Genomic DNA, 576,716 nt, shown 5'->3' on the forward strand with positions numbered 1-576,716 from the left:
GTTAAAATCTTACTGAAACTAGACCAGTAAAACATCTGGAAGCAGAATAAGTTAGATTTCTATAGACACCTAGTCAGGTCTCAACCCCCAGCAGCTAAAGAGTAAAAAAGGGAGAGTCAGAGCATTATCATGAGCTGAACATGGAGGCAGAAAGCAGCAGGTAGGGCTAAAGGTTTGTTTTCATTATAATAAAATGTTAAAAGGCAGAAGATCCTGTCCTGTTGCCTGCATTATTCATTACATTTACCAATGTTTTGGAAATTGTGGTGCATTGTAAGGTAATGACATTATGGGTGATTTAAAGAAGGAAGTACAGAAATATTAATTAAATACATGACATTCTTGGCATGATGCTTCCCAGTCCTTTTTTAAAAGCTTCAGAGATGGAGACTTCACTGCTCTCCTTGGCCAATCTGCTACAGTGCTGCACAGTCCTTACTATTGCAGAAATTTTCCTGATGAGTAACCTATCTTCTCTGTGATGATGCCTGGTATTACCCTTTATCCAATCGCCAGCAGAGAGCAAGAGTTTGTTCCTTTCCCGTGACTTATTTTTATCATACTTAAAGATTTATTTTTATGTTTAGTGGCTTATGTGTGCCTAAGGATTCATCACAAACTATTTAAGGACTCATCATCTCTCACTTGAGCCTCCTCTGTACTAAGCTAAATTCCTCTGACCGTTCTCACTACCAGCCCCTAGAGGATAAATCCTTGACTCACTGAGGCCTGAATGGAACACAATCTTTCCAGCACCACATATAGCAAAAGAACTACATCGTATTTCATGGACTGGTCATTAATATCCATCATAACACAGTTGTTGCTTATTTTGTGTGTGAAGTCTTGATTAGTAGTGAATTTTCAGACTGCTATACTCCCAAGCTGCATTACCCTGCATTAATCGGTCATTCCCCTCATATGTTTCTGGAGTTTGCTATTCTTATTTAGTTAGTCAAACTTTTGATTTATCCTTTTGCAGTTGCACTCTTTTTCTTCCAAGCCATTTCTTCAATCTGTCAAGATTGTTCTACCTTCCCGTCTTGTCCTCTGTCATCACTGCAGCTTCTCCCGGTTTAGTCATTCATGCAATTAAAAAGCATATGTCTACTCTCTCATGTAAGTAACTGTTGAAAATCTTGAGTAGTGCTGGACAATGTACAGACACCACTGAACCTCAGCAGACACTTTTTGTAAATTTGAGAATGAGCTGTTGATCACTGCTCTCTGAGTACATGATTTTAACCAGCTATGGTACATTTATCTACTCCTTTTCTTTTTTCCATGATTATTTATGGGAATGTCATGCAAGGCATGTTGAAAGCCTTAATGAACTAAAGGTATGCGCGAATAACTTCCTCCTTCTAACCAACAAGACCTGTCACCCTACCACAGAGGGTAAATTATATTAGTTTGACATAACAGTTCCTTGTTAGGTGTCATTCATCAGCTTTTTATCTTCCACATGCCCCAGATTCTTTGATTTCTTGCTCCATCATTTTTCTAAGAATTGAAGGAAAGCAATTGCCTTGTAATTCCCCTGTTCCCTTATGATGATGAAAACTATGTTGACCTTTTATTAAGCTCATGATTTATCCAAGTTTGCCTCTGACACTCCATTCTAACCATCCTCCTCACTGGGATAGATCACACTTTTGACCTTAGTGTTATGCTCAGGGACTCTCCACTTTCCCTCAATCCTTTCTCCCTTCCATTTGTTTTCTATCTTGATCTTGCTTGCTAGATCTCTGAGTATTTTGCGGGCTGCTTTCTTATGTCCATTCTCTTTATTTTGGTCTTTTCTCTTCCTGCTTTTTATAAGAGTTATAGGATACGTCATATCATGACACTTGTATGGGTCACCTTCTCTTCTGTGTTCCTACATAGAAACAAATAAAGAAAATCCTCTCTTCCAGTTGTTTTCTCTACCCACTGCATTTACAGTGCCTCTCGTAACACATCATAAGGTCCTGTGGACTGTCTCTACCTTGCTGTGTTTCTCTTCTAGCAAATGCCTGTGTAGGAGTTAGTCATTGATAGCAAGACTTGCATTTTGGTTTGTTCTGTTAGTTGCTGAGAAAAAGTTGTGTTCATCTGATCTTCCTGCTATTGCAAAATCTTGCTGTGCTTATGCCTGTGTTAATCTCCACCTTTTCTATTTACTGTGCAACTTGGTGGCTGTGAAAGTATAAGGGAGATTTGAATTGTTTATATTAGGTTGAAGATGTGTGTAGTTCTTTCTCACTTCTAATGATAGGTCATTGATATGTAAAAGACAAGAAATTTGAGAGGGATAAAAGGAAACTTTTTCTTCCATAGATTTATCATTGGGCCATTTATTGCCATGAGAACTCTTTATAGCTGAGATCTAAGATTCTAAAAAACACGAGGTGTGTATGCGGATAAAGAATATTTCCAGATAGCATGTGTATTGAAAACAGTGTTGAAGAAAGATGCCAAATCTCATTCTGTCAATCTTGTGCCAGTTTCTAGCGGTAAAGTGCCAGCGTGATTCATGAGGTACTGAAGTGGTTCACCCTCCCACGGTGACCAATTTTAGGCAGAATCTAAGGAAGCTTTCTGAGTCCCTAATCAACTCTACCACTTGTGGCACGTTTCTGACCACCACTGCTATCAGGGCAATGCAGTCAGGCTGTTCCTCCCAACCTGGATACAGATGCATTTACATCTGCACCAACTTAAAGCTCTTACACCTTCCCCTGAAGCATTTGCTGCTAGAATTTATGGAGGACACGACAAGATTTCCAAACTGAATAAGAGCAGGAGCTGCTTTCCTGTTCCTAGACTTCGATAGTTATTTGGCTGCAGCTTCCAAATTTCTTTACTTACAATCCCACTTCCCGCGTCACTCATCTACTTCTGTTTGCCCTTCCGGACTTGTGAGCCCTTCTCTAGAAACTGCTGCTTTATGGCCTCATGTGCTTCCCACATTCCCTTCCTCCACATCCACATCTTTCCTGCACTCCTACTTCACCCTGCCACTCTGTCCCTCCCCTCTCTGGGGCTCTCTGGTGACTCCATTCCTCTGTTTCTCTTCTGCACCTCTGCCCTGCAGATGCTGCCATTTCTGCTAAATTTCTGTTTGTTTAAGACACCCATTTCCTCCACCAAATGCCGTGAAAGTCCTACTGTGTGTTCAAAGTCCCTCCAGACTTGCCTTTGCTCCCATTCTGCATCCCTCAGTATGTAATCCCCTCAGTATGTGCATCTCTGATTTGGCATCACATTATGTCACAAGCGACAAAACTTGCTCACGACGGCTCTCAGATTTCAAGAGATGAAGAAGTCCACGTCACGGGGAGCTAGAATTTTCCTAGATTGTTTTAGTGGACAAAATTGCAGGGAAAGAAGAAGGAAGGTGGAGGCATGGACAGTTAAATTTGATCACTTCTTTGGGATTGTGCTGTAGTGGAAAGAGCCCATAAAACATATGCAAGAGACCAGTGAAAAGTAAGGGGCTGCACCTTCCTAAAGGAAACTTTATTAGATTTGAAAGTGAATGATAAAGTTGTTAAGACAGGATTGTTCTCAGTAGAGTCTTCATCTTTTTTAACAGAAAAGGAATTTTAGTTGCACAGAGGGACAGTCCCTCATATCTGCAGCACTGGATCTAGACGCTTCCTAAGTGAGACAATGCTGGCTGTGGAGGCAGGACTGGTGTCTATAATTTCCCTTGTGCCTACCCCCTCACTAGGTCCACCTCTGCACAGGCTAACAACTTGGTTTCATAGACAGGAAGGAATGGGATTATGTAGAAAATAATGTAAAGAAAGAAAGCTTGCAACACATTAAGAAGTGCTTTTACTGGCTTTGTTCTTAAAGAAGAGATTTTTCCTGACTTAGAAGCACCTACAATGGCAACGAAGACAAATCTCCCAGAAAATTACTGGAAAAAATGTGTAAGGAAGAGGCTGCTTAATTTCCAAAGTAATTTTCTGGGGGATTTTTCTTCATTGTCATTGAAGGTGTTTCTAAGAAAGAATCTGATTATTTTCCAAAGTTAAGGCTGCCTTTGTTTAGACAGAAAATGATGTTTGCCATGTTTCCACTCTGGTGATTTACATTTTTCACTTAGGGCATGGTCCAGAAGAATTTACAGCTTGAGAAAGTATCTTCCATCTTCCTAGGAAGTTAAATCATTGGCACTGCTTCAGCTTTTGTGTGTAAAGGAGGTTAACATCATATTGACGTATAACGTTGAACGAACCACAAAACAGATGTTTGGATAGTCAAAGTGAACACTGAACCCAATGGAAAAAATCCATTTTGATCAGTTTGAGGTAGGCCTAGTTGTCTTGTGGCTGTGCAGGATACTAAAATCTGGACTCGGTAAATGAAACACTTCTTTAAAAAAAAAGAAAAAATTCCTGGAGAAACACAACTGCTTCAGGCTTTTCATTTTATTTTTTTAAACTGCGATAATCTCCAGCATAGATAGTCTATGTGGCCAAGTGGAATACATTAACGTTAGTTATTCTTGTAAATACGGATTTTCAGATGATAGCCATTTCCTAATCACAGCTGGTCCTCATCTAAAGTACTCCTGGTGCCATGATGTTAGCTTTTCAGTGACTTTTCACAAAGATTGCTCTGGGAACGGGTGGAGAACTGATGGGTGGAGAGGTGGTTCAATGCTGGACATTCATTTCATTCCCAAAGAGCACTGTGAGGGAACTCAGTTAAAACAGTGGATAAGAACTAGGATTAGCACAGCCAATCTTTACCAGTCACACATACAACAAGCCATAATGCAGGCCTGGACTGCTCATCCCCCAGGGCACAGTGTTGTTTTCAAGTCCTTACAGCCAAGCAGCGTAATTAGCTGCTGCTGCTGTGGATGTGATTTCTCTTTCTTTCACTTCTGCGTTTTCTTGGCTTTTTTGGCCAGAATTCTGATACCATTTTTATGGTATACAGCAAATTTCCTTGCTTTCCATGCTAGTCTCTACCAAGCCAATCTCATTGGCTTTATTTTACCTGAAAAGGGATTGCAGCACTAACTTTTTTTATCTCACCTATGGGGTGAAAGGGAAAGTATGGTCCTTCTACCACATTATCAAAGCCTTGTATTAAAGCCCAGTACTGGGGCCCTCTCCACAAGAAGGATGTTGAGGCTCTGGAGCGTGTCCAGAGAAAAGAAACGAAGCTGGTGAGGGGGCTGGAGAACAAGTCTTATAAGGGGTGGCTGAGGGAACTGGGGTTGTTTAGCCTTGAGAAGAGGAGGCTGAGGGGAGACCTTATTGCTCTCTACAACTACCTGAATGGAAGTTGTAGAGAGGAGGGAGCTGGCCTCTTCTCCCAAGTGTCAGGGGACAGGACAAGGGGGAATGGCCTGAAGCTGTGCCAGGGGAGGTTCAGGCTGGACATCAAGAAAAAAATTTTCACAGAAAGGGTCATTGGGCACTGGCAGAGGCTGCCCAGGGAGGTGGTTGAGTCACTACACCTGGAGGTGTTTAAAAGACGGGTAGATGAGGTGCTCAGGGACATGGTTTAGAGGTTGATAGGAATGGTTGGACTTGATGATCCTAGTGGTCTTTTCCAATCTAGTGATTCTAAAAAGCAGGTCGCGCCAGGGGAGGTTCAGGCTGGGTATCAGGAAAAAAATTTTCATGGAAAGAGTCATTGGGCACTAGAACAGGCTGCCCAGGGAGGTGGTTGAGTCACCTTCCCTGGAGAAGTTTATGGGACGGGTGGATGAGGTAGTAAGGGGCATGGTTTAGGGATTGTTAGGAATGGTTGGACTCAATGATCCAGTGGGTCCTCTCAAACCTAGTGACTCTATGATTCTATGAAATCCTTTAGTTTAAGCATGCTTATCATTGCTCACTTTCTCTAACATAAGGAGTTCATTTGTTGAACCAGCAAGAGCAGCACTGAGGCAAACAGACCCGTAGCTTGCATTGACCCTCATATGTTGCAAAAGTTAGACTCTTGAGTCTAGCCCTTGCTCAGAGCCTGCACAGGGACGGTCAGGAGTGTTGCTACACCTGGCACTATTTCAGCCAGATATGGTCAGGTGAATGGTGATAAACAGAGAACTAGCAAGCATCGGGTTTGTTCACCAAGAATTTTTCAACTATGCCGTACCACAAATACCAGTGTGTCTCAGATTACATCATGGGCAGATTGTTTGTTAAAGGAAGCCTGGAGGTGAATCTGACCTTTAATCATTGCTAAACTGGGTGATGGAAAAAGCCTAAATTAAGACTCCTAGAAGGAGTAAGAGAGGTGGGGTTTTTTTTGGCTATTTGACCTGACAATATCTGTATAAGTAGAGGAAACACATGATGCAAGACACAATCTTCTGTTAAGCCTCTGAATGTTAGCACCAGCATAAAAAGAAGTGATGCCTTTGGAGTATCAATAGATATACTTATTTGGACAAGGAATGTGGACTGCAGGATGAGGAGCTGGTCAAAAGCAAGTCTGTGTGTTCCAACAATGCTGCCTCGAAGTTCTGCTTCAATTGACGATAGTAATTTGAGGCCTTTCTTTCAGCTACAAAACTTGCAGATACTTTGACCCTCATTGATCTCTAAGATACTCTTAGACTTACATCAGAGACAAAGGTGGACCCAGTGTGTGTAGAATCCTCAATGAACATTACCTACCTTTCTTCTTTCTTATACTTCCCTTAGGTTGAGATCCATCTCCTCTGACTTCAGTTGGGTTAGATTAAGCTTCTCATCTGCTACAGTCAGTAGGAGACACATGCTAATCATAAGGTGTAATTCACGTCACTTATCCTAAATTTCATTTCTCACCACCATAAATGCGGTATCAGGAAGTGACTTGTCCTCTTCACTGGCTTCAGACAGACCACAGACTCATGGCTCTGATTAGATGGCTTAACTTAAATTTGATCACTGATCATGCTAGCGTCCATGATGACATTACTCTTAATTTTCTCCAGAAGCTGGAGAACTGAAAAGGAGAGAAACACTGTCAGTGGCATCCTGGCCACTTCAAAGGAAGTCTCACTCTGGAAGCCTTATAAAAGGAATCAATTTTTGCCTTTTCTCCTCATTTTGCACTCTTCTCCTTTGAGCTCTGCTGAATTTTATTCTTTATATTTCATGTCCCTCTTCATTTTTGGAAATAAATAGCTGACCGTGGGCTGGAGATCTGCCATGGTTTCTTGGTAAATGAGCCCTGCTTAAACAACTCATTTCATAGTCATATAATTTTGGTTTCTACTGTCATTTTTGTCCTTCTCCCCTTTAAACTCTTTACCAAGTATGTATGTTATCCCAGCAAATATTTATTTTAGGTCCTAACCAGAAAAGCTCCTTTCCATTCCAAGGGTATTTTGAAAGTCTGGAGGTGAGTCTGGGCATGTCTACATGGATAGGCCCAGACAAGTATGCTCATCTGCCATCCTCTGAGCTGATCAAATGAAAGCCGTTTCTGGTCTGGCAACCATTGAGCCACTCTCTGGCAGTTCTATGCCAAAGCTAACAGGCCCTGCAGAGGAGACCACATCTGTCTGCACCTGTCTGCATGAACATGCCTTATGCACATAAAACACTTCATTTTGGTTCTCTCCCTCTCATTGCTTGTTCCTTCTGATGCACACACATACAAAGGTGCACACATACAAATGTACACACATGCGTGCCCATATTCCCATTTTACATACCTATTACAATCTACAGGGCCTCAAGTTGTGCCAAAATATCATGGGAATAATTTGCTTGCAATTAACAAATGCTCCCTTTGAAGTAAACAAGCAATTGAGAAGCATTCTGTCTCATCTCTTTGTGAAATGTTATACTGGCAGATAAACTAGATGACCTGATCATGAGTTCTTTGTCTAACTTATGATTTTTGATGTAGGCAAAACTAATTGAAGCTCTGGAACTTGTAAACTTTTCAGTCCAGGCAATACACTCCAGAAGGAATTAACAAAAGAGAAGGGTTATTTCAAAAGGCAATGTTTTCCAGCTACATCTGCATTTGAGGTTCACTCTGTGAACTCACAGACTGTATCGAAATGAGCAAAGGGAATAGAGATCCTGAATTTACCCATGTGCAAACAGTATCTTGCTACACAGATGCAGACCATGGCCTGAGACCAACTAACATGTTTTTTTACAGCCCTTGCTGCCCCTGAATCTTTGGAGGAATTCTGGCTGGTGCAGACTTCCTCCTGGAGCATTAGCAAAAAGCAAGCTGGAGCAGCAGTCTCATGTCAGCTTCAAAGAGAGATCCCCTGGCTCCATGCACAGAGCCAGTCCTCCTGACGCTGGTGTTCACATGTCTCTCCTCCCCAACTGGCTATGATTAATGTCTCTTGGAAGACCCCAGGTGTTCTGGGTGCCTGATGCTTATGACTGTGGACAGCTGTTTTGTGGAACACAACTGAGATGGAAAAAGTCTTGTATCCTTTTCCCCCCTTTTCTCACATTAGTGGAAAAAGTGCCTTCAGTAGTGCTTGAGAAATTACTTTTGCACACAGTGCTCTCATAGTCTGTGGAGGGCGCATACTGATATATGAAGCGGGTGCCTATGGATTTATTTCTGTGTTTTTGGCTAAAAATATGTAATGGATGCCTACGTTGCTAAAAGTCTACTCCGACAGCCAGTGGTGTATTTACTCTCTTTTGTTTGCAGCAATCACTGAATCACTTCTTCATCTTGTAGCACTTAAATAAGCACTACTTTGTTCACACTGGTGGAGGTGCCTCTGTTTCTAAGGGCTTGTCCACAAGGGGAGGCTAGTGTGCATTAAGATAGGGTATGAATTTACAGTCGTCTTGGGGTATCCGCACTTGATAGAAAAACTATAAGGATGGAAAATGTGAAATTATGCCTGGTGGAATGGCTTGTTTAGTTAAATCTGGTCTAACTGTGGATAATGCCTTATTCAGATGGCAATTTTGGTCACCTGGCAGATGTTCATGCTCACATAGCTTTTGAATAATTATTCCACCGCTTCTCATCCCATTTTTTGAGGCATAATTTCCACTCTCTCCAGTCACTGTTTTTCTTGGCCTTTTTCCAGGTGTGAGTGTTTTGATAAAATCCCTGTTCAAATGTAGAGTTTCTGCAGCTGTAATCACTTTTGGCAGCCTGCCCAATAAGATAAGATGATCTCCAAATATTAAAAAGATTGGACTGATACAAAGCTTTACTCCACCATCCTTGAAAAACAAACAATGTTCAGTGCTCCATGAAGGGCTGTTCTTGGAAAAAGAAGATCTGATTTTTAACACAGAAAGCTCAGGGCAGTAATAGCCATCTTGCTTAGTTTCTCTTCATGTCAGTGATGTCATGACTCTGTATTTTTAAACAAAAATATCCCTTTAAGCTATTGGTAGGACTTACAGCTTCTTCTGTACAAAGAAAGGGATTGAGTAGATGTATACAGGTATTTGTATGTCACTCCAGCATTCTTTGGCAGTGTTATTAGTATCTCCAACATTCAGACTTTCCTTTTCAAAGCTGCTGCTTTCCTGAAGGCAGATTAAAAGGCTAAAAAGAGAGCCTTAGGCTCACACTTGCTCAGTGGTGTTATGCTGGAAGTTCACTGGGCTTCAATGGTCACACTGACATTGATGACAGAGAAACAGGTAGTCTTACCATGTGAACTATCTCACATAATCACAGAACCATTCAGGCTGCAACCTTAGGAAGTCTCTAGTCCAACCATCTGCAGGAGTAGGTGTGAGATTAAATCAGGTTGTTCAGCGTTTCATTCACCCAGAAATTTGAAACCTCCAAGTGTGGAGACTGCACAGTCTCTCTGCACAACAACGAATGACTGTCCTGATGAGAAAAAGCTTCTCCCTACATCCAGTCTTTGCATCGCAACTCAGTCATGAGTTCTCCGCTGAGTCAAGACAGTTTCCTGATACATATATTTATTTTCCTGCACACTGAGATGATATTGAGCTTGGAAGAGGTTATCATTAAAGACTTGTGTTTTTTCCTAACATTTTTGCCCTTTAGAACTGGTTCCTGTGGGATACAACTTAACAATTACCTGAAGAAACTGAACTCTCTGCTCTTCTGAAGTCCATGGTCTGTAGTCTGCTCTTCCTCGCTGTCTTTAGTATCTTTGAGTTGACTATTTCTGGACTGTCATAACCAAGCCTACTACTGATTATCATTCCCTCAGCCAATATGAAAGCTTTGTGATCCAGAGTGTGTGCATTTGTGATCCCAGGTTGGTTTATCTAGTGTCTGTGTCAAGCTGTTTACCCTGACATCTTCCAGAAATGTTCTGGCTTGCCTGCATCCCTCTCAAGTGCTCTTCTCACATACATCAAAGAAGATAAAATCTCCCATAAGAGACAGAGTATGTGATTCAGAAATATATTCAAGTTGCTTAAAGGATTCCTCATCTTCCTCATCTCAATTAGTTGTTATTAACAAACTCCCACCGGACTGTGGCCATTACTGATTCCTCACACCTGTCTTGACCCACAAACTCTCAGCCAGCCTATAGTCTGGCCCGTTGAGGAACTCTATATATCAGAGCTGCTCGTTAACACATATGCATCCACACCCCCTTATGTCCCTGCCTATCTTTCCTGAAGACCTAGTATCTACCCGTCCCAGCACTCCAGTTGTGTGAGCTGCTCCAACATGTCCCAGTTACTCCAATGATGTAGTTCCTCTTCACCAGTCAGATTGCGAAGACACAACCTAGGCCCCTATGACCTTAACCTGCACCAAAAATCCACGTAGTTTCTCCTGAATATGCTTGAAGTCCCTGCCAGTAACATTGGTGCCCATACGGAGGAGCAGCTAGGGTAATAGTCTGAGGGCAGACAACTTTTCGCCATCTCTGCAGTGTCCCAAACCCAAGCCCAGTCCCAGATGGCAGGCAGAGGCTTCTGTCTCCTGTAGTAAGCTAGATGCATCCAAGAAAGATGAACGATCTCAACAACCTGACCCTTAACCCACAGCATGGAGCAATCTTGGGATCCCCAGCTCCACAAGAACTGCAGGTGGTAAATGGAGTCTAGATCAACCTGTCCTGCAGACCCTGGGCTGGGGGAAGGGCTGCAGCAGCTCAGTGCTGCAAAATTGAGACACAGCTCCTCTGCAGGGAGAGGAGAGAGCCATTTGTGGGCATCTATCTGTGTGCTAGCTCTGAGAGGGGCTCAGAGATGTTGGGATGGGCAAGTACATGGTGCTGCAGCAGGAAATGGCATGTTCTATGGCTGTGGGAAAACTACAGAAGGACTTCTGTACCCCACCAGATAAAGGATCCTCAATTTCGCCAGCACAGCAAGGCCTTTCCTGCTGGAGTATCTTAATGTGATCGTGTCTTTCTTGTCCTTTGCACAGGAAGCACCAGTGTGAAGTTGTCCAAGTGCATGAGTCCATTGGTTTGCATGTGGATGGAAGGTACTAGCAGGCTCGCATCAGCTGTGAGATGGGCAGGAGAACAGTGGCACATTTGCAGTGGTGGCACTTGCTCTCAGGGAAGAAGGGAGCTGGAATCCCAATGAGAGATGTTAAGTGGATGTTTGCACTCCCAGTGCTAGTCTGGAGAGCCTACAAATGATCAACAGCAGAGACAGCTCTATATTGACAGACAAAGAAGTACTCTCCAACCTGAGAGTGCCCACAGGGAGCTGAAGCCTGCTCCAAATCCTGGGCCATGCACAGAGTCCACCTGCACTAGTGATGTCTTCTAAAACTCCAGTGAAGTGTATTATGAGGTCTAGAGGTAGTCAAGAGGGATAGTCAAAAGCTGGCTTGAAGGGCAACCTGTCTTCCTTTAAATGGAGTAATATGAATCATCACAATTATTACATCTCCAGCCCTGGGGAGATTTCTAGCTGACAAGGTAAAAACATGCAAAGAATTCATACCAGTGGGATAGAAAAGGAGAAAATTAATATATAAAGGCATTTGAGTATTTTTTTTTTAGCTTTGTGGCATTTATTTTACACACTTCTCCATCAGTAATGGAAATGCCATCACCTTCCAACAATGTGGAATTTCCTTCTCATGAACTCCCTCTCTGACCTCTGTCTCCAGAGAAATGAAATGGCATGGCCTGAAATCAAGCAAGCAATTCCAATAATTATCTGTCACTTATAGTACTTCTCTCACCCTGTCGGCATCAACCTGCAGCTGGAGAAACTGGAGGAGAGGGATTTAAGTGATTGCTTTGGGTTTTACAGGGACTGAAGGGCAAGCGAGACCTGCCTTTCTGGCCAGCCCTTGTTATTCAGGCCATACTGTTCCATCAATGATTTGGTAGTGAAATCACGGCACTGGTATGCCTAAATCCTCTATGGTCTTCACTTTTTTTAGCTATTGTAAACACCAAAGCATTATCCTGGATATCTGAGCTGAGATGGTGGACAAAGACAAGCACTTAGAGGGAAAGAAAATAATAGGGCTTCATAGTGTGGCTTCAAGAAATCACTTAATGACAGGATGTGGAGAAACTCAAAGGCAAAAATATCAGAAGGAATGAAAAGAATGGTACCACAGTAAAAGGCGGCTAAAATGCAGGGAGAAGAGCAAAGACCTAAAAAAGGCAGGCTTGGAGGGAGGTAATATAGCATCTCACAAGACATTGTTGTGTGCCACGCACTAGAGATTAAATGACAGTGGTGTTACCCTGATATCAGAGGAAAAGCAGGACAAAGCACAAGCGTGTGGGTGTACAGGGGATGAGAAAGGTTGAATGTAAATGTATCTCACCCTTACTCCTTGCTGCAATTGTTTTTTCACAGTTTGTGGTAATCTACTTACAAAGGGATCAGCACAAACTGCACGACGGCATGTATTTTAGATGCACATAAGATGATTGTCCAAAGAGCAAGTGCTATTGCCCTTTACGTTCACCCATAACATATGCATTACTAGCTTCTTCAAGTAAACAAGCTCTGAATCAGAGGAGACAGATTGCTTTGGAGAAACTCATCCTCTCTTACCAGCCCATTTCTAGTCCAAAATCCCCAAAAGTCCCGGGGCCCGTAGTGGAAACTAAAATTAAAAAATGTGACAAAAATAGAAATCTGTTTCTTTAAACAGCCTGGTTTTATTTTGAGATACCGTTCAGGAAACAGCCCACAGAAATGGGCTATCTGAAGCCAAATCTTTGACTACACAAAACTTAGGTCTGAGTTAAGCAGGTAGTTTAGTGGACAACTTTTTTATTTTTATGTAATTGGTGATCATTAAAAAAAAATAATTGCACAAAAAATTAGCTTGGGTGTTCTGAAGGTGCCAGCAAAGGGGGATGCACAGGCTGTTAACAGTGAAGGGGAAAGCAATTTCCCTCCCTTCCCCAATGCACAAAATGACAGCAGGTCCTCTTGCATCTGTGCAGGGCTGAACTGAGATTATGTGTCAAAATGTACCCGCTGGCGTCACAAGGAGACCTCATGAGGGGATAATACTACACAGAAACCCAGGTAGAACCTGGTCTGCTGAGCATTTATTTCCCACATTCTGACTAGCACAAGCCTAAGGGTTAAATAATAATGCTCATTGTTTAAATGAATCTGATACGCTTTAATGGATTTTTTTGCAGCTCCTTTGTTATTGAAGTCTCCGTGTATTACTGAGCTTTCTTGTCCCAGATTTACACAGATGCAATTCTGGCCATAAGCCAAGTCATAAGGTGGCAAAACATCAGCCTCGAGAGCAGCAGGCTTAGGAAAATATGCCGTTTACAACCCCTGCCACAAAGTACTTTCAAAGGCCTAATTTTAGACGTATGCACTGGAATCAAATAGCAAAGGGATCAGTGGGGTGAGGGATGAAGGATTTTTTATTCAAATGTCAATTATAATTAACCTAGAGCACGATGATATCCCCCTGTCCCAGGGCATTTGTGGTGGCATGTAACGCCATCCTCGGAAGCTGGCAGGACATCCTGAGAAAGGTCTTCCTCGCCTCAGGCAACAAAACTTCCAAACATTTCTGCTGACAGCTTCTCCATGAAGGCTTGCTTTAGTGTCTCTCCAAGAAGGGCTGGCCTCAGGCATGAGCAGCTTCCCTTGGCCCTTCCCACTGCCCTCCTTATTGCTGCAAGACCACCCTGGCGTCATGTTCCTCAACTACCACCCATGCTATCTTCCTTTTTCAAACTGCATGCTTGCAAATCTCCTATTCTTGGAGAGGGTGTGAAGGGTGCAAAAGCTCCCAGTGCCTGGGCTCCAGGAGGCTCAGAGAAATCAGGAGGCAGTGTCAGTCCTCTCTCCTATGGTAGTGGGCTTGCCACCCGTATCCCTGGTTCTCCCAGGGGCTGGCTGTGGGATGCCACACACTGATGCTGAGGTCATGCCTGGGATTGTTGCATTCCTTCTTGGTTTCATATTTTCTTTTTCTCCTCTCTTCCCCTTCCTCTGGACTGGGGTGGCAGCCATCCATGAGATGATGTGCAGTCCCTTCAGCAGAAAGGGGAGTTGTCAGACAGGCAAACTCCGTGTTTTCTTTACTCATGCCATTGTTTTTTCCCAGAGTCAAACAATATTGCTATGTTTTGCCAATATACTGCCTAGTGAGACAGCATCAAACCTACACTTACGCCACAGCAATACATATATAAAGCCTAAGGCCAAGAGCTTCAAAATCTGAAACCCACACTTTGGCTCATGGCATAACTATATGCGTAAAAATGGGAGGATCCCAATTCCTCACTCCACGCTGGTGGTTTTATGCTAGTTTAACACTCAATTTCCATGTAATGAGGTTGTAATAAAAGAAGCTTAACGGAGCAGAACGATGCAAAACAAGCAGAGGCCTCATTTATAGGGAGTCCCAGAAAACTTCCTTTGGGATCCCAGAGCTCAGAGGTGCTTGCTGCTGCCTTTCCACATCCGGAGACCTGCTCCTGAGCAGAAGACAACTCCGTTTCCTCCAGGCTCCTGAGCTGCCACCTCCCAAACCAACTTCCCCAGGGCAGGAGACGCACCTTGCCATTGCCATCACTCCTTGGCCAAGAACCTTGTTTCTCACTCAGCCCTGGTTCTCCAAACGGAGTTCATGAACCTAGGCCTGAACAGCAACGAACCCTACTAACCCTTTCAGTAGCTGAGATCAGAGCTTGCAGATTATTCACATTTAACTCGCCATCTATTTCTTTACCTTTCATTAGCTGGAAGATACCAGGATCTTTCTCCCTTTAAACTATTGCTGGAGAAGCTTTGTTGAGACTAGCAATGCGTGGGCTAAAGAGTCTTATGTCCAGCTGGAAAGGTAGGGTTTGTCTGACCAAATGTGGACATGTCCAATGTGGATATCAACAGCTGACACTGGGATCTATGTTCCCTTTAGAGCCTATGAACATTTTACATGAATTTCCATGTTAAACTGGCCATATACTAAAGCAATATCTCCAGGAGATCAGATGAATCATGCTTTCTCAAGCATGATTTCCTCAAGCAGCTGTCTCAAACATGGATATCTGCACTGGAGGAATCTAAAATAAGCAAGATGAACTCTATCTTTAATGACTCTTTCCATACTTCAGTAAGCTTCCAACAAGTCATTAACTGCATTTGAAGCACAGTGTCGTGTCCTAGTTTCCTGGAAAATGTTTAAATCACAGACAGAAGCTCCTTCACACAAAAATTCTGTGTGCAATACATCACAGCTTGCTTTTCCCAGCCAGGAGCTGGGTTTACTGAATGCAGCTGCAGGACTGCATTTGCTTGTCAAGACATGAGAGCAACAAATCCCTCTTAGATGATAATGGGGTTTGGAAACTGGGCCACCTACTGGCTTCATCTTTTAAGAGATACATTGACAATGGAGTTTTAAATGAACCTAATAAAAATCAATGAACATAAGATGAGAAAGTCACTGCAGCTTGTAGACTTCAGTTTTTATGCACTTTAACAAATGTCATTGTGCTCTGCGTCAGACTTCTGACAAAATTACTACAGTGGATGCTTGTAGTCAGTCAGCACAGACCTGTATCAACACAGTGCATGCAGATGCCTTCATTTGGGCCATGACGAGGAATGGTTAAATATCTTCTGATGTAAAGATAGCTGAAGCCATTGCCCAAGGAAATGGCTGGTCATCACTGCAAAACCAAAGCAGAAGCTACGACAGGACTGAAAATTCAGACATTTTCTGAAACCACCCACAAGTCCATGATGCATCAGCTGTATCACAACAGAACAGCTGCAGTAAGCAAAAGAAAGACAGTAAATGGAGACTGATGTTGTCGTGTCCTGAAGAGAAAGTGTAGGCAGAAAGTGTACTCCCTGCGAGAGTTGTCTTGGAAAATATGAGCAAGGAAACTGCTAGACATTTGTTTGCCTGATTAATTAAGGAAAAGGTAGATTTCTGTGGCTTGCACTGAAAAAGACAGAACTATGAGTACCTCGGTAATGCGGTGACCAGGACAGGCTTTTATTTGGTGACTCACTGCTGAAAGACTGCTCTGTATGCTACTTACCCCTTTGCTTAGTTTGGACACACTGTACTCAGGGACGCCACCAAAATCAATACTGTAAATAAGATTATAGACTTGGCTAGAGTCAAGGAGATGCTGCAAGGAAATTAAAAAAACAGAAACTTGAAATGGCATGGCATAAAGAGAAATAAAGAATTTTCAAGCCATTAGCTACCTATAAGGAAACCCAGAAACATACATGACAGGTGTCAAAGACAGTGTACTGAGACATCTTCCTTCTCAATAGATTTCAAAACATTCCCCATGCAAGAGGACATAATGGAGTTAGAAAATGGCGACTTAAATGGTTAAAGTGGTTTATGGTGCAACCATAAAACAATGCTAAAATAATAGGCATGGAGGTACGTTGTAGCAACCCTAACAAAACAACTGGGGATACTAAGGAGGACTGGAAAACCAACCACTGAGGACTGCACACTATCTCTAAGTAGCATCTCCACTGCTGCTGTCTATTCTTTTTTTTCCTCTCAGAGGAAGGGAAAAGAAAATAGGGAGAAATCAAATTATTATGGGATACAAATGAAGATAAGAGTGAGGAGTGGGGGTCAGAGAGTGAAAAACAGGTAAACCTGGCACCAGAGGGAGACTCTGAACAGAGCAGCCAGCAGTGCCCTGGCAAGAGCCTGGGCAGCAGCAGACCCTGCAATGATAAACACCAGAATCGTTTTTCGAACATTTTTATGAAGTTTAAAAGTAGCCTTTGAACTGAGAAGGAAAAACGTGGTCAAATTCTGAGGGACTGGGACACTTCTGTTCAAAGCAGTGGCTCATACTGACTATGCCTCAGGTGAACTGCCATGGTATGATGATCCCACGGGACACTCAGACGAAGTATCTGAGAACCAAGTTCCCAGCAGGGAGAGCTGGTCCTTCAGTGGAGGGCAAGGAGCCACCATTTCTAGCATCCAGAATCACGGCGAGGCCAGCATGGATCTCTCCTTCCTCCTCACCAATTCTCTCACATCTTCGTCTCCTGTCCAATATGGTCTCATCCTACTCCCTCAGGAGCCCTAAAATATGCTTTTCTAAAAGACCACAATGCCAGATGGTGTGCATGTTTGGTGCTAATTCAGGTGGCTTTGCAAGGAGAGTTATGCTCTGGGCTACAGAGCAAATTGATCACCTCAAATTAAACCAGTGAGCAGAGTGGAGAGACAAGGGCTGCCAGGCTTATTCCCTGTGGTATGCAGGTCAGCAAATGAGGAGGAACAGACGACTTTCAGGCTCAGAAAATGCCTTCAATAGCAGCTGAACTGCAAAAGGTTAAAGTGTTTGACAGAGGAACCAGTAGAGATTTGCTATGAAGTGCCTCTTTGTTTAAAGAGCTTAAAAAGGGGACGCTTAGTAAAGTACAATAAATAAACACTGGCAATCCAGTTTGAACAAGTTTCTTACCTATGGTTCCACAAAAGAGAGGAAAAGCAGCAAGTTTGGGGCTGAGGCAGTGACAGCAGGTGCCCTGGGAGCTGCACCTGCCCCAGCAGCACCCAGGCTCATCTCCAGTTGGTTTGTCTTTCTATTCAAGCACAGAAAGGAATAATTAAAAAAATGTGCTCTTTAAAATAGTGAAGACTTGCTCTTTTATCAAGAACAACAGTCTGGCTTCTCATCTACATATGTGAGCATGGGGTTCGCATCTTCATTCAAGGTACGAAAGTATCAGTGTCTGCCCTGACTGCTGTAACAGAGCTTTTGCCAGCAAGAGACAACTAGGCAGGAAAGCATGTGTAAATAATTTGTTATAGCATATAAATGCTTTCAGGAGGTGGAAAAACTAGCTACAAAAGTGTTCTCAGATCAAATGGGAAAGGGTACAAGTTCAGTGTCTGGAAGATGATGCCATATTAACTTCAATGAGACACAAAATAGAGATTTTTGACCAAAAAGATTGTTTAACAGTGGGCCAGACTGGCACTGTGAAGTTCTCAGATCTTGATGCATTCAAATCAGAAATGCGAGGCCTTGAAGAAGGCATGTTTTAATCAAGTTAGCTGAAGAACGCCCCCCAAAATGATTGGCAGGTCAGAATGAAAGCATTTGTGATGGACTGGGAGACAGAGTTAGGCATTTGCTTTGAAATCACTCTGTGACTCTGCAAAGTTAGCTGCCTATAATAAAATTCACAACTTGCTTTTTTTGAAATCAATACTGAATCCAATAACCCCATAAAATACATCTTGGATTTTAAATGCATTTGTTCTCCCAAGTTAACGTTTCTATTTTTGAAGGATCTTTAAAGGCTACACAATCTTTAACTGAGCTTTTGACTTGAGTGTGTATCTTCTGATTATTTCAAGACCAGCAAAGATTATACAGAAAAAGTCAGAAGTTTTTCTGGTCAGCATGTCAAGTAGGGAAACTGCAGCCGCAAGCCAGGCTGTCCAGCACTAAGGCCATTACAGGGCACACCGGTTCTCTCTGAGCCTGTCCTTGAGCCAGGTTCTGGCCAAGCAGAGACATCTTGTGCTGTCTGTGGTGGGCCAGCATCAGATGATTTGAAATTTTAACATAATCAAATAATCCTTTTTAATTTGATTTTTACCTTTTTATTTCTCTTCAGATTTTAGGTTTATTTTCCTAGGCACAAACTGATTCTCACTGATTTGTAGCTATTAAAATACATTGATTTGTTATAAAAGTAGTCCATAACTACAACTGGTATTTCCTTTTCTGGTAGCCAAGGTGATATGCCATACACACATTCAATATATACCTTAAAAATACAATTCCTGTGCTGAATGAACGAGTAAAGTTTTAATTGGAACATGCTATGCATTTACAACAGAATGATACCCTAGACAAAGAAAACATTATTCACAGAGAATTAATCAAACTAATAGCTTCTGATCAGCATGTTCTTCAGCATTTTAGGACTAATAGATGTCACCTTCTCACACCTCATTTTTATAAGTAAATTGGAAGAGGAAACCGGGTTTTTTTGCTTTTTTCAAATCCCAGCTGGTTTCTCAATTACATTATTGAAGTAGCTATTGAATTGAACACATCTGATAGGAAGAAAATATACTTCCAGCAGGAGAGACCACAGAATGCCAAAAAGAAATTTCATGCTTTTGCAAATTCTGCTTCCAGAGCTCAGCCAGTGATTCCATAAGTAATTGACTTCCATGTAAATTTAATTTAAGCAAATATATACTGGCTAAAGAGTGTTCCGTATGTAACCTAAAGGTTTATAGTGTACGATCAGGAGTGATTATAGGTCATGATGATTCTTTAAATGCATTTAAACTAAACCAATTAAAGAGCATTTATTTTTTATAAGGAAAATGACAATTCAATTTTATTTTTGAATTGAAACTTTTGTCAGCTCAGTGCTTGCTGCTTTATTCAAAGATCCTGAGGACTTTAGAGAAGGTTTTTGCCTGTCTGCTGCTGACAATGATCCTATGCCTATGCAAACTTCTCAGCTTTATCACAGCCTTGTGACTCACTTCTGCACTTCTGTCACTTAAAGACAACTAATCAAATGCAAGCTGAGCAAGACAGGGATATCTTTTTGGCTTAAAGCCTGTAACAGTTAAATCACATAGATTCAGGGAGTTATGCTTCTCTTTTTTAAGTCCAATGCTGGTTTTCTGGACTTATGTTCCCCCTCCTTACCATGCTAGCTCTGCTGTCACGGACGATTTTGAAGAGTTCCTCTTCCTTCCTAAGATATGCAACAACTAGATGCTCCTGCCACAAGCTTCAACATTTGTGGTTAGTCTATTTCCCTGAAAAATGCCTTTTGTCTTTAAAACAAACAGCACTTTGATTTACATTTACATTACAAAGGCATGTTCCCTGTGAAAAAGTGTTGAGCTCAAAGATACAGATATAAATGAATGTGTATACATATGGTTATATGCTTTATAAAATATATACATACAATTTGTGCAAGGTTAGCCAAAAATGAGCTAAATCCAGGAAGAGATTAAATAAATTGCTATAAGAAAATTGTTGTCTAGAGACTTTTCTTCAGACTCCCCATGAAGCAAGGAAGATCCTTATGTTTTAAACTGGTTTAGCTTACATGCTTAATTTTTTCCATGACATTTTACAGGATTGATTATTTGCTTCACTGACGTTTTCTCAAGTAATTGCTGCTCTTTACCTTCCCCTGCTGTGCTCCATTATGGTCCCAGTGCCCGCAAAAAGTTTATTTCTTTTTCTGTTCTCCTTTAAAAATGTATAATTAGTGGTTTTCCATGCACGAGGGCCAGCACATGTGTATATATTTCTGTGTTCATGAACACTTTACATCCACAAATGCATGTGTGTATAGATATATATATGCACATATATATATTGAATAGTTTGTCATTACAAATACTCTAGAACTGAAAATTAACAGTGAAATAGTAATTATGCATAATTTTTATGTTTCTGAATTGAGGAACCAGGATGAGAACATGAGAAATTACTCCAATTGAGAAGGGGAACAGCACTGAGATGTGTTCTTAAAGGCATATCTGCATGGCACCCAACTCCAGGAAGGAGTCTACATTCTCCCAGGAGCCCAGACCCAAGCAAGACTCCACGCTGGCACAGCCCCTGCCCACTCTGGACCAGATCAGTTGACAGGATCAGGGCCAGAAGGAGGAACTACTCTGCCAAAGTCAGTGAAGCTTTCAAGACAGTCTCTTAAAATAAAAGTAGTTCTGCTAGGTACCATGCTTCTCTGAGGTGAAAAAAAGAAAACCAGAGGATTGTGGAATTTAAATGACTGTGGTATCAGGTGTAATTTATGTTAGCTCATGCCACCTTGATACACTTCCATTGATCTTTCCTAAAATTTCTAAGAGAGGCATGCATTTCCAAGAGAGTTCAACTTTGCTCTTGCTGTTACTTGGATTGTCTTATAGTAACCAGTTCAGATTTTATTAAATATAGTCATACAGTGGTCATGGAGAACATTTGAATTATTCCTAGATTAGTGTTAGCAATCAAATAAATTAGAAAAGAACCAGGATGCTTTAGCACAGAACACAATTTCTACCTTTATTTGGACAGACCAGTTTGTAAATAGCCTCATTAGTATTAGCCTAATGGAATTCTGTACTTTGTTTTGCAAGTAAAATTAAGTTCAGAAAACTTCACTTTGAAAAGCTTATAGATGTGTAAGAGTGAAATAAAGACTGAAAATGAACACTCACACCTGATTTAGGATGATTCATCTTCCAGAGGGGAAGAGATCGAATCTCTGTCTTCCAGAAAAAAGAATATGCAAAAGAAGACAGTAAAATCATTGGGCACTATTGAAGAACAAATAAAGCTATAATCAAACGGAGAATGTAATGAGAATAAGAGCAAAAATGTGTAAGGCCTGTAGGCAAAAGGTAATGATTTAAACCAGTGACAGATGGACAGAAATGCTCAGGTCTACATGAAGATGTTTTTATATGAGATTGTATTTGAACTGGGAGGAAGGAAAGAAAATTAGTATAACGCTAAGGTATAGTGGTGTGTAATGTCTGTGCTGGCGAAGAAATAGTACATGTGTTAAAGAAAGCTTTGGCAGTCAAGCAACATGATTAATTCATCCACGTCAGCAAGTCCTAGGGTATCACTGTGGATTGAAATTGGGGTTATATGTTGATACCTGGGCAACAGTCCACATTAGTGGAACACAGTGGTGACCACAGCCTCCAGAATCAGAAACAGAACAATAATAGAGAATTTCAGACATTGCTTATCCTCATGAAAATGGAGTAATGTTATTACAGGCATCATACAGAGACAAAAGTTGTAGACATCATAAATGTGCTGTCTCAAGAAAAGTCAAAAAACACATTACTCTAGATGATTGCTAGCTATGCACAAGAAAAAAGCATCTTCTGGGCATTGTACAAGATACATTTCAGTATATAATTGTAGCAAAGATACTACATAGTGCCTAGGTTACTGAAGCTCAATATTCTATTCAGAAAAAAGTAACAAAAAGTCAATTATATTACCATGGCTCTTCAATATTCATAAAAACAAGGAAACTTGTTAGAAGGGCTTCTGTATATAGGCACATTATCTGAGTCTGAGTAAACACACTCCTACAAAAAAGACTCAAACTCAGGCCTAAAAAATAAAAAATATAATAACCTTTATGATTAGACATTAGAGAAGGGAGCTGCCTAGGACTCAAAAATCCAAGTTGACTCCAAATAAGAAAAACAGACAAGAAGGTATTTCCTGATAGGAAAGGGGAAGGGAGAGGGGGAGGGAGAGGGAGAGGGAAAGGGAAAGGGAAAGGGAAAGGGAAAGGGAAAGGGAAAGGGAAAGGGAAAGGGAAAGGGAAGGAAAGGGAAAGCAAAAAAAAGAAAAGTAAAAAGAAATAAAGCCAAAAGGATTCTTTGTGTCAGGGTCAGCATGGAGAGGCTTAAGGAAGTTTGCACAACAAAGTCTTTGTTTACAGTGGTGAGGCTGAGAAGTTGTGTCAAACTGGACTGTCAGTAGAGGGATTTTAGAGCAAATCAATAAAATGAGTAGTAATGCGTTGCCAAGAGTAGGTAGCAATCATTTGAGGGATCTAAGGAAATTCAAATATAAAATTGCTGAACTTTTCACAGTAGTGTGTAACCTATCGCTTACATTGGCCAGGGTTCCACAGTAATGGAAGGTGGCAAATGTGGCCTCAATTTTTAAAATAATCTCCGGAGGGGAGCCAGGAAACCAGAGAATTGTAAATTTGACTTCCTGCTGAGGCAGACTGATGGAAGTTATAATAATGAGTAGAATTAGTAGACGTGAATATATACAACTTACTGGAGATAGTGAACAGGATTCATAAATAAAGAAATCATGCCTCACAAATCCTGCACAGTTCTTTGAAAGGATTACTGCGCTTGAAGACAAGGGCAACTTGAGCAAAAAAATTACCTTTGGATTCCTAAACCCTTCTATAATATCCCTTCCCAAACAATCTTACAGAAACCTAATGTCAAGGGGAGATTGCTGTGCATTAATAACTGCTTAAAGGAGACAGAACCACAGGCAGGAATAAATGGTCACTGTTCTTCCTGGAGTAGTTACTCAAGGAATCCCAAGGGCATCTGGCTTGGAATGGCCACAAATCACCTAGAAAAGCTGGAGAACAGCAAAAGGAGAAAGCTTGCTGGTGTTTTGAAAGTATTCAGGACAAATGAAACCAAAGCAGATTGTAGAGTTTTAAAAGTTTGCATCTTTCAGAGTAGGTGATAATATGGGAGATAAAATTAATCCTTGATAAATATGAAGTAGTGCACTGTGGGAGTGTCGTCCTAAGCACACTTAGGCCATGATCAGATCCAAATTTGGCTGGTTTTGTTTTGGACGTGAGGGAAAACTTAGGACATTCCTCCAGATACATGTGTTTGACAATTTTTCATTGTCAAAATTGCCAACAGCCTTAGGGATGGACTAAGAGAAACCAGCATTATGCTAATGATACTGTCACAACTTAGAGAGAGGGCTGGCTTCTGCCTCAGCCTCTGTCTCCTAAAGAATGCAGAAGAATTAGAAAACTTAAGAAAGAAACAAAAATGAGCAGAGGCTTCTATGCAAAATAAAGCTTAATATATGAAGACTGCTGACCTTAGAAAAAGAAATTTCCAGCAGGACACACCCAAGATGTATAAAAATCTCAAATGATACAGAGAAGAGGAGGAGGGAATAATTAAGTTTTTCCAAACACAAGAGCTAGGATCATCCTGCAGAAAGCTTAAAAAATGTGTCTAAAACAATCAAAAAGAATACTTTTCCACAGAGCATACCTAAAATTAAGGAAGTGCCATTGGATGCCACCAGAGGTTTAGCATCTAAACAGTTTCAAAATAAAATCAGGTGGCTACATGAAATGAGATCTGTGTCTGTCAGACAGCAATTCTACTCAGCAAGTAAGTCCTTAACCTCTGATTTGCAGAAACTAGGAAAATATGACAACGTAGGGATTATACTCGGCCTGTTTCTCATGGAGTCTCCCTGTATCTGCTGCAGCCAGGTGGGATAGATGGGCCCTTGTTCCAACCTAGCACGTCATATTTAAATTCTCTGTGTGTTTTTTGTTCACTTTAGCAATTAGTTATTTGGCAGTGCTGAGGCAAGAGGGAGATGGTTGTGCTGATGCTCAGGTGCGTGGAAAACCTCAGAGGAAAAGAGCAAGGTTCTTTCATACTTCCAAATGGCTCAAAATAGCTGGTAATGCTCCAAGACTGAAGTCTGTTATATTAAAAGGTAGTAAATCCTCAACCCAGAGAGATTCGCAGGTAGCAGGTTTGGGTAGAAAATAGGATTGTGCTGTAGTTGGAAGGAAGAAAATTAATAACAAGAACGCAAGATGTTACTGATGAAGCTTCAACGGCATTAAAGGATAAGTGTCAGGGTCATCCACCGGGCACTCTGGGGTTCCCCTGTGCCGTATCTAACATTTGGATTAGCGCTTTCCCTTCCAGACATTGAAACTTCACTGACTTGGAAATCCCTAAAAGAAGAATGAGGGAAAGGTGTGATGAGCTGGCTCTAACACACATTGAAAGCTTTAGTCTGTAAAATGGTCGCAGTTGTTGTTATTAATACCAAAATCTCACTTTTAAAATAAAAAGAATGCAAGTTGCAGCTTTGTTTCTCACAATAAATGCTGACTACAGTGGGAGCTACTCTGCTGGCTGACAGCTCTCCACCTCCTGGGAACTACTGCTCTCTGGTGCCCATCTTCCAAACAAAAACTAGGACAATTTCTCTTTCATCCTCCTTGCCCTGCTTTTGATGTTGATACTGAACCACCTCATCAAAGGAAGAATAAAGATGTAGTAATTCATGGTCAGATGTATATCTTTTCTCATTAAGGGTTGGCAAATAATATGCACTTGAATAAAATGAACCTAAGTAACATTTAAATCAGAGTCAGTTTGGAAACTGGGCTTTGAAAAGCATGGTGTCTTTTACACATGTGACATGTATGGCAGAGAAAATTCTGATTTTGGTAGTGGGGGTAGCTTAATTTAAACATTTTCAATAGAAAACATCTGGACTCCTCATTTCAAAACTGTTTTCTTTTTTAAATTGATGGAGGCATCTTGAAAATGGGGTTAAATAACCTGAAAATGAAACAAAGCACTCCTTTTTGGAGTTGGATGGTTGAATTATTGTTTCTCAAAGAGACTGTTTGCTTTAAAAGGCGTATAAATCTTGTGTAGGGTCCCTACAGTCACAAGGGCCTTTGATGCATTTTGCAAGTGATGGCTTAATTTCTGTTTTGATTTTACACTACAGAAACTACATGGTTGAAATAATGAATGATTTGGTAATATATCTTTCACTATTTATTGCTTGTTTTCATCACAGTTCTGCCATTTTTATTCCCTCTGCAAGCCAGTACATCTTCCTTGATGCGAGAGACTGGTGAACTGAATAAATATAAAGCAGAAACTGTCTGCAGCAGAATTTCTATTAGACATTCTCTCTTTTCCCTTTTAAATAATTATGTCCTATAAACCACACAAAGGAAATAACAAAGTCAGCCAGTAAATCAGAGGCAGTAAGTAGAAAAAGGGACTGTTGATGGTGTCTTTAACTGCTGAAAGTGGATATATGCATGAAGTAGCAATAATTTACAAAGTTCTACTTATTTCTGACTTTCTTGAAATGCCTGAAGCTCGTTACAGAGATTTAAGAGGTTGATGCTATGCAGTATAACAGCTACGTTTAATGAAAGTTGCAGCACTCCTGCTTTCTGGGGTGCTGCAACCATGTTCAACACAAATTGTAGAAGTATTAGGTTTACCTTTGACTGACTCTCCCATGTTGTTATTCAGTGTGACTTCAACACATCCCAAGCTACCACTTCCCACGCTGAATTCAGTGTTTTTACTGGGATAACTCTGATACATATGCAAGGTAGACGCATGATGGAAAATCATGTATTGAGTCCCTCTGAAATAGCTATGCAAGGCTCAAAAGGTTTAGGTGCCCTCAGATAACAAAAGTACTCATTCACTTAAAATTATTAGAATTGTACATAAACTTACATATCCAGTATGAACTGCACAAGTAGAGTGAGCAAACAATGGGAAGGATCAACAGTGAGAAACTCAACAGGACCTGACAATGTGTACTTGCAGCACAGAAAGCCAACCATATCCTGGGCTGCATCAGAAGTACAGCCAGCAGGGCGAGGGAGGTGATTCTGCCTCTCCACTCTGCTCATGTGAGATCTCATCTGGAGTAATGCGTTTAGTTCTAGAGTTCTCAGCACAGGAAGGACATGGATCTATTAGAGTGAGTCCAGAGGAGGGCCACAAAGATGATCAGAAGGCTGGAACACGTCCCATATGAGGACAGTCTGAGAGAGCTGGGCTAGAGAAGAGAAGAGAAGAGAAGAGAAGAGAAGAGAAGAGAAGAGAAGAGAAGAGAAGAGAAGAGAAGGCTCTAGGGAGACCTTATAGCGGCGTTCCAGTACTTGAAGGGGGCCTACAGGAAAGCTGGGGAGGGGCTCTTCATCATGGAGTGCAGGGATAGGATGAGGGGTAAGCTGAAAGATTGAAGTTTTTTATTTGATATTAGGAAGAATTTTGTTACTGTGAGGCTGGTGAGGCACTGGCACAGTGAAGTCTTGGATGCCCCATCCCTGGAGGTGTTCAAGGCCAGGTTGGATGAGGTTATGAGCAGCCTGATGTACTGGGAGGTGTCCCAGCCCATGTCAGAGGGGTTGGAATTGGATTTCTGAAGTTTCTTCCAATCCAAACCATTCTATGATCCTATAAAGAGTACCTGACATAAGAGAAATTGAGAGAAGTGTAGTCACTTTCCAAAACACTTTCTTCAAAATGGTAAAATGGTGACACCTCTTCAGTATGTCATTATAAAATAGTCAGAAATCTAAGCTATTATAAGATTTCCATAGCAAAACTCATTCACTTAGGGCCTTTTATAAAGTGAATAAGCCTTATGGCTATGTTCCACAAAAAGGAGAATAAGATGGCAAAAAGGATCCAGAGGTGGCAAAAAAAGAAAACTGCACTCTTGAAACCTTTGTGTGATGTCAAAAGCTGTTTTTCCTGTTAGCAACAAGCAAATTAGCAGTGACGAGATCAAGCCTACCTACTGTTCAATGAGGGAGGTAGGGAGTATAGAGAAAGAGTGCAGCAAGAGCTTGTGCTGGCAAAATCTATCCATAATTCTGAAAATTCAAAAATACACTTGTCATGTGAGCATTTACTCATCTTAAAATGTTACTAGAGAAGCATTGTGTTTTATTTTGATTTTGTTTTGAATATACAGTCACTTCATATAAATAGTACTTCTGCATATCATCCTTACATAGTCATTTTTATTGTCTCTTGGCATCGTGTGTTCTGGGATATCTAACTCCACAAAGGTTATTATTACCCTATAATTTGTCACTTACAAACATGGGCTACATTTTAGCTGCCAACAGCACAGGAATGATCTGTGGTTATAGGATCCAGCTGAGTACTTCCAAGGCATTTATGTGTTGTGGTTACAATAGAATTATTCTTCAGATCACCCCACAAAATTAGGAAACTATGAGGTCACTTCAAATAAACAATTACCATGTAGTTCACTGAGTGATTTGTGGGGACATGAGAAGGGAGTTGTTTCTTGCTTATTGGGTAGTCTTTAAATGAGCACAAGGTCAACATTGGTGGAATAGGTAAAGGAACAACCTGCAACTAGCCCTGAAATACAAGAAAGAGGTATGGAGAGTGCCCATTAGGAAGGAGAATTTAGAATTAAATCAATGGAAATTTAAGTTTGAAAAGATGCTGAGGGAAACGGAAGTGTGAACTCATCACTAAGGTTCACTGGTGTTGGTGCTGCTCTATTTATGAAGAAGCTGTTGTACTAGATACGTAGCTTCCAATGGTTGCTTTGGGTTCATGGACTCATATAAATCCTTCAATGTTCATATTTACAGCTTAGGGGTTTACGAGGAGGAAAGCACCATTCATACCTTGACTTGTTCTTTCCTGCACCATGTCTGGCTCCAAGATGTGTAGATGTGCTGTGACATGATGAATGATATTTGGCTTTATTTTGTTTCCCTCTTGTCTTGCTCGCAGCCTCTCCTTGTACAGTGTGGGACTGTAGAAACAATGAAAACAGCCTAAATGGAGGTGAAAGAGGTATCTCTTCCCATGGCATCTCACAGAGTCTGATCTGGGTAGGTATGCGGGAAAGGTAAGAAGCAAAAGGAGTAAAGACATATGGAGAGGTTAAAGGCTGAGATACCCCAAGGCATGCATCAGGAGGTGAGGAGTGTTGCCTAATATTGCCTTCCATGTTTTCTCCTGGGCACTCATGGATGGCTGTGTTGGTGTCCTGGCAGCACAGTGACTGTTGTCCTTGCGCTGCCGACTGCTGAAAGAGGAAACACTAGACTGGTGCCCATTAAGCAGATGACTGCAGGAAACACCAGACAATACATTATCTGTGCTGGAACACCATAGAGGCATCGTCAAAAGAGTGCTATTCAGGTCTGCTTCCATAGGCTGGTGATACAGGTGCTGGAAAAAACAGAGTTATGAATAGTTTTGAAAATCATCTTGATTTTGACCAAATCCAACCAAAACTGGTGGCGTAGAAGAGTCCCACTGAACATCCCTGGCAATTGGATGGAGGCTTTTTTTGACTGCTGTCTATCACACTCTGCTACTCAAAAAATGAGACAGGCTGCGTCCAGAGAAACATGGACTACTCTTTGCATCAAGCCAGCAGGAATGTAAACACGAACATATTAAAAAGTCTTGTATATAAAATGCTTTGAGAGCAAGGCCTGAAGTCCCTATACAATTTAAGATGGTTCTGGATTTGGTTGAAGTTCAGCAGCTTGCTTTCTGTCCATGCAAATAAGCCTGTGGAAGCATGGTCAAGACACTCCTAAAACAGAGCTTCTTACAGTTTAAAATTAATAGTCAGTGGTAAGTCATTATGTTTTTATATAATTGACAAGCTACAAGGGTTTGCATCCCGTTCTTAAATGTCCAGAAACTGTTCCACAGGATATAATATTTCTATAGAGCTCTTTTGTTGTGACACAAAACAGGTCTAGAAATGTACAGGAGGGTGTCTTTCTTCTATAATCCTTCTTATATCTCTTTGCCACATACTACAGTGGTGCCTCAAACAACAAACGCACATCTTTCCATAACTGTAGGTTCTAAAGATCTTCCAAAACAATGGACAGTAGAGACAGAAAAATAAATTGAGATTTTCAGTTTTCAGAGGTGTAAAATCTGACCTCTACAACTGCTGCTTTTGTTTCACTGCACTGATACTTGTATTCTACCCTTTTGCTCCTGCACACACAGCTTCACTTTATTTTATGTCCATATTTTACTTTGAGGTAGAAAAATATCTGAGATTTAGGAATGAGAGGTTAATACACAATATTAATATAATACCATTCACTTAGATTAAAAATAAATAGCAAACTACAATAACATATTGAAATGGAAATTAATTTTTAATTTTTTTTTTCCTAAACAAATTTTTGTTGGAAGCTCAGGGAACTGGGAAAGTCCAGTAAGCAAATTTAATTCCTTTAAAAACCAAAGGAAATTGGAAGGAAAATCATGACCTGGATAGGATCATTAATACACGACAAATTTATAATGAGCTGTTTCTTAAGGCTGTTCAAATGAATAAGAGAAGCTGTGAGAATATTCCCTCAAATGGCTAAATGTTTATGCAAATTATTTTAATGGATTTCTATAGGCTTTATGCATACTATTTGGCATTAAATGAAAAGAAACTGCAGAGAATTGTTTAAAGAAACAGTGCAATTTCCATCAAAAATAGAAAACACTTTTCAAAATAATTTTAGATATATAAACATGAAGTCTTGCATTGGAAATCTGGCTCAAATGAGACTAAGACCACACTTTTATTCTGACTTCTTTTTGAAGACACATCTAACCAAAACAGTGAACCTTTTAAATCAATGACTTAAAATACCTTTATAATTTCTACAGATCAAGAACGTTTCCGCAAATTATAATAAAAAGAAAAAAAAAGATTCCAGTACTTCCAGAACAGTGACAGAACAAACTTAAGATTTAGATTCCATCCAAAGAGTATTGGTTTTTAATTCATTTTTTCAAACATTACTGGGCAATATAGTTTTTGTAAAAAAAAAAAAAAAATATTAAAAAGACCATTTCTGAAGAGCATAATTGCTGATCTCGTAACATTCTTGTAGAGAAACTGTTAACGTGATTCCCTGTTTAAGAGCAGCTGGCACATCATAGAAGACTTTATGAACATTCTGGTTTTAATTAATCTCTTGGGGTTCTCCATAGACCTCAGGACAGTCACACAAGGATGAGATTTGTCCTCTTGTTAGAAACAATTCTGTTTATAAATATGTCTTTAATTTCAGTAGAAGCTGGATGGATTCTTTACTCTTTCTCAGTAGAACATTATGAGTACAAAGTTGAGTTATTTGTTCTTTGTTCAGCTGCTGTTTAATTAGACTTTTTAGTTCTAAGCAAGCTTGTTATGGAGCTCACCTGTTGCTGGGCCTGTGTTATAAACCCAGTTTTCCTCACAACCTTGCACGTTCTTGTTTGTTTGTGTCTACGTCTCACTTCCTATGGTTTTAAAAGAGGCCAGACTTGCGACTTTCAAGATTTGGGTTAACCCAAGGGAGAAGGGCATGGTATTATGTGACTTCTTTTTAGCAGCTCTGATTTCTGAGTTCATGTGATCTGGGGACTCCACGCAAAGTTAGCTGGGAACAAACCAGCACAGATTAAGATCACAGTAAATTGTCTCATCAAACCCACCCATCTTTGCCTTGGCCATAAATCTTCCCATGTGTCAACCTAATGTTTGATCGCATTCACAGCAAGTAGTTGTGATGTTACAAAGAGACTTGTCCCAGTCTCTTGAGGAACAACCAGCAACAGCTGTTGAACTTGAATACGTAAATCCCTATTTCTATGTTAGGAAGCTTGTTAAAGTGTCAACAAGGAAAGGTGGGGAGAGGAGGGCACGTGGGAGAAGCACCACAAACATGCCAGCATAACACATTTTCCTTCAGGAGAGAGTGAGTCAGAAATTTTTGCCTTCCACACATCCTTGCTTTGAAGTGGTTCACTTTGGCTTGATTTGACTGCACAAGAGACATCGTAAACCAGTGTTTGTGCTGATACTGTCAGCCCTCCAGTGGGTAATGAATCTGGTGTAGACAGCCACCACAGCACTGCCCAAAACGTGTTCAAAAACATCAGTCACAGGGATTACACAATGTATTTCATAGACATTTACGTGTAGAAATCTCAGCAGCTAGGTTAATCTTGTACAAGCAAGTACAATTAGATGATATTTTATACGTATTATAAAAGCTGAGCCACAGGGCTCTGTGCCAAGCTCTGCTCTCATAAACAGCAGCGTAAATCCAGAGCAACTCCCTCAACTTCATTGGACATCACATCAAAGCTAAGCCAGGATTCATATTCTAGGTTGCTTCCCATTGCCTACACACAGTCTACTGCATTGCCTAAACTGAACTCTGGCTGCCTCATTTCTGGCACTTTAAAGGAAGAGTTACCCAATATGTATTATATATATGTATTTTTATATATATATATACACATACACATATATACATGTAGTATGAATTGTTAACAATGCTGGAATAGTAAACTAATATCAAGAATTTACTACTATGGATTTTATATTTCAACAAATGCACATCTTCTTGTGCTTGCACCTACATGATGTTCATTCAGTTGATCTTATAAATGCATGTATGATCCCTGAAGAAAAGGAAGAGAAAGGGAGCTTGAACAAAACAGCAGAGAGGGAGGTGACATGGTTATTTCAAGGTTATTATTCCATACTTACAGCACTGACAATCAATGCTCAGAACCACTATACTGAGGAAAATATCAGCTTTACATAGCATGTTTTGGACCTTTGACATGACTCTTAAGTCATTTTTCCCATTTCCTAATATAGTCCTTTAACAAGGATATGCTGTGGCTTGGGGTAGGACAGTCACTCAGCAAGAGCTTACAGAGAACCTATTTTCAGTTGAATTTCCTGTAGATATCTGGATCTTCACGTGATCACAGTCTAGAGATCTGTCTTTCTCTTTGTCCTCCTTGTTGACTTTTGTCCAGTTGCAGTCATATCAAAGATAGATGCGGAATTCTTAAGTTTATTAAATTCCTGCAGGATTCATGATCTTTTTGTGACTAAGTGGAGGAGAAAAACCTAAAATAGTGCTCTCAGTGTGAACTCAAAGCACTAATACTAGACAAGGAAGCCACCCAGGAGAAGGGAAGTTTAAATATTGCAGCCATAGGAAATTCTTCAATCAGAGCTTGCATCATGTGAAGATGCAGAATGTCATTAGTCACTGAGGAAAAAGTAACCAAAACTCATCAATCTTCTGCTCAGGGAACTGCTTCTTAAATCAATGAGAAATATGCAAAACCTGATAAGCGTAAGATCTGAAAGTGGTTTTAAGTCATTACCCTGTTTGCTAACAAATCTTCAGTAGTTTTCCAACTGGCAGTAACCCTTTAATGGCTGCTTCAGAAGCCTATCCTAAAATGGTGTAATAAATTTGGTTTTGTATTTTGAGTTCCCTTTCCTTATGGCCTTTAAAAGCAAAGTTTTGGTACATTGCATAAGAAGGTCTAGTGAACTCAGAAAGATTTGTTGTGGTTGGATTTTAATATGGAGCTTTCCAGGAGTGTTGCAGATAAAACCTTGATTAAATATGACTTCTGAGCCCAAAGCTTGAAAATAGATATCCCAGAGCTTGAGCTTGCAGCTGACTATGGAGTGGCTGGGAAATACAAACAACTTTGTGCCTCCTTTCACAGGGTTAATGCTGTTAATTGTAAATTTTAAAGTTGACATATTAGGCACTGAAGACAAACAAATCACGTGCATTTAATTCAGTATTCAACTAAATAAAATTGGAGTTCCTGTAGCTCACCTTCAGATGGAAAAAAAAAAGCCAAAAACCTTCAGGTTTTCAAATGCCAACAAGTCTAGCAGAGAAGTCATACCCAAGTGTTACAGATGGCAAGCACCATGCTGCAAAGTATACAAAAGCATGAATTCATCCATTAGATCCTCGATGAGGGTGTATTTATTTGGAAAAGATATGTTCAATTAATTTCCAGGAAGTCAAAACTTCTAAACTATAAGGCTATAGATACAAAGCTCATGCTGCCAGTCAGTACTTATATGCTTTCTTGGCTGCTGAAAGAGAATTTTTTACTTTTTAAGCAGTACCTCCAGAGCCTTCCCCTTTCCCACAGGATGCACTGTGCTTCTATCCCTAATCTCTGTAATTGCACAGAGGTATGTTTCTGTAAGGCCTTTCATGGCACATCATGCTGCTCTACAGACATGCATTCTGGCCATGCTGAAATCCTGTGGAGAAAGAGGTAAAAGAGGTTTCTTTTGTTTTTGAAAACAAAAGAAAACAAGCAAGCAAATAAAATGCCTATTGAGACCTCGCAGTGCCAGTGCTGTGTGTGTTTGCTCTGCCAGGCAGCCCGCTTGCAGCGCTATGGCTGAGTTGGCTAAATCAGCCATGTAGAGAGATGACCCAATTCCTTACCTACGACCTTACCCGGTGGTGGCAAGGAGTCAAAGCCCATACCTTATCTGTTGGACCCTGCCCTTCACACCCATGGTTATGCTAAGAGCGTCGCCCCCCAGAAGGTATTGCATGGGACACCCCAACCCTGCCATCTTCAGCCAGCTATGGGGCTCCAGGGGCTGCAAGAACCCCCAGAGCATGGTGACTTCACTTGGCACCTCACTTCTCCCCATCAACTGCTGAGCATCTTGAACCTGCCATGGTGCCAGATTGGGCAGAGCTTGGGCTTCCCCAGCCATGCTGAGCACTGCCCCTTGAACAGGGAGCAGCAGCCGCAGCCTCACACGCCTGGGATGGCTTGGCCACCGACTGCCGGCTGCGGTGTTACTCATTATCCCAGCTGCATGCATGGCTGGAGTTATGATGATTTCTACCAGCTTGAGGATAAAACCCTAAATGTACAATTTCCTGCCTTAAGGCCTTGGCTTTCAAGGATATTTCAAATGTAGGCCTTTCATTTAAATGAAAAAAAGGAATAAGTGCCTAAGACTCACTCAGGTACTGGGTTTAGGTTCTTCTCATCGCTTTCCAAATAATCCCTCCTAAGCCAGGAAATGTAACAAAACCAGGCTTGTTCAGTTGCACTACATAAGTCAACTAAAGCTGAAAGTAAAGGACTGCAGTAAGAGAAGAACTGGGGTCTGTAAGGCAAAGATCTAATTAGCCGTGGTGCATTAGAAGATCTGATAGCAAATACAAAGCAGAACAGTTTTCAGATGATGTGCACTGGCAGGGAATTTTCATGTTGTTTCTTGGTTTCTAACTGAGCAAGAGGGTAATAAACCTCTTGCTGTGCTGGTTCATTAGGACTGGAATGCATTGTGACTAGGGAAAAGAAAAGCAGTTCTGACACTTTTAACTGATGAGGGTTGTTTTAATGAGACTAGCTGGTCTGACTTTCAAATGGACGTGTGCAGGGTTTGTGGAGGTTGCTTCACTATTGTAATGACATTGCAAAGTAAATGCAGGCAAAGCTATACGAAACCATTCAAACGTGGTACTCTGAGTTACTGTAGAGTGATACTTACAGACTATATCTAATGAATATGGAAATTGGCAGATTTGGAGATAAAAGGGTGTAAAAAAATGGTTCTTTGGAACTCCTTCCCAGGCTTGTGTTTTGACACTTCTTTTTCACCTTGTGGCTGCCATGCTAGGCTTCTTCAAATATGAAGTCTGTTTGAATCCTTAGTACTGGTTTTAATTTTAGTGATTGAGTTCATTTGGATTTTGTTTGTTTTCTGCTGTGCTAAAACACAGCTACATGGAACCACCAGTTTTTCAGTGGATGAACCTAACAAAAACTATCAACATTTAGAACTCTAAACATTTACAACAGATCAGAAACTTCAATAAACATTTAGGATCCTGCTCATGATTATGTTGACAGGGAGTCTTCTGAATTAAAGCAGGCCATGAGCAAACCCCAAAGATGCTGGTGTCCTCAAAGTGGAAGCCTTAAATAACAGTTTAAAATCTACTCATCACCTAAGGCTTCTCAGATTTTTTCCCTCGTTTTGTCCAATTCAGGAGTTCAGTTTCTTACTTTTTACTGTTAAACCTTCCTAAAGAAGTAAAAAGAAGAGGGAGGAACTACTCTGTCTATACCCTGGCATCACACATCCTCGAGTTCGGGATGGGGTTTTGGTGAACTAGGAGGAGGTTTCTACAAAGACTGATGTTTCCCACCTCTGCTTTCTGCAGTGGAGGCTGCCAGCCCTGGAGCTGCCCCATTGACATCTGCACCACCTCCTGTGCTGAGAGCAGGAAAAGCCAATGACAACCTTTGTTTTTCACAAGCTCTACAGACAGATCTTGCAGGAGATGCAATGCAAATGCTACCCCAGATTGATCCACTTACCCCTGGGGAAAAGAGAGAACCTTCAGCAGGGGAACAGGGAGTTCCTATGGAGGAACAGAGGACAGATGGCAAACAGCCCATTGGCACAGCATGTAGAGAGCTTGTAGCTGTCAAACTACCTGCCCTTAGGTGTCCTGAGTGATTTCTAATGAAATGGTCACTTGTGAAGAATAATCTTTATGCTGGAGCACATCCAAGCTGGGAGGCTTGAGGTGTCCTGCCTGAAAGCCAGCACGAAAAGCTATTTCAGGGGTGGATCAGACCACCTTGCAGCAGGCAGGTAGTCCCCCTGGAGCAGGCAGGTTGCCTGCAGCCCTATGACCCCCCGCTTTGTGTGCCCTGCCATCCCCACAGGGAGAGGAGCCCTCACCTTCCTAACCCTGATGCAGCAGAAAGGTACATTTGCAGTGTTTATTTGGGAAACAACAGCTTCCTTATACCTTGACAGTGGGGCTGCCTTCAAAGCCCTCGTTCAAACAGAGCTGTGTTTATCTAATTCCTCTGCACTGAGTATATACATGCCTGAGATTTTGATTCTTTCATAACTGTGAAACATTTGGTCATACTTCTGTTGGAGGCATCAGGATAGGAATTATTAGATATTTGTGCAGATTTAGATTTTTGGTCTGTTTAGATCAAGATTGGGCAAAAATCAAGTGTGTGGGACTTCAGAGGTTCCCTAGGCAGAGAGACTCGGGAGGAGGGAAATCTCTTCTCCCCAGTGGCGTGTTTTGTGACAAAGTGTGTCATAAAATCTCAGACATGGAATAAAAAAGCCCACATATTGCTTTTGATAACTACTCACCCTCAGGCTTTCCGAACAGATGGGAGCACTAAACACCAGAATTCTTCAGCTTACAAACTGGCAAAAGGCCCGGCAGCACTGCTAACAGAAGGAGTTGTATGAGCTCTTCATTATTTACAAATTGAAATTCTTCTGGAAAGAATTACTGTAATATGTAGGACATGATCCCAGGGTTTTGGCAAAATGTATGAGTAACATGAGCTATTGATCCTAGGAATTAAATTAGATCTTGGAAGGTTAAAGTGTGATGTTGTCTAATGTATCGGGAATTTTACCTCTAATGGAAAGTTGTTTACACCTGTTGCGAGTGCTTTAGTTAATACATGAAAGTTGGTCTTCCCACAAGGGAACAGGCTGGCCATTCCTCTCAAATGGTACCTATGGAAATCAGGTGAGCAGTTCCAGGCTAGAAGTGTGATTATACTATCACTGCCACAGGACTGAAATGCTACATCTACTTTATCTCCTTTTTTTTGTCAAAAGTAGCCCTTTGGTCCCAAATACCCCATTGTTGAAACTGCCTGCAAATAATTCAAAACTTAAAAAGTTGTTTAATAAAGGAATTTTTTAAAAGGTGTGTGTGTTTTTTTGTTCTTCCGGGTACTATCAAAACAGTCTACTTTTAAGGATTCGGTTATATGATATCAAATTAGACCTGCAAAACTATCACTGCCTTTGTAGCACATAATCAAGCAGAATTTTGAAGCACTGGAAATAAAATGGTGGGAACAGAACGCTCAGCTATACAAGAGTTGTTTCTGTAAGTTCTTACCGGGTTCCGATGCTGGTGGGAGCTGGGAGCTCAGGCAGCGGTGAGGCAGCCAGGAGATCTTCTGGGAAGACATTTCCTGCTTCACAAGGAATTTCTGCCAATATGCTTCATTTCTAGTTTGGGAAGGAAAGATGCCATCTGGCACATTTGCTTTGAAGGGAGTATGCCCACAATTTAGATTGCAGGCAACATCTCTGATGGGACGGCACTGAGGGAGACACCCAGTCACAAAAATCGGTGACCAGTAGTTTCCTGCTTGCCAGATAACACCCCTCCCCATGGAGTACCCATCAATTGGAAGTGGATGCCTCTCTCTCCAAAATACCTTCCTCATTAAGCTTTCACTGGCACTCCTATTGTTTTCTTTAGATGTTTTGGTATTGACATGCTGTTTTGTTGAAAAATTCCTATCCGGCTCTGCTCAGTATCCTTTTCTTCAGTAAGCTGTCAGCGCTCTTTGATATGCCAGGTTTGTGGCAGACACATAACAAGGAAATTTGCAATATTAATCAGTGATATATAAGTGTCTCCCAGAGGATGCAAATGATGGAAATCCTAGTTATTGGTTATTATTGGACCAGTGGGAGCTCAGGGCTGGGAAAGAGATCATCTTACCAGTCTCACTGCAGTAAACAGAGACCCTTCTTTGTTCCCCTGAAGCCACTAACTGTAATGGCAGGTTCGGGCCCCAATTTCGGGACCATTCACATGGAATAAGGTACACTGATGCACTCAAATTATCCTGCAAGCTCAAGCACTTGTTGGATTTGAGTCAGAATAAGATCTTTGTAAGGCAGTCAGACTACATTTTTTTTTTTCTGCAACGCATTTCAGGAATAACCAGACCGGCTTTAGCCAAGAAGCAATAGCACTGATTTTTTTGCAAGAGTTCTGCAAGCTTCAGCCGAAGCCTGCTGTTACTGTGCTGTGTTTAGAAAGCTGGTAGGGGGAAGGAGGCTCAGGCACTGTATCTTTGGATTGCAGCAAAGGCAATGTATCTGTTCAGCAGCACATGTGAAAGTGGGCAGGCTCTTCGCCCTGCTGAGGGGTTTGGTAGATCTCTCACTGCTTTATTCTCCACTCTTTGCTACAGAAGGCCATAGCACCTTTCTTTTTCAGGAACTCAGATTCGTGCCCCTGACAGCTTTCCTGTATGGGGCATCAATAAAAGGTATCTGACTGAGTCAGGCTGCCTTCCATGCATTTGCACTTTTGCCCCTGTGATCTTTTAAAAAGAGCACGGTCAAGTTTGACTGGTGCTCTAACTAGAAAAACTCTAAAGGGCAAAACTTGCTGTCTTTGTTTAGCACAAGTATCTATAGTTTATCTACAGCTATCTGCTGGCAGATCTTGTGGCGGTTGGGCTATGTTACTGCCTTCTCCCCCATGCTTCTGTTGTACTCATCATTAGCGTGATTCTTTAAATAAATATTGTTCTTTCCCACCGTTACAAATGCAATTGTCAATCATCTGGCAAATGGCTTATAGTAACTTGAGTCCACATCCCAAGACCTGCAAAAGCTAAAGGTGCTGGCTGTGCTTGTCCTTACACCTGCTGCGAGCAGGCAGGGGAGAAATAATGCAAGCAGAGACATTTTTATTAAGGAAAAGGGGACACGTTTATCAGTCTGTGAAAACGCAACACCATTACATTTGGAAACAGGGTCAAGTGTCTGTTCTTTTCCAGCAGCTGCTAGTGTCCACCCAGCTCCTACCCTAGCTGTCGGTGAAATAGTTTCTTGCACCAAAGTCCTCAAAAGGGAGAGGCAAGAGGATGCGCAGCCCTGAGGTGGTCACAACAGCTTCAAAAGGTGCTCCTTGCCCTGAGAAACGAGGTCTTGAGGGCCATCGGTTCTCTCAGGACAGAAGTTCACAGATAGCAAAATTGACTTCACATGGTGTTAGCAAACCTATGCTTAAATAGCTCATGCAAATAAAACCCCATTGCAACACCTCTCTAGGGAGAAACCTAGAGTCTAAAGAAGGTGATTTGACTCACCTGAACAATATGAATTTGTGTGAAAGAGGAATTGGTTGTTTTGGAAGGTGCATTCCTCTTGGTGGGAGCAGACACCACACTGCTTCATGCTTTCCAAAAAGAAATAACAGGCATGGACCACTCAGATCTACTACCGAAGGCATCCAGCAGCTGAGCTGCCATGGAGTAGGGTAGGAGGGGTATGCGTATGCCTACATACATGCACGCACTCACGCACACATCAGGCAGGAGACTGCCAGAGCTTTCTCTGAACGATTTCAGCAGAGTGTTTTGATTTCTACAGTCTGACACATTCCAGCAATTTAATGAGAATCTGGGGATTTTTATTGAGCTCACATTTAGGGAACTGAGCAGACTATTTTCCTGTGGGAACATCAGTCTCGTACCTTGCACGGAAATGGCATGAAGCCACCCTTAATTTCTTTTATTTACTTTTTAAAATCCAGGATTTTGCAGAACACAGGGAAGTGAAACAAGGTGATATATAACTAAGAGAAAAACGTGAAATTCTTTTCAAAGGCTTGACATTGAAACGCATGCCTGAAACTCACTGTTGCATGAGCTAATATCAGGCAAGTGAAAGCAACTGGCTATGAATAGGGGCAAATTTCTGCTTAAAATATGAAATAATACTCCACAATCAAGAACAGGTCTATGAGGTTATTTGTCAGGCTCTCGCCTTGCTGCACTATCACAGATTAATTTCAGGCAGAGGATCAGTGACTTTATATCTGGTTTGGTTATATGCCAGCAGCATTCAAGAAGTTATGATTTCCAGGAAAAATTTATGAACTCTAGGATGACAACACGGCCTCTATCACCCACAGAACCATGAACTGTAGGTCAGTGGCTGTCAATTGTTTTGTAAGAAAGGCTCACTAGAGAAAATTGGTAATATTATATGCCCATGCCCTCTTTCCCCCAAACCTGGCACCTTTTAATTCTGCCACTTGTCTCCAATCCATCTGCTACCACTGCTCCCCTCTTCTTCTCTGCTCTATCAGCAAAGGGTTACCATCACACTCTTCTCTCCCTGCCTTTTGTCATTGTATCTCAGAGGAGACCCAGGTGAGTGCTCTGACAGTGGCTTTCAGCTGGCACCTGCCCGGCTGATGTTGGAGAGATGACTCAACAGCATCACATTTTTTCCCTCTTACTGAATATGCTGCAAAATGTTGGTGGGCTTTTCCGTAAGCAGTTGCATATGCATTTTCCTAACCACTGAGGACTGCAAATAAATGTTCTTAGGTCTGAAGGTATCATTATTCCATATACATCCAGCAGTTCCCAACAGAACAAAGATCACTAAAATACGGAGGGTAGTATTATGGTGAGAAGCAATTTTTTAAAAAAATCTGCAGTTGATTAAAAAAATATATCTGAAACAGCACTTTTCTAATGATGTTGGAGGAGATACTTGAATTTTGGAACAAGATTATTTGATCATCTAGTTTCACTAATACTTTTTATGAGTTTGTAATTTGCTTTAGTAAAGCCTTTAACACCATTTCCCACAGCATTCTCCTGGAAAAAATGGCTGCTCATGGCTTAGATGGGTGTATTCTTTGCTGGGTGAAAAACTGTCTGGATGGCTGGACACAAAGAGTTGTGGTGGATAGAGTGAAATCCAGTTGGTGACTGGTCACAAGTGGTGTTCCCCGGTGCTCAGTGTTGGGGCTGGTTCTGTCTGATATCTTTATCCCTGATGGTGCACCCTCAGTAAGTTTGCAGATGACACAAAGTTGTGAGGAAGTGTTGATATGCTTGAGTGAAGGAAGGCACCACAGAGGGATCTGGACAGGCTGGATCAATAGGCCGGGATTAGTTGTGTTGGGTTCAACAAGGCTAAGTGAGCCACAACAACCCTGTGCAGCGCTACAGGCTTGGGCAAGAGTGGCTAGAAAGATGCCTGGAGGAGAAGGACCTGTGGTGTTGGTTGACAGGTGCTGAACATGAGCCAGCAGTGTGCCCAGGTGGCCAAGAATGCCAATAGCACCCTGGCTTGTATCTGAAGTAATGTGGGCAGCAGGAGTAGGAAAGTAATTGTCCCTTTGTACTTGAGAGCGCTCCTCAAATACTGTGTTCAGTTTCTGGCCTCTCACTACAAGAAAGACCTTGAGGTACTGGAGTGTTTGCAGAGAAGCACAATGAAGTTTCTGAAGGGTCAGGAGAACAAGTCTTATGAGAAGCAGCTGAGGGAACTCAGGTTGTTGAGTCTGGAGAAGAGGAGGCTCAGGGGAGGCCTTACCACTCTCTACAGCTACCTGAAAGGAGGTTGTAAAGAGGTGAGTGTTGGTATCTTCTCCCAAGTAACAAGTGATAGGACAAGAGGAAATAGCCTCAAGTTGTGTCAGGGGAGGTTTAGAGTAATATTAGAAAAAAATTCTTCACTGAAAGGGTTGTCAAGCACTGTCAGAGGCCGCCCAGGGAAGTGATGGAGTCACCATCCCTGAAGGTGTTTAAAAGTCATGTAGATATGCTGCTTAGGGACATGGCTTAGTGGTGGACTTGGCAGTATTAGGTTTGTGATTTGACTTTATTCTCTTAGAGGTCTTTTCCAACCTAAACCATTCTGTGATTCTGTGATTCTCTATAACAGCAGAGATACAGAGCTGATTTTCAGCAGCTTCATCTTGAATCACATCATAAGTATCAGGGGTTTTGACCCTCTATAACCATATGTTGTTTATGAAATACCTCTTAAAGTTCTCTTTTATGTCCTTTTATTATTAATTCTGCCTACTTTTACTTGTGCACTCTAATAAAAAGCCACTCTTTTGTGAAGAAACACCTTGACTGCAGCTGAATTGAAGCCCATAGGCAACTACAAGAAAAAGGTTATTGTATGAAGCTGTGGACAACAGGCAGCCTGACAATACTGTCTCAGGCTCAGTTAGAACAAGGCATTCTTTTAAAATTCAAGCTCGGGTTTGCTAGAGAAAATGGTTTGTCAACTGAATTGGTAGCGGCACCCAGTGGCTAAAATATAGACTGCAAATTTCAGTAGCCCTAAGATTTCCCAGCTCCGATGTACTCCTGTCCACCAGAAAAAAAGGCGAAGCTCAGGTCGATCCCAGCAAAGGGAAACTCATTCCAGTCTCTCTCACGAGTACTAAAAGAGTTAGACATTGACTACCTAATTAGATACCTAATTACCCTCGGAATATGCCCCTTTTCACTGAGATAGCTAAATATATATATTTTCCTAATATTATTTTCCTATGCAACTGCTGCAGTTGCCATGGGAGAGTTATATAACAATTTGTGGGAAGGGATGTGATCCACCCAATTGTGAATATGAAGCAAAATATCTGCAGTGAGCTCCTGGCTATATATAGTCTATGCTACAAAACATTGTAATAGTCCCCATCTTTGACTTGTATATATTCTATTTATATACATGCAAATATGTTATATATAATTATATACCTCCGTGTGTGCACACATGCACATGGAGCATTTTGCAGGAAAACAGAAGGCACAGAATATCAGCACCAAGAGTCCACTATTTGCTGGTCCACACCATTCACTATTTAAAAGCTGAATTCTAGCTGTGCGGTATCAACACTTCATGCATCAGTGTCAGTGGAGAAAACATTGGGGCTGAACGTTGGCCCTCTGAATGCATCTACCCCATGCAGACCTGAGGGCAGCTGATGTTCACACTCCTGTGCAGACTTCATTCCCCTGGTCCACGTAACAGGGGCAGCAGCATTGCAATGGCATGGGTGTGACCTGCGTCAACTGGAGATACACTAAGCATCCCTTAAGTGTGTGTAGGAAGGCTTCTGCTGCTGTATCTTCCCTGCTGCTGGCAAAACTCTCAGAGGCTTCCCTGAGACATCAGTTTCCCGCTGCACAGCCTTGGGGCTATCAGACTGGTCCTGGCACCCTTTCAGGTCCATCAGGGCTGACCTCGAGGTGCTTGCCCATAGAGGGGCACCTGCTCTGACAGTAGCAGCCTGAAACATCTTACTGTAATAAGAAATCTATTTCTAAATACTCAGTTCTTACTGCACCACATAAAAGTAAAATAACACTTTCAAGGCAGCGTAAGATCACTACTAGCATGAAAGACATTCTTCTCACAAGATAATGAACACAGGTGGTGTGAGGTGCAGGCAGCTGCCAATATGTTGTTATCTGTGATAGCTCAGAAAGATAACCTGGTGTGTGGAAAGGTGGGAAGGAGCAGCATAAAGCACCATGTGCTGTTTGAAAACGGGAAAAGCTGGCTGATGCACAGAGGCAGTGAGAGTGAGCACTTGCTGAGGGCTCACCACAGCCCAGACTTCGCCTGCCGGCTTGTGGTCTTAACTACAGATCACCGCTGCCCTCGCAAAGCATCTGTGAAGCTTAAAGGGAAGTTGCCAAGCATATTCAGCATAAAGAGCTTCAAAAGCTGACACCAGCAGGTGTAATGTTGTTCTGTCCCTTGTGCATGGAGCCAAATGCCTGGAGTAACTGTTTCCAAACTGCTTTCTGTTCTAGTTGTTGTTCCTAGTTATAAGCCTCCCTCTTACCACACCAGATTTTAAGCACTAGCAAGAAATACATCTAAGGCTCAACTAGCTGTGGATGTCATCCTCACTTTGGTGAGTTGTTCCTTCTTTGTGAACCACTGGCCAAGAGCATATCCTGCCATACGAATGATCACCTCTAAGTGGAGGGTGCTGGAATTAGGAAGAAGCAAACAGCTGGAGACATCCCAATCTCTAACTCCCACCCCTTTTCTGGGGTTTCCTCTACCCATAGCAGAAGTAAATTTGTATCAAGCCATCCACCTTCACAGCACTTTCACAGGCTGGATCGTGAGTTTGATGCACTGGAGATTTCTCCATCTTCACTCTCCAGCTGCTGGATGGACACTTCAGAGAGCAGGATGGGACGGGAAACCTTCAGTAACAGTTTCCTAAATAGTCAGAGAACACCTTGTTCAGCTTGCCCATTCAGGCTCTGTCTGTATAGCTAATGAAGAACAAGAATAGCTCGTCTTAGAAGGCAGAGGACTCTCCACTACTAATGCCTCTTACAAATAGGAGAGACAAAAATCTCTTGAGAATTATTTACTTGTAGCCGTTCCTCCATTAAGAGTAAGAAGATAGACTAGAGGTCCTCTTAAGGTACTGTTCAGCTCTATTTTCTATGATTTCTAGTTGTGGCTGAAATTTTTAGACTCTGTAGATCTCTGACTGACAGGAAAAGACTTTCTACACAGATTAAAAACCTAACAGAAAAAAAGAAAAATAATCCAGTTCCCCAAGAACAGTGATACTTCTTTGTAGGAAATGTAAAGTCTTCTTCTGTCTTAAGTCCATTAAATACATGAAAAACTTGCAGCTTAGTTGAGGTCATTTTGAAAAGTACTGATTAATACATAACAAAGTTTGTGTTGCATTTAAAATTGTACTTAAAAGAGAATCCACATCCCTTTTTCATGCTTCAGTAATTGCTGTCTTTCATATCTGAGATAATTCTTCTAACTTTAATAAATATGTATTAGTGAGATATTTTCTCATCAGTTTTCCAAGTCAATACTTTGAAAATGTTCTGTCTGCAAAATCTTGACCTTATTTGGCCTTGCTCAAGCTTAGTGGACTCCGCAGCTGTCACGCTACAAGGGACCTTCCCTTTTCTCACAGTGGTTAGTGAGAGGTCAACATCCCTGAGAGGGCTTGCAAAAGCTTTTCCCTAATACCTGGAAAATGCAGGATATTTGAACAGGATGAAAGAGTAAGAACCCCTTTCCCCAGTCCCCCCCCAAACCAACAAAATATTTGAAGGAGGAGAATGAATTATAAACACAGAGGACTGACAGAGAATGAGAGATAGAAGCAAATGCCATCCTATCATCATGTAGAATGTCACTGACCTGAATTTGGGATGAAGATGTGAAACGTGAATGCATAACACATCTTCCCCAATAAATGGTGTTATTCCAATATATACACACACATGTCCCTTTATGTTATTCTTTATTCATGTCTGCTTAGGTCCATTTTTTTTTTTCAGCAAGATGGAGTCAGGACACCCATTGCAAATTTGGTAGGACGTTGTAGAACCACTCAGACAAGACCAACTCTGCCTGTCAATCCTGATCAAGAGTTTTTTTAAATACTGCCCACTGGTAAACACTTTTAGTCTTTACTTTCCTGACATTTCCTAATGTCAAATCTGAAGCTTACTCACTATAAGCAATCACTGTCATGCAATCAACCGCAGGCAAAGGGGAACAAACGTTTTCCTTTCCTGTTGCTTATGTGAAGATCATCACAACCCTTCTCAGTTTACCCTTTTCTCTTTTCCTCTGGAGAAAAACAAATTCCAAACAATCTTAATTAATCCAGCCTTGTCTTCAAAGGCTCAGTCTGTTTCTTGTTGCTTTCCACTGATTCTCCTTCTTGAAGGGCAATGCTCAAAACCAGAGACAACACATTAGCTGCAGCCTTGCTGCTGCTGAGTAGAGCAGAAGGATTACTTCATGTTCTTGCAGGCGATATTTCTGCTTATGCAGTAGCTTCATTTCCAAATGATTTTGCACAAAAGCATGATGCTGTTGACTTATATTCTAACTTGTGATAGGACACCCTATGGATCCTTTTCTGTAAGACTCTGGGTTACCTTGTTTCTCCCAGTCTTGTTCCCGAGACACTGGTTGTTTCTTTTACAACATGTGGAACTTTCTGCTTTCAAGGAATTCATGTCATCTTTCTAACCATAAGTTTTACAGCCAAAGAAATCATGTGGGTTTTTCTTTTCCTTTATTGAATTTCATTCTACTTTTCCCCCAGGCTACTCCTCCAATTTATAAAGATGGTTTTGAATTATAAACCAGTCCACCAAATGTTTGAAGCCCCTCCCAGCCTGATGGCTGCCAGCACTCATTGCAAACAAATGACCCCATGGGACTTTTGAAAACAGCTGTTAAATGATGACTTTATGCTGATCTACATCACCTATGGGTTAATTTTGGCAAGTATTTTCCTTAGCCTGGATTAAGAGACTCTAGAAACCTTGAAAAGGGGGAGATTTTATTTACTGCTGCTCTTCTAAAGGAAGAGACATCTGGGCTGGCAAACCATGTTAATCCAGAGCAGTCCTGCAAACACTGGATTTCTTGCAGCTCTTTGTAAAAAGAAAGCTTCTCATTTTAATCTTTGAGCCACTGCCTGGCCTCCACATACTTCTGTAATAGTTCTAATTCTTGAACTGTTTTTTTGAATCTGGGCCTAACTGCACATATGCCTATTTCTTCTTTTTCTTTAAAAAAAAAAGAAGCGATGACTCAAAAGGTTTTTGTACACATTGAATGTTCATAGAAATACTTAACAGAAGTGCTTATGTAGAAAACTAGTTCTCATGAGGGTAAATTCTGGATCAGGATGAGCTCTGAGCTTCTGGGTCATTATCACATACTTTACTACACAGTGGCATTTTTTCAATGTATATCTTTGGCTTAGGCTTATGTTATCTGGAGGATTATTTGGATGAAAAGTCTCACAATAGATTATCTGGCGAATTAACGAATATAGAGATTATGAGATAAAATCGTACATATATAGAGAATATGAATAAATAGAGAACGCCATCCTTCAGGCATTAATTTTGCAGACAAACAATTGCAGCTTCTTTTTGTTCTTTTAATACAGACTAATTATTCTCCTCTGTTTCAGATCCTCCTTTGGGACAAACTGCTGTTGCTTCATTGACCACAGCATACTTGTGACATTTTATACCAGCCGAGGACCTGCCTCGGTTATACTTCAAATAGAACATTAAAAACAATATAGGTTCCGCATCTGTTGTCCTTTCATATAGATTAAGTCATGGAAGGTTTTAAAGCATGGTATGCTTCGGTAATTTAAGTTTCAGACTGTACAGTTAACATTTCAGTTCGTATGAGTGGTGTCATCATAACGCCCAGAGAGTTAGGGAAGGAAGGAAGGAAGGAAGGAAGGAAGGAAGGAAGGAAGGAAGGAAGGAAGGAAGGAAGGAAGGAAGGAAGGAAGGAAGGAAGGAAGGAAGGAAGGGAGGGAGGGAGGGAAATAGAGCAAACTGACGGTTGGACTCTTCATTGCAAAAGTGAGAACAATGAAAAGAATGGAGATAGGCTTTCCAAATGGTATTCCAGAATGATGTACTGGGGATACAAACATCGACAAAGCTCTTCTGGCTAAATTTCATGGTGAATCATCAGAGACAATGACAATTCAATCAGATCCTTCTCAGAATGAATAAAGTGAAGGGAAATATTAGAGGGGAAAAAGAAATTATTTCAAGGAAATCCATATCAAATGAAGGAGTTTGTCCCTGTTCCCTTCAGAGACAACAATATTCAACAGCATTCAAGGAGAGGCAAGCTCTTGCATTTAGCTTAAGTCAGTAATTAAAAACAATTATTGTTGTAATTAAAATACTTAATTCCACTGCTCTCTGGTGGCAAAGGTAGTGTATATTTTGGGTCTTTCTACTAGCTCAGGGTGGGAACACTGATGAGATTATTTGTTAGAAACTATCTTTGTAGCCTCTGGACACAAAACTGCAAGTTCTCTTTGTTAATTTCATTAGGTTAATTAATTTGACTGACTTAATTAATTAGCCTTTCATTAAAACTAATGAAAATACCACCTAAGTATTGCTTTTGTGATGATAATATTTTTTTTAAAAAATGTTCATTCAAAGATTGTTCATACCCAGGCAACTTGGAAAAATATTCTCTATAGAAATCAATTTTTTTATATGTGCGAAGTCTGCCTTTGCCTCTGTGGTCTTTTTGATTCCTCTTAGATGACAGAAGAAAAACAATATCAGCTGGCGGATCGCAGGCTGCAGGCACTGAATACCCTGCAGCACTGGGTTAGCTTGCCTGCGTCTAATGTCCTGTTTCCCTGCAAAAGTCTCTTCAGCACAAACAAAAAGGGGGAAGTGAAACTGGGATACACGAAAAACAATTGCAAGAATGAGGAGTAAGTAGTTAAACTTGAGTCAGCTTTTACCTTTCCTTGAAGACTTGCTTGTGGAAACCAGCCATGGAGTCAGGGAGGAATGGTCAAACAGCAGCAGTGAGAGATCAAGACTGGCCTGAACACTAGAATAGTTTTCAGGCTACCCCCTGAGTGGAGCTAGCATCTTTCACTGCCTTCCTATGCAAAGCTAATTGCAAAGCTATTTTTTCCCTATAAGCCGTTCATTTCACAGCATAATTGCATAGATCTTTAACTTTGGAGAGCAATACAGGTATTTTTCTTTCTCTGACCAACGCTATTTCGAAATACAGAGGTCAGTGTGCAAGGAGAAGTAGATAGATACATAAATAGGTGTTTAGTTACACAGTCCCTTAAATGAACACACATTTGGAAAACCATTTCTTTTCCTATTCCAAAACCAATTTTAATTCCATGCATCTCTCTGTATTAACCTTGCTAGCACCAGTGTGTGTTGTTTACACCTTTACTTACAAAAGAAAAATCCAAGATGCTTTTCTGCAGATATGTCTCATCTTTCTTTAACATAGGTAAGTATTTGAATTTGTTGAACTGGGTATGTGGAGGCCTGTGCACTTCAGATGGGATCTCTCCCACAGTTAACGCCTGGGCTCTAGGGCGGTAGGACTGTAGGACTGTAGGATGGTCAGGCTCCCAGGCTGAAGGAAGACAGGTGCATGGAGGGAACTGGAATTTCTGGAAACTGTGGAGGATCCTTTTCCCAAACTGCTCTGGCCAAGCAGGTTTGGTATGCTGTCAGCTTTTAGTCCACGTACCAAAAAGTAAAGGATGCAATGGCACTGTCACTATGCTGAAGGGTGGACTTAGAATCTGAATTTAGATCCAGCTGATGCAAGTGTGTCTAACAGAAGGCAAAAGTAACACTTCAAGTGGTCATGAAGTGACATCCATTGTCAGAAGTAGTGTAAGGGTATTTGAATACTTCGGAAATTATATACAACTAAGGCTTGTTCCTTTGTATATAACAGCATTTAGTACCATTCCCTTAAAGTTAACAAATATTCCTATCTATCTGCTACTGTGACATATATCTGTAATTTGAGTCAATTCCCAAGTGATGTCTTTGTGTCAGATTATGAAACTCTGCCTATGACCAGATTAACAACCACAAACACAAACCAGAGTTATAAATAACAGTAAGGGTGTTTACTCATATCTGCAGTGTGATTGCACAAAATCAGTATCATTTTGGGAAATCAGAGAAAAGAATGGTGGAAATAAATAGTACTTGATCCATTCAGAACCTATTCCAGTTTTGGAGCATGTCAATATGCAATAACACTACGAAGGCTCTCATACCAGGTCTGTAATCAAAGTTGAGATGATTGTTCTTTAAAGCAGTCATTCATTTAGTTTGTCCCTGAGGAAGATCACAGCATCTTATTCCCCAACTCTGAGCACTTTTTTTTTCAACTCTGAGTGAGTATTCCAAGTTTAATTTGAAATAAATTCTATGAACAAATTTTAGCACTCACTTTAACTTTTCTATGACTTGAAGGTACTTATTAGTGGAATGACACAGGCTTTTCAAACCCTACTAGTTAAAAGTTTCTTGAATTCAGGAGCAAGCACCTCTGTTTTTAAAAGCCCTTGCTAAACTTATCCATTAAAACTTGTTAGTATATCCATTAGTTATTATGTTTGCTAGAAACGAATAGGGTGAGGACAAAACTGAATAAGAGAAGAGTGCCAGAGATAGAAAAATACTAAGGATTTAGGCAGATGGCGACTCTGCAGATGGCTTTGTTCATGCAAGACAGTGCTATGGTGTTTTTGTGTTAGATCGTCTTAATGACAGTGATGAGTCTTTAATAAAAAGGTAAATTAAGTAGCATTCAAGGCATCTGTGAAAGGTATGCACACATCTCACAGCCTCAGTTCGTATCAACAACACATTAACTGAGACATACCTGGACTCTTGGGAGGTCAGCCACCCTTTCCTTCACCACTTCTTGGCCTACCCCCAGCTGTTTACCACTACATCCCTTTGCTTGAATTCATCATCCCTTCAGATCTGCCAGCAGAAAAGCCTGCGCAAACCATCCCACAGCTGTCTCATTAAAATCAGATGGGGTTTAGACAGCTTAAAGAGCAAATGTGCTGATCCAGCAGATTTTGTTTGAAACGGCTTAGTATGCCTTCAGATGAGTATCTCCTCTGTAGATATAAAGGTCCAAAGGGGAAAATGAAGAGGAGTTTAGGACAGGTTCTTGATAGTTTCCTCTCGTGCTGGTACAATTCAATGCAGCAGATCAAATTTGTTATTGTTTTACTCAGGGAGTGTCTGTCTAACGCTGAGGAACTGAGTTGATGTGGAAGTTTCTGTTTTGTATTTTTGTTCATACAGGAAGGGACACATCATACAGCATTTGCCTTTTTCTCATTTGATCAAAACCACTCTTGCTTCACACCTCACTCTAGATCTTAGGCCCCTCCACTCTATGATTTTTATCACTGACTGAAGACACAGACAGGTCAAGAGGTTGGGTCACTTCTAAAAGCGTTTGGGTAACATCAAGCACCACCTTTCCTGGCCTCACATAAGGATGAAGCACTGGAGAGAGCTTCCTGGGTCATAAGTTCCTGCTCGTTTCCATGTCATATTCCCCAACCTTAAGGTCACAAAGTCCCATTCCAAAAGCATTGCCATTCTCTGTGCTCACTGCTCCCATCAAAAATTTTTTCAAGGACCACATTAAAAAAGCCAGAACCCATCCCTAAATTTCCAGCCCTGATTAGTCGAAGGCTGGTTTTTGCTTATAACTTGCTGCTCCCGTGCATGGATGTTCCCATTAACCAGCATCCAGAGCACCCTGCTAGATCAGAGCTGCACAGGAGTTGCAAATAGATCCAGCATTTCATCAGAAGGGAGCATGTCCCTGGGCAAGCAGCTCAGACACAGATTTATCTAAGATCTGCTTTCTCTTATCTCAAACAATATTGTTCCCCTCACCTGCCTCATATCTTTGTCATCCTCTATGGTTCAATGCCTTTTCCTCAGTAAAACCCAGCATTACCCTTATAGTGTCTCCGCTTTCCCTCATCACACCCACAAAGCTTTACTTTTGCTCAAGCCCTGGCAGAAAAATGAAACAATGTGCACATCTACAGAGGATGGAAGGACCTACCACGGTTTTGAGACATGTGTGTGCCTTCCTTATTTCGCACTGCCCTAGATGTTGGTGAAATAGATACACAGATACACTAAACCCATGCCTAAGTGACTATAGGCAAAGATCTCTGTCCAGAAGCCCTTCTGTGCCAGGTACTCTTTGTGTGCATCCAAATGGCAGATGCAAATACACCGGCAAATACAAGTTGCAGGTATATTACCATGCTTTGACCACCACCATCCAGTTGCATCATTCTGCTTCAGCGCAGTTCAAGCCAGACAGCATCACCCACAAACCCTACCAGTGGTGAAGGGAAAAAAAAGGATAATGTTCAACTCTCATTCCTCTTAATTAATGCACAGAGACATTATTTTGCTGAATACCATGGCACAAACTTTTTATAATAAATAAAGGAAAAAGAAAATACAATTTACATAAAACATAGCTGTTAATATATATCAGCTCTGGAATTTAAGATAAACGGAGGATAAAAGCCCATTATTTTCAGTTATGATGTTACCTATATGGCATGTCTGCCTTCCTGTAATTCTGTAATTCTATTTCATATGCATAAAATGCCTTTACTGGTGTGGATTCCCAGAGCTCCCATGAAAGGTAAGTAATTCTACTTCTTTCGTAAACAAGGGAGACAAACATGGAGTTCAGAAAATGATTTGTCTTGTCTAATGTCTTAGGGAATGTTGTGTCACAGATCACCCAGAGGCCAGGTTTCCTGCTTCTGTTTCTGAAATCACCCTTCTCAGTATTGCTTTAATTGAAATTGCTGAGCATTTTTCAGTGTAGAGAAGAACAACTATATTTTTCCTTTGCGTAGATTCTTCTCCTTCCCTTCTTCCCCTCTCCCTCCCACAACACAGAAAGTACTAGCACCCGTGAATATTTTAATACAGGCAAACATGTGACTAGTACATTCATTAATTCAGGACTATGTCCTCTACCTTCAATTGCATTATTTGCAGACCTTTCACAGTTAATTGCTCACTTTTTGCAATAGCAACTGGAATTTCCTCTCCAGGGCCACAAAGGTGCCTGTTCTTCTATCTGTCATTTCCACATTGTGAAGACCACCAGAAATGTGCAAAAGGGTCAGTAACTTTTAGATCAAATTATGCATAGAAACAAAACTGAAAAAGCAGAACTAAAATCCAAATCTGTAAACTCAGTTTCAGTATTCAAATGCACTTACCAGGATCGGAATCCTTCTCAGCAAAGCCTTTTGAAAAACTGCCCATCGTTTCCTTTTTATTTTGTCAACATTTAGTTACAGTACAAAATTGACTTAACTATGTAATGAGAAAAGCAGTTATTTCAAGTATTACGCAGAAGATAAAATGCACGTTAACATTACTTTGTAAATGGAAGGTTATTTATCCTTCGAGAAAAAAACATTTCAGAACCAGGCTAAGGTAACTGCATGCATTAAATAAACAAACCAAATCAAACCTTAACTGAGATTGGAGTTTCAAAACAAGGAATCAAAGTTAGCTAAATAAATTAAACAGAAAAAAAAAATTAAAACTCATTTACTCAGTTATATTTTGTTAGATTCTCTGTGGAGTCATACACTCAGAGAAATTTAGCAGGCAGATGAGAAGTAAGGAGGAGAGAAGCTGGCAGATGAATTGCAGTGGGAAAGCAATGATAAGTTAATTCAGGATGTGTTCTGCCTAACACTGAAGAAGATCTAAATAGGAGCTCTTTAAATTGTACGTGTAGATCTAAGTCCTGGTGTGATTCACATTCTAACTTCAGATCTCGTACGCCCCGCTGAAATATATAAAGATTGCTTAGGATAGTGAAGGAAACTCAATTTGGTTCCCTGGCTTTTTTAGAAATATTGGTTGAAGTGCCAGAGTGAGGCAGCAACACTTTGTAAAGTCTAACATTAACAGGCAGGCTCCCTTGTTTGCCGTTTCTTCAGTGCCTGAAAAATAAAACGCAGTGCAACAATAAGATAAAAGCACCAACTATGGAACTGACAGCCAAGAAAATACAGCAAGATGATTTGCTGTTGTCTGCTTAGTTTTTATGAAAGTATCACAGAATGGTTTGGGTTATAAGAGAACTTTGAAGACCATCTAGTTCCAACATGAAATAGTATTCATGTTGGAACCAGTTCAATCGTGAACTGATTGCACTGTTTTCTGGTCTGCTGTATTAATAACAAATATTATGCTCTACAAAATAAACCTGTAGCTTCCATAACAACAGTAGAAGTTCAGCTCCTCCGGTATCCTGATGGGTATCTCTGGAAGAAAGTGTTGAAGACAGGACCTCCTGTTTACTTCGGGGGCTTTGAAAGGAACTGAGAACACTTTGTCACTTCAAGAACTGGGCCACTCATGAGCAAAACCCCATGCACTAATTCTCTGTGCAAAGCTGCTTCAATGGCTGTCAGAAGCGCATGCAAAATTAAATGTTGCAAGATGAGGTTCTGATCTGAGCTACCACTTGAGAGAGGGAGGAGAGAGCAGACACAGAAAAGTGGTGCGAGCAGGGAAGAGTCTGCAGAACAGGGCTCCGATGGCTGTTCTTGGGACAGGTGGGGTGCAATCCCCTACCTTGTCCTATCCTATACTACCCTATCCTAGCTTATCTTACCTTATCCCATCCTATCCTACCCTACCCCACCCCATCCCATCCCATTGTGGTACTCTTCTACCCCACACAAATAGACTGTTTTCTTGCGACAGCAGTCATATGCAGTCCAGCCTTCTTAGGTCCTAGAAAAAATAAAATTTGAAGCAAAACACTGCTGTTTTGGCATTCAGAGGAGCCGGCGGCCTTAGGAGCCATCGCAGTTTTCTAAGACTAGAATAACCCTGGTCTCACCCATTTAAGCAAATCAGTCACTCGTTTAAATACTTGTGTCTTATTTTAAGCATAAAGCCTGAGAAATGACTCATTTGGTCAGTCCTGAAAGCCAACAAATGCAGAGTTCAGTGGTTTTGCTAAGGGAGGGAAGTTGATGGGAGTAGGTCTATTGCTGGACATGCTCTCTGGCCGATGTATTGCAGATAGGAGGTTGGTGTCTGTTCCCAGTTAGCCTTGTAGATTGTGAGCAAGATGCAGGTCACTGAAAGCTTTATATTTGCACTGAAGAGCAACTAGAAGGCAAGGTAGTGTATAACGCACTCCAGTATGACATGTTCAGCCTCCTTTGCAAAACTGTATAAATTCAGTTTCTATACAGAACCTCTTTTGGTAATATCAGCATGACAACTTATTTTGCTTACACATTGACTAGACGTTCAGTCCTGCATGGGGAGCTGCAGGCAGCATCTGTTAGTTGGTAGAGAATCTCTTTGCATCTGGCAAGAAGAAGAATTGCGCAATGATTCTCTTCCACATCATCTGCTACTTTTTGTAGGTTTTGGATGCAGTTTGGAGCCACTGTACCAGAAACAAGCAAATGAGTTGTGGAGGGCTCTGGAATTCATGGTACTACTTTTCCTGGGTGCTGATTGCTGCAAGACAGTCAAATATTTTTGCTGACCAGAGCAACATCAGTCCTTGCACAATAACTACTGCTGAGTACAGTAATGGAAAAAGATAATAAAAATTTGCTAACTATATTGCACTTCCTATTTGAAATTGTTGCTCTTGACTCATTTACAGAGGTTCCATTTTCTGATAGTTCCACTTATTCCTGCAGCAAAGCTACTTTAAGATAAAAGCAGTGCAAATGGAGGCTCAACTGCCCTCTTGGTTTCGAAAATTACATCCTCTTCTCAGTCAGAGCAGCAGTGGGCCCTATGCCCATCCGCACCCAGCGCTTCCAGAGGTACCCATGAGAGAACACTAAAATGCATCTTTGCTACCTTTCATAAACCAGTTTTTCATTTAAAATTCAGCAAAACGATCCTCTTTACCGTTTGCTGGGAGCGCAGCCTACACCTCTCATTTTGTTGAGCCTTATTCTTGCCACGATCCAGCGGGAAATAAAGCGAATCGGTTGTGCTGCCCTTCCCCTGGGAGAGCGCTCCTTGGAAGGGCGTCCAGCTCGCAGCAGCAGCAGCAGCAGCAGCACGGCGGGAGAGGGCAGGGCTTTTTGTCTGCCCTGCCGAACTCGGAGAGAAAGCCTAAAGCCTTTGTTCTACCTCAGGCAAGACCTTGAGGTTCCTACTTAGCTCTCCGACACCCGAGTCTTCCCGCTCCCGCTGGCAGCCGCGGGGGTTCCATTTGCTCCGCAGCGTATTCGAACGGGTGGAAGAGAGTTTTCAAAGCTCGCCGCGGGCAGGGCCGGGCGCTGCGGCTGCCCGGGAGGTGCGCCCACCCTGCGAGTAGGTAGAGCATCTCATTGCGTTTGGCAAGAGGAAGAATCGCGCCATGATTCTATTCCACATCATCCGCTACTTTTTTTTTTTTTTTTCCAGATTTTAGACGGGTTTTGAGGCCACTGTACAAGAGATAAACAGCCTGACCCTGCGCCCACCCGCGCACCAGCATCTCTCTCCCCCGCCCCCGGGCTCAGCCCGCTGCAAAGCCAAAGCGAAGCAAAGCGGAGTGGGTGGGGGGCGAGGTGCTCCGCAGGGGTCCCCATCAGTGAGCGGTGCTGGGCACGGGGTCCCTATCATCAGTGAGCGGTGCTGGGCACACCGGTCCCCCATCAGCAAGCGGGTGGTGGGAACGGGGTCCCCATCAGTGAGTGGGTGCTGGGCACAGAGGGGTCCCTATCAGAAAGCGATGCTGGGCACACCCGAGACCCCATCAGTAAGCTGTGCTGGGCACACAGTGTCCCCACCAGCCATCGGTGCTGGGCACGGGGTCCCCACCAGCCATCGGTGCTGGGCACACTCTGGTCCCCATCAGCGATCGGTGCTGGGCACGGGGTCCCCACAGGTTCTGGGCACGGAGGGGTCCCCGTCGCTGAGCGGGTCCCCGCATCGATCGGTGCTGGGCAGGCAGGGGGCGGCTGCCCCGGCTGGCGACAGGCGACGCGGCCGCGCTGGGGTCGAGGCGGGTCTGTGTCCCCCCCCTCCCTTCCCCGCCGCGGCGGTGCCGCCCCCCGCTCGGTCCCCGCGCATCGGGGGGCTCGGGCGGCGCGGCGAGGCGGATCGGCGGGGCCGGGGGGCGGGCGGAGAGCGGCGGCGCGGTGCCTCGGCAGCCCTCCCGGCGGAGAGCCCGGCCCACCTCCGCCGTGCCGGCTCCCCGCCCCGCGAGAGGCTCCGGCCGCCCGCGCGGCATCCCGGGCGCTGGGAGCGGCGCCCCCCCCGCATGGCGCAGCGCCGCCCGCCGCCCGCCGCCGCCGCCTAAGGCGCCCCGAGCCCATGGCGCTGCGCTGGGCGCTGCCCCTGCTGGCGGCGCTGGCGGGCGCCAGCGGCCCCCAGAGCTTCGAGCTGCCGGGGGCCCCCATCGAGAACATCGAGGTGAGCGGCGGCGCCGTGCTGGTGGCGGGCGGCAGCTGCCTCTACGAGCTGCGGCCCGAGCTGCGGCCGCGGCGCCGCGTGGTGCCCGCGCCCGGGCAGGGATGCGCGGAGCCGCCCGGGATGCGCAGCAACCTGCTGCTGCCCTACGAGGAGGACGGCGGGGCGGGCGTGCTGCTGGCCGGCTGGACGCAGCAGGACGGCACCTGCCAGGTGTGGGAGCGGCCGTCCTACCGGCAGCGCCTCAACCTCAGCGAGGTGGTCAGCTGCCGGCCCGATGGCTCCACCGCCGGCGTCGTCTTCCAGATGGCCGGCACCTGGTACCTGGCCGTGGCGGCCACCTACTCGACCGGGCAGTACGGGAGGCACCTGGACTGCCAGCCCTCCAGGTCGGACGAGGCGACGGTCATCACGGTGCGCAGCGTGGCCGAGCTGGTGTCCAAAGAGGAGCTGGGCATCATCAAGCGCAAGAAGGAGCCTTTGCATTTCGTCGACGCGCTCCGCTGGGGGAATCACCTCTTCTTTCCCTACTACACGTGGAAGGTGAAGTCGGGCAACGGCACTGAGCTGCCCAGCATGGCTGTCCTGCACCAGCTGCACCCCTCGCGGGGCGGCCTCACCATGCAAGGGCAAGTTTATTTGGACTGCGGGTGCAGGAGCCTCATCGTTTCCTCCAGCCTGGTCCCCCAGGGCGAGCAGGGCTGGTGGGTGGGTGTTTTCCGCCACAGCCATAGTGACAAGGCCTGGAACACCACCGCCGTCTGCATCTTCGGGATGGAGGAGATGAAGGAGCAAGCCTGTGCGTCCACACACTTCATCATGAATGGAAAGGGTTGTGTAAGTATGGGTGTCGTTTTGCTCCTGCACACCGTTGTTGACACTGTTGTTGTGGATGGTGTCACTGTGCATGACTCGTGGGGTGTCCCTGACCTGAAGGCGCGTAAAGTTTGTGGGGAACTTCATGCATCAGACCTGGCTCTGTGAGCCCTAATGATTTCACCGGTGCTTTCTAAAAATCTGATCCCTTAACAGATCCTGTGATGTCCTTCCTACCTACACGTCGGGAAAGACGTGTCTGAGGGAACACCTGAGGGCATCCTGGGTCAGACCTGAGTCTCAGGCTTCTCGCTCAGTGCACCCTTTTCTATCAAGGATTAGTCATACTTCGTTGTGTTTTCCATACAGCCTAGATAAAGCATCTCTTACCCTATTCTGTGCATTCACATCTCATGTCATTGCAGCTACATCAGAAATGAAAAAAAGCCCATCAGATTGACTGCTGTGCACTGAGCTATGTGCGTTGTTATCCCCATTGCTCACTTGTTGTTTGTGGTTGCTTGTTCATGGTAGGTGTTTCCCAAATCTCCTAGCATTGGCCTTGCTCAAGAGGGCTCATAGCCAGCCCCCCAAAACCTGTATCCGCAGCAGACTGCAGTAGGCGATATGTCTTTGTTTTTGCAGCGGTTACATTTCCACAGGCATGGTACCCCATGGGGATCCCCTGGTCACCTACTTCTCTAACACTTTCTCTTTAGGCTCCTTCCTCCTTTTGAGTGTGAGCTGTGCACATGGAGGGCAGGGTGGGCAAGGATGTGGCCTCAGTAGCTGTAAAAAGCTAAAAATTAAGTTCAAGAAGCTAAAAATGTAATTCAGGAGAAGAAGGTACTTTTGCAAGGCCCATCCATGCTTTTAAGTCACACTCAGAAGTCTTTGCAGAGTTGCGGCAAAAGGAACAACGCTGTAGAGTATTGGGTACAAGCATAGGGGATCAAGGAAGCCATCATAAAGCAAGCCGTGGCCTTTTGCAGCTCCCCCACCATCCAGAGACTTTGGAGCTTAACCCCTGAATCCTTGCTGTGTTACAATGGGAGTTTGTTGAAAACTCCTTGTAAGAAGTGCAGTAGATTTTTTTATTTTTTTTTTCTCCTTGAATTGCCAAATCTACCCCATAGCAAAGCGCAGCACAGTGTCAAGATTCTTCCAAATACAAACTACCGGAGGGCATGTGTGATTCAGTCTCCTATTGCCAGTGTTAGAGGATGTAGTTATGAATGAGAACCCCGTATGTGGGTGAAACAACTGTGCTGAAGTAAACAGTGAAACTCTCGCAACAGAGCTGCAGCCAATCCTTCGATTTTCAGTGCCAGTTTATAGCTTACTGTGTGATTGCTGTGCTCTCAAAAGGCAAACTTGCTGAATTAATTTGGAGTCTCATTCTCATCCCAAAATACCCATTTACTAGTTGGATTTTTAATTTGTATTCCTTGTTCCTAATTACTCGTGGAGTTTCCTCATGAAGTACTTTCTGAGCCTGCAAAGCGAAAAAAGAGAAATCTCCCTGGGCAGCAAATCCTTTATAAACACTTCCCAAAGCCCCTCACTATTTCAGAAGAGTCTCATGGATTTCACCAGGTGTCATAATGCAGGTAAGGTAAGACGGGTATTTCTGCCTGACTGGTGTTCCCATTGCGTCCCAGTGCTTGAAAATGAAAAATCCATGATCCACACTGTTCTGACTCAGAACAGGCTCCTGTGACTCCAAAGTTACTATCATGTCCTGAAAGGCTCATCCCTCTTGGAAATGTAGGTTATATTTGGGTATGATGCTGAAGAATCCCAACTTTAATTAAAAGGATTGTTGGCTTGACGTTATGTCCCTAGCTATGGTGATATTATTAACCATGATATTTTGACACAGCAATAAATACAGTTTACTACCAACAGGAAAGGGGCATTTTAATATTTTGTGAGATAGCAGGACATCTGGGTGTTGCATAGTAATACGACCTGTAACATTACATGGCTAATTAGACCCTCTTTTTCAGCTAATTAAATGTGCCTATAGTGTATAAACATTGAAATAAATGCATGTAGTTCAGCTTTAATATGTTTTTTATACTACAGAAGGTTAGGCTAGGCTATTGCAGAGTAAGTTTGGAGATGACAGGCCCATATGCTGCTGCTTCTGTGTTGTTTTAGTCAAGATCCTTCTACTGTCTCTCACCAAATCATGGGAGTGCCTGCAAATGTGGAACATGCTCTTCTTGGACTCAGAAGCGCATGGGTTGCAGAACCAGCAGGAAGATGGTGTGCAGCATGACCATCAGTGCGTAGCTTGTAGGAGAAGTGTGTGCAATAGCTAGCAGTGACTGGCCAGAAAGGAATAGCACAGGACTGTCACGAGTACGTTGTAGTACTCGCATGTACTTCGCATGAGCTTTAAAGCCCAGTCTTTTAAAGACAGTGTTGTTACGTAGCAAATTAATGTGTTGCAGCGTTAAGATTGGCTGGAGTGAGAGACCTGTTCGGTGTTTTAGGCAGATGGACCGTGCTGAGAGTCAGCCTAACTTTTGCGTTGCAGATGCCATGTGTTGTAAGTACTGTGGGTCTTAGTCTTCTTTGTTTGGTACACTTGAATTCTGGAGCTCAGGTGTGATGTGTTGAGGTGCATGGATCATGGATATAGACTGTCAAGTTAATTAAGAACTGAAAATACATTTTTTTCCACTGCAGGAATGCAATTTATAGTTAGAATATGCATTAGGGAGTAGTGGCAGTTTGTTTTCCTTCTGGTCTTGTCATCCTTCAGTTTTCTGTAATTATTCTGGTTACCTTTAGGCAAGACATCCTCTTACCTGTCTGCACTTACACAGTGGCTTTTGTATTGCACTGTGCTTCTCAGTAGTACATTGCAAGACAGGCTTAGCCCAAGATATTTGTGGTCCTGAATTCCCTGCTATACCACTGCTGCATATTCTACTCTAAACTCATTCTTGCAAGGTACTGAGTTCTCTGGCCCTAACCCAGTAAAGCACTTAAGGGCATACTTAACATTAGGCATCTAAGTAGTTCCATCATCTGCAGAGGAACTGCCCATGCTTTTAAAGTTAAGCGTGAACTTGAGTACTTCACTGCATTGGAAGCAAATTGCTCTGCATCCTGTAGGAACTCATTGTAGGCGTGTAATCTCTTTAGCCTCGCGTTGCTAATTAAGCCAAAGTTTTAATGCTGGATTTGAGTCTGTCACTGAAAATTATTAAATTTTAAGATCCTTGCTTACCAGCCTTATAAAAAAGTCCTGTTCAATGTCTTTATAAATGACCTGGATGAAGGCATTGAGTGCACCCTTAGCAAGTTTGTGGATGACACTAAGCTGGGTGGAAGTGTGGATCTGATGGAGGGTAGGGAGGCTCTGCAGAGGGATCTGAACAGGCTGGACCGCTGGGCTGAGGCCAATGGCATGAGGTTTAACAAGGCCAAATGCCGGGTCCTGCTCTTGGGGCACAACAACCCTGTGCAGTGCTACAGACTAGGAGAAGTCTGGCTAGAAAGCTGCCTAGAGGAGAAGGACCTGGAGATGTTGGTTGACAGCCGACTGAACATGAGCCAGCAGTGTGCCCAGGTGGCCAAGAAGGCCAATAACATCTTGGCTTGTATCAGAAACGGCGTTACAAGCAGGTCCAGGGAGGTTATTCTCCCTCTGTACTTGGCACTGGTGAGACCGCACCTTGAGTACTGTGTTCAGTTCTGGGCCCCTCACCATAAGAAGGATGTTGAGGCTCTGGAGGGTGTCCAGAGAAGAGCAACGAAGCTGGTGAGGGGGCTGGAGAACAAGTCTTATGAGGAGCGTCTGAGAGAGCTGGGGTTGTTTAGCCTGGAGAAGAGTAGGCTGAGGGGAGACCTTATTGCTCTCTATAACTACCTGAAAGGAGGTTGTAGAGAGGAGGGAGCTGGCCTCTTCTCCCAGGTGACAGGGGACAGGACAAGGGGGAATGGCCTCAAGCTCTGCCAGGGGAGGTTCAGGCTGGACATCAGGAAAAAATTTTTCACTGAAAGGGTCACTGGGCACTGGCAGAGGCTGCCCAGGGAGGTGGTTGAGTCACCTTCCCTGGAGGTGTTTAAGGGACGGGTGGATGAGGTGCTGAGGGGCATGGTTTAGGGAGTGTTAGGAATGGTTGGACTCGATGATCCAGTAGGTCCTTTGCAACCTAGTGATTCTATGATTCTATGTGACGGTCACAAGTTCTGTGGAATTTCTGGTTAATAGAACTAGCTAATTCTCATTTTGTTTTGAGCAGTAGTGTACACAAAGCATGTTGTACTGCCTGGGTGTGTTTGTTCTGGACATATATAATACTGGATTCCCAAAGACATGATCCTTAACTAGCAAGAAGCAAGTGGTGTCTTAGATGAAACTGCACTGAAAACATTTTGCAGTTTTATATTCAGGTTGTTTTCCTTCAATCCATACATCTTGTAGTTTTGATTGTGTCTACTTACACACACTGTCGAGGTGCATGTGTTAATGAATTCAAGTATCTTCTTCGCAACTTCCTTAGTTAATAACTGTAAATTTGCCAAATCTCACTCTTTTCAGAAACCTGACTGAGCACTAATAAACATTTTTGGTGGATCAGATCAATTACGAAACCGAAGCTCCATAGCCCATATGGAATGCTGGAATTTGTCACAAACTTGTCCAATAGCTAGTGAGTTTTAAGAAGGCCTTTCCTTCTGTTGTTCCATGGCCGAATGTGACCTACTAGAATCTCAGATCTCTCCCAGAGATCCCAGGCTCTTGTGGATCACAGCCAAGTGGAGGAGTTGGAGAAGTGCTCAAATTAGATAGCATCAACGGGAGAGAGTTGTAGGATGCTACCTAACCACAATGACAAATCTGGAAATTAGGTTTGCCATTAAAAAATGTTGCATGGGAAGAAAAGGATTCTACAGTTTTTCAGGGAGAAAATCCAAACAAGTGTTAGGCATATACCTGTATGACAGAGAGAAGTTGCTGTAGTTTACATTAAGGTGTTTATGATATGATGTGTAAAGGCTAAGAAGCTGTGATAGCTACTGAATGTTAAGCTGTCTTGGTAGGATTTTCATCTGCTATTTAATGCAAGTAAAGATATATAACATTCTCTTCTTCGCATTTTTTGCATTTTTCAGTAGGTGATAAATACATAGGTTGGTATATGCCCCTTAACTTATCAAGCATAATTTGGAATCCTAGGACAAATTTTAGCTGGGATGAATTCTACTGAATTCTACTGAAAATCTACTGAGATTTTTAAGCCAACAGGGGTCATATCAGTTTAATCACAGCCATTAATTTACAGGATTGACATTTGAATTTGTGTGGTAACTAATTCCAAAATGATTCATGGTCTTTTATTTAAGGAAAGAATTACAGACTTCTAAATATAATTTGGTATCAAAATTGATACTGCAATTAACTTTCTAGTCATCTCCTGTGTATTACCAGACTGCTAGTATTGCATCTAATGTTTGACGTATTTCTAGAATTAGTGTTTCTAGAGTGAATACTCCTGTCCGGTTACAATGAATTTTCATTTCATCCCGATTTGTGTGGGAAGTATGCCATAGGAGACTTGTAAACTCTCACACTGTCAGTAGGAAGAAGAGTTGCTTTTAGTCATCTGGTTTCACCAGGTGTTCTTAACAGAAACTTTTGAGAGCCTGGGAGGGCTCTTGGACAGAGAATTTGCTTCCTTGGGATCACGGAATCCTTCAGGTTGGAAAGAACCTCAGAGGAAATGTTTAATCCAGACCTCTTCTTACAGCAGGGTCAGCTCTGAGATCAGGCAAGGTTACTCTGTGCTTTGCCCTGTCAGATCATGAAACCTGCAGGGATGGAGACTGCACAACTTCTCTGGACAACCTGTTCTGCTTAATTGCCATCATAGTGATGGGGTTTTTTTAATCTCCTGTCCTCTAGAAACCTCTCCTGTTTCACTTTCAGCCATTATCTCTTGTTGTACTGCATAAACCTCAGTCAAGAGCCAGGCTCTGTTTCTCTGGTCTCTCTGAAACTGTCTTTTCTGTAGGCTGAACGAGCCCAGTTTCCTCATCCATTCCTCACAGGGCAGGTGCTCCAGGCTCTGACCATTGCAGTGGCCCGCTGCTGAACTCACTCGATTTATCAAGATCAGTTCTGTACTGAGGGTCCCAGAACTGAGCACAGTATCCCAGACACAACTGAATATGTGCCAGGTAAAGGAGAATAAACAGTTTCCTCACTTGATCTGGCTATGCTCCTGTCAGTACAGCCCAGGATCTTCTTAACCTTCACAGCTGCCTGGATACAACGTTTAGCTTACTGCTCTCCAGGACAGATTGAGTCATTTCATCACCAAAAGCAATCAGTCTGGTCAGATATGATTTATCCATGGTACATGCTCTCTTTTCCCCATCACTTTCTTCTTCTTCTACCTAGAAATGTCTTCCAAGAGGATTTGTTCTGTGATTTTCCCAGTGAAAAAGTGAGACTAACCAGTGTGTAGTTCCCCAGGTCATCCCTCCTGTCTTTTTTTTGAAATGGAGCATTATTTGCCTTTATTCAGTTGCTGGAGACTTCCCCTGATCTCCATAACTTTTGAAATACAGGAGAATGGCCTTACAGTATCATCAGACAGTTTATCAGCATCTTCCTACAGATCCCATTCCATCTGGTTCCCCTGCAACTTCTGTAAGTTGATATTTCTTAAGAGATCCATGGGTTAATTCTCTTCCAGTATTTACAGTTTCTCTCCTTCTTGAACTCTGTAGGTACAAAGGACCACAAAACCTTGCTGGTGAAGTCAGAGCCTTATCTACATCCACTGTCAGTAAATCACCTGACCTATTCAGCAGCTGGTGCACAGTTTCATTGTTTATTCTTTTATTGCTCACATGGTGGTAGAAGCTCTTCTTGTTGCCCATAACATCCCTTTCCAGTTTCAACACCAGGTGAGCTTGGGCTTTCCTAACACAATCCCTATGTGTCCAGACAATTCCTCCTTAGTTGCTTGTTCCTGCTTCAACTTCTCTATACTGTTTTTCTGCATTGTTGTTCAACCGTGACTTTCTGCTTAGCTAAGGGCCATCTCCCAATACATCTCCCTCTTTTCCTGAGTTTTATGCTTGAAGAGGGTTGCCTTGAAAGACCTGCTGCTTTTCCTGAGCTCCATTTCTCTCCAAAGCTGCCTCTGAGGGGCTCCCACTAACCAGTTCCCTGAACAAGATGAAGCCTGGTCTCTGCATCTGTGCTTTCCTCAATGCCCTCAGGGTCCTGAACTCAGTTGTTTTCTAGTTCTTACAGTGAAGGCTGCCATTGATTGTCACATCTCAAATCAATTCTTCCTTAATTGTGGGTAGCAAATCCAGAAGAGCGTCATGCTTCACTGACCCCATAGGGTTAACAAAGCCTGGGGTCCTATCTCCGTCACTTTGCCCCCAGAGCTCTGTAGTCCTGATCTGCGCTAGGCAATGCCTTTGGTGTCTTTGGATGTGCAACAATAAGTAGTGGTCCAGGGAATGGAAAATCATTGGCACTCTCTCCGCAATGTAACGGATCAGGGCCCCTATAACAAAGGAAACCTGTTGTAATAGCATGACGGTTTAGCAGTTGTGTGCCTTCATCCTTCACAGGAGGGAATCTCCAACCACAGTCACCCACCACTTCCTCTTGCTCTCTGCTGATGCTCTGTTCATGCTCAGTTGGTTTCAAAGCCTTCCTTAATGGAGCTTGTTCTCCCTCATTGGTTATTAGGACACTTTAGCGATGCTGTAAACAGATCTGAGGGCAGAGAGGAGTGTTTATGCTGCTGCGCGTAGTCATAAATATCTTGTCTTCCCCATCTCAGGAGTCTCCATCAACCCCTTGCTTAAGCATAGCCTCTGACTGTCCCTCCTGCCATGCATCACAAGACTTGGGATCTTGCCTCTGCAAGGTCTCTGTGAGGGCCCTCATTTCCTGGTCATTCTCCCTGACTTTTTTCAATCTGTTCACCTGAGTTGGTTTGTCTGCCTAGCGTTGCTATGCAATGCACAGATTAAAAAACCTCCTGGAAATAAAATTTTGAAACAGTTTGTCTCCTCATTCCTTAGCTGTAATAAGGGCTCACGGCATGCATCAATATTGAAGTTTGTTACCCACTGATATAATAAAAATTGATGCAGGAGGTTGAAGAGTGGTGAAGTTAAGAAAGAATAATGAGGTTCCAAATGTTTTTTTTCCTCTCTAGGAAAAACATATAGGTATTGTTCCAGTGTTAAATATTGCTATACGCTCCCCACAAATCTTGTGTCCTTTTGTATAGCTGCATCTGTTCATTCACTCTGATGCTCAAACCCTTTATTTTTACTTTTTGGCCAGCTGCAATATGATGAGTGCTGCATGAGCTAAAAATGCTGCCCTTCCCTCTGAGGCACACAATGTAAAATAATCAGGAGGAAATCAAGACAGAAAGCAGACGTGTGAATCTGGTTGCTGCAGCTGGAATCATACAGAGATGAATCTGAAAATGAGATGCAAAATAGAAAATGAGTATAAATACTTCTCATGCCAAAACCCAAACAGCATAGTGGGATGAACTTAAAAGCAAATTGTAAGTTAGTTCAGGAGATCTCTAGGCTTACCTGTGCATGTGAAGATTTTGAGGGGCTGTAGAACAGAACAAAGGGTGGGACTGAAGAATTAAAATATTCTCGTCTAGAGCAGTATTGTCTTTTCTTTTGCTTTTCTTGTTTTCTTATAAGCCTGAAAATGTTACAGGATGGATAGACAGATAATCATGGAGATGAGTGACTCTTCTAGTATAAAGGAAGTTTAGCCTGTAAATGCATTTTTAAGGATGGCTTTAGCTGTGAAAGAAAAAGCTTGGGAAGGCCCTACAGTACTTTAACCCCATTAGTCACAGTGGAAGAGGCAAAAGGGCTTGTTAAAAAAATAAACACACATGGAAAAGGGGTGACAGGAGGGTGAAAGCAGCAGCTGCACCCTGGAGGAAACGGACAAGCTGGAGAAATAGGTTGCATAAGACAGAAGGCAGTTTTTATTGTGACTGCCCACCATCTAATTCGCCCTCTTCTTATCTGTATTAGCTCAATGTTGCACTGACCCTCCCTCCAGCAAGCAGAGTGAGGGGAGGAGGCTTCCACACTTGTCAGTACTGGTTCTTCAGTCAGATGATTGGGATGCACTGATATGACACTAGTTATTTTACTAGTATGTGGGTCAAAATAAAATCTGGCAGCAAAGCTTTTCAGAGACTGGGTGAGTCCTCCTCTCTTCTTGATATTATTGTAAAGTCTGTGAGGAACCTAGTGTGGTTTCTTTTCCTTACACTACTACATGGTGCACTGCAGAAAAAGAAGTCTTAATTCTAGTGGAGATGAAAGCCTGGACGCTTTACCTCCTCACTCACTCCTTTGCCTGAGTGAATGCCCATTATGTGCACCAGTGCTGGACTTTTATTATCCTCTGGTCTGGTCACAAAAGAGTGAGTTAACCTTTTCCACATTAAAAAGCATGCAATCATTTTTTTTCCCCCCACCATATCCAAACCAGACCTCCATGGTACTGAAGTCTCATGTCTAAGTGGGTTTTACTGAGATTCTGTGCCAGTACATGACAGTTCCTCTGTCTTATTCCTGCTGTAAGACAAAAAAACCCATCTTGAAATATGAAAGTTAATCAAGTCTTCTTTTACTCCAAGTGGCTGTTCTTGCAAGCTAATTAAAATAATTCAGATGACTGAAAAAGAATTTAATTGGCCTAGGACTGCAGTTTAGAAAAAAAAATCTATGTGTAAAGAGTTTTTGGGGTTAAGCCAGCATCCTAGCATGCAAGAGTTGAATTCAGCTGTTACTGTGTTATGGATTCGCTTAATAACTTTGAGAAGCGGCAGGTAAGTAGATGGATTTACAAAGCTTTTTTTCTAGGCACATCATCTCCTTAAATTTGCTACAAAGCCTTCTACAAATAGAAGGGGAGGGGACATAGAACATGGCTGGGGTTGGACCTGTTTGGAGAGCAGGTGGGATCACACGTTTGACAGCATCTAACATGGAGATCGCATAAAGAAATTACAGAACTGCAGAACCGAGGTATTGCTTGCTAGGGAGATACCTGGGCTTGTAGGAAGTTTGGGGCAGAAACCATCTCTCACCTTGGGAATGAACTTATTCCTTCACATCAGGGCTTCCTTTCAGCCCTTGATCTTCTTCAGTCTGCATACGTTGGTTTGGTGTTTCCTTCCACGAGATACAAGGATTTCCTGCATGATGTTTTCTTTCATGAGCTGCTTACATGTATTTGTCACTTAATTTCCTCCAGCTTGGGTGGAAACTGTAGGTAATGTTGATTTTAAAGTGCATAGGGATACTTTTTATGTTCTCCCTGGCATGAACTTAATGCTGCTTTATCTCATTTTTATATTTATGTAATATACAAGTCTCAACTTCCTTTGGTATAAAGTGGGAAACCAGAAAAGGGAAGATGAAGCTCCACATTTTCTGACATACACACAAAGAGTTATAGAATCATAGACTGGTTTGGGTTGGAAGGGATCTTAAATATCATCCAGTTCCAATGTCCCTGCCATGGTCAGGGACACCTTCTACTAGACCAGGTTGCTCAAAGCCTCATCCAGTCTGGCCTTGGACACCTCTAGGGATGGGGCATCCATGACTTCTCTGGGCAACCTGTGCCAGTGCCTCACCACCCTCACAGTAAAAAAATTCTTCGTAATATCTAATCTGAATGTACCCCCTGTCTGCTTAAAATCTTTACCTCTCATCCTATCCATGTGCTCCCTGATAATGATCCCCTCCCTGTCTTTCCTGTAGGCCTCTTTTAAATACTGGAGAGCTGCTATAGCTTCTCTCCAGAGACTTTTCTTCTCTAGGCTGAACAAGCCCCAGTCTCTTAGCCTATCTGCATGTTTAAAGTGCTTCCTTTTCCCAGAATATCTGCGTGCTTTTGAAAGTGGTTGCTGAGCATATCTGTAGATGGTAGATACATCAGGTGATGGCAAAGCACGGCTCCATTGAGAAGAACTGGCAATTCAGAATAAGCATTATGTTCCCCAAAAAGAGAAGCTCTGTTGCAAAGGAACTTGCTGCAGTTAGGCCAAGTCTGTGTTCTACTGAGGTCAGTGATTTAGCTGCAGTAAATGTAATCTCTATCATTGATATGACCAGTTTCTATGTATAAAAAAGAAGTAGTTTCATGGTTTATGTGCCATTTCCAATGACATGTTGTTCTGAAATTGTGTAGAATTAAAATGTTACCCCAAGTATCATCTAAAGTTGAATCCTCTGTCCATCTTTCCAGGGATTGTTCTCTTTTTCGTAACATTTTGCAGTATAGGTGAATGATTTTGTAATAGCTTTCTCTTATGTCTGGTTTTCAGGATGCACAATCAATCAGGAAATTACCTACCTTGATTCACTCTGGACTAGTGGCTGTTTATGGCACAGTTGTTTTAAATCAGATAGTTCTCTTTTTGGGAACAGACGATGGACAGTTACTGAAGGTAAGCTATGTGTGGCAATTCTCCCCTTCTGAAACAGCTGCTGCTGTATTCAAGTGGGTAAATGTTTCCTCGTTTAGGCGCTGTATCATAAACAGATATAATCCCCTGAATCTCTATTTGGTTTTTGTTTGTTTGTGAAGTAACTGCTGTATTGTTACTTGGAGAGCAAGATAATTTTCAAAAGCAATTATGTACCCTGCTTAAAATTCATGGAAACATTTCATTAAATTGCTGATGTCCACAGTTCAATTTATGGACCATGGAGTTCTTGGTTACTCTCTATTTTGTTGCCTTCCTTGCTTTGATTTTTGCAGTAGAAATATTAAATAGTGTAGATTTGGTGAGCATGGAAGGGGAACATATTTACTTGTTTGTTTGCCTATCTGTGTGATGTGAATAGCTGTCTGTTAGAGATAAAAAGTCAAGATTCATTTTGCCTTAGCTTCTGAATAGCTGACCTACGCTAGCTTAAATCATTCACCTGGAAGTGAAAGTCATCTTATCTCATTATCAAACTTTTCAACCATCCTTCAAATGTTATTTATTCTTTAATTTTTTTCAGGGTTTTACAAGAATGTGCATTTCCTGTCTACAGTGCAAAGGAAGATTCTCCCTTTTTGTTTTTATTAAGCAGGCAATTGGGGAGGAATAGAGTAGAGAGCTTGAGAAGCTTGAAAGAGCTTGAAAAGCTTTTGCCCATCTGATTTCACTGTGATTTTGATAACAAAAGTTGAAATTGAAGTCTTCCATGTCTCCTTAGCACAGTGGAGATAATGAACATCTCTCTCTTGTTTAGTTATGTTTATGGGAAACCTTATAACAATGTTGGTGTGCTTATTAACTTGCAAAATAAAAGTTTTTGTGGTCTCTGGTTCTCTTGAATTCTGTGAGAAGGGTGGTGGAAAACAGTGGACTTGGGCAAGGTAAGAAAAAGATATACCACCTCTTTTGTATATTTACAGAAGCCACATGTCCTGAAGATAGTTGTCAGTAACTTGCATAAGTTCCTTTTTAGATTGTGGGTGTCTGGATGTTAATTTGTTTTCTGAAGGCTAATACTTGCTTCACCATTCATAGGAGTACTTAAACACATTATGACTTCGTGATATAGGCGTCTCTTCCACATTCAATTTCTGTGTCAATCAGGAGCATACTTGGTGGGAGGGATGTTTCATACACTAAACCAGTGCCGGATTCAGTGCAAAGTGTGTCTGGCATGGATTCTGTTGAAATTCTGTTCTGGTCTTTTAATCCATCTTTCTGCAATGTGAGAGCCAGTGCAGTAGGTGAATTGAATCAGGGCACAGTAAATAATTGCAGAAGCTCTGATGTAGCTCAAATTAGGCTTTTGTTTAGAAAGCTGACTGAGCAATAAAAGGACTTGTGAATAATTTAATTTCATGTGTTTTAGGCTATTCTTAATGAGGATATGGAATCTAATTGCCCAGAGGTTTTATACGAAATTAAGGAAGAAACCTCCATTTTCCCCAAACTTCGACTTGATCCAGTAGATAGTAATTACATCTATCTGTCCTCTGCCAGTAAGGTAAGCACAGTATTAAATAAAATAATAGATTCAAGTAAATACTGCTTTAAGGATTTCTGCCACTTTATTAGTGAAGCATCAGTTTGAATCAGGGTTAGACCTTAAATATCCAAACTGCAGTTACCAACTTTGCATCTAATATTTGGTTATGTTGTCTAAGTTTGGGCTTCATTTGTGCAGAGCTCAGACAAGACTCCACTGTCATAGTGCTGCCCACTTTTGCTACAAGTGCTGTTCACTGTTGCCACACCCTTGATCCTGTGCTTATTTTATGTCATTTTGTGTGGAGAGTCTCTGTTTTTCCTGGAGGCATCATGCAGAATCAAGCTTGGAGGTAGCAAACAACTTGTAGACTCTTTGGAGTCCAAGTTCCTCTGAACTGGCAATCCGAGTATTGGTAGGTCAGGGTTTAGTACTCAATTAAGGAGTTTCTAATGTGGACAAAATGTAAATTGAGAGATAGATTTGAAGTCTTAATTCTGCTGAAATCAGTGATAACATTTTCATCCTTTTTAGTCAAGCTTAGAGTTGAAAACAAAACAAAACCACAATCACAAGTGATTAATGTGTATATACAGTGAGGCCAAGATGTTCAGCAGTCACTGAGAGCTAAAGCATGCGAGCAAACACATCAGGGCTGCATCTCAAGCAGAAAGCGTCTCCCAAGAGCCGGTGCAATTGTTGCAGCACACCCTGCAGCAAAGCTCCTGAGCATCAACTCAAAAAATTCCTTTGTCTCACCAGAAGCAGGGAAGATGGCAGTGAAAACATAAGGGCTAGCTGTCCATCTTAGCTGGACAGGATTTCACCCAACACTCGATTACTTTTATTTACAATAAAATCACTTTTCCAGCAGTGAACATAGCACTTTAGCGTGCCATCTGAGAGTGGGTAAGTTGGTAGGAGAACTCTTGACTGATATAAACCGTCTGTTACAAATGCAGAGAGATCAAATGTTCAGTCAAAAGTGTATGTAGATATTCATAGTAAAGACTTGAATTTTCTTTAGCTTTGTTGAAAGAGCAAATTGTTACAGAGGAGGAACAGCTTTTAGGTATAAATGCTCTGATCTTCTCTTGGAGCCTGAATAAGATTTCTACGCTGTCTTTTAAAACTTGCTAATAGTCTAAAGGTTTGGCTGGTTTCTGAACTGAAACCTTCAAATAAATTGAATTTTACAAGATGGAAAAACCAGTAAATATAGTTTTGCAGAAAGACATGTACCCTTTTTTCTGTTTATAAATCGTTGGATCTTTTAGCTCTTGCACATCTGTAAAAATGGTTTGAATTAGGGATATTTTTCTTGCTAATATTATTAATTATCATTGTTATTAATAACATTGTTTGTATTTGTATTTGTATTCACTATTTGTAATCAGCTTTCTCTTTTTCTTTCTCCTTTCCTTTTCTGAAAATGGCTGGCTAGGATATTCGAGCTGAATATACAAGTATAGCTACATACAATATAGCCACAATTATCTACATTAACTTATTGAAATGGCATTTTCATGCATGCTAAGTAGTTGCATGTGTTTGTTCTAGTGTGCACATGCAGTTACCTGACATGGTGATGCAAACACAGATGCATTTTGTTTTGTGCATGCATTTTTGGATGCACCTTCATCAATCATTTAACTCAATTATGATGAGAGGAAAACAATGTTCTGCTAAGCAGAACATTTTGTGAAATATACCTTCTTTCTATGGTTATCTATAATTCATTATGCTAATTAGTCTTTCCTGCATTACTCTGTCCATGTTGGTCTTGTCATTGTCAGCGGAGTTTCATCATCTGATGGCAAAATACAGCGTGTGTAAAATAGGCTGCATATTTCTATTCAAAGGTCATCTGGCAGAGAGGAGTCCATAAGGAAACTTTCCTGAAGGGATTGTGCTTGGTTGCTGTCAGATTTTTAATGGTAACCCTCAAATTCCTAGTTTCTCGGGGCTATTTTAATTCAATGTGTTATTGCATTCTTTGATTTTAGGTGAGAAGAATACCAGTTGCAAATTGTGGTAGATATGTTTCCGAGCAAGAATGCTTATCTGCAAAGGATCCCTACTGTGGGTGGTGTTCTTTGAATCAAAGGTATTTTTTTGTATTTTGACTTTCATATAAAAGCAATGAATTATTAGTCAGTATACATTTTGACTGTCTTGGAGCTATTCAGTATCAAGGTTGTATATACTGAATTTTTATGGAATCAGTCATAGCCATAAATGTGAGACACTGTTGTCATGTGAAAGGGAGCTCTGCATCTTTTAAAGAACATATTAACCCTCCACTTTTTGAGATCTATCCATTAAATATATGTTGAGCTAAAAAAGAAGAAATTATTCTGGGTTTAGAACAGATGTTTTTGCTTTCCAAATTGATTGAGAAATAGAACTATATACTCAGCCTTGAAACATCTTAGTAACTAGCATCTTGTCTGTGAGAATGTGGAAAGTGTGCTCAGTTGCTTTCACTATTCATAGTTCCTTGCTTTGAAATCACTGCCTTTGATTTAGGCCAGGGGAGAATTTCTTTCTAAGCACTCCATCCTCACATTTGGTTTATTAGTTTTGCTGCTTCCTTTGAAGCAGATTTGAAAGCTTCTGTGTGTCTTTAGCCTGGACTGCAGAAATTCCTGTGTCATCAAGCCTAATCTTGGCAATTGCAAGCAACCACATCATGTAAACCTACTCATAAACCAATCACGGACCATTCTGAATTCAGTTAGGCTTTTTTGTCCTCCCTACCATAGTTGTGTGGCTATATGAGTATCCCGTCATTCTGCTGGTTAAAATCTGTCTGCTCATTTTCATCACGTGTATGTTCATGGACAGGTTATATTCATTTGTTCCAGTGCTCACATCACTTTGGCTTAAATAGATTTTCCCCTTCCCTCACACTTACCAATGTTTTTATGAAAGCAGTCTCCTTTTTCACTTTCATTTTGGTGTACTAAAGCAGCTAACTTTTCCAAGTCTCACATGAGACTGCTTTCTTAATTCCACTCAAGTATCCCTTCTGTGAACTTTATGCATCCTTCTAAAATAAGGATGGTTAGGGCTGTCTTAATATTCCAGAAGAGATTTCAGTTGTGCCTCGCTCAATGATGTTTAATCAGTTTGTCCAGGAAGTGTTCTGGGATCACAAAGATGCGTCACAATAATCCATGATCAAATAATGGCCCAAGGTCCTTCTCTTTCTTTGTTTTCTTTCCAGCTGAAGAGTTTCCAGTCTATAGCACATGTGAGCTGTGAGATTTTTGTTGCTCTTGGTACATGTTTGTGCTTTGAAATCTCATCCCATTTCAAGGTTATCCAAGTTTTCCCATGTGATATTCTTATCTTCCTCTGCATGGTAATGTTCCCGACTTTGTCTCATCAGCAGATGTCAACAGTGTAAACCTTCTTTTATGCCAGTTCATCCACAATTAAAACATTAAACAAAAGTGTTTCTAAGATTGATTTTTGAGGAATTCCACTAGAAGCCTTCTTTTAGAAGGTTAATACTAGCGTTTTGGTTTGTTTCAGTGTTAATGTGGTTTTGCAGAAGGTCGCTACTTTTTGCAGAAGTAGCTAATAGAAAAGAGTAGGTGTTTATGCTCTAATGTGTTTCCTTCAAACTGTCTTTTAATACCTTACTCTAAACCGTATATGTTACAATGTTAAGCTTTTCAGGCTTTTAGAAGTCTGTGAATAACAGTTATTAGTAGGTAAATCCCCTGTTTAGAATGGAAATCACCCAAAGTTTCCATCTGATTGAAACAGAAATAATTTATTCTTTTGGAGAAAAAAAATGAATTTACTATAACATGAATCCCATTCAACACCCACATAATTTTTCACTGTTAAGCACTTAGCTTTATAAAATACTTGATTTCACAAAGGGGGGGTTCTGAGAGAAGCTTTAGAAAAAGAGGAAGACATGTTTTTAGCCAGCATTTTAATAGAAATCCAGACATGTCCACTAAAGCAATATATTCCATAAGAATTTTGAGATCAATTATATGTTTTATATACCTACTGGGAAATAAATGTTATATTAAATATGCACTCAATTTTTTAATGAAAACTTAGGAGCAGTGCTTCATTTTAAGGGTAGTGTGAACTCAAATCCAGTAATTTGATGAAAAAAATCTGCACATCTTATTGCAGGTGAAACCAAAATGAAACCAAATGTTTCCACTGTTACTGTTTCTACTCTTTCTTCCATAGGGACAAAATATAAATTCTCCTTTTCGCTTGCAGTTATTTAAAAGAATTAGTCATAGCATTGTGTGATTTCTCTTAATGTTTATAGATTTTTCTATAGTGAATCAGTTTTACCTGATGTATACTGAAATTATGCAATACAAGGCACTGATATTTTACACATATTTCCATATTCCGTATGGAAAATATCAGTGAAAAACATCAATGCCTTGTATTATTATTTCCATATTCCATATGGAACTAATACAATTTGTCTTAGTTATCTGACATGGACAGACTTATTTTTTAATTTGGTCACTGGATATGACGTCTGTGGACTTCATTCAGTGGCTGGTTTTTTGGAAAAGGAAGCCAAAACTTTCTCTGAAACCATGTTCTCAGTCCTTGAGAAAATCAGTATGCTTTAGCAAGGCAGAGAGGGTAAAATTGATAGGATCTGTAGTTAATACAAGATTAGTGAAGCAGAGACTTAAGTAAATATGAATGAGCTGGTATGCATAGGTATTATGTATTATAGAGTGGAACTCCATTCCAGTTGTGAAGAGGGATCTTTAGTAGTATAAAGATTAGCTTGCTGTGAAAGATTAAAAGCAATCTTGACTGTGCTTTTCTCTCTACACTATGTATGCATGCCTGAAATCTTATCCTAGGGTTTCATATCTTATACCTTCATACTTGTATAGGGCCCAGGCCAGCCCACTTTTCCAAGAAAACCAGTGTCCAGAACTTTCAGCTACTTAAATATTGATATCAACAATTTGATATTGCTATTTTTCCATTCTGAGCGATTGAGTCTGTGTGTCGATTTTCAGAACCATGTTATTCCAAATAATATTTATCTGTTATATTCATTCCAGTATGCGTGTAAACAATATAAATAGTCTAAAAATAGGGCTATAACAAAATAATCTCATCTTTAGGTGAGTGAAATTCATATTACTCTTGGCTTGTGCAGGGAAATTGTGTGAATTTATGCTGAGGGACATCAGATACTCTACTTCCCCCTTTGCGACTGCTTCCTGTCAAAAGACTGTTCTCCGTTGCACATTGTTTGCGTGTTAAAGGTCAGCTTTTAGAGCAACAAAAGACACATTTTTCCTGGCATGGAGACAAGCACAACCCTGGGTCCTGGGTGTCATTACTTTTTTTGCCATTAAACTGTTAGAGTCTTCGTTGTAGATAAGGCAAACAAGTTCACTGCTTATGTTCCTCAGGCAGTGTAAGAGGGCAAGTGACTTTGTCCTAGGAAAATTTTAAACGTGCAGCTTTATTAACAGTTTTGTTTTGTAATATTTTAATTTTAACGTCACTGAAATGCACCATTGCCAGTATCTGCATTATCTGCCTGTACGTATTCAAGCATCTGGTTTATGCACATCTGTTGATGACAGATCCTATCCTCTGTGGTTCTAAAACTGGTGCTAATGGACCTTTGTGGTCTCAGTGAGGTGAAGAGAGACATAATGAGCTTGAAATTTGTCCTGCTTAAGAAAGTTTGAAATACGTCAGGCATAGTCCCAATTTCTTACAGTATAGTTATGATCCGAATGTATTCAGATGCAAAGCTCCACCAGGTTCTTGCGCAGCAGGAACTCAGTTTCCTGAGTTAGACCACAAAGGAAGTGACCTTGCGCTTAACTGCATTCCACGTGCCAGTGTCTTGATCTACAAAGGAGATGGCTTTATGGTTTCCATGGTTTGTGGGGTTATTCTGTGCATTTTAAAAAGTGGTGGATATTTTTCTTGAAAGTCATTCTTGGGTTATTCTTTATGGAGAGAAAACACATAGTTTGTGAAATACACTTATATAGTGAGCTCCTCATGAAAAAAAGGCCCATGCTTTGCATGTATGTGCTAATTTCTAGGTTTTAGTGAAGGAACAGTTCATTAAGGCACATGCCACTGATCACATGGTTGAAGCTATACATGCTTCTACGTTTGGTAGAAAAGTAGTATTATTAAAAAATTATTAAATGTTACATTGATTTATAAATATTCAGTCTTAAAATATTAAGATACATATAGTTAGCACTTTCTTGCCTTTGATTGCCATTTGAAATTACTTGGGTTAATCTATGGATTGTTCATTGACTGTTCACAACAGATAGTATTTTAAAGAATCACCTTTCAAACTGAATGATTGCCTGTCTAATTTGTATGTCCATGTTCTCCTTTTTTATTGCACGTTTTTAATATGTATAGTCTTTGTAGTACTTTTATATCCCAGTGTTGCCTCATTCTTCCTTAATTTTCTGCTGTAGAGTTTCTATTTCCTGCAGTCTGGTATCAGTACTTTTTAATTTATTTTGTACTTTCCTACTTCTGAAATGGATTTTATTCTTCAAGGCAGAAAAAGTTATTTTGAACTACCTTTTCAAACCCAGTGTTTTTAACCAAAGTGCACTGACATAAAAGGGAAAGATTACTATTCATATCAGCGGACGACAGGAGATTAGCAAGGGAGATGCATCTCATTATCTGTAGGCATTTGTAGCGCAGTTCTAATCTGAGCTTCATCCTCTTCTCTTTTACTCTTCGGAGGGGAAGAGCAGCTTATGTAGTGTGATTAATTTCATTTTTATATTAATGTCTACAATAGGTTAGGTGAATTGCACCCTGAAAGAGCATATTTCTCCCCATGGAGTGTAGAAGGAACTGGAGGGTTCAGATCTAGAGCTCTAGAATGGAGAAATCAAAAGTTGGGGATGATGAATTCCTTCTCAGCCTACCAAGTTCGCTGTTACTGGCCAAGGGTCTAATATTTGCTTGAGCCCCATTGACTTAATTGGAGCATATATCAACACTTCGTAATTTATTTTGATAAGCGGAAGATTTTTCTGATTGTTTTCCTGAAGCTTTTTTCAGTTGTAACCATAATCCTGTAAAAAATCAATCATGTTCCTGTAAAAAATCAATGACGTTAAATAAGTTGAAGTACAGTGTCTGAAGTCAAAGCAACCACAAGGAAGCTGGTGTAATTTTATGTATGCTTTTAGGTGCACATTAAAAGAAAATTGTACACGTTCAAACAGCGTAAAGGGTTGGTATAACATTTCACATGCAGCTGATAAAGATCTGAAAATCCTGCTAAGTTTCCCTGCCAAAAATCAGGTACGTACACCCAGTTTTATGCATGTTTGTTTATTGTGACTTTAAATGTGTTATTTTTTCACTTATTGTAGCTTCCTTTCTGTTGTCACCATGTTCCATATATTAGTTCCTTTTATCTCTACAAATGGCAAATGTATTAGGAATCCCAGTAACTTGAATTTCAGTCAGCTAGATGTTCTCTTCCTCTCCTATAAAATCTGTCCTGAAGCTGCGCTTCATCATATTGAGTCAAAAATTCATTATGCTGATAAAGGCAATGTTTCCGTTATATCACTTTATCAGCTATTTTAATATTTCCAGTGACTATATATCAAGTGCATTATGTAAGTTCTGAGCTTTGTAACAAGTTGCAAAGCATTCACTGAGACACATATGCTAACACAAATGCGTCTTTAAGTGTTTGATATTAGTATTTACTCAGTATCTGTTCACAGCACACGCAGCCTTGAGTATTTGATTATCAAGTATTGTGACCGGCCACTTAATCTGCATGCTATTGTTTCTGGTTTCCTGATTGAATGCACTAATGCGATCATATTTGTAAAGCACTCTCAGCCAGAAACAAAGGATAATTAATTACAAGACAAGTTCTGTTTCATAATTAAGTGCACTTTGCTTATGGATGCAAATATCGTCTCTCCATGAAGATTTGTATGTTCTTGCTCAGATGTTTTTAATGGACTATAGCAGAATAAAACACTGCTATAGCAGAACTCTTGATTTAAAAACCGAAATTATTCCAGATTGTTGCCCTTACATACCTTACCGGTCCATTTAATTTCTGGAAGTAAGCAATGCTGTTACTTTCAGGACTCTCTATTGCTTCTTCATCTAGGAGAGGTCCTCTTCTTTGAGAGACTACCTAGTGACTTGTCTGCTTCCACCACAGAAGTATTCATTTTGTGCATTCCATAGTTTGTAGTTTTCTGTAAAGACAAGCTGATGACTTAACAAGTATTTCAAGAGATCTGTTGCATTCTGGTTTTTGTTGTTTTCTAGGTTGCTGTAAGTGCCAGCATAAGCAAAACCCTTACTTCCTGTGTGATAAAAATTGTAAAACCTGTGGAAATATTTTATGAAAATGTAGTGCTGAAAAATTCATTCTGTTTCTGCAATGTAATCACTCCGGTGATAACTGATAATGGTATGTTTTACTTCTACATGTTTTATCAAGTGCTTTAGATATGCTCACACTGTTCTTGATAATTAGAGATTTGTCAGTATGGAATCTTTTCTAGAAGTTATAAAACATGTTAACATATGGCTAGAAGCAGCTTTTCAGTTCAGCCCATAGCAGTGCAGTCTTTTAGTGTTAGGAGTTTATTTACATTGTGCCCTTAATTGCTGTTGAAGGAAACTTAAGATAGCTGCAATGACAATCAGGCTGGCTGGAGCTATGGAAGTAGTGCTGGTTCAGTGCTCTGCCTTGACAAATTAACCCATCTTGACATTTCTCTTATCTGCAAACTGAATTTGGTTTTGCCAGAAACTCTGCTAGAATAAATTAAAGGAGAATCTGACTATGAATGTCTGTACAATAAATAACCTTAACATTCAATTAACTGTTCAACCTAACTTAGACGCTTGTGAGAAAGTGATTGTCGCATGTAGAATATTAGCAGAAAAATACTTGGTTCAGGGGCAGTTTGACAGGTACATCTTTTTGGCTGGATTTCATTCATCTTTCTGAATTACTGGTTGAATCCTTTTGCAATAATGCTTATACTACTTTGTTAACCAGTAATTGTCAGAATTAGAGACCTGAGCCATTTGTATTGGACATGTGATGCATGTGATCTGGTTTGTGCATCTCATAGACAAATACAAGTTTTAGAATGAGGTGGTAAATTACTAAGTCTAGACTTCTAAACCATTCTCTAGGCTTTGGTTGCAAAGATCAGACGGTGTTCCTTCACAGCAGGGTCTTATTTGAGTAACAGGAGGAGAACATACCCCTTGCATTCCTTCAAGGGTCTGTATATATGCACAAAGCTTTTTTAATACATACTGACCTTGTACCTTTTTAAAGTTGCTTATGCTAGAATACAAAAGAGAGTTTTAATCTAAACTGAGGGAAAAAGATAGCAGGGTCAAGAATACCATGTTTTCTTAAATGACTTGAAGAGGAAACAGAAAATTCATTTAAATGCCTGCCTTTATCTTTTCCTAGATAATATAGCCCAAAAGACGTGTAATACTCTGCATGAACTTTATTCTTTTATAATAGCTTTGTGTAGAAAGAGGAATGAAATGTTAACCAAAACATGCAATGACCTATTGTTCTGAAGAGCCCAGTGCTGCAGAACTCACTCTCTCAGGGACCCTTGCCCCTAGAGGAAGTTCCTAAGAATATTGGGATCTCAGGAGCTCAGCCTGTGGCCTTTGTATAGGAAAAGCTCCTCTGGCATCGTGCAAGTGTTGTGTGTTGAGTTCTTGTGTAATATTGATTTGGGAATGGAGAATAAAAGGCTTTATCACTAGCAAGTGATAGCTAGGATTATATCCATGAGTATTCTGATCTATTAAGCTGTCCTTAGTAAATACTATTAGTGCATTTTTAAGACAGAGTGCCAGAGATGAGCTCTTGGACAGTGTTTACCAGGAGACTGTGAGCTTAACCTGTGTCTGCCAGTATTGTTGCCATTCACATGCTTCTTCAAACTGAGATATTTAAGTGGATAACACAAGTGTGGAAGTTACATTGACTGTTTATGGTACCTTGTGTAAACTGACTTCAGTCTCACAAGAAGACACACTTGCAAAACTCCTTCAGGTATCATTTATGGAAATTTTTTTTTTTTTAAAATACCTCCTACTCAGTGCAATCTGGTGTCTTTTCAAAGGTCAGCCCAGGCCATACAGAAAATAATAGGTTCCAATAATTTCAACACAGACAAAATCAGGAGACCATATTTGACAGTGTTGTTTTTAAAGTATTTATACAAACTTAAAAGAGAAGACAAGCTCTACCAGGAGATAAATTTCTTACTTCTACTTACTACTCCTAGTGAAATAATATTTTTCAGTAGCTCATGGCTTGAGACCTTTCTCATATAATGACCTAGGCAAATGATTTAGGCAATTTTGTGCCAAACATGTCAGATTTCTGCAGATAGGTAGATTTCTGGAGATGCAAATAGGTGCTTGGTGAAGGATTTCGGAATATATATGTGTGTTCATACACATCTTGAAGATTTACAATACTTCCAAATATCAGAGTCTTTGCTATCTATTTAGTAAGGGTATTTAAGCACGTGACCAGTCTCAAGGGCTGTTTCTAACAAGCAGTACAGGTGACCTTTGCAGTGAGCATCCAAGTGCCATGATAATGTGTGGAGCAGGAGATACTTCTAACAGCGTAGATGTAGCCAAAGCTGGTTTTCATCTGAACAAACCAGCCTGTGATAAAGGCAAAGCTTTCTCTACCTTTGCAAGGTAGGTATACTTTAAATCTGGGTAACTTTCCTGGATTAAAAAGCTGTCTACTTCTTAGCATAGAAGCCAGAGAAGTCTGCACACATGGGTTTCGTTTGATCTCAGACAGTCATTCATTTTGCAGACGTACACATCTGCAGGCTCACAGATGAAAGGGACCATGGCTTAAGTGGTATATATCTAACTCTGCTTTTCGATGTGGTATTCTGCTCATGGGAGAAGATACTCTTTCATTCCACAGCTGCCAGTGAATTGTCGGTGTAGTAATTGCTAGCTGAAATAATGGCAAATTGACTCATACAATCATAAAAGATTTAAATAGGATGAAAATTGCTACTGCATAGATTACAAAAGAAGACTTTGAAACCAAGTCTCTGAGACAGAAAGAGAGAGAAGTATGGTATGTTGGTGTCTCTCTCACATTAGGACAGTCTGTTGTGATAGAAGGCTTGATTTTGGGGTCTGACTGTGTCACAGTATACCACTCTGTGCTCTTTGGGAGGTGGTTTTATATCCCTGCTCCATGGTAGCATTTCCTTATCTGTATCCTGACATGAACATTACATCTTTATGTCATGCCATGGTGGTGGTATTAAGCTTAGTTAACGAGTGTGCATAAAGTCTTGGAATAACTCAGCTTGAAGAGTGCTATGGAAGGACAAAATCTAACTGTTCTCAGTCAGAAGTGTGAGTGAAAGTGTGTATGAGATGGTGCAACCCATTTAGAGAACAGCTAAAGGCACATGAGCTTTCAACTCTATTGATTTTTCAGTTATTTCTTGTAATATCCAGCATATGTCTAACTAACATTTTTCCAGATTGTCTACTTCTCGAAGCATCGTTGTCCTCAAGCTCTTGGAATATCACACAAACATTTCAGTTGAAAAAGTAAGAGCTTGGTTCCTGTTGAAGCTTACTGAGGGGTTTATGTGTGTGTGCCGGGGCGGGGGGGTGGGGTGGGGGCTGAAGTATGATCATTCTTTTTTTCTATTAATTAAGGAAATACATTTTACTGAAGGGGTCCAGGACAGCTCTCCGTGGCCAACTCTCCACAGGGATAGCCTTAACCCTAACCCTGACCCTGACCACAAGCCTAACTCTAACTATCGCAGTTCCCAGGGAGATTTATCCTGCAGAGCACTGGCCGCAGAGAGTTGTTCCTTCCTGTCGCTGAAGGTAGTCAAATCCCTTTTCTTGGCCCATTTCATACTTCTCCTCTTTTTCTGTTGTTCCTAGAAAGCTGGTAACTTTTCTTTAATGGGACCCTGGTAGCTCACTGTAGGAGAGTCATTACAATGACTGAATTTATGGCAAATCCCTGAAGAGAGAGATAATAAAGGAAGTCACAATGATATTAAAATCCTTTTGTCCCTATGAAAAAGGTGGGGTCCTGGTACTCAGGATAAGACCTAGATCAGGAGAGTCAAGACATTCTGTAAAAGTCACTTTGTGGAGCTGTTTTTCATTAGAGCCAGATGCAATTTAGATGTGGTCTGTGGATAACATCAATACAATTAACCCAGAAAATAACATCTAATCTGCTAATAAGAATAATGTATACCTATTGTTCTGTACACGTTATTCTTCAGAGCCACACTTTTTGTTGAGAATTCGCAGTAGAAAGCATTTGTGCTCAGTACATGTCCTAACCCTTTATGATATATGGTTGTTAAAACTTAGAAAGATCCGGCTTACATGTGCTGTAGGTAACTATGGTGTTGCCACTCAGAATGCTCCTCTCCTGTGCAAAGAGGCTAATTCCTAGGCCCCTGAGATGAAATTGAACTCCTGCTTTTTGGGAAGTGGCACAGGACTTCCCTGTCCCTGGAGCAACATAGGAAAGAGCCATCTTTCTCTAAATCAGAACATTTCTCAGCATGCATGGAGAGGGCCTGTGTTACTCTTGGCACTCCTCCATACTGATAGATGCATTGCAAAGCAAGATAGGGACAAACTAGTCTCTAAAAGCCATATTTTTTATAGGGGAAGGCAATAGCTAACTGGCGATGTTTGCTAGCACGGCATACACAGAAGTTCAGGCAAGCTGTGAAAGAATCAGTGATGGCTTTCTGCCCTTTTTCTGGTTAAAAAGTACTATCTGGTCCCTTGTGTTCTGGAGAAAACCACAGCAAAATGAAACCCAAAGTGTTCCATCTGCTTCATGCTTTTTTGGAAATTTATGACTCTCAGCATCACATCACATATTGTATTTCATGCTAAATTTGTCCTCAGAATAAGCATAACAGAACAATAGGTTTGGAGAGTAAATGCAGGTTATGTGTTTTACAGATTTCATTATACGTTTGCCAGGTTGTTCTCTTGGGTTTGTGCTTTTTCTGTTACTTGAAATTTCGCATTCATGGCTGAATCTAAATTGAATCCCTGTCTCTCACAAAAACTCTGTTTTCTCTGTTACCAGCTGCTCACAGTGTATACACAAGAGTGAATGCACCAGCTGTAAATGGACGCGTGTCTCTCCTGCCACCACCTGCCAGGTGAAGTTTGTTGGGGATGGCTGGAATCCCCAGTGGTGCCTTCTCCTTGTATTTTTTACATCTGAACAGCAATCTGTCATTTCCTTGTCCTGACATGGAGAAATGCTGATTTTTTTCAGGATAGTTGTAATGGAACTGCTTCCAAGGGGATCACCACTGCACAGAAAACAGAGGTTAGTTAAGATTAGTATTACTGGCATTCGGTGGGTTTGGGGAGAAACTTATGTAACTTTGCAGGAAGAATAGAGATATGGATGGGATGGTAGTCAGTTGGTTGCACAGAATGGCAATACAGAACTTGGATTTATGCTATTTTTTCTTAGTGCTTTATTGGTGCTTAAAGGTATGAACAAAGATTTGTATTTCAGATCCAGGCACTGAGACAGTGAACACCTCAAAAGTCGCATGCCTACCTCTAGGTGCAGATTTTACAGTATTGCTTTAAATGCCAAAGCCTCTGAATGCTGTATTTAGGCACTCCACAGGAGCCAGCGTGCTGAGGGCTGGGATGTGTAAGCTGACCACCAACAGAAAAAAAACAAAGGAGAACTTCCCATACTTGATTTCTTACCTAGACTTAAATGCATGTTTGAGTTCTGCTGTCACAGACAACTCTGTGAAACTAGGTTTCAGAGTCTCAAACCTCTTCCTCATTTTATGCAACCAGCTTCTCCTGGAACTCAGCTGCCAGCAGAGCAGAAGGTGAGGGACAACGGGCTACCCAATTTCTGTGTAATAGACAGGGAGCTAGAGGATACATCCAGCAGCTGAAATCCCTGGGTGTTAGTAAATCCTTGGTTCACGCTTCAAAGAAAATTTTCCTTGCTTCCAGACTATAAACAAAACTGGAGATGGAGCTACTCTCCATCCGTCCTGCTCAAGATCAATCACTGAAAAGGAAGGAGTGTCACTGGTGCTAAAGTACCTTCTGAATTTGGTCATTGAGTTCTCTATTGATATCATAGAGACTGTATGTGAGCATACAGTCTATATGATTTACCTCATATGTCAACCATTTAACCACAAGGTTATCCCTTCATTCTCCATGGTGCAAATATTGTTTTATTTTTTCATAAAACTGAATGATCTTGTCATTGGTGGTTGCTTATGACATGCAGGTGTTAGGAAAGAAATGAGTAGTCAAGAGAAATTTGACTGATGAGTATGTGCATAGAGATTTCCTGCCTACACTTTTTGGTTTCTGCTTTTCTGTGAGTGGTAGCACAGTTGGTATAAATAGTGATTGTTTTCTTATCTAAATCTTTCGTTAGAACTGCGCAAACTTTTACCTGTAAAGACAGGAATTACCTCCTAAATTCAGCTGTTCAGCTGAGGTTTCTTGAACGAAATCACAAAATCCATTTTGTTTTTCACAGGGACAAGTGGGATTATAATGCTTTTGCTTCTGAGCATTAATATTCTGGATTTGGTCTGCATATTGCATTATGCCTGGTGAAAGAACAGAGGAAACTCTTCTTTGCTCTGCTTCCAAGTGCATTAATTTGACATTGGTAAATAGTTGGAATTGCCTGGGAGATGGCTTTCTTCCACACGCCTTATCTTGGAAAGACAGTGATGGACAAGGCAGTGAAAGCACTAGAGGCAGTCCAAAGGCAGATGTTTATTTAGAAGTGATTGATCCATTCAGAGGGCTTGAAATTGCATTTGAAATCCTGCTCTCCTTTGACTGATCATGCTTTAAGGAGAACTTATTGGAGGGCCGAGAAAGAGGATTTGTGTTTTCCCACAACCCCAGCCGAGCATTGAGATTAATACACTTTTTTTTCAGTGGCAGCCCCAGCCCTCCTCCTGACTCCAGCTGCTCGTTTCCATGCATGCACCTTCCCCCTCCCTGGGCCATAGCAGCAGTTGGAGTGGTTGTGCAAGTATGCTTGGCTGGGGAACTGATTTGGCTGGAAATAACAGTTTTCTTTCGGCAGGTTGTTTTTCATCTGGGCCAGTTCCCCGATCCAGTTCTTCACATGGCTGCAGGGGTCTGTGCTAGCGCTGTAGGAAGGTCTGTGCCAGAGTAGGGATGAACTAGCCAGGGTGGCAAAGGCTGAGCTCCCCAGGGCAGCAGAGGCTGCTTAACCTGGGCTGCTGCCAGATACCTCACTGTAACCTGCAGCCACACTAACCACACCTCTGAGGATGTGGCTGCCACTGTTTACACAGCCCCAGGAAAGCGTTAGGCTGTCCAGGGATGGGGGCTGCTGCTCAGAAATGTGGAGCCCTATTGAAGCTGACAGAGCTGCGCTGATTTACATTACCTGAGGTCCTGGCGCACACTTGCTGTATGTCTCTCTGCATGTTTACACTGCTTTCATCACATGCCTCTTTACTAGTGATTTTTATAAATATCCCACTGCCTCTCCGCTGTCTCCCTGACCTCTTGCTGCTGGGCGTTTCTCTCCCTGTGAAGCAGTGACTGAAAGGTCATCAGCTCTCTGGGCGCTGTGGAAATGAGCACCACAGATCCTAGCGAGGATGCTTCGTCCCTCCCGCATGAGGAAATTAATGATTTCTTTTGCTGCTGAGGAAAATTGTCACAAATCATGGTGGTGAAGCCAGGATGCAGGCTGTCAAGTAACTGAAAGTCAGCACTGCAAGTGACTGTGCTGATGCTGTGAGTCCAAGGCAGGACACAGCGAGCAGTCTGTGTCAGGTAGTTGGGTAGGCATGTTGTCAGGGGAGGCTGAAAATTCCAGCATAAACCATTCTTACTGCCGTTTCTTCTTGGTGTGAGAGAAGAAACAAGGCAAGCTAAGCGAAGGCGCCTGGTGGTGTGGTGCCTGCAGGAGGGACCAGCACAAACCCTGAGGCGGTCGCAGCCCTGGTGCAGCTCTGGGGGTTCTCCCTGTGTTTGTGAGATAGTGTGTGCTTCCTCCGCTTCAGGGCTCCCTGCTGGTTACCCGTGAGAGCCCCAAAGCAATGTGTTACTCCTTTCTGTACTACTTATGTGAGGAGATTGACTGTTCTTGGCACACTGAAGGCTGGGCGTGGGCAGACGGATGAGACACGAGTGGAGAAAAACACTGATATTTCAATGGCTTTAATCTCTCGCATTTCTGCTTCAGTTGTCCTGCTTGCATAGTAAGGGTTAAACTGATCCCCAGGTCAGCATGGGAGTGAAATTTCCACCTCAGGCTCTTTAGCAGGAGTTTTCTTTGCCCTCTTCCATTATCCATACCAGGGGTTGCCTTGGAGGCCCTTTTGCAGGCCCTCTGGCCCTGGCCTTTGCACTCTCTTGTCCTTTCCTAAGGCATGAGTTGCAGCTTTCGATCTGTTGTGAGAGGTCTCACGTTTGCTCCAGAGCGCTCTGACCTTCAGTGATCCATGGTAGCATGTGGGGACAATGATTAGTGAGGAGAAAAACCCTGTGACAAGGACTTTTCTTGAGGTACCAGAGCCCTTCTCAGGATCAGAAAGGCTGAACTGCCCAGTGGATGTATCCACAGGTGCACAGCAAAAATTAGGGTAATCACAATGCTCTAAAATCTGACTTTAAACTAGTATTAAAGGCAGTGTCAAAGCAAGCTAGAAATCATTTGCCTGAGAAGGTCCCAAACAGTTTGTGGTTTCACATGCCTATTTTCCTGGGGTTTTGTGAATGTTTCCAGTTTGTTGCCTGAAAGATACATAGGGAGGAAACCAACTGTGTGAAACTGGTAAAGAAGCAAAATTGGTTAAGCATGAGATGTTGCCAAATGTATTAAGTAAATACACTGGGGGAAAAAATCTCCCTTCTTGCTTAGTAGTGTTAGTTAGAATTTCTAAGTAAATGTAAAGAAACACAAAGAAAACCACAGTTTAAAATCGGCCACATTTGTACAAGACTGTGACAGCATCAAAGTAAACCAGGATAATTCTTAGACACTGGAAAATAGTTTTGTAAACTTCTTAGTATCAAAATGAGATACTAAAAATCCCTGCAGCTGTGTTTTAATTTTAGCTCTGTGCGTGGCTTTAAAAAAAAACTTTCTAGTAAAGTTAATTCTGGGGCTCTTTCTCGACTTTTCATTCTAGGATTTGACCCTGCTTCCCCTTTTCAGATCTTAAGAGATGCCTTTATTTGTTTCTCTGATCACTCATAGTGACAGTACCATGGATTTTGTCTTGCATTGTTTCTTAGTTCTTCAACAGTCACAAAAAATGTTTCATTTCAAGCTGGGTTTTTATGATACTTACCTTCCAGTAGGTTAGATTGTGATGGGCAAATTGGTTATGGGAAAAATTGAAATATAAAATATGTAGCTAAAATTAGTTGTCTTGTAAATAAGTGGTTTTATTGACAGTACTTCCCAGGATTGAGTTTAACAAGATTTGAAATTAGTAAGATATATGTATCCCAGTGCCATAACACCTGCATTCCTAAATTGTGATTGTTTTTGCAGCTGTTGTTTGACTGCCAGTCCCTTTTATAACCAGATTTTGTTTTGCTTTGTTTTCTAATAGCATATCAGCATTCATTCCATTGAACCATTGTGGATTTCTACATTAGGGAAAAGTGAGATAACAGTCAAAGGAGAAAACTTTACACGCGCATCAGGCATAAAACTGATTCTGACTGGAGTCACTGGCTGTAAACCGGAGATGTGAGTCAAGTTCTGAAAAATAATGCTATTTATTTTGCATGGTGAAAAAAAGGGCCCAGTTTGTCATATCAGTAGAGTTGTGTGAACAGTTGTCATGGACCTGTCCTTAGCAGATGGGGGGGATGCTATGAACTCTTTAGTTATACTTCCACTTTAAATTCCCAAAGGATGGTAATGAGTTTGGTGTTTGGGTATAATATAAGGGACGGATGGGTAGGTGGGCAGCTCTCAACAGTAGTTACAGCAGCTCTGTATCTGTGGCCTTCTGTGCCTTGCAGCAGGCAACAAGATGTTGGGTCACAGGAAATCCTTAGCTTTTGTTTGACTCTCCTCTGCTTCAAAACATCCCCCATATATTCTAAGATTCTGCTTGTGAAAGCACAGACACCATGCCAGCGAAGGGAATCTCTCATGCAAAAGCATGTATTTTTCACTGTTGATGATTGCACAGTGTAATCCCCTAGATAATTAGGCTGTCTGATTCTGAATCAGTTATTTTCAGGTGCAGCTGCAGTGTCTGCTTGTGATTACCAAGCCCATTTTACATGGCTAGCACTTGAAAAAGTGTTCATATGGTACAGTTCAATTTTTAGTTCAACCATGAATTTCTTAGGGACCACGGAAAACAAAAGGAGAGAAGGGTGGAGAGAGGGAAAGGAGGGAGAGAGAAGAAGTACAGACAAAGAGGAAAGAGAGGAAGAAAGGGAGAAAGCAGGAGGGAAGAGGGCAAGAGAAGGAAAAAGAAGAAAAAAAAGGAAACTGAAGATTCTCATTGACTAGTTAATTTAATGGTACACTGCAAAGTACGCAGTTTACACAGCAAAATCACATATTGCATTACAGAGCCTCATCGCAAGGCCATAAGACTAATATCTGTACCATCTTCTGAGATTATTGTCACACAGCAACTTTGCTCAAGGGATGCCCTATTTTATCTTTTCAGTTCACTGCTGTCTCTTTCCAGCTCCATCTGGCAGCTTAAAGAGAAATCCATCCCTCTTCTTTCCTCATCTTTTGCTTTAGGTTGTAGGCTTTGTGTAGTAACACCAATGAGTAGCATAGTGGCATCTGTGTTTTAGCATCTAACTGTTTTCTTTCTCCTCCAGCATTAAAGTTAGAAATGTGCTAAATGATACACAAATGACATTTGCTCTCCCACCGACACGTAAAGAAGCCAAAAGTATATGTATACAGGCTAATGGGAAAAAATGTTCACCACCAGTGACCCTACATTATGTTTCACTGCCATCATGTTCTTCAATCACACCAAATACCTCCTGGATCAGGTAAATTTATCTTTCTATACTTCTTATGTATCTATTAAAATATAGTCCCACTGAGCCTCCTTCCTTGGCCAGACCGCAGCTGATGTAAACTTGGATGACTGCTGCAACCTATTGTGAAGGATGAATTTACACTGGTGAACTGATTTAAATTCTAACATACAGATAGGGTCATGATAGCCACAAGATGGATTCTGTGTTCTGCAGGATTCTGTAAACTCCTTTCTCCCTACCCCAGCTGTCCTCTGTAGAAGTCAAAATTGGTCTCTTCATACTAAAACCAAATATAAAATATGGGTAGCACAAATAAATTCAAACTCCAGTTAACTTTGATATCTTGATACTAATATACACTTCACCTCTGAACCAGAATAAAGTATTAGTGAATTGGAAATGAAGTGAAAATAGTCAGTGATATGTGCAGACTTGCTGAAGGACTGGGTTCCCTAAAGCTAAAGGAGTCCTTTTCAAGCCTCTTCTGTGTTCTGTGTGAGAGTCATAGTTCCAGTAAAAGACTTACAGTGTGTTTTTAAGATATTCTCAGGCACAGCTTTCCACTTGTCCCTCTGCCTGCACGCTTTTACCCACTTCGAGGTTCCTAATCTGATATCTTGGTGTCAAGCCCTGGCAGGTGTGTATTTGAAGTCGTAAGTGGGGCTGGCAGCTGCAGCAGCTGAGCAGCTAGTATGCGTGCCCTCATCTCCAGGTGAGGGCCAGCTCAGGCAGCTGGAAATTAATAATACCGTAAACCACTCCTACTGTGTTCAGCAGAGATTGTGAGCCAGAGCTTCAGACACAAGCACTATTGTGTGTGCTGAGACATGGTCTGAACACTGCCGAGAATGTTTCCTGTGAGGTGCCCAGCACCATCGGTTTGTCCTGAAGAAGGCAAGACTTAGGCACAGGTGGGGCTGCTCTGGGGCAGTGAAATAACATGTCTTCAAGATATAATATTTAATCCCCAGGTAGTTCTTTGGTTGCATGAATTAAAAAGAAGGTAGAGAGTCCCTGAAAAGGAGTATGCACGTGTGCGCTATCATTTGGGTTTGCAGTAGCAAAAGCATTTACCGTTACTTTATGAGGAAAGGATGGAAGTACACTGCATAGCTCAAGTTATCTTGTCCTGCAGTTTGACTTTATTGTATTTGCTGCAACCAAAGCAAAATGTGCACGTATAGTTTTTTCATAGCTGAAGCCTTATTGCAGGACTTACCTAGGGGAAAACAGATAACATCAACCTCCCTCTCTGCACTCCTTCCCACCTTTTTTTGTTTGTTTTTTTTTACAGTGGTGGTCGCAAAATTACCACGAAGGGTAGAAATTTTAATGTGGTGGACAGTGTGATTATTTCAGATGATCAGAGATCTAACCTCACCGTAAGTCTTAATCTCCTTTACAATACCAGATAGGGATCTCTTAAGGGATTAGGTTTTATTCCTAAGGTTTCAGGAGGGTTTCAGTATTTTTCAAACACTTGCAGGCACACATAAGTCACCCTACTGAAATAAATATGACCACTTGTAGGATTACAGTTGCATATTCTCAGTATAGAATCATTGATACACATAATCTACTCTTCTGCATAATTCCCTTAGTCTTTTTTCTGTGCTTTAGAGACCTGCTCCAAATGAGTCCTTTTTGAGCCACCTCAGCCTTCATACATGGGTCTGTTGGAGGAGGAGTTGGTGTACTTTTCTCTGTCTTCGTGTTGAGAGCCCAAATGGTGCCACTGCCTCAGCAAGTGGCGGGAGACTGGAGCTGGTTTTGTGACAAAACCCTTCCTCCGAGGCTGCGAGGAGGTGGGCTCCCTGTTGCCTCTGCAGCACAGAGACCAGAAAAAAGCAGCACCACCCCATGGCGTGACCAGTGGGGTGGCTGTAGCAACTCCCTGCTATCAGGAGTTAGCTGGGGAGAGCCAGTGCCTAGTGGTGCTGGAGAGCTCGTCCTGCTCTTCTCGTCACCTGCACTGAGGGGAAGGAAGGAGTAATCACTGTCACTATTCCCGTCTATTCTCGCTGCAGGAAATAGCTGCCTTAGCAGTGTGCAATCAGCCTTAAAGCAGCGTGGGGAGTGTGTGATAAATGTGCTTAAAGGTAGACACAAGCTTAGCACAGAAACTTGCCCAGGTGCTCTGCATGCAGCCTTGATGGCAGAGAAGAGGTTTAGCAGATATCTGTGTGAAGTCAAGAAGATGTTAAAATGATTTTGAGTGCCTCTGTTTGTAATTGTATCCACTGTTGAGTGCTTAATGACTGTTACAGCTTTGCTATTGCATTTCTAGGTCTCTAGGTGTTTTGGAAATGAATCTGAATATCATTACTTAACGCCGAGCCTGAGCCATGCAACAGAGGGTAAAGTTGTTGATATGATGTTAAAAGTGGAAACTACCTTTATACCATGTGTCAAACTACACTATCACCCTGACCCAGTGTTCATTAACTACCAGCTGCACACTGAGCTGGATCCTGATCTGGAATTAAAAATATATGTAAGTTTGAAAGTAATAAACTGTAATTCCTTATTTAAAATAGTAGTTGGGTATCATTTTGCTTCTTACTGTATGTAGTGACTCTTTATTATCTTCGATTTTTTTCCCTTTAGAAAGAAAATGACAACTTGAATATTTCCAAAACTGAGGTAGAGGTTTATCTGTCATATATGAATGGTGCACAGACCAAAAAGGTATGGTTCAGTGTCCAAAATATTACCAAAAAACCAGACCGCAGCACCATACTGTGCAAATTCAAAAGGGAAGGAACAGACAAGATTGACTTTTCCACAGTAAAAGTTTTTGTAAGTAGAAATCCCTTTTGTTGCAACTTAAAATGTTTGGATGTTTCTGTAAATGTGGTAAAATGTGACATTAATGCTCGGGTCATGAATACTTTTTATAGAGGGAGGAGCTACATGCCTTTTTTGTTCTCCTGGTACTTGATAGTCTGGTTATCTTTCTCACATCTAAGCATGGCTGCCTAGCTTAGGTACCACTAACAGTACTGAGTTCATTTACCTTATGGTGACTGCTGTAGTGTCAGAGTAGACTTTGCAATCCAAGCTGAGCTCATTGCTGCAGAGATCCAGGAGAGCAGTAGCTTGTCAGACCTCTGACTGCAGCACAGACATCACCACTAAGGAATCACTGGCTCCAGGACAGCCCGTGATCTTAGATCTGTAAGCGATCTGCTGCTGCAGTGTGGCCATTAGGAGAAGGATTGTGTCCACCCATTCATTTTTTCCCACTAAAGCAGATAAGGGTTTGAACAGTGCATAGGGATCGCCCCTAAGACAGAAGAGAAACATTTCTGGATGAAAAAGAGGGGAAAATTCAGCAGGGAGGACAAAATGCTATGAACATATGGCACAAAGCCAGCCCCAAATATAAGAACATTAGCATGGATGTCAAAGCTAAATGGCAGCTTAAGATATTTGCTCCACGAATAAGGAGAAGATACGAATTTTTTTTAAAAAGCAGTCATGCTTCCGTATATGAACGAGAAAAATGATGCCAGACTCTTATCACAGTGTATGGTGGTATAAAACTGAAATAACTGTATTGACTTCAAGGCATATGGCTCATAGTAAAGATTAACGAAGCTATTCTCAATTTCCTATCACTGTTAACTGATCCCCCATCTGTGGATCCTGCCGTCTGAGCCAGTTATGGCATGGAAAAGCCTTTTTGAGATGGGTGTTGCATTCAAATGTTAACATTGCCTTGCAATATCACATGCCCATCCTGCAAGCTTCATAGGAGTGACTCGTAGAAAGGTCAGCACTTCACTAAGGTAGATCAAATGCGATGGTGAGAACGTAATGTTTCACTTCTGGTGCCTTAAAAATTATTTTTTTCCAACATCAAGAAAAATGAAGTAGGAGGTCATCATGTGTTGCTTCAATCTTATAAGTAAATCATCATAAAAGAAGTGGGACCACTCTGAAGAAAGGAGAAGCCGGGTATAAAAGTTATGTCTCAAAATAAATGTATCTCTTGCTTTAGTTTTCAGGATGAAAGAGGATATTGAGCGTGGGGTCAAAGACAGGATAATCAGTCTGAATGGAGGTGTCAAAGAGGAAAATGCCATTCTTGTGACACAAGCAAGATTGAGATAGGTCAAGGGGTTCAAGACAGCTGGAACAGGACCATTCCCATCACAGCGCTGAGAAAGAACTGGGACATGGTATTGTAGGCTTTGTAGGAAAGATGTTAAATAAAACTGTAGAGGCAAGAGAGGTACTGTATGACTGGAGAGCAGCAAATACAATACCAGTATTTAAAAGAAAGAAAGAGAAAAGTAACAGCTAGACAAATAGGGGCTTGCTGATTTAATCCTGTGTAAAGCTCTATAATGCATTTTAAATGAGGGACTCATGAAAGACCTGAAGGTAAATGGAAAATGAGATAATTGTTAAGGTCTTTTTAATAAAATCAGATTATGCTAGATACTTTTAGTTGGTAAGATGAGTGATTTCCTGAACAAAAAAAAAGCAGTAGATCACATGAACCTGGAAGTCATTCAGTAAACTACTTAACATACTGATTATGAAGATGCTAGGGATTAGAAAAACTGGATGCTGTGCATGGGGAGCTGACTCCAGGCAATATTGAGTTTCATACAGATATTATTTAATATCACTGGTGGCTTGGGCACAAAAATAAGGCATGTACTAATGACATTTGCCGATGACATAAAGCTCAGAGACTTTACCATTCCAGAGGAGGCTTTATCATGTCATGCAGGAAAAATGAAATCAGTTTAGGAAAAGGAAACAGATGAATTCAGGTATACTTTATTTAGTCCATGATCCATAAGCAAGATAAGTAAAAGATAAGGAAAGAAATGGGGCCATTGAGTAGGAAGGTTATGGTAAAGATTAAAGATAATCTAAGTATGAACAGAAAATTAAATGAGTGCTTTGCCTCAGTTTTCAATAAACGGGGATGAGTAACGGGAATTTCTGCTTTAGGAATGCTTTGGTTGGACAAGACAAGTGGAGAAAGTCAAATATATTAGTCACAGGATGTTTAATATATTTAGCCACCAATGCATGTCAGCCTTTAAGAAAGGCAAGCAGAATCCTAGAAATGCTCAGACTCAAAGTACTTTGTATAGGAACTGTGAAAACACATAAACAACCAAGGGAAAAAAACATTTGATGGAGGAAATAGGCCTACTTTGTCTCCTGTTCTTTGTAACCCCAGAAATATGAAGGCTGTGTCCTTTCAGCCCTGTGGGGTTTCTTTGCCTGCTCATGTCCATGTAGCTGTGATGTGACTATCCTGTCAGCAGTGTCCAGCTGCCCTGGCTGCTCACCTCCTGTGACAGGCCAGTGGTGGAAATCACCAGATCTCTGCCTTGCCTGCTGTAACCCAAAATAATGTCAACCTAACTCTCCTTTTCAATTATCTCAGGCTCTTTTCTATGCCGGGCACTTGGTGGTATTCTTTTTCTATATCCAAGTGTATTTTTATTTCTAGTCTGTTTATAGTCTTAGCTACCCTTTATTTATGTGCTTTCACAGTCCTCTTTGAGATCCTCCTTTGTGATTTTGTTTCTACCATAATTATCAGTGGTATTGGCATTTGGCAGACTTTAGTGCTTTCGTGTATTCCTAAGAATTAATGCCTGTCCTGACTTTGACAAGCCCAGTGTCTCTCGGGGGTGTTGTACGTGTATTGCATGTTATATTTGGTCTTGAGTGGACCTTCAGGAACACCCTACGTCCTATATGAGGAAGTTGAAACTTCAGCAAAGAAATAGGGAACTGGGTTGTGGGCCAGGCGTCTATCAAAAATTTTACTTCCCTCAGTATTAGAGTGAGTCTTATCTTAATTTCCTCCTCAGCAGAGTAACGCTGTGAGTGCAAAGGAATGTTTTTAACTGTCAACATGTGCTTTCCTTGCTTTAAAATACAAGAATATTTAGTAGCAATTATGAAATGCATGAGCCATTTGGCCAGCCAGAGGCCAGATCTTGCCATTCAAGGGCTTTAGTTTGCAGCGAGATCAATGGCAAAGTTTTGGTGCTGCATATAGACCTCCAGATTTTTCTTGTCACAACTTTAAACATCAAATATAGTAAAAGTTAAATTTGTGTTGGTTCACGTGTGTTTTCCCAAATTGCTGCTCATTTCTCAATAATCTGCAAACTGAGGATCCTTCATGTGGCTCAAGTACATATTTTTTTAAAATATACATGAAATGTCATTTTAAGCACAGATATTAACCATCCTCTATTAACATGGCCATTATTTTTCTTCAGGTCAAATTAGGAAATTTTGAGCATGAAGTCAAACCAACATCGTCACACATATATTTATATGTTCTTATTTTGCTACCTATTGTAGTGGGTGTCATTATAGGTGAGTATAATAATGTGTTTTCAGTTCTTGATTTGCTGAAGACTGTAATTGTGACACACAAACACATATGCATTCACACATATATGTTTGGTATTGTCATAGTCACGTTTTTCCCCTGTTCTCAGTAAGAGTGCATGAACTTAACTCTGGTCTGATGGTAGAGTCCCTCTTGTCAGACAACAGCATCTTACGAAACAGTAGTTTTTGTTGTCCTGCTGGGACTACTCACTGTATCACCATGATTTAGTGAGGGAAGCTATAGAACAGACATCATTGTGTCACAGCTTGGGCCCCTCCAGCTGTCAGAGCTGGGCTTCCCCCCCATCCCTGGGGGATTTGTTCCCTACCTAACTGCTGGTGTTTCTGCTCAGTCTTATTTGCATCATTAATGAATTTGTGGATCATTACTAATTTGAGGGGGGGTAAATAGTTATCCTCTCCTCTTCTTGTCATTCCTATTTTCTAAATATTTTGCCCTGGTTATATATTTGATGAATTTCCATTTATTATAGTAAGTTTGGGGGTTTGTTCTTCCTTGGTTTGGTTTCTTTTAAAAAAGTCCATTAGCTTTACAGTAACCATATCTCGTGCCTTTTCTCTCTAAAAATAAGCTTTAGAGAAGTTAACAATCTGGAAGTGGATTTCCTGTTCAAAAAAACGAGTTTTCCTGTTTAGTCAGTGCTCCTTTAAGTGGGTTGCTAGTAGCAGCAGTGGTTGTTAGATCCTGTGTCTCACTGTGAAGGTTGTACATAGCAGAGTATGCTGTCCTTTCAAATAAAGTTACATTGATGATTCAAAGACCTTGTTACAAGGAGTGGGTTTTATTACACATGTGGGTTTAGATGGAGATAACTGGGGCTCATGAGTACTAGCGCACTGACAGCAGCAGGAACAGTAATCGTCCTGGAGATTGCAATTGTGTATTAATCTTTGTGTTTCTTAAAATATTAAAATGTCTTGTATAACGGTTGTCTGTTCTGCAACTTCTGTACTCAGAATCTTATTTTTCTTCCTTTGTAGTGGCATTCATAGTTACTAGATACAAATCCAAAGAGTTAACTCGTAAGCAAAGTCAGCAACTTGAACTGCTGGAATATGAGATTCGGAAAGAAATACGTGAGGGTAGGTCTAAAGAGCTTTGTAGAGCTTAAGTACAGTATAATTGCTGAACTGAAACTGTCAAGAATCTCACATTATGTAAACATTTTAATTTTATAGCTGTTAGAATATTTTCGTGTGGTATCTGAGTTCCTCTTTAATGTTAGTGTGCACTGCAGTGGTAGATAGTGCTAAACTAATAGGATTGCATGTAATATTTCCTTCAACAAAAGTGGAAAAAAAATGGACTGGTACTTTTCCGCTCATAAGAGCTTCATCTAGAAAAACAACCCCTCATCCCTGAAACTGTGTTTTAAGGAACATCTGTTGAGGCAAACTTAGTATTGTGAAGATGATTTTGTGTCAACTAAGCTAACTCTCCTTTGGGGGGGTGCTTTTTCAGGATTTGCTGAACTGCAGATGGATGAATTAGATGTGGTGGATAGTTTTGGAACCGTTCCTTTCCTTGACTACAAGCACTTTGCTCTTAGAACTTTCTTTCCAGAGGTAAATATTTACAAGTCTTTCAGTTGTCATCCCTGCCTAATAAAAGAGCTAGGAAGGTCGGGATCAAACAGCACAGTAACTGCACATTGTTTTCACAAGAAACTTTTCTTAAAACAAGAATTAGTGAAAAACACTTAAGATTGTACATCTTTATGTTTAACTAAGCCTAAATGATGTAGATAGAGCACCTTGTTGAATTTTCAAGGGTTGTGTGTGCATCCATTTATTATTCACCCAGCAACACTAAGCTGCTTGCCTTTCAGGCCATCCTAACCAAGCTATAATTTATCCATTACTTTTCTTGTTCTCATGCTTTCACTTTCCATGCTATAGCTAATTAAAGTAACAGTCAGGCTAGCTAACATGCTAGCTAGCACCATGACACTTCCTAATTAGACTTGTGGGATGAAGAAATGGCTCTAAGATCGTGCTGACTTTCTACTCCAAGCTGCTGATAGAAATGGTAAGACCTTGATTCAAAGGAGTGCAGGTCAAATGCTTAAAAATTGCTTTTAAACTTAAGTGCTGTCCAGTTTTGAGGTGAATATTTTCATTGTTCTTTAGAGCAGTTTGTGCCACTGCCTTAGAAGACCAAAAGGACTGAAGTGGCCTTCTCTTGCATGTTTTGCTTCTCTTGCTTTTTCTTTTGCATATGTGGCACATTATGATGCTGATAAGTGCATTTGCTACAGCTTTCAAAATTATATCATGTTAACCAGTGCTTCCTGGCATTTACTAATTGGCAGAAGCTGTGATCGCAGCTGGTGATATTTTGCTGTGTAACTGACACAAATAAGCAGAAAAGCTTGGTTAGTGCTGTGGTGTTTTAGAGTATAAGTGGTATGTATGTGAATTATCTACTAGTCTTCATCTATTAGTCATCACTGCTGCAGCCTAGTCCCGCAGTTTTGGCTGCAGACTGTTTGAGTTTATTGCTGTGTATGATCCCATTAGAAGCTCGTTGTGATAAACACATGTGATAGCGATAGAATCAGGGCCTTTTTTTTGTACAGCACTAAATGACAGATACGAAGGCAGAATAATATTTAACAATTAGATATGCATAGTCATTGTACACTTTGAGTCCAGTTCTCACGCCAAAGGAAACTAGGAATATCTCTTCTGTTACTGCTATAATGCCCCCAGTCTAGTTTGTATGGGGTCATTAGGAGGTTTGAAGAAAGTGGGTGAAGGAAACTATACTTTCTGCATGTCTTTCCTTTCAGTTTATTTTGTTCCCAGGCATTATTGCATTAAAAGATTGGTTTTATTTTGGGAATTTATCTTTTCCTGGTGATAGTCTGTCAAAACAGTAACAATCTGTAGAAGCTGTCTGAGTAGAAATGCTTTGCTTCAAGCAAATAAAAAGGGAAGAAAAAAAAGGCATGAAGTTTAACACTCTGTTACATGAGATGAGGTCAGAAAGGGAAGGGCTCTCCTTTTGCTTTGGTGAGTCTCACACCACTGTGCATCCTGGAGATGCTTCCAATTAGATTTTGTCTCAGTTTGAAATACTCTTAACACAAAGACAAACTTGACACTATTAGCTCTCTACAAGCACATGGTGTCAGGCAAGTTATTTAATGCATTGTGTACCAATTTTTCCTGCTATGTACTTACTGTTTACATTGCAGGAGTGTCCAAACATGTCTTGTTCTTTATGGATGTGGTAGGAGAGCAGTGCTCTACTAAACAACTACTAGAGATTAATAGAGAAGGCAATGTAGTAGACTGCAAGTCAGAAAGATTAGATTCTGACACTAGATTGAGTGTCAGAACCGTTGGCAGAAGGGTCAAAGTGACAAACCACCACTTCCTCCACTAACCTCGTGTGTTTGAATGATGTCCGTATTGAACTCCTTCTGCCTTCCAGTCTGTTTGATGGGCTTTGTTTCATCTCTTCTAAGCTGTTTAAACATGGACATGGACTGAGCATCTTCGGTAGTCAGTGCAGAGACAGGCAGCTCAAGAAAGTGATTCATCCCACTTGCCTGAGACATCTGTCTCAGGAATGCATGAGTTGCTTAAAGAGAGTCAGATACCTAAAATGAATGATGGACCCCATTTTCATTTTGAGCTTCTTGCTTCCTGCTGCTTCAGTTTTCTATATTTAATCTGCCTTGATAGCTTTTGTTTTGTGCTTAATGCTTTTAGGTATTAAATGGGTATTGCATCTATTCTCACAGTATTCCTTATGTTCAGCCTGATTTTTGCTTTATGAGTTAAATTGGGATGATTATTTCTGTTTTCCCTCAATTTCCCACATTGTTTGCTTTAATGCTACCATGCTTGCTCCCTGTTCACAAGCATTTCTTGCTTTTAATGTCATTCTGTTTTTTTCACTCTGTGTATGTTTAATTGGTAGGTGGTGTTAGAGGCACTGAAGAAGTTCTGGGAAAATGGGAATAGCAATTGAAGGAAGAAGAATATGGTAGGGAGGAAGAGAACAGGAGACATGAGAAAAGGAAGGGATGAAAAATCAGATCTATATTATTGAAAAATCAGATGTGAGCTGGCAACATGAGCTTGCAGTCCAGAAAGCCAGTTGTACCCTGGGCTGCATCAAAAGAAATGTGATCAGCAGATGGAGAGAGGTGATTCTCCCCCTCTACTCTGCTCTGGTGAGACCCCACCAGAAGTACTGCATTCAGCTCTGGGGTGCCCAGAACAAAGAAGACATGGGTGTGTTAGAGCAGGTACAGAAGAAGGCCACAAAAATGGTGAGAGGGTGGGGACAGGTCTCACGAAGAAAGACTGAGCAAATTGAGGTTGTTCAGCCTGTAGAAGAGAAGGCTCTGCAGAGACCTTATTTCAGCCTTTCAGTACTTAAAGGGGACTTAGATGGAGTGACTTTTACCAGGGCCTGTAGTGACAGGATGAGAAGCAATGGTTTTAAACTGAAAGATGATAGTTTTAGATTGGACATAAGGAAGAAATTTTTTATGATGAGAGAGGTGGTACACTGAAGCAGGTTGCCCAGAAAAGTTGTGGATGCCCCATCCCTGTCAAGGTCAGATAGGATGGGACTTTGAGCAACTTGATCTAGTGGAAGATGTCCCTTCCCATGGCGGGGGGCTAGACTGGATGGTCTTGGAAGGTCCCTTCCAACCCAAATCATTATGTGATTCAATGATTCTATAAGGAAACTAAGGGCTGCCAGCATCACAGATAAAGCAGTAAATGTTACTAATGTGAATTTGTTGCTCAAGGTTGCTGCCTTGGGAATGTGCAGCTGTGTTGGGACCTTACAGGCTGTAGGAGTCAGACAAGAGGCACTGACAAGGTATTTGAGAACTGGGAGCTTCCCTTTGCTGTGAGAGCTTTCAGTGGGACTGGATGTGTGATGACACCTGTGCCTCTCTGGGGACTGACAGCACGGACCTCCTGGAGGGTTCATTAGTGAACATTCATAAAGTGCCTTGAAATGAATGGAGGCAGATGAACTCAAGTGTCACTCTGTTACACAAACCCCATACACCAAAGGCTATCATTGCCATCCAAGAAGGATGGAGCCTGCAGCACCTCTTGCATATCAGCACATATGCAATGAGGGTAGCAAAAAAGCTTTTCCTGCAGAGCATTAGTTGACTTCTGTGCTACTACGGCTCAGCAGCGTAGAGTAACACACACAGTAACACTGAAGCCAATACCAGGTTATTGTTGAGAGTTCACTTTTCAGTGAACCTTGGCAGCGCCTTTGCAGAAATTATTATGTGGAGGGTTTTTATTGTAGCCTTATTTGAAGCCAGCATTTCCATTTTTTTATTTCCAGTTGTATGCCATCAGGAACATGCTTGGCGCATTTAACGTATGTGTGTTAGAGACTTTTGGTATAAGTAAGAATGATAAATATCACCTGTCTTATATTTTAGTCAGGAGGCTTTGCATCCATCTTCAGTGAAGACATGCCACAGGTAAGTTGATGTAGTGTGATATGCCTTAATTAATACATATTTTTTCAAGACTGATTGTATCCCTTATCTCATTGTTGTCCTGGAACACATCAGATTGCATTTCAGTATATTCTTTTTCCCCCATGAGGAGAGTTACGTGGATTTATATAGAAAAGGAATATGATATGTAAGATCCTGTTATTCAAAGTATATTATGGCTTATTTAAATAAAATAAACAGAATCCAGTCATTGGAAATGACAGGCAAACTTAACTATCAGCATTTCTTTGTGTGTATGACAGAAAATGTATGCTTTGCATGTGTGTATTCTGTGTTGTACACAAGCACAAGTGCATCTTCATTAAAATCCTAAGATCCGTGAAAGAAATGCAAAATTCCCACTGATCTGAATGAGACCAGGATCTTATCCCATATGTTTCTTACCATTTTTCTGACCATTAAGAATCCATCATAGCCAAACTACAGTTTGCTTATTTTTGTTTAACTATTCCAGAGCAGAGACCAAACGAGCAAGGATGAAAGCTTCAACATGTTGCATGCTTTAATTTGTAACAAGAACTTTCTTGTTACTCTCATTCACACCCTTGAAAAGCAGAAAAATTTCACTGTGAAAGACAGGTATAGTATGATTATGCTTATCACCTTCAAGACAAAAAAATTAGAAGGAAAAAACAACGTGGATTGTAGCACACAAATGTAATTTCTACTTCTTGCAAAACAAGCTTGCATTACTCCAGAGCATTTTCCATCTTCTCCATCTGCACACACTGAGGAAGAAAAAACATTGCCAGTAAAACAAGCCATTAAAGGGAAATCAGAATGTTTGTACATGTAAACAAAGAGGCAAAGGAGCAGGAAAACTCACTTCAAAACTGTAAACACTTCCTGCAGTTAGATCAGCAGCTCTACAGTTTAGAAATGTTCTGTCACTGAAGCAGGTGTTGTTCTGCGGAATTAAATTTAGAGACACAAATTCCGTGTTTAAAAAATAATCACAAGCAGATGGACTTGCATTTTTTATATTTTTCTAGAGATCAGTGGACAGTTTCTGTGCCTGAGGAGGGAAAACTTAGGATATGAACTGCACTAAAATGTGTTTCATCTATTAAAGATAACTAGGAAGAAAAGTTCCAAATATTATAGCATTCTTTTTCTTTCTTTTTGTTTTTATTTTACAGGTGCTTGTTTGCATCCTTCTTGACTATTGCACTACAAACTAAGCTAGTTTATCTAACCCACATTTTGGAAGTGTTGACAAAGGACTTGATGGAGCAATCAAGCAATGTACAGCCTAAGCTCCTGCTCAGACGAACCGAATCTGTGGTGGAAAAATTGCTGACAAACTGGATGTCTGTCTGTCTTTCTGGATTTCTCCGGGTATGTGTACATCTTTTCACTATGTATGATTCACAAAGAATCTTCTAAAATTATTTCTTCCATAGGAATCGTTAGAGGCATCAGTTTAAAACGTTCAATCTGGCATTTAACATTATTAATGTGTACTTTTCTAGTTTAGGTGACTTAGCTAGCTATTATCAGTGGGATGTAGGAAAAGAGCGCATCTGTAAGCCATGATCATGTCGTTTATTTGGCTGAGATTTGGGTAGTCTTGCAATTCTAGCATATCCTTTTCTCATGTCAGATGTTATTTCATTGCCATGAGATGTGTTGTGATACTGAGACTGACATACTTTTTAAAATCATAGTATCATAGTATCATAGTGTAGTTAGGGTTGGAAGGGACCTTAAAGATCATCTAGTTCCAACCCCCCTGCTATGGGCAGGGATATCCCACTAGATCGGGCTGCCCAAGGCCCCATCCAACCTGGCCTTGAACACCTCCAGGGATGGGGCATCCACAATGTCCCTGGGCAATCTGTTCCAGTGTCTTACCACTCTCATGGTAAAGAAATTCTTCCTAATGTCTAGCCTTAATCTGCCCCACTCCAGTTTATACCCATTCCCCCTGGTCCTATCCCCACAAGCCTTTACGAATAGCCCTTCTCCAGCTTTTCTGTAGGCCCCCTTCAGGTACTGGAAGGTCGCTATAAGATGTCCTCTGAGCCTTCTCTTCTCCAGGCTGAACAGGCCCAACTCTCTCAGCCTGTCCTCGCAGGGAAAGTGCTCCAGCCCTCCAGTCATCTTTTTAGCTCTCCTCTGAACCCCTTCCAACGGCTCCATATCCTTTTTACGTTGAGGATTCCAGAACTGGACACAATACTCCAGATGAGGTCTCACAAGAGGGAAAGAGAGGGGTCAGAATCACCTCCCTCAGCCTGTTGGCCACACTTCTTTCAATGCAGCCCAGGGTACGGTTGGTCTTCTGGGCTGTGAGTGCACATTGCTGGCTCATGCTGAGCTTCTCATCGATGAGCACTCACAAGTCCTTCTCCGCAGGCCTGCTCTCAAGCACGTCATCCCCCATTGTGTGCTGAAAATGGGGTTTGCCCCAACCCAAGTGCAGGACCTTACACTTGGCCTTGTTGAACCTCATGAGGTTCTCACAGGCCAAATTCTCTATCCTGGCCAGGTCCTTCTGGATGACATCCCGTCCTTCTGGTGTGGCAACTACACCACTGAGCTTGGTGTCATCTTCAAACTTGCTGAGGGTACACTCAATCTCGCTGTCTATATCATTGATAAAGATATTAAATAGCATCGGTCCCAGTATGGACCCCTGAGGGTCACCACTTGTCACGGATCTCCATCTGGACTTGGAGCCATTGACCACTACTCTCTGAATACGACCATCCAACCAGTTTCTTATCCACCTTACCATCCACCTATCAAATCCATATCTCTCCAATTTAGAGAGAAGGATGTTGTGTGGGACTTTGTCAAAGGCTTTACTGAAGTCCAGATAGATCACATTGTCTGTTTACCATTGTCCACTGCTGCGGTTACCCCATCATAGAAAGCCACCAAGTTGGTCAGACAGGACTTGCCCCTGGTGAAGCCATGCTGGCTGCTTCTAATCACCTCCCTGCCCTCTATGTGTTTTAGCATAGCGTCTAGGAGGATCTGCTCCATGATCTTCCCAGGCGCAGAGGTGAGGCTGACAGTTCGGTAGCTCTCAGGATCGTCTTTTCTACCCTTTTTAAAAATGGGCACAACATTACCCTTCTTCCAGTCACCAGGGACTTCTCCTGACTGCCATGGCTTTTCAAATATCATGGAGAGTGGCTTGGCAACCACATCTGCCCGTTCTCTCAGGAATAGAAAATGCAGCTGTACCTTTCTGTGCAATTTATTGGAAAGCTACCATGTAATAGAGATTTAAGGAATACCATCTTTTGGAAAACTAAGATTCTTTCCAAACTTTTTAACCTCCACACAGCATTGCAGATTTCAAGAACTAAACTAAATGAATGGAAACAAAATAAGAATTTTCTTTCATTTTACTGTTTGTTTCTTTTAGCCCGCTTGGTAGCACTTTGTACTTGGTTCCAGTGCTTGGGTTTGCTTTCTGTCTCTCTTACTAGTGTAATGGTATTGCACTGTTAGTATCTCTCATCAGTCCTTGCGTTAATACAGCAACAGAATTGTTTGAGACTCAGCAGCTCACACTAGTTTCCTGAAACCCCACGAGAGAGCCAAGGAACTGTCAGAGATTTAATCTCAACACACCAGTCTTTTTTACAGAGCTGTGCTAGTGAGATGCTTTAGCCAGGCTGCAGGAATGGCATCACATGAAAACAATGATCCACCCTTCCTTTCTCAGGTGCTTTCCTGAAGCTTGGGGTTCAGGCAGGACAGGGAAACCACAGTTTCATTCCCTTTTTCACTGATGCACCAGTGTACGTCTCACCAGCTTGCTCCCAAGGCTTTTTTTCAGGGACAACAAGGGGAGGTGCCAATTCAGAAGGAAACTAGTTGTTAGCTTGTTTTCTCACAGGACTGAAAAAGGAAGAAATAGCTGAAGTGTATGTGTGAACACATGCATGTCTCACCCCCCGCCCACTCTGGTGGAACTAGGAAACGTCTGCCAGGTGGAGTAGGAGCAGCTTGTCTGTAGAGTGCTTGTGCACAGCAAGGGGCTGTGAGTTGTCTTGCCACACACTCCAGCTGTCCCTGGCTATTTGCATGAGACTTTCACACCAAAAAGCAAAGGATGGAGGTTAAACAAATAACTAGATAAATCTGCTCAGTGGGATTTTCTTTTCTAATTGCAAGATAATAGGTTGGTTAAAAGGAAATAACTTAATATTTTACGCTTTATTTTTTTTCCTAGTTATTCATGACCATTTAATAATTAGAAAATTAAACATGTTCCTCGTGTTTGTTTCATGCCCTAGGAGACAATTGGTGAACCTTTCTATTTGCTCGTGACAACCCTCAATCAGAGGATAAACAAAGGACCTGTTGACGCGATAACTTGCAAAGCCCTGTACACACTTAATGAAGACTGGCTGCTGTGGCAAGTGTCTGAATTCAAAACAGTGGTATGTTTGCCAGCTTGTGTTCCTTCCAAACATGGACAACTACTGTGTTTTCTCTTTTTCTAGAAAGCTGCATTAGAGTTCTTAGATACTAAGGTGATACGCTGATAATAAAACTGTTATTGCTGACAAAGTTCCAAAATACAATAAGGTTTATCTAGTTGGTATTTCATCAATATACACTCCACAAATAGCATTCACTCTTTGCTTTGCAGTATGCTTTAATCACCAAATGTTAGGTTTAATCAAGTCTCAAGTCTCAGGGTATTAAAATTTCTTCTTATTTTAAAGGAATATAAACATATGCTTAGAATTTATACTAAATTACACTTTTCCAATGAATGAAAGAATGGAATGCAGAGGTTTTATTTTTTGTTTGCATTTACTTGTGGTAATCCTCAGGCAGCAATAATTTGCTATAGGATTCCATGCTGTTGGCTCCAAATTAGCTCCAAATTTGCAAGGTTACAGTGTGGTGGATTTTAATTAGTTGCTTGGTTAAAAACAAGGTATCTGGGAAATCTAGCAATGTTTTTGCACTTTATCATAAATTGCTTGCCTCTCTCAAAGCAGCTGTGAAGTGCTTCCTATTTCACAGTCGCACTCAGAATTCTTTGAAAGCTGGAATTCCTTTACTGATTGTCGTTCTGACACTGAAGGGAGAAAGGACAGCAAGGATTATTGAACTTTGAGCATGTAAAAATTGTGACTTCTTTAAGAAGGACTTTTTCCCTCCAGAATTTCCAAGTGATTTTGAGTCTGAGAACTTAAAAATCTTGAGTCACTTCCATAGCTTTCTTGCTTCTTAACTCGTGGCTTTCTGTCAGATTTACCAGACATACTTAGGATAATGAGAAGTTTGACTGGATAGCGGGCTGCAGAGCTTGGCAGCAGAAACTGCCAGGGCAGCAACTGCCAAGACAGCGATACTGCAAGTGGCTTTGGAGGAGATTTCAGTCCTTTTCAGAGCCTATAGCCTGAGCCTCAGGTAGGGCTGGAGCTTCCAGGTCTGCCCATCTTCCATTTTTGTAGAAAGAACCTGGAGGTCCTAGGATGCCACATACTGGAGTAGACTACATGACCCTGGAAATGTTGGTTGGTCAGCAATCCATTGGACTTAGCTCCCTGGGTCATGTAGGAAGTTCACAACCTTTCTGTGAAACATTTCTGAATTTCTGCTGAAAGTTCTTGAACTGACAAAGTTGTAGTCAAATCTTCTTATCGCTATTTACAAAGCTGTTGTTGAAAGCTTCATTTGAAGGTACTTCAAACTCAATTACCACAGTGTGCATTTGGTAAAGGAATTTTGTGACTAAAAATCAAACACATAGTAGCGTATCTTTGGTTTCTTTGTTTCTACACTGCATTCTCGCATACAGTTGGCATCCAGGGTAAGTTTAAATACATTGCTATATATAGCCATAGGATACAAAACCCAGTAGTTAGCTTGGAGCAACAATTTTCAAGCAAGCTCAATATGCCTGTTACTAGTAGACTTCAGGAACATCTGGTCCTGTGGAATTGATTGACTTCTCTTATTTATAGCACAAATTCAAACTGAGAGCACCTTGGGGGAATAGCTGACACGGAAACTGCTGAACACTGCCTTCCTAGTGCTACTTCTGTGCATGCAGTCACCGACAGGGTTTTGTGGGCAGCCTGCAGCGAAGAGGAGAGAGGAGAAGTGGTCTGAAGGACGTGGTGTTGGTGGGGAAGGCTGTCTGCAGGTGGATGAGGAAGTGAGAGAGAAGATAGCCATTCTTGAACTTTGCTTGTTGCCTTTATACTTCATATTCCTGCTTTCAAATAGGAGATAGTGATACTGTTACAGGATTAATAAGTCAGATTTCCCTGCTAAGGTTCAGCAGTTTAATGACTTAGTTGGGAAGTGGCTCAATGTTCCCTTTAAGCCATCAGAAAAGGAAAGAGGATCCTGCAGTAAAATTACAGAGATGAAGCCCAAGGACTAGTTCTGGCTGGCCAGAGAAACAGTTTTATTTGATGTTTTGTCTAAGGTTAACACTGTGCTGTGAAAGAGATTTAGGTGGAACAGTGTGGCTATCTGGGATGGGGAAGCAGGCCAGCTGTGCATGTTTGGGTTTTTTTTCGAGATTAGCGTTTTATAGGATACTAGAGTGGAAGGAGTCAGCTTTTCTTCTCTTACCAACTCCACTTCACATGCACTGCAATGACATGAAGGACCCATGAGTGTACAGATAGGCAGAAGAAAATTTCTGCCTAAAGAATTGTCAGGTTTGTTTTCTAAATAGAATAAATTCTGAACTGAGTTTTCAAATGCATTTGCACATTTGCTCACTGTAGTTACATTACGAGTCTTGCAGGATTTTGTTGGTATTTTATTTTACTCCTTTCCAACAGCAGTGTGTTAGAACCCACCTGTCCAGAGCAAAGTATAAGAACACAGCCAAACCCAGGGTGATAGAAAGATACTGAAGCACATCTGCAGACACTCAGTGTCCAAATTTTAAAGCTATGTAGGCGCTTGAAGATGTAGGAATGCATCTGGTAGTGAGTTCAGCTCTGAAATCATGGGCACAAACAAGGCTGTAGGCATGCTGCATGCAAATCTCTTTTCAGCACTGCGGCTTCAGTTCCAAACCAATAAAAGCATTATATACACAGGCTCCTAAAAATCGAGGGGAGCTCCGCAGGTCTTCTCCTAAACACACCTCTACACAGATAAACTCTTGGAGCAGGAGAAGGAAGAAGCACTGGGCTTAGAGAAAGAAGGAAGGACAGGAGAGATTTTCTAAAATTTAAGCCATTTCTAACAGGGGGAAAAAAAGAGAACTAAGAAACGTGTTGGTTTTGGAACCATGGCTGAGCCCCATGCCTTTTTTTAAAAGGTCACAGACCCTGGGACCAGCCAATGCCTTACTGTTGGAGAGGGTCAGATGTTGAACAGGGATGGGCTACTGAAGTAAATACTCAAGCAGAGAGATGCTTCTCGAAGCACTGGTCCAGTATGAGCTGAGGAGCTGTGTGGTTTCATGCTGTGCTTGTGTTTGAGTATTGAGAAACAGAACCTCCTTGAAAGAGTCTTGGATGTGTCATGGAGCCTTTTCACAGCCTGAGGAAGCAAGACTGCATTCGCACAGGCAGACAAGCAGCTGCACTCTTCGGTGGATAATTTGCTCAGTGACTGATGAAAAAGCGCAGTGCACAGCTGAGTGTTAGCGTTTCACTGAAGTGTTTCATCTTAAATAGAAAAGCTGCACAGTGCCAGCCGGGCATGGGTGAAGTTCTCAGTGGAATCTCTCCTGTTAAAAAACAGGGGAGATTTCTTCATGTGGTGCACTTGGTGCTCCTGCATTCCTTTGAGTAGTCACTGTTGTTGAATTCTTTGCTGAAATGAGTTTGTATTTTTAGATTGGAAGAAATTATCTAATTCACCTGTTCAGCCAACCGCCTTTTACTGAAAGTGAAGCAAAGCCACATGGCGGAAGGTTGTTTAAAGTGTTCAACTGCTTTATGAGTTAAAAGAAGGGTGTTAAAAGAAGTGGGAGGGCTGTAAGGGTGTAAAGCGGAGACAGGGAACCCAATTTCATAATAAGATGCCACGGTTGTGGTATTATTAGTCACACTTTGTGAGAGATAAGGAAGCTATTAAAATTATGTGACATATGGGGATTTTTGTCTGCAGACAATGACACAACAGCCCTCCCTGGGAAGTGAGCAGTGCAGATGTTGTCTACAGGGGAGTCTTCTGAATTAGATAGAGTTTGAGTACCATACGGTAGCATTGAGAGTACGACCCTTGCTTTGCTTAGTGCGCATCTAGCCTAACTTTAACCCGTGTAATATTTGCGATGTGAATTTGTTAGCTGCTGTATAACCTCCTCATGTGTAACTGTACTGGCTTCTACGACAGGATCATACAACCAATCTGACTTCTCCCATTTGTTGTATTTCACAGTCTGGGAGACAGGAGTAGGTTTGAGGCAATTTTGTTGTGCTGTATGTTATGGTGCTGTCTCCTTCATATAAATTCTCTAACTTTTTCCTATCAAAATGTTTTCTTATGTTTTCCGTCTGTCTGATAAATGGAAATATGCTTTGTTGAGATGCATAGCTGAATAGAGACCAGAGTAATCAATAAGAATCCTTTAATATCTCAGATGATTTTTCTTTACTTCTAAGAAAACACAGTATTATCACATTTCTTTACTAAACCACATCTCATATTATCTGCTATGGTTATTAACAGCTTTACTAATTTCCAAGAAAACTACAAATTTGAAAAAATATCTGTAATCATTGTCTTCAAATGTCATTATTTCTGTCACTGCGTGAGTGAAAAAATGTTGTTAAAATTTGTTCCTATCTTCTAGCTTCCATTTGTTCCTATCTTCCAAGCTAGTTCCTGTACAAGTAGTTGCAGATGCTTGCCTTGTTCTCCTTAAATTGCCTTTAACAATTCCTGTAGCCTGTGTTAAGCCTTTGCTGAAGAGCACTGTGATTTTGCGTTGCTGACCACTAATTTCTAATGCATGAAGTGTCAATTCCAGATCTTACCAAGTTGAACCACATGTCCTGTAATTTCCTCCTGAATCTTCCCTAGGTTAACTTGTATTTTGGTTTCCTTTGCAAAGTGAGGGAGCTTAGAAATGGGCTTGATGATGTTTCTTCATGACTTCCATGGGTCCTCCGGTGATTTCTTTTAAATGCTTTCTGACCTTCAGAGCTGATCAAAAAAGGGCTTTCACGATTTTACAGTAATTTCAGATTCTTTTCCCAGTTCTACACTTTGTGTCTAAATGCAATGATTGTGACTGTCAGCTTCTGATTAATGGTTTATAAAGCCAGGGACTGTGCTGTCAGACAGGTTGAATCTGATTTATGAAAACTTCAGCTACAGAGGGAAGACTTAATAATAATTGGCTTTCCTAGCTCCCCATCAATTGCTTCGTCACTTAAAATTAAATTCTGCAGGAAATCGTATCAACAAAACTGTCTGGCTCTCTTGGTTTAGAGACTTTTATGTGTTTAAGTATCTGACCACTTTTTTGAGTGGTAAAGTGTTGTTATTATCCTCACGTTATGGATACTTTCGATTAAGGAGTCCATAAATGACTTGTATTCCATCTACATAAAGGACTGCTACTCTCTTTTTACAGTCCTGTCATCCTACAATGAGTTTAGCAGGGATGGAAGGACACTCGCATGCTAATAACTGAAAAGGCTGCACATTTATGTGCAATCTGTGTGCGAGCATGTGCTGAAAGGGAATTGCAGCAGAGAAAAAGACAGTTTCTTTTGACAGCCTGAAAGGAAGAGGATATGAAGGAGAAGCAGGAACATGAATATTGCAGTGCAGGAATAATGTTAGGAGGAAAGGATCAACTAAAGGAAGAAATGCTTCCAAGGATGTAAAGATGAATCAACATCAATAAAAGTGGGAATAGCTGCTCCAGAAAATCAGTTCAGAGACTGGAAGAGGAAGACTGTGATAAATGAGTTTTCCAAAGACAAAATACAGTTAGATCCTGTCCACATTTTTATCATATGATAAGACCATGACCCCAGGGCAATCAATGTCAAGGACAGGACTGCTGTCTGTTCACTTGGTCTGTGAGCCCAACCAAGCATGACTCCATCATTCCTGTGCCAATATATTTTTTTGCTAATTTTCCACATGAAATCCCAACCTGAGGCGTGGCATCCAGTCTGTTTCTTCTTCTGCAGGCACCGTTCCCCATCTCCTCCTCTTTTGTTCCGTCTGTCCTCTCCATGGACTCATTTTCCTCACAATTAAACATCTTGGTGTCCTGATTAAGTTATTCTCAGTTACTTCAGTTACATCCTAGTTTATGTTAAACCCTGATCTTTGTAGTTTTGCAATCCTGTTTTTAATAATGTTTTTGCTTCTGTAGAAACGGTAAAGTTCATTTCTTTATCATTGGATGACTTTTTTTCACCATCAGTGTGTCACAATTTTCACTCTTGCTGGGTAATAAAGCAGAAAATAGCATTCTACAACTATTATAATTCCCTGTTTTTCTAAGAAAAGAGAAGAGTTGTCCCTGCAGCAACCTGGACAGAAGTTCTTTCCTTCGCATGACAGCAGGGAAAAAATTTTTTTTGGTTGCTTCCTCTTTTAACAATCACTCCTTTACTAAGTCACACCTGCAGTGCTCACATTTCAATTAAAAGGTGTATTATACCAGACATGTCCAATACCCAGAATGGTTCAAGTATGTAGATTTCCCTATACCTCTTGCAGTCAAGTGCCGGCACCTAAAACACTTAATTCTGTCTCAAGGCAGAACATCTGTATCCATGTAGCTGAACAGTGATCTCTCTGCAAGGAGAAGGCTGTGGCATTGGAAATTATTGTTATTATCTCTTGACACTAGCAATTCTGTGCTCATCTCTTTTTCCCTGCCTTTTGTCAGTTGATCTGCCTGATCTGACCAGAAATATGACCCAACTGAAAACACTACCTGGAGGTGGTCACCCAGTCTCATTGGTGCTTCCCTCTAGCCCATAATCCCCTTGTGTGCAGCCTAGCAGATGAGTCGTGTCCCAGCTAAGAGGACCTGTGAGGTAAAGGGCAGGGATCTTGTAACTGGACAGGTTGTGGAGGTGTCTGACCTGCAGTAAGAAATAGTAGAATAAATCTCTCTTTTCTGTGCAGATCAGGTCCACTTTGGGTTCTGTCTGCTGCAACATGCTTTCCCATTTGACTGCAGTGGCCCTGTCTCTGCTGCCTCGAGAGACACAGCTATATGCAGACAGACATTAATGTCTCCAGGGGAGGTGTATTTTTTTGTATAATATGAGGTACTCAGCAAAATCTCTTGGTGTAAATATGCATTTTAACACTGCTTCCTATCCACTCAAAATCAATCATCCTTACCATGACGATTTACTTAGCAACCTTATCAGATCTGTAGTTGCTTGCAGTTTCATTTTTAAGGTATTCATTTTAAATAAAAGATCTGCTTTTTTTAGAACATGCATTGTAATTTTTCCTGGTCTCCTGTCTTTTTTTGGTAATTCACTGAAACAGATTTGCACAAAAGCAGACTACAAAATACACTGTAGGAAACATATAACTATGTATATTTGATTCTTTCGACATGAGGAATTCTAAATGCTTCTTTGTGTAAGCCCTTCAAATAATCTTTATTTGAAATAGCTTTAATTATAAGTATGCTGAAAATCTCTCAGGTTTTGCCATTGGGAGTAGGTTTCCCTGTAAGTCAGAATAACATGTATTTATTTCCCCAGACCATGAACGTCATCTTTGAAAAAATCCCAGAAAATGAGAGTGGAGATGCCTGTCAAACTATCCAAGTTAATGTTCTGGACTGTGACACCATAGGCCAAGCCAAAGAGAAGAGTCTTCAGGCTTTCCTTAATAAGAATGGCTTTCTCTATGGTCTTCAGCTGGATGAAGTTGGTCTTGGTAAGAGAGTGTCACTGTGTTATATTTTCATGGAGTTCACTGGTCTGTCTGTGGAGTTTCCTTGTGAAGAATTCCTACCTTTGGCTTTCATTTTTAGTGTTTAGGCAGAACACAGCCTTTGTAAGGAATTTATAGAGAAATACTAGATCATTTATGCTACCATTTAGAGCATTGGAACTCTTCTGCTTTGCTTCTGCAAGCATTTCAGCATGCAGTTAACTAACACATATTTATTGAACAAGTATGATATATATGTTCCTTTTCTGGGTTAAGTGAGGTGGTCTGTCCACCTGAGTACAGCTGGTTGATAAATTTTGTCAGCAGGCAAGATGACATGTAATAATTACCAAGTACTTTAGTCCCTACCTACTATCCCTCCTACCGCCCTTCCTTCCAAGAGGCCTACATTTCCCTTCATCAGGAGAACCCACAAATATCATTTATTTACAGTCAGGCTAGGTTTATTTAATAGTTCACGTTTGACTCACAAGGATACATACAATATCTACAGGCTGTAAATAAGGCCATTCCAGCAGATGAGTTGAGCCACCTTTTCTCGTTAGGTTTTCAAGGTCAGATAAAACCCTATAGTTGCTACCATACCACTTCCCATGTGCTGCAGCAGGAAATCTAACAAATTCTTCATTGTGGCATTTGTCACCTTTTGGACTTGCTCCCTAAGATGTTGATATTTCCTCACCTTCTCAGACGCTATGTCAGCAAGTGAGGGTAATTTACTTTTGTATCTGATGTTTAAATCCACCACCAGTGCCTGACCACCCTTTACAAATACTTTCAGTCTCCTACAGCTGATTTTAGTGATTCTTCTGGTTCCAACGTGACCGTAACACCATGTCATGCCTCTGCAACAGAAGAGCTAGATTAGGTGAAAGCACCATCAAAAACTCTGCCTTGACCAAGACTAAATGTAGTGCCAATAGCCTTCAGTAACAGAAGCCATCCAGGCTGTCACAGTAGAAAAGAAATCTATAGTGTGGGAGTGCAAAACCACTCTCATGTGACCTAGCACAAGGACAGAGAGAAACAGCTCAGTTAGGAGCTACTGGTCCAAAGATAATTAGGTGTTGTTTTCTTTACGAGCATCTGTACAATGAGAATGCCATTGGGATGTAATTGTTTTTTGTTGCTGTCATCCCGCAGAACTTATGTCTGAGGAGCAGTCAAGAGAACTGTTAGATATTGATGGCTCCTCAGAGGTGATGGAGGATGGGATAAGGAAGCTAAATACCATCGGTCATTACGAGGTAAGCATGGGAGCCATACCAATAAATCGAGAAGCAGTTTCTCCTCAGCTCCCAAATGCTGTCTGCACAGAAGTATCTTAATTGATCAAAATCTTGAAGAGATAGCTGAGCATCATCAACAGAAGGAAAGAAATGTGTAACATGACTTTCTTGCCAATGAGTCATGTTTTCTGTTACTTTTTGGATGTTTTCTTATTGCAGGGTTGCTTAGTTTAAGCATATCAGGTAGACTGTGACACCTCCTGTGTCAATCCCCTTTCCTTTTGCTCTTTGTTCCTGCTTCCATGTATTGTCGCCACCTGTACCATAAGTTTTCCCCTCCACTTCCAATTGCACCTGTAAACCAGTCATTTTCAGTGCTGCAATAATCTGTCCATCACTGGAAGAACACACAAGGTAGCAACTGGTGGCAGAGTCCTCCTGGATGTAGCACATTGCAAAAGCACAGAAAGCAGCATTGCCTGTCTAAGGAGTTTCCACTGACACTGGTCAAAACAGGGTGAGAGGCTGGGGTTAAACGTAGAACAGATTATTTGCCTCAGGTGATACAGTAGCTCACATTTTGATGCTACAGATAGATTTTGGAAATGAAGTTAGTATGCTGAGTGCCTTTAGTGAGCTTTCTTTTTGCCTTATTGTTGAATTTGAAAGTCTGACCTTAACATGATATTCAGTTTTTACTAATTTACAAGATTTGCCGATGAGTGTAGGTCTGTGCCATGCAAAACAGTATGGTGCTGAGAAACCTGAGCCAGCCCTGAACACATTGCTGTCTGCAGGAGCAAATATTGTGCCACCCACAGCGAGGAACAAGGACTCCTAGCAGAATTGTTTGTAGCTTGGGCTTAAGACAAGGCTACTCAGATCTGTAGCAAGCTCATTTGGACTCACTTTACAGATTTCTGTAGGCGTTTGTTGCTCTACTCACTTTCCAGGGAGGCAGTGGTGAACCCAGATATTTTGAGTCACCATCCCATGCTTAATCACAGCTTTTCCTTTGTCTTTCTTGAATCTTGTCTGTAGATTAGGATGGGATTTCCCTCCCTGGTAAAGATTTTGTACAAATTAGGCCATTGTAGCAGCAGGGTCCGAGTCTATGCAACAAAGGTCAAAATAGATTTGAATCCAATTATATGTTTGAACTTCTGTCTAACATGATAGTAGCCGCCCACTTCACTGCAGGCAGCTATTGCAAGTGCTCCCTAGTTTTACCTGGCAGATTTTTGCATTTCCCAAGCACATGACGAGCCATGGCAAACAAGTCTGCTCCAGTTGGTCACTGCCATCCCTGGGTATCTTTGTCCAAGCCCTTGTTTTCCTCTGTGGTTTCTACAGGCAGATGCAAGTTAGGTTGGAGGTTCAGTTGTTTCTGCAAAGCTGTAACTACACTAATTATAGCTTAGCAGCCGCCTTATGGAAATTGTGCTGGTTGTCTGTGTTACATATTTTAGTTTGTTTTTTCTGACAGTGGCAAAATAATGTACACTTTAGGCAGGAGCTTAGTGGCATTTTAGAGACTGGCTTAGTGGTAAGTATCAGCCATTAGTGTATCTAGTGTATTTTCTTGTATACATATGAATGCAAAAAGGAATGCAAGGGTATTTAGTCAGCAAAGAAGAGGAAACATTGCATACACAGTGTATATACATATATACATACAGATAGTAACATTGCCTGAGGAATTCCAGCTTAGAATTCAACAGTGCCTAGAGTTTTGTGGCAGTTCTGGCTTTTTGTTTGTTTGCCAGCCTTAAATGCTAAGAAAGTAACCAGATTTTTGCAAATAGGTAGAACTGTCAAGTCTTCTTAAGATACTGGAGCATGAGGGTTGGGTTGTAAAGGTCTCAGAAACACCAGCCATTCTTGAAAAAGCAGACTTTGTTTCTACACTGATTTTGAAAATGTGCAAGTAAGGGATGTTTGTATTTTTATGTAGTTTTTGATAGGAGACAAAACCGCTGTACTTACTAGACTTCCATGTGTCCATGACTTGTGTGCTCCTTTTGCTCTAATTTTTGTCTCCTAATAGAATTATTGATGTGATTATTTCTGAGGTCTGCACTACTGTTTGCATGAGAATAGCCACAAGCCTTGACAAGAAATTTCCTGATTATCATCATGTCCTATTTCCCACACAAGAAGAGAGCTGGAGAACTGCTTTCAGATCTGTTGTCCCATCTCAAAATTTCTCAGCCTGTAGCGGCATCACACTTCCCAGGAGCAGAGTCAGCCACAGAGAGCAAATCTGAGTGTGTGATCTGAACATGCAACTGGAACTGGGTTATAGGGAGGACAGGAAGAGGAGGTTATAGGGAGAACAAGAAAGAGGCAGAGAGCCACACCATTACATCTTCTTTTTTGCTAAGTATCTGTATTACATGCTGTCTGTATCTGAATAGATCCCCCCTCTCCCTGTTTGTCTTCTGCATTAATGCACCTGATAAAGTATGGATGTTTTGAGGTACCCATGAGAGCAGTCCACCATGAACAGTGATTTAGGCAGCAGGACCTAAAAATAAAGGCTTCTTATTTTTTATTGTTGATTTCAAAGAAACAGCAAGTATGGCGAGTGCAGTAATGATAAAGAAGGGAAAGCACATTCCGCTCAATGCTAAAAGTAGCCCTTGTCCCAGATATAAAGCCCAAGGTTGGGGCTTGGATCATGGCTGCACTGTAGCAATGCTTCTGATTCTTAGAGGGAAGCACAGTTTTCCCTCCAAGCCTTGTCCATCTCCCTCAGCACAGGAGCTGATATATTATCAGCACTGAGCTGTTCTCCAGCTCCTTGGAGAGGGTGTGGAGACAGCACACTGCTCATACCACTATAAGGAGGAGTAAACTTCTGGTTAGCCCTGTTCCTGTAGCTATCTTCAGGGCTAAGTAGGAGGACTCTTGTTTTCTCTGTGTTTGTGTCACCTCACAAGCTAGCCATAGAGCATGTTCCCATCTGTAGTGTGGTTTTAAAGTGCTCTGTGTTATCTGAAAGAGCTCTGAAGCACTGTATGATAAATGGAAACCCTGCAAAAAATCGTATTTATAAAATAAATTACGTTTACTTTCCAGGAGCAAGTGTAAGTGCAGATTTCTTTGGCGCAAGACACAGCTTTTGATAGAGTATCTTAATGTTTAAACTGGTTTCTCACACCGGGCTGACTGCCAAGGTTTAAAAACACTTAAATTATTTTGGCAGAGATCCCTTCCTAGAACTGGCCAGTTGTTTTTGTAATTATAGAGGGAAGTATACTAGCACTTGGCAAGACCTAGCATTTGACAGCAGAGCAGTGGTGTATTTCTCAGTGGGAGCCATTTTTCTCTTTCTCCAAGTTACTCTTTGACAATAAAAGGCTGACTTGCCAGTTTCTTTTAAAGATAATAGTTACTATCCTGGCAGCACTATAAATTCAGGGAAGGAGGGGCGAAGTTCTTCCTAGAAATCCCAAGGTGACTAGATATGGATCTTGACCTTTCAGTCTATGGGGCTTAAATATTTCGCTCACTTGGGAACTGAAGTTTGAAAATAGTTCTTGGGAGCACTAGACTAGACACTCGATATGGCCCCTCCACAGGGCAAAGGGGGAAAGCTCTGGAATGGACTGAGCTGGCGGAAAGGGGGCCAGAAGAGAAATCATCCCTGTGTTCCCCTCCCTTCTTCACTTTCCCAGAAGATCCTATTGCATTGGAGCCAGAGAATTCAGTCCAGGCAATCCGTAGAAAGATGGGTACAAGAAGCAGCACAAAGCAGTACATGAAAGTAAAATGTCCAGTTAGGGGCTTATCCAGAAAAAGCAAAGAAATGGGAAAGCCTTAAAGGCCAGCTTGTTGGAACTTCTGGAACTTCTACCTTCTCACCTTGCCAGGTGAGGCTAACAAACCATAGCTACTGCCTGTGTCTGAAAGCCCTGCCTGCCTGCTGAGAACCCTGCACACCATGGGGAGCACTAAGCAGACTGGCGCACTCCTGCACTGCCGCGGTCTTGAGAGAGGAAATGAAACTGAGAGTCTTGTGAATTCTAGACACTTTTGTTTCAACAAGATACGTTTGGTTTTTTTTCTTCCAGATTTCAAATGGAGCAACCATAAAAGTATTTAAAAAGAAGACAAATACCCGATCAGGTAAAAAAGGAACTGTAATCTCTTTAATCTTTCGTGGAGAACGGCCTGGGAGTGCAGACAGCTGAACTATGACAGGTTGCATTTTGGTCAATAGGAGGTCAGGAAAATAGGCATTTTGGTATAGCTGAGCCAAATGAAGAGCTGTGTTACCCTGACTTTGTGCCTCTGGCAGGCACAGTGGGACTAGGAGGAGAAAGAAGGCAAAGTAAAGAAGGATAGAAGGACTTCCTTACTTTTAGAGTCCTCAACAAACGGGTGTTTGAAGGTGCAGACTCATAGGCAGGAAAGCAGGGCAGGGAAGCCCAAGTGACACCAAGTGCATACTGGTGAGGCCACCACAGGGAACACGTCCTGCTCTGATGCCCAGTCTTGAGCATCACAGACATAGCGGTGCACTGTCCAGAGACAGGCATAACAAAAAAATGCAGTTTTGGAATTTTCCTTATTCTCTTACTGTGTTTCTGAAAGCTTTGACTTGACTGTCACAACAGCAGGTCAGGAGTTCAAGGGTTCGAGGAGCTGAAGGATGCTTTCGAGAGTTCAGCACATCTATACCTGTGATGCAGGTTTCTCCAGCCCAGCTGATGGCTCAGGGAAGGTGGGCTCCCTGTAGCCCCTGGGAAGAAAAAGACACTCCTACTGTGTTGTCATTCACCTCACCTTCAAAGAGGACATCTAAAGTTAGGGGAGATGTGTCTCTGAGGTGCAAGTTACTGGGATGGCATTGCTCTCTCCCTTGGCAAGAACATGGTTGTATGTTCTTCAGCCACCTTTCCAGCCTACCTCAGCCTGTCTGAACTGAGTACTCTTAACAGAGTGTAAAGCAATGCAATCGTCTCATCTGCTGTCTGTTGTCCTCCTTTCAGAGGAGCTGTGATTTGCTGCCAGCTTACCCCAGCAGCAGCAGATGCTGATGCCTTAGCTTAGTGGTCCAAGCTACGGGTTGGTATTGGGGAGGTCAGCCAGGACCTGTGCGTTTCTCAGAGGCTTCCCCCACACTGCAGGCAGGAAAGCATAACACTGAGCCTGCTTGCTTGGCATCCTCACATGCACCATCCTGCACTGTCCAGAGCCCAGCAGAATTCACAGCTGTAGCTGCGTGTTTCGTTAATGCCTGTTTGCTCTCTGCTTTCTGTTGTTTAGATGTGGACTACTCGGATGAACACTGTCATTTGGTGAGTTCAGCCAGTACACTGTTAATTGGTAGGTTTAATACTGAGATGCATTTGTATCTGTGTAATCCCTCTAATCTCTTTGTGACAGATTTTACCAGACTCTGAAGCAAACAAGGATGTGAAAGGAGCAGGTCACAAAGGAAAGCAAAAATTCAAAGTGAAAGAAATGTATCTGACAAAGCTTCTGTCAACCAAGGTAAACTGTAAAGGCCTTATTTTGAGGGAGGGCTCCTGTTAAGCGTCGCTAGTTTGGCACAGCAGAAGTAGAAAATAAAGCAGAAATTACACAGTCTTCCTGCATGTGTATCGAATGTTAACTAAAAAGGTAGCCTATAAAAATCACTGTGCTAACTACGGATTATGATCATTTGTAAAGATGGCCACATTTCAGTTTTTCTGATGCTAGAGTTTTAAAATTGTCTGTTACGCATACTCTGTATCTCCTCGGTAAGCACAACCTTTTTTTCTCAGGTTAAGCAAAAAAAACGTAGTTATTGAGCTTATAGAAAGTGAGTTCTGCCACTGAGTCCCATAAAGTGAGAACATCTCCTCTCTACTAGCATTTGCAGAGCTTCAGCTCCCAAAGAGTTTCACAAAATACTGCCCATGAAATGAAATAATCCTTTATAGTCTCACATTAAACATCCAAAATAGCTAAATTAATTTTAAAAACAAGGTCCTTAGGATTTGTAATAAGATTACCTAATTTATACAATGCACATTCCTTAGGAATAAGCCCTGTTCACTCCCTCCGGTAATGTCATCTTGTTCCTGTCTTACTCAAAAGGGTTGTAAAACTCTTCGCAACAGCATATTATGTGAAGTATTAATCTGTGCACAACCCTAAGAGCTGTGTGATACAAGAGGCCTAGAGGGATGATGATTATGGCCTTCTCACATTTAAAAATCTATCAATCATTATTTAATTAGATTGTTGATAGCATCTGAAGTAATTCGGGGCATTACCCAGAGTGAGAGTGAAGACTGGTCATTTTTCATTTGCTGTGGAAAGTAACATAAGCCCTTAGGAGCTGCTGGAATAACCCAGTAATACCTTATGAGTGAAGAATGAAGTACAAAAGAAAAGATCAGGCTCTTAAAAAAAAAAGTCCTTTAAAGGGCTTTAAAGTAATCATCTCGTTCTCCAGAGTAGGGTAGTGCTCTGAACAATAGTGCTGTGATATCCTCCATTATGAAATTCCACTCATCATATGCCATACACTAAAGGAAATTGCATGGAACCACGTCTCTTTGTGTCTGTCTCTCTCTCTCACTCATACATGCACACGGACACAGTTGCAGAGTTTGCCATGTGAATTGCACCGGCCAGTAACACATCAAGGCCATGGGATACACTTAAATCCTTTTTATTGAGAGAAGATTGAGCTAAACTTGAGCTTCAGAACAGATGTGAAGAATAAGAGCATGAAACAAGTGTTTTCCTTTAATTGCGTCTATTTATGAATTTTTTTGTGATGGTGTCAGAGAGTTCATCAGCAACAAAGCCCTTGTTTTTGTGAGACAAATAGCTTCACTTCTGGATCAGAAATACCCAGTTTTCAGTTCTTCTCTCTAATTTTAGTGCCTTCCTATGCTACCCAAAGCTGTAACCCTGGAATTAGATCAAGTACCACGGTCACTTGACTGTGAAGTGTTGATGAGCACATGTGTTCAACGTGTGTCTCAGATGGCACCATGAAGACCAGTGCCCTAGAAAACTGGTTGAAATCCTTTTGCTTGCCTCCCTCTTACTTCCAGTCGCAAGTTCCAAATGCCTTTAGCAACAGTGCCAATGTATTTAAAGAGTTGATGTTGTTTGATGTAGTCTTTGTGCAGGAAAATCAACTTGTGATTCCTTCCACCTACAATTTATCACAAAGTTCACCACGATTCTCCCGTCAGTGAAGTGACAGGACATGTGACATTTCAAAGCAGCTCATTAAGGTGTATTTGTAGTTGCATTTTTATTACTGACTGTTTTGTTTGCCAGCAACCTATGGCCTAGAGGGTTTCCACAAGCGTATAGTAGTTTCTGTGTGTGATTGCTAAGGGGCACACGCAGCTCTCTGAGACAAGAAATGCTGTTCTTTTCTTGTGTAATAAAAGCACTGTTCGTTTTCTCACTTTTTAGGTTGCAATTCATTCAGTTGTTGAAAAGCTCTTCAGGAGCATTTGGAGTTTACCCAACAATAAAGCACCAGTTGCCATCAAGTACTTTTTTGACTTTCTGGATGCCCAGGCTGAGAGCAAAAAAATTACTGACCCTGATGTGGTCCATATATGGAAAACCAACAGGTATGTCTGTATAATATGCGCAGGACTGCATGCACTCTGAAAATGTAGTTGCCAAGATGGAACAGGTCACCAGTGGTCAGAAAAATGAGATTTTGGCATGTCTGAGTGAAGATGTGGTTTGGCTTTGTGGTCCCCATTAATTTTAGTGTATTGATTAGATACGATAAAAACCACCATAGCTCCCGGGACTTCTGAGTCTGCACGCTGACTTCACGCTCAGAGAGCAGTACCTGCAGGTTGAGCATTATATGGAGATGGAAGGGTGACTGACTAATATCTTTGCTCTGTAGCCTTTGTTCCCTGATCCCTTTCTTCACATGAATAAGCAGCCCAGAAATGTGTTGCTTCCCGTGAGTGCAGTGCAATCAAACTGCCATTTTAAAGCAGTTATGCTACCTGAGTGATTAATTTTAATGATGCTTGTTCTTTCTCTGTTTAGTCTTCCTCTTCGCTTCTGGGTCAACATACTGAAGAATCCCCAGTTTGTCTTTGATATTAAGAAGACTTCACATATAGATGGCTGCTTGTCTGTAATTGCACAAGCATTCATGGATGCCTTTTCTCTAGCAGAACAGACACTGGGGAAGGTAATGAAGTCTGAGATCTGCTGACATCAGAGGCACAACTGTCAGTGGCCTAATTAAGCTGGGTTTCCATTCCTTGTTGCTCCATCACACAAGACTTCGAAGAATTCACTGGAGTACACAGATACAGCAACTAGAATGCCGTATTTATAGCTAACTGCTGCTTGTCATCTCTGCAGTTAGTTTCTGTGCAGTGTGTTTATAGAATATCTGGAAAAGGGTAGAAATTGTAAGATTTTAATGAACTTTAAAGATTTTTAAAACAAAAGTTTTCGAAGTATTAACTTAAATTGATAAGTACTCCGAATTTTGTCTGCCACACACCAATGTGCAGAAAACACATATAGTAAGCTACTGGGAGCTATAAAGATACTCAAAAGACCTCTGAATTTTGAAATAGTTCCTTTCACATGTATTAGCTGCTCCCTTTTTACGTGAAAAATTATTTGCTGGAGTAACAAGTCCAGAAATTTTACATTCAAAGGCTCTTTAGTACACTGTCCAGAAACTCTGAGGATCAGAAGTACTTCATTTTTCCTGAGGGTATTTTCCTTTTCTTTGGGCCGAAGTAGAAAGCATTTGTTCAGGCTCATACTACCAAGAAAAACAGGCTAAAGAATTTTTTAGCCCAAAAAAATAATAATGGACTAATAAAATAGTCCATAAAAATGGACTGATTTCCTATGTGATAGGAAATGCTCATTTTCTAAAGGTAAATAACAAATAATATGCTTATTTATCTTAAGAGTGAGGTGTCATGAATTAAAACTAATTGAATCACTTGACAGAAAAACTGCAAATGAGCATGGTCTGTTAGGTTTCTATGTTTAACATCCTTTGTGAAGTACTGTTGCTACAACAGCTCCCATTAGCGATTTGAAAAGGAATGCTGAAACCTGATAAAGGCTTGCAATGCAGTAAACACCATCTTGTGGCCTTTTAGTACTAAAATTACTTTCATGTTTTTTAGCCTTTTATCTTAAAGCATTCTTTAGCTACCTAGGGAACAAACATTTAAATAATTTCATCACACAGTAGAAACACTAGTGAAAAGATATCACACGGCTGTGTCATTTATTCCCCAGAATTTAAACTAGAACAGCGACAGGAAACCACCAGCCCCCACTTTTACATTATGAAAGCTTGGTTTCCAGGTGGGGCTTCAGCTCCTAACACAAACATCAGCATTTATTTTCTCGGATGAGCCTGAAGCTGCCTGGTTTTTGCCAGACTTGGGTTGCTGAAGCTCTGGAGAGAAAAAAATAAATCCCTTTGGCTGTGCGTAGCTGGCAGTCAGTTCTCCACACTCGCAAACCCCTGAGCAAATGGAGTAGAAGCAACCGAAGAGTTTTAGGGGAACCTCTGCCAGCACAGGATCTAGTTAGGCTCTCTGGCATACTACCCTAGGGGAACTTCCCACAGCATGGCTGTATCCTGTCTGGAAGTGGGATATCAGCCTCACAAGCCCTTTAGTTCAGCTTTCACGATCTTTCAAGCCCTGGGCGGGGTGAGGAGGAAGTAAGAAAGAAAAATACGTGTAAAGGACGAATGTTTATCGCTCCTGATGCCTATAGAAATAATAATATGGCAACTGTTGTGAAACACAATGCACTGTTACTGAGGTCCTGCGCCCGGTCTTCATCTTTATTTCATAACCTTGATTCCTTGCTTATAACCACCACAAAGAGATGTGAGTCACACAGAGAACAGACACAATTAGATGCAATTAACTGTGTGGAGGTGGAACCTTAGGAAATCTGTGCTGTGAAAATTGACAAGGCTTCAAATATTTTCTTTTAAGGAAGCACCAACAAATAAACTTCTCTACGCTAAAGACATTCCACTCTACAAGAAGGAGGTGAAAGCGTACTATAAAGCCATCAGGGATCTGCCTCCATTGACCACTGCAGAGGTTGAGGAATTTCTAACTCAGGAATCTAAGGTATGGTGGAGAAGTGACAACATTTTCTTTCATATTAGAATTTTTGAAAAGGAGAACTATCTGAGCAGAACTATTTTCTGTTTTAGAAGCATGAAAATGAATTTAATGAGAAAGTGGCCTTGATTGAAATCCACAGATACATAGTGAAATATTACGATGAGGTAAGCATGTCTGCTTTTCCTGCTTAACCCCCTAATGTTAAGTTGCTACCTCAGGCTTGAAAGTTGGGCTTGACAAGGTAACCAAGTGCTGGTGGGGTGCATGAGGTGCTGGGTGCCTCTCCAGAGACAGCTTCTCAGCGCTGCAGCCAAGGCTGCTCCTCCTGCTGACCTGTGTGGGGCCAGAATGGTGCAGTTCCCACTTCTTGGAGGGGTCACAGGCCCAAGGTTTGTAAATGTACCTCTGTTGTCACCACTGTGTTTCACAGAGACAGTAGCAAGAAAATTTTCCCTGCAGTTTTGAGAAAGTCCTTATATAGCCTCAACTTCTTGTTTCACTGTGTTTGCAGACTATCTGCTAATGCCTGTCACAACCCGTGTGCATGCGCTCCATTTCCGTGGAGATTCAGAAATCAGATTAGGCTGTAGCACCAGGGATCTCAATTTAATAGTCGGTACAAACACCTCAGCGTAGCGCACAGCCTTACAGCAAGAGGCGTCTGCTTCTTTCCTGTCATAGCCCGCTTGTGCTCTGTTCTAGTAGTCTTTCTTTTAAAGAAAAGAAGCTGTAGCTTCCAGTCGCTGGTATTGGCAACAAAATAAATCTTTTCTCAACTGAAAGCACTTAGTCTTAGGCTACCTTTAAGCTGCTTTTTAAGAAAATCTCAGCCTTCCACTTTTCATGACAGGATCCTCCACTGCATTTTGCTCGGCATCCTTAACAGAGGCTGTGTGTGCCTACGCAGGGACAAAGATAAGAGCCAGCTGGGGTGTGTTGCCTGAAGGCTTCCTTACCACTTCCAGCAGGTTGTCTGGGTCTCCCAGCAACCAGACCTTTCTCTCTTTCATCCCCGGCAGCAGAGCATCAGCGCTTGCTGTAATCATCCAGCTCTCAGTCACCTGTTAGCTAGCCTGCCACTTCTGATCTCTAACATCTCAAATTATCTGGGTTCGGCATCAAATCTTTACCTCTTAAAAGAAGCTTGGGAGAATGCTCAGAATGGCACTACACTTTATTAAGCTCATTAAAATTGTTGACACAGGAGACTTCAGAATACTTTCTAATCTTGGCACCCATTTCCGTGTTTTTGAAGCTAGTACTGGCTAAACTTACCCCTTCCTTAGAAGGAAACATTTCCTCTGCTCTTCCCCCTCTGGCTTTTGACTGGGAGCAGCTGAGAGCTCAGTCACTTTGTAAAGTTGCCAGCAAAGAGTTTTCAGACAGCAGTAGTGCTCCTTCCCATCACCTGGGCCAGTGCCAAGTGGGCCAGTAAGAGGAAGACAGGCAGCGCATTGCCCTCTGTTTATAGGGCAGAGGAAAAGAAATAAAATATCATTTGCAAATCTGCTCGGGGGTAAAACTGAAGCACTAGCCTTGCCTCACACTTAGAGCAATGAACATGTGTTGGATTTGTTTGGGTTTTTTTGCTTGGCTCTGTCATTCTTTGTGGAAGTGTTGCAAAGCCTGTAATCATAATGACTTGAAAGAAAAAGTACCAAAATAAAGTGTTAAAGTCAGAAAAGAATGTTTACATTTAGGCAGGCATTCAGATGGATTTTTCTGCCAGTAGTTGGAATACAGAAAAGCAGGCTTTAAAAAACAGCAAGTTAAAAAAGCAATAAAAAAATTATTCTTTTTTTTTTTTTTTTGCTAATTGTTAACAGATTGTCAGCAAACTCGAGCGAGAACGGGGGTTTGAAGAAGTCCAGAAACAGCTCCAGCAAGTAAAAGCCTTATTTGATGAAAAGAAAAAATGCAAATGGCTTTGAGCAGAGCACTGACTCACAGCATCACTGTGGGGGATTTTAAATAAGCGCTACTGCTCCCAAAACTGTTTTGACTGACTATATGTACAGGGTTTGAGACATTTGGACACTCTTCTCCACTCTGACCATTCCAAGTGATATCTACGTTTGGGAATGAAGTACGGGCAAGGGTAGATATTCAGACACAGGCATGTAAAAGTGTGTCTAGCATTGGCAGGGCCAGCTTTTTTAGGTACATGAGCACATATATCTTTGGGTTCAAAAATCCTACCTAAGTAAGCTTTCTGCTTACTTAAAAACTTGCAGGAGATGCACAAAACACATTGCAAGTTCAGAGTTGTCCGCGTGAACTTGTAAGTTGCTTAGCTCTTTTTTTTAAGAGAGAAAGCTGATGTTTCGCCACATCCTTTCAGCAGCCTTGGCAAACTGAGGATGAGCTCCGGCTTCAGAATACGGGTCAGCTGCAGTTTCCTTCCTTCCACATAAATGTGCACTGGTTCCTGTTCAAAAAAAAAAAAAAAAAATCAGCACCAAAGTGACACTTATCTTAAGTGTGTTTAGCTGAAAAAGTGGGTCTGAGGTTTGAAGCCAGAATTCTGCATGGCAGGACTTCTTTTCCTTAGGTTAGAAATTCCACGTGCAAAGTAAAGCCAACCACTGAGCGGGAAGGAGGGTAAGCTTTTGGAGCAAGTTACTAGGCTGGCATCAGTCTGTGTTTACATTTCTACCTTTCCATCCTTAAATAAGCTGTGAAACATTTGTGAGCAGCTTCACGTGTGAAACCTCCGTGCAGCTGTACCACATCGGAGCACCGTTGTGATTTGGTGACGCAGCTGACAATGGCTGCACTTTGGTGCACAAACCTGTACTCAGGTGTGTGGCCCATGCCTCAGTGCTGACAGTCCTGGCCGTCCATGTACAAGGGCCTCACATATCTAAAGCCAGCATCGTTTCTTTCAGGTTGTCCACACAAAGGTTTTGTCGAAAGAGGGTCAGTTTAATAATACATAAAGACAGGAGGATGGCTGTTATCTCTGACTGTGTATGAGAAACTGGGGAGGGGGTAACTCTGCCTTAGTCCTGCTGGGGTGGTGTTTGAGGCTCGGCTGTTTTCAGAGGAGGGTGGGTGTTCATTAGCTTTACATTGGTGGTTAAAGTTAGCCCAGCTGGAAAGCAGGTGCGTGGCCATGCTGCTGAGAAGAGGCTGGTGCAGTGGCTACGGAGGAGCAGCCGTGGCTCTGGCTCTGCTCCCACACCAGCACAGTCCTACCCTCTGCTACAGACCTGAAATGTTTTGTTGCCACAGACTCTACTTCAGCCATGCAGAGGCACTTCTTAAGGTTGCAGCCGGCCCTTAGAGTTGAGGTAAGGCATTGATGAGATGGAGATCCATTTCCACCTGTTTCCAGAGGGGCCCACCACTGGAAGCAAGTGGCAGTGCACAGTGGCCCACAGGAGAGGGAAGAGCTGTCCCCTGCCTTGGCAGCAACGAGGGTGCCATGGGCTGTGAAGAGCACAGATGGCCCATGTTTAGCATAGTAAGCCTATGCTGGGGCTCTGACCAGCCAGCGCTGCCCACGCAGGGCTCCCAGGCAGCAGAGCGCTCTAAAGATTTATTAGAATGCACCGCTGCTTTGGAGGAGCCCAGAGACTGCAGCACAAAAATACTAAAGCTGGCTGGTTTGGTTGCAAAGGCTACCAGAACCTGGTACCAGGCACAATCCCATGGCACGTGGCTGGCCAGTGCCGGCGATTGCTAACCACACCTTGGCAGAAGCAAGGCCGCCTGTCAACGTGGGGAAAAAAGCAAACACAAAAACACGTTGCCTACTGGTCTGCTTCCTCCCTAACGTGTGATTGCACAAGTTGTACCTCTTGCATATCATACAGGGAAGCCACCAACCCATACTGTGATGGCTTTCTGTTTTGTTTTTGGTTTTTTTAAATTCAAGTCTTACACTTGCTATTAAGTTTACACTTTATACTTGATGGAATGTATGGCTTTGTTCAGGAAACTGCACTACAATGTTGCAGTACTTTCAGCAGTTCTCTTCTCTGCCTGGCACAATCTATTATGGTAAGTTTAATTTTAACTGGAAAAAAAAAAAAACCATCCCTAACCCGTCTTGCCCTCTGTCCTAAAGGAGTGGACCGTGGCTTGAGTAGCACTTAAGCTTAGAAAACCTGTACTTAAGGGCTTGATTTTTATTGTTCTTAACCTAACTTTTTAAAGCAGCATCAAATAAATAATCAAAAAAAGCACAGTAATTATGATAAAAGGAGGGGTAAGAGCAGATTGCTCTTTCCAGTTAGACATCTCAGCAATTCCACTCCACTCCAGGTGTTCGCTGGCAGTGCATCTGAATGACCTCTGATAGTTTTGTTCAACAGTAACCTTCTGTACAGGCAGAAAAAAATCCAACCAGCTCCAACGTTTCTGCTTGAAAAGCTGTAAAATATAATCTGTTTGCGTGGGTCTGATCCTGTGAACTTCACTATATGTGTTTATATGATGAGGAAATGAAAAATCAGTCCTATTCTGTATTTGTACTACTGCTTGTTTGCTACAATAGCTTTAATGATTTCTAGAGATTAAGTATGTGTTGAAGCAGGCCCTGTAGCTTTAGCCTACAGCCTGGAATAGGATTATTGCCTTTTATTCAAGCCTCCTAAACAGCGTCACTCTGTTAGTAAACCATTTAAAGTCATGCTGGGACTTTGTAACCCATCAAGTGGATCTCACGAAGTGATGTGAAGTATAATTAAGTGATTGTGGCTCTTCTGGTAGGTTTGGGTCAGCACATAAAACATTGGCACACCTTCCGTATTTGCAATTCGCTGTTACACAGACAAAAAGAACCACCTCTGACTCAAGCTGTATTACAGCAACCCAACAATTCTAACAACATTCTCTGAAAGAAAAGCAAACTTCTCTTTAACTTATTTTTCACATGTTTACAGGCAAACTGCTATGGCAAACAGCGTATTTTCTAACACTAGCTTACAGAGCATTATTTTGCTGTCATCTAGTTTGAAGTCAAATCTTAACTGATGTGTAAAGTATTTCCTGTTGTACAGAAGTTAACCTGTTGTTTAAAATGAATGGTTTAAAAAAGTGCAAATGACAAATACATGTTGGTGTTTGTATGGGTTTATCTAGAATAAAATGCATTTGGAGGTTATTTTGATTAACTTGTGTACTTTAAAATCATAGAATCGTCACAGAATGGTTTGGGTTGGAAGAGACCTTAATTAAGATCATACAGTTTCAACCCTCCCCCCGTCATGGGCAGGGACACCTCTCACCAGGCCAGATTGCTCAAAGCCTCATCCAGCCCAGTTTTGGGCACCCCTAGGGATGGGGCATCCACAACTTCTCTGGGTGATCTTTTCCAGTGCCTCACCACCCTTACAGTAAAAAATGCTTTCCTAATATGTAATCTAAATCTCCCTTCTTTCACCGTAAAACTGTTCCCCCTCGTCCTGTCACTGCAATTCCTGATAAAGAGCCTCTTCCCAACTTTCCTGTAGGACCCCTTCACGTACTGGAAGATTGCTGTAAGGCCTCCCTGGAGTGGTTACAAGTAAGAAAGCATAGCCTGGAGCAATGGATGTGAGGAACACAGTGAGACACTGGTGTCAGCTGAGCACTACTGCTGCAGTTCCAGCCCTGCCAGGGTTCAAGGCAGAGCCATGCAGGTCACCACCCTATATTACAAACTCCTCCATCACTCTCTGGTGAGGGAAGCACAGGGAAGGTGGAATACAGCCTCAGGAGGGGCTGGCCTGACACCCAGCATGTGGAGAGCAGGGAGCTCCCTGCGGGGTCCGAGGCAGGGAGTGGGTACTGGCAGGTTCCCTGAGGTGAAGGTGCCTGCAAGCCATCCCGCCTCTGGGGAGTGGGACCAGCCACAGCCAGGATGAAGATGCAGCACCCACTGCACACCCACACCGCCTTCAGGAGCAGCACAACTACTTCCTTGCTTTAAGGCTCCGAGAGTGTGATGATGCTGTTATAAAGGGAAAAAATGTTAAAAATGAAGATAACCAGATAACCGTGCTTTGAGGAGAGGGTGCTGCAGGCACAGGACATCGCCTGTGTTGCACAGAGCCTGAGACAAGCTGGGAAAGGGAGCCCACAAGCCAGTAGATAACCGTCGTTCTTCTTGCTGGTACCCTTTTTCTGCCCTCCAAGGCTTTCCTAGTTTGAACAAACTGCTCTCTTTGCCCCCTGACATCAGACATAGTCTTGCTGAAGACCACATAACCAAGTCAGGGACAGAAATGTGAGGCTGCTGAGAGTTGGCTCTTTACAACCACTATATACTGGTAAACACAACTGAACGTTGCACTTGGCAAAGCTGGCTCAGGCACAGATAGTTACTTTTTCCAATTTACTCCTCCAGGAAACAAAAGAAACATCTTCCATTCCTTCTAATAGTGACACTGTTTTCCTCAGAGAAGTCTGACAAGTTCCTCGAGAAAACGCAGTGCAATGCTTATACATAGACACTGTATGGAAATATCATAGAATAGTTTAGGTTAGAAGGGACCTTAAAGATCATCCAGTTCCAACCCGCCTGTCATGGGCAGGGACACATCCTACCAGATCAGGCTGTCCAAGGCCTCATCCAACCTGGCCTTGAACACCTCCAGGGATGGGGCATCCACAACTTCTCTGGGCAGCCTTCTGGCACACAACTTCTCAGTGGTGTGCCAGTGCCTCACCACTCTCATAGTGAAGAAATTCTTCCTTATGTCTAGTCTAAATCTTCCCCCTTCCAATTTAAAGCCTTTCCCCCTCATCCTATCAGTACAGGCCGTTGTAAAAAGTCCCTCCCCAGCTTTCTTGTAGACCCTTCAGGTACTGGAAGGTCACTATAAAGTCTCTCCTTCTCTTCTCCAGGCTGAACAACCCCAACTCCCTCTGTCTCTCCTCGTATGGAAGGTGCTCCAGCCCTCTGATCATCTTTTTGGCCCTCCTGTGGATCTGTTCCAACAGCTCCATATCCTTCTTGTATTGAGGATTCCAGAACTGGACACAATACTCCAGATGAAGTGTCACAAGAGCAAAGTATAGGAGCAGAATCACCTCCCTCACCCTGCTGGCCACGCTTCTTTTAATGCAGCCCAGGACATGATTGGCCTTCTGGGCTGCAAGCGCACACTGCCAGCTCATGTTGAGCTTCTCATCGACCAGCACCCCTAAGTCCTTCTCTGCAGGGCTGCTCTCAATCACATCATCCCCCATCCTGTATTGACCTGCAGATTGCCCTGACCCAGGTGTAGGACCTTGCACTTGGTCTTGTTGAACCTCATGAGGTTCTCACAGGCCAACTTCTCCAGGTCACTCTGGGTGACATCCCGTTCTTCCGATGTGACATCTGAACCACTCAGCTTGATGTTATCTGCAAACTTGCTGGGGCTGCACTCAATCTCGCTGTCTCTATCATTGATAAAGATACTAAACAGCACTGGTCCCAGTATGGACCCCTGAGGGACACCACTTGTCACAAATCTCCATCTGGACATCGAGCCATTGACCACTACTTTCTGGATGTGACCACCCAACCAATTCTTTATCCACCGAACAGTCCACCCATCAAATCCCTCTCTCTCAAATTTAGAGAGAAGGATGTTGTCAGGGACCCTGTCAAAGACTTTTCAGAAGTCCAGAGAGATCACATCTGTTGGTTTTCCCATGTCCACTGCTGCGGTTACCCCATCGTAGAAAGCCACCAGCTGGTCAGACAGGACTTGCCCCTGGTGAAGCCATGCTGGCTGCCTCTAATCACCTCCCCATCCTCCATGTGCTTTAGCATAGCTTCTAGGAGGATCTGTTCCATGGTCTTCCCAGGCACAGAGGTGAGCTTGACAGGTTGGTAGTTCCCAGAGTCACCTTTTCTACCCTTTTTAAAAATGGGTACGTTACCCTTCTTCCAGTCACCAGGGACTTCTCCTGACTGCCATAGCTTCTCAAATATCATGGAGAGTGGCTTGGCAACCACGTCTGCCAATTCCTTCAGGACTCTGGGATGCATCTCATCAGGTCCCATACACTTATAAATGTTCAATTTCTCAGGCAGTCATGAACCTGGTCCTCTGCCACAGTGGGAGGGGCTGTACCTCCTGATCCCCTTATTGTCCATTGACCCAGGAGGAGTGAGGAGTGGTTGTTGGTGAAGACTGAGGCAAAGAAGTTGATTACCTCAGCCTTCTCCTCATCTGTTGATAGGAAGTCACCATTTTCATTCTTCAGTGAGGGTACACTTTCTTTAGCCTTCCTTTTGTGACTGACAGACCTGTAAAAGCCCTTCTTGTTAATCTCTGCTTCCCTTGCCAAGTTCAGCTCCAGCTACACCTTGGTCTTAGTGACCTCATCCCTACACAACCAGGGAGCATCCCTATACTCTTCCCAGGTTCCCTGTCCTTGCTTGCACTGCCTGCGCAGTCCCCTCTTGGTCTTCAGTTTGACCAGCAGCTCTCGACTCAGCGACACTGGTCTCTTCCTTTCCCTGCCTGATTTCCTACACACGGGGACTGAGCGCTCCTGCACTTTATGGAAAGCATCCTTAAATATTTGCCAGCTCTGTTCCGTTCTCTTGTCCTTGAGGACCATATCCCAGGGGGTCTTACTGACTAACTCCTTAAAGAGCTGGAATTTTGCTTTCCTGAAATTTAGGGTCCTGACTATACTCCTCTATTCTCTAGCTGCTTGGGAATTCTAAAATAACAATCCAAATGCGGATTATAACATTGTTAAGAAAACAGCAACCCAGAAAACTCTACACAGACACACTAACTTCTAGCAAATAAGTTTTAAAATATTGATTAAAAAAATTAGTTTTTATTTTAAAGGTCAGCACCACCCAAACCTTGATTCTTTTGTTTGCTGAGATTATTTCACATTTTGACTTTCAAATAATTTTACATAATTTCTATAAAAACATTTCAAAACACTTAATCATGCCATGTTTTGCACCATTCTCTTCGATAATCTATGACAGTCTATCAAAAATAAATACAAAACTATGCAAAAAATAGTTTATGCTATTCAGGCACATACAAACATGGTTTTGGCAAAATATTAAAAGCACACACAACGTATACACTACTGAGAACAGCACGTGGAGTTTGCCATTTTATTTGGAGTCCTCACTTTGTGCATTGTCTTCTCCAATGATCGTGTTTCTAGCTGAGTCTCTGTATGCGTGCACCATTAATCGCTCCCTGGATGGTCCAAGATCTTGCAGCTGTTTTCTCTGTGTGGTTTCTAGTTCTTCCAACCGCTTGCGAAGCAGGGAAAGCTCTCTTTGATGCTGTTCCTCCTTTAAATAAATAAATAAATAAACAAATAAATAAATACGTAAGCAAGTAAGTAGTTCTATTACATTTTGCACACATACAAGTGACCAGAATAAGTAATAATTTCACTTTCTTTAATTAATGACTTTAAAATTAAAATTGTCAAGTCCAAAAGCCAATCACAAGTGGTGTTCCCCACAGCTCCGTGCTGGGTCCAGTCCTGTTCAATATCTTTAACAATGACCTGGATGAGGGGAATAAGTGCAGCCTTAACAAGTTTGCAGATGGCACTAAACTGGGAGAAAGTGTCGATCTGCTGGAGGGTAGGGAGGCTCTACAGAGGGATCCAAATGGCTGGACCAATGGGCTGAGGCCAATGCGATGAGGTTTAACACGGCCAAATGCTGGGTCCTGCACTTGGGGCACAACAACCCCCTGCAGGGCTACAGGCTTGGGGAAGAGTGGCTGGAAAGCTGCCTGGCAGAGAAGGACTTGGGGGTGCTGGTCGATGAGAAGCTCAACATGAGCCAGCAGTGTGCCCACGTGGCCAAGGCAGCCAATGGAATCCTGGCTTGTATCAGGAATAGCATCGCCAGCAGAATCAGGGAAGGGATTCTTCCCCTTGTACTCAGCACTGGTGAGGTGCACCTCAAATACTTTGTTCAGTTTTGGGCCCCTCACTATAAGAAAGACATTGATGTCCTGGAGAGTGTCCAGAGAAGGGAAACAAAACTGGTGAAGGGGCTGGAGCACAAGTCTTACAAGGAGCAGCTGAGGGAACTGGGGTTGTGAAGTGAAGGCTGAGGGGAGACCTTATTGCTCTCTTCAACTACCTAAAACAAGGTTGCAGAGAAGTGGGTGTTGGTCTCTCCTCCCAAGTGACAGGTGATAGGGAATGGCCTCAAGCTGTGCCAGGGGAGGTTCAGATTGGACATCAGGAAAAATTTCTTCACAGAAAGGGTTCTCAAGCACTGGCAGAGTCTGCCCAGAGAGGTGGTTGAGTCACCATCCTTGGAAGTGTTTTAATGGCAGACATGATGTAGTAGTAGCCAGGTACAGTTGGAATTGATGATCTCTAAGGTCTTTTCCAACCTAATGATTCCATGAAAATATCCTTGCTCATTAAATTTTACTCTTTGATGTTCTGCGGGCATTGTTCTGACATTCATGACAAACAGTATCAGCAGAAGTACATGTGCAGGCACTCCTCCTCTCATGTGAACATGCACACATTGCTGAGGATCTCAGTTACCAAGAATCTGTGAAGTCAGCCTGGTCAATCTCAGCCAGAGAGATGTGCATCCTCAGCACATCTGAGTAAGTAACACTCTTAACCACCATGAGAAATCAAGATAACAACACTGCACTTTAATAATGAAACTATGGTGCAAGACCAACACCATGGTATTTCTTGCCCAGAACAAGCCATTTAAAGCCAGTCAGGAGAAGAACAAAGTACAGAGAATCCAGTTCAAACTGCCTGTTTGTTACATTCTGTAATGTATCATTTGCCTTTCAAGAACTCCCTCTTATTGCAAGGAAGGGAACATCACCAGAAGCATTCCTCTGTTTCCCTCTTCTGATCAAATATTCCTTCCTTAAGACTAATGTCTATAACGAAGGACAGTACCAGTAACCTCTTTCACTGTGTGAGTTGTAATACATCACCACCTGAAGGGGGAAAGACACTTCAGGCTGAGGAGGCAAGGCAGATGATGACATCATACTGAATGGATTGAGGGATGGTATGTTAGGATTCAGAATTAATCTTCGGAATTCATTGTGTCTACGTTGTAAGTCCTTCAGTCTCTTCTGGAGGCGTGCATAATCTTCATAGGAAACGTTCTGCCTAGGAAATAAGAGATCTTTATTATCCCAGCACAGAAGCATCCCCCTCCACAAGTAGTCTATGCTTATTATGCCTAGACAGGCAAATGATATAGCAGGAAAACTAGAAGGTGGGAGATCTGTATATATTCTTCTGCCTAAATGTTTCATCTAAATGTCCTTCTACACATTAAGCTATCCGCCGTATTACAGAGTAGGATTTCCCTGGAATAAATTAAGCTTTCAATAGCATTCACAGTCATAAGCCACAGGAGGTACATTAAACTATTTGCATCAAATCTTTCAGAGATGCTCAATGAAGAGAAAAAAAATAGGAGTTTGTCTTTCAAAGACAATGTCAAGTCTGTTTCTCCTGCAATTCTAACATCTTTATCTTTCCTGTCTTCTATTTAGTTTTATATAGTGTGCTTTCACATTGCTTCACTGCCACACCTCCTGCTTTACAAAATTCCTTCTTTTGAAGGGATTCCTGCAACTGCATCTGTCAGATATTTTTCCCTTGTTTCTCCCCAAACAGACAGGCCTACAGTTGTCTTATAAGCTCTCAGCTGCCCATCCCAGGTGGACTCCATTCAAACAATTACAGTGCCAAAAATGCTGTCAGACTGGACTCTAGTTACTAAACTGTCACATATCTTCTGTCTTCATATTTGTCAGTCAGACCTTGGACACATATAATTTTTCAAGCTAAGAGAAAGCAAAGTTCATTACCTATTTAGCACTTGGTTTTCTTTTTCTAGTTCTTCTACCATGGCTTCCAAAAGTTCTAGTTTCTCTTCAGTCCTTCTTTGTTTATTATCATTGAGAGTCTTTCTCTATCAAACAGACATTTCAGACAGAGCTTAGTAATGCGTTGATAGATCAGATCCTGCAAAAATTAAACCTACACTGTTCACTGTTTCAAGTTGTGACAGTTTTTAGGATTTTCCTTCCTTAAGAACTGCTGTGGTGTTTGAAGGATCTAAATCCCTATGATGGAAACAAAGCAGGTAGGAAACAATCCATAGCTGTAACTGAAAGATGCAGAGCTGTCAGTCCCTCCTTTGCCAGTGACATCCTATACTAACAAACACCAACTGTATATAAGAGTTACTACATTCATTCTCTAAATGACGAAGTATAAATAAGTATAAACCTGATCAAAAGTGTGCTTTTATTTTTTGCTCATGTTGACCTTAACTTTTAATACTCTTAAAAGCTAGCAGGTTTCATAACCTGTGTATGTCCAACGTATAAAATTACCAATTAATCCTGAGCTTTCACAAACAATTAATCAGCTTTTCCTTTCAAGTTGTTTCATAAAAAGCAAGCTTAGAATAAGACAGAAAATGTCAATATTCCATCAAGGAAAAGTAAAACATCACCTATGTAGTGTCCAAAACATCATCCTCACCAATCAAGGAGCCCACTTCTTAAATAACAATACACACACACAAGCACACAAAAAAAGCCTCACAAAATCTCTAATGACATCATAACAAAGTTGTTGGCTGCAATACTCTTTTGTATATCACTTCAACCTAACTCTACGCTAATCTTGAAGAATCTGATCTGATTTATTATAGACTGCAAGTAAACTCTTCATATTTAAACAATTCTACCTAGCCAAAGTAAAGCTGACTTTTTCGTAAGCTGTATCATTCATGAAGGAGGAGTCAACATGCCTTTTTCTGAGCAACAGCAGCTCGACACAGCTTTTTCTTCACTTGGTTGTACTTCTCTTCTTTCTCAGTGATGCGCTGAGTCAGCGCATGCTTCTCTTCCATCCATTCTATACGTTTGTATTCTAAAATCCTTTGAAAAAATCAGGTTAAAAGATTAAGAGGTTGTATAGACAAAGCAGCATGTTCTATTAATGCCTTAAGGCTCTTAAAATAGATGCATCTTTTCACAACTCCTGCCTTTATATACTTGAAGTATCTGATTTACATTTGATTGTGCTAACAATATTCTAACCTGTGCATTAACACCATCCTCTGTGTTCTTCAACAACGAGGCAAACTTTTTTAACACTGACTCCAGTAACTCAGGTAATTGTTGGCTGCTTGTTGGCTTGGCGTGCTGCCAAACCATTCACAGAAAGTGTCTACATTCAGATCAAATAATCACACCGGGACAGAAGAGGAGACAGCTATACTAGGCATCTCTTGTCCAAAAATTGTCAGAAAACCTGATCATTATCATGTCTGTTCGGGAGGTAAGATATAAGAGAATAGGTTGCTGCCCCACATGGTCTACTACACCTTTGTAACAGGGAAATACAGACTTTGTGTTGCCAACTGGAACAAACACCAACACAACAGGAAGTCCCCATCAGTATAGTTCCTAGACAACATTCCAGCTGAACACACACCCCCAATGACATATGCTATCTATTTAGCCCTTTGCATGGTTAGAACCTACTAAAATTAGACTGTGTTCTCTAGCAGTGGATAGGACAGGAGCCAGTTTCTCTCTGCTGCTTTGTTTGTTTAGGCTATCTGCATTGCAGGTCAAAATAGGCAAGAGCTGACCACATATTTAACTACATGACTGTATTAAAAAAAAAAAAAAAAAAGAATATCAAAAGGTGAGATTCTACACAGCATTTTTAAGAAATGCAGTCCGAGGCTTGGTATCGGTGCATCCATACCGCTCCAGTCCTGGCCTGATGCCATTTCTCTACAGGGATTCTGAGTAAGCCTCAATAAATTTCTCACCAAACACCCTTCCCCACCGCAGAGTTATCAGGAGTAATCCATCAGAACCAGGATCCTGGCTCACTTGGCACCCATCACAGTTCTTTTAAGTAGACCCAGTGTGGTTTGTACCTTGCTGTTGATTGTAAATAACTACTGCTACCCTTTTCTCAAAAAAGACTGCTTACCAGTAAAAGGATTTCAATTGAGACAGCGTCATGAGATTACTTTTTTTAAGTGCCATGAACGCTGTCCCCGAAATGCTTAACAAGTGCCTGTTTGAGCTCATGTCTGATCTGTATCAGTCTCACCATTTGCCTTCAGCCCTTTTCTCATTTCACATTTTTATTTCACAAAGCCAGGCAGGCAGCAGCCTTGCCCACTTACAGCTCAACCAGCATTATTTTACTTATTCTGAAACTTTTTATCTCATACTTTCTTATCTTTTGGTCCTTATTTCACTTCCTCTTTAAGCCAAACTTCTTTGGACTAAATCAACTCTTGGAGTCCAAGCTCATAAGAATTAGTGAACTGAAGGAGGAAGTCTTATCACCACTGGAGTCAGAAAAAGAACGGAAACACATCCCAAGGCTCCCAAGGTAACAGTAGGACAGACCCAGGGGACTTAAATATAGGCCGCAAAGCTGCTTAATTTCTGTAGTATTGGTCTTGGTGCATATCCTGGTATCTACATACTTCTTACATTCCTTCAGAATTTATTAGCATATTTTGACTCTATGTGGTCTAGCTTGTGCAGAAAAGAAAAGTGATGATTTTTAATTTTGATGAGAGCAACTAGAAGACATCCAATAAGCTTTTATTTGCCTCCTGCCAGCTAAAAGGATTAGCGAGGGTAGGGGGAGAAGTATATACACACACATATACAGACTGGGTCCCTGAAACATGAACAAAGCATAATATAATGCTTAAATGCTTCTTTTCACCCATAATGCTTAAACATCTTTAAAAGAACTGTATGTGAAACTCTAGATCGACTGAAATTAATACAAGTTTGATATTCACTTCAGTGTAAATTGGATTTCATTTTATACACATGGTGTATTTCACTAGTAAAGAATTAATTGCAACAGACAAACAGAAACAAACTCCTATTTTTGACGTTATCACAAGCAAACCTTTTATACACACACTGCATAAGAGAAGGCAGAGCTGTTTCTACAATTGTCCACTACTGCCCGTTCATTTCTAATTTCTAATTTTATTCAGACTCTACAAACCATTGTAAGTAATGTATGTGACAGGAACACAAGCAATATGAAAAGTAAAGGTAAAAGAAAGAAAAATATTACTTCTCTGTCTCCAGCTGAGCTTTTTCTGCCTGAGCCTTTGCATGTTGACATTCTTGTTTCAGTCTTTCTATTATTTCCTTCAGCTTCTGATTAGACTCCAGCAAATCATTTTCTGAATGAGAAAGCGAGGCAAGCTGGAGTTGTATATTGTGAATTTGCTACAAAGAAATTAAATTTTTCCATTTGAGAAGGTATGCAAATAACCAGTAATTAATTTTGAGATACTGAGATAGAACAAAATGCAGACACCAAATGGCTGCATTAGCTTTTCATACACCTTTCTTATTTGTTCCTTTTCTCCTTACTCAACAGCTTCTCCAGAAGCTTTACAGTACATCACTACTAGACAAAGGTCTTCTATTGTAGTTAAAATGAGAAAGAGAAAAGAAGGCAGAAGTCTTCAGTCATTGATGTGTCCCCCAGACCGTAAGAAATCCATATTAAGCCCCAGGGCTGAACAGAACTAGAGCACCACACAGCTGGTAGCTGAGCTGCGGAGCCAACCCAGACTCTTCTCTCTCATAACGCACAATGCATTACAGCCTGCACTGGCACTACCAACCAGTTCACAAAAACAAGTAAGTGTAGAGTCTGAAAAGTCCAACCTCCACAGCCAGCACATAGAAAGGATGACTTCCCTTTCCTTTTCGTATGTGCACACTCAGCTATCCCCAATTTCTGGAGGCAAAAAAAAAAATACTGCCTTGAACTTCAAGTGCACAGTGCTTGCAGACTATTTTGATGCACAGCTATGTTCCTACCTACTAGAGAACATTGTGGAAAAGCAGGGGTTAAAAAAAATAGGCTTTATTTTCAACTATGCCATCAATTCACTCTGCAATAGAAATACACCTCTTTGCGCTAGTTTATTCATTTACGAAACATCTGTTAAGCACTTGAAGAACCTCAGATGAGAGATACAGTGTAAATGCAAAGCATTACCTAGAAACAATTTGTAAGTCTCCATGGAAACTGAATCTCCAGTTAAATAGTGCATAACTCTATCCAATAGACCAGTCTATAAACATTCAGCTCTGAAATCCTTAGTACCAACAGTGTTGGTATATGAAGCAAAAAGCTGTAATCCATTTATAAAGGTCCAGGGAAGCATGACTGGTTTCTGAACACTTCAGCTTTTAGATATCTATCTATTGCATGCATTTTTTCTCTCAGCAAAAAAAGCCTTAGAAATACAATCTAATATTGAAATACTGGACACGGCAACTGCAGGAAAGATGGAATTTTTCTATAAAACATTACAATGCAATAAAACCTTACCTGTTTCAGATCAGCACTTTCACGTTTCTTTTCTTCCAACTCCTCTGCCTGAATAGCTTGTTGTTGAATTTTTAATCTAAAATTGTATAAGACATCCATATTTTTATCTAATTAAAATATCGATGTTAGAAATTGGGACAAATCAGTCTGACAACAGAAAATATTGCCTAGGTTGAAAGGCTGATATATATTTAACTAAAAAATAATTAAAAATATATTTTTATTGATTATGAGAATAGACACAGTAGTAAGAAATATGTTGATTTGTTTGCCTTTGGGGTATGACTTTTGCTCATTTTAACAGATTTCATACAAATACTAGAGTAAAATAACCTCACTGAGAACTAGAGAACCTCAGAGAACTAGAACAGCCAACTCAAAGATTGTGTTAGGGTCCCTGTTTGCCAGCTGCTGATATATTGCCATGGCGGAAAAAGAAATGGTTTACTCTAATGTTAGGGCTATGCCTGCAGCCAGAATGGACCTGATTTTAACACACATAAGTAATGCAAAATTATGTCCTTAAATGTTTGTTAAAATAACATAATTTTTAAAGGTTTGGATGAAAACTGTTTGGCGTGCTTTCTTTTTTAAGTGACAAATTCTGCCCTTGTTTTACACAACGCAAAAAAGATAATCTTGTTTAATTTGCCATAATCAACATTTGTGTGTCTGTTAATAGCAAACTTTTATACTGACTACTGTAAATAAACTGGGGGGAGGGAAATGAGAAATTTGTGTTAAGGCTAGAAAAACCATACTACCGCAAACGCTGAAGTTCCTTTTTGCTAGATTCCTCCGCCATCTGTACCACACGTAGTTTCTCTTCATACTGATCCTTTTCAGATTGCCTCCAAGTATCTTGTTCCAGCTTCGTCTTCTCTAGATCGGCTAATCTGTTCTCAAGTTCTAACCTGAGACAATATTCAACATGTACATAAGAATCACAACAAAATGCCAGAAGTGTTTAGTTGCTAGAAATGACATTTTTAGAAGTTACTCAAGACTCTCCTCTTTTAAAAGTTGAGCAGTAAATCAACAAACATACTTTTCATCCTGTAAGGCTGCAATTTTTTCAAAAGCTTCCTCTTTGGCAGCTTGCACTTTACGAATGAGTTCCTGATCCTTTTCTACTAAAAGCACCTTATGATGTTCAACAGCTGCCTGAAGAATTTCCTTGTCTGACAGCAATCCTGCATTATACATTAAAAAAAAAGGTAAAATGTCATTATTGATGTCAACCTGATGAAATCCAGTATTAAAATAACTTCATAAATTGATAAAAGGGAGCTAAAAGTCACATTTCATATGACAGAACGAATGAATGAACGCATGCATGAATGGAGAAAAAAACCCAAGAGAAACAGAAGAGACATGGCCTTTCTTAGCGTTAAAAGCAATATTTCAAAACCTTTCGAAAAGTAACCATTACACTGGAATCTCTTATCTATTAACATACAAAAGTAATTAATCAGTTGATATTAATATAGATTTAAACTCTAAAGCAATTTCAGCTAAGCAACTGTATCTGGATTAAAAAAGTTTTCCACAATAGCTATGTATATGACAAGCAGGAAAATTTCTTATTTTCTTTTGATGGAAAAGTTTATGGTAGACAGCAACTGGTTACTAGTGAAACCATGCTACAACAAACGTCCCGTTTTAATTCACTGACATTACAAAATGAGGCAATTCTAAAATTATGATTCCATACGCAGGAGTAGGAGATGCAAATTAAAAACTTGTGACCAAGACAAGTCACTGGTAAATAAGACAACATGCTACAACAAGGATTCCTGGTTATTTAGGTAATTCAATGACACAAACTGGATTCTACAGCAACTTCAGGTTAGCTCAAATCTTGACTGTATGAGTTTCATATTTCACAGGGTCCTACATTTTTAGTTTTCAATATTTGATTGAAGTGCATTATTGATACAGAAATCATCACTTTTTGGTAGCTCTCAGAGAACTTTAATATTAATGCCAGTGAACAGAAACAACTGATCCAGGAAGATGAAGGTACTGTTTTGGGTTTATGGGAAACTGGTGAGGACAATCCACTTTAAGTCTGTGTAGTGACCTAAATCATCAGCACGTAACTAGTATTAGAAAGCTTTGGACTTTTCATGCAAGAAGGCTGTTTCAGGCTGCCTCCAGGCTCAGCTTAGACCATCACTCACTTTCTTCAATGAACAAGCTAGATATTGTATTTTGTTTCACAACTGTTAACGATTCCATGGACACAGAATAAAAAACCCCAAATCATCGAAGCCCTATGGTATATAAAGGTTTCAAGGACAGCACTAAAGATTCTAGAATTTTGCAATAATAGGAAAAAATGACTCTATGAAGTACATGATTTATAACATCATGCTCAAAGTGTGTCAGAGATTCACTAGTTTACATAAATGCAAAACTGTTCTATAGCTGTTGTTTTTAATCTAGTGGTCCAAGAAAGACAGCACAGGTATTTCAGACACAAAAATGAATTTTCAGATCTATGAGACAGACCAGAAGGTGAAGGCTGCTGAGGAATGTTTGGAGGAAAAATAATTATAGTATTCTAATTAGAAGTGAAAAAAAAAAATTGCATTAGAAATTAATTGCATGTTTTACCGTCCATTTCACTCTGAATCTTGTTCCTCTCCTTTTCTACCTCACTCTTTGTTACTGCTGCCTCCAGTTTGACATTTATTACTTCCAGTTTATGTGAATGTTTAAGTTCTTCTACCTATGAATTAGAAAAAAACCCAAATCAACTAAGATAAATATATTTTGTTCACAGCTTTACTCTAAGTTTTTCAGGTGCTACTTTGCTAATAAGAAAATCCGCAAAATAACTGTGGACTATACTTATTTTAAATGTATCTTTAATTTTTTTTCATCCACTGCTTTCTTGAAGGCCAATCCAGAATATCCACTCTTGTAGGTAATTTTTAATGATAATTATGTAGTTAGTGTCACATTAAAGGTATTGACATGATCCGACTTGCCAAATAATAATCAGTGCTATCACAGGATTTTATTAATTCCTCACATCACACACTGAAGATTACTGAATGAGTTGTCAGTTGTCTTGAAATGCAAATTTTATATATTCCCTGACTGAAAAATATTAAAGTGCTCAAATAGAACACATATTCCCTGAAACAGGATGTCTGACTATTGACTCTTTAACCAGCCAGTTACAGCATAGAAAAGTTACTCTTATAAGCAGCCTTGCTGATATACACACAGATGAGCAGGATTGGATCTGAAAACTTCTTTTCTGAGTAAATGCTATATATTCTACATGTTGGGGTATTTCTGAAAACACTACTCATTAGAAATATCTTGCTGCGAAGCTGATCCAAACTGCATAAGACCCTAATGTCTTGCTAACTCAAGCATTAGCACAACAGTTTAGTCAGAAATTAAGTATGTATAAAGATCCCTCAAAGTAAAGCTAAAAGATAAATTTATCTCCTTAAGAAACCAGTGATATGCAAAACCAGATTGTCAATCGCTCCCCCAAGGAAATTCAATTTGGTATCTACTTTTAATCCCCCTGACCTTCTGGAGTGCTACACTATTTGCGCAAAAATACAGGCCTTCATAGTTTTACAATGCATTTTAAATCAAATGCTGCTCTACAACTGTGTCACACATTGAATGGCATTATAAAAGCAGGAGCTTTAAGAACATCAAATCAAAGACAATTACTGCTTGCACAGAAACTTTGTATAGTTTAGGCATTTATACGCAGTAATTACACGGTCAATGAGAATTAAATATCTAGAGGAAAGCTCTTATAATGAAAATCCATTCACAATGACAAATGTCATTACAACCTGCTAGTATATAGAAGTGGCAAAAGGTTAAGAATGACACAGTAGCTTATTAAGTAACTACGTAGTGGATTTGGTTGCTTAAATACTAAGTTGAGAACATTTCAGAGCAACTTGCAAAGATTTAAGGTGGCTTATTTAAGGCACAAAATCCAGAAGAGAAATGCATGCAACTGTGCTTGGGAATAATTCCGAATGGGTGCAGAAAGGTTGAAGGGCAGTACAGAACTTGGTTTCTACGTTCCTCCCTCAAGAAACCCCACTGAATATTTTAATGATGTCCTACTTCTGGAGGGGAGCAGAGAGCAGCAGGTGATACAAAAAGTAACGATTAACAGTCTTCAATATATTCTGATAGATAATTGACAAAAAAATATGTAACAAGTTTTCCTCTCCCATTTATTACTTATGGGAGACAAGTATGACACATTGTATAAAGAAGTTTTAAATACTGGTATAGGTATATCCTATTCTTAGGGCAAAGTAGAACTTTTTTTTGGATTAGGGACCAAAATGAAATCTTTCACACTCTAATGTGCACTGTAAAGCCTGTTTTGAATGAAATCTGTAACTGTTAAAAAACAACTACAGTAGAAGTGAGTTTTCTTCCTGCACTGTATCTTTCTTGAGGCATATTATGACAGTATTAACTGCCATGCCCATACAAAGTGCCTGTCCGCTTATTTTGGAATGTATATTCAGAAATGCAGGATAGCTTTAAGACAATATAAAGCTTAAAATAATTCTGCATTCAGCTAGATATACAAGATCAACGTTACTGGCTTTATAGTTAGTTCAGAACTAACTAAAGCCTCCCCAGAAAGCTAAGAAAACACAGGGGATTAAATTTGCTACCAGGAACTGACAGATGTGCTTAAAATTTATTGCACCCTATTCTCTACAGAAAGGGGGGAATAAGAAACAGCATAAAGTAACCATTTTGTAAGGACTAGTATCCTAACTCAACTTTACATAAAGCAATGTAACTATTCTGCAACATTTGAAAGTAGACCAGTTTACTAGTGCTTTGATTTTTCTTGTTTATTCGAATAGTCACATTTGAAATTGCATTAAGGATCTACGATGCGTAACTGAGGAGTCCTTACAACCAGGTAAAACTGTGAATCTGGAATCCATACTAATCTATGCTGAAATACTAAACAATTAGGTCAAGTGTCTTAGGCATCTTTCAAGTTTTCCCTAAACTAGAAGACTTCTGTCCATTGTTTTCTCTAATATTTTTCTAGAAATTTCTGAAGATTAAAAAAAAGCATATAAACATAGAACAAAAACTCTAAGATCTGGTGCCAACCCAACAACTAAGACACTCAAGCATCTTGCAAGACAACTATCTACTTAAAATGACACACTGCTGTACAGAAATGTTTCTGTACAAGCTATGCTGGCATTAGCCGAAGAATGCCATGCTAACATGACTATCCTGCTTCTAGTATAACCTAAACCTCCACAGTTGATTCCAGTGTAGCTCGCTTCCGGTAGCTAACACAGCCAATTCAAAGGATATTTTAGGACCTCCAGAAGCCATAAGTCCATTTAAATAATAATAATTTTAAAAAAAAATCAATTTAAAGCTCTACTGCACTTTACACACTTCGTGAAAAAGTAATGCTTGCTTCCATCAAATAAGGTTGGCTATTTTCATGAGTACAAAAATCCGAATATAAAGACACTATTTCAAGCCTTGTTCTGTTTAGAAAAAATAATCAGAAAATGAAATAAATAAATAAAATGAATATAATCTCCATCTTTAGAGATTCTTTTAGGAATGGACTTTTTCCCTGTAAAACCACGTATTCTATATCTTGTGAAAAAAATTCCAAATCTATTTTAAGTCACAACTTGTGACCTTGTTACTTTATTCTTACTGTAAAATGCAAACAGAAAAACTTAAACATAACAGGATATGAAAAATGTACTTCAGATACCATAAAAGCACTTACTTGAGCAGCTAAGGAATTGACTTCTCGTTCAGATTTGTGAAGTTTGCTAGTCAAGAGAATGTTTTGCTCATGACTCGTCCTCAGTTCTTTCTCAATTCGATCAATCTGTAGCTCAGCAGATTTCTTTTCTGCCTTGAATAAAGGACGTATTTGTAAGATCTTTGGAGCAGGGCTGTCTTGCTATTCACTTGAAAGGTTCAGTTGATCTGAACTTTCAGATTACTGACACTTTATATTATATAATAATATAAATACATAAATATTTGTCTTTTCTCAACAATATGTTCTAAAACAAGAAGGGTCTACAATTTTACTCAGAAGCCACAACTGTTTTCACTAATGCTGCCTGCACAGAACCACACACATTTTCAATCCTACTTAACAAAAGAAAGAGGTAATCTGCCTTGGATAGGAGGCAGGTATTCCAACCAGTAAATAACTAGGCTGTAAACACCAACATGACTATAAGTGGTGCTCAAAAAGGTATCATATATTGATGCACGCAGTTATATTAACTGAAGAATTAACATCATGGAGATGAAATAAAATGCAGTTGCTGTGAATATTATAGACTCAAGAACTTAGTTTTACTAAGTATCAAAAAGGTAATCTACTCTATGATTTCACCTGCCTTTTCCAAACTGACCTATTTCAAGCAGGACTTTTTAAAAAGTTTTCTAAATTAAGAATATTTCAGTACTTTTTAATTTGTGATCAGAACACTTTGTAACAAAGGTACACACTACTGATAACAGTAAAAAGGAAAAATGAACCATCTATCTGTATGCTGCAACTGTGCAAGAAATCTCCATGGAAAGAATCACTACTTAAAGAAAAAGCAAGAACTGACAGAAGGACTGAAGTCCACAGATGAGGAATTAGTGGAACCCTGAGAAAGACACAAGCTAGAAATACCACAGGTTCCTTAAGGGAGAGTAACAGCCAAGAACAAAACAATTGCAGTAATGTGTTGGTGAAAGGAGAGAAACAGATAGGCAAGAAAGAAGATGACACATGAGGAAAAGATTAAAGAAATAGGGGAACATCACAATACGTTTTTGAAAAGAATAAAAAAAAAAAAAAAAATCACTGTAGCAAATTATTAACACATTGTCATCAGTTTCTAACTCCAGCCAAGTGACAAGTGCTGACATGAGCATCTTGCTGACTGCAAACAAGGATAACTCGCATGTTCAGAAAGGAGATCATTCACCAGAATCTCTCAATTGAGCTCTTCACCTTTCCAAATTTGAATTGGCAGTACATGACTCCCACTGTACTCACAATTTGATTTTAAATTTGAAATAAACAAATTCAAATAGAAGAGTCAACAGCAAAATTATCGACGACTTCAGGGACAATTCTATCAGGCCAAGTGTTATTCTCACTACACTCTGCAAGGAGGCAAATTCTTTAAAAAATAATAAACTTACCTCTAGAGACCTTGTCAGAGCCTGCATCTCTGCTAACTGCCGTACTTGTACTCTTTGAACATTTTCTGCTTGCACACCACAATAGTCTCTTTCTGCTCTTAATTCTGCTACTTCTGCTTCCAAACCTTTTAATTTCTGACACAATTGTGCCTTTTCTCTAGAGAGTGCCTCCACACGCTTACTGTCCCTCGTGGGATCAACACTAAGCAGCTGATTATGGAGTTCTTCTTTATCTTTATCCAGCCTTGCAATCTGATAGTTGTTAATCAGAAAAAAATATATTGGTTAGGTGTCAGGCAGCAACAAATACAGCATTTGGCAATTCAGGAAAGAGCAGCAATGTGCATTTAACATATTAAGAAATGACATTCACAGTTATTTTTCTTCTTAGAGTAGGAAAATCAAAGACATTCTTCAATGCTTTCATCAGTTTTCACCCATAAGGCTTGTCCTCGGGCCTCAGACGTCCCTAAGCCGTAGAGCATTCTGTGGGAGTAAAGCAGTACCAAGAGTAGAGGAAGAAAATGTTAGGGATCATTTAATCCACTGGATACACAATTCCTTGGAATGAACACAAGCATTTTGAAGGAGCTAACTGCTATCATCCTGAACAAGGCTATCCTCTATCATCTTTGAAAAGTCATGGCAATTAGAGAAGGTTCCTGATTACTGGAAACGGGCAAACAGCACAGCCCTCAGCAAGAGCAGCAAAAAGGTCAAGAAGAAGGATTCAGATAACAACAGGACAGTCAGCTTCACATCAGTCTCTGTCAATGTTATGAAGCAAAACATCTTAAAAGCCATTTCTAAACACATGAAAGACAAAGTGATGGAAAGCAGGGTTTACCTAAGGGCAAATCACGCCTGACCTACTTCTCTGCTTTCTACAAAGAGGTGATTAGCACTGCAGACAAGGAGAGGGCAATGCATCTCGTAGAGCTTGATTTTAACAAGGCCTTTGATATAGTCTCCCACTATCTTCTCTCTCACCAAACTGGTGAGACATGGGCTGGAAAAAAGGATGATAAAATTGGTGGAAAAGGAGCTGGACTGCCAGGCTCGATGAGTGGTGATCAGGGGTGCAAAGCCTAGTTGACTAGTGTGGTCTTTCTGGGATCCATACGGGGTCCAATACTGATTGATGTACTTGTTAGTGACATGGATGATGGGATGGAGCACTTTTAGCAATCTTGTGGGTGACACCAAACGGAGGGGAAGTGGTCAATGTACTGTAAAGCAGAACTGTTATCCAGAGGGATCTGGACAAGCTAAAGGAATGGGCTAAGTAGGACCTCTTCAACAAGAGCAAGTACAAATCAATTATCTGGTATGGAGTAACCCAGTACAATAGCACAGGCTAGGGGCAACTGTCTAGGAAGCAGCTCCATGGAAAAGGATCTTGGGGTCCTAGTGGACAAGGAGTTGAACATCAGTCAGCAGAGCACCCTTGCAGGAAAGATGACCAACTGCAACTTCGCAAAGGGATAGCTAGCATATCCCGGGAAGTGATCCCTTTGTCCCCTTTCCAGTTTTTGTAAGATTGCATCTGGAATTTGCATCCAGTACACAAAGATTAAAGACAAACTGGAGCAAGTCCAGTAGATGGCCACCAAGATGGTCAGGGGGTTGTGGAACATAATCTAAAGACAGCCTGAGAGACCTATGCCTCTTCAGCTTGGAGAAAAGAAGGAGATGCATGATGATTGGAAGGAGGCAACAGACACAAAGTTGGAACACGTAAAGTTCCAACTAGCTATTAGGAAAAAAGTTTACCATGAAGATGGTTAAATACTGGAATAGCTTGCACAGAAACGTTGTGGAATCTCCATCGCAGATGGTCAAGACTCAATTGGACATGGCCCTGAGCAACCCAACCTCATTCTACTTCAATATTTTAAGCAGGACATTGGACTAGAAGGAAGCATCTTCCAACTTATATTACGAATCCACAACCCTGTAAAACCACAACAGAACTCAAATCTTCTAGTAACTTAAGACAGCCAACATGACTGTGCCCTGTTAAGACAGAAAAAGAAAAGAAATCCAATCTTGTTATGTATTATGGTATTACGATAGGTAAAAACTAATCTTGGGGCTGCAACTAAACCAAATATATAGATTCCAGTGTTTCAAAATAAGTTGTGTAGAATGAATGTAATACTGGGAGCAAAACAGTGAGAAAGAAAGCTGTGTAAGAGTTCTCTTGAGATTTGGAGACTAGTGCAAACCCTGATCTGCAGTGGTACTTTTAGAAGTTGCATCAGTTACGGAGCAAAGCCAATTTCTGCAGGAAAAGCCCTCCAAATCCCTTTTATGAGGCGATTCAAACACTTATTGCATCACACGCCCAAGCCAGCACTTAAGAATTAGGACATTTTTGTAGCCTCCTTGTGCTAAATGGCATGAAAGTTTAAAAGGGCTGTAAGAAACTAGATTACATCGTGCCCTGGGCTCAAGGTAGTTTTATTCTCAATAAGGGTGCTAATTAGCCGCAGGACTATCACAAACTCAACAAGCCCACAGGAAAGCAGACTGTAAAGCAGCATGTGGGTTTAGCTCTGGGAAAGACAACTGTTCTGTTTTTAATGCATTGCATTTCCAAACTTGGATTGATTTTGAAAGGGATGATTGCTTTGATTTGTCTCTCATGTTTGGACTAATACATTCAAATCTGGCATCTCAGTATATATGCTCCCAGACAAATACTTAAATGAATATGCAAATGACATAGGCAACCTTCATTCACACTGCTGCATATATTTAAAACATAAATAAGCTGGCAATTTATTTAGCTACACTTTTGAAAGCCCAATTTTGAAACAGAAAATTAATGATTTATCCAAGAATAACTGAAATAGTTACCAATGTTGTCAGTATCATTTTGACCACCACTGTCATGATCTGCCTTAGATGCAAAATGCATCCTTGCCTGGTATTAACAATATCTTCTGCCGCCTTCTTCTTGGAATAGTTGCCAGATAAGTAATTTAAAATTTAAACTCACCTCTGTTGCTCAGATAACTTATTAATTTCAGATTAGTGTAACGTCTCAAATTCCATCCCAAATGCAATTAAATAAAAAACTTGGCAAAGCTACTGGCTGTCATGTATCAGAGGCAAGTCTATTCTTACTAATAACAGCACAAACAATATTGTGACACATCACAGAACAAACCTAGAGAGACAGCTTAAGGCTATGTCATACAAGTGTTTTGAGAATTAAGAGAACAGAAACAAACACTACATTATGAAATGGTGTCAAACTGACAACCCATGAGGTACCAGCATTTTCACAACGTTCAAGCAGCTTTGTCATCAGACACATTTTAAGCTACTGTAACATTCTATGTACCTCAGCCTCATATTTTATTTTCTTCTCTTCTAAAATACGTGCATATTCTTCTTTCTGATGTTCAAATTCTGATTTCAGAAAAGTATGTTCATAACGAAGTTTGTTATAATCTGTTCTGTATTTTTCCACTTCCTAAATTAGAAAAAAAAACAAACCAAGAATATCAGTCAGAGAGGTTTTCAGATTTATTTCCTTCAAATGTCAAATGCTGTGTTCCTATCATTTCACGAATTGCATTTGATGAACTGCATCCCTCCTACTCCTCCCTCTTCTAGGGTTTCAACCTTCACTGCCTGGGGCAACAGTACCAGACAAAATGTCATGCATTGCTCCCCTTTCAGTTTCAATTTCCTAAAATTTTAGGAACAACTATAAACTGTTGATCATTACTCTAAATGAAATAGAATCTCAATACTTAGTACTTACATTTTCTAGCTTCCGATAACGTTCTGTCATAATAGATTCCAATTCCTGCTGTATTTGTGCTTTTAACAGTTCCAATTTTTGAGGCGTTAGCACCTTAAGACAGAAAGGTATCATAAATAAATAACTAGTCACATTAATTTATTTACACTGTGATAGGAATAAAGTATTTCAAATATGGGTTTAGGAATACTTAATTTTCTACGGGATTCTAAGGAATTTTAAATAGCAGTTACAGAAGCAAAAAAAAAACCAAAAAAGGTAACTTTTAGTGAACTAAAAATATTCTGGGAAGATAACAGAAGCATTTAAAATGTCAGTATTTACTCAAAGAAGCAATACAAATGTCAAGTTGAATTGCCAGGTTGCCAGGAGATTTATCTCCTTTGTGGGGGAGGATGGGAAGGAGAAGTGGTCTCAAATAAAAGATAAAGACCTGGTGTAGTGGGAGGTGTATCTGCCCATAGCAGGGGGATTGGAACTGGATGATCTTTAAGGTCCCTTCAAACCCAAACCATTCTATGATTCTATAAAGAATTAGTGTTCGGAAAAAAATCAACAGTAAGTGAAGCAACCCCAAACAATCAAAATCGGCAATATCAAACCAATTATTTGTAAAACACATCAAATAAATTTCTTCAACAGATACATGGGAACTGGTCTGAAATTAAAATAAAATCAGGAAAAATTCCCTGCCTTAGTCTCAATGCTGCATGGTATTTTCTCAAGTTTCCTTGGATATGATTAACACAGTAAACTATCTACCAAGAAAAAGCACTAAAAAAATATATAATCCACAACCCATGACATATTATGATTTATTCTACTTTTCTTCCAGTTTGCAGTAACTTAAAGGCCCTGAAAACTAATTCTAGTTACAGTATCAAGGCACATTTCCTCCATTCAGAGTCTGGCACCCTTTGTTAGGTGCCGTTTTTTTTCCTAGGAGTGTGTTCTGCATTAGTTTAACAATTAGTTAGAAACAAGCAGTTACAGAAAGTGTCATTCAAATTATCTTAAACGTTGGGAGTTTGTTTTGTGTTTGTTTGTTTAAGATGAAGAAAGCTGTCATGAGGAAGAGAAACAATTATCTATTTTTCCAGTCATTTATCCTAAGAGGTTTAAGTGTCTTGTTATCCTTCAGAGCAGATGATTCTCTCTATAATAGGAGAAGAGCACAACACAGACAGAGACTGAGGGTCTCGCTATTAACATAGCACATGCCAGTGGATTTTGGAAGATTAAACAAGAAAACAATATTTCCAACCCACAGTCACTCTAGAGAAGAGACATTACTGGGGTTGGGTGAATTTCAAGATATCTGAAATATAGAAAGCTAGGCATCTACATTTTACATAAATAGAAATATACACATGGTCGTGTCAGTAAATTATCGCACCTCCATCTTCAGTTTTTCCAGCTCTTGTGTTTTACCCAGCAACTCCTCTTGATATTCAGCAAGAAGACACTGAAATTTGTCATGTACAGTCTGCTTTTCAACTAACAACTGCTTCAGTTCATCTTGTGATTTTGTATATTCCTCTTGTAATCTGCAAGATAAAATACATATTTATTTTATATTTACACTCTAATATTAGATTTTAAACCTCAAAAGATGCACATGTAAAAGCAAACATATAAACATCAAGTTAGAACTTGATACTTCCCGTAACATATTGAAAAGTTATCCCATATTTATGAGCATAAGATGTATTTCAGAAACCTAATCTGCAATGTCTTAAGGTATTTTGAACTATTTTCTAATACGAACAATGCTTCAATCTGTTCTTAAAACCAGAAATAGCTAGCACAGACATACACAAATCCCTTCCATCTATCTCTACCTTTCAACAGCTCAAATGAAGAAACTTGTTTTAATTAGCATACCTTAGATGTTCTGCCTTCATAGTTTGATAATTTGCTTTATGGTGTTCAGATCGCACTTTTTCATCGATCAGAAGCTTATGTAATTCTTCTGAATTAGCCGTATCATTATTTCCAACCATGGGCGGAAGGAGATTGTCCAAATCATCCATTGTATGATGACTGTTCACGATGAGTATGGAGAAGACGAAATAAGAAGTAACTTATAACTAATCTATACCACCATCCACTTTTTCTGCTGACATCCTAGAAGATTAAGTCATCTGAACAAATACAAGGACATAATTAGCAATCAAGTACATTCACAGTTCAAAGATTTTGTGTTTTTCTTTTCTTTTCAGTACAGAAAAATCCTGGCTCTACTGCAACTCAGGGTAGAAACCTCTACTGAAAGGGCAATTCTTCTCTGCTCACTCTGCCTGCCCTGAAAAGTAATAGCTCTTCTAGGGGCACAGAATAAACTTCAACATGGAGATTATTTGTGTCAATACAAAATAAACACAAGCACCTCTGACAGATTACATAAAATGTTATTTTTACTTATGCTGAACACTGAGAATCAAACTACAATGCTGGTAGTGCCCTAATTATGACTTGTTAACTAGGGTTCAAACAGAAGCCACAGACACCTGACACAGAGCTTTTGCTACTACTTTTCACAGTCTGTCACACTATCCCAACAAGTTGTACTACTCAACACACCATCATTTTAGCTGGAAGAAGAGCAGATAATTCTCACTGCTAAATTCCTATCAAGCCCTTTCTGGAGAAGAGTTAAACTTTCATGGACATTCTAGAAGAGATCAAAAGTTCAGCCCTAAAATACCACCGATACATGTCACTTCCTCATTTTTAGTTTTTCTGGTGGTTTCTTGTGACCTTTCCAGAAAGAGTTTCACTAAATGTGACAATATCAGATTGGTGTAAGAAAGCTGCAAATCAACACACGCTGAGAAATGAGGAAGTATCTAATATATTTTACTTCTGATGAAGCATATTAGATCTGATCAATAGACACACTTCCAAGGGATCTGGGGGAAGAAGAGCTTTAACTGAATTTTAGGGAAGTTACAAAGCTTTGAAACCAACTACTCTGCCATTTTAACTTTTGGCACAACCAGGCCAATACCTCAAAAGCTCCATGTCTGCAGCATACAAGGCCTCATTCAAAGTTTATACTAAGTAACACTCAAATATGAAAGATGTCAAATCTCTACCACTGCAAATACCTCACCTTCTTTACATATACAGCTGAACATATAATGTTTCCTACCATTTCACTCTTTAAATCTTTTATGGACCTATCTTAAACACGTTTCATTTTATAAACCCCTGACTATAGGCAAGATTAAAATCTTCTTCTATATAGGAAAATAAACATTGCATATCAGCACCCATTCCACTAAAAGGCATACTAATGTCAAGAAAGTCTTCCACTTAAGTTCTCTCCTATTTTTTCTTCCTCCATCACCAAGACAGGCAAAGGTCACAGGAAACCCTACCAGTTACCACACTTTGTGTATACTAATACGCAAAGCAACAACAGCAACTTCATATTTTGCTTCACCCAAATTCAGTAACATGATGAGCAGGAAGAAGTCAGAATAACGAACATTCTCCTCAGTGACTGTCTTATACGCACAATCAATGTCACACATTAACAGCACAAGTTCTGAAGAACCTTCTAATCTATACAGCATCTATTTTTCATTCCAATTTTGTTGGTTGTTGAGAAACAAAGAACAACAGCAATTTCCAAACTCAATATAAAGACATCTTCAAATGTTAATCCAACAGCTGTATGAAGAGAAGTGGTCAGTGATCCTAAGGACAATAAACTATGTGAGAAGACAGAGGGTTCTGGTACACAGAGAAAACCCAAGACAGCACGCCCCTAAGAATTTCTAATCACACCAACAGAGCTATCACGATCACTGTGAGAAAAAAAGAACAACCAAACAACAAAACATACCAGCCACCAGGCAGTAGTACTTTTCTCTGTCTTTGGTCTTTGCTTTCCTAAGTTACAGATATCCAATGTAACTATTGAACTGTACGTCAAAGCCGAGAATTAGGAACACAGGATTTAAAGCCGGCTCAGAATCCTGCAGATTCCTTGAGTAAGAAGTGCTTCTGAAGTGGCATAAGAGATATAAACTCAAAGACATCAAAAAATCATGATGTTTTCTGAGAGATATCAACCAGCAGAAAAAGATAAATAGAAACGCAACCTTTTGAACTTTCAACTCCAAGCTGCTGCAGGTGGGAAGTACATTCTCTCCTCACAGCTTTTGCTACTATCAAAAAGTGCACAAAATATAAAGCAAGGCACACAACTGTGTGTCACGTATTTATCTGCATGAAAATTTCATTAAAACTAGAAAGGGAAGAACGGGGGGGGGGGGGGGGGGGGGGGGAATGTAGTTACGAAACAATTGGTTCAGACATCAAAAACCTAAGCAGTATATACTTAAGAAAACAAGATTATTTTGGCTTGTAGGGACATCTAGTGGCAAGTTTCATGATTTGCATTCCTGGTGACAATTGTGAAACAAACTACAGTAACAGAGACTTCATTGCTTCACAAGAACTCTTTCCTAGAAATCATTAATAGTAACTTGTAATACTTAAACTACTCCAATTCTTACAAATAAAAAACATTACCCCCCCCATCATAAAATAACTCCTGGCAGTGAACTGCCAGTAGTTAAAATATTTGTAGCCCTAAACAATGTTAAGTATATCACTAACAAGAATTTCTTCTGTACTAGTGGCTACAGCACTTGCTCACAGTCGGTGAGTGGACCTTAGAAATCTTCAAAATCACGCAAGACTACATCCACAACTTTTGAGAAATACTTTAAAGGAAAACTAGATAAAATTCCTGGGTCTCTTGAAGATCTGTTCAAGAAGTAGAGAACCACAGAATATATTTTACAGAAACTAAACCCACACTATATCTAAACACATGTATTTGCCATGTTACAGAACTGCAAGCTTCTATCAGTTGCCCCAAATTCATAGTATGAAATCTTAACATCATTATTGTGCAGGCATATGCATACAGGTATTGGTGCAGAGTCCTGAAACCTAGGAAATGCACATTCAGTAGTTAAAACAGCTAGATATTCCGGAATAAATATTGCTAAGTGAAGTAACTTAATCACATTTCCAAGAATCACCTTTGTTTTCCCTTTCTTCTCCAAATGTTTGTTTTCATACAGAGAAAAACATTGTTTAAAGACCTACTTCACATCTCCCCTTTATATCTGTACATCATGAAAGGGCTTTTCTTCTTCTACAAGATTTTTCAGCTGTATTATTTTAACTTCTGTTAGCTACAAGCTGTAACACAGTAAGAATACTTGCATTTACAGAAAATATGAATATATCAATACAATTGTATTTATTTATATTAAAATTTTTATTTTTATTGTAGGTTGTTTACAACAACAGGGCTCCCCTCTAGCTTACCTGGCATAATCAAATTACATTATTTCAGCATATATTGTTGATTCATCTGGGAGACATATACAACTCACATATGGCTCTGCTTTCCATACTACAGCCACACTTAAAACACAAATTTATCATATTTCAACACTGTTTTAAACAGGCAGATGTAACAACAAATGTAATTTTACAACTATTGATGAAAAAATAACAGTATTTAGCCTTGTGCCATGTTTTTTTTCAAGCAGTAAAATTCTCAGTAGAATCTGTTGAAAGCCAAACAGCTGTTCCACACAACGTACATTTTAACCCATTTGACTTCTATCAGAACTCTAGATCTCTTTATATGCTCTTTCTTTTCTTTTTTTTTTTTCTAATTGGATCAGCCAAGGTCTTGTGAAACAATAAACTGTTTGCCTGAAAGAGTGAGACACTCCAAGGAAGCACAGCCTCATGAGAGTGACTCCAAACACTACCCCTTCTCATCCCTGCTTAAGAGTCTGCAGTAAGACCAGATGAACTAGCATAAAAGCGTAATCCAATACAAGAGTTCACTGTCACCAGGAATGGGAGGTCCCACTCCACCTTTCTTCATCCCCATTCCTAGATCTGTCATTCACCAGACCCTTCCATGAATTGATTTAACTCAAGAAGCCAGCACACTTAAGCAGAAAACACTCAATAGTTTTTCTGTGAGGTCAGTGAGTCAGCTAGCTCATAGAAAAATCCAAGCTACATCACCAGTGAAAGCAGGCAGCTGGTACCGGCTATGAGAAAGGAACAAAGAGCCAAGTGAGTAGGCAGGAGGAGGAGCAAGGCTTTCTCCTTTCAGGAGCAGAAAATTGTCACATCATGAGCTCAGATATTCATTAAATCACAGCCTTGGACTAGATACACACCCTTTAGTTAGTCAAAGTTAAGTGAAACAACTCCTACCTTAAATGACTATGCAACACACTCATGAAAGATTAACTTCCCATTGATACCAAGTGACAAAAAACCAAATCAAAATATGACAGTATACTTCCCATTACTTCAACAGTTCATAGTCTACTAATCCACCATCAACAATCTGCAATAGCCAGTCACCTTAAAAAGAAAAATCCACATATATATATACATATAAAAGGGAAAAACATATATCAAAGAGTAACATGAAAACCTTTATTGTACGAAGTTCCATAATCTGGATACTACTCAGATATCACTGTATAGAATCCGGTGAAAATAAATACTTAATATCTCTGCATGCCCAAGTACAGAAATCTTGGAGAATATCTGTATGACTTCTACATTACAGAAGACATCGGTCTCGTTCAAACTACCATCACTTCCTCCACAACACCATTCAAAGTACAAATTCCAACAATACTTAAGCGTACATTATTTCAGTGTCCATCCCTACACATGGCACATCGTACCCCCTTTTAACTTCTGTCTTATACTAGAGATACAGTTAATTGTCAAGTAAAAAGCAACAAGCAAGTTTGTATCTTTATACAGGATTAAAATTTTTGGTTTAGGCACATACACTGTTAAGTCAAACTGACAGCAGTTACTGATGAAACTGAAATTTTGTATGGGAGCTACAGCTGACAAATCTAGCTGTACTCAACTAGTCTACATATGTCATGTATGTTTATGTAGACTACTAGTCTACATGTCATGTATGTTTTCCACTGTTTTTTCATTACAGCAGACTTGCAAACACTCATGAGGAACTTCTGCTTACTAGAATCATAGAATGGTATGGGTTGGAAGGGACCTTAAAGATCATTCCATTCCAACCCCCCAACTTCTCTGGACCTGTTCCAGTGCCTTACCACCTTCACAGTACAACATTTCTTCCTAATATCTAATCTAATCCTCCCCTCTTTCAGCTTAAAACTGCTACCCCTTCATCCTATAACTGTACTCCCTGACAGAGCCTCTCCCCAGCTTTCACCTCATCCAAAGTTTCACTTGGGCAGTCACAAATATTGCTATAGCCACAATCAAAACTCTCATGAAAAATCACTTGCCTTTCATATTGACTAAAAAATACAGGTGTAAAGATAGGACTTAAGTCTCATGTTAGTATTGGTATCCTACACCTCCTGCAGGCAGAAATACAATCATATGCACCTTACAGTATGTAGACAAAGAGAAAGTCAGAAACAAAGCAAGCTGTCAATCATGACATTTTTACTGTTAATTTTACTGTGACTTACAGTAAGACCTTGGTCAGAGGAACCACACTAATACAGGTGTCACATCCAGAAGTGCAGAAAAATTATCATAGAACGGTTTGGGTTGGAAGGGACCTTAAACATCACCCAGTTCCAACCCTCCTGACATGGGCAGGGACACCTCCGACTAGACCAGGTTGCTCAAAGGCCCATTCACCTTGGCTTTGAACACTTCAAGGATGGGGCACCCACCACTTGTCCAGGCAACCTGTTCTACTGCCTTACCAGCCTCACAGTAAAAAAAAAATTGTTCCTAACATCTAATCTAAATCTCTTTCTGCTTAAACCAGTTCCCCTTTGTCCTATCCCTGCACTCCCTGCTAAAGAGCCCCTCCCCAGCTTTTCTGTAGGCACCCTTTAACTACCAGAAGGTCGCTATAAGTTCTCCTGGAGCCTTCTCTAGACTGAACAATCCTAACTCTCTCAGCCTGTCATCCTCAAACTGCACACAGCTGCAGTTCACTGGTGGAAAAGAAAGGACGCAAACGTAAGGAATTTGAAAACCTGGCTCTGAGCAGGCTCTTCCTACCCCGAACGTGGCTGCCCCAGAGCTGTGATACTGAAAATGCCAGGACAAACTCTCTTAGACTAATATTGGAGTTTTAGAAAGCAAATCAGGCCTGGGCAACGAGAGGGAGTGATCGCAATCAAGCGTGCAATGAGACAAGAGCTGGTTACAGTATGCATTTCGCACTTACATGCATATTTATAAATCTTCCCAGAAAACTTATGCATATTCTATTACTACCCAAGGACTCATTTAAATGTTGTTATGAATTTCACAACCATCAGATCTCGTGCTGATTCGGAGCTGCCTCCAACTCTGTGCCTCACCTTGCATTTGAGACGGGAAAAGGCTGCAGAGGTGATTACAGGAGAAGCTACATCTGCTCAGCACAGATCACACTGAACACAAGGTGTTATCATCTTCAAAGAACGAAGAGCGTCTAGAAAAACACTGCTTGAAAGAAAACACGCTGTCAGAGGGGCTTTCTGTCTAACTTTCAGAAAACCACAATTACTTAGATGAAACTTAACTCGACTTTAGCTTAAATCAAAGATACTCCAATTTTGTAACACTAACTACTTGTAGCAGTCGTGCCAGGTAATTCCGAAGCCCGGGAGCAGCTAGCACAGGCCGCAGGAGGCTGCTCTGCCAGACGGGACACAAGACAAACGCGATCGCTCCCCGGGTCAGGCTCCATCCTTCCTTCCTCCCTCCCTTCCTGTTTTTTTCGCTCTCTGCTCGGCAACCGACGGCGCAGGAGGGGAGGAGCGACCAGGACCGCAGCAAAGGCCCAAGAAGCCTGTGCGCCGCGGCGTGAAGCCCCAAGCAGGAGATGGCGCCTCACCCAACCTCCCCTCAGCGCTGAGCGCTACCCTTCACACCGCTCAGCCGCCACCGCCCAGCGGTTTAAAAATGGCGCCGCGCCTCTCACCTGCCGCCGCCGCCGCCGCCGCGGGCCCGCGCGCCGCGGGGCATGCTGGGAGGCGTGGGGGGCGGAGGCGGGAGTAGTGTTGCTGGGGATACGGGCTCGCCAAGCCCCCATGGCGCCGCTGGCCACGCCCCCGATCACAGCTGGCCACGCCCCCCCCACCGCGCGCGAGTTTGAATGCGTCATTGGACCCCTACGTTGGAAAAAAGCTTTGCGATCGGCGATCCCAACCGGACCTGTCCGCTACTAAAGCTGGTGAAGGGGCTGGAGAACTTACGAGGAGCGGCTCAGGGGCTGTTAGCCTGGAGGAGAGGAGGCTGAGGTGAAAACTCATTGCTCTCTACAACTACCTGAAAGGAGGTTGTGGAGGGGTGGGTGCCGGTATCTTCTCCCAAGTGGCAGGCGATAGGACAACAGGATGGCCTCAAGTTGCAACAGGGGAGGTTCAGATTGGACATTAGGAAAAATTTCTCTACCGCAGGGGTTATCGGGCACTGGCAGAGGCTGCCCAGGGCGGTGGTTGGGTCATCGTCCCTGGGGGTGTTTAAAAGATGGGTAGGTGAAGTGCCCAGGGACATGGTTTAGAATCATAGAATCACCAAGTTGGAAAAGACCTCTGAGATCGTCAAGTCCAACCATACCTACCTGCCACTAAATCACTGTCTGTCGCTAAACTGTTCAGGAAAATATGGAGGCATGATGAATGTAATGATATAGACTACACATAAGGAGGAATTTCTTCACTATGACAGTGATGAGGCACTGGCACAGGTTGCCCGGGGAAGCTGTGGCTGCCCCATCCCTGGAGGTGTTCAAGGCCGGCTTGGATGGGGCCTTGGGCAGCCTGATCTGGTGGGATGTGTCCCTGCCCATGGCAGGGGGGTTAGAACTGGGTGATATTTAAGGTCCTTTCCAACCCAAACTATTCTATGGTTTCTATGATTTGGAGTATTGTGTTGAGTATAATCAGAACCGGTGTTGGGAAAATAATCTTTATGGCAGTTACAAGAATGCTGCTCAGTTATGCATAGCCCCGAATACTGTTCAATTATGCACAGCCTTTTTGATGGCTGGTTTAAAGCCCAGTCCAGCTGAATCAACAGGTTGTGCAAGAAATGTCAGACCTAGAACAGGTATTTGATTTAATGATAACTAATGATTAAAAGGTTAAACTACTTTGAGTATAGGCATACATCTCAAGAAAGAACATAAGCAATTTTTTTATGATTGGTGGAAAACATGAAGCATCACTTCTGAGGGAGAACTGAAATGAGACAGTGGAGATGAATTATCAAGATGGACTGTAAAGAATAATGAACAGTAGAGAACTGAGAGCCCATGGGAAAACACCACAGAAAACCACCAAGAACTTCTTTAAGAAAGAATACACCAAGAGCTCCTTGAAGAAAGAATACCTATTGTATAATGTATATAAATACCTGATGAATTTCTGTGGGCTTTTGCCACTCACTGAGGTGATGGCCCAACTCTGAGTTGTTAATAAAGCAAGCCTAGAGTTACACACAATCTGGTGAAAATCCTTTAAAAATTCTCCCTCCAAATCCTTTAACAATTCCCTCTCCTCCTATCACTTGTTACTTGGGAGAAGAGACCAATGGGTGGGTGGAGGTCTTCGTAGGCTGCAGTGTCGCAGTAACACCCCATCACAGCAGCACCCATCTGCTAATCACGGCATGTTTAAAATGCGTAGATTGCAGCATCTGTATCTAATTCATAGGATCACAGCCTGATTTGATTTGGAAGGGACTGTTATCCAAGAGGGGGCAAGTAGAAAACTTGTCTTCTTCTAGGCTGAATGAATAACAAAGACATTCAGTGTCTTTTTTATCTTCTAGGTTTCTGCTCTGTCTTTGCATCCTATCAAGGCACCCTGACCTCTCTGGGCACCTATAAATAGAGGAAGGCACTGGGCTGTGAGAAAGTAATGAACTCAGTAGTTAATCAGCTCAGGGCTGTGAACCCGTGTCTCCTCAAGGAAAAGGAGTGTTAAATAGGATGAATTTGTGAGGGTCTAGGGCTACTTGGAAAGTTATCATTATCCTAACTAATGATGTGAAAGACCGGAATAAACAATTTTTCAGAACTGTGCAACTTAATGAGTATGTATTAGTTAGGTGTAACAGTTGTATTAACTAGGCGGGATCTTAAGCGTTTGGTTTGTATAAGTAATCCTTTATGTTTTTTATCAGGTGTGCTAGTTTTGTAGAAAATCCTTCCACCTAGCACACCGTGCAGAAGAAAAGCAATGTCTCCTCTCTAAACAAAATACTTTGGGAGTTCTTTTATTGATTTCAGGTGACAGGATCTTAAAGATCATCCAGTTCCAACACTCCTGCCATGGGCAGGGACATCTTCCGCTAGACCTGGTTGATCAAAAGCCCATCCAACCTGGCCCTGAACACCTCCAGGAACAGAGCATCTACACATGATGTTCTCCAACATCTGTTCTTCAAATTCATGCAGTTCTGTGCCAGTCGCTCTGGTTTGACTTCTGAAGAAGGGGGAAGCAACAGAGCCCGTAGCACTGGTGGAACGGGAGGGAGACCATGCCGGCTGCAGTGATTTCCAGTAGCAGATACCTGGGTCTGTCGCTTTTGGGCTGAGGGAAAAAGTGTGTGTCACATTCTGTGTTCAGCGGTACCGAGCAGCTGTGATCAGGTTGGTAAGACCAGCTTGAGCACTCTGGCTTACATGGTCCTGTATGAAGACAATGTATTCCAGATGTTCTTGGCAATGGTTGCTGACAGAAATCAGCTTATAGTAGGAACTGAAATACTGTAAACATGGTCTTCTGGTAAACTTCTTCCATTTCTTGCCAAAATCTCTTTGACTAAAGCGGGAGATCATTCAGACTGGTGTTGACAGTCCAGTAACATGATTAACAATCCTTTAATAAAGATTAAAATCAGCTTTGATTAGTATATTTGAATGATAGATATCATGATGATAGACACATCCTCAAGGAAAAAGAGGAAAAAAAAGCCAAACGTTAAATTTGCCAGTAGTTTTATACAGCTCTGGAGTTGACAATGACAGTAAGCACCCCTAGAGGTGGCTGTAGGCTGCATTAATAGGAAGGTGTCCAAACAATGTTGCAGTCATTTCCATAGCTACAGTGACAGTTTTGTACTTCACTGGAAGGCTGACTAAGCTGACTGAGGTTGCTGTACGGTTTTCCTTTTATGTTGTGCTTGTGGTCAATGCCTTTGCAATATTTGAAGTGAAATATAAAGAGTATTTCATCAGTAACAATGTATACCAACACTGAAATAATTAAAATGACAACTTAAAAGCTTACTTTCCAAAATGAACTAGATTTAACTGTGATGCAAAACAGATTTTGATGAAGAAAAAGAAAAAAAAAAGAAGTAGTTCATCATGGCTTTACAATGCAAAAAGTCTTTTAAATAGTACTATGAAGTTGCATGTTGACTCTTGTTTTCTGTATCAAATGCTCAAAGAAGTGAATGATCCATCCCTGGAGGTGTTCAAGACCAGGTTGGATGAGGCTTTAAGCGACATGGCCTAGTGGAAGGGGGCTTGGAACTGGATGATCTTTGAAGATCCCTTCCAACTCAGACCATTCTATGATCCTATGATTAAATGAAATTTATTCATTTTTAAGTTATATTTTTCATATCAGCTCTACAAATATTAATGTTTACTAAGGTCAAACAGAAGAGAAGTCTTCCTCTCTTGGACAGCCTCATTAGCAGGAAAAGTAGCATGGCCCAGATTCTTTCTGGGCTGGGCTGTTAGTGTCTTTTCACATTGGGATTACACGGCTATAATCTATTGGAAAATAATTAATTTACATGAGAAACATGACTTGAGGAATCTAGGTCACTCAGTGTGAGTTCTGCAGGGGACATAGCAAAAAAGTTACTAAATCTAAAATTATTTAGATAACTAAAAGCAACAGACAGTGTTGGGTATCTCATGCCAGCTAAATTTTTGAATATTGGTGCAATTTTTTTTAATAATTTCCAATGCGGAATCTTGTTCTAAAAGGATGACACAAGATGAAGGAAATCTTGTTGTTTCATATTTGCCTCCATGTTTTTCATGTTGGTTGAGAAAAAGTACTTGTTTACCAAAGGCCCACTAAGTCACATACTTGAAGTTCATCACCAGATAGCATTTTTAAAGTATGGGAGGTAATGACGGTCTTTGTCACGAATGATGTCATCTTTCTCCATGTCTCACAGCAATGTGAGAAACAGTGCTGAAAACCTGTTCCTACTTGTGCTTGCTTTAAAAACAAAGCTGCTGTAGTGACTCAGATGGACTTGACCTAGGAGTCTTGTAGACTGAAAGGAAGAAACAAGATGCATTTCAACAGCAGAAGGAGGAGATGGCTGAAGGAAGGAGGAATAGAAAGCAGGTGCTTGGAGCTTGTGGACAAAGCAGGGAGAGAAGAGGGTCAGTCAAGAAATGAGCCTAGAGAGAAAGAAGGAGAACCAGCTAGAAAATGAAGACTATAAATATTACAAGACAAATGAAAAAAAAAGAGAGAGAGAGAGAGAGAAAAGTAAGTATGAAAAGAAGCAATCCTGTTGAAGAGGGAGTGGAAACAAGTATTGGGATTTGTTTGTTTGATTTCTCTTTGCTTATGTCAGTCTTACTCTTCTAATTAAGACAGTGCCTAAAGGAAGCAGGTATAATACCTTTCTAATATGTTGGATTATTCCAAGAGTGGCAAATTCCCCTTTATGAAAAATCTCCCACAACACAGGCTTTTTGTAGAAATAGAAATTTATGCAGCTACAGATCTCAGTAGTTTATTTTACAAAAAAAAAAAAAAAAAAGTGAAGTCTCTTTAAGGCACGCTGTTTAAATTAGCTGTGGGGCTCAACTAAAATTACAGAGATTTCATTTAGAGATGTCAAGGGTTTTGGTTGACAGTATTAGGCATTATTTATTCTCTTTGCATGTCATCTTGTATTAGTTCTGGGTAGATCAGCATTTCACAGAGCGGCAAGGTTCATCCTCACAGAGAGAAAGCAACATACAAAGATCAGTAAAATACGTAAAGAAGCTCAAAAAAATAACTCAATGTGTTTTGCAGATATGCTCTCTGGGGGAAGATACTGTATAAGTATGGTCAGAAAATGTCTAAATGAGTTTGAAAGGTTATTTAGACCTCCTTGCTTCCTGGGTTGAGCAAGCTGAAAATACTTGCTAGATTAGGTAAATCCTCAAGCTCTTGTAGTCCAGTGGCATATCTTTAGAGAAGGATTTTGCTGTTATGCACACATGCTGCTGGTCATACCTGTAGTTTAATCCGTGCTTAGTTTATGTCACCTTGACCTGAATCCAATCAAGCAGGATAGAGGCCAAGCACGGAATTAGTGTTGAGAGTACAAACTCTGTTCTGCCTCTAAGTCAGCAGAACTTGAAAGCATCCAAATACTTACATCATCTCATAAAACTGCAGCAGAGCTGTCTGTGACTGTGTATAGTGCTATTTGTGGTAGAGAGGTAAAATGGTAGATTGTTGCAGATTGCCTGAGAAAATATTTTTACCGTTACAAAATCAGAAGATTAAATCACTTTTAAGTGCCACAGTGCTATGAAAAGAGATTTCCCCAGTTAAACTCAGAGGGGATTTTACCATTGCACTCAGCAAGGCTGAAATGTAATTTTTAGTACATAGGACATCCGTAGATACAAAACCAGAGGTAGTTTATGAAACAATTACTCAGGCGAACATGTTATTTGGGACTGCTGGTCACACGGGCATTGTGGTCTCTACTTTTCTGGTCAGCATCCACACAGAGTACCTTGTGCTTGTAAATGCTGATCTTCTGCATTCTTCCCCTTTAATAATGTGTCTGTGGCTATGGGGGCAAAAAGGACATTTCCCAGAAAAGTACTAACTTATTAAAATTGTATTCAACAGAAAAATACACAGGGAATTTATTGGGCTGCAAGGAGATTTCACATTTATGTATATTGTTCTCCTGTATTACAAGCTTCAGTCCTGACTGTCCTTTCACTCCCATTAGACTGACTCCTCTCTACTGCAGTAACTAGGAGTTTTTCAAAATTTGCACACACAGGTGGTTACAGCTACACACTCACCAGCCGAAGGGATCATGACTACATCAAATGCAAGCTCAGGTCCTAAAGTTTCTGTCAAAAGTGTGTCGACGCTTCTCTCAACAGCTTAGAACAGGCCAACTTCAAGCTTTTCCTAAGGCAGGGGAGTTCAGTCTCTCTGCTTTACTTCTGTCTGAGTTTAGTAGGCTGCACATCAAAGCTAACATAGCATCAATCTGCTAAGTAACTTCACAAAACTAATGAATTGTCAACTAAGTCCACTGTCTACACATGAATTGAGGAGGATACAGTGTGCAAATTTCTGCTTTCAATTACATCAACTCTGTGTCAGCTTCCACATGAGGCAGAACCAGACGTTTGATTGCTGTACTCTTCCACGGTGGCACAAGTAGAACCATGGTACACATGTATTAAGGAAGCACTTATCACCAAGTTTAAACTGCACTGCTAGCAGTATCTGAACGACCTTGTTCAAAGCAGGGTTTGGTGTTGCAAAACAAGATGCAGTATAGTAGCAGATGAAGTCTTGGGTGTCTTCAGGTGGTTTCCAGCACATTCATACAACTTTGGTTCTCAGAGGCGCCAACATGTTTGGGGCACCAGCATGAAGTATTTTCAGTGTACACTGCTGGCAAGGACTATTTGTCTCATCTAGTGATTCCTAACACTGTACAGTGACCACTACTTGGATATGACATTTCTCTTTCTGTGCTAAGTTAAACAGCATCGTTTTATTTTCTTCTCTACCTTTCTATTTTGGGTGCTAAAACAGCTACGAGGGTGTGTTATGCACTCTTCAAAGCCAGGGTTATGAACAACTGTGAGAAACAATAGTGTGGAGATGCCTTTTTTAATGTCAGGTTTACCGATGTGTTATCAGCGGTTGTTCAGCCTATGACAGCAGCGGGCAGAAGGTATTAGCGGCTGTGGATGAACGTGCTGTTTGTGAATGGAGTTAGCCTTAATATAGACTGAATTCCAGGTAAATTCAGTTCCAGGAAATTCAGCAAGACAAGACCTTGGAAAGTCTGCAGGTGACATGGGAGCCACTGTATGCCATGTCCACAAACAGGACGAAATGGGAAGTACAGTATGATTTCAAAGCAATATGCTGTTACTGCACCGTTTCTCATCTGTTCTTGGTATAAAACTAATATCATACCCAATAGCTGCTGGTGCCAGCTGACAAGACCTCTGTTTTGTGAAAAAAGAAATGCAAATCTTTTGCTTTATGTCAGCTATGTTAACAATTAGGCATGTCCGTATTGCATTTTTGGCACATGTGACCAAGATTTCTGACAATAATGTCAAAATTCAGCTTAGGTTTCCAATTCAGTTTTCAAAAAAAATAATCCAAAGTGAGCCCAACTGCTTGGCACAACAGCATCATGTTTGCATAGCGTGTTCACACAAGCTCTGGCGAAGAGCAACGATGATACCTCATTTAGTGTTTGCAGTTTTCCCACATCAGAGCTGTAAATATAATTCAAATTACTGGTTTGGGTCAAAACTACAGCAGAGCAGAATGCTTAGTTTCATCAGTATTTTAAAGCCAGGGCTTATGCTTAACTGAATAACTTTGCCACTGACAGCTGAATAACTTTGTTACTAACAAAAAAACCTGAGGGGTTTGTGTGATCAGACAATAAGTTTAAGAAACAATGTTCATCATCAAATAAATGTAAATATTTTTATTTTAAAAAATGTTAATGGCACCTTAGAGGCAGTCATGACTACACAACAAAATATACAAAAATTACATTTTCGTAGTTGCATCTTTCCACAGTACTGTACAAAATGAAAATGGTATGAGAAACACTGTAGATCACACACTGAGACAATTAACTTTAGCCAATTAAAACAGACAATTTTTGGTACACCTCAATACTATACTACCCAGATTCCCTAGGTATAAAGGAAAGGTGGCTTTGTGCAAAACTTTCCAACAGCAGTACGACTTAATACACTAAACATATAACAAATCCACCGTACAAGATACCTTGACTAGTCCTCATGCAATCTTTATATACAGCATCATCTCAGTTTGCTTTTCCAGGGAAAATAGGAAATTCCATTAGCTAAAATTAAACTTTTCTTAGTCTTTCACTGCTGTAATGTAAAATTGTCTGATTATTTCTGCTGGATTTTACTCAGCATCAGAAAGACCATTCAAACTTTATCTGAAAACAAGTCTTTTATAATCTCTTGCATTTTAAAGGGGAGCAATATAATTAATTAAAGGCTTCATTCTGGCATGATAGTAAATGAAAAAAAACAAAAAAAAAATTTGCTTGATTAAAAAGGAGAAGAATAAACTTGCCTGATTGCTATTCCTAGATGGCCTTTCAGAAGTGATTAAACTCTGTTATCCAAATTAAAGTGTTTAATTACATTAATCTGTGTTTACCTTCTGTTGTTCCATTGAATCCAGAAGTAAAATGTCTATATCACAGTGGAAAGGGGCTTGGATTTGAAATGGATTTCCATACCACCTAAATGAATCACAGGCTTCTGTGTGTTATTTTTTTCCCCAAATAATTTCTTGTTCATTGATTTTAACTCTAGAAAGCACTACCTGTGAGGATGCAATGGACTCTGTATCAAACATAAGCCTGAACTGGTTCCTCTTTTGAACAGCAGCTTTCAACTTTAAGATCAAATGTCGGTGTGCTTTCTTATATTATTCAGCAGCTAATAATTACATCGTAACCCTTAGGATTACAAAACTGAAGCTTATGCTTATACTGGATTTGTCTAGCTTCAATTTCTAATCAGTGGATTATGTATCTTTCCTACAGCAAACTGCCTTTACCTATTGAATTCCTATTCCCCAGACAAGCAGTCATGATTCGTTCAAAGAAAACCATTGGCTTTTAAGTATGCTTTATGTAGTGCAGGTAGGAGAGATCTATGCGATGACCCTGCAGCAGAGGCACTGCATAACCCAAGCATTTTGATATTAAATAAAAAGCAGTCAGATTTGACAGTGCTTCTCTAAGAATTCAGAACAAGTACACATCACAGGAGAGCAGTAAAATAAGAAGTTGCACAAACACATATAAAATAAAGCAGAAAGGAGAAGGAATTTAAACTGGGTCTCATTCAGTGCTGTCAATGACTAATTGGATGTTCAACAATAATGGTGTTATAGTTGAAGCTAGTGGAGGGATCCATTATACAAGTTTTGAACGCTGAAACGGGAGAAATCAGGAAAATTGTGCTAACCTTCACAAGAAACTAAATCTCCAGGAATGTCTGAGCAGAAAGGACAGGTATGAAGAGCTAACTGAAGGGCTTTTCGCAGTTGGAGACCTACTGTCAAGGAGAAGTGAAATAATTGACTACCGGGCACCACCACGCAGAAAAGACATTGTTTGACAACTTCTTGTTGAGTGGGAGTGTTTCAGAGGCTCATGATGAGTAAGTGTAAGGAGTACATGAAGAATGTCTAATGCATTATAAGAGAACATAAAAGCAAAAACAGTATTCTGACAGAACACAGCTAATTGATTGAGAAGCTGAACGAAGTTCTCATTAAGAGAAGTCTCGCAGCTGTTTGGCATGGCTTAGGCATACCTTCACAGCAAGCAAGGCTCTGACTGCAGACCAGATATGCACACTTGTACAATACTATCCTAAGAAGTGGAAGTGATTCCAATACCAACGTTAGTGGCAAAGGTATCAGCCCTGGCTAGTCCAGCCAAGAGCCTGTTCTTGATCCTGAGTAGAGATACAGCTGGTAGCCTGTCCTACCACATCTCAGTGCTGTTTGTATCTGTTCCCTACAGGCAAAAGCTAGGAAGAACCTTTCTATGTTGAAGCTGCCCATCATTCTGCATAGAGACTGCCTAGAGTGGAGTTTTAGGGGCAGTTATTTCACGGCAGCAAGAAAGAAAAAGGCTCATTTCCCTTTTTATCCCAGCTTTGCAATCACTAGTCATCAGCCCTTTAAGTCTCCAGAGGTGGAGAACCATCTACCTCTTTTGCTAGGTTTTTCTTCCAGCCTAGTGAGCTAACAAGGTATAAATTTTTGTGTGTGCTACATCCTCTAGTGATTTAAATCCAGCAGGAAAAATAACCTGGAGAAGCGGTGTGCCCATCTATCACTTAGGGTTGTTTTAATATACACGAGTAACATTATGCGGCCCTTACAGCTTTTTCTGTCCTCTGCCAGATATAAAGCTAATATGGAAATGCAAGACCCTTCTGTTCCCAATTTGGACCCTGTCAGATTTTATCAAGACAGTGAACAATCTTTCATAAGCCCACTGATTTTATGTTCTACCCTCATTTTGCACTGAGGTAATCTTTCAAGATGGTAACAGGATGCCCTTGGAGCGGAAGCCTTCATGTTCACAGGTTTTACCATACCATCTTCCTTCATTGTAAGAAAAACAACTAACCTTTTTCCTGCTTGACCTTGAGACTGCACAACGTTACACTTTTAATTATATACACTGGAACTGAAAGGATTATATCTTGAAACATGTAACATGCAACATGCAAAGGCGTTTTCCTTACATAAAAATTATTAACAGGTGGTATTTCTTTCTTACACATGGACCCTTCTGGATCCATTTATTAAAGTGCTAGACGGTGTTTTCTCTAGTGGCCAAACCAGAAGGCAGCTGTGCAAACTGAATAGAATAATGGAGATTACAATAAAGATAATGAGAAAACACCATGAAGAGTTACAGCTTTCTGAGGATAAGTAACAGGACTCTTGTCTTGTTTTAGTTTGTAGGGCTTTTTTTGTAATGGATGTATGATCTCGCAGCCTATAGAAATGAGGGGTATAAGAGTCATAAGGCTGATAAGTAAAATGGGTGGCAGAATTTAGGAAAAGACTTCAGAAAGGAAGGGATTCAATAAAAGCACACTCATTGACTAAAGAAATGGAAAATGTGGACTATGAGAAGACATCATATGCCTTTTCAAAAGTGAAGACAGGAACAATTAATACTAAAACAGTGGAAAAGACCAAGATGAGAATACATCAAAAGGGCATAAAAATAAACCAAGAGAAACCCTTTCTTGTGATATAAAGGCCAGGGAAGAGCTAAATTTTTCCTTTTAATCATTTTAACGTTGTGGAATGGACCTCCCTTGAAGATAAAGTTTATGAGCTGTATTGGTGGAAGCAATCTCCTCAGTTTATGAGCTGGCTCTAAGAGGAGGCAAAGGGCAAATGCTTGGAAGGTAGGTATGAAGGCTTGTTGCAATGCACACATACAGTGCCTAAATGGGTTAAGAGATATGAAAGGCACATGCAACAATTAAGACAGAGAAGTTTTATATAAAACACAATACACCTCTTTCTTTCTTCTGGGGATACCAGGAACACAGGGTAAAGGCAAAGAATAAAAAGCCAATATAAAGGAAGAGATGAATGTGTCTATACAATAATTGTTCCTGACTCAGCCAGGGATAAACACATCGGTAAATTTGGGTTTAATAAAGGCATATCCCTCTCGGCAGGACTTCTCCTTTCCACCCTACCTTCCTCTGAAGATAAGGCAGGGCTGGGTTAGGATAACGCGGGTGTGCCTGTTCTGATTCATTTCCAGTGCCTGCAAGCCAGCACAATGCTTCCCACTTTCTCTGTTCAAAGATGTAGCACATTCTTTAATGATTCTTAAAGTGTCTTAATTGAATTTTCTAAATGCTGAGTCATATAATTATTTATGTAGTTAATTCCATCCTCCCTTTAGTCTCTGAAGCCACAAAAAGTAACTGTATTCACTGTTAATCCAATGATGATAAAATGTCAGAGTTCTTTCCCTGCCCCTCCTCCCCCGCTCCCTTTCCTCAGAATAAGGTTTTCTGAGTTTCTACATCAACTATTGCACTTGATTAAAAACAAATACACACATTGATTAATCCCGTTCCCTCCCTCCCCATAAAACCAACATAACAAATACTGCAACTGAAAAGAAAATCTGTCATGACAATTATTTTCAAAGTAAGAAATCCTGAATGACAAATAACTGGAAACTGTCTTTTTTTTTCACTGCCTTTTTTTTTGTTTCATTTAATGGAGAGTAGCAAAGAATTCTGGTTGTGGTGCTTTGTTTTGTTGGTCGTTTTGTTTTTATTAAAGATCTTTTTTTACATCATGGCCGAAAGTCAAGCAGATTTCAAGGAATTTTATTTTTTTAATTTTTAATTTTTTTTTTTCTTAAATGAAGCAAAATAAATTCCAGTAAGAAAACAAACCCAAGCATCTCTCCTAGTAGTGGTACTGTATGCTAATACATTATATTCAGGAATGTTTGTCAAGAGAGTCTGCACAGTGTTTTTGTATTTACAGAAGTTTAACTCCCTGCTCCCCAAGAACCTGTTCCCTCACGCTTCTTCCACATTCCTTAATCTGACACAAGAAAGAAATCCACTGTACCCAGAGAGTCCCACCACCCATCTGCTTTGCATGCAGTTAGAGCACCCCAAAGATTCAGTTCTAACAAAGGCTAACCTAAATATTGCTTTTCTGTGTACCCCTTTCCCCTTGCAGGTTGCAGGGCTTGAAGCAAGTGAGTGCTTTGGTCTGCATGACAACTTACCCACCATTACTTGCTACTTTACTCCTTTACAAAGTGGCCTGGAGATCTTGTAATTCAATCCAGTTCATCTTTGGAAGCCTTGTATCACATTTCCCGAGTGTGATAAGAAACGGTGCCAGGATAGAACAACGACTAACTGTGCTCAACAGTCATCACTGGTCTAATTTACAAACAATAAACTCTCTGTGCAAAGGGTTTCCAGCAGAAGCATCAAGTTTTGCTCGTCCGTAAAACTAGAAACCTCATATACGCATACCCTATCAATTTAGAATCTATATAGTACAGTGTAATAGTTTAGAAGAACTACTAATATGTATGACTGTATAATTTGGCTTATCATTCTAGGTGGATTCAGAGGGAAAATAAACTAATTAGCATATGAGGGCTGATATACATTATGGTGCACCCCCTCCTAATCACACTCTTTGCACTCCAGTCCGGTAAGAAGCACACTTGACAGCTGCCGTTGCTTTGATCCCTCCCAGAGCATCATAACATCTTTTGTGGGTGGAGGTTTGTGAAGTGGAAAAACTCCTTGGATTAAGGCAGAAGAAGGACATAAGTGAGCAGTTCATCACAGACATAGCAAATCAGACACAACCAGATTCAACAGGCAAGTGACTGCCAAGAAGTAGGCATATATGTATTTACACCTTAAAGTCCAAGTGTCTTTGTAGCCTCCTCCATCCAGTTTACACATTTAAACTGCTAAAAAATAATTTGTATACACACGACACTTAAAAAACAGGGAAGGGAGGGGAGAGGGAAAAAAAAAAAGATACCAAGAAAAAGAAGGCCAGACCAGCAGCTTCATCTTGGTATGATCATCCTTTCTATGGCACAAATGATATGATCCCAGTTTTTACAAAATATTGCCAGCAGTGTCACTGCAAAAAAAGTGCAGATGATATGAAAACGGCTCTTCATCATAGGAGCAATGAACTTTGCAATAGTAGAAACGCACACTAAGATGACAGTCATGAAGGCCAGGATAACATTTATACATTTCCCCAGGAGCACTTTGGCATTAACCGTTTCAGACTGCTGTGCTTGCTGTTCTTGCTGATGGAGCTCCAGTTTTGAAACTCGGGTCTGGCATGATTCCAAGGCTTCCTGGAGACAGAAAACAAGAATTAGGGCAGCTGTTCTTTCCATACACCACCTTTCCCGTTTTGACTGCAGAGTCATCCATCAACTAGATCAGAAGTGTAATTTATTACAGACTTCTAAAAATTGAATGAACCACAAAGTCTCTTAAAAATAAATGTGCATCAATATCTGCACATGTGCATCACTGCCTGCTTGGGCATAATCAAGTCTGACAACACTCTCCAAAACGTAGTTTTTATATTTTTCATGCTTGAGAAAAAGGTATCATAAAACTCTAATGTTCATGAGAAATAATGTTTCCTGCATATACTGATTAGATAAAGTACTGGGAAAGCTGTTGCTATGGCAACTTTCACTGTATTAAAACAGCATCAAAGTTACTTTCTTTGCATATGCTATAGAAAATGTTTGGGTAGTACAGGCTTGCTGTGATACTACTTAAATTTACTTTGCAACATCTACCATTTGGTTTGCACCACCTCTCTGGTCTACATTACTTTTTCTCTCAAAGCTAACCATCACACAGTGCTGGGATGGAGTCCTCAGCAAGAGATTGCCTTCTCCCTCCATCAGTGTGAAGGCTTCTTAATCCATACTCCAAGTGAACAGCATGCAGTGGAGACAGTAGAGAAATCTGTGGTGATGCTTTCATGGGATTCTCTGTATCACATAAAATATTCCACTTCACATTTTGTTTTAAAAAAAGCAGGACTCACTCTTCTGCTTGAGGGTGAACTAAAAATAGTCTTTGAGTAAAATGGTTCCTAAACCACTAAGCCCAGTCTTAGGCCCTCTCAAAGTGAAACAGGGAAAAAATTTCCAGCTGTTTCACACTTCTTTGCCAAAATGCCTCTTTTAGCTGAAGCTGGGAGTTGGGCATCAGTATGTAACACAATGCAAGGCTATAATTTAACGAGATTGATCAATTCGACATAACCTTTTACCATTGTGTAAAGGGGGAAAATTATGCTCCAGCATCCCTTCTTCTTTCCCCAAACCCAAACTCGAAATCTTTTCTTTGCACTGGCAGAGATGTTCACCTGATAACATAGTAAAAAGAAGCGAAACCACTGCACACATTTACTAGCTTTCTTTGGCTGGGTCAGTTCTCTGTTTCCTTGGCAAACTGGACCAGCTTCCCATGGGACCAGCCAGGCACCAAAGTCAGTGCAAAGCACGTGGCACAGCACCTTACAAAACACTGCTTCTTTCACTGTTCTATGGATTAGTAATAAATAATAGCGATAGCAATATAATAATAGTAATAATATAGAAGACAGTTATTAATGGGTGGCACAAAGTCCCTTAGGGTCCATGCTTGCTCTTCACTACACACTGAATAACTTTCCTGGTCCACTCTGACCATAAGTTATTCTCAAATCATCTTGTGCTGCTTTACAGAAAGTTCAGCTGTAAAAGTGTGATACCTGCTGTTTCCTGCATTGAGAGGCTGAGTAAGTGTTTTAAGAATGATTTGCCCATCCCTTAGGCACATAGTGCTTGGAAGTTCCCTTGTTACTTAAAATATCCACAACTTAAATACTTATACCCTATTGTATTTGCCAAATCCCCAAAGAAACATGTTTAAACAGGTCCAACTGTACAGAGATAAAAGAAACAAGGTTGTTTCAACGTAGCACTTCAATTAGTTTTAGTCTCTGACACCCCTCCAGGGTTTTGCTAATGAGCTAGTGAACACTTCACAGCTCTTTTGCTGGAGAGCTTGGGTCTGGTTCAATTTGACATCTTCAAGAAGCCTTCACAGAAAGGAGTCCTGCACAAGAGACCTCACTTCTTGACAGTGGATTCATTACCACCCCTTTCCCACTCTGTTCCTGGGGCGGGGGGGTTGTTCCTGACGCTCATACCAGTCAGGAAACGGTGATCTTTCCACTGCCTGCACACTCTACTTTTAGAAATGTGAGCACAGCAGCCTACAGGACAGGGCTGGTTTGTTGTTTTGGCTTGAGCTTTTTTTTTTTTTTTTCACCATCTAAACCAACATGAAGGGCAGTCTTTGAGCATTCCTAAGTTGTTAGTGAATTTAAAACCAAGGTAAGGCAAAATAATGTTTTCATCATTTTTCACTGCTTGCTCAGACTTTGAAGCATTAGATAAATGCTTATATTGTATATAAACACTCAAGCATGTTACTACATGCCGTCAGGTCAAATTTGTAAAAGTTATTACTGGCTTTGATTGAAGTCAGACATGACTACAACTGATCATTGAGGTAAACATATCCTACAGCTTTGATTATAGGAGCCACTGTGACCATGGCTTAAAACTCTTAAATTCTAACTGGCAAATCTACAAGTCTATTTATCGATTCTCTTTCTTACTTTTTATGTTAAACTCAATTTCTAATAATCTTGCCAGTGATATGACTACACATTGTCAAAAGACTGAGCAAGAAGTTTCTGTCAGGACATCATCAAAAGTGGCATTTTACACAATACAAGGAACTCAATTCCTCCCTCTTCTAGTGGAAGAAATTAAAACAGGCCATTCTTCATCCACAAGTCTGCCTAGGCTATATCATCAATTCCAGCAGATTCAAGTCTGAACCTGTTGTAACAAATGGAGACTGTCACTGATTTAAATGTGCTGGGTTTTCATCTTAAAACAGATAAAATGTGGGCTTAAATCTTTCCCCAGATGCCTTATATACAAAGATGTAGAAAGAAGTGAGTGTTTTACAGTATGAGATTTCTACAAAATGTTCAAATTTTATCATGAAGAAAAAAACCAAATACCTGAACATCTCGTGATCGCTCATATGCCTGATAGGCCACTTTCTCCTCTATGCTGGCTAGCTCTTGTTTCAAGTTTGCTGTCTCATGTTGATGAAGATCAGTGAGGTCATTTAATTGGTCTTCCAGTCTTTCATATCTTATCAGGAAAAAAGGGTCTAAATTTAGTGCCTTCTATTGAAGTAATGCTAAATCACGAAAACAATTATACATTTTAAAAGGTAACTTCTCAATATACTATGGATTCATCTGACTGGCATTACAGAGCACACAGAGGAATCAGTGAAAACTTTGGAAACTCTCCATAAGCATTTATTCAGCAAACTGAAAGCCTTTTTTGAGAGTTCCTTGCTGGCAGCGGGTGTTTAAAAGCAAATATTTGAACATCATTGGCAAATTATATGAACTATAAACAGTGGTTAAGGATATCCATCTCACATTTTTCCATTTCTCACTTTTCATTTAGACAAGAAGATATGGTCTCATAAGTAAGCCTAAGCCAGTAAACAGCTCACTAGTGGAAGAAAAAATATGTTCCCTGGATCCCGTTTCAAACACAACTGCAAGGTCCTGCCATTCACATACAGCCTGTTCTGGCATGTCTCTGCATGGTAAACCATTCCAACAAAACCATCAGAAAACTAAAATTTTTTTTGGCAAGTTTGTAACTTGGTTTAAAACACACACAGGCAAACACTGCACAGTTGGCACAAAAATGATGGAGGCAATATTGTCCAGCTGTGGAAATGCTGGCAGGAGGCTGGAGATCTTAATGGCAGTGAGATGTCAGAAAAGGCTGCTCTGCCTTCTCCTGAAACCAAGTCCTGAGTGTAGTCGGCCATCTGCTCTGTTCTTTCCTCACCCACGTTACCGCCCGAGACCCACCCAGCCTCCCCTTGTATTTCAAGAAGCATAAACAAGGGAAACACTGAAATTCATACTGAGTTTTTTTCCCTATGAGCATAGAAGAGACTTCAAAAATCAACACTTACTTTAATCAGCGATGTGACAAATGGCTTAAAGGTACAGCAGGTGCAAGCCCTTTGTAGAGCATATCTCACTTCCCACAGTGGATGATAAAGGAATTAATTGCCAAGCAACAAAAGCAAGAGGAAACATGCTACAGCACTTCAAATTACATCTCACAGCTGGGTTTTACACTAGGGTGCAAAGAGACATTGCTTACACAAGACAGCAATGTATCAGAAATATTTGGACAAGGTACTCAGTATTAAAGGGTGTATTTATCAGCTGTAAGTCAGCTCTGCTACACCGTAGACTGGTTAGCATTTTCAAGTAGCAATAGATCAGAACTCTTACAACAGTTACAAAACAATTGGCATCACCTATATGTAGTATTCAATTGTACAATATGCCAGTAAAATGTCAGATAAGGGAGTTTTCTGACAAGCCTTCGACAAAGGGCAAAGAACTCCCACATCATTTGACAGGAAATATTAATGTTCTGTGTGTATTTTCAGTTATTGGAAGGAGCAAAACATTTTGGTATCAGATATTGATTTGAATTATTTTTTTCCTCTTGCTTCTGAAATATTATACACACAAGCACACACCCACATTTACACTTCCCAAAGAACTTCTATACCTATTCAATAGTCATTTCAAGAAAACACTTAAAAAAAATACCTATATCTTTCTTCTTGTAACATTTGAGAAATAAAGCCATAGTCTCTTTTAAATTGTGCTTTTAAATTCTCAATATCGTCAGCTAATTGGGACTGTGTTTCCTTGATTTCCCTTAGTTCCTCCAAAATCACGGAAAGCTTTCCTTGGCTGTCCAGGGTACTTGCCACAGTAGGACCAAAGGAAGTGTTGCCATTGCTATCTGCTGAGCCAGAGGTCCCACTTGAGCATTCATCATCACTGACATATTTTGGTTTGGCAACAATGGTGGCACTGCCCCCGTATGTTCTAGAGCTCGTTTCTGGCCGAAATTCATCCAAGGTATTTTTGAGATGAGCAATGTTGTCTGCACTACCAAATTTGTTTCGGATGAGGTTTGCAAACTCTCTAGACTTGCTGAAAACAAAGACAGGTGGTGTCAAGGATACCCCCGGAACACCCGACTTGCTGCTCTCTGTTCCATGCCCAGAAGCGCGAGACTTTCCATGCTGAATGTCTTTTGAAGTATCTTTTGTACTTTTGGAAGATCCATTTTGTTCAATATCCTTGAGCTTTTTGTGATACTGTTCCAATTTCTTCTGCAGTTGGGCAATGGAGTGGGCAGATTTCTGGTTCTTTTTCTCAAAGACTTGTTTAATGCGCCCAGCCTGTTGCTTGTCCGCACTGTTCACCAGTTTCAAATACTCAGCCACGTTTCCATCACGAGCTGTCTGTTCAACTTTGATTTGTTCTGTAACTTTGAGGATTTTCTGTTTCAAGCTGTCTGCACTGAGTTTGACTTTGTGAAAGTCTAGGACCCCATCTGGTACATCAAAGTTCAGGTTTGTGTCAGAGCCTCCACGGCGAATGTTAAGCGGTAAACTCAGGGTATTCATGTCATGTCTTTCCACCTGAGGAGAGAGAAAAGAAATACATGGAATTTGAATTTTACTTTTAAAACTCAACTTATAGTTTCATTTTCTGCATGTAATAACAAGTACACAGTATGAAGTAGTTTACAGTAGCAAAATATGTTTCCTTATATTAACTCAATGCCATGGCAGAGGCATGAGACAAGAATGACCTAGCCAGAACATCTTCATCTCTGCTAGCATCTCGTGCTAGCCTCTGTGACAAAAAGATACAGTTCATTAAAGCTGCCACAACATCGTATCTATAGAGACTGCTTAACAAATGCTCTAGCCATGATAGGTTTTCAGACCTTTAAGACCAGAGGGAGCTAATACAATTGCTCAGTCAATACCACTGCAGGGACAATACAGAAGCTGTGTTAAAGTCTCTTTTAAAAGATGCATTCGTGAAATGCTTTAACCACTGTTTGCTTCAAAATGCTGACATCATACATTAAAAGTTCAATTTCCAACTACCACAGTTATTATTGTCTATAATACTGAAGATTTTGCAGCAAGACCTATGGACACATACAAGTCCAGTGTTTACCATTCAACCTTTTCCTTGATTAAAAACATAAACAAACCATCAAGCATTGTTGTAAGGCTTGTTTTCTCATCTTTGTACAGCTTTGGTGGCCCTCCTGGAAATTCTCTCCAGTATTCATGTATTCTCTTTAAAATACAGGTTCAAGAACCAGACATGGTGTCCTACTGTTAAAGATATGCATCATGCACAGATTGATCAGGAAAACTACTCTCGTTTTGTGTCTATCAGTTTCCAGTGAGCTACCAACACAGAATGGGGAATACAGCCATAAAATTGGAAGAATATTTGACTATTTCAGAGACAAGATGATCCCTACTCCTACTTTATATTCTTATCCTTATATTAATGAGGATTATAGTATTTTTTTTTTCTTTTGCTACTGTACTGCTCAGAGTGTAAACCAGGTAACAAAGATTCACTTTCACCAGCCTCTAAGAAAAATGAACATTTGAAAAATGCAAACTAAAGAATTCTGGAGTTGACGTTTTCTTCTGGAAAATAATGGTTAATGTTGGCCTTTAAGACTTGGACTCTATTCCAAGGATTAAACCAGCGCTGTGGCCTAACACCTCTGCACTTTTAACACTTTATTAAAAACAATTGATATTGAGCCATATAGAACCAGAACAGTTTGGGTTGGAAGGCAACTTAAATATCATCCAGTTCCAATGCCCCTGCCATGGACAGGGACACCTTCCACCAGATAACATTGCTCATCAAGATAACAAAGCCACATCAAGCCTGGCCTCGAACACCTGCAGGGATGAGGCAGCCCCAAACTTCTCTGGGCAACCTGTGCCAGTGCCTCACCATGCTCACAGTAAAAAATTTCTTCCTAAGATCTAATCTAAATTTACCCTCTTTCTGCTAAAAACTCTTACACCTCATCCTATCACTACACTCCCTGATAAAGAGCCACACTCCAGCTTTCCTGTAGCCCCCATTAAATACTGGAAGGCTGCTAAAAAGTCTCCCCAAAGCCTTCTCTTCTCTAGGCTAAAGAGCCCCTGCTCTCTCAGTCCGTCCTCATATGGGAGGTGTTCCAGCCTTCTGATCATCTTAGCGGCCCTCCTCTGGACTTCAGGTCCATATCTTTCCTGTGGTAAGGACTCCAGAACTGAACATCACTCCAGGTGAGGTCTCACAAGAGCAGAGTAGAAGGGGGAAAGCAGAGTAAGATGCTAAATTTTTACAAAGGGGTGCGAGTAATTTTTATAAATATATAAAAATCATGTATGATTTCCTACCACTAGTCATATGTGCATCACAGAAGATCCATTTTATTGATCCAATTTCATTTTAGCATTTGCACACAACATGCATGGATGGCATTCTATATTCAGGGTGACATGCAATTTAAAAAGTGACAAAAATCACAAGCGTCAAAATTAACTTCCATTTTTATTACTTTTTTTAATTAAACAAGTATTAAAAATATAACTAATAGGAAAAAAAAATACCTTTTACAGGTTACTTTTTTAAGTGATAACATCCATAATACTGTTGTGGTAGCTAAAATATGCTTTTAATATAAGTAAACATAGTTTTATATGGGCCAGTTATATCTTTCCAAAGGCTCATACAGCAAGGAAAATCAATGAAGGCAGATAGCTGAAAACCTTAGATACTAGATTCATACCCCATATTGCAACCAACTGTTTCTTTAAATGGATTTACTTGTTCTGGACAAATTCAGTAAAGAAAAAGCTCAGTATAAAACAACAGTTTCCTGAAACAACGTAAGACATTTTGAATAAGCATTGGCACAAAATTACACTGAAATAAATCACCGAACTGCATATACACACAAGATAGATCCACCGCTGATGTCACTCAGGACAAGCTGTACATTCTTCCAAGAATGGGTGGGTCTCTCTCTAACCTTTACACAGCATTAAGTGTTTACTTCCTTAGTACAAAATAGTCTAAAAATCTATTGTAAGAATTGGATACAAGCCCAAGCTAGATCCCTTCTCTCTCATGTCCTCTCTCTCACTGGAGTCTCTAGCGGTCAGCAAGTCTATCATCGTCATGCAACCTCTGCCTTGCTTGAACTCAAGGTCACAACATCAACAGAGATAAAAAGAACAATAGCATCAAGGGAATACATCTATTGAAAGCTGCATTGCTTCTGGAGTTGAGGAAATCAATTAGCATGTGGCAAATTTACTTCTGAATTGTGTAAAACCAGTTTTAGGGTCAGCTGAAATTCAGTGAAGTTTAGAAAAAAAATGTGTCTAATTTCCCAAAACACTACTAGGAGTATTTTTTTTTGCTTACTGGATTGAGAGCTCACCAAGGGCACAGAACAGTCATATCCAAGACATTCCTCTTTCTGATTGCATTGGCCAAAATGGCAGTTGTCCTGTTGTCATCATGATGCAACGTCAGGTCAAGCAACAGAGGATATTGAAATCTTCTCTTGATGTAATACACCTTTTTGTGGTCAGGGTGGGATTTTGGGGGTCCTGTGGGGTTGTTTTGGTTGTGGGATTTTTGTGTGGGCTTGCAGAGAATATAGTTTGTTTTGGAGATTTGTTTTTATTATTTGTGGGGTTTTTTTTTGGTTGTTGTTTTAGTTTGGTTTCATTTGGTTTACATCAGAAGCAAGCACAGACTAGAGGATTTGGCTACCTCTAGACAAGTGGCCTATCATCTGCCTTCTATCTTGATGAGGAAAGAGCCATTTGTATTTGATTTATAGCTCAACACTACTGTTACTCCAAGACACCAGAGGTCCAACTCCAAATCCCATCCTAAATCTTCCTTGCTACAACCGTGTCACCTTGATATGAGAAGAATTACCCTCTGTGCACCTTACTGAAGCACTGCGAACATAGCGTGTACTTCCAGCTGTACTGAATGCCCAGTTCTTTATACTAAGCAGAAGACTGTCAGCAGGAGTCTGGGATGCTACTTCATCCCCACAGAGACTGTCCTGCAATGTGGGCTGAAATGCACACATGCACGCACGCACGCACACACACACACACACAAACAGACAGACAGAGATGCAGCCCCAATAGCCAAAGCAATCTGTCTTGGACCACCAGTAGTTTTGGAAGTGAGGAGCACTTAAAGAAAAAAGAATGGAATTATTATACATCTCTCGTATCATGATAACAATTAATAGGGAGCTGGGGAGTAGCAGCAGATGAAAGGAAGCAGTCCTGAGACAAATGGTAACATAAGAAAGGCAATGCACCAGCACAGAATCTGAGGAAATACCAAAAGCACGTCCAGGATCTAGCTTGTAAGAAAAACAGGGGAAAAACAATTTGCACATGGTTACTGGGATAGCTATCACTGATGTTAGCTTGAAAGAAGAAATCAGGGGCTTGGAAGGACCATTGCATTTTATGGAGCAGTTCACATGTGCTTTGCTACAACCCAGTTGTGAATCAATTGTAATGTTTGTGCTGCTCAAAGACTAGCTTTTAAGAACAGCGATTTAGGAGTGCAGCAGTTCAGGCTCTTTGCCTGCATCAGAGCGAGACACCACAGATGAATAGACAGATACCTCTCAGAGGTAAAGCAGCTTCATTCTGCCCCTACCTTCCTTATTCTAAGGAGCCAAGCAGCTCCCTGGCTGTATGGCCAGGCTGTTCGTGCAGCCCATCCCAAGCCAAAGTCCAGAGGGACAGGAGACTAACTGGTGCAGTGAACAGAAGCACATTGCTAGGAACCCTTCATTACACATGAATTGACAGATATATTTTCCATCTGAAATAGTAACTGGAAGGCTGGGTAAACGGCAACCTGCCATTCACAAAGCATTCAGAGCACAATAATGCTTTGAAAACCCAATCACAGAAGCAAGGACAGGGATTTTATTGGCATCATAATGATCCACATGTAAACTGTCTTTGCGAAGGCAACCCAAAGCTTAGATTTGCAAGCCACACTAACAACAAGCCCAGAGCACAAAAGGACCCATGTGGCCAAATACTGATGGAAAGGGGTTCCATATGGACAGGAACTGCTGAATGGGCGAGATCATCATGCTTAACAGCCTGCGTAGACTGGCCATCATATCCTCTGGTTGCTAAATATAAAGCAGACGCAAAAGGTTATTTCTGCCTCAAAGATGCCAAGTGGGATCCATTTAGGAGAAAGAAATCCATAATGAATAGAGCACAGCAAGCATGCAGTCCATGCTAGTGCAGCACACTCTCAAGTGCACAGCTCATGGGAACTCAGATGAACCACTTCCTCTGTGCCATTGACTGTGTCAATAGCTCTCCAGTAAGTAAGAGCTCAGCCACCTATGTTTAGATGTCAAACTGAATTCTACCATTTATTTTGTAGATTTCTTTAACACTCTTAAGAAGTGGCTGAAAAAAAGCATAGGGAAAAAAGCATTTACAAGAGTTACTGACTGCATGTATGCAACAGGCTTCAGCAAGTGCAAGTGTTTGGGCTGTCTCACTAACAGAAGAGAACCACAAAGATACAAAGTGATCTACTTCTACAAACAGGCTCATTTTAAAGGTGACTGAGTTTTTTTGGTTGGTTTTTTTTTTTTCTTTCCTTTAACAGCCTCATTACCATCAGCAGTCATAGCTGTGCAAAGTAAACAAAAGCTTATGATGACAATCTAGGTCTATTTTGTAAGACTTTTAGAGGGGTACCTGAATTGTGCTTAGGAAAAGAATCCCTTAAGAAACATCAAAGATAGGATTAAGGCAGCTTGAAAGTTTATAGGGTTTAGCAACTGTAATGAAAATAATCAGGAGAATTATCTTCTTTCCAAGAAGTATACATATAACAGAGGGACAAGGGCTCCAGGGGGTAAAACAGCACAGAGAGGAGGTTTTGCTACTTTTTCTGCATATTCCGAAGCAGAAATGTGTTTGGGGAGAGAGATTTATAATCTCTTTCAAATTCAGCACTCCTAAAATCCACAGAAGAGTCTTTCATGAGAGGCTTAAAACAAAGCCTTTTATAATGATTAAGCGCTATATTCTATAAAAACAGCCCCCCCCAAATGGCTCTACAGTTTGCTACAGCAAAACACCTTCTACTTATGTTTTATTTAAAGAACTACTTCATAGTAATATCTAGAAGTATCTACACTCAGAACATCACATTAATAATCATGCAGAGGGCTAAAAATGTAGAAATGGAGAGAGACAGAAACCCCTGCTTCTACTTTTTACCATGAAAGTTAGAGACCCAGGGTAAGCAATTTGTCTGAGACAACCTGGCAAACGCTGATGGAGTCAAATAACACAGAAAGTGGTTCTTTTACCATCACCAGTTTCTCTGTCACCTATCAAAAAGACAAACATTAAAGCTGTAAGGCATATCACTAGCACACGTTAGGGGTTTATTCCAGGTGGTAGTCAAAAAGAATCCCAGATACCCTTTGGCAGGTATCTTCACACTTCAATATTCAAACGCTGGGGAGCTTCACAACCATTTCATGAGGAGTAAGGCATCATACAGAGGCAGCCTGTGAAACTTTGGATACTTTTGAAAGATTTCCCCATAACATCAGAATGGTCTAGTAATTATAAAAATTCAGGTGTTATACTAAGCAAATTAGGCAAGACCTCAGATATGTAATCCACCCCTTCTCAGAACCATTTTAATCACCTGCCTTTCCCTCCATTTTAATTCTTTTTATTAGCACCACAGAGTTTATTAGCACCTCAAGAAATATATAAATGTGCTTGTAATTTTATTTCAAGCAATTTAAAAAAAAAAGAAGGATGTAAACATAAGTACTGGTGTTAGTATAAAGACAGCTTTTAGTCTCTCTGTTTAATTTGGTCAATGCCAAATAGCCATGCATAACCTGCAACCCAAATAGCCAAGTTCATACCAACGTTATTTTGCCCCAGATCCTGTTGACATGCTCGATTCAAACTAGGAGTATCCTAGAAATAACCTTTTATCTAATTTCTAATTAAAGGACTCAACTAAGGCCAAATTAACCAGGTCACTGCTTATGTGTAGATAGTCTTCAGATACAGTACTATTTCAAAATTAAACCAACAATGGGAGAAGAGAACAATGGGGGGAAGCAGCAGTTTTCTGCTTCATTGCTAACAACAGCTCCTTCAAAACCCAGTAACATCCACTGAAAAATTTCCCACATCACAACTGCACACAAGTTCCAGGTTGTTCCTCTGAATAAAACTGATGTGAGCAAATCTATTCCAATACAAACAACTTCTGTGCCTGGACCTGGCAAGCTTCAACAGGTCTTTATAAAATTAGGTAAGCTACTTTCTATTTATTGTCAAGCAGTTACGTTAAAAAACAAACAAACAAAAAAACCCAAAAATAAAATCGTGCCTAGGGAAATCATTACTAATGAATTAATGAACTAATACTCAGATTTACTGTGCTTAAACTTATGTGGGCAAGAGGTAGACTCCATATCCAACAGTTAAATGGTTTTGCTTCAAATCAGTCCCACTCTTTAGATAAACACCACTAAGGAGTCATTAGAATATCTCTATACCTACTTCCAAATCAAAATAATTGCAACTTTTATGTGCATATTCCTTCTGTCTTGGGTTTCCATAGCAATATAAGGAAATACTTGGGAGCCCCAGGTGCTACACGTGTGGCTCCATCGAGAATTGCTTATGAGAAGCCTGCACTCTCACTGAAAGAGAGTGCCTTTCACCTGACACATGTCTCTCAAAATAGAGCCACTATGAATCAATGTGGGGGTGGCATATTTTTCAGGAGTAATGCAAGACCTTGGGTATCACTTCCTATAGACTCACTTTTAGTTTAACTCACCTTTAGTGTTCCTAATAAGTGCTTACCCCCCTCCCTGGTCTAGTTCTATGCATTTCCTTCCCCTCCCAATCAATAACAAACTTGCTTCTTCTAAAGATGTTCCAATAGGCTGCAAGAATTAGATTTTCCATAATACTACGATATACTCTGTGAAAAGCCAGCTGCTATACATTTTCAATTATTAAATCCTTTTCTATGAATGAGAACTTGATGAAAAGCCAGGCACATCCGTGCCATGACTCACCAACTCTCCTAGTTACAGCATATGCTTCTCATTTCCCACTGCCTGGGATTTCAAGTGTGCTTTCCTTCACAGATCTCCATTGTCTAACTTCATATCACAAATATTTCATGTTCATAAAGCTACAACAGGTCAGCTGCTTCCCCCCACCCGGTTCTTTCTGTTTCACAGTCAACTCTTAATTTTATTACTGTTCAGACTGTCTAAGTATTTCCTGAAATCCCAGCTCATGGAACCGAACAATCATACAAGAGATTTCCAGGAAGCATTATGGAGTTTCTTGCCCTCAGTTACAGAGGAGTAACTCCCATATCTAACTTAATAGTCAACAACCAATCAAGTCCTCCTTCCCCCAAAATATAGGTAATATTAAGAAAAAGGTAAATGTGTGATTTACAGATCTACCAAAATAAAACCTACAACTCAACATTGATTTTAGAAAGTCTAATTCGTGGGTTTTTATTGATTTGGGTTGACAACATTTATATAAAACCTATTTTGTCACAAGAACATCAAGAGTTTATAGTAGCAGGGAATTTGGGATGTACTACCTTTCAGAGCTAAATCACTCTAAATCCAGACAGGCTGTCCATCACAATCAAAAGACCCAAGATAGAGTCTCTTATTTGTTTTAACTATTGCAAAATATCCATTTATAAACAAGAAAACAATAGCTCCATCATGCACAAGATCTTTTCATTTGCATCTGCGGCAGCACATCCTGGGCATATAAACAATAACATCTTGTCCTGTACATGAACCAAGTCACTTCGTCAAAGGAGCTGGCTTGCTGCTTCCTTTTTCCCTGCTTCTCACCACACTGGGCTGATGAAGTAAAAATCTCAAAAAAATACATTTCTGTTATATCAGCAGTGCTGCCTATGAGCAGGACTTCTAGTTTATTTTTTTTATATGAAGGCCTAATTAAAATATTCACAATATTACGTGACTAACAACCACAGGCTGCCCAATAAGCAGCTCAGATGTCATTTTTCACTGTTATGGGAACTACTGGAAGACTCACAGCTGTGGCTTTGATCCCTTTTTAAGGAGGCTTCACACATAGCTGGTGTTCCTCTCATCTCTCTATCTTTTACATATCTGAGGCTCTAAGCCTTGCTTTTTCTATTAAGTACCTGGTACCCTCCTTCCAGGTGTTGGCAGCAAACAAATCTATATGAACTTGGAAGTTTGCTGAACATCAAAAGGTCTCTCCTTCCCTCTCCTCCTCCACACACCTGCACTTATACTTCAGGATGCCCTTCAGAAATGGATCTCCATTTCGAAGAGCATTTTATTTACCTCTCCATAATAACCGGTACATCTTTTGACAAGGCAACTTTGTTTTTTAAAGGTTATACACAAGCAAACATTCACTGTTTGCCACACTACATGGATACATTTTTTTCTTCCATGTGTGATAGCCAAGGCTTGTATTTGTACATAATACCACAAATAAACCCAAGGGCAGAGAACTGCAGGGAGGCTCTGCCACCACAAATAAACTCTGGCTATACTTAACAACTACATATACTGAAAGAAAAAAGAAAATAAAGAAGACAAGCCCAGGAAAGAAAGAAAAAAGTGATGACAGTTTATTTTGAAGTCTACTTAATGAAAAAAGTTTAAAATGATTTTTTTATTAACAAAACTGTATTTCATTATGAAAGATACTGGTGACTAAAACTGGAATCACACAGCTGCGTTATTCTACAGGTCATTTGTGATTCAAAAACAGTGCTGCAATAATGGTATTTTAAGCTACTATATATAACTGATTAACGCTGCTCTGAATAAACTCTGGACAAAATATCTTAATTGCAGTGCAGTAAGCACCAAAATTCTCTGCAGAATCAATGCAGATTAACCATCTACCTCCAGAACTTTAAGCATTTTCTTATTGACATTTCTCTTTAAAATAGCAAAAAGTGTTTAGTTTCTTTTCACTGAAAGGACAATGCAGAGCCTTAGGCAACAGAACCACAGTGTCCTGCTCAGACAGAGCTCTCTGCATATCCTTCTCCTGGAAGAAAATACAACACTGTCCCCCAAGTTAATAAAAATAACATTGTTTTGAAAAGTAAAAATGTAATGGAACAAGGCTTTCTGCTGCCGTGACAACGCTACTAAACTGGGTCACAGGTGACACTTCCCATTTATGAACAGAACTAAACAAATCTTTTGAGAGCAACTGTAACAGTTCTTACTGTGGAGGAAATGCATTCAAATATTATTAGTATGCTTACTATCTTATTTATGTTTATATAAATGTACATGCATAAACCATGCTTTTATAAGTATTTTTGAAAATATACATAAGATTATTATATGATAAGCAAGCACTGGTCCACAGAAAATCTCATATATATACCAAAAAAATAAAGCAGCGTTTCAAGCTGATGTGCACCTTCTGGTGAACCTGCTCTTGGTGTGGTATTTTAAGCTTAACACCCCAACAATTAATTCAAATAGTTACAACTACACATGAATTCACAAAAAAAAAAGAAAACTTTTCCAGGAAAAAAAAAACAAACCATAAATAGCAAACATTGAAAGACGTGTGGCTCTACAACCAGATTCTCCCTGAATCCTCCTTTTTCAAGGGGCTCTACATGCAAATACCAGCAACACATTACAGTGAATGACTACTTCAGCTCGTGTTGCTGTGCTCTCCAGCAAGATGTTTCATGTGTGCACCAATTGCTTATTTGTTAGTTGCAAAGGAAGCAAATCTTTTTAGAAGCCTGCAAAAAATTTTAAATAGACTCCTAGGTTAAGCATCTTGAAGGAATCACCATATATTAAAGCACTGCCTCCAGTACAGGACTTTCACTAGTTTCTCACAGGATCTTTTAAAGTGCTTGAGAGTTTGTACTGGCATGAATGATTCCTATAAGAGGCTGAAGGGTTGTTTTTTGTTGGCTGTTTAGTTGGTTGGGTTTTTTTTAAATATGAATAACTTTCCTATCAATCTTTTCTCTCTCAGCCAAGTTCAGCTGAGACTGTTGTAACAATTTTATTGAATTAAAATAAATCACTATTAATACTTAGTGATGGGCCATCTCCATACTCCATTTTTTTCCTTTGTCCTTTCCATTTTTTGTATACACCATTCACTTCATATACTAACATACATTACAGAAGATATCTTAACCCATAAAAGAAACTGCACTGCACAGAAATTCCACAAGTCAATAAGATAACATCAATTAATTAAAAAGCCAATATGCAGAAGGCATGTCTAACTGAAATCGAAGACATTCACCCAATTAGAGAGCAATAAAACCCTGCAGTAAAAGTTTTAGCTAGTCTTAAAAATATTCCTATCCCAAGAACACACTTCTCCAGTTAGTGGGATTTATTAAGCTGAATTAATTGGAGCTAGCAATTCAGACAATTTTGGAAGATAAATTAGGTCAAATTACACTTATGTCACCATATTACTTGTAACAAAAGTGTTAAATCACAATTGTTTTAAGTTTTGAAGGTAAAGAAAGAAGCTATTTTTTAAATAACTGCCTTCAACAAGGGTTCACAAAGTTTTGAGTACAGTACAAAACCTGTGATGTTATTTTGAACAAGCTTAAGTAGTAACCGTTATGAATTGCCAGGGTAGTACCTGCAAATGAAAGCAGCCTCTTCCTCTCAGAGATGTTTGCAAACTTAAAATACATCCATCTGTGTTTGGCCTGGACTAAAATGTCAAGGGTCATTTTAAAATGTTAAGGGCCAGTGTCAATGGAAAGAACCCTTACAGAACAAACTCCTGTGGATACTAAAGGCTCATTACAAAGCTCACTGCCTTCTACTCCAACTACAGGGCACATCTGGTGAACATCTCTTCATGTATTATGCACAAAATTTAGTTACAAATTCAGTGCTCACAAACTAAGTGGGGAAAAAAAAAATAAAAGAAAGCCAAACAAAAAACTGGCTTATTTCTCTGCCATCCAACACAAAAAATATTTCCACATGCAGGACTGCAAGATGAGAATCACACACAAGAAACAGTAGTGACTTTGTTTAACAGACTACTGGAAAGTGCTCAGAAACTGTACTGTTGCACAGCACATTACATTGCATAGAAAAGAAAAAATATGTATTCAAGTTGGTCAGTCTTAATCTGCCAAACACATGTTGCTAATTTAAAATTCATTTAGTACAGTGAAATTAAAACCCCTTATCTTAGATATTGTAATTGAGAAGGTTAATAAAATATAATAGACCAACTTTGTGCAACTTCTTCGCTGCATTAATATGTTTATGCAAAATTGTGCTCAATGTGGAACAGGATCTAGTCAAGAACTAGCATAGAATATGCTGTCTAAGCAGAGATGGTAAGAGAAATTATTCATATTGCATCTAATAAAAACTTCATTAAGCAAACAGGAATTTCAGATTCTTATATAGCTATAACCCATGTTAGCCAGACGAGGATAGCACTTCTGAAAATAGAGCAAAGGTTATTGCTTTTCTGCCTGGTCAAGTTAGCATACAAACACCTGCCATCCATGGCTTAGACCTTCCAGGAACTAAAGTCTCAGAGCTCCCCAATCAACTTCTCTGCCAAGTGTGCCAAAACAGCAGAAGATGCTTCAGAGCATTTTTAAAAGTTATTTTTCAGCTTATCGAAAGTCACCTATTCCCTTACCTAACCACAGAGAACCGAGAGAGCTCCTCTCAACCTGCTGCCAGAGTCAAACTGTTGCACTCATTTAACATTTTTGTATGAAGCTACAGGCTGCCCAATCTAGTATGCTTGTTCTCCATATTTTTTGGCCATTACAGCACAACAGAACATTTAAAGCAGGACACATATGATCCAGTGGGTCCTTTCCAACCTCGTGATTCTATGATTCTACCACCTTCCATTACAGCACAACAGAACATTTAAAGCAGGACACATATGATCCAGTGGGTCCTTTCCAACCTCGTGATTCTATGATTCTACCACCTTCCCTATATAATTTTATTATGCCATATAGTACTGCAATAAACCTGATGATCTTAACTCAGAGAATTAAAAAAAAAAAGCAACAGAAAATAGCATGTATTCAGCTTATATTTAAGCTAAACAGAGGTTCTCAAAAGCACATAGCATAACCGCTAGTTGCCAATTCTCTCTTAATGCTAGTTCCTGCATATTAAACTCATATTAGATTTTTCTATTTTTAGAGTTGTGGAGATGTAAGCAGCTTATTCACCAAAATGATTTGATTAGAAATGAAGTTGCAATCAATATTCTGTTCCTACCCTGCCTGCCTCCCTCTCCTTTGAACTTTCTAAATAGATTCTTTTTTTTTTTTTCCTGTCAAGTTTCTATTCAGATAGTCTAAAAGGATATGCTTTATCACATGGTTGGCTTTGGTGTAAAAGATTTATAAACATATCACCATATTCAGTCATAGCAACAGCTCAAAAAAAAAAAAAAAAGGAACAAAGCAAAACTCAGTGGGGAAGGAAGCAGACAAGAGTCCTGCTGTCCTTGGAGTCCAACCACGGTTACCGGCACTGCACTGGGCAAGAGCTCTATACCTGAGCAGGGAGTTCTGCTTGGCTACATGCTCCGGGATCCTGTGGTAAACAGCCTAACATTCAACACAGGAGAACTCAGACCTTTAAAGGAAGAAAAGCAAAACAAAACCCAAACCACAATACTGATTTTAAGAGATCAAGGCATTAAAAAATTGTCTAAGTATTTTCCCCTTTATGTCTCATTTGCTCATATCCTTAATTTAACCTGCATATATCAGATATAAATCAAATTTTTAGTGCTCTCAAAAGGCAGATGAAATCTAAATCCACTACTAAATCCTCAAACATATGCTTCCTATGAGATTAGCCAAACGATGCCAGCCTAATTACAACTTCCACACAGTGAGTTAATTCCATACTGTATTAAATGTTGAAAAACCATTTTCCAGATACTTTTTCTAAACAGGGTGGCAAATACACTCACTTTCTGTAGTCAGTTCCCAGACAAGTTTGTGAAGCACATAAGTTACACCATAGCTCTTTCACAAGGCCAATGGTGCCAACAGTTCCTCAAGCATGTGCCAGTCTTTCTTTCAACTACTGCTTTTTGCTCATCCATTAAGTCTGTCATATCTCGACTTCAATTCCGTTATTTCTAAGGACTGCTTTTACCTATTAACTCACTGAAAATTCCACAACATACGGCCAATTTGACAACTACAGCCAAGGCCAAAAATTCAGAAGCCACATGGATAATAGTTATGTTAGATTATGGAGACTTCCTTCCCAAAACAACACATATTTGCTGCTGCGTCAAGAAGCTTTTGCTGATACAACTCCGAATTGAGAGAAAGAGGGTTGTCAAAGAAATTATAGTGCAAACTGCAATGAAGCTACTTGAAGAGCTTATGCCCTCTAGTTCTTGGTATGTACGTTACAAACCAGAGTGCCAGCATGTGGAAGCACGTGGAAGAAATAGGCTACAGGTGTCACCTTTTGCACACAGGAGTAACACACACCAATCTAGCAGCAGTTCGGATTCTGGTTTCAGAACATCAACTATTTTCAAAGCTGAGAAAAGTACTTGTTACCAGCATTAAGTTGGGACAGAAATACACTTTCAAAATTAGCCCCTGTAGACTTAACACTGTTTATAATAAAACAAAGCTTTGGGGGAAACATACAAACAAACCAACCAACCAACCAACCAAATGCCCAGTTAATACACTAAACCCAAGAATACCTAACATTTCACCAACTCAAGTTGGCCTGAATGGCTTATATTCTATGCTAACTAGGGAAGAGGCTTGAAAGATTTGAAAACATTCATTAAATGCTTTGGGAAACTTTAATGGGTTGCAGGGATTTGCACCAGCCTAAAACCTTCCATGCAAACACGAATGCAAGGAACTCTGGTTCCCATCCTGACCCCGACTCCCTGACAAAAGAGGAAATGACAAGTCACTTTAATTATAGAATCACAGAATCCTAGAATAATTTGGGTTGGAAGGGACCTTAAAGATCATCCAGTTCCAATCCCCTGCCATGAGCAGGGACACCTCTCAGTAGATCAGGCTGCCCAAGGCCCCATCCAAGCTGGCCTTGAACACCTCCAGGGATGGGGCAGCCACAACTTCTCTGGGCAACCTGTGCCAGTGCCTCACCAGTCTCATTGTGAAAAAATTGCTCTTTATGTCTAGTCTAAATCTGCCCCTCTCCAGTTTATACCCATTCCGCCTTGTCCGATCACTACAAGCCTTAGTAAAAAGTCCCTCCACAGCTTTCTTTTAGCCCCCCTTCAGCTACTGAATTGCTTTCCAAATTCAGACTTAACAAAAATAAATCTAGTACTAACCAGGCAACACTGCATCATTTTAACTTTATGGAATAAATTGATATAGTTAATTATCCCATTGGTCTGCAGGCTTTTTACTTGCTTTTTATTATCTTTCTTGTTCATTTACTGCTTTACCAAGAGTATTATAAAATTAAAGATTACTACAGAAATATATACACCTGGTGTTGTGTTCCTCTGTGTAATTTAACAATATTTAGACAATAGTCATATAGCCTGAAAGCAAAGGATACAGTAAAAATTGCTGAAAAAGCCTTTTAGGGCTGTCGGCTAGCTGAAAGCCAAAGGTTCACCAAAAGAAGAGCACCTATATGTTCAAATATTTTCATATTCGCTTAGCTACAGATACTGGGACCATTATAGTGTAGTATAGCCATGTAATAACTTTTAAGCACATTTAAAGTAGTTTAAAATAGACTATCAAAACCAACTATTTGTCATTTATTTAGCATTTTATTGAAAAGCTGTTTTACTCCTCTTACTGTGACAAAGGTGATGTTTACTTTATGGTATTGACTTCCCAATACAAATTTTCAAAGATTCATGCACAATGCTGTACATGCATCCTTGTTTAGTGAGTAGAGTTGGGGTTAGCAGAGTGTAAATAACTTAGGACACAGCATAATGAGAATTTTATATCATTTTAACACGGCTCTTCAGGTTCTCCAGATGCCTTCTGGTTCACATGAGGTAACAGATAAGTTCTTACTATGTTTTAAATATTACAATACTGTGATATTTGATTACCGAATGTATTAGTGTTGAAACTTGTGTCAGAACTGATCACAAGTTTTCTTACAGTTTTACTATTATCTGTAAGGAAAGGAATGGAATTTCCTAGAAATATCTCCTGTAAAGAGCATTGTTCCAGAAGTATGTTTTCTTGCAGTCAGACAAAATCCCACAGTGCAACTAAAAGAAAATCTAATGGATTAAATAGATGCACTAAGGGACTGGTTGAGTGCAAGACTGATACATGTGAATGCACATAAAATCACTACCTACGGATTTGGCAGCCTGCCAGTATCCCTTATGATGAGCAAGTCTAGCAAAGTTAAAATATTTTTAGACTTAAAAATTTCACAGTTGGGGTATTGTGCGTTTATGATCACCTTCTGAAGAATTCTCCTTATTAATAGCAGAATTTAAAAGTTAGAGCTGGTAGATCTAGATCCCTGTCTTTGGGACAACCTGCTAGAAGTATTTGAGCTGTATTTCTGACCAGCAAAAAGGCAAACCCTAAAAAAACTCCATTAGTTGCAAGAGAAGCCGCAGTGACAAAAAAAAAGCTTGTCTCCCAGTGTCTCTAAAAGCTTGCATTGAGATAGTCATGCCAGAAGTACTCAATGATAGGAATCTGCCTTTCCCCCATGCCCCTAAAGCACACAAACACACTGGTGGGCAGCAGGAGCCAGAGATGAAAAGAAAAACTAATCAACACATTGTTCTTCCAAACCAATTATGAGTTCTAAGTATTAAAACATGATCAATTTATTTCCCATTTCAGTGCTACCTCCTGAGGCTGCTCAGCATGCGTTTCCAAAATGAAGATTTTGGGATCTCCTGCCCACAGAAGATAAGTGTCACAACTACTTTCATTGTTGAAACATTCAAGGACTCCTCTTAGGCCAAAAGTAAACAACGTGCTTCTCCGACAACCACGGACACTTGATCTGTGCTTACATTTAAATGCCACATAGCTCCTGCAGCCACTACAGGTGAAATTTCATCCTCACTCTAGTATCACAGGCATCTGCCACCTTGCAGAGTGATTCTGCTACCTGCAAATCATAACCTAGGCTCTTAGGTCTTCTCTTTATCTCATCTACAGCATGGCTGGCATCCATGAATGATGACAGCAGCCACTTCGGCAGGTGGAAGCTGAACCACTTGCTATTCTGAGTAAAGTGGGGAGGCCTGGAATTTTTCTAAATGTTAAGCTCAGGGAGGACACTGCAAGACCAGTTCTGCACCTTCCTGGAGGATGGAAGGATGCCACATACAATAACTTTGCTTCAAAAAACAGTTTACCAGTTAATCACAAGTTCATGAGTTCTGTTTATGTGAGCAGAATCTCACGTGAGTTTCTGCCTTGCATCAGCTCAGGCTTTACTCTTACCACCTTTCCTTTACCTCTGTATACCTTTTTTTTTTTGTGAACTCTTCAGTTCTTAGTTCCTTCTCTGCCACTGACTCCCTTCCACTCCTCTAGCTACATATCTTGTAATAGGTGGGTATCTTTCATTCACCTAGAACTTTTGCAGGATCTACCTACTCCCTAAAATTTCCTAACTCAACTTAGAATTTGCTCCTCTCTGAGCAAAGGAGTCCTGAAGCTCTAGCTTTATAACACTTGTAACACCCTACCATTTGTCGTTAGTGATACAACTTCCTGCAAATCATAATCAGCATCCATTCAAATTAGAAAATTTGAAGAAAATAATCTCACTACCCAAGCACAATCTTTCTAGCAGGTCATTCTTAGTCTCTCAAAAGATGCCTTATCAAACAGACAGATACTCTTTAGCTTACAGTAATTTTACAAGAAAAACAACAGCAGCTTTAATTCTAGGAGTCTCACAATATGTTAACAGCAGCAATATGATGCAGCTGCAGAAATAAGAACCAATGTGACTACAGAATAAGCAGCTCTAAGCCATGTAACAAGCTCTGACACTCAAACCTTCCCCATCAGCCTGCCAGTGCCTGGAAGAAACTTTTCGTCTCTTATATATACGCTATCACTTCTCCAAAGCACCAAAAAGAAAAAAAAAAAAGTATGGAAGGAATCATAAAAACCAAAGTGAACATAACCCAAACAAACCCAGGCCAATATTGAAAACTTAGGTGCTAAGTTATTATCAGCCATAATCTACTCATGAGGCTATCTAGGCTGCCATCTGCCTACCAAGCAAAAAAGAACATCTGCTTTAAAACCTACCCTTGCACTGTACTGTAGGTAATGCATAAGGAGATGATCACGACTGCACTATAAGATATACTTCCCAATTTTTTTAGTTAAATTTTTTTATTAAGGCTTATAGCAATTAAAAGAATAAATTAAAGCTCTGTGCTATCTATATAATGAAAAGAATTACCAACAACTTTTCATCTCTTCTGTGCTGCTCAAATAACGATTGGAAGGATAGTAAATAATACTTCAAAAGCAATTTTAGCTAACTGAAACAGAAATGTGATTCTAAACAAAGTACAAGAACTAATGTAGACAGTCTGAAAACTTTGTCCTGAGGCAAATATCACTGTTTCAAGTGAGACACACCAAGCCAGTAATTTCCTGACTTCTTTTTCCATGCTTTAAAATCTGTTTTCCTGAAGAGTTAATTCCCTCATTCTCCAGGGATTTCTTTGCAGTGACTTCATAACAGTCCACTAAAAGGGGCACTAATATCACAATCTGTTGCCAAGGGAATCAGTTCAGAGGCAAAATGTATCATGACTTCACTGTAGAAATCAATGGGGAAGAAATACTCCATCAAAGATGAATCAGGTGTTTAGTCATATGCACCTTCAGTAACAGGCATTGGGACAGAAATAACCTGTAGGCTTGTTTATCGGTTGAGATTGTTCAAAAGGAACTAACAGTTGGGTTCTAGGCTCTCTTCAGCTTAAGACATGTTCAAACTCACGGCTTTAAGGAAGACATCCCAACCACCAAACTGGTAGCTCAGACAATGGCATTCTCCTGCCTCTCTTGAAGAGCTCTGGCCACCAGATGCTGAAATTCATGGAGATATTATAAAAGATCACAAGGCTGTGAGGACATGCTCCAGCGAGGGGAAAACTGTCCTCACATCACAGATGTATTTTAAAGAAATGCACTGCCACTGCAAGAGAGCATGCTAGCATTTGCCTTGTGTTCACCAACTTGCTCTTGCTATTCTTCAACAGTGAGCTTGTTGCCCTGAGCCCCTACAGTGCTGGGGCCAACCTGCCTCAGGATGCACATAGCCCTTGATCAGCTTCCACAACTCAGACACAAAGGTTCCCAAACAGCTCATCAAACAAGATGGTAGGGAACACTCAAGGTGTCCAACAGACTCCTTTCCTTAGTTCAGCAGCAGCTTACCCATGCTGCAGTATTTCATGAAACATGTTGAGTCTAATTTTTATCCTAATGTTGTAAACCTGTGTTTTAGACCATTTTTTTCAGTGCATTATTAAACAGCAGGGCCTGAGCCACATATCTCTCCCATTAAAAGAGCAACTGTGCTGTAATGTTCCCCTGCAGCCATGAATGGAGCCTACCAAAACCTACATTCATCACTACTTAGTATTGACAGGAATAACTTAAAAATGGTTTGGAATACAACCTGATTTCCATACACTGTTATTACCTCTTCAGTGAATGCATAACAGAAGTAATATCATTTAGTTACCTCTAAAATCATGGTAGGCTGGAATTGTCTTATATACCTAAATAATTCACCACAGAAGAGAGCTGACTGCACTCTTATTTGAGATCAAGTCATGAAAGCCTGTCACTGTTGACCATCCTCTGTGCATATTTCCCCACTTAAGAACCCCAAGATGTTGATTACAACAACTTTAACTGTTATGCTTGAGCACTTCATGTTATTTTAAAACTACTGATTTTAAGGTTTTTTGTATTAAATATATTCATGAAAGATTTTCATCAACTAGTCAGAGGACGGAGGGATGTGCACAAAACAGCTTACATCCTTTGGAACATTTTCTTGGACAATCCTGCTCTTTATGTCAGATATTAGAGACATTTATAGGAAAAATCTGGAAAACAAAATTCTGCATCAATTGAATCTTCAGGTTATGACTCAACAAGGATGTCTATCATTTGGCAAGCAAATATTGAACCGGAGCTAAAAAGTTACCTGCGATATCCAGCCTTGTATGCAGCAAAGCCCAACACTTACTAAAAGTCAGATTTAAATGTCTTAATGAAAGTGCATGAAGTATAGACAAGGTGTTAAACACTTAACATTTGGTGAGACACTACACAACAATCCACTCCAAAAAAAGCAACAAGGTCATGATTTTATTGCGTCAGTGGCTCTCAAAAGTGAAATATTAATGTCACGCACAGGAATTACTGAAAACCCCTAGATCCAGAGTTTCAGAAGCAGCAATCTGAGCTACTTCAGTAAAAACCATTCTTCTACAATGAGCAGCAGCTAAGCAGTGCAGAAAGGCATTTCAAATACTTGACTAATATCAATTGCTTTTCGCATTTGCAAGCATGGATGAATCCAGATTCTCAGAAAAATTATCAGAAACATCAACTGTGCTATGCACAGGCAACACTGTCAAACAGAATCAACTGTGCCTACTGAAAGGAAAAAAAACCCCAAACCACTAGACAGCAATGAGTATGCTGTGTTCTTGGAGAGAGAATTCAAAATGTACATAGACAAGAATTTTCTGTTTATCCCTTGCCACACAAAGCATATACCTAAATTTAGTTAAATCTAGTCTTCTATGAATCTTAAATTAACTCATGGAACATGGATGAAAGACCAAGATCAAGTTATTTAAAACTAAAAACTAAGGTTTTAGTTTTTAATAACAAATGCAATCATGGAAAAGGTTGAAAAAAAAAAAGGGGGGGAATTAGCCCTCTTCTAAAATGTCAATGACACATTCTGTATGCATCAATGCAAACACTTCCTATAGCACTTGTTCTCAATGAAGAGAACAATGGTGTGATAGGAAACAGGCACATCAAAATTCTGTGGATACAAGAATAATTGTGCACATCAGTTGCGGCAGGGAGCACTTTGAGTAACACCAAGCACCACATCCAAGTGGTCTGCTGCCAAGATATGCTTCTTTGCTTGAACTGTTTTGCCTTCCCAAAGGCACATCATCTCATTTTGAAGTCATCTACCTTCCTTCACAGTGCTCTCTGGCCACCTATTTGGTGCTAAGAGTACAAGAGTTGGCTGGAATGTTGTGTCCACATCAAACTTGCCTTCCCAATCCTCCTAAAGAGCATTATCTGTCAACGCTTGTTTCCTCTTTTACACTCCAACGTGACACACTGAAGATGGTACAGCACCTTCACCCAAGGATTTAGGGCAGTTCATTAATAAACCTTTCACTATTAACACACTTTTGTCACTTCATCACTACCCTGCTGATATGAAAACTTCATTCTAATTATCATATAAAGCCTCCTTTTGTGGCAAAGCTCCACGATACAGACATAGACACCATTAGAAGGCACACATTATGTCTGATCAGTGGCTGAGTAAGCACCAGTTATCCATCAGGTGGATAATTTGATCCCACATTAATTCCATTTTCCTTCTGAAGGGTGTCATTATTGTTAACAATCCAATACGGAGGAGACCACAGATGATTAAAAATTTGTTTCCATGGAGAGAGAGAGAGAGGGAGGGAGGGAGAGAGAGAGAGAGTACTCTTTTGCAGGGCTGGTAACATGCAGACTGATGGTCAACCCAAAGATAGCAGCAGCAGACTGTGCTCAGAGCCAGCAAACAGGTATCTGCTTCTAAGGTTACTAAAGAAGCTAAAGAGGAAACCTCATACCTCAGCACAGCCTGCATACTAAACAAGTTTTCTACAGTTCAAAAGCATATACCAGTAGCTGATTTAAAGACACTAGCAACCCAATTGCCTTGCAACAGACAACTGACAGATGAACAACAATTACTATGACAAGTTGTATGAATTTTCCAAGAAACATGTCTAAATCACCGCTAGAGACCACATATGCCCACAAAGTCTAGCCAGTCCATTTTTTAATAATAGATCGGATGCCCCTGGAACATTAATCTCCTGTTATGCTGTGACTTAATGCTTGAACTGGTGACCACTATGGGCAAGAACATCTATGTGTTAATGTAGCATTACTAATTTTTAAGCAATAATTTGTGGTTGGCTTCAATTACCCAGGCTACAAATTTCAGCAGCACAATCCCCGTCATGACACTTTTCTTCAATACACCTGGAGGGTATCAGGACCAGTAGCTAGGACAGAGGGCTACAGAGTGAATATGTATTTCAGTTTAATACTGTTTAGTGACAGGTTACCCTTAATTTTGCTTAATTGATTGGATCGTTTGCTAAGCAGTTTAAAATAATAATCACATTTGAACTGAAATACAAGCGTGCATACATTCCTGTGTGCAGAAAAGCATGTGAGATTAGGGATCTGACAGTTCTCTACCACAACCAAAATTTCTGAAAATATTCCATAATGCAAAACTATCCACTACCTCTTACAGATTTGAGCTGTAGCTAAGACTGAACAGCAGCATGGAACAATTGATGTGTTCCCTTGGACACATTCGATTGAATTGATAGAGGAGTGTCAGAGTCTGCTCTATTACCCTGCACAATGCAGCAGAAACAGAAGTTCAGGAAAAACAATGCAACGAGTTATCATATAGAACTTAGACTTGTTTCCTACAGCAATGTCCATAACACCTTCTCAGATCACAGAACGGAATGGGTTGGAAGAGACCTTTAAGATCGTCCAGTTCCAATACCCCTGCCATGGCCAGGAAAACCTCCCACCAGACCAGGCTGCTCAAGGCCCCATCCAACCTGGCCTTGAATAATTCCAGGGAGGGGGCATCCACAGCTTCACTGCACAAGCGGTTCCAGTGCCTCACCATCTTCATCATGAAGAATTTCCTCCTACGTCTAGTCTAAATCTTCCCCCCTCCAACTTACAGCCATCCCCTTTCATCCTACCATTACACGCCCTTGCCAAAAGTCCCTCCCCAGCTTTCCTGTAGGCCCCCTTCAGGTACTGGAAGGTCACTGTAAGATCTCCTAGGAGCCTTCTCTTCTCCAGGCTGAACAACCCCAACTTTCTCAGCCTGTCCTGATATGGGAGGTGCTCCAGCCCTCTGATCATCCTTGTAGCCTCCTCTGGACCTGTTCCAACAGCTCCATATCCTCTTTATGCTGAGGATTCCAGAACTGGACACAATGCTGGGTCCTCTCACTTTCTACACCTTCAAACCCTCAGATTATCTTGTGTCCCTAAAATGCTAACATATTTTCTGCTTCTTCCAGTGTCCTTAATTGTCCTTTATAATGGCCCTAATTTCATTAGTGTCCCTTGCTTAACCTTTCTGGCCTGGAAGGTGAGCAAGAAAGCATATTCTGTGGATAATCTTAAACTATCTGCCTATTGATGGACCAGCATGCCAGACAGTGGATAATTGGCAAATTGTCTCTTACTTTCACCCCCTACGAGAATGGATATGTAACTGATAAGGATATATGAAAATTATTTTCACAAGACGTATGGGCTCATAACCTCTGAAGTCTCCAGTCTCCTGTAAAAGATATCAGGGAGAATACATTCACTTCAACAAATCTTAATGATGCAAAAGCCTCAGGAAGCATGTAAAATAATTTCCAGGACAGAAACAAAGGACTCAAAGGAAATTCCTGGCTCCTAACATTGAAATTACATTCATAAACTTATCATGATTCCTTTCCAAAGAAGTAATGCAATTTTCCTGCTACGCATGTTTGGAACGTAAGTTCAGAACAAGATTATTCTCACGAATAAAAATCTTATCTTGATTTACCTTTACTTGCAGTTTGATCTTTCTCTTTCACACTCAACTTGATTTCAATTGTTTCTCTTTCCTATCGGCATGTAGGTGCAGGATGACATACATTAAATGAAAATTAATTTAATAGTTCAAAATTCTCTTTGCATAAAGAAAAATTATACCAGATGCTTTTCAAGATTACTAATGACCTCTAACCGCATCTACTACTTCCCAAACCCCTGTGAAATCTCCAGCTTCAAATATTGTGGCACCAGAGTAAGACTTTGACTCAGGATCACACTCATATTCCAAGCACAAGGCATTCAGCAGACACAGTGTTTACCTCTGCTGAAAAAAAATCCCAGACTATATCAAACGGCAGGATCCACCACTGGTTAAACCAAAAGCTGAATTAACTGAAAATTGGCTCAGAGATCTCTTTGCTTTAAAGCCTTCCACATCACTGAGGTTGTACTAAGGCCTGTATTTACTAGGATTATTCCTTTCTTTTTTACACAGTGCTCCTACACCTTTTCTCCTGGAGGCTGACTCCTTGCTGTTCTCTGTCCAGCACAAAGGCTGAAAATAAAATCCATGTTTTATTTTCACCTTGATTACAAGTACTTCTCATGTCTACATATTCACTCTGATTTGTCATTCTGCCTTCACCTTTAAACACCAATGCCTTGCCAAACACCCAGAACAAAGCTGACCATCTAAATACTATGCAAATATCTAAATAGCTTAATCTCCTTCCCAGTTTACCTTCACTAGGCAATTTACCTATTGTCTTTTTATTCACATAGCGGAGCATACTGTTTCTACTTCTAAGGGAATAAAAAATATAAATACTTTGGAAATGGATATAAACAATTTAAAGGTATCCAGGAGAGATGAAACCTATTGAGATGAAAAGAGCCAAGAATGTTTTAGTCCAAAATTAAATGGATACAGAAGAAAAAGAAGAGAAAGGTTAGTCCAGGAGGCGATGGGAAATGTGCACACTTCCGCCTCAGAAAAAAATGTCCAAGGAATCTGAAAAATGATGCATCGTTTCATAAAAGCTCTGGACAGGTTGTAGAGCTGTAATGTGAGGAATCTTTTAGAGCTGTTTAAAGGATTTCTGGGTTTTCTTTAATGTTATGAAAAATCAATACTGATACGACAGCATAGAATCTTTGTTACCAAATCCTGGCACAACCACCACAGGCAATTCAATTTATGAGACTTCTGGCTAAAATCACGGTGTCATATGCAGGAGTAGGAGCGGTATACCCGCTAAAATACTGTAAAAATAAATAATGTCTGTTGCTATTGTAATTCATGCTGGCCACTAATTCCCCAAAGAGGATATATCCAGAGCCAACAGCAATAAAATCATATTTTCTTGTGGTAGCATGCAGATGAACAATCAACGGCAACTTCCTAATCTTCACAGCCCTTACCCCTAGTCTCTCAACTTTGCCCTTTTGTAGTGAAGTTGATAAACTACAAATTCTACAAGAGTTTTCCCAGACATGGAAAATTGCAGGAACTGATATGAAATATAGCCCCAGAGAAAAATGAAAAGTAATGACATTCCATGCATTTCACAGGATGTAATTTTACACTAATCTTTTTCGACAAACAAAACGCTGGATGAAAAGCTTACCTAGATTTTATTTTTTTTTTAAGATAAATGCAGTATTCATCCTTCAGTTCTGTTTATGCTAATTTTTCTAAAAGGTAATAAAGATTAAATACATGAAATACAGACAAAACAATAAAATGCACAATGGCATATTTTGTGGCAACAAAATTACATCTATGTCCTCTTTTTCCCCTCTCCCACAAAACACAGATGACCCCAAGTTTAAAATTTTTACTACCAAAAATACATATTTGGTGCAAATTGGTCATATTAAATTAACATCTAGCAATTAAGAAATTCCATTTGGCATGTGCAAGAGCAACACCAAACACACCAAGAGTGTGGAGTTTTAAGTCCATTCAGGGAAAATAAAGTTATCTTGAAAGCAACATGTTGCATAAAGAACACAGTTTGCCAGAAAAGAGCTTTATACAGTAGTGACAGTCCACTACTTTGTTGGGAACAGTGGGGTGACTTGACATAACTAATAATAAGGACACTAAAAATAAAAGTGTCTTCTGGGAAGTTCAAATATCAGAACATTTCAATATTTTCACACTGTTAATTTGTTCACTTGGGCAAAAAGTATACAGGAATAATGCAGAAAACATAACATATACTTACAATTTCAAATAACGCATGAGCATCTAGGGGAAGCTGTCCCTGCCCATGGCATTGGGGTTGGAACTGGATGATCTTTAAGGTCCCTTCCAACCCAAACCATTCTATGATCAAGTTTAGTCACTCTCCCTTTTTAAAATGACAAAAAGCTGACTAAACAAAGCAAAGCCTGCTGAGGCAGAAGAAAGCTGAGTATACGTTAGCCTATGGAATACTTCTGAGCATTCAACATTCAAAAAAGCAAGCACAATTTCTGTGATAATGCTGAGGATTTTTTATGTTTGGAAATGAGCTGTTGAATTGAGGACAATTTGTACCTCTGTTAACATGACTATCTCATAAATCTTACTGCTATTGCTAAGATAATGAAAATAGATAGACCTGCATGCCCCAAGAGGAAGAGACATCTTGGAGGACGATGCAGTTCTATAGTAACTCTCAGAGCAATCCAAAATTATTTTTCCCCAGTATGTTAATCAGAGCACTGAATGGTACCAGCCACTACCCTTCTAAAATTAAAGCGTCCTCCAATTTTGCAAAGAATAATTAATACAGGAAATAAAGATACTGCTTCATGTGCTGGCTACTAAAATATAGTGCAAGTTCACTGCCCTTTACATGGAAATTTCAAACACTCAGTTCAAATACAATACTTCCAAGCCACTTCTGACTCTGTAGCATTAAAACACGCTGATTTAATAATTAAGACATGACACTGCTCAACAACATCTTGGAATGAGAGTTCATTTCTATTTCAAATTCAGTAACCCTACTTTAATAAAAGTATGTATTTATCAGTCCATCAGCCTGTTAGCCACTGAAATAACATCATAAGCAATATAACTGGCCCACCATAGAACCATAGAGTAATAAATTCTAAACAAGTATTCAGATGCAGCTACCAAAACATTGTCTCATTAAGCCCAGAGGACTTCACAACCCTAAAATTAGCAAGCTACGCTCGATGTAACCAGAGATAAAAATTTCTTCTTAAAAATAGAAATTAAGACTCTATTGCAATGTGCAGGGGATATTAATAAAGTGAATTTAACTCTATGTGATATTTTAAAGCTATCTTACTAGGCAGTCTACAAATTACTTGTAGCCCTTTATTTTCCTAAAATCAGACGCAAACGTTAAAAAAAACCCCACAAGTCTAAAACAGTATGAGGGTTCCAGTTTACACATAAAATTACTTTCTTCACTTTTAAGAATGCAAATTCTAACCCAAGTCTTCACTTGAGATTTCAGCTTCAATATTAACAGCTACAATGCAAGTTAATTCAATTAGCATCTGTAATAATGGAATAAGGCTGAACAATTTTTGTTTCCTCTTAGCTAGAGAAAGACAGTTAGGAAAAGAAGCATGACAAACAATGTGTCTGCAGGTACAGGGACCAATGCTGCAACTCCCTATATAAGTCACAAGCATGCAGGCACAAATATTAACTACACAGTTTCACTTGAGGAGCAATGAGTGTCAGACCCAGATTTCCTTAAATCACAGACACCGATTCAAGACACAGCACTGAAGATAAAGGAAAGAAATGTCTTCTTTCCCCCAGCTCCCTCCTTTTCCCAATTCTCTTAAAAATGTCCATTCAGGGAGAGCAAAAGCCATTACATACTGAAGACTACAGGGCACATTCCAAAAAGTAGATATTACAGTTTCAGAAATTCACTGACAGATTGTGCTGAAGAAGCACGCACAAGGGGAATTAATGAATTCTTATTCCGAGGCTTGGAATAGAGGAAATTAGGAGATCATCATAAAAGACTAAAAGTTTCAAAGGAACTGGGACACAGTATCATCTGTCTTTAGAAGGCCAGGATTTATGCAAGTTACATTTGGACCTCTGCTGGAGCCACAGAGTACAAATTCTATATATGCTTTAACACAACAGCAGTACTCTAAGACAATCTTCCCACTTCGAACTTAAGCCTTCATCTTTCTACCCCTGCCACTGTGCCATAACGGGCTCCTTTTTCAGCCACACCTACTGTGCAAAACAAACATAACAGCACTAATACTCGCCAGTATAAAGTATTAGTTTTATGCCACTGGGCATAAAACACTGTCATATAAACAACATGTACGAGTGATATTGAAAACTTGCCACACAGCACTTATTGCCAATAAAGACTCACTGCATATGCTGAAACCGTACACAACTTCACATCCCAGTCTTAGTAAAATAGATTTTTGCTCCTTAGTGAGGATTCATTTTAACTGGCAGAACCTGCCAAAAAGGTTAAGGTCTGACAGAAACATGAGGAATAACAAACTCTGTAATACGTCTTATCAGTACTTCTTTTGCTGTAAGGTAGGCAAGGCCAAGGTGAACTCCTTAAACCAACAGAAAAACGTACTGAATAAAAATAGCTTACTTGAAGTAGTACCATATATACACAAACAAGTTCAATCACACTTTCCAATTCCATGTTCTAAGAATTCCTACATAAATTTCTGCCTTAGGCTTTTAAAAATCAAGTTCTGAATTTCTGAACCTTCTGATGCTTACTTTGCTGATTCTTTTTCCCTTGTGCATCAGCAAAACCTATAAAAGGACAACACAAATACTTTACACTGTGGCATTGTGCTCCCAGTTCCCATCACTAAAAGCTTGTCTCTTTTGACTACTTACTGACATGCTAAAAGTTTGTAAATGCCTGTTTTCATTAATGAAACAATTACAAATCCTAATCCTAATCCTGCACCACTGATATTAGCCAGTGTTACTGTTAATCTACCCAAAGACAGGGCACAGCTGATAACAATGCCCTGGTAGTAGTCTCTTCTCCTTGCAGCGTAAAATCTCCTACAGGATGACATGTGGAAGTTAGTAATGGTCTAATTCCAATTCAATGCACCACTAGAAGTGCAAAACACTGCCAAACTCAGCAGTATTAGAAGCACATACTACTACCAGAAGTAATATGAGTCCTTCAGATTTACAGAAGCAATCTGCAACAATAAGGTAGGCTTAAGATTACTCTCCTTCTTTCCAAATGACATATTGGTAATTTTTCACATTTCTTCCTTTATTAAAAAAAAAAAAAAAAAAGCAACCTTTCCACAATTTCATTTTGGCTTAACTATACAGAGTAAAGTAATGCTTTTTTTGTACAGTATGCACAGCAGGAGCACTCTATAATAATTACACTAGAGCCAAAACAGAGAGAAGAGGGAAAAGGAAAGGTAACATCCTGTACTGCCAAATTTCTGTGCAGCCAAAGGCCAATGATTTCTATCGATAAGGGAAAAGCTGGCAAAAGACAGATTTAAAAAAAAAAAAAAAGTTTTCCTAGAACAGTGCTGTTATGCATAAGTGAAATGAAGACTCAGTAATATTAAAAATGCACTGTGTGAGGGAGAGCCAGAAAAGCCTTTTGCTTTTCCGCCTAATAAAAAGAATTTTAGAGTCCTACTCAAGAGTAAAGTTGATTTGGCACAGATGCCTAGATATTCTGTACATACATCTAGTTCTGTAATGTACAAAAAAAGGTAACACTTGCATCTTTTATGCAATGCCTGCAATATCCACTGCCACGCATCTATTTAGAATGGGTTTAGTCTCACCTACATTCAGATGCCCACCTTTATGTGATTTAATTTAAACTTCTAAGCTTCTACCAAATCAACAGAGATCAGACAGATTGCCTGCAAGAACTACACCCCTTTCAGACACAGAGGGTGTCCTACACAACTACCTTCAGAGCAAATGCCCAATTTCAAAGTTATGCAAGACTTCCGCAGTTCGGGGAGAAGAAGCACCTATGCCAGAAACCTGCCTGATGTAGAAAGCAGGAATGTGCATCCACTGGATATTTTTGGAGGTGTTTAGGGTTTTAATTTGTTGGATTTGTGTTTTTTAACTATCCACTCAGATGGCTAACGATTCTGCAATAAGTATCCTTCACAGTATTCATCCCCTCTCCTGTGCACATTGGGAGAAATCACATTCTCTTCAGAGAGGTTAAATGATTCCCAGCATTACACAAGGGCTGAGAGCTGCCACAGTATCCTCAACTATGTCACCAAAGCCTCAGGCTAACATTGTCACCATTGCTCTAGACTTCATTTCAAAACACAGATTCTTTTCAAGCAAATCACTGAACTTCAACCTTCTCTGACATTACCTGCCACACCACATAATGGCACAGAGCACGCGAAGATTATTTTAGCTGACTCTCTCAAGTCCAAACAAGAATAACTGAAAGAAGGGCTTGGCCATTTGTTTCAAAACACGACTAGTGTATCTTCATGACAAGAGTACTTATTCAAAATTAAAGAGGAGTTTATATATCTGCTACCATGTAATGTACATATTCATTAGCAAATGAGAAATCCCACGTAAAATATGCATGATAAGTGGCAACATAAGTCAAAACATTTTGTATAAGAACAATTTGTAAGATACTGCACTCAAAGCCTAGTTTCCCAAACTTGAAAGAATATAATTGCTTCTGGCATCAACAAATTACAAACAAAATCTTGACATCAAGTTTTATGGATGTCACTAGAGATTTTACTTGATCAGATTGAGCTTTGTGAGTTCATGTCTTATTCATCCTTCCAAATCCACCTCCAATCCAAACCTTTCCAGTTCCTTGGTAAAAAGAGAGAGAGTTTCTTGGAGGCAGAAAGAAACAAACAGAAAATAAAGGTCTATCTTCTTTTCCACATTAAATTTATATTGCAAGACACGATGCCCCTCCAGTAGAAATCTATAAGAAGCCGGTTTCGTAAATATCAGAAACAGAAGATTTGCTCAATAGGATCTCTCTGTGCACTAACGAGAGGATACCATAGGAGTTAACACTGGAAAGACACAACAGAAGGGCCCAACAATGGGACATCTCTTTTACCAGCAGCATCTAGCTTTTACAGACTGTAATTTTTCTTGGTGCTTCCCAAGAAAAATTACTTGCAATCATATCCATACAGTTCATGGGAACAAAACACCCAAGGGCCAACAAGGACAGTCTTGAATTTATTTATGTACCTACTGGCAAACAGGAAAAACGCTCACTGGTTGTTGATCTTCTCATCATCTTCACTCTTCTCCTTTCTTAAATCTTCCTCAGGTCTTATTAATAAATGCTTTCACTCTCTCTCATCCCCAAGCTTTCCCAGCCTCCTGTACAAAAGTCTACCAAATCCAATACACTTGCACAGTGGGTAAGTCCCTGGCACACCTGCAGTACAGTATCCTACTAAGCTGTGCTGCCTTGGATTAGAAAAATGATAGAGTCAGTTCTAATTGGTCTGTTGGTTTGATCTTTGGGCGTCACTCACCTGCACAGACATGCTGGTATGTAGCAGCACATTTTCTGCATATTTATATTGTTTTCCATCTGAACTATGAGCACTGGCTTAATTGTGATTTCTGTTCTACACACACTGGAGTAACTTGGAATAAAAGGAGTGAATGCTGTAAAAACAGAGGAACTTGCTACATCAACTCACCCTAACAAGGCTTCTCTTCCTGTCTCAGTAATACTTGTAGTGTAGCACAGCAAGACCACTTACAAATTCACTTAGATTTAAAAACTAATAATGTACAGACCCCAAAGCACTAAATCCTCTCTATTTTCTAGGCAATATATTCTTAAGAATGGAGGACTTACACTTCTATCAGCTCTGTGCAACACTTGTCTCACCTTATAAATCAACACCTTCTGTGCATATGAACCAACTCCAGAGCACTGCAGTCTTCCCTATCTTAAAAGCGCCAACTTCCACCATAATGCCTCATCTTCAAATGAAAAGCCTTGCTTTAAACACAGGATTAGCAAGTCAACAGGAAAAAAAATATCTTATTTACTAATTGAGAAGCCAATGGTGTAATATCTTGTAAATGAAAGTGTCTTTTTGAAAGCCATAGTCCTATTAACTTTTAGAAAAATCACATAACAGATAAGCAGAGCATTTAATTGTTACAGTCCTTAGATACATACACACATTGGCTTCTCTTTCCATTACAACCTTTGCCAGGAAGCTAAACAGGTTTCCATACATTTTTAGTCAAACCCACCCACTGCAAAAGCATTTATTTACAAAACAAAAACAAAGATGAAAACCCACCTACAGCATCCTGGTTCAAGCTGGATTAGCTTATAATACAATTTGGAAGTAGTATCTACCATTCTGTAAAGAACATACAGAATTTTCCATAAGGCTGGTGTAATTCATTGGTTCCATAGACCACTGATTACAATCAAAAGTTTCCAATTGATTCAGCATTACTTGGATCACGTTTTTACTTTAATTCAAAAGCAGAATGTTAATTCTTTGCACCCCCACTTAACTTCTTCATCCAGAGCTACTGAAACTCTTAAAAAACTTACTTACGTAAAGTAAGGAAAAGGTGCCTACTACAGTAAAGCTTAACTGAGAAGTATTTACAACTTAAGCCAAATATTTTATATCAAAGGTCCATTAAACTACACCATCATCTTGGTGTCCGATATAGAGGTGACTAAGAACATACTACCAGCAGCGGTTTCCATAACTTCTACCCTCTGGAATTTTATCCACTTAAGGGGCAACACTTAAACAAAAAAGTAATGAAGTGGACCAGTTATTATTATTATGGATTTCTGGAATTTTTTTTGAAAACAAAAAGTCTCATTTCAGCTTTCTACAATAACAGTATCACTGCTCACAATTTGTAGACATTCTTTATACCTCAGCCAGCAGAGACATCGCTACACTCTCATCCTTGTCTCTAAATTAAAGCTTAGATTACATACAATGATATAAAAAGCTACCTTAGAGGACTTTGCATTTGCTGAGCACATGAAAATGGTTAGCTGCACAACTACAAGGCATCCCAGTTGCATAGCAGGTCCCATATGTCATGGCTTTAGAACAGCAGGATTATTTCTGGCTCTGCATATTAATCCTCTGCCCTTCCTTCAGACTAAGGGAAGAGCACAAAACTTTCAGTAGTAAAGCTATTTGAAAACCTTATTAGCAATAGTGCAAACGTTCTTTAGCAAAATTTATCTATCTGGATACATAAGTGAAATGCAAGAATTATGTTTCACCATTCCCAACACTACACAGAAACTCATTTCCTACACAGCTCCTTTCCAAACCATTCCCTGTGGAGTGAAGACGAAAACTCCACACTTGATAATTGTGCCAAGACAACTAAAACTGGACAGTGGGCAGTGGCAATCTTTTTAGCCTGGGCAACATTAAACATCAAATCCAGCCAAAATCTTAAAGGCAGACATTGCGCCAGGCTTAGTTAAAGCCTCACCTACGGAGATGACAGAGCTGCTGGCATCCCCTTACGTCACCACTGGCAACCTGTCAGAAGAACAATTGTGTGTCCTTCAAAACAAAGCAAACCAGAAGGTTGGAAATTTTCCCCCAGTTCCAGTTATTTTCAATACACCTAATATTTAAAACATGATAATAGATGTCCCAAGGCCTGCAATCAATACCATTCACTGCAATGAGAACAAACTGAAAGCACAGAAAAGGAAAAGAGACACTGTGAAATCTTCAAAGACATGAATTTTCCAAGTGGAGACCAAAAACTATGAAAGATCTAAGCATAATTTTCACGGGAAGAGTCTCTTCACGGAAAGAGTCATTGGGCACTGGAACAGACTGCCCACGGAGGTGGTCGAGTTGCCTTCCCTGGAGGCAACAGGTTGATGAAGTGCTTTGGGACATGGTTTAAGGGAGTGTTAGGAATGGTTGGACTCGATGATCCAGTGGGTCCTTTCCAACCTGGTTATTCTGATTCTATGATAAAACTTCCAAACCTAAAAATGAGCTTTAACCTTGAAAAAAACATGCATCTCCACTTCTACTTACTGTTCAAAACTTTCTTCTTGGGTCTGAAGGGAGAAGATGGATTGGGTGAAAATACAATCTTTATAGCTTATAACTCTGTCAAAGAGGTTCACCATGCAGGATCAGGGGAGCACAGCAATACCGTATTAAGCTGTCCAGCAACAATTTCTTCTTATTTCACTTGACCATAACAAATTGCACCTAACACTGACCTTTAGCTTTTAGATGCATTTAATCCAAACACTCTAAGTAAAACAAAAAACTTTCTAAACTTCCTAACATTCCTTCCTGGCACTATCAAAAAAAAAAGAAGTTGTTACAATTTTAGAAACAGTTCTACAATGACAAAATAATCAAAACATGATTACTGACTTACGTGAACAAACCAGGCTTCTCTTCAGTTCTAACCAGCTAATCTGTCTTTTTTGGTTCACACTGCAGTTGTGGCTTCCCTCTCTTATTCCCAATTCTCCTGCATGATTCAACCTATTCTTTGACAGGTTTCACACATTTCTAGATACACCGTGGATTTAAAACCAATGCTTGGAGGTCTTAACAATATTCTGTCTCAAAGTATCTTCATCTCGTGTCAAAACATGAGGGAACTGTGGGACAAGTTCTTCATAACTTCTTCAAAACTGTGTATAAGTTCTTCAAGCACAAAATATCTGGAGGTTTAGTTACAAGTCACAAAAGCTCAGAACAAGGATTTTTTTCTACAGCAATCTTTGCATTTAAAGGAACACCAGGAGATTATATCTCCCTTTCTCCTAAAACTGTAGGTGGGATGTTTTTCCTTTTTGAGTGGGTTTTTTAATTTGTTTTGGTTTTGTTTGGGCTCCCCCCTCTTTTTCTATTACATTTTTAATCTTTCTAGGTCCCTTTATGTTATTTCCTCTAAACAGACTAAAGATTTTAAGAAATAAAGGGAATCCAAGGACAGATGATGAAAGTGATTAGAGGCTTAGAAAGACTTCAATATGAGGAGAGATTATTAAAAAGACTGCCTTGCTTATAGACAAGATGAATGGGAGCGATCATAAGAGACATGGAAAATAACAGACATTCCACAGAATTTTTTTTTAGTGCTAGAAAGCAAATGGATTTCTATATTCTTTTTTGATGCAAGCATTTTATGTGTGTGTGTGACTGCGTAAGAATCAATCTACTAAACACTGATTCTATTGCTAGTTTCACTAAGGCTGAAAGATGTAAGAAGATTGAAATTATAATTACCTATTTGTTAATAAATAAACCACATCTGTTCTAGGTAAGGGGTTTTTTGTTTGGTTTTTTTTTTTTAAATAAAGGAAGAATTCTTACAATGTCAAGCATAAGTCTACCGCTAATAAATGAAAGTTCTGAATAGGCTCCAGTGTGCATGAAATTATGTCATTAGGACTTCCTGCCTCTCTCTTAAGCATCTGGTATTTGTTAAAAGCAGGACCTATCACTGCATACACTTCTGATAGGATGCAGTAAAGGAACTTAAATGTTTTAGTTGTACTAGAAAAGGAATTTTCTCCTACAAAGCGATAAGTATAAATTTATAAACCTGATAAAACATGGAGGATTGTTCTACCGTAAGGAATAAGAGATCAAGAGTGAAGAGTAATGCTCTGATCTGCAATAAAAAAAAAAAACATACACATTTTTCTGAAGTCTAAAGAGAACAATCTGGTGAGCATCCAGAGATCACAGTTTTAATAGAGCCCTGAAAGGCAGTCCTGACATAATGCTCTAGAAGCAAAAGTCAACACAACGATGCATAAGTTAGCACTGCAAAGCCACTTTGAGCATCAGGAATGTCACTATTACAACTGCACAGACCTCAGCATGGACTTACTGCTCAAGACACACAGCGTAGCCAGAATCCGAACACCTCTAGTCTTCCACAGTATTCACTGCAAAAACAAGTCCCCTTGATGCTATTTGGCTGTTCTGCAAGATACATTCCAGCAAAAACAGAACTTGGTGCATGACCTCTAAAAATGCAGCCCTCGTTCCCAAAACTTGTCCTACTTCATTCATGGCTTAGGTCCTAATTTAGAAAGATTTGGATTAGTTTTTGAAGTGTTGGAGGAATGTCCAGTACAACTAGTACTGGATGTGAAGCACAGTAAGCTGCAGCACCTGGCATTAGCAGAGGTGAACTGAAGCATTTTGCAGAGCTGTGTTGCAATTCCACCTGTGCCACTTGAGCGAGCGGTAGTAATCCTCATCACAGAGACTAGATACCATTGCCATGGAAAGGCAGGAAAAGTCTCCTGGAAGAGTATTACACTTAAAGTGGGGGATGGATGATTTACCAGAACAATGGTAACCAGACAACTGTAAATCTATACCCACCAAATAGTACCAAAACTGTAAGGCACTGGTACCATTACACTAGAAGCAATAGAAGTATTATGACCCACTCTTTGCTGCCACGCGGAGCAAGGCTTGGCTCTATTGTGACTTGTCCAAGAAAGAGAACAGGAACGCAGCCTCTCCCTCAAAATACTTGGCCTCCTTAAGCAAAAATGTGTCCCCCCATGTTAAGAATGACTCAGCTGTTCTCCATTAAAGTGTTTTCTCTCTTTCAGATACTGGGAACTTTGCACAAAATATGGCATATGGTTCACAGGAGAGTTGTTAGCGAAGCCCAGGGTATCCTATACTTCACAAGGCCTCAAAGAAGAAGGTATGGAACAGACCTGTTGCCTTACGCTGAAGGATCTTTCAAGAGGCAGCAGGAATTTTTAAATCCTCTTCCCCTCAGATTCTACTGTTTACAAACTCAGAAGGCTATATTTACCCTAAATTGTTTGAGCACTTCTGCAAACTGAATTTGGTCATGTCTCCCTACGTATATACAGCTGCAGTTTTGGAACTGTCTTCTTGCCTGCCCATAGAGAAGGCTTAGTTCTCTCCTAAGAAAAATCCTTAGATGAGCTTGAAAGATGCAAATAACCTGTAAAGCTGGAGAAGTCTTTCAAAACCTGCCTGCCCAAAAAACTGGGCTCAATAGCCTACATTATACAGACTGCAGAGATCTGGCAACTCCTTTGAGACGTCTCTTTCCTCCTGGCTTTTTAAATGTATCTTACTCTACTTACTATACATTGTCCCTAACCTGCTAACAAAACCAACTCCAAGACTTTCTTTACACAAGCAAATCTTATTATATTCAGATTCTCTGAGCGTCCTTTCATCAGCTCTGTATTGCTGCGTTCATGCTCTGCGTTGCTTTTCTCTGTGAATGTTTGGGAGTGGCAGCTTTAACTCCAACTGCTCTGATGCTTTTTATTCATTCTTTAAAAGAAAAGTTACTTTCTTGCTTCTTTCTTATATAATACCATCAGTTGGTTCTGCTCCAGTTCCTTACCATTCCCACAATGCTGGTTAAAGCAGTAAGAGGAATGTTGATGTTATCCAGGCATTTTACCCAGGAAAAAATTCCTGTTTGTCCAGCATAAGCACATGTGGAACACCTGCCATCACCTGGAACATACAACCTGCTGCTATCACTCCTAGAAATTGTAGTACAAGTTCTGCGATATCTGATACAACTTGTAAAGCACAAACCCTGGAGCAATGCAACTCCACAAACTTGTTACTGTTACATTTCCAGTTCTCATGCTTGCAGGAAGGGTCTAAATCTAATGAAAAGAAACCCAATATCAAACAGAAGCCCAATGTTTTCATTAAATTGTCTTAAGGACAAGGCTTTTTTAGTTTTCCATACACAATGACAATGTATAATACTGAATGCTAGCCATGATACTTTACAGTCCAGCTATTCTGCTTAAAAGCATAGAGCAGAGCCTTCAGGTTTAATTCTTAGACATGCCAAAAATCATACTTGAAGGTATGCGACTTTCTCCTCTGGCCTCAGTAAGCTAAGTAGTGCATTATTATTCTTACAGCAAGAACAAGAAGAAAAACTACTTAAGTTCAACTTGCAAGGAGAAAAACAAAAGAAATAAATAAAATTTTTAACTGGGTTATGACTAGCATATGCACCCGGCTGATGGTATGAAGAGCACTGTAGACTCCAGTAGTAAAGCTACAGTGCATAGTGTTACCTATTTTTAAAACATTTCCTTATGCAGAAACAATCTGAAACACACCATCTCCTTTCCAGCACTGGCAATTAATGGGCTGGAGGGATGGAAAGAATGGCTAACATGCAGTAGAGGAAAAAAAACAAGGCAAAACAAACCAAAAACCCCAAGAACGCTCTCACCAAATACCCCCTAAACAGTCTTCCTTCATAAAAAGCTAGTCTCTACACGTCAAACTGTAAAGCTCATTTATTGACACATGAAGGATCTCAGCACAGAAAACAGAATTTCTGCTGATATCCCAAGTCAGCTAGAGCAACCCTTTTTTTCTTCATGTCTTTTTACAGTGTATAGGAAGAAAGAACCATTCATTTTACACTTGTATGAGCACTGAGGTAAGAATTTGAAATCTGGGCATAAACTAGAGAGCCAACAACCCTCATCAGCATGATACTCACCACAAAAGCTACTAAATACACGAAAGGATCACAAGAACTGCCTGTACACAGTTATCATCTATTTTATGAACAAACCATCAAAACACTAAGAAAGCCAAGCTTGCCAGCCGACCATAAGAGAAACTAGTCCATAAAGTTAGGCATCATAGATATACAGTGTGTTCTTGCTTGACCACAAAAAACTATCCTATAAAGTTATTCATCGTGGATATACAGAATATTCTTGCGTGACCATAAGAAAAAGTATCCTTTGAAGTTATTAAATATGTACATACAGAACATTCTTGCTTTACCATAAGAAAAACTATCCCATAAAGTTATTAATTATGGATATACAAAATATTCTTGCTTTACCTTAAGAAAAACTATCCCATAAAGTGAAGCATCATGTACATACAATATATTCTTACTTTACACATACAGGCAGACCTTTTCTGCTGATCTCCATCCCCACCAATGCCCTCTTGTAAGCAATTTCAGAAGGGACCCCTAATCATTCCCAGCTGTCACATACAAACACTTGATCCACGGTTTATTAGGCAGAGACCTTAAGAAACAAACCCAAACCCAGGTATTCACCAGACACGGAGGCCCTTCATTAAATCACCAGCACTACTGACTGTGGTGAGTAAGTTCTTTATCACTCGTGCCGTCAGTTTCTATTGTGGATACTCTTGAACATCAGTTTCTGTTATGTCAACAAGCAGTTTCACTCCATCCTTGTCTTAGACCAAAGAGTGTTTAGGGCAGAAATACTAAAAAAAGCACAGATAAAAACTTCATTTTAGCTCGACAGCCGAGCTGCAGGTCGCTCTCGGAGCTCGGCAGCCCCTCCACCCTCCTCCCCTCCAAGGATGCTCCCGTACCCGCGTCTTGCGGCGCCGGTGCCGCTCCGGATCCGAGTACGTTCTATCCACGGCCAGCGCCGTGTCGCTGCCCGGCATTGCTGCTACCTCCTCGGCAGAAGCTCTCACCAAAAGCCCAAACTGCGATGCTGGGGGTTTCCTGGCTGCTGTCGTCGTGCGGGAGAGTTCGGGCACGCCCCTCCGGGCGTGCCCGAACTCTCCCGCACGACGGCAGCAGCCGCTCCGCTTGCTCTTCAACTAAATTAACCCCTCAGCGCCCCGCTCGGGTGATTGAGATGCTGTGCTGGTTCTCCCCATGCCTCTAAAAGCCACAAGTGGTGTTTCCCGGGGCTCGGTGTTAGGGCCGGTTCTGTTTCACCTCTTTATGGAGCATCCAGCGCTCAGTCACTAAGCTTACGAGTGACACCAAGCTTGAGGGTAGGGGGGCTCTGCAGAGGGATCTGGACAAGCTGGATCGATGGGTTGAGACCAACGGGATGAGGTTTAACAAGGCCAAGTGCAAAGTCCTGTGCTTTGGAATACCATTAAAAAAAAAAAAGAAAGAAAAAAAAAGGAAAGCTGGAGAAGGGCTATTCATAAAGGCTTGTGGTGACAGGACAAGGTGGAATGGGTATAAACTGGAGAGGGGCAGATTTAGACTGGACATTAGGAAGAATTTCTTCACCATGAGAGTGGTGAGGCATTGGAACAGGCTGCCCAGGGAAGTTGTGGCTGCCCAATCCCTGGAGGTGTTCAAGGCCAGGTTGGATGGGGCCATGGGCAGCCTGATTTTGTGGGAGGTGTCCCTGCCCATGGCAGGGGGGTTGGAACTAGATGATCTTTAAGGTCTCTTCCAACCCAAACTATTCTATAATTCTATGATTCTATAAACCCACACAACGCTACAGGCTTGGGGAAGAGTGGCTGGAAAGCTGCCTGGCAGAGAAGGACCTGAGGATGCTGGTTGACAACCAGCTCAACCTGAGCCAGCTGTGTGCCCAGGTGGCCAAGAAGGCCAATGGCATCTTGGCTTGTATCAGAAACAGCGTGGCCAGCAGAGCCAGAGAAGTCATTCTTCCTCTATACTCAGCATTGGTGAGACTGCACCTTGAATATTGTATTGTTTTAGGCTCCTCAGTACAAGGAGGACATTGAGGTATTGGAGTGTGTCCAGAGAAGGGCAACAAATCTGGTGAAGGGGCTGGAGAACAAGTCTTCTGATGAAGGAGCAGCTGAGGGATTTGGGGTTGTTTAGGTTAGAGAAAAGCAGGTTGAGGGGAGACTACCACACTCTACAGCTACCTGAAATGAGGTTGTAGAGAGGTGGGCGTTGGTCTCTTCTCCCAAGTAACAAGTGATAGAAGGAGAGGAAATGACTTCAAGTTGCACCAGAGGAGGTTTAGACTAGGTGTTAGGAAAAATGTCTTCACTGAAACCACTGTCAGGGACTGGAATGGGCTACCCAGGGAAGTGGTTGAGTCCCCATCCCTGGAGGTATTTAAAAGACAGACAGATGAGTTGCTCAGGGGTATGATGTAGTAGTGGACAGGTAGTGTTAGACTCAATGATCTCAAAGGCCTTTTCCAAGCAAATGATTTTATGAAAAAGGGAGAATACTTGAAGGGAAAAGTGGGGGGAGGGAGGGGAAGCTGTAGCCAGGGACTGGGCCATAAATTGCTTTTTTAAAAAAATCTGGGGCAAGGATGATCTTCCAAACATGACAGTCTAATTCCTCCTGCTGAAAAACCCTGCTTCATTTCAGGCTTTTCACTAAGCTGCAGCTCTTGGAAGAAGTTACCATCAAGCAGGGAGAAAGGCCATCAGTTAAAAGCAATCTAGACCCTGTGGCTACAGTGAAACCTCACATAACATGGCCCATCCTAAAGGTTCAGAAGTCCAAAGGGGAAAGAAAGGAAGAAACCAGAAGCGTTATGTTGTTCATCCTGGAGGAGATTCACTTGTAAGAGTTTGACTTTAGCCTTCCAGTACTTAAAGGGGGTCTACAGGAAAGATGGAGTGCAGTGATAGGACAAAGGATAATGTTTTTAAGCTGAGAGGAAATCTAGACTAGATATTAGGAAGAAATGTTTTACTGTTAGAGTGCTAAGGCACTGGCACAGGTTGCTCAGAGAAGTCGTGGATGCCCCATCCCTGGAAGTTTTCAAGACTTGGGTGAGGCTATGAGCAACCTGATCTAGTGGAAGGTGTCAAGAACTGGACTGGAACTGGATGATCTTTAAGCTCCATTCCTACCCAAACTATCCTCTGATTATGTTCTACAAGTCTATGACTGTTTACAGTAGCATCAGGCATTGTGGACACAGCTGAGCGCTGCTGCTGGAAAGCCCTTGGTCCCTAGAGGTTTCCATAATAAATAAGTTATAAAAATTCTGTCAAACCAACTAAATAATCAGGGTCTTCATTTTCCAAAGTGGTCAGTGGAGCACAGCAACCAATTCAATCTCCATTTCTGCACATTACACAGATGAGAGCAGCCCTTCGGTGTCCTAGCAAACCATACTTGTGAACACTCAGGGAAAACTTGTTTTCTAGGGCATGTGTATGCCAGTGTACTTAAATTCTTAAGAGTTGAGTGGACTTCCTGACTGCTTTTTGCATTTATCTTCAGAACACTTATGCTGAGGAATGCATTTAAATCCCTAACAGTTAACACACTTTAAACTACTGAAAAGCATAAGTAGAAGGCTGTTTTTATAATAACCCATTAAATTGTACAGGAAATGCATGTTTTCCTTTTCTAGAATAAGTAGAATAGTTCAGTTACCACTTCTCCCTTGTTACACAAAGTAGAATAGTTCAGTTACCACTTCTCCCTTGTTACACAAAGTAGAATAGTTCAGTTACCACTTCTCCCTTGTTACACAAAGTAGATCCAGAGTTCCTTCAGACTTGCCACAGAAGTGGGGCTTCACCTTTTAAGTACAGTTTTTATGATGCTCACACACAAGTCAATTCTTTTCTTCTCTAGTCAGAGACAGCAACAGTCCCAAGGCACAAGCATTTGTAAACGTACATATATCAACACAGCTAACTGTCTTACAGGGAGCTTGCAACTTTAAAAAAAAGTATTTCCTTGCCACCGTTTACATTTTTATTGGAATCTTAAGATCTGAGATATCGCTACTACCAGAGAGGTTAATCATCTGGCAAAAGGGCCTCCTTGTTGTATTCACGTAATGAAGTCTTCAAAAATGAGAGACTTGAAATTCCCAAGTAAAATTAAATCCTAGACCTCACCTTCCTGGCATGTTTTTCTTCTTCAACTCTAATACCAGCTTTTACAAAGTTATCCTAAATTCATAGACAAATTAAGTAGTGAGTGAGTGAATTTGCTAAGGTGAGCATTATTTGCCCAATGCAACATTCACAATAACCAGACTAATGCAGGATACTTGCACACAGGCGATGACTTGCCACCCTTCCTGTACTTCTTGCACAAGATAGCTGAAGTTGGAAGGCTGCTGGGAAAAAAATGGGGAAAAAGACATTTCTTCAGTTCTTCAGTTCAGACATGAAAGCTAATTCATGACTCCAAATCTGCCAGAGGGCAAGAGGCAAAGGTCAGTAAGAAATTAAATAGGCAAATGTTGTGGGTTTGGTGTTTTCACTGAAGTCAGAATTGTACTTTTCCAAAGGGAACTGTGCAGTTTCCAGCACATAGGATGAAACACCCTTATTTCCTCAGAAACCTTCAGGTGTTTTTTTAAGCCTTGCCAGATGTACTTGATCAAAGCATAGAGGGCGTAAGTACTTGGAATAGGGGCACATAAAAGCTTTTAAATGCTGGGCTTTTTTAGTAATACAAGGCTTATTATAAATCATATTTTATTCAAAAGTTTAAGGGTTTTATTTAAATAACATCAACTTTGTTTAAATAATAGCAGCAGGCTAACCACAAAAATGATGAAACTTCAAGATGAAGAGAGACAGGGATGTGTAATATCTGTTTAGAGGTATATCATGTGTGGTTGGGCTAAATAGCATTAACAAACATACTAATATATTTACGAACAAAACACTCCCTCCTAATGTCTTTTCTAAGAAGAGAGGATGATATAGTTAGTCTTGTAATACCTCGGTGTTGCATTAGTCACACCTTCCAGTCAAGCCTGTGGATCCATTTGCTTGGCTGCTGTGGGAGCAGTTACTGCCACATATACCTGCAACAACAGCTCCTGTGTCCTGTACCAGCAGCGAAAACCCTGGCACTGGGCAGTTCCTGGAGGAGCTGTGACCACAGGACTGTGGTCTGGGTAACTAGGAACAACTACTGTTCTCAGCAGCAAGTTATGGTGGAGCAGAAATCGCTGCCTGGGTAGAGGCATTGTCCCACAGATCAGGAGAGCCCTTCCACACAAGTTGAATTAGAAGCTGTTGCCATCTCAGCAGCCTCTGCAGGTGTCACACTTTGCAGACATCTCAATAAATGATTCTTTTCAAATTTTGAAGTTAAATTATCTGTGTCTTCAGAATGTAAGTTTAGTGGATAACAAACTATGGTGCCATGCAATTCTCTGGCCAAAGGCTGCCCTTTTTCCTTCACACATGTGCCACTACGTCCCCCCTGACCTGTAGCAGGAGTAGAAAGCCTTATCCTATAGCATGGTTGCAGAATATATTTCATTCTGCTTGGCTCACCAAAGACAACTCCCCCTCTTCTCGCATACACAGCTGGTCTGTACAATTCCCCTTCCTCACCCCAAAACAGTCATGACTTCTGACAGCCTCATCAGGTACTTCTCTCACTGTTATTTTCAAAAGCCCATGGGGTTTGAATAAATGCTGTTCCCACACACTGCACCTACTCTTAACTGAACCTTCAACCCTCTAATGCAAATCCTTCCAGATATTGTCAGGAAAATGAGGTGGACTTACAGTGATATAGATAGAAGTGGTAGCCCATAGATTAATTCTCTTATCCTTCATTCTTCTCACAAAGTATCTTAAAAATCAGTTTCTATGGTTTAAATTGATAATAAAAGTGTTAAATCATCCCAGCCATCCATTGTGTCAATTTTAAAGGTCAAATACCTCAAAATCCTTCACTGACTGCCCATCTGCCCTTAAAAGCACAGAGTAATTTAATCATTTTCCAGTGCTTTCCCTCACTTCAGCATGCTGGCATGACCCACAATGCTTAACTCCTGATATTTACATGATTTTGCCTACCTTTTTAAAGCGACCTTTTAAAAAATAATGCCAACTAGGAATGGAAGGTCCTCAAGGCACACAAAACTGTACTTGGCTTTCAGAGGGAGACACATCAGTATAGGGTTTGCCTGCATTGTTCTGTTTTAGGATAAACAAATCCTTGGAGGGGCAGCAGAGGCACTGCCCAAAGCAGGCCTGTCAGTGGCGCCTGAGCTTTCCACGGATTATGCCTGTCTCACTCTTCCCTGCACAAGCTGTATCTTTACCATCCATTTCCTTGCTGCATGACCCCACGCATGACTCCCCGTGAGCCATGAATTATCTATACTGACTGATGTACAAGGCAATAGAGGGAGGAGAAGCAGCAGAGGGATTAGTTAGCAAAACCTGACCCCTACACAATGTATCCCCTTAGATGGGATCATACACACACACTAGGAAGTATCACAAGAAAGGAAACCTTTATGGAAGTGGAAAGCATAGAAATTCGGTCATTGGGAGGCTGGCTTGAGGTTTGGCCCCGTTCTCTTTCCAGTTTTACCATGAATCTGGATCTGGACAATTATCTTTAGTTCTTTTCACTTCCCCCACTGTATCTGTTAAAGGAGAAGCATGGCACCTCTTTCTTCTGTGGAGAACCTTGAGCACTCTGGAATTAAAAATGCTGTTATTAAGTATCGTCTTCTGGTGTTTGTTGGGAGAAATTAAGCATACATTGTCAAGAGTACATTGGCAAAGGTACAATCAGGAAGAAGGCAAAGGTCCCTTTTTCTACAATCTGTACTCTAAACAGGATACCAGGACTTCTTACAGGAGACTTTTTAACATGCCCTCCAAATCTTTTTCCAAAAGCTTTTAGCAACCAGCCTCCAGGGAGAAGGTCTACGTGATGACAGACTGTCAGTGCCATTTCTGACAGCAAATGGGATGGTGCTGAGTGACGTCGGTCTTGCGGTTATCCGTGAGTGCACTGTCACAGTTCTCAGTTTATCTGCCAAAGCATGGGCCTTTTCACACCCACAGGAAAAAAGATACTCCACTTGTCTGTATCCAACATAAACTACCAAGGGATCACACTGAGACTTAGAGATTGTATTGCCATCCTGTGACATTCATTCAAAAGATGTTGAAAAACATTCAGACATCAAACTAAAATTTTAAATCAAATCCCCTCCTCCACTGTCCTCTCCTCATTAAGAAATGTTCTATATGCTTTCAGGATATAGCAGCCAGAGACACCCTGTGAATACCTATTTTCTACATAGGAAAAAAACTCCCAAACTAGGACTGTTAAGTATTAGTGAGGTGCATTGATAGGGGCTGAAGGGTAGAGAAGTGAGTGAAAAATTCCAGTTAAGGGTAACAGAAGTTCTCCCTCTTCTTTCTCCTCCCTGCCTACTATCCTTTGTCCCTTGCTATGTGATGAGAGCCAATTTCAAGCCCTTTCCTTGTTCTTGTACAGCCCAGGAAATTTCTGCTACATATGTGCTCATTGCTGCTGAAGAGTGACAGCAACAGTGCAAACTACCTACAGGATGGTGGCAGTGTTTTGCATTTCAAATGCTGTGAAGAAGAGCCACCTTTTTAGCAGACTTGAATGACAGCTTTTCTTATACCCAAGAACTTGCCTGGAGCCCAGTTATTTTATGTTAAAGATCACCAGTGTTGCAGAGGCAAGTACATCCCTCAGGCAATGGGAATGGTTGCTGCTCATCAGCTTACAAATTTTCTGCCTTATAGGATGTGATTTGGAGCCCTTCTGGGAATAGGTGTATCCAGCCTGTCTGTCCTGAATCAGCCACTTTGATATTGCCACGAGGTATGCAGGACCAACAGCTGCAGCCTGTTGGCATGAAGGTGGACCCCATTCCAAATTTGAATGTGAACTTGCATCCAAACCATTCAGACTGCATCCGGAAACAGCCTGAATCTCCTGTTACTGCATATCCTGGTGGTTACGTCAGCAAGACTTTTTATCCCAAATTAATACAAAAAAGTCAAACCCTCAAACTAGACATAGCCCACAAGCACATGAACTGGTCTCTGGATGTGCCATCTCTATGCACTGCTCAAGAAGCACACACAGCGTGCCCTGAAGCAGCATGTAGCTGGGTAGCTGACATCTGAGCTCCTAAAGACTCTGTAAGTCAATACACCACAGCTTTCATCCTACTGATCTACAGGCATAACTTCACAGGCATTCCATCTCAGTTTGTGTCTGGTAATTGTGCACAGAGATTGTGAATTGTGCTGGACAGGCAGCTGTCAATTTTATTTGTCCATGAAATGCATTGCATGGCTGTGGCTTTGTATAAGTTATGTCATGCTAAATGCATGATATCAACTATTTCCATATCAAGAGACAATGTCAAATGCAGGATTAGGACTTCTTTCCCAGTCAACCAGAAAACACAGATGGGTTATGGGAGGACAGGAAAATTAATGATTATACAAGTAAGCCTACACCTCTTCCTGGTGCGCGTTGTTAGAACACAGCCCTTTGGTTTTCACTACAGTGATTCCGTCTACAGAGATGCAAGTTATAGGGACGTGAAGTTCGAGTTCCCTCCCCACTATCAAAGTTGTCTGCCTAAAAATCATCTGGCTTGAGTTCTGCTAAATCTAGTTCAGTGCAATATGAAAGCTTTCCTTTAGAAGCATGTGAATGGACAAGTGTGTTAAGTTGGTTGTTTGGTGGGTAAACCGGGTATTAATAAAAGCCATTACATAGATACAGTTAAAAGCCCATTTAAGATGAGCATAATAAAACCAGAAAGCTGCTTCTACTTTACTTCTCAATATGTCAGACCTAAACATATGACATTCAGCTCTGGTTTGGGTGACAGTGACTTGAAAGACTGACAACAGCTAAGCACAAAAGCCAAAATGCCACCATGTGTAATTGGAATAAATATTCCAAGTGCCTGATTTTCACAACTATTTTAAAGACAGGAAAAGAACTGCAAAAAAATAAAACAGCACAACACAGACATTTACATTAGGCAAAGTAAATATGTATAAACCATCATTTATAAGTATCCAGCAACACGGTCCTTTTACTCATCTAAATATAGTTATTTATCAAGCAGCAGGTTCTAGGCTATTATTGTGTATTACTATGCAATTCCATAGGACAGTTTTCACTGAGTTAACCATTTGCTGGAATTGTTTCTTGGTTGTATTGCTATCAGGTATTATATTCCATTTACTTTTATTTTATAATGCTTTTTTATGGATAAAATCTGGGTCCATTGATTAAAGTTTCACCAATTGCTTCAATATGCAAGACATATGCAATATACATATTTCTGCATATTCCACAGCAAATTCAGTCAGTACTAATGACCCAAAGAAAGGGACAGAGCTTCGTAACTTCCTGCGTGGAATAATTAATTCTGAACATTATCGAACTGCAGCATCTGTATGCATATGATCCTGGATCAGAACTATATAGTTACGGCTCTGAATTGTGATTCAGACTGGAATTTAGATTTAGTGACCTTATACACGTGACTAGTTTAACACAGAGGCACGTGATAAGATATAAGATGATTCCTATTTTTAACTAGCTTGGTGCTATCAGATGGTCCAGAATAGTCAGTGAGATAATAAGGTTTTAAGAAAAAGAAGTCAGTCTGAATTTGAAACATATACTCAACCTTTGGGGCCTTTTAAATTAATAATTTCATAAGCTATTATCACTATTATTCGGTAAGAAATTCTGAGGACAATTTTTGAAAGTTCAGAAGTCTTCTGCTTTGTTTATACAACCAAGTGCATGAGATACCATAGAGTTCAATTTTCTTATCTCTGGGACCCAAGTTTTCGCAGGAATGTATAGGAAGCAGCACATTTTGCAATGTTTTGGGAAACTAGCAACACAAGTTAGAGCCCTAGCATTTATGGGGAGTTTTCCCCTGAACTTCCATGGATGGAAAATGTTACAGCATGAGACCTCTAGAAAATGGCATTTTGGAGATACAATATTTGCCAATAAAAATTCCTATTCTGCTATATAGGAATATAATTTTCTAGAAAAAATTAATAACTTGTTTTCCCAAGGGGATTCTAACTGAGCTTTTCTTACTAAAGCTATATCTATGAAGGGTGAGATTTATTTTCTTTACCTTCTTAATTGATACAGCTATGCTGATAAAGCATTTGTATGTAAAGCTATCCTAAGGTAACAGAAGCATAGAGAACCTCAGTGTCCACAGACACCTGATGGGCAAGCAGAAGATGCCCTGCAGCAGCAAGACAGATCTGTGGCTGGAAGAAACTGAAACCCCTCAAGCCCATCAGCTAACCACAACTGTCACCAAATGATGAAGATGTACTTCTTCCTACCTCAAAAAAAAAAAAAACAGTTTTGGCAGCAGAATTTGGATTGGTCTGTTCTGGAAGGTTGGCAAATTGCCTGTGTTCGAGCTATGAGCAGCTCCTGACTTCTTTTTTTGTAACCTCCTCAGGCCAAAAATTTTACAGGTGTCAAACAAATTTTTCAAGCCTGGTACAAAAGGCATGACATTACCAACAAGAATCTCATAGACACCCTTACAAATCAAAACAGATGTCAAATCGTCAATAATAACAGGCTTAATAGTGAAACTGTTCTTTTACAATGTTTCCTTAAATTTCTTTCTGTTTGTGTGTGTTTCTCACATGGTATACACAGCCTTATAAACAATTTTATTTGAAGTATTATAAAGGGTGAGATTGAATGTCCCCTCTTATTCTGCTTATAAAGATTAATTATTGCATGTAGGTTTTGAAACACTCCTAATTACTATCTACTACTATTACTACTAATCAGTAGAAAGCGTTGGAGCAATATATAAACTCTAATAGCAACATGATATATATCATAAGTAAGAGTTCAGGGCCCAGGCATATAAAAGTTACTACAAAGTAAAACAGCCTGAGAAGAAGTCCTATTACATAAATCAAAACAATCCCTTCAGAAACAAGTGGTATTGTAAAGACATAGGACATGAAGGGAAAGTGCCGACCTCATAACTCACTCTGACGCTCACCAATTCCAATGATTTTCAGCATCTCAAGTACATAGGTCTGATACAATTGTGAAACAACAGAGCATATTCTTCATTACCACTCATCAAAACCTTGCATTTCTTTCGGTGAAAGACTGTCTTTTTTTCTAAATGATGCATTTTCATACGCTTTTTAACTTTTAAAACAACACATCACAAAATTTTCACTCCTTGAAAACTTAACAGGAAAAAAACCCCTCTTAAGATAGATTTATTTTCATTTTCATTTTTCATTTCACTTATTTTTAATCTCTGCCACAAGTTTTCGTGCAAATAACCTACCATTTTCCAGCAGTTCCGTTTTACACCGTCGAAACTCTAGGCATGGTTTGAGGATTTTTAAGCTAAAAGCCACAGTCCTGCCTTGGCTGGTAAGCAGAGTTGTGCTGGTCACATAGCTGTAGCTCTGCTGTAACTGCACAGAAAGCAGCTAAATAGCAAGCAGCTGCAAAAGGGCGTTCTCTATATATGTCTCTGTTGTGTAGATAAAGAAAATCCCAGCTACAGGTGCAGCCTTCCAACAGCACAGTCACTGGCTGACATCAGTGGCCTTGAAACTACAGCATGGGGAGGTACGAGAAGCCCCAGGGCCATAAACAGAAATGATTGGTTACTATACTGACCTAGAAACAACCAGCGTGAGCTGCCCACAGGCAGTAACATAGGCAGAGCAGTATTTATACTATGTACTTAAGTTGCAATAAAAATCGCTGACTGCTTGGATGCCACTGCTTCAGAGTTCATGTGTGGAACTGTTGACTGGTAGCCTGTAATGCTACATGTGCATTTATTATCAGGGCAAAGAGATGTACCCTTAATGTCTGTGTTTGGTTAGTATCTTGAGACCGAGTTGTAATTTGGATGCAACGATGGAGAGGAGGTCAGAGAGCTGATCCAGGTGAAAACTACTTCTTTCAAAAAATAAATTATTAAATTGCAAAAATACATTCATATTAGTTTCATAAGCTCCCTCATCTGACTGGCTGCACAACTCCTCAAGAGGTGGTGTTGCCTAAGGAAGGTGGGCAGGGAATCGTGCCTAGGGGCAGAAGGCAGAACTTAAACAGAAGTCAGAAGTAAAGACTAAAGTTCATCATGCAATCATATTCCTAGTTGCCATGGGTTTAATTGCATCATAGCATATTGAATACGTTTGTATCCAAAGGCTCTTGACATCAATATACTGTGGATGTTTATAAAGGTTAATTATCCTTGCAAAGGATGTGGAGTATGGATACAGTCAAATATGAAACCATCTAACATTTATGGAAATACGTAAAATCATGGGCACCCCAAGAACTATTAAACATTTAAAATTAACTATTTTCACATTTTCTAACAAAACTTCAATAACAGAGTGATGCGTTCAGACCTTGGAAAAGTAATAAACAGCTTCATCCAAGCAAAATCCTAGTGAGAAGCTTTAGAGTGAATCTTCTGGTGAAGCTGAGATCAGCAATTTTGTTGAGTATCATAATACCAGCTGCTGAAATTATGATGAAAGAAAGATGAAAACTACCAGGACTGCCTGAAGGACCAAGAATAATGCAAATGTGGCATTAGAACATCTGTGGATATAAAGCATCTGGTAAAGTATGCAAACTCTTATCTCGTTCACTAGAAATAGGGAAAATTCTTCGCATATAACTAAAATAAGTGACCCAGCAGGAAAGCTATGCAGTTCTCCAAGAATGTCTTGTCTCCAGGGGATGCTTCACTAAATCTGTATTAACTTTCCTCTTGCTACTGATAATGAAATTTCCTTCAGTTATCTGGACTTCATCTGGTAGATCCCCAAAACCATAACGTATTTACTTTTCTAAGGTATCCAATAGTAAGATGTAAGGGCACATCTGTACACAACTCAGCTTCACTCTTACAGAAAAGAAGTAGATAAGCTCAACTATACCAGCAGGGAATTCTTGTACTCCTCTGTAGTAAATGGAGTCAGGCAGCAGAATAAACATTTCAAAGTTAAGCAATGTCCCTAAGCATTTAAATAGCTTAAAGTGAATGCTCTTCTTAAGATGAGAATAAACATAAACAACTATTTAGTAACCACTCTCAGGAAGGCGTTTTCAGCCCATCTATCAAAACCATACAGTGATTTAAAACCAGAAGAGATTAATAGACCCCAAATCAGAAGGTTTTCCCCCTACAAAGCATATTTTCTATTTATGGATATCTTTCTCTTTCAGAGCTAAACTCCATACAACTTGGTTTCATTGTGACAAACCTCTTTTTGACTCGATTCTCAAAAAACTTCTTGATACAGCCCTCTGATTTCCTACTGTAACTTCTAGATCTACAGACACACAAATGGGCATCTACGAAGACATGCAGATGAGCATTTCCCCTTCTCCTAGTTTTCCAACATTCCTTGGTACCCGTGAATGACACTTCCAGCATACAAATCCCTGCTATTTTCAAAATGTTTTTATACTGACCTGTAATCTCAGAAATAAGAAAAAGGATAGACAGAAAACTTTGCCGTTAAAAATATACTGCTCGAGCTATCTTCTCTTTGTTCATTAGGTATTCTACAGACGTGCATATGTATAAACAGACATTATTAATTTGTGCCTCCCCAGTGCTCATAGCATTTTATCTGCAGAGCAAGAGTTTACATGTGGCACTGTGTGCTGTGTAGGGAAACACCCACATCATGCCCTCTGGCCTTCAGTCTGCCAAAATCCTGAGCAGCTGTCAGCTGGTCTCTGTGTTGGATGGACAGTGAACGGTAGAATAGGGCAGAGGGAAGAAAGTTAACCGTTTCTTTAAGAAAGGAACCAGTTTTGGTACATTGTCACCAAAGGAAGAAAAAATAAGTGGACTTGTTCTGCACGCTACAGGTTGATTGGAGGAGTTTCTGAGCTGACTTTTAGTAATTAATTCTTGCAACAGACTTTTACAATGTCATAAAATTGGGACAAACCTTTTGACTTGTGTGAACATCAGCAATTTTCAATAATTAAGTATCCTCTCAATTTTTTTTCTGTTATTGCTGATGGGTTTTGGTTCAATGAATTGTGGACAGCCATTAAAGTGGGAAAAAAAATCAGTCCTGTAATTAGAACAAGCAAGTTCTTCCCATGTTCTGCAGAGTCATTTAAATAAGGCACAGCATCAGCGTCTGTAGTTTACTATGGTCATGTTGAAGGTGTGCAATAAAATCTTGCTTTCAGCCACTAATAAATTTGAAATTCTTTTCACCAAAATTCTGTGCCATTTGGACGCCTTTGAATGCTGGATATGGAGCCCTCAGTCAGTTATTCACGCATGTCTAACTATTTCAAGCTAGAATTTATAAATGTAAATTATACTTATTTACATGAATGCATATATTTATTGATATATATACACATGTAATAGGAAGAATATGCAATAGCATAATTTCTTGAATCAGAAATAGTAGTAGTTGTATGAAAATTTGCAGTTTTAATACTGAGCAGCTGCAGTGTTCTCATATTAATAGGTGGTCTGCAAGCTAGCAGGAGCACTTCCACCAGGACAGTGTCTCAGGAGGAGGGAAGAAATACATAATTTGTTCTAGCTGGCTTGTCCTAATTTCATTTACTAAGATTTAACCGAATGAATGTAGAAAAGCTACCTAAGAGCCAAACACATGATGATAGTTCATTCCCTGTAAGAAATTTCACAAATGTCTCTAGGTTTCTTGTATGTACATTACCTCTTTGATTAAAATCTAATTATAGTAATTAAACTGATTTTGATCATCAAAAATTGGATCACCATATAGTGCTGCTACATGGACAAATGGGGATTCCTACACATGGGATATCACAATTTAGTTAGACCTTGTAGATCATGCTGTCAGTAGTGGTTAGCGTCAGTCTGGAGCAGCTGTGACAGAATTTACCACGTAGGCGAGATACCTGATGCAACAGATACTCAGGACTAATTCTTTGGACTTTGAATTTCATTTAGTTTTCGGAAAGGCACCGATATATTTATGCAAGTACTTTGAAGAATATGCTGACCTTGTCAGATCATGTGGCATCTAAGAGAGAACATGGAAACTATTTCCAAGATTTTAGAAATATGCACATGCAAGTTATTGATTTAATTTATGGCCAACAGCTCTTCTATAAGGTTATTTCAAAGGCACACTGATATTTTACTGAATTATCCATTACTCAGGGTATAGCACATCCATCATTTAATAAAACTTAACTTCCATGGATAATCTACTTGGTCTTTTCACTTCAGTTTTAATCTGTCCTTTCTTAAAAGAGATTTGGAGAGTATCAAGGTGAGGCACTAACAAAACAACAGAAAAAAACCCAGAGTTACCTTTTAGATATGGTCACAGCACTAATGCTACTAATCAGAGAGTTTGAAAGGCCTCATGCTGCAGCCTTTTATTAATACTCAACCTTAATCTTTCTGCATCCTTTGATTGTGTGGCTTACTTAAAAGACTTGATACGTACAGGGATCTTTCAAATATCAGTATGAAGGATATTTTTAATTGTATATATATATAAGCTATTTATAGCAGTTGTGCTTTAAAATAACACAAACGAATATATTTAAGTGATAGAGTTAAGCAAATCAGAGGCAACACTGTTCCCAGAGCAGAACTTCTTCTGACTACTGGATGAGAGAAAGGCTGTGGATGTAGTCATCTTGGACTTCAGTAAAGCCTTTGACACAGTTTCTCACAGCATTCTGCTTAGGAAACTGCCTGCCTCTGGCCTGGACAGGCGCACACTCTCCTGGGTTGAAAACTGGTTGGATGGCCGAGCCCAGAGAGTAGTGGTAAATGGAGTTAACTCCAGCTGGAGGCCAGTCACAAGTGGGGTTCCTCAGGGCTTGGTACTGGGTCCAGCCCTGTTCAATGTCTTTATCAATGACCTGAATGAAGGCATTGAGTGCACCCTTAGCAAGTCTGTGGATGACACTAAGCTGGGTGGAAGTGTGGATCTGCTGGAGGGTAGGGAGGCTCTGCAGAGGGATCTGAACAGGCTGGACCGCTGGGCTGAGAGCAATGGCATGAGGTTTAACAAGGTCAAATGCCGGGTCCTGCACTTGGGGCACAACAACCCTGTTCAGCGCTACAGACTAGGAGAAGTCTGGCTAAAAAGCTGCCTGGAGGAGAAGGACCTGGAGATGTTGATTGACAGATGACTGAACATTAGCCAGCAATGTGCCCAGGTGGCCAAGAAGGTCAATGGCATCTTAGCTTGTATCAGAAATGGCGTGACGAGCAGGTCCAGGGAGGTTATTCTCCCTCTGTACTCAGCACTGGTCAGACCACACCTTGAGTACCATGTTCAGTGCTGGGCCTCTCACCACAAGAAGGATGTTGAGGCTCTGGAGCGTGTCCAGAGAAGAGCAACGAAGCTGGTGAGGGGGCTGGAGAACAAGTCTTATGAGGAGCGTCTGAGAGAGCTGGGGTTGTTTAGCCTGGAGAAGAGGAGGCTGAGGGGAGACCTTATCGCTCTCTACAACTACCTGAAAGGAGGTTGTAGAGAGGAGGGAGCTGGCCTCTCCTCCCAGGTGACAGGGGACAGGACAAGGGGGAACGGCCTGAAGCTGAGCCAGGGGAGGTCTAGGCTGGACATCAGGAAAAAATTTTTCACTTAAAGGGTCGTTGGGCACTGGCAGAGGCTGCCCAGGGAGGTGGTTGAGTCACCTTCCCTGGAGGTGTTTAAGGGACTGGTAGATGAGGTGCTGAAGGCCATGGTTTAGGGACTGTTAGGAATGGTTGGACTCAATGATCCAGTGGGTCCTTTCCAACCTAGTGATTCTGTGATTCTATGATTCTATGATTCTTGAGCTCTCTCTGCATTGGGCTCTCACCACTGTCAAGGGTATCATCATGTATTTTCACACTGGCAGCACAGGATCAATTTCACCCCTCAGATAGTTTCCAACTAATCTCATTTCTGTCAGCTTCTCGGAAAGACAGTAGATAGATGCCTTAGACAGATGAATTTGAAAAAATAATTGTAAGGAAGATAGATGTTGTTAACTGAGTCCCTCCTTCTGCTGAAGACTGATGCCATAGCTGTGTACTGATGGAAATTCTTGTCAGCACAGATTGGTTGTTTTGACCATGCTCTATGATTTAAACGCTATAATAACAGAAATTGGGTTATTTTGTGGCAGCAGCCAGTTTTCAAGGGAAGTTAAAAGCACATGGGCATTGAGCAAGTTATAACTGATATAAAGCACAGCAACAAAACTCAGCAACCTGCAGTGTAGGTGATAATGCAAGACACATGAAATCTTGCCTGAAACAACCACCGCATCTGTTGGTGTGCTGTAATCCAGTGGCATCATGTTTTAAATTTCCCCTGAGGTGAAAGAACTCAACATAAACAATCTGCTTATACCTGTAAACATGCGTCTTCAAATGTCTACTGATAATTGGAGGCCTGAAAAAAAATAAAACCTACGTGCATGGCACATATTTTAGCTGCAGATCTGGCAAAAAGAATGTTTTCTTTTCCCAGGTGGAGGACAGCGAGAAATTTCTTTCAGTCCAACATTGCTTCATTTGCCACTGAGTTAAACATCTGATCCTTCCTCCAGCAACAGCAGAGAGGAGGAGACTGGGCTGGCAGATGTCGCTTAGTGTGTCCTTGAGGAGTTGATGTGTAGCCCCATATCCCACTCCGTCCACGTGTGGGGTGAGGTGACAGCAGAGAGATATTGTTCTGTTCACTGACATGATATGATAAATACTTGAATGATTTTTTTTCTCTTAAAACCTGCCTGTGGCCTTATTTACTAATGTCAGTTACACTGGATAAATGCCCAGCAAGGACGATTCGTATTAGTTCGTCTAGGGAGGAAAAGAGGTGGACCACCAGTATCTCCGTCTTTCTGTCACTATGTTTTTCGAATATTTTCAGATGTTACACCACTTGTACAAGACCCAAGGGACTCACATGGGAAGTTACTGGGGCACGTACAATTTGGTAACCCTTCACCAGGTGCATTTTTACAAAATGGACACTGAGATAGGGACAAGGCAATGGGCTCGGCAGTGGAGGCTTACTTAGAGGCCTTTACACAAGAAGCAGAGATGAACCTTGCATAAGAAGACGACAGACAAAATAGGAGAGCATTCGGCATCTGCTCTTGCACAGGTTAGAATGAGAATGGAAGAAGATACCTAAAACACTTCAAAAAAACCTTCCTGCTTCATGGACAGCCTCTCACCATAGTTGCTACCTTCACCTTCATCTGCGCTTCCCAAGAATGAAAACAAAATGCACAGCATCAGGAAAGGCAATCTGCAGTAACCTTTCAAACCCCTAGGAGCAGGAGTATGCACAAACACTTCATTTTGCCTTAAAATTTTTATGTAACTCAAAATGTATGCGTAGCCTGCAATGGGTCATTAACATCACAAAAATCTGAATTCTCTTTCAAGCTGAAGACATTAATGAAACTGTGAACCAGAAAATAATTTCTATTGATTTTTGTTTCCCTTGTTTGCTGTTGCTGTAAACATGCTTCTCATTCAAGACTTATTTTTAACCCATGAGTTGCACCAGCATCTGGACACAGGGGGAGGAGAAAGCAATAGGACATGGAATAGCACAGGGGAGGAAGCAGCATTATGGGAAGAGCAAGAGATAGGGAAAACTCAAGCAGTGCCTATATGTTTGCATTTTTCAGAGCAAGAAACACGCTAGTTTTTAAACACACCATCATCCCTACTTTAAGTTCCCCAGGAAAGACAGTAACTGCTGAAAGCAGCCAGTAAGACATGGCAGCATGGCCTGGCACACGCGGCATGGGGGTGTGCAGCAACACCAAGCGTGACTTCTTGCTGCATGCAAACTCCCTGGCCTCTGGGTGGATGCAGTGGAAGGTTAGGGCAGGTGATAGGGCCTATAAGCTGTACATCACCAGACTTGGAGGAGGTGTCAAGTCGAGAGACAGAGCCCAAATGGTTTGGTCAGAGGCTCATTAGCCCTGCCACTATGAGAGGCTCAACTCTCCTGACAGATGTAATACCATCCCCTGATTCTTCTCTTTGATAACCTGGAGCAGGGCAAAAGATGCATGCTCATAAAGGAGAGACCTGAAGGCAATACCTCCAGGTGTGCTTTTCCCCAACGCTGTGCCCACCGCAGCCCCGGATGGACCATCTCTCCACGGGTGGTGCAAGATAGAACAACAGTAAGTTGGAAGTTAGCAGCATAGCAAACAAAGAAGTCTGGCTTGCTGAAAGATATTTTGATATCCTTTATGAACCTTGTAGCTTATGTGTAGGATCCACCCATACTGTAAAACTGAGAAAGTGTAATGTATTTTTAGAACATTACTGCTGCTCTGTAAACCGTTTATCTACATTACATAGCACAATTATCATGGGTTGGGTGGCTCCCAGGTTCCTCAGCAGTTAAGTAACCTGTATAATGAAGTCAAGACTTTAAATTCTCTCACAAGCATTTTAAAACATCATCTAAAAAAATCTTAAATTTAAAAAAAAATCATTTTAAGAAAGAAAAAAGCACAGATTTGAAGCATGCACATAGACACAAAAAAAGTCCACTTCCAGTTCTGTGTGACCCAGTCATTTCTTGCACAGCATTTATACAAGGAGAGCAAAGGCAGTGTTTTCCAAGCCTCTCCCTCTTTTACAATCATTATACAACACAGTAATTAAAGTCAGTTAAGTTCATCATTCTTTAAATGAGTTCAGAGCCTTAACAACAGAAACCGGTGTCTGATTCACAGAAAGGTTTTTAAAGTTGTTTCCACCCACCACTACTGTTATAAAATTCCTTTAATGTGTTGGCTGCTCATTTTTCTTAACCTTTAGAGGTTGTAATGTTGTAACGATTTAACAAGGTCAAGTGCAGGGTTCTGCACTTGGGACACAAAACCCCCTGCAGCGCTACAGACTATGGGAAAAGTGGTTAGAAAGCTGCCTGGAGGAGAAGGACCTGGGGGTGTTGGTTGACAGCCAACTGGAGGTGAGCCAGCAGTGTGCCCAGGTGGCCAGGAAGGCCAATGGCATCCTGGCTTGTATCAGAAGCAACGTGGCCAGCATGTCCAGGGAAGTGATTCTTCTCCCATACTCTGCACTGGTGAGGCCACACTTCGAATACTCTGTTCAGTTTTGGGCCTCCCACAACAAGAAAGACATTGAGGTCCTGGAGCGTGTCCAGAGAAGAGCAACAAAGCTGGTGAAGGGAATGGAGAACAAGTGTTATGAGGAGTGGCTGAGGGAACTGCGGTTGTTTAGCCTGGAGAAGAAGAGGCTGAGAGGAGACCTTATCACTGTCTACAATTGCCTGAAAGGAGGTTGTGGAGGGGTGGGCGTTAGTCTCTTTGTCCAAGTGAAATGGGACACGACAAGAGGGAATGGCGTCAAACTGCACCAGGGGAGGTTCAGATTGGCCATCAGGAAAAATTCCTTCATCGAAAAGGCACTGGCACAGGCTGTCCATGTAGGTAGTTGAGTCATCATCCCTGGTGGTATTTAAAAGATGGGTAGATGATGTGCTTGGGAATATAATTTAGTAGTGGACAGGTATGGTTGGGCTTGATGATCTCAAAGGTCTTTTCCAACTGAGTGATTCTGTGATTGTTCCTTCACAAAGCCGAACTTTAAGACTGCTGAGAAAGCAGGCACATTGTACAAGGATCAATAATTAAATTTAGGATCAATAATTAAATACAAGACCTACACATACCAGTTTCAAGCTTAGTCTTAGCTATATTTTTCCTGATATTTGACTGTTGAATTCCACTACCATAAAAGTTTTCTTAAAGACCAAGACTATTTGAAGCTGCAGAGCAAAAAGAATTGAGAAAAGAGAGATAAAATATGTCAAGGAGGAGAACTTGCTAACCTTCTAGGACAACAAGTCTTGTCAGGTATAGTGAATCACAGAGAGAGAAATGACAGCTGTGCTTGAAACCACCACCACCACAGACTTTCCTTCGCAAGCATCTAGGTAACAATATCAACAGATGTGGAATTTTGGGTTTCGACTACTGGGATGACTAATGACAATAAATCAGCACAACAAAGTACGTCACAGAGTTACCACCTCACCTGCTGTTCCCAGAGTCACAACAGACTTGCTCTCTTTTGCTTTGATTTCACAGTTTGGCACTTTCAACTACTTCATTAGTTCAAATAACTCTCCAACTTTTTACATGGAGTTTATCTCTTCAACTTGTTTATTTTAGCCTGTGGATTCAGGTGCACAACAGTCCCTAGTTTAACACTAATGTGCAGAAGAGCCTTAATTAAGGTGCCAGTTTGAATGGTGGCACAATTACAGGGACACTTTTATGTGAGCAATGGGCATTCACAGCTGAAGATAATGGTTAAATTTCTGAAAAAAAAAAAAAAGGTCTGTATTTTGAACAACGATCAGCCAGCAAAGTACTTGGAATGCATAAATTAGATTCCTCCAGAAAACAATATTCTGGACAAAGTTATTCTAGTGGCAACTTGAACTCTGAGTGGATGCGTCACTTCCCCATTTTGTGGGATTTAATAAAAATGCCACCGCATATAATGGGCTCCTAACAGAACTTAGATGTTTCTTTTCAGTTAGCATTGCCTCATCTAATGCAAAGTATTAGTGTCACAGTATGATCTTACTTAATTTTCAGTAAGCTTTTAAATAATATATCAAGCAATAATAATGCAGGATTACTGACACAGACTGTAAATTAAGAACTGTTTATTACTTTGTACCAGTATTTCTGTAATCCTATTTGGTCTTCAACTATTGCAGTGATAAATCCAGTGCATCGTATTGCAATGACCACCTGCATTAGTAACTACTGACACTTTAGCTGTGTTTCTACTCAAGAAGTGCATTTTGAAAAGCGTTGTACAATCCACAGGAATGTTGCTCTGATTACAGCAGACCTGGTGTCAGTTGTACTACCCAGGGTATTCTGTAGCAAGACTGGGTTACAACAGTTGGTGTGTAAAATGCCTGTCTGTCCTGAGCATAGCTGAAACCCAGGGTGCACCAGCCCATCAACTGCTAACCCTGACAGCGACCCTTGTGCTGCAGCTCACGCTTACAGCACAACTTCTCCCTTGGCTGCCCTTGAAGCTGCACACTCATGCTCCTCAGATGTTGCTGTTACTGATCAGCACCACAAATTCATCTCGAAAGAGCAACCTCAGGCTAGAACTTGGGCCCTTATCAATGCACGGTGTTGTGTTTTTTATTTTGGCTACACATGAGTTTTTATCTTTTCAGTTCACTGACAAAATTCTTTAATTTGAGACCATATTATTGTAGCTTCTTGTACTGTGAGTTGAAATAATGCTAGTGATAAAAATGTCACATATCTCTCAACACTGGCATTAAAAATCTGTGCCAGCAGTCACTGATTGAAAACACAGAAATAAATAGACTAATGTTGAAACAAAATTTCTAAAGCCATCTATGAATTTGCCTAAGCTAGACAGTGCAGGTAGTGTGGTGAATCTGGCACTTAGATTTGCAGTCAGACATTAAGGATCAGTAAAAGCAGTTTATTTTATTGGAACTACAGAAAGCTAACTTGAAAATTAACTTGATGTTAATCAACTAATTAAGAAAACCACAATGGCATGTGCCTATAGCTTTGGTACTATTGCCACCTACAGGTATTCTTTTCCTTCCTTAGAAAAAATACTGTAGTAAATACGCTGTCCTTGCACTCTGATAAATTTGATTGTTACCATGTAATTCACTGAAGATGTAACATGGTCAGCTTTCCGAGTACAAGCTACAACTGAGCATCTACTGTAAGATTCAGCAAACTACTGCTCAGTTGAATGAGGAAAAACGTTAAAAAATTCACTGGCAGAAAAGCTAAAAATACAAATTCTCTTTAGGTAAAGAAAAAAGGCTCGCTTTATGTAATCAGACATTATCTTCATAGTCAGATAATCTCTGCAGGCAGTAAAAACCTGCAGAGGACATGCTTGATAGTACACCCCAGGCAGTAAAGTTGCGTGAGCATTCAGGTTCCTCTCCGTCAGCAAAAGTCCTAGAGTTGAAGCTGGCTCGGGTCTCTGCTGAATGAGGAATTAATAGGTTTGGTAACCCCAAGCTGCAGCTGACAACACAAAATGCAGAGCAAGGATGTGGTTATCTGTCTTTGCTGACTAGTCTAAGAGGGGGAGCAACAGCCTTCATTTTTTTAGGGTAACATACTGTTGTGCGGTGCAGAGTGTCTTCTGAGCAACTGCTCTAAATTTTTAACACCTTTCTCTCTATTTAGAAGTGTATATGTATACATGTATTTTAAGAGATATTTCAATCATAATTTACAGTGGTGACTATAATCACTGTTCATCAGACTGATTATCGTCTATGAATAAGTCAGTATCAAAGTTTCCCAGATGAAGTATTTAAGCTTATTTGCATTGCTGTTTTAGTTACCCACACTGGAATTTCCAGATACACTCAAGTGTCTGCAAATATCACTGGAAAATAAAAAGCAGTGAGTGCTAGCCAGTTTCAGTAAAGCTGAAGAAACCAAAATATTAGCAAAATATAGTCAGAACAATAAAATAAACCATTTCTGGCACCTTTGGTCTTACCAAAAGCAAAGCTGCTTAAATACAGCCCTGGGAAGTACTGAGCGCACTGAGACACTAGGGCAACATGAGGATGGGTATGGGACCTGGCACAGAGATCTTGGAAAACTACAGACTATAGAAGTTTTTATTGAAAGCCATTTTATAAAATGTTCTTTACTGAAAACAAGGATCTGATTTTAATAGTGTTTCCCAGTTATACACACATGGATGGATGCAAGTACTGACAGAGAGATGAGCATTGCTGTCTAGAAAGGTGAAATCTCAGTACAGCCACAGTTCCATCTTCACTACTGCTGCCCCACATTGTATTAATCTTCAATATATTCAGAACATTACTGGCAGAGCTAAATCACTATGACTAACGCTTCAGCTAGAGCTGAGGCTTGTAATTATTTCAGAGTCAGAAAGCCATAACATATCCACTCTGAAAACAAAATTATTTAGCACATGCATTTATATAGAATACAAATGATGTTGATATATTTTGGTCTTTCATATTAATGGATCATTTCAATCCAAGTGCAGATATTTCTTTTAGCGTGCCTTTTGTCATGTTTATGTGCATAAAGGCTTAGGAGTTGATAAATGAAATGCAGCTACCACTGAAATACCACATACCAGAGAAATCCAATTGAATGTGAAGTTCCATGCAATAAGGTACAAAATAGGTGTGTATTACTACACTGGACATCTCCAAAATCCTATCCCTTCAGGAGACAGAAGTTCACACCATATAAAGAGATATTACAGACATTTCTTGCTAGACGTACCCATTTTTCAATATTCTACTCCTAAGGTACAGTTTGAACTTTATCAGTCTCAGGCCCCTTTACGAGATTTCAAAGAGATAGTGAAAAAAGTATTTATTTTTCTTCATTTTTTCACACTTTCTTTTGACAACATTTTGTGTGCAATTGAGCTCTAGTTATGTCTCCTCTTTGTATGGGGTCTTTCCACAGTAAAACAAAACCAAGGTTGTTTCTCAGCAGTAGAATTTGAAGGGAAAAAGCAACAGGAAAGAATTATATATGCAAGCATCATCCTTGAAACAATTACCTCTGTTTTTGTAATTAACTACATTTCAACCTGATGATATCTAGTTAATCACAAATTTCATTTGACTGGTCCGGAAATGTCTCAGAATACAGAGCATACAGTGTTTGAACAGACACAAAAAGCATGAAAAGCACTCATCTGAAATCCCCCAAATCTCATAGTTGATCTGGCACCCCAGCTGAAGGGGGGGCAGCATTATAGATAGGCAGAACATCCATTTGCCGTTTTATCCCTAGAAAATGACACTCATTTGAGAAATGGCAGAGCATCTTTCTGAACTAGTATGAAGCCACTGACCAAGAAATCTGCTGCGTATTAGAAGAGCAGCTTCCCCCCTTGGCCTAAGATGAGAGTGAACAAGACTTGTGTGGCCGATGGAAGCAAGGGACAGAAGCTGATGGCTGGTTTGCTAGCTCTGAGAAGACAGCACAGAAAGTCAGGAAAGGCCTGGTGTTTCAAAATCAAGTGAAAAAAACCTTTTGATATGCCCTTTTGGAAGCTAAGCAAGGAGCTGGGACTTGTATCCAAGTGACTGCAAGCTCTAAGGTTCTCCCACACAGGATTTGACCATGATTAGTTTGGGCTTTGATATTAGTACATGAATGAGAAATAACTGATGTATCTTCACATGATGAATGATCCAAGCAAATAAAACCACATTGTTCAAGCAACAATGTCTCAAACAGTGTTTAGAGGCTTATGCTAGTACAGTGACACTTTTTGCTCACATCCTTAGGAGATTCTGGTGTTTTGTTGTAAGGGAAAGAACAAGATTTTTTACAAAGAATGAATATATTCTTAAACACAGTAGGAAAAAGCCAATTTCATCAAACTAAGCAAGCGCTTTGCCTCTGACTTCAGTCATGCTTTCACCCACCTTTCCTGGTACAGTAATAGGGATATTTCTTATCTTTTATGCAAATAAAATCTTACTAACATGGCCTGTGTCAACAAGAAAGGAAAGTAGAAGTGCTGTTAAAATTTATGCCAAAATATAACACAGTTTCACTTCCATGTTTGTCCAACAGTGTAAATGTAAAAGATTTAACATTTAAAATAAAATCCTTCTAATTATAAATGTGAACCAGAAACAGTACATTCACTCAGACTGTGCATGTTTTTTTGGTAGAGAACATTTTCTACAGATAGTGTCTGAGTTGCATGAATTTTTAAATGGAATTACAGTATTTTAGACACAACACTGCAAAGCCTAAGTGATTCAGGAGCTTCAATCCTACTATCAAAATAACTTAAGAATTTAAGGACTGAATTCTTAAAAATTCTCAAGTACCAAATGCTCTTGGAGCTGATCTGTTTCATTCATTAGGAATTAAAGCTCTGACTCACTAGAAGATATAAGTGAACTTAGGAAAGCTTAGAAGAATTTTCCATCCCAACAATCTGCCCAGTTTAGATTCCCTCTCTCCTTCCAGGACCTGCTCAGCTTCAAGTGAAGTAGATGCTGTATCACTCTGGCATATTAACATAAATTGGCATCTATCTTGGTCTTTCCCAATGCATCCAGCTATGATTTAAGCAGATCTGCAGCAGCTTTATGATTAACCAAGCAATCCCAGCAGCAGGGTTAGAAATCTTTGAAGAACAGCAGACTGAAAAGCTTCAGCCTGGAATCACTGCAGCAGATTTAGCACAAGATGACCCTATTCGTGAGCCAAAATCTTCAAGCACTCAAATAGGAACCCGAGTTCAATTGCAATTAACAGACTCTCCTTGGTATCCCTGTCTTTTTTTAAGGGTGAGAATTAAAAACAGCTGAAAAAGTTATCTACATCGTCTTTGTAAACACAGACACGAACTGTACTTCAATTCACCGTTATTTGTTTTACAGCAGGTCATTACTCTCATTAACTGCTAAGCTGCTGGCAGATTCCTTGACATTTTGGGTGAAGATCAATCTGGATTTAATAAAGTTGCCAAGAGGAAAGATGTTATAATTCTTTGCCTTAAAAGTCTGCTAAATCAATGGCATTGTGCAGACTAACATCATGATAGGCAGGAGCTTATTAATATAGCAGTCCATTTGTCAATCAGGACGACATAATACAACTATTGTCTAGCATGACATATAATTACATCATATGCACATGGACAAATTTTACTGCAAATCCAACACAATGTCCTTTCCCAATTTGTCCTTGTTAGAAGTTCAAGGTGGGCAAGCGGTGGGAGGATTTACACAGATATGCTTTCCTCTGTGGACACAGAAGTTCTTTTGTTGGATTCACATGTACGCCTAACAAGACTAGTTAAAATACAAGAATATTTACATTCAGGGGGTTCTAGTTTTCCATTCATCATCATTCAGAACTACTAAGAAATTTGACTAGCATCTGACCGTGCACCTTTCCTGCTTCTCCATTAATACAAGCTTCACACTGCTGAATAAGTTATACATTTAGCTTCAGGCACAACTGAATGATTCCCGTTTATTTTTCTGGCTCATCCCCAATTCAGATGGCACAGCAAGCATGTTCCTTTCTGTAGCATGAAGCACAAGAGCTCACCTGAATGGAGTTAGAATTATGGCCTATGCCTTTGCTTTGCTGACCCTGACAGAGCAGGTTCCCATTTCCCATGGCACTCACTCTGAACAGCCTTTGACAAGAGAGCAATGCAAGGGACTTGTGCCTCCAGCTCTGAAATGAGACAGACTAACTGGTGCACTTTAGACTGTCTAAGTGCAATTAGCTTTTTCAAGCAACAAGTTTTTTTTCCAAGTAATTTATCTTGGAGAAATTAAACCAAACCTTGTTTACTCTAAAATATATATCCCATGGCAGAAACGTCAGACAGCAGACACTCAGGCTGAACTGAAAAACACTGGCAGAAGGATGAAAGAAATAATGACAGGCTGCTCTGTGCTAGGTTTGAGGCAGGGAAAGTTGGGGCAAAGGCTGTGCTGCTTTTGCAATTGACTGGAATATGCTGTTAACTCAATACAAACCCCAAAACAAGTAAACAGAAAGGTTGATTTTTTTATTTCAAAGAGCTCTAGGTTAAGCGTCTGCTTTCTTGCTTAGATGCAAGTTCAGCCACAACACCTGAAAAGGTACAAATGAGAATATGGCATTCACTTGGATTAGAAATCGAGCTTGTAAACACAGGATTTCAGCACAGCAAAATGAATGCTGAAACAGTTAAATGAGCACATGCAAGGAGAAGAAAATAGGAAACTGCTGAAAACTACTTCCAAGATAATATGCTTCCACTGTGACCCCTCAAATAGGGAATTTTTGCTGAAAAACATAACTGGATTCCACCAGGCTGCAGAAGTATCATCAATCACATATTGCTGTAAGTAACTTAGTATTTCTAGAAAATGAAATTTAGAAGTAAGCATAGCAGATCTAGAGTTTCAAAAGCTTAATAACGTTCATACTGGAGTATACCGAATATTTTAAAATTCGGGAACTGGAAAGGCTTTTGTGGAAACGTCTTCAAAAATTGTACGTTTGAAGGTAGCAGCCAGATGCTTTAGCAAGTAGTAAGGCGTGAAATTGCCTCATAAGGGAAATCACTTTTGTGAAACATTGTAATAAACATCACAGGGAAATCACAAATAATGATCAGCATTTTTATGCTACTTTTGACAGTCATTCCAAGTAAATGAATAAGGAACTTGTCTCCAGCCAATGAAACCAAGATGGAAGAAAATCCTCTATTATCATAGTTCAATGTGTCTTGGTATATTCAGAAGTGAAGCACATGCCCTTTTGGGGTATATAGGAAGAGACAAAGCACATTCTTACTTCGGAAAAACGGCCTCTGTAACTTTGTGATATCTGCAACAAGTAAGCTACTTCCCAAGGAGTCAATTCATCATATCCCTTTTCTAAAAAGATTCCTGCTGAGTGTGGCGTATACTGGTATTTTTAACCTCTACTTATAGATTAAGGCTCTCACCCCTCAGCTGCTTGAAATGAGGCAATTGATCTGTTAAATAAAATTGGGATTAAATGCATTAATTATGTGCAAATAGGAGCAACTGCACCACCAAGACAGATGAGATTGAACTCAATTTGCTGTCAAGAGCTAAAAAGTGGATTAGATGAGAGCAAATGGCAAGTTACATACAGTTATGCCTGGAAAAAATTATTCTCTATGTACAGGTTAGAATAAAAGCTTGATTTGGTTTCATTTGGGACAGTGGAGTTTTAATGACTCAAAGTACAGTTGAAGGATGCTAATTAGCCACTAACAAGCGCTCTACACCTGCAAAGAGCTCTTCAGTAGTTAGTTACAGTGAGTTATTCTACACAATATCCTTGTGTCATATGTATTTGGCTTATTTTTTAGCAATGGAAATGGAGGTCTTTAGATAAAATAACCCAAATTACAGACAATTATCTTATTTGCAGATGGGTTTCTAATAGGCATGCGATGAGTCAACAACAAAATTCAGCTGCAAGTCTTTGAGTCTGTGCCTTGTGCTCTGTCTGGTAAAAAATCTCTCTCAGGGATTAGGAAAGGCAGAAATTAATAGAGCAAGACAGTTTAGCTGATTTCCAGAAGGCTGGAGATATACCACAGGTTTCCAAACAGTTTTTCACAAACAGGACACTCAAAAGGCTCCTCAGTCATAAGTCCAAACTCCCACATAAACCAAGGGGTTTCCTGTACCTGAACAGCCACAGAAAAGGTGAATGTCCATGTAAGTCTGTGAGGAGCTGAAGGATTATCTCAAGCAGTCGTATCTGATCCACTCTTCAGAAAAGGCCAAATTGTTGCCGCAGGGGGTCCTGCACCACCTAATCTTGCCTTTAGCCTCTCTTAAGTCATTTCCTCAGGGATTTCAAACTCACAGGCCCACTCACTATCCACAGCTACTTTTGTGCCATGTGCCTGGTGTTGCTGGTACAAGAGGAAGACTTGCCACCTGAGCTGCCCAGTGTCACCTGTGAAAGAATGCTCCGAGGAATATCTAAAGCATCTGTCTGGCTCAGATTGCCATGGTACACTTACACATAAGGTATTTAAGTCATAAGTGGAACCTGCACTGGCAAAATGTCTGTTCTCACCAGTTTACCAACTGCCTGGATTCTTTAAATTAGGTATGGAGACAGAGAGGAAGAGTGTCGTCCTTCAGCTGAACATAGTATTCCAGTTTTTACCTACATCTTCATCTGATGAAGACCATAGATTACCTTCTGCCGTTCTAGCCAAATGATCAGCTTCAAGGAGGGCTGGCTCGCACTCCACATCAGCAAACAAAACACATGTGGAGAAATGGCTAATTGTTATCCCATTTTTTTTAAGAAAGAAACGTTACACAATGTCATGTGCTATACCTAGTTTTGAGTAAAACTTAGAGAATACGATTTTTGCTAATTAAAGCACAGAAAAGTCAAAGACCTGACTTAAAAAAAGTTCATTGGGGAATGCAGAATGCTAGTTCATTCAAGAAAGTTTGAAGTACCTAAAAGTAATCCAGTAAAGAACATTTCTAGGATCCTCAATACTTCAGACTTGGTCTTATTTTTCTTATGAGCCTTGGTAGCCAGTGACTAAGTTGGACTGAGGTACAAGAGCAGAGATAATTTTGTTAGCCACTTTCAAAATAATCCACGTGAGTTATAACATCTAAAATAAAGTTACCTGTAGCAGGTTTAGTATGGGCTTCTCGGTTTTACCTAATTATACTCCTTTTTTGAGAAAAATCTGGCTTCCTTCAGCCTGATAAGATCTCCTTTTGTTTCGCCCAATTGTCCCATTTTCCTTCAGATTGTTTTGAGTCTTCTGAAATCAGATTATCTTTTCCAAGTATTCAGACTGAGTTCAGTAAGAAGTACAGACAATTCACCACTTTAACATTTCTCTGACCATATACTAAATATGATACCTACTGGAAATCTCAGCACAGGTCCAGATCTTCTCAGTTCCTTGGTAGTATTAAAGCTCTCATTACTGTACACCTCTAGTAGTTTAAAGAAAAGAAAGAAAAATAAGGCGATCTCTTGTGCATCTAAGCAGATACATCTGCCAGAATAGAAGCAAAAGACAATGACCCACCTCTTCCTCTCAAGCCCTCTTTGCATGCCAAGTGTGGGTTGTGCGATTTAAGAGAGTATATTTGGGTTCTGCATGTAAACCTGACACTTTTCACTTGTACACATCCAAAAAAAGGAAGCGAGACTGTAATACAAATACTGAAAGGAAATGGTTTTATCACACACATGCTCTTTTGGCCACTGCCTTCGCATTTCCCACAGGGTGGGAGCACACTGCACAGTATAAGACTACAGAGAAGAGATTCAGCAGTGAGCCAGGCTAAGTAACTCATAAGGTAATACTGCCTGGATCCTCAAGGACTGTATCTAAGCTGTAGTTTATCACCAAAGGCTGTAGCAGAGTTCTTGCACATAATTACATTGCTGAGTTTCTAACACATGCCATTCTTCATCCTTGGCACAATGACGTTTCAGCAGAACACAAGCAGCTTCTGAAATGTGTATCATTCAGATGATGTGCAAATCTTCACCGGGAGAAAATAATCGCATTTTTTAAATCAGAGAAGTACATTCACAACTCATTTAAATTATGTTAGGAAATATCAATTTTAAATGCAATGCAAACATGGAAATTCAGAAAAATAACAACTTTCTACTATATTCCTGTGAAATGCAAGGCTAATTTTTCTCATAACATTCTCTGCAATCATTCTCCTATTTGGACATTGTGTAAGAATTATACAAGGTTAACAGCACCCTTTGATTTTAATTCCTTATTGGAGGCAGCTACAAAATTTTGTGAGGGCCAGAATGTCAACTGCAAACCACTATAGCTAATTTTAGGATTTATTCTTGTGCCCTCATAGCTCAGATTGCTCTGACAAGGAGTTGAAAACCAGGTCAGAATGTTATCAGGAGCTCTGTCTTATAAACACTGTTTTTCCAACGTTGCACAGTTCTCTGTGAAGAACACATAAATCCCTACACCCACTGCCAGAGAGGAAATACACATATTCCTTTCTTCTCTTTTCTTCAAGGGCAGATAAAGACTGCAGCAGTCACAGACAAAGGTTAGGTCAGACCATGACCTTTCCTATACCAAGAATAAGAGTTCTCATGGCACATAACTCAGAAGCAGTATGTGAAGACCAGCTGTCTCTACAGTACAGCTGCACATGGGCCAAGCAATCAATTTTTGACAGGGTTTGAGTACAGCTCAAGTACAGTAGTTTCACCATCTGCCCCTCCATACACAGGTAGTGAATACAGAGGACATGGGCAAGCAGCGCTGGGATTCCACACAAACTTTGCAAGGGGACTATGCTTGTGGTGTGTGTCTCCCCAGTGGCATTTACTTGTCAGTCACCCTGGCCTGCGTTCTCTTGGATTCCTGGGTCAGGAAGCCTTGATCCCTTGACAAACTTTGATTCATTGATATCACAGGCACACAAGCCCTCCTGCAGGCTTGCACATAGGACCAAAGGAGGCTCTATTGTCCTGCTGCAGCCCTATCAGGTTTCTTGATTTTATTCAAATTTTCCAACATTTGGAATTTCTCAAGCTCCCAGTCCCAGAATAATAAAACTAAGTAAGATTCTCAGCTTTCTTATTTTTTTAATAGTGTAAAATTTGTGATTACAAAGAAAAGCTAAAAATCTGTCAAGAGTGTCACCTGACGACACATAAAACAGATGGCAAAGAGAGAAAGTCACTGTTTTTAATCTCATTACTTTGGAAGGTCTGACTCACAGCTGCTAAGTACAAAAGTTGGCAGAGAGGATGCAATACATCTAAATGCTGCCTCAAAGAATTTGTACGTCCTGCCCCCAAACTTTGATGTAGCTAAAAATTAATGAATATTGTGGAGTGTCTTGGCAGAAAGAATTCACTCAAGTCACAAAGCTCAACTAAGCCAAGAACTGGACCCTGTCTGCAGCAGCCCAAATATACCATTGCCTCGGCACTTGCTGAAAACAAACAACAGATGATACTTTTAAAAAGCAAACCTACTTGATTGCTTTCATATATTCTGACTCTGATTCTGTGGAAAATAAATCACTGAAGATCACAAAACCCATGCAATTGGTGAGGCCAAGCCTGAAGGGGCAATTAGTCCCAAACATTACCGCAAATGCTTGTATGGTTCTCCAGTATCGCCTTGCCTCCAGCAACTGGGAAGTAACAACCTGCATAAACGTGTATTTAGATAGCGCATTAGTAACGGTTCAGGTTAACTGGGCATTAGTACAGCTTAATGTTAAGCTGCTAATTAAAAGATACCAAATCTACCTAGGCCCTTTAAATAATCTGCATGGTCTTGGGCTATGTATTAGAGGCACATTGTTTTGGTTTTATTGCTCTCCTGTCCTTACACAAAGTGCCTCATTTAAGGCCATTTCAGTAGTAATGCCTTGTTTTAATAACATCAAATTAGACAGTAGAAAATACCTTTATCAAACATGGAAACTGTTCCTTGCATATTCAGGAAAAAAAAGTTAAGACACTGCAAGCCACGGTTTTATTATAAAATAATTATAAATGGCTTCGTACATAGCTATCTGGGAAACAGCATCCATCTCTTCCACTCAGTCTGAGGAGAGCTGGGGAAAGGGAAATACTTAGTGCTCCCCAGTTCTTTTAACCTTTTCAGCGAGTACTCCTGAATTTCTAATGAGTGTCCACTTTAGCTGAGGATACTCAACCTTCCTAATCAAACTGAAACTGATAGATGCACGTACATCTCAAATCCAGAGCAGTGTCTTCATGACAGTGATGAAAAAAGTTTGTGAAAATTTACCCAGTTATCAATTGATAAAGTTGATTTTAAAAAAAACCAAACATAGGAAATGTATTTTACCAGGGCATAGCTGATGTCAGCTTGCTGTAAAAATGACACTAGACTAGCACAAAAGACTGGGTCAGTATATTAACAGTTTATCTGCAAAGAGTGCAGTTTCAGTTGACCCATCAAAACCTGCAAGTCAGCCAGAAGTCATTGAAAATTTTTGGCTGAAATTAATAAAGTCCAGTATTGGTAAAACAGGGAAGTTAGTCTCCTAAAAGGATTAAAATAAAATAAAATAAAATTTTAAAAAAATCCAGAATTCACAGAAATCTAAAAAATATATGTGAAGGAGCTGGAGACACACAGCTGTCTTGGGTACCAGCTAGCTAGAATTCTTGACAGATATTTGTTGACAGAAATGTATGTATTCATCCCTCCCCTCCTCCCAAACCTAAAGGGAAGGGCTAAAGGCTGTTGAACCTTGAACGGTGAAGCTCTGCAGAGAATGGCTTTAGTCAGAAATATGTGTGTGAGTGACAGCTCAGCATGAGAAGCGTGGAGAGATGGCTTGCATCAGAAGAAGCCTCAAGCATGGCTGAACAAGTGCAGCAGAAGCTTTCAGAGCAAGCCTTGGGGAGTTATCGGCTGTCCCTAGTACTGAGGATGTGAGCGAGGATGCTGCCTTGGGTTACTGATTGACACCTCTGGCATTCAAGGAAGAGGCATTTTGAGCAATTCTCTTTATTTACAAGAATGTACAAAAATACCTGATTCAATTCCCTTTTTTTTTTTTTTCAGCTGGGCTAGTTGAAGTGTACAGCCTCTACAGCACAGCCAGGCTCACCTCTTGTAGACATGCCTCCTGCATCAGCACATGTTTCTACATGTTGCTGTCACCTGTTGACATCTGTGTAAACAGAGACTTGATGGATGGAGGAAATAAGGTTAACAGCCTTTATGCTTAGCTGTTGAACGGTCTGGATGACATCAAGTACCTTAAAACCCTGTTAGGTTCACTTGGGTGATGTGAAATGTCAAAACTGTGCTGTGAACATCTGACTCACAGGTAGCCAGCAAAACAGCAAGGAGTGGTGAACATGACCTGGCAAGAAAATATTCACTAGAGGCTGGTGGATTTCCCACAGAAAAACAGCCAGCAAAGGTATTTCCACTCCCACTGCCATCTGACTGAATTAGTATTCCAAGAATATAAAGCTCACAAAGAAGTTTCCATCCAGCCTCATTGATACTTGGTTTCCTTGCTATGCAAGATTAATTCCCAAATCTGTTTGTTCCTAGCTTTTTTGCAGGATTTCTTTCTGTCCTAAAGACATTTCCTCTCCTTTCACAGACATGTCTCAGACATCCTGCATCTGTCATGGTTCCCTGGGGATCAGCTGCCACCGAAGTCTGCACAAACAGTCAGGACCTAACTTGCAGGGTCAGGAAATGGCTTTGAACTCGTGGACCCAAACAATTCTGTATGAGACCAACCCTGCAAAAGTAGCTCAGCTTAAGAATAGAAAATTTGAAAATAATGCTAGAAAGTACATCTTCACAGTTAGAGGGGAAAGGGGGAAGGTTAAGCAGGTAACTTTTGTGGAGACAAGTTATGAAGTACATGCTATGGTGCATATTACTATGCCTCCCCCCATGCACTTAGTTGTGATCAGAACTAGAGTTGGTGAACTACTAGTGTGATCCAAACTGGTAACTCCTATCTGCCTTTAAGAAGTCTGCTTTCTTCATTAAGTATCAGTAATGAAACAGGAAAAAAACATCTAAGCAAATCAAACCCTAGAAATATCTGCAGACAGCAACACTGCTGTTTACTGATATGCTGCACACACCTCAGGTTGCAATTCAATTCTTTTAAAACAGATCAGCCAACCTAATAAATCAGCATCACATCACCTCTTACAAGAGCGTTGGCCTGACATAGTACAAAGACAAAACTTTTCTGCTTACTGGAAAGCACGTGGAACCACAAGACAAAGCTATAACACTACCGGTGGATTGTTTCTTATTCTGCCACAGTAAGACTCCGAAAAAAATAAATTAGGGATGAAATAAGTATTTTTAAATATTTGTTCAGCATAAGTGAGAATCATAGAATCACTAGGTTGGAAAAGACCTTTCAGACCATCAAGCTCAACTGTACCTGTCCACTACTAAATTATATCCCTAAGCATTTCATCTACCCATCTTTTAAATACCATCAGAGATAGTGATTCAACCACCTCCATGGGCAGCCTGTGCCAGTGCCTGATAACATTTTCAGTGAAGAAATTTTTCCTAATGTCCAATCTGAACCTCCCCTGGCACAGCTTGAGGCCATTCCCTCTCGTCCTATCACCTGTCACTTGGGAGAAGAGACCAACACCCACCTCTCCGCAACCTCCTTTCAGGCAATTGTAGACAGTGTTAAGGTCTCCTCTCAGCCTCTTCTTCTCCAGGCTAAACAACCCCAGTTCCCTCAGCCACTCCTCATAACACTTGTTCTCAGGCCCCTTCACTAGCTTCGTCGCTGGACACGCTCCAGGACCTCAATGTCTTTCTTGTTGTGAGGGACCCAAAACTGAACACAGTTTTCAAGGTGCAGCCTCACCAGTGCTGAGTACAGGGAGAAAATCCCTTCCCTGGTCCTGCTGGCCACACTGTTTCTGATACAAGCCAGGATGCCATTGGCCTTCTTGGCCACTTGGGCACACAGCTGGCTCATGTTCAGTCCTCTGTTGTTCAACACCCTCAGGTCCTTCTCTGCCAGCCAGTTTTCTAGCCACTCTTCCCCAAGCCTGTAGTGGGACACAATAACCTGTGCAGCAAGTGCAGGACTCTGCACTTGGCCTTCTTAAACCTCAGGCCATTGGCCTCCGCTGATTGATCCAGCCTGTTCAATATATTCATGAAAATAAGTTTCACATAGTTAAGAATGAATAAATGCTCAAAGTCCAAGATATTGCAAAAGCAAGGTTCAGTGGCATCACTGTGCTATGCCAAGTTAAGCTAAGATAAAGAATGTTAACTCTGTTTCTGTATAGAAAGTCCTTTTATTTCCTAATGTGTCACTATGTCCAGTCAAAACAAACCTAATAAAAGTAACAAGTGTTAATGAAGCATTTTTCTAATATAGCAATCAGCATATTATTAAAGCCAGATGATGCAAGAATGCCCTGCAAGAATCAGCAGCCTCACTGATAAACACATTATCTGGGCCTCACCACAGCCTGTCCTGCTCCCGCTGCTGCGAGTGAATGGTCCAGCAGATCCAGCCACTTGGCTCTCTTGAAAAACGAATCCAATGAGCTTGAGCACTTGTACATTCCATCCATAGCAATATGGCCTGAGATAGGATTTCTCTCTCACCATGCAGATTCCAGTCCACATAGGGTTAAGATAAGTATCTTAACTTAATGAAAAGTCAAGAATCTTCAGTAAGAAAGCAAAACATAGCATAATACGATTGAAGGAAGATGCTCTGTTTAACAGTGTTGTACATTGCTTCGTCCTTAGTGGAACAACTAAGAATATATAATTCATTGCAAGCATCTCTAATAAGTAACAGTGAGTGGTAGCAAATGAATGCGAATAAAACAAGTACCATAGATGAGCACATGCTGATTCTCTGCCATATCTGGGGGTATAACTGGGATCCTCGGTGGTCCATGGAGGTAACCACTGCCTCAGGGTAAAGGGGGCAGGCATATTCTGGATATTTTTCCCACACCTTTACCTTCACTCAGAATGAGTCATCTTCCTCTCCTCTATTCTCCAGTCTTGACATGATATCAAAAAGTTTGCTCAGCTGCACATTAGCCATAAGCATATCAGAAGATGTGTGACACATTTTTTAACAAAGAAATCAAAAAGAAATTAAAACCCCTTTAGAGAGATCTCACATGCATATATATCACAAAAAACTGCAAGGGAAGAGAAACAATTTCCCAGTTTCCCACCCAGGATCTCTTCCCAGATTACTAGAAAGGTCACTCGCAAGAGTCCCATCCATTTCTCACACTCCACGGGAATGTCAACAACCCCTCAGGAGAGACTACAAGAAAGGTAGATACATGCACTGGGAACAACATATAGATAATTGATCTCTGTGCATCATTAGGAAAAGAGAGTATGAGTCAATGCAACTAGACTTACAACTGTATCACAACCTGGCAACAAGACAGACGGACCCCTACTGAAGAAATAGAAGTAGCTGGAGTTTTTTCCCTTCACTCTACTAATCTTCAAGCTCTACTTTGTCAGGGAATAGAGGTACACTGATTCGCAGTACCCAGATTTCAACTCCGGAGCCTGCAGCACACCAACAGAAGTCAGTAGCCTTTCTCTTTCCAAGACACTCTAAGAGACCCATTCTCCCCTTTTATAGCACCTGTGGGTTTCCAGTCGCCAAGAAAGCCAAAAACTAAATAAAAAATAACTTTGACTTCTTAAGACAGCCACAGCAGGAATAGGGCAGGAGGGGTTTCTGCCCTACGCACCTTCTAGCATAGGGACAAGCAGAAGTGAGGCTCAGGAGTCAAGTGTGTGGCAGCTGTTCAAGATGGGGATGATGTAGTTCAAGTTACAGGAATGCCCTGATGACCAAACGGGGTACATGACTTCCAGAAGTTTAGAAAGAAGCTACAAGAGTCAGCTCATATAAAACAAGAAGGTTATGGAGTGGGGCAAAATGAGGATTTCTATTAATCACTTAGAAAGCTCATTGAGGCCTAGAACTTTCACGTGTATGCATTCAGAAATGAAACACTAAAATGATGTTGATGATATTCAGCAGTATTTCCTGGCAGGGTTAATAAAGCTATATTTATTTCCCCATAGACAATAAATACTTTCAGAACTAAAAAAATAATTTTAAAAAGCCCCCACACTTCAATTTACACAATAAACAATTTTTTTTAGGAGGGTTTCTCTTCTGCTTTCCCACGGAAGGCAGAATGCTCAGTAATCAGTGAGAGGAAAACTGCCTGAGAAATATTCCTGTTCTGTTAGCCGCGGTCTCTTATTGAAGTGAGGCAGCTTTTCATTCTAATGAACAATCACATTAGCATTTCATGTCTCTGCATGATCATCCACAGGATGATCACACCTAGAGAAATGAGGCCGTGATCGCTGTAGCGGGAGGTGCTCAGGAGTGTCTTGACTCCATTTTCTCCAGATCACTTACAACATCTTCAGATTTTGTGATTGAATGCACAACATTCGACTACCCCAGTCATGAGGTCTTCTCTCTTCCAACAGCTGGATACAACCCCTCTACACAAGAACTGAAACATCCTTTCTCCACTCACAGAACACACTGTTGTATTCTACAGGGAAAGCAACTGGCAACCCTCTAGATGGTGGGGTCACAGGCTTGGAACTCTTGCCACTGCGTGGCGTGCAGCAGTTTCACTCCTGGTCAGCCATCTCTCAGGATGTATTTTGCTCAACTGAAATGTAAGTAAGATTTAAAATAACACTATACAGAAACACAGGGTTTTTTTAACATTCAATTTCTTTCCGATGCACGGTGTAAAAGATTAGAGCAGGGAACAAATTATTGAAATCTGAAACTGAAAATGTGCACATTTTCACGAATGTGCATGGGGACACATGTAGAAAGATTCATCAACTGAATCCAGAAATATTACTAAAATATAAGTGCTTATCATTATTTTTATATCAATGACATCTTTAAGCCTGGAACATCAAAGTTCTTTAAACAATGAATGAATTAAGCTTCATAAAACTCCTGAAATTTAATCAACAATTAGCCAGACAGTGCAGGTAAAACTGACAGATTCTACAGAAAAAATGAAAGGCTCAGTTGTTGTTGATACTTCTGAATGCTATCAAATTATAAACAATAATTCATATAAACTGCTACTTCATAACTGATTAACTGCATGCTCTCATTCCTGTGATTTTTTTTTGCCAAAACTACATCTTTCAAGTATTTCTCTTTCTATATAGTCTCCCCAGATCTAGCTTTACTTTAGGGTGAATTCCATTTTGTTTTCCAACCCCATTTTTATCTTTGTGATTACTTGCTTAGTATGCTACCATATTGGAGGTAGCCTTTTGATTTTGATTTTTCTGGCTCTGTGCTCTGATGCCTTCCTTTCTAAGGTAAGTATTTCCTGAGATTCTAAAATCACAGATGGAATCTGCCTGCTTCTAATTTAGCTTTAATTACCTCTCATTCCACCTGCATGTTTAAGTAGAGTTGCCTGCTCTCTGGGTTATTAAAGTCTTAGAAGTTTCTCCTGCAGAATTAAGGACTGTATCATTAACAGCTGCATGGGCTTTTTCTTCATCAGGCTCAGAGGGTTTTTACATTTAACACCTCTTGATCTTGGTTTAGAGGTGTAATGGAAAGCAAGTTCTTTTTAAAGAAAGCACTGAGAAAAAAAGAGAATGCAGTTTTATTTGTGAATAAAACCTAAGGGTGTTCAAAGAAGATCTCCATAATAAAAAGCTGCCACTTACCTACAAAAGCTGCACAATGCATGATTAATACTAACCGGTATACAAGGATGCTACAGCTACGAGAGGGCTAACATTTTATAATTCAAAGAGAAGACACAAGTTAAGAGAACTCCGGCATTAGCTGTAGGGTTCAGCCACAGTACACATCCTAGTTTTTACCCAAGTTTTCATGAAATCGGGCTTACTGTGTTAGTCTTCCACAAGGAATAAACCTCACTTTTTCTGGTCAGGGTGTTAATATTATTTAGCTTCTTAACCAACAGTTCAGTTTCAACTATGGTAAATGTTACCCACATGACCTGGTGTATGCCAACTATCTGATTTCTCTGCAGATTGAGTGTAAATCCACTCAATTACTTGACCCACAGATGACACAGAAGAGAACATTGACCACAGTCTGCATATAAAGATACACTTGTGTAAATACTGGCTAACTGGTATTTATATGAGCCTGCACTAATTGATCAAAAAGACAGCATTATTTTATAATCAGCAGCCTGCTGATTCATGGTGAGAGCAATAAGGTACGCAAAAAAAACCTGAACAAGGTCATATTTAAAAACAGCCAGCAGTTTAGACCAGTGCAGTAATAGCATCACAATATCAGTACTAATTACAGGCCAACAATTGCAGACCTTAGAGCTAAGAGCAGATTTCTGAAACAAGCCAGAACAAGATGTACTCATAAAGACAAAACACTGTGGGATGTTGTAAAGATAGCTGCATCAGATCAGCCTCATACTGAGACGCAAGGAGTACCTCTTAAATCTTTAGTAAAGCTGGAGCATCTCATTATTTTTAATAGCTCTTGATATGAACACCAGTGCCAAAGCATCTACAAATACCTTGACTCTGTAATCTCCAGGGTTCAAGGCAACACTAGACCCTCAGCTACAGAATCAGGCAGGCTAAAACAAATGCACAATTAATAACTCGCATTACACCTTTTTCTCCAGCTTCACCTGCTACAGCTGGGAACAGCATCCCAGCACTGCCCATTAACCACCACCAGACCTCCAGCAAGCACAGGTCATCATGGCCCCTGTGATTTGAACACGGCTGCATCACCATCCGCTGACTCAAACTATAGACACAAGACACAGCATGCAGAGAGGAAAGGTATAAAACTGCCCACTAGTACTCTTTGCACAGGAGATGAGGTGAAGAGAGCTGGGAGTACCACGGGCAGGCAGACAACTTGCAAGGGTGGAGGGGGAAAGAAAGGAGACACAAAGATGGGAGAATGGCAAGGTGCACTTACCAGGAGACTAGGGAAAGAGGGTGTAACCAAAACACAAGAGAACTGTCAGCCCTCTCAGAGATGGACGAAAATCAAAGGCTTAGTAAGGAAGAAGCGAGAAATCAAGTCCTGAAACAAAGAAGCTCTACAGTGCTTGGCTGCTCTCCTGCCCTGTTAATTGAGGGACAGTGCGGGACCCACCAGCTAGTCACAATAACTATCTCTGCTGAAGCTGGTGCCACTTCACTGTGCTGGGGGACCATGCACACAACTGGCTTGCCAGGAAGAAGCACATCTTAGCACAGTTTTGTTTTCTGGCTGCTCACACTTCTTACTTCCATCCTTGCTCTCAGGTACAGCAAGATAAAGCCTGCATTGGAAAGCCACATGCTCACACCTAAGTGTGCTTCCCAGGACCGCAGAACACATCCTGGACTTCTGCTTGCACCTGCAGCGAACTTAGTCAGAGTACACTACAACAACAGTATTATTGACAGACACTGAAAAATAAGAAAGGAAAATGATTAATCAAAATGATCGCATCATTCACCTGAATGAAGAAAATGGTGTTCACCATTGTTATCCATCTAACATTCCAACTGTGTTTTTCATGTTTTATAACACCAGTTCTCAATCCCTGTACTTCTACAAAGGCAGTACAATGGAATCAGCAGACTCCTAGAGTTCGTAAGTTTCTTAAAGTTATATTAAATGCATTAGAAAATTACAATGTACAATTTTACAGGAGTGAAAATGACACACAGAAATATCAGTGCCATAATATCAACCAATTTTTGTTCCATTTTGCACAGAAGTTCACGCTTTTATAATGATTAATACATTTAAAGCACATCTCTAATTGATATGATTTCTTGTTAGATTGCTCAGTTCTTCTACACAAATTTTCTAAGGAGAGAAAAAGTTCTGGCTTTCAGAAGCCTTGTCCTAGAGCTAAGAGTCTTGGTGTTCATGAGCTCTGACTTAAGCTCCTTCAAGGCTTTTCCCACATAAGCTTATCCCAGAACTAAGACTTCCAAACATGTGCCCTTTGGGTCCAAACCCGGTGGTCTAGGGACAACTGCCTGCACAAAAAAAAAGAAATGCCCTTGTCCTCCCCAGTGTGAAGCACTACATCCTACACACTGCTTGGGAGCAAGAGTGATCTTGTTTCTGACTGCCCTCAGTGGAATATGAGCATATCTGCAGTACCTGGAGACCTTCCTTAACCCATAGGCCAGCACAGAGTAGAAGTGGAATGGTTCTCTCTGTTTCTGGATTTGTATTTCGGAGCAGAGAGGACTCTAAATACAAATTTGCTATTTACCCAAGCCTGTGAGACAGGAGGAATAGCATCTACAGTCACATGCCATATCCTGTACTCCTTGAAGAATAAAAACTCCTTTTGTTGTGCATTACAAAAAGCTTTTGCTCTTTTTCCTCACAAGAGACCTGGTCCTTGCAGCCTGCTAGCCCACTGTCAAAGACCACCCAGCAGATGAGACCAAGCTATTTTCCTTAATCACGTTCTCAAAATGGTAGCACTCTTTTTTTCCCCCATCAAATTCTAGACAAAGATTCAGCCCAAGTCAGATATTCAGCATTATCATATCTGCTCAGAGATGTAGAGTGTTGCAAAGTTACTACCATAAGAACACAAGCCTTCCAATGCACTATTCCATCTCTCAGAATTTTATTATGAGATCCACGCTGATGCTAAAGGACCCAGTGTCTGCATCGGTGTCATCAGATAAACATATTGCCTGCCAGTAGGAAAAACAACAATGCCAAAGTTAACTCTCCCAGAAAAAATGTGAAATGATATCTCACTGCATCTGAAGGCTCAGGAATTTTAAGAAGAATGAAGAAAAAAAAAAAGTCATACATATTAAAAAGTCGATAAATAATGAATAAATGCTAATTTTACCTCCCTTCCTGTACCTACCGAAATATACCTAATGGTCCTTTCTGTCTTATACTTAATAGGCTTTTTTTTTTCCACTATATGAGTTTAAAACAGAACATTTGAATTCTGCTCATAAAAATTTTTTGTCTCATCATTAAGCACAGAGGCATATATTGAAAACAAAACCAGAAGTTGCCAATGAAAGTCACGCTCCAATTAAAGATTTTTTTTTCATACAAAAGAAGGCCTTTACACCCTGTAAGTGGGGCCAGAGCCATTTTCCTTCAGAGCAATGTCCTGCAAACATTCTTGCATCTACATAAATTTATTTGCATGAATTTAGTGTGGTAATTCTCTTAAGAAGTTACTTACATGGTGAGACAGCTGTGGAATCTGTTTCTTGGACAGTGCAGAATACAGCATCTGCATTTAATAAGCAGGATTAAAATGAAACTGCTACATCATTATGCTCGGCACTGAAAGTTTTCTGGAAGTGTTTACTCCAATTGGAGTGAATATCCCTTCTGTTTCATTACCAAAGACTGACTTGGGCATCGAGAGACTGAAATCCTATTTTTAGATGAGGAATGGACTTCCTCTGTAACCTTAGGTTAGTCCTTCCAGAAAATTTGGCTTCCTGCTCTTTCAGTGTGTTCCCTCCCTAAATACAAGGGAGGGTTCACTGCTTCTGAAGCACTCAGTATTAAGTTATGTAAGGACCACATGTAAAACAAAACCTCAGCCTTTATTACATTCCTAAGGCTGGCAATACAAAGCAAGACATCATTTACTGGAAACCTACTTGAGAATTTCCTAATGATTTTTCTTGTTGACACTTCCCATTTCTTAAAGTGTTCAGAAAATGCTTCATTTCTGGAAATCTGATCTCAGAAAAGAATGGGAATGCTCAACCTATCCTATTTTGACACACGTGAAAATGAGAAATAACTCTACATTTCAAAAACTGAGTTATTTTTCACTATAAGTTTATGAAAACAAAAGAGGAGGTCAAATAAAAATTACCTTTCTATTGATCTGATCTGAACCCTCACCGTTTTTTCAAGGTAAGTGATTTACCAACGTTTGAAATCTGATATTTCAGTTTATTTTGGATGAAAATACATTTGAAAAACACACTGAAATGTCAAAACTTCCTGTAGAGCAACAGGAGCAATTGATGCTGAAGACTATGTGGAACCGTTCTCCTCCCTCATGATCAGTAACAAAATTCATAAACAGTTCACAAGGCTTTGCAATGAAATAACAGCTTTGTTTGTCTTCACTTCCCTAACTGCTTTACGTGTTCACATCACAGATGACTAAATACTGCCCAAACTGCTCCAATTCTCCAAACTCCTTGAAATAAGATGGGCTTGAGCTGTGAAAGTCTGGCTCAACTGGAGTACAAGGATGAGTTCTGCAGCATATGGTAAAATGAGGTTTGGTCCTAAGAAATTTTGGATCTTCTTGATGCTATTGATTGTCTTTGGTTTATCCCAGCATGACTCCTCCCAGCCCCAGTGTGGTTTGAAAAGTCTCACTGATGGCATCCTAGCACAAGAAAGCCAGTTGCTAACCAAGAACCCTGCCTAACACCAACAGAAGGTGGAAAATGTGCAAGAAGGCTCAGTTGCCTTTCAGCTCCCCCATCCTCAGGGTTCATCATGTGGGTCTCCAAATAACTGGCAGTAATTGACTTCTTGGCTGCCACCACTTCCAGCAGGATGCTCCAAGCACACAAGCAGCTCCTTGGGCAGAGATGATGAAAGAGAAAGGAATTCCATTACTTCTGGTTTTGTACTCATACCCTAGCTCATATCCTGACACAGAAAATCTTCCTATGCCTTAGTAGGATGAAATGAGAGCTACGAATGTTATGGTGATGATGCTGAAATGACAGGAAGAGAACGAGTGCCATGATTTTTCCCTTATATGTCAGAGCCCACATTGGAAGAGAGACACAAGGCTCGGGCCATACCCTGCCCACACATTGCATCCTGAACTGCACTCAAAAATAATCTCCTAGGCACACAAGAGGGGAGTAAGAAATGCGATTTATGGAAAATGAACGCCATATGGTACAATTTCCTCTCATTTCATTCCACTTCATATCTCGTAGTTAAATAAAAAAAATTAAAAACCACATGCTGCCCAGTTTATCGGAGAAGAGTCCGGTTACAGTCACAGCAGAGACTAGACCATTGAACATTCCCTCACTTCAAATTATAACCATACAGAGATACCAATCTGGGACCATAATGGAAGACAAAAACTGAACTGAAAAGTATCAGAGAGAAAAGTATCATTCGTCTGTCAAATAAGGATTTACTCAAAGCAGGATAACAATTTCCAGGCTGTTCGAAATCACCTACGCAACAAGAAATTAATATAGTGAGATCTAAGTACAAGTCCATCAATTCAGTCAGAATCACTGCCCTTTTTATGGAGAGATGGAGACTCTTGAGAAGTGAACATTTCTGGGAAAAAACATGGGAAGGTGATGGGAAATCAGTATTTCTTTGGTTCTTCGGAAAGAGAGAAGCAACTTGTTCCATGCATCACCAGAAGTTTGTGGCAGAGTTAGGAAGGGAATTTCCTTTTTCTGATTAGTGTCACATCTCTGCTTGAGCTCCAAAATTAACTTGCCTCTTGTGCTGGCACAAGCGAGGGAATCTCAGGCAGCCCTCATTATCTATTTCACTTGCCTGGAGCAGTGACGAGGATCCTAAAACAAGCCATTAATCACTGAAGTCCAACTTACTTATCTAATTTCTTATTTGTTTTACTATGGTTAATGACTTCAAGTCATCATCTCAGTACAAAGATGCAGAGAAGCCTGGTACAGTCTCCTTAGTGGAAATGCAAAGCTGAACAGCATGTTTGTCAATTCACAAAATCCCTAGTAAAGTGTATGACTTTTAAAGTCATAAGCCAATAACTATTAGACGTTGTTGTTTATTAGTTGTAACACTGCTGCACTTTCAGTGTAGGGCAAGATCCCACTGTGTTTGCCACAACACACATGCTGAACAGAATATATATTCCAATCGGTTCTGTTTGCAGAGCCATGGCATTAAGCCTGATCCTACTTATGCTCTTTAAAACATGGTATTTATATTAAAGTTAGCAACGATGACAGCAGCAATTACTCCTCCTGTCAGGAGGAACACAGGTCACTTGGTTTGGAGGTGCTATCCCTCTTTCCCCCATCAGTGCTACAAAGAGCTTACCCTACCCTGAAGAAGAGAATACAGGAGAGCATCCCAGCTGGTGCACAGGCTTGCGCTTATGGCAGGTAGAGCTGGAAGAACAAAGCAGGACTTGTCCCCTCTTGTACCCCAAAGGCAACTGCCTTTTAAAAAGGCAGGGACAACGTCTGCCTAGCTCTAGCCTGAGAGAGGAAAGAGAATAATACTTAGAAACAAACTCCACAGGCAGGCGACAGCCCTGTGTCCTCAAAGGTCAGCTTCAGTTTTCCACGTGAGATTTTGGATGACCTGTCAGCACGGGAAATAACCAAGAGTGGGGGATTCAAATCAGGGAGTGAACATGGATGCTGAGCCTTGGGGAAGAAACCTCTACCAAAAGGTGGGAAGGTTTCCTCAAGCAGCTGATGGAGGCTTCATCACATAAATAGCGAAGAAAAATTCATGGTGGATGAAGAATAAAATCCAACAGGCTTCCCCTACCTCTAACCATGTGAAGACATGAATTTGTCTTCTTTTTAAATTATTAGTGTGATCCAAAGCCTACTGAAGCCTTTAGAAAGGCAAAATTCAACTGGGCTTCAAATGCGGTCATAAATTTGAGGGAAGGGTAATGCATTTTTTAATTTGTTTAGACACTGAAAAATTAACTAAAGAATTTCTCAACAGATTTTATAGATCTGTTGCAACCATTCATCCATTTTGTCATAAATCAAAGCGTATTCCTACAAGCCAGGTGCTGCAAAGCTTTTGCCCTTTTTGCCCTGAAGGTTTTTTGACATATTTATATACAGGCTTGGCAACTCCAATCAATGCATTAGCTGCAGAAAGATAAAGTGTCCTTATTTTTAACCCATTGCAAAACTGTCACATTCAGTAACTAGGTTTCAAGATATCTAAAAACTATCACTTTGTAAAAGCAAACTGAACATGGAAGGAATCTGGTCTAGGAACTATGTAAAAAGGAAACTAACCAAACCACTTTAATGTCCCAGCAATAGTGCAATCACACTGCAACATCCCATTTTTAAAAACATGCCAGTTTTTTTCTCAGAGAACTTAAGTTATTATTTTTTGTCTTTACTACATGTGCAAAATTTCAGCTCAGCTGCGCATGAAACTAAGGGTGTGAGGCAGCGGTCTGTTTTCCAAAGTAATGAAATCTAATTCAGGCCACTACACAGAGACACAGCTATAAAAGCAACAGTCACAAAACTGAGGAACAAACAAATAAACAAACAAACAGGAAATAAATCACTTTAAATAATCTGGTATTTTAAAGTAAAAGAACCAATCACATTTCGTCAAGGTTTTGGTTCTACCCCATGGAGCATCATGGCGGGGGGGGACCAACCCAAAAACAAACAAAAAAAACTCCACCAAAACCCCAAACCCCAAGAATACTCTGGAAATAGGAGATGTAGAATGAAGCATGACAGATGCCATGAAAGTGCTCAGACTGGTAAATTTTAAGTACATCAAGTTACCACTACTTTCTGGAAATTGTTTATCTAGAAGATACAAAAGGGTCAAAGGACCAAGAGGACAGATGGTCTAGAAGGATCAAAACTGAATCATATTTTTTTGTTTCCGTTCTTCCCACTAATGAAAACTACAGAGAAAGTTTTGCCAGTGTCATGAAATGAAAAATATTATTAGCAACATCAACTAAAACCTCTCCTTGCAAAAAGCAGATGCCATTCTTTCTTCTACATTTCTCCTCTTACAAACATCTCTTTTTCTGTCTCCAGTTCAGTAAGTGCTGGAATTAGTTAGCCAAGCCATCTTGACTACACGCCAAATAGCACAAAACCTATAACCAGAAAGCAAGAGGAAAGCAGTGGGCTTTTTACAGCTCAGGACTGGTGTCAATTGGTAAGACCTGAGTGGCTGACACTTCATGTTATGTTTTTAATTTTCCAGAAGAGGGTTACACATATGCAAGTGGGTGTCAGAGGCAGAAAATTCACCATTTCAGTCATCACCCTTATCTACCTTTTGTTCTGTTCTAATGGAAAAGAGAGAAAACTTCAACAGTAGTGCCAGATGATCTCATCTAATTCTGTCTTAGAAAAACAGACGCCACCAGCTAGGACACAGTCACACTGAGGTTTTTTCCCTACACTCACTCCAGGCAGCCAACATCCAAGGCAGTACGAAAAACTGCAGTGAAAGCCCTACTTAAACCTTTAAGCGTATCTGCTAGTGGATTCCTTTCTTTTTACCAGGCTAAAAATACTTCAGCACTGAAAACCACTAATAACGGAGATAAATGTGTCGCAGGATTTGGTGTCAAGTAAACTGTTTAAAGAGGTAACAACAAGACAAGGGTCTGGTTAACACTGCAACCCCCATCAAACTCAAAATAGCACCTAATTAACACAACAGAGCAAAGCAAGAGTTTGAGTCAAACAGTGCTGATGCAGTCTATAAGTTTTTCCGACAAAAAACTGCCCCACTTTTTGCAGTTTCCCACTTCACAGAAGCACAGGTATTTTATGCCAGCAAAGACCACAATACACACCTCTGATCTCCCATACCATATGAGACACGGAAGTCACTCAGGAATTCCTGCAGTGAAGAGATGATGACTTCTGAGCTTCATGAGCAAACACTGACCTCAGGAGTTTGTAGATGAAATAAATCCCATGCCTGGTTATCATTTGCACTAAGGCTGGCCTACATCCATTCAAGGTTTTCTTACCCACCCCAGGATAGATTGGCAGCTCTTTGGAGTAGCCACCTAAGGGTGAATTATTTATAGCTCACTGGGCCTATGGCACCTCAGGCCATCAAAGAAGAGATGCAACATATAGATGGGCTTGTGATCAAGGAGAGGACTTTACCATGAACACCTTCACACAGGTTATCCATGAACGTGAAACATGCACTGCAATCAAACAGGCCAGGTGGTTAAAGCCTCTCTGGTACGGAGTGTAATAGCTGAAATAAGCCAGGTGAGGCCTTGCAGATTGATTATATCACACTCCCACAAATCTACCAAGGCAAGCGCCATGTGCTCAAAACGGTGGAAGCAACCACTGGATGGCTGGAAACATATCCTGTTCCCCACACCACCACCCAGAACACTATCCTGGATCTTGAAAAGGAGGTATAAACTGGGGAAGTTGGCCAGGGGGAGGGGGATTGCTGCCCAGGAAGGGGCTGGGCATCAGTTTCCAGGTGGTAAGCAATTGCATTTTGCATTATTCACTTTGTATATTAACTGTTATTATTCTCTTCCTTTGCTCTTTTATTAAACTGCCTTTATCCCAACCCACAAGGTCTACCTTTTTGTTTCTGATTCTCCTCCCCATCCCATTGGGGAAGGAGAAGTGAATGAGTAGCCATGTGGTACTTATTTGCCAGCTAGGGCTATACCACAACAATTGCCAACCTGTATTCAGAATCTAAAGAGCCATTACATACAGGAATATGTCCTTGTTCTCAAGAAATTTCACATTCTCTTCTCTTATAGTCAAAACAATAAGAATACACATACGGTGTGGAGTATCTCAGCTATTATGTCTAAAAGAAAAAATCATATTACATCTAAAATCACTGAGAGTTGTCACTTCCCATTAATCAGCTTTAAAAGTTAGTACTAGATAACACAGGCTAGAATCTTTGCTAAATTTCTTGCTTATTTACACCACTGCATGCTGTATGAGGTTGCTCAAGACAGTAGCAGTGAAAATGGAGTCCTGGGCAGTGTTTCAAAACCATATGATAATAGATTCATAAACTGAGTCAACTGCTAACTTGAGCAATTAATGCTCAAAACTCTTGCAAAACAAGAGATGAGTAAGGAACACAACAAATATTTGGAGCATTGTAAATGAAACTGTTTCTGTTTTTCCAAAGAGAAAGAAAATTGTGAGGCACATAAAGCAAAGGACTGTGTTTACCAGTAAGCCTTGCAAACAAGGACTTCAGAAATGCTGATTGACCTATTTTCTGACCTTGCATGAACTTCAAAAGCAAAACAACTCCAGTAAATACTGGTATTATCACACACAGCTCATGTCATCTAATTAATCACTGGTAGTTATTACTGCCAAACTCTTGATAATCATGACACAAACACAATCCCTTCTAAGTTAACAGTCACCTCTGAAGGCTGATTACTACTTGTTTAGCACGTACACAGTACAGCCCGTTGTCATGAAGGGTTGGAATGAGGCCTTTGTAAGACAGCAGAAGACAGTCAAACTAAAAAGCGTTTGAGCATCTGGAGATCATCTTTACTCATATGTCATGACCACAGCAGACCACCTAGTCCTGGCTGAAAAATCAGATGAAAGCAATATGTAAGTATAGATAAATTATACTCAGGAAAACAATCATGTTCCCTAAGCAGTTCAGAAGGATCACCTCCCAGCAAGATGAAAAGGGTTAAGTAGGTACCGTTAACTTGGAGAGGTAAATGGTTTCTGCCTGGATGTAGCATCTGAAGAAGCTTTCTGAAGAGAAACGAAAGTGTGAACTAAGCAGCATGGACCTGAATGGCACTGAAGTCAGGCTATAGGGCTGTTTCTTTTTATGGAAGTGCAACCCAGCAGTGGTCTGTCTGCTAAATATAGCCTGAGAGCCTTTCTCCAAACCAGACTCCTCCTCTTCTGTGAATGCGCAGCAGGAGCACGTGCTGCCCAGCACTCAACCCAGATGGCAGGTCTCCTAACAATCAACCTGTTTGGCCAAGATCTTGTGCAGGACGGACAGAATGTGCAGGAGGGCATGCAGTGCCTATAGTTTTTCTGGAGCCTGCTCTTTCAGAGCGCAGATATGTGGGAAATCTTTCCAGTTTTAATTTTAATATCTCAATATTAGTGATAAGGCTGGAGACCCTGTAGGAATACACAGGAAGCAGAAACTCAAGGACGACCTGGGTTTTCCAGTTAAGTTTTTTCATTTATAAACTTCACTTAAATCTATAAAAAGATGTAAACTGGCTTGAATTGTCACCACAAGATTTCTAAGGCCTCTGGGGGACGGACAAACCCCTTCATTCCTCCTCCTATATAGTCACATGCAATCAAGTTTAAAGTTCAACAGATATGAAAGCTTACAGATGTCCTAAGCTCTTCCTGGGAGAGATTAGCCCATGTGTCATTCTCAGGCTAGTATAAATAAGAGCAAAAGATTAAACCAAATAATTTGTCTAACAGATTTCTTGACACAAGAGTAAAGCAATCTTCATTGCTTCTCTTCCGAAATACTCTAGATCTTTTATTATTCACAGCCAGTTCATTCCCACTCTCTACGTTAGCTGCGTCCAAGAGGCACACTATGCATAGCCTTACTACACCCAATTGCAACTGGTTTTGGCGCTGCAGGTTGTATCTTGAGGACACAACACTTGCTTCCAGCTGCAGCGAGTACAGGGCACACACTGACTCCCAGCTCTCACCCACTTCAGTCATCTCTGGGTTATACCACACAGACACCTCTCGGGCCATGCCATACACAGCTCATTGGTGTGATACGTGGTCTCCTTGATCAGTCAAACCCAACACAACGGAACAGTGAGCAGGAGAGGGGCTTCAGCCCTATGTTATTGCTAAGGATGTTTCAGATGGTGACACTGTTCCTTCTCCTCTGTCTTGCTACACAACCCACAGATGTTGCTTAAGTGCTGTGGCCGTTCCCTGGTCACATGATGGGATAGTCATCACATCATCCAACACGTGAGGCCTCTCTGCTGGGAAAAAGTTACACTGTATTCGAACATGAGGTTTCTGACAGCTTTCAGTCCTTCCCATGTTCTCATGTTTAGCTGATTCTTATCCACCAGAGCCTACAAAGAGACTTACTACTAGGTACGAGTTTGTCCCCATCTCCCCTTTCTTTCCTTGCACCACGATCTAGGTAGTTTCGGAGGAGTCTGCTGGGGAAGCCATGCACTGAGAGGAGATGGAGGAGGGAGTGTCTGTTCCTCACTAGCCCCATCCTACAAAAGGAGGTGTGCTGGCAGACAGGAGGGGAGATGTCCAGGCTGTCCTCCAGAGAGCAAGGAGAAGCTTCTTCAGTGTGACCACAAGAGGGATTGAAAAGCCTGCCCCTCCTGAAGTTACTGGGATTTTTTTCCACTTGATTTTCAGTGTTTGGATCTTACCTTGTTTAGGTAAGGTAAGCTATTAGACCACTCATTTTTCAATGCAAAACAGAAAACGTCAAGCACACGTAAAAAATACTGCCTTTTTTTTTTTAAATAGTCTAACATTCAAAAGGAATTGGATAACAGCTATAACGGCCCCACATACTCTTAATCCTTTCTGCTGACAGAATGTTTTGTGTAATAAATCATGAGAACACTACATTAGTCCAAAGCTAAAAACGGAGCAGAGACAGAAGGTGACACAGAACTCTGCATACAGAACACAGAGATTTATTTGATAACATCTGCACTCTGTTCAATTTTAAGCTTCCTCAGGTGGGATAATGAACCTAAATGAGGAGGAAGAGGTTCACAGGGTGATTACATGACAGACTGGCTTTTAAGCCCTTTTTCCTTCCAACTTCACTTTCATCACATTTTGATTTGGGTTGGATTAGCTCCCGGAAAGGATTCTGCTTAATAGAACACTGAAGACGTCACTTATACTTCCCCAACACCAAGACAGTTGTTGAAGGATATCAGGAGCATGCAGCTGAATGGTAGGATACAGTACAATCTTTCTTCAAATCTGAGGCATAAGATCAAATAGTTTCTTTATGACATGGAGAGAGACCTCCTAAAAAAAAAAAAAACAGTCCTGCTGTCTGTACAAAGTTAAAATATTGATTTAGAGCTTAAAATTAGTAACAAGCACTGATGACAGTAGTGGACTTGATAGGGCATCTCATTCTGGCCAATAGCTGGCACATTGTTCCAGTTGCACCTCAAAGCCCAGGCATCCTCCCCTGTAGGTGATTGCTACCCATGCTGCATAAGTAACTTGACTAAACTTGACACCTGCCTGCCTTCGCCATTCCAATTAAATGGGTCAACTTAGCTTCTGCTAGGTAAATGATGGAATGAAAGTGTCTCAAAGGCTTATTTGTAACAAAAACAAGAGGTTTTAACCTAAGGACAAGTTTGGATAATGGTCATGAAAAGAATTTTTAGTACTGTTTTAATTAAAAGAGCTGAATTTTGTAGATGACTGAAGAATAGACCTTGAATACTAGCTAGCGTTTAAGTTAGATAAAGCAGTGCATTTCAGCTGTTGACACTGAAAAGCTTTTGGGACAGATTCATACCAGGGAATCAAAAATAATAAATTTATTAAGATTTTTTTTTTCAAGTAGACCTGCTATCTAGAAATTGAATTAGTGAGGGCTGAAACTCACAGGGACCTAATGAAAGTATGGCTACAGGCTGCTAGTCCAGGGAGTTTTAACACCCACAGCTGCAGAAGAGCACACGGACCAGTCCTTAGATTTCTGGCAGGCTTAATTGCTGCACATTTACCATGTAAATAACCCCATGTGACACAAAAAACAAACTAAAGGGTCTTTCCTTTTCCAGAAGGTATTGGTCTTTCTAGGCCAGTCTGCTAGATGTCTAATCTTAAGGCAGCCTGGCAGGCTACTTACATCTTCCCCTCAGATGTCTCCACATTTTCTTCAGTGACTTATTTACTAGAACAAGAAAAAATGAAAAGCAAAAAACTCAAAATCACTTCTTGGAGATGTGCATGAGTTGGAATTACACAGAGAAATCAAATGGAGCCACCTCATTAAGAATTGATCGAATACGTGAGCACCTCTTCTAAAAAAAGAAGAGGAAAAAGAACAGTTAATGACTGACATGATTTGAATTAATGGATTTGAATTTGAATTAATTACTAAGGCCAGCAAGATTATTATATTTACCAGCCCGTCTGATCTGCAAAACATCAGTCAATGGACTCTATTTCTACTAAATTATTTTTAAGTCTACGCACAGGTGCTCATTGAGTGTGTTAATTTAGTCCTTCCATTATCCAGCATTATTCTGGCTTTATTACTTACTACAGTTACAAAAAAGGAAAATCATTGCATTGCTCACAGCTATTACTTTTTGTGCCTTTTTCTGCATGCTATAAAACTGGCATACTTACGAGTGACCTGATCTGCTTTCTATGACACTGCTTGGCATCCTGGCCACAAAACGTTACCAAAATGTAATCCTTACAAAGGAAAATTTGAGGGACAATTAAAACACACCAAGAGCACTTAGCTCACTAGCACTTTCAGCCTGTTTCCTACTCAGTGAAATTTCCATTTGTAGAAATATTTTTATCTACATTCCCTGTAAATGAGTTCTCTACCTGTTTTCTGTCAGGTATCTTAATCAGATATTAACTCTACAGTGATATATATAATGGAGTAAGTGCAGCATTTACTCCCTAGCATCATGCTACCTACTTGGGTGCAAAGCATGTTAACATCGCAAAGCACTGTCTCACTCGAGCACTTAACACGTAACTGACAGTTAATACTAAAGCACAGACCATCAGTAACAGCATCACAGCCTGTTTTCGTTTATTTATGTGGAGATTGCATTTGCATGTCAATCTTTCCTGAAGGCATCCATAATAAATGCAACTCATAAACCTCATCCAAACTTATAAACCAGTTTTTAGCTCTAAGATGTAGTAACTTTCCATACACCTATCACATCAGAATCATCAGATCAATTCTCCTTCCTCAGTCACTAATCACTCAGGAATATTGACTCAGTTTTAGCACCCTTTGGCTTCAAGCCAGAGCTAAAATATACTTTGGACTTGGACGGGCAGAAAATTCCAGGCACAAGAAAAGTTCCAGGCCTGAGCACTGCCCTGGTTGCTATGATGGAAATAAGAGATACAAAATCAAAATGAGACTCCAGGGACTGCCATTCTGTTCTTACCTCAGTACCAGGCTGCTGTGCAACCAAAGAACATTTCTCATAAACACTACTGTCATGAGGACCATATAAAGGTTCTAGAGGTGGAACCTTCTAGAGGCTAGAAGTGCTCCACAGCTGTCAAACCATGGCAGGATGACCCAAGAGAACAAACTCTAGCTGATCCCAGGCTTCGCACATAGCTTGCAAGGTAAAAATCGACACAAATTTGTAACTTCTTGAGCTGGACTCCAAAGGTGGTAAAAAAAAAATGTGTAAAAAAAAAAAATCGTAATGCTGTTCTTTTACAGATGGAGGGTAGCAAGAGAGAAAAGAGTCAAAAAACAGAGTTGAGAGAAGGAGGCCAGAGTTCTAAGACCGAGGTCTTTCTAGGCATTTTAAAAATAAAAGGAAATAAATTGTTCATTAATTGGGTTCTGGCACAGGAAGAACATGAAGAGTCTATAATAAGGATCTCTGCTAGGACGGATGGGTTGCTTCTAATTATTTTTCCTATCAGGAAGTATTTATTTTTACTGGGGGGTTCGGTTTTTTTGAGGGGGATCTGGAGAGGGCTGGCGTATGTGTGTACGCGCGCATTCATAATAGGATATTTTAGCTCCTCAAAGCATTACTTTAGGAGTTCAGCTTTGCAATCTAAGGACCCTGTATCAACATAACCACTGGCTTAGCGTTGAACTCAATCATGTACATGAAATCCAGAGACAACAGTGAGATGAAACACTGTCTCCATTAAGACAGGTTCTGCAAAATGTTTTCTACTGAGGATGTATCTTACCAAAATATGGCTGTTATCTGCATACAATGAGTATCTGGACTGTTATTCTAAAAATAATTGAACTATTTTTCTTCAGTTCAGGAAGTTTAATTTTATTAAGCGATTGCAAAGCAATGTACAATATTTATAAGCAAGTAATGAAGACTGCAGGCTAATCCTGGCACGGTCAACTTGCACAATAAAAGGAGAGATTAAGCTTGTTGTCTTAAGTGCACTTGTTTAATCAATTTATTTTGAATACTGAAAAATTGAACAAAATGGTGCTTTCATTTAATTTAAACACAGACAAAAATTAACATTTGGACTTCAAGCTACGCAGCCAGAAATTACTTCCACCGCTCATATTCTTGCTATAAATAAGTAGCCTAATGACATACAAACAATCCAATTAGTCAAAACAAGGACATGAAATGAAAACTTATTTTAATACTCTTGCCATTTTAGCACGCCAGAAGTTGATTAGTGGTATCGACATCTGAGTTCTGAGACCCAAACTGAGGTTGGTTTTAACAACTCTAGACAGCATAAGGCTGCAGAACAAGGCTAGTTAGTCAGAACAGAATTTTAGTATTTTAGAATACTGAGAGCATCCCTGAGATTGAAGACCTTGTTTTCAGAAAACAACGAGATGTTAGATTATATATTTTTAAAGCCTTTGTCTTCTGGTTTACAGGTCTCAAAATTCTTATTTTCCTAGAGCTGGAGAAACTAGAAGTGGTATTTAAAGGTGAGAACTGACTGTAATCATCCCAAGAAGTCACACTAAAATCAGCAGTGTAGTGAGTGTCCCCATGAGTGCATGCTGCCAGTAGTATGAGCAACCCATTCAGCTAATATTATATTTAATCTTCCTATAATGCTTGCCTAGAGGATATAATTGAATCTTGCAATAAAGTTACTGCATTTAATATTTCCCATAACATGATGCATGTGGTTTACTGACGCATATCCAGGAGGCTATAAAAGGAAAAAAAAGACAGCCGCCATCTCTCTGTAGCATTACAGCTGAACCTTAACAGAGAGGGGAGGAGGCAGCTGCCTGCTGTCCCACCTTGGCAAAGTGGGACCCAACCTCAAGAAATGAGGAGGCTACATGTTGTAAGAGGCAAGCCCTAGAGTCTGCTGGCCTGGGTTTGCATGAAAGAGTCACCTTCAATTTTATGCCTAGATCTCACTGTTCCTCTTGGTTTTTCTGGTCCTCTCAAATTTATTTTTGCAGCTTAGCAGGGATGGAGGTCAACACCATGGCAGACTTCAGTCCTAAGTGTTTGCTGGAAGACTATCAGCACTAATTCTCTCCTTCCTGGCTGCAAGCAAACAGGCTTCCTACCAAACCAATGACAAACACACCTCTGTTTTGTATGTCATCTGGTCAACAGAGCTCTATTTTGGCCAGACAGTGGGACAGGCTGCCCAGAGAGAACATGGAGTCTTTATCCTTGGAGATACTCAAAACTCAACAGTGACATACGCAAGCCACCTGCTCACACTGGGCCTGCTTAGAGCAGTACATGGAAATAGAGGCACCCAGAGGTTCTGTCTAACCTACCTGACTGACCAATTCTGTAATTCATCTCTCTCCTAAAACCAGGAAGACAAAACTGTGCAACATGTTAACACGAAAAATAGTGAAGGTAAAAGGAGTTTATATTTGGCATGATTAAGATATGGAAGAAATTTTAAACTGAAAACTTTGAGGAAAGACAGGAACAGACAAAGGTTTCACTAACTCTTGCTCTGCTGTAATCCAGACCAGTCATTCACGGGTCACGACAGGAATACTATTTTAAGAAATACACTTGAAACTTCTAAACTAAATATAACTTTTAAACAGCAAAAAAAAAATTCTTAAGTGCCTTGTGCTTAGTGAATTCTTTTATCTATTAGACCTCAGTTCAGCTGTCACGAGGCCACCGTCCACCCATTAATTTTAGTGCAATTTGGATGATCACCTAAATTAGTTGGCTTCTCATACTGTCTTTTTAGTCTCAGCATTTTGAATAGTCACAATCATGGCCAAAATTGATGACAAAGAATCCCTCTCAGGCCATTACACTTTTAAGAAAGTCCCCATGTTTTTTTCAGAAGGTTAAGTGACTGCCCCAGTTCATGCTGTAAATCATTGATTTCAAATTTACTTGTTCCCTGTTGCCTGAGTTCATACGCCTGACTTGCTTTCTTCAGCTGTGGTACCTAAATTGCTATCCAATCACTCTCTATACTTTGTGCAAAGAGAAATGAATTGTCATTTAAAAGCTTCAAATTCTTTGGAATTAATTTGGGCTGATGTATCTAGATGTCCCAGCAGTAATAACTACAGACAGATCAATGCATTTACATCAGATACAGAACTCTGCTTTCTCATTCCCCACTATTTTGGAAATTGGACTATTACAGTTTTCACTGCCATAGTAATTCACTAAATAAAGGATGCTGTATTCAGCAGAGACTACTCAAAGTAAGCTTGACAGAAAATTTCTCTCTATACTTTTGGTAGAAAAAACAGTTTCTGCAAAAACTCATTGAAAATCAAAATGAAACAAGTTATAGTTAGCTCCGCGTAAGAGAAAGAGTGGACTGTATTTGGAAACCTCCATTCAATGGAAAACTTGCTGTCTCTCTGGGAGCAACAAATACACTGTCTGATCTCCAATTTCCTGGCGCTGCTGAACTTCAATTCACAGGAAACAAGGAAACAGGAGAGGAAATAAGCTTTCTCTTTGCAAGCACCCAGAAGGCTAGAGCGTTACAGAAAAGCCAATGTGGATGTATCAGAGACAGACTGTGCCACTCTTCCTCCCGTGACAGGATAAAGGGCCTCTCTGGGCACAACAGGAATAGGAGATGATCTGTATCTTCAGTTAACATACAGATTTTTTTATGCTTTTCCACAATACCAATCTAGAAATTGCTTCTCAGTGGTCTGTGGCCAAAGAGGAAGGCCGTTCTATGTGACAGTCACTCAGGTCTCGACTCAGTGAAACCAAGAACAAGCATTTTCCATACACAGACAACATCTCGAAGGGGCTGCGAGCACATGAGAGGGCAGAATTAGAAGCTAAAAAACTTTGAGAAATTGCTTGGAATGGACTTAAAATAAGATGACGACACAACAAACAAACAAAGTAACAGTTATCAGCTGTACAAAGGCAACATGGAGAATGGGTGGATCTATAAATCAGTTAGGGTCACAAATATATGCTTGTCATGCTGTTGCAAAAACAGACAGATAAACAAGTTATGGCCCTAAAACAAGCTTCAGCTTGAATTATATAAACATTTGTTTTACCTGTATATGTTAATGCTTCAACAAGAGCACTGCATCCAGCCTGGGCACAACACTTCTCAAAGCATAGACCACCACAGGGTGGCCAAGGAAGAACCCAGATAATTAAATGTTATAAGAAAAGCAGCTGGGATTGTTGTGTTTGGTCCAGGATTTTTCTGCTTCTGTTCTTTGCCGCTGCTCAGGATCCCCGACCATACTGCATCAACCACAGGGCTCCCATTCCCATTACTCATCCTGCATCACAGACTGGTCAGATGTTTTCCATGTTGCAGCATGAGAAATTTTGTTCTACAGAAATCACAGTTCCTTTAACAATCCCATAGCACTGATCTCCCAGAGAAATACATTGGGAAGTTATAAATGGGACAGCCAGCATCAGAACTAGAACTGAGGCCCTGGATTCATATTATCCCACTAACAGCACAGATAATTTCCTTTTTGCCTACACTCTTTATTTTGCCAAAGCAAAGATGATACTATGACCTTCAAGCTGTTCTCTCTGTCCTAGATGACTTGATAGTTACAGAAAGGACAGGGAGGCACTGAAGTGGTTCAGTAGCATTACAACTTCTACAGTAAAGTGACAGGGAGAGAAAAAAACTCAGATGAGAAAGAAAAGGAGAAGCAAAAGTGGTGTGCTTACAGAGACAGAATAAAAAAAACCCAGTGAGGGGAGAGAGTCACTCCTAATTGAAGAACTTCCTACTTTTGACAGCCCCCGAGTCCAAATGTGCTCACAGACAACTTTAGCACTAAAAAGAGCACAAGAAGAAATATAAAAGCATCTCCTTCCTTTTTGCATTAATTAGTATCAACCAAGCATAAAAAAATCAAAAGCAACAGATGTCTTAGAAGCAGCATGGGAATCCACAGGGGCCCGTGCTTGTTTGTTGTACTTCATTGGTGTGTCAAAAACTTAGAAGATTCATCAAATAGCATTGACATTTTCCTACTCTGTGATGCTGCAGATAGCCACATTTCCAGCTCCCTAAATGCTTGGGAAAGGCCATACCTTAAGAGAAGACAAGTAAGTGCTGGTTCAGAATCTCAGCTCCTCAGCCTAAGGGAATGTTATGGAAATGTCTGGAGATGGTAATTTTCTCTGACCAGATAGCATAAACCATCATCATTTCAATGCCAGTGCCTGTAGGAAGCTAAGGCCACCTGCACTGCCTCACGGTGTGTTTTATTTACTGTTTCCTGTAAAACATGAAGTTCTTTTGCCATGGGTAAGATCTCCACAGCATCGTGTCTCTGCTCTTCCTCAGAGCCCAGCAGTAGGGCTGGCTGAGCTCCCAGAACAAGGGCAGGGTCGTGGCAAGGAAAAGCTCCACCACCAGCCAAAGAAAGACCTTTGGCTTCCCCTGAAGCCCAGCCACTGCCATCAACTTAACTTTATGTGTGTGCCCGAATTCCCCTGCCCAGTGCTGGAGGCAGACAGAGAGCACTCTGCCCACACTGCGCCTCGGGGCTGCAAGCACGCCTCCCTCCTCCTGCTCTGCCATCTCCTCCCTTACATAAGCAAAGGTAACGCAGAGGCCACAGCAATTTCTGTATGAATACATGTCATACAAGATATCTGCTGGCTCACAAGCCCTTTTTTGTTTGCTTGAGATATTTCTGCCTGATAAGGAAAGCAGAGATATTTCAGGCTTGAAAATGGACTATGCTTACAAAGGCATCCCCATCATTCAGTCCTTACTGATGCACACTTGGGCTGGAGGACAAACTCAAGCCATCTCTCCTTCAGTTTGCTATGGGGCCAAAGGAAAGGGGTTCAACCTTCATCATAAAACAGCATATTGAATACACAGCAGTAAACTTCTGGTCATCTAGGATCATCCTAAAGATAAATGAGGGATGAATAAAACTAACATCAGTAAATATTATACAAACAAAATCAAAAGAAATCACTTTCCAATGGTGCTTTGCAGGATAACGCACAGCCATATTATGTTTTAATGGCTACAGTTTGAATATTCGCTCCACAGGGAACAGGAGAGAGGGTTTTTTAGCCCTTTCCTGCCCAGCTGTCCTCCCCATTAATCAAAGCATGCCCGCTCCTGTGGCATGTGTAGTATCTACACAAGCAGAGAGTCTCCCTCCCTTTTGGATCTTTTCACCATCTGCGAGAATCATTCTGTGACTCTCCAACAGCAAGAAATTAATCAGATGCCAGTCTGCATCTGCATAGATGATATAGGTTTGAGATGCCTGGTCTGAAAGGCTACAAAACACAAAGACAAACGTGCAAAATCTACATGTATCAACACAAACTCAGAAATAACCTGCTGGGAGCACAAAGACTCAGTGAAATGAGATTACATGCTGTCATTTTCCATAAGTCTTCCTAACTGATTGCAGCATTTGATTTATGCAAACAAGATTCTCAGGCGATGGCAGACAAACACAACTCATTTCTTCCATCATTTGAAAGTCATTAGGATTAGAGCACTGCATGCACCAGAAGCATCAAATTAAGCACCCATCACAGGATCAATCCCTACCATCCCCCAGGGTTTTGCAAATTAACACTGCAAATTAAGTATTTTAGTGAAAGAACTTCTAATGTGTTTTCTTGGTTAGCAATGATTTAATTTTGCCTACTTTTAAAGGACAAGACAATCAAAAGTTCTTTTTTACATAGCTAACAAAGCAATATTTTAATACTCTATATTAGAGTTAACAAAATTATGATGTGAATATAGAAACTAAAATTCAAATTAAAACTCATCTTGCTTGGTTGTTATTAAACCCGTTATCTTGCGTTACCAAGGATTAGTAGAAATAGTAAACACAGTTCACAAACAATGAGTAGCAGGAAATTAGCAAATGCAGTTATACCAACCCTCAAATCATTTTATCCATCTGCACTGTAACTCAAGACATTCTCTGAGTTTGGACTCCCAGCCTTCCAAGCACTCCATATATTGCTAGATCAAAGCGTTTAGAAGCACAACATGAGCTAGATGAATTTTTATGATGTTTTGATTTGTTAACCAAAGACAGATAATCTAGAACACTACGGCAGTACAAGTACCACCAGGCATGAAACAGGCTCTGTGCGTTTTGCCAAATTATCATGGCTATCTTAATCTTTAATATAAAATGCAATATTCTGGCTTAGGCTTGCTGGATTTACTTACAAAGTAAGACAAAACACTGGGAGACTAAGTCTAGGAAATACATCTCCACAACCCGCATGCCTCAGGAAGATAGAGCTCTTTTCGAAGTGCTACCGTGTACAAGAAAATACACAGAATGGTCAACAGAGGAAGTAGAAAAAGACTCCACAGTATACGGCTTATGCAAATTTGAACTGAAGTCTGGATATAAAAAATTAGAACAAATTGTAACATGTATTGGATTCTATTCGCTCAGATGATAAAGATGGAATTACAATAACAAGTGTTTTCAGATATATGTTTCAATGCCAGGAAATTACTCCAGTACAATTTTTGCGTGCTACAAAGTGCACGTTAGTAATTTAGCTCAAAGTGTTGTCAGTATTTCTAGGTCTCCCAAGTCTGCTTCTTTTCCCCTCAACAGTTCATCTTCCGTAACAGCTCCGTGAACTGTATACACAGCATCTTATACACAGTATGCCACAAAACAACTGAAAACTGCTAATAAAAAAAGATAAAACTCAACCTTTTAAAACTGTGATTCTTTCCCCACATGTTATTATGGATTAACACCATACACACCCCCACAAGTGAAAAAGGAGAGAAGGCAGATATAAGACACGCATAATAATGAACCTATGCATTTTCAAAAGGAGAGATTGCCACAAAGGATTACGCCATTTTCTCTCTGTGCAAAAAGTACACAAACACTACTGAAGATAGAACTGCATGTTATTAGCCCTGTTATAACCCATTCTACGCAGGCCACTTCAGAACAAAACATGCCCCTTCTTTCACAGCTGTGTATTGTCTCCACAGTAGCTGGTATGCTGATAGACTCAAAATACCATTCAAGAACTCTTTTTGAGCCACTATTATACTGTGGAGCAGTTGCAGCTCCCATTCAGTTCGATCCTCCAGTATGTAGTCCGCAGGAGACCGCTGAAACAATGACCACTTTACACATCTCCTCATTTAATGAGCTAGAAGTTTTTTCATACAAATTTCACCATCGTGCTACTCTACAAGCCACATACACTGCCCTAATAACTTCAAGTAACCAAATTTGGTTGTGTAATTCTGAACCAATTATTTTTTTCCAAGTAGGAAATCAGGATTTTAATGCAAAATGTGCAGATGCGCATATCCAAGGGTGCGCATTTGCTTATGTGTATGTTCATGCTTCATAAACCTTCTGCTAAGGTTTAATTCTCATTGGATCATAAATATCTGAAGGTTGAACTCCGAGGACTTTCACAGAGTAAACACGTTAAAGCTCATAGCTAGAATTTACTTCCTGCTGTTATGCAAGCAGAGAAATACAGTCTAGAACTACCAAGCATGCATACCAGGGCTTGTTTCACAGTTATTGATTTCTGCACCTCCCCGACCAGACCCTAGATACTCATTTCAGTCAAGGACTGCATATTTTATCATCTACTATAGACAAGGTTCTTTTCTTGTCTGTGGGCCAGACAGAAATTTGTTCTAACCTGAAATCAGAATACAAGAAAAACAGCTTCTAGAGAACCGATGTTCCCTGACACATCTCTCAGGAAAAGATTAGGCATCGGTTTCGCCCTCTGGTTTTCCCAGAGGAGCAAGGACAGCTTTAGTTCTGCTTTGCACTTCTTCAGAGGAAACTACTGAAGAGTTCAGATAAACATACATGCACTCACACTGTTGTTCCAGTCTCACCTTTCTCCCAGCCAAGGCTGTCTCCCTCAGGAAACAGTAGTAGAGGAAATCTTCAGCTTTATGGCTGAGTCCTGAAGTTCTGTGACACAATTTTCAACCAGCAGAAGTAGCTGCTAATAATCCCATGACGAATCTGCAATAAATTCAAACCTGAATCCAATTCTGCAATCATTACCCCTGAAGCCGTAGGACCACATGTTAAAGGGAAAGAGTTCTACAAATATCAGAAAAAGCTGTGCGACCGAGTCACCGGTTTAAGCTTATTTCATTCCAAAAGTACTTTCAGGAAGTTTGTGTCTGTTCGTGTGCTGCCGTGGAGAAGAAAAAAAAACTCAGACACAGAAATAACAGAAGAAATATGCTCTTGTTTTGACTGCCAAAGGACAGCCAAATTAATTCCAACCACAGAATCAGACTGGAAAGTATTACAAGGATATAATTCCAGCGGAAGGTAGATGTCTTGACTCTAAGAAGAAGTTTAAAGGCAAAAACCCCTCAGATAAGATTATTCCTTTAACTAAGAGAGTCGCTGCTACTTTCCACACAGCTGTAAATCAGGACCCCATTTATGCAATAAAAAGCAAAAAGCTCACCTGTTGGCTGGCAAAACAAACAAAAGAAGTTACTCTAAATCAATAAGAAAACAGTATCATCTCTAGAGGATGATAGGGATATTTGCCTACATTTTACACTTCCTAAAAGCATGTCTGTCTTTTTTTCCCCTTGTTATCTTGTTTCCAAGTTATTATTTTTTCCAGTCTTCTCAAGAGATACACCTCTGGGCCTATGTGCAGCCAAGCAAAATCAGAGTGAAAAAAAAGTAAAAAGCCAAACCAAAGACTTGCTCTTCTGAAACACACAGGTGAAGACACGTCTTCGGGAAGCGTGAAAATATTTCTTTGCTTCTCACCTTTCTAGTATTTACACACCTCGCTGTCAGTCTCAGGTAGCTTTCTAGACTACCATCTGCCATGCTATGTACTACACTGTAATACAGAGCCAGCTCTAAGCTGCTTGCTTGCAGTCAGCGCTGTGAAGTGGAACAGTGTGTGAAGGAGAGTGGAGCAGGTGCCCCAGGCACTAGGCTAAAAGGCAAATAAGTTTTCAGGAGCTTGAGAGGACCATCAGCATGGAGCAAGGAAGCTGTGAAAGAAGCATGAAGTAGCCCTTCTTGGGGCTGTGAGCAATGTCCTCTTTTCTCTGGGGTCTAGAGGATACCTCCCCCAAGTAATCTGTGCCCACTATGGGGCCAAAACAGTCCTTGATGACTCTCATGCTACCTTGGTGGCTGCAGCTCAAGGCAGCAGAGGTGCCAGAGCAATATGCGCCTGAAGACAACACATGATGTTGAGAAAGCAACATCAGGATCTCCCCCTCTCCTTTCTCATGGAGTATTGGACAGTGGTCACAGTCTGCATACAGCCAGGCACAAACACGCCCATTGCTGCTCTGAGATCCTTCCAGACGAAGTCAGAGGTGCCCATGCTCAGTGGGTCCCTGCTGGTATGCACACAGCTGCACACAGGACCGCAGGTCAGGATGCAGAAACAGCTCCTCTGTGCCCACACATGAGCAAGTGTGAAAAGCGAGCAATGGACAGAAGGAACAAATGTGACATGACACCAAGATGCTCTGCAAAACCCTGTGAAGATCCCTTAGTGGTATTTAAATCAGTTCTTCCCAGCATCCAGAGAACAAGCAGTATTAGGATTCCTGAAGGGCTAATTAATGCAGGTAGACATGCACCCTTAGCACCCAACAAAACCAATTTGCTCTGTAGAGCTTATTCCAAGAATTTGGGACCAGTTACCTTGAGACAGTCAAAGCAGGAGGGTAAGATAATTACTTAAACACCAAATTGAAACCAAACAACATTGTTTCTGTGCCTTGGAATAGGGCCTCAGATGTTTTGAAAGAAAGGAAAAGAAGATAAAAGAAGAGAAAAGAAGAGAAGAGAAAAGAAAAGAAAAGAAAAGAAAAGAAAAGAAAAGAAAAGAAAAGAAAAGAAAAGAAAAGAAAAGAAAAGAAAAGAAAAGAAAAGAAAAGAAAAGAAAAGAAAAGAAAAGAAAAGAAAAGAAAAGAAGAAAAGAACAGAACCTCAGGAAGTACATCTTAGCACTAATGAATTGAAAACTGATTCATACTGTTCTTTCCAATCCCGGAAGATTAATAGGCTCTGTTACAAAGTCAATGTATTTTCTAAAACCCTAGCAAAATTAAAAATTCAAAATACTTGCAAGTTCCACAAAATCACTCATTATTGTTTAAAAGTTTTAATTTTACTTTGAAAAAAATGATGATTTTACAGAAAAGCAATGATACCTTGTTTTTTCAGTACAAATAAAATCTTACTAATATCTCATATATACAGAATGTGATAATGCCACCAAATCTGCATTTTCTCTTGGGAGAAAATCTGTTCCGCTTTATATCCTTAAATCATAGCATCATAGAATTGTTTGGGTTAGAAGGGACCCTAAAAATTATTCATTTCCAAGCTTTCCTGCCATGGACAAGGACACCTCCCACTAGACCAGATTGCTCAAAGCTTCATCCAACCTGGCCTTGAACACCTCCAGGGATGGGGAATCCATGACTTCTCTGGGCAACCTAAAAACTTTATTCACCTGAAGGCATTAAACTAAGGTAAAGTGACACCAGATAACCAAAGGCAGCACCAACTCTTAGCAGTATTACTTGAGCTAAGGTGCACTTCAGGTCTTATGAAGAAGGATGTCAGTCCACTGCACAATTCCCCTTCCATTCTCTTTACCTCAAATTTATGTTCATTTTTGGCCCTGTCGTGTGAACTGATAATGTTGCCTGTCTTGTAAAACTAGTTCCTGCATTTGTAAATACAAATATTTCATCAAGTATAAAAAAAAAAACATGCTGAAGAACATACTGCAAATTTATTTTCTTACTTTTGTGTGTGTGTGTTGAATACTGTGCTGTACCTTCAGGGTTTTGAGCCTTTACTTCTAGATCATTTCATCTAACAAAGCCAATAAACCAACTCAAGACAAATACACCAAAGGAAGCTAATCCCTTTACTATTAAAAATGGCTACTTAAGTCACATAGTACAGAGGAATAAAATGCTTCAACTATGAAGCCACCATTTGGGAAAGAAACCATGTTTAAAACAGGCACTTATGGTTTGATTTTTACCTGCCATAGTTGCAGCAACTCTTAAGTCTATCAGAGCACAAGATGCTAGCAAAGAATAGCATGGCCTCTCTGCCTTCCAATGTATTTTGCACCTCTGATGGCTATTTTTATACAGCGACTCTCAGAGCTTCCTCTTTCTCATTCACTAAATTATTCTTAGAAATATTGCAGCAGGAACAAGCAGGTCCTTTTAAAACCATGCTAAGAACATGAGTACAAACTTCATCTTTAAATAAACTATTGTACTTTTCAAAAGAAAGTATTTGCTGTGAATTATTCTAAGTCGCAAGACAAGAAATGGCATTTTGACTTGAATTTCATAGGATTTTCCCAAACTAATTAGTGCAGCCTCCCAGCCCTCCTTCAAGGATGCAGGATGTTCCTCCTCCTGCTGCAGAGGAAGAGGCACTGTGAAACTCCATCGGTGCCTTGAAGGTCATGAAAGAAGTTTGGGGCAAGGTTCAGCTCAGCTTGTGGTGCCCTCCCACCCATCAGATCCATCTCCTGAACCAAAGCCAGCAATCACTTCTCCCGGGCAGTCTGGTCACTGCTGCTGCCCATACTAAAAGCCTTCAGCCAAAATACAAAATGGAGGAATCTTCCACATCTTTCTAGCCTTCTTCTAGCTCTTCACCTTCGCAAGATTTTAAATACTTGACTATCCATGGTAAACAAGAAGATAGTTCAATTTCTCCCCTTTGAGCCAGCTCGTGGTTAACCAACAGGACTCAGCCAAGCACTGCACCATTGCACCAGCTAAATCTACTAGTGACTTGTCATGCCACCACACAAAAAGAGCTTGATTTGGCAGGATCCTCTTCTTTCCAGATCATGCAGAAACCTCACTAGCTATAGAAAATAATAGGTTGAAATTAAAATCACTGCCTACCTATGACTCAAACAAACAAACAAATAAAAATCAAAAGGCTCAGATCCCAAGCTGGCACGGCTGTCCTGCAGCATGGGAATAAACATTTGGCAATGTACATATTGCCAAGTTGTTTATTACTGAATCACATCACATCCATACATATCCTGAGCAATTTGTTGCTAGGTGCTGATTTATTAGATAATTTAGTAGGCTTTGAACATTTTTCCACAAAGGAATTTTAGATCTGAGGGTTTTGTTGTTGTTTTGTTCTAATGAAGAAACAGTAGCTGAAAAAAATGGTATGACACTTCAGCAGACATAGGACAAAACCCAACGCTGTTTGCATTGTGGCAGACCTTGAAATCAGATCAAAGAGCATCTGTGAAGCTGCCTCTTTTGAACTCCATGAGCAGGTATGAAGAATTATTTAACCTTATGCTCTTACAGTGAGATTAGATGCAAAACTTGAAGAGACTCGTTCAGAAACAACCCTAATCAACAAATCTTTCACAAGATACATAATGTTCAAAATAAGATAAATCTTTGAACTGGGTGATCTTGGCAGATTTGTTTTGTCATACTTTCGGTCCTGCAATTTTGCATCAGCAAAGTGAAACTCAAAGCACTAGTTAAGCTTTCCATTCCGGCTAAGTGTAAAGAGGTCTTCTTTCATTTCTGTAGATTGTTTAATGCTTAAAGATGTTAAAAAATGCTGCAGAGTCCATTAAATGTCATTCCTTTTTGCAGGAAAGGTGGAGCAAATGATGCACAGAAATCTGCGATGACCCCCTGGAAGTCACAGAGCAGTAATGTTCAGAAAAGACCCACTTGCATGCCCTGTATCGTCTTTACTGGGCTGCTCTGTGGAATGGAGCTATTGTGACTCCAGAGCACCAGACCCTCTTCAGGGTCTATAGACAAGGGCCAGGGAATGTGTTTCTTTTGATGAAGAAGGCACCTGGCTGGTGAGACTACACTCAAGCTAAGGTTTAACAAATGCCTCCCAAAAGCAGTTCACACTAGTTTCTTCTCTCTGCCCTGAGTAGTCGGTGTTCCCCTGGGTGCCTTCCTCCTAGCCTTGGGGGCTGGTGGAGCATGACAGTGGAGGAGCCCATCGGAAACATTTGGCATGTGCACTTCCGCAGGGGAGCCCCACATTGAAGGGATGAGCCGTACGGCATGGCAGGTTCTGGAGTCAATCAGCACACATGGTGAGTACATGGTGCCATGCACCTGGGACTGGTGGGCATGGGCACAACCTCCTTCAGCTTTCTCCATGGCTAGATGAGCGATGCAGGCTTAGCTGTCGCAGATCCTAGGTATGGTCTTCAGTAAGTGAAATCTGACTATCAGACAAAACCAGAGCCTAAACTTTCACTAAATATGCGGAAAAACATAGAACCAGGCTCAAACCTCACTGCCTTTTGCTGCTGGTAAGGAGATGGATCTGAATTTCTCAGTCATGCAGTCTTGGTATTGGAAGTCTTGATGTGGATATGAACAGATTAGAGCTAAAATTGCCATAAGATTACAATAAAACCCCACTGCTAAATCCAGAAAACAGTACCGCGTTTCCCCATAGGAATCTCTGTTTTATTCTGTGCTACTAGAGCAAAAATAAAAGAAATATTCGCTATCATACAATTTTAAGGCCAAACCTATGCACAGTTACAGCTCACTCATGCTGCAGCTTTTCTGAAAAGGAAATGGTTATAGTGAATGAAGTTACACACTGCCCTGGCCAGTTGAAGGCAGTAGTCTCTTCTGGCAGCCTACGTGTAGATTTGAACTTTATTTTGCCTTTTAAGCATGTTAAACCCTACACAGATCTATGTCACTGCCAGCCATGGTGTTTGCAGAAAAGTGGATGCAGTGAGCCAGTCTTCTAAAGGTCCAAGAGAAATCTGCCCATAGGAACACCATGAGCTGTTGTCCCTTGTAAGGCGTTAATCCAAAACCACATTAGGGATGGCAGAAAAAATGTCTCCATTTGAATTCCGTGGCTTGTTGGGTAATCAAGGTCTTACTGCAATTGTAAGTTTACACATTATGTGTACCTAAAGTAGAAAGCTCTATTACTGTCTCACATCACAAACTAGTTTCAGTATAAAGTCACATCCGTCAATCCAAGGTGAAGCAATAACTTTCAGAACAGGTGAAGCAGAAAGACTTGTATGTTGTACCTTGTATAGAGATCCTGCTGATCTACCTGTTTCAAAACTCCACATAATCATTTGGTCCTTTGAAGTCAGGATCTCGGAGCAGACCCAGAGCCAACTGAAGTCAGAATACCTTGTGGCTTTCTGTAAGCTTTGGATTCGGAGTGCAACATCTCTACAAAACTTAAACCTCTCAGAAAACTGGATGCACAAGAATGAACAGGATGGATGGCACTAGCAGTTACAAAGCTTGTGACAGCCTAAAGTCATTTTGTATACAAGGAATTTAGGTTACAGGACAAGACAGCCTTGGTTTCTGCAAGGAGATGGGGTTAATCCGTCTCTTGCAAGGAGCCTTGCTCCTAGTATGATCTCTCTCATAAATAATTCTTTTTCTCTTGCAGCAGTGTATTGGAAGGATGCAACAAAGCAGGAGGCTAAAAGCTTAGGTACCCAAAGATCTCCATTCTAACACACTCCTGCTGAGTATGGCAGGGCCTCGAAGAAAATAGAAACCCTAGAGATCATTCTGCAGAGCTCAGAAAAGACAAGGGATTATGTTGCATTTTAGACCCTAAGCCTGACCTGACACTTCCACCTCCCAGGCTGAGCTTCTCACCCACATCACACTGGCATAACATATTGATCCTGCAGCAAGATCCACGCAAGCATGAAGTCCTACATAACAGTTATTACCCAATGCCTTTTAGCAGCACTACTTTTTCCATTCAGCTTGTAGCATCCGTAATAATTTTCTGAGGGATACACCAAGAGGTGTAACTCTGAAACAAAATGCTCTCATGAGAGAAGCACATGTAGTGCATCATTCTGTGTTGCATACTTAATCACTTCACACAAATCCTTCTACATCTGTGTATCTTTTGAGGTAAAAAGGGTCAGAAAAGCAGCCTGACTCTTTAATGACACAGTTAACATTTTCCAAAACCTAATCATCTGTTAAAAATGTGAAAACAATACAAAGGCTTCAAATGCATTAAAAAGTAAACTGCACAAAAATAAGCCATGAGTATTTACTAGTGATGCAGTTAAAAGGTCGCAGTTTAGGTGTCACAAATTACAGTGCTCTGACAGATGCAAAAAACCTCTATCAAGACATGGCATGTTTTTCAGTCTCCTCATCTTGCACAAAGTTGTAGAGAAAACAGCATTCGGCTACACACACACTAGTGAGATCTTGTATGCAAGTGTGAGCAAACCTTCAAGGCTGACAATTAGAGATGCTATAAACCTGTGGACACTGTTGAAGGCAAGTAAAGATCAGCACATCATTAAATGTGGCCATGAATACCAATGAAAGGATTGGAAAACTAGCGTATCACTTCTTCATATCTGAAACCATAGTTAGAAGCCAGGGAATGTTTAAACAAACAACAATGACAATAGAGTACTCTTTCTGAGGTAAGAAAAGTAGGGAGATGGAGGAAAGATGGAAGAAAACAAGCAGAAGCTCTTTGTGGAAGAGCACTCAACAGCAATGCCTTGCCGACATGAGTCTCGCTACAACTATGAGCCCTCTTGAACTTGGGAACTTGTACAGCCTCAGAAAATGAGTTTTCAGAAGCAAATCAAACCCCACTTTCTTGACTTATGTAATCCTGAATCCTTTCCATGTGTTTTCAATTGTATTGGAAAACCTAGCACTAAAAACTGGGCAGTATCTTTGAAAAACTTGTTTCTTTGTCTTTCAAATTCAACAATGTAATGTTAAAGGTAAAAATAGTTCTGTCTCCATAAAATATTTTTATTAAAAAAAACTTAAACCAGTAAGTGCTGTCTCAAAAATACATAAAATAACAAAAAACTTACACACTTAAAATGCTAACAAGTCAAATGAAACTTTAAAATAAATCTATAGCATTTACTCCATTACTATCACACTTCTAATGAGAATATACTTTCTTCCTAAAAATTAGACTCCTATCTTATATATGGTGGAGTAAAGCCCTTCCATTCATGTAATAATGCAGAAAGAGAGTCGATAAATGCAAACGTATATGTGCTACTGAACATGATCAGTACTGTACACCTGTTGAGTCACAGGATCCTCTATGGCTTGAGTAAGGTTCCTGTTTAAATCAAGAGAAGCCTGGTGATCAGGGAGCTCTGACATCCAGTCCTTGCAATCAGCATACCAAGTTTTCATGGCCGGCTATGCATGGTCATCAGCATGTTTAGGTATCACAGAATTTTTGTATGTGCCTACAACTCAGCTGAATCTGGACTGAAATTTTTTACCAGAAGCTGCTTGAACACCAGAGTTACTTAATTCCTCAGATACATATGATTTTTATATCCGATAGTTTGTATGACACCCATAAATCCATCATGCATTGGAATGAGAATACAGCCCATGAACAGATGCTGCTGCTGTGATTACGCAGAGGGCACAGAGGAACACAGTAAGCTTCCTGTCAGTGAGTTCTCTCACTTAGGATAAATTACTGAGACTTGGTGGGACAAATCTCATCATTGGAGTGTGGCTATCATTGGCTACAGACTACCCAGAAGAGACAGGTGAGGAAAGACGGGTTGAGGCGTTGCCCTCTACATCATGAAACTTATAAAGTATGAACAGCTGTCCCTGAAGAATAGCCACACTCAGCCTTAAAGCCCATGGACGAGAATCAGAGACCAATCAGGGAACCTTGTATTTGATGTCTGCTACAGGCCACCTGACCAAGAGGAACCTATTGACAAAGCCTTCTTCCTGCTCCTGGAGGCATCACACTCACAGGCTCTTGTCCTGCTAGGGAACTTCAACCACAGTGACATCTGCTGGAAAAGTAGCACAGCGAGCTGTAGTGCAGGAGACTCTTGAAATGCTTAAAGGATAACTAAAGTCAGGGAATAGACGGCCGTACCCAGGCAGCTCATGCGAGTGAGCTAATCGAGACATCAAGAATGGAGGCAGCCTGGGATGCAGTCATCATGCACTGGTGGATCTCACAGTCCTGAAGGATATGGGTTAGATAAAGAGTGAAGTCAGGACCGTGAATGCTAGGAAATCAAAGTTCCAGCTGTTCATGGAGTTAGTCAATAGGATCCCCTGGGAAACTGCCCTCAGGGACAGGGGAGCATAACAAAGCTGTCAGATTATTAAGGATGCTTTCTATAGAGCTCAAGAGCTCTCAGTCCCCAAGCTTAAGTAATGAGGAAAAGAAGGTGAGAGACTGGCATGGCTGAGTCAAGACACAGGGGTCAAATTTAAAGGTCAAAAAGGAAACGCACAGGCAACGGAAGCAAGTTCAGGTGTCCTGGGAAGAGATAGGAATACTGCCTGGTTGTGTAGAGATGTAGTCAGAAAGGCAAAGATGTAGCTGGAACTGAACTTGGTCAAAGAAAGCGTAGCCATCCTGCTTGAAACAACTGACAAACTGGTAACAATAGACAAGGAGAAGCCTGAGGTACTCAACAAGTTTTTTGCCTTGGTCTTCTCTGGCAACTTCTTTTCCCACACCTCACAGGTGCATGTACCACAAGGTATGGATGGAGGAAGCAAAGTCCCTCCCACTGTATCTCTTACAGATCAGGTTCCCTGTGAAAATCAAATTTCCAGGATCAGTCTGTGTACATGTTTATAATAAACTTTTAATGTTTGTTTCAGATACTGGACATCTCAAATACAATGAGCTCTCTGTGCTTTTTGTAACACTGGAGAAAAGGAAGGTCAAAGTTTTGATTTTGTGGCCAAATCAGTCAAAAGAGGCAGCCTGCATGTAGCTGTGAAAATACAGCAGAAGAAAGGCTGTATGAGAAATTATGGGAATTCTATAGGATCTCACCTTTCTAGGTGAGAACAGAAAATAATTTAATTTTTTAAAGTCTATGAATGAATAGGCTCAGGACCATAGGAAACTGAGTTTCTACAGTATTCATTGTAGCCATGGGACCTAATGTTCACTCTTGTGAACAAGCTAAATTCATAGCAGCAGCTATATTTAAGCCAATATTAATGATGAGATTTTCATTACTAAGCTTTACTGTCTCCCACAAAAATAGGACTGATATTGGAATCTGAGGCAATTTAGCAGTCATGCTGGGCTGGACACCTCTGCACAGTACTCAGTAAAGCTGTTATGTAGTGTCTATGTGCTTAAAAGAAAGAAGGGAGGGCTGTATATAAATAATAGAAAGAGTCAAAGTCTAGCTATTGGCTTCTATTTTATTTTAATCCCATTGCAACCAGTGGAGTCAATCCTATGGTTGGCAGTGGTGATGGTTGTATAAACTGCACTGAGCAGCAGTGCGGTAACGACTTAACGTTAGTCCCATCCTTGTGCCAATCCTCATTCCAGTTCAAACAGCAATTTCCATGAGAAATGGATTTCCTCTGCGTTCAGTGGGATAGCGAAGAATCCCATCTTCCTTAATTCCACTTCTGGGATTTATGCATTGCAACTGTAGGAAGAAATTGCTACTTTTAAACCTAGGATTTAATTAAAGCATCCCCAGGATTTTTCTCCTGTAATTCAGTGATTCTTCTCTCACAGGCTAACCAGAACAATTTGTAAACTGTTACGGCTAACGCAGACAAAAGAGGTCTCTGAGCTGCATCAGTAGCTGTAATTAATGCGTGAGCATACGTCAATATGTAATTGACTTCTCGGGGAATTCAGTGCAGCCACACAACCTAGCAGCTCTGACAAGGTTTAGGCATCCAGGCAGCAGCTGTTCCTGCCAGAAACTGGAACAGGAATGGGAAGAGACCAAGAAGACAAGTTTCTTCTGCAAGGATTTTTCTGAGATCACCTTCCCTGGATGCAGGGTCACATCCAGGCCCATGAAACCCATGCTGCTTGGGGATTGTGAGCAACAGCAATGCAGAAGTTGAAAGTCTTTCCTTCTGCTTTTGGCTAGTCAGCAATCATTTACCCTGGCATGAACAACGGGACCACAGGGGTAGGTATGATGAATGTGGGCTGCAGCTACCAAAATTACAGATTGTGACATGGGGAAGGAGTGCAACATCTCAGCAGAAATGGGAGCCCTAGACAGAAATTGCACATGCACCTCTGCAAGCAGTCTGGGAGGGAGGGATCTGTGGGAGGATTTTTTTTGCCCATGTGAGCAATGGAATGGTTAACGGTACAGAGGGAATGGCTATTCTTTGAGAAGCAGGCTGTTGCTCTGCAGTCGGTCCTGATAGTGATAGGTACTGACCCATGTCATCAGAAAGTGACCATTTAAGAAAGTTAGAGAGCCCAGCAAGATACACATGATGTTTTACATGGGTGGGAGGCCACATGTTTCCATTCTGAAATGAACCATAAGGTGGCACTGCTTTGAAACATTACCTCTCAATATTTTCCCTGACATTTTCTATACTTTACAAGCACACTAAAAGTTCCCACTGATATCAAGTGAATAAAGTAATCCTACAGAAATGTCAATGATGTTGTGAGGGTTAACATCATTGGCATATATACTTTCACATATATTATTTACTCTTAACTTGCTGTGTTTTGTCCTGAAAAACAAAATATCTCAGATACTTTTGTTCAAGAACTACACCTCCTATTTAAAAATGTATGTTTGCATGTGTAACACACCTCCACTTTGTACAACTAGCTGTCCCCTGGTATGTGATACCATAAAGATTCTGCTCTTTTTCTGCGCCATAAAGACACTTATAAGAAGTAGTATTTTGTTTTTCATCTAATGTGCAGGACAAGGCTGGCAGAGTCCAGCAAGGGAGGTTTACAAGCTTGGAAACAGCAAGCGCAGCCAAAGGAAATGAATGGTGGTTACAGAAAAGTGAACTACACAGATTCCCTGTGACAACTGAATCGATGTTGTAACACAACACAGTAGAGCAAGCATCATTTTAAATTAATAGCAAGAGAGACTTAAAGCCAGGTATTAGAAGGCAGGAGATTATGACAATCTGGGGCAGAAGAGTGCAAGACTGTGTTTCTTAACAAATCTTCCTGAACACCCTACTGAACAGCCCATATTTGCCAAATATCCAGTGCGCACACAGAAAATGAGATACTGGTTCTGTGTCGGTGTACAGTGTCAGTTATTCATAGCACAGGGAAAAGAAATGGGTCAGAAGATAAATGCTCACCAACTGAAGAAACTTCTTCAGGGTTGTCATGAGGGAATGAAACTCAAAAGGGCAAGGCCACAAGTTCAGGTCCCCCTTCATCTTCTGTATCCAGCTGGTCTCCTGCACTGCAAAGAACCCCTGAACTTTCAGGGAGCCCTTTAGTATGAACATGCAAGGTCCTGAACGACTGCTATTTTTGCAGTCTCTGTCACAAAGTGTGGCTTGCTCACCTCCAGCTACCACTTGCTATGCGGAAGAACACATTAGGGGCAGAGAGCAGAATTACCTGAGCTTAACCTTAGACATTTTCTTTCTTACAGGTACTTTTGATCTATCATTACATTCCAGTAGTGATCTTGCACTGGCATCCTTTTAGCCAATGGATTAAAATGTTCAAAAATACAGTGAGACGATGGATGGGCCACAGAACCCTTTCCAAGCAGAGTGGAATAACAAAGCAGTGTCAGCTACAGAATGACTCCTGAACGTGCAACTGCCAGTGCTACATCTCAACAGACAAACAACATCCATTCATATATGCATCTGTTTGGACTCATTTATTTCTGCCAATGGAGCAGAAGACACACTTACACAGAGTATGGTAGAATGCAAAGCAGTCAAGTAAATCAGCTGGAGAGCCACCAAAATGGTCTACCCGAATGAACATTAGGATGTCCTCACTTACTATAAATATCAGTATTTCAAACATGAGAATATATTCACTCATACTAGAATGTAAATATAGATCTCTGCAGTGTATAGCAATTCAGATGATCTTGAGTTGATCCCTACCATTCTGGTAAGGTAAGGTGAAGAGTTCTTCTACTGGAGTTCTCTGAAATATAACCTTCACACGTTTAAAAACCAAAAGGCAGCGAAGAAGGACAGAGGAACTTGTGAACATCAGCATGCAGAGTTAATAAGATTCTTTCAATAAGATTCGCATGATGAGTTTTAGCCTTTTTTTCCCCCCTCTTTGGAGTATCCTAGATTGTCTATATTTCAAATATCACCATAGGAGCAGTAATTTATTCACATGAAGTGGGATTTACTCTAAATGAGCAATAAAAATATTCTAAAACATTCTGAGCTCCAAACCTTGAAAGAAAGGAAAATGTTTCCCTTTAAAATACAACTTTCAGAGAAAATTAAACCCATTAATTTTTTTTGTCATCTAATACACTAACTGTGTAAAAATGACACATTGGCTTTTTCTGAGAAGCAGGCTATCAAACTCCCCCTTTCTGTCGCCAGTACTTTCTCACCAAAGACTACCAGAGGCAATGAGAAGCACTTGGACCTACTTGGCTCTTATGAACCCTTTCGAACTGGATACTAATAGCAGTTACCTAACTGGAGCCCAAATATTAAATACTATTACACTCTTAGAATCCAGTACAGAAGCACTCCAATTATCCAAGGCTTGTGTTATCCCAGACAAGGCTGTCATTCTTAATGCTTATCATATTGAATATTCTTAAAGCGTGATTATCATAATTTTCCTTTGTCCCTTGCGGTGTATGGAAAATTGAGGTTTATACATTTCATGCAAAACTGGGTTTGTACTTCATTAAACAGACTCATCTGTTTTTCCACAACATAATTCCCAAACATAATCTGTGCAGTTTATATGCTCAGGAGTGGACAGTCTGATTATGCTAACTGTGAGGTAAACTGGGTTTTAAGTCTGAAACTGCAACAAATGAAGTGGCAGGGCTCCAGCTCTGGAAGCAGATTGATTTTCTGCGCTCTGAAGAGGCATGCAAAATGGCACCATTTGTTATGTTATTCAAGCTGTTTAGCCGAACAGCATTTTACTCATGTCTAACTTACACTGGCACTGATCACCAGTTGTTTTCAGTAGGAGTGAGAGTCCAGAAGGCAAATCATACACAGCTCAATTAGTTTAAACTAGTACTACAAAAACGTGACATGCAGATACTAATTCTTAGTCTGTTGTAGCAATGCAGGATACTTAAACAGAATGAACTCAGGCTACGACTTCACATACTTCTTTTTTATATACTGGTGTCAGACTCTGCAGAACTCCTCAGAATTAATGAATTCCCATGTGTTTATCTCAAATGCAGAAGTATAGGACAGTACCGAGGCATAAAAACTCACTAAGCACCGTTACCAATACCTGCCCAGAGTTCTTAAAAGAGGAAACAAGACCTCCAAGACAGTGAATCAAAGTCGAGGGGAGAACAGAATACTTTGCTATCCAATCAGCCTGTCTTCTTGGGAAGAGCCCATGGAAAGTGTATGGAGGTTCACAAGGGTCAAAGCATCACAGGAGCCCATTTCCTAACAGTGTAAGATAGCTGAGAGAGACCTGTACACAAAGTCATAGTGACAGGGCAATGCCATGCAAAGCTTCTGGTTCTGAGGTGGCTTTCAGAAAAGAAGTGGGATTTAGAGAAAGGAGAGGGGAAGGAAAATGTCTGCTGCCCACTTCAGCCCAGCGACTGAATTAAAAATGAAGCAATGTCAAGAAGTGGAGAAGGGGACAGCAGAGTAGCCATGAGGGAACCAGGAAGAGCTACACAAAAGTCACATAGGAAGAGACGGGGACCAGGGCCAAGGCAAGCCAGAGCTGCAGAGCCTGCCAGGGCAGGGCAAGGCAGCCTGAAAGGAGGTGGCACTGGTGGATGGACCCCAAGAGGAGAGTGGTGCAATCGAAGATGGGAAGCAGCATTTGTGGGAGCATCTCTCTTGAAGAAGGACAGAAAATAAAGATGTTATCATGGAGCAACCCAAGGTACAGAAAAACAATGGCCTTTACAGCTCCTGAAGCAAAGTTATTGTAAGTAAATTAACCCGATAAGCCTTTCTGAGAACAAGTCACAGTGTCAGGCTGTCATGCTCAGAGTACCCGGGTTGCAACAGGCATTAGAATCAGCAGTGATAGAACTGGTGAGCTTTATGCCTTTTAAAATGCCTCAGAAGGGTTGTTTCATGGATATTTCAGTATGCAGAAACTTAATTTGATCAGAAACATAATTATCTGTGTCCTACTTCTTCTCTATACCTAATTATTTGTCTTACAAGATATTAATGCCAGTGCATCTCTAGATTTATGCTATATATAAAAAAATTCTTGAATGATGTTCAGTGACCACTGATCAGAAAACATTAGTGCTACCTGTAAAAGAAATATATTAGAATGTTTTGAAATCAATAATATTGAAATAAGCTTTTATTTTTGCCCTAGCTTTCTATTTGTGAGAGAAGATTCTTCCCTCCAAAAAGTGATTTTATACAGCTAGAATTAGTTTACAGACTTCACTTGAAAAATTTTATTCAGCATACTTATTTCTACCCTGTAGCTGTTAATGTACTATAACCATAAATCCACCTGTGGGGAGGCAGTCTTAGCTCAGAGTGCCTAGTTTAAGTTTAGCTCTTTCCAGGATTAAGCCTAATGAAGCAGAAGTAGTCTGCAATACAAAGAAGGTCAGAGTAGAATACTCCTCTAAGTAAGGCTGCGTGTTACATCTCATGCGGCAGGTTGCCAAGGAGCTGCTAGGAGCAGAGAACAAATACAGATGGGAGGAGGTGGGTACAGCAAGGGTGGAACTATGCTGAAAAGGCTTTGGCTACAAAAGGATGGCAACAGGCAGTAGGAGCAGACAAAGCCCAGGACCTGCACAGTCCAGCCAAGAATGCTCCAGCAGAACTAGCAGAACAGTCCCTGAAAGTCTCAGCAATGTCTCCTCCCTTAGCTGGAGTCTCACAACCACAGCCCTGTCAGGCATCCTTAGCCCCCAGCCACCTCCTTCAGCTGCTCTCTCCCCTCTCATCTGCTGCCAGGAGACCCAAGCACCACTCCTCACGTATTCTGCAGGGGTTCCCTTTCCCTCTCCTCTATCCTCCATTTCAGACTGAGGCATTGGGAAGGAGAAATCACATGAGGAAAGTCTGAAACTGCTAAACAAGCTCCAATCTTAAACCCTACTGGAATGGAAAACCTTAGTAAGCTCAATAATAGACATAAAAACCTGGCAGCTCTTCCCCGAAGAATCATTAAGCTATTTCAAAGCTGCACTGCTTTCCCAGTTGCTAGTTTAGGAACATTTCTTTATTCAGGTGAGCAGTGATGCATGTGCCTACACAAGTGTTCACAACGTCTTAGAAGTACAAACTCTAGTTGTCTTGGAAAAGGCAGTAATTTAAAACTACTCGGGTTTCCCTTTTCTTCTTTGGTGAGCCTTACACAAGAAAATTTTATCTCTTGCTTTCTCATCTAATATAGTGATAATGTATATCTCTGTTTCATAGTGTTGTCATGAGGATTTGTCAATACTTACGAGCACTGTGAAGATGAGAAGTGCTCAACTTTACAAGCATTGAGGTACATCAAGGCAATAGCTTTTTCATGCACATTTAGCCCTACAGTGAGTATCTCTCCCTTTGCACCATCCTATATTAGCATCTCTAAAGCTGTTTGCCAACACATGCCCTATGGAACAACCAAAGCTGATCGCTATACAGGCCCAGGGGATTGACTCAAATGCTGAAATGAGTAAAGTTAACCCAGGCACGGCAAAAATTTGAGAACGCACACGTACTTCAAAAATCCTTACAAGCAGCAGTGCCAGGGAAGGAAATGTGCTTATGAAATCAAAATAGGTTCCAGAAGCAAGGAACAAATGAACTGATTGTTACTTAGCTTGGGGGAAGTATTACTTTTTCCTCATTTGATCCAATGCCATGCCTCCCTCTGATTTAGTGATTTTTGTCTTTAATTTCTAAATTATATTCCTTCCAAATTTAGCTCCCATAGAGAACAGCAAACCCAGACTGAACACCTGGGTACTTGTTAGATGCAAGCTATTCTCGAGGTGGCAGTTCAGCACACAAGAACCAGGAATTAACAACTGCCTCCAGCACACTCAGCTTTACTAAGACTCATGATGACAGTGCTTGATTCATCAGGTGGCTCCTCTTCCTCTCTTCTTTCCTGGTCTGTACACGGAGATCCACTCCACTCACAATCCCAGCCCCCAAAGCTGGAAATAGTAGCTATCTGGTCAAGTGTCCACCCTGCTCAGATACAGATGCTCAAGTTCTCCTCTGTCCCTGTGGTGCTGCAGCCTGACAGTGATCTACATCATCATTTAAATTCACCAGGGAACCACAGCTGGGAAACCAGCGCATGCAGCGCAGGCTCTAAAACACTTGAGCAACCAGCCCTCAAGGACAGATGAGGTGAGGCACAACTACCCCACCTGGATGCTCAAGATTCAAACTTCACGTGTTCGCTCCCTGAGCATTAGGATCTACCCACGCTCCACCAGCCGCTCACAAAGGAGGCACAAGCAGCCTTTGCAAGTGCTAATAACTTAGATCATTCTTACAGTGGGGTTATTACAGGAGAGCTCCCTATGCCTAGCTTGTCACAGCACCAGCTTACCCTCTCTTGACAGTAGTTTTAAAACCATACCCTAACCTTAGAGGCTCTAGCAAAAGAATGTCATAGGTGATCTGCAGTTCAACATCAAGTAGTGCTAAAGTACATCAGGATGTGTGGTGGTACTGCCCAGCTGGAGGTCAGCACAAGTGCTGCATGAGAGCTGTGGATGGAAAAGGCTCAACCTTGCTGTGGCTGACCAAGCCTCCTGCAGGCAGCTGTTCTGCTGCTCAGGGGCAGGCAGTAAGCAATCTAGTCTCTGTGCTCTCATCTTTGAGTTGCTGGATAATGGTGCCCAGAGAAAAAAAAAAAAGGGATGTTAGGCAGCAATGAGGAATTTCAAAGCCTTAAAGAGCTGGTGAAGAGAACCGAGCCACTTTTAAGTCTGAATACTAGTTTGTCACAGGAGACTTTAAATGATTTCTGTGATGCTAGGAAAGTATCCGCCTTTCTTTAATGAAAACATTCTGTCACCACCTGTCAGGAAAAAATTCAGGCAAAGAAAACAAGACAATATTGAACTAGAAGGCAGGATCTTGCAAAACATGAGATCTGATTCATCTCTTCCCATTCCTCCCCCCTCCTATTCTGGGCACCATGCCGAGAATACATTAATTTAACCTGCCTGGGGATTTACATTAGATTACTATCCACTATCAGTGATTCAAAATGCCTTTATTCTTTACCATCACCTTATTTCTGTAAGAGACATACGGAATAAGAGTAATTTCATCTTTTTCCTGAATTATTCCTATTTCTGTAAAGTCTGGCAGCAGAGATGCCAAGTACAAAAGTCTTGGCTACTCACTCCCACCTCTAGAACAGGTATGTCAGGCCAGATATAAATCTGTTATTTTTCTACCGGTGAGTGTGAATTACCAGAGTATTAGGTATGCAGATAAACATTCTTGCTTGCTAAAGCTGCAGTCCTACTTTTTAGGATTTGAAGAGTAGTTAAAAGAAGTTACCTGTTATAGGGCTTGCTTAAAAAACTCTCTTGGACAAAAAGCCCTTTGGACTACATGTGAAAAAGAGGAGCAATAAATAATTGTCAGGGAAGTGTGGCTTCTGTTATCACCCAAAACAGGGGACATTTTGTTCTGCACACCCTCAGCTTGTTCCACATAAGTTTCTGCAACAACAGTACTCAGCATCACAGTCTCAGTCTCTCTCGTTACACTTCTCCCTCAAACTTTATTCATGTAATATAACACTCACCGCTCTGCAGAAGAACTTTTTCCCTGCTCTCTCCTCTCATCAAGGTAGTCTTTGTGCTCAGCTGCCTTCCTGTGCAGGTGCTCTGCAAGCCACAAAACCCCGGTTTGCCCAGACCAGTAGCTGACTGGGCAGCAGCCACGAAAGCAGCCTCTCTGAAAAGTTTTCTTTGTGTTGCAAAGCAGTTAGGGAAAACAACTCAGTCTACTTGAGCTTTCCCACAACCCTAACAAATGTCTTCAGCAACTGGCTGCTCCAGTAAGAAGGGAGTGGCAGGGGAAGGGAAAAGGTTGGTGGGGCAGCAGAAGGAGAAAAGCCTCTGAGGTTGGACAGCTTCTCAGCTGCGAGGCTGGACACGGTCATACCTTTGCTGCAAGGGGACGCAAACAGCAAAAAGCTTAGAAAAGTTGTCCTAGTTCTTTCTTACTAAAGGTCAGAGGGAATTTGTTTGCTGAGAAGACACCCCAAGTCTGTACAACCAGCCCTGCTTCCAACAATATAAACCAAAACAGAAAGGAAAAAGGAAGAGAAGGGAAAAAAAGAAGGAAGGGATGAGGAAAGGAAGAAGGAAATGGAAGAGGGAAGGGAAGATTGAAAGGGAAAAAGAAAGGGGAAGGGGAAAGGGGGAAAAGAGGGAGGAAGAAAAGGGAAGGGGAAGGCGAAGGGAAGAAGGTAGAGGAGAAAGGGAAGGGGGAATGGGAGAGGTAAAAAAGCAGTGGAAAGAGTATTTTTAACAGCTTCCTTTATACATTAAAAAAAAAGAAACAAACAAACAAGAGAAAGAAGAAAAATCCCTCTTTATTTCTGAGCAAGTCAATATGTATCATAAATCCATTTGCACTCATTAACTCAAGTAGGCCAGTAGCAAAGAGTTGCCATTAGGGAATACGTCCTTTTCAAACAGTTAATGGAGTTTTAATTAATTGTGTTACCTGAAAATACATCTTGACCAAAAGCAAGATAATTGAAATGCATTAAAAACTGTGTTCATTCATCTGCCCAGAAATAAGCTGAAAAAGACAAGAAGACAAAGAGAACATGTAATAAAGCAGTTTTTAGAGCATCTGAGAAAGATGGAGAACTAATGAGAGATTTGCAAGTTCAATTAACTGGAACAAATAATTATATGCTACCAAATGCCCAAGATTAACAATAATTAAAAAAAAAACCAAAAAAAACCCAAAAAACAGTTATAAATACTAACTCATCTACAAAAAAAAAAAAAAAATAACATATCCAAACCAAACTAGCAAGCATTAACACTGTATTGCTGTTGCGGGGGAAAAAAGTACATTTTCCCCTTCTGGAAAAGATTTTGACTTCCCATTGAGAATAAAGAGCTCTAAGCCAGTTTCTTCAACAAGAAGTTAGTTTTTCAGGGAAAAATTAATATTTTCAGAGACAAAATTTTGTTGGGGTTTTGTTCATTTTTTTTGTCAAAACCTTATTTTTTATTAAAAATGGTTTTGACAAAAAAATATATGAGCCAGTGAAGTACTTCCTTTTTATAATGGTTTCTGACATTCAAGGTCAGGCTCCACTACATTAAACACAATAGTTTAAGATCAATCATTCAAAAGCGGGAAACAAGTGACCGAAGAACCTGTGTCCTCATTTCATAGATCCTGAAGCCACATGAGATCTGTCAGGGCATGCAGAGACGTTGTAGTAGGGCAGAAGAGGTGAGCCCTAGCCACATTTCACTTTTCAGCTGGAGACTATAAAAGATTTTCAGAAGTCTTACTTACTCTTAATGAGAGAAAAGGTTTTTTCACAGACCATAGCAGAAAAAGATCAAACAAATTTAGCTAAAAATTCCCACATCAGGTCAACAGTCTAGTGAAAATAGCAAGCTTGTTTAACCAAGCCCAAAGTCCAAGCTGCTGAGCCACAAGACCTGTTTCAGGGGAGGCAGGTCGATGACATCTGTCCTCTGAAGATGGAAATCATTCCTCAGGCAGCACTGAATGTTCAGTGCTGTTTGCAAACCCTTGCTGAGGCCTCAGAAGATGGTGCAGCACAGACCAGAAAACTGTAAGAGTTTCCAACTGAAAAACTCTTAATATAGTTTTACTATGGTTAATAGTTCATAACAATCTGCTGGTCTGAAATGTTTGGGATATTTGGCCTAGAAATCCCACCACAAAGCACTCAATATGCCACATCAGTTAGCTCGATAAGGAGATTTCAGTTGTCATCAAACTACACCAAATCTAATATCAAATGATCTGGTTGGTCCAGCAGTTACCCAGTTTTGCTCAATCTCAGATTAATTATTTGGAAGAGGAGTGTGACTGCCTCTTTTTTGCCCATATATATTTTTGAAAGTTAAGATTTTATTGCCTTCTTACCAGAACCACATTCCACCAATGGGAAACATATGAAATCTTTTGTGCTAAAATCTGCTTTGTCCCCAGCTCAGAATACAAAGATAGGGGAATGCTGGTCCTGGTGTAAGCAACCTGTTGAGAAATGTGTAACCACCACTCTGACCTACCATTGCCCTCAACAGGAGCCACAAACACAAGAAATTACTTTTAAACAATCCCTCTATTTTCAGTTTAGTGAAAACAACATGCTTAAGAGATCTTAATTTTCCTCCATTTGTTTCCCACCGCTTCAGCCAGGTGCACATTCTCTGTGATGACGTAGACTCATAAGGCATTTCTTGTCTGATCTGCTTTATCAGTGACTCTAATAGGCTCAATATCTCAGAAGCAACCTCATGAGGAAACAAAGCTTGGTTTTGTGGCACTGGACTGTAAGGAGCATATTGACTCACATTAAATCCGTGCCTGTACCTTAGCCAAAACAGTGGCCAATTGTAGATGCCTTGGGAAGACTCATCAGAATAATGGTGTAATGTTGCTCACTAGAACACTTTCCAGCTGCTGGGGCTCTGCAAGCCAATGTTTTTCTGAGCCAGTGATGTTAATTTTGTACTCAGGAGCTTTTGAAGTATTCTTCCTGAATTTGCCTGCTTGTTTTTTGAACCCATAGAAACTCACGCCCTTCACAATGCCCTGTGGATGGCATGGCTAAGCAAATAGCACATCTTTCTGCTCCTTATTTGGGGCCTGACTGTTTCATCTGAGGCCCTGAGTGAGACGGTGAACAATCAGTCACTCCTTAATTCTTCCTCCCTGTGCCACTTAGGCCTTTGTCTCCTCTTTGCTTACCAACAGAAGTGGCGGTTAAAAATGCAACCAGTAAGAAAGACAGTTGAAAACACATTAGCCAGTTCAATCCATTCTCAAAAGCAACCCCAGGGACTTTGTTACCTAAATCTCATTGCCTTTCCATTAGATTTTGGCTCCTCATTGCCCAACTTCAAAGAATTTTACTCTAGAATCTTAAGAAAATCTCTTTAAAGATGGAAATTTTAAATAGATAGTAAATACATTTGAGAGAGTTCATCAGCATTTATTTATACCACATGACGCTTCCAGCTTAAGACCTCCAAAACCGCAGAAACACCAGCCTACCTTTTAAGCATCCCAGTTTATGTCACAGAGCAGAATGAATTGCCTGCCACAGAACACACCACCACTGAGCGTGAACCCTCAGCTCCGTTGCCTTGGTCCTCTTTATTCCATTGCTACTGTTTCAAGCCTTTGCAAGTATTGGGACATTTTGGCATTGGTTTGGTCCATATCTGCATCATAGACACTGTTGACAGAGACTGCTAATCCACTGAATTACAGAAAAAAAACCTGCAGAAGTAACGATGGTAAAGATGAACTCCTCATCAAATAGGAGTGCTTGAGGTGAAGGCAGTAAATCCCCTTATCTTTAGTCCTTCAACTCCAATGCTGACACCCCATCAAAATCCTTACTTCCACATCATGTAATTTTTTAGGCACTTAAAGACTTCTAGGCACTGAATTCATTAAAATTCCACTAAACCCCATCCCTGCCTGAGTCATATCCTATCCAAGCTGTAGCAGAAATCTCCAACTGCCTCTCTGCCCCATTTCTCCTGAAGGCCACAGACTTCTATTCAAACCCCCACTCTGCTGTGTTTGGAGCAAGGATTTATTAAGAGCTCTCTAATGCCAGAGTGGTCTGCGTCTTACCCAGTTAAAATTGCCTTCACGTTAGCTCAGCTAAATCTAATGCTTAAGTAAGTTATCTGTTGTCATGGATTTAACTGGTAACACATTTTATATTCCCTAAGGGTAGCCAAAATACTAGAGTCTCTAAAATAGCTGAATAAGGAAAATCACATTGTCACCTCAATGCTGAGATGTAGTCTTTGACTGTCAGTTCTATATACTATTTGAAGACAATCTCTGAGCAACTGAAAATACCCAAAGGGCACTTTAATCTCCCCAGCGGAGCTATGGTGCCACCCACACCCATTAGCCCAAATTGTTCCAGTATGTGTTTCTTCACCCAACAAGTTGTAAAGACAATGTCAACTTGGTTAAAAAAACCTCTTTCATTCCGTTCAAACATCTGGTGAATAAAATTTATAGCAAGATGCAGCACTGGTCTGTACCTGTCAAGGTATGTATATCCTTCCTAACTACCTTATGAATTAAATAAAGCATTACCAAGCAAGACTGTTCCCCTTCCCTTTTTAATTTTACCTACAAGAGTAGCTAATGATTATTGAGAATTAGAGCTAGAAAACATCTAAGAACATTAAATTATATACAATAAAAACAGAAGCGGCACACAATTTCATCTGTGTTGTATACTTTGTTTAGCCCAGCCTGGATTTTCAGTATATTCTTCCCATACCAATGTCTTCTTTTTGTTATTCCTAAAAACATATTTCTTGTTGACTTCCATACATTTCCAAGTGTGGGCACATCCTGTCTGAAGAAATAAGTGCTGCAGTATTTGACATGTGAATTTGTTTTCCCTAGCAAAATGAACAAGATACACAGAGCTGAGATTCAAAAAGATAATAAAAGCAAAGACAAGTGAGAATTTATATCTAATATATACTTCAGTGATTTGGTGAAAAACTGTTGAGGTTGAATAAATTAGCTCCTAATACAGTCAGTTAAGACAGGTAGGTCATCTGGCAAGAGAAGCTGAGAGAGGAAAGTCCAAAGAGACAAGAATACTGAGCTTTGGAGAATCAGCTTTCCATCTGTTGCCTGGAAATGTAGTCCCTCCTCTCTTAACTCTGTTACTGCCTTCCTGCAATGTCTAATAGACAGCTTGTCTCTATTAACTGGAATGCCAATTTATTTTATATCAATGGCCAGGAAGGGGGAGGGGGAATATGTAAAAAAAAAGAAACTCGAGGATTTTTGTCCTGCTTTTCTACGCATTAGGACTTTTTTGCTAATAAGAAGCCAAGTGAAAAGTGAGGGGCATACGGAAGAAAAGGAATCATATCCTTCACCTGGAATGAAATCAGGAGGACCAGCCTCAGTTGACAGTAGCTTTACATGCAGCTGCAGCACCTAGATACTACACAAAATTGTTCTTAGAAATGAGTATTCATGCAAGCAAGAAAGCACTTGGAAATGCCTATGTCATCTTTGACTATTTTGAACAGCTTGAAGAGGGAGGAAAAGCAGCGGTGGCCAGGAAACTCTCTACATACAGTCATCATGTCTTATCAAATCTGAAAAGAGAGTTTGTAGAGATGAGAAAGGGGAACATGGACTCCCATAAAGCATCTCAAACAAGGCACTAGGATAATTAGGAATTGTTGGCCTCACTAGTACTCAGAGGATTCTAGAAAGCACTCCATTTATGAAGAACAGGTTGGACATATGTATCTGGGGGCCAGAAGCAGGGGGTAAGTGGCAGGCAGAGAGGTCTAAACTGCTCCCTAGGAGGAGCATTTAGTAAGAGCTGCTGAGCTAGGCTCCAGGTTCAGCAGAGAGACCTGAAAGCAACCAGTTATCTGTGTCTCGCTACTGCCTGTCCTCCCCCGTGGCAGTTTCTCTTCCTTACCGCACAGCTCTGATGCATGCAGCACCAGACCTTACTTAGTCCAAGCTGCTCTGCTTTCCTCCACAGACTATAGCAGGGACATGAGGAACACACAGAGGGTTGTCTGTCCAAGATGTGCCTCTGCACTGGTGAGAAAAAGTGCAGAGGAGGCTGCACAGAGCATCACCCTGTCACTCTTGAAGCCACCGGACTGCCAGCATCTGTGTGCTTCTGTTGGCTTCAGGTCATCACTGCCTGTAGGAGTTCATCATGTTTTGGTGACTGGCACACCGGGAGCAGGCAGGCTCCTCGGAGAGATCAGCTCACCTCAGAAATCAAGGATTCAGCCTAGGGAAACCTCACTCCCCAAACACAACTCAACAGCAGCTCCAACAAAACATTTCATTGATTCCACCCATCATGATTGTTTCATTTTCTCCATGCTAGACTTGAAATTCCATACACCCCCCCCAAAAAAAAAACAGCAAGGGCATTATTTCATCTGTCTCTGGCAACAAACCCCAGGTTTTTACTGTGTTTCTGAGACATTCAGAACAACTCTCCTACGTTGCTCCTTTATGAGTGCAGATGGCACTGGAAAACTTGATATGAATGGAAAGTGTGGATTTAACACTGAGCTGCTGACCCATACTAAACCTTGTGCAAGTCCTTCATCATTCTATCTCAGTGGCCAAACCATCTCCAGCTTAATTTATTTTTTAAGCAATCAATGAAACATCAACAGCATTTATGGACAGCAAAGTCGAAGTGGTCCCAAATGTTAAGCTTCCTCTTGTTAGCCATAAAATCATATAATAGGTGGAACAAGAGAAAACCAGGAGTTTCTCCCTATTTTAGCTTTCTTTCCTGACAGATACAAAAAGCAAAAAGGGAGTGCTAAGGCTCAAATGGTAGAAACTCCTCTGGAACAGCAGAGAATAAAGGGAAGACAAAGCAATCAACACTGAGATTTCACACTCCATCCTAGAGAGCCAGGGCATGAAATTAATTTTAGTTGTTGATTACCTGAATGACTGCTGTTTTTCCAAGACATGCCAAGGACCTGGTAAGGACCTGATCCATGAACTCAGTGAGGAAGTTTCTCCAATGGGACGGCTAAAATAGGATTTAGGCGTTCATGATCCAAAGTGGGGGCTGCAATTGTGCAGTTTTTTATATCTTGGTACTTTTTCCTAAAATGAGATTCCCTTTCTCAGACTGTTCTTCATGCAGCATTAATTAGCCCTGAAGTGTTGCCTAAGAATTAGGGATTACCATTTTTATAATTTCTAAGATAAAATTAGTCTTGTTTAGCTTCTTTTGGTACCACTCTAGTTCTTATGGCCAGTAATTCACAGAGGTCAGTTTGCAATGGATGGCTCATGATCAATTTGCCCAGAATAAGTTGCCAGCTTACAGTAACCCCCAAACTCTGATTCAGACCTTCTGCAGTGGCAGAATGAGACATGAAAAAGAAACAAGGCTCAGATATGCTGCATCCACGGTCCCCAGGGTTACACTGACCTCTAATAAACCCTTAATTTCAAACCTCGACCATATCTACACTCCCTGTCCTAGTAAGCAAAGGGGTATGATGGGTAGTGGAAGAAGGTAAAATTCAAATGAAGCATTTGTTCCACATTATTCACAATGCACGAATAGAATTAATCATCTTTCTATTACCCAGCACGTCCAAACTGTACAATAACTACATAATAATTACCATTAATGGTATAAAATACTGCTTTGGGGATATTGATAAAAAGAGATTAGCGATGTCAGGCTTCAGGAGCCTAGTTAAGTGGAGAGTTCCTCTACAAAACAAAGGTAAATCCTAAATCACCTAGTTTGTTCTGCGTCACTCGGGCTCTGCCAAACCAAGCGCAGACACTAGAGTCCAGATCAGCAGCTCAGAAGCACAGAAGAGGAGCCCAATCTGTAACCACCTCACCACGCAGTGAGGCTAGCAATTTCCCTTTTATCAGAAATTTTGAGGGATGTCTTGCTACTTCAGTTGTCTTAGCTACCGCACGCTTACACTAGTGGGCCTATAGCTGCAACAACAAAATTTGGGAAGATAACAAAATCCAAGAACAAGACAGGAACAACAGCAGCACAAGAAGCCTAAACAGTTATGTGATTCATTCTTTTGATAACACTCCTTCTATGCTGGCACTTTCCTGTTACAGCCTGTTTCCAGCGATGATCAGAAGCAACACAGATCCACCGGGAAGGAAATCTTGCCTTTTGGAAGGAGTATTAAAAACTGTAATAGGACCTGGAAGATATATATGGATACCCTCTTATGCCAGTGAAAGGCATAAGTCCTACTGACTTTATTTAATAGTTTTTGGCTGCTGCTCTGAAGTCGGTTCTGATTCTCCTGTGTAGCCACCCTCTCTTTGGCTCAGACCTTCAGGTCTGCTTTTAGCAGCACCTTCAGCAGTGATGAGAGTCTTGCATTTGCCTTCACACACAATAAACACTGCTGCTGCCAGCGTAAAAATGAAGAGCTGTTCCATTCACCCAAGTCTCTCCCTGCACGAGCTTTTACAGCACAGGGACTGCCTGCTGCCGCCGTGCCAGGAACAATAGCAGCAGGCAGGCAGGCGAGCCACGGGCCGCCGGTCCTCCAGCTCGACTGGTGTGCAGAGCGACGTTCGCTCCCACCAGTACCCCTGGGCGGCTGCGGGCAGTTGGCACTTACCCTGCACCGGCCACCCGAGCCTTCCCCGCCAGCGCTGGCGGCCTGTGGGGAGACCCCGCACCCCGTGATGCCAGCGCAGGCATCCATGGCAACTCCAGCCCAAAACCTGCCCCGCTGTGAGAGCGGCAAAGTTTGCCCGCCCGTGGCTGCCCGCTGCCCCTGCACCACGGACAGCGCCCGGGGCTCGTGCATCCCGCCACGGAGTCCCCGGCTCCGGCTCCCAGCGCCATAAGACCGCGCCCGGCGGCGGCCCCAGCACCATGGACAGCGCCAGACGCCCCTGCCCGCAGTTCCATGGACCGCGTCCGGCGCCCGCCCTTAGCACCATGGACAGGGCTCGGCACCCGCGAGGCTCCCGGTCCCAGCTGGCCCGGCCGGAGCAACCGCCCCCGGGGCCGCTCCCGGGGCCGCGGCGCCCCCTGGCGGAGCCCCGGCAGACGCGCCGCTCCGTTCCCTGCCTCGGTCGCGGCCCCCGGGTCTCAGCGGCGGCTCCGCTGCCGGCCCCTCTCCGGTGTGCGCGGCCGGCGGGGCAGCGGCGAGGTGCTTACCTTCCGCAGCATGCTGGGCAGGCAGAGCCGGGGGCTCCCCGCCACAGCGACGCACTCTGCCGCCCGTCAGTTATGGCACGGCACACCGGCGCGGAGCCCGGAGCCCGCGGCCCCACCGTGCTCGCCGCCCGCCTGCCCACACTGAGCGGCGTCGCGACGGCTGCCGCCCGCCACGAAGCGGAGCGGCGAGGGGGGCCGGGCCCACCCGCCCCCGCCGCCCGGCCCCCTCCCCTCCCGCAGCTCCCGGTCACGCTGCGTGGGACCCGGAACCACCGCGACCCACGGGAAGCAGCGTGCGGAGCTCCCTTCCCTCTGCAGCCACTCGCCCCAACTGTGCCGTGCCGCCTGGGCTGGGCCAGGGCAGCGAAGGGGTGAGGGTTGCTTCCCCTCAACACTCAGCGAGATGCCAGGTGGAATGGCTTCATCACCCTGCCGGGACGAAGAGGAAGCCACTTGGACCACGCTGGTCCGGTGTTTGAATGATCTGTGCACGGTCGTAGTGGTCCAGCTAACGAAACGAGTCTCACCCGAAGCAAATTACACCTGTTCCAGGAGGATTTTACTTTTCCTTCAAGCTATAGTGTGCTGTCAAGAGCTACAAGCTGTTCTCAAGTTAAAATAGAATCCGATCTCAAAAGGTATTTAGTGCTAATTATAAAGTACTTTCTGTATTAACGTTAAATCTAAGAACCTGGGGTTCCTGCTGCCTGGTGTGTGGAGGTGAATTGTCACTTGGTGTGTTGCATCTGCACACATGCATCCCCTGGCTGAGCCTACGTGCCCAGCGTCTCAATACAGACGATGGAGCTCCAGGTTGTGTCCTGTCTCAGGAGGACCGGACCACATGTTTCAGATTTTGAAGGATGTGGTTTGTCTCAGGACAACCTGTTAGTTCATGTTTTCCCTGTGTCCTGGTATGTTCTCAGATAACTTTTCATGCAGCTTCAGTCCCGTGAGCATATAGTGACCCATGGTAAATTAATTTCAAGCAAGCTAGTTAGTAAGTAAAAAGCAGACAAAGAAATTAGAGCAAACTGTCATCGCATTTACACTGGGAATTAGTTGGCAGGAGCAATTTAGCTGCAGCAGCTGAATATTAGCCAGCATGTTAATATAGAGTTCATAACCTTATGTCACGGAGAGCAGGAAGCCACACCACAGTGCTTGGCCATCAAATCTCAGCCATCACATTTGCAATGCTGTGCGGATTGAGTCAGATGCTGTTGCCTTTGATCTTTTGGTGTAAGGTATTGCTCAGCACAATGTTTCATTAATGTGCTAAAATGGAGCTGGGGCACTTGACTGGAACCTGCAGGATTAGTGAGGTTTTAGGTTGGCTGTAGCTGTTTGCTACAGTTACCCAGCTCTTGTTACATGGTCCAGTGAAGACTACAGGGCTCGGCTTTGCTGGGCTTCTATTAGCATGTTAATTTTGTCTCATGATGCTGGCTGTTGGTTACTTTTCCTCTCTCAGGTCTGATGATACAGGCTTCGGTCACGCTTCTGAAAATGAAAAACCTCTCCTTTTGTCAAAATTTCTGTATTACAGGTATGATTTGATGTTTTTCTAGTCACTTCATAGTCACATTTCACAGTCACATTTCACAGAAATTGATGGCATTTCCAAGAATACTACCTGCTACAGTTATTGACTCTTCTTCTCCACTGCTAAGTGTAAAATGCTATGGGGCTCATCCCTCTTAATGGATCCACTGTCTCCCCTGGCCGTGACAGACTCTCAAGCGTTTTTTTCTTTCTTTCAGACACTTCTCACTGAAATGCATGTCCTTCTTGTGGGAGGGCTGATTGTGTAACCTTTATACAATTACTAGTTTACCTGTAAGTGAAATGCAATAATCAAGAGGAATCAGATTGTCAGCAATAATCCTGGACCATAGGCATAAGGGAGTCTGCTCTGGGTTTGTTTCCTCTGTAGTTACACTCATGAAGAGACATGTGCTCTGGAATCACTTTTCTGATGAAGACCTCTGAGTACGATTAAAAGAGAAGTGGAACCCTATGATTCAGATGTTGCAATGCTTAAATTACAGGTGTGTGATTCTTAGAGTACCCCATACCTCAGTGCTTGGTACATTGGTTTTTTATGCTTTAGGTGAGTTCAAGACCTTGGAAAAAGTTTCATAGCAATCTTTCCTTCCTGATGACACAGAAACTATCGAAAGTCACAGAATCACTAGGTTGGAAAAGACCTCCAGGATCATCGAGTCCAACCATTCCTATCAATCACTAAACCATGCCCCTGAGCATCTCATCCACCTGTCTTTTAAATACCTCCAGGGATGTTGACTAAACCACCTCCCTGGGCAGCCTCTGACAGTGCCTAATGACCCTTTCTGTGATTATTTTTTTTTTCTGATGTCCAGCCTGAACGTCCCCTGGCACAGCTTGAGGCCATTCCCCCTTGTCCCCTGACACTTGGGAGAAGGGGCCAGCACCCTCCTCTCTACAACCTCCTTTCAGGTAGTTGTAGAGAGCAATAAGGTCTCCCCTCAGCCTCCTCTTCTCCAGGCTAAACCATTCTAGTTCCCTCAGCAGCTCCTCATAAGAGTTGTTCTCCAGTCCCTTCACCAGCTTTTTTGCTCTTCTCTGGACGCACTCCAGAGCCTCCACATACTTCTTGTAGTGAGGGGCCCAGAGCTGAACACATTATTCGAGGTGTGATTTCACCAGTACCGAGTACAGGGGAAGAATAACCTCCTTGGACCTGCTGGTCACGCCGTTTCTGACACAAGCCAAGATGCCAAGTCAGCAGCTGAATGTGTTTTTCTTCAGGATCTCTAATGACAAGCTGCTGGAAATCTAGCTCCCCAACTCAAGGCCAGAGCTTTTGTCCTCTCAGAATGCAAGGCTGAGCCATTTGCCCTGGTGATAGACCCTGATGTCCATATCTTTCAAAAGCTGTCTTAGATAACACACCTCAGTGCACGTTTTTCACCTGTTTTCTCACTACAGCAGGAATACTGCTGCATCCTTTCACTATTAACCCCTACATTTTTTTCTGGAGCTACAAAAGTTTCAGTCCATCCTTTTATTTTTAAAACACGAGCAATTTAAGCTAGGTGAAAATTTTGGAATCCAGACTTACAGAGAAATGTGGTGGGCGGGGATATTTGATACACCTCCAGTGCCATCTGGCCAATCAGCAACAAACAATTAAGTTTTGTCTTGTCTTGTCTCGTCTGAAATAATATTTCAGGGCATCAGGACTGCTTGTGTTTCCACTCTTCCATCCCATCATTATTTGGGGTTTTCTTTGTGATCTTTATCAACTGTTGTGACTCTACACGGCTCTTGGTGCACACCCTTTCTCCTGCCCTTCTGATGCCGTAAGCTCTCTCCATGTTCTCACTCTTACATCACCCTGTGTGCCCCTTTTCTCCTACAGTTTTAGCCCACTTACCATACCTGTGCAATGCCAGACATATTCAGAGGAAACCTGGGCATGAAGCAATGCATGACTTGGTGGGATTGACCTATGATCTCCAGAAACAGACCCTTGAGGAGTTTCCCTGTACACAAACTTACTTCCTCCTCCAAGAAGACAAGTATCATGCAATTATTTTCAAGGTCACTTTCACAGAATCACAGAATCACAAGGTTGGAAAGGACCCATTGGATCATCGAGTCCAACCATTCCTAACACTCCCTAAACCATGTCCCTCAGCACTTCATCCACCCGTTCCTTAAACACCTCCAGGGAAGGCGACTTGACCACCTCCCTGGGCAGCCTGTTCCAGTACCCAATGACTCTTTCTGTGAAGAATTTTTTTTCTGATATCCAACCTGAACCTCCCCTGACGGAGCTTCAGGCCATTCCCTCTTGTCCTGTCCCCTGTCAGTTGGGAGAAGAGGCCAGCTCCCTCCTCTCCACAACCTCCTTTCAGGTAGTTGTAGAGAGCGATAAGGTCTCCCCTCAGCCTCCTCTTCTCCAGGCTAAACAACCCCAGCTCTCTCAGCTGCTCCTCATACGACTTGTTCTCCAGCCCCTTCACCAGCTTCGTTGCTCTTCTCTGGACACGCTCCAGAGCCTCAACATCCTTCTTGTGGTGAGGGGTCCAGAACTGAACACAGTACTCGAGGTGCGGTCTCACCAGTGCCGAGTACAAAACCATGTTGGTTTGCTGGTCTTCAAAGAGCTTTACTCACAAGCAATAATGCTATTTAATCAAAATACAATAGGTGGGAACTCCACCCAACACTGGCCAGCTCAGATGAACCTTGGATAACTGAAGAGAAACTGGCATTCCACATGACCATGCCTGCTTCATATCTCTTCTGACTTTCCCTCATATTTTTCGATATAGGTTGTCTTCCTTCCACAAAAATTCTGAAATCAATCTGCCTGTATTTCTTACCTCAAAAAAAGCTTTAGCTAACAATGTACTGTCTTCTCATATTTGGGCCACTTTGCAGTTTCGTCTTGCCAGCTGAATGGTGCTGCAATTCAGCAATGCTCTCTCAACTTGTTCCTGCTAAGTTATTTGTCAATAACACCACCATTTTTGTTATTCTTGATATCATTAATTTGCTTATCAGAGTCCAAAGGCAAACACAGAGAAAAGGGGATGCAATTTCCTATTAAAGAATCACTGTCTATTAATCTAATACATGATTCCTAAAATACTCTTAAATTGACTCTATATGCACATTTGTTTCCAGTTCTGTTCTCCTGGATGACTTGCCATCATTTTTTCCTGGACCAAATCACTGTGCTTCTGACATGTGCACTGTGCTGCTGAGCTGTGTGTCTCCCAAAGCGAAATCTTCCAGTTCTACCTGAGCTAGATTTGTGCAGAGTGAGAGGGTGTATCTGGTGAAACAGACATAGATGGAAGCCAAAGAGGAAGGGCCAGTTAATATCATCTCCCTAAAAGACTACTCTGATTTCCCCTGCTCTGTCCTTCTTTCCCAGTATTTCACAAGCAAAACAGAAGTCCTGAAATGAAATACATTCCTTGTCTCATCCCTCTGTCATTAAGGTTCAATTTTTTCTTCTTTAGCCACAAAAATTACCCCTGCTTCACTATGACCAACCTTTACAGTGTGAAGTGCAAAAAAGAGAACCTAAATTGGTTTTGTCCTCTGTTATTTTTCCAGTGGTGTCTTACTTCAGCAGCTTCTTGCACTGGGAAAAACTTTTTTCCTTCAACCTAGCTGCCACTTCTGCAAGAATTCAGCAGCCCCTCCCCTACCTCTGCCCCACATCTCTGAGAGAACAATCTCCTGCATGGATTTTACTGCTCTTCAGCCTATTAGCCAGTTCCTTCCAAACACCATACTCAGTGTTGTCTCTGCTGGAGGTAGGAGAAGAACTCTTACAAAAGTGACCCCTGAACTTTGGACTGATTTTTACTTGAAGTTGTGGTGTCTGTTCAGACAACTGATGTTAACGTGCTTCACTGTGCACATTCTACAAGAGCAGTTCAAGCCATGCTCTGTAGCATAACTAATATCAGCAGGCTCAAGTTTCGCATGTGGGGATGCAAAGCTTTTTCTTTTTGTTCCTCTGGTGTTTACTTAATAATTCTGTGAGATGCAAAAATGAAAACACTGTAGAGCACAACTCTTCAAATGCAGCATGTTTGAAATGCCTCCAGCCAGCCTCATTTCTGCAGGCTTGGATGAAAAATGTTGCTATGGGAACAAAAGCTTCTCTCCACCCAATCAGCTGAAGAAAGAGGTGGGTTTTTTTAAAATAACAAGAAGATCTATGTCTGCACTTCACCTAATCAGTCAACACAAGACAGAGAACAGTTATTTTCACAGCCAAACAGTGGAAAAATATGACTCTTTTGCTGGAAGAAAAACCCTCTAAGAGTCTTAGGGATGGGAGGCTGACGTGTTATTGTAGAACATGAACAGACAATACAAACTGACAAATCAATCCCGTTTGGCAGTGGAATCAAGACAAGAAATGGGTGTGAACCTGCTCAAATCTGACTAAATCTTGCTTCAGGAGAGAAAGCTTGAGAGGTCCTCAAAGAATTTGGAAAACTAGTAGTTGTAAGAGAAGACAAGACTTAACATGATTTGTTTGTTGCCTCATTTACCCTGCATGCACGTTGAGACTGGGTTTGTGTGGTGACCTTCTTTTCCATGAGATGGTACTGTGTACCCTCAAACAGCAGCTCACTGCCAATCCCATCACAGGAGTGTCCAGGCTGCTCTCACACAAGATACAGCCTGGTAGCCTGTGGAAGCTGAGGTCAACATTGTCTCTCCTCAGTGATGGGTGTGCACTGCTGCTGTACAGGAGCATGGACTGGCCCATCATCGAGCACCAGCTGCTCCAGGAAAAGAGGCTGTAGACAGAGCTGCTCTGTGACTCAAGGGTCATACCCTGCTCTGCCAAGTCTTTCACAGTAGACTCTGTCATTAATGTTTTAATTGAGTCAATGTAAGTCAGAGACCTCTGTCCACAGCAAATTAAAAGCAACATAACCTAACTTGATCTTCTCTTGCCTGGAACGATGTATTATTGCTTTGGCACCACTGAGTTTTAGCAACCTGCTAAACTAGTGTAAGCATATATTTAAGTCCTGACTCTTTCCTGGCAGAAAAAATATTTCCTGATATTTTTTTTTTTAAAAAAAAAAAGGAAGAAGACCAGTAATTTTGGGGTATTTTTCAGACTAATTAAAACTGTATTTGTTGATAGAGGTTTTTCATATGACATATGAGGGAAAGTGCTAAATCAGACTTTAATAATAGCCTTTTAATAATGTTTTAGAATTTGACTAATGCTTTCATGAATGGGAATACAGTAAGTCTTTATTAATGAGTGATTGAACCGTCAATCTTCACTCCTTCTTAGACATTATAATGAGCGAAAGCATACCCTTATCAATCTTGGATTCTGTACATGTGTCACATCCTGTCTCTCTCCTCCAGAAGCAGTCAATTTAAAGCTATGAGATGGTCCATAGAAGAAAGGGATTAGCTGTCTGCTTATAAGGCCCATAATAAAAATAAAATAGTATGCACAAATACAAAATTATATATGAGCAATCATCCTAGCTATTTTCTTCATATCAAATGTAGAAGAATGATCTGTACTTGTGGTTCTTACGTGTATATAGGAAATTATATTGACACAAATTATTGAATTCCAGATCAGCCTACATTCAGATATACTATAAGCACTATTTAACTCAACCTTTTGAAATCAGCTGAACCTGATTCAACATTAAGTTTTAAAGCAGGAAAATTGCGATGGTCTCTGTTATGGAAAGCCTCAGCATTTCTCACACAAGTCCGGGTGTTGTTAAATGTGGTGCTAACTCTGAATGAGAGGGCAAGTTCTGGGCTCAGTCCATTCTGCAGAGATTTTTAAGATCTTCTGGCACTGTGGGAAGTGCAAATCTGAGGATGGGCAAAGCAGGAGAGATTCACATCTCTGTTCATGCACACAACATTAATAGCCAGAGAAATGGATGAGATTCCTGAGCAGGACTCAGCTCAAAACATTGGGATATCACCAGGTTTGACAGTGTAGATATGAAGAGACCTGATTTGAGCAGGGCTTTAGACACTGGAGTGCTCAGCATGCAGTGAACCAAGCAGGGCTGCTGCCTTACTTGTATTCCACCTTGATCAGAGGAGATGCCCAATACTGCAGTGTGAGAACTGTAACACCTTAGAAAGAAGGGAGATGTTTCAAAAGAAGCGTGGAAAGAAGGTCCTGGGGGCTATTCTACACGTCACAGGTAAATTAGCTCAGTTACTCAGTTAAGAGTATAAGCACTCACCATTGCAACTATCCTAATTTAAAAAATATTGATGCTATGAGACAGTTATACCAGGATAGTGAATATTGGTTTCAAGGACAAGTATTTCCACTGTAAGCACTTCCATTAGCAGCATAACAAGTTGTTACTATTTTGCCTGTCCTTGGAGTGTTTTGTCAGCTCAGTTCTTATGCTGAACCTGTTCAACTGCTGTAATATCTGTAGCATAACTGGAAGGGAAAGCATGTGGGGTGCAGGAGAGCTGTGAAGGAAGGGGGAGCCCATTTTAAAGCAATTTTACTACCAAGATGATGGTGGGCATACTGTCTTAGTCACTGCTGATGCATACTGGTCATCTGGTCTCACCTGCAGAGATGCCTTGATGATAATGTCAAATTGTGCACTAGTAATTTTAATTTATTAAGGGATTTTGGTTTATCATTTGCAATATTGAATGTTACGGTAACATTTTCAGCTCTTTTACTATTTGTGCTTTTCAAGAGGCATTAAGCAACCTGAGTGAATCCTGTACCCACAACCATCCGTGTCACTATTTCCTGGAAACTGTCATTCAGAAAAAAAAAGATATACAAATACAAAAAAAAGTAAAATATTTATTTACAGTGCCCTTTGTTCCTAGAAATCTGGAAGGTACATGATGTTGATCAAGTAACCGTTCCCATTCCTGCCTGTGTGAATGCTGCCATTATTTATTTACACAAAGAATTTTATTATATCTCTAAAAATTTAGTGTTATTCCTCATTCACAAAGCAAAAGATTGGGCTCATCTTTGTGAAACACCATGCTACTACAACTGTGTTATAACTTCTAACTTGCTGTGAATTTAGCTGTTGCGTTCAGGGTCATTAAAGAGCACTTCGTGTTCTTGATCTTCAGACAGCTACTCGTTTGGTCTTGTGGCTGCTACCGATTTGCCTAATAATTTTACATACACAAGGCCAAATCCTGCTATTATTCATGTACACGTGTGTTCCCACTGAAGACAATCCAAAGATTCATAATACAAAGTCATTATGTCGGTAGCATTGGTTGTGGCAGATACGAAACTTCTCATGTTGGGAGTCAATTTAGGATCTTGTTAGATCCTAGAGCATCTCAAGTCAGAAAAAAAATGCTATATTTTAAGCAGAAACTTAACAGATTGTGTCTTTCCTCTGCCTGCAGAAAAGGAAAATACTACACTATATTCTTCCCAGTTTCTGTAGTGAAGGACATAGCAACTTCTAACAGCTCCATAACAGATGCTTCATGCATTCCTTAGTCATCATAAAACAAATCATGTATCCAAAAACATATGTTTGTGTTCACTCACCTATGAACTCAGAGTAAATGGCCATCAGCAAGCAGTAGGGAAAGCAGAAAAATCCCGAGAGTGCTAGCCAGACTGACTTAGCTAATGAAGTGCATATAAAAACAGCAAACATCCATCATTATAAATTACCCTCAAACTCCCCTTTCACATGCATTCATCTCCTTGCATCTAATGCTCCTCAGACAACCTGTGACATCTGTGGCCCAAATCCTGCAAATGACTAGACTGAGTAGGAAATGTGCTCTGTAAACATGCTGTTCATTAGAGCTATTTTACCTACTGCCAGATGGATTGATTTGAAATGTTTTACTGCTTACTCACCCTTTTGCGTATTTGAGTGAGATGAGTTAGCAAAGTGCCTCATAGTTAGGAATTAAGTCCTCCAGGCCAGCAAAGATTTTGAAACTGCCTTTTCTTTTCTGCCTCTATCAGATGTTGCAGAGGAGTTGAAAATATTACATGCAAATATTCTCATCTGCAAGATTAAAAGGATCAGCTTTGTTAAGTAAGAACCACATTTAAAGCAGAACTTGAACTTCAAACCGATTCAATAACCAGCTATGGTGTTATTATTTTGATACATATTGAACAATAGGTAGTCAGAAAGATCTACAATAGATAGTAGAAGAACTCAAATGGAATGTAAGAGAGTTGATGTGAAGAAGATAACTTTTCCCAGAAAAGACAACGAATTAATAGCAAATATATATTCATTCATTTCAACATCATCCCCTAGTCATGAGATGAAAAATTATTACAGTCATGGCACTATCAGTATCCAGCAGTTATTAGTAAAGCAAACATAGATCAAGCAGACTACATGAGCATGTATTTTAAAGCACATGACTAAGTTCAAGGAGTAAAAACCTATTGAAAGGAAAAAAATATTCCAGTCAGGTAGAACAGACCAGAATTTATGGAAATACATTATCCTGTGGCTAAAGGGCAAAGCTTAGCCAGAATTTATGCTCCCTTCTAATTTTTTCATGGCACGGTGGCAGGTAGCTACCGTGCTACTTCTGAGATTATCTAAATGCAACTACACTGAACTCAGTACACTGAGCTGCATTTGTAATGATTTCCATAGCTGCCATTCCAGTTCAAGCCTGTAGATTTTATAAAAGATACAAGAATACATTTGTATTTGGCTTTAGCTGCTCTATAGATAAAGTAATTCTGACTTCAGGTTCTCAAAAATAAGCCAAACCTTTCCCTCAGTTGGCTAACTCAGATACAGTGCTGGTGCATCCAGGAAATATTTTGCATCTCTTAACTGCACTGGCATTTGAGAGTCCTTGCCCTCTGGAAGGCTGCCTGGGCTGTAGAACTTTTATCAAACTGGACTTCAGTTTTGCATCTTGTCTGAGCTTACAGAATTCATAACTTTATTTAAATGACCAGATATCAGTCCTGACTCAGGAAAGCATTTTATTATATCCTTGAGTCTCTTAAATGTACTATGTGTTTAAATGATTTCTTGCACTTACAGCATAGAGTGCAAGACTGTCCTGAAATGACTTTCTGTCTTTCTTAGCATTGCTTTCCACTGCCTCTGCAGACAAAACGCAGTTTAGCAATATTCCTTGACTGTATTCTTCCCCAATCTACTATTAATCTCTTCTTCACATGAAGGGTATTCTGAGGAGCAGATCCTAGAATCACTAAGTTGGAAAAAGACCTCTTAGACCATTGAGTCCAACCATTCCTTGTGGCCATTGTCTGCCACTAAACCATGTCCCTGAGCACCTCGTCTACCTGTGTTTTACATACCTCCGGGGATGATGACTCAACCACCTCATTACAAATTACATAGCTCTCCACAGTACCAGCAGGTGTGTATATCAACAAAAAACTATAAATATGACGTAACTCCAGGTCTGTAAAGCACCACAATTCACTTCAGAATCCTAACAATGACCTACTTTTGATAGCAGCAAAGACTTGGGAACACAACAATTCTGAATGAACAGACAGCCAATGCTCTGCTTTTCCCAGTTTGTGTACCTTTTGGTAGGCATTCACACGAGAAGCTCAGTGCTTGACTTAGCTGCCAGCAAGTTGTTTACTTCTACCTTGCCTATAGGGAGGATCCTAATATGACGAATGAAGTAAATTTACATACAACAGGTAGTGTGAACATCCCCTCCACTCAACATCCCCACCAAACCAATAACTGGAGCCAGTTCTCTTCCTACAAAACAGAGAAAAGGGTATTTTAAATGAGTATAAAGCAAAAATTTGGCCAAAAAAATGTAAAATTTTCCAGAACCGATTGGACATCAAATTGGACCCCTTGACTACCAGGTAAAAATGAAGTTGTCAGGCATCTACTGACAGTTTTTTAAAGACCATGGGAAAAAATGTAACTTCAGCGTGTGGTGTCAGATCAGTTTTTCTGCCATTGATTAGAATAAAAGAATATATTAAAACTCAAGATGACATCTGGTATTTCAATGCGAAATGGAATCTCAGACTTAAAAAGGCTCTCGTCAAGATAATCTCCATTTAAAGCTCAGCGATATAAACTGTGACCAGATTGAAGGCTGCAAGCACAAAAAAGTGAGACACTGAAAAGAAGACTTTTATTTAGTTGGCATTTTCCTTTCTTTTAGCACAGTGTGCTCTGAGTGTTATATGTGCTGTGCAGAGCAAAATGGAAAGCGACGGATGGCTACATTGAATTAGCCAAGTACTGTAATGCTCACTACTTCATAAAACCCATCATAGGAAAATCGATTGCCACCACAAAGGTGGCTGTTTTTTGCTGGATGGTGAATGAAATTCTAGAACCACAGGTCAGTATATAATCTCTTGACTTAGGATTTTTTTAATTTTGTTTTTAGCAGTCTACACACAAGACTGAATTCTTGTTTTGAATAAGTGTAAATAAATCATCTGTGACAGCATGTATTAAACTAATACAGCTCTTGGAGGCTGACAGGAGAAGGGAAGGGGAAGACTGTGTGCCTACTGTACTGGCATGCAGTCAAGCCATAGAAGACCACTACTTTCTGATTACAAAAAATAAGTGAGATCTTGGACAGCACCCAGAACTGGTAAGGATGAGGCAACCCTTCACATCATGGCTTGGTTTATTATTTTCAATACATCAGCTGTTAAATGTAGGTAAATACACACACTGTTGCACAAGTGCTGGAACTAGGTAAGACCCCATGGGCCCATGTTACCACTAAAATAGCTGCAGCTTTTTCCTCCTTACATGACCTCATCAGGGTGTGTTTATTCTGCACACCCTAAATCCCTCTGCCTGCCATCACATGGGTTCACCCCTGGCGCATACCAGCTAGCTGGGACGTGCAGGCTGGTGCATAGGGGCAGGCCAGACAGCAAAAGTGACTGTGAAGCTCACACAATGAGCCTGTGTCCTAGTGAAGTAATAATTCATTCTTTGTCCTTTAGCCAACTGTCAGTACTTCCAAACTTGTAGGAACTTGATATCCCTGGTACTTGTGTGCTTTCTGCTCGGCACCACGCTCGTTCTCTGTTAAATGGTTCACACCAGTTGTCCTACCTTCGAAGCGAAAACCAGTGTGACGCTGATGCTAAATTCTTTGTGGGCCTCACACGTTAGGAAGTCAACGATTCAGGAAGCATCAGTGTTAATAAAACCTCTTAATGTACAGCAGTTATCACAGTCAGAAATAGGAGCAGTGTAATTTGGTTTCCTTTAGAGATTCCTAAATGACAGGATGAAACGACAATAACAGAATCAAAATAAAGCTTGTGCCACTGAAGAAGTAAGGCCTAACACATCAGGTAAGATGTACAGAACGTGCTATTTCAATGCAGTTGGGGACTTTGACAAGCAACTATAAAGTACTACGTTTTTAGAGTCATCAAATGCTAAATTTAGAGTGCAGTTACAGCTGGTGCAAAGCCACCCTGTCAGTTTTATGATGACACCACATTATAGCTTGTTCAGTGGCCACTTGGAGCAGCCTTACTAAGGTTTTCAGCCCTGGTCCAATCTGTCAAATGAGTACACACACTTCCTTATCAATTAGCAGAGCCTTCCGCAGGATGAATTTTCACTAAATATATAAACAAAGTGTAATTTTAGCTTTACCTGCTTCTTACATTCTGACCTTGCTACAACCTTGTAATGCAGAAAAAAATAGACTCAATATCCCCTGAAATTTTTCTGATGCCAGAAGTATATATATTAAAAGAACTAGCACAAAACACATTCTAGAGGAAATTCTCCTCTTTTTAAATGAAACCTAACATCACCAAAGTCACGGGAAGCAGAATCTAATGAGATTCCTGGATTTGATTTTGTATTAATTTCATTTTAATTCCAATTTCCCATTTGTCTGTATGATTTTAAATCAACGGTGATCAGGACGATGGCAAGCATCCCTGATGATCAGAAAACACAGCCTCAGCATAGCTCTTGAGTCTATGGAAACTGAGAAAACTGGGAACAGTAGGAAACTAAGAGTAGGACAGGAGTTTCCATCTTTCCTTAACAGCCCCCTGCCTTGACTATACCCACTGCAATGAAAAACCTTCATCCTTATCAGATAAAGCAGTGCAAGTCATCAATCTTTATAGAACCTGTATTAGTTTGTGAGAAGGTTATCATCAGCTGAAATTATTAACAGTCTTCAGAGAGGGGTGGTGAACAAATGTGGCTTAGTGGCCTGCTCTTCCGCACAGCTGTCATCAGCCTGGTTCCACATTGGAGAGAGCAGATACTCCTGGCCTCATGTTCCCCTGAGTGGAAAAGTGAGGTGTGCAACCATTTATCTTCTTACCATTGCCTCTAAAGGTCGGGAAGCTCCTACTGAGGAGAATTTCATGCCAGCTGTGAGGCTATGGTCAATACGTAAGTACATGAAGAGCCAAACATCTCAGGAGAACAGATGGTTCAGAACTGTGTGCTAAAGCAAGCAGGAGAAGAAAGACAATATTTACACATTATATACAGGTTTGGTATGATAGGTAATCCTCATCCTGAAAAAGCTGGTAAAAAATCAAGGAGGGTAGAGAACCACAAAAATTACAAGGGAAAAATGCTTTTCCTGGAGAGATGGAGAGTTCCACCTGTTTAGCTTGTCTACAAGAAGAAGTGAGAAGTGACTTGATTATGGCATGCAAGTGCTTCCCCATGCAGAAAATAATAGATAGTTGTCAATTCTCTCAGCTTGCAGAGAAAGGAAACAACAGGATCCAGTGGCTGAAAAGTGGAGCCAGACAAATTCAATTAGAAATTCAGCCCAGCCTTAGGACAGTGGAGGCAACGGTTCATTATGACACATGACCAAGAAGAGATGGTTCCACAGAGCAAGACAGGACTGTTTGCAAGAAGATATTCTTTAGCCAAAACTGAGAAGTTTCACTCAACTCTGGGAAATATAAATGCAAGTTAGTAATTTCTAAGAGGAGAGAACCTAATCTTTAAAAAACCCTGGGTTTTAGTCTATTTTGCTCAATTCATGGATGTCTGTCAGATTAGGAGAACCAGGGGAGATCTTTCCAGTATCTGTGGGCTAACAGAAAAGCCACTCGTATTTGAAAAGAAAATGGCCAAGAATGATGTGCTAGGAGGACAATATGGAAATCTCACATCTCTTGATCAGTTCCTTCCTATCAGTAAGTAATCATGCAACTGTCCTGTTAGGACGTCCAGAAGAAAAATTTAAAAGAACAGCTTTAATTAGATTGGAGATTGAATTGATAAAATTGCATTAAACCCTTGGCTCCACCGGTCATGAGCACAATATTAACACCCAGAAGGGCAACCTTGCAGGATTAGGCAGGGAAGGGGAAAGACAGACAGCTACTGGCATGAGAAGGGAGGGCAGTCTGACGCAAGAAGACAGAGTTGGCACAGAACCCCTTGGCTTTGGATGAGGGAAGGTGGGCAGAAGGCAGCACACAGACCTGCAGTGCCAGTCCCTGGAATAAGGCAGCACAGCAGGGAAGCTGCCTTTAACAGGAGGGAAGGTGGCCAATAGCACACAGAAAACTGCAGGGGAACTGGAAGATGCACAGATGCACCTCAGAGCAATAATGCATGAGTCCATTGACTTATTCAAGAGAAGCAAAACTATTATATACAGAAATTCCCCCCTGCTTTCCTTTCGGAAGTGATTACAGCTACAAAATATGTCGGACCTACCTACCCCACACCCACACCTCCCCGCCTGCTACAGTCATCACTGTAAAAGCAGTATGTCCTGCTGTGGCAAAGCCAAGCTGCAGGGAAGAGCTTGCTCCTGGATGTCAGCGGCTGTTGCCACAGTGCTCACAACAGCAAGGGTCTCATCAGAAAAAAACTGAACAATCCAGCACAGCAAGTGAAAAGCTTTTCAGTGCTCTTAAAGGCTTCACTAAAACATACAGATAAAATATTTAAGCATCTCACAGACTCAGGCGTTCTTGACTCACTGTGACATGGCTTTTGGGGAAGAGTTCCAGGCAATGCCAGAGGTGAGAATAGCTCTCCTCTGGACTAAATGTACACCAAACCTAAATAGCTGCCACAAGACAACTAAAGGCTCAAGCGACTCAAGTGATAAGCAGGAATATTCCTTGTATTAACATATATATGTATAAAGGTACATCTGTTTATTAACCCTGTTTAGGAGGTTGATGTCTCGCTTAGGAGAGTTTGTTATTTTAAATGCTAATTTTTATTTTAATGGAGGCACGGGGGAAGGACACAAAGGAGGACAACATGGTTCTACCCATTCACTCACAGCTCCCTGTCAACACTGGCAAGCTGCTCAGGAAAGATATTGTCTAGATGCCTGCGGAATATCTTTGTCTCTGAAAGAATTGTATTAATTATAATACACAACAGCTAGTTTACAGCAACTTCTAAATGCTTGATTCTAGGCAGCATATGGCAGGGGATAAAAGTTGTTTGTTTCCTTAATATCTTTCTGTATCAAGATGCTATTTTTTAATTGCAGAGCATGAAGTTAATCACAGAATAGTTTGGGTTGGAAGGAATCTTAAAGATCATCCAACCCCCCTGCCATGGGCAGGGACACATCCCACTAGATCAGGCTGCACAAGGCGCCATCCAACTTGGCCTTGAACACCTTCAGATATGGGGCATCCACAGCTTCCCTGGGCTACCTGTGCTGATGCCTCAGCACTCTCATCGTGAAGAAATCCTTCCTTATGTCTAGTCTAAATCTGCCCCTCTCTAGTTTATACCCATTGCCCCTCGTCTTATCACTGCAAGCCTTTGTGAACAGTCCCTCCCCAGCTTTCTTGTAGCCCCTTCATGTACTGGAAAGTCACTATAAGGTCTCCTTGGAGCCTTCTCTTCTCCAGGCTGAACAACCCCAATTCTCTCAGCCTGTCCTCATGTGGGAGGTGCTCCAGCCCTCTGATCATTTTTATAGCCCTCCAATCATCTTTGTGGCCCTCCTCTGGACCCGGTCCAACAGCTCCATATCCTTCTTACATTGAAGATTCCAGAACTGGACACAATACTCCAGATGAGGTCTCACAAGGGAGGAATAGAGGGGCAGAATCACTTCCCTCGCCCTGCTGGCCACGCTTCTTTTGGTGTGGCCCAGGATACGGTTGGCCTTCTGGGCTGTGAGCGCACACTGCCGGCTCATGTTGAGCTTCTTATCCATCAACACCCCCAGGTCCTTCTCTGCAGGGCTGCTCTCAATCACATCATCCTGTATTGAAATCGGGGGTTGCCCCGACTCAGGTGTAGGACCTTGCACTTGGCCTTGTTGAACCTCACAAGGTTCTCAGAGGCCCACTTCTCCAGCTTGTCCAGTTCCCTCTGGATGACATCCTGTCCCTCTGGTGCAGCAACTGCACTGCTCAGCTTGGTGTCATCAATTATACTGTAGAATTATGCATTGTGACATGAGAGTGTTCATGTTGCCCTGTATGATGTTAGACGAATGGGAAAAAAGATTTGATGCTGCAGTCAGGCCTGGATGTTCAGTTAAGGCTCACATTATCGTATTGCTGAGTAACAGCAGCAATTACAATCCCAACAGGAGACAAGTATGGGTGAGAACCCGTTTTGGCTGTAGAAGAAATAAACTTCTACTGAATGTAACTAGACAAGTGTTACAGCACAGATTAATTGCTGCTCACCATTCTTCTTTTGCAGGTTTGAAATTGCACTCAAAGGTTCAGCTTGGAGCATCCATCTGTGCTTTGTTGTGGTGGAGATGTTCACTGCCTTGGTGTCTGCTTTTTGGAAGTCAGTTTGTGCCTTTTCCTCAGCTGCCAGAAGCAGGCCTGCAGCAGTAGCATGGGAAGAATAGGGCAACCACCCCCTGTAAGGGCGGTAAGGCTGTAGCTGTCAGGTGCCCATTACCACGTGGGTTACACATCAATGACTTTACTGCCCTTTCTGTTGCAAGACGTGGTAAGTAGCAAGCAGCAGAGATGATTGTGCATCAGAGAAGTTTTTCAGCTCTGGGGATGAAGGCTGCTATTACCATAGAATCATAGAATCAAAGAATCACCAGGTTGGAAAAGACCTCTTAGACCATCGAGTCCAACCATTCCTATCTGCCACTAAACAATGTCCTTGAGCACCTTGTCTACCCATCTTTTAAAAACCTCCAGGGATGGTGACTCAACCACCTCCCTGAGCAGCCTGTTAGCAGAGTCAATAGATCCTCTAACAATTGTTTGGATCCAAGTGAGGGGCTGGCACCTTGCCAGGAGAACAGATTTGTTGGGGGTGAAAGGCAAAAAGAGCCAGGTAGCCACCTCGCAACCACGTGCATGCTTGCAGAGGAGTTGTTGCTGTGGATTTGTGTAAGCACAGCAGGGACAGTGAGCACAGATACAAGTCCAATGGATAATACGGTTCCCCAGTCACTAGGCAAAGCAAGATGTTACACTTGGGATCAATTTCTGCACCTCGGTTTTGTTTGTCACAGATGTAAATAACCACAGCTTACTGCAGCACAGCAGAGCATCCAGACACAGTGCTGAGCAGAGGGCAGTGCCAATGTCTCCTGAGCAGCCTCATCCCAGTGCTGGGTCCCCAGGCCTGCGCTGCCTACCTACCACAAGTTTTTCAACTCACTTTGATGAGTGAAAAAAAGAAGCTATGCTTAATTTACTTCTTCTTTCAGCTCCGACAGCTGGTTACAGCAAGTAATAGCTGGGTGCTGAATTAATTTTTGCCCTCTCAAGCTGTGTACTTTAAGTGTGTCACAAGACACGTTGCTATTTACTGCACAGTTTGAAGTGATATTGCCAGGACACATTGGCTTCTGTTGCTGCTTTTCAGAACCTAAACTTTTATGGCCAAATCAAGACTTAAAAGTCTAGAGACTAACAGATGTGTAAGGAAATTTTTTGTGGAAAAAAAATCCATCAGAAGAAATCCATCAGAAATTATTTCAAGTCCATCATTTGAAGTCCACTAGAAATCATTTGAAGTTGATAAAACACAAATTAACATTTCCTGTTCATATTTACAGCAACAGCACAGCGGGACAGAGAGACCCCAAAACTGCAAAAGCTTATTTATAAAAACGAAAACAGATGCCACTAGAGGGTAATGAAAATTAAATAGCAGGAGTTAAAGGAAAGCCAGGAAGATTTTGATCTGATAGCTAAAAAATAATTAAAAAAAAAAATTAAAGTACAAATTCTTTCAGACAATGTAAGATTCTGCCCTGACCTGCAGTCCATGGGTTTTACCTCAACCTTGTGTCCGAGTTTGTGTCACCTCTGCATGTTCCCTCCACAGGCTTTAACTCTCACAGCTGATATTGAGTTAGTGAAGAAAGATTTTCTAAGGCAGAAGAAATAAACCCACATATTCCTTCCATCCTTCTGTTTTCAAATGAGTTAAGAAGTTTGGATTTTTAGACTATAATATAAAAAAATCTAAACCTTGTCTTATTCTTCATGATTTAATAGCCTGCTTTTTAAACACAAAAATGCGAGTTGATCAGCTGAAGCATAGATACCCTCTCTGTGATCTGTAACAGTCATTTTAGCGGCAGGTTTCCCAGCCCCATTTCAATAGTTATTCACAGCATATAGCAAATTCTTGAATGGAGAAACGTGTTTTCCAGCTGCATGGCCAGACTCCAGTTGAAGAGACCTCTTAAGTCACTGTGACTTCCAGGTGCCAGGCAGAGCTCTTGGAGTCACCTGCATCTCCCCCCATCCATGAAAAAGCAGATTGCATAATCCCTTGTCAGCCTCTGGTTTGATTTTCAGACTTGATTTTCTGCATTACATTATTAACGGGCTCTCTGGGGCACAGACATCTAGAAATTAAGTTTGATATACCCAGGAGGCCAAAAGCACTGCAAAGAGTCAGCACTTGATTTAGATGTGCAGTGATAATACTCAGATTGAGATTCAGAGATGGTCTCTCCTGCTGTAGGTGGAGAGCATCTCTGTCTCAGAGTGGCTTTGTGCTGAGTGGCCCAAGCCACCTCCAGGCTGGATCCCGGAGAAATGTGAAGGGTAGACTGGAGATGGCCAAGGTCAAGTTGAGACGTGTCAAGTAGTCAAAAACCTCTCACCTGTGCTAACAATGAATGATCTTACCGCTGTGTTGTGGGTAAGTGAGCTGTACCTGAGGCTCATACTGTAAAAACCTCGCGTTTAGCTTTCTTCTTTGGAAAGTAAAGCAGCTCCATGAATTCCTCAAGAGCCAGGGTAAAAAAATCCTTTCCTTTTTTAACACAGCTGTCTCACATTAAAATATGTGATGGTTTTCTTGCTTTCTCTGGCCATTGTTTCGCTGCAAGACACACGGGAAGCGCCACACAGACAGATATTGCTGAATTTGGTTTTGCCTCATTGAATTTTTACGGATGGTTACCCTCAAAAAACAAACTATTAATAGTCCTGTGTCTGAATGCTTAACCACATGAGGCTTCATCTGTTACATTCAGGCTGTGTTTTGATGGATTGCTATTCCATCAACTAAAAATCCTTTGGGCTATAAAGGATATAAAATATTCCTACAACCATTTGCCCTAAAACTAATGTTTAAAATGTATATCACAGGGGAAAATTCAGTTGTACATCACAGTAGTGGGAGAGAAATTATGCCATAGACAAAGAGAAATAGATACAATATTCTAGTAACATAAATCCACGTAAAACAAAAGTCTCTCGGGCTGCAACTTGCTTTAGTGATGCTAAAAGTGGTATGGATTATTTAAACAGATTTTGTAACTGCTGCTGTTATTATATAGACTAAATTGCACTAAGATATGTAGGGTTTGGTGGGTAATTTACAAAAAGAAAAAGATAGATAGGTTCCTAAGATTTTAGTTTTGCTGCATATCCTTCTTACTGAGAACAAATTCCTAAATGCTCTAGATTTTAGAAGCAATCTGTGAAGCTGTCCTTTAATCATTACTCCTGCTCTAAATACGAACTGCATGCAAACAAAAAAAATGTGGTTGCAACATCAAAATTAATCTCATCTGCCTTATCAGTTTTGTAGCGCATGATAAACTGATCTAAATAAAATGACTCATTATTTTAATTAACCAGCAAGAAACTTTGATTTGAATACCAGTTTTTAACTTATTTTACATATCTTCACAATTTGACAGAGAAAGTTTAGCATTGTTTATTGGAAATTTTGTAATGCAAATTTTCAACTAAACATAGTCTTTACGGTAGATTCGGTATTTCTTTTTCCTACTAAAAGTGTATCTCTGCACATTTGTGTGTATGCATATTGCTTAACACACATGTATGTATTCATGTTCCAATTTTTTTTACTCTTGATATTTAATAAGAGAAAAATTATGATTCAAGACCTCTAAGTAAAATGTACAGAGTAAATTATTAATCTAAGTTTTAAAGTGATTTCTGAAAAAACAAACCACCTTATAGAGAATTATTTCACATATAAGTTTCAAACATACTGCTTCAATTCTGCCCTTCGTGTTTATCACATGTGAAGAAAGATAAGAGCATCTACCAGTCTGAAAATTATGATGTTATATGGGTTAAAGTGACTCAACAATACAAGGGAAGGCCAGACCTGGTTTTGGCTCCTCAGCAAGGGGAAGTCTCTAGGGGTTCCAAGATTCTCTGTGGGCTGAGTCCACACTCCTGCTGGCAGCTGGGAACGGCACAGACAGCAAACACTCTTGTTTCTGGACTTTGTGCTGAAATTTGGTTGGAAGGAAGAGCCACCATCAGCTCCAGTGCATGCTCTGCTCAGGAACTGGAAGGTGGTGTTCAAAGCCTACCACACCCCCAGGAGAAAATCCCTGCTGGGCACTTCTCAGCTGACATGCGTTGCTCTGATCTCTTGCACTGAGACAGGCTTCTCTCTGGCATAACGCAGCATTTACTGTGAGATTTGCATGAACAACCTGAAGGGCCATTTAAAGGCTGCCACTATTCCTCCACCTCAAAGTACCTGCTCTTCTACACTCCTCACAAACATCATGTGAAGGGAGAACCTTTAGATTTGCCATTGGTTCAACCTTCTAGCAAAGCAAGATCTGTCTCCTCCTTTGATGCCAGCAGGATAACAAGCCTCACAGAATTAGTAACTCTAAGGTTCCATTCCAAATGCATCACAGCTGTGGAAAATACATAGCCCAGCTTGCTGGGCCAGCAACTTCCAACTGTATCCAAAACAATTATCCCCATAATTCCCACTCCAGATTGCCTCCCAGCACCACTTTTAGCAGGAAACATGCCAAAATTTGAACCCTCAGCTTATATGACCTAGAAATGTGAGATTGTCAGTATCTGAATGCTCTCCACATGCATTTCCAGGGTGGGCACAGCATGCAGGAGTCAGTAGTACAGAACAGGCTGGGCAGGAGAGGACAAGGCCTCCTCTCCTTCCAGCTTTATTAAATGGCTCAGGACAAATATTTCTCCTCTTGCTATAGCCAGAAATGGTTGAGAAATGTTAGCCCTTTGCTGCAAGCTCTTCAGTGCAATGCCAGTGCTGGCTCTCCCCTCAATCTGGTGAAGTAACAAATGGAGTTACATTGGATTCATTGGCTGCTTTCAACATCACAGCCAATATTAAGTCTTGGAGCACTGAACGGTGTTGTTTGTAGTCACTTACAGCATAGGTCCTCTGTCTGAAAGGCAGATTGCACGTTCTCCAGACCTGTGCAACCAGGGCAATTTTGGGGTGTCAAGGTCAAAACCTGGAGGCTTTGTGAGCAGCATGCCCCGATGGATTCTATGGATGGAGCCCACTCTTGTTACTTTAATGCTGTGTTGTGACAAACTGGGCTGTTGGACTGTCAGGGCCTTGATAAACTCTGCTGGCAAAAAGTGACCCACGGTGATGGGGACCGGCCTCCTCCGCAAGGGAGTCAGGTCTGTGCTGCAGAGCCATGCTGCACGCCCCAGTATTCATAGAATCATAGAATAGTTTGGGTTGGAAGGGACCTTAAAGGTCATCCAGTTCCAACCCCCCTGCCATGGGCAGGGACATCCCACTAGATCAGGCTGCTTATACAACCTGGCCTTGAACAGCTCCAGATATGGGGCAACCACAACTTCCCTGGGCAACCTGTGCTGATGCCTCACCACTCTCACAGTGAAGAAATTCCTCCTTATGCCTAGTATAAATCTGCCCCTCTCCAGTTTATACCCATTGCCTCTCCTATCACTAGAAGCCTTTGTAAACAGTCCCTTCCCAGCTTTCTTGTAGCCCCTTCAGGTACTGGAAGGTTGCTATAAGGTCTCCTCAGAGCCTTCTCTTCTCCAGGCTGAACATCCCCAACTCTCTCAGCCTGTCCTCGTATGAGAGGTGCTCCAGCCCTCTGATCATCTTTGTAGCCTTCCTCTGGTCCCATTCCAACAGCTCCATATCCTTCTTATGCTAAGGATTCCAGAACCATACTCCAGATGAGGTCTCAAAAGAGAGGAATAGAGGGGCAGAATCACCTGTTGTTATTGGGATCCTCACATGGGGAGATGGTCTCCTGAAACTCCTTTCTCCATCATTCTCCACCCTAATGTCTCATGGCCACTTTTGGCTGTATGGGGCAGAGAGGTGCAGCCCTGGGCAGCAGCTATAGATGATGCTGAGTCCCGCTTCTGGGAAGGTCTCCATGCCAATGCATGAGGCTGAGCTGAGCTGTCAGCACAGCAATAACTTGGAGGGAGCTACAGCAAAGGGCTGCCCTGGACCGAGGGGATGTGGAAAGCTAGAACTTTAAAATAAAAGTGAATTTCAGAACTCCATTGTTCCTTGAAGAAGTAATTGTCTCCTTTTCTTTGAAAAGTCACATTTAGCACAAGGGGAATATTCCTTTCAGTGCTTCAGTTGCACTTGGTTGAAGACACCATCTGTGGCGACACTTGGACAACTTGGCATTTAAAATGTCATTTAGACCAAAAAGCAACTGAGTGAATACTGAGGCAGGTGTCATGAGCAAAGGTGAATTTCCAGAGTTGAATCAGGTTACTGATAAAAAGACTGAATTGCAGAATCGTTTACAGAGAGCCCTGTGGAAGACTGATGATTTTTTCTGCATATGCTTTATCTCCTGTACATGCCTTTCAAAATCTACCTTGGAGAAGCAATGTTACAAGAGACTTCAGTGAAATTCTGCATTTAAAATCCAGCATGTGTGTTTCCTGCTGATTTTAGCAGGATGAGCAGGTTTCTGTCCTCTCTAGAAACTTCTGTTTTACAAAACAAGCTACTGAGTCCTAGGCTTCAGCCCAGCGGGACAAGAGGATGAGAATATTTTCCTGCCCTTCTGTGGAGCAGTGCTGCACACAAAGCTGTTCAAAATTTGCTTATTCCCTCAACATTTCTGTTCCACCTGACAACAAAAGGACAAATCAGTTCTGAAGCCTCTCTCTTCAGCACAGGAAGTGTAGGAAGAGTTTCTGCATCCCTGTCTGTCCCCTGAATACACAGGCTCATTCCCAACTGTGCCTCCTGACAGGTGTTTAGGCTGTAATCTAAACAATCCACAGGACAAAGAAGGAAGATAAATGAAATCGGTATAAAACACATTAAAAAGAAGTAGAGGCTAAAACCAATAGCGTTAATTGCTCTGCCCAGGATTGTGCCCACAGGACAAGTACAGATGAGTGTTAGTAATGAAGATCTTCAACAGCGCTGGGGGAAACTGAGTTCTTAAGGTCAAACAATCTATCAAGATGAAAATGTTGGAAGAATTCTCTCCACAACACACTGCTCAGTGTGGCTCAAATTGCTTTTAAGCTGTGCTCGGTACTTTTGTCGCCTTAAAGAAAATTAAACATTGTACTTTTTTAATTAGGTAGGTTAGGAGATCTCAGTTAAGTGCTACTTCCTACTAATTTAAAGACTAGAACTAGTTTAAAGCAATTAAAGCTAAAAAAATCCCACCTTTAAATAATGAATTAATACGGAATTTGATTTAATAAGCAACTGTGGGTTAAATGATCCAGTCAGGCAGGGATGAGAAGGAAAAGAAGCCAGCACCGAGCAGCAGTGCAGCTGCTGGGGTGTCCATTAGGGAGCAAAGTAGGTTTTCCCTTTTTGCCAGGTAACTCCAAGCATATAGTATATTCAAAACACTTAACAATTATAAGTCTGTATTGGATGTAATTGTCAAGGCGCTGGCAGCAGAGGCTGCAGGTGCCTCTGTGAGGAGAGACTAAGGCTGTCCTTTGTGAGACACAGACTGTTCCAGCCAGCTCCAGCCTGAGCCCTTCAGCCACGGCGGTGATGCCTCTGGGAAAATGTGTTTAAGAGAGGACAAAAACACTGCACAGGAGGAGAGAGGGGAAAAGAAGTGTCCAGCAGCCATACAAATGCCAGAGTAAGAGCAGGAGGCTGAGGAGGTGCTTCAGTTGCCGGGGCAGAGGTTCCTCACAGCCCACAGCAGCACAGGTAGGTATTTCCTGACAGGAATCACAGCCCACATTGCAGCAGGATTATCCCAAAGGATTGCAGCCCACGGAGAGGCCCCACTGTGCAGTGCTGCTGCAGGGGGTGAGGTAGAGTCGTGAATAAAGGTGTAAATTTGAGCTTGCTATGAAGTGCTGGGAGGGAGGTAGTGTTCTACTTTTTTTTACCTGTTTCTCACTATGCAAATCTACTTCAATTGGCAATAAAGTCCCTTTTGCCCGTGATGGTAACTGGCAAGCACTCTCTCTATCTTTATCTCATGAGCTTTTCTCCCCTATCCAGGTGAGGTGGTTGAACCAGTGAGGGGCTGGGTGGGCACGTTCAGCCTGGAGAAGAGAAGGCTCCAAGTAAATCTTACAGTGACCTTCCAGTACCTAAAAAGGGGCTACAAGAAAGCTGGGGAGGGACTGTTTACAAAGGCTTTTAGTGATAGGACTAGGGGCAATGGGTATAAACTGGAGAGGGGCAGATTTAGACTAGATATAAGGAAGAATTTCTTCACCATAAGAGTGCTGAGACACTGGAAAAGGTTGCCCAGGGAAGCTGTGGATCCCTCGTCCCCAGAGGTGTTCAAGGCAAGGTTGGATGGGGCCTTCAGCAGCCTGATCTAGTGGGACATCCCTGCCCATGGCAGGCTAGAACTGGATGGTCTTTTAAGGCCCCTTCCAACCCAAACTATTCTATGATTTTATGACTAGGTCATTGGATACAAGAGGCCTTGTGGAGAGGGAAGAATATTAGCAGGCTGCAATAAGAATCAACCAACTGCAAGATACAGAAAAAAGCCAAAGCCCCAACCAACCCTTCTTCAAATGTGAACTTGCAAACTTCACATTTTTGAGAATAGGTTCTGGTACATTTTACTGCTCTAGCTCCTTCAAAAGCGTGGACTCTCAAACTTCCAAGGACATTTAAAGTCACAGCAAGACAAGCAGCCCTTATGATAATGTCTTCTAATAAACTGCAATAAAACAGAAGCCAGAAAATAGATCTGTGTGACTCTACTTATGGCTGAGGTCCCTTAGGGGGTGAGATGTCATTCGATTAATGTAACCTAACAAGTTTTGTATTATGTATCATACTACACTGTAATACAGTAATGCATGCATACTCATGCACAAAAGACATTATGAGTAAAAACTATAATTCTTGACTGGTTTTATTCTAATTTGTCTTATAAATATTTAAGAGATGACTTCCTAAACCAGTACAAGAATAATACATTATTTGCCATGCAGAGATTATAATAGCATAATGTTAAAATTGAGAATCTTGTATTTCAAATTTATATTTGTATTTGGTTGAATGATACAAATAGTACAAATGCGAGAACTGCCTATCACAGGAATGGTTGTCATGCTAAGAAGAGTTTGAGAGCTGCTTATGTGACAAGAGCCACAGAGAATGACAGAAAGCCCAATATTTTGATGAGATTAAGACCTGTCGTGTATTCTGTCCTCTACCTCTTCCAAATGTTTTCTCACTTGTTTCCTCCCTCAATTCAATAAACTAAACTACAGCTGTTATAGGAGGCTTTTATTTGAAGAAGACCAGTGAAAATACAATTTACACTGAAATCCAAAGCTGAGGCAAGTCACATTTTTTGTTGTTATTTGCTAGCTGTCGTAGGTGGGATCCACTCCTGTATCTTCTTGCGAGTAGTAGAGTAAGGTACGTACTGTCCAGGAGTGCCACTCAGGTTGAATTTATGGTTCTCCCAGATAAATTTCCGAGCAACTGGTGGATGAGTAGTTGGAGGGTCATCCGTCATTGAGTGAAGCCAGCGATGCCTTAAGAGTAAAAAGACATCTCGTTATTAACAAACATTACACAATTTGTAACAAGCCTTCCTCCTTACTCCCAAAGGTTCTCCTCTGCAGAGACGCTAAACATTTCTTTTGAGAGGCAGTGGGAAAAAAAATTTAATCCAGTATGACTTTAAATGAGACTACAGGACACTGATTTAGAGTAATTTATCAGTTATATTTGTGTAATAACAGTTCTGCTTCCAAGAAACTGAAAACACATCTGAGTTTGAATTTCCTGTTCCTTTGTACGCTGAGTATTTGGGCAGAGAGTATTTAACTGTTGCACATTTGTATGGCCTTAACCAGCCAGCCAGGTCAAGGCAGGCAAAATAATTTACAAAATCACCAGGTTTCGGGTTGTTGCCTGTTTTTTTTTTGTTGCATTATGATTTTCTTTTGTTGTTTTTTAATTACAAAGACTATGCTGCACAATTTCAATACCACCTCCAAAACATTCATGAGTCTACCACTTGGGATATGGATTAATGATGCAAGTTCACCTAGAACAAACACGTAAATGTTTACTGACTGCACAATAAAATGATTAATATCTATCAGTAATGGGGTAATTACCAAGTGATTACAGTGATTACCCTTCACCTATGAACTAAATGTCATTTGTCCCCTGTGCAAACAACATTAATGATCAAGTAAAGTATTTTCCGTAACAATTTACTGAAACACTACAGCACAGATCAACTGAATTGATTTCATCCCATTTCTATTTCAGTGCCCAAAAGCAACTTTCAAACCTGAATAACATTTTAATTATCTTCCAGTTCACATACACTTCATACAGTCTGCCAGTTACGGCAGAAATTTAGTTATGAGTTTTTTTGCAAGCTTATTTATTTTTACTGAGGTAGAATTAGAGGCTTCTGCTAAACCGCTTTTGCCAGACTTGACCTAAAAGTAAAAAGTCTTTTATTCCAGTTGTTATTAGAAATCCTAAAAAATTTATCTTCAGCAACAAATCCAGCACACTTCATGGATCAGCAAAACAAAATCACAATAAAAGAGAGAAACAGACTGACAAGTCTTTTCTAAATCTGAAGAGCTCTACAGAAGGTTGATTACCCTTTCAGTTAAATAGCTTCTAGACATTTATTTCAGGAAAAGAAAAACTCACAGCTTTGGATATAACTTTAGTACAAAATCTCACTTTAAAATAAAAAAAAAGTCAGCCACATGTTCATGTTCTGTAAGTAAAAAACAAACAAAAAACCCAAAGAAAAGCCACAGGTTGTAGGACTTAAGGACTGCCAGGAAACTGGATCGAATACCAGACTGGATGGCACCTTCCAAAATCAGAAGGTAAAGCTCGTTTAGAGGTAGAGAATGGCCTCCTGTGGTAAAAAGCATCCACCTCATGAGTTTAAAAGTTATGCACAGGTTCAGATGAAATGACCCAATGCAACACGGATGGCAGGGAGACCTCCATCTCCCTCCCCCACCTCAGCTTTGGAAATCCAGTATCATTTGAAGTACACATCCTCCACTACTTCTATTAAAGAAAGAAGATTTTGGGTAATGTTTGTATCTGGAGGAAGGTGGCCCCACAGCAGTACTAATCACACCATGGTCTGAGGATACAGGTCAGGCCTTGGTTGATTCTAGAGCTGGTACTACCAATACAGGTATTACCCAATATGAAACTGGGCTCTAATTGAAATATATCATCAAAGCAAAACCTTCCATCCCATTTTCTCACTGGAAAATGGAAATAAAATTACCCACCGATGAGATATGTCAATACAGTCACAGGTACTGAAGTACCTGAAGAGATTTCAAAAGTCTGATTAAAACTCTGTCCACTACTAAGTACCTATTAAGGGCTTAAGAGTTTTACGGCTTAAGCGCCATTACAACAAATTCTCCTTGGAAGCCCAACTTGTGACTTATAAAAGTGTTTTGATTTGCAAAGAGTCTGTTCTCTCAAACAAAAGCTCTCACTCTCCACTTATGCAAAACACATGAAAAATGAAAACTTTATTTTGGGAAGACTTTTCCCTTGACAGTGTTCCTCAGAGAGTCTTTTGAAGCCCTGATGTCCCACAGACTCTACTTCCAGATGCTCAAGAAAAGCCCTTCCTGCACTAGACTGAACAGCATGAAAAAAAGAGATCTTTATGCTCTACACATGGCCAGATTTCTATACAAACTCTGCCTATAAATCCAGCTATGGAAAAATAAAATTCAGAAAGCAATTAGTGACTTAAAACCTACAAAGCAGCAGACAACTTACACAGAGCAAAGAAAATCAGGAGGACAGCAGAAGCTCTGAAGAGGCTGAGGCGGGCTCCTGAAAGATAGAGCAAAGTCACTGCCAACCAGACTGAGACTAGCAAAGCCTCTGGACTTTTCCTTGGGTAAACAGATGACACACACCTCAAAGTAGCTTCAGCTGCTCTCCAAACTATGTAGAATTTTTCTCCCAAGTCAGATGAATATTTAAAAGCAGGGAGATTTCAAACTGAAGCTATGAGAGATCGGAGCCAATTATATGATGTACAAGCTTTCAAACAACCAATGCTACACAACTCTGTAGCTACCACCATATTGGCATCTACAAGGCTCAGGCACCATATACGTCAAGTTCAGGACGTTTGCCAACTTGCTAGCATCAGTTTCCTCAACAAGCTAACTGTGGTGCAATAAGACAAAAGAGAATTGAAGATGTGTGTTACAGTCACAGGGCAAAAAGCATTTCAGTGCTTTCCAAAATTCAAGTGAAAAAGAAATCGGGGATTTAACTTTGACAAGCATAAAAAGAAGGTTTTTTTTTTTTAATTTAGATAATATTCACTTATTCTTCCAGGTCTATGTATGGGAAGAGAAGGAAATACGGAGAAGAAACACGTTTTTATTTGTGTACACATGGGAGATAACTTTGATTTCTTATGCAAGCTATTCTGAGGTACCATTGTAATGAGACAGCATCCTATTTACTTGAAAACACCACACCAGCACTCAATCTAGTTCTAAAACTCACAAACTTATTGTGAACCTACTGAAAGGATGGAAATTTTACTCCCCCGTTCCTTTTCAGTTCAATCTTTCTAGTTTCCTCTCGCAGACAGACTTGAAAAGCAGCAGTTTTACAGCAGAACAGCACATTTCAAATTTCTAGGTATGTTGGCACTTCAAGTCAGAGATGCTACATTTCTCCCTCCTTAAGCTGTCAAATCAACTAACAAAGAGGATGCAGACCATTAAACTGAGGTTACATTTGAAATTTTTCACTGTATGAAGTTAACAATCCCAAAGCTCCCTCCAAGGATGTGAGATTTGCACCATCAGGAAATAAGCATCATAGTGTGGGACAAACATTGTACATACACAGGGCAATGCTGGCAAAAGGAAGCATCACTGCAGAATGAGAAAACTATTCTGAAATTACAGTTCTTCCTTCCACACAGGACATAACATATTGAAAGAACAAATTATTTTTAACTAGTTTGTATACATAAACCCGCTCTCAATTTGTTTTTGCAAAGTATTTGGCTAAAACGCAATCCAAATTACATTAAACCAGATGGTAAACTATAAATGAACAGTGTGTAAGCAGCCTCAAAAGGCTCTGAATACGATGCACAAGCACACATCTAGCATCCAGCAGGACAACAGGCCTTGAACTGCGTGGACTTTATATGTTCTCAAAAGGAAGCCTTACTCCACAGCACAACCCTGCCCAAAAGCAGAAAATTGGGTTCTAAGTCCCCCACCCTAAGGGCGCAAACTTCCCAGAATCCTCCAAATACAAATGTGTGCTCTTCCAAATTCCAGCTACAGGAGTATCCTGATCACGGAATAGCACATAGAGGGTCTAGGAAAATTCTCCAGAAGAACAGCTCCAGAAGAACAGCTAAGCCTGATGCTAACTCTAATGGCTCTCCATGGAGCCATCCCTTCCCAGCACACAGGAGCCCACAACAGGAATAAGAAGATACATGGGGAACTTTTGCATGAGATGCGAACTCAACCTGAAAATCAAGACTGATAAAGGAAATTCTGGGGGAAAAAGTGCTATTCTGTCCTCTGATCCCCAAAAGATTAAGGACAGTAAGATACTCGGTCCTCTCTGCCCACCTTGTTTCAGTGGAAATAACCAACAAACCCTGAGATGCAAGGAACAAAGAATGAAGAAATACAAGTTTGGAAGGGATTTCCACACTCTGCATTTGCTTCAGACCCAAGGAAGCACCAGTTACATTCATGTCCCTCCAAGCAGACAATTGCTTAAGTTGTTATGGAACTGCTCTAATACTGGCTTGCTCATCTTCCCAAACTGGGTTGTACCAGTGAAGATGAGCAGAATTTTTTAGTGGTAAGGACAGTAATGTCAAATTTGCATTAACTCTTCATTAATTTAAACCTACTACATCCTATTCTACCTACCTATCTGAAAGACAGATTATGCTTTTTTCTTCCTCAAGAGATTAAATGCTTCAAGCTACACCCATAGCCATTTCCTCTCCTTCTAAGCAACCCCAAATCTTTCCAACTCTCTTCACAGGTCTGACTGTTCCTGCTGCTCTTCCCTAGGCTTCTTCCACTGGTCAAGCACTACACCCTCTATAAGTTTTCCTAGTAATAAGTGGAAAGGATGAGTCATTTTGCACGAGCACAGGCAGTAATTCTTTCTACTTCTCAGGATGGCACACATCCTTCTGAGTAGTACAAAGTGGACTTACTCAGCCTGCCATCCTCATAAACCCAGATCACCTTGCAGCACTGCTAGCTGCTCTCCTGCACACCACAAAGAGGCTGCTGGTGCACAAGAGCAGGGTCCTGCCCTCTGCCTCTACACCCAGCCCTGCGATCTCCACTCCTTTCCCTCTTGTGATCACCAAGTGAGACAATGCAACGTGCCTGTTGCCAATCTTATGAGTACAGACTATCTGCAGGTGGTAATAGCATCCATGAAAAAAAGCAGCACTGAGCTCTGATTCATCTATCTATATTTTTGCACCCCTAATATTGCACCTCTCTGTGCAGCCTTTGATTAAAGGGGAAAAAAGCTAATGCTGCTTTAAGCACACTTCCTTACTAACAAACCTGCCCAGAACATTTCACCTAGGCCTCAGCTTGCCCGTGATCCAAATCTGCTTCTACCCGGGTGGGTGCAAGGGTCGGTGGAGAGAACCATAAGCCCTATAGCCCGTACACCAGGAAGAGAGCAATCTGCATTATTATTAAGAAGCATACATTCAAGACAGCCAGTTTTTACTGTGAAAACTCTTTGCCTGTGGTAACACTTTTGGTACCCTGATTAGCACTTACAAGCTGCTCAGGGATTCCAAAGGAGTCACATTTTCCTTTAAAGAACCACAGAGATCTTTTCCAACCTTAACAATTCTAAGATCATAAAGTTCAACACCACCATGCCTGCTAAACCATGTCCTGAAGCACCACACCTACTTGTTTTTTGAACACCTCCATGGATGGTGACTCCATCACTTCCCTGGGCAGCCTTCACCATGCCAATGTTTCATCACTCTTTCACAGTAAAGAAAGTTTTCCTAACACGCAATCCCGTTTCCTCTCACTTGTTATTTGTGAGAAGATGACAATTAACATTTTCTCCCCTGAAACCTTTCAAAAGCTTTTCTACAGAGTCAAAAAGTATAAAATACTAAACTCGAAAGTCAAATTATCTGTACCATCTTCCTGCTTGGTTTTTGGTTGTTTTTTGAGAAACAAAGTTTCACTTGTAATGAGTGCGTCTGTACATAAGCTTTGACTGTGCGTGAATAGGTGCATGTGTATGAAGCAGCAAATGGCAGCTGTATAAAACAGGACCACCTGGGGATCCTGGAGGCAATTTGCTAACTGTAGTATTTTTAGGTTGGGACATAAATGAACAATTAACAAAAAGGTAATTCTGGGCCTTCTAATGTAAAGGTAAAATGAATATGAGCTCCACGCACAGCCCAACTATTAAAGCAATTCTGTAATAGAGACGTCAGTGAAAGCATATGTAGAGCGCCTAAAGGCATGGGTACAAGCAAATTTAACTTTTATCAATTATACATTCACAAAGTGCACCCAATCGTTGTGTTCAAAAATGGAAGCGCTAATTTCCAGCAAAGAACATGCTCTGAAGAGTACAAGAATAGTATGTGGCCAATAGGTCGAGCGAGGCAATTCTCCTCATCTACTCTGCTCTCCTGAGACCCCACCTGGAGTCCTGTGTCCAGTTCTGGAATCCCCAGCACAAGAAGGATATGGAACTGTTGGAACAGGTCCAGAGGAAGCCACAAAGATGATCAAAGGGCTGGAGCAACTCTGCTATGACGACAGGCTGAGAGAGTTGGGGCTGTTCAGCCTGGAAAAGAGAAGGCTCTGAGTAGACCTTACAGCAGCCTTCCAGTACCTGAAGAGGCTACAAGAAAGCTGAGGAGGCACTTCTGACAAGGGCGTGTAGTGATAGGGCTAGGGAGAATGGCTATAAATTGGAAAGGGGAAGATTTAAGCTAGACATTAGGAAGGAATTCTTCACAATGAGGGTGGTGTGACAGTGGAGCAGGTTGCCCAGGGAACTTGTGGCTGCCCCATCCCTGGAAGTGTTCAAGGCCAGGCTGGATGTGGCCTTGGGCAGCCTGGTCTAGCGAGAGGTATCCCTGCCCATGGCAGGAAGCTGAAACTGGCTGATGTCTAAGGTCCCTTACAACTCAAACCATTCTATGATAGGTGAAACAAGTATTTTTGCCTTCTTCACTGTCTAAAAGTGTTAATGAAGTCTTCATGTAGGAAAAAAAATAAGCCAGTTATGTTGTACAGCATTACAAGAAGATCAATACTAATAATTCCCAATGCAAGTATTGAAGGAATTAAAATAAAACATCAAAATTAACTTGTCTCCATCAAAGTAGAAACTATTATCTTGACTTTGAAAGATAAGAAAAGAAAACCCAGAGTAACAGAGAGGTTAAATAACACAACTAAATCAGAATAAACCACAAGCCTACATATTCTGGGAAGGCAGCGTTTTAAAAAAGCAACAGTCTCAATTCCCTGTATAGCAGACACATGTCAAAACAACTCTTCTGATTTCCTTCAGACTGTGATTTCAGTACATCCGTTGTCAAAAGACATTACACCAATTATTTCAGAATACTGAAAATATTCAGTAATTCCTAAAAACAGTATCACAATATGTTACTACATGAAATGTTTTTCCTTGCTGCTTTTTCCTTTTCACCAATATCTGACAGAAAGTAAGGTGCAGCTAAATTAATTTCTATTTTATTTTTTCCAGGCAGCTGTTTTCGGAACTTTTCAGTATACCGAAAGGCCTTCTTCCAATTCACCACACATAAAAAGTAGGGCCCACCTGACTGTATTTGAACAATCATTCATATTTTACAATCCTGAAGGCACACGACTGACCACAAAGTTATACTTGATGCACAGTATCCACCAGATGTCCACCCCACACACAGGGGGAAAAACAACCTGTAGTATGGCTTATACTAAAAAGAAAAGAAAGTGGTTGTCCTGCACATCTGCTAGTGTTTGCTATATTTCCCCATAACACAGTGTAACCCGTAGGATAATCAGTAGTGTAATTCTACATGCAGGACTATGAGGACTACAAAACCTCATTTTATATTTATTTTTAAATTTTTAAATTTTTAAATTTTTAAATATTTTATATTTAATTTTCATATTACTAACTAGCTAGCACTACTATCAAAAAAAAAGGAAAATCTGAAATTTCTAGGTTAGCTATGATCTTAAAGCTCAATTTTGTTTAAGGTGTCATCATTAGGCATGACAGTTGCAAGATATTTTCTGAAAGTAACACAGCATACACAATGCAGTAAAACCTGCTTCCACCTGCAGAGGGTAACGCAACAACAAACCACAAAATGCTCTACTGAGATAAATTAACTAAAAGCCAGAGTAAAAAATTAATTTTTGGAAGAAGTGTTATACCCATTATAATCCAACTGTTACAAAGGTATTTAACATACTCCCCAGATTACCCAACAATGAGAAACTTGCCCCAACTTTCCATCTGTTAAAGGGAAGGCAAATGCATTAAGAAATAAACATCTTTTAAAAATGAAAGAAAAGATACTATTATACCAATTGTCCAAAAGAGTCTCTTTGTTAACAGAAGTAATTTCACACATGGTCATTTATTTCCAATAAATTTCTAGGTCCAAAAAACCCACTCATTATTTGTGTAGTTGCACAGCCCCACTGTTATATCAACAGCAACTTGTACAATATATTAAGTCTCAATTCAGACATCCGTGCCTTGTTAAAAATTTGACCAAATACAATCAAATGTAAAAAAAAAAAAAAAAAAAAGTTTTAAAAGACAGCATTTTATTCCCTGTCAAAATCCTTCTATTTTTAAAGATGTACCTAAGCAGTATAGATTTAAATGTGTAACAAAGATAGGATTTGTACATAAGAACAAACATCTAAGATTGTCAGGGGACACAAAAATTTATCAGCAATTAAAAAAAAAACAAAACAACAAACTGAACTGAAGAGTACTGCACAACGAAGTTTCCTGACAAAAACATCTTAGAACACAGGATTGTTTCACGCCTCGCAGCACTAAGCAGTCTTGAAAGTAACAAAACATTTACTGTTTCTTCTAGGGCAACTTTTTCCACATTGATAGGAAAACAAGTTTTTCTACCTCACTAATTTATGTGATCGAAACAAGCTACTTAATCCTAAAAACATCAATTTGATACTCAGGGAGAAATCCCTTCCCAAGGTTTGTAAGGATATAAAGTAAATGACACAAACACAGGCAAATTTAACAAAAAAAAGGCAAAAATGTGCCTCAAAATAAAGGAAAATTTCAAAAACTGGCATATTCTATAAGTGAAAGGATAAAAACTAGAACCAAACAAGAGTTACTGCAGATAACAAGGAACAGCTCCACAAAGGCAGCAACACGCTAATTTTGGAAATTCTAACGTCACTTCTAAAAAACAATGCCATTAAGGTCTTGCTGGAGAAGACAGAAAAAATAATTAAGTGCATTGAATTTAATCTTGAGGCCAGGAGAGTTTGAAACAAAACTGACTACCTAGACAGTCTACTCATGCACTTCTGATGAGAGCCACAGTTTAGAAGCTCAGATAGCCAATCTCAGCCTTTGCACAGAACATGTGTCACAGGAACAATAAAAACTCATGTTCAGCTATGCTCACTCTACTCGAGCACCTTGTATTTCATATCACCTTTCAGTGAAGTGCTATTCATATTGCTCGAGAATTAGGAAGAGATAGTTTTTGCACACACTCTTATTTTATTTGGTGTGTGTTTCTCCAGACTTATTTAGGAAGACAAAAAAGGTATTAACAGCTATGTGGCCAGAGACCTCCTGAAACTCAAGGATGTACTGAATTATTAATGAAATGCATGAACAGAAAACAAAACCTTGAGAAAAATTATAGTCAAGCGGCAGTCAACATACAGAGCATGCTGGCTCTTTGTTGTTCATGACTTTGCAGAGTATCTATGTACATCAATTGAAATAATTATGCTGTTAATGGCTGTGAATTAAGGAATGTTGTTCCATCACTACCTTATGTTCTTTAGGTTCTTGTCTAGGATGGATAATAAAATTCCTTTTTCTACCTCTGGCTGCTCAGTACTATCGTAGGCTTTGCCAAACCATTAAGATGAAATCACAGCTAATAAGGGAAATTGGAATACTGGCTTGACATGTTTAATTTGGCTGATAAAATGCTTTTCTCAGCGAGTGCTACTGTCAGGATAGTGAGCAATAAAACATTATGAATGCAGTGCAAAATTCAAAGTAACTAGTCTGAAATCTTCTGGTTATACATAAGACAGCTGTCTCCAATAAAACTTTATTACCATAAAATTTGTGTGTTTTTTTTTTTTTCCAATCTTCTGCTCTGTGATACAAATAAAATATACAAGCAATTGGTCCATATTACTAAGTTAAATGGTTTACCATTCAGGGGGCACCATACTTCCATCAACTTCCCAAAACGTATTTTTTCCATTCATTTCATCAGTATAGATGACCCATCTGTGTCGACCTTAATTGAATAAAGATTGTATTAGCTCAAGAAAATAAATTCTTTTCATATAAAGGAGACAATTCTTGAAAATATAAAGAAAAATATTTTGACTAAAAGTATCTACCATTAGTGGCACTCATTTCAAAGTCAGTATAGCTTTTATTTTCCCAAGTCTTATGTATTTCCACTGTTATTCTACCTTTTATGGCTAACACTCTCAAAAGGAAGCAAATACTAACTAAACTTTCAGGCAGAGAAACAGGTTTGGTCGTTCCCACCCTACCCCAGGCTCCCCTCTCAGGAGAATTCTTTTCCTAAAGAACATTGCCGTTATTAACCTAAGATTAAACTAATTTTCAGCCACATAAAACTACCAAGCAACGTCCACCAGCAACTCTGCTTTCCCCAAGTACACTAGAAGTCAGCATACAGTACACAGAGCTTGACCTAACCAGTGCGTCAACTGCTTATAGATCATCATCATTGTTCTAGGTGAAACCTTAAGTACTTTACAAATGTTATTTAAAAACCTATCATTCACTGGATATTAGGAAAAGTCTCTCTACTGAAAAAGTAACTGAGCATTGGAGCAGGCTGCCCAGAGAAGTGGTGGAGTCATCATCCCTGGAGGTGCTTAGAAAACGTGTAGATGTGGCACTTTGGGAAACCATTTAGTAGGCATGGTGGTGTTGGGCTGATGGTACGATTTGATAATCTTAGAAGTCTTTTCCAACCTTAATGATTCCATGATTATGAGGTAGGTAATAAGAAGTTTAAGCTAACTCATGTGTCTTTGCCCTGAAGTGATCATGTAAGTACAGCTGTGAGGCAATTCTAAAGGCAGTTCTCTTTTTTCCCCCACCTGTTAAGCTACCAGCTTTCAGGTTAAGCACCAAATTCAGCTCTTAATCACATTATCATATAGACATGCCTACATGGAAAGCACCTGACTGGTTTAGATTTATCCTGTATTTATTACACCAGATTGAATATGTTTGCAAATGAATTGAGGGAAGCAGGAGAGAAACGGAGGATATTAAAGCATTTCTACGAGCTCTCTCTCTAAGACTCATAAGTCAGGTGTGAGGAAGTCAGGCAGGCAATAAGTTCCATTTCACTAGCAGAAACTACACAATCTCTACAGAGTTGGACAGTCAGTCAGGAGGTGTTCACATTAGCACACATACCAAAGAAGTTTCTTTTGTCTTCATAGTATTTGTTTCCATATTTGTCAATCCCAATCAGCGTTCCAGTCTTCAAATCATTGACCCTGTGAATTTTCAAAACAATGTTTTCAATAACATCATCTTAGAATGTGTAAGAGAGATTTCTTAAGGGTTGGTAAAAACCTGTAATGAAAACTCTTAAACCTAGATATGTAATGCTATTAAAAAAAAAAATATTCTAGCTTAAGGATTGCAAAACATAATCACCAATTCCTGCAAAGAAAAAAAAGGCTTTGCAGAGCGATTATTTAGTTAAAAGCTCTTTATAGCAGAAGATAAAAATTGTGTTATATTGCTGAGTTGCTAACGCCCACAAAACCTTCCTGTGCAAAGGAGTCCCGAAGACACATGTTAATTCGCTTAGTTGAAGGTTTTAGTTGTTTGTAGTACTAAATTCTCAGCTCAGTCCCAAGTGACAGAAAGGATGTGCACATCCACACTTCCTCAGTTGGGAACTCACAGATAAAGCTTTTCTGTTGTCTTTTGTCCAAGGGTGCATGAAGGCAATAATCACTCCACCAAGTACTCATTTCAAGCCTCTGTGGTCCCAGGCAGAAAGATTCTGACACAGCTCTCATCCACCAAAGAAATATTCAAGGATCTCTGGCTCAGCTATTCAAGCCCGAGCTCTTACCTGAAGAGCCATTTCAGTGCTGTTGTCCCTTCTTTCTTCCCGTCCCTTTCCTGAAAGGTTTCTTGTGCCTTTGCCCTGACTCCATGCCCTGAATACTGACATCAAACACTGTATTTATGGCTTCCAGAGGATGTTTTCCAGCCAATTTCACCGAACCTTACGTAAGGAGAATGTTTCCAGGCACGCTGACCCTTAATTATTTGACTTCTACTGTATAAAACCTGTTACAGCCTCCTTAGTGGAAATCACAGAGGAAAAAGTAGGGAAATACAGAATAAAACAATTGTAGAGAAAGTCTCCTGCCCTGAATAAATAATTTTTGCAAGTTATCAATAGTTACTTCTTAAACACACCAACTGTCGCAAGAAAAATACATCTTGATTATTCTTCCTGTAAGAGTCAAGTCTATGCCTTGAGCTGGGACACAGGATTCAACGTCTTGAAAAGTGAATGGGTGGCATCAACCACGTTTCACACTTGTAAGGATACGAGGATCAGGTGTGATTCTCCATCTAACACACCTCTCTTCTGACTTTGGGCTTCCAAGTGAAAAAGAACGCTGCCTTCAACCTTGTTCTCTTTTTCTGCACAGCAGAATGGTGCCAACATGATCTACGATTCAAAAGAGCTCCTTGACCAGATGCTAATTAAGATGTGCTTAGGAAGGAGCACTCAGATGAAAGTGAATACTCAAATTTTTCTACACTTGGATTTCCACAGCTTGGTTTCTTCTCAAAAGCTGCCAGTGTAACACCTCTCTCCAGACCTGGTTGCCCAAAGCCCCATCCAGCCTGGCTTTGAACACTTGCAGAGATGGGGCATTCACAACTTCCCCAGACAACCCACTCCAGTGCCTCATCACCCTCACAGGAGAACATTTCTTCCTCAGATCTCATCTAAATCTGCCATCTTTCAGCTTCAAACCATCACTTCTCATCCTCTCCCTGTGCTCCCTAAGAAAGAGCTTTCCTGTAGCCCCCTCTGAGCACCGAGGGCTGCTGTAAGGTCTCTGCGGAGCCTTCTCTCCTCCAGGCTGAACCAGCCCATCTCTCTCAACCTGTTCTCCCAGGGGAGATGCTCCAGCCCTGGCACCTCCTCTGGAGCCCCGGCAGGGTGCCCGCCTCGCCCCGCCTACAGCCTCGGCCCCGCCTACAGCCTCGGCCCCGCCCACTGCCAGCCCCACCCGCGCGAGCACCTAGCCCCGCCCATCACCTCAGGCCCCCCCCCAGCCTTGCCCCTGCACCCCCGCCCTACCACAGCCTGGCTCCGCCCACACGTCCCTTGGCCACGCCCATCGCCACCGGCCCCGCCTCCACAAACTCTGAGTCCCGCCCACAGTCCCGCCCCGCACTGGCCCCGCGCGTCCCCCTGGCCCCGCTCATAGCCCCGCCCCCGCACGCTCTGGCCCCGCCCACAGCCCTGGCCCCGGACCCTGCCGCGCCACTCCGGCCCCTCCAATGCCCCGTGCGCCCCCCGTCCCCGCCCCGCCCCGCCCCCGCAACCTCCGTCCCCGCCCCGCTCCCCCCGGTCGCAGCCGGGCACAGCGCCCGCCCCAAGGTGACCCCGCGGGGCGGTGGAAAAGGAGAAAGGGAGCCGCCCCATCCCCGCCATCGTCGTGGCCGCGTTACCTCAGCAGCTGCAACAGGGCACCGCGGATGCCGCCGTGGCCGCCGAGGTGCTTGAGAGCGCGGCGCAGCACCTGGATCTGCTCCGCCATCTTGGGGCGGGGCCGGCACAGAGCCGCCCTCAGCACCGCCCTCAGCGCCGCCGTCAGCTGGAGAGTCGCGAAGCTGCGCAGGTGGGTTGGGACTGTGAGTAAGAGTATCCATAGACTCACAGAACAGTTTGGGTTGGAAGGGAGCTGAAAGATCACCCAGTTCCAACCCCCTGCCATGGTCAGGGACACCTCCCGCCAGACCAGGCTGCTCATCCAACCTGGCCTTGAACACCTCCAGGGATGGGGCAGCCATAACTCCCCTGGGCAACCTGTGCCAGTGCCTCCCCTCCTTATGGCTAGTCCTAAATCTGCCCCTCTCCAATTCATACCCATTGCCCCTCGTCCTATCACTACAAGCCTTTGTGAACTGTCCCTCCTCAGCTTTCTTGTAGCCCCTTCAGGTACTGGAAAGTTGCTATAAGGTCTCCTCAGAACCTTCTTTTTTTCCAGGCTGAACAGACCCAGCTGTCTCAGCCTGTCCTTGTATAGAAGGTGCTCCAGCTCTCTGATCATCTTTGTACCCCTCCGCTGGATGCATTCCAACAGCTCCATATCCTTCTTTTGTTGAGGATTACAGAACTGGACACAATACTCCAGGTGAGGTCTCACTAGAGAGGAATAGATGGGCAGAATAACCTCCCTCACCCTGCTGGCCACGCTTCTTGTGATGCAGCCCAGGATTCAGTTGGCCTTCTGGGGTGTGAGTGCACGTTGCCGTGTCACATCGAGCTTCTCATCCACCAGCACCCCCAAGTCCTTCTCTGTAGGGCAGTTCTCAGTCACATCATCCGCCATCCTGTACTGAACATCTCCCATCTTGTATTGAATCCATATAGATCCAGAGAACTGTAAATCTGTAGAACCGTAGAGTATAGAACTGTAGATCTGTAGATCCATAGAACTGTAGATCCATGGAATCGTAGAATAGATCTATAGAACCATGGAATCATAGAACCGTAGAACTATAGAATCATAGAATGCCAGGTTGGAAGAGTCCTCTAGGATCATTTGGTCCAACCTTTTTAGGTGATCTATAGCTTAAATGAGATGGTCCAGCACCCTGTCAAGCTGACCAATGAACCTGTCCACTGTAGAGGAATTACCACTTCGCTAGGGAGATTATTCCACTGTTTAACTACATTTAACATTCCCTCCCCTCAGGATGAGAAAAGGCAGCTGGACAGAGGAAAAAAAGACAAAGAAACACAAGATATAACGTGAACTGGGGTTAGAACTGATGTAGAGCCCAACCCCTCCATTCTGTGCTAGGTTTGTATTCATTCCACAACCCAAGCCCACTGCCTGGGCTAGTTGGACGCACCCGTTGGGCATCTAGGCTGATGCCACGCCTGAAGCTGGGCTGCCACTGGCATAAGCACCAGCCTGCTGTGGTTGTCCCTGTCCTGTCCCTGAAAACTGGCAAGGGGGAAAGATCTCAGTGTGCGATTGCAGCCCAGAAAGCCGACCGTATCCTAGGCTGCAACAGAATTGTAACCAGCAGGAGTAGGGAGGTGGTTCTGCCCCTCTACTCTACTCTGCTCTGGTGAGGCCCCACCTGGAGTACTGAGTGCAGTTCTGAAGTCCTCATCACAGGAGCTGTTAAAGCGAGTCCAGAGGAGGGCCATGAAGGTGATCCAAGTGCTGAGCACCTCCCATACGAGCACAGGCTGAGAGAGTTGAGGTTGTTCAGTCTAAAGAAGAGAAGGCTTCACAGAGACCCTATAGCGGCCTTCCACTACTGAAAGGGGGGTTTGAGGAAAGAAGAGAGGGACTCTTTCAGGGTGTGCAGTGACAGGACAAGGGGCAATGGTTTTAAGCTGAAAGAGAGGAGATTTAGATTATATATTAGGAAGATATTTTTTTTCCTGTAAGGGTGGTGAGGCACTGGGACAGGTTGCCCAGAGAAGCTGTGGGTGCCGCATCCCTGGAGGATTTCAGGGCCAGGCTAGATGAGGCTTCGAGCAACCAGGTCTAGTCAAAGATGTCCCTGCCTATGGCTGGGGCATTGGAACTGGATAATCTCTAAGGTAGTTTCTGACCCAAACCATTCTATGATTCTGTTTCCAGCCCTCTAGGCATTATTATTCCTGATCTCCCCCTGCCTTGCAAGCAGCTCTTCAGCCATCTATTCTTGTTCTGTGATGCACGCAGATGAGAAATATGGCTCTTGTCATCCTCGCTAACTCTCCTACAAGCAGTTGTAGGCAGCAATTTGATGTCCCAGCCACCTTTTCACTGGGCTATAGGTGCAGAGCTCCCTCAAAACTCATCTTCACAAATGCACACGTCCCTGGCTGTTGTAACAACACTCTGCTGGCGTAAGATCTCGACATCCCACTTCAATAGGACCCTGGTATCCCCACGTATGGCCTCACTAGCCAAGGGGATGATAATTTCCCTGAACTGTCAGACCACGCTTCTCTCAGTGCAGCTAGCATGTGGTTTGCTTTGTTTGTGATAACAGAGTGGCTATCCAGAAATGCATCCAGCAGCGAGATCCTTCTGGCCTTTGTTAAGGTTGCTGAAGTGTGTTTTCTGACGGAGATGCTGAGATTTGGGCTTCCAATCTGCATATTACCTAGATCCATAAAAAGAGCATTTGCCTACTGCTCACATGTGAAGATCAGCAAGAGACAACTTCAGAATAGGGGAAAAGCCTCTTTTTAATAGAAGTTTCTACTGTTTATCCCTTATTTCACACAGGTCACAAGATCTGTGATGAGAATAGTTACTTAAATGGGCAGTGAGGAGTTCGGGAATGCCTAGATCAACAACAACTCATCCACTTCTCCACCCCATCACCTCCATCTTGTCCCACTGCCCTCTCCTGGTTCTGCATCAGCAGGAAGAAATATTTTTAATCACCTTGCTGTAGCCATTGGAAGTTCTTCACTGATGTTGCTGCGAGGCTAGTCGAGCATGGTGCAGAAAATACTTCACTGACCTTTACAAGGCTAGGACTACACAGACCAGCCACAAATAGATCTTCGGCACCTTGTCAGAGCAGGCAGGACTTGGAAAAGTCCCCAGTAAACATATCATCAGTGCCACAACTGGCATTAGCCAATCAGCGGAACCCAACTGTCAGCACGGGGAGACTGAGTTTTGATGTCGGCACCACAGGAACCGGGGATTTGGCAAGTGACAAAACAGGACAAATTAAGTATGGAGCGTTAAACCTGAAAGGAAAATGAGACTGGGGAAAAAAAGCCTGTCAGCCAAGTTCTCATACAATCCCCATTTCAGCATGAAGTCTAATGGTTTAAGCTTCCCGTTCAGAAATTTTTGATTTGAACCCAAAGTGATTTTGTGTACAAACATGAAATACAAGCCATGCTGATTCCGTGCTCTGTCCTGTAACCCCAGCATCTGTTTCATGGTAAGTCTCGAGCCTCAGTACACTTACAGCAGGTTATTTGCATTTTCACAATCAAAACTCTTCCAAAATGTATTATATGTATTAAAATCAGATATTTGTACATTAGCAGGCAGAAAAAAAGGGAAGAACATTTACAGTCAGAATTCACTTGTTTCTTGTTTTGTTGTCTGCAACTACATACATAGAAATCCTTTTTTTTTTTCATTTAACTACTGATGATAGAGTGTAAAATATGCAAGAAATATAGTCTAGATGACATCAGCCAACTTTTGAAGCACTGGATAGGTACAACTCTTGCACCAATTTCTAAGCCCATTCCTGATTCATGTAACTGAGATAATTTTCATTGACTGAGAGTATAATTCCATGAGCATCTTCTCTGCTGGCAGTGAAATAAGGTAGATTTTTTTTCTTCCCCAAGGATTAAAATGATCTGGACTACTTCATTGATCCACGTGGCACCATGGTTCTTAGACTGAGACTAATATGGGCGCCGTAACACAAAGCTGGGGGAAGGGATTAACTTCTTAATGTGGCTTTAATCCTACAGATAATTTTGTGGAAATACATTCTTGGTAGCAGGAACATTTTACAGCATCTTCAAATTACATTTTGATTTTTCTTTGTGCTATTTTTCTCCATTAATTGGGTCAAGTAAGATTTCCACTGATAATTGCATTAGCTCATAACTGCTCAAGTCTCATCACATCTGCTTAAACTACATTTGTTAGTGTGTTTGGCCTCTGAGCATGAAAACCAAATCTCACTATTGTGTTCAAAATTCTCCCCCAACTCAGTACAAATGTCATGGCCAAATATAGGGGGTACAAATGCAAAGATAACCTCTTTCTAAGAACTTATTGTGCCATCTTTAGCAGACAGCATTGGAATGCTGACTTCTCAAGTGAGACTCTCACCCCATTGAATTGACAGCATTGAAATGCTGTCTTGTCACTCGAGTAACTTATAAAGAATTCATGCACCCATAAGAAACTTTTAATTCTGAGTTGTTAAAGTTGAAGGCTCTGTTAGATGTTGCTTTTGTTCCCCAAAAGTTTAGTTCACTGAACCTCACTGCTTCAAAAATTCTTGGTACATGCATTTAATGCTGCCTTGTTTTTCTCCTGTGGTCGAAATATACGGCACAGAATTACTGACAGAATTCTTTTCAGGCCTAAAATACCCTCTTAATTCCAAAACACAACAGTTAGTTGCTTCTTTTCTAATCCAGATGCAGAGTGTAATAACAAGAACATATATTTCAAAGACAAGCAAATCCGTTTCCTGAGACCCAAAGATGATGTGCAACTCCCCTTGACTTCAATAGCACACAACAGTCTCACTGAATCCTACGTATTTTCATTTTTATTTAAAGAGCTTTATTCAGTGGTACAATTGATCTTGAAAAAAACAAGTTCATGTATTCTGTGTAAGTGCAAAAATTAACCTATCTACAGAGCAATTTGGTATTTACATTTTACCCTAGAAGATCTGTTATTATCACGTTTGTCTATTCCTCTGCTATCCCCTCTATTCACATAAATGCATTCTGCGATGGCTCACAACTGTGGAACTTACATTTGCAAAATTAATTGGAATTCCTGTTCTTAATTAAACTAAGAAACCAATGCAAGAGAAGAAAGACTAACAAAAAAGACCAAACTGTGTACATTTAGAAAATCGCAGATTCATAGAATCATAGAATACCAGATTGGAAGGGACCTCAAGGATCATCTGGTCCAAATGTTATCACTTCCTATCCCATCCTTCTAAAACTGCAGAGTTCCAGAAGCACAGTACAATCCACAACACAATTTAGTCTTCATAATTCAGTGTCTCATAATACTCAAGTCCAGTCTCTAACCACAATTTCTCTGCCTCTAGGCTAAACAATGCTTTCATTAATGGGTTTTTAGCCAGTCCTATAAAAGCACAATGAAGAAGTTAAGTCACTTGGCTTCAACTGTTTTAAAAGGTTAAAAGGTAAATTCATAGCCTGGAACCGAAGTGCCATGTACTTTACAGTTTTCAAAAACCACCCCAATGCGTGTCTTCCTCTGTGACAACAGTAAAAGACTATAAAACCCCAGGATAACAGCTTTACTGGCATTTTTAGAAAACACCTGCCACTTCATGGGAGCTGTTTGGGTTACATCTCAAGTGCTAACTCCACCTTTATCTTGCATTGCCCAGTGGCAAAACTCCCCTGGTTACAGGGTGAAAAAACCCCTCATTTTGTATTGTTCCTTGGCAAGCCTTTGTTAACCAGTGTGTCACTGTTCACTTTGCTGCCTAGTCAAACTTTAAGAGGAAGCAGAATTGAAGTAATCATAAAGGAACTTAGACACCTCATGAACAGCTTCTCAGAAGGGATTAGACCACAGGTTGGCAGGGCAGCAGAAATCTCCAGGACCAAAACCATAGGGTCGGCTGCTGATCAGTCTCTTTGCCAACCAACTTTTTTGTTTAGGAAGCTGGTATTACCAGGAGGTTCAAAGCATGGCAGGCTGGATGTCCAGGGGCTAGTTCTGCTGAGGGAAATGTGCTGTATTCATTCAGAAGAATGCATGGTGGAGCACTTCCATCTGGTTTCTCTGCTACCGTAGGCAACTCCAGCACAGAAGTTTAGTTTAAAGGGACCCCAGAACACTGCTTTGGTGCTCTCCCCTTTTCCCCACCTCTCCACACAAAGTACTCTTCTCTCTGTACTAGCACCTCACACACGTTCCTCTAATTCAAGCTGAGGTAATTTGAAAATACATTTGAGCAAGAATTACTAAAAGATCTGGTTGCTAAAAAATCATCAGGGAATGCATTAGTTCAGCCAGTATCAAAAGCCACAAACCTCTAAGCATCCAGATGTTGATACTGGAAGACAGTGATACTCCAGTGGTCCGAATGACTTGCTTTCATCTCCAACGCAGTGACTCAGAGGACACACTTGGTTCCTAGACTCAAGCCAAAAGGCACAATCCTGGCTTCTGATGAGGATCCATGTAGTAGAAAATTGTATTCTATATTAGCTGTTGTGTATTGGAACGAGGCTAGGGCTTCATTTTAGAAATATGTAATATATGAAGAAAAACAGAGGAGTTCATGAGAGAAAGCTTCATACGTTCTTTGGGTTTACCTGATATAGAGGTGTGAGGAGGAAAGGCAGGAGTGGGTGCTGGGTAAAGAGAAAGAGAGATGCCATGGGGAAACCGAGTTGGAGAGTTCCCAGACAATTTTTTGCTATTCACCGGAAAAGCACTTTGTTTTCTGGAGAGCTCTTCTTCTCTTCAGAGGTGACCAAAAGACTGTGAAAAGTTACCAGTATTAGGGGGTTGATTAACAGTCTAACAGGGGAACAGGGCTCTGCAGAAGTCAAAGTGGGTCCAGAGGAGGGGCACAAAAACGGTGAGTGGGCTGGGATACCTCTCTGTTGAAGAAAGGCTGAGCAAGTTGGGGTTATTCAGCCTGGAGAATGCTCCAGGGAGATCTTACTGAGGTCTTTCAGTAATTAAAGCAGGCTTAGAAAAAAGATGGAGAAAGACTTCTTACCAGGGCCTGTGGAGACAGGACAGTGGCAATGGTTTTAAGCTGCAAAAAGGTAGATGTAGGTTAGATGTAAGGAAGAAGTTCTGTATGAGGGTGATGAAGCACTTCTGTGGTTCAGAGAAGTTGTGGATGACCTTGACATGTTCAAGGCCAGACTGGATGGGCCTTTAAACAACTTGGTCTAGTGAGAAATGTCCCTGTCCAGGGCAGGGGGTTAGACTAGATGATCTTGGAAGGTCCCTTCCAACCCTGTGATTCCTTCCTATGATTCTAAGTACTGGGAAAGGTAAGTACTTAAAACAGAGGCAAGAGAGAGCCTGGAGCACATTTTGGTGGGGAAGAGACTCTAAATGCTTATTTTCAACTCTCATAGTTACTAAACTTATTGCATCATCCAAACTTCACCTTTTACCAGTGCACCTTACAAACATTTTCTCTGCAGTGTGTCAGTGGGTAATTAATATACTTCACGATAAAACCATTTCAGAATTTAAACACAGAGAGACTGGTAACTCATTTCTCATTTGGAATGCTGTTCTGGGTTATCTGTACATCATGCAAATGCTACGCTAATGTATAATAGAAGACAAAGACTAAAAAAACCTACAGTTATCCAATTTTCATTGAGAAATCAGTTCTAGAATGGACCAAAACTTGTGATAATTTCACAACTTTAAACATGAATAAAGTCATTACTAATCCAGTATTACTTAAAACTGAGATAATTAAACCCGAACATATGAAATTTCTTTAAAAAAAACTAACCGTGTTCAATCATACTCTTAGCTTCCAAACTACAACTGATCCATAATTAATCAAGTATGATTTCCATATAAACATTATTGCATTCTATGACATGAAGATCTGTGATCAGGGTTCACTACAAAACATATTTCTATGTAGTGCTTTAAAAGCAAAAAAAAAATGGTAAATTAAACTTTACAATAAATTATTACATTTTCAAATTCATCAACCAGAGTGGTAAGCATGGAAACAAAGGGTTAATAGCGACAAAAATTAGAAAACACCAAGATATTGTAGCTATCACAAATCCCAGAGAATGAATATAATCCACATCATCACGTTGTGTAACAGAAGTGTGGAAGATCCATATCACCTACACTGGTTTAGGTCGGCAAGTTAATCCATATAAAGCACTAACAAGGTAATAGGTTATTGCAATTGTTTTCTAGAATAGAGAGTTACAATTCATTTTAAAAAACAGTCAAAATATGATTTCCCAATCTAGCCAGCTTTCAAGACATTTACAGTGGTGGGGTTTTTTCCATACAACAGCAAGACAGCTCCAGCTGTAACACCTCCACCGCAACTGCTGTGCTAGCAAACCAGAAAGGCTGATGAAAAGGAACAGGCTGATTTAATCGACACTGAAGATCACAAAAAGAATAACGGTATGGACAGGTAAGTTTGTAACCGCAGAAGGTGTTGCAATGAATGCACTTTTGAAAAAGAAGTTTTAAATGTAATAATTCTTTGCACCAGGAACTTGACCAGAACGAGACAAGCAACCTAACTCCACATACATCTATACAAAATATATTTTCATGAGAACTGTTTGAGCTAGTAAGCTTATTCTGTGTAACATTGCTCCCATTTTTAAATGACAAGATTCTAAAATGTATAACATTCTTTTTCCTTTCATGTGATTTATATTAAAATTATTTTCCTTCCTTTTAACACTGAAAACATTAAAGCTGTTGACACTAAATTTGTCCTTTCACTGGCAAAAAGACTTCTTACTTTTTGGCTAATAAAAGCCACAGTTTGGTGAAATCCTGATCAGGTGTGAAACTCAGACTGCTGAAGATCAAAAAGCTGAAATTATAGGTGAAATTAAAGGTGAAAGGAAGAAGTCACAAAAATAATGATATATTTTAACATCCATGGTGGTGTGAGCTTCAATGTTCACACTTTTGTCAGATGGTTAACAATGTTACCGAACAGTGCAAGAGAAACCAGGAATATTAACCAGCCTTTCATTCAGTAGCAAAGAGCATTTATTCACAAGACTAAAAATGACAATAAATCACACAGAGGGTGATGTGAGATCACATCATAATGAAAAATAACTGTTAGAAACACTAAGGGCCTGAGTTGAAAGTAACTTAATGTGCTCCATTTAACCGAGCCGCAGTTAACTTAAAAACAAAATCAGAACTTCACTATTTCCCTGGAAGTGTTCAAGGCCAGGTTGGATGGGGCCTGGGGGGGCCTGATCTAGTGGGAGGTGTCCCTATCCATGGCAAGGGGGTTGGAACTGGATGGGCTTTAGGGTCCTTTCCAACCCAAACCATTCTATGATTCTATGATTCTACTTAGCCTTTCCACGCTGCATTATTCTTAAAGTTAACTGCAGTGGTTAACAGGCAGAAATAAGACAAAAACATGTTCATCTCTGTAATTAGTTGTTTTAAAGCTCCCGTTCCTGAGAAAACCCAGGAAAATAAAATGATTTTTAATGATTAATGAAAAATCTTGATGAGCAAAGTGAGTAACACTGAAGCAACAGCCTGCACCATAGGATCCAGCTTCCAGATCACCATGCAGACAAGAGAGATGACTTGCCAGGCAGCACAGACCAGCTGCACCCTATCTTTAAACTGAACTTACAATGAAACATTTTTACTATCAATGCAAGAAGTATTTACTACTGCAAAAGTGGAAAATTCTGGTTTAAGCTAAAGTAGAATTGGTTTTCCAGCTTTAGTTAAGTCTCCTTTAAGTAACTGTAGTTTTTGAACATTACAGACAGAATGTCTCTCTGATAGCGTTTTTTTTCTCCAATAGTGCTTCTCCAGACACTGTTCTCTTGAGAAATGATAACATCTTGTGTTCAGTATGATCTGTGCTCAACAGATGTGTCTTCTTCTGTAATCATCTGTCTGTCTTTCTCTATCTGAAGAATCCAAGGTCAGACAGAGAACTGGTCCTGTCTCAATCGGTGGATATTTGGCTGTTGTGAAGTTCCTAATAACAATAAAATCAGTCCTTGGAAAGTAATAAAATATGCATGAAAATCTGGGACAAGTTATGCATATGCATACAGATGGGAAATATCTTTTGTACCCAGCTCTTGTCTTGTTACGCATGACTAGCAGAATTATCTCCATGCATCTGGCGCTGTAATAAGGGGTGCTTGATTTCTAAAACTCCAAACAAGTCTTAGAGAGTTTATTTGCCATAATTTCCAGTATCACTATGAAAAAATACAAGAAAACTTTGGGGGAAAGAAGGTTACTTACCAGTAGCCAGAGCTCTCTGCAAACTTTTGTGTGTATGCACGTTTGCTCTATAGAGGTAAACATCAGAGGTATTCAAGATTACTACATGGGTCCTTCAGTACTGTGGGTGTGTACTCATCTCTTCCCCTTTTCCTTGACTTGACATCAAGCACAGAATCACGATATTCTGTCAGCCACATGTAGCAAGGGAGAATGGTATATGTTCGTCACACAGATGGGCAACATACAAGTATCAAGAATCTCTTTGAGATAAGCAACTTTTTTCATGAGTATATCCCTGTACATGGTCACACCATGGATAACCTAAGTGTCCCAGTATTCCCTGAAAAAGGTGGTTGGCAGAGACTACTTGGTTCTTTGGTTGAAGATTTCTTGAACTAGCTGTCCGTTTTGCAAGGATATGGAACAGAGATGTTATTAAACAAAGCCTCAAATGTAGTCTAAGGACTACTGGAATATATCCTGATTACTGATGGCGACTCAAACGTACTGTTTTCAAGAGAGGTAATGCAGTCCATTACCTAGTCTGGAGATGGTTATCTTGTTTGATTTCTTGCCTGGTCAAGAGAACTAGATTAAAGATAATCTGAAAGATGCTGTCCTAGTCCTATGCAAATAAGACAACATTCGCTTGCTACCCGACATCTGAATGGGAATCTCAGACCTGAAAATACAGTTTAAAAGGAAAAAGCATGGGTGGGTGTTTCCTTAGTTGGTAAACTGGCAGAAAAAGCCTTATGAGAGGTGACTGAGGGAACTGGGGTTGTTTAGCCTGGTGAAAAGGAGGGTGAGGGGAGACCTTATCGCTGTCTACAATTATCTGAAAGGTGGTTGTAGTGCGGTGGGTACAGGTGATTGGACAAGAGGAAACATTTCAGAGTAGACATCAGGGAAAATTTCTTCACCAAAGTGGTTCTCAGGCACTGGCAGAGGCCGCCCACGGAGGTGGTTGAGTCACTATCCCTGGAGGTATTTAAAAGATGGGTAGAGGAGGTGCTCAGGGATGTGGTTTACTAGTAGACAAGTATACCTGCTGGACTCGATGATCTCAAAGGTCTCTTCCAACCAAGCAACACTATGATTCTATGAAACTCCACATGAAGTGCAAGGGATTTGCCAGGGAAAGACAGTAAAAGGTATGGGACAGAAAAAGTCAGCCATGGGGATTTGGATTTTCTGCTGTCCAGCTGAGGTGATGGGTGTCAAAAAGAACAGCAAGGATGTGTTTCAAACACCTGAGTTTAAACAGCCTGATGTGAAACACGACAACAGTTCTTATGCTTCTGAGTTAACACACCCTAAGAAAGTAGTCTTGACCCAGCAGTCAGTGGCAATGGCAGTTCAGACATCACTGAAGCAGGCTGACTTGTATTCACAGAGCCTAGGGCACATAGAGGAAGCGAGAAAAGAAATCCAGTGAAAATAAGGTGCTCAGGCCACCTCCTCCAAAACAAGAAAAAAAGCAGCACACCAGCCACAGAAAGGCCGCTAAATACCCAGCTCAAGTAGCTACAACAATGTGCATGTCGACTCACCAGTAATGGAGGAAAGGGCTGGTCTGGGGCCTCTTGCAAGGGCTCAACCCACGTAACTCCATGTGCCCAGAGGAAGTCCACTCTAGTGTACTAAGAGAAGTAGCTGACATTTGTGCAAGGCCACTGTCAAGGATCTTTAAGAAGTCTTGGAGGTCTTAAAATAAGGAAGAAACTTTTAATGCTGATACCAATCAATCACTACAACGACCTCCCCAGGGATGGGGCAGAGTCCCCATCACTGAAGGGTTTCAAGGTGCAATTGGACAGGGTGCTGGATAATCTTATCTAGGTTCCCTTTCCCACAAAGGGTTGGACTGGATGATGTCTCAAGTTCCCTTCAAACCTGGGCTGTTCTAGGATAAACATGGATGAGCTGAGGGATTTGATCGCTAGAGATTTACATCTGTAGAAACACTGGTACTTTTTTTAAGCTGAGCAGTACCATGTGAGAGGCTGCATCAGCTGAATCTTGTGGCCAGCTGTAAGCAAAGAACTGCAAATCACACCTGAGACTTAAGCTATGGAGTAAAAGATTTCTGCAAGGATGTGAGAGAAATTTGCACAATGTACTGCATGTTCAAGCAGCTCAGTAAAGAGAATGGAAAAGAACACAGAAATTCTGTGTTAGAGACAGTTCCCTGATTCTTTTTGGCTGGCTGAGATCCTCAGGAGCTGAGAAAATCTAAGGAACTCACCCAAGCCTCACCTCATAGTCTCTTGGTGTTAGGGTGGCCTTGGAGCTGCTAGTGTGGAGTCGCAAAGGCCCCCATTTAAGTTCATCTTTAGGCTAAGCAACTTCTGGCACAACCACATGTTTCTTGATTGGCTCTTCCTTGATTGTTCCACATCTTTCTTGATTGTTTCTTGATGAGGCTCTTCCTCATCCAATGTTGCCAGAGAAAGAGAAGGTTCAGAATAAACAGAACTCAGCCTTGATAAAGATTTAGATAATCCTAAATGCTATTGTCAGAGGTAGACCACTGCTTTTACTAGGATACTTGTCTCCAGTTAAAGCAACGGATATTAAATGTGCTAGGGATGCATCACTTCCTGTTGCAAAAGGAAGCAAGAAGCAATCGTATGTCAGTGTTACTTGTCAGCCAGGCACATGCCTCAAGATAGAAAAGCATGTAAACCCATCCTTAGACGGGCTATGGAGTATGATTGAGGCAACATATATGAAGTACACAAACCCACCTCTAATAAGGAAAGGAAAAGCAGCAGAAACTGTGCTCCCACAGGGAGGGGCACTCAATTTGACAAACTCAAATTTAAAAAACAATCATATGAGATTGGTTGGAAAAGAGAACTACATAGCCAAACGCTAACAATAATAAAGAAAAAAAAGACAGGAACACAAGAGGCATCTAGAATGCCTCCATCATTGTGCACTAAGTAAGAGGGAGGAGCAGTGTGAAAAAAGCTTTAACTTCTGAGACTTGAAAAAACAGAAGAGTGCTGTCTTTGAATGCCTGCAGCATACACTACTCTGTTCATTTTTCAAAGTATAAAGCAGCTCAGGTCTACCAGGACATAATACTGCAACACAGTATTCCTTTCCACCCACAAAACTGTCAGAACGTACCCTTTGCTGCTGCACTTTTTATCATCTGCATCAACATATCACCAGCACATGTTAAAATGTGAACTTCCTCTGCTTTCCCTGCCCTTGTAACAGTGTCCAGTGTTTAATTCAACAAGAAACAAACCTCTTTTCAAAAACAACAGGAAGAACTAAGTTGAGTTATAATGGTCTGGTTTCCATGGAAACACTGGCCTTTTCACGATGTTTGATCATGTATTTTCCATTTGATCACTGAGTTAGCATTAGTAGCAAAACACTGAAAACACAAATCAGAGAGGAAAGTTAATTTATTTAACTAAAACATCAAACTAAGTTGAGATACCTTAGTTCAGTCAAAGCTTCTTCAGTTTCTTCACAAGCCTGGACTTCATGAACAAATATTCCAAGTTCATCTATCTACAAAAATAGGATGGACAATTCTTGACTTTCTTCAGATATCCAGTTAATTTACAAGTCCTTGAAGGTAACAGGAAAAATAGGAAGTGATTCTATATTCCTTAATACACTCCACCATGTTTCCCAAGTGTATTGGAAAGGAGGAACATTAGCCTTCTTCGGAAAGGTGCACGGGGAGGCTCGTTGCCATCTCTTGGAGACAGGGTACGCATTTACATCACCATGATTGCCATGGTACAGAATCCTTGACTGCTACTTTTATACAGCATGACCAATTATCTGAGAGTTGTAGTCTGCCGTCTCCATTCGCAGAATATATGGGATGATGCTATCGATCTGAACATTTCCGATCAGTCCTGCAAAGAACAGCTCCTCGGTGATGGCCGCACTCATCAGCCTAAGAGCGGGCAATCGCAGAAGAAGTCTGGACAGTCTGGAAAACAAGGTGGGTAAAAAAATGTTACTTGCCATAACAGATTTTGGTGTTATTCACAATCACGTTAACAGTAAGAGAAGAGGAAAAATTAACTAGGGACAATATTGGTCAAGATTAGCTGTGTTAGTTCATGAAAGTCTTACATATTTAAATTAGTAGAGTGTTGGAGTCATGTTTAGTCATGTCTTTAGCAGTACAAAAAGTGTGAAGAAGTCAGTCAATCGCATGGACTGTATAATGTTTGGACTCAGACTAAATAAGAAAACACTCCAAGTAAGTGCCATTCAAAATGAAAACCTTAAAAATATTTATTTCCAATATTTCATTTTGGAAATTAATAACGAACGAGTAGATAAAATAATACTCATAATATGTATGAGTACCTGCATAATATTTGAAGTGCTCTAAAGGTAAAGTCTTACCTTTACAGAGGTAAGAAAAAAATGCACATATTTGTTACCAGAAACACTGTACAAGTAAGTAAGTAAGATGCTCAGAAAACAGAGTCAATCGAGTAAGCGTGTAAGTTTACAGACCTGTAAGTATCATCTGGATATGCTTTCGTTACATAGTCTTGAAACTCCATGTAAGCCTTTTCTTGAAACTTTTCAATCTGTACCACATTTTCTAGACCCGGATGATCTGAAAAAAACAAACTCTACATTGTTATACCTGTTCTGTATATGATGCGCTAAAATCTGTTCAGACTATCTAATTGTAAGCATACCAAAATCATTATTTGGTAGCTTTAACAACTTCAGAGTTTTCACAGAGGACACTTCTTTACTTCCTTATGTTTCTTTTTCTGTCTTTATGTTTTACTTAGATTTCTATTATAATATATAAATAAATAATATTTATAAATATATTTATAATATATAAAATAAATAATTCAAATAAAGTAAATACAGTACTTGCAATGTTTACATCAGTCTTGATACAGCTCTGCTCTGTGTAGCAGCAGAGCAGTGTTATTTCAACACACAGACATTTATTGGTATATTTTATGCACAAGCAGCATTTTGGTGGGAAGTGAAAGATAAAATTAAGATCAGTGGAAAAAAGCAGAATAAAAGGCTGTCAACCATTTGCTTCCTAAAAACTGTAGAAGACATGTAGCAGATCATTCTTTTTCAACTCTTTGGTACAAAACTTTCAAATGTGCTAAACGTAATTTTTAGTAGTGATTTAAACAATTTAAAATTTAGGTTTAAATCTAAATCTTGCTAAAATGAAAGGACATTAACCTAACTGCCAAGTCACATTCAGAAACTATCATCCAGTAATTCCCAACATTTTACATGGTCTATAATTTTTATTATCCATCTAGCTTAATGTGAATATTTTTCTGTCATAGTAGCACGACAAATCATGAAGATTTTATTTTTCAGAAATGGGATCATAAATGAGCTGCCAAATTATGTCAGATAAGAGATTATTTCTAACAGTCACTCCTCTCCAAATACATGGCCTTTTGTCCACAAAACCAAGAGTTCCTGGTCTGGCTCTGCCGACAGAGAGAAAATAACCTCAAACTAAACAAATAATACGGCTTTGCACATGTAAGCTTTCTAAAGAAATATTTTCTAGTCTCTAACAGGACTGATTTCTTCAGACAGGGCAGCAGAATCTGCTATAACTCCTAGAAGACACAGTGCTAGAAAAATAGGCTTGAGGTGTTCTTCCATCATTCTGTTCTGAATATGGGAATGACAAGGAAGGACTATTTTGGGGTAAGGAAAATTTAAAGGAGAATTAAGTCTCCTGCAAGCATGAGTTACTAAAATTAAACAAGCAAACACCCTCCCACCCCTAGTTAAAGGAAGTCCCTGGCTCTTCTGAAATAACAGTGAAAACTCCAGGCAGCTCTTCAGTCCTCAGTGGAAAAGGAAAATTGCAAACAACTTCAGGCACTCTTAATATTCCAATTAGATCAGTAGTGGATACTGCTTATCAGAAAGCTGAAATAGTTCCTGTGCTCCAGTGGACTGTAGAAGCAAACACATAAAACCACGCATAAAAAAAAAACCCAAAAAACAAAAAGAAAAGGAAAGCACTTAGGGTTTTGTTATGCACTTAGATGGGTTCTATGAGTTCCTGATGACGCTTTACCATGAGATGTGCATGCTCTTTGCGGATACCACATATAGAAAAGATCACATTAATATGAGGGAAACTGCAAGGCAAGAACACCAAAATTCCTTTATATTATTATATATATTAGAAAACCTGCTTAAAATTTACATTTTTGAAGTGTCCAAGTTGCAAAAGGTTTTCTCCCCTCAACTAATCTCTCAGTGGAAAGGTCAGCTGCAACTGAATGAAAAAGGAAGGTTCTTCTCAGACCTAATAAATCTACAGAACTGACAAGAGCCAGACTCCCACCCCATTTTCCTCTGTGTCCTGCACTACGGACAGGGGCCAGTCGCTAACATTCAGACAGCTTGTTTAAATTTTCTCTCATCTTTCCTAAGGGACATCGAAATCTAAAACAGGCAGCAGTGAGGACTGAGGAAGCTGTTGATGCCTTTAAAACTTTCTAATGTTGAATGGAGTGACTGAAAATTTACTTTCTAAATGTGACAGTGAAAAATTCCTGGAAACACATAAAATATTTGAGGTTTAGACATTTTCTTTTATCAAAAGATTTGGTTTTGGTTTTATATCAAATTCCTAAATTCTGAATGATGAATCTCAGACCTGCAGTATAATGATATCATATCTAAGTGCCTTCGGTGAAAAGTTAATTCCACAACTTTCAAATAAAGAAAATTAATCTTGTAATCTTCTCCAGCTCAGACCTAGGTGCTACATAACCTAACTGTTTGGTCACTGTCTGTATAACCAGAGGACCCTTCTTCCTCCATACTGTAGACTAATCTCCTAGACAGAAAAAAAAAATCATTATTTTATTTGATCTTCACTGTCTAATGTATGTCCATTAATGTTACTTGGAGTACATCAGACAAATATTGTTCAGAAGGCAGAACAAATAATATAAGGGACTGTTTGTGGTGTTCATTCATGAAAAATGCTGTTTGATGTATTTATTCTCAAAATACCCCTGTGAAGTCAGGTGCTGTGTTTCTGCAATTCTGCATGTGAGAACCGAGGCCCAGAGAGAGTCTTTCCTATACCAAGAACGCAACTTTGGTCCAGCTCAGCTGGACGTGCAAGAGCAATGCTTCTGAAAATTAAAGTGCAGATCTTCAGAAAAAGCAGCCCAGAAAGGAGGCACAGAATTAAAAGCAATCAAACAAAATAATAATTAAAAAAATTAATAGCAGAGGCAAGAGTAAAACTTAAGTCTCCAAAGCAGCATTAAACTATTTACACCAAAACATGAACCCTCCTCTTCCTACAGTCCTCATTACACACTCTCACAGATTCCTCAGCAATAGAGGCAATAATTCCACAGGTGATGGGAACTGTATACGATGAAACAGGTAGATGTTAGATGGAAAAATTAGCATAGATTAAAGTTTTACATTTGGAATGATTACATACCAGGACTGAAGAGGACAATGGCTTTCAAATATGCATATTCATATCCATCGAGGCAAAGCTTAACCATGCTGTTACAGAACTCTTGCAATTTGAAGATGTGCTCCATTACTAATTTTCCTCTGTCTGTTGGCAGCTTATCTAAGTCAGCACACATGGGAGACATGAAACACCCAAGTCAACACATGCAAAAAACGTGGTCATATTGGATTTTTAATAATAATGATTTGTATTAGATTCAAACAGTGGGAAATCCATGTCATCTATAAATTCAAGTACTAGGTCTGAATAATCTTGACACAAACAATTATGGACTATAACAATCTCCTCACACACCTTTTTTATGCTGTACGATTAGGCCTTTTCTGGCCACTAAAGCTTCCAATAATAAGAGGCAGACTACAGCTTGAAATGATCAAAAGGAAAGATTATTTCTAAGTAAAGAATAAACTGCTACCGCAGTTCTACACTCTACGTCTAGGAGCCTGATGTCATGAGGTGGGTTACGGCACCATTTCATGAGGTCAAAGCCCAGGCCACTGCTGAAAAAGAAGATGGACTATGCACCTTTCCTGATTTGCAATATTTGCATATTTTAGGGAAATATGATTAGTGCAGAGCTATTCCCTTGGGGCAGCAGTAGCTACACAGCCTTAAAATCCCATTTCCTCCACAATCCATCAAACTAGGGTCCCTGGGCTCCACAAACTTGCTATCTCTTGGAGATGCTGCAGCTAGCATACTACAGCCAGAAGACACTAGATATAAATTTCTGATTTACACATTCAAACAATTCCCAAATTAAACGGCAAAAATATATTATTTTACTACAAAGGATAAAATCATAATTAATTACTACAACATGCTTTGTGGTGAATGTGCTTAAAAAATATGTAGAGCAACTTAAATTCCCAAATTCCATTTGTACCATTCCTAAAGACATTAAAAGATTTATCTGTGAATATCTTAGCTGATCTATTACATTTAGTGGTTTAATCAATTTGTTTTAATTTTGTTATTTATCGGAGGACCTTGTGGATATCTTTAAAACAAGAAAACATCTCAAAAATAATTCTTTAATCCCCTTACCATAAAAAGAGAGGAAAAAGAATCTATAGTCTTGCAGGCTGTTTATCTACAGCTTAATAATTTGCTATGACATAGCATTAATGACCGTGAATTTTCATCTACACAACAGCAAATAAGCCTGAAGAGGCCAACAATTTTTGTATGTACATTTTCCTTATTAAAAACGCATTAAGACTATGAACAGATGAGGACTGTACTGTTTTTGATTGGTTAGATTTTCGTGCTGAGAACCTTGTGAGTGCTCGCAAGCACACAAAGATTAGCTAAGACTCCTCTATCACTCAGAAGAACCCTTCCTTCACTGGAGAGTAAATGAAAGAGGCGGCTAACTGACATCTCTTTCATTTGCATGAAAAATATGCAAAAGATGCAAGACGTAGGATTAATAAGGAACAAAGTACACGTAGTGAAAAATCTGTTGAAGACTTGCATGTAGTCTAAAACTCCAGCACAGAAGTTAACAAGCCAAGTTATGTAAAGAAAGTAGATCACCACCTTGTCATTTGGATTCTTTGTTTCACAGCTAAGAAGAGCAAGGACAGGTGGGTCTTCTTTACTTTATACCCTTGATACAGAAGAATCATATTCACAGGACACTTGTGTTCGTAATGCTGATGCTGCCTGAAATGTTCCGAATTTGAGCTGACATATATTAACAGACCAGCAGAATACTATTAGACATCACACAGGCACACAAAAAAAACCAGCCTCAGTAATTTGTAACCTACACCAGACAGATGGATCGGTACATTTTATTTCTGTTTAATTTGGGGGTGAGAATTAGCATAGCAGACTTTTGCAAAATTGCTAAATTCCACCTTGTGAACTGCATTTTCTAGTACTATTTCGTTTCAAGACTAACCACAAAACTCTATAGACAGTAGATCTTCATTAACAACTGAAGTATAAGTAAAAAGCTTATATGCAGTTCAAAGCTTAAAACACATGAAGCAATTCCCCAAGCCTGGCAATGTGCATGGTATACACCTTACCTTGCTGTAAACTGCCGTGAAGGTGATTAACAAATGCAGTTAATATAGTTGCCACATTCATAACTTGTGAACACTGTGCAAGACCAAGTGTAAAAAGTTCATTCCAGCAGGCTTTTACTAACGATATGCTGTTATCCTGTCTATTAAAAAATATAATAATTTCAATTAATAAAACACGCCATTTGCATTCACATAATTTATTTTTTTAACTTGAAGAACACATCATAAAACATCCATCTAATTCAACACTGCAACCAGTACCAAAATGAAGCCTCATCAAAAATCTTTTTATTTGCATGCTAGGATTTCTAAAAGGAGATGGATTTCTATCACAAAAGTAAGCTGAAGTTATAGTAAACGACAACTGCCTGGGCAGACTCCATCATGCTATTTTTCTTAGGATTTATGCGAATTTATGCATAACAGTTACACGCATGGAAAAAAAAAGATTGCATTGTTCTTGTATTGTGGATGTAGACTAGACTGAAAGGTCTAATTTTTTTCACTCAAAATCTGCCAGGTTCGTACAATATGGAACATGTGAAAGGAAGTTCCTGAGCTTCCTGACTGCTATTTTTTGTATCCCCTTCATGTTCAGAATACAGTTTGAAATACAGACTTCAGATTAAAAATAGAAGTAATGAGGATTTCTTTGCTGTAATAATTAGTCTTTAAATCAAGTTTCATGTGCAGTCATTTTTTTTCAATGCCAAAGCTTAACATTAGGTGTATTTAGTGCCAGATTTAGGCACTTCTGTATCAGTAACCTAACTTTCAGTACTGCAAGCATCGCTAACTTGTAGAGCTTTAACAAGAGCTCAGTACCTTAAAAAGGAAATCCTACCAGTGAGGAGTCCATTTCAGGTACCATGTTTCACAGTTTTAGCCAGTAAATACAAATAATGGAAATTTAAAAGAAGCACAAGACCTATCAGAGAAGAAAAGCATATTAAAGCTAGGATTTCAACTATAAAATACAATGGAATGGATATTTGTAGGAACACTGATGTAATCTTCAAGAACATTTCTGATGATTTATTGCAATACTAATATGCCAAATGACAGATCCATGTACACTTGTCCTGTACTGAATTACAGAGGGCTTACTTAGGGCAGCACTTTTTTACTATGATCCACTTCTTGTTATGGTAGACGTGGTACTGTGCATGCAGCTCCTACGTGTCTTTGTCACACCCTCCTGTCAAAGGGACTATGCTGAGGAACAGGGAAAATAGGGTGTACTAACAGACTGAGAGAGTTGGGGTTGTTCAGCCTGGAGAAGAGAAGGCTGTGGGCAGAACTTACGAAGGCTTTTCAGTACCTGAAGGGGCTACAAGAAAGCTGAGGAGGGACTTTCGACAAGGGCGTGTAGTGACAGGATGAGGGACAATGGCCATAAATTGGAGAGGGGCAGATTTAGACTAGACATTAGGAAGAAATTCTTCACAATGAGAGGGGAACAGGCTGTCCAGGGTAGCTGTGGCTGCCCCATCCCTGGAGGTGTTCAAGGCCAGGTTGGATGGGGCTCTGAGCAGCCTGATCTATTGGGAGGTGTCCCTGCCCATGGCAGGGGGGTTGGAACCGGATGATCTTTGAGGTCCCTTCCAACCCAAACCATTCTATGATTCTATGACTACTCTGTTGGTATGTGTATTTAATTACATCTATCATCTAAAGTAACTTTATGGCTGATTAAACTTAGACCAGAACCAGCTGATCAACCTTAAGCAGCCTCTAAAAGCCAGGAGGCTGCAAGCAGCTTGATGAACATTTCAGGAGGAATCTCTCTTGCCTACAGTGATCCTCATGCAGGAAGATGAACTAAGCAATAACCTGGTATCATTAACAAAATCAGTATGCCAAAGCCAACTACCTTGCCAAGACTAAGGAAAACTGCCTGAAGAAGGAACCACCTGGATACAATTATCTTCCTTACAAAACCATTACTATGGTTTTGTTTTGGCTCATCAACTCCTCTCAATTACTAGCACCATGAATTTATCTTCATTTTAAAAGTGCAATGAGTCACCCCTCTAAAAGTCAAAATTATAGCACATAATGTGCTCAAACTAAAAGAGCTGCGTTAATTTCAAATAAGTCTCCACTTGAGAAAATTTAGTATTCTAAGCTCTTTAAAAGGAAAGCCGAATATTTATGTTAAACGGTATTTAAACATACTGTTGCCCTTGATCTCGTCTGGGACTGTAAATGCTAGCACAGGTAAATATTAGCACTATCACGACAGCTACTCCTCCATGTTTTTATGCAAACAGAAAAATTTATTGGGAAGTAACATACTTAAATGCAGATTTTCTACAAGCATTTCTTGTTAAATCTTTTCAGAGAAACAGGGCTTCTGTACATTTGATTTTTTAAAAGCAATTTCCATTTGCTCTTATTACACTAATTTGCAGCATCTCTATGTTACAAAAACTTATAAAAATTTATAAGGATATAATGTTAATTTACTACATATCTTGAAATTCCGCAGGGCAACATTTTCTCCTAAAACAAAACATCATTATTTACCCTTTCTATTATTTATAGAATTTTACTTTTTCCTTCTCCAAAACACAGGCTTCAAGCACACACAATATAGTATCTTTCCTGAAACTACGTAGAATCATTTGGCTTAAACATCTAGGTAAATGCAACCGGTAATCACAGATCATCCTGCTTTTGACAGGCTTCCTGGAAAAAGGGACAATCCTTCACTTTAAAAAGGACATCTCTTTGCTGCCACAACCATAGAATATTTTGATATTGTATTAGAGAAAAACACTGTAGATGACAACAGGCAAACATGATGTACTCCATTTGTCTCAGAGCTGATACAGTATCTTCATTTTTTTGATATGTCTTCATAAAATTACTTCTGAAAATAACAAATTACTTTCCCTCAAGCTGTACTGAGATATTTTCTCATGAAACACTACTCCATTAAGCTTAATAATGAATTCTGCTGGAAAAGAAGGATGTTCTACAAATTCTAAAAAGAAAAATAAAAATTACTTTCTGGTTACAGAAACCATTTGTTTTTTGAACTGGCCCTGAAATTAAACTATTTAATGCTGAATGCTAACCATTTTCTTCACATAAGTTATTAAAGGCAAAATTATTACTACTAATTCAGCTATGAAGATAACAGTATTCGGGGATGCCGAGAGGAACTTTTTTTGGTGACCGCCCGATGAGCTTCTCAGTTTGGGATGTAGCTATCAATACATGATAGGAAGTCCCATTTACTAAAAATTTATTTAATAAGTAGCAGTGTGCAGGTACTTTATTGCCATAAATCTACTCTTTTTTTCCTTCAAAACCCAAACAAAGTACCTGAATTGGACTAAGTTGGGAATAGTTTTGATTCAGAATATTTACCTTCATGATGAAGATGCATAAACCAGTTTTAATAAGTAGATCTATATTTTAAAATGTCCCTGAAGAAGACAGTGAAAACAAAAAATTAAAAAGCACGTATTCACAACATGAGTGAATAGAGTAACTGAACACTTACCCTAAAGCTTGGAAAGATGGAATGGAACGTGCCCAGTGCATGGACAAGAAAAGCAACCTCGAGGCAGACTCGCAGATATAGTGAACGTTAAGATATTCAGGCATAGGAGAAGGCATGGTGAGCTGGCAACCACAAAAAAAAAAAAAGTGCAGGTCAGTTATTTTACTTCCTTCATAACAAACACGGTAAGGAGAAAAATTCAGTCTTAGAATTTCTTCTAAGTGAAAAAGTAAAATTGTTTTATAAATAAACATGAGATAATCCTGAAGAAAAATGGTGCCTTTTTCATTACTAGCCACACTGTTATACCCTATAGTAACTCCAAAGTGACAAAGACAAAAATCTTCATCTTAGATAAAAATTCATATCTGGGATACCCGAGGATGGAAAATCCCAAATAAAACTCAACTTTTCAGACACTTTCAAAGAATAAACGTCTTAGAAGAATCATTGTAATTATAAAGAAGTTGCTTACATTTACATATAGACAAATACATAAAAAATACAAACATAGAGCCATAATTACTTCCTAATGCTTCCCCCAGAGGAGTAGAATAAGCAGCCTGGGAGAATTAAAGGAGTTACCACGATTCCGGGGGAGGGAGTGTGTGTGGGAATTCTATACAAAAATCTTTTCTGTACTTTTAATTTATATTTTACAAATAAATACATAGGAAATCTTTTGGTGTGTGAGTAAAATACATAATATACAGCTGCTCCCAAGTTCTAGAAATATCACCAGTATCATTCAGAAAGGATCAGCTCCATCTCTTTCAACTTACATAAGTAATATCAGTGGCATTACCTGCATATGTGGAGAAAGTGTTATTTGACTCAAAATTAAATAAAGTGTTGTAGTTCCAGTCTCAGAAATTAATACTTCTTAATGTAATAGTTTGGCTAACACAATCTAAAAAAAAAATCAAACCCTGACATCTGCATTAGAGAGCTGTTTATCTGAGTGTTCAAAACATGTGCTCATGAGAGGGTGTCATGGTTTAACGCCAGCTAGTGACAAAGCACCACACAGCTGCTTGCTCATTCCCCTACATGGGACAGAAGGAAAGAATCAGAGGGGTGAAAGTGAGACAACATGTTGGTTGAGATAAAAACAGTTAAATAATGGAAATAAAAGAAAATAACAAGAATTAATTGCAATGAAAAGGAAAGTAAGAATAAAAAAATTAAAAAGAACCAGTGAACAACAGCAATGCATTCCTCAGCAATGAATGCTAATACCTGAACAAATAATTATTCTAATAAGAAATTCAAAATAAGATTTAATCAGATCATTCTTTTACAGTAGTACATTAAAACGGTTATGAATAGTCAACAGCAAAGAAGTATTAAGTACCCTGAATGCTATGTGTGCATCACTGAGTAGTGGCCCCTCTATTTCAACAATATTCATGCTTGCTTCCCCACCCATCAGCTGTACGCCGGCTTCAATGCTGTCAGAGTTCTGGCATGTTGCGCTCTCTCCTGGATTTAATGCTTTTGCAAGAGTATCAAATGCCCTGTAAGATCACAACAAGCAAACAAGAAAATACAATTTCATTTTAGAGACCGTTTCAATTTAGGAGGAACCTGCACGTGTGCGTAACTTGTATTTAGACGTCTGTTACAAAATCCCTGAAAACTCCAACTTACAGTGGCTCTGAAACAAAAATTAACAGCAGATCCTGTTCACACTAGCTGCCAACAAATTCACAGTTTTGACACTTTGATTGTGCTGCTGAATCACAGTTTGCTTTTCAGGATATCTTTAGTGATGTTTACTGAGAGTGCGCTATGAGTGCTTTGAGCACAGACGTGCTCATCAGACTGCTCTTAAAACAACTTAAGGCATGTATAAATTTTATGGTTTTTGCCTGCTATGAAGTACAAACACGTTTTCTTTAAAGGGAATGAGTTGTGGTTCTGGTATTCAATTGAATTTGAAAAGATGGGTTTCAAATACGTATAAGCAAGCATCCTGATGCTTTCAATACCATCCTTAGTACCCTTTGAGGTGGCACAGTGACTCCTGCCATATGCACAAACATCACCGGAGACGTCAGGACAAGCATAGATATTACTCACTACTTTGCTGCTTGATAATGGATCTGTTGTTTTACTTGTTCATGAATACACCACAGAACCACAACTGATGTACCTTCAATCAAAAATATACAGACTTGGATCACCTCCTCCACGACATATCCTAAGAGCATTATCATTTGTATAGTTTTGCACGAAAACCTTACAGACTCATGCCTGAAAACTTTACAAAAGCTGATTATCAGCTTGTACGTAGAGATGATTCTCAATTTATAGAGCTGTTTATTACCACAGAATCTAAAATCACTCATTTAGTGCCTATGTCTGGAGTAGAGCTCTTGTCATCTTCTCTTCGCCCATGCTCCCATGCTATCTAAATTAACTAGCACGCTAAAAAAACGTAAATGTTTACTATGTTTTACATAATCATTTACAATCAAACGGAACAGCACAATAAAAGATTTGCTGACACTGGTTAAGGCTTGGGATGGTAAATGAACTAGTTTTTAGACCTACACTAGCTGGTACACCTTGATGTGTACCCATGAGGGTGACTGGGGCACGCACAAGTGGACTTCACAGGTACAACTGGGACATGTTCTGTCCCAGGTATACAGAAAGCAGGCAGAAGGGAATGCATTCATGGGGAAGGTCTAGAAGTTATATTATTGGAGTTTCAAGCCCTGCATGGCTCCTCCTTGGCAGCTGTAGGTGGAGCAGGCAAACCCAGCAGCTCAGCGGCAGCTGCTTCTTAGGAAGAATAGGATCTCTGCAGGGTTCTTCCAGCAGCAGGGACAGAAATGTGTAAGAAGAACAAGAACTCTCCTTTCCCCAAAAGGCAAGTATCATATGCATCTGCCACGATCCTGGATTTATTCCAGTACAGACTGAAGAGTCCTTTCTAAATAGAATATGCAGGTACGCTGGTTAACCATGGCTGCCCATGCTCCTTTTTTTCCAATTTATTCTTGAATGTTTGCTTTCAAAGAAATCTTCTCCCTACTATCTCATAAACTGAGAGTAGCAAGCCAGCAAAATTAAGCAGAAACTTGCTTCCTCAGGGCTCAGCACTGCAGGTCCTTTTCATACAGGGAACCCCCAAATGAGCAATGATTGTGAGGTAAAACACCAAGCTAGAACAAAGCTTGCCTGGAAGCTATAGAAACATAGACCACCAAGAGAGGGGAAAAAAAGGTCTAATCAACATTAAAATACTGATAATAAATATTATTAATAATAAATATCGATATTATTTGGTAGAAACAACTTTGTTTCTCTTTTTGCTGGGCCCAGTCACTAACAGATATACAGGACTGCTCATAAACGGTAGAAAATGAGTGTAGATACTGAAGCCATTACAGGACAAGGCACAGAACATTACAATATAAAACATCAGAATGCTAACAACAAAGTTGTGCACTAAATTTCTGTCAGCAAAAGTGAAAGCTTAATTACTGTAGCTGCAAGGAATGGAAATATAACAAAATACATGAAAAAAAAGGATGGATAAGACTTGCTTCCTGAAATCCCTTACATTTCTTTTCTTCAGTAAACATCTGTGTTTGTTAGATGAAACTGGCATAAAGATGCCTGGCAAGGAAATCAAAGATTTAGATTAAAAAATCCCCTGGACACGAGTACCCACAAAGCTGTGTCAGAGCTCCTTCAGGCTCTCTCACTAAGAGAACCCAGTGCCTTCTCATTGCCAGATTTTTAAAACTGATCAGAAACACTGGAGTTGGCAAAACCAAACATCTAAAGTGCCAGGAAGCAAAGAAATGGAAGATTATCTTGCAACGTTGTTATTATTATGTCTTTTTTAATAGCCCTAGTATTGAGTGAAGTTTATCAGCGCATGTAACAATACATTTTACACAGCATATTCTTATATTCTTTACCTAGTAGACACAGAAGAAGCCTAAATCAGCACCTATATACAGTCACATTGACTTTCTAAGCAGCATATAAAGAAAGGAACAGAACAAATGCATTTTGCTTGCAATTATTTGAGAGACTACAGGGGAAATAATGTAGTTCAGTCAGTACAAACCACTTAATTATACACCAATCTTTTTTCCCTTGGTGGATTTATTCCACATACACATTTTCAAAACAGCATATACAGTCTAGATGGTATATAAAAGAATATCGCTGGCACAGCTGTCAGCAGCTTCCATGAAATGACAACCAAGGAAAATACAACTGTGACTGGCAGAATAACTGAGTACATACTACACGGAATATCTCACACATATGATCACCAAAATGGCTCAGTTAAAACCAGTGAAAGACAAAAGTCTGTAAGATATTCAATGAATGTATTTATATTGACAGTGATGCTTTTCAAGCTTTTAAGGTAATTAATAGTTACAGGCATTAAACTACTCAGGTGAGATCTCTAAGTAATGTTTTTCTAAGACAATACAAAGTCTTTTGACTATAGGGCAAGATCTAAGATGTGTTAAGGACATCCAAAAGGTAAGAAAATGTGAGATTGACATTGAAGTTCATTTCAAGTACAAACAACTGAGTATTTATTTCTCAAATGGAATTTCCTGATGACTTCACTTGGAAGCATCTTACAAGATTTATCTTCTACATGAGCTCAGGCTGTTATTTTTAATGCAGTTAAATTACCTATATTTTCAAGTGTAACATGCCTTACCTTGTAACATCGCTACTAGCTTGTTCTTCTTGCTGGAGTTCAGATAATGATGCCTCTCCATTACTTAAACTCTCAATCATAGACAGCTCTGTACTGCTTTGTGAGATGTCTTTGCATTTACTGAGACTTGCTAATGAAGTCACCACATTTGCCAGTGTACTTAAATCTCCCTGACACGCTTCAACCTAAGGGAAAAGCAGAGTTTTTAATCCTCTCATACTGGCAGCAGTCAACTTGCAGTAAATGAATCTAACTTTTACATATATGAAAAACTGTGTGAATGAGCCTATAAGAAAATTATTGTTTTCAGTAAATAAGTAATAATAATGCAGCAACTAAACACTGCAGTGCTTCAAAATATGAAATATTTAGACTTTTACAAGTAATAGCTATCTACTACTTTCTGAAAGAATGCTACAGAAGGTAAGCAAGTGCAGAAAGAGTATTTATCATCTTCACTCACTAGTCAGTCACCAAGACTGTAAGACTGCGCTAGATTATATTTTTTACTATCTTCCTTCCTTTCCTGTGTAAATGAGTCAGTGGTAATAGGGTAGGAGAATGTTTGAAAAGAAGGAATGGATAAAAAGTCACCTTCAAAAGCAAGCAGAAAAAGAATCCTGCTGCAGCCTTTTTTTGGTTTTTACGTCTTCATTTAACTGCTAGGGCACAAGGTGATTCAGTAGTGACCAGCAACTCAGAGGCAGAATGACAAATTTCACACCTTGCCCCAAAAAAGAAATGAATAAGGGAAGTGCATGATTGCAGACAAGTATGCTGCTGCTAACACCAGCACACTACAAGTAATTTAGCTTGTGTTGTCATGCCCTGACAGAGCCAGAAAAGTGAAATGGAATAAACAACTTTTGATGGAGACCTTTGCAGACTGAGCAAGGGAGGCAAAATGCATGAAAACAGTATAAGGTAATTTAATATCAGATAGAAAAATACAAAAGCTTCCTACTGCGTACATGTAGGGAAGTTATCACATGCCTTTAGTGGATCAGTAAGTGTAACAAAATGGAAACAAAAGAAAATCAGCTCAGAAATAAGATTGTTGCTGAGATATCTTTGAAAAAAAGTTAGCAATTCAGGGGAAAAAAAATTAACTGGAATTATGAAATGCACTGTGATAGTGCCACGTGAGGTTTTTTCAAACACCTCACTCTATTGGTACAAAAGAAATACCAAAGTGTCAGGATTGACTAATGCAAAGGAAAACAACACGTCCCTTAAAGGCCTCGAAAAGCGCGGAGGAAGGCATTTACTTTGTAAAGTTTTTAGCACTTTCACTATGCAAAGCTAAAAGCATTCTCGGGAAGAAGAGGCATTTGCAACACTGACTAATGCTGTAAAGGAGTGTTTTAAAATTAATTTAACAAAACAGAAGTACTACAAAAGGGAACACCTTTCCCCCTACACAAAAAATTACAGCAATCAGCTCTGCTTCAATCTATCAGTCATATCATCATCATATACCTTATCTGGAGTCATCAGCACAGTAGGCTCACTTTTTACTGCAGACTGGTGAATGTTAACAAACATTCCTGACTCCAGCAGACCTGTTGATCTGACACAAAACAAGACACATATTAATTTTGATCAGTGTTAGGAATATTTTTTCCTACTTCAGGAAACAGAGATACCTGCTTCTGAGTAGAATTTACATACCTTGCTGTTTCATTGTCTGTTACAAAAGTTGGAGTCGCAGCTAATGGGCTACGAAGATCCTTCCGAATGTAGATCTTTTCTGTAGAAGCTGCACAGTTTGAAGATTTTTCTCTTGACACTTCAATAGGTTTCCTCTCACACTGCACAGCTAACAAAACAACAGACAACTATTAAGTGACATCTGAAATTACAGACTATGAAATGATCCTTTTTTCTCTTTATTTAATCTACAATTTTAATAATTACTCTGAACATAGCTAAAAAAATTGTCATATAACCCATAAACTTGGGTAAAAGAAAACGCATCAATTGGATTTGTTCTTAATGAAATTATGCAGTAGTCACAGTCTGAGACCAAACACACGGACAATTTTTCAAGTCACAATTAAAGAGAAATCCCCTTATACCTTAATTTGGATGAGGATGTGGAGGCTTACAGTTTCACCTTCTATCAATTTCACTATCCCATGCTCTCAGCTCACTTGTAAAGGACTCACGGTACCTTTTTCCATTAACTGAGGGCCTGGGTTGAACTGACATAGCTTAAAAGCCCTTAAAGAAGCTTCCCAAGTTAGGAGCTTAGACAACACAAAGGGAAGGGAACATTCACAAAGTTCAGTTCAGACCACTTAAGATCTGAGTGACATCCTGACCCACAATCACCGACTTCAGAGAAGCAGCAGATTTGTAATTTGAATAGCTCAGTGAAATTAGGTGGAATGAATCCAGGCTTCAGCAAACAGATACACCACCTTGGTTTAGATGGATTAGGGAACATTAAAGTGAGAATTACAGTGTTATACCTTAAGGGGAACTCTCTAGCTGTCAGAATAAATCCCAAAGAAACCAGCTGACAGTTTGATTTTAAATGTTTAAAAAGAAAATTTAATTTCTGGAAAAATGACATAACAGTAGCATAATAATGTTAATTAATAGAAGATATTTACAAAGAACAAATCTTTTAAGAATATGCAGTAAGTTGTGCTTCCACAATTTTAAGTGGTGCAAGTCATTTTATAGATTGGAATAAGAAAGAGCATCACAAACCAAGCCTATATATAATTTAAAATGTGCATAAATACACCAGCCTGAGAAGCACTGGCTACTGGCTAGTGGAGTCTCCTTGATATTGTACGGCACACACAGAAACTGTATAAGCCTATAAAGAAGAAACCTGAATGTTCATTTTTGAAACACAAAGGCAAACAGGAAAAAACCAAACTATTCTTTTTCTTCAATTATGCAGTTTTGGAAAACGTGTAACTAAAGAAAAAAATTAAAACGCATTCAAGTCAGCAGTAGCCTGTGATGCTATTTTAATTTTTACACTGACCAGTATCAGGAAACCAAATGTCATAACATTATCAAGTATTGATGATGCCATCAAATCTATCCCCTAACACATAAGCAGTGCTTTGAAAAGGGTGGGAGGTGGCGGCCAAAGTATTTTATCTTCGCTATCCCTGTGCTCACTAGCTGGATCTAAGCTTGCTGCGAAAGGGCCAAGACTTCTTCAGAGGACAAATAATCCCGCTGAGGGAGTCACAGTACGAGGCAGTGCCGAGGTTTCTTTCCTCTCCCCACTCCACTGAGGAACAAGACTTCTTACACCAAAACAATCCTCTCCTCTGTTCACCCACAACCCAGAGATCCTTTTCCCACCTTCTGACCCCAACCTGATTTTGTTCTGCTTGCGAACGTGGAGGGGCAAAGCACTGCCAGCAGAACTAGAGGGTAAAGAGATAAAGATCAACTTTCACTGCCCCAGATTTTCCTCCATTTCTACATAATTTCTTCTGTGCTGGAAAAGTGTTACTGGCATCTTAGAATCATAGAGTGGTTTGGGTTGGAAAGGATCTTCAAGATCATGCAGTTCTAATCCCCCTGCCGTGGACAGGGACATCTTCCACTGGGTCAGGTTGCTCAAAGCCTCATCCAACCTGGCCTTGAACAACTCCAAGGTTGCAGCATCCAGAGCTTCTATGGGCAATGTGTCCCAGTGTCTCACTACCTTCAGAGTAAAAAACATCTTCCTAATATCAAATCTAAATCTCCCCTCTTTCGGCCTAAAACCATTACCCCTCATCCTATCACTATTTTCCCTGATAAAAAGAGTCCCTCCCCATCTTTCCTGTATGGTCCATTTAAGTACTGGAAAGCTGACAGAAGCAAGGCAGTAAGGAGGGGAATGTCTACAGAAGTTCAAGAAGGTCAGGAAAACAGAGCTGGATGGCAGAGAGCAGAGCACAAGACTAACACCGTGAGTACAGTAACAGTGTGGCAGTAGCAAGGCTAAAGAATGCATCTATTGCTTCATTTTCTGCATATTTAGTACTCTGATATTGCTGTGGTATTGAAATATCGCTACACCCAATATGTGGAAACCTAAAAAGGAACTTGAAGTCTGCAGGAATCAGTAAGAACTGAACTCTAGACCACTACAGATCTCTGTCTTGTGAATAACTGTCTCTGCAGAGTTCTGCCAAGAGTGAACAGCAATTGCCAGCAGCCTCAGTCATGGAAAAAGTGACAAGAAGGTACAAAGATTTGAAACACTCAGTAGCTTAATTTGCATAAAGGAAAACAAAACTATCTATATTACTACGAAGCATATCTTTTGTACTATGAACTTTAACACAGCTGACAGCCAAAATAATTTATACTTATTGACACTTACAATCTTGTTTCATCCCAAACGCAATACATCTCTGCAGCCTACAGTATTGACATCGATTCCGGTGGTGTTTGTTAATGACACAGTCTTTTGTTCCTCGGCATGAATAAACCAAATTCTTCCGTATGCTCCTTTTAAAGAATCCTTTGCATCCTTCACAAGTTACTGCTCCATAGTGACGCCCTAGTTACAGAACAACACATATCATGACATTAATTTTACACTGTTATGGGGGGGTTTTGAGTTTATATTTATTAAAAACAGAATGTTTGCTGTTTTACCCAGAAAAAGAACACTTACTCCCCAGTGGTTACAGTTCTCAAAATACATCGTGGCTATAGAACAATGTAACAAAAAAAGTGAACCATTTTTCTAGTTCAAAGCATGCCAATAGGACAAATTTTGCAAATGGGCAAGCTGGTTATTAAATTCTTGAGTTTGTTAACAGAGATGTTAAAAGACACTAAGAAAATAGGTTAGCAAGAACGTAGAAGAAACTCTTTTTATTTATACATTTATTAGCATTTTTTTTACTATCTCTACTGTCAAGCCCTGTTGTTGCTCATTACAAACTTGTCTGCTGAAACTGTACGCATTAAATCTAATGGAGTGGTGGAAAGTGCAAACATGGCATGTGGCAGCAGGAGGTAATCCACTTCAAAGTTTTACTTTCACCTTTCATTTTCCTCACAGGGTATTGATACCTCCTTAAGTTCTTTCAGTAAAATGAGAATTTCAATGAGAATAATCTAAAATAGCTAATTTTTTTTTTAAAAAAAAAATCAGTTCTGTGACTTTTCTAATGCATAATATTAACATATGAAGATGTCTAGAATACACTACAGAAAAAAGTTTAAAAATTATTTTTCAGAAATGAATTGTTTCGATTCTGCTACAGCAGAAAATACAAATATTACTAAAAAGTACTAGTTTTGATTAAGGCATGCTTGGCATTCCAACAATTTTAATTCTACGATTTTGAAGGAAAAAATATTCTAAAACTGAAGACCAATGATAAACAGTCAAAATTTAAGCTGCGGAGGCACTGTGGCTGCTCTTTGAACTAAGTAGGGCATATTACAGAGGTAAATCTCAACTATAAACTAATTTAAGGGAAAAAAAATATTTTAAAATTCTTTCCTCACTCCTTGCAAATATTTTTTTAGATACATCCATCTTGCCTGCCCAAAGTTTCTAGAAATTCTGATAGGTTTTCTATTTTACTTTGTCACAACCATATTACCACACTATTAGAATTTCAAATTTATGAAAATTTATTTTATATTAAAAGAATGTAACTCAGAAACATTTTAACAGCAGCTAGATTGTGAATACTTAATTTTCCTCCCAGAACACGCAGCTGCTCAGGGCCTCATGGCATTCTCCCCAAATTTACTACTCAACAACTCTGGGCCAGGACACGAGGAATAGCTCCTGGGATCACCAGCTCTGAAGGAACGCTCCAGCTCTCCACCAGGGAGCCAGAGGAGCTTTGCCAATTGGAACAGACTATGCAGATCTTTGCCTTATGTCTGGCAGAATTTTCCTTTGAGATGGGCGAGATCTGAAATGTACTTAGAGATCTAGGAACTATAATTTTTACGCTAAACTTTGCTGTCACAGAAAATTTTTAAATGGGTTCTATTTTCTAAGCAGTTTGTTTTACATCTTACTACTTCTTATGATGACATCCTAACTTTAACCACTCCTACCCTTGGGCCCCCATTTTTTATACACCTTATTTCCACTGCTTCCCAAACGGAGCATTTAGCTGCAGCTGTCATGATTTGATGTTACTGGAGGTCCACCACACAGACTTCACTGATAAACCCTAAGAATTTTCTGATGGAGCAACCATTTCCCTAGTAGTCTAATTTTAGCTAAGTACAGAGCAAACTTAAATGTTTCATCTCTCTTACACCCCATTATCTTCTGTAACAAAGAAAGCACACACAAAAAAAAAAAGGAGCTTTCAGCTAAACCATGTCGAGGAACAGTCCTTAAAATTCTCTCTCTCTAATATAAAAAGACAAGATGCTTCTCAGTAATTCCACCTCTGACAGATCTGGAACACCTGACAGCAGGTGCACATGCCAAGGCAATGTGGGAGACACCAGCACGCTGCTCCCACTAGAACTCTTTCCAGTCTCTTAATATCATTACACAAAATTTAGTGCATGAAACATTTTTCTTTTACTACCACTGCACTCCACTTTGGACAAAATATATGAGTGTACCATTTTAAAGCGTATTTTTTATCAGAATTCTAATGCATTTTTAAAATCTTAATAATGGTTCTTCAAATAACTAACTATACCACATAAATATCATGTTAGCACTATTCTCATGTACTTACAAGTCCTTTGTAACTCCTAGTTTTATGTTTAAAATTACGAACAGGTTTCTCATATATTTCACGAGAACCAGTCAATAGCAAAGTTCACTGCATGACATAATTTTAAGGAAGAAAAATCTCTCAACAGTGCTGCTTAAGTAATTTTATTTTTATCGTGGAAAATAAGATGTATGAGCCTAAGAAAAAAAGGGAAAATCTATTTGGTAGAAAATACTGAAATATCCTATCCTATCCTATCCTATCCTGTCCTGTCCTGTCCTATCTGTAAACCAACAATAAATAAGTCCTATCCATGGACACCAGAGCAATACTTGGTGTAATTCTCCATTTAAAGAGCAGTGTATCCTTTCTGGTTTTGTGTGTATATTATAGAGATTCATGCAAACTGTTACACAGCTTCAGAAGAATATAAAGTGTTTTTATAAAATTGCACCACCTTACACAAAAAAAAAAGAAAGAAAAAAATACCTGATGCCTTGTCTCCACATACAACACACAGATCAAACACTTTATTTAGGCTCTGTTCATTGGGAGAGTTGTCTGTTAAGATCTGGAAAAAAGTGTGATAAAATTTTATTTTTCTTTTTCTTACCATTAAGAAGGATAAAATAAATCTCATGCTTTTTTTTCTCTCAGATAGGGGACCATATCTACAAAGTATAAGGTTTTCTTGGCTACATTTTGCAGTCTTCATAGACACAAAGGAGCTACCTACCATGCTACCGAGCTCCTTTTCAGGACGGAACAAGAACTTTAATACTTCCAAAAAGATTTCAAGATCTCATTTATTTAAATGCTACCTCTGCAGAGTGGACTGAGATTTTGAAAAACATTTAGCATCCACATACTCTTATCTTACCTTTTGTGCAATTTTGTGTTTGCATCCCCTAATGACTAGTTCATAGTACAAAAGAAACTGAAGCACTAAACAGATGGAACAAAAAAATCCCTTGTAAAGGCTACTATAGTTATAGCCAGATTTGTTAACTCCTTTTTTCATGATACACACAAATGGTGGACCAACAGAAAATGTCGTCTGGACGCTACCATTAAGTGGTTGATAGTTTGGCTTTCAGTAACAGTTTGACATCGTTCATTTATCTCTGGTACCTGTAAAGCTGCACTAAGCACATAATATTAGAACCCCAGCACTACAGGGTAGGTGCTGTAGCCTTCCATAAATAAAGCACAGTAAAAAGTCAGTTTAAAAAAAGGAACTCATATCTCACAGTTACCAACTAAACATCATCTTGACAATTATGAAAAGCAGAAAGGAAAAAATTATTCTTCCCATTAAAAACAGATTATAGTTTACAAGCTTTAAGAATTTCAAGCTTCTCCTGCGTCTTACTAGGAAGTCAGACTCTCTCATTCTCGCTCTGCACATTCAAATTCTGATGAAAAGAAAGATAACTTACCAAAAGAGAAAATACCATATCTTCTACAGAGAAAACTAAAAAATCACCTTTTTTTTGAAAATTTGGAAGATAGTATAGAAGATATGCATGGGAATATTTCTTTCCAGTTAGCCTTTGGTAACAATACTGTCTCAGAAATTCACCTATTAAGTTAATTTTTAATATAACATCTTTTTAAGAAAAATAATATCAATGAACTAAAAGAATATTAACCTTTCACTCCTTCCTAATTTCCATTATTAGCATTATGTATTTTCATGATATTATATAGAAGAGATATAAACAAGTCCTTCCATAAATGAAACCTGCACTGAAATGGGAAGTTCCACATAAGGAAGGACTACAGAATTCGGCCCATGAGGAGACAAAAATCCCAAAATCAGAGAACTCATCAGCACAAACAATAAAAATTGATTATTAAGATGAAGCAGAATAGCTGAAGGTGAATCAGATGATGGGGAAAAGGGCCTTGCCAAATGAGTCAAAGTAAAGACAATGTGCAATAAAGGAGAGGTTTTTTTCAGAGCAAATGAATGAGCATCACAAGTGAAGGCTACAGAACAACAGAAAAGGCAAAAGGGCAGGTGAAAACATCATTTAGGGGAGAAAATATGAAAGATCCCAAAGAGGATGCAGTTGAACAACAAATGAATGGTACAACCAGAACTGGAGCTTTTAATTTGTTGCCCAGACTTTCCCTATACCTGAATTTTGCTTTCTAAACCAGTGTGGCACACTTGACATCTATTTTACACTTTTGTTGAGGATTCCTCAAAATACAAAATGTATGATATGGTTATATATGCTTAAATGCCTCTCCATAGGATTGACTTTTGTTACTGCTCCCCTGTTCGTAACAATCAAATTCTTTGGAAGTACCTTGGATGCCCATTTGCAAAAATTTGTGAGTTTCAGAAAAATATGTAATATATAATGCAGAATTACTTTTCAAGCTTCCACAACAAATGGGTAGTGAATCACAGTAGTGGACTGGCTTCCAGAAGAGCACAAACTAAAAAGATATGGGGTTCTCAGTTGAAAATACTTGAAAGAGGATGTCATAGCGATTTATAAAAACATCAGAATCTTTTACAGCTCTTTATTATAGCATAAGAGACACTATTAAACAGCTCTCTCAGAAGATCAAATCAACTGAAGTATTCTCTGCACAACATGCGATTATACTACGGGATATTATACAGACCAAAGTACATATAGCCTATATGAATAACAAAAAAGGTTGTTACAGTTTAGTGGCAGCTATCAAATATGATGATCTCACTGCAGTCTTCAAATCAGGAGGTTGCTCTAAATCATCAACTTATGGAAGTGAAAGGATATGCTCAGAAGGATCATTATTTTCTTGCCTAGTTTTCAGTATTTTTCCTTAAGCAACTGTTTCTGGCCATTATTTAAGTCTCAGCTCCTGGACTTAATGGGCTGAAGCTATCCTAATGCTGCCTGGCCTACCACACTGATGTATTTTTACAGCAGTATAAATGTACGTGGGTAAACAATACACAATAACTACACTTCAGCTGGAGCACAGTGATCTCCTTCATGCGGAAGGAGCTCACATCTCCCAGGTCTTCTGTGCATGTTCTTCACACTATTTACATCAGTGCCATCCCATCCTTGACACAGGAAGATACGGGGCAGGATGCCTGGAAGTTGGAAGATGAGGACTGAGGAAGCAGCACATATAACGTGCATGGGAGTAAGGTGCATTGGGGACCAGTTTAGGAATTTACAACCCTTCTTGGTTTAGTCGGACACTAGTTAACCCACAACCTGGTAGTATTATTTTCCCACCTCCACTAAGTAACTCACTTCCCTACTAAATAGCCTCTCTGAGAAACTACCTGCGAGTACAATTCACACAGCTGAACAGTAGTTACAACAGCATACAAAAAAAGGAAAACAAGCATAAGGAAATGTTAAGTGATAAAGACAGTAGAGAAAATAGTATGTTTTTCAACAATACACGAAAAGAGATGGAGACTCAATGAATGAGAAATAAAGAAGGACAGTTGGTATGTCAGGAGCTAGAAAGGACAATACAAATAACAGTATTCTTTCTGATGTCACAAGCCAGGGTATAAATTTTAAAAGCAATAAATTTACAAAGAAAAAGAGGTGTCTTCATAATTTTTAAGTATCCACACTGAGTCCTACTGCAAGGAAAAGCAGACTGTTAAAAAAAAGTCAAAAAAGGAGAACCCAGACAGACATATTTGGAAATAAAACATCTCTTCTTATCCCATTTGAACCAAAATTACAAAATAAAGTGGATTATCTACCTGGATGTGTTGTGCAGATATATCAGGGGATGCAAAAAACAGTTGGTTGACACCTGCAGCATCTGGAGTTGCTAGGATAACTTTTCCTGGAGTGGAATCTTGTCTGGCAAGGATCACCTTGCTTGGGGTAGAGCCATCATGATTTGTTAAGATGAACTGCTTTCCTGCTGAGCTCTGATCAAGTGCAGTAACAATCTGAATCTTCTGGCCCGTCTGCTGATCTGTGACAATCTAATAATACATTTATCTCAAATTGTTATGGTAATTTAAGTTCACCTTTGGGGCCCAATCTGGGCACTTGAAGAAAATGGGAATTTTGTGTTTGACATTTGTGAAGCAGGATTGTCTTCCCCTCTGTCACACAAAAGTGAAGTAAACCCAGGCCAAACCTTGGATTCTCACTGTATTTGAAACGCATTTCCATCCAGGGTGCTTGAAGTCAAAAACCCGAGTTCATACTCAAGTTTTACAACTAGCCCATCCTGTTGCAATACTACTGAAACCTTTGACAATTCTTGCACCCGGAATTCAAGGTACGCCTGTAGCTCAGCTCTAGGACACATCCAAAAAACTTCTTCAAAACATAAATGAAGAATTCCAAGAGAAAAATGTATGAGTATCAAACAGCAAGAAAACAAATGATGTTGTTGCACTTATACACACATTGTAGGCTTCATTTTTGGGGGGTCTTTTTGTTATATAATAAGTCAAACAGAATTTCTGTCTCTGCGATTTTTTTTTCTGTTTTTAAAGGAAAAGCTTGTTTCATGTTTCATTTCATAATCAAGAACAGACTGGCAGACTGTTTTTTCCATTTTATCCCTATTTTCAAGCACAAATACAGAAGAACTTTATTGAATAATCCTCCACTAACCTCTATTTTCTGCCAACACTGTCAGAAGATTATAATCCTCAGAGAAAATAATCAATATCCCATGTATCTTCCATTACAAACCTCACTTTTAGTCACTTCCTGCCTTTCTCCATCAAAATGCCAATAAGAAAACTGCCTGATTTATTCTCGAGACTGAGGAGAATCATCCTACAAACACTGTTTCCTGCAATTTTTAAATCACAGGTCAATAAAATAAATCCTTTTTTTTTTTACTATAACCAAACATTTACGTCTATCTGTCCATCGCTAACATTTATAGGGTCCTTATTACTGATGAAATCATTTATTTCATGATCTAACACTTATCATAACTACTTCCATGTAATTAGAGCAGCAATATTAATTATATTTTTTAAGTGGAGAACAAGGGCACAAGGAAGTTGAATGAGGCATAATTTCACACAAGCCTTTACCAATGTTGCTACCGGACCTTCACAACCAGCTTATTACTTTCTCTAGGTGATTTCTCAGTATACTTAAATTTGCTTCAAAAACCTGTATATAGCTTATGTTTTAAAAAGATAAGCAGTGAGAGATAGAAATTGCAGAGCATCTCTGCAAAAAAAAATAATAAAAGCTTATTTAAGAGAGAAATTCAGGTAAAATGACAAAATTCCAGATGCTAAAGATATAAGGAAAGGAGGTAAATTATTGGTAGATTTGGGGTGTAAGGTGGGAAGACAATGCAAACCCCCTCCAATGGTTATCAACATGATTAATACAGGGTTTTCCATTCAGTTTTCCCAGACATTGACAAGTCTGGGACCACAAATGACTACAATAGTCCCTTATTTCTCCTTTCAATTCCTTTATGTTGGTTCTATATTCTTTAGAAGGCAAACTTCCTTGCCCTTTTAAGTCCCTTCTTTGCTTCACTTCCTTCCATTCCATTTTTCTTTATTTACAATCTTTATTTCTCCCGTGTCTTTTCTGGCTATTTCCAAAGTAGCTAATGTTCCCTTCTCCTTCTCTCCAAACACATCTACTTTATTTGGATTAGGAGAAATTCAATGCATGTTATCCTGAATAACGAATAAATAATGAGTATGATGCTGTTTCCCGAATTTCCATACCTGCTCTTTGAAAGACACTCTTATCCAAGATCTCTCTCCCTATTATAACTTAAAAGTACAACTATGCATACACCAAAAAGCCATAGACTTGATCTACATAGGTTTATACGAAGTATGGAACAAAACTAATTAAAAAAACAGCGTGTTCCAACAACGAACACACAAATTGGAACTACAGTTGAAATGACTTCTTTGTATACATGCTAATTTATGTTTTTATCTATTGCAGTCCAGCTTCATAATTTAAAAGCAACACAAATTTGTAGACAAATACAGAAGGACAATCAGTAGAAGAACCATTACTACTTCACACAATTCATTTCACCACCTATTTAACAGTGTCCCAATTCTTTAAATGGCTTCCTGCAGTTCTAGGAGGATGTCCACCTAGTTTTCACTACATGATATAGTAGGTACAGTGTTACAATAAGACCCCCACAAAGCTATTCCATCTGCACAAATCATTTCTGTAGCTGACAGAGGCCTAAGATCAGTTTAAACAATTCAACATAGTCTGCCTGCAGCTGGCCACTTATGGACATATACCTGCAAAAACTCCACCTAAAGTGCAATGGGACTCTGAAAAGTGGAGCAGTTCACCAAAGTATAACAATTTGCAGTACCTAAGTGTTTACGTAAGAGGAAAAAATGATCAAAAATAAAACAACTTCTCAAGGGAATCCATTAGGGCTCAGTCACAACACATTATGTCTCTTAATAATCTGAAACTCGATATTGCTAAAGGGATAACGTTATAAACCAGGAATATATTCAGGATTGTCTGCTTAATTAATACATTTCCCCCAAGTATTACAGTTAAGCACCCTGATGATAATGGAGGATGGTATTTTCCTTTATTGTTTGTAAGCCTTATCTGTTAACAAGTTTTGACTTCCATTTGAACATAATTTCAATAAAGAAAATACCTCAGTAATTCTGTGCTTCTATTTTAGAAAAAATCCTCAATGTCTAAACACAGAGGCTCATCCATCTGTTTATAACAGAGCTGGTTTTGAACAGAAATGTCTGTTTAACAACAAATTCAACTCTACAAAGGGTGACTAATGAAATATGTTTTAAAAGTACATTTTACTGAGGATTTTGTATTTCAAGATTTCAGATAAATCTTTATGCTTACTTAAAAATAATACAGGAAAAATACTGATTGAAAATATAAACTCAAAATGAATAAATTTAACATCTGGTTTGAACATTTTATTGAAGTGTGTTTGCTCCTATGAGCTACTTTACTCATCACATAAATTCTGCTTTGAGGAAAGCTTTCATTACTAAATTCTACTTCATATCTAATTTATTATTATTTATATTGGTGACATGTTTGTAAGTGCCTGTTACAGGAAGAATGCCATTAAACTGAGTGTCATTCCACACATATGAAGAGACAACCACTGCCCCAAAGCACTTACCATCCATTTTGAAACAAGAATCAATGAGCATAGTGATAAAAAGACAAGGGACAAAGCAGCTGCGCTAGGAACAAGTGATTTTCCAGCAACACGAGATAATGACTAACTACATGAAGGTCCTAAAGATACAATCCTTCTATGTCCGCTATAGTTGCAGTAATTAGTGCCTAACCAAATGCAGTTCTCACCTCTCCCCGAAAAAGCTGGCACAGAAGGGTTAGGAGTCTGCCTCTGGCTTTGAACCAACAGGCCTGTCCAGCTGTTCAACAATAAAGATTCAGGGGTTTATGAGTCGTCATCCCACATTCAGACCCTGGTGCTGAAAGCACATTAAACGGCTTCACACATGGACGTAATAGCATACACGTGTTGACAAGGAAAACAGAGGGTAAAGTCAGAGTGGTTAATTGATTAACATAAACTAGTTAATAAAAGGTACAGCTATACGCAAAGTGCAGAAAAGGAGTGCAAGTAGCTGAAAGAGTAAAAATCTACTGGATAAATAAGATGGGTATAGTGACCAGAGCACAGCTGGGGGGGGATAAAACAAAACAAAAGACCATGTAGGGAGGGGTCAGTTGTGAAGAGTCTTGGAAGACAGGACAAAGCTTGAATGCAATGCACCAAAACAGGAAAAAAACAGTGGAAAATACTGAAGAATTAAGACAGCAAAAGAAAAAAGCAGCCAAGATCATACTAGCAGCCGGCTTGCTTAAATTAGAGCATTTCTGTATGCAACAACATGTATTTGAGAATAGTTTTTAATTTATTCTGCAGTTGATATTTTCCTCTAGCATGACATTTAAAAATAAAACATTTGCATGGACTTGCACTGACTTTTTATGGATAAAATATAAAATTTTATTCCCAAAATCTTCCTAATCTCCATATACAGACATCTAACTACATACATTGCCAAGAACTCCTTCTTTCACTTGAATTGGAGATTATGACTTGGCCAGGTTATGAATTAGCATATTGGGACACATAACACTGGTTGGGACAATCAAAAACCAGTATCCTTCTCAGACACTAGAAGGATAGAGACATTGGGGTTGCCTTGCATTTTTTCATTACTTGTATCAACAATATAGTGCAGTCTATCTCTCCCTCCTTGCTCCAAAATGTAGAAATGTTCCAACAAATCACTTGAATTACCAAAAAATTACTAGCTTTTAAAGAGACAAATCATTGCAGTATTGGGAGAAGTCTTTTTCTGTTCAATGGTTAATATTTTTGGTAAATCTTAAAGTTCTTAGGAGAAATAAAAGTAAAAAAAAAGCAGAAGTATTGGAATGATGCTTTATTCCTTTTTGTATAGAGATGGTATCTGCCACCCGGGGCAGAACATTTACATTCCAGCAAATAAATAATATGACAGAAATAAAAAAGAATCATATAAGAAAACTGGTAGAATCCAATAGTTGATCTCTGCTTTTAAAACGTATCAGATGAAGCGTACCTGGATACGTTGTGGTAAAGAGAGGCCTGAATCTGCAGGGACTATCTGTATTCGTTGTGCTGTCCCATCCATTAGTGTCTGTGTAACAGCTCCCTGGGAATGGGAAATCTAGAAAGAAGAAACAAATGTAAGAGACTGACAATGGATACGTTAGGTCTGTGCAAAAATAACTGTTGGTTTTGTCACTGCAAACTGTGCTGCCTACTGTGGATTAAACTTTTATTTAACCGTGTTCATGTTGTATGTAATTTTAAACCACAAAATTTGGTTATGATTCTGTTTTCACTGTTTATTCTTTTCCATATTATACTGTCAAATAATGATGGGAAAAAAGCAAATTTGAGCAACTGTGTTGTATTATTTCAAAGGAGGATGTAAAGGAGTGGGAACTGCTAGCAATATCAATCAAGCATTTGGCCAGGGAACCATCAATGATCTACAGCTCGACATTGGTTCCAAAAATTTTGTAACAGAAATGAGAGCCTTGAAGACGAGGAGGGTTGTGGATACACTTTTGCAATAGACAACTATCAGTTGAGGGCCGGTGTTGAAGCAGGCCCAGGTAAAGTAACTCGAGAGGTTCCAGAAGAACTGAACACTGATGGTTCAACAGTTGTTTGACATTTGCACCATACCGGAAAATCAAAAAAGCTTTACAAATGGGTGCCGCACGGGCCAGATGCATTTCTTTTGTGCAACAAACCCAAACCATTTCTGATTGCATTGTGACATGTGATGAAAAATAAGATCCTACATGAGAATTGACCATGTTCCGTGCAGTGGCTGAACTGAGGTGAAGCACCAAGACACTTTGCCAAACTGCAGCTGCATCAAAAGAAGCTTTTGGTCACTCTTAGGTGGTCAGCAAGTGGAATCACCCACTACAACTTCTTATACCCTGACAAAACCAGTACAGCAGAGTAGTATTGCCAGGAAATCAACAAAATGCACCAAGAACTGCAATATTTACATTATTAATCCAACATTAGTCAGTCTAAAAGGATCAATTTTTCTCCATGTCCAACATCTGACTGCATTCTTGCAAATGACTCTATGGAGGCTGCATAACCTGGGCCACAAAACTCTACCTAACCCAACTTACCCACCAGGCCTCTCTCCCACAGATTACCACATTTTTAAGCATCTCAGCAACTTCCTACAAAAACAAGCAGCAGCTCAAAAACCTTTGATGGTTTCATGTTCTAAGACTCCAGAATTCTATGCTAATGGAACAAATAGACTTGCTTCTCGTTGGCAAAAATGCGTAGATTCTAACAGTTCTTATTTTGTTTAACACATTTTACTCTAAGCTGAGATAAACAGCTTTAAAGTTGATGGTTAAAAATGGCAAATATTTTTGCACCTACCTTAAGGATGGATGCACTGCTTTAATAGATGAAACCTTACAGTTTCACCAACTTCCAATTTCTCTGCACAAGGCTACGAAAACTCTGACACTCTTACGGTAAAGGGAATGGAAAAGCTTGTAATCTAATTTAATAGCTCAGTTTTGCTAGTTAGAAAATTCTGTTTCAGTGTTTTAAATCCATTTTGAAATACCTCCCAATCTGAAATTTAGAAACATGTTATGTAAAATAATTCATTGTTGACAAATCCATGTAAGTCAATCTGATTGAATATTTATTAATTGATGTTCATGAGACACAATATCTTTCATTACGGTCTCGCTACATTTACAGTAAAATATTTTTACCTTAATGGCTTACTTAAAGTGACAAAAGAATTTCTGGTGTGGAAACACAGCAACTGGCCTTTTCTGTTCTGCTTTTCTATTAAAGCGACAAAACCTGATCAACAGAATTCTGTATCAGGAAACTCTCAAGAAAATTAAGAGAAAATTAATGAAATGCTTTAACCTGCCAAGCGGTGTATCTTAAAACAAATTTCAATCTCTATGTGAATGCCCTTGGACACAATTTGTAGCCATGCTTTAACAGTTATCAGTATTATAAAAATTCTTCACATGCTACAACTAAGGGTTTATGGGGAGAAGGTATTATTTATACATTATATTATCTGTCAATAAAATTAGTAAGTACAGCTGCTATCTGCAGTGTCTTGACCAGAAAGGTCAGACTTTCATAGCACAAGGGAAGTTTGTCTTTACAGTGTACAGATACCTTAAAACTGAAATTTTTGTCTAAAATTCCCAAGTAATTCCCTGAACTTTTTGCATTTCAAAAACTCTGGAACATCCTGCAATTCTGTATTAATAATAAAAATGCTCCTCTTCAACTGCCCCTCCTTTCCGCCCCAAGAATTAATTTAGAGAATATATATCTATTTGTAGTAAAGGTATTGTTTTGTTACAGGTTGAGAAGCTTATTCATTCCTCCTGGATCAGCTTTCTGATTTTGCAACCACACCACCATGTAAACACCAGTACCAGTAGAAGAATGGAGGTAAGAACACACAGCTGGAGGTGAGTATGAGAAGGGGAAGGAGTGATGAGTAAGACTGTTAGCAGCAGAAATATAAACTCCCATCAGCCTAAGCTGATAATGAAATTTAACCCAAAAAGGCATTACTTTTGGTAGCAGTCTCGGCTCTTATAACCTATTTGCTTCTATCCCTTCAGTTTGGTAGGTAAAACTGCTGGGTTCATCATTCAGTGATCTGGAAGAGGACACTGACGCAGTTTAAAAAGCAGACTAGCAGACAGACAGACAAACAAGGGCTATTCTTAATACACATCAAATCTTCAATTCAGATATCCACAACGCTCAGAAGCAGGCACATCAGAGCAAATGAGAGTGGAATTAATCCTCTGGAGGGATTGCTTAATCTGCCAGCAGCATCAAAAGAAATGCTTGTCAAACTACTGCCAACATTTTCAAAGACTGCTGTTTAAAAATGTCTGCTTTTTCATGAGTATGAATACTGTCCGTATTAAAACCATTTATCCATTTCTTTGGTTAAGTAAAGGAAGCATTCCTTATACAGCAACATTTACAGTTTAAAAGAAATACTTTCAAGCGACCCGTACACGTGATGCTTCATAAGCAATTCGAGTCTTACATGAATTATCTTTGCTTTACAAAATAAGCTACGTATTCAGGACCGTTCTAACTTCGCTCCCTTAAAACACCATGATCTACATGCTGTGTAAGGTAAAACTGCTCTTCGATGCCACAAAACGTCAGCTTGACAGTTCTATACAGAATATAGTTTTTTAATTGCAGTTAAAAAAAAAAAGTACTGAAAAGAACAACCTGCTCATGGCAGCGGGGTTGGAACTAGATGATCTTTAAGGTTCCTTCCGATTCAAACTATTCTATGATTCTATGACTACTCTTACCCACAGTTCCAAACTATCTGTGCATCTCTGGAAGTTCTCTGACTGTGGCACACAGATTCTGCACACAGGGTACAGAAAACAAAATCCAGAAATTAGCAGAAACAAGAGTACATTCTTCCTTTTGGCTTAAACAAAATAACAAATATTTTACAGTGAAGAGCACGGCCTTTTCTAGCAAAACCAAAAATGACAACCGAAGCAATTACTCAATTGGAAAGTAATATCTATGTGCTGAGAACTCTCTTGATTGTAAAATTTTTAACTGCAAGTGAACAAAAGTAATTATACAACCAGACAGCTCTCTGAAGACCACTACAGACCCAAAACGCAGAGCTGAACAGTTAGCCACTTACTGGAAACACTGCCAGATCTTCCTTAGCTTCATTTCTATGGGAAAAACTTTAGCAAAAAAGACTTTGCAGCATAACTTTAAAACAAACATAAGTTATTCTAGTCTTCCATGGGAGAGTCTCTAGAAGCTTTGCATGTACTAAACCCTTGTGATTTTGGCCTTTGCATATCAGTCTGTACATTTTATGATCCACTGACTCTTAAACGGGACTCAAAATTTATGTACCTCTCCCACTTGCTGTTCAATAATTTGATGGGCCAGTTCCTCTATGGTTGCCATGATCTTTAGCCACCAGAATTTCCTGTCAAAGAAAGGAAAGAAGATTCTTAAGATCTCTAGCCTCAATAGTGAATATATATTGGACTGAAGTATGTTCATGGTTGTCTGAAGGTGACATCCCTTCAGAATATAAAGTTTCATTGTACTACAGAAGTAATAATTTACTTTCCATTTGTAAACTTATATATCTTTTTATTCAAATGACTCACCCTGAGACTTCCTATTTTTTGTCCTCTGCTTTCACAAAGAGCAACAATATAATAAGCTCCCCGGGAGAACAGAAGTGTATTACTGACCATGACATCAGTAGGGACATAATTAACATCTTAACCACTGGAACATAACCAATTTTGTTAATGTGACTTAAAGGGGGGAAAGTATAACTTCTTCTGAACCCAAACTGATCTTTTTAGTACTTAGAGTGCCTGAATCTAATTTTTGTAATTAATAAGAAACACTACTTGCGAGGCAGGAAATATACACAATTAAAAAAAAGATGCTGTTTTGCCATCAGTACTGTAGTTACACCATAATAAGTCCAAATCTTCTTAGGAAGAATTTTGTAGGATTTAACAGGCACTGCTACGTAAGTGCAGCAAGAAGTATTCAGATGCACGCCTTGTTTGTCTGGGTATCAATTTACAAATATTCACTAGGCGGTACTTAAAAGGTACATACACTAATGATAAAGCACTATAAACAATTTTCCTGACAAATCCTCTGTTAAAAATAGTATCTACTTATCATAGTATCATAGTATAGTTAGGGTTGGAAGGGCTTTTGAAGATCATCTAGTTCCAACTCCCCTGCCATGGGCAGGCACATCCCACTAGACCATGGCCCCATCCAGCCTGGTCTTGAACACCTCCAGGGATAGAGCATCCACAACCTCCCTGGGCAACCTGTTCCAGTGTCTCACCACTCTCATAGTGAAGAAATTCTTCCTAATGTCCAGTCTAAATGCACCCCTCTCCAGTTTATACCCATCCCCTCTGGTCCTATCTCCACAAGCCTTTAACAATAGACCCTCTCCAGCTTTCCTGTAGGCCCCCTTCAGGTGTGGAAGGCCGCTATAAGATCTCCTCTGACCCTTCTCTTCTCCAGGCTGAACAGGCCCAACTCTCACAGTCTGCCCTTGTAGGGAAGGTGCTCCAGCCCTCCGATTATCTTTGCAGCCCTCCTCTGGACCCGGTCCAACAGCTCCATGTCCTTCTTACATTGAGGATTTCAGAACTGGACACAATACTCCAGATGAGGTCTCACAAGAGAGGAATAGAGGGGCAGAATCACTTCCCCCGACCTGTTGGCCATGCTTCTTTTGATGCAGCCCAGAATACAGTTGGCCTTCTGGGCTGCAAGCACACATTGCCAGCTCATGTCGAGCTTCTCATTGACCAACACCTCCAAGTCCTTCTCTGCAGGGCTGCTCTCAACGATGTCATCCCGCATCATATGCTGAAAATGGGGACTGCCCTGACCCAGGTGCAGGACCTTACACTTGGCCTTGTTGAACCTCATGGAGTTCTCAGAGGCCCACTTCTCCAGTCTGTCCAGTTCCCTTTGGATGACATCCCCTCCTTCCGGTGTGGCAACTACACCACTGAGCTTGGTGTCACCCACAAACTTGCTGAGAGTGCACTAAATATGGCTGTCAGTATCATTGATAAAGATATTAAACAGCACCGGCCCCACTACGGACCCCTGAGGAACACCACTTGCCACGGATCTCCATCTGGACTTTGAGCCATTGACCACTAATCTCTGAATACGACCATCCAACCAGTTTCTTATCCACCTTACCGTCCACCCATCAAATCCATATCTCTCCAATTTACAGAGAAGGATGTTGTGAGGGACTGTGTCAAAGGGCTTTACAGAAGTCTAGATAGATCACACCTGTCGGTTTACCTGTGTCCACTTCTTCTATGAACCAAGACAGTACTCTGACATTATAGGATTTCTCCATTAACTGGTTTGCTTTGTTTCAACTATACAAGGTACTTGAGTTATGCAGCCTTGTCTTTGCAATCAAAGTTATAAAGAAGTTTAATACCATCACACATTTTCCTATACGAATATATGAATAAATGCTGTCAGTCTAAAGGATTTTTTATACATTACAAAAGACTGATCGATTGATTGATTGATTGATTGATTTCATAAACAGGAACTGGGCTGCATAACCACACAACAAGTTAGAATGCTAACGCAAGTAGTTACATATGTAGATAAGCTATATATAAAAGCTAGGTGGTTTACACTCTTCAAATTTAGCTAGAACTTCTAGGAACTATCTCCTACCCTACAGACCTCTCAACTTTTCCAATCAACTATGCAAAGAAAAATCTAACTAATTTTGAAGCTCACTCTGCTCTTATAATTTGAAAGAGTGATCTTTTTCGACCGGGGCAACTGCAGACCTTGGAAGTGTGCATAGCAGTATACTAAAGACTGATCAATGTATGGAAGGGAAGACTATAGAAATATTTGGGCGCTATAGACCCCATTCTTAATCACTCACCAGTATGCTGCACTATTAGTTAAATTCAGACAAAAGATGACAGGCATACACATAAAACATATGAGAATGAAGCTTAGCTGTAAAGCATTATCCCCTCAGAAGATCTAACATTTGTCGGCACCCTTGCAGGAGCACTCTTTTAACTGACTTCTGCACGCAGCAAGCTGCAGCACAAGCACTATTGACAGAGCACTTAGACTTTCAAGACAGCCATTGTATTTCATCAGCTGTTTTCTTTTATTAAAATAAAATACTAGCAACAAATAAGAATACAGAAGAGAAGGCTCTGCAGAGACCTTATACTGGCCTTTCAGTAATTAAAGGGGCCTATAAGGAAAGCTGGGGAGGGGCTTTTTATCAGGGAGTGCAGGGATAGGATGAGTGGTAACGGTTTTAAACTGAAAGAGGAGAGATTTAGAATAGATATTAGGACGAAATTTTTTACAGTGAGGATGGTGAGGCACTGGAACAAGTTGCCGAGGGAAGCTGTGGAAGCTCCACCCCTGGAGGTGTTCAAGGTCAAGTTGGATGAGGCTTTGAGCAACCAGGTCTAGGGGAAGGTGTTCCTGCCCATGGCAGGGGAGCTGGAACTGGATAATCTTTAAGATCCTTCCCAACTCAAACTACTGTATGTTTCTAATACATAGCAGCTTACACACATGGTGCCAGGAATGAATAATACTTCATTAAAAAGAAAAAAAAGTGTAATATCTTCAGAGTTAACTAGAGAACTATTTAACAAAACAGACACTTCTGGGTAAGAAAGATACTTTTTGCAGAGTTATTTCAGAGAAAGATTTTCTGCTTTGTGGCAATTTGACATACCAGAAATAGTGTGTGTATGATAAGCATTTGCAAAAACTTACAAGTAAACTAAGTAAAATGCTGAAATTCTAGTCTGATCTCAGAGCTGATACTACCTTGAGTGGCGTTTTGGACTAGATACTTCCTGACATCCCTTTCTACATGGAATACTGCACTACTCAAATACGCACTATTTTCTTAGTCATATGAACAAGAGTTGCTTGCAATTACAAAAAATCCCCAATATTCTGCAGTTTGACTTGCAAAATATTCCATATAGGTCTACTGTGCAATTATCAAGGACACAATAAACGAGTATCTAATTTTAAAGTCTTACTTCACCGAGCATCTAGTTTAAAGAGCTATGCACGAGAAACCTTATTTCAAGCAGTTCAAACCAGATTTATGGAGAATACATGTTCCCCTGTGTCATCCTTTTGAGACAGCAGTGACACCTTCCATTCTGCAATCACTGTCTCTAGCATCTTCTACATTATTTTATGAAAGAAACTAGGCCACATCAGTATCATTTTCCCATCAGAAGACACCTCTATAATCCTGCCCATAAAAAAGTGTATTTATGACCTTCTCAATGTTAGTAATAATTACCAATGGAGGCTATGGCTACTTTATTTTATGCTTTTCTAAAACTCTAGTGTTTTGCCTGCAGAATTAGCATGTTCCAACAAGAACACTGAATACTAATTATTACTGCCATAGCTTTGTTGCACCAACTCAGCAGCATATGGAAACAAACACCACAGTACAGTGAAAAGAAAAGCTTAATTTATTGTTCATCTAGTAAAAGCCTGCAGTCAACTACTGAACTTCCACAGAAGGCAAAATACGGAAAATACCTTTTGCAGAAATTGACTCAGACATGAAGAATAAAAAAATTTCTCACCTATCATACCTGAGGCACTGCAAAGTTATAATTAAAGATTCCTTTTAATGTTCTCTCTCATGCAATTACTTTAAATTAACATATCAACACATTAATATTTTTGCCACAGACTCAGTACATGTAAGATGGAGAGATCTAATTTCTCCAAGCCTCTATAAGTACTTTGTCCATAGCCTTGACAAGGAAGTTTTAGATTCAGTACTACCTTACTCAAAACAATTCTGTCACCAAAAGGGCTAGGCCTAATTTATCTCTTAGACTGAGTTTCGAACCTCGCTCTGTGCTGCCAGCACTGGTACCTTGGTGACTTCACAGCCAGTAGCAAAGTTTTATTTTTGTCCATGTTAGTTCTCAGCTCAAGGAATGACTTGCATTTGCTTTATTACCATGCAAATGCTACTGCTGCACCAGTGGTGGAGCGGAACTGCAGATCACACCTTTCCTCAGCAGCAGAAATTTAAATCTGTTTAAGTCATCTGAAGTCTCCTATACTTTCTCACAGCTCTATAAATTGTTGCCAGATGGCCCTTGGAGCTTAGACACACTTATTTTTGATCTTACAGACTAACCTGGTGAAGAAACAAGAAACAGAGATGAAAAAAAGCAACACACAGCCACAGGACAAAATAGGCAATGCTTGTGATGGTCAAGTAGCCTAGCAGAGACTTCTGGTCCTAAGCCAAAGTACTGTACAATTAGGAGATTGACAAGGATCTATCTTATTGCCTCACCCCCTATTTCTAGGAAGGGAATTATTTTCTAATTATGAGAACCTTAATAGTCAAAGCCACACTTAAAATCCATGCAAGGAAAGCACTGCAGTTATAAAAGCTGCACACGCATGAGCTTATGTATAGCTAGCCCTCCTAGTCACTACTAGAAATACTCTTCAGCACAGATATTTCAACCTCTCAGCAGATTTTAGTCCTCCACTTAACAGATACTGACCTCTTCAAGCCCCACTACAGAACTAAATAGTGTCTCATCTTTAAGATGTTGGGCTTTTGTGTTCTCTGCCATACTGCCAAGTCCTCACCAATAGAATGGGGAGAACTTGTACTGGTTACAGAAGAATTTAGTATTGGTGCTAATACCTGTCTGTAACAAGATCTCTCTCTTGTGAGCAAGATGAACGGCTAGGAGAGAGAACACGAATTTTTACATTATTAATTGAGTGGATTATTAATTCAGTGTTATCAAAGAGAGATAATAAAATATTGAAAACACTCAGCTCCTTCAAATCCAGAATTAGCCATAGGCATCCTTTATTCTTGCTGTTAGGAGCAATATAAGTATTCTCTGTTTTACTCTTAAGAGCAGTGGAATAGGTTATCTTTCTAAAAAGATCCCTTGTCTTGATGATGTATTAGTTTTGAAGCAATTTTTGCAATGAGAAAAAAGTAGGAAGGAAATTGGAACAGAACAGAGTGTTACTCAACCACAACCTCCAAGATATACTCAGTTGTGGCAATACAGTCTAAATGTTCCCAAAATAAGCAAAATTAAAGAAAACCCAAAGGGCAGTGGTAAGTAAATCCTTTGACAAACAGTTTAGAATCAAACTGCTTTAAAGGTGATAATTGCTAAATAAAAACCTAATGAAATTACAAAGGACTTTGAAAGCCTGACTAGATCAATATTCCCTAAACAAGCAACACTCCTATCCTTCCCTAATCAGAATTCTACTAGTTAAAAATATTTTCTTGGAAACATGCTTCTCAGAACCAAGAAAGAGAAATCTGTGCTCACAAGAGCTTCAAACCCAGCTATTTCTGGACTTGGAGAATGTTTCCTTTCCCTTCAAAGCACCTTCAAGGTATTTTTCTCCACAACCATAGACTTTAGAGAATGAGCTGTAAATCGCACAGCTCTCAAGAAAAAAAAAATCCTCAACAAACATTTAAGTGTCGATCATTAAGGGTGCACTTCTGCAGTGCAAAGACTGACCTTCAGAATCAAGAGGTGTGTGCTTTAAGGAATTTCTTTGCACTTGATAGTTAACTTCTCCAAAACCACGTGTGACTGCCCTCACAAGCAAGATGTTTTAGTAAAACAAGTTACCTTAGAAACCGAAAGTGATCTAAACTAACATGTTTTATCTTGCAGTAAAACAGTAAAGCAATAGACTGCATTAAATTATGATGCCCCAGAAATAGGAAAACCAACTTTCAGAGAGGCATAAACCATTAGAAGTGAATTTTTGAAGCTTTATTTAAAAGAGCCACCTGCTTCTTATTTAAACGAGACTTGTGTGAACACAGTACTTCAAGCATACAAACAACACTGAAGTCTCGTAATAAAGAAGACTCTGGAGAATTGGTTGAGGCTCTCCTACCTCTCCACACTGCCTGGAACAAGCACAAGAGATTCTGTCCGTGGATGCAGAACCAGCTGTCAAAGCCAGACAAATCACCTGAGCATGAGCACACGGGGCAAACACAGCGGAAAAAGAACATCATGTCGGTGATAAATAAAAATATTAAGCACACTACCTTTGACAGGCAATTATTATAACCTGTATGCAGAAACCAATTGTGTAGAAAAATAATACAAAGAAAGCATTGTGATAGCATAAAGTGAGTACACATGCATGCATATATATAGTAAAAAAAAATCAGTTTCTGGAACTTAAGTGGCATAACTGAAGTGACAGAATTAGTACACTTTTACAATTACTACAAAAATCTCTGACTAACACAATAACAAGGCTCTTTCCCAGATATAATTCATATCAGCACCAACAGACAACTGCTACATTACGAAAGAGCTACAAAAGTAATGGTTTCTTAGTATTTATAACAGTGATTGATGCATTGGAAAAGTGTTCTCAGGTTTTCTGCATTTTCATGCAGGCATTAAAACTTGGTGATTTGAGCCCTCCTTTGATGTGACATTAGTCATCCTACTGGATTCTTTTTAGAAAAGATATCACTTGAACAAAAGGAAGTGGGTATTAGCTCTTCACATTTTTCTGTTTAAGTTTTTGTCATTCAAAGGTATCACTAAAGAATAATAAAAAATACATATAGTTAAGGTTTTGGGCATGAAGCACCATTGTTCTGGTAAAGCCTTATTTATTTATTCCACTGCACATTCAGTTTTTCAGGATATTGAGCTTGTGATTACATGTTTTTGAGGATACACGACAGAGGTGTAAAGTCCTTGACTTATAAATGATGATTAACACATTTATGTAGAAGCTGTGAAACTTTAATTGCTTTGACTTGCCAACTGTTGAGTCCTATTTTAGGCATAAAACGTAGTGGTGCATTTAAACTGTTGCAACATTGCATTTTCAGTCTTCTGTAGTGAAACAAGCCTGTAAACAAAACTAAACTGATTGTTTAAAATAGACAAATACCAATATATCCCTCTGGTAATTTCATTTTTTAACACAGTGACTTCTTAAGACCAATGTACATCAAGCCTGATCTATGCAGCTATACTGATTATGAGGATATGATCTTATGCTGGCTTCAATTCAGCAGATGAAATTCCTTTGTGTACAAAAGAACAACTGGCAGATTAATACTTCTTAGCAGTCAGTCCATTACAGCTCTTAAAGCACTGATTCAAATACTTAGAAGCAGACAACCAGTCTGAAACGCTGGTCAGGCTTTAACAGTGGTCATAAGCAGAAGCAGCATCGCTCAAATGCTCTACTGAATTAATCATAGAATGGTTTTGGTAGAAGGGACCTTTGAAGCTCACCTACTCCAACCCCCTTGCAATACGCAGGGATATCTTCAACTAGAGGGGGTTGCTTAGAGCTCCATCCAACCTGATCTTGAATGCGTCCAGGGATGGGGCACCCACGAGTTCTCTAGACAGCTTGTTTTGTTGTTTCACCACCCTCATTGTAAAAATTTCCTCCTCGTCCTTAGTCCAAATCTACCCCCTTTTAGTTTAAAACCATTACCCCTTGTCCTATCACACAAGGCTCAGCTAAAAAGTTTATCCCCATCTTTCTTGTAAGCCTCCTTTAAGTACTGAAAGGCTGCAATAAGGTCTCCCTGAAGCCTTCTCCAAGCTGACCAATCCCAGCTCTTTCAGCCTCATCTTCATAGTGGAGGCATTCCATCCCTGTGATCATTTCTGTGTCCCTCCTTTGGACCCGCTCTAACAGGCCCATGTCTTTCCCATGCTGAGGGCTCCAGAGCTGGACACAATACTCCCGCTGGGGTCTCACCAGAGCAGGGTGGAGGGCAAGAATCAACTGCCTTGACCTGCTGGCCACAGTTCTTTTAATGCAGCCCAGTTGGCCTTCTGGGATGCAAGCAGACGTTGCCAGCTCTTGCCCACCTTTCTGTGTTAACCACAACGGGTACGCTTTCTCTTATCTTCCTTTTCTGTCTGGCATACCTCTAGAAGCCCTTATTATTCTTTGCATCCCTTGCCAGCTTTAGCTCTAGCTGTGCCTCGGCCTTTCTGATGCCAACCCTACACAACTTCTACTCTTCCCAGGACACTTGTTCCTGCTTCCACTGCCTGCACATTTCCTTCTTGCCCTTTAGTTTGATTTTTAGAGATCTCTGCAAAGAATTAAGTGGAAAAAATGTGTGGCTATATTTAGTTTTGTTACATAAACTTACAAATTTAGCATGTTTCTCATGTTTTTAAAAGCTTCTTCTCCCAAGCTACTCTAGCCAACATTCCCAAAGGCTGAATTGTTTCATGTGAAATGATAAATATATTCTAAACTTCGAGCTATCTGAAAGACGGAAATATAAACTGAACACTTCAGAAGAAATCTTCATTTCCTAGTAAAGAAAGACTTAAATGACTATTGCCACAGTCTGAGTTTTGATCTTCAACAACTGGAAGTAATCTTCAAGGTGTTCTCATCTAATGTGAAACTTCCTGATTTCAAAACCACTTCTTTTGTTGACACTTGTCCAAACTATGCCCCATACCTTCAAAGGACACATCAGGCAACATACAAGAAGTATTTTTATTGGTGGTATAGGCAAGTAGTAGACAGAGTCAAATTGATGGTTTCATGCTTGAGAATGCTTTGTTCTCCTTTCCAAGGGAATAAGACAAATCGAGATAAACCAAACTTTATCCAGATGTTTGTTAAAGACTGCTAATCACATTTATATCTCCTTTCTAAAGTTATCTAGAACGACGAAATGATGACAGCTGAAATTAAAAAAGAGACCAGAGAACACAACATGAAAAAACTGCACATACTTTTAGGATCTTCTTTGTAATGTCCCATAATTAAAAGAACTGTAATAATATTACAGTTCTGTTGTTACTTCACGAGGGGGAAGAAGAGCCAAGGCTCCTGCAAATACATGAAGCACTAAGGTGTCTGCAAACATTGTCCAATTAAATTTCACCTCATTCATATCTCATTTCAATACTGCTGCAAAAATTATTTTCTTTGCTCAGTTTCATCCAGTGAGTCTATAGTTGCTTATAGCAATTACTGCTTAATTGCACTACTTATTTCCCTTTTTCATACCAGCTTAAGATCCTTGCCTGTCCTTTTACCATGAAAGTTTTGAAAAATGAAGCAATAAGAAATGCTGTGCACCACGGCCATTTAGCTAATGATACTGTTCACTGCTTCAGCTTTTACTTCCTTATACAACTTCTTGCAGACCTGCCATTAAGAGTGGAGATACTTTTTCTAAAACATTACAAAACAAATACATAACCTTCCTTCAATTTGTCTTAAAAGAGGTGTGTGGCTGACATCAATGTCAAAACTGACAACACTTAAGACTGTCAAATGATTAGATCACCGCCTCTCCAACCCTCCCGATACATCCTACTCTTGTTCCCTTCTATTCCCTCAGTCTGTGATGATTCTTTTGTGTATTCTCATTAGTGGTAAATTTCTGGGGCCAGGGAAAAATCACTTTCTTAGAAGATACCCAACACAGTAAGGCTTTTCTTATGTTGCTCTAGGCAGAGAATAACACAAATTTTAGCATCTGTATTTATACTAATTAAACGTGCTTTACAAGTATAATCACTGCCATTTGTTTTCAAAGTTATTTCTTGCACGCTTGACAGTATTACTTTCCACATCATTAAATTAAAAGATAAAGCCTTTTCAATAAACTTTGAAAAATAAACTAAATTGTGGAGAGACAGAATTACATATTCACCTCTTCTTTTTAAAACCGCAGTCATAGAATCATAGAATCACTAGGTTGGAAAGGACCTACTGGATCACTGACTCCAACCATTCCTAACAATCCCTAAACCCCTAATGCCCCTTAGCACATCATCCACCTGTCCTTTAAACACCTCCAGGGAAGGTGACTCAACCCCCTCCCTGGGCAGCCTGTTCCAGTGCCCAATGACCCCTTCTGTGAAAAATTTTTTCCTGATGTCCAGCCTGAACCTCCCCTGGTGGAGCTTCAGGCCATTCCCCCTTGTCCTGTCCCCTGTCACTTGGGAGAAGAGGCCAGCTCTCCCTTCAGGTAGTTGTAGAGAGCAATTAGGTCTCCCCTCAGTCTCCTCTTCCCCAATCCAATTTGACAGAAGAACATCTTAGAAGCAGGCATTTTGACAAAAGACAGTCATTATAGACTTCTGTAATACTTAGAATGCATTTATTGTTTCTGTCTTCAGTCTTCAAACTCAAATGAAATGTAACCAGAAACTCATTCTCTAAGTAAATCCTAAGTAGACACTGTTAGTTTATGCCCTACTAAATGAATTAGTGAACCTTCTTGGCGGAAGTGGTCAGAATCACTTTTAAATACTTCACTATCATCACTGCTAGCCCAAACTAGTTGGTGTTGAATATAGCATCATTGCCAACCGTTATCCATCACTACTTTAAATAAGCACTCCATGAGCCACCACGTCAGCAAAAAATTTTCACTAACTTGCACCAATTTAACCACTCTTTACTTCTTCCTCAGTTTTTATATTCCAGAGTTTTCCCAGTGTTTTAGTCAAAATAACTTAGGAAAGACTTACTTTTAAAATTGTTCTTGGCTTACATCACTGAAATGGGTTAGGAATCATTCCCACAAGAACAGCCAGCAGATTTGAGGGTTGGTAATCAGAAACACTAACCTCTCCTAAAGTACAGTTATACCCAGAAGACATCAACGTTTAACTTGTACCCTTCTCCAGAGACAAAAGTTACACAACTTTAATTGTAAGAAGTTCCTAATAATAATATTTCAAAATATCATACCAGTGTAGACTAAGGACGTCAACAGCAGCAGCCAGAAAAATATTTACATTTGGACTCTCCATTTGATATAAACGGTAACATCTCTTGTTCTAGTACATTGCACTGTTGGTATAGCTGCCCCACCACAAGTACCTTGACTCTAATTTAACATCCTTGTAATGAGTAAGAACAAACCACACCGGTATGATGACAAAACATGAGAAAATTCTGTCCACTCCAGAGATCTTCAGTTTACCTTTAAAAAAACCTGGCCAGTGTAGATTCACTGGTACAAAAAAGATGCTTGTAAAATTTGAGTGGTTTACCTTACTCTGCTGGCACTGTCAAACAAGTTTAACTCCGTTTGTACGGAATGCATTCTGGTAATGACTATGTGTATGTATGGAATGTGTGCTGACACAAGGGTCTTTCCTGGATTAAATCCACCTGTAGAAAAGTCAGATGCACATTTAAACTAATAAAGTTAAATAAGAACTTTCTAGATACTTTTGAGGTGAGGTACACACACGTTAACTAGTTATGACTGCAGAAGTCACTGTGAACCTTATTTTCTATTCTTACACCAGAGTAAAGATAAATACAGGAAGATTAACATGACATTTTAGGAAAGCTCAAAAGGTAATATAATGGAAAGCTAGCTGGAATAGTATTTCCTCTTAGAAGAAACTGTCTTAATCTCTATAGTTATACTGCTTCAGTAATAAATTATTTTCAGCAGATCTCAAAAAATGAGCTAAGGATATGGTATTTTAGCTCAGGTCATCACACTAGGCTTACAGCTGTTCTGTACTTTAAAATGGAAACTAGACCTCATTTCCATTCTCAAACTCATCATGTACTAATTAAGAATTCAGCATAACCTGAGCGAAACCTGTTTAATAAGTACTTATTATTTTATATGTAGATATTTAATCTCTCTACGATTAGAAGTACCAGTACTTAAAACAAGTAACAGAACTCCTAACTCTAAGATTTCTTTAGACTTCAGAATAATATTCTGCAGTGCTTTATAGATAGTAGGTTAAAAAAAGGAATCCAAACACATTAATGAAACAAACAAAGCTACTCTGCTCAATGCTTCATATAAGAAAAGCTCAATGAATGTGGCAAGCTAAATGAGGTGTCCTTGGATTTATCATTCTATGAGCCATATTGCTCAAGATGGTAGAACAGCTGGTAGACTAAAAGGAGTAACATTCTCTTTATCAATGAAGTAAGGAATATTTATGTGACTCTTTACACCCAGTTAGATACTGTTTATTAAATTTGCATGACTTCAGAATTTAGAGAGTAATATGCAAGAGACAGGTAATCACAGGAAACTAAAGCAGCTAAACCTGCAGGCAAGCACGGGAAGATGAGACACTTGTAAAAGCACACGGGAGTAATTAAAAGGCACACAGCAATAAACAAAGAGAAGCATTTGCGGGCATGCCTGTACAATTAATTTAGCAGCATCGCTCTAAAGCATCTCTTTTCAAGTAAGCGAGTGCCACAGTGGGATGAGAGGTGAGAGAACAGAATTGCCAGGATGTATTTTGAACAGACTGTAGAGTCATTCCTACAGTTTGGGCCACCAAAGGGACAGTCTTGCTTTTAGGCCTGGAATCCTGTTGCTTTTACCATGCCACCTCCAGAATGCAGCTGAGCAGCTACAGAGCTAACTCAGCTCACAAGCCCTACAAACAACAGGAGAGAGGAAAGAGGAGGAAAGGCAAGGGGGCTGTCTGCAAGCTGAGTACACTCACACCAGTTCTGGCTACAGGCCAGAGCTAGGTATGGAGAAAGCTATTTAATCAGGTCAAGCTGCCCTCTGTAATGTCAGCCATAGTCTGCATCCCCATCTGAAGCCTGCAAAATCCTGCATCAGTACACGAAGAAAAAAACCCAAATTTGTTCCTTGCACCAGAGCTGAAGATGCACAATGAACCACACTATGAAGCCCATCTGATTGAAGACGTCCCCCTTCACTGGATTAGGTTCAGTCAGGTCCATTCTCCTACCTTGCACGCAAAGATTACCCTAAGACAGCATAGCGAGTGTGAACCCTTCTTTCCAAACACACTGAGGCGTCACATCCAGTACAGTACAACTACAGCACCTCACAAAGACAAGTAGTAGGCTCCACTCCTGTCTGACATCTTTGCCCCCTCTGCATTTGACCTCTTGGTTGTACAGCTGTGAGGTAAGCTCATCTTCTGAACTTATTCACCCTGCAGCTAACAATTGGCATACATAACAAAAGAAGCAGGTAGAAGCAAAATCACAACCATTTTTTTTAAAAGAAAAGCCTGCATTGTCACATCAGCTTACATACAACACCAAACTGCCCATACAGGTGTGGTGTGACATGACTGCTTGGAGCGTTCACCGAACTACAGCCACAGACGAGGTACATGAAGGTACACTGTAGAAAGGACTTCCAAACCAATTCAACAGCACTACTAACAACTCTCCCCTTACAACTTGCACACATTCATATACTCAGAAACCTCCTTCCGAAAAACAGCCTCTGAGTTTCACAAAGATCCTTCCAGTAAATCAGTGTTGACATGTCTTCAAATGAAAATATCCCTTTATAAATATCATCGCTCTCCTCTTCCCTGGCTTGGTTTTTGTTTTTTTAAATCAACTCCACAGGATCAAATTTTGTTAGAGAGTGTGTGGTTTTGTTTGTGGGGTTTTTTGGTTTTGTGGTTTTTTTCCCCTATAAATTCCTATAAACAAGTCTGTAAAGCACTCTGGAAAAAATATTCAGATTAAGTCACAGAGAAGTGAAAGCATTCATCATGTTGACACCTCCTGCTACTACTTCAAAGGAAACATATTACCAAAACAAATAGGGCAGTTTTCATGCCATGAAGTTACTGCTAAGCTATAAATAGTGACCTCAACTTATTTGGAATGAAATAACCATTAATTATAGCTAATATGACAATAGCAGAGGGTTTGGCTTTAGTTTTTGGTAGTTTATGTTTTTTAAGTCCATGGTTTAATTTCCTACAAAGGCAGTCAAATACTTAGCTTAGTCCAGCCTGTCTCACTATCAAGTTGAGCAAAATTAATTCAAGTTAAACAAATCTGAACAGCCTTTCACAGGAGACACAGATAAATCAACAAATTTAATCTGAATATTGATACAGAAAGGCAACGATTTTTCAGGAAGGAATGTGCTTCCTTACAAAGTCTGCAGCACTGCATCATAAGGTACACGGGACTCACTCAGAAAGAACAAGCAACCATCCAATCTCATAGAACTAGAAAGTAAGAGTTTGCTTCTTCAGAAGATAAATCCTTTATTCCTTTAAGGGTTTGGCAAGGCATTTAACACAGTAATCTCTGGAATCAAAAGCTGCTGACTGAAGGGTAAAAATATGGACAAGTCTGCATGCACAAGAGTAAGAATTCGATTAACTGTACCTTTGCAGTTTTATCCATCATTCTCACACTGATGAAATACCGTTCTGCAGCAGCTACCTTATGCCAGTAATGGACAGGCACAAGTTTAAAGTGCGAAAAGCAGCCTGAAACAGCACTGAGAGAAAATGATCTTAAAAATTTACCAGAAAGTGACTTAGATTTGTTTAGTTTTCCCTGAGGGTCACTGTTGGGTTGCCTGCCGCAGCCTGTAAGAGACAAAAAAGCATCCGCAGACAGCTGTGCCAGCCAGGGCCTGCAGCCCCCACACCCAGCCCAGCTATTCACGGCTTCCTCGCAGTGGATGGTAATACCCTCAGAGGTCTGAGAAAGCAGACACTGACATGAAAGCTCCCTGAGCTTTATCAACCAAAATAACTGGAGTTAGCAAAGCTTACTATTAAACCTGCCTAAGCCAGGGTGGCTGCTGAAGCAGGAAAGGCACACAAACCCTCAGCCAGCTGCAGCACTGCCAGCTGAGACCCACGCTTTGTCTGCCGACAGAACAAATGTGTACAAGTTAAAGATTTGACATTGCTCTATTCCTTCTCCACAGTTAAACTCTCTACCTTAAGCAAAGGATGCTTGGTTTTTCCATGTTTTTTTGATCCAGACATTTGACACAGGTTCCTTTCTTTAGGGAGACTGCTTGCCTTCATGAATGGTAAGGGAACTCCAGCGATTTCACAAACTTCAATTACATAACACAATGAGCACACAATAAATCAAACGGAAAATTGAGTAGCAGCGTAGGGAACACACAAACTGATCTTACCTGTGTAAATACTTAGATTTCACATTGCAGACAAAAGACAGTTTTCACTGGACGAGCACATCAGCTTTATGCACTCTGTAATTATGTCGTGCGTGTCAACTATTTAAATGCATGCTACAATATAAGTGGGTTTTGTTTGGTTTTGGTTCCCCGTGTCTCACTCCCCCCTTTCACCTTTAATAACTGAATACAATCATGAAATAATTTGTGTTGAAAGGTACTTCTGGAGGTCATCTGGTCCAATCCCTTTTCCCCTAAAGCAAAGTCAGCTTCAGAGTTACACATATTACTTAGGGCTTTGCCTACGGAGGCCAAGAAACTCGACCAGAAAAATCAAGGTAGGCTTCAGAAAAAGAACAGTCCTCCCCCCTCTTCCACAATCTCACCTGGGCTATTGGCTATTCTTCAAGACATCAGAATTCCTATCAAACTTGTTCCCTTCAGGGCAACATCTCACAAGAAAATACAGCCAGCAAGAGAAACAGAAATATTAATAAGAATTGAGGGGAAAAGTTAAAGCTAGTTTAAGCAAGCTCTTTTCTGCGATAAGCAACTTCATCCATTCTGGGAGAATGCAACAGACTTGGCAAGCAGTGCGCAACCATCCAGCTAGAGCAGTCTGCGCTAACGGCAAAGGCAGTTCAGGACCATACAGCCCATCAGGGGACACCAGTTACATTCCTTACATTATCATGCATGTGCACACAGACAGCATCACACAAAAATACTTTGTCCTGTCATAAGAGAGGGGCTGCAATGTCTCTGGAGAAAGAGCTACAGGCAGAAGCAGTCAAACATTTCACAGACCTTATGATTTCCCTCAAACATGCATACCTGAGGAAAGCTGTACAGCAAGGAGTAAGCTGTGGGCTCAATGCTTTGTTGGACATCTCATGTCACAACCGGTTACCGTGGACTGAAGGGGAGGAATATTTATAGAATTATTTTCAGATAGGAATGCTGTTATAGAAAAAGCCTTCCAAAATTACAAAGCATAGAAGAGTTACCACATGAACACTGCATCATCCTGCACAGTAATGTGATGTTTTGCCTCCCCATTAACACTGGTACTTCTACTCATACAATACTGATTCCAAAATCAAGAAACTGCCCTACAGAAAACTATCTGCAACAGCTGTGGCAGCAGCTCCTCCTACCAGACCACTTTCCCCAAGTCCACCTTGCTGATGCCGGTACCAGCTTTGGATCAGAGATTTTTATATTTGAAGAACGTTCAATTCAGGTTTTCAAGAATCACATCCACGCTGCCATCCTGCAGTAAAACCAGTATCAAAAGGCTATTTTTTTCTCTTATAGGGCAAGTTTATTTACACAATACATGCCATTTCTTCTCCTCCCTCCATAACATGCAAATCTAAGTTCATCCTGCAATATAGGGGTGTGCTTTTTACACATCAGACAATGTACTGCAGCAAAAAAAAAAAAGAAGGAACTCACAAATCTCACTCAGTTAGGAAGAAGCTGAGGTTATTCTGACCCTGCACTAGCTACTGGTGAGACCGCACCTTGAATACTGTGTTCAATTTTGGTTCCCTCGCTACAAGAAGGATGTTGGAGGCTCTGGAGCAAGCCCAGAGAAGAGCAATGAAGCTGGTGAAGGGGCTGGAGAACAAGTCTTACGAGGGGCAGCTGAGGGAACTGGGGTTGTTTAGCCTGGAGAAGAGAAGGCTGAGGGGGAGACCTTATTGCTCTCTACAACTACCTGAAAGGTTGTAGAGAGGAGGGAGCTGGCCTCTTCTCCCAGGTGACAGGGGACAGGACAAGCAGGAATGGCCTCAAACTGTGGCAGGGGAGGCTCAGACTGGATATCAGGAAAAAAAAATTCACATAAAGGGTCATCAGGCACTGGCAGAGGCTGCCCAGGGAAGTGGTTCAGTCAGCATCCCTGGAGGTATTTAAAAGATATAGACAAGGTACTTCAGGACATTGTTCAGTGGCAGAAAGGAATGGTTGGACTCGATGACCTAAAAGGTCTTTTCCAACCTAGTGATTCTATGAAATGTTTTATTATGAGGGCAGTGGAACAGGTTGCCCAAAGAAGTTGTGAATGCCCCATCCCTGGAGAAGTTCAAGCCCAGGCTGGATGGGGCTTTGAGCAACCAGGTCTGGTCAGAGGTGTCCCTGCTCATGGCAGGGGCATTGGAATGATACAAGTAGTTACTATTACAAAAGGCTGAATATCTTTCACTTAAGCTAAAGTTAAGTTCCATCTAAGTAACTGCATTTTTGAAAGCTCGACAGAATCCCTCTGATAGTGCGTTTTCTTTAAAACAGTGTTTTTCCAGTGTTTTTCTTAGACTAGATATTAGAAAGAATTTCTTCCCCATGGGAGTGGGGAGATACTGGCACAGGTTGCCCAGGGAAGTTGTGGATGCCCCATCTCTAGAGGTGTTCAAGGCCAGGTTGGATGGGGCTTTGGGCAGCCTGATCTAGTGGGATGTCCCCACCCATGGCAGGGGGGCCAGAACTAGATGATCTTTAAGGTCGTTTCCAACCCTAACTATTCACTGATTCTATTATTCCAGACACTGATCATTCTTTGAAGAAGATAACTCCTTGTGTGAACAATAATAATAGATCCATAGAATCACCAGGTTGGAAAAGACCTCTTGGATCCTCAAGTCCAACCATTCCTATCTGCCACTAAACCACGTCCCAGAGCACCTCACCATTCATCTTTTAAAGACCTCCAGGAACGGCGACTCAACCACCTCCCTGGGCAGCCTCTACCAGTGCCCAATGACCCTTTCCGTGAAAAATATTTTCCTCATATCCAGTCTTAACCCCCTGTGGTGCCATTGAGGCCACTCCCCCTTGTCCTGTCCCCTGTCACTTGAGAGGAGAGGCCTCCTCTCTTACCACCTCCTTTCAGGTAGTTGTAGACAGCAATAAGGTCTCCAGATCAATGATCTGTGCTGAGCAGATGTCTCTTATTCTGTAATCACCTGTTTGCAGCCTTTCCCTGTCTCAAACGCAAGGTCAGGCAGAGCTGGAGCCAGCTCCAAATCAGCAAGAGGTTTCACTGTTGAGAAGTTCGTAACAATGTTAAAATTAGTGCTTGGAAAGTAACCGAAAATGCCCAAGATTTCTGGGAAAATCTATCCAGATGCATGCAAGTGGCAAATACATCCTGCTCTCAGCTCTCCTCTCCCTGGAGGACTGATGGCGATCACCCTCTCCTGTCACCCAGGCCTGATAAAGGATGCTCGCTTTCTAAACCTCCAAAACGAGTCTTAGAGAGTTTATTTACCAGCATTTTCAGGATGAGGAACCGGATGATCTCTCGGGTCCCTTCCAACCCGAACCATCCTACGACTCCACGACACGGGGCACAGCTCAGCTGTCACACAGCTCCCATCCCCTGTCCCCAAACCAGGCCCGAGCGCGGATTGCGGGGGGGAGGGGGGGGGGATTAGCAGCGCCCCCCCGACACAAAATGGCTGCCCGGGGGGAGGTGGGCGCTCCTGGTACGAACGAGGCCCCGCCCGCCGCCTCGCGCCCGCGGCCCCGCGCGCAGCGGGAGGGGAGGGGCAGCCCCCCCACCACCTCCGGGAAGCGGCGCGAGGCGCCAAGCGGTTCCTGTGGGTGAAAGGTCGGGGGACGCCGGGGCGGCGCTGCGGGGGGAGAAGCGGGGAAGGAAGCGGCAGGACGGAGCCAAAGGCGCGGCCGGAGGAGTCGCTCACCTGGCGGGACCCTCTCCGACGGGGTTTATTTGTCGGCGGAGGCTGCGGTTCCCGGAGGTCAGAGTTCGCGACCCCGCCCTCTGCGCGCCGCTCGGCTCCGCCCCGGCCGCGGCGCCTGCGCGCACCACGGAGCGCGCGGGGGGGGGGGGGGGAGGGCGCGCGGGGCGGGGCCAAGCGGGGAGCGGGCGGGGCCAAGGTGGAAAGTGGGCGGGGCCCGTGCTGGGCGGGGCCTAGGGGGTGGGTCTGAGTCCATTGTGTCGGCGCCGCGGGTGTTGGGGGCGCAGAGTGTCGGGATGGTTTGGTTGGAAAAGGGCTTTGAGATCGACGAGCACCACCGTGCCTGTGAACCATATCCTTGAACATCTCGTCTTTTAAATACCTCCAGGGCTGGGGACTCCAGCACTTCCCTGGGCAGCCTCTGCCAGTGCCCCATGACCCTTTATATGATTTTTTTTTTTCCTGATATCCAGTCTGAGCCTCCCCTGCCACAGTTTGAGGCCATTCCCCCTTGTCCTGTCCCCTGTCACTTGGGAGAAGAGGCCAGCTCCCTCCTCTCTTCAATCTCCTTCCAGTTAGTTGTAGAGAGCAATAAGGTCTCCCCTCAGCCTCCTCCAGGGTAAACAACCCCAGTTCCCTCAGCCGTTCCTCATAAGACTTGTTCTCCAGCCCCCTCACCGCTTTTGTTGCTCTTCTCTGGACGTGCTCAAGGACCAAAATGTCCTTCTTGTAGCGAGGGGCCCAGAACTGAACACAGGATTTGAGGTGCAGCTCCACCAGTGCTGAGTACAGGGGCAGAATCACTTACCCAGTCCTGCTGGCCACACCGTTTCTGATACAAGCCAAGATGCCTTGTTGGCCACCTGAACACACTGCTGGCTTATGTTCAGCACCTGCCAACGAACACCCCTAGGTCCTTCTGTGCCAGGCAGCTTTCCAGCCACTCTTCCCAATCCTGTAGTGATACACGGGGTCATTGTGTCCCAGGTGCAGGACTCTGGACACAATGACCCTGTGCCTATGCAGAGAATAACACAAGTCTCCAAACCCCTGCTGCTGTTCCTCACAGGGAAATGGGAATGTGTCAGCTTCCAACATCACAGGCGTAAAGGCTTTTGAGAGGAAATGACCTCAAGTTGCACCAGGGGATGTTCAGATTGGATAACAGGAAAAGTGTCTTCGCCAGAAGGCTTCTCAGGCACTGGCAGAGGCTGCCCAGGGAGGTGGTTGAGTCCTCATCCCTGGAGGTGTTTAAAAGATCAGTAGACGAGGTGCTCAGGGATGTGGTTTAGTAGCAGACAGGTATGGTTGGACTCTGTGATCTCAATGGTCTTTTCCAACTAAACAATTCTGTGATTCTAACCATTGGCTTTTGGCTTTGTATGGTTTGGTGAAGTGTTTAAGTGTTTCCTCTGAGGCAAATGCATGGACGAGACTTACTCCAGGATTGGAAACGTCCAGCATGATGGAGTCACAAACAGCGCTTTGTGCACTGTGGGTTACCCTCACCACAGCAGTTCAGCCAGTGCTGTGGGAAAGAGCTGGCTGTCACATGGAAGCAAATGACTTTGTTAAATGTCAACGCAGCTCTGAGCAGGGTATGGAAAGGCCATGGGAAGCCTGTCTGCTAAGGAGTGCACTCCTGGCTGGAGTAAGACTTTCAGGAAAGTGTCAAAGGAACAAATTACTGCTGTTGTGGCTATGTCTTGACATCTGTTTGGATCAAAGCTGTATTAGCTAATTACTTAGTTTTTTCTGATTATTTTACTGACTTCAATATTAAGAGTTTTATACTTTAAGTATCTCCCTTTTTTCCTCTCCTCTTCCATTTGTTTAATGAAGATTGTATAGTTGCAGCTAGAGATAAGCAGGAACTTCAAGATCATTTAGGCTACTGGGGCTGTATTCACAACTTCATAGAATGCCAGATTGGAAGGGACCTCAAGGATCATCTGGTCCAACCTGTTTTGGTAATCTATAGTTTAAATGAGATGCCCAGCACCCTATCAAGCTAAGCCTTAAAAGTGCCCAGTGTAGAGGAATCTACCACTTCCCTGGGGAGGTTATTCCAATGTTTAACTGTTGTGATGGTGAAAAAATTTCTTCTGGAATCCAATTGGAATCTCCCCAGGAGCAACTTAGACCCATTACCTCTTATCTTTTCCATGGGACTTGTAAAAAGGAAGACTCCATCATGTTGGTAGACACCCTTTATGTACTGGAATTTCATTATCTGAAATTCATTTAGACCATTTTATGCAATTTCTACTGAATCTAATGACATAAGCATCAACATCTGAGAAGCAGAGATGAGGAAAAAACCCAAGGAACACAAGCAATATATGTGTTAACATTAATAAAATCATTCACACTCTTATCTTGTCTATTCCTTTACTGCTTTTCTTCCCACCCCATCCCACAGCTGTGCTTGCACATCTCTATCCTGGCTCAGTCAGTACTTGAAAGCATCATATTCTAGTGTTTGATCAAACAAATTTGCAAAAGCCAGATGCAAATGAACCTTATGAAGGATTTTAAATTGGAGCAATTAATTTGCTAAGCATTTCCTTAAAGTGTCAAATGGTACAGCACTCTCAATTTACAGTTTTTGTCACTTCCCAAACTAGCCTGAGCCCATCTTCCAGATGAAGGAGCTTATTGCAGTTTAACAAATACCAAGGAATTTGCACCAAAGCTTCTTTCAGACCAGTATTCCGATGTTCTCAATAAAGCAGAAATGTCACTTTAACCAACAAAACCTGTTCTGAAAACCTTTTTCTTAGTAAGTAACCCAGTTCATACTGGATCTGTGTTACAAAGGCATGTCCATGTAGCTGTGTCAGCCAGGATTACGAGATGCATCCCCATCAAAAACATGCAGAGAAGCAAAACTCTTTATGCTGTTACTGCAAGTTATCAAAAAAAACTGCCTTCAAACATCTGTCAGAGGAGTACAAGGAGGCAGCATAACTAACGTGACAGACAAATCTCTCCCTTACAGGCGCTGCTAAAATACTTATGCCAACAGAAACTATGTGATTCAGGCATACTTTAATAGACACAGGAATACTGGGTTTTGCAAAAGGATTTATTAATGAAACAGCCTTCATTTGACCTTCACAAAGACCCAACTCCTTTAATTCTTCAGAATGATGGTTTTCTTAGGATGCTTTCTTTGCCATGGGTATGTCTATCCAGAACAGTGAGCTGAAGGATGTATTTTAAAAACCAGCTTCAATATTGGAATCATTAAGAGAAGTAGGATGATAGAATCATAGAATAGTTAGAGTTGGAAGGGACCTTGAAGATCATCTAGTTCCAACCCTCCTGCCATGGTCAAGGATATCCCACTAGATCAGGCTGCCCAAGACCCCATCCAGCCTGGCCTTGAACACCTCCAGGGACTGGGCAGCCACAACCTCCCTGGACAATCTGATCCAGTGCCTCACCGTCCTCATCATAGTGAAGAAATTCTTCCTAATGTGTAGTCTAAATCTGCCCCTGTCCAGTCTATACCCATTTCCACCGGTGCTATCCCCACAAGCCTTTATGAATAGTCCCTCTCCAGCTTTCCTGTAGGCCCCCTTCAGGTGTGGAAGGTCGCTACAATATCTCCTCTGAGGCCTCTCCAGGCTGAACAGGCCCAACTCTCGCAGCCTGCCCTTGTAGGGAAGGGGCTCCAGCCCTCTGATTATCTTTGCAGCCCTCCTCTGGACCCGGTCCAACAGCTCCATGTCCTTCTTACCTTGAGGATTCCAGAACTGGACACAGTATTTCAGATAGGGTGATGGGGTTTCTTTCTTTTTCAAAAGACAAAAAGGACCACAGCACTGGGATAAGTAAATTCACATATTTGAGGCTGAAGAGGAGGAAGAGAGTAAAAACCCTCATAAAAATATTACTGGCATAGGGAACCTACTTTATTCCTGGGCTGACGCTCAGATGGACCATCATTTCCCAGGACCTGGAGATAGCTTCAGAAGATCAAACCCTCACTACCTGGTGTTTCCCATTGGTGGCACTTGCTCAGGAGCAATTTTTTGGGTTGCTGCATTCCGTCTGCAAGCTGTGTTTTAGCTCTGCGCCTGACTGTGGAAGGGCTTTGCAGAAAACAAACACCACAAACTCGTGAAAGCACAGGCTTTTAGTTTGGGGGGGCTGGGGAAGAGGGAGCAGAAAACAAAGAACAAGAAAGCACAACGCAGTTAAGGAAAGACAGGAGGGCAGGAAGACGGTAATAATTTTTGTAGCACAGACATCAGTTTTGGTAATGAGAATGGGTAGCGTCTTGGCTGACAAAAGCAAGGTAATTCACTTATAACTAATGCTTCAGGCAGTCAGATCCAGCAGCAGCATCAGCCTGTGCACACTGCCTACCTCTGCAGGCCTTTTGTTCTTCGTAAGGGCAAAACAGAGTTGGAATTTTAAAGCAGGACTGATGTGCAGAATAATGACAGCAAATTCTGCTGTTTGAAAAACAATGAATACACAAATTACAAAATACATAAAATCCTGAAAATGTTAAAAAAAAAACCCCACAACAATGCAGGCTCAACTAATGAGAATTTATTTATACAAAAATGATACATATCAACAGGAATATTTACAACTTTAAACTGTTTTCATTTACAAAATAAAGATTCTATTCTTTTATTTAGACAGTACAATTTAGGACTGGTCCAAATAACAGCCTATTTGGATGATAAATACAGGGGAGAGCAGTTATGGCAAACAAATGCATTGCATGTGTCTTTCCAAACATCTCTTTACGTTCTGATGTTCTGATTACGTAATGTAATCAAGTTTCCACACACAAAAAATATTTAGTACAATGTGTTCCAAAACTGCTCAGCTATCCATTTGTTTTAAGTCCTTTGGGCAGGAAAAGAAGTAGTTTTAAGCTAAAGAGAATTTGGGATGCTAGAATGTTTCATTTATCCAAGAATAAAGATGCTAGAACTAGTATTTAATGCTAACATTTGTCTCATAGTCTACTAACCAATCTTAAATTAAGAACTACAGGTTCTTATAAGAAGAGGTAGCCAGGTCTTGAAAAATTTCTGGTCTTGTTTTAGCGCTTAGACTAATCAAGAAGTGAATATTTTACTTTTGATGGTAACAAATCAAATAGGAGGTGAGCTGGAGAAATAGGATAAGTTTGGAAAGCAGCCATCTGGAAATGTTATGAAAATGCTTACGTTGTGGGTTCTTTGTATGACACAAAGCACTAGCACTGAAGAAGGAGTAAAAAAAATGTTTGAACGTGCTTACAAAGAATTTATTTCACACAGAATTGGACTGTGATATGTGTACTGTTGTTTTTAAGGCTCTATTCTAATCTATTTCTGTCACAAAAAGATTTTTTTGATTGATCAGCTGCTTCTGGGTAAGTCCTCTGACTCTTACAGAACACTGTTTCCTCACCCTGCACCAAATCCTTAAGAGGTAGTTTGACACCACACACGGCAGAACTTGGGCTCCTTATTCAGTATGGGTTTTGAATTTATTGCTCTGTTTTGTAGCAGGGAGATAAATATCAAACTATGAGTTGAAATTAAATTAACTTGCCCCCAGTCAAATTTCTGGTTCATCTGCCAATTCATGGCTTTCCATCTTAGTTGCTGTGCAGTCCCTATAAAAATATTAAACAGCTGTTCCCTTTGATAATATTAACTGGAAGAGCCACATCACATCTATGTTACCTTGCTATCAGTTTCATTTTGGATACAGTAAAACCATATCAGAAATCACCCTATAGAGACATGCTAAGAGCTTATGTGGCTTCAGTCAGCAGCTGTTTTTGAAAACTAAGTAAAAGCCCTTTATATGACATGAGAAAAATATTAATTTATCACGTTAGTATTAAAAGAATAAAGGCTTTGCTCAGACTTCCAGTGAATTTCAAACACTATCTGGTCAAGTCTATAGTGTTCATAAAGGAAGCCAGATCTACAGCCTGAAGTCCCTGATTCAGAAAGGTACTCCACTGAAATGCTTGAAGTCAATGAAATTACTTGTATACTTAATATTACGCATTAGGCTTCCAGTGCTGGTGCTAACTTAACAGAAGCTCTGGAAAATCAAGCTTCTTCAGAGCTATGTTAGTATCTTAGACCTGATCTTAAGGTATTTGAGGCAAGAGGAGAGTTTCAGTTTGCATTTTGATTCTTGGCCTTTCTGTGATGACTGTTCTATCATCTACGCTTTCCTTTGTGAGGCCATAGAACAGCTGTTAACGTGGTTTCAAACTATTAATTAATAAGTGAATTGCTCGATTCAGAGGACTACTGAAAAGTGTTTCATACAGTGAAATAATCTGGCTACATATGCATCGTATTTGACATAAAAATGGCTTCCTTTCATGTGTTTCATAGTTCTAGTTCCATTGATGCTATTACAGTGTTAATTTTTTTTTTTCACAAGTTAAATAGAATAAATGCACCAGAATCATCAGTAAGTATTTCCTAATGAGGTATACCAACAATTTTCTTAAAGAAAAAAAAACCCCAACACCTAAAACTGAATCATGTTTTAAAGTGTCAAACAGAACAAATAATGTAAACAAAAGGTATTTCAAAGAATTATACACATTTTCAATGCCATCTGTATGAAAAAGGCTGGGCTTTCTTGGTACAGCACTTCCAGTTTAAACATAATATTTAAATATACAATAGTTTAAAATTTGGGGGGAAGGAGGTGCATATATTTGTTTAACGTTCTTTGAACAATAGTTTATACAGTGTTTTATGCTGCGTACAGAACTCATTTGACACAAAGTTTTGAAACAAATAAGATATTTCATCTTTTCCCTGTGTATCAAAACTGTATTTTTCACTCTGCTTTAAATTACTACTGGAAACACAGAAGAACATATATCCTGCAATTGTTTGAAGGTAACTCATAAAGTCTCTTTGGCATTTGTAGGACTGTAAAAGCTCTAGTGCCTTATTTCTGTAATTGCAAGGTCTGTTTTAAAATACATTTCCCCTTTGTTATAATTGAACCGTACTTTGCAATGACTTCTGTGACACAGAATTTGTTGTACTGTTTTAATGTACTGGTATGCAAGATTTCAACTGCCATTCAAGGAAAGGAGCAGCATTATTATACAATGCCTCCTAAAGGAGTTTACACAGCCGACAAATATCCCAGACCTTTGAAATTCCTATTCTCATCTGTTCCTGCTTAACTGCAAAGTAGGCATCAGCAGCTCAAGACCCACAGAGAAGTCATGAGGAACTGTACGACTGTAATAGATTTGTTGGGTGTTTTGGTTTGTTTTTTAAAAATGCACAATCTTAACAACTCTGTTGGCGAAGGACTTGCCATTCTGAAGACATGGGCACTTTGGACTTCAATGCAGACCTCACAAATAATTCTGACCATTAAAGTAAACATTGGAATTTAATAAATAACACATTTTGTATCAACACAGAAATACACACAATTCTTTAAAAAAATATTACCTTACACTAAAAATGCAACAACTCCTAATCCTGACAAATATACAATTTTGAGTAGGTTGAGATGGCAGGATTCTTTTTCTTCGAATATCTGTGGGATGCTGTTTTACCACCATCATCCTTGGACATTTTCCTTTAGGCTCGCAGACACAGTGCTGACACTGCTACAATATGGTGCCTTCTTGAAAAGCTTCTATCCACCTATCAGAAAATAAAACACTGTTAGAAAGTTGCTGGTAGAAGTACAAATCATGCTGCTGTGACTAGCTACAGATTCACACAAGAATCATAGAATGGTTTGGGTTGGAAGGGACCTTAAAGATCATCTAGTTCCAACCTCCCTGCCATGGGCAGGGACACCTCCCACTGGATCAGACTGCCCAAGGCCCCATCCAACCTGGCCTTGAACACCTCCAGGGATGGGGCAGCCACAGCTCCCCTGGGCAACCTGTGCCAGTGCCTCACCGCCCTCATCATGAAGAGGTAACATCATACTTTTATTACCAGTTGGCCTGTTAGAGCAAATGCCAGAAATCTACACAATGAGTCCAAATTTCTATCCCTTATTTCTTAGGGCTCATTAAAAATAACTAAAATGGAAAGCAAATACAATAAATGCATAAAGGGCTTAAGCAGTGAACATAGTACAGGATTAATAAATTTAAAAGCTAAAAAAGTAAACATCTGTTAAAATATATCACTGCACTTAAACAAAACCATCAGATATTGCTTTGGCCCTAATAGGGAAAAAATAGGGTTCACTGATGCAAACAGGCCAACTGCATGTTCTTTGTTTTTTCTTTTAATGCTATCAAAGCAGCATTTATTTTAGAGGTTCAGCATAAATCTCCTAAGGATATAAAATATTTGGAGAAAGTTTGCACTTACAGGTACTTAACATTATTACTGGCCTCAGTACATTCAATTTCAAGTTTTCCTACTGATGACAAAAGCCACTGTCTGAATGGGAAAACAAAACTATTGAATGCTTTGGATTTTTTTTAGGTTTGTTTTACATAGTACAAATGTGGACACAGTGGAAACAAGAGAATGCTATCTTAATTAACAAGGAAACACTTGTGTACATCTGCAAGACAAAACACCCCCCAAAATCAAATAAAGCCTCCCAGATTTTCATGTGTGGAAAAGCGTCATTGAGCACATTCTCAGTTGTTCACAATTTTACTTGCCCTTTTGTACTTTGTTTTTCAGACTACCCTTATTTGCACAAAACTATATAAAACTGAAGTATTAATGACAGGCTAATTAGCATATGAAATCTATTTTAATAATGTAAAATTCACTTGGGAAGGATGCAGTGGAACCAGTCAGATAAGCTAGGCATGCAGGTTGGATAACTTTAAGGTATTGCTTCCATGCTCATTTCTACTTTACTCCATGATTCACATAGCAAATGTTTTCTAGTGATTAATGACCAAGCTTCTAAATTGTTTTATGTAAAACACACAATATAAATCGATGAACATGACTCCAAACTTGAATACATCAGCAGGATTTGAAATGAAACATCTTGTGTGAGTGTTCTCTGAATTCCAGCTTGTGGTCTGAACGTAGTAAGTGCGCTTAGGTGCTCTGCACATACACTTCAAACTTCTGACCCTTACTTTTTAGGGCTTGCTTTACTTTTCACTGCCATATATTCATTAAAAAGAACTAAAATTTACAGCTAGGAACAAAGCTGGGACAGCTAGGGACAGCTAGGGTCAACAGGTAGTTTTTAAGACAATTTCTGGATTTCTCCAAAGGTAACATCCAATTTTCACTTGAGCAAATCAAGGATAAAGGGATGAGCTAGGAAAATGAAAGATTCCTTATTCTATCTTACAATTTTCCATTCTCCTGCATTCATTCTTTCGCAGGACAGGCTGCTTCTTCAATTAAAGCATTTCCGGAGTCCTAATGAAACCAGGATTTTGTGTGTAAGTAATTTTAAAGTTTTATTTATATATTATGTAATATGTATCTTTTGTACATATGCTTAGTCTGTGAATATTAACATTCAAAACTTCTGAAACATTCTAGAAAAAGAAATAACAAATGAATTCAAATAGTTTCTTACTTTTGAGCTGAATGGGGATCATCTGCTTTGAATATGTAAAATAAAGTGTTTTTGTGCAGTAGATGGAACACTCTAGACTCTGAGTTTTCATCTTTTACTTCACTGACTGTGAATCCAAGTAAAGGCTGGCTCTCTAATGCTGCCACATCCTATTTTACAGAGGAAAAAAAAAAAAGAAAACAAGGCAAAATTAGAGCTTGTAAGACATATTAAGGAATGCATTTAAACTTCATTCATGCACCATACCATTACAACGGATAATATAACAAAAGTTGTTATACATAGTCATGCACAAAATGCTGCATTTTATAGTCTCTATGCATGAATCAGGGAACAGGAAATAACCACGCACACTTCCACATTGCTGTTCCTCTTTCGATTCCCCTGATATCCACCTTGCCTTTGTATAGTCTCATCACTCTGTCTGGTAAGGACTACTTTTATTAGTAAGATCAACCAAGACCCGGAAGCAGAGGAATGGTGCATCTCACTCAGGACTATCTCCAACCACTTCAGCAGTGAAATTTCACCTCTTAGAAGTGATATGGGATGCTCTCAGCTGCACTGAGAATGCTAAAAGGAGGAGTAATGTTCTGAAGCACTAGTCACCCTCCAAATACATTTGATGAATAAACTTAATTTTTTTCTTTTACTCGAAAATTATCAGAATAAAAAATGTGGAGTGTTCACAAGTGGTTGGCTAGAAAAAAGCAGCAAGAGAAGCTGTACCTTTTTACCTTTTCTTCACTTAATTTCAAAACCTGGCTATAAAGGCGACATTTTCCCTTCCTCATTCATCTCAATTACTTCCTTTTTCTGTACTTTTTCTCTCTAATAAACAAAATAAACAGCATTTTTGGAAGGAAAAATGCATTTTTGGAAGGAAAAATACTTTTTTTTCATCTTTTGCCAGTTCCAAGGCAGAGTTTTGTAACTAGGCAGGGTCTTACAATGCTTCTGGATAGAAAAAATAAACACAGAATGTGCACAACCACTGGCGCACCAGGTGAAGAGTTAGAGAATTGCCTCGACATTGAAACAGGAGTGCCCTGGGAAAGAGGCATTTCTTGATATTGGAAAACAGTCAAGTAAGGCTTAGCAATCTATTTCACTGTATTAGTGGCACAAAGACCTAAGAAGTGGTCTTTTTACCACTAATCTTTGTACCACTTGGAGCAAACAAAAATATTTTAAGTAGGGTTTCCTGGCTAAGGCCACACTGGATCAACCATCACAGCCTTCCCTTGAGACTCTCTAGCCAGAGTCTGCTGCAACGGATCATCAAGATGAAAAATAAGGACAGTTTAAAGAAAATAGAAAAGAGTTAATTTTGTGATTGTGAGCTGGAAACTGAAACTACCCTGGAAGGCTCATATGTTGGAGGAAGCCAAGCAAAAGGAAATTTAAAGCGAGAGTCACTGACTAATATGCCTTTTTTTACAATTTCTGAAGTCTCCTTTGCAACTGCCAGAAGAGACACAATGCTCTAAAATACTTTCCAGATCTTTGCAAAAGTACATCATTATTTAAAGTACTTTTAGAGCTACTTTTTTTTTTTACTATTGCAAATGCTGTGGGGGAAATAACATCACAGGTTGTGGATGTAATTCGGAAGTTCTAGAATAAAGGTTGGCACAATAGCAGGAACAGCCTAGGAGCAAAACTGAGCACAAACCAAGAAATTACCAGAGCTGTGTAGCATGGGGGTAAAGAAGTCTAAGTCTTCATACAGCCAGGATAGGTTGGGCCTTACAATGGCTTCTAGTGATAGGATGAGGGAGAATGGGTATAAACTGGAGAGGGGCAGATTTAGACTAGACATAAGGAGGAATTTCTTCACTATGAAAGTGGTGAGGCACTGGCACAGGCTGTCCAGGGAAGTTGTGGATGCCCCATCCCTGTTCAAGGCCGGGTTGGATGGGGCCTTGGTCAGCCTGACCTGGTGGGATGTGTCCCTGCCCATCGTGGGGTGTTGGTACTGGATGATCTTTAAGGTCCCTTCCAACCCAAACTATTCTATGATTCTATGATTCTCAGAATTTTTTAAAGAAGGTGAAGGGTGGCAATGCCTTTAAACAGGTGCTTTGGATATTTTGCTCTTGAAAGCTGACTATAACATGTAACAAAAAAAGCAAAACCCAAGATATTCCAGTGCTATAATGCATGCATGTATGTTGCAAACATTGTAAGACGCGATAAAACTACATCCTTGGCACACACTGGGATGTGCAGAGCTTATATATATGCATTGGTTATTCCACACTGCAATAGGACTACACATTCTAAATACAAAAGCAAATGCTGTTAGACAAGATGCATTTCTCTTATTTTCTACTGCAGCACTGTATATTAACTAACTCCAGGCTGGAGAAGACTGAGGAGAAGTCAAGACATTTAGTTTGCTCATTTTCAAAGCATTCAAGATACCTTATGAAACTGCAGAACAAAACATTTCAAGATGCTTTTATAATGTTGGCTTTGCCACTGGTCGAGTGCAGTGCAGCTAAAGAGACCCGCCATGTATTCAACTGACTCAGAACATACCTATAACTGTGCAAGGGTGTGCAGAGCAGAAATACTCAAAGCTAGGTCTGGAATCAGAAACAGCATAGCTGTATCAGCGTATTATGGTACCAAGCTCCCTGGGCCTTTTCAAAATACTACATCACAACCCAATCCATTACTTTAAGGTGATCTAATTTTAGCTTGTTTCTAGATCATAAAAATAAACAATTTTATTATATTACAGTATTATCATTGGGTATTTGATCCGTAATACATAGGCTCTTACCTCGCTAGCAGCATATGTGTATAGCACCTTATTTTTTATAACAAACCATAGGTGTTTCCATGGTTTCTTACTGCCCTTAGATCTGTGTAGGTAGCCGCTCATTGTAGAGTCTTCTGTATTTGCTGAAACCTGAAGTGGAAATAAAACCCAATACCCAGGAGTTTAGCATCTGGCCAGGTTTCTGCAGTACAGCTTTTTTTAAAAAAAAATCTCCAGAAAGTTGTCCTGTCCAAAACTCAAATTCTTTCCTGATCTCAAGTCACTGTTGTTAATTAAGTGGCTGAAAGAAAAAATTATTTTCTCTGCTGCCACCATCTATCTGATCTGGAAGAAAGGTTTCTGCAGACACTAAAGGTTGGAACTTGAATTGGATGCAACAGGACAAGAGAGGGCTAAAACACTGAGGGCCATATACAACTGGAGAACACAAATCCCTATTTAAGAAGAAAACTAACTTCCTCCTGTTCCCAAGACTGCCAGTGTAAGTAGGCAGAATTCAGTTCTACCTTTCCTAATTGAAAGGCAAGAGATGAGTTGGTGTAGGAGTCTTCTCATTGACTGTTGGTGCAGAGGTAAATCACAATTCCTTGAAACACAGGGAAGCAAGAAAGAAATTACAATTCTGACTATCTCTCTGAATGAGTCTCAGAGGTGTTTACGCAGTTCATGTACCGCTTCACAGTTCCGGTCCCTGCCTGTATAAAACTAAGGCCCAAACCACTGTTAGAGGTGAATTTCCACTTTTGATTCTAGAGAAGATGGCTAAAATATAGATTTTTTTTCATTGCTAATCTCAGTGATATAATACCAGCAAGGCATTACTTTAGATCAATAAAGTACTTACTTCTTTGAGAGCTGCGGGAATTTTTTTCTGCTTTCTTCCAGAGGGAATACTATGTAATACTGTAGACAAGGCACTTGATGGAGATTTATGGTTGACTGGGGATCCACTCTTAGGAGTGCACTGGTTATCTAAAATGCAGAGGATGAATATACTGCTTTCATGTCACAGATCACTAAACACAGGCCTTCTTGGACTTTGTTTCTAAAAAGAAGCTGATTTTTTAATTCTGGTTACAGAACTTCACATTGACACCTGGTCAAATTAAATTCAGTTTTGAATTAACTTGTCAGTATTATCATCAACAGTGTGAAATAGAATCTCCTAAATCACAATCAGGCTAAAAAAACCCAAAAACAAACACACAAGAAATTAACAACTAAATGGATTGTTCTAGTTTTTTTTAAAAATCTGGGTTTTTTTGATGTTGAACTACCTTTGCCCATACACGGGGAAAACTCAGCTCTTAAAAAACACACCAAGTTTTTAGCAATGTCCTCTGCAGTCCAGTCTGTGCTTTACCTCTGTTCTCCAACTCTGTCCTTGAGTTCTCCACATCTGTTATCTTCTCAGATTTTTTCAGTAAAAAAAAGTTTCTTCCCCATCTCCAGAGAACATGCTGACTTTCTCCACTGCTGCAGGCAGTTCCTTCATCTCTTTTGGAAGACTTCTGCAACACTCCACTCCTTTAAAACCCCCTTTTCTAGCAACACCCAGCACTATTCTACAGCACAGCCTGGAAGGAGTAGCTTCATTAAGTCTACTTCTAGAGTTGTCCCTGAATACGGTGCGGCTCTGGAATAATGAGCAGAGCAGGAGAGTGACTGAATTGCCAGCTGTACTGCACCTGCTCTGCAGCCCTTTTCCCAGCTAAAAGTACTTGCAACTGCCTGCACCACAGCAGCCTCTAGTGCCCAACGCAGAGACCTGCAGGTGGTCCACACACCACCTTAGAATCATAGAATAGTTTGGGCTGGAAGGGACCTTGAAGATCATCTAGTTCCAACCCCCCCTGCGATGGGCAGGGGCACATCCCACTAAACCAAGCTGCCCAAAGCCCCATCCATCCTGGCCTTCCCTATCATCACAGGCTCCCACCACCACTTCAAGGCTTGTGGATGCTGCTTTCCACATTCCCATGACAAATGTTACCTCCAGCATGCTGGAAGCTATGGCTTGATTATTGCACTGGGGCATCACAGGTTTCCTGATACCCTAGAGACCTTGTGTCAAACTGCAGCCTCTGCCAGAAGGAAGGGCAGCAAATCTTTTCTGTCCCTGCTTATAGCTCATTTGTGTACTTTATATACTAGAGTCTTTGGACAGAATTCAAAGCAAGTCTTCTAAGGTATAACTGGATTCCCACCTCACCAGGAGGTGGGATTGTACATTTGTTTCTGAATAATGGTATGAAGCTCCTTCAAAGAGACAGATGTGGGTTCTCTCAGGATGAGAAGGAAACTGACCTTGGACCTCCTCTCTAAGCAAATGTTATTAACACCAGCCCATCTAACCCTTGCTTTCCAGCAGGCATCAGTGACACCACTTTCTCTTAGTGCACGTTTCAGTGAAAATAGCTCTAGTTGTGGTGTTTTACACTGAAGTCCTTGTTGCCAGTGTGCAGCAGGCAACAGTTAGGAATTTGCCCTCAGAACTGAGGCAGGTATGCCAACTTCTTGAATTCCAGGTAAGCTGAGACTTAAAGCTGAAGAGACTCAGCTTCACTAAGATGAAGGCCTATGTCTTTAAAGAGCCCCAGAACTTCAGCTCTCAGCAGCTTAGCTGGCAAAAAATGAAGTTTACAGACATAAACAGGTTACAGATAGTAGAAGTACACATGAACCCTCTGGGAGGTCATGATAAACTGCAAGGACTTCGCTGTATACTTGTACCCTGTGACTAATGAAACGCAATGTAACACTAGTTATCTCAGAAAGAAAGCAGCATAAGCCACATGTCATTACCGGAGGGCAAACATATATCTGTTTCTGGAAGGAAGAGCCAACATATTGCAAATTCACTTCCTAGTTTACTCCACAGAAACTTGTTTGGGCTTTTGTAACCTCAGATGCTTCTCGCTTTCCAGGCACTAGCAGAATTAGGCTCTTCAATGCAGCAGTAAAGATAAGGCACAGACATACCATGTTAATAAGGGCCACAAAAATAAGACATGCCGTTTGTGACAATTTTCTTTACCTTGTTTCTGTAGCTCCCTGAAGCAGTGATCACATACTCTTGCTGGCTGGTTTTTCATATAATCTAAACCATGTTTATTTGATGAACAAGCTTGACAGACAATCTGGAAACAGATAAAAGCATGATGGTAAACGATATGGACCTATTATAAATCACCAAATGCTCAAAGACTGCAGCGCTGTTAAATCCGTAATAGAATCTGAAATAGGTGCTATTTTACATTGAAAATAGTATAAGATCTTTGTTTTTCCCTATGTCCTTATGTTCAACATGCTGCTCTTTCCTCCTCTAACGATTTAAATATAAAAAAATCATTGAATTACGCAATTAGATAAGCCAGTGTTAACAATCCATGAAAAGCAGAATAAGCCGTCTGTGTTACTGAACCATTTAAATCACAAGCTTTTAAAAAAATAACTAAAAGTAGTCATTGGTCTCTTGACAATTTCTCCACAACACAGATGTCTCAACTGCACTGAATTCCGTATTCGTATTCAATTAAAGCAAGGACAATAAAGGTTTATTACATATACTTCTCATAAGCGTTAAATATAAAATAAGCTTGGTACTAACTTAAAAGCAGAATCATTATTTATCTTCTAAAAAAGAGTGAGGAAGGTATTTCTCTCATTTCAGCTAACATTCATTGTTTGTACTGTGTAATTGCAGGAAACAACCATAAATAGTAGTCCAAAGTGCAAAGTAAGAAACATATAACAGGTTAAAAGGTTGAACACTGGTCTGTTGTAACACCTTCCTCAAAAAAAAAAAAAAAAAAAAAAAGAAGAAAAACAAAATCAACCAAACCTCCACCCAAACAGATTGTTTTTAGTCTGTATAATTTTGTCTTTCTTAGAAGAGGTGTTGTGGTACAATCAGGCTTCATCTGTATTTGTCACACAAGGAACCCGAATGACTAAGGGAAAAGGTAATTACAAAATTGCCCAACCTTTCCGCATGCCCTACAGTGATGCCTTCTCCATGTCAATGTGAATTCACTTGTACAGATCATACACATAGTGGCTCTAGTATCAGGGATCCAGATTGGTGCCTTTGATCCCAGCGGACTGTCTTCTTCCTGTTTCTCTGGATCTGCCTGAAAGAACATAGGCAGAATACCACTGCATTAAGTGATGAGAAATAAGATTAATATCTGTTAGTTATTATAGGTTAATTCTAATTATGTTGGAAAGCCTTCTTTGATAAACTGTCACGGTCTTAAAAGTTATCTACTATTTCATCAGTGACCATTATAATGCAAGCCTGAACACAGAGCTGCATTTAATTACTTAAAAAAGACTGTGATTTCAAGCTTTACTAGCTTATTTATATCAATAGCTGCTATATTTTAAAACCTTAACATCTTTATGTTTGCAAGACAACTAAGAGAACTGAGAAAGCTGCTTTGGTTTTTTTGGAAGAAAATAGTTTACATTTATGAAGTAGATAACATTATGAAATATCATTCTGTTCTGTCATCTGTTCACTTACAATATTTATCATCCTGGTTTTATTTTTCACCATGCAATGCCTCTTGTTTCTGTAAACAACTGCAAAGAAACTTTATATTCAAAAAGGGAACAAACCAACAATAACGGTGCGATATACCTCTTCAAGACTTTTGCTAGGATTGAAAGTAATTCTCTTTTTTGTATATTCTTCAATTGACTTGGAGATAGCTTCTAACCACTCATCTCTTTCTGTAGCAGAACTGTTGGAGTAAAATAAATCCATTTATTATTATTAATATTTGGAACTAGAAAGCAAGTGTTGATTAGAATTTCATTAGCTTTATTACACATTGACTTAACTATCCTGTCCTTTCAGTTTTACAGATTGTTTCCAGTTCCTCCTGAACCTGGCATTATGTTTTTAACTGTCCGCATTGTGTCAGTTACTTCTGTTAATATGAACAAAGATTTCTGTGTCTGTTGGTATAATGCGGATTCCTTCCCTTCCTTCCCTCCCGTCCAAGATACCCCATGACTGATTCAAGGTTTGGATGTCATTGCTTCTCACTTTTCACTGGACACTTGAGTAACATTGGTGTAAACAGTGCTCCCAGAACAAACGCATGGGCCCTTCTTCTTGAGGAAGACTCTGACATTTCAGCAAGCCTTTTTCCCCCTCAATTCCTTCTGTTTCAGGGTGCCATTTGTTATACTCCACCCTGTGAAACCCTGAGCTTCTATTAGGAACAACATGCTGTCTCTTCCCCAGCCTCGTGCTCCGAACTGTTTGTTCCTACTAAGTCAGGCTGCTTTGAAATAGTTCTTTTTTTCCAATTTTTCCATTGGATCAGCAAACCCAAAGAGAGAAACAGAGGACTTTACTGTATCTCTTTATCCCACAGCTGGTGGATCATGAATCAAATGCAAGGAAAGCATCAGGCTGAAGTGGCACGGCATGGGGAACAAGGAGAACAAGGAGTGCCTGGCACAGCAGAAGCCTGCATCTATACTGGGTTATGTACAATGCCAAAGAATTTCCAGAGGCCATGGGCACACCACTGCTTTCACAGAATATAAACCCATGCTGCTGCCGCCACAAAGGGCGGCCTGTTAGACTCCTCCTCAGCCACTAGGCCTTATTTTCTACCTTAGAATCATAGAACCACTAGGTTGGAAAAGACCTCTTGGATCATCGAGTCCAACTATTCCTATTTGCCGCTAAATCATGTCCGTGAGCACTTTATCTACCCGTCTTTTAGTCTTTACCTCCAGGGACGGTGACTCAACCACCTCCCTGCGCAGCCTCTGCCAGTGCCCAATGACCTTTTCTTATCCGGACCCTCCCTTGTGCCAGAACACACTACTATGCAGTGCAGTGCATTGGGCTGGGAAACAAATCTATATTAAAACCAGCCATTGACCTTCCTCTGGATCAGTTTGCCAACTGGGTTCATCACACAGCTGAACAACTCTCCTGCCAGCACTAGGGAGGAAAGAAGGAGCACTTTTGTGGCAAAGGAACAGCTAGACTGGCTTGTTTAAGTTGCCATGCCAGCTTAAAAAGGGCTGCTAACATCAGAACCAGTATCTACTACCAATATTTTTTAATTCCCCACTTCTTAAATAGTATTGAATAAATTATTTTTTTAAATTAAGGAATTGAACACAATGACTATAGAAAAAGGAGAGTTAGGGAAGAGGAAAGCAATCATTTACACAAGTTAGGTCTGCAACACCAGTTATAGCTTTCGTAAGTGAATTTAGTTGCTTTTATCAATCTCAAAGCTTTGATAGGTTGAGCCATTTTGAACTGGAAGAAATTGGGAAGAAACTGGAAGAAACACAGAAAGAGAAAACAAATCTGGTAAGGTAAACATAGACTGAGGCATGAGGGGGGAAGTATCTAGTGCACACAGCAAGAAAATCAGAACAAAAAGAGAGGAAATAAAATATAAGGAAGGACAAAGCAGCATATGATTGTCTGTCCCAAAATCTCTCACTGTGAGTGGAACATTTTGTTCAGTTTATTTACCTTGGCTTCCTCATCTGGTAAGAACAACTGGTCTGCATTAGCTATATAACATCCATAACTAATCAACCCCTTTGGCTTTTTAAAAATCTGATAATGTTTAATTAGGTTCATAAAACCATCTTAAATAATTAAATTGAAGTTGACCCAGTGTCTGGAGATCTAAGCATGTCCCATCATGTGGGGATTACTACATATAGGGCTGCTCACACAATGAGCTACATAGCTTATCGTCCTAATATTTCACAAGGGATCTTGCACTTGGTAGGTTTGCTAGTGCTGGCCTTTAAGGTCTGAAGACTGTAAACAACCCTAAAAGCATAGGTGGTGTCATCGGCGATTGAACTGATGTAATGGTTTTCTGCAGCAAAACAGGAGGTGTTTCTTCTGCTGTCCCTCCCAGCCCTCGCCCCCAGCTGCACAGACCTACCACTTACGTCCCTGCAGGTCCAGTACTTGTTACATCCTTTCAAAAGTTATTTGTTTACTACAACTGCAGGGGTTTATTATGATTAAAAAAAATACTTGTATTTATTCATTTAAGATTTAACAAAACGATAGAAAACTGTAGGTGGACTGCAGAGAGACGGTTGTCATTACTGGCAAATGCGTGTGCAAGGGGCACTGGTCGCAGCTGCCCAATGAAGCTGAGAGGTTTGGTGGTCCCAGGAAGGCTCACAGACTAGACCCATCATGTTCCCAAGCTCAGAGCCTTAGGGCACCTCTGCCAGCTGAGCTAGTCTTGCATGAGCTATCCTTACCTTAGGGCAGAGGACACAGCTGTGTCTGCTTGGGGAAGCTCTTCGCAAGCCTCACTGAGGAGGGTGAGGCCAGCTGGCCTCACGCCACATCAGGCTGGCAGGACTATTGTTTCCAGGATCAAAGCTTTACTTCTTTACAGTGCTGGATGGTGCAGAGGCACTAACTTGTTTCTCTGATTAAGAGATTTCTAGTACAATACTGCATTGTACCATGTAAAACAATACACATTCCTAGAGATATCCAAGGCAAACTGAAACGTCAACCCAGACTAGGCAAAGCAGTCAGTAAAACTAAACCTGAAGTGAGAAAGACTCTTGTCTAGACATTAATCTGTACTGCTGTTCACTAGTTTACTTTTTATTACTAGCAGCTTTTCACCAGCTTAAATTGCTCCCTTCCTATCTCTGCCCCCAGGATAATGTCAGAATCTCTTCTTCGGTGTACACTCCATTATTTGAAAAAACACAGAAGTGAAATTTGTCTCCAGTGTCTGTAAGATTAATTTGAACAGTTCTGTAATTGAGTTTTTACCACATATGAGCCAAGAAGTTGTTAGAATGAGGTATCATCAAAAGAAAGACGCGGTCAGCATTGACAAGATACCAATTTGCTTCACAGACAGGATATTTATGAATAGACATGATATAATTAATTGGGGAAAAAATATATGTAAGCACTTGTTGCTGGTAGCTTTCTGCTTATTTCCCTACTACACCACAACAGAAACAGGTCTCGCTTGCAGACAGGTAACAATCTGAAACCCTTCATTTACACCTGGGGTCACCAGCGCTTCCTTCATCCCAAGCAAATGCAGCTTCTTTGTCACTGTTATGTAACTTGTGGCTCCTGCACACATATTCCAGTATAAAAATAAGAGAGCTGAATGCTCTCTAAATATGTAAGATACCAACAATACTAAAAAAAGAAAGAGCAAATCAGAGCAGCTTTAGTGGGTAATAGGAGGATAACTCCAGTAATTTCAAGATCAAGATAAACACGTCAGAAACTCTGCCCAATTTGATGAGAATGTTATATATGTGGGTTTTCGTCCCCTACAAGCCACCATATATTTCACAGTAGTTGCTTTTAATCTACCACTTAACCAGTCCCTCAAAAACACAAGTCTATCCTGTTTTCTGGAAAATAAGTAGGTTCTATTTCAAGGTCATAATCTTTTCACAAGTTTCAGTGATTTTTTTATAATTATTTGAAACGACTGAATTGAAAGTGAAATGCTGTTTCAAGTCAAGCAGAGATAAACCCCCACTGCCTACTGCATTCCATAGATCTCTTCACATAACTGTATGACACCCAGTCAGCAAAGCACCTAACTAGCACGGACCTGCTTATATTATACTGCAGCACAATTATACCCTAAACTGTCAAGTGCATCTTTTATTTTTTAACCAATATGCAAAAGAACCGTAAGAAACATTTAAATCTGTTGAAAAAAAAATACTCCTTTCAAGTCTGTTGTTATAAATAACTACTGCTCAGACAATTAAGCTACTTCCTTTGGCTACTTTGACAAGGTTAACCTTGGTCTACCCCTCAGCAAGAGTTGCGGCTGTCTTCGTGTAGACATCCTCATGTCAGTATTGCAAGGTCACACAAAAAAAGAAGCAGTCTACCCTTGCTCAGATTTGCTAAACAGAAGGGAAAACATGTCTGCATTCATTGGTATTAGCACTGTCACAAACGTCAGAACCTATAAAACTCCCAACTCAGACACAGTAAAAACAATCCACAAAACCAGGTCTTTGCTAAGGGCATCTCCATGAAGGCAGACCAGAGCTGTCTGGTTTAGTGGCCATGTATCCGTTTGCTGCTAGAATTTGTTTTTCTGGTAAAGACAAGAACCATTGCAGTAATTCCTGCCATTTCTATAGTTTCAGGTTCACTGAGGTTCATTTCTTGTTTCAATTACACCATTATTTTAGCTGGGAGACCAAGATGACTTCTTCCAATTTATATGTTACCAATAATAATATCAAAACATATTTTCATGCTTCGCATCCTGTCCTATCAATGCACTGACAGAGCATTTCAGTAACATTTGAAGAACAAAAAGTGTACTGAAAAGCAAAGCCTAAAATTAATCAAAGTGAAACAACTTTAATTCTTCTTGTCGTTAAGGAAAGGCAGTAAGAGGATAATATTTCAATTTACTTAAAGTTTCCAAAGGTGCAGCTAAGCTGAAAAGGAGGAACCAAGCAAGAGTTTTCTTCAACCTGATTAACAGTTAACTGTCTTGAGGACAGCAGAATCCCTGCTACAGACTTAAGCCCAAATTGCTCAAATAGCAGCCACATTTACGACAGCTTTTATGCTTCTATCCATCACTTTACCATCAGCAGCCTTCTTTACAAGTCCAAGTGAACTGTGTTCAACTACAAATTCATATGGTACCTGTGAAACTCACTACCTGTGACCAGGCTTTTTTGCTGCTGACCCATTTAAAAGTAAACTTAAATCTTCAAATTCAGATGTTGAATGTGAACAAAAGTAAATTAGAACAAAACCATCTCATTTCCAGAAACTCACCTGTCATTCCCTCTATTCTGTAATTTGTCTAGTCAAGGGTAACTTTTCATTACATTAAGTGCCAAATAAGCTATAAAAAGCTTACACGGACTGTCTGAACTGTTTTAAAATCATTATTCATTTGGAAGACTTACCTTGCTGAAAGAATGAAGGATCTCTCTACGCTTTCAATGTTCAATTCATTCTGATATGCTTCCTGGGTTGGCTTTTTAACCTTCAGTCGAGAGAGAAAACTTTATATTGAAACAGAAGTGGTACTTTAAGAGTTGCTTTAGTTTTAATTACTGCAAAATCTCTTACGTTTTTATGGTAGAAGGAATACATCGGACAGAAAAATCTCAAAAGCAGAAGATGTCATACAACAGTCCATAAGGCCCAGCTATACTAAGGTCACATGCAGCACAGCATTTTATCTCACTGGAGATGTGCAGGGGAATGAAGCTCAAGAGCTATCGAGCACCTTCCCACTGTGCTTCCACATGCCCAGGCCCACAGCTTCTAAGCACCTCCTGGAACTTGGCAAAAAAAGGCACTGCTGCAGGACAAGATGTAGCTGGCGTGCCCCAGAGCGGGCATCTGCCCAATGTCCCTTCTGATCCTTCTGAGCTACCAACTTTCAAACCCAAGGAAATTTAAAAGTTAAGAGTGGTTCTGACCTACCACAAGACATCTGTTGGCAGAAGAGATTTCGCAGCTGTGCCTGTGAAAGCCTGGACCAGATCTGCACTGCAGCAGGACTCAGTGCTTTTCTCTGACAGGACCAGAGACGTGTTATTCGATTCCCGAGGCAATGGTTTACTGTTCACACTAACTGTCATGTCAGAGACCATGTCAATATATGGAATCTATGTCCCGTATCACAACCCAGAGGGCCTCAGGGCTTAACTTTGATGCTTTTCACAAAGGCTCAGAAACAAAAGCCATATCTTCTCTCACAGTTAGCAGATTTGATCCACCATATACACTTATCAGGCATAGATGCCTAATCTCTGGGTGTGAGTAATAAAAAGCAGTTGCAAGGCAAAAGTGAGGTAGTTTACACAAAAATACAACACAAAAATAAATATGCAGGCTACCTCAGAGAAGGCTAATACTGGATGAGATGCAGGTGAGATGATCCTGGGGCACAGTTTCTTAGAGAAACTTAGATCATATAATGCAAGAAATGTTAAGCCTGTAGGATTCCTCTGTAAGGTAAGCATCTTTATTACCTCTTTCCAATTATAAACATTGCTGCATTTTGAAAATTAAAGGCCTGGGTTTAAACAGATTTGGAGCAAAACTCACTTTAACAAGTGACTCACCTTCATTCCAGCCAACGACAGCATGTTGTTGAGTTTATACATCCCAGACTGAACTGGAGTAGTATACAACAGGGCATCGTTGAACTGTAATACAGAAGTAATTCTTTAATGACTGAAGACTATTTAGAGACAGATAATTTCAGATGCATTTTATGGAAGTGCAGAACTCATACAGCACTGAGATCAGTGGTCCAGAAGGGCATCTTCTACTTCCTATTATTCCCCTTGGAACCCAAGAAATATTTTCATGTATGAATTTAGATAACAATAGGTGTCTATTTATATCCTCCTTGCTAAACATACATTTGACATGAGTAAACAGTGCACGGATGTCAAAGAACAGGCTGTCAAAAAGGACAAAAATGTTTCTCCTGTACACAGCTATACTGTATGACTAACTACTTTAAGAGGATACTAGAATTAACCATTCAAACAAAGCAAAGCATTCCAGAAACTCAGAAATAGCAGATATAGATTAGCAATTTATAATTATAAGGACAAACTTTTCCACATGTACCATGTGAATTTTACCAGTTTAAAAATGCAGCTTCTGTTTATTTCCTATTCTATCAGACTTGGCTTCATTCAATTCACTCACCAAACAGCTATTAAGATTTTTTTACACTTATTTTTGTGTTGCTCAACACACGGCTCCAAACTAAATTTACTGCACATAAAAACAGACAAGAAAGCAGAACTGTCTCTTGAGTTTTAGCTATAAGGTTCTCTGCAAAGTAACCATTTCATAAGCCTGACTAAATCTACACAACGTGATTAACGGAAAAATCACTGCGTAAATGTCTAAAGGAAAAGGGGGAGGGAAGGGGGAAAATGGGGAGAGGGAGGGGGAGGGAGAAAAAGGAAGAGGAAGGGGGAGGGGGAAAAAGGAAGAGGAAGGGGGGGGAAAGGGGGAGAAAGAGGGGGAAAAGGAGGAGAGGGAAAAAGGGGGAAAAGGGGGAGAGGGAAAAGGGTGTAATGGCAGTGGCAGAGTTGTACATTTTACAGTCTGGTACAGCTAAGTGGGATGGAGTAATGTTTAGTTTTCGCACCACCACAGATAACGTCTTCTCATGAAAGTACTCAAAGTTTAAATGAGCATTGTTCAAAACAGTACATTTTAGTGAGAACTGTTTTTCCACTAAAACTAGCGCATATACAACAGATGATCTCTCTAAATTAGAGCTGCGCAAGTAGAACATCAATAAGTGGTCATTTTTTCCACTACCTCAAGTTATTAGTTACTTCTGTTTATGGTATAATGTTTCAACTGCTTAAAATTACACTAGTGTTAGGTACACAGCAACATACACAGCATCCTACCAGAAAAAACATTCGTGGCTGCATGACCTTCCGGGACAGCTTCATCAGTGTTCCCTCTTTCAGAAAGACCTAGCAAATGAAAACAAGTAATTCAAAACCTAGCTTTTCAGGGCACAAGCTGTACAAAAGAGTTGACTTTTTCATCTTTGTCATCATCATCATCATCATTATTATCACCACTACTGCCACTATTACACTTGCAGTGCTCCAGAAGTTTTGGGATTCAAGGTTCCCTTTCTTACGTTTCTCTAAGAGAAAGTGTAAATGGCTGTATTAGTTTTCAACGCTGCACTCAAAACCATGACAAATAGAAGGTTAAACTGGAGGGAAAAAACTTGCCTGCAAGATTTGGCAAGGAATTATATTCTAAAAATTGTTACTTTTCACTAGATAAATGTCTAAAACCAAAATCACACATATGAAGAGGCAGCATTCATGCAACTGTTAGAACTCAGTAAATAAGCAATGGGCCATGTTTCTTCTCAGTCTATGCCAGCTTCAGTACTTTGCTTGCATATCATCTGTGATGCACTTCTACTGCAATCTACTGAATGCCATCTGGAGGACCTACCCTTCCTGGCTGCACAATCTCATGGTGTCCACTTAAACTGTACTGAATTTGCATGAGTTTCTGAAAGTTATCCTACGGGAGAAAAAGCAAAAAGGTAAGTAATTGCCCTTGCATCCATGTGTGGGGTTTTTTTTATTAAAAAAAAGAGGAAAAGCTTTACTCGGCCAGCCTCAGAAGTTAAAATACTCACTCCCTGCTTCATGATTTCATTGGCGTGGTTTGCAACTTCTATGACAACAGCCAGAGCATCTGAAGGATGAAGAAATGATGCTTTTGTTATACAGATTAGATAGCATTGCTCTTACATAAAACAAAGGCACAATATTGCGCTTTCACATCATGAAAAGATTCAAGGACCTGATTGCACACTCACTACATTCAGGAGCACTTCCCATAGATTCCAGAGTCTTTGGATCATGGTTTAGTAAGTGTACCCCAGCAAGACATTCCTTCAGCCAATGGTGTCAATGACTTCTGACAGCTAATCAAAACAGTCCCCAAGTAACATTAAATTCTAGTTTCCCACACAAAGAATTACTTTAATTTCAATGTCTCTACTTACAACATTTTAACTGAGACTATGTAGAGACTAAGTTTTTTTCTGCTTAAAACAAGTGCCTCCAGTGCCAATCATGGAAGACTACTAAGAAAAATTATCCAAATTTTTTCTTTCTTCCGTCCTTAGCTTTGCTGCACCTCAAGATAACAGTATAGACTTCAAATTTCTAGATGTTAATCTTTTAATACCAGAAGGAAAAAAAAAAATCTCTGAAAGAGAAGAGTTAAAGGTGAGGGATTTTATTAAGTACCTTATATTTAATAACTACCAAGTCGACCGTAATATATGCTAAGGCATAACTGCCAAAAGTGGTTACATAAAAGTATTATGTAAATTACTGAACAGTGAGTGTATATGAAACAGAACACATCCAAGGATCTTATCCAAAACCTGCAATTTCCTTAAGTAGAAAAAAAAACTCATTTAACTGAAAGCTAGAACAACTACTCTGATAAAAGGTAGTCTATAAAGTATTTAGCACCTTGTGAGTAACTGAAGTACAGTCACATACTCTAAATAAAGGAGGTACATTTGCTTAAAAGCCCACAGAGAAGCCTACCAAACCAGGTAAAACCAAAGCTTCAGGTCTTTTTTTCTAGGTATCATTAGCGTATTAGTACTATAGAATGTATATACCTCCTTTATTTTCTGAGATCATATTCAGAAAGAAAGCATGCTAAAAGATACAGCTTTCTGAACTGGAAGGTTCAGGAGGCCATGATACAATGTAAGAAACTAAACTGAGGTGCTAACAAGAAGCTCCTCCTAAGTGAATCTAAGCAGAATTTTGTTCAAGATTTTCATGAAGCAAAGCAAAGCAAAGCAAGGAGTCAAACAGTTAAAAGGCATAACGAGCATTTGATCAAAATTTAAGTTTAGATATAGATGGCATGATGTCAACTGAGCCTGCTGAAAAATAGCTGGTGGTCTCCTAGTAGGAAACGTTGGAGCTGCTCCAGCCAAAACACTCCCCAGCTCCAATCTGCTTGAAAGATGAGGAAGTTCAGCTAAATTCACAAAGACAGGGATGAGTACCTGAATTTTATATATTTGATATACTTTCCTTCATCTATCAGCTATTATATCTATTAAAAACTTAGAATTTTACTCATTGACAAGAAAGATTGAAGAACATTGGAGAAAACATGCAGGTTATTGAAGGAAAAGTTCCAGTATCTCTGGGCTACTTGTACAGCCAAGTCTAAACAAATCTCCACAACATAAAATATTCCATAGGGTCAAAGTCCATAAACAAAGTGGGTTTTGGCAAGGAAGAGCATTCCACTTCCCATACCACTTAGCTAGAGGAATGTATTCAAATAAAGGACATCAGGAAGAATTGTATTGTTTGGGGTTTTTTCCAAGAATATTAACCAAAACCAAACGTCATCTCCCCTCCAATGGAGTTAAACATAAGCAAAGTCAGAACTAAGTTAAGCTTAATTATCACAAGGAAAGAGTTTTGACAAGGAAAGATTAGATTTTCTCTTCTTAAGCAGTTTCAGAGATAGACTATCAAACACACCAAATGCATAAAATTAACGTTATTGTTACAACTAAGTTTCTGCTTTTATCTTTGATGTATGAAAGGAGAGAAAAATACTGTGGAAGGGGCAACTAAAAAAAAACACAGAAGATGGAAAAATCACAAGAAACCATAAAGTAAAATATATATTTAAGCTGCTTACTTTTCAAGTGGTTAATTATTCAATGCGCAATGCAAGCATTAGTTTGTTCATAGCCACAAGAAGTGCAAGACAAACATTTCTCTCTCTTAAAACGTCATAATTTAAAATGTATTTGGCTTATATTTTCAACATGCTCAAACAAATACGTCTAAATGTCTTAAGAAAAATATTTACTAATAAATATTATGGTACTGTATCAGCAGACAAAGCTATAAGAAAGTAAACTTGGCTCAGAGCATTTATTGCAGTCCAATTAACCACATCTGCACAAATGTCACTAAGGGGACAAATAAATCACAGGGGCTCATACAAACGAAATGAAAACGTCGACTGGGAGCAATTTTAGTACTGATGAGGCACACGTGGAAGAAGAAAACAGTCTGAATGTGCACCGCATTGCCACACTTGAGTTAAACCAGCTTAATCCCAAATGAAATACATAGTCTTGTCCTCTTCCATCACCAGCTATCCCTTCTCCTTCCCCCTGATGTGGGCAAACTTGTGGAAGTCACTTCCATTTGTGCAACTTCTGACAAGTCAAACTGGAGAACTCAGGTTAAATATAACCCAGAGCGTCTCCTTGATCTTGTTTGCTCCCACTACATAAACACTTATATCATGGCACAAAAGAGAGATAAGTCCAGAAAGGCTCTTGGCTTGCCGAGAGCAGCTGGTAGACCAGACTGCGTATCGTGAAAAGTCTACAGATACAAGGGCTGTCTCCTTCAATACCAGTGCCCAAAATATCTGCTTAAGATGCCTGTGGAACTTCACTTTTATCTCTTAGTTTCAGCTCAAGGGTGAGCCAGTATAAGGGTCACCTCCAAACCTTTTTGAAACAAGTTTGCAGTCTTTCAGTATCTCTGCCTTAGAAATTTAGAACTAAAAAGAAAACATTTCTACTAGTGACTTAGCATTTTGCATGCATTTTAAATGCATAAATCTTATAATGTGTACATAAGCTGTTATTTCTTTAATCTAAAATGGAATTTACCTTGAGTATCCCTATAGTCTGCAGATTCTTCTAAAAGATTCTTTAAATAATCTGTATAAAGAAAAAAAAAAACCAGAGATAGTTTTGTTAAAGAAATAAACAGCACCAGAAAGTAGTAAAAATCATCTTTTCCCTGGAAATATGCTATTCGGGCTGATCTATGCCACAAAGATCTACTACTTTATCTTTTAAGTCTGTCAAAGTAATAACAAAAGGAAAACTAGTGTTTCTATAATGAAAATATATCATATCTTGCTCAGAGAAAGTTATTGAAATAGTGGCCTTCTACAAAGACAAATGATATGTCATATAAATTACCCAGAACAAAACACACAAGTGAAAAAATACTTGCAATCATTTACATTTAAGCGGATGCAAAAAGTTTTGAAGATTATAGATATTTGTCTGAGCACCTAACTTGTCTATAGGAGCTAAGAAAAAAAATGTAGTCATTACAGAAGATCTGTTTATGATTAATATTTTTCAACAATAAAGCATCGAACACCAACCCCCACAACGTCCAAGTAGGCATTTTAATTATACATTCAGTTCCTCAACCACAAGATGGCACCCTCAATCCATTAAAGTCTTGGTAGTTTTAAAATCTATTTTACTTAGCTAAAATTAACTCCAAATGTATGACTACACAAGAGAACACCCCCCCCCCCCGAGTTTCCATTCTCTAGTAGAGCATCTAGTTAACCAATAAGTATAGTATCCTGTCAAAAATTAATATAATGTTCTCAGTAAAATGTCTACCATCTATTCTTTGCAAGCTGCAGCTTTGAAATAAATCAAAATAAAAACTTCCAAAATATACATTAGACTGACAATATCAAAAAATACAGATTCATAATTACCTTTTAAATGCAGTACTAATGTTGTCACAGATCTACTGAAAATGAATCCTATGAGATCTGGCAAGCATTCACTTTTAGCTTCAGAGTTGCACAAGTTTCACGTAGGAGTCAAACAATTCAACTCCCATATGCTTGCCCTACCCAAATTCATCCTTTACTCAAGAAGGATCAGAAGCCAATTGTTCCTGCCTTCATAAGATGTCTTGCTTCATGCATACCCCTCAGAGACCACTCAGTATATTGAAATCTTTTCCTTATGCAAACAAAAACAAGGGGGGCGAATTATGAAACATGTTTCTGCAGTAGGAATGCTACAAAAAGTGAGAAATCTTGTCACAGTTAATGAAAGCTTTGAGAAAAACAGAATTACAGGAAGAGAAAGATTTGGCACTGATAATTTATTTTTTGGCAAAGACCTAAGGGAGGATCCAAGAGAGAAGCATGAAGAGCGGTTTGGGGTGAAGGAAGAGGAACCAGCTGGGGTCTCCTGCAGGGAGGGAGCGCTGGGAGGTCTGGCTGGCTGGGCCAAGGGAACACCCACAGCTTTCTGCTCTCCTCGTTTTGTCTGATCGTTAGCAGGCGCTGGTCTACGTGTGATCTTTTAGACAAGTCTGACATGGCACCAAAACCTCTGCAGCTACACTCCATCAACACTGCATCCTTCATGTCACTCAAAATCTGGTGCTGTAGTAACTACCAGACATACTGGTGCAATGTTTAGGTTGGCATGTATTCCATTAAAACCAAAGTTCATCTTGCCACACTCTCAGGTTATGCTGATAAGAAGCTGGTATAAGAGAAAAAAAAAATGTCAGCAGGAAGTATTCTGAAAGGAGCTGAGAAGAATTCACACTGGTTTTAACTCGGTTTACCCTGGAGGAACCTATGTCTCACACACTCCGACAGCTGCCCCCTCTGCCCTGCCTGCAGACCGGTGCTCTCTCAAGTCAGAGCTGTGCCACGCTGCCCACACAGAGCACTCTCAGAACTCCACCACAAAGCAAACAAGCTAAAGCTTTATAGCTGCAACTTGATCTTCATCAGGGCCAGCACAAAGGATTCCAGAAGGAATCTCCCAGAATGAGTCTTTTACAGAAATTCCAGCTGCTTAAAGCTCCATCCACACACTCACCTCTACAGGCTGGGAACAAGAGGTGAGGTGGGTATAATTTACTCATCTGCAAATGTACTTCTGGCACTCTAAGAAAGTGCCCTTAGTACACGGAGACATCCAATTTAATATCCAAAGTAATTGCACTGGATACTTAAAACCAGAGACCCAACACGGGAACTAACTTTCTTTGCACATTCATGCTTTCTGATATGTTCGCCAAAACAACATAACTTTACACTGCTCAAAAACGTTTTTGGATGGCTATATTCTAACATTTAAAATCATATCATCATTGAACAAAAGAGAGAAAATTGGGGATTTTAACATAACTGTATTACTCTAAAGTTCTGTATTTAAAGAGGAAGGCAGCTTTTGCACTGTTAGACTGAAGCTGCCAATAAAACATGCAACTGCAAAATCCTCAAAGTGATAAACACATCATTTTCATCTGAACACTCTCTATTTATACCCAGTAAGTGGACCTCTGTTCATAGCTAAAACAACTTCAGAGAAGCATCAGAACAGATCTTTTTAGTCTCTTCTGTCAATACACACTGGAAATTCTGTGCTTGCAACTACTTTCTGGAGGTACTGAATTAGACTATACAGACAAGTGGACTTGACAGACGTGAATAACACTACAGTAAAATTTAGCTAAAATATTCCTAGATAAAATAAATACAGGAGCTGGATATTAAGGTGGAATGGCATCTACTGCCTTTGCCAAAAAAATTCCCCCCTCTGAAATGTGCTTCAGTTATTCAGACTAAGAGGATCTAGTTTGAACACTCAATGTGATATACAGCTGCTGGAAGGTAACAGAGCAGACTGGTCTGGAAGTATATGGAAGAGAGAGAATCCCAAGGAAAGGAGAAATGTGTGACAGATTGAGCAGACTGAAAATGACACAGACTGAAGAATACCTTCAGAAAGGCAGACTTGTAAATTAAAATTCATAACTCTGATAGATAACCCAAAACGCAACAAAAAAATCAACACAAAAGCACACCAGTACTGTTTCTGTGACAATTTCCTAATGCCCTGAGCTTCTACCTGACAGCAGCCAGCAATTCTCTCTTCCTTCTTACTGGGAGGCAGTGACTACCATTGCCTGCTAAAAATTCTCTTCTGTTTCATTAACTATTTTGTCTCAGGTTGTCTAATTTAATTATGTAAAATTCAAAGCAATCATTCCCCAACACATAATTGGCCTTAAGTCTGACAACTTTATTTCCAGCCTGCAAAGGAGCAGCGTGCTCAAAGGCTTATTTATCACTCAGCCTCCCCTCACTATAACTGAGTTTGAGAGAGTAAAAGACACTCTGTAAACCTTATGTTGAGAAAGAGAGAGAGGATTATCCCGTGACAATGAAGAGCTTGTTCATACTGTACAGTCTCAAGTTATCTACTCAAATCAGAAGTTCTCGGGAGGAGAGATTCATCTCTCCTTCATTTCTACTAGAAATCAGAGGCCTCTAATTAACCTCCCCAAAACCTCTTCTAATATGTTCTGTGTAGAACCCGGGGACAGTATATGAAGAAGCGGAAGTTTCCTTGCTGGACTGGAGAAGCCGTATAATTAAACAGAAACACAGCTGAGCTGCGCCCCTCCTTGGCTGATTTACGAGTCCACCTGCTCCCGCTTTGTTAGCACAAAAGTAACTCCACTTCAAAGCACAGCAACTATCTTGTGATGTGACCATGTAGCAGCAGGTTACCAGTACAAAGCTGTCCCACTGACACAGAACATCTAAATAGGAAGAAATCCCTGCTGACTCAGGCTTCATTTCCTGGATTATTTTCGCTTCTCTGCTCTTACCCCACTGCCCTCTCCTCTGTCGCCCACAGATCCCCCCTCTTTTCAGCCTGGGTAGCTGATGCATCACTGCATCTCACTCACTGCAACAATAGATCCAAATATTTTGTTTGTCCTCCAGAGGTTTTGCAGCACAAGTTTATATAGAGATCACTCAATATTACACAGAGCTGCTGGAAGATAACAAAGCAGATGGGTCATACACAGAGATATGGAAGAGGAATCCCAAGGAAAACAGAAATGCATGATAAATGGAATAGACAGAAAATGAAACAGATACAGAATAACACCCCAGAGCACCAGCATAATTAAATTCTTCATCTGATCTCTTTTATTGCTCCCATAGAACAATAAAAAATTACTTTTGTAAATCAGCAGCCAGCACTGCAATCCCATTCCTGTCAATAGCATTCACATTTAGAAATGTATTTAAAGCCGGGCAGCCACAATAAGGTCTGCAGACTAGGAACACGCACAGAAACCCCCAGCTCCACAGAATGATTTTTTTCCAAGTCTAAAACAGCTTGTTCCAGCCACAATGACAGTTAATGGTCATGAGAAATTCTCCTTCAACATGTGAGTTTTGTTTCAGTGCCACTCAACTCTGACATTTCTCGCTTTGCTATGTATACTGACAAAGGCATTTACTCCATCCTGATCTGCTGTTCAATTTTTTTAATTAAAACCTTTGGACTTATGCAAAGCTATGCTGATTTTGGACTGTATAACAAGTCTACGCCATGTCCTAAGTCAGTGTCCTTTCAAAATAAAGTAACTCCCCAAATGCGCTTCTGTGGTTTGGTTTTATCAATTAAGAGACACTAATGTTTCCCCCTACAAAGTAGCCCATTTAATAAGAGCTTTCCACCATTTTTTAACACCTGTGACTTTAATGAGATGATTAAATAAAAACAGCCAACATTAATAACTTGGTAACTGCTGTATAACACTTAAGTCTGTATCTCCCACAGCATCGCTAGTCTAAGCGCTTGCTGGGGAAATGCCAACAAGCTGCTACAGAGCCAAAAAAAAAAGGTCACAGAGCATTTTATTTTGCAGTTAGTACATAAACAGAGGCTATTTTTAAATTGTTCATCAAGAAGCAACTGCTTTTAAAAACAATACCTTAAGTATTTCCAAATCCTTACAGGAGCCATCCCCCTCTTACAACAAACACATCTCAAAATACTTCACAAAGGAGGCTTCTATCATTGCCCTACTTTTACAGAGAAGAAAGCACTGCATCATGGAGATGACGTGCTGAAAGTCACTCAAACATGCCAGTGCCAGAGCGGTACAGAGCCCAGATTTTCTAGTCCCAAGCCAGCTCTTCAGCCTACATTGCCACTGTAACAATTCTTACGCACTTACTGGTGATGTACACTAAACACACGTGTTTTTGCCTTTAAAAGAGAATGGGTTTCACAGACAAACACCTGGGTGAGGGAGAAATGGAGAAGCTACTTGGAGAAGTTCACAGTTGCATAGACATCTTTCACTTCCTTCTTCTAGTTCCAAATTTTCATACCACCTTTTTCCTTCTTATAAAAACAAACCCCAAAAAAAACAAAACCCAAAGCAAAACATGAGCATTCCAACCCTCCAAGGAAATTAAAGGCTTTTATTACCACAGAAACAAACATAAACCACCACAGGTTTCATGTATTCCAAGCACTGCTGAATGTACCATCAGAAAACACACCACAGCATCCTGAATATTAGCACCTCGTTTATGTATTTTATTACAATTGACATTAACAAAGCAAAGCCTCTAAACGCGTGCCATGTTTTTAAAAAGGCTTTGCATCTGAAGTCAGACAAACAGATTTTACAGATCGACACAACCGCTTCAAAACAGGTTTCATGGGACATGTGAAGACTGCTTCTGAAGCCTGTGAAGGAGCTTGACTGTACCTGTCAACAGGAGCCTGTATTGGGGAATCCTCTGAACTGGCTTGAGGAGATAGTGCTTGAGCGCCAGACTAGCACAGCGGGGGCTCATCTGAAAGAAACACCCAAAATAAGTAACAATTCTCTGGTAGTCAAAGGTTTCAGCACAAGAAAGCTCACCTACAAACAACTACTGATCACACTGAATAAGGTTTATCTTTAAAAGTTGTGACTACCACAGCGTTAAACGCGCTATAGAAAAAGTATTTTCCTGTGTAGAAGGCTAAACGCGAATAATCATGAGTTAAAAGCCATCAGTAAGCACTCTCCATAGATTCAGAATAGGTCTTTTGGCTTATGGAGAAGAGAGGTGAAGCTTCCCAGAAATAAAAGAAACGCCAGTGGCAAGGGCAACACGCTCCTCTGTAATTGCTGTCAGTGGCCTTTAGGCAGAAAGGAAGAGAAGACAGCAGTGCTGACTGCAAAAGTTTTAATTAATCCACACCTCTAAAGACAATGCGGAATTAAAAGATCCATGCCTCAAAAATATTATCTTGAGATTGCATTCAAAAATACATGCATCGGAAACAAGAGACCTTAAAAAGGGCTCTTATCTTCCTGTCTTTGCTGACTCTGCCTCAAGCTCTTCCCCTCCCCACTGTTAAGTAGCCTTTGGAACCACTCTTAAGCAAAAGGAGCAGGGATCACCTGAGGGGAAGCCCATGTAATGGGAGGTAACTTCACAGTTTGTGTGGATCGTGCTTAGGGATCTCGTATCTCTTCTCTGATTTGTTTTAAGGGAGTTATGTAAAAACCTGGCAATGCTTTTAGAGACATGAATCAGCTTTCATCTGACTGCTGCATGTGCTGGGTTTGAAACTTCTAGAAACATGCAAATGAGAAAAATCACTTTTTAATGTTTCTAACTGAAATGAAACATCATTCCCATGAGTGAGCTACTGCCCTACAATATGGTAGAGAAATCAACCTGGCTTAAACAGGACAGTCAATCATTGTATGATCAGGAGATAAAACTAAAAAAAATAAGTTGCTAGAGATCTTGTTAATATTTCTTTGATATAATTTGTAGCAAGTGCTGCATTTTCTGAAAATCAAGGTCCTTTACAATTTTTCACAGTGGTAGCCAAAATCACTAATTGCTTCACAAAATCTGTATTTACTTCTTTCCACCTCCACTGTAATAAGCCTCAAGGTAAAAAAAAAATAAATTGGATGATAGTCTCTAAAGCCTTATGGAGGATCGCAACGGCTGAAAAGCCACAAAACAGGACATATCTTACAAAAGACTACAGTACCTCAAAGTCTTTGACTACTGAAGCAAAACCTGCATTCTTCTTACACTGTTCATCTAACAGTGCAATATTTTTATCAAATTCTTTGATGTAAGTTGAATACATCTTTAAGTAGGGACCCTTTTTAACAAATATATCAGCAATTCTTTGATTTTCAAGCCTAAAAACAAAAAAAATAGAGCAATTAGAAAGAGCTAAGCAACACTAAGCAAAACATTGATTTTTTCACAGTAAGATGTTTATGTTCTGAACAAAAAGTTTATAGTTTAGCAGGTAAGCATCCATCTCAGCACCTACTCTGAAAAACCCTACCAGGCACACTTTGATACACCAGTCTAGTGTTAGATGGCAACCACTTAATAATAAAGAGTCTGTTTAAAATGGTCTTGAACTGTTTGAACGCTTTAGTACAAGCTAGATTTCTTAGGAGACAGACCGTAAGACTTCAAGAGACCATCTCCATCCCTTAATCAGGAAGCATGGCACTGCAGTTCTCACCCATTTCAGTGCCTTTGGGTTTGTACATCTAATTTAGGCCCACCCACCAGTGTAACTGAGAATGGACTGAAATGGGATTGTGACTGTCAAATCAGCACTGTCTCTCCTTAGTAGATCTCAACTACCTTTAAAATGCAAACCACTCTTCAGGACAGCTCCATTTTCCTCTAGTGAAATCAGTCCGTTTACCATAGAGACCACGCAGGGACCAGAATTTACAATTAAAAATGAAATTTTAAATAAAAAACATGTAGCGATGTGACTTCTAAACATTTCCAGATAAACCTAAATGGCAGAAAGTACACCTAAACGGAAGATTATTTCCTGTACTTTCACAGTCAATCCTGTCATTTAAGAAGGCATATGAAACACAAATAAGAGTTGAACCATGGTCACGTGGAGTCATATAAGCCTCACATAATTTCAACAACATCAAAAGAGTGGTGTCCCTTTATTGATAGTCACCAGTGTGATAACCGCTCTTCCAGTTCCCTCAGGAGGTCCCGATTGAGTTGGTACAGCTGAGGTAGGTAGTACAGGATCTGATTCAGGATTCTGTCCTCAATCACTGGCTTTCCAAGCTGCCTGGAGGCATGTGCCACAGCGTCCCGGAAATCCTGCCGGAGTACAAAGGACAGAAACCCCCGCTTCTCATGAGCGAACAGTCTTCAAAGCACCAACACAGACAACTGAGTTTTCTCTGCAGACATTCCAGGCGCGGCTCCCTATTACAGAAGGCAAGGCAGGCACCTTCTGGGTTATGTTTCTCTGCAGCTTCAACTAACTCTCCTGGGACTGTCTTAATCCCTTTGGTTTGATGCAGAAGCTTTCCTTTTTTGCTCCTGCATGCATACTATAGAGATTATTATTTTTATAACATGCCCTTAAGAAATGTGCTAGTACTACATATAAGGACACTACTGGGCTGGGGGAAAGCTTCTCTCTGCAAAGGTACTGGTAGCCCTGAGTATCTTCTTTTTAAGACTTGGAACAAAAAGCAAAAATGTTATATCAGCTAATAAAATCAGGATATCTTATTTTAAAATCATACTAGTTTTCACAAGTCATCTATGAATGCCATTTTGGAAGATGTGCCTCTGGGATTAAAGTGTAGTGTCACAAAGTTACCAGACATAGCTCTTCTATATTCAGGAAAATTAACATCTAACAAAAATAGATTGTAACAACGTATAGGAACAGTGAGATTCCAGGTGTTAATAAAGGTCAAAACCAACAGCGGTACCTTCAAAGCATTTACATTTACAGGGAGGAGGAAAACCGCACCTACATTTGAAGGATCTTCTTGTAGAATTTTTATGTTATGAGCTGCTCCCAACAGGACAGACGTAAAGCATATTGCTCCTCATTAAACTATTTAGAATTAAAATCTTGGCCCCATACAAGTCAGTATAGCCAGGATTGTATCCATAACTCAGCATCCATTAGGCTAGATACTTTCCTTAGTTACATGCAAGCCACATTTTCAGGAAAGGTTAGCAATTTAGCATTTCACTTGAAAAGTAACACTGTCTGAACTGACAGAAAACTCAAGTTATGTGGTGTGCAGTATTACCGCCTCTCAGTTCAATTTGGTCAACAGTGGGAAAAAAAGACAATCCGCAATAGCACTTATTGAGTTTGTGGTGTGCTGATACCTGGTAACACACGCACAATTTACAGATGGCCTGAAAAAGGTGATCAAACTTTTTCCTAAGTACAAAGATGCGTTGTACTCTAAATGTGCATGGGGTCCACATTTGCCCCCTCCCTACCCGTTCCTAGGTCTACTACTACAGGACTTACTAGCTATCTCATCAGTCCAGCATCTGGCACTATTTAGGGTCTCTGGAACTGAAGTCTCAACTTTCCCCTGCCCTCTCTCCTCATTACATCAGCTCTGGGCAGCACGAGCTCCAGACACTTCTTGCTTTGTGACCTTCTGGGTCACTGAGGCTGTGACTGGGCAGAGTTATGACAAGAAACTGAAAGGAGATACAGGGCAATGGCTGTGATGGGGGAAGGCTGAGAACTAAATGCAAGAGAGTTAAAAAACAGATGGCGTTATTCATATGGAAATGTTCTGGTTTACATCCTCTGTGCAGACTAGTGACACATAGGTTAACTACCAGCTGCATCTTATGGATTTTCCTGACCCTAGGGCATTGCTTAACACTGATATGATACATGGAATTACAATGGCAAAAGCTCAAATGAGGCATTCTGGAGAGCTTCATGCAAAATGCATCTCCATATTATGATAATATTCTCTCCCCTTCCCAAATCACATGCATGCACAATATACTCTATTTTGCCATGGGATGAAACAGGAATTCTATCTGAATGTTATAAGGCTACTTGCACGATGAAAAGAAAAGCAGTTTTATCTGAGGCATAATTAACAGCCCAACCAAACAATAAAAGGAGAGCAGGGAGCCAGGTTTAAGCACCAGTAGATAAGACAGGAATGTTACTTGTAGTCAAAGAACATTCATTTAACTTGTAGATACAGCATTCAAAGAGTCTGCAGGATGTTTTCCAAATACAGATTTGGTTTTTCAGCTTGCTCAATCCAAAATCCATCAGCTTCAGCAAGCTTTGGGTCACACCATGAAAGACTATCATTAAAACACCCAAACAAAACTGTTTCATTACTCTCTCCACCTCTTCTTCCACAACTGAGTAAATGGAAGAAGCCCTGCTGAGAGGAAATGCAGGGAAGATAGATAGCATGAAGCTTTCGGATGATGCAAACCAGCCTGCTAACAACAAAAGGGCTAAACTTCAATGCTTGTCTTTTGCCTCTTTTTTTCCCCCAAATCATTGTCTTCTCTTCAGAAGCAGTACATTTGTCACTGTAATCATATTAAGATTTATTTTTAACCTGGCAGTGGGTGTGAAGCAACTGTCATGCCAAGTTCATCTTGAGATAAACTTAAAAGTTGAAGGCTGAGATCACACGGCTGAGGAGCAGGGGTAGGAGAAGTCAAACAAATGTAACGAGGTTACAAGTTAACAGTGTTTACATTTGAAGGTACTGGCCTTCTGAGAAAGTAATTTCTTATCCAAAAGGACAAAACATAGAAGAAGTCTTTTTTATTTACCAAATGTAAAATATGTTAATTAAAAAAGTAAACGCTAAAATTTCACTCCAGAGGGTAGAAGGTATTCAGACAAGGACAACTTTTTATACAAGTGAGCGAATGACTTAGAAATTAGAAATTGCAGTTTTAGTCATTTAATGCACCAGAAACTAATTTCTTCTAAAACTAAATTGGTTCTCTACCAAATAAAATCAAAATCACTATTGCAAATAATATATGCATTGCTGTGATAGCTATATATACCTGCAAGAAGTTATTAATATTACAAACATATTTAGCATAATAATACTAGATAACACTGCTGAAGAGCACTGCTTTCATCATTCTGTTCAAAGACAGACACCTGCGTCATCCTAGAAATTATTCGGTTTGAAGCAATGCAGCAATCCATTACAGTCAATTTTAAAGAGGGAGATTTTCTAATTAAAAGTGAGCCTTTCAGGCATTACAATCTTACTTAATAAAAATCCCGTTCCATGCTTTGGAATTAATGTGCTTATTTTACCAAAGTGCACTATTTGCAGCTCTAGTCAAAAGCTTGCTATGCTGCACAACAGAAAACAGAAGATCATGCTAGTTATACTAAATCAACTCGGCTCCTCATCAGGGTTTTTTTCCTTTCAGAAGGGGGAAGCTATTGTACACTTTCTGAAGCACGGGTTTACAGTTTCTAGTTCTACGTTATATTCTGGTCCAATAAGAATCTTCTGATACCACTTTTTACTGCTTAAGCAAAGGCAGCTGTCCTCACACAGCTACTCTAAGAGGATGGCACTCATCACTGTCCCTGGAAAGCACATTCTTTGCAAACAATAAACTGTCTTAATTTATTCTAAACTAAGACAGCATCCCACTGGGTGTCCATATGAAAATTTAGTTTAAGCAGTTTTAAACGCTTCTGAGAACATATTGTTGCTGAATTACTGCCTGATAAAACATTCCCAACTTGAAAGCGTTTACAGAATTTTACTTATCCTATAAGCACACATTCCCCCTAGAGCTGTTCAGGTTTTAAACAGAATTTCAGGAGGATACCACCATTGCTGCTTTTTTTTTCCTCCCACCTCTCCTTCAATGCAGCTTCCTTAAATAAGCAAAGGGCCACAATATCTGAAATATTTCTGACCCTGCTGTGAATCATCTGTGATCAGCCCACGCACTTCCCCTCTGCAAAGGCCCTGACTCACAATCCCTCTCAGTTCTTTCCACCGAAGGATTCCCAGCGCGCAGCAAAGGGACCTGCCTGTGTCCGTCGGAGGAGTAAAGGAACAAGCATAGTTGTAGACCCAAATAGGTGCTGAACACACTACACCCTTGCTCAGCTGCACACTGGGTTAAATGCACTTTCAGGTATCTCATAGCTGAATGACCATAATTTGAAGTGAGTGAAATTAAAACTTCTTGTAAATATAACTGGAAAAGAAAGAACTATGTGATCTAAACATGGTCACGTATCTTCCTCCTAGAGCTTCAACTAATATTCATCTTGGATCTGTACACCTAGAACATACCATCAGCAAAGCAAAAATAAGCCATAATCCCTTCCACTGAGGTACAATTCCAAGCTAAATACACCTGCAGACGGCTCAAATATCTGTTTAATTTAAATAAGAAATATGTTTGTGCTTGGATGCTTTTCAAGGAACACACACATCCTACAGGGGGAGGAGGGAAGGGAAATTTCAAGCTCTGGGGAACATCCAGGCTGTTAGGAGACAAACTGTAAACATGACTGCTAGGAATACAGCTACAGGAGATTTCACAAATACATTATTCAAAATATAAATAGGCAGTTAGACTATAACCCATAAACCGTTCAGCTAAACTATAGCAACAATAGTTAATAAAGACTATGACTCAGTGTGGATCATGACAGTTTTCAAACATACGAGATTGCTTCTGGAGAGCTGCCATGTAGTTCCACACCTTTTTTTCCTTAGGAACTATCATTTGTAAGTGTCTGAAAATACAAGATAGTTAATTTTGTACAATAATCAATGATTTAACTGTGGCATATTCCCAGAGTGTTATTTCAAGGAATAGTCTGGGTAGTAGAACGTTTCCTTCCAAACCAAAACTATTAAATTAGTTTTCTAATTAAGACAACTACAGCTGCAATTCATTGTAAAATGCCTCAACTGGCAATTCCAAAGCACTGCACAGACTAAAAAAATTATCAACATATTTATCTCAGACCAGTAAAATATTTAAGTTCTACAGCTGGAGAAAAAGCAGTTGGAAACAGAGAATTTTTCACAGCCAAACGGTAGGTCAGTGTAAGCCAGGACCAGAGGTCGTGACTTCCTTTGCTCCAAAACCCAGATATTTTATTTCTTACCGTGCACATCACATTCTTTTTTCAAATCTACTATGAATTATTTTCCTTAATATTTGGCTATAATATACAAAAAGGCTAAGGTTTTATATATGTATATGTAATTTTGCAATTGCCTTCTGAAAATGGAAACATATTAAACCAGAATTTCTGGCTCTTACAAGTGTCTCTGGAAGGACACAGAACAGAAAAAGAAACATGTCTGACCTCTTATTTGCTTTCTTCAATAAAAGACTGATCTTGTGGCTGCAGAAAAGTTACAGGTGCCTCCTGACAACCTCCTACTTGCTCTGAGTCCTAATAAGGACAGAACAAGGGTCTAAGTCAGAAGTGCAGATCTAAAGGCTCAGGCAAAAGCCCACAGGCCCAAGTTTTTCTTTGCTCACACAACACAAAAGTTATACACAAATTCTTGCAGTGGAAGAAGCCATTCCAAAAAGTATGTTTTTCTGCTGGACCAGAATCATCACTGAACAAAGTTCAAAAAGATGGGAGAACAAAAAGAGCAGTGGGTTTTGGCGAAAGAATAAAATTCGGAAATAAGTGGACAAAAGAAATGACAGGAAATAAGCCAGGCACCTTACCCTTACGGCACCAGGGTGCTGCTGAAGAGGTCCTCTCACTCGTGCAAAGCAAACAATTTCCAAAGAATGCCACACCAAAGAAATACAAATGGCAGCAATCCTGCCTTACTCCTTTTCCAGGAAAAGAAGGCGTTTTTCGGGCACAGAGCACCTCAGACAGCAGCGACAAGCTTGTTTCTCTTACTGTCACTTATGTTTTATGTCCAGTTCACTGCTCCTTTTTCACTGCGGGTGCCCTTAGGGAAGAAACAGCACTTCTCCATCTTCTCAACCCTTGTTTATCCTCTGGAGGCCATGTATGAACCACTTCACAAGGATGCATATAGATGAGCAGGTTTAATTTAAGCCCCTTTGTTTTCAGGAGCTTCTAACAGCATTTTACTAGAATCTTGTCCTCTAAAAGAGCATTACGACAGTCACAGAAATACAGAGAATTCGAGATTACATCTAATGTTTGATACTCCCTCAAGCAACTCTATTGGCTGAATATGTTTGAGAGAGCATCAGTGTGCAAAGCCAGTTAAGTCCCTTATCTCTGTTATGACCAGCTTATTTCATATTATAGAAATGTCCCCAAGTGTTTATAATTTTCCAGAGAACTTCTGTATTCTGTCTTCAACAGAAGCAGTCAAGTGTACTTAAAGAGTGTGACAGTGTCCAAATAGGCCAGCACCCTGGTATCTTGGAAGAGTTGCTCCACTTAACTTGACTTTGTCAATATAAAAGAAAAGAATGCTAAAAAAAATATTCAGTGGTACTCGTAACCACTTTTCAATCACATTCCCACCTTCTCAGTTGCTGTAGACTCCACTTCAAACGCTCTAAGCAGTAGCAGCTTAAATATCTTTTTCTTACATCAACAGTCCTGTTCCCTGGCTGTGCTAAGTGCCATGGGCTGTGTTAACTGGAATTGGTAAGACAGACTGAGGAGAATATTATTAATTTTAGATAGTTGCTAATGGAATTAGTCACTAAATTTTGAGTATTTAGTCTTTGGAAAACCACTAACAGATGGTTCAGAAGAGCCTTCCCTGACCAGCCCAACCTTTACTATGGGTAAAACAGCCCAGCCTAGGGAGAATCTAACTTTTAATTCCAGAGATCTGTCAGAGGTTGCTTGACTGGCAGTTAGTAATCCTGAAACTGAAACTAGTAAGCCAAAGTGCACGTGAAATCAAAAGGATTCTTTTATCAGCATTTAAATATTATCTATAAAAAATATATGATTAACCAAACAGATCTAATAATGTCTGTGACCAACATACACAAATCCTCAGGCACACCACTCTGTGGACATACAAAAAATGTTTCTGCAACCGTTCTCAGGTATGGCAATTTTTATTCAATAAAGAATGCACACACAGAGCCTCAAAAGCTGGTGCTCACTCTGACAAGGACACTCACCAAGGGTCCTGCTGCAAGCCAATAGACGTGCTGAGGACAAAGTATTTCCTTGAGACCTATCCTAGCATCCTCTCTGTCATACCAGGCTAAATATATGTTGATTGTTACTGGCAGCCAACAAAAAAAACATTTCTAATGGTTTCTATTTGGCAGCTAGAAACTAGCGTACTGTCATGAACAGAGTTGCGAGTTATTCATTGAGAAAAGCAAAACACATCCTACAGCACTGTGTATTTCCACTGCATGGACAACCTTAAGCTTATCCCAGAAACTTTATAAACTCCCCACTATCTTCCCTCTCCCACATTGTTCCTTTGTTTGACTGCATCCTCCTCACTAACAGCCCTTTCTTCCAGTAGAAGTTCCTGAAGAACTGGTACACCGAAAAGTGAAGAGACCTTTCAGAGATAAGATATATGCCTGAAATATATGATAATTAAAAATCACATAGCTTAAAACTTGTCCATGCTCATTAGGACAATTCTCTTCCTTTAACCAGTACTGAAGTTCGAGTTCTGTACTAATAAGCATGTCGAAAACAAACTTTACACTGGTTGCAAGTGCCTGGCCCAGCTTTTAAAAGCCAAGCTTGACTAGAATAAGAAAATCGATTACTAAAATGGAAGGCAAAAAGAGGAATAAGCAAATGGTATGGCTAGTTTTTTGTTCCCGGAAAGATCTCCATATTACAGGACTGTATACATCCATTTATAAGAGCTTTTGTTCCCAGTTTCACAGAACATGCTTCTCAAGAGACCGAGACAGACCAACGCATCTGTTTGCAATATAACAACTTCAATTGCTCAAGGAAAAAAAAATCACTGTGCTTGCATTTAATGGAGTGACAGAATGGTACCAACACATATCACTTAGAAGTTGACAGAAAATACATCAAACTGAGCTAGAGAAAGCTAAATTCTTCTTTAATTTACTATTATCACCTTCAACACAGCACGTTTAACAGATGACTGGTCTCCATAAGCATGGATTAAATACTTTAACCTTGCTGTGGACAACACATTGCACGTATTATAATCACAGCTGTTATCAGAAATCAAGCATCTGTCAAAGAATTGCAGCCCCCAAAAATATGCTGCCATGGTGATAGATGCACCACTAGAGCTAATTAGGTAGATTACGCAGAGAATGTGTGCTTCCATTACCATTTCTAAAGCTAAATTGTTCCTGCCCCCCTCTCTACTTTAAAAGTTATTCTAACCAAGATTTTATTTTAGTTGCTATGGTACAAGCTAGCTTATAAATATGTTGCTGATTAACACTAATGGATCTATATCCCACTTTCAATATCCAAGCAATACCCCCACTCAGCTGGAAGACTGCATACATTAATTAAGGAGATGCAGAAGGAACCACCAAAATATTTATCCATCTTATGAAATCTGAAACTTGAAAGTTCTGCTTAATATTTAATAAGTTTTTATATTTTGAAAATGTACGTACAGCAGAAAGCAAGCCACAATCACTACCACAAAGCCTAAACATACAACTTTAACAGATTAGACAAATAAAAGAGGAAACTTCTTTTTTTTGGTACTTACAATGTGCAAGAGCTTTAGCACATCCACAAACCTATCAGAAAAGCAAGAAAAGCAAACAGTCACATTTTAATTGCCCAATTAAAAGAAATTCAGTAGCTCTTAAGTTTAGCATTGACACTTACACTTTCTCTGAGCTCATGATCTCCTTGGCAATATGGTAAACCTTTGTTTTCTTTCCAGCTGCCTTACTCTGCAAATAAAATTACATGTTATACTATGCACCTACTAAAACTTGTAAAGAACCATTTCCTGCTAGTAGTTCCTGAAATCCAATATAATTATTCAACAGTTATTTCTAATAAAAATCTTTTATACTGCTTCGAAATCTCTTAGCTTTGAAATTTTCCAGCTTCTTAGGATCTGTGAGAAAAATCAATTTAGCTTGCAGCTAGAAACAACAATATCAGCTAAGAGTAGTTTTTATAACACCATCAGCCTTTCTCTTTAATTATTACAGGAAGCACTGAAGCCCATAAGGAATATAGCCCTACCAAGTGACAATTATTGTTTAGCAAAAGTAGTAAAGTACAGACAATGTTTGATTTTTTTGATTAATTAACAGTTATATTTGCAGTAAATTCATATGGGTTTCAGGAACATCTTAAAAGAAATACACATTTTTCTTTATTGAAAAAGAAAGTGAAAGGAAAAAAAGAAAGAAAATCACACTGAGAAGTCAGCTTCTGACAATCTACTGAAGCAGCTGCTTGAATACAGAGCAACCATACTACAAAGATGTAGAAGTGCGAGTCTCATCATCTACCTGAGACACTGCAGAGATGATGTTGGGTTTTATGCGCACACATTTGGCTTCCAAAGAAATCAATGCTCCAGTTGAATATCAGATAGAAGGAACAGGTATAACAAAGCAAAAAGGAGTAGGTGGCAGGTTGCAAGTGTGTTTCTACAGAGTGTAACTCCCATATACAATTTCCCTAAGACAAAACATCTTCCTCCACAACAGCTCTCATGGTTTGCCAAACGCTTCTCTGCTGCCAGCTATCATCACATGCTATTAGATAGTCAGGCTTTCATTTCAAAGGGCTGCAAAGAAAGACCATGGATGAGGAGCACCGAAACATCACAGGACAGACAACACAAGTGTGATGGAAGTCTTGGGGAAGCTGTATGGAGCATGGCAGCATAATAGAGGCTTTGAACAGTTTACCTAGAAAAGCAGGTATCTGCGGCATTGCATATATGAACCTTTGGTCCATAAGCACTAATGCTGCAAGATTCATCTGGAGTTTTAGGTCTTCTCCAAACCTATAAACAAGTCTCAAGTGGCGGAAATCAAATCATGGAATCAATTATATCCATAGGTTGGTTTTAATGATATTGTTATATTCAAAGTCATAATAAAAAGAAAAATATACTTTTTATTTGAATTTGACACATTGCCAAATTAATAAATTAAAATTTATTTCTAAACGTAATAATTTGTTGTTGCATCGCATATATGCAAAATACATTACTTATTTCCTATACTATACAGAAATCATTACAGAGAGCTGGGACTTTCCTTCTAAAATTAAACTTATTTCCCAAAAAAAACACGTAGATCTGTGAGGGTCAGACTCAGGCAAGACTAACACCCATCCTCAGACCTCAATGCCTTTATACAAAGCACAGCTGACACACTCCCTACAACACTGAATTTATAACTAACTCAATTATGCAGAGCAAGGGATCTCCTATCACTGGAGATGTGACACTGAAAAATCAGAAAAATTAATATTTTGAGAACAAGATATTAACACGAAACAATTACAAAATGAAATATCAGAGTCTGTTTTCAACCCTATTTGAAAGGCTTCTCACATACCAGCTGACACTCAAAAAGGCCACTTTGCATTTGTTTAGCCAAAGATATGCTGGGCTTAAAAGAGTCTCTAATAGTAGAACCGAATGGGGCTTTCAGGCGCAGCATTGGAAAGGAACCTTGTACCTGCTCTAAGAGATAAAAAGCATCAAACCAGCCAGATGCTTGTGGTAAGGAAAAATAAAAACAAGCCCAGCTGATGACCAATGCAGAGATTGGCTTCATTCTTCTTTGCAGCTGCTCTCCCCATTAGGAAGTGGGCTGTTAATCCCCAGCTGCCGGCCACACGTGCCGCAGGCAGCTGAAGCAAGCCAACGAGCAGATGCTGCACAGCAAGCACTGAATTACTCCGTGAGACCTGCCTGAGATGCTTCACAATAGGGATGCTTTCCTGTAAAACTGCATCATGAAAGGCTGAGGGCATTTCCAGAGGCACAGAAAGTAAGTTAGCTTTTACATGGGTAGAATCCTGCTTAGTTTCACAGGAACTAGCTTTTCCCACAACTTTCTTTCCCTCCTCCAGTTCATTATTCCTCTCAGAAGATTTAGTTAAATGACATTCAGCTCTGACACATTTTCATCAATTCTTCTCTTCCAGCACTAAAAAGTCTCATTTCTGTTTTGGCCTTTAAAAAAAAAAAACCCAACCATTATTCAATTTTAGGAATTGGAAGCAAATATAACTACTATTGAAGGAAACATAGCTGCAAGGAGTGATGCTGAGGAGAGGCACTGGTCTATGGACAGGCTGACATCAGGGTGTCCTGGACTGAGAAGTAAGAAAGCAGGTATCCCCAAGGAGAGGGATAGGACCCTTGAGACTTCATCTCATTCTAAGTAGCTAGCACTGTCTTCTTACTCCTCATTTGAAGAAGAAATAAGGTTAAAAATAGGGGAAATCATTCCAAGCTGGCACACGCAGAAGCCAGCAGAAGGTCAGACCTCAACCACAACAGTCAAGAGTGGCTTACACTCCTCCAAGAGCTATAGAAGTGGTTCTGCAAATGTACAACAACAGGTCTCTCGCACACACACACCCCAATAGTCTCTACTCAGCACCGAAGGAGTGAATTAAAGAACTTAAATGCTGAAAGGCAGGCTGAGCCTTTTGGCAAAGGAAGAACTAAAAACTAGTTCAGTTGTGCCCCCTGTGCACCAAGCAGTGATGGTTACTGGAACATAGCTTTTGCTCATGGCTCAAGACCTGTGAAATGGGACCATCCAGGCAAAACTACAGCTTCCGAGAGATTTTTCAGAAGGACCTTCTCAGACTTTGCAACCTTCATCTGGCACCTTTCCTTGGGCTTCACCAAGGCTGACAAATCAAAGGTTGACTAAATGTTCAGTGCACAAGAGAGAGGGTACCCTCTAGGGTCTGTGAAGCGCAGACAGCCTCATTATAAGGTATCTGGAAGTCTCAGAAGAGGAGATTTCTGTGCACTTATCTCTATTAGAGGGGCATGGTGGGCAGGATCTACGGCTCCATGACTCAGTGAAACATTATGAACAAATATGCCAAGCAACACACACTTTCTAGTGGGATATTTCTAAACTTGACTTCTTGGCATCACGTATATTAAATTAAAATTTCAGAAAAAAAACCCCATTAAACAATAAGAATGACAAAAGGAAATAAAATTTACTCAATGCCTTTTATTTGAAAATATCCTAAAAGATTTCTTCTTACCAAATAGCACAAGAGTGAGGAATATCTTCACAAGACAAAGATAGCAAGATACCTGTTTATCTTCTTGAAGATCAGGCTCCCCTTTGCTAGAATCAGAATTTGTGTCATCATCTTCATCAGAACTGTTCATGATATCTTCTTCATCTGATTGAAGGTCTCCCATTACTACATTAGGATGATCATGGTGTTCTTCTGAGGACCTAAAATTAAAGTACGTAAAATCAATAAGCACGCCATACTTTATTTATGTCAAGAGCAAGAAGTGTTCTACTGGGTATCCAAAACATTGAAAACAGTACTGGGTAAACCTGAAGATGATGGTGACAATGGTAGGCTTTCCCACAGTAGACTCATAACTCTGCAGTGTTTTATCTAGGCTAGTATTGATACAATGCTTGCTGACAGCAAGCAAAAGCCACAGTACCTTTCAACTATTTACATTATTCTTGTCCAACAAAGTTTGATAAATCCATTCCCTTATTGCTCTCTGCACCTATAGTGCAACATTTGAACTGTGAGTCTGAATGATAAAGATAGATCATAGCCATTTTGCTCTCCTGTCTCCCAGCATCAGAACTTGTTCCAGATATGGTACTCAGACTGGAGCCTTATGTCTGAAATTTTATATATAGAAGGTTGTTTCTCCATGCACACACTAAACAACTGCATTGGGGAGGGCAATATTATAACCATTCTGTTCAATAATTCTTCTTAAAAACAAGAAAGCAGAACCTTTTATGATTAAAAACTCCCATCCCCCAGAGATATACACCTTGCAGTTAGCTGTCAAGCCTATAAAATATAACTTTGCCCTGCTGCTGTACAAAGATTATAGAGGTCTCTCTGCATTAGTTTCATCTGTATTTGCAATACAGAAATTGCAAGAGACAGCCACACAACCTTCCTCCTCTAACTAGCCTTGACAACTTCAGTAGAGATTTAAGAAATACAGTTCTAGAAGAAAATAAAAAAAGAGGGTAGGGAAAGATAAAGAAGAAAACAGAGGCTAGAGGACACAGAGCCTGAGGTTTTGGTAAAGTTAGACAGAAACATAGCAAATCCCTGGGCTCCGACTTTTAATCCCTAAAAATATCTGATAATTACCAATTACACTAAAGCCATGTCAAAATTCACATAATCTGTGTTCAAAGCCTGCAAAAAGATGCTAGGCAGTCACAGGCTTATTGTGATATGAGCCAGAAGTGGTTACTACCCTACAAAACAAACAGCAAATCCAGGAACCCTTGCCCCCAAGCTGCTGCAGCCAGCAGAGATCTCATCGTGCTGATCAACACCTCATTTTGTGCAGCCAACACGTCAGGGCTGTGCGCTTCTCCGTACAGCTGCCCTCTGCTTCCCTATGCAAGGGATAGTCACGACTGATCTTTTCTTAACTCTGAATCACAAGAAAGCAGGGATGGAGGGTAACTCTTTAGATTCACCACCTCCAGTAGTTACCAGCAAGAAAACCTGTCAGTGTGGCTCCCACAGGAAGTGGCTGCCAGTGAGAAGAAGAGCAGGAATAAGGAACTCTACCTTGTAGCTAGGCAGCCACAAGGTGTTGATTATTTAATGCTCAAGTTGGAGTTAAAATAAAGCCACAAACAAAACAACATACAGTTGCTGATGACAAATAGAAATACATTTGGAGATGAAGACAAGATAAGTTGGCCTGTGGACAAACTTGGTCAGCTATGAAGACATACAAAAGATTAAAATAGCTTGGTTCTACTAAGACAACACAGGAAAGGCTCAGGAAACACCCGAACTGTTGCTGCCTCCCAGAACTGAATGGGTGGGGGAGGAAGGAGATTGCAAGCTCATCACTGAGTTCAAGTGAAACCCTGAGCCAAGACAGCAGCAAGCAGGGTGCACAGAGACACTCAGTTATCTTAGCTTAGAAATTATCAACTGCATGCAGAAAAAGAGTGTCCACCAGGGAGACGAGCACTGAGAACAGTGCATGGAGCCTCCATGAGCTTCAGGAAGGCAAAAAGAAGTGGCTTTTCACTGCAGCTTCCCCTGGAACTGCACTAGCAGAACACTAAGGTTTCTGCAGCTACTTGTTAACTTAAGCAATTCAGAAAAGTACCTGTCTAGTCTATCTAATTCCCAGTCAAACGACTTGTTGGCCTGAGAACATTTATTTTAGCAGATGCCATCTCATATCTTCTTATCTCATAGATGACAACCCTCTTTATCTCACCTGTAATATTAGATGAGGTAGATATATCCCCCTACTTTAAGCAAAATGTGCAACTGACATAACTACTGCTATTCCTTCCTTAACTATATTATTCACAATTTTGCCATCCACATCCATCACTGAATCTACATCTGATCTGGCATATTTTGTTTCACACTTGAAAATGTTTCAAGTGCTTTATCTCTAACCAAATTGGAATTCACTTTTAAGTCCTTTATTCAGTAACGTTTACTTATGTTAAGGTACATTTTGTTGCCCTTTTTCCTATCCTTCATACTTGTTTCAACTCCTGCTTTAATTTCCTTTAACTAGGATTCCTTCCCACCGAAAAAAACATTATTTTCCACACTTGCGAAATCACAGTTCTTTTGCCTAAGCATGTTCCACAGGATGCCCACTCCCAAATTTTGCTATAATTTTCCATTTAATTGTTTCAGGGCAACTGTACTAACATTTAAAATTTTAGAAAACCTGCCCTTTTTTTGAAGTCAGAAACAAGCATATTTCTAGGTGAGGCTGTATTTTGCTTGTACAAACACAACCCTTCCACCACTGAAGGATGAAGGTCACACTAGTTGGCCAATGCTGAGTGAAGATTCAGCGTATTAAATAAATTCTCAGTAAAAAAAACTGCTTAAAGTTTTTAATTATTAACTGATCATTTAGGATGCTTAATAAGTGTCCACAGATGACAGCCACTTAATGTATATATTTTTGTTCCTGTGAATCACAGCAATGTTTAAGGAGTAAGCCCCTTTTCTTCCCTTTCTGGTGTATATGCACCTACTATTCATGTAACAGAAACAATGAGAGGGAAGAGGAACACCTACCAAATCTTGCCTACAGTGTCTGCCCCACCAGCCAAACCACTTCAAAGTAATCCCTATGCACCTTTATCCTGTATGCGCTCAGCTCACAGCCTAATAGAGCCCTGAGGTTCTGCCACCTAGTATATTTTGCGGAGAGGTTTTTGGTGTCTTCTTCTCTCTTCTCATTTATTTATTATTATTCTTTTGGGTTTTAAAACCACAGCGGATGACAACATGATTAATGATCAAAAGCCAGTTCATACCCAGCCATTTCCCAGAATCAAACAAGTCGCCTGTTCAAGGATAGGATGTGATACCATAGCCATGGGCAGACACGCTTCTGGTGGTATCAGCGGTAAGGTCCTCTTCTTCAGAAGAGATGGTGACAAAGTCACTATGTTGATCTCTCTTTATCAGCCATGTGCCCGAGAACATGTGCCTCTCCTTGTACCTTGTGCCTTAACCTTTCATCATAAATACTATGGGTTTTCTGTCAAAACAGAAAGCAGTTTTTTATTAACTGATTACTCTTTCTGCACTTTTACCTCTGAAGTCATCTCTAACGTAAGTGTATATGTAGTTCCCTTAAAGTTATCTCTGGACAAAGCAAAATCCCTGGCAGCCTTTAAACAAGTTTGGAAATAATACGACAGGCATGCAGTAGCGGCTATTTTTAAGCAGCTCTTCTGATAAGTATTTTGGGGATACTGTGTCCTATCTCTATCTTGTTCCCTCTTCATCACGACTCTTTGTCCTACCCACAGAACTACCAAGAGAAACTTCTGCATTATCAGTCATGTGAAACACTATCACCACCAACTCACTGTGCTGCCCGCTGAGTAAGAATAACTTGCCATATCTTGTGAGCAAGTTACCTAAATATAGACACGGGGCTTTTTTATTTGACACAAAAAATGCAGGAATCGTTAGTTTGCCTCAGAAGGAGCAGTTTATGGGATGAAGCACATATATCGTGTTGTATTTTCATACTGCGATACTATAACATTAATGAAAACATGTCAGTCTTAGTAAGACATACGGCAAGAGAAACTGTCAAAACTGAAGAACTGCCATCAAGCTATTACAGCTAGAAAAATAAATTCTAATCAGCATAAAACCCTCTTATTGTCTTTAAAAGATGACCAAGACCAGTTTAGACTAGCTTATTTATATTATTATAAAAACTACAAATACACTGGAGGCTTCACTTTCAGGCACTGCTGATTTAGACACTGCATAGGGACACTATGGCCTGAAGTCACAATTAACATTTCAGTCTCAGTTCCAAATTCATTTAGAAGGCAAAGAGTATTTTAAGCTTGACTGAGATGATTCAGAGAGATTCTCTGCCATGGAATGCCCCAACTTTAAGTATGTTAGAGTATATTGGAATTACTTCAAGTGTTAGCATCACCGTGACTACTAAAAGGCAAGTTTCCACAGCTCCAAATAATTTGTTAAAATACATTCATCCACGCTGCTACTTTACACACGTTTACTTACGATCTTCATTATTTTTAGATTTAGATGTTCTTCTGCTTTCAGTAAGTAATCAAAGATATGTAGAAATGCTGAATGAACAAAATCCTGCACACAATACTCTGCTAAATTCTTCTTTTCTCATCCTTTTGTTATTTTAAAGAGTGCCCACTCTACTCTGCTTTTTGCAGGAGTGCCCCAGAATCTTTATCCTTCTTCTGCCTCTTTCCCCAATATTTCATTGTGGGGTTTGATGGGTGCTTTTGTTTGTTTGTTTTTAAAGAAAGCCTTCAACATAAAAGCAAAATTACAGAAACTGAAGTTACTAATACTTCATCTCAAATGCTTTTTGTATTGCTACAGCACTTCACAATCCTTTCACAGCTGCTTGCATCTCACTTTCATCTAGAGAGGCAGCAATTACTATTGCTGTTCATCCATTCTCATTTTCAGGATCACCAGTCCCTGCAATCAATTTCAATAATTGAGGCATGTTCAGTTGCTTTGTTTTCAAGACTTAAAAGCACAATGGCCCTCTACGGAGGCAACTGCTGATAAGGCCATTACATTTTTTCATAGTGCCTTATACTTGTAATAGCTGTGGGTAAGGCAGCATGCCTCACCGACCAATTCCCTCAATGGATCCTAGCTGTACACTTCTGGGAAACCCCGAGGATAAAACAGTTAAAGGGAGGGAAAAAAAAAAAAAGCAAAAAAGAAAAGTGATCAGCAAGATTAATGAAGGCATTAATTAATGTACTTTTTGGGTGAGTTACATTATGCTGCAACACCTCACCTCCACAAACAGCCTGAAGAAGCCAACATCAGCACATATTTCCTTCTGCAAACGAGTCTGGAAAGCATAGACAAAGCTTATATCATGCCAGATGCAACTGGACCCTAACCTATTAAATTCATCTCATCATTTAAACTTCAGATTCTCTGAACAACAGCGACTCTCTACCATTACAGCCAAAAAATTCTCTCTCTCATCGTCCTCTTCCTTGCTTTTTCATTTCTCCTTCAGGCATACTGGACCATTAAGCAGCAAATGAGAATGAAACGCAGCCTGAACCATGCAGCTTACTTATCTGAGTTTCTCCTACAGCATCAGTCACTTCTTTGCTTTAATGACAGATTCACAGATAGAAAGGGCTGAAGCTGAGATCCCGTCTCTCCTCTCTAGGTATAGCAGACAGCGAAAGAAAGGCTGGCGGATACCGCTGCAGCTCTCGCAGTGCTGGCTTGGTGGCAAGCACTGGGGACTGGTTGCCTTATTCCAGCCAAGCTGCTTGGGCTTCAACTTCTCAGCCAAAAATGGTGTTTTTTCACAGCGAGAGACTGAGATAGCAACATGTGTTCTCAAATAGTATTTTACACTATAGCATTAAAGTTATGCAAATCATTTTTCTGCAACAATAACTCTATTTTAATAGGCTCTTTGTATTATTGGAACTAAAAAAAAACCCCAAAAGCAACAGACCAGAAGTTTTTATTGCTCTGATGCTAAGGAATACAACAGGTATTAATTTTGACCTCCCTTTTATCTATTTTTTTAAGATTACCTGAATAGATGGCAACTGTAAGATTCATTAGTTCTTTCTGTGAGCTATCCTTCCACAGGTGACATGGACAAGGAATGAAACAGGCCTCTACAACAGCCTTTAAAAAAAAGCACCACAAAACAAGAGGCAAACAAACTAGAACAATGAATACACGGTTATTTGCATCACTTATAACTGTTGTGTTATATCCCCTCTGGGCTATTTAGGGAACTTTGAGGACAGAATTACAAACATAAGCACTCCTGAAGAATCACAGCTAGAAAACAGAAATAACCTGTATCCAGCTGAGCAACTTGAACTGAAAATGTTTTATGTCCATCAGGTTATTTTTTCAAATTGCAATTTAAAGACTTCAAGAATTGAAGACTTATTTTAAATGGTATCATATGTACTGTATGCATGCCTAAGTGCCTACATTTTTTATAGGCAGTCATTACCCTTGGTGACAGCATGTCAAAAGAGAAGCTCAGGACAATCTATTTGAACTGGATTTCAGTCCAGTGACACTTGCACTTCCCAAGCTGTCTGCTGCCGTCCAGGCAAGCGGCTGGCTGCAGAGAAAGGCTTGGAGGGAACAGTGGGAGTTTGCTCCTGCCAAGAGAAACACCAAGAAATACCTTCATCTCAGTCTTCACCCCTGGTGCTTCCTGCCCACACCTGGGTTTTCTGAGCAAGGAGGATATCACAAACACCCCCAAGAGCTGCCACCACATTTAGCCTGTTAGATCATGCCATTGGCAGCTCCTCCTGTACTTGGCTGAGTATGCTGCAAATCACAACACCTGACTTGCTAGAACCAAGTTATCCTGGTGTTTGCAGCCGGCAGCATTTAGTTCAGCATTTGTTATCCTCGGGCCAAGACAACACTTATTTCTTTCCTTGACAAGAAGAAAAATAATGTCTGACTTGCATCCTAAGCGAAAAATAAGCAAGGCATTTGTCATGTGTTTCACACTTAATAAGTTTTGTACCTTTATTTTAAGCAATCCATTCTGTCAGTCACTCGACTTCAGGCACGCTATGATCAATCTAGTCACGTGCATACTTTGTTGCATGATTTTAAAAAGCACAATTTAAAAAAAAAGGTGCAAAGAGCTCTCAGATTATCTCCAAATTTAGCTGCAATTTGAAAACATGTGCTCCCGCAGCCAGAGGCACCCAAGGATCACTCTCATTGCAGGCAGCCTCCCATGCTCACAGGAGCAATGTGCAGTGAGACCGTTTGTTGATAATTCCTCAGTTCCTTGGAAAGTTCAACATAAACACATGTGCATGCTTCAGATGTTTCCACACTTGCCATAGAAAAGTCACATTAACAACAACAACAAAAAAAGAGGTCTCAGTTTTAAATTTTCCCCCTGTACTTGGCTCTGGTGAGACCACACCTCGAATCCTGTGCTCAGTTCTGGGCCCCTCACTACAAGAAGGATGTTGAGGCTCTGGAGCGTGTCCAGAGAAGAGCAACGAAGCTGGTGAGGGGGCTGGAGAACAAGTCTTACAAGGAGTGGCTGAGGGAATTGGGGTTGTTTAGCCTGGAGAAGAGGAGGCTGAGGGGAGACCTTATTGCTCTCTACAACTACCTGAAAGGAGGTTGTAGAGAGGAGGGTGCTGGCCTCTTCTCTCAAGTGACAGGGGACAGGACAAGAGGGAATGGCCTCAAGGTGTGCCAGGGGAGGTTCAGACTGGACATTGGAAAAAAAATTTTTCACAGACAGGGTCATGGGGCACTGGCAGAGGCTGCCCAGGGAGGGGGTTGAGTCACCATCCCTGGAGGCATTTAAAAGAGGGGTGGATGAGATGCTCAGGGACATGGTTTAGTGGTTGATAGGAATGGTTGGACTCGGTGATCCTGGAGGTCTTTTCCAACCTGGTGATTTTGTGATTCTGTGAAACGTCTTCAAGAAATTGAGTAGACACAGTTCAGCTCCTGCACAACTGACACAAAAGACAAGCAGGAGAGACGGTCGCATTGCCCTGCCCCAGCAAAAATGCCAAAAGGAGATTATGCCCATGTAGCACAATACAATCCAAGAGGATATCAGGGAACAGCCCTGAGCACTGGTAATGTTAAATGAAAGCCTGCTATGAAACACAGGGGCTTAAACCCCTGCCCAGAGACTTGTACAAGGGAAGCAGGCACTGCATCATTTCTTCCTGTCCTCCACTCAAAACAGTGAGGGGTCACCTGCCTCGCCGAGTACGTAAAGAGGGAAGTCCTTGCAGAATTTACAGCATTTTGCCTTCTCTTATTAATTCTTGTTTACAGCCCTACTTCAGAGGGAGAATTGCACATCAACAATGCTCACAACCAAGACTTTGGGGAAAAATTCCTGGCATGGAAGTGAAAACAAACAATACAAAACAGGACCACCAATACACAGTACTCCTTCACAGCCAGGACCAACTATTCTAACTTCTCTCAATTCACAACAGACCCTAGTGGGAAAACATTTATTGGAAAAGGACAGCAGGATAAGAAGAAAAATGACACTTTATTTCCAGTCACATAAAACAGAAAGCCCTCCAACAACTCCAATACATGCTGAGCAGACTTCTAGAAAACTATAATAAAAATGTGACAAAAATCTCAAACCAAATGCCTCAAGTAAGGGAAAACTCAGACCAAGTGAGAACCAAATCTCCTATTAATACTCATGTCAAAAAAACCACCGACTTTACCTTGCCAGAGATCCCATAACATTCCAATGTTCAACTGCTTCAGCTCCATTAAAATGAAGAACCCTAAAACTCATCTATATTGACTTATCATTATTTTTATGCTTTCTCTCGTGACTTTGTCCCTGAAATCAGGGCTGCAACACCTCTCTTCAAAAAGTTGCTCATTCAATCTAGAAATAACACATAACCTATCACATTCCATTTTTTACACGTCATTTTTTTTGGTCATCTTCTAGGTATCTTACTAGCAGAGTACTCAAAAAGCAGTCAGATTTAAAATAAACATGGAGTGACTTAACTCTTAAACATATGACTGCGTGCACGGGAGCTGATGCAGCTGCCTGGGTAGTCTGGTGAAAAACAGGCTGAAATAGTTTGTTTGAAAACAACACTCGCTAGCTGTAAAGAATAGTTGAACTGTTTGCAGGATTGGGCTTGTGTTCTCCCTCTCATCTTTTGCACAGATTAGAAGAATGGGATTTAGACACTTAGTCTAAACTTCTCAGCTCATCTTAACAACCAGCCCCCAGGAACACCACTGGGAGGGGAAAAAAAAAACAAAGCAAAACAGAAAAAACAACTGAACTCTGCACAGTTGAAATCACTTAGCCCCAAGGCTCAGCTTGTCATTATCAAAATGGCAGTTTTGATAAAAAATCCTTTTATTTATTTACATGCATTTTTTTTAGTTCACTTAAGTGGAGCAGTTTTTCATAAGCACGAAGATATGTTAAGGAAAAATTAAAACTTGTATAAACTTAGCATTTTTAAAAGAAACTTCTTGGATTCTAGCATTTAAAACAAAAGCCTGCATTCATAGAATCAAGAATTATAGAATGGTTTGGGTTAGAAGCAACCTTAAAGATCATCCAGTTCCAATCCCTCTGCCATGGTGAGGGACACCTCCCTCCAGACCAGGTTGCACACCCTGATAAAGAGCCGCTCCCAGCTTTCCTGTAGGCCACCCTTCAGTACTGAAAGGCTGCTGTAAGGTCTACCTGGAGCCTTCTCTAGGCTGAAAAACTCCGGCTCTCTTAGTCTGTCCTCCAGGGAAGGTGCTTCAGCCCTCAGATTATCTTTGTAGCCTTCCTGAGGACTCGCTCTAACAGAGCCACGTTCTTCCTGTGCTGTCCTTAGCCTACGTTTTGTCTAGTCCATTGGAACAACGTAGCTGCGTGGTTTTGCAAGTCTATTCATAAAAACATCTTTAACTGCATTAAAGATATAAAGATATAAATGCTGGGTAAATGAGGCATATTAATATCACTGTTTGCATTTAAATAAAAACTGAAGTTAATATTTTGATTGCTTTCTTTCCCAACACTTACTTTATGCCCCAAAAATCTTACTGTTCTACATTTACAATTCTATTAGATCTTGCTGCAGTTAAAATATCACCATACAAACCAAACTACAGTGCTTCACAAACCCATTTCCTGAGCTGATGCTGAAAATAACCCACAGGAAAAGGCTGTTGTTGAACATATAAATGGGTCCTTCATCAATTCTCATGTCACATTTGAGTCTCCATTCTAAATCTGAGATACTCTCCGGGTCTACATTTTGTTAACCTGCAATTTATACCATGGTTGGCAATAACAGGCAGAACATGTGTGTTGTAGATGTGGAGAAAGGCTAACATCCACCGACAAATATGCTGCATTAACTTAGCTTCCCTCATTTTAAGGAAAAGGAAATACACAAGAATGCCAAAACTAGGAAAAAAAAAACCCCACTGAATAAAAGAGGAAAGAAAAAGATAAAGTATTGGAGATTAATTTATGAAAATGCGTGACACCCAAGTTCCTGTTATCCATAAACAAGGGGGTTAGGAAGCAGGATAAAGGATGCAGAGTTTTCACGTGCTGCCTTGCTTACTTCAGCCTCTCCCCACATCTCACTAAGCTGCCCTTTGGCCGAAGGTGACAGCCAACACGCTGAGCTGAGGCGACGTCACCGGGAGGAAGGACAAGAACATCCTTGTATTGTACCAGGGGGATTGATGGGAACAGCACAGTTAAGACATTTTTTGCCATCTACGGTGAGGGCTTCTTCAGTGGGAAACAAAGGACAGCAAGTTTACCTTCAAAATGGCCCTTTTAAAGCATATAGACTGTATGTGCTCCAAGGTTAACGTGATAAAAGTAACCCCCAAATGTTTTGGAGAACGGCAGAGGGATTTGCCCAGCAGCCAAGCAGCAAACCCCAGCAGCATGTGTCTCGTCATCGCAGTCACTCTCAGCTTGCTCCCTCTCATACTCACACACACTCCCCCAGCATCAACTACACTAGATAAAAAGATAACATCTAGAACTTAAAACACATCTACCTTTATGCAGTACTTGTAATAGCATCTGATAAATATGAAGGCTTTAATTATTGCACTTCCAACTCTGTGATAAGTTGCCCTATGTGCTGCTTCCACATCAACCTGCTTCACCCACCTCTTTCTTTTACCAAAATCAACAGGGAGCCCTTGAAAAGAGGGACAAAAGAAATGCCAAACACAAAAATTCTCTTTCACAACAACCTCCACAATTGTTTTAACTTCATAAGACCTTTCAAACTTTTCCAAGATTGGATTGTATACTAGAATAATGGACTTGGTATTGGAAAAATGCAGTTCTCTAACAACTTTCTCTCACTCATTGGAGAGGGAGAGTACTGGACCTCAGAATCTTCCCAACGTCAAGCCAGATGAAATAAGCACATCTCAAACACACATGCACAAATATGTGTCAAGATTCCTTTAAAGCAATAAAGTTCCTATTTATTCTGTTTTTAAAAAAGGGGGGTGGGAGGAGGAATGGGGTTTGGTGTACTTCTCCCAGACTGCGTTAGAAAATTTAAGAATTTTCCCAGAGTATCTTCTTAAAATACATGCTTTATATCTCAGGTTGTATAGCAGACCAGACTACAAAGCTGTACAACTGAAACCCACCCCAATATTAAAGGAAACTCCTTCTCTTACTGGAAAAGCAGAGCAGTGACTTGCATAAACATTCTTGCGATGAAAGAGGAAAAAAAAAACAAAACAAACACCACCTCATATGCTTTCCCGAGTAAAAAAATTCACTGCAAGTCTTTCATGTAGTTTCACGTGCTACCCTAGTAGTACGAAATAATCAACCTGATACTACAGACTTGACTAATTCCTGACTGAAGGCCAGTAATCTGACTGACTCTTAGAAAGAAAAGTTGCTCCAAGAGCAGCGTACAGCCCCAGGATGAGGGTCCCATCATCTGCATGCACCTGATTCCTCCCCATTCCTTGTGCCAGAACATCAACACTCCCACTGCTACCAATATTTCCATTTCTCACTGATTTGGATCCTGATTAGACACCCCATAGTCCATAAAAAAGGAATACGTGAGAAGTCAGCAAGCCGGTATGTTCCTTATATGCCTGGAAGCCAAGGACTGCTTTGTCCACCTCCCTGCTCCTGAGCACCAGAGCTGGGACTGGCGGATAGGCTTTGCACTCAGCCTCGCAGGGGACGGGAAGTGGAGACCTGAGCCATCTGACTCACCCTTTACTGACAAACCCTTGGAGTTGGCAGAAGGTTGCCATGCATAACATGTACATGAGAAAGCGAGGTAGGGAGGGGAATGAAAAAGCAGGCTCAAGGAAGCAGAACAAAAAAAGCAAACCAGTGAATAACACATGACCAAAGATAATGAAGCCTGACAGGAAACCTAAATAGCACATTATCAAAGCTATTCCATTAAAACCCAAAGTACAATTGTAAAGCAAGAATTTAATGTACAACCAAGGGTGGCAGCAGCCAGTTAGGAGAACAGGGGAAGATCAGAAGACAGGATAAGACTGCAGGGACAATGGAATAAAAAGAACCTGCCTTCTTTAGACCAGATACTAATCCATTATCATCTTTAAGAAGCAGACAAAATCCAAAAAAATCTACATTTCTGACCTCTACATATCAGGAAATTATTACATATGCTTCAATAAAATTCAATAAAAAGAAAATGTGATTTTTAATGTATAACACCTTCAATATCTAAAATATATTTTGGTGCATTCAAATCTCAGTGTAATACTTGAAAACTGCTACTTAGACCCTGCAATATTTTTTCTCTCAAGATGTTTTTGAATGGGAATTTTGTAATTGCAAAAACAACCTTCCCTAATATAGCCAATCCCTAAACAACACCACATTTATCTGGTGCAATACTGCTCATCAGAAGCATGTCTCAATCCTAACAAAATTCAGTACATCAAAGAGGAATATGTATCAAAGCAAATTGCTTAGCCACACAGATTTCAATCCCAAATTCAATATTCCAGGAAGACTTTCATGGACATGTAACTGACCTCTGGGGACTCAGTCACCAAAGTAGAATTTAGCCCAGAAAACTAAACCGACTTTTTGCATCGAGTTGTTCATTTCTGCAAAACCAATGGACTATTCTAAATCAGCAGGGGTGGGAAAAATAGGAAGCAGTATTTAATTAAACCAACATTAAGGGCTCAAAGGATTGTTGTCACATGGTACTCTCCACCCAGCCCTTTCCAAAGGAAAATCCTAGCCAGAAACACAATGACATAGCTATAAATTTCTCCAAAATCAATTAGCAGTCATGTACAATTGCAACATCTTAAAGGAGGATGGTCAAAAGCAGTCAGTAAAAACGGTGTGCTGGTCCCTGAAGGATAAAGGAGCAGACTCACTCAACCTGAAGTGCAATTGTCTTGCCTAGAACAACATACCAGGCATCTAAAGAAAGATCCAGAAAAGTTTAAATTTCTATTTTCTGCAGCATGACAGATGTTCCAAGGCATGTACACTGCTCCTTTGCATCCCTAGGTTATTGGATAAATGTATGTTCAATTTTACTTTTGGATTTAAGGAAGATTTTGCTCTCCTCCTCAGAATAAAGGTTTATCTGTAAAAAGAGGACAACGAATGCATAAATATTTCTCCTTCAGTAGGAGGTTTTAAAAAAAAAGGTGCTGCTTCAAAACATAACCATTCCAACCACTGGTCTCTGACAACATTAAAATGAATTGTGGTGGTACCAGCAGCAGTGACTTTTCACTTCACTTTGTGGGCCTGAACCATTCATTTCTCAAAAAAAAACAAAACAAAGAGCTACTTTTCCTGTTGCTATCTACAACTGGACAATGATATTTAAAACTTCTTTACATTTAACAGTGCATTTTCTACTTCACAGAATCTATTCTTCACTCACTTTGTTTACCAAGTCTTCATAATAACACATTCACCTTTATCATCCATTTTAAGTTCATAGTCAATCAGTAGACTAGGACAAATAAATATCTTAAAAAACATTTCAGGAGACTACTTTTTTCTACAGTGTAAAGAAAATACGGACTATCTCCTCCCAAGGAACTGTCATTACTTTCTTAATTGAGAGTATTTCCTTGAACTACCTAGCAGAAGCAAAAACCTATCAGTCTCCCGTCAGCAGCAGCACCTGTCCCACCTCAGAGGTTCACACACCATACCAGAAGCCTTGTTCTCTTCCTTTCAAAGTCAATCCCACCTTTAGTAGAAGGGAGGTTGACATCAAATATCTCAAAAATCAAGTGGTAAGTGATAACTGATACCCACTATTAGCTGCAAAGGTTTTTAGTATGTCTGGCATTTGCATTTAAATCCCTGAGGGTAGGTCCAAGCAAACAAAATGTACCTGAATTTAATAGGACATATGAAATTAGGACAAGAGTGTCAGAAGCTATTACCATTCTCCATTAAAGTATACTGGTTTCACCAGATGGGACTGGGAGGAAATTTCTCAGTAACCACTGAAGCGCTGGGTACGTTATGAAAATTTTATTTCTTCCTCCAGAAATTAATGTAACGTGGAGTAAAGATACCACTGAACTCTTCTGGCATTAGCAAGCCTCACATTTAGACTTAATATACCGCATATGTGCTGGTATGACTAGAAGCTTAGGCAATCAGCCTATGAATTTCTCAGAAGAACAATCTCATTTGTACACTGGCTTTAATCAAAAGATAATTTGCTTCAAGGTCCCCATTAGCGGCATATTACAGGAGTTTCATGTGCCACGATGTATGAAAAAGAGCTAAGTGCGTGTTCTGACAGGCTGGGGAAAACACGAGGGGTAATTATTTCAGTAACATCAGCACTGTTTCTCTAACCGGTTTTATAATACCACCAGCCTGGGAAAAGATAAAAGGCTCTTAAAGAACTGTGCAGAAAAGGGAAGACAACATTGATAATGAAGCTTCAAAGGATTTGAGATAATAACAGATGGGAAAACTGAGGCAGCTGCTTGCCTGGCTCTGTCCAGGCACCTTTGCACCTCCCAAGTCAGAGCCAAAATGAGTGCCTGTACCTGCTCTTCTAGTGGCAGCTGATCATGGCCAGTAGATCGCTGTCCAATTGTGTCCCTTTTTCTCCTAGGGATTTCTCCGAGATCTGAAGTAACTCCATACGTCGTTTCCTAAGGTAGTTTCTGACTATGTAATCCAGTTAAAATAAACACACAAAGGATTCTGGATATGGATTTCTATGGTGTGCTTTTAAAAGAAAACCACAACACAAAGCCAGTTATGTCAGGAACATCCAGCTTAAGGAGCATCTGCTGCTGCAGATGTGCCAAGGGGCAAAGGATCATTTAAATCCTTTAAAACAGCATTGGTACTAGGAAAGGTTTGTGTGGAGAGGAAATAAGTACAAACTTCTACATCAGGTAAGAAAACTATAGAAGTAAGAAAACTACTCAAGGACTACTCAAGAAGCAGCTGCAGTCTCATGCCTACCATGCTTCGTATAGCAAAACAGTCCCTTTTTTTTCCTAAAGCAAAGACATACACTAACGAGACTCACCACAAGACAATCCAAAATAGATCACAAACACATAAAACATCTCTTTATTTATGTTTGGTCTCATCCTTCTTAGGTAAACCAGTTCAAAGGAACACTAAGTAAGTGTGGTCAAAACCATTGAAAGATACCCAAATATTAGATTTAAACAAAAAGCATACAGTTAGTCAAGAATTTAAACTGTACCAAGACAAAACCAAGAAACACCCTACTGTAAACAGAAATACTCCACAACCACATGAATGAATATACCAAGTCCATAACCAGAAATCCTACTTCCTACGATAAGGTTTCATGCTTTCTATCAAATAGCCCAGAGCAGAGAATATCAACTCTATAAACAATTATTAACACAGGACACCACTTAAAATATTTGTCTCATCACACAGAAGTGGACATACTCCTCTAAAGAATGGCCAGCTCTCAGATTCATTAGAGCATGCAATTGCTACACACACATCCAACAGGAAAGGAACAAATAAAGTTGTGGGTACAAGGAGTCTCATTAATACCTTTCCTCACTGCATGTAACTTGACTATGAGACAACCCCTTTACTCCATAAATAAGACAGCCTAAGAAACCTTCTTTGAGATAGACAGCATGGTGGTCAACTCCCCTTGAGCTGAGACACTTCTCCATGTTGCTCCTCAAGGCAGACAGACCTTTTCACAACAGTGGATGTTTGGTAAGCAACCAATATTGCATGTAACCTTGTAGTATAGTAACTTTCATTTTGCCTTGGTAACTTTGATTGCATACTGAATTTATGCTAATGAAATATTACTAATCCATGCAGCTACTCAGTATTAAATACGATAAACTTTGCATATATAATCCTTTACACGTAAACCACTGACCAAGCCTATGCCTAAGTCTGGACCTAGGCTCCTCTCTGAGGAATTTAGAAAGCAAAAGGGTCCCATCCTGAACCTCATGACTCAATAGAAGGGTCTCCCTTACTCTTTGTGTTTTTTTCATTAAACATAAACCACTGAAAAAGTCTGACAGTAAGTTTGGACCTAGCTGCACCTAGAGTCCTCTCTGAGGAGTTTAGAAAACAAGGGGAGTTGCTCTGAATCTCATGACTCAACGGGTCTTCCTTACCCTTTTGTGTCTCTGGTCTCTCTGTGAACTCAATTTTAACTCTGTTTTTCTTTGCATGTTTTTCCATGCAGTAATAAACAGAGTAAACTTGGACAAACTTTGTTAAGTCGCACTTTCATGACATCATATTAAATTTACTGATGACTTTGACAGTGGTTTTAAATCTAAATCTCCCATTCATGACAGAAGTCTATAAGCCATGTATTTCATTCCAATCCTTACTGCTGGTTTGAGATAAATCTTGAGTTAGACCAACTGATTAGCTGAGGCTAATAAGTTATATAATACCGTTCTTGGTCAAAACAATGCTTGAGCTGTTATCACACTGTGACAGACATAGTAAGTGATTCCATTTAGTGAGAACACACAAGCATGGCCACTCTTTGTGGCCCATTCCTCTTCTCAGAACTCACAATTACAGATATTAAAAGATCTGCTCCTGCCTATTCCATCATGCATGTGTTTTGGACATTTCTGTGAATCAGTCTGATTCCTTTTGAACCTGCTGATATCATCTGTCCCCACCACCTCCTGAGATAACGAAACACAGCAGCAACCTGCAGTCACCAAACCCTGTCTTTCAGTAAGTGCAAGCCACCCAGAACTTGTGCACTATTACCACCTTTATTGCATCTGGGAGCACAGGGAGATACAGAAGACTTGCTATATTCAGAGAGAGACAATATCTTCTGTTATGCCCAAAAAGCTTACAAGACTGGATGAAGAATTTGCATACTCAAAAGCTTGTCTGCTTTTCCCAGCTCTATCAGTTGATCTAAAAATATATTCATTCTCCCAACGAACCTAGCAAAGGACGCTTATTCAAGTTCATCCTGAGTCTGTGGCAAGGCTCATTCCTCCCCACTGAGGCATTCTTGGACACAAGTATATGATTGTATATGACTTGCTTTAAATCTGGAAAAGCAGAGATGTTAGTTTCGCAAATTCTTATCATATAAGGAATAAGTAGCTTATTTTTCCTCTTGACACTCTACCAAGTGCAAACAATTTTCAAAACAGCAAAAGCATTTAGACAGCAACAACTGGCCTGCTGACATTCAACCAAAGGGGTACGGCCTCTCAAGTCGTCATCTAAACATGTTTATGATGAACAGAGTTGCAATGGAGCTGTTTAACTCCCCTTTTCTCTTCATTTTACCTGTCAAGTCTCAAACGTCTGTTTGTAGCTTCACAAGGCTCCTCAACCTCATAGAAGCCAAGGCTCTGGTTTTCCACGCTGCTGGAGTTCTGCCATTCAAAACAGTGATTTCTCCCAGCACCCATAGCAAAAGGCAAGTTTTCATATTCAGGTATTTCCTCATAGTGACGCACATTCTCGTACTCTGGAGCACAAGTTCTGGTTACAGAATTCAAATGTATTTGTGACAAATTTACTCCTGGAAGTACATGCCCATCTAAAAACTCCAGCCTTTGGTTACTTCGCATCTCAGGTTGACTCCTGTTCCTCTGCCTCTTCTTCTGTAATGCCGGACTACTTATTTCTAAAGAATATGCCTTGGCAGATTTAGCTTTCCTTTCACTGCCTACAGCTGCTATATTCCGGTTGCTACCACTTCCATACCCGTCCCCAGTGGAAAGATTAGTGATAGCACTATCCATCGACTGGCTGCCTTTAGACAGAAATTTTTGGAAGTCGCTTTTCATTAAGCAAACCGACAGTTTCATGTTGAGAAACTTTTTCAAGCTATTTTTCTTTTGATGGTCTTTGCAAGGCTTGTCCGTCCTTTCCATGTCCACAGAAGAAAGAGATTTGGCCCTCGGTTTTGTCACAACAGTCAGGTGGTTTAAGCTGTTAGCACAGTTAGCAGTTTTTAACGATTCAGAATTTCCTGAAAATGGAAGAATAGGATGAGGTAACTTCCAAACAGGTTTCTCAGAAGAACGTTTGGGTATGTCACAGGTAGACAGCGTGCCTTGCTCCTTGGCTGGTGGACGCGTGAAGTGACATCCTTCCAGAACACTGTTTGATTTGTCCTCACTGGAGGTGTAAGAACTTTTCTCCACAAGCTCTGCCGATGCAGCTTTTTTCAGCACACCAGCAGCTGGTAGGCTGTGCCTCTGTGGTTTCTTAGGAACTACTTTTGGAGAACTTTCATCCTTTAATTTAACTTCTTTATCTTCCAATTTTTGAGTAGAAACATGAAGGCTATTGGAAGTAGATGAGTGGTGACTGCTAGTTAATTTGAGTTGCTTTGGCAAACTCATGGACAAAGTATCACACCTGACAAAGTTAGTCCTTTTATCCACAGTTTCCAGCATACTGTTATCATCTGTCATCTCATCCACAGAGTTAACTAAGTCATGGCCTACATCCAAAGAACATTCAACACCTTCTTCCAAATCAGAGGTTTTGTGCGACTGAGGCAACAGGTTTTGTGAAGCTGACTCCTCCTTAGCGGGTTCCTTCACCTGATGCATTTTTTCTGCATTGCTTTGAGTTATCTCACATTTTTCAGGATGAAGCACTTCTGTATTATTATTGTAACAAACACTTTGACCAAGGATATTAATTTTTGCTGGCTTTTTAAAGCTTTGTTCTGCAAGCCCAAAGGAATCCTTCTCCAAAGTAGATGGTTCTTTTGTTCCTTCTCCTGTGGTGTCGATGCCATCCTGACGGACTAGACACGCAGCACGTGGTTTCCTCGGCTTAGGGACAGGAAGCACTTTTGAGCTCAGGACTGAAGACATTTCACTGGAGGTTTTATCAGCATCTGCTTTCATATCCAGTTCATGTGAAAACATACTATTGCTACTTGAATTTTCATTTTCCAGGATTTCCTGGTCCAGTGGGCAAGAGCAACTGTGGTTTTTTTCAGTCAAACTAGGAAAAATTTCAGACATCTGAGACTCATCGGTAGTGAACTTACTGTCAGTATTTTGTTGCTTCCCATTAGCCACCTCGGAAGATGACGAAGACTGTACAAGTTCCATAAACTCTATTTTAACATCATTCTTGGAATTGCTGCTATTCCCTTTGTCAAGTTTGTCTGCATACCTGTGCCTCCCAGGACTGCTGTTAGGAAATACACTATGAGTTAGAACATCCTTAAGTTTCTCTTCCAAAATGCTGGCTTTCAAAACCACTTGACTTCTATTCGCCAGTTTTTCATTGTGACCGTCGCCCAGAGCCAGCGTGTTTTTTTCACTGACTTTGATGTTCTCTAAGTTTTCAAAGTGCTCGAAAAGGATCTGAGTTTTACAGCTGTTCTCCCCATTTCCAAGCTTATGAAGACATTCAAATTTGCAAGACGACATTGGTAGTATATATGCTGTGTTATCAGTACTCCCTTCCGAGGCTTCATTTTTATAGTTCAAGTGGTCTAGTGTTTGAGAAGAATCTCCCCTGTGCTCCTCAAAACTTTTTGTGTTTTTTCTTGTAGACAATGGAGGTTTAACTTCTGGAACAGATGAGCTCTTGAGAACCTTTGGTTTTGGTGCAATTGCTGGTTTGTTCTTCCTTGCTGCTTGTATAACACCAGAAAGTACAACATCAGGCTTCGGTGCAACAGGTGGAGGCGTCACCTTGTGTCCTACCACAAATTTTGGTTTGGGGGCCACTGGTGGCTTCTTAATTTCTAGGAAGGATGGAAAACAAAGACTTTAGTCACCATCAGCCTATAGAATAGCTTCACTTGCATCACAGTATTATTAGAGGTTTTGCAACATCTAACTCACACAATCTACAGGATCTTAGTGTGTATAAGCACACATTTTTCTCTTAAAAGCATGCCTCCCTTCCTTACCACAGCTTTTCCACTAGCCGACTTTCTTCTTTTTAACAAGCACAATCAAGGAGGGGGTGGGAAAGTCAAGGGTAACTTGTTCGTTAAAATACAGTTTAACTTTATAAAAGCGCATGTTCTTGCTCAGATGCTAAAGTATGACTAATAAAAACAGAGCAGATTAGCCTGGTTTTGCAGTTTGAACTACTATAATACCTTTTAAAAGTGGTGCAAACGTGCCAAGTGCCTTGAATATAATAAGCCACAAAGATAACTGAATAGCGAAGGTAACTACCAAAACGGTTCAGTTCCTTCCCCTACCACCTCTGGAAATGTGTAACCCAAAATTCCCCTTTCCCTTCCTCTTTCCAAACAATAGAGAGTTTACCGCACCAGCTGTAAAACTGGTACGTCACTACCATCAGTGAAATGAGTCTGTGGTGTGAGGTTAATGCAGTAATTTGTACCAAGTCAGTACTTTCCTACTGTTAAATTAAAATATGATTTCTATGCATCTTATAAAATTACTTTTCCCAACATGTTACTGTCTGACCACTGCCAAGACTTATGACCCACTTGAGAGCACAAGATGACAAACCCTAGGAAGAGCGGACAGCAGGAAAAGGACCACACATGGAACTTTGAGATTATGGAGTTTTGACTGTGTTGTTGTTTTGGGGTGGTTTGAGGTTTGTTTATTTGCTTTGTGGGGGTTTTTTTAAGGTGTCCTGATGCATTTTAATAGTGCAGATCATTTATGACCAATTTGTTTCCAAATGCTGGAATAATTCCATATTTCTAAGTGCTTTGAGTGATTTTTTTAACACGTGAAAACTAATTTATGAAGTAAACAAGTTTCTCATTCTGCTCTCTTTTTTTTTTATGTACTACCTCTGTATTTATTACTTTTGGTTTGAATAATATCTTGGTATACTTTCAGGAAATCATAAACATAAAACTCTCAAGAAAACATGCTAATTAATGCTTCACATGCAAAGAGATTGTGTAAGCCATTGATTTATTACTGCCTGTGAACTCTGGGTTTGGGGTTTGGTTGTTTTTTATCACCATTATTATTATCGATCTGCAGCTATATCCTAATCTCTAGCCTAGAAACACAAGTATAAGTTTCAGGCTTGTTTTTTATTTTTGTTTGTTTGTTTTGGATTTTGTTTGTTTGAAAGAAATCTAGAAAGTAAAAAAAAAAAAAAAAATAAGTAGATGTCCTCAGCTGCAAGCATTTCCCAAACAGTAAGCCACTACTCCAAGCAGACGGCCAGAAACAATGTCTCTACTATAGAAACAGGAAAACCATGTTTTTGTAGGACATGAATCATTAAATGGTATCTAGACTGTCTCCACTTTACACTTAGAATAGCTGCCCTCACTGCAATTATATTAGTAAAGAGGTACACCCAATGGCAAAGACAATTTTTGAGGCCTTTTGCACGAAGGAATGCAGAATTTCTTTCCAAAGGTACAGCTCCCTATAGCCACCAATGACAGCCAAGAGTGACTCAACTACCAGCTACCCCAACGAATGAAGCACCTTCAGCTACTCAGGTTTCCCACACAATGAAGAGTCAATAGCTTGCTAGGAAAAAAAAAAAATAACCCTTTGGATTGGCAGCCACTGATCCTGAAGAGCAAAAGAGACTTGTACACACACTTTCAGACAAGGCAACTGCATATTCAGTTGGAGAATGAAGCGATAGCAACAAAAGAGTCTGTTTCCTACAGTGAAAAACAGGAAAGGGATGCCCAATTTGTCACAGAAAACAACACAATAGTATACCTGTACAATGTTCAGTTATATTTATTAAGATGTCAAAGCTCCCTGAAAGCAGAAGAAAGCCAGTCTGCTTGGGAACCCTTCCTGATGCCCAAATGAGAGAAACAGTCTGCAGAAGATACAGGAGATTAAACACTGGCTAGGTAAGTGATATCCTCTGGATTATTTGTCCCACTCCACAAATTTAAGTCCATAAACCTTGGAAGCTTCTCCCTGTCTATTGGGACTGCCTAACATTTTGGATAGCAAAACATTTGGATATACTGCTCCACAGGGCTTTCAAATAGTATTCATTTGGGAGGACACTCAGAAGGTATAATATGGTACCATTGCCTGAATATAAGATTCAAAACTGAAACACAAAAATGTAAAGGGATGCAAAGAAAACAAAGCAGTTGTTTGTATGCCAATAGTGGAAACCTGAATCATGAATAGAGACAGAAAAATTCCCTTCAGATAATAAGCGCGATTCAACCCTAGAATTTTTCAAATTACTTCAACGTTGAAAAGCATCAGGATAGACAGAAGAGGTCGGCAAGCTGCGTGGTGTAATAAAGACACCACTATCTGCTTTAAAGTAATTGCTCATTTCATCTAGAGTAGATATGGGTCAATGTATTAACAATCACATTACAGTCTCAGTATCAATACAGATCTGCAGGAGAATGCTCAATCAGAAAGGAATGCGATGAGCAGCCTTTTCAAACATAAGTATGACGTGAGAGGAAAGACTTCAGGAAGGGAATGCATACCAATAGTTTTCCTCAACAAAATATCTTTAAGTTGCTGAAAAAATGCAAGCAATTAACTTCTTAGAAAAAATAAGAGCAGCTAGGCAGGGGTAAAAGTATGTTAGATTGCGATTAGAAATCAAGAAGTGAAGTTCAGTTGATAAGCTAATTTAATTCACCGTATGTGGAGAGTTTCTAAATAACAGTGCTGTAAAAGGGACAATTTCCCATCCTGAATAGAAAGAAAACTAAGTAGGAAGCAACTGTTATATTTAAAGAAGTAAGGAATGACTGGAAGTCATATGAGAATGACTTTTTGCTAAATGACAAGCATAAGCAAGCTGCTCTGGTGAAAAACAATAAATATAATCAAGGAAACATTACACAACAAATGCATGAAGTGGTAAATTGTTTGTACAACAGGTTTTTTCCTGGTGCCAAACAGAATTGTTCACCTAAGAACAGAGATGGCTGGTTATCCTTAGGAGACAAAAAACTGAAGAGAATTTGGAAATCACTGTAGATATTTTATGAGCTTCATGCATGTCTGCAGCTAAGTGGTAAATCATCCTCTGAATGACAAGGAGATACATACAAAAACATGAAGGGAGCTGAAAATATTTCTGTACACAGCACCTGCCAGACTTTGTGACATGTTATGTCACCTTCTGGAATTCTTAGACAAAAACTTGTGATGAATACAAGAAATAACTGCAGAACTACTTAAGGTCTAAAAATCACACCTCAAATCCCAAGAAACTTCATCCTACTTAATTTAACCAGGAATTTAAGAAGATGGTAACATATGCATATGTGAAAGACTTTTTGTAACAGATGGCTCTTTAATCAGGAAAAAAGAGATGCAATGAGATGGCATAGTTGACCACTAAAGTCCAACGAACTAGAAACATAGCTTCATAATAATTATTAAACCCAAAGGACAACTAACTACAGGAACATCTCATCTAGAGTTGTGTTGGAGTCAACAGCACTTACAGTCAACCTAAAGTCACTTTCTGAGATGTGAAGAAGTTTCAGAGGAAATTTTGGACTGGACATTGGATTCTCTGGCTTGACTTGCTCAGAAGATTAGACTAGAGAATCACTACGATTTTCCCTGCTCCTCCTTCCAATCTTACTCCATTCCTCAGAGAGGATCCCTACATCCAGACTAGCAGGGATGGGTTACCAGTAACAAACCCAAACATAAGAGCAGAAACGAAGTTTTATTTGCATAAACAGATTAAATGATTAGGAGCCAGAGAAGCAACCAGAGATATCCTCTGACTTGCTTCCCTAGACAAAGGAAGAAATCCATAAATAAAGTGACTAACAAAGCTGCCATCACCAACAGGAAATCTGCTGCTCATCTAGGAATAGCAACATCGTGTTCAGTGCTGAAGAAAAAAACATGCTTAAAAATATCAACACACCAAACACCCTTTAAAAAAGTGGATTAAAAAGGGCATTACTTTTCTAACAATAAATAGCCCTCAGCACCACCTATGCAGTTCACTGCATATGCTTTCTGTTGACTTCAGGTCATACCATAGAGAACAGACATTTGTCTGTTTGGTGAATTACCTCCACCAGTGTGCTGAGGAAAAAGCAATACCCATCCTCATCCTGCTCAGCTCCTCTGTGAGCGACGCTCTTTTTTGCTTGACTAGTGCGCCTTCCTGTCCTACCTTCAAGTTATTTTAGAGGAGGATGAGAACATCGTGGAGAAACTTCTACTCTCGATATTTTGGCCTTAAAGTGTCCATTTCTGTTCTTCAGATGACAGGATTTAGCAACAGAGGGCCTTACTTAAAAGTCTGTCTTCTCCTGTATCGTGAATGAGCAGAAAAGCCAATAAGACGGTGTAGTCTTAAGCACTATTATTACATAGTTCCAAATCTCCTCAAATTTTTACCTCTGGCTATCTCTCCTGCCCAGCACAGGAATAGGAAGAAAAGAAGAGAAATGAAGTTGAAGTGCGGCAAAAAAAACCAACCAACCAACCAAAAAACAACCAAATTGCTCTATCTCTTTGCAATAAACCCTATTATTGTTAAAGGAACATTTTCCCAAGTTATTCTTATGCCTATACTTTTGAGATTACGCTAATAACTTCTACATTTGAGACCAGCAAAAGAACAAGAACAAACTATGTTCACCTGCATCTGTCCAAGAAACAGGCACAAATGGTTCTGGACACCATCATGCAAACATATCTTGATATTTTTTTCCTTCCAACGCTCCACACAAACAGAGGCCTCTCCTCTGCGGTTCAGGGTACCCTGCAGGCCTGTCTGTAGCCATACAAGGAGAACCCTTGTGGCAGCATCCTGCAGCCCACCCTAAAGCAATATACTTTTTGAACCACAAAACAGTAGGAAGACAGTAAAACTATCAGTGTGACATGATTTTGACAGCAGCTGGACCTAAATTTACAGTACAAGTACACAATCAATTTACTATGGGGTAAGCCAAGGTGTGAATTTAACAGATCAGGTACTCTATGGAAGCTGGCCACATGTATACTGTTATCATAGAATCATTAAGGCTGGAAAAGACCCCTAAGATCAAGTCCAATCATCAGCCCGACACCACTATGTGTGGTGGACATGGCTAAACCATGTCATGGTGTCACTTTTTGAACATCTCCAAGGAAGGAGACTCCACCACTTCCCTGGGCGGCCTGTTCCAATGTTTGACCTCTCAGTAAAGAAATTTTTTCTATCCAAATCAAACTTCCGCTGGTGCAACTTGAGGCCATTTCCTCTGGTCCTATGGCTGGTCACTTGGGAAGAAAGACCTTTTAGATAGTTGTAGAGAGCAATAACGTCTCCCCTCAGTGTCCTCTACGCCAGGCTAAACAAACCCAGTTCCTTCAGCTATTCCTTATAAGACTTTTCTCCGGCATCTTCACCAGCTTCATTGCCTTTCTCTGCACACAAGCCAGCAACTCAATGTCCTTGTAGTGAGAGGCCCAAAATTTAATACAGTATTTGAGATGTAGCCTCACCACTGCAGAGTACATGATCGCTTCCCTGGTTCTGCTGGCCACAACATCATTGACGATCCAAGCCAGGATCCTGTTGGCCTTTTGGGTCATGTTGGCCCTGCTGGGTCATGTCCACCTGGCATACCACACAGTATACAAAGTAGTTTATTCCTTTTCATCTATGTGGTGAAATCTATTTCACAAACTACTCCATATATCTATTTCAAATGTATTATGAAAAGGGCTTGAAACAGTTGCCGCTTAGCAGCTGGCCTATTATAATTGTACATATTGGCTTTCTCATGGCACTTTGTTTGCCTATGCATATTGTATTCTCAGAATTAGGAAATCACATCTGCAGGCTATGTATGCAAATAACATGATGCCCAGAAGGTATCTACTAAGGGACTGATGTGCTGTTACTTGTTTTGTGAAGAAAGAGCTTGCTCCTACAGCCAATTTACTGTTCCTGGGACTGCTTCTGGCATAAAACACTACAACTCACAGACACAAAACAAGAAAGCCCATGCAGCTTTAAAAGGGTATGTGGGGAGAGAGATAATTATTGCTATACGTTTGGGATACACTCAGATATTATCACAATGGCAGTTAATACAGTGCACAGATAAAGTATTTGAAGTATCTTGAAACTCCCATTCTCCGGCAACTTAAGATTTAATGACTCACAACAAGGCTTTTCAGTTCATTACTTTGCCTTCAGTTACAGAAAGAAAAGTTCATTAGGTAAGCACCTCAAAAAAGTATTCTGAGATCATTAATTTCTTTCCTGCGAATGTGTATTTATTTTCTCATTACACTGAGGCTCTGATTTTCTCAGGTGCCACAATGACCAAAAGAAAACAAAAAAAGGAATGAGTCATGACATCCCGGAAGATAACACGTGCAGTTTTTGAAATACAAGGGAAAACGATGGCTTCCAAGCCACTGTGGTTATAGAAAACATCCTAAATAAACTGCAAAAGGAAAACAGTTTCAAAATCTCAGCTTGTTCAGGAAAGTTGGGTATAACTTCAGAGTAAAGGCAAGAGGTGAATAAACAACCTTTCAAGATTGCATGCGGAGATCGATGTGAGTAACTCTAATGAGACTTGACATATTAGAGGGTTAAAGGGACACCAAACCCTGTAAGGCCTCATGTTTTCAATCCCTGAAAGCAATAAAGTTTGATAGGAAAAGTCATGTTGAATTTGTTTATTCTGCTCCTGCTATGTTTTTTTTCCCCTTTGAATTACATTTTTGACATTAAAATACACTACATATTTCTCATTGCTGTTGTCAAATCAGATTTCAAATCTAAGCTGTACTTTCTGCCCACATTAAATAAGCTGTATGGATTCACATACAAGGACTGTTTGTTCAGCAAGAAACAATAAAAGTCATACTCATAACTCTGAGTTTTTGTTTTTCCCTTTTAAAGCCAAAGTGCTTCCTTGAAGGTAGCACAATAGTTCAGGCAGTAAATGAGTAAATGAGCATTCATCAGTATTACAGAATATAATAGAATTATACATAAAATAATATATATACTTTTTATATATATTATTATATATAGAATAGAATTATATAGAGAATATGCACTACATGAGAAAGCAACGAGAGAATAGCTATAAATTAAGGTTGAAAACAACATACAAGTTGATTGCTAAAATATTTTTTTAATTACCTTGAAGAATTTAAAATAAGTGTAATTGTTCCTTAGTTCTAACAAGTCCAGATTTACATACACATTTTCAAATATGTAAGCAACAGCTATGGCAAAATTCCTTCACCTCTCACTGAATTACATCCAGTTCTGCACTAAGATGTAACTAAGACAGTTTGGTAGAGGAACTAGGAAAGACATACAGAAAGAAACCAACACTGCATTATTTAGAAAGGGAGAAGGCAAGCTGGCATGGAGCTAAGGCTGGGTTATCAATGCTGAACCTTTCGCAACTTCTGTCCACGAACAGAAACTGTGTTTGGTATTTCTCTCCATACCATAGTCCCCTCAAGTAGCACAGTAACTCTCACAAGAGTCCTGCATATCAAGCTGAAGTCACTTACATCTGCAAATCCTACTTTAAAATATTAAATCAGTACTGATGATGCTGTGCCAGATTGCTTTGTTCTAAAGGTGTGTTAAAAGAAGACACAAGAGAGGCACACTCAAGCAAGCACTTCGAGCTAGAAGGAAGAGCAGGATTTCTTTGAGGAAGAGCAGAAGGATTTCTAGGCATTTCAAGTTCCATCTGAAGCCTTCAAACACAATAACTTTTTTACTGAAATGCTGCATTACCAGTTAGTTGTCAGAAAGCTAGCTTACATAGCAAAAACTAGAGCTATAACTGAATTCACAATTTAATTATTTCAGTATAGAAAACAGATCCTATAGACCATGGGACTGAAATTAAAATAAATGAGTGTGTAAGTCTTTATAAAGCATGTCTGTAACAGTTCAGGAGCTATTCTCCAGCTATACCAAGAGATGGATGTTAAACCTTTGGAATAGTTTTCTGGCAGTCCTGTCTTTTCATACTCTGCCTATGAGATTCTCAAATGAAATTTCAAAAGCTGCCATGATGCTGTCAGCAGGACCATGTATCTGATCCTGTTTCACCTGTTCCTCGTGTATTTTTTTTCACCCTTACATAACCCATCACACACAAAATAATCTTCAGCTTCCCTTCAACAGCCTTCTTCATATACCCTTCAGCTTCCATCTTTCTGCTCACCAGGACTCCATCTACACCTTCCCCTTCAAATCCCTCGTTAAAATTCACAGTTTCCATGAAACTATCCCACTTTCTTCTTACTGATATTCCTCAGTATCCCTTTTTCTTTTGCTTTCTAAGTGACTTTGTTCACCAGATCCCCTTCCTCCTTACTCTCACCACAAACACCACCACAGCGTAAACTAAAAGAGGACTCGGTCACACAACCTCAGCTCTGGAAGTCCAGAAATCACTGTTTAGTGCTGAAAATGTACCCAACTTTCTGAAACTTAGTACCGTATCAAATTTTAACAGCCCAGCTCTAAGCTCTTGAGCACCCCCTAACACATCTTTTATTTGCACAGCTGTTTAACTCTTAAAAGAGCCGCGGTGAATTGCACTTCCAGCAGCACTACTAAAAAAAGTGAACATACAATGCAGCTGTTAAGCAGAGATGATATCCTGCTTCATTAATATGCTTTGTCAGATCAAAATTAGTTCTGTCATATATATTGGGCAGCCTGATCTAGTGGGATGCCCCCCTGCCCATTGCAGGAGGGCTGGAACTGGATGATCTTTAAGGTCCCTTCCAACCCAAACTATTCTATGATTCCATGACATTAAAAGTGAAAATATATGAAATTCAGCAGAAAGTGGCATTAAATAGCTTTCTATTTTCCAGTAACTAAGAGAGCCAAGATAATTAATGCTGGACTTGGTAGCAGTTTGATGTATTTAAGAGGAAAACACTGAGAATTAGATGACTGTTTTTGCTTGGTGTCTGTGTTGCCTCTTCTCTTGAACATCCTCCCCTCTAAATCCTCACAGGAAGCACTCTGCCGCTTCAGGTTTACGGTGTAATCAGCCGTGTTTCCACCCAATTCATCATAACTTACAGATGACATCTTTTCAGCGCAGAAAGGACTCCTATTCTCATCTTCAAGCAGACTGGAAGGAATCTGCTAATCTGACAGCTGAGTGAGCAGCAGCACGAACTGACCAGCACCGTGTGCGCTCCAAGCTAATACCAGCAACTCCCTAAACACGTGGAGCTCTTGCTTTACACCAACCATTCAAGGTGTTCGAGGCCAGGTTGGATGTGCCATGGGCAGCCTGATCTACTGGGAGGTGTCCCTGCCCATGGCAGGGGGGTTGGAACTGGATGAACTTTAAGGTCCCTTCCAACCCAAACTATTCTACGATTCTATGATTCTAACCCTTTGCCTTACAGCTCTTTTAGCCGCAAAACTGGCGGCGGGCAAGGGAGATAAAGGGAACGAGAGCACGGAAGGTCGCCAGCTCCAACCAGCAGCTGGAAAAGCCAGAGGTGAAGGCTTCCCAGCCCTCGTGTGAGCCGGATCAGGGCTGGAGCCCTCGAACTAAGGGATTTGACTTGCCAAGCTCATAATGACATTGAAATCAGACCTTGTAAAGTAATAGCATATGCATAAGATTTCTGGGAAAACCCATACACAGGCACCTAAGCGGGAAATACGCCCTGTCCCAGCTCCCGTCTCGCTGCACGAGGGCGGGCGATCGCTCCCTCGCGTTTCCCAGGCTCTGAGACTCCGACACGAGTCCCGCAGAGTTGATTTCCCGGCGTTCTCGGTGTCGCTGAGCCGCTCGCAAACTTTTGCTGCTCCGCCGAGTCACAGCCCCAGCCCGGAGCCGCCTGCCCTGCCCGCACTCCCGCACCCCCTTCGCCTCCCGCCCCGAGCGCTCCCCGGGAACTCACCGGCGGAGCTCATGATGCTCCCCGCGCCGTCCTCCCCCTCCTCCTCCTCCCTTACGCCACGGCCCCTCGGAGGGCCGAGGAGAAGGAGCCCATTGTTCCCCCGGCGGCGGCACCGACACCCCCCGCCCGCCGCCGCATCCCGCCCCGCGGCTGCCGGCGCACTGAGCGCCCGCCGCGGCCCCGCGCCGCCACCGGCGCCCCCTGCCGGGCGCGAGTGCAGCCCCGCCCACCGGCCGCCGAAACGCCAATCACCACCGCCCCACCACCCATCAGCCCCGCCCACCGACCGCAGTCCCGCCAATCAGCGCCGCCGGCCTACCTATAAGCCCCGCCCATCGACCATAGCCCCGCCCACCAATCATCACCTCCCACCAATCGCAGCATCAGCCACCAGGAAAAGCTCCGCCCCGCAAGCACAGCTCCACCAATCAGCGCCGCCCAGCAATCGTAGCCCCGCCCACCAGCCGCTGCCCGCACATCAATTACAGAGCCCACCCACCAAACCCAGTCCCGCCCACCAACCCCAGCCCCGTCCACCTATGGCAGCTTCGCCCACCACTGTCCCACTAATCAGTGCAGCCCCTCACACCAACCACCGCCCCGCCCACTAAGCACAGACCCGACTACCAAGCACAGACGCGTCCACCAGTCAGTCCCGCCCACCAATCGCAGCCCGCCACACGCCAGCACCCCTACCAATCAGCCCCGCCCACCAATCAGCGCCCCTACCCACAATCGCGGCCCCGCCCACCAATCCCAGCCCCGCCCACCAATCAGCGGCCGCGCGGCACCACGCACCAATCAGCACCGCCCACCCGGGTCTCCCGGTAGTGGGCGTTCGCGGTGCCTTCTGGGAACTGTAGTTCCGGGGCGGTAGAGAGGCCGGGCCGGGCGGGGAGGGGCCGCCGGCGGCGCGGCGGACTCCGTTTCCCAGAGTGCCCGCAGGGGGTGGCATGGCGGACAAGGATGACACCGGAGTTTGACGAAGAAGTGGTGTTTGAGGTGGGCGCGGGGGTGACTCGACGCGGCCCGGGCCGGGCCGGGCCGGGCTTACTCGTCTCTCCGCCCCTCGGCGGGGGCGGCCGGAGGTGGTGCCCCCTTTGGCGGCCGTTGGGCGTGAGGCGGGGGGTGGGGGACGCGCGCCGGTGGCGCCGGCCGGAGCGGGGGGGGGGGGGGTTAAAGGACGATCCTTTGTGCGGCGGCCCCGCCTCCCGGAGGGTCTCCCTGCTTTGGGGCTGTGTGTGTGCGGAGAGCGATGCGTGCCCGGCCCCGCGGTGCGGTGTGAGGCTCCGCTCCGCCCTGAGCGCCGGGATGGGGGGCGCGGAAGGGGGGGATAAAACCCGCTTCTAAATCTGTGAGCTCCTAAATCGGTGCGGTTCGCGGGAAAGGGGCCGTTCAGCGCGCATTCGTTTGTGTAGCAGGTGCTGGAACTGCCTTGTCTTCCCAGCGTTTGCGTTGCTGGCGGGATTTGGGTAAAACCTTGACAGTTGTAGCACATCTGAGATTCAGTAGATTGTAGGGTAGGATAGACTGTAGAGAAGAATATATTGTCGCCTTAGGATAGATATGGGTATAAACTGGAGAGGGGCAGATTCAGACTAGACATACGGAAGAATTTCTTCACCATGAGAGTGGTGAGGCACTGGCACAGGTTGCCCAGGGAAGCTGTGGCTGCCCCATCCCTGGAGGTGTTCAAGGCCAGGTTGGATGGGGCCTCGGGCAGCCTGAGCTAGTGGGATGTCCCTTGGGATGCCTATTGCAGGGGACATCCCAAAACATTCTATGATTCTATGATACTGCAGCCTTACAATATCATACAATAGTTTAGTTTATGTTGGAAGTGACCTCAAAACCCATCCAGTTCCAACCCTTCTGCCATGGGCAGCAACAACTCCCACCAGACTATCCAACTCATCCAACTGCTCATCCAACCTCACCTTGAACACTCCAGGGATGGGGCATTTACAGCTTCTCTGGGCAACCTGTTCCAGTCCTCACCACCCTCATTGTGAAGAATTTATTCCTAATGTTTTGTCTGAATCTTTCCCCTGCCAATTTAAAGCCATTCCTCTCATCCTTATCACTACACGCCCTTGTAAAAAGTCGCTCCCCAGCTTTCCTGTAGGTCCCTATCAGGTAATGGAAGGTCACTATAAGGTCTCCGCAAAGCCTTCTCCAGGCTGAACAGCCCCAACTCTCTCAGCCTGTCTATGTTGGCCTTATTTAACACAATGGTTAAATATATCTAATGTGGCAGTTCAGTGACAAAATCAGATGGGTTTACAGGGGGTGAATGTAATTGCATCTTCATGGAGGGTATGTGTGGTTTTGCACGTGTACAGGGAAAGTGGTTATAGAGAAATACCGCCTTTAAAACGATTGTTACAATAGTAATGAGGCTTCTGGTTTTACCAGTATGCAAAATGCTTCTTCCATGAGGAATTTTTTTTTTCTTAGCTCTGTGAATTCTATGTGTTCATGGCTTTGGTCTGTACCACGGAGTTTCCTGTTTATGTACAACCAACTTTGAATGCTAACAATAAAATCTGTTACTGGTATTTCTGCTATGTTAAAACATTTTCTTTAATGACATAAATACATGGTGAGAAGTTACTTCACAGGTGCAATGCCTGCTCTCTGCATTTTTTTCTGTAGTAAAAATGATACTTGTCTTACAGTTCCACAGTTCTTCAGTTCATTCAGCCGTTACTGTTTTGATTGAAAAAGTTCTGCTGCATTGGGAGTAATGGATCTCTCTGCATGTGCAACACACACTTTGCTATTTTCTTTGTGTTTTGGGAATGGATTTCCATCCCTAGTAAAGGGTCTTTGGTACATTACTATATCCAGTGTGTGTCTCTGTGTGCATACGAACACGCTTGTGAGTATACTGGGTGACTAGTAATGTATCTTTCATATATTAGGATATAACTGTCATAGAATTGTAGAATGGTTTGGGTTGGACTGGACCTTAAAGATCATCCAGTTCCAACATGGTCCCATGGCAGGGACACTTCTCACCAGACCTCAAAGCTCCATCCAACCTGGCTTTGAACACTGCCAGGGATGGGGAAGCCACAACTTCTCCAGACAACCTGTTCCAGTGTCTTACCACCCTCATAATAAAACATTTCTTCTCAGTATCTAATCTGAATCTCCCCTCTTTCAGCTTAAAACCATTACTCCTCATCCTATCCCTGTGCTCCCTGATAAAGAGCCCCTCCCCATCTGTCCCGTAGGCTCTGTTTAAGTGCTGGAAGGCTGCTGTAAGGTCTTTCTGGAGCCTTCTCTTCTTTAGGCTAAACAAGCCCAACTCTCTCAGTCTGTCCTTGTATGAGAACTATGACATCAAGTAAGCAACAGTAAGAAAATTCAAGTTATTTTAGTTTGTTTTGTTGGTTGATTGGGGAACAGATCTGGGAAAGATACTCTGTGATAATAATGAGTAACTTGCAGTACCACAAAAGTTGTCTTCATAAGTGCTGAGGAGTTTTCCTGCTATCATAAAATGAAGGCTCCACAGAGAATTATACACATCCTGCACACAGACGAGCCAGAGGTGGGAACTGGCAAGGAGTAGAAAAGCATCTGGATAGTTCATGCTTCAACATATTTATATTTTAATTACTGTTTTAATTTCTTTCTTGGGCCCCAGACTCTCCCCTTAATTATCTGTGGTTTCTGTGAAGCATCTACATTCTTTCTGTACCTCAGTAGATCACTTACCATGTTGGATTTTTAGAAATCACAGTGGCAAGGAGGCCTTCAGCATACAGACCCAGGTTACTGTGAGCAGCTGTCTGTGCTGTTGGAGCTCTTGCGAACAGGATATCAGTCAGTATTATAAGCAGTAGTGGTGCACTAACAAATGTATAACCAAGAAGAAAGTGCTCCTTCATGTTTTTCATGTCCAACAGAATGAATAGGAGAGACAAGAGGGACAGGATATGCTTCACCTGTCCCACATCACAATTATGCCCAAGGTTATTTTCTGGACGTTTTTCAGGTCAGAGCTCTGTCCAACAGGTCCCAAATATATCAATGATGGCTCCCTCCACTACAAATTTTGCAGCATCAAACAGATGATGGCCTATGGACAGTTGTTTGTGAGCTTCCAAGGACCTATAATTTCTCTCATTACCAGTCTTTAACATTAAAACATTGCTGAAGGAAGAGAAGCACAATATGGTATCACTGCTCTAGGAAAGCAGTATTTTCCATCAGAAGTTGAAAAGTCATTGCATATCATTGTGGTAGAATAATAATGAATGATGGTCGTTCTGCTCTGTCCAGTAAGTGATCCCATATTCCATCCAGTTCATACGTGAATGGATCAGTTCAGTTGCTGACCGTGTCGTCCTCAGCACTTCAGTTCTTGCATTTGTTCTGCTTTACAGTCAGTTGACCTTGTAATTAAAATGGTGCAAATATTGTGGGGAGAAGAGACAAAACACGAGGCACAGAGGTGCCCTTGATACCTTTGGCATGGGTTCATGTGCTAGCACCCTGTCAAATTAAAAATTGTTGCAATGTAGAGCAGAATATAGGAAAAAAAATGGAGAAACAACGAATAACATTCTTTATTAATGCTTTCTTATTTTATTAAGGAAAATCATGAGATAGAATAGAGGAAATTTGATGCTAAGTTACTTGAGATGAGTTTTACCACCCATAGTGGGCTAGAAGACGGGATGGTGTCGTTACAGCGTAGTACACACTGTGCTGCAGTAGTTTCTGATTAGGTGAACTTACTGTGCAAGTTATTTCATCCCAGAGTCCTCTGGAAAATGGCAGTGTTTTGTGTATTTTGGTATGAGACTGGAATTGCATTGGTATTTATTTTGCTTGGACAATGGCAACTGCCTCTTGTTTTCTTTTTCTTTTAATATATAAGTTAAATAAGCTCCTTGTTCAAACTGGCTAAATTCCTGCATTGTTATTCCATTGGGGGGACTGTGTCAGAACATAATTGGTTTGGTTGTTAATAACTGCCATCTAATTTCTGTCTCGAAATTTATTTATGGCCACTTTATACCTACTTGCTCTTCCGCTAATATTGCCCGTTAGATTACCTAGTTCTTATATTTCTCTAGAACTTACCTCTCCAAATGTATTAATAGAAAGAAGTCTTCTGGCTAAGGATTTTGCTGAACTGAATAATCCAATGTATTTTAGCATCCTTTTACAAATGGGGTTTTCCTGTTCTTCATTTTTAGTGTTGTGGGTTAGTTTGTTTTTTTACATCTGCTTCAGGTTGAGTTCATCTTCCTCCGCCTGAGCTTGCAGCATGCTACCCAGTTTTTGCTGGTGTCTTGTCTTGTACAATTGTCTTCACTTGCTTCTGCTGGGAATACTTTGTTTCTACAAAAAACTTTTTCAAGTCTTAATATTGTTTAACTTGGTTGTTATGCCATTACTTATGTCTGTCCATATTTTTGTCAACAGCTTCCACATTATTGGAGATTTTGGTTTCATTAGTCCCTCCGTGCATGGTCTTGCTTTTGTCTGTTGTTAGGTTGCATGCCATTTTCAGTACCTACTCAATGACATCCAGTTCTTTTTGTATGATGTTTCAATCCTTTTCTGCATATATGGTGTTATCTGGAAATTTCCTTAGCCTGCTTTTTTGGTATAAGGACAATTAAGGAAAATTCAAAAGCTTAGGACTCTGTACATAACCTTCTTCTGAGCTGATAGCTTTCCATTCAGCATAACCCACAGTTGTCTCTGTCTACTTATTTTCCTTTCCCATCTTCTCCATTGTAGCTGGTATGGCACAGTATCAAAAGCCCATATTCCATATGGCACAGTATAAAAAGTCCCTATAAAATTGCTGCATTTCCTTTATCTAGAAAAATCAGCTGTCTTGCCAAAGAAAGATGTCAAGTGAGTTTGGCACAGTCTACCTCTGGTGAACTGATATGATACCTTCTTTGATGATCACCTGCTTTCTTCTTTGTCTTTGAATTTTGCAAGGAAAGAGTACTTATTCCCAGTGGCATGCTGTCTTTTGATCAGAATTATAGGCCTGACATATTCCTGATTGCTTTTTTTTCTCCTTTTTATAATATAGGCACTGTGTTTGCTTTTTTCCACTTGTGAGTTTATATGTTTATTAAAAATCTTTTCTGCTGGATCTTTGATCTATTGTGCCTGTTCTTTCAGAGCACTGGGATGAAGATGATGAAAACATTGCTCTTTAAGTGCATTTTCAGCTCCTGAGTTCTGCTTCCAGCTAAGTCATTTGTCCTATATTTTAATAAGCTTGTGCAAGTTCTTTTTTTTTTTTGTTTTTTTTTTGTTTTCAGATAGATATTAAAGTTGTAGTCACAAAATCACAGAATCGTTGATGCTGGAAAGGACCTGTGGAGGTCATCTGCTCCAACCCCCTCGCTTAAACCAGTTGCCTAGGACCATGTCCAGGTGGTGGTTGAATATCTCCAAGGGCAGAGAATCTGCAGCCTTTCTGGGCAACCCTTGGTCATCCTCAGTAAAATGTTCCCTGATGTGCAGAAGGAACCTCCTGTGCTTTAGTTTGTGCTCCTTGCCTCTGGTCCTGTCATTGAGTACCACTGAAGAGACCCTGGCTCTGTCCTCTGTGTACTCTCTCTTCAGGTACTTACATACACTGATGAGACCCACTCTGAGCCTTCTCTTCTCCAGGCTAAACAGTCCCAGCTCTCTCAGCCATTCCTGATGTGTGTGACGCTCCTTCCTTCGGGTTCATCCAGACAGTTGTTGGAATGTGATCCCAGAAAATGTTCCTGACTTTGTCTGCTGTATGGTTCTGGCAGAAGGATTGGAGATGACTTTTGTTGTTTTCCATTTTAATGCTGTGTTTGCCGAAGAAAGTTAATCCATGAAGGATTTTTCACCAGGTTGTGCAAAAAAGCCCCAGATTTTGACAGCCACAGTGTCCAACTGCCACCATCTTAGATTTTTAAGGGATTTTTCAGAGACATTTGAAATATAAAGCTTTGCATATAGAATTGTGTAAAATATAGAACTGGTTTAGTTTCATTGCTACAAACATTTCTCTCCATTTCTTAAAATTTCAGTTAGGAACATAAAGCTTTTGTCACTTGAGACATTGCCGTCATTAACTCATGAGTCTTGTGACATACCTACAACCAGTTCTGTCCATATTATTTACTTAACATTGCTGTTCCCTAGCTATTTTGGTACTAATGGAAATACACACTGAAGAATAGCCCCACTAAAGGCTGTCTGAGTGTCATGATGATGGTGTCACTGTTTAATCTTTATTCTAGTTCTGGAGGATTTGATCATTAGTATGAATCTAGACATTTAAATCTGGGATTTATTGTTTGTCTCGGTAGAAATCTCAGACTGAAAAATAGAATTTATGTTGTGTATGTGATGTTTCCTGACTTCAGTTTTTATGTTGTGCAAATGGGAGAATAATACCAAATTAATAAAGTGAAACTTTCTTTGGCTCACCCATCTGCATCAATCTCAGAATCCATACTGATGTGTAATTAAAAAGAAAACAAATGGGATGAATGCAGAGAGAGTAAAAAAATCTCATGTGCAAATTCAAAAGTTTGCATCTAAGTAAAATATTGAACACAGCTCTGCTGAACCTAGAATTAGAACCCCCAAAGTCAGAAGGAAGAGGAGGTATATCAGGTGCTCTTGTTTCACGTCCAGCCCTCACTCAGGTGATCATCTTCCCATCATTGGGGGAAAAGATGCACAGAAATAGAATTACCCTTTCTAGAGCTTGGAGAGACATGGTCTGCATTCTTTGTCTTCTTGCTGTAGTGGAAGAAGCTAAGAGGAAAAACGGGTCCTGAGGGCAGTGGGAGAAGTACTTTACAAGCAACATGCCATCCAGAGAGAAATAGGAAGCACCAGGGCTCAGCACAGTTGGCAGTGAAATGGCAGTGAGTTTCGCCTGTGTGGGAAGGAGGTGGGAATGCTGGAGTTTTTTTAGGAGGGGAATGGGACAGAAGTGCTTGGGAAGTACTGGACAACATCATAATGTGTTCAGATGGCAGGTTCAGCTAGACAACTCTCTCTGTGCATTTAGGAAACCAGCCAAGATGCTGCTTGGTGCTGAAGGGCATGGAGGATATCTACATGTAATGTTGTAATGTACAGATTTCTGTAAGATTTAAGAGAGATTCCAGCAACAGGTGTCACCATTTCCAAGCATAATACAGCTGTACTCAAAACATGTCCAAATTCATAGAATCATCAGGTTGGAAAAAGCCTCTTAGATCATTGAGCCCAAACATTCCTATCTGCCACTAAACCATGTCCCTGAGCACCTCGTCTACCGGTCTTTTAAACACCTCCAGAGATGGTGACTCAACCACCTCCCTGGGCAGCCTGTTCCAGTGCCTGACGACCCTTTTATTATGGTGTTTCTTTGCTTAAAATACTGGTGCATCACTAAATTGAGATGTTCAAATCTCATGTGAACCCTTCTAAAACAAATGTAGCTTTTATCCAAACACTCAGTGATGTTTATTTTCACATATGCTTTCTTCACCCAAAGTGAGCTGTTCTAGAATTATTATTTTTAAAGAAAAAAAAAGAAACAAAACCAAATGAAAGGAAATCTGACCTCAGAAACTTTCTGTTGTGATGAAAACAGGCTTGTGGGGATAGGACCAGGCGGAATGGGTATAAACTGTAGAGGGGCAGATTTAGACTAGACATTAGGAAGAATTTCTTCACCATGAGAGTGGTGAGACACTGAAACGGGTTGCCCAGGGAGGTTGTGGATGCCCCATCTCTGGAGGTGTTCAAGGCCAGGTTGGATGGGGCCTTGGGCAGCCTGCTTTAGTGGCATGTCCCTGCCCAGGGCGGGGGGGTTAGAACTAGATGATAAATTTAAGGTCCCTTCCAACCCTAACTATACTATGATGGTACGAGACTATGAAAATTTTAAGTCACATTCCTTCAAAAACCTGAAAACTTTAGGACTTGCAAAGTAATGTGACTTTTGCCAAGCATCAGGCTTATAAATGCGTTGTGTTCTAAAAATTAATGTCTCACACATTACAAATTAGGAAAAAGAAGAAGATGAAGAGGAACGCTCTCATCTTCAGTGGTAGTGTCAGTAATGCTCCCTCAACAAGACGTTTTTCACCAAATATTAGGTGGACTAAAGCTGCGGTACATTCATTTTATACCTATGCGTGAAAGAAAGCCAGTTTGAATTACACAGTTCTGCCAAAAACACAGTTTACCTGTCATTCTGAAGTACTGATTCTGAGATTGTGCTTTGTCTGCCTGAGGTGTGGGCTGTTGGCAGAAGAGGTGTTGGAACTTCATTCTTCTTTTCCTACTTATTCCCATCTCCTTCCTCTTGCTGGCACCTAGATTCGTGGGTGGCTCAGGAGACTGATTTGACTGTAAACTAAACTGGCTGAGAAAGAAACAGAAGAGATGGGTTTTATTTTTTATTTTACAATCAGATCAGTTCCTTGTTCCCTCTCACCATTTGGCTGTATAAATATTACCGTTAGCGTTCTAAAATGGTACTGCAGCTTTCATCTTCACCCACTGGGAGCGGCAGATTAAATTGACCGTGTAACTGCAGCCTGGGGAGATCTCTCTGCTACAAATTGCAGTGCGCTGTGGAGGCACCTGGAATAGTGACGAAAGGACTACTTTGGATATCCTGTTTCTCAGCAGTCTGCTAAGAGGAAGGGCAGGACAGGCTGTGCTCCTTGTTATCCCATGACTGGGAGGCAGGTGATACCAGAGAGAAAATAAAAGAAACTGCAGGCTTAAAACTATGTAAAGAGCAGTCTGGGTGTTGTGGAGGCCAAGTAAGCTCATTAGGCATTTTTTGATAACACTGGTGTTGTATCTGAATAGATAGAGAACAAGGTTACATGGTGTGTGAACCTGTATTCCCTTTAATGTTTTTAATAGAAAATTTGAAGACAAAAGTACTTGATGATCCATGGTAAAAGTTTAGGTCTGTTGGTGGAAACATTTTTTAAGCCTCCTTTGTATTAATTACTCTGGGGTCATGTTTATGGGAGTTACTACCGCAGGACTTCTCTCACAACTTTAAGTCGTGAATCATCTTCCTTGAGACACTTGAAAAGTACAGTGAATCACTTTTTTTTTTTTATTTTGGTCTTTATAATGTGTCTGCCTGTTGTTTCTTGGATGCTTTGCACTTCAGTAAAGATGTTTGCTTACAGTGTGTCATTATTAGGAGTCAAAATTAACATGACTTAGAACAGATAAACAAGTTAATTCTTTGGAGATGGTGTTTTAAAGAGTTTTCCGAAATGTTTCGTTAATACTCCACTAGTTTACCAGGCAGGTGCATTAATTTCATTAATTCAGTTTTGAGTGTAAGTGAAGGGTAAAATCTGCGTGTTGTTAGTAACTGGCATAAACCAGACCAGTTTTCCTTCATCAGCCTAGTCCAATGGCCTGCATAATCAGTGACTTCCCACCCAAAGCTCCGGCTACAGAGTCTGGCTGACCTGTTACCCTGTCCTCCAGGGAAGGTAAAGTTTACCACTGGAACTTGTAATTTTTCAAGTATTTTTCATCTCTGTCCTTGTCAGAAAGGTCCTGCTCAGCTTTTCACCTGTATTCACTTGTCTACCTTTGAACAGGTAAATAATCCAGAGATCCCTTTGCAGATGAGTTTCCGGGCTTTGTCGATTAGGTAATATTTCTTTCTATGACTTCTCCATGAGTGCAACCACCTGCTGAAAATGCGAAGAAAAGAGCTTTCCTTTGCACCAATCCAGTGATATGGAGCTATAGACAGGCTGTAAAACTTTTCAAACCCTTCAGAACACGTGGGTGCATGCAGAATTAGAGATAAATTGTGCATCAGAAAATATCCAGGAGCAGTTATAGACGAATGGCTTCAAAGTAGTTCTCGGACCCTGCTTCTAAATCAGATGATACAGTAGTGCTGGAGAAACCAAGGTCTATGCTCCTGTGGAGGCGAGGTGAGAGCAGAAGAGGAAATTTGAATTACTCTCTCCTGCCTTGAAGTCATTGTCTAAAATCAGCCCTGTTAGCGCCTGGCTCTTTGTCAGGGAGAACAGGAGGAGGTGGTAACCAGCCAGGAGAATATGACCAAGGCTTTTAAATACTGTTGCTTGGAAAGTCTTATTAATGGCTGCATAGAAGATCGATGTGCAATAATTCTTTCAGGCAGTATCTTTTTAAAAGCCTTTAGCAATCTGTCATCCTTCTCTCCCTCCCCCCCAGTTAGAAAGCCACATTAGTCAGGAGAAATCACACGGTCCTGGGAAGTTTCAAACTGCATCTGCTGATGCCATCAGGAAAATGCTACTGTGCAGGGGCACAGGTGCGATTACAGTGACAGCTGCTTCACATCCTCGGCTCAGGTCATCCTGGAGGGACAAACAGAAAGAAACGGGGAGGCAGGCGAGATTCTATCAGGTGCATGGGAGCAGTATCGAAGAGAAAAATGGAATGCCCTCTTCCAGGAGACAAAGATCGCCCTGTCTGTGAGTGTTAGCTTAACTTCTTTGAATCTGTGTTTTGAAGAGAAAGGGGAGCTTTCGATACTGTTTAGTTTGTTCTGAGTTTAGTTACCTGTTCAGCACATGTTAGCCTTTGCTGTCACTTTGGTAGATGTGCTTAATCTGTTGTTTTTTTTCAAATGATAATTCATAACTTGCTGTTATTTTGGAGGTGGTTTAAGCTCCGACAGTGTTTTTGGCATATTAGAAAGATCAGCTTCAGATAAACATATCCATATTTTAAGAAGAGATCTTTAAACCTTCTGTGCTGTGCAATGGCATTAAATATCACTTCTAAAGTTAATCTGCAACATTAGCTGCAGTTGGAAGCTAGAGCTTGGATTTACTAGGTGTTAAATTTTATGATAGTAAAGAATGCTGGGTATGGGAAGCCCCCGTCTCTCTCTAATGGAGAAATCCTGAGTCATTTACTCCATGATGCATCAGCAAAAATAATTGGGTGTGGCTTTGATTTCCAGCTGCTACTGTAACAAGACTGAAAGCTATAAGTGTCTTAACCTAATTTGTGATTGCAAAAGGTTTTTCTCAGAATATGCACAAAATGCCCCATGTACTGAAGTGCAATATCTGTGCTTGCAAGGTTACAATAGATTTAATTATTTGAGTAGGTCTCTGTCATAAATAAGCCCTTTTCTGAGGCCAGGAAATTGTATTCTGTGACCACCTTTCCATAGGACAGCAGTACACAATGCTATGGATGCGTGATTTATCTTTTAATGATTAGGTTGGTTTGGATTTTTTGTATTTATTTTTACTGTAAAACTGCTGAGAGTTGCAAACACAATGTTTGGTCTTCAGTTTAGGTGATGATTTTTTCTAACCGAGTCAGTGCTGTATGCCAAGTTGCATTAAAATAAGCATTGGGAAGGGGTTAAAAACAAAACGAGTTGAGTGGACTGTTCTTTAATCTTGCAGAATGTAACTTGGGCTTAGAATGAGACTCAACCAGTTCTAAAAATGAAAAAAGGAGAACTGTAATTAAACATGTGAGTGAGATAGTTCTTAGTAGTGTGAATCTAAAATAAATAAGCTCAGGGAGTTGTGAATGAGGAGGAAAGGTTTTTCTGTCTTGATTCTTGAAACAGGAGCTTATGTAAACCTATACTCTACTATTCTATAAATAGCTAGTTACAACTGAGTGGCTTTGCGGTGTAACTGATTCTAGTGAATTAGAAAAATCATAGAAAGATAAGTGTTATTTTATTGTCAGTTTCTGCTGAGTCCCCAGAAAACCTAATTCTTAACATTTTCAAAAAATATATTCCTACTCCGTGCATCGACAGTTTCTGACTACCTTGCTTCCCTTATTAACAAGATTTTCCATATATAATCTCTACAAAGTACATGAAAGAATAATGACATTTTGTCTTCTGTCTGTCCTGGAACTGTTTCTGTTTCCAGCACACATTTTTGACAAGTAGCATAATAAACAACTGTCCTGACTGTAAATGTAGTGCCTGTCTCTTGTATCTGTGTGGTCTCAGAAAGTGACTTAGGAGAAGAAACTTAGAAGAAGCTTCAGAAATAAATACGGCATATTGATGAAAAACCCTGTCTTGATATCCTCACTTACTTTATGTTTCCCATCAGCAATTGGCAGTATGATGGTAGCATAACAATAAACTGAATTATTTTTTTTCTTCTCTACTTTGTAAATGATTCATTACTGTGTGATTCTGCCAGAGACAACTAGAAATAAACAAATGAACCTGACTGTCAGACATGAGTGATACTAGCTAGTCTAGTTAGTATCGAAGTTCAGCCGTTGAAAAATAAAGATTCAAAACCATACGGAAATAGAACCCTCTAGAGTAATATGGTGCAATATTAATAGGAAGGTGATACTTTACATTTTAAATTTCCTTTTCATGCTGCCCATTGAAATAACCTTGCTGTCCCTTTGCCTCATAGTCTAACATAAAAGCTTTCTCTCAAGTCTAAATTATGGTTGGGCTTTTTTTAATTACAACCTATTACTGCTTGGAGGGATAAACTTTGTGGTATGTCCTGAATTTCTTAAACTAAAAGTGTAGTATCTACAATATATGTAGAAATGTAAAATCAGTTGCTCTTTTTTAAATTGTTATTTTATTTTTTAATGTTGGACTGTTGAAAAAATGAATGCCTGGATTTTGCGCAAAGAGTATTGGGTGAGAAAAGGCAGATGCCTCCTATTTTCCCCAATGAAGAAACAGGGTTTTTTTAAATGTTGTCATGGCATTTGCAGGTGGAACCAGCTATGCCTAACAATGCTGATGAATGACAGCAGGAATTGAAACCGGGAACCTTTTCTCACAGTTAGAAGTGCATGTGCAAGAATATATGTATATCTGTGGTCTTTTTTTATGGGAAAGAAGGCACTTAGGAGTGAGAGGTTTGGATGTAAGCTAAAAATACAGAGCTATAATTTGTGGGACATCAGACACATTATGAGATTTAGTTATTGTTTGTAAAGCTGAAGATGAAAATATGCTTTGTGAGCTTTAAGTGTAATAATTCTGCATCTTGTATTGAAACAGGCACATATATATCTCTTCTTAAAATATGGATATGTTTATCTGAAGCTGGTCTTTCTAATATGCCAAAAACACTGTCGGAGCTTAAACCACCTCCAAAATAACAGCAAGTTATGAATTATCATTTGGAAAAAACCAACAGATTAAACACGTCTACCAAAGTGACAGCAAAGGCTAACATGTGCTGAACAGGTAGCTAAACTCAGAACAAACTAAACGTATATAGAACACGATATTTTAATGTTATTATATTGCAATTCTGTAGTTGCATAATTAATAGTCTTCTCATTCTTTGGTAATTCTTTGTGTGAATGTTCACGGCCATAAAATCTACCCTTCAACTTTTAAAATTTCTTTACTGGATTTTGTAGCCATTCCTTATATACGTCATGGGAGAAATTTGCTATAGACGATTGGAGACGTCCTCAGGAAGTTATACAGGCCACAGCTTTACAAGTGGCAGGCTTGTCAGTGTAATTTAAAGTTGAACAATATCTAGGACATGAAATATAACAAATAAACAATGTGTGTTTTTTATCTTAACATAGGCTAATGTATGTATGCCATCAGTGATATTTCTAATAGAAGGGGAGTGTAATCTTCAAATTTTCTGAGGAAAATGTTAAGCTGAGTGTGTTGCATAAGAGAACTCACTCTTAATGGAAGGATTCTATGGTCAGTTCATTAAGGTTCTTAATAATCTGATTTCACAAAGGCCTCAACCCACTTCTTATTCAGCACTTTCTTTGCCCACATCCTACACACTACTAATGGATACAGAAAGGGGAACAATGGTGGTTTTACTTACAGAATAAAGGATTTTAGGCACAGCGTAGTTCTTCGTCATTTAAGTTAATAAAAAAGGATTTCCAATGTGCCCTTAAATTATACAAATAAACTTTTAAAACGAATAGGGAGGAGAAAGCATGTGCAGCCAGAGAGATGTGCCAGAGGAGGATTGTCATAGCCCGAGTACTTTCTGAGAAACTGAAAGAGGGGAACCCTTATGTACTTGGAGGAATATGTAATAAACATTCAAGTTAAATTTTATTCAGTTGTCATTTTTTAACTCAATAATCAGAAAACTTATTTCTGGTTCCAAGCAGTGGTAAAAAATTGCAAATCTACCCATAACGAGACCCTGCAAAAGCCTTTGAAAAGTTAATGGGAAGGAATTTATGTAAAACCTATTAAGGTGCCTGTTTTCTACCTTTAGTACAAGAACAAATAAAATCATTCATCCTAGCTGGGGGTTAAAGTTTCATTATCGTTTGGAGAGAGGGTGTATTTTTTACTATTTCTGTAGAGTAGGAGATGTACTGTTTACAGGTGGATGGAAAGTTTTCATTTTGCCAAATACCCAGTAAAAGAGAATAATTAGGCATTCTTAAATTTATACAACAGATTTACTAGATGTGGTATTCAGGATTTTAGATAATTTTCTCTGTCTTCAATGCACAGAGCCTCTATCTCTCAGCCTTTCTTCATCCATTTGGGGTGTTCAAGTTGTTCCAAGTGTGCCCACAGTGCACAACCTGACTGTGTGTGAAGGCCATTTTCAGAAGACAAGGTTATGCGTATCAATTCATATTCTGAATTCTGTCCTTAAGTTATTAAGGGAATTTAACATTGTTTTAAATAAGAGAAGTATTCCAGTCTATTATGTTTTCTTTTCCATTTTAATTAAGTAGTTCTGGTAAACTGACATGTTCTATTCAAGGGAAAACATGCCTTCTTTCCAGCCAGTCCAGAACATTATTTAAGTACAGATAGATGCATTTGAACAAGTATTCAACCATGGAGGAACGGTACTTGGAAAAAAAAGAGGATAGAGTTGTCACACTGGAAAAATTCCCGCAAGTAAATGAGTCATTAACCTATCCTAGCATTTTTCACAGTCGTCATTGTGGGTAGGGAAGATTGTTTGTACGTGCACAGAGCTATGAATTGGTACGACTGTTTGAGTTTCAGGTCATGACTGGGTACTGAATCTGTTGTGATTCAGGGAGAGTGTGCAAAAAAATGAATTTGCATGCTTCAAATAGATAAGAGTGATCAAAATAACACTGTGGTGATGCAGTTATAAAATCCCTGGAGGTAACAGGTTGGTTTATTCAGCTGGTATGAGTGATTACTTCCAGGTTTTATTGTACGGCACGCAGTCATTTGAGATTTGGCCATGTTGGTACAGTCACAGTAGATAAGCCACATTCACAGCTTGCACCAGTATGTTAATAGTTAATGTAACAATTTGTAGTAGGTATTCTGTTGGTGGTACTTTCTGCAGACCTTCACAGCTGTGCATTCACTGTAAAGTTTTTCCTTTTTCTTTACAGTATTTGTATTATCTTGCTGGTTGTACATTTTAATTCTTACCATGCTTCATGTTCTTCCTGTGCAGTTTGCTTGTGTTTGTTCACATGCTGGTGTGGGACGTTGATAAGATTTTTCAGAGGTCAAAATGAATCCCTAACTAACCGGAATATTTCAGATTGATTGCTGAGAGGTTTTCTTAAAAGAGCAGTCTCCTCACATGTCCTGAGAAGAACTGAAGTTAGCATAAATATCCTTTCCATCCAGTCTGTCCTAAGTATTGCCATGTATGTGGCTGTAAATAGAAAAATGAGAGTTAAGTAAATCTAGATATCTGGTGCAGATGACAACAAGAAATTTCTGATGGCTGTATAGATAAACATTTGAACATGCAAAACCCCACTCTCTGCCAATCACATTTACTTACTTTCTCAAAGTTAAATTAAGGACTTTTTGTAAGTTAGTAATTTTGCCAGTAGCTTAAAAAAGCTGAAGGTTTTTGTTGTTGTCATTTATTTGTTTTAAAAAATGTAATACTCCTTTGCATTCATCCTCGGAAAGAGCAGAAACCTTTTTCTAATTTGATTTTCCTTTTCTGTAAAATATTCTGGAGGTACCTAATCAGGTTACACTGAGGCTTTATTTATTGAAGTTGGAGAAATGCTCTATTTTTAAAGCTTGTTTCAGTAGAAGTGGTTCAAAGTATAATCTATTCAATTTTTATAAACTTTAGGAAACCATTAAGTGTTTCAGAGTCACAGAATATTTTAAAATATATTAACAGATAAATAATTTATTGAAAACATGTAAGTTATAAGCTAAAGAACCCTGTCAGGTAACCTAGAAAGAAATATTCCTGTGAGAAGAGTTGATTGATTGCATGCTTGTTTCTCGTCATATTGTTTAGTATTGGCTCTCTTGCAGCCTCTTTCTTTATGGTGGGAATAAAACTTAAGGAACGTATTCAAAGGAAAATTTTATCTTTGTTGATATTAACTGTGTTGGGTTTTTTCCTGTCGCATAGAATCACATAATGGTTTGGGTTGGAAGGAATCTTAAGGACCATCCAGTTCCAACCACCTGCCTTAGATCAGGTTGCTCAAAGCCTCATCCAGCATGGCCTCCAGGGATCTACAGCCTCTCTGGGAAACCTGTTCCAGTGCCTCACCACCCTCAAAAAAATTCTTCTTTGTATCTAATCTAAATCTCCCCTCTATTAGTTTAAAGCCGTTACCCCTTGTTCTGTCACTACAGACCTTGGTAAAAAGTCTGTCTTTCTTCTAAGCCCCCTTTGATTATTCAAAAGCCACAGTAAGGTCTCCCTGGAGCCTTTTTCAGGTTGATTAACCCCAGATGTCTCATCCTTCCACCATTTGAGGAGTGTTCCATCCCTGTGATTATTTTCGTGGCCCTCTTCTGGACCTGCTCTGATAGATCATGTTTTTCCTGCACTGTGGGCTCGAGAGCAGAATGGAGGACTCCAAGTGCGTTCTCACAAGACAGTAGAGTAAAGGGGCAGAATCCCCTTCCTCACCCTGATGGCCACGCTTCTTTTGATGCAGCCCAGGGTATGGTTGGCCTTCTGGGCTGCAGTTGCACATCGCCAGCTTATGTCCAGTTTTTCATCCACCATTATCCCAAAGTCCGTCTCTGCATGGCTGTTCTCAATCCAATCTCAATCCATTCATTGTTGGTTTTGTGGTTGCTATATTCACAGTTGTGTTTTGTGGGAAACAGGGAGTGATTGTTTTTTTCTCATTTTTCTTTTTCAGAATTCCCCGCTCTACCAGTATCTGCAAGACTTGGGACAGACAGATTTTGAAGTATGCTCCTCTGTGTCGCAGAAGGCAGAGCAATGTGCAGCAGCAGAAAGCCAAAAAGAGCGGACTGTGCATGCTCCCCAGAAAGTGAGCGCTCTCCCGTTCCTGAGTATTTAACTTCTCGAAAAAGAACTGCCTTACTTCACAAATAGGCAAAATCAAAGGGGATAAAAAATAAATATCTTACTGTATTTTTAAAAAAAAAAGAAAAAATGCAACCAAACAAAAAAACCCCAAACAGTTGTCATGCCTTGTTTACAAATGTGTTTGGAAATGCACGGTTTGCCAGCATAATTTGAAGTGTTTCTTTGCACTTATGAAAGCTAAGAAAGCAAGAGACCTTGATAGTGAAATTTTTTGAGTGTTGTAATTTATCTTACTGTGATATTTACTAGATATCACTGTGTTAGCTTAGCATGACATTCTGGGAACAAAACCTGTAATTTGTTGGAACAACAAACTTTATAGTTCCCAGCCCTACTCAGGCGTTCAGTTGCTAAATATTGCTTACTCTGTGACAAAACATATTAAGAAAGAGGGTTTCTGGGAAGTATAAATAATAAGTAACCAATCTGAATGAGATAGTAGAACTGTGCTTAAGTTATGGAAGTTTTCTAACAGTAACAGCTGACAGGGATCATCAACTTGATTAGCTCAGACTTCTTATTTCTCTACGATTTGTTTTAGGTTGGAACACATTTTTCCTTGTGGGATTTTTAATCTGTTCTACTCTGTGTAGGATCTTGGGTGAGGTAGGATTCAGAAGTGTATGAATTGAATAACAATAATCAATTTTTTTCTGATGTGGAGGAAGAATGTGTGCATTTTGAAATGTTTAGAATAGTATGGTGCGGTTGCAAGGATTTGACATGCAGGCTTTGAAGCTGAAATTTAGAAGATGCAGTGTGAATCTTATTCATCTGGCAGTATTCAGAGAAGTGTGGGTAGGTCATGTTTTCATATAGTGATACTCATTTCAGCAACTCTTTGCATAGACTATAAACTTCCTCACACACTCTTTAGTCTGTTTGAAGAGGCAGCATAATAAAACATGAAACAATTTGCTTTGTGTTTCAGTCCTCTTGGAGTCTTTCTTCATGGAGAGATGAGTCATAGTTTGTGTTCATCTATTGGGCAGGTGAACCGCGCACTTTGCTTCACAGCTTTGGTCCCCACTTTCTGAGAAGTGTAGTCATAGAATCATAGAGTAGTTTGGGTTGGAAGAGACCTTAAAGATCATATAGTTCCAACCCCCCGCCATGGGCAGGGACACATCCCTCTAGATCTCGTCCTCTGTGAGTGTGCTCTGTCTCTCTTCTCTCACACCCCACTTCTGATCAAAGATGACCACAAAGATAAGATGCAGGGCGTGTATCCATCGAACAAACCAGTTAAGTACCACTGTATGGCCAGCACCTGGATTAGACAGAGCCTGTCAAAAATAATCTTACGATAATAAGAATCCCTGTGTTTAGTCCTGTTCTTGTAGGATTTACAGCTTTTCAAAATATTTGGCAATCATGTAGAGAGAAACTATGAAGGAGCCTTCTACAGAACTCCAGTCTTGTGTGCTGAGGCTTTGGGAGCCCAAGAAACAGATTAGCTGAGGGAAGAGGAGAAGTGGTTCTTGCAGTGTTTCCATGCTTCCATGGCTGGCTTCTCCAATGCAAAATTATTTCAAATGTAATGAATAAATTGATTACTGTTACTATTGATGTGGATAGCTATTGCATTTGTAAAAATGATTGCTTCTATCAGTGGTTGAAAGACAAGGCTGAATTTAATTCAGGGTTTAATTCACAGGTTTTTATACTTTGATTTTAACTACCTTTAAAAGCATTCATGGAAATATTAGGCCCACTACCCTTACTTTTCAGAATTGTCAGCTGGCTCACAATAACCCTCAAGAAAACACCTGAAAATATCTTTTCTCTTTAAGCTATTGGCAGTTTTGTGGTACATTTACATTGAAGATACCTATTCTGACTTAGTGTAGGAAGACTTTAATTAAACCACTGTTAACTGAAAATTACAGTGACACATTTCATTGGCTGATTATCTGTACTTTACAATGAAGTAATGCATGGACTATCGCTTATTAGGTGCATTACTTCATTCTGCGTCATTACTTTTGTGGAAGTCGGTAAAGCAGTTTGATGCTGTGTTCTTGTATATAATTGCAACTGAATTTAATACAGAAGTGCTGGGTGGTTAAGGACCTCAAAAGTATAAAGATACACTGCTTTTAAAAGCCTCAAGTATTCTGGGTTTTTTTCCCCTCCCTTCCCCTCAGGCATTTTACACTTGATTTTATTGTGTTGGGAGCAAGCCCTCCAGTATTGTGTCAGATGTAGAAGTAATTTGTCATGGTTTGCCTTTCAGCTTGAAGGGAGTGGTGTGTAAAAATGAGCTGCCCATTTCTTACAAATACTAGGATGACATTCACATTGTCTCATCTCTGTCTAGACAAGGATACATAGTGAAAATAAGGAAGAAACCTCTGTTTACCAGTGATAAAATATTATAGGTTCTTTCTGCTGCTGTTCCTCTACCAGTTTGGGCACGTTAATGCTTTTCTTTCGTAATCTGAGGTCAGAAAGTCTGGGGTTTGGCATTTGATTTCTGTGTCCCATGTTGGTAGGTTGTCTCAAAAGGAAAAAGAGTGAGGAAGAGGCAGCTGGCTGCACATTTAAAGGAGGACGCTGGATTTTGGAGGATCTGAGGCTTTGTTGCATCTTCTGTGTGATGTACAGGCAAATTGTTTGTGTTCCAATCCAATCATTTCCTCATTTTTACTTGAGACTGTTAGCACTTCCCTTCTCTCAGATTTGCTGGCCGAGTCTACTGAAATGATAAATGTCTGGGAAACTAATGGTTTCTGAGTTCTGAACGTGTACCTACCCACAGTCCTAGTATCAAATTATCCTAGTTTAGTCTTAGTGTAATGCAAAATATAATCACTGGGAGTCAATGGTGTTCGATGCTGAGTGATGCCTAGTATGTGTGTATCATTTCCCTTTTTTTCTGAAAAGCAAGTTTACAAATACCTTAAACACTTCATTAAAATAAAAATAGAAAAGCTGCAGCATTGCTTTGCCTTTGAGTTTAGACTGTTTATTCCTCTTGTATTCAGTCAAGTAGGAACCCTGTGCAGATAGTCTGGTGACACGTAGCGAGATTTTGGCAAGGCTAAGATGTTGTTTGATGTCTTCAGGGACTGAAAAACAAAGCCAAATCCAGGAAAAAAAAAAAAAGAGGTTCCTAGTGACTGATTCTAGTGTGATACTGCTGCTGTATCTTGCTGTCCTGCCAAGCAGAGCATATGGTTCAGGCTTAGTGAAAGGCAGAAGCATCGGTTGAATTGGAAGCATATCTTTAATAGTTTTGTGTGTGTGTGGTTTTGGTAACTTTTTAATGAAGCATTGAGCATGGTCTTAATGAACATTGAGCTGAAAAGCTGTAAAGGTGCTTCAACTTTGTGTTCTGAGGGCTGATGAAATGCCAGGCTTCCATTTAAAGGAGTACAGAGTGATGATTTAGCACAGTAATTACAGATGTAGTGGTCCTGGCTGTCCTGATCTCTGTAGTAAGTTACAGGAATAGTTCTGGTCTCATGGTCAGTTCATAATCAAAAGCACTTTTTGCTAGAGCTCCTAGAACTGTTCTCTGGAATTAAATCCTATTTGGGTAATCCTGCTTGGTCTTTAAGGAATGTGTTTCTTCCCATTTACATTTTTCCTTTCTCACTCATTTTCCCGTACTGCTCTGCATATCTGAATGTTTAAATTGATTATACTGTCACACCTTGTACCATCTTAGATGTGATAATATCTCATCACTAGAACAGGGCTGGTGCTGGAGGCAGCTCCTGAGGAGGATTGTGTTGGGACTAACCCTTGGTAGCTGTGCAGGTGACCTCGTGTGCAAAGGCAGAAGGACCAGTCCTTTGCCTTTGTCCAGGGCTCCACCCCACTTAATGCTAGCTCAGGGTAGCTGTTAAGGTATTTAATATAGAATCATAGAATGGCTTGGGTTGGAAGGGACCTTAAAGATCATCTAGTTCCAACCCCCTGCCATGGGCAGGGATACCTCCCACTAGATCAGGCTGCCCAAGGCCCCATCCAAGGTGGCCTTGAACACCTGTAGCATTATCTTCTTTCTGAAACACACAGACTTGAAAGGTGCCAGTGTGAATGATGATGTATTTGAGATACCTGCTAGTTTGCTCTTTCAAGTTCATCCTGTATCAACGAGAAAGTCCTTAGAAGTCCTATAAAAGTCCTTAGAATTTTGTTTTAGATTCCAGTTAATGTAGCTGAAATGTGCATGTCCTATTCTATTTTTTAAAAAATGTTGGGATTTATACATAATTTTCACTCAGTTGACAGAGAATTTGACTCAGCAGTGTTCTGAAGTTGCAAGAAGAATACTCCAGAAGCACTGGCGACATGACCTGACTTGTGCGTTGATGCAAGTTGTTTTACTTGACAGTAACACTCCCAGTGGGAATGCAAACTGTGAGGCACTACTCCAAGGATCTGAATAATTTAGTGTGTTACTGTACTCTACTGGGTCACAGCCCAAGACAGTGGGTTGTCATGTTTTGTGTTTTCAAGCACTGGCATGCCTGTTGAGTGTTTATGCAAGCTCAGATTTTTGTTTTTAAACTAGACCAGGGAAAATAAACCAAAAGATACTTACTAGCATGGAGGTTTTTTTCAGTAATTCCAGTCTAGTTTAGTCAGCTGGCAGCAGTTTAAAATTATCCTTGGTGTGAATTTAAATGTTCAGGATAAAACCCCAAGGATGTATGAAGTGGTTGGTAGGCTCCAAGAGGCATAATTTTAACTAGTAAATGGTAAAGTAGTAAACTCTTTGCTTTCAAAGTACTGGGAAAAGTACTCCTGAGTGAAGTATCTGTCTGCAACTCAAATACAGAGCAAGGGCTTTTGTTTAGTTCATCTCAGTTTTCTACAAACTGTAATAGGAAAATTTTGTTTTATTTTGCACCACTTAACAAGACATTTGGAGGATAAATCTAGTGCTGCACCCAGCTCCTCTTCTAACTTATGTCAGTGCCCTTGAGCAACATCAAAATGCAACCACTTGGATTTATTCCATAGTCTAAGAAGTGTTGATTGCTGGGAGAGCTCCTCCTAATAAGCCACAGTGATTTCTGTGTGTCAGGAAGAGCTATTGTTATGAAACCCTGTTAATGGTTTGTCTTGACACTGACCTAAAAACACTTCCTTTCGACGTAGGTCTGCAATTCTATCTGTATGCAGAAAGATGTGGCATACATAAAGAAGAATTAGAGTTAGGTTACCTAAATGGATGCCAAAGTAAGTTATTTCAAAAATTGCTCTGTGAAGCATAAAGGCTTTAAGGTGACAATTTCTGACATTACTCAAAGCCTTTCTCCCCTGACTCGCTGTTGCAAACTTGGGAGATTTAGGCTGGATATTTGAAGGAATTTCTTTACTGAAAGAGTTGTTGATCGTTGGAAGAGGCTGCCCAGGGAGGTGGTTGAGTCATCATCCCTGGAGGTGTTTAAAAGACAAGTAGATGCTGTACCTGGGGACATGATCTAGCAGTGGACTTAGCAGGGCTGGATCGGTGGTTGGACCAGATGATCTTAAAGGTATTTACCAACTGAAACCATTCTGTGATTCTGTGATTCCAACCTTATAGCTGGGAAGGAAAAAAAAAAAAAACAAACAAGAGGGAGAAACAGAAGAAGCAGATTTAATGGAGACACTCTTTATACAATAAGCTATTATAATCTGTTTAGGGTTTTTCATTTTATTTTGAAACAGTTTGCCACGAAATGTAAGCACCTCACATTAATTGTATTTGGCACACATTTCATTTGATTGCACGACATGTCAACAGTCTGAAGATGAAGAAGCAGGGCCTCAGAATTCATTAAATAGGTGTGAGTAAATATTTTGAAAAATACTTCCTGCCAGCTCTGTCTGAGGAAAGCAGATATGCAGTGTGTGTCAAAACCTCCATTTTTTTCATTGAGAAGCTAAAGCAAAATCATGCAACTATTTAATGACAATCTTTCATGTATCTTGTTTTAGGAAGATACATGAGTAAAACGTGTGACGACCGAGAGGGAGTCCTTCTGATTAATGGTGATCAAAGTTCTGTTTACAGTTTAGATGAAAGTGGGGATTTAGGTTGCACAGGAAGCAGCACAGAGACAAAGTACCTGATGGCACAGCAGGTTGGGACAGGGAGTTTCTGGGACGGTTCCTCTTGTTACAGTCACCCTTCCTTGTTCACAACTCCTCCAGAGTGTTGTCCTCAAGCTGTGGTGGTCTGCCAAAGAGAGGGTGTTCCTCTCCTGATCTTTTCTTCTGTCCCTGTAACCCATTTAACTTCACTGCTATTTTTATCCTCAGGGAGAGAGAAAGTCTTTCATATCAATAGCTGCCAACTTGAGATCAAGCTACTTCTAACTGTAGTTATTTTTAACAGTACAGCATAACAATGCATTATGCTCCTAATAGGTGGGGTTACCAAAAGCTTTATTTGAGGCTCTTCTCACCAGGCAAACTGACAGGAAGCAGATGTTCCCTTAGTGTACTCTGAAGTTAGGCCAGACACAGTAAGGGAAACTTCCTTACAGGTACTTGGGTCTGAGTTAACAAGGGCAGAAATAAAGGAATTGTCTGTTGTTATTTTTTTTTTGGCTTGTTGGTTTTTTTTTTTTTTAATTGGAGTAATTTCTGTTCCTTTCAGCAAAGCACCCTGTCAAAACTAGTTGAATTCTTTAGAAGTTGGTTTCCTTTTCCGCAATATAAGAAAAACGATGACATACTTCACCGACTGGTAAGTGATCACTTTCTTTTTTCCCCATTTCCTTTCCTAATCCACAAGTCTTCCTCTCCTCTGTACCTCATCCTCTTAACACCATCTTTGGTCTGTACTGTTGATTTTGGCTCTAAGAGTTTTACTTCTTCTTCAGATAATATTGATTTGGGTTTTCAGACTTACTGTGCCAGGCACCTTTGGCACACAAGGACAGGAAAAATATTGGTAGCCAGCTTGAAGATAAATATGTGAAAGAAAAATTAAAATAAAATGTAGAAGAAATAAAATAAATTCCTGAAAGCTGAAAGGAGTTAACTTACAGTGTAGCTACCTTGTTCAGTGGAAGGCAGTCTGGAAACACTGACTGAGAATGTCCAACCTAGCGCCTTGCAGACAGCTCAAGGCTCTAGAGCTTCATCTGAGTATTGCTTCCCCCTCTGTTTCAGCTTGTTAGTTCGGGCATAGCACAAACACGGTGCAGCTGTACTACCCCTTGACCCATCCTGGACATTTGTTTCTTTCACTGGTCTCCACATGGCTTTTGCAATTGGGAAAAGTGAGGCAAATTAAGGCATCTCCTTTATAATGCTTCGGAACAGCACCATGCATTAAGAGCAGATTACATCTGTGTAGTGGTGGGCTGGAGGAAGAGGCAAAAACAGTTCTCTATACTACCCATGTGCTCTTATCTCAGCAGTTTAGAAGCAAGTTGGGTATCCATCTGCCTCACCAGAAGTTGTATTCTCTTTGTCCTGGAGCTTGCAGGAACTTCTAAGGCCCAGGTCAGCCTGTGTGGGATAGACCTGAAGGGTGGTAGTTCTCCCCTGGATAGTTAGAAACAAGTTTTATGCTGCCTTTACACCTGTTCTCTGCAGTGCCACATTCTAGCCTGTTCAATCTCTAGCCTGGGCTGGTCTGAGATGTGCTTTAACTTGCACCTAGCTGCTTCAGGTTCCTAGTCTTGCTTGCAAACGTCACTTTAGTCAGGCTGTTCCAGAATCTGAAAGTTAGAATTTGGATTTTTTTTTTCTGTGCTATAAAGATGATGTCTTCATATGTAGCTTAAAAAAAAAAAAAGTTGAGCAACAGGAGAAGTTAGGGTTTTCCATTTCTCAGAGAGTTCTGCTGAGTCCAATTGCTATTTCTTCTCCCTTATCTCAAGAGGACAAAATTTCCTCTGAAACCTCTTGTTACTAATCTTTGTCTTTTTTTTTTCCTCCCTCTTCCCCTATGAATCAAAGGTAATATCTTCACAGCTTTTTTTAGCCTTGCCTTCTTTAAATGGAGACACTACCAAAGAAAATGGAAAACATGTTTCTCCTGGATGCTACAGTAGGGTGCTAAAGTGACTCAGGATGCCTTGGAGGAGGGCAGTTTCCTCTCACACACAGTCCTGAAACTAATGTTTTCTATTAGAGGTAGAATGCAAGTCATCATGAGTGAAATCAATGTATGGAATTGAACTTTTGATTGGCTCTCTTATGGCTGTATAAATATGGTTGCATTCTGTCTATGACAGAACGAAACAGATTTTGTGCTACGAAATATCAAACTTCTGTTAACAACTTCTATTAGAGGGTTTTACAGAAATATTCTCTTTCCCTCCTGTAATCTCACTAGATGCAAAGATGCACATGCGTTTGTTGGAGTTTGTTATGACATTCTTGAAGTGGTTTGTAATTATACTTTGGTGCAGTATGCAAACTAAAATTTCAGGGGGCTTTTCTGGTGAATATATTTATCATCAAGATATGTGTCTTTGTCTTGAAGAACTAGAGCCGTAGGGAAAAAAAGGTAGCAAATACTTTTCAGGACATCAAATCCATGGGTAAGTATCTCCCTGCAGTTTAGCAAGTGTGAGATCTTCAGTGTCCCATGCTGTTTCATGTTTGGATTGAGTTCCCTTGGGAAAGGTCACAGAATCCTGCAGGAGAAGACTTCGCTGTCTGGGCTGGGGGCTTGAGTCCAGTGCATTGACCCTATTATTAAGTGCACACAGGTGACTTTGTTAACTAATTTGTAATATTTCTCTTTCTAATATTCTGGGGTTTTGTTAATGACATAAATTATGTCATGACATTAAAAAAAAAATCTATTTGCTGTTTTATTAATTATCTTCTAATAGATAATAGTCCCCCTCTGGTTCTTCCGCAAATATATTGGCATAATCTGTGGCATGTTTCCAGCTATTGTTACTATCTAGGTCAGATCACAAAGTCAGTGCGATGCATCCTGCAAGTCTGAACTGTTAGGAAATATGAGTTTTTAACGTTAAGCAAGTTTAATAAAAATGAAGAAGCTACTTATGTTTTATCTGAAATATTCCTGCAGTCTTTGGGAACAGATTGTTGTCAGTAAAGTGTAGAGTGGGAGTTTTCCTGTTCTGCAGCTTAATTTTGAGAATTTGCATATTCTTTACTAATGCCTGTTTTTTCTCCTGCCCATTCGTGGTAAGGATGTTGGATTTCGGTTTGACACGCTCCGTACCATCCTGCAACAGGAAGTTCTGCTGCAGGAGGATGTGGAACTGATTGAGTTCCTTGACCCCAGTATCCTGTCTGCAGGGCAGTGTAAGCAACAGGAAAATGGACAGCTTCCAACGCTACGCTCCCTAGCAACTCCTAATATTTGGTATTGTACAGAGACTATCTCCCACTATATTCACTGAGAAACAAGAAAAAAATATGTTGTGTGTTAACTATGTTTTCCTCAGGTCTTTGAGTCTTTGGTTCACTAATCCCCACATTTTTGTATAAGCATTTTTTTTTCCTTAAGCATTTTATTGAAAGAGTGGGTTTTCAAACTCAGATATCTACATGAGCAGATACTTCCTAACCCTAATATATGCTAGAAGGAAGAACTAACATGTTTGATTAATTCATGAACTTCTAAAGCTATACAGTGGTGAATTTGATAAATAAGACATAGAATTATAGAATGGTTTGGGTTGGAAGTGCCCTTAAAGCCCATGCAGTTCCAACTCCCCTGCTGTGGACAGGGACACCTCCCATTAGGTCATGCTGCTCATGGCTTCATCCAGCCCAGCCTTGAACACTTCCAGGGAGGGGGCATCCACAGCTTCCCCCGGCAGCCTGTTCCAGTGCTTCACTACTCTCATTGTGAAGAATTTCTTCCTAATGTCTAATCTAAATCTTCCCCAAAGTGTTGTCTTTGCTGTGGTCTTTATAAAATATGTTGGGGATTGAGGGTGGTGCAATTAATTTTCGGATGTAGAACACCAAAACAGGCTAACAAATATTTAAATAAGGTGGTGGGTGTTCTGACAGAGTGCCTTGCTCAGAAATGGACAGGAGTCAGTAGATAAAAGTATCTCATAACACAGCCTACTGCTATGTTTTCATATGTGTGTTAGAAAAAGAGATAAAATTGTTATAAAGCCACTGCAGGTTAAAAAACCCTAACTGTGTTAGTTGTAATACGTCATTATTGATGCTCTCTGTCAAACAAGAGGACCTTTGAACTAGATTTTTTTCCAGTGATTTGTCCAGGTCCCAACGCTATTCATTGTTTCTTTAACTGTTCAGAGATAAGGTACACTTAGAAATTTGTGAATATTGCTCAGCTCACAGATGACACCAAGTCTGTGTTTGGCAGAAAAGTAGCTTGGAGAAATATATTGAAATCAATAGAAAAGTCATTAAAAGACAAAAGTTTAATACTATGCTTGTGAGAGGAAAATCGAATTAACAAGCAAAGTGGTGAATAATTGGGTAGGCTGTACTACTGAAGAAAAGGACCTGCATCGTTGCAGAGCAGAAATTGAATGCAACAGCAAATTATTCAAAAAAGGGCAAATCTCATCCTGGCGTCCTTCTTATAAGCAGGATGTGGGGTTTAGTTTTTCTGTTTCCCTAAGCTTTGGGTTAAACTACAGCATCTCATTTGGATGTGACACTTGAGAAGCATAGGCAAATTACAGACAGTCCAGAGCCAAACAAGAAGAATAATTCATTTAGAAGCATAATGTTGCGGAAACATTAGAGTGTGCTAGGGTTTTTTGGTCAAAATGGAGAAAATGGAGGTGGGATGAAACAGTGTTACAATGAATAGAAGGTAGGTAAGAAGGTAGTGATTGATTATCATTTATTCTGTTCAGAAAAGGGAAGGAAAAACAATTCAATACATTTGCCAATGATTCAGATTGAACTTCGGTGAAATCTTTTGAATTCTGAAGATACTTAGCTACCTGGGTGGGTTGTGAAGTCTCCAGTTTCTTCTTCAGTCTGTCCATGATGATCTGGATTAACCAGAAACTGAAAATGGACAAAGTGAGCTCTTAAATACCTTCTAGTCTTTCATTATTTTGATTAGTTCTTTGTGTGTGTGCATTTTTTTTTTTATTAAATGTACCAAGGAAGTTATAGACTTCATGTCTGCCCATTTTAAAGTTAATTGCATATCTGGAATATTTTAACCCTGTATCTTTGCTGAAACCTGTCAGTAGCCCTGAAGGGTTAACAATTTTAAAGCTTGTGGAAACCCAAACCAAGATTATGTCTTATTTTAGAAATGGGAAAATACTCCTTGTGAGTACTTCCAAAACTAAATACAAGATGCACGGCTTTAAGAGGTGAAGAAGGCAAATATTTTTCTTTCAACAAATTCTGAAAACTTAAAGTTGTTATGCACCTTGAAGCCCGTATCTCATCCATGAAAGCCATATCCCATTCATCTCCATGAAGACTGTCATAATTTTACAAAACCACAACTATAAGACTATATATGAAACTGTGTTTTCTAGCAGTTACATATTTTCATTGAATTTTTCTAGATGAAAATAACAGCTTTATGAAGTTTTTGAAGTGTTCTTGAGAAACGGCTGAACTGAGATACCAGTTACTCTCTCCTTTAAGGATTTTTGAAACTGCCTATTTATTTAAAACTAATATTCAAGCCATTTTTATAGAAGCATGTTAAAAACTAGTGGTGTGTTTGTGTCCAAGTTAAATGAGTCAGAATCTGGAAAAAATAAAGCTGGCATTGCTTGAGGGTTTTGTTACCAAAAGAAACATGCCCTTCCCTACTGTACTCTTGAACCTGGAAGTACAGATATTCCAGTTCCTACCCACCCTGGCTTATAATGCTGAGTAGTCAGGTTTTTTAATTTTTCTATTTTCTTTTTTTTTTTTTTCCCAAGTCATATGTGTAAGAGAAGTTGACCTTTCAAAGGCGTACACTATTGTTTACACATGCCATAAAAAAGCTGGATAAATGTTTCCTTAGAGTATACTGACCAAGTAATATCATGGACACATACATCTAAATCTGCCACTAGGAGTAGTTTTCGGTGTTTACACCTCCCTTCAGGACTTACATAAAAGCCCTGAAATAAGATGTCCTAAGCTCAAATGTAACTGAAAGCTTCATGATTTTCCCACTTGTTTGACCTCCGGAATTTGTGGTTGATGATACTTTCTCCGTTTGCAGGGATCTCTCGCTGCTGCTTGCCTTTGTAAGTGCGCTGTTTATACTTCCTTCGTGGAAGGAATCATCGTGGCTGCTGTGGGGACTTGTTCTGCTTGTCTATGCAGTCTTTCGAGTGTGGGGCACATGGAGGACAGCCAAGCTGCAAATGTCTCTGCGAAAATACTGTATCCAGCTGGAAGAAACAGTGGCAAATAGCCGAGCTTTTACTAATCTCGTGAGGAAAGCTCTACGACTCATTCAAGAGACTGAAGTAATTTCCAGAGGATTTACCCTGTGAGTCTGTATTTCACTTTATTTAATAGAGATCCATTCAAGCCAGATGTCTTCTAAAATTGTCTTGTTACAGTCTTCCATAACAAGTTAAATTACTGAAAAACATAATACTTCAACCTTTTCATTTATGTAAAATAGTATAATTACCATTCATACTAAAAGTATGAATTCTAACAACTCAGTGTTAAGCCCCTGTAGCCTAAAGAATTGTCTCACTACACTTGTATGCCTTTGAAATCTCCTGCTTTGAAATGAAATACATGAAGAAATGGATTTTGAACCACTGTACGTAACTATTTTGAGAAGTCACTTAGAGGGTTGGTTGTTTGAGGGATTTTCTATCTTTTCTTATTATTATGTAAATAAATTGACCTGCAGGTAATCATTCATATTTTTGAAAACATGATGACAAGAAATCCTTTTTATTTAATAAATAACAGTCTGAAGTGATGAGAGTGTGTTAATGAGCAAAGACCATCAAAAGTCATTTTCCACCTCAAGTAAAGCATACATTGCTCTTTTTTTCTGGCATACAGTTGCCAAGATGTTTAGACTCTTAAGTTATTTACTGCTGGATTTACCTCCTGTCGGCTTAAGAGATGTGAGAGTGTTCCTGGTTATTTTGCTCTTGTAGCTATTTGGTAACTTCTGCTTATTTGCTGCGTGAGAGAACATTAGAACATGTTCAGTGCATGCGATGATCCCAAGGCCAACAGGCCCACTCCTGTGCACTCTCATTGCCATCTGTGCTTTTCCCTTGTAATAGCCTATAGTTAGATATGTACCTTTGCCAGTTGGACTTTAGGTTAAAGGAGGTGGGAAAACACCAACAGCTAAAATCCAGTTGCTTTCTCTCTGATAACATTAAAGAAAATGCCGTGTGTGCACCAAGAAAATGTTTGTTCATGCCAGACCAACTATTCTGCGCTCAGGCACATGTTTTTACATGCAAGCTTGAAAATGTAGAGTTGACATTTTGAATTAATTTTCTAGCTTGAGGTACCTTCTGTGTGCTTCATTGAAGAAATGTTTAATTCTCCCTTTGGAATGCATAAGCATGTCTTCGGTCTGCCTAGCTATGTGGTTTGGTTTGGTCTGTTTTTTTTGCTGAGGAAGCATATAGTTAAGCAATAGACGGTCTTATCTTTGCAAATGGGTTCTTAGAAGAAATTATTGTTAGGGCTTGTCCAAATTACAGATGAGAAAAACATTTGGATTTTTTCCTGGGTTTAAGCAGATGAACTTGTGGTCAATGTCTAAATTGCTGGTGCCTTGTTCTTTTACTATGTGTCTTAGATAACAGATTAACAAAAAACAGACTGGTCTTTAAGCTGATGCTTGGTCTAATAGCCTCTTTACTTAAAACTCTGGCAAGCTTTTCAAAAGACTTTGGAGTATGGATGGAGTGGGAGAAATCTGACTGTGCCAGCATCCTCATTGGAACAACTGTCCGGTACGAGGAAGTCAGTAGTGTGTAGGTTTTCGGTTGGTTTATACTGAAGGAAGTTGCAACTCCAGTGTCCTTTTCTGCATCTGTATTTGCAAGAGACGTTTCTGCATGGGGCACCACGGAATTCTTCACTTCATGTGTAATCCAAAAAACTAGCCACCCCATTTTTTTCTTCCAGAATTTTGCTACAATAAACCTTAGCAGAACAAGGTTTAGTATGTTCTCCTGTAGTAACCTTGTCAAAGTCTTGTTCAGAAAGAGTTACATGCCAATAGAAGTGGTTGCACCCGACAAGTTAATGAGTGCCTTCTTGTGTCATTTTACATCCTTGAAGGGATGGGATTTCAACCAGGTAGCACAGCACACTGTTCAGTGATATGTTTACTGCTGTTTTAACATACTGTTAGCTGAGCATGGGTTGGATTGTGCATTAACCATGTTGTGAATGGAAAGGTACTGAAGCTGACATTTAAATAAGACTGAGTTCAGATTTTGGCTAGCTATGCTTAGCTAAACTCTGATACGGCACGCCCAGGTCTGCAGCTTTGACCTGAAGTTCATTACGTTCCACTGCTCTTTTTGTCTCCCCGTTGCACCATCCGTTGCTCTGTTCTCACAGACTAATTTACATATGCTATATAATATCTATGTTTTTGCTTTATTCTACGCTATTTGTTCCTTGCTGAGTGATATTCGACTGTCTCAGTTAACGTTAAATTATTCATGATGAGGTTTTGGTCAGTTCCCCACTGGTTCACTGGTTTACTGCTACGTGGTAGTGACTACTATATGCTTAATGAATTCAGACATTGTTTTGCCTTCATTCCCCTCCCACCTAAAAAGAAATCCACAACAGCTACTTAGGAAAGGAACTAAGGGCCCTATGAAGCCACTCTTACATTAGCTGCTCTCAAAGGCAGGTGGATATTCTGATTTCAGAGTGGCCTTCAGAAGTGTTTAACGCTGCTGTTGGCATTTCAGATATGTCTGCATGCTACAAGCTTTGTGATGCACAGATATACGGAGACCTCACCAGGGCAATTTGGATTACAGAAATTGTGTAGCCAAGGTAGGGCAGTGCTCTGCTCAGGCAGAATGGCAGTGTTTCTGTCTAACTGCTTCATTTGCAATTAGACAAATGAAACCTGATCACGGGTTACATCTGGAATTTCCACTGGGTAATGAAAGTATGTCCATTGTCTTGCACATTATAGAATGAAGGCTGTAGGAATAGATAATGAAAGGCTGCAGCAGTAAGCAGCAAGTTGTTATTTCCTTGTCTGTCACTGAAATAATAAGCTTTTTTCCAAAATGATCCCTTTTCACTATATTTTAAATTAGAATCAAACTCTACAAACACATATTGGTATTTATTAATGTTTATTAAGGTTTTTATTAATGTGTCTGTATGAGTTTGTTAAAAGTTGAGAGCCCATTTGAAGTCTGGGTTGTGAGATTAATGGAGAAATAAGTCACTCTTCTTTAGAAGTAAAATATTTGGAGCAGTAGGAGAGAGGAAATTCACCCTTAACCTTTCTTTCTTCTTGCTATTTGTGACTGATACACAAAGCTGATAACATTTTGTAAGTCCAATTAAAACATATAGAAGATAAATGGAACATTAGGAAGTTAGGGATATGAAATGTCTGGCACATAGACATTTGTAGCAAATTATACTAATTTAACATTACAGGAATAAAGAAGAATTATTTTATAAAAAACAGTGAAACAAGTCATCCCAGAAGGAAAGCAAATTGCTTTGCTGAATGCTGGCAGTACATACTGTGCAGGAGTTGTGCTATATTTCTTCTCTGTTGGAGCTGGAAATGCTTACCTTGCTGTAGCAGAAATAGATCTCTTTCTCTCTTTTATGGTAGAAGAATTTTACCCCTTTTCTTTGAGCCTGCTTCTGATGGTTCACAAGGGTTTGAGACTACAAACTGATGTGAGAGTTTATCCATAAGCATTTCCAATCGTTACCTTCAAAATCTAGGAAAACATTGGAGATTAGCATCTACTACATTACATGCTGTATTCCCTAGTGAAATGTATGGCAAGACTAGCATTTTAACTTTACATTTAGAAATTTAAATTAACAGTTTGGTTGTATTTTATACGGATTTTAAAGTACTTTATGAGTTGTTATGTAAACCGTTTTAATATCAGTCATGTTTCTGTTGAAGAAATAGAGAAGATTCTGCATGGAGAAGGTTGAAAGAATATAGTGCTTTGCATGAAAAACAATATGTAGTTGCACTTATTTTCTGGAAAAAAAAAACATTTAAAGAAGAAATTTGCATATGAAGAGGTATATGTTGAATATCTGTGTGTTAAAACATCCAAAGCTTAAAGTGCTATTGCAACAGTTTTGTAGCAGAGATAATGTTATGGCCTGTCTACTTTTAGTGTATCATTTTGGAAAACTGGAGAAAACAAACGCCCTTAGAAGTTTTACCTTGGCTAAGATGAGAACAGAATCAAGCTGTCTACTGAGGAATCCTGGGTGCTTATCTAAAATCTTGATTAAATATATCATTGATATGTTGGGAGGGAGGGGGATTGTGCTCTCATAGTTACTGAGTGGTTTGAAAAAGTTTTCTAAGTAATGGAATACGAAATCTGATGTACTGTCTTTTAAAAATACTTTAGGACATCTGTACAGTTGTATCACATTTTACTTTTCAAGTTTGCTTGACAGGGTCAGTGCCGCTTGCCCATTTAATAAAGCTGGACAACATCCTAGTCAGCATCTCATTGGTCTCCGGAAAGCTGTGTATCGATCTGTCAGAGCCAACTTTCGAGCTTCAAGACTGGCTACTCTATACATGCTGAAAAAATATCCTTTTTGTAAAAACCCATGAGTTCAGATATTCCATGTTAACTACCTGTAATTGGTCCAATGTTTAGGATTGGCAAGTCTAGAAACATACACAATCTAATTGCATGTCTAAACAAGGCAAAGGGAAGGAAGTATAGTAAACTGGTTTCAAGTAGTCTTAAAATTTTCGTGGTTCTGCATGAGGTAAGATTCTTAGCACGGAAAACTTTGTCCGGGTTGCTCACACCCACACCTTTGGTATAAGGTCTGAGAATTCGTTTCAGATCCCTTCAGGATTTTGTTTTACAATTCCTCTTAGCCCTCTTTTTCCCTTGCACCAAAATACCCTCTCATCTGAACAGTATGGCCTTTCACTCAACACCCACATGTTCAAGGGTAAGTTGATTTCCTGTTTCAGACAAGCTTGGTGAAACTCTTGATTCCATTAATCAGACACATTAAAGAGGCACATTTGAGAGCAAGGAGTTTCTACTCTGATTCAAAGCAAAACACTGTGTTCAGATTCCATTTTGTGAAATGTCGTCTGTATTTTTTCCGCAAATTGTATATTTTCTTTAATGGCATTGGCATTTCAAGATTTTTGCCTATGCATATTATACTATGTAGGTAATAACAATGTCTTCGTCTTGTGTTATAGCAAAAAATAAAACAGATATATTTCTGATGTGAAAAAAAAAAAAACATGCAAGGAAACAAAAGCTGGTGGTAACACAAGCATTGAAACTCTGATGTGACAAATTACTTGGTTTGTCTTCCTGTAACATAGTATTTGGCTAATATATCTTCCCTGGCAAATGGATGGGTGTGTCGAGTGATGACACATACAAACACAGAGGCACACACAAATCTACAAGTGTGTGCATTCACTTTGAAAGAAATGAGTATCTATTTGCAAAATAATCACTTGTGTAGGGATAGGCATTCTCATTCTGGGCTCAAGACTTCATTCTTGACATTTAAATCCGTCTTTGGAAGATACTTAGGATGGAAGTTCCGTTGTACCAAATTATCACACTGATATCACAGTAGTAAGGGCCAGCAGAATTAAATGGCGAAAAATATATTGAAGTTGCATGCCTATAGGTTCTTTACAAGTGGAAAAAGAAATGTTGTCTTTGTGCGGAACGCAGTGGCTAAAACAGTGGCGGAACATGAGCTGAGATGCAAGCTGGGCCAGCTCTGCAGTGCATGGAAATGAAAAGCAAGGAATTTAAATGTAAGAAATGTGAGTTAAGGACTCCTCCTCCCTACCAGGATAATTAAGAGGAGCTTTAAGTTAGTTCCAAGTTGTATTAGTTTGAATTTTTCCCCACATGTCATGAATGTCTGAAAAAGTTACATGTACTATTTGGACACTGATGGCAAGGAGCATCTTTCAAACAGGTTCCAATGCCTTGTGCAGTTAAGTAGTACTTGTATGATGGAGGGGCCAAAGATTTCTTCATGTCAAAAGCATTCACAGCTGCAACTTGTGACAAATTTAATGCCCTTGTCCGTCATCAGATTGTTAGCACAAATGTGGCCTACAGCAAGGAGAAAGAGAAACTGGAAAGATTAAACAGAGGAATGAGGTGATGAAGTAAAGGAATGTTGATAAGTTAAAGGAAGGGAACTTCCAGCCAGAGTCATGAAATGAGATCTCAATTGACTTTTACAGTTCTTTTTAGTAAGCTCTTCTTTGCACAAAATCAGAAGATTTTCTCTACTTTAACTCCTCTAGGTTATCTGAGAATGAACTAATCAATTGCTATTTGAAATTTGCTTTTTCTGAGTGTTGCGAGATACTTGAATCCAGTAGCACTAATAGTGATTTACACTGCCCACATCAAACCAAAATGCTTTAATTAGAGAAAAAGATATTAGAGAAACATTCCTAATATTTAAAATTACAAATGACATTAATATTGCAAATGACATTAAAACATCCCAAAACATGTGTCCCCTGGTTAGTCATAATACTGTCTAAATAAACATTTTTATTTTACTGGATGTTGCTCTGTATTTTTGTAGCAGAGATGATGTATCTCTTTATTTACACAAGTGAAAGACTTAATTATTTTGCTTAGAACAATTTTCAGTACGAATTTAGTATGTGAATCGCCTCAAGGGCAATAAACCTGGAATCTTCCCATCTCATATACTAAGGGTCAAAGCTTAGTTCCATTTTAACTGATCCTTCTTTGTGGCCATTTTCTCTCTGCAGAATAAGGAAGCAGTAATTTCTTAAGAGTGTGAGCAAATACATAGGACGGGCTCTGCTTTGAGCCGCGGAGTATGCATTTCATGGGAACATTTACATGCATATATAAATGGGGAACAAACTTCCACATTACAGTTTGCTTTCCTTGGTTGGCAGCATTCAGTTGGTACTGCTAGATGGGCTTGATGCTTATCATTCAACAACAGTGGTGAGCTTTTAATTCCAGAGTTTGATTCTGTGTGATGTCCAGTGATCAAAATAAGGTGTAGTCTGTAACTGAGCCTCCTGAGTGTTATAGTGGGTACAAAAGGGTGATAATGTGAAGTATGCCCTGTTTTCCTTCATCCTTATGGTTTTTTATAATGACCCTAGAAATCTGAGATTGAAATTCATAATGCAGCAAAGTTAATTGTTGCCTTCATGATATGAGAAACATGTCTTGAACTGAGATGTCTATTATTATGTATAATGGTTAAAGTAATATAGAAAATGGTATTAAATTAACTAATGTAGTAAAAGGTATACTTTAAGTTAACCTTTCATTTAAAATATTGTTCTATATTCAGAACTAAATAGAAACATCTGTAGCTGAACTATTTCTCCAGCTTATATTTTATATATATTTTATATTTCCCAGAATATCCCTTACTAAATTAATTTGCAACAAGATCAATTTACTTGTTTATGGCTTAATAAGGGATGATAATTTTCTCTATGCTGCATTTATATGTACTTAACAAAATCAGCTGAACAGCCTCTTACAGGAACTGTTTCCTAAGACAGATTGCGTGTATGTAGTGTTTAGTCAAAAGTGTTCAGAAATAAGCAAAAATCTGTTTCAGTGCGGCATTTTTCTTCCCAGAGAAAGTCATTTCGGTGAATGATGCTGTACAGACATACATTTAGGCTAAATTCTACTGTGAATTTTCGTACTTAAGTTGTTTTAAATCTAGACCTTTAAAACTGTACAGTAAAGCAGAGGAATGTTCTATCTTAAAAACATTTATGGATTTATATCCCATTTTGTCAATAAATGCAAACTACAAAGCTTATTGTTGCTTTATTTTACACTGCCTTGAGAGGGGTTTTTTGTTAGTAATCTTAAGTACGTTGCTAAACATATACTTTAATGTATTTGATTATTTCTGAGATAAGCATGAAGTTCATACTTTGAATCAGTAAGACTAATCCTATTGGAAGCCAAAGGGAAGCTACTTTGAACTTAGCTATTTGCTTTATGTGTACCGTCAAGAAAGACAAGGAAGAAATGTACTTGCGGGACTAAGCTGGTAACTATTGGGCTGTCTTAATAACTGGCCAACCTAAGTATTAATCTTAATCGTAGACATAAATGAGTGACTAAGTAAAAAAAAAATTAGTAAATACACCTTAAATGTTAAGGGATGTATTGATCCATGCTAATCCATTAAAAGCAGATGTTCTAGCCATCAGTATTATTTCTCCTACAAAAATATCTGCAGGAAATTAGGCTTTTATAATAATGTATATCTCAAATGTGTTAGAGGGAAATCTGTCTGGTGAGTCTGTTCTAGAGAATTAAAAATCTTAATTCACAGTTTTTTTCATGGCAATACAGATGAACATGCTATGTTGTTATCACTCACTTATGTAAGGCTAGGCGTTCAGCATATTTGCTTGCTGCTAGTGTGCTTCTTTGTAGTTAGGCTCCTTCAGCGAGTAGAATAAATTAACACTGCCCTAATTAAAATTCGTTCCCATGTAAGATAGAAAAAAAACGTGATTATACTTTAGCCTAACACCAGGTGTCTGTATCAAACTCGGTGGACCAGTAATATTTCATGAGATGGAAAGTCATATCCTTACATTTACTGTCAGGTGCTCACAGAAATAATTCCACATTTTCTTCTGCTGTTCTTATTCTGAGTTGTTCATGTCAGGAAGAGTTCGTTGCTCAAAATCATAGAAGAAAAAGCAAAGGGGAGAAAAGAAAAGAGTATTTTTCATATAATATGATATAGCAGGATGTAATGGCTGAAAGCTTAAGCTAGAAATTAGACATTTTGGGTTAAGTATTTACAGGATGTTTTGCAGTTCAGTCACATCTAGCTCAAGAAATTTCTGCACTATTCACCTTCGAATTGCGTAACAAGTAAATAATTCAGTCAGCGTTCTAGTTGCCTGAGATTATATACTTAAGAGCCTCGTGGATTCATCAAAACAAGACTCTATGATTTATTCACTGATTTAATGATGTTTGAGCTGGATAGAGGAGGTTTTGTAGCTTATGGTAATGGGTGGTGTTAATAATTTCAGCTGCTGCGAGATGGTGTGATACTCCATTTCCGTTGAACTGTATTGATAGTCAGGACCTGGGAGTTGGACCATATAAACTTAAACAGCATTAATTTTATTGTAAATATAACATGTCATTCTCTGATGGCAAGGCATGAACAGACATGAGACAGCGGTATTTAAATCTGAATGATATCTTACCTCATAAAGGTGGAATGGATATAAAATACATTCTGTGTCTTTGAGCTCAGGGAAACTTGCAAATTTCCTCTGGTAAAATTTTTTTTTCCTTCTGCTCTAAAAATGTAGTTATTGCATCGTGAGATGTTGGAAGAATACATAACTTTAAACTTGGCAAAGAGAAAGCGCACACAAGAAAACAGTAAGCTAAACAAAAAGCACTACCCTCTTTGGGTCATAAAAGTCCAAATGAGAAATCCGGGATGCTGGAAGGTCTGAGTAAAGGTGCCTGGAAACGTTTTAGTGTGATAAGGAGAGATGGGAAGGAGCTCTTTTTCAGGGACTGTAGTGACAGGACGGGGGGTAATGGTTTTAAGGTGAGAGAATGGAGATTTAGATTAGATATTAGGAAGAAATGTTTTACTACAAGGGTGATGAAGCACTGGACCAGGTTGTCCAGAGAAGTTGTGGATGCCCCATCCTTGGTGGTATTCAAGGCCAGGTTGGATGAGCAGCCTGGTCTGGTGGGAGGTGTCTCTGCCTGTGGTAGGGGGGTTGGAACTGGGTGGGCTTTAAAGTCACTTCCAACCCAAACCATTCTATGAGTCTGTGATTCTTTGCTGCCCAGCTGGTTCATCACCTGCTTTGCTCATCCCATCCTGCCCAGTGAGCAAGTGAGAAATATAAAAGAGCAGCTTGGATTTCTCAGGATATTGTGAGGCCTTCCTGTTGTATTTTTAGATGGGAATGTGCTTTTGAAGAGCAAGCTGCTAATACTAAATTGTTAAATACAGAGGCACTTCAGTGTTCTTGCTGTTCTGTAGGTAGATAAAACAGGTCTTCTGGCAGAGGTTAGGTATTCACTGTACAGATATTTTATTCTGGATGTGTCAGTTTATTATTAAGTAGCTTTGCATCTTCTTCCAAGCTAATAAGGAATGTAAGTTAAACAGATGATAAAAGTATTTTCATGGAGACAGAAAAATTTAACTAATGTATGCTTTAACAGAAAATGCTAGCTCTAAAAATACTTGCATTTTGGAGCAAAGCACACGAAGGAGATGTGCTTGTATATATGATGTATGTGTTTAAACTTTCTAAAGGTGTAGTCCTTAGGAAGCTTGTAGGGGCATGGGGTCAATTCCTTTTTTTATCTAACACGTAGAATTGGGAATGGAAGGGCTACAAAAGAGGAAGGCAAGGCAGAAGGTGCGGGAGTTCACTGGGAATGCCTAGCTAAGACATAACATCTTTTGTCAAACCACACATTCCCTGGAATTTTTTTTAGCATGACTTAGAAATTCGTGTGTCCAAACTGCTTCTTATGGTGTTCATGCTGTTGGAAATGTCCTATTGTGGAAAAAGATTAACAAGGAATATAATTAGGCTCTGAGATAACTGGTCCTGAGGGGTTTTGACCTAACTTCACTCCCTGGTGGAGTTACCTTGCTCATTCCATGTGCTCCATCTGCTGGGCATGCTATCAGGTTAACTTAGGATAGACACCATGTTTATGTGAGGCAACAGCTGGTGGCAACAATGTGTTGTGTTACTGAGTGCTTTGCATTGCAGGTTTTTGTCTGCATTCATTCATTTGGAGAACCTTTAATAGGCTCCTTTCTTCCTGGACTCGGGAGAAATTAAGGAGAAATGTAGTTATTTGATTAGAGCCTGGACACCCAGTGTTGCTGTTTCTTTATTTTATGCAGTGTTTTTTGACTCAAGTGGTAAAATTTTTCATGGGCAAATCACTGTTACAAGTTCAATCCTATGAGAACTTAGCAGATAGAAAATTTAGGAGTGAAGCTGGGTGGTACTTGTAGCTTCATCAGAAAACACAGTAGTTGGACAGGAGACAGGTACTTCTGATCAGCTTTATGTGCCCCATATATATATATATAAAACATAGGCTACCTTTGAAACTTAAAATTGCACAATTGTTCTCCTCTTTCCTTTGTTAAATATATGATCGCTGGCTTAAAATTGACATGAGATACTTCTTGGAAACTTAATCATAGAATGTTTTGGGTTGGAAGGGACCTTAAAGATCATCCAGTTCCAACCCCCCTGCCATGGGCAGGGACACCTTCCACCAGAGCAGGTTGCTTATGGCCTCATCCAACCTGGCCTTGAACACCACCAGAGATGGGGCATCCATGACCTCTCTGGCAACCTGTTCCTGTGCCTCACCACCCTTAGACTGAGAAATGCCTTCCTAGTATCTAATCTAAATGTCTTCTCTTTCAGCCTAAAACTTACCTTCGTCCTGTCACTGCACTCCCTGATAAAGAGCACCTTCCCAGCTTTCCTGTAGGCCCCCTTCAAGTACTGGAAGGCTGCTGTAAGCTCTTCCTGGTGTCTCTTATCTTTACTATTTAAAGATAAGATATTTTCCTCACTAGAAAGGGATACAAGGATTTCTCATCAGTCTCCTTTGTTTCTTTTCTTTTTATTTGTATTTAGATGAGGGTGTTTTATCAATGTCTTCTCTCCCATCCTTCTAAAAGCCTTTAAAACTTGTGCTCTGAAAAAGCATAGCAAAACATTTGCTTAAACAGGATTCAGGTGGATGTGGGTGAAATATTTGTGCTTTCATACACATTGCCAGAAATAAGAAACCTTATTAGGTGTTTTTTCCTTTTCTGTGCATTTAATGCAAAAGTTTCTTTGTTAACCACCTTAACTCCTGCTAAACCTACCCTCTAAACTCAGAGAGTGACAACGTGACCAGCTACATCTGTGTAGTCCCCTTTAAGGAGCTGGGTCTGGGACTGAGTGAAGAGCAGGTCTCTGAAGAAGAGGCACATAACCTAACTGATGGCTTCAGCTTGCCTGCGCTCAAGGTAATCTCTCCTAGAAGAACATACACATCCTGGTGAAAATGTCTTTCAGTTGTCATGAAGCCCTGTGGCTTCATTGAAACCAGTCAACAGTAATACAGTCAACTGAGGGAGAGATGTAATCGGTCTGATATCATGCATTTCTACAGTTATTGGCCTTTAGGTGATTTCTTCTTGCTCGTAGCTGCAGAGAAGTTGCACAATGCAACATTAGGGTTTTTTTCTGCAAATCATGGGAATTCAATGTTTTATAATCAGCTTGATCAATCTCCTTATGAAACGTGATTTTTTGCTCTCTGATTTCGCTTGATCCCAGCTGAATAAAATAATTTCCAGGTTTGTAGTTACATTGTTTTTAGCTAATCTTGTCTTTTTCAGCTGATCTCTTGCTTGAATGAAAAGAGGACATCTGAAGATATAAATTAGTTGTAATTACCAAAGGGAATAGCTGCATTTAATTACATGGAGGAGTGGAAATCATAAGCTTGGACCCCTGCTGCCATGAAATAGTGTGGTTCTTTGATCTTTGAAAAATATTTAACCAAACAGAATGACAAGTATATAATGGCCTTTTTATCTAGTTTGGTTTGAGATGTTAAGTGTTTTTAATTTGCATGAGTAAACGTTTGCAGTTGGAAAGATCTAATTTGAATGCAAGCTTTCCACACTCTAATGGTTCTCTACTGAGGCAGTTCCCTTTTAATTTTTTTTTTAATGGAAAAAATTTAAATGGAAAATTGTGTGACTTCTGTGTTTTTACAGGGTTGGCTCTTGTTGCATTTTATTCACTTAATTCCTGGACCTTGATTTCTTTTGTTCTAACAGTAAATGTTACCAGTAATAGTGGTTGCTAAGCTTTGAGGCTTTGTCTAATTGGTTGCAAGCTAACAGCTACATCATATGTGAGCTTTTGGGACTTTTAGTCTTGGTTTTTCATTAGCTGAAGTTCTAATTGCAACCATGCAAGCCCACTTATTTACCCACTTCTTTTTAAGTGCAAGAAGCCAGTCAGAGTTGCCCAAGCTTGTAAGCTAACTCTTTGTTTACCTGCAATTTACAGTAATTTCACTGAAATCTGATTTAGTTAGACTGGTTGGGATGCTTTCTGGGTAAAGCTAAGCTCACAACTTCTAAATTTCAGTTTACCTTAACTGGTAACAGACAGTGATGTAGGCTGGGTGTGGTGTAGTTGAACCAAGCTAAAGGAAAATAAATCAGTCCTAAACAGATTCCTGCTTAGATAACAAAATAGATATCCTTAGATATCCTTGAGCCATACTTGTGTTGCAAGCCCTGGCTTTATATGCAGTTTTCTTCAAGGTTTGTGTTTTTGTTCTTTTTTTTTTTTAATTTGAGAGAACTTTCCATTATATTAAAATGCAGGTAGAACACATATATCCAGATCTAGTTAATATATTAATTTTCATTCAAGCTCTGTCTAGACCATATGACAAATACAGCCTGTGTATTTTGGATACCCTGTCCTTGAACTACACCAGTTTAAAGAGTGAAAATTTTTGGTTTGAAATTAAATACTAGTCCAAGCTGAAGAGAGCCAGTTGGATGTTTGGGGTGAAGTTTAAATGCCAGTATAAATCATCAAAAGTCATTAGCAGAACAAGCTATTTGCAATTTCCTTTTCTGTCATCGTTGTGCCCTTTTCAGGTAGGTTTTGGATTGTTATTATCTGTTCCTCAAGTTCACTGCTTTCACGTGCTACTTTTTCACTGCTTTTGTCTTATGTCTGGTGGAAAGGATTGGTCTTATTTTGTGGTTATTATAGCGTGAGCTCTTGACTTTCTGTCCAGGATGCCACACCCTCAGGGACACTTGGGTGATTGCTGCCCATTTGTTTGCTTTTTATTTTAGCACCCAACCACTGTCTTGCACACGTTCCCCAAATTAATTTCATAGCATTGTATGTTCTTGCTTCTCATAGCCATCTTTTTTAAATTGAGAATAGTTACTGTCTTTTGGAATATTTTATCAGTTTGCATCCAAGTATTTTTTATATACCCTTGGGTATATTGCATCACATCTATCTGAAGGCATTTAATTTTTTGTGTTACTATTCTGAATGTCTTGGTCTTGATTGTTCATACATTGTAAAACATTGTTACTTGTCCTTACTAGCATGAGTACAAAGATGTAAATATATTGTTACAATATATTTGTTATATATCCTATAGGTCCAAAAGGTCAGAATAAGTAAATTGTTAGCCTTATTCTATAGCTAAGGAGGGCAGAAAAAAAGCATTAAGAGTAATTGCTTTGTCTTTCTTACTCTGGAATGCTTGAGAAGAGGTTTCAGACTACAATTCATACTCACCTGCAGTTGATTGTTTTTATAAGGACCAATATTGCAGAGAAAAGTGCTGTAACTTTTCCTTTTCATTTTAGAAATATAAGATACTACAGTTCTGTCACGGTCTACTGAGCCAACAGTCTTCTTTATACTAAGAAAACAGTTCTTTTCATTTCATTGAAAGTTGAAGTTCTTGAGAAATTGAAATTGTGGGTTTCCCTTGCTTTCAGATGGACTGACCTCTTTTGTACCCTGTGTAACAATGCCAATGGATTGATTTCTTACAAGTCTTTCCTTCTTTGTGGCATTGGTGAAGTTTCTCACTTGAGCTGAAAAAAAAAATTAAGTTAGCAGTTCAGCTTTTTCAGATGTGGAATGTTTTTTGTTGAAGTACAGGGTGATTAGACTTGTGTTTCAAGGTTGAGTGTGAGGCAGTGTGGTAGTTAGTAGATTGCAGAAATGATAGCTTGGTGTTATAAAGGAAAAAAATGTCTTTGCTGCCACTGGAATTTTGGCAGCACTTTATGAGCTGTAGGGTACGTGGAGATTATAACAAATAATAAGATTGCCTGGTGAGAATATGAGATTTTAGGCCTCTGACAGCCCTCTGACCATAATTGCATATAATATCACTCATCGAAGAATTAGTAGTCACCTAAGGTTCACAAGATCTGAAACTCGCAAGGTTTGGAATACCTTTCAAAAACATTCAGCAGATTTTCTCAGTGTTTCAAAGTTCTGTGGCTGGCCGAGGAAGGTTTTCCCATGATGTATCTGTTTACTTTGGAGAGGCTGGCTGTCTTCCCAGGTGCACAGAGCTAACTGTACCCTGTTTTGCAGGTCCTCTTTCAGCTCTGGGTAGGGCAAAGTTCAGAATTCTTCAGGAGGCTGGTGCTGCTCCTCTCCCCAGCGAACGCATCCCCCAAGACCTTGGTCTCCCCCGAACGGCTGCCTCATCATATCTTGTCTGATGTGACTCAGGGCCTACCTCACACACACGCTGCCTGCTTAGAGGAGCTTAAGCGAAGCTATGAGTTTTATCGGTACTTTGAAACTCAGCATCAGTCAGGTTTTGAACGGTCAACCAGAACAAAGCAGAATTCAAGAGAGCTGAACAGTCTTCAGACAGCGGTACGCAGCTTGCAACTTCATCTCAAGGCACTGCTCAATGAGTAAGTTTACGCATGAATTAAGAGAACATGCCTGTAGGAAGAAGGCTTCAGACTTGACTTCTTTGGGTTGTCATCTTGTATCCCAGATGAAAAACAAAAAAGGCAGGTACATGTAGTCATTGCAATCATAGGCAAATCTTCACATAGTATGGGGTCAAAGATCCTTACTTCAGTATGGAATCCAATATTCTTTTCTGGTTATTCTTTTAAGTATCTGGTGAAAATTCAGAGCTAAGCAGTGCATTAAGATTGCACTTCAATTTTGTCACTCCTTTGAAAAAATTCGGAAACATACTTATTTTTCATTGATTTTGTCATGTATTAAGTGCTTTGTAAGAAAGTTCAGCTTGAGGTAGCTGCCTAGTAAATATTTTTAGAGATTCATCACTGCCTTGGTGAAACAGTTGAATCTGTCCTCCTCCTCTAATCTTAAATGTAAGAATTACTATAATTAATGTAGCTGAGCAATGTATTTTGATGTGGAAAGAAGGACCTTATGTTTAAAATTTTGAGGTATGTGAGGAGTTGGCTGAATTAGTTTCTTAAAAGTTGAAGAAAATAACAGGATTTTAAATTAAATACTCGAAGGAGTGATGAGGTCAAATATTTATTACTTATTTCTGTTCATCTCCTCATCGCTTAGGGTAATAATTCTTGAGGATGAACTTGAGAAACTTGTTAGCACTAAGGAGACACCTGAGTTAACAACAGAAGCCCATCAGGTTCTGGAACAAAAACTAAAGTTTATCCAGCCTCATATCCAGGCAAGCAACAGCTGCTGGGAAGAAGCCATTTCTCAGGTGGAAAAAATGAGTGGGAGGAACCCAGATAAAAAAGGTAAGTGTGAGAGGTTAATTTAGAAACTAATAGGATGCACTTTAGAGATGGAATGGACAAATGGATCAAAGAGAGCACTCAGCCCATGTGTCAAAATTTTAGCTGAAGAAGGTCTTACAACTGTACACTTTGGAAAACTATATGCATATGTCGTATTTTTTCATTGTGATGAACTTGAGGTTTTTATTTCAGAAAAAAAATGTAAGCATTAAGTCAATCTATTAGGCCTGTGGATTCAGATTGTTACATTTCCAGGTGTAGACAAATAGTGGCTTTTTGCCTTTGATTGGTGAATCATACATGAAGGGGTAGGATTTTGATGAATTGTCCCCGAGATTTTTATTTATTTACTGCATAAAAATTACATGTTTAATTGAAATGAAAGTGGCGTAGTCATGAAACTTTCTTGACAATGACATTTCCTGGAACATTTTAAATTGTAGAGGATGTATTGAGCATGTAATACCTGTTTACCTGCTCTCCCAGAGAGATTCAGCTAATCTTCTGGGTGTTTAAAAGCCATACTGAACCACATATCCCAAAGTTTTGCCTTGTGTCCTTCTCCTTAGTGACCTGCCCATGCTGTTTTCTTTGTGAACGATGGAAGTAAACTTAGGCTCTCCTGACATGAATACTCCAGTAATAGGAGTATTCTGCTTTAGGGAAATCATGACTTGGGGTATCAGCAAGTTACATTCAGAAATCTGAATCTGTGGTGAACTAAGATTTTAATGGGCTATCCAGTAGATGGCCGAATATTGCTGTGGGCCTAGGTGTGCAAGCTGACCTTGTTCATGTTTAAATCCAAGCTGGGAGCCTTGGGAGGCCTATAGCAGGCTCTGTGCAGGTCCAAACACTGTGTAACCAGAATTGCGTGTACATTGCCTGATAGTTTAGTCTTACAGCTTCCCTCTCAGTGCTGCGTAAAACAGCCTGTGAGGGTATGAGACGTAGTCTGATTCATTTGCATGTGCCAGTCTGTTGTGTTTTGTTGGTCCACAACCCGCAGTTCCGCTGATCTTTTTTGTCCCTTTTCCTTAAATGTTCTTTCTAGACTGCATGCCACAGTATTTTTGGTTATTTTAGTTTTAATTTTACTTTGCGTATAAATTTCTCAGCAGGCACTTTTATTATAACTTGCTTCCATTTAAAATTCAGTACAAAAATAACGCATTGTGTGATCTAGAAGGGAAGGATTGTGTGTGAAATAAAAAAATCCTTCACTTTCACTTTTGCCCAGTGACTTTCCAGAAAATGTGCTGGGGTTGAATCTCTATTTTGCAACAAATTTACTGAATTACTGCACAGGAGCTACATTTAAATTATGTTTGTCATTGAAAACTATTTTTATCTGACTACTTTTGACTTTCCTGATGTATTTCTAATCAGTCCAGCTCCTGTCAGTTGACCTTTTCAAGCTGTGTGTGAAATCAAGTCTGATTCTTCTGCTGTCTTCCTACAAATCTTAACAGCTGGGCTGTCAGTCCTGATTATCTGAATTACTTCATTAAACTATCTCAGATTTTTTTCAATGCTTCCTGAAAGCTCTTTGGAAGAACATACCTTTCTGCTGAAATAACATAACAGCTAAGCACATCTTTCTTTTATCTTTATGCGTTATTATCCAAAACCGAATGAATCTTTTGACAACAGCAATAGCAAGAACTCCCATGGTAGTAGAACATTGTGTCTAAGTGGATGCCTAGCACTTCTGCTGCAATGGGTGTTTAGTTCAGCTAACTCGTTCAACCAGTAGAGCAGTGAGAACATTTTCCATATCAGTTATGAACACTGTTGAAGAGACAGCTGTTTCTGGTGGATCCAGTTTTCAGAACAAATATTTAATTATATAAAAACTGTATATATATGCTAAATATTTCTAGCACTATCTCATAATTGAGCTTAATATTGAAACGAAATGTCTTTTCTGCTTCTTCACCTATAAATTCAAAATGTATCCAGTATTTAAATTTACTGTTTGCCTGGATTTCGTTCTTACCATGTTTGTATACTGAGAAAAATGTAGCTTTGCTTGTCCCTCTTGGTTCCTACTGCTCTCAGCACGGAAAGGTTTCCAGCCATGAGAAGCAGAAGTCAGCTCAGCAGTTGCAGCAAAGGGCCCGTGTTGCTCTGTGGAGAGAAAGAAACTGAGAACTCATTGATCAATCCAGCATCAGGTGCTGTTGTTGAATCAGGGAGTGAAAGTTTTCAGCCACCAAAGAGCGGCTTTGAACTGTGGGCTGTCCTTATTGTGTCTGTCCAAAACAGAGGAGTAAACCAGCTGCTCTAATGTGTACAGGCTGCTCTGTTTTGGGAAGGAAAGCTTATAATTGGTAAATTCCATATACTCTACCAAGTTTGTCTTCATGCCTTCAGGAGTCTATTTCTGTTGCCGCTGCTGTTATTATTATAATTATATTATTCCAAAGCAGAGTTATGCAGTGGACATAGGCAGTGGCTTGATATTTATAAAATAAATACCTCAGGTCAATTTTCAACTTCAAATTTCATTACACGTTTCACTTTTCTTTTAAACTTTACATTTAGATACTTCTGGATTGTCAAATCTGTAGTTCAGCCCAGGCAACTAGGGAATTTCATACTTCACTTGTTTGCAAAAGCAGGTAACTGAGCAGCACTAAAGCTGTCATTCCTGTGAACTACTACTTTCGGAATGCCATCCCTAAGTATGTGATATATAGGTTAGAAATTGAAAATAGGCATAGGTGAGTTCATTTAGCCTATTTCCCTTCTCAAGGGTAAATTACTGTTTATGAATAAATAGTATTTGCCTGTTCCTGAAAACATCTCTTTAGAGGCTTTTTACAGTATTTCCAGGCATGTCTTCCAGCACTTAACTCCATTTCAAGTAGAAAGTTATTACTGAATATATATCTCTATCTGTGGCAGCAATTTATAAAGTGGTACTTTTGATCTACCACAATGGAAATTAATTTCTTCCTTATAGCTCTTACATTTTTGAAGACAGCTAATGCATTTCCTTCTATCTTCCCTGCATGACTTTGTATCCTTCAGCTTTTCTGTGATGGCTATATTTTATTTAGTCCTCTCCACATTTCCACTGCTTTCCTCTGGACACCCTCTAGCTGATCCACAATATTACTGAATGAAGGAGCACCAGACTGGGCACTGTGTTCCATCCACAGCCTGGTCGGTGTCAGAGTGGAAACGTAATTTCATGTGTCTTAACAGTCAGTGCTGTTTATATGTACTAGTGTGTAGTCTGGCTTTTTGCTTGCAGAGGGGTACAGTTGTCTAACAGGTTCCTCACATCTTTTTATCAGTGGCGCTGCCCATCAGTTGTCATGTATTTGTGCATTTGACTATTCCAAATCACAAGAATTTTTACCCACTGTCACCAAGCTGCTCTACCCAAAATCCAATTATTCTTTGGCCTTATTTCTGATTTTCCTGTATTATTTTTTCTTCTAATTCTGCCCTTCAGTATCCTTGCAGATGATCCCAATGTCAGCAGATCTAATGAGCTTAAACATTTTTCTTTCACCCACTGGAAATATTGAAGTGCATTGGACTTCTGACAAATCCTCACTTAATATATTGTTCCTGTCTGAAAATGGTAACCACTGCGCATCATTTATCTCCGTGCTACCTTCCAAGTAGCTGCCTGTAAATTTTGCTTGGTTATTTCTTCCAGTATTTTCCAATGACTTGAAGTTGATTTACCTATCATTTTACTATTTTACTTCTCTTTCTAAACTTGGGCACCCAGTCTCTTTTCTGGTTTTACCAGTTTTTCTTGTAGGTTTTCAAAGTCTATAAATATATTGAGATTTGTTAGCTGAGGTATTTCAAGATGAGTTTCATCAGACCCAGCTAAAAACAAAATAGCTAAGTTATTAAAATGCTCTCTAACACATTATTTCAATGTATTCTAACCAGCCTTCTCACCATTTTTTTTGTGAGTGCCAGTCATGCCTAATGAAAATGCCTGGACCTTGCCAGAGTGAGTCAAAACCATCACGCAACACTCAGTTTTTTGGGGTTTTTTTTTAATTGCTTTTCTTCTTTCCCCTTAAAGGCAAACTTGAAGTTTCCCGTGACAACCTGCAGCGTACTGCAGTACCTTTAACACAACCTGCCATATACATAGAAAACAAAGATCCAATCCCTGAAGAGCAGGTAAAAATAATAGGACCATTTAAAATTAACTATCGGGGCTTGCTTGCTGTATCCATTCCTTTTTTCAGTTGCTTGTGTCCTTCTTGCCTTGCCAAGACAGATCAAGTAGGAAGCCAGTGCCATTTCATAATTGGACTTAGAGTAAAAGGTTATGTATATTCCATTTGCTGTTCCATGGGGAGCTACTCTCCATTCTGGAAAAAAGAGCACTAGCATTCACCCATTCTGATATATATAAAGAAATAAATGACAAAAGGAGGGCAACAACACAATTCAGAGTAATACAGAAGACAATTTAAATTGCTAAAAGGCAGTATATAGAATAGAGCCCTATTTGCATATGATTAGATGAACTGAGACAGCTGCAAAAGTGACAAGTGCCAGAGCAAACCAGCCTGTCTGCAGTTTGAGTAACCTCTGCATTTTTGGATGCCTAAAACAGACTGACACTGAACAGTTTTGTGGTGTTTGGGGAACTCGTGTGTGATGGTTGGGCTGTCTTGAAGAGAGATTGGGGATTTTGAAGAGAGATTGGCCTCCCAGAACTGAGTGGCAGATGCATTCTGAAAGCAGACTGAATACCCATGCTCTGCTCTGTCCCTCCTTCGCCTTCTCCCAAGCCTACCCCACATATAGTACCAGAGAGCTGGGACTAGTAACTCTGTTACTAATTAAAAAAAAATACCAAACCTATCTTTTAGAACACAAATGGAGCTCTGGGTTTTCATGCTTGTAAGCCAATATAGTCAAAATTGGAGGAGGAGTTTGCTGTTCTCAATATCCTTTTAATGTGAATTTATAGAAGTTAAATTAGCAAGATGCCTGACCGAGGAAGAATGACTTACAGTGTGAATTAAAAAAAAACAAAAGAAACACGTTGACGTTGCCAATTTCCACCTGTGATTATGGGGAAAGGAACTCCCATTTTCAAGGTATATTGCTCGATCATACTTGCATATGAAAGTAAATCTCAGGTGACTGCAGTCAGTTAGTGAATTTGCTCAAAAGTTATACAAATATAACTATGTGCAGTGCTAAATCCACTGGCTGTGCTCGAACAGGGCTCCATCCTGTTGCTGAGATTGGCTTGTTTTGAGGTCACTTGATCGTGTATCAGATCGTAGGACAGGGTTTACACTGATGGTGAAGGTCAAAGTTGTTTTTTTTCCTTTCTTTCTTTCTATAGGAATTGGAAGCATATGTTGATTATTCAGATACAGAGAATGATTACAAAAGGGAAGATTTTTACTGCTTTTCCCAGGAAGAAAGAGAGAGACAAGAACGAGAGAGACAGGAATCTAAAAGGGTGTTACAAGAACTGAAATCTGTACTGGGATTTAAAGCTTCAGAAATAGAAAGACAGAAATGGAAACAGCTGCTATTCAGTGACCATGGTAAGCATTGCTTTTGAAAATTAATACCTTTCTAAGAAAGGGTAGGTGTCTGTTTGCCATCAACTTCTGACTATGTTAGAATCAGGACAGTGCTTAGCTGTAGCAGACAGTGCTTTGACAGAACTGTGTGGCCTTAGTTTGCTATTCCATCTCTTTGTATTAGTTGTAGCAATTATTTTGCTATATATTGAGAACTCAGAGAAATTAGAATGTGACTCTAAAGAAAATATTGTGCTAAAATATTAAACACACAAAATATGAAGACAGCACAAAGAGAACTGTCAGACTATAAATGATGCAAACTGAACTGACTCTCTTTCATGGCTTTGCAGTAAACCTGAATTCTAATCAGGGTGCATAAATAAATTACTTCTCAGAATTTAAAGATTATCCCAGAGTGACAGAAATATATAGGTTAAAGTGAAGAGCTAGACTTCGAAATATTAAAGGCTCATAAAAAAGCAAGACTAGCTTGTGTTTCCATGAGAGTAAGTATACAGAATGTGATTTTAACAAAACAAAACAAAACAACAAAAAGAACCCCAATAAACTAATAACAAGTTCTTCCAAACCAGCGTTTACTAACTCTGAGGACTGCTAGGTACCTCCATCCTCTTGTGTTTGAAGGCAGGAATATGAAAATTTCTCATCTCAACAAGACAGTCTGTGTCTGTTCCAGCAACAAGACTGGATACAACTTAATTCCTTTCACTCCTTGAGTTGTTTGATTTTTTTAATCTTTAAAATTGGCAGTAGTTTGTCTTTTCCTTTTTCCCTACTTTTTCCCATTTTCATTCCTTCCACTAAAGACAGGTTAGCAAAAGCCTTCTAAAACACTTCATGTTCTGTGGTATGAACAGCAATCTCAGGTCTGGCAACATATCCCAGGATTCTGCCTCAGCCAGTGTCTACCAAAAAAACAAAAGATCACAGATTGTGTCTTTCAGTAATTTAGTGGGAACACACAGTAACAGACCATACCTATTTATGAGACTGTTTTTTCTGACATCAAACAAAACATTTTATAGAAATATTTGTTCTTCACAAATTTTTTTTTATGTCCTTGGCCATATCACTTGGCCATTGGTATTGACCTCTCTTCTAGTTAAGTTAAAAAAACTTAAGACATCAGATTGCATCAGAGTCTACTCAAGAGCTGGATTTCTGTATTGTCCTTGTGGTGTTAGATATGACACCACACAGCTCTTCACAGAAATATGTTCATCTTCCTTTTCTTCCTGTTGAAGGGAGGACAAGGAGTCCTACCGCCGGTTCAGGTTTTGACAGATCTAGTGGCTGCGACAGAAAGAGTTCTTGTCAGGAGATCTTGGATAGGATATTTCCCTATCTAGGTTAGCAGCCAATACCTGTCCATATGAGTATATCCTCAGGCCATTTGTGGCCATAGCTGGAAAGAGTCAGACGGTTCCTGTAATCTTTGGTAACTGCTCACCTGGAAGCCCTTGTGGCTCATGTTGGTTGCTTTCCTTTCCATGTATAGGTATTACATTGTTTTAGGATTAGAGATGGTGGGAAGGGAGGAAACTGATTTCCTCCAGTTGCTCAGGATGAATCATTGATTACTTCCATCCTGCACAAAACTGGAAAATGTGAGCGCAGGGTGTTCATTAAAGTAATTAATATTGTCTCCTTTTGGCTCAGAAACTGTGTGTGTCTAATCTGAAAGACTCTTATGGACAGCAGACATAACACTTAGTGTTTTTTAAGGAATTTCTTCTTTATTTCTTCAAAAGCAACACAAGTTGTTTAACACACGATGGACCTTGGCACATTGCTGCAGACTTCAATTTATCCTTGCACACGAGGCATTCCTTAAGGAAACATTTTTGTGAGCTGTGCTTTCCACATTTGTGGCTTGCTTTACCTTGAAGATTTAAACCCAGAAAGATAATTCTCTTGTCTCCATTGGCCCAAGCCAATAGATAGCCATGATATCACACTTTTCCATAGCCCTCTTTAATCTTGCTTTCACAGAGTGATCCTATTTCAGAAATCCTGCTTTCTCCTAACTTGTGATTATTGTGAAAAAAGATCCCAAAATACTCAAAGGCTTTTTTCCTCTCTTGTGAGACCTCATCTGGAGTATTGTGTCCAATTCTGGAATCCTCAGTGTAAGAAGGATATGGAGCTGTTGGAACAGGTCCAGAGGAGGGCTACAAAGATGATTAGAGGGCTGGAGGACCCCCCATATGAGGATAAGGTGAGAGAGTTGGGATTGTTCAGCCTGGAGAAGAGAAGGCTCCAAGGAGATCTTATAGCGACCTTCCAGTACCTGAAGGCGCTACAGGAGAGCTGGAGAGGGATTGTTCACAAATGCATGTAGTGACATGGCTAGGGACAATGTCTGTAAACTGGAGAGGGGCAGATTTAGACTAGAGATAAGGAAGAAATTCTTCACTTTGAGAGTGGTGAGGCACTGGCAGAAGTTGCCCAGGGAAGATGTGGCTGCCCCCTCCCTGGAGGTGTTCAAGGCCAGGTTGGATGGGGCCTTGGGCAGCCTGGTCTAGTGGGAGGTGTCCCTGCCCATGGCAGAGGGGTTGGAAGTGGATGATCTTTAAGGTCCTTTCCAACCTGAACTATTCTGTGATTCTATGATCTGCCAATCAAGGCACCCAAGCAAGCCATTCTGATTTCTTAGGCTTTTTGATTCTTTGAAGGAGGGGCTAGTGAGGGTTTCCACATAAAAGAGGTCAGCTCCAAGCAAGCTGATATGTCTAAAGAGCACAGCATCAAGTCAACTGGAGATGATGGGTTGGATTCCAGAAGTAAAGCATCATCTTAGCAGAGCAGCAGTATTGCCCAGGCCCAGCACCATGGCAATACTACTTACAGCCTGGGCAGTAAGTAATATATTGGGAGTGTAGATCAGCTTATATTTTGGGTCCTTTGGCATCTTGTTGAGCCAGTAAAATGGAGGTGCTTTTGAAGAGGTCCGTGAAGTTGTTAGTGGCTTCATTTTCATTTGTCAAACACTGTAAAACAACTTTCTTCTGGTACAAATTCACTTCTAGCTTTTCCCCGAAGCTCTCCGCCCCAAAAAAGTTCATTGTTGGTGGTTGCATTATACCCAGCTGTTCCCCCTTCCTCTGCCTTGTCCATATGACAGTTCTTTACACCTGTTTCTCAGATTTGGAAAGCTACACTCTGAGTATTGATGAATTCCACTTTGCTTAGTAACTAATCAACTTGGCAAATTGGCCAGCTACCAAACTGAAGTATCTATTTTTCCAGAAATTTTGGCTTTGGAAGTGTTCTTTGGAGGAAGCAGACAACAAGTTTGCTCCCAAATGATAAGATTACTGTGCATATTCCTGCTTCTTCAAGCAAATGGGCAGAAATAAGCAGCAACAGGGTTTATTACAAGATGGGAAAAGAAGTATCCCGTTAACAATTGAGATGAGTCTGGTGCAGTGCTCCCTTGGTATATAAGGTTTTAAAACAAACAATGAAATACAATTCAAAGCCACAGTCTTTTAGTGTGCTGATGACAATAATTATCCATGTGACAACCGTAATGATGTGCCTGCCTTCAGCTAGCTAAGGTAAATGTTACTGGAATAGGATGAGATGGAAAAAGCCTCATAAAATAAATTTTGTTTCCCGTGAAAAGTTTGTGTATTTCCCAGAGTTATTTTCATCTCTGCTTACAGGGGTAAAGTCAGAATGGAATTAGAAAGGGAAATGCCACTTGGGAATCTGCTGTTGCCGCTCTCATTTATGTTCGTGCTGCTACTCTAATGGAGCTACTGCAGTTTAGGGAATCTGTTACTTGGAAATGGACATTATATCGTTTTCTTAAAAAGAAAGACGTCTGTTCTTCAAGAAGTGATTGTACCAAGTTATACTAACCCTTAACACTGGGAGGAGAGACTTCCTGGCAAGCATCCCGTTGCTGGCAATGGGACTCGCTTCTGCTACTAACTTCAAGAGAGGCTAAATTAAGCCACACTTTATTTGTGAGGACACCTTACCTGACTGTATGAATATGTGTTGTATTTATATGTTGTGTTGTATGAGACCAGATATTGCTTATAAGGAATTTTTCCTGTCACAGCTGTCTTTATTGGATTCGGTAAACTGTTGTTTAAAAGAAAGATAGTTCAAATCTGTATACAGTGCAGTAGTTTCACTTGGATTTTACATTAACACTGAATGCATCATCTGTGTATGATGCCGCTTTTAAACGTCGTTAATGTCATGCTGTCTCTTTACATCACAGATTTTAAGGAGTAATCACAACAAGTAGCTGTCATGTTGCACTTCAGTCTTTGTGATTAGAAAACACTGGTTTATTTTAAGTTTTCTTTAATTGTGAGATTTGCTTCTGTTGTTTTGTGGGTCTTTTAATCTATTTTGACCCTTACAATCTTGCATCTTTTCAAACACAAATAAATTATTTATATATAGCAGATTGCTTTTAGTTATCATTTAATTTTTTTCCCCTTTTTAAGCTGCAGTGAAACCCTTGTCTCCTGTAGAACCACTGAAGCTACTAAATAATTTGGAATCACATATGAATTCAGATACAGAAAAGCAGGACTGCAGCCAAAGTTATGATAAATCTGAAGAGAGAGACTCTACTCCAAAAGTGAATGCTGCTGATAAAAGCAGGACAAAGTATTTGTATGAAGATCCTGAGATGGAAACAAACAAAGACAATACTACTGATGAAGGTATTTCTACAGGGGCTGAAGAAAGAATGTGTTATCAGCATGGAGGAGAAGTGGAAGAACTCGAGCCAAGCAATACGGATGGAGTAGAGGTTTTGCAGTCTCCTTCCAAGGATGCATTGCATTCAAAAATCAAGCATAGGCTGGCCCAGCTCCGCATATCAACTGATTTAAACTTCACATCTGGTCTGGCCGCACAAGTTGCTGCCAGGTCTTTCACTTTTACCACAATGCAAGAAGAGACTTTTGGAGATGAGGAGGAGGAGGAGGAAGAGAACACAGAGGAGTGTGAAGACCTTGTGGAGGACTGTAAGAATGAAGATAGAGATCCTGAAAGTGAAGGAAAAGCTTAAATCTGAGCTGAACTTTGTTAAAGCAACAGCAGGCAATTTGATGGCAAAAAATGAGGTAGGGGGTTGAAGATGAAAATACTGGATGGGGTAAAAAAAAAAAGAGACCTAGATATAATTCATCTTGTTCCCTAAGTCTGACACACTGAATAGAACTTCTAAGTATATTGAAAATCTGCGGGTAAGAGAAGTTTAGTCTGCATCCAAGAAATAGTTGGCTGTTGCCTTTTTAAGATTCTAGCGGTGGGTTTTGAGATTCACCTTTGTGCTTTCTGTTTTATTTATTTGTATTATAAATGTATTGTGTTGGGGGTTTTTTTCTAAAAATAAGGAAAAACTATGTCCTGAATTACAACAGACTCCAGTTTTTGCTTTTTGATTCTGTTGTTGTGGTATCAATGTTTGTTCCAACAAAAAAAAAAAGCCAGAATATTTCTTTTGGAAGAACCTGAACTGTTCCCTGTGATCTTCCCCCACTGCTTTCATTTCACTTCTTGTGTCTGCAGTGTGTTGGCAAAGCCGCTGTAGGCATTTGTGAGTCGTGACTGGTGATGTGGCTCCCAGCTACAACGTAGAATTTTAAATAAAAACTTGAAAGAGCTAGAATTTGATGTGTCCTGGGGCTGAAATAGTATAAAGTTAGTTATGCTTCATATTAAGGTTTATTTAGCATTTTTATGAAGGGTTAATAAATGATTTCTAGATGTTGTAATTCACGTTAGAGAAATGTGTAGCATACGTTAGGAAGGGTTATAAGCGCATCAGTAGAAAATACTATAGACAGCTAGAAGCTCTCTGTTGGACTGAGAATAGATGAGAAGTAAATACCTATTTATTAAAGCAGCTATTAATTATTTGTTAACCTTTTGTAAATTGAACCTTAATAGATTTGTTTGATTTGATATGCTTGATTGTACATTTTTGTTTATGTCCTGAAGTAATTTTCTCAAAGCAAAATTATCTGAGTGCTTAACAACAGACAGTATTTTGTTTAAACAGCATACTTGCTTTTCCCTCTTGTTCTTTCATTTTTTCTTAGATCACAACTGTGTGATTAAGAAGCCATGAGACAACAAGAATTGTGTATTTTCTAACGTGTATCTTGTAACTTAGTTGACACTGAAGTCTGGATATGAGGTTAAGCAAGTTGGGTTTTGTTCTATGGTTGTATTAGGAGGAGAAGCAAACTGATGCTCACCTCAAAGAGGAGCTGGTTAAGGGTTTCACTGCCTTCTCTTCCTTTTGCCTTCTGACACAAAATGAGGAAAAGGTCTCATGTCTCTGACAGCAAGAGAGCCGCTCTTTGTATCGAATGCTGTATTGGGACCTGGATATATTTCCAGTCACAAAACACCTGACCAATTACTTAACATACTTATTGTCTCTTGCTAATTCTGTAGAAGAAAGAGTATGTTAGATGCAAGTGGTTTGGAGCAGTATCTTTCGTAGGATGCTGTCATGGGAATTGGGAAAGCTAATAAAAGTCAGCAGGTTAGGGTGGAACTCTTGACCATGTGTCAGAACACAAGTGTTTTCTTTCAACCTCCTGCTCTTCTATTTAGTGATTTTGTATGGATGCTGCTACATACGTGGACCCTTTCAGAGAGCATAAAGAAGTAAATATGAATCAATAGAGAAGGGAATATGTGACTTCCGCTGTTCTTTCACAACATAATGCCTGTCTTGTCCCTCACATACAGATTTTGGGAGGAAAATGTTTTGCTGTTCTCCATTAACCAGTAACACTGAGTTCTGTGCCCTTAACTTTGTGTAAGTGACTGGAAGCTGAATGGATAAAGTCTTGGGGAACTTTGTAAAATTAAAAAAAGATGGTTCTCATAATGTATCCAGAAGCTACGCCTCCTCTTAGTGGTATATTCTTCTATAGCCTGTAAAGGTTAGACTAAGATGATGAAACACTGTTTTATTTTCTCTGTGGTAAGCAATTTTTTTAATCAAATCTAGAACAACTGCTTTGGATAAATTGTGTTTGAAGCATTGTCCGTGCTTCAGAAAAAGAAGTCTTCCTCATTCTTGACCTGAGATCCTTGAGTTCACGAAGTGCCCAGATATTTTTTGTTCCTAGCTAATTGTTCTGACTGCCTAAATGTACATTACATTAATATTCTTCCATGAACTCATCCATTAGCATCTCATGATTTGTTATTGTGTATTCCAGAACTGATAGTCCTGAAATTTTCCCATGGGATCTAAATCTTAGTTTACAGTGTTTATAGCTATGATATCAACTTGGAAAAATGATCATATTTAGGATATGAATTATCATTCTTCTCACTGTTTTGGATAAAGTCAGTAGTAGCACGAGTGCTTTGCATTGCTATGAAAATAGGTTCCAGATCTCATACGAAAGTTGCCAACTGTTTATTCTTCTGCTGCAGTCCTTAGCATAAGACCTGGAGAATCTACTTCAGCAGCTCCCTTGGGACCTAGTTTTCAGTACGATGGACTTGGTGATGCAGCTCATCAGTCATTAGTTGTTCATTTTCACCCACCAGCTGGGTCAACACAGGGTTTTGTGGCCATGTTATAAACCAGCTCACTGAGTCCACTTGGATCAAAATTCCACCCTTTTTAAGGGTTACTTTTCTCTGTTCTTATTGCAGTGATGCAGTTAACAGCATTTACCTCCAAACAGCTGTATCAACACTTACTGCGTTGCTGGCATGACATTCGGGATTGCTCTCTTTTACATTATTGGCAAAGATAGCCTACTGTGAAATTACACCTTTGACATTAGATATGGATAGGATCGAAGTAGGACTTTTTGGACCAAGTTCTGATCCTACTTTGAGCAAATAGATTTTCTATGAGCAATTTAACTGATTTGCATGGTCTTCCTTAAGGCAGTCCTGGAAGCTGTACTTCTCAACACCTGGGCTTGCCTGCTTTCTCTGCCTCTCATTGCCTGCTTTCTCTGCCTCTCATCATATCTCTATGTAACAGCCATCAGGTCATTTATCCCTGCAGAAAAATATAGCTAACAGTGTACAGCATGCAAAGCGTGGCTTCCCTTGAGTTGATAACCAAGTTCCATCTACATAAAAGTAGTCTGTTATAATACAGTTTTCCTCATGATTATGTCATTTGAAAGGGCTGTGCGCACAGGCTGTAGATTTCTTCAACCTGATAGATTTCTTGGCAATCATAATTTATTGTTGCATCTAAAATATAGGAACACACTGAAGCATGCATTAGCGCTGAAGAATTGTGTGGATATATTGAGCCTGTCGAGATCCGAGTACTGTCCTGTGTTCTTTGGCTCATTACCCTAGATGGGGATTTTTGTGAAAACAGAACATTTACTTCTTGCAGCTTTATAACTTTTTAAAATACGTTAATCGGGAAATCCACACTAAATAATGGGTTATGCCAAAGGATGTCAGCAGCCAAAATTCTTTGCCAAGTGCAGAGCTAACAATAAATGCATTTTCCCTATTCCATTTCCAATTAGCATCTCTGTGAGGCTGTAAAGAAACTATTATAGGGTGAATAATTTCTTCTCCTCCTCTCCTACCCACAAGGCTCTCCAAAGGCGATATTTTCTTAGGTTGGATTGCAATCTAGCAATACATGTTCTGTGTCACTTAACTATACAGCTAAAGACTTACGTAAAGGCTTAAATGGGGGCAAAGACCTTTTTTGAGTAAGTGTATTGTCTTCATGGCAGAAATAAAACAGTCTAATGGGAGTAAATTTTGAGAATTACAGATAATACAGAATCTTTCAAATGGAGTCAAATGTGCCTGTGTCAACTGTAAGCAAGATTTGCAAATGTGAAGGCTTCTGCTATTCGTTGCTGTAACGAGACAGTTTTACTCCTGACAGAGAATTACTAGACATCACTGAATCTTGCACTTAGTTATCAAAATACAAGATGAAATCTGGTAGAGGAGCCAGCTGAACTGAGATTTCAGACTCTGTCCTGAGCCACCTGTGTGACCTGTTTGTTTACAGAATTAAAAAATTTATGTATCTCTGAAGTGCAGAATTTGCAACTGTCTTATTGATTTCTTTGCTAGTTAAGAAAAATTTACATAGTGGATTGTGTAGAGTTGATGGTTCACACTGAACTTGGTAATCTTGTGGCCTGACCCTTTTTTTCCTTGTTTTTTCCTTTATTTCCTATTCAGAATTGAGGGATCAAGTGTACTATTATAAACTGCCCCTGTTCTTTAATGTATAAAGGGCTCCTGTTGCTCTGCAGACAGATTGTTCCAAGAGCTGTTAAGTCCTTAGAATTAACAGGCTTTCATACTGTCCCATCTGAAAAAGCAGACGGAGTGTGGAAAGGGCACTTACTTTGTCAGTATAAACTGTCTGGGTGTTCTGAGATCTGTCTGGGTGTTCTGGGATCACCTCTAGGACAGGGACTAATAACTATGCTGAGGAAAGAGTATGAGAAAAGGGAGATCATGTAGTGATGTTTCCCCAAGCTACTCCTCAACAATTTGTGGTTCAAGGACTTCTTGTGCCAATGGTGGTGGCTGTTAGTTTAACAGGTCCTGATGGAATTCTCGTCCATAAATTTGTTCAATCTAATGTTTGGTCATTTATTACTGATCCCACTGCCAGTATGCACTCTTCTTTATTACAGGCTTTTGCAAACTAGATTTGTCAATAATGAAGTTTAATTTTCCCTTTTTAAACTGAGCCCTCTTAGGTCCTACAGAGGTCATGTTTTCCACCTTTTGGTTGCTTTCCTCAGAAATCTGTCCAGTTTTTGAAATGTGGTGCAGTACTCCAGACGTAACCTCAGCAGTGCTGAGTATGGACTAATAATCACCTCCCATAAAATACTGAACCATTCAAATTTATTTGAGGAAATAGGTCCATATAGGAAAAAAAAAATCTTTTCAGATCTTCTACCCCTAGCTATTAGGGTGACAAATGAAAATATTTGCTCTAACAGAGGAGAAATATTTATTCACTGTCAGCAGGATCTGGCTGGATAATGTTTTTCTTTGCTAACAAAACAGAAAGTTGTTAAATCAAAATGATCTTCCAACAGCTGCCACCTGGTCTAATACAAACTAAAGATGCCAAACAACACTTGTTTAAATTTCAGCTTGACTTTTCAGAGCTGTTCTCCTCTCTGGTGAATAAGCACGTACCACAAAATACATTATCACACAAGAATATGGATATATAGATATCGGAGATCAAACTGAAAGCTCCTGTTATTTAAAATGCTCAGAGCAGTGCTTTATTCATGTTCTTGTGATATTTAATTCCCTCATGTATATGTTTTTATTTTACCACCTTGAATTGTAAATGCCAAAAAATACACTTTGATTTATTTGACTTGGCAACTTGTGCACATAAGCAGTAATGAGTGGTACTGTAACTGTGATAATAAGACATGGTCATAGGTAGGGGTAAAATCTACCTACCGTGAATTTTGCTTTGTAGGCGGAATCAGCAATACAGTTTGAGCTACATATTAGTATGTAACTGTTCTCAATATTCTGCCTCATCTTTCACTACTGATGTCTCTTAAATTATCGGCAGGTTTGTCAGAATAAAACTTAACAGCTTGAATGGTCTGTTAGCCCATGTTATGCTTTCTGAATTGAACAGGGGATTCTGAAGAAGTGACTGTAATTCAGTAGATGAGGAAAAGGAGTTTGTTTCTCCATTACAAAGTGGCTTATTTTAAAAGAGTTGAATAGGACCAAAACTTGGATACTTTTGCATAATCAGCATATTTTGGCCTTAATATCTTCTCAGCTTTAAATCTTAAAGGCCTCATGAAGAATCTGCTTTAGGGGATGCAGTTCTGTAGCAGGTTAAACCAATCGAGGGCCAGGATGCAGTCTCAGTAGAGTAGCTTTTGTAACTGCTCAGTGAAGTAGGATATGGATCTGGCTGGAAGTGCACCACTGCTTTAGCTTTCAGCTGGCTCCCTCAACTAATTCATCATGTGGTTGAAAGGGCACTAGTAGCATCTCAGGGCGGGCAGGAGGGAATACATGCCTGAGGGATAAGGAGGAATGTCATAGCTCATATTTAAATTAGTTTGAATTAATGTTACATGCTGCGAGGTACATCATCAGTGTCTGTACTGAAGTGGGATAAACTCAACTCCATATGTTGTTTCCTTCATCTCCATATTTTGTGTTGATTGTGGATGATGTCACTCATTATTTTCTTCACTTATTTTGACTCCATTTCCTTATCGTTCTTCAGGCCTAGGGTGCCCAAGATCTGTTGTATATTCTTCCACAGAGCCTCCAAGTACTGTTATACTGCCAGTAAAACTGAAATTATCATGCGTATTTTTTTCTGCTTACTTTTTTTATCCTTTCAGTCCCTCTGGCACCCATGGTCCTCTCCCTCTACCACCACTGTATAATCTGAAAGGTTCAGATTATAAAATAATACACAGATACATTTTGTGTGTGTTTGTAACACAGCTTGGTTCTTCTGTATCTTCAGCATTGGAATGGTTAGACGAGAAATGCGTACTGACTGTCCCACTTGAGACCTGAAGCAGAAGGTGGACACCATAAAGGGGAGGACTACAGTCAAAACAGAAATTATAATGTATAGCAGCTCAAACTGATACCATGCTTTTGACATATATTGCCTTTTATAAGTAATTCTGGCTTACTGAAAACCACCAGTTGTGTTTTAGAAATAACTGCAAGGTCCCAAAATAGATGTCATTAGTTGCTTGATTTGTGTTCAAATCTTAATATTTAAAGACTGCTTCCTGGCCTTCTCCAGCTGCATGGACAAGAACTCAAAATAATCTCAGATTTCCAAATAGAGAGTGACCGATTTTTCCGTTACTTTGTGCTATTAAAAGAGGTCCATTCCTAAATAAACAAAAAGAGAAAAGTCATTGCCTAACAGAGAATCATGTATTTGATCTCAACAGAAGCACCGTAAATGAAGGTTGTTTATATTATTTGATATCTGTGTTTCTAAAATAATCATATTATTAATAATATTATTAATAAAAATACTTAAAGGCTTTAAATGTATTATGGGAGAAAAGCCGGAAATCTATTATTTGACCTCCAGATCTTTCATCCAAAGCACAGTTGATGGAACTTGAACACTTTCATGCTGTCTGTCCCTGCACTGTTCAGTATGACATGGTACTCAAAGTTTTTAATCTCCTAAAATGAGTATGCATACAATCTGCATGTACCTGTATGCTTGAGGTCTCAAAGCTTGCAGAGATGGAATAGTACTGAGTGAAACCTATACAGGAGCAGGAAGCCTCACAAGCATTTGGGGTTTATTGTCTCAATTTTGCTCTATTGTAGCATCCATGCCATATGCAGTTCCACTCATAAACAATTTCATTCTTGGCTTTCCTCTTCACAAGCCACACAGACCAATTGTGGAGGGGTTTTGTTTGTTTGTTTCTCTCTTAGGTCACCATCCTATAGCACACTAGGTAATCTGTCTCCGATAGAAGCTTAAACATTAGCGGCCACATTGCAGAAGATGAGGCCTAGGCACACAGGGGCTGGAGAAGCTCTTCTGGTTTCGCCACTTCTGGGAAGGGTTGTACTGAGGTGGTTGACTATGGGCATGCTCAGCAAGGCTTGATGGTTCTGCAGGTATGTTTCAAAGCTCCAGGTTTTGCTAGGTCTGTTCTTTCCTTGATGGCCTCTCTCTCGCCTCCTAGTAGTCTTCAGCTCTTCTCCAGCATTCTGCTGCCAGCTCTTTAGGAACCTGGCCACTTTTTCCCCTTCATTTCTGAACTTGTTGTCTAAACTTTATGAAATGGGAGGTTAGAGGGAACACCAATGTGCTGCTGTGCATTCCCAGTCATAAACTCATTAACAGAAGGATTCTTAGCACTGGTAACTTGTCTGTCCTGACTTTTCTTCCAGGTGGGATTTGACCTGCATTTCAACCTGGTCTTCCTATTTCTTTCTGGGCTTCAGAACATTTACGTCCAGGAACCTCCCTCCTTAATGACCATAAGATGGTAATGTCTCCTCAGCAAGGCTGATCCTTGAACACACGCTCCTCATTGCAGGAGCTTTACTTGTTCTTTCCAACAGGAGGGTGGCACGGTTATGGCTGAGTCTGTGTCCACCTAAACAAGCTTGCTTCTTCCTGCAGTAGAGGCTCAAAACATGCTCTCCAGCTGCTCTGCCAATGTGCTTTGGCTCCACAGCTGCCTAGCCTTGAGCTCTGGGATCTAACAGTTGTACTTTCTTTCCCACTGTCAAAGAGTCTGAGTTTTTAGAACACAATTACAACTAAATCTCTCCTGAATTGAATAATTTTGAATTTTTATTGAGCAGCATTAATGGATTGTTTCATAATTTGGAGGGTTTGTGTGAGCTTTATACACACACCCCCCTCCTCTCACACGCTTCATATTGTACATGTGTATTGCCAGGTATCACATTGAAAGGCTTGTCTAGCAAAGGCCTATTTTTCTCATGTCAAATTTCACAGCTACTTATTCAGAAGGTAAACAAAAACTTAATTCTCGCTATCTAATGGTAAAAAAAATTCTGTTCTACCAAGCAGGCTGTATGGAGGTATTTAAAATGCACGCTTAATTAGAAAATCCATTTAACCTTGTTTTCTCTTATCAAGGCTTCGCACCTGAGCAGCTGTGAGCGCCAGTGTGCCCATCTCTCCTGGCTTAAACACATAAACCAATATCCTCAGCATTTCCTGCCTGCTAAGTCTTAGCTAGGGTTTCCCAAAACAGAGCCTAAGGGCAGCACAGATTGCCAAGGAAACCACAGGGAAGGGAAGGGAAAGAGAAGAATCTTGATAAGCTGCTGTTTAACTGGTTAATAAATGAGAGCTAATATCTAAGAGGAAATGTCTAAAAGAACAAACTACAGCAAGAGGCTTCTGGCAGGGCTACAGAGGGAAATCACATGTCATACACTCTGAAGTTTGCAGACATTGGGAAGGATCCATAGATTCTCTTCAGTGCGGAGACAGAAACATTCACCAGACTGGTAGTCTTCAGCAATTCTTAAAAACCCCTCTGTTTTATCTACATTTCATTTCCACAGAAAGACTCAGTCTGGCATGCTGGTGTATCAAGCTGGATGTGAATCAATCTCCGTATCTCTTCCTTTAAGCTCTGGATGATGTCAGCCTCTTGCCTTCAACTACAGTGAGAGCCCATGTGGTTTGGCTGCACTGGGAGCCTCTTTGGCACCTTTAGTTGCTGACACTGCTTTAAGCACAGTTGATTTGATTGATTTAGATCAGCAGGTTTTAAAGCAGGTATGAAGCCTAGTAGCTGACTGTGTTAAAGATTCAGAACCTAAAGTTATAGGGTTCGTTGTCTGTGGTGTTTTTCCAAACCCTTTTATTACGCTTTTTCTTACTTTCCCGCTTTACCTCCTTCCTTTTCCCGTGGACAGGAATCAGGACCCAACGTATTTTTTACATGTTTGATGATGTGTGTCACCAGGATGATTTTTTAAGCCATTTTAAACATTTTTGGTTGAGTTTCCTCAATTTCAAAAGTAGTTTTCTCAGTTGTAATGCTAATCCTTTCAAAGTCTTTTTGGTTGCTATTCTTTTCTCAGCATCTGTAGTAAAATTCTGTGCCTCACTGCTGCATGTATCGCTTTTTTTCTTTATCCTGTATCCCTGACAGTGGCCTGTGGCGTGGATATGGCTTATCCATCCTTCAGTTAGCAATGACTGAATGGAGAAGGGAATGCTTTTACAGCAGTACGTAAATGCTGTATCAGCACTTTGTCTGATCTTTTATGCAGAAGTTTATTTATAATTCCTCTTTCATCCTGAAGATGAAATTAATTTTAAGCAATCCTGGCAACAGTTAGTTTCTGCAGTAATTTTCCTGGCTCCTTAGTACAAGCACTTTAGTAATGAACAGCGGTTCCTCTTGTCTAAATAAGCGATGACTTAAAAAAGAATGTTTTTCTGTGCGTCACAGGCTTCCATGTGCACATTCTCATCATCCTTCAGAGACCTGTATCCTCTGCAACCATGTGGCAACTATTACCAAAATCCCTTCTAGCATCATGTAAAAATGGCTGGGTAGTGGGACTTTAGGAAGAGAGCAATGTGTCAGTGGGGCAGAGTGGTAGCAGGTAGATCTTTAACCTAGGAACTGGGCTGAGGTGCTCTGCAGGACATGTCTTCTACTTGTCTAGCTATGTGACTCTTAAGAAACAGGATTTCTCTGTATGCTCCAAAACAGTGACAACAGTATAGATGGGCTCCTTTTATCTGAGTCTTTGTGGCTCCCTCATAATGCTTAGACTTTATTATCAGAACAAAGGCTGCGTTCTGCTGATGTTATAAGCTCTGGCTGATGCACACCTCTTTCTTTAAACTCTCCCCGTATTGCTTTTAAGGTTAACAGCTGCTGACTGCTCTTCTCACTTAGGTATGACTCACTCTCACCTAATTCATATCCCCAGGATGGAAAGCTTAGAGGGGAAGAAGGGAAAAAATTTGATCTTGATAGGCAAGGAGAAGCTTGGTGAGACAGGAATATTTATACTTATGTTTGAATCTTGCTGCCTAATCAGTGCATTATTTGTCATACAGCACAAAAGCTCTTGCTTATTCTTAGCTATTTCCAGGTTTGTTTGTTTTGATATAGAATACTGAACAGATCCAATTGCTGCTGTTAGAAGGAAAAGCCCGTCTACCAAGAAGGGTCCGTAATGTTTTCCTTACCTTGGAGTTTTTTTGAATGCTAAATCACCTGTACGTATTCTTCATAATGTACCATGTGCAAATATTCTTCAGGAATTGATACTACCACTTCAGACAGTCAATATTTTCTATGTAAGAACTGTACGTTTCCTATACTGCCAAGAATGTACATATATCTATGAAGACTTAAGATTGTATCTTTTTGAGCAAGCCTCTTTCTTCATCTGAAACTTTCTTCCTGTTTCTGGAGTTCTCTGCTGATTTATTAGACACTTGTGTTATATTGTGTACTTTTTTGTATCTGCTGTATTTCTCCTTTCTCTCATTAAAATCTGTTCTTCTCATCTTTCTCCTGTGCTGCTTCATATTGGAAATACTTGCACTGTGCGAGGTAGCCTGGTCTAGTGTTGTGGGTCTGGCTGAGATGGAGCCAGACCAGTCTGAAAAAGTCATTCATTCATTCAGATTTCTATTATATTACTCCATTGATCCCAAAATATAATCAGTTTTACCGTATTAAGCTTCCCTAGGGTTATTTTGCAATATAGTCCACACTGTAATAAGATAATGAAGAAGAAACCTAGAGTGGGATACCCATGCTATAAACAAATGGAAAAGACACAAAAAAATGTACTGACAGATGAAGCCTGTAAGTCTCATAGATGGATGCTCCTGCTGACATTCGCCAAGAAATCTGTGGTCTTCCTGAGTGAAACAAATTTTGAGGAGAGATTTGGAAGAGGAATTTAAAGGCGCTTTTTTTCTAGGATTGTGGCCTTCGACTTAAGTCAGTCGGTTCTCCATGCTGTCTCCAAGGTTAACTCATCTTCCAAGTAGATGAAGAGGAATAAATGAATGCAGGGTAGGACCTGTTTCCTTACTTCCATTAGAAAACCAGCTGATTTACAAACTAGAAAATGTCATCTCCCAAGAAGTCACACCAGGAACAGACGGAGAAATGATAGCGCTTCTTTCATCCTCTCAGTGAAAAGCAAGGTTTTCAACATTCCACTGATACGAATCCCTTCTTAGCAGCACAGGATCTTCCTTGAGCTGCAGCTGTACTCTCAATAGTATCTGTCCCATGACAGGAGGAAAGTGTTCAAAGGTCCATTACAGTGGACCCAAGGTATTGAAATAAAGAAAGTGAATAGAACAGGCAGAGGCACCTGTGGGTTGAGTATTTGGCAGTTTTCAAGGTTGGGAGATCAGCTTGCAAGAGGGAAAATACCAGGAGCATCCACTCTTGGAAAACTTACTGTTTCATCGGTAATTAGACACTTACTTAAGGACAAATTAATCACATCTTTAGCACCACCTATATAATTACAGTAATGTATATGGAAACAGTGATGTCACCTAGTCTTGGTTTTCTCTCAAACACTCATTACTCTCTTCTTCCCTGAGACTGGTTCTGTGCCCCGAGCTGCATGTGCTTATGTACTCACAGCCTGTGCAAGAAAGAACCCTGTGGAATGTCCTAGTGGTAGCTTTTAAGGATATCTTGTCACGGTGCTGTGGTAGCAAGGAGCAGAAGCACAGGTGTAGAATAACCATGCTGGCTCTGAACATGTGGGACATTGGTTATACTTAGATTAAGGTTAAGCAAGTGCCCATCTGTGAGACTGCATACATCTGCTTCTAAAGTTGCATTTAGGGATGATTCCACAGTGGGAAATATTTAGGGACATTCTAGTGTAGAGAACAACGAGTACAGAGAATTCTACAGGCCAGTGCAGAGAAGCATTTGCAAAAATACTCAACCTAAAGCTCATCTGTCCTGACTGCAATCAAGAAAGCTTGCCACTGGCTTGGAGAGAAAGCACGGTATGCCAGTAATTAATGTGTTTGAAAATGCTACCGTTAATTACCTGACATATTTAATCCCTGACTTCTCAACTACTTGAGTAATTGTTTTGTGTACACATGAAGTGACAAGCTTTCCTTCAGAGAGGAATGGACTACAACTATAAAATGTGCTGGTTTCTGCTATTTTTCAATATAAATTAAATAGGTTGTTTTATTACCTAAGAAGAAATACAGGAAAGGAACAGACATTCCATGACCTGTCCAAGCCAGCTAATTGCAGCTCAGCAAAAGACTGCACTTTTCATTTGGGGCTATATCCTGCATTCTTCTTTGCTATCACTGATGTCAGCTGCTTCTCAGCCTATTAACAGTAGTTTACTATATCATCATCACACCCTGTAAGGTGTATTCGTTAAATCAGTAGTGGAATGTAGTGGCCTTTGCCTTCATACCAGGCACTCTGCAGTTCTGGTTTGATTAATGATTTGCAGCACCACTAAATTACAAATAATGATATGGTTCCCACAAGCTATGTAATAAATACATTGCAAATGTTGCAATTAGGTCCCCTTTCTACCTGTCTTTGTTTCTGCTTGGGAAACTGCTACAAGAGCTAACTGCTGCAGCATGTGGTTTAGCTCCTGGGACGGCTCCTTCCGTGCGCTGTATGCTCAGTGTGCAGCTGTGAAGTCTTTCACCATCTGCTGCTCTTTCTCCAGGTTATGTATCTAAAGCTTTCCTGCAATTAAATTAAATTTCCTGTTAATTAAATGAAGAAGCTACTTGCCAGAAGACACACGACAAAAGTAATTGGTCCTTTAATCGTAATTATTTTTTTATGGTTAGTGCCAAAATGTAAATATAATAGGGATAATATAAAATAGAGAAGCTTAGTCAGAAATGCACAAAAATGGGGCATGTGCCCAGAACCTTCACCTCTGTTTTCTTATGTCCTCATTGCCAGTAACTGGCAGGATTGGCTCAAAAACTGCAGCTCCGCAGTTAGGTTAGACAGTGCTGACTGCTGAGTGGGACAGGAAGGAACAGACAAGATGGAGAACTTGTATGCACACCAAAAAAGTGCAAATCCTTTGATATTGAGACGGCTGTACTTGCTACTCTGAGTCACGGTGCTTTATGCTTAAGAAACTGAACAAAGAAGCCAAAGTTCTCAGAACGAAGTGATTAAAAACCAGGATGGTGGAAAGTAAAATACCTGAACTTGAAATCACTTGGAACACGGTAACGCATGAGGTAATCACTCCTTTTCTTTGCTATTTGTTTTTTAAGGTCTTTAGTTGACTTGCTGCACCCATTGAAAATATCGTTGGCAAAGAGTAGCTTTCCTTGAGGGTACATCTGCCAAAGAGGAGAAAAAATAAAATGCAGAATTGTCAAGAGCAACCTCACATTCTAAACGAAGATGGTAGGTTGTTACAAACAAAGAAGGTTGTTAGGTAGCCTGACCTAACAGTTTTGTTATAGCTTACAGCTTTCACCTTTCATGGCTTTGTTATATAAAACATTTCATTTAAGAAACTAAAAAATAAAACTCATATTTTTCTAGCGCCTTCAACATTTCAATACACAGCACAGTGGAGTGTAAAAAACAACATTCTGCATCCTGTTTCATAGACTACCAAACCCCACCACCATCCATACAGATAATATTTCAGTTTAGGTATAGCATAATGTGACGTGTTTGAAGATGAACAGAGACAAATATGTTACATATAGGAAAAAACAGCTGTTCCTTTGTTTTTTTCTTTTGCATATATTAAACAAAATATTTTTTCATAGAACCATAGAATAGCTGGGGTTAGAAGGGACCTTAAAGACCATCCAATTCCAACCCCCCTGCCATGGGCAGGGACACCTTCCACTAGCTCAGGCTGCCCAAGGCTCCATCCAACCTGGCCTTGAACACCTCCAGGGATGGGGCATCCACAGCTCTGGGCAACCTGTGCCAGTGCCTCACCACTCTCATAGTGGAGAAATTCTTCCTTATGTCTAGTCTAAATCTGCCCCTCTCCAATTTATACTCACTGCCCCTAGCCTTATCACTATAAGCCATTGTAAACAGTCCCTCCCCAGCTTTCTTGTAGGCCACCTTTTCCTTGATTTCTTTTTTTGTTTTGATTTGTTTTTTACTAAGAAGGAGTAGAAGTAGGGTATCCTACTTCTAAACTTTTGTAAGTAGCAATGAACTTTGCAGTATAAATATCTAGTATAATACCTAACTGGAAACAGTTTTCTAGAGAAGAAAGGTGACCAAGGTCATTTGACATGTTATTGTAAGCCTACAGGAAGTATCTAGGCCTGCTGTTCAAACCCATGAAGGTTCAAAATGTGGGCAAAACATGAAACTTCAGCAATTTTCTCTCTCTGGAAAGGGACACCAAGAGACTAAAGCTAATTCAGAGCTGTTCAGAAAGATCCAGAAATGCTTCCCAACTCTGCTTCCACCGATTCACCCTTGCTTTTGAAGTATAATTCATGATGTCTCAATCATTTGCACGTTTCCCAAAGCTGGTGTTGGTAGGTAAGTATGTTATCATCGCATCTTCAACAAAACAGATGACTTAAAAATGCTGATTTGTGCTAAAACTTAGCATTCTTAAACAAGTCAGATTAATGATGCATGTTGTCATAAGATCTCAACAACTGAATGGAGGCGACCTTCTGGATTTTTAGAGTATTTCTATTGGATTTGGATCAGTTTGTTGGGTTGGCCCTTTTGGTTTTGATGTCCCCAGACTCAAAATTACCAGAGCAAGTTCAAGAAAAAAATAAGTACTTTTTCAAGATGTTGCAAAGACTGTTCCACACAGAATAACATATGGATGATCTCAGAATTAGGGCTTGAAGAAAAGCCTGTTGAAATATCAGCTATAAAAAGAACAAAGGTGAGAGTATCAGCCTTTTCTTGGTCAGTAAAGAAACAGCGACATAGCTGGGCCAAATTCTCTCTGACATGAAGGCCTGTGTCATTGTTCTGGCAGTGTAAAGGAGCCTTTGTTTAAGGGAAAATTGGCTTCATTGAATTTAAAGCTATAAGAATCATTTAAGCTGATGTACTATCCAGAGCTGCTTGTGTTGTGGGATGTTCCCAGTGTTACACAATTGGAAACATCTGGCTTATTTCATGGAAGCTCTCAGCATGCAGGACTCCAAGCGCAAGACTCTTTGAATACTTCAGGGTAATGCGTATTCAAGTAACAATGGATGTATTCGCTAGCAGGAAATCCAAAGGACCACTGAATTGTCTTCATCAGATGCTCACACCAATATGTATTCATCTGTAATATAACCAGTAATGAACATGACATAGAACACTGCTTTTACTTGTGGGTAATCAAGAGAGGAAAAGAAACATTTTATATCACACATTTGTCAGTTTTATAGGTGAAAGTTATTAGGATAGCACTGTATAACTCAACTCTGAAACGTTTTTCTTTCCATCAAGTAGCTCATCTCATTATGATGAAGAGCTCTGTTTACCTGAGTGTGAGATTGTGCAGAACCGGAAGTGATGAACAGTTTAATACATGGTGCAGTATGACACAGGTCCTCATCTCTCTTTTCCCTCGCTTAAATCCAGTGTTGTAGGCAGTGTGAGCATGATAACAATGAGAATCCTGTAAACTCTACTTGGATCATTTTTGAGTGTTATGTCAGCAGGTGGAAATGACTGTGACATTTGGCCTCAGCTACTCCCACTCTCTAGCTTATATGTACCCTTTTATGTCTGTGTGTTTCCCCCTTGGAGCAAACTCTCTTAATGGTTTTAAGCTGAAAGAGGGGAGATTTAGATGAGCTATTAGGAAGACATTTTTTTGCTGTGAGGGTGGTGAGGCACTGGAACAGGTTGCCCAGAGAAGTCATGGCTGTGCCATTCCCAGAGGTGTTCTAGGCCAGGTTGGATGAGGCTTTGATGTCACCTACTCCAGTGGAAGGTGTCCCTGTCCATGGCAGGGGAGTTGGAACTGGATGGTCTTTAAGGTCCCTTCCAACGCAAACCATTCTATGATTCTGCGATTTGTTCCAATTTTCCTGACTCTCCCTTCGTTTTCCTATTTTCTTTTCAGTTTCTTCCTCATATTTGACTTGTATATTTGTTTCTTTCCCTGCTTCTTAGTTCCTTCTGATCTGACATCCAGTCTCTCATACTTCTCTTTATCTCTGTATTCATTCTCCCTCAGTTCTGCATGTTCTTTCCTTGCCTGTGATGGGAGCAACAAGAGAAGAAACGTCCAGCCGCCCACAGGTCTGCTTACTGCCTCTGCTCCATATGCCAGGAATTTGTGCTGTGGTTTGGTCACCACTCCCTGGTCTGTTCTAGCCTTTGGGTTCCCCATACAGATACTCCTAATTAGCTCCCTCTTGCTCCTGCAAGCCCTTACATGTTGTGTTGTCCGACTGAAGTGCCTTTCGCCACCACACAGATGAGGAAGCAACACAAAACACTGTCCTCATATCGGCTTTGTTTAACCACTGGCATTTGTCCAACTGCCAAAATGTGATTGGGTGCACATCAGTTTTGTTATTTTGTTTAGGGCTCTGACTCCGTTTCACTGTGGCTGAGGATGAGAACCAGAACAAGCAGATAGGGAAGGAAACTTTTGCCACTGCAAGGTTGCCTACAGCGCGCTTTGAAAATAGCGCTGCTGTTCTCTGATAAATATGTGTTCTGTAATTTTACAAGAGGAAGGGGCTTATAGAAGGGGTAGATAAACCTATTCCAGAGATGATCTGATGCATTAATACACAAGGCATTGAAACTTTTCTAAGTGAATATATAATAAATGAGGAGGCTGCCTCTGGCAATCACAATCGCAGTTACAGGAATGTAGCCCTTTCCATTAGAATTCACCTGGTGGATTCTGTAATGTTATGACATGGAGGAATTTCATTATTCCTTACACCGCAAGCAATCAATTTGTGCCTTCAAGCATAAAATTCAAGTATGCTTGAAGCTTTGCTTTGCTTGCAAAATATGTCAATGTTACCAGTCAAAGTTTTCCAGTGTTTTTTAAATTTCTGTCACTCTTAGTATGGCGGCTTTAGCTTATGACTTTACTGGGCTGGCATTTTATGGTATGAATAAGAACCTGTCTGCTTGGATCACTCCTAAAACACCAAGAATTTATAGAAGAAGAAGGCACAATAGCAAACAGCTCTCAAGGTCAACTTTTCTTAGTAGGCGTAAACTGGCATAGCAAAGCTCTTTTACCCCTGCTTGGGTTAAACTTAATCCAGAGTGTTTTAAAACTCACATCTTTACTGAAAGCCAAGAGATAAATCTGGATGGAGGCATTTTGGAGTGGGGGGAGGTTCTTTCTCCTCTCAGAGCTAAACGTAATTCTGGCAAATGGCCTCAGACTGAAATTCTTGAGGGAGTCATAATAAGCAAGCCAGGGCAAAGAGGAATGTTTTTTCTTCCTGACTAATTCTTCCCCATAAAAAGGTGAAAGGTCAAAGATGAACTTCAATACTAATAAAATTCTGAACTTCAGAGTAGTAATATGTCAGAACATTAAAAAAAAATCATAATAAAAAATGTTTTATTATTGGCAACAGTAGGTTGGTTTTATAAGCATGTATATCTCTGTCCTGATTCCTTTTAACCTTTGGGAGAAAGGGAACTTTTAGATATTAAACACAGACATTAAGCAATGCACAGTAGGGGTTTGGGGAGTTCAGCCCATACTTTTCCCCTTATGTGCCCTTTTGCATTTTTCCAGCTGACTGAAGGAGTAAAATGGGGCTGTCTTCAAGTTATCACAAGTTCTCTTTGCCCTGCTTTTTTTGACTGAGACAGTGATTCTTGAGGTTAATTCCCTTCTTCCTTCTGTCTAGGAATATTTCATGCAGACTAGCCAACTTCACATGCTCATATGCATATTATTGAAACAATTCTGTGGTACGAACCGCCCCTTAGAGAAACAGCTTGACAAATTCATGTGTTTATGTGCACATGCAGTCCGAAGAGTTCAAGTAAATCAAGATTTGATCATGCTAAAGTTCATTTAAATTTAATAACCAGAGTTTAAATACATATAATGAAAGCTTTGTTATCCGTTTGGGGTTTGTAGTACCACCCTTCTTGCGCTGGTAATTTACAAAGAAGACAGCTGAGTTGTCCTTTTCATGTTAGAGATTATCTGTGCTGCTGATGACAAACAACTTTTAATTGTTGTGGGGTGTGCAAATAGGAATCTAACCTGTGAAATACAAAACATAACGTAAACTCAGCAGTGCTGGAGTGGCCAAATGTGTATCAACTAGCACGAATCTGCAGTAAAGCAAGAGGAATCACCAGACCTCCAAAGCATATGACTTATAAAGAAAAGTTGCATAGCATGTGCTTGGTTAGTATACAGACATGAAAACTGAGGGTGGGAGTATAGTTATGGGAGACAGAAGGGACATAAAAATATGACCTGCTGCAGAAAAGAAGAGAACAGTCTGTATTCCATGTCTATGATAAACAGAGCAAGAAATACTGGGCTTTAACCACAGGAAAAAAGAATTAAATAGGAAAAGCTATCAAGCAATACAAGTAGAAAGCATTCAGATATAGTTTTGTAAGGATATTGTGGCCTGTCTATCATTGAGTCTTTATGAACAGGTTAAGCAGCAAGAGTGGAATTCACCTCACCTACGGCTGAATCCCACGGGAGAGAAACAGGCATTTCCAGCAAGTGATTCATCTGACCCACTTTCATTATACACTGGAAGGAGACGAATTGCACTGTTGAAGTGCCTGTTTCTCTTTGGAGGCTGTGAAGGACTTCAGAAAACTGATTCAAGTCTAAAAGTCTGTTTCGTAGATGTCTACAGCTCTGTCAGGACTGTACTGTCTCTCATCTTCGTAAGAGCACTGACATAGTTGAGTTTGTACCGGTGAAAATGTCAAGGTTAGATGACCTCTTGAGGTTGTTTCTAGACTATGAAGGAAATGAAGAACTGTCACTGCAGAAGATCTGCCTGACAAAAGGCCAAACTGAAAACAAAAGTTGGCTGTTCAGTAGGATGACAGTAACAAAAGTTTGTTATTGTTTGATGGCTGCTTGGCTGAATAATTTGTAATAAGATAATGAATAATTTAATTGTTAATAAGCAAACAAGTACCTCATCACCACACAATGAGCAAACCAGTGTTCTTAGTCAGGGAAGTTAAGAGTAGAAGAAGCACAGAGACTAATTATCCTGTGAATTCCTGACTATGACTTTTCCAGAATAGCTTTTCCAAAACCGAAAAACTGTAGAAAGTTGCTGGGTGTTTTGTTAAGTTGTGTGTATAAATAGAGGATTCCACATGCTCGGCTTGTTCCATAAACACTATTTTTACTAGAGAAAAACAACTAAAAATACTTGGTTATCTGCAGCAGAAAACAGCTGAAATAATTTTGAATGATCTCAGAAGACTCTCATTCAACTCTTGAATCCAGAGAAGTCCAAACTCACTGAATGGCACAAATTCCTTCCATGCTGTTGATAAAAGTTGCAGAATCAGCTCAAAGCATTCAGCCTGTATGGTAATAAGTGGGCTAAGAAGCTGGCAAGACAAATGCTATTACAGAACCCAGCCATCCTTCAAAAAGTTTTTGATCTTGAGACCTCCTGGAATGAAATGGATCAGCGTGATTTTCCCTCACATTTTTCAGGGCAGTACCCTATTTTTTCAAGGGGGAGGAATCATGAACACCTCGTCTGTGAAGTTTCTCACATGGTTAGTTTAGCTTGACTTGTACGACCAGTTACAAATGTATACTGCCCCTTATCACTACACCATCTTAATATTTCCACCTGTAATCATCTAGGAATAACAAATCCAATGTAACCTTTGTTACATTTCCAATCTCAAACCTGCACGCTAGAACACTGGCTGGGGAAGTTTGGGATAGGCTAACGTCAGACCGTGGTTTCACCTGACCTTTCCTAGGAGTCTTGTACATATTCACATCTTGGAGGGAAAAAACACAGGTTCTCCTGCTCTTCATCCTAAGCTTTGCATCTATACTTGGATGGCTGATTTCTCCACAGGTATCTGTTTATAGGTGTGTATGAATTTCACCACTAAAGGCAAATGCAGCTGTGAGCTAATGGATTGAAACCTAAAGCTGCCGCCTTCCATCTGTGACTACATGACCACACTGCTAGTGAAAGCTGAGTGAAAGTACGTAGCTTTCACAGCTCACATTGCATTCTTCATGTGCAGGAGCACATTTCCAGACCCATGGATCTGGTTTTGACCTCAAGTTGCTGCCCAAGGAGGTAGTCGAGTCACCATCCCTGGAGGTATTTAAAAGATGGGTAGATCAGGTGCTCAGGGACATGGTTTAGTGGCAGATGGGAATGGTTGGACTTGATGATCCAAGAGGTCTTTTCCAACCTGGTGATTTGATGATTCTATGATTCCTCTCCATTGCACCACAGTGTCAGCCCGACACGCTCCAGAAATTGGAAAATGCAGCATTTTAAGAAATGTGCTGTTAGGGCTCAGGTAGTCATACCCAGAGATAATTATGAATCTAGAAATGTAATCATTGGATGCCAGCTACCCTCAGCTAGCTCTTACACTATTTAACCATCATTCCATGTACTACAGCACTAATGGATGAAAGAAAGTATATTGGCTTAAGTTCATTCTTAAACTGGAACAGCCATGTGTGTTTGTGTGTGTGTCTGTATACGCTATGCTTTGTTATTGTTAGGTTCACGTTTGTTATCCTAGTAATTTCTTACTGTATTATTACAGATTAGTAAACTACACAGAAAAGGCATCTACTTTGTTAAAAAGAGGATGAAAAACTATGAGAAAGGAAACAGCAGGTATGCTTCGTGTTTGGTGTGGTGTTTTTTTTTTTAACTCTGCACAAAAAAGGCTTTTGAAAAGCCACTTCTTGCGAAAAGAAAAAAAAATGGAAACTTCGGTTCCCTTCTGCCTCCTGCTCCTCAAACACACATTTCCCTAACATTCTGAAGGCACAGGAATTAAATCCTGGCTGAAGATCTTTAGATGAAGGTCAGGGGCAGAAGGGGGATTGTCCATATGGCAGGAAGTACATGCCATGATCAGAGAGAAGCAACTGCCCCTGGGAGCAATTGCGTTATTGTAATGCTTCTGTAAACCCATTTCCTCGAGGCATATAAAAGACTATATAGAAAGCTGTCTAAAAGCAAATGTTTGATATCGTACAACATTTCCTTCTTGCCCAATACATTCATTAAAACTTAAACTTAATTCTTTGAAGCCATGAATTCCATCTGTGAAACTCACTTGTATTTATTTAGCTGAACAATAGTTATTTTAGTTGGAAATTAAGGATGGACTCTGTCCTTCTAAGTACACTAAGCATAGTCTTTTGATTCATTAGCCACAAAGGACAATTGCATTTCATTTTGAAGGTTTTTTTCCCTCATCATCTGAGGAAATTCCCAAGGACCAGAGGAAATCAGTTATCTGCCTCAAGAAGAACGCATGTAAAATTAAGTAAATTTTTTTATCCTACTTTTACGCAGCTTGAGAGATACCTTCCCTTCCTGGGAACATTAATTTGGCTTTATTGAAGATTTAAAAATTAAAATATATACAAAATCATTTACATGTGTAGCCAGGGATGATTTCAGAGGCAAAGAACCTTCTTGTCATGAACTCTGTGCATTTTCTTCCCCAATACTTCTACTAACGTTTTACCCAAATTAAAGCAACAACCTTGCACTTACTGGTGTAAAAGCAACTGTCAGCGTTATACCAAAGGCTCATTTAACCTGTCCAGCTTCCTCTCCCTGTGAGTGGCTGGCGGCTGGAGGAGGAGTGGGATTTATAAGACAATCCTATTCTCTGTGACCCAAAGCAGCTACAAGAAGTTAACAATTCAGGGATTTCCTCAACCAAAACCTTTGTCTGGGCTATAACGTTTGATAGCTGCCAGTGGAGCGAACTTTCAGGAATGTATCGAATTCCATTTTGAACATACTTGCGCTTTTGGCCTCCACAACATCCTGTGGCAAAGAGTTCCACAATTTAATGATGTGTTGTGAGAAAAAGGACTTCCTTTTGTTTTAATTCTGTTGCTTATCTCTTCATTGGTGCCTGATCATTCCCATGTTTTAAGAAACAATGAGTAATTATTTCTTATTCCTTTGCCACACTATTTTTGCTTTATAAAGCTTTTACATATCTCATCTCAGCCTCTTTTGTAAGCTGCCCTATTTTGTCCTTCCTTATATGAACAGTCATTCCCCATTATATCCTTTTTGAGATGTAGTGAAGCCAGTCACGTGCTGTGTACCAGAATCTCAAGAATGTTTTATTTACCCTTTAACTAACATTATACTTGCATCGTGACCCTTGCAGAGCTCTGACCAGAAGCTTTTCTTCAGGGATATGTCAACTAACATAACTTAGATGTCTTACTTCAGTGTTAAAAGCTATTGTGTCCATCTTTGCATCTAATAAACAGGATTCTTTTCCCCCATGTACATTACTCTACACTAACTGTCAGTCAATTTAATG

General features: G+C 40.3%; 7 protein-coding genes and 2 long non-coding RNA genes across 31 annotated transcripts in view; 3 read left to right on the forward strand and 6 right to left on the reverse strand.

Moving 5' to 3' along the window:
• Positions 1-56,788: 56,788 nt before the first annotated feature.
• Positions 56,789-130,198, forward strand: PLXNC1 (plexin C1). The gene is made up of 31 exons (XM_054054629.1): positions 56,789-57,822; positions 69,186-69,308; positions 70,720-70,854; positions 72,843-72,943; positions 78,054-78,168; positions 79,168-79,312; positions 82,422-82,491; positions 84,023-84,098; positions 84,218-84,271; positions 88,554-88,693; positions 89,800-89,979; positions 91,265-91,352; positions 92,258-92,464; positions 92,578-92,769; positions 96,237-96,336; positions 97,357-97,458; positions 97,838-97,941; positions 101,814-101,855; positions 102,349-102,473; positions 103,034-103,232; positions 106,151-106,297; positions 113,549-113,726; positions 114,888-114,991; positions 119,050-119,104; positions 120,248-120,279; positions 120,368-120,475; positions 122,411-122,574; positions 123,014-123,161; positions 124,960-125,100; positions 125,187-125,261; positions 126,924-130,198. The coding sequence occupies exons 1-31, from the start codon at positions 56,890-56,892 to the stop codon at positions 127,026-127,028; spliced, it is 4,488 nt and encodes a 1,495-aa protein (XP_053910604.1). The 5' UTR covers positions 56,789-56,889; the 3' UTR covers positions 127,029-130,198.
• Positions 130,199-133,875: 3,677 nt separating this feature from the next.
• Positions 133,876-161,556, reverse strand: CEP83 (centrosomal protein 83). Of its 6 annotated transcripts, none has more exons than XM_054054669.1 (17): positions 161,448-161,525; positions 160,843-160,966; positions 154,331-154,489; positions 153,843-153,993; positions 152,447-152,539; positions 152,021-152,152; positions 148,669-148,920; positions 147,236-147,367; positions 144,064-144,178; positions 142,493-142,637; positions 142,209-142,358; positions 141,445-141,520; positions 140,167-140,324; positions 137,843-137,972; positions 136,890-136,993; positions 136,002-136,179; positions 133,876-134,353 (listed from the first exon to the last, which is right to left on the reverse strand). In XM_054054669.1, exons 3-17 carry the CDS (start codon positions 154,477-154,479, stop codon positions 134,168-134,170), a joined length of 2,151 nt encoding a protein of 716 aa, XP_053910644.1. In that variant the 5' UTR covers positions 154,480-154,489; positions 160,843-160,966; positions 161,448-161,525; the 3' UTR covers positions 133,876-134,167. The 6 variants fall into 6 exon arrangements, with proteins under 6 accessions (XP_053910644.1, XP_053910633.1, XP_053910636.1 ...); XM_054054658.1 differs by having other exon boundaries at positions 154,331-154,590; XM_054054661.1 differs by lacking the exon at positions 160,843-160,966 and having other exon boundaries at positions 154,331-154,590; positions 161,448-161,556.
• A 4,748-nt stretch (positions 161,557-166,304) lies between these two features.
• TMCC3 (transmembrane and coiled-coil domain family 3) lies at positions 166,305-310,672 on the reverse strand. Of its 6 annotated transcripts, none has more exons than XM_054054707.1 (5): positions 219,337-219,475; positions 219,091-219,225; positions 179,599-180,485; positions 177,955-178,090; positions 166,305-175,201 (listed from the first exon to the last, which is right to left on the reverse strand). In XM_054054707.1, exons 3-5 carry the CDS (start codon positions 180,468-180,470, stop codon positions 174,899-174,901), a joined length of 1,311 nt encoding a protein of 436 aa, XP_053910682.1. In that variant the 5' UTR covers positions 180,471-180,485; positions 219,091-219,225; positions 219,337-219,475; the 3' UTR covers positions 166,305-174,898. The 6 variants fall into 6 exon arrangements, with proteins under 6 accessions (XP_053910682.1, XP_053910675.1, XP_053910688.1 ...); XM_054054700.1 differs by having other exon boundaries at positions 219,050-219,225; XM_054054713.1 differs by having other exon boundaries at positions 219,018-219,225.
• A 26,338-nt stretch (positions 310,673-337,010) lies between these two features.
• On the reverse strand, positions 337,011-350,972 carry NDUFA12 (NADH:ubiquinone oxidoreductase subunit A12). Its single transcript, XM_054053301.1, has 4 exons — positions 350,814-350,972; positions 348,513-348,595; positions 347,256-347,343; positions 337,011-337,279 (listed from the first exon to the last, which is right to left on the reverse strand). Exons 1-4 carry the CDS (start codon positions 350,900-350,902, stop codon positions 337,099-337,101), a joined length of 441 nt encoding a protein of 146 aa, XP_053909276.1. The 5' UTR covers positions 350,903-350,972; the 3' UTR covers positions 337,011-337,098.
• Positions 350,846-364,353, forward strand: LOC128850286 (uncharacterized). Its single transcript, XR_008447602.1, has 3 exons — positions 350,846-350,983; positions 353,606-354,281; positions 359,118-364,353. It is a non-coding gene; the product is annotated as an uncharacterized LOC128850286 (long non-coding RNA).
• Positions 364,354-364,539: 186 nt separating this feature from the next.
• NR2C1 (nuclear receptor subfamily 2 group C member 1) lies at positions 364,540-417,478 on the reverse strand. 7 transcript variants are annotated; one of them, XM_054053246.1, is made up of 15 exons: positions 417,360-417,465; positions 398,013-398,088; positions 394,117-394,224; positions 389,260-389,490; positions 386,010-386,091; positions 383,189-383,368; positions 380,512-380,659; positions 380,320-380,410; positions 378,841-379,025; positions 375,490-375,652; positions 374,136-374,257; positions 370,622-370,761; positions 368,544-368,681; positions 365,573-365,678; positions 364,541-365,033 (listed from the first exon to the last, which is right to left on the reverse strand). In XM_054053246.1, exons 2-15 carry the CDS (start codon positions 398,064-398,066, stop codon positions 364,859-364,861), a joined length of 1,923 nt encoding a protein of 640 aa, XP_053909221.1. In that variant the 5' UTR covers positions 398,067-398,088; positions 417,360-417,465; the 3' UTR covers positions 364,541-364,858. The 7 variants fall into 7 exon arrangements, with proteins under 7 accessions (XP_053909237.1, XP_053909221.1, XP_053909228.1 ...); XM_054053268.1 differs by lacking the exon at positions 398,013-398,088 and adding an exon at positions 414,490-414,571 and having other exon boundaries at positions 364,542-365,033; positions 417,360-417,401; XM_054053262.1 differs by lacking the exon at positions 398,013-398,088 and having other exon boundaries at positions 364,540-365,033; positions 417,360-417,478.
• A 4,429-nt stretch (positions 417,479-421,907) lies between these two features.
• On the reverse strand, positions 421,908-496,483 carry FGD6 (FYVE, RhoGEF and PH domain containing 6). 2 transcript variants are annotated; one of them, XM_054060375.1, is made up of 21 exons: positions 496,317-496,483; positions 483,772-486,208; positions 465,985-466,132; positions 462,546-462,613; positions 462,424-462,454; positions 453,906-454,057; positions 452,946-453,102; positions 451,654-451,741; positions 445,950-446,000; positions 442,899-442,957; positions 442,709-442,780; positions 442,138-442,206; positions 440,818-440,901; positions 439,648-439,727; positions 434,336-434,438; positions 433,677-433,823; positions 432,728-432,830; positions 430,535-430,662; positions 429,691-429,819; positions 426,900-427,048; positions 421,908-425,020 (listed from the first exon to the last, which is right to left on the reverse strand). In XM_054060375.1, exons 1-21 carry the CDS (start codon positions 496,327-496,329, stop codon positions 424,984-424,986), a joined length of 4,305 nt encoding a protein of 1,434 aa, XP_053916350.1. In that variant the 5' UTR covers positions 496,330-496,483; the 3' UTR covers positions 421,908-424,983. The 2 variants fall into 2 exon arrangements, with proteins under 2 accessions (XP_053916350.1, XP_053916354.1); XM_054060379.1 differs by lacking the exons at positions 421,908-425,020; positions 426,900-427,048; positions 429,691-429,819 and having other exon boundaries at positions 430,625-430,746.
• Positions 496,484-497,123: 640 nt separating this feature from the next.
• VEZT (vezatin, adherens junctions transmembrane protein) lies at positions 497,124-554,628 on the forward strand. Of its 5 annotated transcripts, none has more exons than XM_054058395.1 (12): positions 497,124-497,318; positions 514,443-514,577; positions 521,241-521,330; positions 523,768-523,943; positions 526,761-527,033; positions 531,170-531,319; positions 538,672-538,819; positions 541,962-542,293; positions 542,937-543,130; positions 547,191-547,291; positions 548,478-548,685; positions 552,357-553,145. In XM_054058395.1, the coding sequence occupies exons 1-12, from the start codon at positions 497,283-497,285 to the stop codon at positions 552,377-552,379; spliced, it is 1,866 nt and encodes a 621-aa protein (XP_053914370.1). In that variant the 5' UTR covers positions 497,124-497,282; the 3' UTR covers positions 552,380-553,145. The 5 variants fall into 5 exon arrangements, with proteins under 5 accessions (XP_053914370.1, XP_053914379.1, XP_053914341.1 ...); XM_054058404.1 differs by having other exon boundaries at positions 497,125-497,318; positions 531,182-531,319; XM_054058366.1 differs by lacking the exon at positions 552,357-553,145 and adding an exon at positions 553,158-554,628 and having other exon boundaries at positions 497,127-497,318.
• A 12,551-nt stretch (positions 554,629-567,179) lies between these two features.
• LOC128849187 (uncharacterized) overlaps positions 567,180-576,716 on the reverse strand; it is a 20,667-nt gene continuing 11,130 nt past the window's right edge. Inside the window, exon 4 of one of the 2 annotated variants that reach the window (XR_008449876.1) lies at positions 567,180-567,550. This is a non-coding gene — a long non-coding RNA (uncharacterized LOC128849187). Of the gene's footprint in view, positions 567,551-571,999; positions 572,416-576,716 lie in introns of those variants that run through there. The other variant, XR_008448559.1, reaches the window with a different exon arrangement.

The sequence above is a fragment of the Cuculus canorus genome, chromosome 1 (genome assembly GCF_017976375.1).
Source record: "Cuculus canorus isolate bCucCan1 chromosome 1, bCucCan1.pri, whole genome shotgun sequence".
NCBI classification, from domain to species: Eukaryota; Metazoa; Chordata; class Aves; order Cuculiformes; family Cuculidae; genus Cuculus; species Cuculus canorus.

Coding starts and splice junctions, on each gene's coding strand:
- NR2C1 (XM_054053246.1), bottom strand. CDS start 398,066: ATGGCAACCATAGAGGAACTGGCCCATCAAATTATTGAACAGCAAGTG. Junction 386,092..389,259: donor TATCTGCACAACACATCCAG/GTAGATAATCCA, acceptor ACTTTTTTCCAG/ATCTTAACAGACAACTCTCC. Junction 370,762..374,135: donor CCATCTTTCCAAGCTTTAGG/GTAAGTGTTCAG, acceptor ATTTTTTAATAG/ACAGGATAACAGCATATCGT.
- PLXNC1 (XM_054054629.1), top strand. CDS start 56,890: ATGGCGCTGCGCTGGGCGCTGCCCCTGCTGGCGGCGCTGGCGGGCGCC. Junction 78,169..79,167: donor GTTTCCCTGCCAAAAATCAG/GTACGTACACCC, acceptor GTTGTTTTCTAG/GTTGCTGTAAGTGCCAGCAT. Junction 122,575..123,013: donor CATATATGGAAAACCAACAG/GTATGTCTGTAT, acceptor TTCTCTGTTTAG/TCTTCCTCTTCGCTTCTGGG.
- NDUFA12 (XM_054053301.1), bottom strand. CDS start 350,902: ATGGCGGAGCAGATCCAGGTGCTGCGCCGCGCTCTCAAGCACCTCGGC. Junction 348,596..350,813: donor GCCCTGTTGCAGCTGCTGAG/GTAACGCGGCCA, acceptor GAAAATTCACAG/GGTCAATGATTTGAAGACTG. Junction 347,344..348,512: donor AGACAAAAGAAACTTCTTTG/GTATGTGTGCTA, acceptor TATTCAATTAAG/GTCGACACAGATGGGTCATC.
- CEP83 (XM_054054641.1), bottom strand. CDS start 161,491: ATGCCCCGCGGCGCGCGGGCCCGCGGCGGCGGCGGCGGCGGCAG. Junction 148,921..152,020: donor AAATAAAATATGAGGCTGAG/GTACATAGAATG, acceptor AACAACTATCAG/ATTGCAAGGCTGGATAAAGA. Junction 136,994..137,842: donor CTGCTGTTGCTCAGAAAAAG/GCATGTTGACTC, acceptor TCTGTTTGATAG/AGAAAGACTCTCAATGATAA.
- VEZT (XM_054058366.1), top strand. CDS start 497,283: ATGACACCGGAGTTTGACGAAGAAGTGGTGTTTGAG. Junction 497,319..514,442: donor ACGAAGAAGTGGTGTTTGAG/GTGGGCGCGGGG, acceptor TTTCTTTTTCAG/AATTCCCCGCTCTACCAGTA. Junction 547,292..548,477: donor ATCCAATCCCTGAAGAGCAG/GTAAAAATAATA, acceptor TTCTTTCTATAG/GAATTGGAAGCATATGTTGA.
- FGD6 (XM_054060375.1), bottom strand. Junction 439,728..440,817: donor TGTCGTTGGCTGGAATGAAG/GTGAGTCACTTG, acceptor TCTCGACTGAAG/GTTAAAAAGCCAACCCAGGA. Junction 434,439..439,647: donor TCCTTCATTCTTTCAGCAAG/GTAAGTCTTCCA, acceptor TTACTCCAACAG/TTCTGCTACAGAAAGAGATG.
- TMCC3 (XM_009559919.2), bottom strand. CDS start 219,414: ATGCCGGGCAGCGACACGGCGCTGGCCGTGGATAGAACGTACTCGGAT. Junction 180,486..219,336: donor ACCGGCGCCGCAAGACGCGG/GTACGGGAGCAT, acceptor CTCTCTCCTCAG/GTGGAAAGACATGACATGAA. Junction 178,091..179,598: donor TTACAAGAAGAAAGATATAG/GTATTTTTTTTA, acceptor TTTCCTGATAAG/ATATGAAAGACTGGAAGACC.